Source organism: Falco peregrinus, chromosome 6 (assembly GCF_023634155.1).
Source record: "Falco peregrinus isolate bFalPer1 chromosome 6, bFalPer1.pri, whole genome shotgun sequence".
In the NCBI taxonomy this organism is placed as follows: Eukaryota; Metazoa; Chordata; class Aves; order Falconiformes; family Falconidae; genus Falco; species Falco peregrinus.
The window spans coordinates 42,264,160-42,840,875 of NC_073726.1; the positions used below are offsets into that span (position 1 = coordinate 42,264,160).

Sequence of the window (576,716 nt, forward strand, 5' to 3'; positions counted from 1 at the left end):
GTGGAAGCAGAGGAGATGAAGAAACCTGGAGTAACTGACTCATGGAACAATGTAGGATAAAGAGGGCAGGAGTAAATTGTCTGCTTGAGAGACTCAGCAGTTTCCCCCAACAGAATCAAGTAATCCCTAGGCTCCTAACGCACACACAAATACACATCTTATACAATTGTATTTTAGACTTACATATACACTTTCATAAGCATGAATATCATATTTAAGGTACTTTCTACAAACATTCTTACCTTCCATCTGCTCCATGTCATTTCCATCCCAGCAAAGGTAATTGTTGAAGATGCTAAGGCAATTCACAGGCACCTGTGGGGTCATAAATCTTATGTGCTTATCCTAGAGATGTCTCTTCTATGTATGCTATTTTAGGCAGTATCTATCATCCATCACTGTACAGTGAGTGTATCTATGGTAAAAAAAGAACTGTTGTACCAAATCTGATCTCTGACAAAGCAGACACAGGACAGCCCTGTCGTGATGGCAGCTGCTAGATGGTTTATTATAGGGGGTGGAACAGAGACTTGTGCAGTGTCTGAAAAAGATGTTACTTCCTCAGGTTTCTTCCTTTGTACGGATTTTTCAGCTTCAGGAAAAGAAAAAAATATTAAAATATTTCTGTAATAGTTAAGCTTTCAGGAAAAGGCCAACCATCCATATCAAGGTCCTGGTGATGGGTACTAGACTAGAAGTCATTTCAGAGTTTTTTGAGTTAGTGAAGCATTTCAGAACAACAGTTGAAAACAATGAATGTGCTTGGAGGAGGAATATTTCCATTTTGGGTAACCAGCCACCCAGTCTCCCATGGATCCTTCTACAGTCCATGGAAGAAGACAAGTTGTTTCAGGAGAAAACTGAGGATGACTGCATCAGTAGCTCAGCTCAGGAATGTCCATTTACTCTTCCCTAATACAAATTGCATGGTTTCTGCACATGAATGAGATTTGTCCAAAATGTACTCCAGCCCCTATTGTGCTTTGAGTTTATAAGGATCAGACAAGAGCTAAACTGAGGTAAAACCCTGAAATGCACAAACTGTGGGCCCTGGGCCCTCAGCACCAACTGTTTCATTCCACAAACCCATACCTATTGAGTTTCGCTACCTACATGCAGAGATAAATTATTAAGTTAGGTACTGAATCACCTCTAGGCTGTTCAGCTCCCAAGCCTCTGCCAGCTTCAGAAGGAGCTTGGAGTAAGTGCAGCCATTGAATTCAGATTTCTCAAACTTAACACTGGAAGTGGAGAGTGGAAATACTCCTCTCATCTCCCATCTGTGTCTGTGTTTACAAATGAGACTCCCACACAACTGAGGAGTCCTTCCTCCTTTAATTAAATTGATGAGCTGACCATGGTTAGTGGCTACACTGAATCTTTTAAATTCTTATGAATTCATAATACAAGCAGCGTCTCTGCTTGACCACTAATTTAAATACTCAACACAAAATCTAGGATTACTTGATGCTTTTCTTTCTTTCATGCAGGCTTACAATGACCTTAAAAGCATTAACTCAATGTGAGGTCACAGAATTATTTTAGCTGAGGATCAGTTGCTTAATAACAGTTTTTTCAGAGTCATGTAATCATGCAGGCTGAAAGGCTCAAGTAATTCTTTCATTTTCTGCCTATGTATTAGTGGATTTAACCACTCCTATGCACAAAGAGGAGAAATAACAGATTTTCACTACTTGGGTTTACAGTGTTCAAAACATACAGAGAAGCACATAACTGCAAAACTAACCAGCTATTTCTGTAACTATTTAGGAAATCATATGCTGTTTGAAAGTCAAACATCAATATAGTCACCTCTTATATAGTACAAGCAAGATCTCACAGTGTTTTACTGTTAGTAATTAATAGCTTGTCTTTGACTTTATCTTAACTCAGTTAAATAAATTTATGAGCTGCAGTAGGCAAAAACTAATAAATTTATTTTTAGTCATAATTTTAATGGATAAAATTTAGTCTTATTATAAAGTGAACTTTCCCCTGATGAAATATTACGTTACATAAGCAAAATATTTGATTTTGACATTATTGTGATACTGTCTGTCTTTTTCAGTGTCAGAAGTATTTATGATTTTAAACGGGACAATGCATGGGTAAAATATTTTCAAAAAACTGCAAAACTAATGGAATATGTTCCTGCCTTATAATAAACAATTGTTGAATGATGTTTATTAAAATTGGCTCTCAAGTGACAGCTAATAAAAGCATAGTTCTATTATGCATGCTAAATTCAGCATTCCCAAAACTTAAAAGCATATAGATCAAAACAACGGAGATAAAAAAATCACCAAGACAAAATACAGCAACACCAGTAAATGACAGGGAAATAATTCAGACTTAAAAACGACTTATTATTTAGTAACTTGTAACAACAATTTATAGAACTAAATTAGAGGCGAATCAGAGTCTTTCTGATGTCTTAGATATACAATTTCTCTAGTGCATAAAGTTTGATCATACAGCAGAGGAATTCACATTACAAAGTCCCCTTCAAAAAAAGCAAAAAACCCAGTTTCTCTATGTTTCTGCTTCCAGGTTACACTTAATCATGGATAATGAAACAAGAAAAAAAAAGTTTACAATAAAATATAGTTATTAACCTATTTTCATTGAAACCCCTAAACATTTCTTCAGTATTTGGAGAAGTTAGACTTGTCTATATGCAGTGTGTTTCTATGTGTTTCACATATTGTCAGACTACACCTGCACTGAACTGCACCAATACTGGATTTAATGAGCTTTGTGTCCTTTACTTTAACCACTCCATTGGCTCTTTGATGTTGCATAGGCTTGGTGTGATGATGGAAAGATTGCTTTGACCATGTATTTTCACCTCTGTTTCTAAAAGGTGAAGGGCAAAACTTTTAATCAAGGAGCAGTTTATTTTTAATTAGGAAAAATATAATTAGGTATTATCACCTAATTGCTATTACTGATGGAGAAAGTCATATTTTCACAAGTAGTGACCCGTGCTGTATTATCACTCTGCTGTTTACTGCATAATGAATCTGTATTTGTGTTTGGCAGCTAGCCAGCAAAAATTAAAAGGTAATCAACATGCTTCTTTGCAGCCCGGTCATCAAAGTCACTGGCTTCACAGATGAGTAAATAACAGTGTTGTGATCTCCTAACAGAAACCCTTCTTTAGGAATAACTATATTTATCTCCTCTGTCAAGACATCAAATGATACTTGAAATAACCATATACAAAAAGCTTTGCAAAATAGATTAGAAGAACTGTGCTATACATCTGGTGTTGAGTTAAAAAACTCTTTAATGTCTCAAGGCACCACCACGGTAGAATTTTATACCTGCAAGTAATCATCTAATACACTATTATACAGTTAAGGTAATGTATTAATAAATAGCTTGTGCAATTCTGGGAAGCAATCTATAAAGGAATGTTAGATATACAGTAGGCACGTACTATAATACAAATAAAAACCAAAATCCCTAGAAAAAGCATGCTGAGCACCTTTTGGTATAGGTTGAGTTTCTTATTCTAAACACTATGTAAATCTTAACTTACAAAAGGTAAAACTGAAATCTTATAGTATCTACTTATTTAAAGTGATTTTCCTGGGTATTTGCCTCTATGTCACAGGATTACTCTTAGGGACAGAGGACTCTGGTACTGGCTGTAAAGGGCTCTCTTGTTCATTCAGTTGTGCGTTCAAGTTTTCAGAAGTTAGGAGAGAAGAATTAAAAACTATTTCACTTAAGTCTGATTTTATGGATACGAGATGCGGTTCTTGAAAACTTAATGGTTCTTCTACTAATACCTGTGTATTTTCTCGTGTCATTCCTATATCTGACGGTGACTTTCGTTTCATTCTTGTGTATGATTTGTCTAAATTCTCCATGCCTTGGTCAGTTTTCTGAAATCGCCCAAAGAACCAGATGAAGAAACCAAACAAAGCAAAAGCCAGCAAACTTGGGATAAAAGCCAGGCATTTGACATCAAGGCTAGAGCCTGTGAATCTGCTGTGCAAGAACATGTCTCCTTCAGCATAGGTCCGGTTGGTCAATGGGTTAGTGTTATTGGATCTCCACTCCCAAGATAACTTAGTTCTATTAAGGTCTTTCAAGCTTTCGGAGTCCTTCACTGTGTAGATCTTCTGTCCAGGACCAATATATTGACCATATTCATGAGGTTTGTAAAATATTTGGTTCTTCCACATATTCAGATCCAAGATTAAAACAAGGAAGATAATTCCATAGTTAAACCATTTGCCTGTTTGGAAAAAGAAAGTTCTGTCATCTGATATATCCAATTTAGAAGCAGTACAAATGCAGTCATATAAAAGCCACCCAGAGGAAAAAAAAAACAAAACCATTTTTTTTAATTAATCTTTAAAGTAAACCTGTAATAAAATTTCCACCATAGTCAGATTTATGCTGAATATCCCCTAGCATTACACAATTAGGGCTGGGCACATAATAAAATAGTTTTGTAAGACAAGCATAGCAGTATATCAATTGAATGCACATTGCAGTTTTTAGGTGACCTGTTGATTAGACCGCTAGGTGATGTGGTATAGATCAATAAACCTAAAGAAGCATTAATTCCAGGGCTTAAAAAATATTCACATGGAAATTTTCCATGAAAAGACCATATTTGATAGAACTGTTATATATGCCAGGAATGACTGAAGTGACTGAGGTTTTTGGGGTTGGGTAATTATGTAAATTTAAAGAGTATATATGTATTGTTTGATATACCAACCATGGTACACAGACATATTCAGATGGGGGAAATTGGATAAACTGTGATCTAGAGATATCACACCCTCAAGAAATATTAAGCACTGATGATAGTTTTGGGAGGCTCTTCAGCTTAGCTTTTCTATAGTTTGTGTAGTAAGAAATTCCTCCAAGGAGTGACTCATAGTCTAACATTAAGCTCCTGCAACACTGGAGGTGCAAACCTTTCTCCTTTTATTATTTAAAATTGCTCTTTCACATGCTTCCTCCAGGAATCCAAAAGACGTTAAAGATAACTTTATGCAATTGCAAAGTTGGCCCTGCTTTGAGTAGGGTGTTGGAACAGATGAACTCCAGGTGTTCCTTCTAAACTAAATTATTCTATGAATACTCAAAACAAATTATACTATTCCCATAGTCAAAGCACCTCTTACGTTCTAGCTGGACATATATTAAGATTTTACCTGTGCAGTAAAATGACTGGCACCACCCAAGAACACAGCAAATCTACACGTCTACATTATGTGAAAGGACATTCATGGAGGAACGTTCCTGGTGGTGATGAATGATATTTGTCTATGCTGGATTCATATCTAAGTATGTTTCAAGTGAAAAAGAAAATGACCGTCATCAGAGTATCTATCAAATTATTTATGTTATTGGCTTGTAAAGAATAAATGGATTCCTTTTTCTGAAAGTCTGTGTGTTCAAATTGTACGACCAGAATGCTCCAGGAGGTTAAGGAGGGTAACTCCCTGCATTTCAGCAATTGTGTTTAATAGTCCTCTTCAATCTAGATTATACTTCGATTCAAAATGAGGAATGTTAATTCTCATGTGTTACTGTCACTATCCAGAAATCAAACTGCACTGAAAAGACCCTGTAGTCATACCTGTTCACATAAAACCATATTCACTTAATAATGAATAACTCCTCTAAATGTTTTCTGAGTTTTCATCGATTTTATAATTGATTTGTTAAAGAAAATAATGATCTCAGAAGTTTACTTTTTTATTTTTATAATATTTAGGTTTCTTAAATCAACACCAAGATACTGAAAATAATGCTAAAATATGAAATAAAGTAACAAACAATACAATCTATCTTGATGCTGTTTCCTGCAGGTTTTTGCCCTGTATTACACGTGTTTCTCTCCATCAGAATAACCCTAGCTTCCCCATCACGTATGACCTTTCAACAGACAGAGACAGAATATATCTTGCACAGAGTGTGTTGATGGAGTGGCTGGGACACTCGTATTCACTGACCAATTGGCTGCTGTCAAACAGAATACAATGGTTGACTTCTCCCTGCTTTTTCCTCAGCTGGACACTAACTTAGGTGACTGTCCTTTACATAACCACCATTTCTTAGCACACAATGATAACGCCACTATTTTTCAGGTTCCCACCCTCTGAAAAATGTTTTTGAAACTGGCTGTACATTCAAAAGTTATTTGATGCTGAATGTTGGGCAAAGAAAGAGTGAGACTAAGCCACACAGAGAACTTGATCACATCATTCTCATTTTCTTAGGAAAACAGGCTAAACACAAATTACAATGAAATAAATATTAGAGCTATTATCTGTTTATCTATGGCAGGTTTGAAAGAAAACATGATTTACTACATTCTAAACTTCTTTTCTCTGCTATGGTTGTTCACTTGTACACTTCTTGAAAAAATAATTTGTCATCAAATATTACTCTGTGTTTTATCCAGAAAGCAATTCCTTGCTGCATTGCCCCAAAGTTAACTCCTTATGCCATATTCTTTTCCCAGGAAAATGCATTAAAGTCCATTCAAAGAAAATTTCCACTTCTTTTTTTATTGGCTTAATCAAAACATTATCTGTGGTACTTTGTGTTTCTTCAGAGCCAGGACAGGTGACTTTCTAGAGAGATCTGTGAGACCTTAGGATGGTAGGAAGGGGAAAAACTCAGGTAGTACCAGTATTGCTCTTTCCCTTCAGCTAGACATCGCAAGAGTGAAGATGTGCTGGGAGAAAACAGACAATCAAAACATCAAAATATGAAGCATAATGAAATGGGGACATTATTGAGATGGCCTTTATAAAGGCCAAAAAACACTGTTAGTTTTCTTGATTGTAGATTTCAGGTATGACTGACAAAGGAAACTTGGACATTGCAATGCTGAGCTATGACCTGCCTCCTCTTTAGGCCTGATGGCACCCTGTGGATTCACAGCAATCACCTGTGTGACCACATTGTCCTGAATGTGACACATGCAGAGCAAGCCACCTAAGGAACAAGACTTGACATGGCTGCCTGCTGCTGGTGAAGAAGTTGTATGAGAAGCTAGCAGAAAACGCTGAAAATGCTGATTAGAGGTAGCCAGATGCATGATCTCAGGCTTCATGCAGCATCTATCCCACACTGTGGTTTCATAATTGTGAATCTCTTCTAAGGTGGAAAGATGGATCTGTCTATGAAAGGCTCCACTCCTCTTATGTTAAGAATTTGAGTGCTCACCTGATCTAAGAGAGAGATGCATTTCAATTATTCCTGTTTAATAAAAAGCATGACCTTGAAACTCCCTCACTCAGCTCCTAGGCAGAGTTAAGCAGGCAGGAGCACAGCCCGAGCTCCACTATTGGGATCGTTGGGTAAGTGTGGAGTAAAAAGAGCGCTCAGATGCAGGCACCCCAGTTAACTTAAATGAAGATCAACCTGTATGTTTAAGTGGCCCCTAGTTTTCTAAGAACTGTCTGTTCTATAGCGAATCTTCTCAAAACCCCTTAAATTTCAAATTTCTAGACAATTTTTCCATCCTCTGCATCACTGTCAGGCTCAATGAACTCTATGATTTTTCCTTTTCTTTTGAAAACTATTGTCACCAGAACCAAACACTGTATATGAGTAACAGTCTCAATATAACCAATTGTGAATACAATGACATCTCCCTACTCCTGCTCAGTATTCCCTCTAGCCAAGGGCTGCGTTAACCTCCTTAGACACAAAATGACTGGGAGTTAGTGCTGTCTTGGTTACTTACAGAAGGTATTTGCCTCTTTTTAGAATACAGTGTCCCCTGCTGTCTATCCCTCTTCCAAGACACGTACTTTGCTGCTGTACTAGCAGGTGTGATGGCCAAATAAATCCAGGTTACCAAGCAATCCTTCTAGATCAGTGATAAATACGTTGAAGCAGACTGAATCAAGAGGCCTGACAGTCTCCACCCACAAACATCTATTTGATGATCATTGCCTGTGACAAGTAATTTTTGAGACTTATACTGACAGACCTTTAATGCTGTACATGTGTGTAATCTATGTATATGAAGTGATTGTCGACTGCAAATTAATTTTAGCATAATGCTTTTTATAGCAAACTTTAAGTCATGTATTAAAGCTTATACAGTAAATAAGCTTGGTAAACTAGAAGTCACTCCTGACCTCTCACCTTGCACATAAACAAGCTTAAGTTTATGGTTTTGCAATGGTTCAAAATAAATACATTATGAAGCCATAGATACTAATTTTATTTTAAAATTACATTTATAATTTCTTTTACAGTGCTGCAACTCTCATTCCGGATGAAAAGTGGTAAAGGAAAATGGAGCCGTAAACTATGAAGTCATTTAATTTGTCTCCTAACCAATTACTGTATGATCCATACCACTATTGCTCTGGGGTTGGCTCTACCCCAGTGAGGTCTATGTGGCCAAGAACACTGGCATATATCTGGCACCATTTAGCCCTCTTAAAGCAGGTGGATTTTTCACAGACACAATTTGAAATGGAAGGATGTAGTAAGATCAGCTCTCAAGACTGGAAGGCTAATCAAGCATTTCAGCAAACTGCAAAGAATTACACCCAGACTCTTCAACAACGAAGTTACAATGAAGAAAATCAGGTGGCAAAATAGGCTGTGTCATTCAGCCATGCACTACCTAAAAAAAGACCTGGTTAGTAACTGGCTTTCACAGAGCTGATGTCCTTACATGCTACACTTGACTTTGAAGAGGCAGGAATCTCATCTGGTGTATTTGGAAATGTGGTGCAATATCGAAATTTGGTGCAACAAAGATCTGCAAAAAGGAAACCTGGAGGTATAAAGCTAGCCAAAAGCATGCACTGGGTGTCCTTACCGGGTTGTGATACGAAATGGGAAACCTTTTACTAGGCATTGTAGCCTACAACCACTATTAGGGGATGAAAACTTGATCCCTGTTTTCTGAGAAAGCATGGCTGTTGAGGAGGATTGTATCCTCATCATCAGGACACTCACCAGAAGGGAAACCTTAACCCTAGAACCATCTCCACTTATGGCGGTTTGGACCCGCACCATAGGACCATGTTCAGAGGAACATCAGCCTATACAGGACTCTGCTTATAAACATCCTCCCCTGCCTGCTGAAGCTGAACAAACATGCACTGCATGCAAATGCCAGGGGCCTTCTCATGGTAAAAGAGGTATAGATTTTTCTTTTTCCTTTTTCCAGAAAGGCACTTATTTTCACCAACTGATGTTTGGGCAGTGGTCATTTTTAAAGAGGCTGATGAGGTCTATGAGAGGTTCAGCAACCAGTCCACAATCCCACATGTAACTGATTTACTGGACAATTGAGGCAGATCCTGCAGGTCCAAATATACGAAACCAGTTGCTGATTCTGAAGCATCTTTATTTTTATATGTTCATTCTGTAACAGAACAGTCACGTCCTACAAAAGAAATCTCGTGTAGAAGCCATTCCTCAGCATTCCTCCTGAGGTCAAGAAGAAATGTGAAAATTCCACTTACAAAGGCTAGACTCAAGTGGCCTTATGGTGTGCAACCACAGCCAGAGGCTAGTGTAGGAAATGTTGATTTTAGATTCTTATCTCAATTGCAATTTCTGTCTTAAAACATTCAGACACCTCTGTAAAACATTCAGGTATCTTTGAAAGGTTCTTTATATCTTCTGTCATGTTAGTGTTATTAGTTAGATACATGTATACAGACTATTCACAGCTGAACTAAGCTGCAAATCCTCTGAGTTTTTTTCACATCTGTGTGCATGGACAGCTTTGTTTTTACCTCTAACCTTTCTATTTTTGCCCACGGGCTCCCTGAGGCTTCCCTGTGTAGGCAACGCTTGGCCTGAACACTTGTGGTTTAACTCCAAAACACAGCCATGCCAGATATTCGCCAGCCATGAGGGTGATGATTTCTCCTTTGGGTAGAAGGGGACTCTGGCTAGATCAGCACTCAGAAATGTGTTTATAAACAGCCAGAAAAATCTCCCATCTGTTTTTATACTCACACTTTAATATTTCCTATTTGAAACTTATCCGCATACTTGACAGCAGATGCTCTTGGATCTCCAGTGCTGCTATTAAAGGGTACCAGTCAGTCCCCTTAGTGTCTTTTAACAATGAAAGAATCTGAAGTAACAAAATTTACTTTTAAGTTTTACAAATTTTCCTGGGTATTATAGCAACTAAAAGAGACTATGTATTTTCATAAACAGTAGTCCAAGACGGAAAACACACATTTTGCAATGAACCATCTGCCAAGGGAAATCCAGATGTGTTAAGCAGATGCAGGAATTCAAGGGTTTTTTTGATGTTCATAGATAAAAGCAGCTATCAAAACAGGATAAAAACATTTAATACTAAGTAGATACTTGCTAGGAGTTCCTAGGTGCAACAAAATTCGAGCAAAACAAGGTACTCAGTTACCAGTAAAAATAAGGTATGCTTTTGATAGTAAATTTAAAATTACACTGAAGCATATTAGCTACAGGATGCAGATGTTAATTCAGCATTACTGCCAAGTTACAACATTCAGAAATCACAAGTCAGGCCTAAGAAAGCATGTTAATAGTTTAAAGCAGTGAGATGAGTTAAAAATAATACCCTTAGTACTGTTTTATTTATCTGGTTTTTTAGGCATTGAATTATGCAGAAGCAACATTTCAATTTTTTTCTCTGCAATCATAAGCTTTATTTTGTGAAAGCTGAAATTCTCCTGTCACTGAATTCAGGAGCTAAGCCTGTAAAAAAATAATTAAAAAAAGCAACTGTCTTAAGACTTGTAATGAAATCAGGAGAGTTGGCAACACAGAGCATGTAACTGTGAAATGCTTCATCTGTACAGAACTTGCATGATGCCATTAAGCACACAGCAACAGAAAGGTGGTTTAAAGCCCTTCACTCTTCTTAATGCCCTTTTACTTAGAGCTGCTTCTTTGTTGGACCTTTGCTCATTGGAGAAACCTAGCATCAAATAGGGCTGCTCAGGGCAGTCCTAGAGCTGCTCTTATTTATATCAATCAACAGTGACCAAAATAGACTATAAAAGAACTTATGAAGAATAAAATTTGCCAGGAAAAAGATAGCAAATGTTATTTCAGCCATTCTTTCTTTGTCCTTGCTATTTGGGAGAAAAGGATTTCTAGTTTCTACAAATCAGGGCACAGATTACAGATTTACAGCCTGACTTTATCCCTATAGTAAGTACTAAAATAAACGATATTGAGGCCTTGGTCTTCTTTTCCTGGTTTTTACTAAAAAGAAGTCCTGTGGTTAAATTTAACATTCTGGATCCCATGTACTAAACAGGGCTTAAATACAGCAGGTTCCTGCCATTATCAGTGTCCTACCCCCATGTCACCTGCTGCAGTTGCATTCATGTGCATCACTCTCTACCTTCATTTTAGACTGGATTGCATTCATCTTCTTATATATATTGAACCAGTTCTTTCTTTTATTAGCTCTTTGATTTGAGTAGAAAATTACAAGTAACTACACATCCACACAATAACTAGAGCTTGAAAATGATCCAAGATGATACCCTAACCTAAGACAAGAACTGATGGCAAGAACAGATGGTTCAAGCAAAACTTACCCAAAGGGAGGTTCTTGTGCCATGTGTTATGGCTGTTTATTAGATCTCCTAAAAGGTGGTGTAGCACCAAGATAAAACAGGCACTCAGTAGACAGAGTACGTGATGTGCAGTCAAATGGATTGATTTGTCTAGTGAATCTAATAAATGGATCTTGTTAATGCTGAGCAGGGAAAAATATTCCTCAGCCCCTATCCATTAGCTCATCCTCATTAAAAGAATGCCTTCTTGCCAGAAAATCAGAAAGGCCTCCAGTCCTCTCTGCAGAAGACTTTACAATGGATAAATGTTGGCTTCTCTCGGCTGGTCTATTTTCAAACAGCAGCTCTGCTAGCGGTTGTATTTCTCATCCCTAATTTATGCTTTTTGCTGTTGCTTATTCTTTGCTTTTCCCTGATTATCACCAATATCCTTGTCTCTTCTACAATGCAAAACTGATCTTTGTGCTTCATCCCCTCTTCTGCCACCCATTTTCGTCTACATTAATTATATCCTGAGTTTCTGTATCTGATATTGCCACTCACCCTACCATGCCTCAGTCATTGTGTTCCTCTGTGCACCCATTTTCACTACTTCTTATACAACTGAGTAACTGCATGGCATCTGGGAGCCTTGTGGGACTGAAACCCTTTGAATTCATGCTCTAATCTCGAGAAGTAGAAGAAACCCCGTTTTCACTGTCTCTGAATACCATGATTCAGATGAAATATTTGATGCTTAAACTGCTTTTTTCCCCTCTCCTCTCCCTTTTTGCTCACTTGGAGAGAAAAAATGTGTTTATCATATACACACCCCATTTCTTCTCACCCTACCTTCCAGTCACTGACCACGGGATCATTTACTTCATCCTGTTCCATAAATCACTAGTGGCTCAAATGGTCTAACTCAGATGTGCCCCAGCCCTTCTTTCTTCTTGGCCTTTGTCTTCTCTTTCAGGGTTCCAGCAAGGCACCTACATTCAGTCTTGAAAAGCTTTCTATGCCTCCATCTGTACTCCCTACTGGCTCATTTGCCTTCCCTCATTCAATAGCCAGCAGGTAATTTTTGCACTCGTTTTCTCTTTTCTGTTTTTTAATCTGATCACTCAGATTTCTACTTTCTCTGCTGAAAATGCCTTTTCTGAGACCTCATTCAGCCTATCTTGACTGAGTCCTGGGTTTGTCATTCTTTCCTCTTCACCTTTGCTTTTGCTGCCTGGTGACCTTGTGACTCACCCGCTAGCTCTTGGCCTTATCTTTATATCATCTCTGAATGCTCTTTTTGTCCCTGCTCTGCAGGACTTTTATATGGCTGTGCCACTGGATGCTCTCATCTATCTTATTCCTGTATGTATCATGTGCTGTGATTGTTTATATTAGCAGTTAAAGAGCCCTGTCAATTCACACCTGCATTCTTCTGCTATCCATTATTACCAAATTCTTTCCAATGCAGAGAGAGTAGCTATGCTCCTTCTGCATAGCTTGAAGGTAAAACCAAAATATTTATCCCTATTTAACCTTCTCTTTTTCATTCCCTACTGTTATTAAAATACTGTCTCACAGTATGCAAGGATCAAGTACTTTTTATCTATATGTACCATTCATTTGAGTAACTGCAATTCTATTATATTTGAGGTTATTTAACTGTCTGCTTCTGGTTACATGACTGATGGAAGTATGGTTATGAGTGGCCTTTGCCAGATGAGAATGACCAAAGTTATGAAAAGAAATTAGCATAAATCATAGCAAAGGCATCTGAAAGCATAAGAGATTTTAAAATGAAATAAGCTTCTAATTCCCCTGGAGAGTAATTTTAGATAAAAGATCTCTGAAGCTACATTAGGTATTACTTAGTGTCACAAGAAGTTGCTGAAATCCATGAAAAACAGCAGGTCTCTCTGATTCGTAAGGTAAAGGTTCCTCATTTCCCTGAGCTACTTATATATAGATGATGTAGATATAGACAGATAAATGCATAGAAAAATAGTAATCTGGGACATACACACACATAAAGTATGTTGTTAAGAACATACATGAGCATACATTCATTACACAGAAGAAGATCACCGTGTGCCTGTGTCACAGTCTGTAAGATTACATACCTGTTATATGTATGTGATACTCCTCTTTGAAGATTTTTTGGAAATAAGGTACTTTGAACTGCATGTGTGCAGATGGCAAGCCTGGAAGATTCACTTCAACATCACCCATAAAATGTGGAAATTCCCAGTCCTGTGAAAAAAAGAAATGTAAGAGCCTAAATATAAACTTTCATTTTTACTTTTGCCCTTTAAAATTACTTCAATTAATAAAAGGGAAAGGTTCTATTTTTAAGCCTCTCATTATTAGATTTTCTTACTTTGGCTGAACCACTTGAAATAGAACACCTTGTTTATATTACATATTACAATATGATTTTTACTTCATCTCCATGTAATTATGTGTTTGAAAGCTCACTTCAGAATAACAATATTGAACCCACTGTACCACTGATAGTACAAAATAGTTAGTCTAAGCATAAGAATACCTGTATAGCAACCTTGCAGTACTAGTTACAAGTTTGGTTACTAATCTGACAGTTTATAGGTAAGAAATTGGTAAACCAGGCCTGACCCTTTCAAACATTTCATGTATCTGCATTCTACTTGTTCAGTCTATAGGGTGTTTTCTGTATTTGGCCTTAATACCTCTAAATAAAAACTCCCTGCAAGTGCAGGCAGGCCCTTCAGCAGAATCTGCCTGCATCAATCCAAGCACAGTTTTTTCCACTGCTATATATCAGCTGACAAGGTAATGCTGGAAATGTGGAAGCTCTTACCTATAATTATGCAGATATATAACTATTTGGCAGCATATGGCAACCCAGCTGAGGAGGAGCTGCATTTAAAGGAATTTTTCACTTGGTTATCTGCACCCACCATCAGTCACTTGAAGATGGGTATAATAGCATGGCTCATTACAGCCAGAACTGAAACTCTAGCGATAGTGCTAGAATCAGTATGAGTAAGTTACTCTGTGTGCTGCAGACTGTTGGTGATCTGCTGTTAAAAAAATACTGGCCCTGTCCCCATGTGTATCCCTGGCTTTGTATCCCATAAATTAGTGCAACAAGCATCTGAATTACTAAAGGTAAGATAAAAGAATCTGGAATGTGGGCAGCTCTGTGAGTGACTTGTGCTTCCTTCACATGAAAACCATTCCAGTGCAGACCTACCTAGGAGAACCAATTCCTTTCTTTCTTTCTTTCTTCACCCCGCGCCCCCCACCCCCCCCCCCCCCCCACCCCCCCCAAGTTTTGTAAGGCTGGAAAGTTTCCTACCAGGGTAATGAAAAAAATAATTCAAAACCAAGAATCATCTCTGAAAGATAAATCACCATATATAACTTAACTTCCAAGAGCTGCTAAGTGCTCCAACGTTTTCTGCAGTGGAAGGGAAATGGAGGTTTTATCAGCAGGGAATAGCATGGCCCAAAAACTAACAGCAGCTGATTTGTACTAACTCTTTGTGATACTGAGTTAAATGGATTAACAGGAGTATAAGCAAGAAGAAAACCTGACCCTCTGTACCTGGTTTTCAATGTTCATAGTGATACAGAAAGTGCCAATTTACAGATGCAGAAGGTAAGAGAAATAAGGATGCTTTCCTTTTGCCTTATTACTAATGCAATACATGCACTCCTTGGTCACAAGGTATGGTAATAACTGCCCTGCTGCACAATCCCTTACACTGCATCTGCAAACATCCCCTTGCAGGTGGTAGACATTCAAAAAGTGCCCAAAGATAAAAATTTTATGGGTGTATGCTCTTAGTTCACAGTATCTAATATAGATCTCTGGACTGGTGTCTCATGTTAAGTCATACATACTCTCAGCCAGGAATAAATAGGAATAAATACATTACATATTCCTGAACATAAATGAATGGAGAGCTGTGGGCTGCATTAGAAATAAGTAAATATGGGACTATAAATCTGGCCTGCTGCTCTTGCCTTGCCGCAATGTTCCTACTGTGCCTTTTGCCGATTTACAGATAAAATTCCACGGGGGAGGGGCGGAAATCATACAGAATTTTGTATTGGACTGTGTCTTTGCATCTGAGTTTTATTAAAAAGTTCAGCATTTTTTCTGATCTGTATAAATATTACCTGATAATGAGTAACTAGAACGTCAGCTCTGTCAGTTGTGCAGTTTCCCCTTATTTGTCTCAGCAAACAACTACTGACACTGGAACATATTTCATAAAACAAAAGCAAAAGAGAGATGTCCAACCCCAACAGTGTACTGTTCACGTTATAATAGACTGGTAAGTGGACAGCCCATTAGAAAAATACATATTTGACACTTCTAACTATGGCTACCTTTCACACGTACATTATTCCACATTTTCTACATATATACCTCATATTGTATGAAGCATGCCTGAATTGTATGATGACCGCTCTTACCCTCTAGCCCCATAATATCACATTGCCATTGCTAGAGAGATGGGCACAGGCTGGCACTGTAGACCTCACAGCTATCAACAACTCACCAGTGCTCAGCTAAAGAAATGCAGATCCAGGGCTGGACAAAACTGCTTTTAGGGGTAACTAGGAGAACAAAGAAGTATTGAACACATGTGAAAGGTGCTGTGTATAGTAAACCTGGGTGTAAAGTACAGCTTCAGATCAGTGAAGAAACAGCAAGGTCTAAAAGTGTGTTAGCAAACATAAAAATGCCCCCAAGTAAATCCTAGAGTGGGGAAAAAGAAACCATCACAATGAACATCATATACTTCCCAGTAAATGATTCCAGATGCCAATGACACATCGTAAGCCACCCCACCCCACCCCACCCCCACCCCCCGCCCCACACTGAAACTGCCCATTTCAGGACCCAAATGAGCAGGGGGAGGGTGGATGAAACACCAGCAGAAGTGGTAGAAACTGACAAGTGTGTGTATAACAATTTTGACATTACTTGTGTTACTGCAACTTTTTTCCACACAGAAGTATTATTTTCTGTAATAATTAGATCCCAACTAATAATGATTCTTGGATTATAATGTTAAAATTTAAATGATGCTAATAATAAATTGTTGACTTTATAAGGTGTTTCTTCTTCACCCATAAATAACATTTCGAATATAACACCTTTATCACTATGATTATAAAATCTGTTATTTAAGAACAGTCCCACTGGAAAAACAGAAATAAAAAATAAAAACAATAAAAAAATTAAAACAAACCACAAAAAATGTATTTGAAAGCAACATTAAAAAAAAGAAACTAAAATAATGAGTTAAACCTACTGACTTCCATGAAAGTCACTACAGCCACAGCACTTAGGAAAACGAAGCTTCAGCTTAGGTGATTAAATAGCCTTCAGGGCTTCATTTGGCTCACAGCTTTGGTAAGTGTGAGCATTTACTGTCCGTGTAGTGATATTATCACACGTGAACACATAGCTGTAGTATTATTATTGTGCAGGAGAAGAGCAGATGACTATTAACTTTCCAGGCTAATGCAAATATCAGATTGTCAAATCCAAATCCAATAAAGTAGCCATTTTTCTACCTAGGTTCTGAGAAAGTGTTGTCCAAAATCTTTTGATTATGTTGTAATTTTTTTCCTTACTCACTAACAAAAGACAACTTAATCTCAGCAATATCCAGAAAGCCCTTTTTCCAAGAATTTCAGGGTGCCTAGTAGGAATAATAGGTACACTAATAGTGCAAATGTACAAGCCCCAATAATCTAACTACTTCCTTCTTTGGAACACAGCTCGTGTCTGCATCATGCTTTCATACACGCTATTTTCTCTCCATAGTCTCTATTAGTCTGTGCTACCAGTTTGTGCTCATCTCTAGGACATGAGTGACATATGCTATGTTCTTTAAGTTCTCAGCTCATAATTATGCAAAGTTCACTTGATTAGCTTTAGTTCTTACTGCTGAGGTGCCTGTACTCTGCCATATCTGGGATATCATTAAGAACTGGGTCCAAAATACCATATTTAGAAAGTATCTCTACTGGTAGAGTTTGAAAAATAAAGCCATGCAACCATACTGTTAGCTCATATTTATATCCCTCATACTGCATGAACAAATTGTTTCTTCTTTAAATCTGTCAGTATAAAATTTCTAATATTCATCTACTTCAGTGATTTCCAGCCTGGGGGGGGTCTGCAGCATACTTCTATGCAGTTTATGAAGAAGAAACCAACCCACAACTAACAGGCTTAAATCAGCTGCACAGAGGTCTCTAACCTCACCGGCAGGTTTTGTGGGATGTGCAAATCCAATTAGGTTATTGCCCCATTTCACTCTAGTCATGAGGAAAGGGCAGCCAGAGGGTGAGCGTAAGATCGCTGAGGGGTTCATCCTAGTGTTGCAACAGGCAGAGGGAGAACCTCTGGTTTCCATCAGCTACCTCACTAAACCCGGAAGCACAGACAAAACCAGATGCTGCAAAAGAGAAGATCGTGGTATTTTGATTTTCTTCCCTTTGCTTCTAGTTCCCCATGCCAAACAAATGTGCACACTCTCTGCTGCAATGCCAGGTATTAGTTCAAGACCCTACAGTGGCACTTGTAGTACTGATTTGGTATCTCTTTAAGTAAAGATATTTTTAGTAATGGTAACCAAGCATTAAAGTTACACTTTCTGATACAATCTGGCCCTTCTTTGCCATCATCTGAGGAAAAGAGAAGGCACTGCCTAAGGAAGCCCTGTCCTGACCTCGAGCCAGGACACAGCTCCCTGGGGCTCCCGGCGAGGCAGCCCAGGGGCACGCTGGCAGCACCCAGCACCCTGGCTGGCTGCAGATTGCTCCTTGCTGCTTGGTGTTTTTTGTTGCAGGCTCCAGGTTGTGTCTCCCAACTCCAGAGGACCAGGACCGGGTGCTGGCAGGATTCAGCAAGGATCATAAGCTGTCTGAGAGGGCAATGCTAGCCCTCAGCAGACCACATCCCACGCTTCATGCACACATGACTCGACACCCCTCAGCCACCAGCCCCTTTCCACCCAGGGAAAATTGCCAAAGAGAAAGTGGGACTAGAATTAAAACCCAGTAATGATTAATAGTAAACAAATGTGCCATGTTTTCAACTCTCCTCCTGTCTAAATGTAGCTCATCGGGTGTTTGGTACACAGTAAATATGAAATAACACTAAAAATAATATAAACAGTGTTCGGATATAATCATGGAAGACGACAAATGCACACTGAATATTTCTGCTTTAAGTAGTGATGATATATGCTATATTTAATGCTAGGCACACATTTGTACTTTAAACTCCTGAGTATAATAAATAAACAAAAATAGAGGGAAGGAACTGAGAAAACACACATATGAATGTGTATATGCGTTCCAGAAAATGCCTATAACAATTTTTAATTTATTAAAAACCTTTTAACTTATGAGGTAGACTACTGTGTGTTTTCAGGTATCTTTGCATCTCTTGGGTAGCTTTGTTTCAACTCTCAGAACATGGCAGACAGGTAGACAGCTAGAGGAAATTTAATGAGGGGCAATGGCTGTATATTTTTGCAAGTGTTTGAAGTAAGAAATGAACAACTGGAATTCAGAAACAAAGACCGCACTCCTCTGTGGTTATCTCTAACTTCATTGCCGTGCTGCAACTTGCAGTGATCTCTGCAGCTGAGATCTCTGCAGCTGTGAGCTGTTAAAATACAAACATCATTTTAATATTTCATTCCAACATACATAAGAAGGGAAATCAGCAGCCATGACTAGAACTCACTTCCATGCCTGTGAGATCAAATCTACCACTCAGTTTCTGCCTTTCTGTTCTTTGCCAATACCTTATTTAAATAGGAAGAAAGTTTGATAGACATTGTGGTTTCTAGGTCTCACTAAACAAAAAAAGTACACATCTACTCAACGTTATCACCTGTACACTTACTTGTATGGCTTCAGTGGGGTTACTTTTATCCCACAGCCAAAGTTGACATATTATTCTTCAAAAGACCTCCTGCTTCATGTTGGCACTATCAGTGCTAATCTATTCATAGTTTTCAAGTCCGGAAAGTTTTATTCGATCTGCTCATCTGTTTTGGCTTCACCTGCTTGGATTGTTATTTGCCATAACAATCACAAAATCCCATCAGGAGCTGTGGCACAAAGTCACAGACACAGCTACACCTTTTGTCTCAGTCTTGATTTAAAAAAATTCAAAATACGGAAAATCCACTGTAACAGTAGAGTAACTGCTTCTGTTGAGCTCCAAGCTGCTGAGACAGAAGACTGAAGACAGCTTCCAGGACCGGATACAGGTATAGAAAGGCTTTCCTTGCACTATACGACAATGTATGGCATGGACATATCCACAACCTTGCTGTCATTCTCCATCATCTTTGTGCTCTTTTCCTCCTCAGCTTTTGCTTAGCTTCGTCAAGCTCCAGGCCTTTCTCTAGAACCACCACTGCAACTCTTGATCGTTTTCTCCCTTATTTGAGACAATGATAAGAAGACAGCAATAACTCCCTCCTTGAGGGTTAAAGCAGCGATATGGCCTCTTTTTATGTGTGTGCTTGGCCTCGAACGACCCCTTCCATTAAAAAATCATTACAGAATCCTTTAGTCTATTATCTATTTCTGCTTATTTAAAGACAACAATTCCCAGGCCACACAGGTCCCAAATAAGCCCTGGGACTCTGCACTTTGAATTTACACATTAATGCATTTTGAGCGTAGACAAAACTGTGTTATGCACATGTCCTCAAAACAGTGACCTTTGTTACGGAAATGTCCGAATTGGTAGTTATCTTTTCCACAGCAAGCTCAACATAATCTCAAAATTTCAGACTACCTGAAATAAGAAATGCTTAAATAATTTCACTGAAAGACCCGTATCCATGCCTATACTCACTGACAGATGCCTGGTTTGTGATAGATGGTACTCCCACGCTCTCCCCTGTGACTCTAGCTTGGGTATCATCTTCTATTCACTCCTCACAACCTGGTAGTGCCTTGATACTGCAGATCTGTTCTGCATAACATACCACGGATATGATAATTCCTATCAAACCCCACAGCTAAAATTTTTATTGAGGCTCTCATCATCTGCTGTTCAGTTACACTGTCATCTTACCTTTCCCTCTGGCCTTCACAAGTGCAGTTATTCTCCACCGATATGAACACTGCTGCAAAGACCATTCTCCCAGTCTGTTTCTTTGACCACGTCATCTTTGATCAAATAAAATATAGGCCACTTCCTTTCATATTCAGATCCCTTCAGATCTTTCACTACCCTATAGACAGACTGTCTATATGATGGCTGCTTCTTCGATCAGTCTGTAATTCAGGCTATGAATCTTTTCTGTATTTAAATAAACTTTCCCCTGCGCCTTTCCCTATCAGCTGCAGAGCCTTCTACTCTCTTATTCTCCTTTATAATTCTTCTTTGCTATGAGAAAACATGAGGATGTCATGCATTAGTCATCCTGGATTACCTGTCATCTTGACCGATGAAGTCACTATTGCTTATAGCCACCTGTCTAACCAGTCATAACTCTTGGCTTTTCTTTAGTAATGGAATGCTCTAGGACTGGAATTGTATTTTGGCTGTCTTTGAGCATCATCTAGCACAATACTGCCCCAGTTCTCAGTGATCATTGCTAGTTTCTTGATAGGACAAATATTGCTAGTAGTGTGAAGAATTAAAGGCTATCAATTCTTTCTGTTACAATAGGAACAAATTGTGTTTCAAAACAAGCCAGTGTACAAGGAAGGATGGACACTAAAAGGTCTCACATCTTGGGATGTGTAGTGCCCAGGAAGAATGGTAATCACCATTTCTCACTAAGGGAGGGGACTGTTCTTTCTTGCAGCTACCACTTAAATGTTAACTACTCACAAGAGTCAAAGAAGAGCAAGGTGAAACAACTTTATCTATGCCAGAAGTGCAGCAGGCATCACTAAGTGCAGCCTCTGTGCACACCCAGGATGTCCTACCAGCAAGTCCACCAGTTTTTCCATCATGCACATGTGAGGTCTTGCATATCTCAGTGTTACTGTGAGGTTTCTCTTCTTTGTAATTCACTCTCACCTGTTGATTAGCTATTCATGACTGCTGAAAAAGCTGATTAAAAAAGGCTGCTCAAAAGTAAATGTTCTTCTATTTTGTCTCTGAGTTTCTCAATTTTTTTTAAGCTTTTACTCTTGCTTTGCTGTTTCAAACATGCCTGACCTTGGTTGAGCTAAATAGCTATCAGGTAATTCATCTGGATGAGAAATGTCGGTGTGAGCTTTCCCAGTTAATTCTTGAGTCTGATAAACACCTAAATATAGTGGTAAATGTTATAATACTGTGCACCTGTCGGAGACAAAGAAATCAGCTCCTGCAAAGCAACTGTGTCTTGTTCCCTGCGTGAAACTTCCCTAAACCACCAGCAAGTCAGTCATAATGGTTTTTCTAACTACCTCAGCAACACACTTTATGAAAGCCATTTCTGTAGTGAATAGGAGAAATGAACATTCACTAATAATATGCAATACCTATATTTACAGATTTGCTGAGGCTACAGCTTGCTGTCAAGGGAAATCACTTATGACAGAGCAGTCAATCTTTCTGGTACCCTGAAAGACCAAATATCTGACTATGATGTGGAGATTAAAAATAAATTTTAAATAAATTGCTATGTAATCATCTTCAACAATATGAGTACATATGCACTAATACACATACCATTGCATTATGGAAAATATACCCACATTGCAGCTGAACAGTAATTCTGGAGCATTTCAGGATTTGTAAAGACTACTAACGCCATTTGTACCTATGTGAGAACAGTAAGCCCTACCTTTTTTAGTACTTCAGAGTACCAAAATTATATTCATAAAGTTCTGAAGTCATTTTGCATTAAGGCAACTGTCTGCAGCTAATTTCAGCTGCATTAAAAAGTATATTGTCCCTTTCTCTTTCCAAATACACACATATATGAATTTTCTTGTTGCCTGATAGTCAAATCTTAACAGTGTTTTTTAGTGTTGCCTGAGAAGATATATTCGCAGTAAAATACCTGAGCAGATATTTTCCTCTCTATGAGCTTTGCAACATAATAAACATGGTGTTAGAGAAATGATGAATATCTGGAGCAAAGGGATTACTGTATGTTGCTCACTGTAGGTGAAAAGTAATTCAGTTGCCTCGACGTTAGAAGTGGATGGCTGAGGAACCATTCTGCTCTGGACGAGATTCCTTCAGAACACATGTGCTCTGAAGAGCCTTACCATCACTTGTTCTGAGAAAATTTGAGTCTTGTTACAGACAAAACTATAAACTTGCCCTTTGGTACTAAGCATGAGCTGAAGAGGCAGGTTTGGACCAATGGTCTCAGTTTGAAACTTTCATCCAACTTGTTTTGATTTAGCTGTAACTGTAAGTTACACACGTGCTTGCACAGGGTTCAACCTGCTGTGATTAAGGTAGTGGAACAGTAATATTAGTTTTCTATTGAAGAAACAACCAGGATTATATGATGCATTTGACTAATACTAAGAAAATTAATAGAGCTTAAGAAGATGACAGAAAGTAAAAACACTGGATGCATATGGAATGCAGGGAGAAATATGCCTCATAAATTTAAACATGGAGTCTGCAAACAAGTCAGTGCAAATTCCCTTTCCTTTAAAAAAATCAGTAATAACTCTTTTCCAAAATTATTTTCCTCCTCCTAACTTGTGCTAATTAATACCCCAGTTTTAATATATAAGGAAAGAATAAGGAAATTGTGTGCCAGTTTTGAAAGAAGGAAGGCTGACTTCACAAAGTGTGGCTATCTGCACTTAAGTTTTTGTTCCAGGGGCAACAGTAGTATGAAATATATTTAGTCTTCCCAGCTCCCTCTCTTGTTTTTAAGTTGAAGTTAAAATAATATTTTGTGTCTTGAGTTTTAGCCTGCTAATAGGATTAGCAGCGGCAGCATACTGCACTTGCGAAGGAGTTGCGTTTGTTTCCTGAGGGCAACGTATCCCTTTCCTGAACCCCTCCTCCACACTCCTCCTCTACCCCCAGTTTTATCCTCCAAAGCTGTGGTGTGGCCATTAGGCACATCTGTTTCAGAAGTAACAGCGGGTTTCTTGATATCTGTTGGGGTGGCAGTAGGAAATGCATACATTATTTTGCATAGCCATTATGTAAACACGTCTGGGTAGCAAAAGAGAGTATAAGGAAAGATGTAAAGCTTAGGAGGTGTGCATGTAAAAATGAAATGGGCTTCACTTGCATATCAGTATCTCTGGAATGTGTTTTCAAACTGTCATCAACAATCTAGCCTACAAGTGAGAATGGAGATGGACGTTGATTTTGTCCATTCTTATTTGCATTATATGTGCTGCCAAATGAGCCTCTTACATTTATTGTGTGGATTAGATTGCCATTTGCTGGGATGGGAACTAGCATACAGCTTGTAGCTACCTCCATTTAGGGGTCCTGAGCTTCAAGCCGAATCGCAGTTGGGGTGTTTCAGCTGAGTCCCACCCACTCCAGATTCCTGATGAGCCACTCAGCTTGTCGGTACACTCTACAGTGCAGAGGTCCTTTCTCACACTGAAGCTCTTCAGAATACGTAAGCCCTAACCAGCAACAATGGCTGGTCTAATGACCTCTGAATACCTTTTCTGTGTTTGTCATGATCTACCTACTTTTTTCCGTGAATCATAATAATTTTAATAATCACATGAGACAGTTTCTTTTGACTCCCTCACCGGGTCAGGAAGCTAAACAGCAGAACACTCCCTGAGCTGCTCTGATGAGGTGCATCCTCATCAAATTGCAGCACCTCCCTTCACCTGAAATTAAAATTCAGTACAAACCATTAGCTATTTCAACAGAATTTGAATGGAATGGCCCACACTTCTGTTAGAAATGAACTGGAAAATTCCTGGAAAACACAGGTCCATGCAAACAGAAAGAAAGAGCCTTCTTAAATGTGCTGGTGTGAAATACAGACTCAGTCCAGTGCATGAGATGCAGAATACCAAATTCAGGAACAAGGCACTCAGGAAAATGTGTTTGACCACAGGACTAAAACTGCCTGCTCAGAGTCCTCGGCAGCTTGCGGTGCCAAGAGGGTTTTCTGCTTTACAGTGTCCCCTCAGAGACTGAGATGCCGAACAGCACTGGATCTTCACCAACCATCTAGACAAGGGAAAAGGGATATGAACACAAAGGTGCTCCCCCCTGCCCCCAGTTTAATGCAAGAGACTGCGAAAGACAAAATGAGAGGTTCTCACACCAGTAGTGGTCCCATCTCATATGATTTTGGGTAAGTACAGAACTCAGCACTGGATCAAGACCTCAAAGTGATGTGCAGTGTGTTTTCATAAGTGTATTAAATACAAACTGTATTATTTTATTATATTAAATAATATAATATTTAATTTCCCAGTTTCTAAAAGAAGACATTCTTTAAATACCAAACAACTTACTGAATCAGACACCAAACATATTCATCTTCATTAACACAGAGAAACAAAATTATAAGAAAGTCCAGTTGCTAAGAAACACTGTAAATCTTTGCCAAAAGATACCTTTATTTCATTGTATTGTACATCATTTGACTAAAGGGACTTTGAGAAAAATAAGAAAACAATAATCTCCCTATGTAAGTACGGGTCTACTACTTTTATTATTTTCAGTAATAATAAAAGGCTACATAAAACTAGTGGTCTGCTTGGATTATTACTTAATCTTCCATATAGACCACAGCATTACATTAGTGATTCACTGCAATTCAGTGACATGAAATATCCACTTATTACAGGGACTGTATGTCACTTAATAGTTGCAGAAATTATTTACTTAAGCTCTCCCCTTCCCATCTGCCCTCCCCTCTCCAAAAATCCATTCATTTTCTTATCCCTTGGGGAAATGCTGGCAGTACTTTCTGTATGTTATGCACACATAAATTACATGCCTTAAAGAATGAACAAAATCATAAACCCAAAAATATAGCTTCCAATGTGAATAAAAATTAGGGAAGATAACTCTTCTCTACAGCCTCCTCTCTGACCCCAATGCAAAAGCTCACTTCCTGAGTGTGAGAGGAAAAATGCAATTTCAGCTTTTTATACCAGAGCAATATATCTGCCTTTGCCAAGCGCATGCAGAAAACATGAACTTCATCCTAAAAGGCTTTCACTGCTTAGAAACCTCCTGGGAGAACTTGTCAAAAACACAGTGAACCAAGTTCTAATTGCACAAACTCACCCTGGTCTTGACAAACACAACAGTTTGGTTTGAGTTTCAAAACTGTTCCCATCAAAATCTTTGGGAGCAGAGAAGAGGTTGTTAAGGTGTCTTTTTGAATCCTAAAGATAAAATCACAGGCTGGTGGTGCAATGAATTAAAGTGTTCTCCTATTGAGATTTGAATCTAAACATAGCAACTATGCTTATCACAAGGAAAGGCTGAATTACAATTTTTTAAAAATGACAGATGAGACAGGGTGGACAACCTCAAAAGGTCTGGAAATTCAGTGTAGATAAGAAACCATATATATAGAATTTGGCAGAAGCTTATCCAAACTAACAGGCCCTTCTGAAAGATGCCCTCCTGCAACCCTTCTATTCAATCTTTACTTTTGATCCACAAGAAATTCCTTTCCCCCCTCACTGTCAATACTACTTTTGGAAGACAGCTTGCTAATTACCTTCCACAGAGAATTTTCTTTTGGGTCAACAGTAAGCATGCCACACACCCCACTTTTTGGAAGGAAAAATGGTCTCTTCCACTACCTGCTGTTTCAGAAATTTGGCTCTCTTTCACCCCACATAACCTTACATCTCCGCAACCTTTTCCACTAAGAATAGAAACACAGAATCATAAAATCACCTAGTTTGGAAAAGATCTCTGAGATCATCAAGTCCAACCATTCATCACCTTTGGCTTAGTAAAGTGGAAACAGCAAAATAAAAATCAATGGCATTCAGAAAGGCAGATTCCAGTGCACACAGAGATGTGACTACAGATCCCTGGGAATGCTGGTCTAAAGCACAAGGGTAGCAAAGAGTGACATTTCCTTAGAGAAAAAATAGTAATGGCAGAAATTCAAATAATACTGTGGGTGGAGGTAAGGTAGCATATATAGCTAGAGGATGGATTTGACTATGCCCTGAGCACACCCCGTACCTAAAATTCAAGACAGTTTAAAAGCACCAGGTCAGGTTGTTAAGGACAGGTAAAAAGCACAGTATGATCTGGTACTTTCAAAGTCAGGAAAGACAAGGTCATAGTCAGATGCAATTAACAAAGGCATCAAGATAACAAGAAACTGTCCTATAAGTATTTTAATAGAAGAAGAAAATCAACAAAAGTGTTGGTCTATTACTCAGTGATACTGGGCTTCACTTAAGGATGTCACCTGGAAAGGTGAAATTTGGAATGCTTTTTTTTGCGTCATCATTTCATTAAACTTCAAGTAGCTTCCACAATTAATGCTAGCAATAGATGGTAGAGTCATCAATCTCTAATCAGGAAATAAAAGGATTAGAGATTACCTTGCTAAATCAGACAGTTTTAGTTTGGTTTGGCTTTCCCTGAAGAGCTGCTGGATGGACTGTTGGCATTTATCTTGGAGGTCCCCTGGTATGCAGTGAGTTACCAGAAGACTGTAAAATGGAAAACAATAAAAAGAAAGAGCCACAGACCTATAAACCCAAAAGCTTAGCTTCAATTCCCATAACTGTAACAGAATAAATAATCAAACTACTTGTAAATATCTAGAAAAAAACCAAGAAGATGAGTAACAGACAGCACGGATTTGTCAGGAAGGAGTCCCATCAAACCAATAGTACATACATGCTTTTCCCCTTACTGTATTTTCTTCCGTAATTTTGTCCTTAATATCTACAAGTGGTAGACTTAATTCAGTAGTTTGTATTTTTATCTTTAAGAACTTTCCCGACAAAAGTTTTGGGAAATGACATGTTGCCTGCTCTCAGAGATGCTGTTATGAGGACAGTAAGCAGATGCAGTATGCTGCCTGTAGATAAATGCATGGCTTCCAAACTTCCAAGTATGACTCCAAAACTTTTAATTACTGGCATCAATGAATCAAAGGAGCTACATTGCAGCAGCTGAGTGATTACTTTCTCAGTGTGATTAATAGACCAGGTGTGGTTTCAAAGCAAGGTTCTGCATGTGTATATTCATGTAGAGGAGAGGTAGATAAGTGTGTTTTGGGGGGAGTTCCAGTTTTAACTAGTCAAAGCCGTATAATGCAGGCAGTTACTGAAACTTTCTGTGCAGGAAAATATAGATTTCAAGCATTATTTTCAATTGTTTAAAGAAATGCTAAATCAATTTTCTCATCAGAGGAGCTGTTTTAGAGCAATTCACCAAGTCAAGATAATGAATGAGCTGTTCTTTCACAGCATTCCTCAAGGAGGAATTATCCCAAATGATATGGTTACTTAATACGAACATTTATAAAGGGACAGTCATTATGCGAATTATGTATTTTACATAATTTATTTCAACTTCCAGTTTATAGCAGCACTTTTATCTTTTTTCATTCAGTGATAAAAAAGGCATCAATTATAATTCTCCTAGTATGTCTACAGAACAAATGTCTGCTAGTGAAGTTGCTGTGCTCATTCAAACATATAATTATACATTGGAGGGTCCTGGGCAATCTACATATCCCAAAATAATGAATAGATAAAAACTGCACAGATAAATATATGCAGTTTAGGTATATGAGAAATGCACTACAAAATATATTTAGGGGCATGCGGGTCTATAGCGGTGCTGCCTACCATGTGATGATAATTGGCTGGGCACCTCTGTTAAATATGTAAAACCACTCAGAGCCCAGAGAGCAATATGCTTGCTGTCATGTTCTTAAAAGAAAACAGAGACTGCTGCTTTCATGTCTTCTCAGACTCAGTACATTTTCACTGAGGCTTATCCAGTTTGCATGTACAAAGCATGGCTACAAAGCATGCAGTATGAAAGAAATATGAGCAAATCAGATTATAACAAGTATTACTGCAATTTCAAAGAATCTATAATCAGAAGTGGAGAGGTATAATGCAGGAAAGCAATTTAGAACCACACCACAGGTTATTATTGCAGCAATGTACTGTTTAGGAATTAAAGACTACTGGGCTATTGGTCTGCATCAGCATGCCTGACAGCAGAGGTTGACCAAATGTTCTGGTCTGGCCTGAAAGCAATTTCACTGGCTCCTGCAAGCAAAAATTCAAAAGCTGAGTTATTAATAAAATAACACTTGTTAATGTACTTTGGTGAAGACCCTGCTAGACCTTGCAGATGCTGAAAGTATCTGAAAGCTCCATCTCACAGTCTTTCCGTTGCAAATCACAGATATGCACAGAACACCAACTCCCCTGCTATGGGCTACAGAAAGCACTGACCAGAACAGCTTTTTTTTAAATTACTCAGTAAAAAATTACGGCTCAGGTGAGAGTTCTGGAAGATCAGAAGCTCCCACAGTAACACAGCACAGGGGATCCATGATGCTTGAGGACAGCTCATCGTAACATTTCCCTTTCTTGTAATCTTGATCAATATAAAGGTTGATCAAAGTATCAACTACTCCTTAAAAATTACTTGGAATGACCAAACCTTTCATAAGAAACGCAAAATAAAAAGTTCATTGGAAAGGTAGGAATGAACTGCTCCTTCCTAAAATGTTCATGAGTTTTCCCCCTGCTCATTTTATCTGCATTTCCCAACTTCTTCTCTGAGTTCTCCTGCAGTCAGCTGGCAAACTTTTTGCTTTAAATGCTGAGTCAAAATAAAAGAATATCACTGATGTCAGTCCTGTACATTTTGTAGCAACCATTTAAGAAGCAAGCAGTATTATTTTCTTCTTGATAAACTTATACAATCCCAGTATATACTTCTCACACCTAATTCTAAAGACTTAATTGTTTTCTATGAATCCTTGTGAGATACATGGAAATACGTACATTAAAAAAAACCAACCAAAAACAAAACAAAAAACCAAAGCCCCATTAAACAGTTTCTTTGACAGAAAACAGTTATTCAAGGCTCTCTACTTAATTGGCACTAATGAAAACATTCTACTTCCCTGAAAACAACACCAAAAGCTTTCACCATTTCCGTAATGTAAAATCAATCACTAATCACATACCTGACCTCTGAATTTCTCTTTTTATGGGTATGATTTTGCACAAGGATTTCTACCAGACCTTGTACCTTTTAGAACCAGATCACTAAGGAAAATCGAGTTCATGTTCTCATTCTGATTTTAATGTTATACAAATCTATGATTTCCCATGAAATATATTAATAATTTTATTCAATTCTCTTATACAACCTGGAGACCCACCTAGCTTGCATGCCAGTATGGTTCTGTGTGACTATACAGACATTTTTATCCCATCCCCAAGGGAATCTGTAGTTTAACTATTACCTTTCAAGACTGACTACTTTTCTGCATTTCCAATAGCAATCTGTGCCTTATAAATTAAGAATACTGGTAACTGATAGAGCAAATAATTGCATTTGATGGATATTACTGTCCTGACGGGTAGTCCTGTTAGCAATACTCACTGAGGTATTCTTTATAGAAGAGACATCCTAACTGTGTATATTTGCATTGGGACACACTGTGGAAAATTATTGACCAGCTCTGTATGGGGAATGAAAACTTTATTTTTCAGATCTTTTTAGTGTTCAGAGTTGCTTATACTTACAGGCAATATGTAAAAGAAAAGTAAGAGTATTATTGCTATAAAAATGAATATGAAAATGAGTTTGATAAATGATTACATGGAAGTGGCTAACAACTCTGCTGAGACTGAGCATCACAATATGACCTAGGCATTTTGCCTGCAAATTAATAGTTGTGTTAAGTTGGAGCCACCACCTGAGTGAAGGCTAAAACTGGGGCCAGGGTGTTGGAGCACAGATCTGTAGAGCTGGGAAGACCCCCACCTCTGTCTATCTGAAATTCAGCAGGTGAAGGGGATAGAAGCTCTTCTGCCTTCCAAGCCCTCCCAACCACAGAGCTACAGAGCAAGAAAACTCTGTATGGGAAACCCTGGTGATTTTCACCCTGCTCAGACCTTTGGTGTAGTTTTTTAAGTGCAAAAGAATGAAATGCAACAAACTGTTTGTACTATGAGTCTTTTTGGGTTCATTTTGCTATTGAAATGGCGCTAGAGAATTCATACAACCCATATCACAAGGGCACCCAGTTACCACGGTGGCAGGTGCCATATAGAACAGACAAAAATCACAGCACTGCTGTTTACTGTTAAGGTGTCCCTGTGTACAATATACTGATTTCACTTGCTTATAACTTTTCCAAATTTAACTGCTTGGGTTAAACATAGCCCATGCCAGGTGTCTGCCTCAGGCTGTTGGGTTTTTTTTTTTGTTCAGTTATGTTTCAGTTTTAGGGTTTTGACATTTTCAACTAGCACCATTCAAACACATCTAAGAGTGAGACCAAAGAGAAAATAAGCTGCGTTGCTTTGTAGATATGCCTCATGCTTTGAAGTAGAGACATACAGTTTAGCAAGGGACTAACTTTGTGTCAGAGATGTGCCTTTTGCTACCCTGTGAATATCTGCCCCAAACTGGAAGAGTTTAACATATCTTTGAAAAGACAATAATTTTCATACTTGCAAGAATTTAGCTAAAGGCTCAGAAACAAGTAGCTTCAGAAACTCTGCACCACTCCTCATGCTGAAGTGTCTTTCAGCTTCTAGAGCTCATTAGACTATGAAACTGCCACTCTCCGAAGAGAGACAGAGCATCCTCCATTCACCCTTTGCCTCTCACCCCCAGTGCTGCTGCTGGCAGGACTCTGATTGCTCAGAAACAGGGACTGAGGTGGCCCTGCACAGCAGCTGCAGGATGGAGAGCCAGCTTTCCTGTAATTACTGATCCCAAGTACTCTGCATGCAGATGAGGCCAGGCACCTGGAGTTGAGGGAAGATGGGGGGCAAGAGGGCTCCTGGCTCTGTGTCTGAGTCTAGCAGGGATACAGTGGCCCCAGCCCTGTCCTCCCTGCCCACCAGCCCTCTCTAAGAGGCCAAGCAGAAGGCTCGGCACATCTGTGTGCAGCCGCATCGTTAAATGAAAGCTGTGTCCACCTATAGTCATGCTGTGAAGGGGAATGAGAGCAGAGAGAGAAAGACTTGATAGGAAAATTGGAATAGGCTACACAAAATGAGCAGAAGGAGGGGAGAGATTTGAATCAGGGCAAGAGGGTGGAGTGTTAGAAAGCATGGTGGGGATGGGAGCAGCAGGCTGGTGCTGGCTGGCTGAGGAAAAGGGTCTGACCTGCGGAGAAAGGACAGGGAGAAAAGGAGAGATTCTGATTTAGACAGCAGGCTTGGGATGGATGATTAGGATTCACTGGATGTGGAGACTAGAAATGAGAGACTCAAAGACTGAAAACTGGAATTGGAATTGGGATATGTCACAGAACCAGAGGTGAGGAGAACCCAGGATGGGAGCAGAGAGGGAGACAGGGAGAGAGGATTTGGAAGTGACAGGAAGGAAAAAGCCACACTTGGGGAAATGGTCAGAAAGTGTCAGCGCCTCTGGCTCTGGAGTTTGGACTGATAGGTATGACTCCAATTATCACCACCCCCTGCTGTTTTACAAGCAGATGTGAAGCCCAGAGGCAAAGTACTTGTCTCCCTTCTGAAGTGGCTCATCAGGAAGAACCCACATGCTTCTAGTAGCAGGTAGCTCACATGGCAAACATCTGTGCAGGGGAACTAAAAGTTTCAGTACCCTGATAAGACACATGGGATTCATATGGCAGACTTCTGATTTTGAGGTAGCTATCTTTTTTTTGTAAAAACTAAAGGACATGTGCACACAGAAAGTCCTGCATTAAGGGAACTGTCTGGAGGGTTCAATGGTGAACGCTCATGAACTAGATGTCAGGCTAAGGTCATCCGTACCATGTGTGTATGCATGGCACAACCCTTACTAGTTACATGGTTACACACTGTTCCAGAAGACATGACACTTTTTCATTAAAGAGGATGTAATTTGTGATTGTGAGGTGGGAATATACAACAACAGAGACCCCTGTAGTTCTCCTGCATCTGCTACACAAGCTGGAAGGTGTGTGGGAAGAAGGGTATAAACACAAGGGACAGCAGCAGATATGAAAATATTTGCCACTTGTTATTGGGGTCACTGCTGCTAGGAGGAACGGAATTCAGCCAACTCTGCCAGGACACATCTGTGAGATATTAAGTGAATTTCTAAACCCAAACTATTCCAAAGCAGTTAGGAATTGTTTGCCTTTTTTTTGCTTTCTTTTATTTTTTTTTCCTGTGTGATTGCCTCTACATCCCACCTAAGCTTAGATTTGTTCAAGTGACAAGTGCCCATGTCTGGTATTGCAATCAATCAGTGAGAGCTGGACCTGAATATATTGCCAGTGGGGAAAAGAGGAAGGGCTGACAAAATACAGAGCTCTGTAGTGTATAGCACTACCTAGATAAGACTGCCCTGTACGTGTAAGATCGGTTTTAAAAAGTAACCAGTCTTTTTTATGAAGCTAAATATATAGCCATCACTCAAAACAAAGGAACTGCTTTTATAACCATTTGAATTATGCAAAGGAAATAGGGCTGTCAGTGTAATACTATATAAGATTACATCAAGTAAATATGTGGCTCTGTCCGCTCCTAATGAAATAATATGCTAGACCCTCCTCCTCCAATTAGGTAAACGCTTAGCTAAAAGATGGATAATAACATAAATTTTCATAATAATGTCTTCAGACATCTCAAATTAGGGACGCTTTGACTTTAATTTCTTTGTGCCTTAGTATAAAATGTGGACAATAACGGACAATAATACTCCTATTGTGAAGGCTGTTGTGAAGATAAATAGATTAATGCTTGAAAAGCCCTTGGGAAGTACAGCGATGAGTGTCACAAAAAAGGCCCATGAGGAAATGAATGATTTCATCTTCATATCCAGGTTTCAGTAGTGTGCAATAAGCAAAGGCCTGGGGCCACACGTGGACACCATTCATCCATTGCAGCAAGTGAGACAGGTCCCGTGGAAAAATGGGATGTGAATAGATAATTCAAGATTGTGTCATAGTGCATACACACAATAGGGGTGAAAAGTTTACACTGGTGACCTTAATTCTAGCATCTCCTAGCTTCTGGATGCATGGCTTTGCAGCCTCAGTAGTGTTGTCTCGTTTGTAACAACATTTTTTTCTGTGTAACTATTTGTATTGCTTAAGTCATCATCTGCTCATTTATGATATTAGGTGTGTTTGTGTGATAGTTTTCTTTCTCTCATCCCTTGTATTTGGAACACTGTCCAGATATGCAAATCTTTGCAGCCTGACCTTGAGGAATAGTAGGAGTTTGTATAATTTAGATTAGTGCAGTAATTGTTTGGCCCAGATGCCAGAAACATCCCCAAGGGTATTTAACATTCATTCAGAAGATGTAGCTGTTGCTTCACAACTTAAGGTCAGGACAAAAGTACCAATCTGCAGCCAAGAGAACAGGCTGCAGCTCTCGCCTGGGAGGTGGCAGCCGGAGGTGGCTGGTGCAGCACCATGCAGGCTGCCCACAGAGATGCTGCAGGGCACAGTCTGGGCACTCTGAGCAGCCTTCTCCAACACACAGTCTGCAAATACGGGCTGAAACAGGGCCATCAAAAAGTACACTTGCAGACTCGAGATGGGACAACAGTTCTTTTGGTTTCTTCTGGCCGCCGGATAAAGCAGATCACTTAATCACTTCTTTTCTGCCACCTATTCCTAAATAGACTCTGTGCTGCACATGGCATCACCACTGCTGTTGAGGATTGTTTGTTTCTCTGCTTTGAGCACGCAGTTCTGAAGTGGAATGAAATTTCATTATAAACCTAATGCGTTCTGCACATTGTATATAGTCAATCCCAAAGACCACCTGAGAGAAACTAAAAGCAAAGAGCCATCCAAGGATTATAGGATTATATCCTTAAATCCGTAGTGAGATACATTAGAAAAAGATGTACACTGTTTTCTCATTTTCATCTACAGGCAATAAAATGGATTACCTAGCCACAGATTTCCATCATTTAATTCCTCATGTGGTACCTGATGTGGGAAATAACATCATAGCAGAGCTCACTGAGAACTGATGGAGGGTGAAATCAAAGCTGGTTTTGTATGAAAGGAAGAGCTACAATGTCTCTCCTGAAAGATGAAATAAAATCACAGCCCAAAATGGCCAGTACCAGCCAGAACAGCCATGGTGCAGTCTTCTGGATTACTGTATTACGTAATTAATGTTGGCAGGGATGCAAGCTATAAATGCACTGAGAAACACAGTGCTCCACAGGCTTCTACAGTTGTTGAAGAAATGGCAACAGAGCTGGCCAGGACAGAATAAATGCTTCTTGAAGGTGCAAGCCAAATTTGGCTGGCTGCAGCAGAAAAGCAGCTCTGCCAGGTCTGGGTCATTGAAACCACACAAATGCTTTGTCCTGGGAGTGGGGCCCCACCACCAGAATCTGCCTTTGCTCTGTACCTAACTGGTGCACTGTACAGAATTGCTGGATGGAGGGAGAGGATTTCAGGGGATCAAACCAGTTTCAAGTCCTTTTCCCTGCTGCTGTGCTACCCCATACAGCAGGACCAGCCAGCTGCCACCAGGGTGTTTGCTCAGGGACAGGGAACTGATCGCAAATGGCTGCTTCGAGCTGGAGGTGGCTGGGCATGGAGCTGCAGCCACAGCTGCAGGGCCTGGGCCCCTCTTTCCCTTATGGCTCTCCTGAGTGCTTCAAACCACCCCAGCAATCTGCTGCCTTAGGACAGGGACTGCCTTGCTCAGAGCCAGTCCTGAAAGTGGCTCTTTAATTCGCCTACCTTCACCCAGGGAGAAACAGATTCTATGCCTGGTGTAGCTGAGTTCAGAGGCTCTGACGGCTCCACCTCCATGGGCTGGTAACAGACAGTGCCCTCCATGCCTGTGGCTGCCCTTCCTGCTGACAAAGTGGGAGATGAAGGCAAACAGAGCCAGCTGTACTCATTGCATCCTACCTGAGGCTGTGTCGTTCTGGCATCACGGGTATCCAGACAAGTTCAGCATTACTGGCTACTGCAGTGATCGAACAAGTGTTAGGGGAGGGAGGTGAAAAATATAGCTCTTTCCTGGTTTGATTAACAACGTGTTTTGTCTTTGTTTGTATCATTTCAGCAACAGTGACAATGTGTTAATGCACCTACAGCACCTGTTGGCTTACGCAGGGCTCTAAGGAATCTTAATGGAAAATTACATTGCAAATACTACCTAGGTAGTAGGAAAAGATAGAGAAGAGAGTAATTATTTGGGGACCAGACAAGACATAGAACAGTCCAAAGTCAGCTGCAGAGCACTACTGAGACTATTCGGGAGATTCCATAGGCATGTTGATTTAGTTGCCTCACTGCTCCAGTGGGAAACAGATTCGCACTGTGTCATGCAATGCTGGTCCCTGGTCTATCTGTCAGATGTGGTAAGTGTTATGCGGGGGATTCTCCTCTCCCTAATGAGCATCATAGGACAGGCAAGAAAACATGGTCAGATTCCAGAAAACAGAAACTTTTTAGCTTCTGACATGGAGGGGACTAGAAGCCTGCTTGACTTAAGGTTACACTTACACAACAGCTATGACCACTTGGACATGATGTCAAACATAATACAGCTGAGTAATTAAATGTTAGTTCAAAATGAGAAACCATTGCAATTCTAATTTCAAATCACTAAAAGCACTAGGGAATACTTCCTCTATACATATGATAATGAATTACTTATTGATGTGTTCGATAAAGTCTGATTCTAACAGATGCAAAAATATCTAATGTACTCAGTATCTCAAGATACTGTGACTAACCACATATGTCCCTTTTGTTATACAAAGAAAAGCAGCAGCTTGATAGCACGTTAGAACTCAAAGGCAATAAAAGTAAGCATGTCTTTTTGTTAATGGCTCATATAACAGGCTTCAAACTTTCCAAGGAAGTATAAACAACTCCCATTCAATCAGCTTTGCAGAAATAATGCACTTAGACCAACAATATTAGACATATTCTTGTTTCTGTTCCCCTTTAAGGTTTGATTAAGAGCAACCCAGCTGGTTTTGCTCCTTCTCCTTACTTGAACTCTGTATTGTTGCTAGGTGGTTCTGTATGTCCAGGTACGGCCTGTCACTAAGTCCTGTAAATTCAGTATGTCTTGTAACTAAATATAAGATACAGACAGGCATAAAACTTGTCTTAAGGCAACACTCTATCTAGAGATAGCAAACTGAAGTTTATCTTCCTTTTTTTAACTCACATGGTTGCATTTACAAATTGCATGCAATTCTATCACTCAGAAAACAGCTGAACCAGTTCAATCTCATCTCAGATTTTTCATTTTTAGATAAAAACCTGTGTAACAACGCTCATTACAAAGCAGATGTCTACAATGAAATAATACATTCCAGAGCATTGCTGTGGAGAGTTGAAATTATATGAATGTCACCATTACTGTTATATCAACATATATCACTGCAATATAATCTTAAACAGTCATCAGACATACCCCAGAACAACAAAGCCTATCATGCACCGATAGCAGCAGAATCTGTGAAAAGACTCTCCTTGCAACTAAAGACGAAAATAGCCCTGTTAAAGACTTGCAAACAATTTCCAGCTTTTCTTGTTCTTAGAATTCCACAGTTTTTCTGCATCTGGGCTGGATATGGTACTTTCAGGGAGCAGTGTGTAAAAATGCTAGATCTGCTTTTGGAGAACTGCTTCAGTATGTCAGGCAATACCTGCACTGTAAAAGAAGGGCCTCAGTGTCACATGTATGGCACATATCCATTGTCAGGGTAAAAGGGAATGACCGTGACAAATGAGAAGCTTTTGCAGCTAATTCATTTTGTGTGTAGCCATCTCAGAGCCAAGAGGCTCTAGCTGGGACTGGTGCCTGATTACGCTACAAGCTGTACCAAGTAGGACAGCATCCTTCTCTGAGCACCTTAGGGGCTAAGCAGGCAATCAGACAACCAGTGAAAGAACTACAGTTGTTCCTTTTCAGCAAATAAGGAACTGAGTCACAGAACTAAAAGAAGGGCCCAGCCCTCAGCCAGTATAAATTGGCACAGTAGGATCCAGGTCAGCACAAACACACCAAGTTACAGCAGCTGAAGCAAACCCTGGAGTTGTATCTATAATGCCTGAGACAAATATAATGCATCCAAGTAAAATTTAACCATCCATGACCAGCGTAAAGGATGAAATGCACTCAAAAATACTGTACTTCACATGTCTTGTTTGACAAAATCTACAGCGTAAAATGGTGGTGCTGGTTAACAAATTAGACAAGCACAGAATGCAAACTGCAATATAAACCACACAACTCATTAAAAAGGTAAGGTATATAATGTGCAATAAGGGACAAGATACATCCACCTTTTCTCAGGGGAAAATGATTTCACGTATCGTTTTCTTAGTCCCAAACTATTTGAAAGAGTTGAAGAAATAAACTGTATTTTATAATGGGTTCCAGCAAGGCGGTGAAGGAACGTTTCAGAAATTTTCGAAAGGAATTTATACATCCAGCTGGATCTTGAAAATATTCTGACAGAAACTTCTGGGTTTTAATTACACATAACAATGATGTACTTTACCCCTTCATCATCCTTTTACATACACACTACGTACACTTCCATCATATTCAAAAGGTGTTTCCCTTCAGGATAAAAGCAGTGGATCTCAAATGCATTATTATATTCTCTGATCTGCAAATATAGTACATGTCTATTCTCCTTGCCTTGTCCACAGAAAAAAACATGAAGGAGGTGTGGAGGGTCCATGCACTGCTTCAGAGCCTCACCTCCCTGCCAGGAGAGGGACAGGGACATTTCACTCTGTGGGATGCTGACTCCATTTCTAGCTGCTTGTTCCTGAGCTGTCAAACAGGCCATTTCTGGGACCACACTAACTTGTCCCTCTCAGTATGTGACAGCCAGGAACTAACCCACTCCCTTGATAGCGGTCATAGACAGAAGATACAGGGATGCTAACAGAAAACAGGTGTCTAATGGGAGGGATGAAAGTGGAGCTCAGGAGTGCTACTGTTCTGTGCTAAAAATAGAAAGGAGAAAGACTTGGTACCCCCCTCAAACCAGTGACTCTCAGGGAAATAAACCAAAGCATTTTGGGACTAAGAAATTCAATGCAGACATAAATCTGTGAGCAGCAGCTGTGCAGGCAGGTTCAAGAAATGGAGCAATTCGAGGATAGGCAAAAAAGACCTGTCTCTGACCCACTAGAAAGAAACGCCATGGTGCTGATAATGTCATGAGAAACATTGTCATTTTGTAGGTTGAACAGTGTTTAGGAATGTACTCAGGTCTGTCACTCGAATTCGTAAGTACAAATAAAGCAAAGTTGTAGATCAAGAGTTGTTCCCTTCTAGTTGTCCTAATTAACTTCTATTTTTCAGGATTATTTTTGCATGTCTTACATCAGTGCTAATAATGGCCATTTCCATGGTTCATAGAAGGATGAGAATGTAGAAAGGACAAAAGAAGAGGGGAAAGTCTTTCCTCCATGAGAGACTTTGCAGGAAGGAAAATGTATTATTTGCTATAGAAAGGTTTCTTCCAAAATTACCTCACTTGAACTTGTCCCTTCTCCTTCAGAGATCCACAGGCCTTGGGAGGTACAGTAATGCAGAGCCAACCCTCACAGTAGGGTTCTTGGGCAAACATTGCACAATTAGCTGAGTACAAGTGAGTGTTCAAAATGTTTATCCATTTTTGTAATGCTGTTTGACAGGCATGTCTAAAATCTGAGAGTGAAGAGCAATGTACTCCGAGAGGAATGAAACACCCCACATAATATCTGAAAAAAGTAGTCTAGGGTATATGGCTCCTCGTTGTAAAACCTTGCCATATGGTAATGGCTGGGGACACCAGTAATGGAGCTGACTGCTGACAGTTTTATTAAAGGTGAATTCTCATCTATCCTGACTCCTCTGAAAAACCTGCCACTGGTCACCTGCCCTTATGGCTAGGTTCCCATCTTGAAAGGGCAAGTAGTACATGAATAAAAAAGCATAGTAACCCCTCACAAACAGAAATCCTGAATGTCAGAGATGGTGCAGAAGTTTGTTGCTAGCCTCACTAACACAGATGTTTCTCATGGGTTTTGACTTGTAATTTATTATTGTGTTTTCAAATGTTATAAAACCCAGCCAAGGTATGATGGAAAGTACCCTTACATTCAAGTGCTCACTTCTTCAGAAGTTGTTGTGCTGAATGGAAGGTTTTTAGAAGGCCATTTTCATTCAAAGTTCAGAAACTTCCTAGGGAACAAACTATACAATGGTATTTTTTGCTGTTGCTTGTTAGGAAACAAAAAAATTTTATATGCCACCCTTGAATCAAACGTACAGGTGAGAGGATCTTCTTTGACAGGAGTGACAAATCATTTTATATATCCTTTTTTATTTTATATATATTTATATATCCTGCAAAATCATTTCTTGCTTATCTGTTTCAAAGAAAAATTACTACACCTGTGTATTCTGCTTAAAGTGTAAATCAGGATTCTCCTCTCGTTTGTATACGTGTAAATTAATTCTAGCAAATTACTGAGTGTAAATCCAATTAAAAGTTCACAACGAAATTACGTTTGCAAAGTTAAATAGGTTTTCTAAAACACACTAACCCTCTCAAAATCAAGTCTTTAATCACTTTGTGTGGACAAGACTGTATTTCTACTCTTTTTACTTTAAGTATTCAAGGAAATTATACCTTAATTTATGCACTTGATGTTGTGGGTCGTATTTTTAATGTGCTTACACATTGTACTAGATTTTAATCCAAACAGTCTCTCTATCAATGTAAAACTTAAAATAAATGGAACTGTCCCCACTTTATGTATTTGTTAACAAGACCAGAGTCTGTTCCATTTTGTTGATAACATTTCTGAGTTACTGTTTAACAATGACATATGCAAAACATAATTAAACTTACATAGTAGCTAAATTACATTTTTTCATGGAAATATGAAGTACTAGAAAAGAAAACACAGAAGACCCTAAATCCAGATTTTCTTCGATTTGTTAAACTTCTAATTCTCTTATCATTCTGCAGAAAACAAAACAAAAAAAGAAGTGACAGGCCTCCCGTTAAATCTGTTGATTTTCAACTCCAGTAGCAAGGAGTGATTTACAGTTACATTTAAAAGCAATTTACATACAAAAATAAGGAAAACAGATTTGAAAAATAGTTATTATTTTTAAAAATCTATCTGCTGATATCCTAATACCTACATAAGCAGAGATCGAGCACCAGTCATAAGGAATGTTGTTAATTATCTGACTGTCTTTGACCTTCATTGCTTCCAGGTTACAGAAAAAATTATATTGTCCTTATGGACAAGAATATTCCCATTTGATATTAATGAGATTATTTTAGTTCAAGATTCACATACAAGGGCTGTCACAAAGAATCTTAGACGTAAGTGCTGCCTGGCTTCTGTTTATTCCACTCAGCCGTTACAGAATTGCTTCAGTTTATTGAAGAATAAATTCTCCTTTTGGAATCAAATTGTATTTTTGGGTAGCTTTTAAATCACTCAGACATTGTATCTGACTGTACCATCAGATGAAAAGTTGCAGTAAGTCGTAAGAGTTGCAAGAATTTACGCCATGGGACTTGCAAAGTGCTCAGCAAGGGAGCTACAGTATGTAACTCCACGGTGAGGCTGAAATACTTCACAATCTTTCAGAAGTCTGGAGAAACCTGTAAATGCTCACAAAAGACACTACAGAGATGAAACAAGACATCTCCCCTGGACACACGAGGTTTAATAATCCAGCCACCACAGGCTCCTACCCATTATCAAAGTCACTAAGAACTTAACTAGCTGATCTTTAAGGTCCCTTCCAACCCAAACCATTCTATAATTCTATGAGTCTATGAACATCACACACACATACACACACACACACACACACAAAAAAAAAAAAAAAAAAAAAGATAAGGCAGTATATAGGCTAATGGTACTGTCTACTTGCTCAAATAGAGACATTTGGAATGTGGGATTATAGTTTCATTTTTCATATTTACTCCTTTAATTAACAGCTTTTCCATTACCTCTTTGAGGAATACAACTAAATAGATTATTTTTTTATTAAAAATAGTAACAAGTTCTGTTACATGATAATAGCATTACTACATATCCAGCTTTAATATATCTGGTCTTGCACTCAATCTGAAACTAAGGTTTAAAATATAACAATGCCTATGTACAGCAGTGAGTGCTATGAGTGCCAGAAATATACATATGTTGGCATCTTCCATCTCAATTATCAGGGCATGCATAATTAAACACTGTGGAAATTACAAACTTCACTTCCATACTGGAAAAAATAACTAACTTGTAGCGTTTTTACTTTCTTACTATAAGCCAGCCCATGCCCTTTAAAATGAACTAACGCTCACCTGCATCAGACTGAATTTGATCTGCTGTTTGTCATAGAGGAAATATGCAGCCTCTATATTGAAAAAAATCAGTGTTTGTATTTACATTGAATAAAATGTCCTGACAAATAGGACTGGAATGGAGGCCTCTGCGCTGCCTCTCAAACAGCCTAAAATGGGTGTTATCTCTGATACACTGTTCTAGATCCAGTGAAATTTAAATTCCTTTCAAATCACGGCCAGGCAGCAGAGGGAGAAGTGGAGATGACTCTTCCTGCAAGAGGCAGACATGCTCTGAAGTCTCCATGATAGAACACTAGCAGAGAAATGCTACTTTGGCAATTTTACCAGCTGTGGAAATAGCTGATTGGGATCCTTGCAGAGCTGCAGCTCTGGACTCAAGCCACGCCACCCTTGTAACCCTTTTCCTGGGTATGGCTTAAAGGATGGCTCCTCTTAGCTCATCCTGTTGGGTCTGTTTATTCTCAGTGGACAGAAACATGTACTTCTAGGGCCTGCTGCATCTCATCCTACTCTAGAGTTTTAAAAGCACCCCAGCTATACCTCGATCTCTTCATTGATTATAAATATACAGCAATTAAAGTCAGGTGGAGATGCATACACAGCAACCATCTAAAACAAGACCTCAGGGTCCATTTTCCTCACTCGAGGGAGGGCAGATGTCATATGTCACAGCGAGGCTTGCAGAAGAGGTGGGAACACAGCCTGGGCCAGAAGCCCACCACACTAACCAGGAGGTCCTGTTGTAGTTCTGTAACATTCTGTTTTCTTGGATTGTCTTAATATCTTTGTGGTCATAACTTTCACGCTGACATTTCAGTCCCATGTCTCTGCCTTCTACTCTGCCTCTCACCCATGCTCGTCTCCTTGACCCATCCCCTGAATACCCAGCAAAGACTTTGTACGCTAGAAGGAGAGCGGGGTGGGAGGCAGCCAGGGTTTGTTGCAGGATGGAAAATAAAGGTAAAAAGTGCATGTATCCTTAAGCATCACTCATGTATAACTGTCTATATAAGGTTCAGCTGTCTGTGTTCTACTCCTCACATGTCTGTCTGGGTTATGTCTACTTGACAGAAGGTAGCCTTTCAGGGTAGGGAACACTCAGGCCTTTTTTTTTCTTCTTTATGCTCTACCTAGGGCTTAGATAAATATTAAATAATAATAATAATGAGAAGGAAAAGCTGACCTTTAAAATTATGTGATTATTTTTCACAGCATAGAGAATAAATTTCCAAATTTAATTAGTTTTCTCTTGATGCTAAACACAGCCACATTTGCAGAATTAATGCTACCATTCAGAGGAACAGAAAATGTCTGTACTCAAAAATGAGATGAGACTTCATCTGTGCTCTTGGTTAACATTAGCCTCAAACAGAAATTGCTTAATATTAAGCATTTTTGGTTTTTTAATGGTTTTGGTTGGTGTGGGGTTGTTGTTGGGTTTTTTTTTTGAGTGTGTGTGTGTGTTTGGTTGGTTGGTTTTTTATTTTTAATTTTACTAATTTGTTGCTAAAGCTTGTTAAGTTAAAAAAAAATCTGTGAAACAGACAACACTCTCAGGAAGAATTTCAAGAGACATGTAATTCTAAATCATACTTCAATAAAATGATAATGATCCTGATGGTCTTCACTTGTGATTTAATACTTTGCTGTCTCAACTTTATTGCAGTAGCAAATGCAATGATGCTAGAACTACATTGTAAATAAAACATGCCAACTAAGTTGCACAGTCCAAATAAATAACTTTAAATAAATAAATAACTCCATCACACAAACATCAGTCAAAAATGCAATTAAAAAGAGTCTCTTGCTTTATGTTGTAAAAATATGAAATAGTACTCAAGACAGCATGTTTCATATAAAACTCTTCCGTATTAATAGGGACTCCAAGGTCAAAGTACTGGAACTTCATTTTTGAAAGTTGAAAGGATGGTTTACTAATTATTTCATATGAAGATAACTCTGTTTCTCTACCCTGCATACAGTATCAAGTTCTGTATAGCTTGATACATTGTGTATTTTCATTTACGCTTTCATTACAGACTGGTGAAGTACAATCATTTATTATACATTCTCTTTAATCTTTTTGAAATGGCAAACAAACTGTAAAATGCAAAGGGAGAGAAAAGAAAGAACCAGAAATCTTACTAGAAAAAGTGTTCCCTTTCTTACCCTCCTTGTTCTAACCATGAACCGCAGTGAGCACTCAACAGTGGTGGAGACACTGGAAAATAAAACTGAACTGTAGGACTTTATGCAGCTTTAATGTTCTAATACAGCAGTGATAAATTCTGAGTTCTATCACAGTGTCACCTCTATGATAATTACTCAAGCAATAGATATCTCATTAAAGAGAACTAAGTGTCTCAGAAGCGGTCACTGCTAGCAGAGTTAGTAATAAATTGGAGAAAAAGGACCCATCATTTCTTCTCAAATTCTTTGCTAAACTTCAATTCAACAGTCTAACATCTCTAGGACTAATAGCAAAAGTCACTCAGACCTTTGATGCTCCTTTTCCTTGCCTCATCCAAAATGACCTAATTTTTCATAGAGCATTGGGTAAGTTATTCACACAAATCTTGAACCACAGACAAATGCAAAGGGTACAGAACAGCATCACATGAAGGAGGTTTTTGGCCACACACTTGTGACCCAGATTCCTTCCCTAACAGCTAGATTTAAAGGAGCAGACATTAAGCAGACTACAGGGAATCACCTTCCCCGTTAACTTTGCTGGCAGAGGACATTACAGTACAAGGATCTGCCATCAAAGTAAAGAAATTTTCATGTGAAAGTGGAAAGCGGAATCTTAATAGCAAATACTAATTTTTGTCTATTAAAACGCTGTAATGTGTGTACACTAATATTGTGAATACTTGATGTATGGAAGTATTTCTTTCTTGTTTGGCTGAATTTCTCTCATCTTCCTTTGAATTTACCAAACAACCAGCTTCTGTTTCTTTTCCTGATATCATTTATGGGTGACCTTCTTACTGGGAAAGTCATGCAGTTCTTACCTGGTAGTCTAGGAAGAGAAATCAGCAGTATTTTCACAATATAAGGCCAGCAAGCTTTTTTGCAAAGTCACTGAAAATTGTGTTATAAAATGCTCCTACTAATAGTGATCGCAAACTAAACATTTATTTACCTTTATGTAGTCTTAGCTAAATGCCATTTGCTCTAGAGGAAATAGTCACTAGGCTGCCTCAGCAGCTTAAACGCAACAATAGGACAGTGTACCTGCATGACAATAAGAAGGTCGAACACCAAGATGAAAGAAGCCAAGAAGGCTCTTGACACCTCATCACTTGGCAGAAATCCACGATTCAGCTTGTCCCAGCTGATCCAGTCAGTAGTGATGACAAGCACAACTACAGAGGTCAGAGTAAAGAGAACCGTCCTGCAAGGGGAAAAAAAAATATAAATACTTCAGAGAGAATACAATAGTAATGAAGACACATCATTCTATTTTATCTGTCTTCTAATGGTCAACTATTGCTTTATCAGTACTTTTCCACTGATGAGAAGAGATTGAAGAAAATTAAGTGTACAAACAAATCATTTAACTCAAAATAGGAAAGCAGTCAGCTGTATCCTTAGTAAAAAGAAATTTAGTAGCTAGTGCTAAGCATGTTGCAAAACTGGGCTGCAGCATATTACTCTTATTGTTCATTCCATATTTTTCACTGGAGATGCAAACCAATTAATTAAATTAAGAAAGAAGTAAACTATAACAAAGTGCCAAATTCAAATTAACAATTTGAGAGAATATTTTCTATGGCACCAAAGACATTAGAGCCTTTGAAAAGTATTTTCTCAGCTGTAGGAGCTATAGGATACTAACCGTGAAGCCTGATTTTTACATAGAAACACATCTGTATGAAATAAATTGTTGTTGCGCTAAATTCATCTTTCATAAATTCTGAGGGTTGTAGAAAGATTTTGCTTTGTGTCTCTTAAGATGTCCTTTGTACAAGCTTTCAACAAATCTTATGGCATTTCTGAGAAGTCAGTGAAAAGTGAATTACAAAACGAATAAAACCTCCATATGAATGCTATAAGAATTCCAGAAGACACATTTGGCTAATTCATACAATTTTACAATATGGTATTTAAGAAAATATCTTTCCAAGCTATTCCCCTAAAATAGCTCTGCATCATTTCCAGCAGCACTTTGGTGATATCCTTCCGAGTTGGCAGTGATGACTGATTGAATTCCTGGTTCCGTGGAAGCAGGCAAATTTAGCTGGTATTCTGAGGGGGAGCAAGGCTTCTCCCAGTACCCATAGCTGTCAGTAAATCTGTGCTATAATAGGGGCATATCAACATCTGAACTCATGCATGCAGCTTAATAATTGTGGCAGGGTGCAGGGTTTTTTTCTACAGCAATAAAGTCTCATTTTCTTTAGCTACTGAGGGCTGTAAAACAATGTGATGTATGTTTCCCACGACACTTCCAAACAGGAGAAATACTCGGCAGAGTAAAAGAAAAATCTGTGCACCAGTAGTCACAGGCTACCAGTCTGTATGTATTTCTTTTTATACATTAGCCTTGGCCGTGTCTGTGTAGGAAGGGAAAACAAATATGCATATAAGCAGTAGTGTAGGCATTTGGACTCCTAAACATCATTCTTCTGTGGCACGACGGGCTGCGCTTCTTCACAATATAATGAGACAGAAAATAACTTGATTGCTACCATCTTTCCCTTTGAACGTTTATTTTTATTCTTAATAAATAAATTCAGTTATATTCAACATCATACGGCACCATACAGTACCCCTTGAGTGTATTATCAGCATCTGGGCAAGAAAAAAAATGAATGAGGCATATTAGACTTAGACATACCCAATACCCAGGCCAGCTTATCCCCAAAACATTTGCTTAGCTACCACCTCACCTGTCAGTACCTGAACCTGACTGACTTTTCTACAAGCTCCACTTTGGCACATACCCAGAATGGTTTACTTTGGAAAGGTCATTCATTAGGTGCTTCTCTCTTGCAGATAGTGTCTTGAGAACCACAGAGGTGGTTCTTCCTACCTATTTCACCTTCATATCTGAAATTCACACGGAGGTAAATGTTCTTGTTTTAGCTGAGAAGTTCTCCAGAAAGAACCCAGTCCTTAACGCTTGTCTGCCAGCCAGCACATACTGCCCTGGCTGCTGGATGCACCGATTTTCTTCATCCTCTTTCTGAGGAACCCACATCTCCTGGTGCACATGCAGTTTAGAACCGTAATTCAAGTCTATGTAGTTTGCTATGGGAACCATGTACTCAGAAGTTATGCTCAATGCTGTTCTGCTTCAGTCCTCTTGAATTATGCATTGGCATTTTGGAGCAGGAGTTCAAAGCATGGAACATCAGACTTTGGCACGTATGCAAGCAAAGACAGACATATTTTTATGCATGCTTCATTGGCATGCATGCAAAGACCAGTGTGTGTGCTCAAGCCCTGATTTCCTTGAGGAAATACATATGCACTTAAAAAACTGCTTCGTTATTCATTCTGAAATGTTGAATAGAGAGGGAAGGGAGCAGGAAATAGGTTGCTAATAGAACAAGAAAATGTGAAAAAATAAAAAAAGGTTCGAAATAGACTTGAAATGGTTGCATTACACAGCATAATTAGCACTCAGTTGTATTTTTGACCTGTGGTACTGGAACACAGCAAGATATTCAATACATGCTTTTGGAGTATAAACAGAGTTTGTCTGGGTTAGAGTTCAGTTCACTTCTTGTGAAAGTACAGCACTGACCCAGCGTCCTGGGGATTAAGAGAAGCTGAAGATTTCATTTAGCTTGACATAACTCGTATCAGATGAACCAATATGAGCTACACTGCAATATTTAGGCCAGTGCAGTTTGTCCTTTATTCTGCAATGCACATTACTGAGAAAGAGCAACACCATCAAACTGTTCACAGCGTGGCTGGCCGACCTCTCCATCTTCTGCTTATGGAAGGGCTATGAGGGGAAAGGAAAGAGAGGATTGACTCTTCTCTGTACCAGACAACTTCTTTCTCTACTTCACAAAGGAAATACACTTTGCATTTCACTTATAATTCTAGCTTGCTGTATTGAATGATTATGTGCCTTGGGTACCTATTCAGTTACAATAACATGCATTTTACAACCTAGCCCGTACTCTTCAAGAAATTAAGTTATTATAAAGAATACAAATAAATAAATTAAAAGAAAAGTCTACAAAAAACCACTGTCCAGGCCAATTGCATACTGGGAAGTTAAATTTTTTAGGTAGGCCCAGAAAAGTCAGTACTGTGCTTATCACAGTCAGTGATGATGTAAAATTCCTAGTTCTACTCCAAACTGAGGGAAAGCTTGAAGAGAATTTTTACTGCCAGGAACCTCTCAAGAAACAGATAATTTTTTAGACTGTACTTCTATAATCGATAGCCAGGGCTGAGTTTGGTTTTGAATTTGTTAAACCAAGTCACTCATGGCAAACTGAATACACACTGCTGGCCCTCATTTGACAACAAAACATTAATTTTGTCCTCCCACAATTAGGAAGGGCCAAACCATATGTCTCTGGCTTCTTCACCTCCTCACAACAGCACTTTCTTGGACCATAAGCTTTGACCAAGTTGATCAACCACTTAGCATCTATCACCCAGCATATTATACACTACAAGAGGTTATACACAACATGGACCAGAAGCTTGAGCAGATTTTTGTCATTGGCAGTGGCTGCAGACAATACCTCATGGCAGACAGGGTCGTAACCTCAATGTTGCAGTCTCTATCATGCAGAAATGCCATTTCTGGAGAAGAAAGGCTGTGATGCCTTGTTTTCCTCTACACTACTACAATTAGTAGTAAGTACAGAGCATCCATGGGCAATGGGCCATCTTCAACAAACTATGCCAAGCACCTGGCATTAATTTACCTACAACGTCTCTATGCTACCATCCTAGCATTCAAGAACATAGCCATCACCCTCTGAAGTCTGGACAACCTAACCCTAGACAAAGTTACTTGAAAAGCACTTAGAGGTGGGGAAATTCAGAGCTGGTGTGGTATGTCACCAGTCACATGCTCCCACCACATGTGTCATCCATAGCGTTGCTCGCTTGGTGTGATCTCGTGAACTTTGCAGAAGTCTGAGATGCTGGTCTAAACATATGAACCTTCTGTTTGCTCAGTGGAGGTCATGGTTATGTAAATAGAAAAAGGCTGTCACTGCAGCCTAATGCAGACCCTGGTGGGTAACAGGTTTGCATTAAATTTTTAGAAAACAGGGCATCTTTGATTCAGAGAAGTCCAATATACAGGTATCGATCTGCACTGTAGGCAGTGCTGCTTATTCCCTGCTGTCTCTGGGGAATATCAGCCCATAATATATTTTTTTATATATGCCCATAAATTTCACAGCATGATCATGGAGCTTACACTGGTCTGCTTTGCTATGAGATCACAGACTTCATTTATTCACCTAAATACAACATTCCTAAATCCTGTGCACATTAAGCCAGCATGCAGTGCACTGCATAGCTCCTGCTAAAGCATGAACTCTGCTAACAGGGCTACCACTGGAAACAGTGGGCCTCATCTCACTGTGAAAGTCCATACATACTCGCATTGTCCACACATGCAATGGCCATCATGCATATTATCTCAGCCCTATTTCTGCCTGTCAGGCTGAAAATATCACACCCTTCTCTTGAACACCTCTTGCTCTTTCAAAAATCACCAAAAAATTCTCCCCAGACTTTCTGTCTCTGTGTCCCTTGTATACAGTGCTTGAGCTGTCACTTGGCACATGGTGACCAGAGATCAGGCTGGACTTTCCTACTGATTCTTAAAATAAAAATTCTGTTGTAAAGGAAAGCAGCTCTTCATCAGCCCTCTCTTGCTACTGCTCTTCCCTCACTCTTTGAGAAAAGCACTCCTCATGGGGCTTTCTGAGAAATTTCTCTGCTGGTGTCCAAGTTCCCAGACGCCCTGCATGCCACACTCTGGCATAGCTGTGGCCAAAGGGTGAACAAGAACCAAGGGAACTTAGATCAGAAACACAGTACATTAAATAAACAAGATACACTTCCAAAGTGTAATGAAAAAATAACCTGGACAGAAACACAAAGGACACAAAGCCAATGCAACATCACAGCAAGGAAAAGTAACAAAAACAAAATAAGGCCCATCGAGGCCAACACATTCCCTAGAAAACAAAATAAGGATAGTGTGTATTTGGGTGAGCACAGTTGCGGCCGTCTTCAGCAAATACCCTAAAGTTAAAGTGCCAGGGCTACCTTCACTACCTTCACTTCATCCACTCCAAAATATTGAGGATAGGGTGGGATTATCTGAAAAGCTTTTCCAGAAGTCTAAGATAAATCCTAAATGTTCAGTGAAAGAAAGAAAAAACCATAAAACCTAGTGGTGCGAGTAATCCATCTAGTGGTGTGAGGACCTGAATTTTTCTGTAGGATACTTTGCCAGAATCTTTCCCCAGTAGATGTTTCCATTCCATCACTCAACAGTGGCAAAAGTAAAGATGACTTTTCCTGTTGACTCCAACCAAACCTGGCTTGTTTCCATTTCCAAGTGGTAGGGACAGCTTCCTGGGATATAAGGAGCAGGAGCTGCCATATTGCATGCTGCCCATAATTGTGTTAACAAATTAATTCCCAAAAGAGTTTTGTGAGCTTAGTCTGGCACTGAAGACTCTCAAGACTCTGCAGACCCCCTACAGTGCCGTTTTGCCAGTGCTCGCCTTACTGCAGACATTGTCCTTGCCCTGGCTGACTGGGCCATAACTCTTTTCTCTTTTTCTTGCACCTGTACATGTTACCTGTACAATCCTGAGCTTATGAACTGCATGTTTTTTACAAATGGGATGAGCCGAAATTTGTCTGCGGAGAAAAAAAAAAAAAAAAAAGCCATTTATTCCTGGAATCTGCAATGCAGTTGTTTTCCAAATGTGTGACTGCATTCAGATACATCAATAATTCTCTGGGTCCATAACGAGCAAGAAATAAAGACTTTCTCCCATCAGAAGCCAGCAATTTGGAAACTCATTTTCAAAGAGTGTGGCAGGGAATGTCACAGTTGAGCCTGTGCAGCTTAGTGTGCAGACTGCCTGCCATATTGAGGCTTGCAGTCTGACTGCCCAAAGGGAAATCCCACCACTGCCGTCTGAAATCCCACTAGTGCCATCCCATACTTGTGCAGTCCTTGCCTTGAGAGAGCACTGTGTCCTGGAGCAGAAGATGGACTTCTCTGAAACACAAAGCTGGGCTGTGGAGGAAGAGCTGAGAGGAAGGGAACACCCGTGCTTTGCAATTAACAATTGATGTCAAGTGTTGATGCAAACCTGAGACTTCATGGCTTTATTTCAGGGAGAGGGAGGGCCACATCATTTAGTTTTGTTTTAATTCCAAAATAACAGCACTGCCACCAGTCCTCCTGGTAAAAGATTTTCCTGGCTGTATCTGTAAACCGCCCATGCAAGTGCACACATTCTAGTTGTTCAGTAACATTATGGGCCATGACAAAGGCAGTTCAAACTGGAAGTCTGGCTTGCCTGCAACATTTCATTAAATCAGTATGCCAAGCATGAAGTTACTGACGTTCTCAGAAGTCTTGGCTGAGAGAAGATGCAATGTACTGCAGTGATCTCAGGTCCTGGCTGCTTGGAAATACCTTCTTCTGCTGTTTCGTGTGTCCTACCTCCCACATCAGGATTCCCCTAGGCAGAGTCCATGAGGGCCTGGCTCATCCTCTTGCAGCCCCAGTGCAGTACCACACAACCATTTATAGCACTTCCTCTCCAGACCTATACGAGAAGTACTTTTGATTCTATCCAGCCACACCTTCAGGAAACACTCTGTGTTATTTTTCTGTATTTGGTAGAAAACTGAACAAACCAGAATTTGTCCCTGGAAAGATAAAGACAAGCTAATAAATGTATACAAGTCCAAAAAACATTTAACGCTGCAAACAAGAACTGTTTCCAAATGGATTGTCGTGATCTTTCATGTCTATATCAGCAGGACAAAGTGTACAAAAACCAAATTTTGGTCTGTGATGGAACTTCATTTCTCAAACCATCACATAGTGGAAGTGCTCAAATATCAAATACAATTCTTTGCACAACCATATATGAGGGCAATATAATACCACCTTCAATTTAACAGCAACTTTGAGCTGCTCATTGTTAGAGCTGTTTAGAATTTTCTTGCCTTGTGTGCCCCTTTGCCAAATCTTTTATGAAGCTACAGCTTTGATGATCAGATAGGAAGAGATCTGTTAAGTTTGACTGAAGAGATGAAAGACAAACTTTGGCTATTTCCCTCATCTTCATTTTGTCTTTTCCAAGAGGCAAAAAGCAGCATCTTGCCCTTTGACTACACCTTTTCCAGAAAAAAGCCCTACCTGTGCTTAGTGAAAAGTAGCTCTTAGATTTATATGACATAGAATTTTGAGAATTTTTCATCACACTTTCACACATAATTGCCACTAAGCCAGGTTGTTTAAAAAGTGTAAAACATCACTAATAAGGTTTCCAGGTATTGCTTAATATTATATACATTTGGGACAGAAGTACACATTAGTGAAGAAATGAGATCATAAATTCTATATTCCTATATGATCAGTTTCTGGGCTGCAAACACACATTGCCAGGCCATGTTGAGCTTCTCGTCAATCAACATCCTCATATCCTTCTCCTCAGGGCTGCTCTCGATCCATTCTCTGTCCAGTCTGTGTTTGTGCTTGGAATTGCCTCGACCCATTTGCAGGACATTGCACCTGGCCTTGTTGAACTTCATGATGATTGCATGGGCCCACCTTTCAAGCCTGTCAGGGTCCCCTTGGATGGCATCCCTGCCCTCCAGCATATTGACCACACCACACAGCTTAGTGTTGTTGGCAAACTTGCTGAGGATGTGCTCAATCCCATTTTCCATGTCTCTGACAAAGAAGTTTAACGGCGCCAGTCCCAGTACCAACCCCTGAGGAATGCCACTTATCACTGGTCTCTACTTGGACATCAAGCCATTGACCACAACACTTTGAGTGGAACCATCCAGCCAATTTCTTATCCACCGACTGGTCCATCTGTCAAATCCACGTCTATCCTGTTTAGGGGCAAGGGTGTTGTGCAGCACAGCGTCAAATGCTTTGCACAAGTCCAGGTAGATGACATCAGTTGCTCTTCTCTTATCCACCAATGCTGTAACCCCATCAAAGAAGGCCACCAAATCTGTTAGGCACAATTTGCCCTTAGTGAAGCCATGTTGGCTGTCACTAATCATCTCCTTATTTTCCATGTGCCTTAGCATAGTTTCCAGGAGAATCAGCTCAATGATCTTCCAGATGCAGAGGTGAGACTGACTAGCCTGTAGTTCCTTGGGTCTTCCTTTTTTCCCTTTTTAAAAATGGGGTTATGTTTCACCTTTTCCATCAGGGGGAACTTCACCAGACTGCCACGACTTTTCAAATATGATGGACAGTGGCTTAGCCACTTCATTGGCCACTTCCCTCAGGACCCACAGATGCACCTCCTCAGGTTCCATGGACTGATGAAAAAACTGCCTGCACTCCAGAATCCCTTACTACTGTTCCCAGGGCTCTGTAATCCTTCTTGATGCTCCTCAGATTGCTCCTGGCTGGATCACTGCTGCTCACATGAAACAACAGCAGGGGATAACAGTCAGTGGACTGTATGAGGCTTGGTAGTCTCTCAGTGACATTCCCTGATATGAGCCCCTGCTAGGCAGCACACCTCTCTAGAGAGGGCATCAGGTAGGCAAATGGGTGCCTCCATACCCTTCAGAAGAGAATCACCTCCTGCTGTCACCCGTCACCTTTTCTTAGTTGTGCTGGTTGTTATATGGGGAGCATGTCAGGCTGCCTTAGCTCCAGCAACATTCCTGATGTGAAGGGTCTTTCCTCTTCAGTCTGCAGACCAGTAAAGTAGTTCTGTAAGGGCACCTCAGGCCTCAGGAGAAGTCTTCCTCCTGCAGGTCCTTGCTGTTACAAGCTTCCATTCTTCCGCATTATCAGCCCCCTCCCTTCTGTGTGTGCTGGTGGGGGAGGTTTTGGCTAATTGGCTGTGGGCTGCAGGTCTCCTGCAGACTGTGCTTAGAGCCAGCTGCTAACCCCTTCTCAGCCTCCTTGATTTTACACAGCCTTCTCAATGCCTCCTGCAGCTCAGCCACCTGCTGCAGGAGCTCCTCCACCCGGGCACACCTTTTGCAGGCAGGTCTGCTGCCTGTCCCTGCCCCAGGTGAGAGGTATGGGCACTCCTTGCAGCCTGAGCTCTGCACTGCAGCCTCTCCCTTCAGCAGCTCCATCTGGGTAGAGGCATCAGCCACTGCTGGGGTAGGTGGTGCAGACTCCCCAGCCAGTCTCAGACAGGTGCCCACCATTCAATTTGTCAGGGTCAGGTAGGGTGAGTGCCCTTGACCCGTGCTGGTGGGCCCAGAATAGAGCCCAGCTGCTGGGTTATATGGACTTCAAGTCTCTCCACTCGGCCAGTGGAACTTCCCTCCTTCACAGCAGCACCCTCCCTCCACCAACTGCTGTGCCAGGCACTGAGCGCAGCACTCCATGGTGATGCCCTTTGGGGGGGGGTGGCCGCCATTCTTCCTGGCCCTGCCCATGCCTCATCAGCCGCTCTTGTGCTAGCTGCTGGCTCCTGGTGGGTCCTGGTGCTCACCTGGGGTCTCCCCGGCTTACAACCCACCCCTGCTTCCGTGCATCGTGATCCTCCACTCAGCTGCGGAATGTGCCTGCACCAGAGCTGATTGCCTCAGTGATCAATTGCAGTGGTTTATAATGTCAGTTTTTCATGAATGTGCCAAGATAGTTAAAAACACCCTGTGAAAACAAATATAGAAAGGGAGGAAAAAAATTTACTGCTCTTGATATTTAAAATGCTTTCCAGTCCTCAGGAAAGAAAGGTCATCCATCAAGTTAAATACTCTCCATAATTTTTAATCCCAGAATCAACACTGGCCAAACATACCATTGCACAGTGTACAATAACTATGAAGAACAATGCTACTGCAGATGTTCATATGCAAATGCCAAAGCTTTTTATTTCACTTATTTTAATTAAGAAGGGTTCTGTTATTAAATCTGTCAAAAATAGCAACTCTAAAACCATTTAAAATAAAATATTTACTCTGCCTGTTGCTTGGTGTCAGTACCACTTCTGCAATTACACAAGTGTAAGGGACAGATGCTCTGCTGTTGGAAAGTGGCTGGGTTCTCTGGAGCAGCATGGATTCAAGCTGGCCACTGCTCTTCTGCCCTGGCAGGACAGTGCTCTGAAAGGAGAAAGAGCAGCGACTCGGGAGCTCTGCCTTTATCAGCAGCTACTGTAGTGCAACAGGGTAGTGCAGTGCTATAGGGTGACACAGTTAGTGCTGAGGACCATGGTGTTTGTGTCTTGTGGGCTTAACCAAGTATCTATTCAAAATTGCAGCTCGCTAGGTGAGATACCAGAGAGCAGTTTCCACTTCAGTTGCACCCAGAAATCCCACTTGTGTACCGCAAGATTAATCCATGCTGTGAACCAAAAGACAGGTGGAGAGAGAACTGGGAGATCCACTTCAGAGGTGTGCTACTGAAGTGAACTGCTAATACATACACTTTAGAAGTCACATGCAACAAATATCTAGAAATATTTGGAAAATAAGTTACACTGGATCTCTTTTGGTAAAATACAGTGCTTGTTCCCCTGATGGGGACAAATATGTGGTAGAGATATGGAATAATACCACTGCCAGATTTCAGTGCCACACTACCCATGGCATGTTCTGCAGCCATAAAGAGGTGGGGAAAAGTAGATTAATGTAGATTATCACCAAAAAGACTTAATCATCTGAAGTACTAATAAGAAGAAAGCGGGTTTTAATTCAAACTTTGAATTGCATTACCTTTTTAAAACTTGCCATCACAATAATGTATTTCTGACTTCTATCCTACAGAAGAAAATAATGGGTAAGTAATTCAGTATTTGCCAGCAACTGCCAGTTCCAAAATACCTGTTGTGAAATTGCAAGTTCTGAAATGCTCTCTGTTTCAAAAAGGCAATAGCGAATGGAACTCTATGCTGGGACTGGTTCATAAACGCTTGTCAATAGCAGATACTGCACATTTTGAGAAACTTGCATTTCATGTTACGTCTTCTAGTCTATCCTTGTCATTCTGCCTGGTGAGCTGAAGAAACCAGGCACTGCAGAGTATAAAGGATGCTCTGAGTTTTGCAAAACTGGAATTTTTTATTCTGCATTTTTATACATACATTTTAGTTAGAAAAATGAAAAACATTTTTGTGAATGCGAACAGCACTAGTTTATTTTTTCCTGTTATATCAGTTTGTCAAAGAAAGGATGTTACCTTTCCCATAAACCTTGCTTTACTTCTGTTCTTTGACTGTGATCATTGCAATTATATTAGAATCTATCAATATGATTCCAGAGCTATTTTGGATTTTTGCACAAAGATTGGTATAAAGTCTGAAATTACATTTATGTTAATGCACAGAGGAAACATTTTACTGTGTTTCATGTAATAAAATGAATAAGATTAGGTAATGTAATCACATGGTGAAATATTAGAATTCCAGAGACCATCACTTTTTTTATTATAGGTAGAAGCATCTTTGAATTTCCTTTTGCCACACCATTAATTTACTAAAATGAAAGTGTTATCTATTTCAAACAGCAGCTCATTTAAATTAAACTCATCAGCCATAAGCTTTAAGTTTCAAATGTTATTTCCTATCTACAACACAAAAAAGGAAAAATAGTTTAAGAAGGTTCATGGTCTTGCTTGCAAAAAAAATTTTCAATCAATACCTATCATACACAAGGTAGTATAGGACTCACATGAGTTATAACCAAGGAACTCAATGTTCAGCTTCCAAAGTTAGAAGTTAATTGCTTAACTCCAGCAGAAATAATCCTGAACACCCCCACCCCACCCCCAATTCTATATAAGATAAAGGGAAGCATTTTTTCTTGTTATCTTCAGATGAATATATCACTTACTCTATCAACAGAATGGGGGGTGGAAGACAGCTGGCTCGACAATCAACAGAAACAAGATCTTCAAAAATGTTTTCAGAGCATCACATGTGCCTTAGGATAGACCTGCTTAGCAATTTTTCAGTGAAAATGGTTTATGTTCAGACAAAGGCAGTGCATCAATACATGGAATTTACCCCTGTAAAAGGGCTGACTCCTGTAACGTGAGAGAAGCTGTGTCAGAACTGGGCATTCCTGCCCCTCATTGTGGTCAGTGAGCCAGGAATTAGGGCAGTGTCTCAGCTGCATGAGATGAGGCAAACGGACCAGGGTCCAATACCTGTTCTGTGTGAATCAGACCAGGCTTTTGAATACCAGCCTTAAAGGGACCAGCTGCATGCCATAATAGCCAGGCTTTTGGCTGCTACATGGTCCTATTTGTTCAGACTCTGTAGCTGGAGCTGCTCTACTTTGTATAAATAAGTCAACGTTAGTACAGCTTTCTGGACACAGATTTCCCACACCCAACTAAGTATATTAATGGCTAGTTCTTAAACTTTTATGTTATTCTCAGTCCTTGGTAAGAGTGAGTCAAGGTTTGCTGTTCACCAGAGCAGGAAGATATGGGAACATATGCCTAAAAAAATATACATAACAAGGACTTTGGCTTTTCATGTTTCTAGCATCCCCAGTAACTGTCACAGAAACTGGTTATGAGAAGAAAACATTCTTGGCTTCCTTTAATCAGTTATCATCAAGTAATTGGTAAAGTCTTAAATTAATTGCAATGTAGAATGAGAAAAGCTTTTGGAATTGAAAAAAACCCCATACCTCTTTACATATAGAAGGCAACTCCCATTTCAAATGTATTTAGATGGTAATTGAAATGTTACTCTGAGCCTAAAATTAGGGTCTTCAGATCTATAACAGGAGCTAGAGGTATATCCCCACAGCTTCCTGGTTTTACTGAACTGAAACATGTTATTGAATTCTGGTTTTAGAAACAAGCAAGAGTCAAAGTGTGGATTTAACACCACGTTTTCAAGCCTATCTATGATCCAGGTTATCTGGATTTCTAGATAGTTGATTTAAGAGAAACTGATTGATTTTCAGAAGACCCAATTAACAACATGTAAGTCAGAAAGGTGGTAAAAATCAGTGAATAATAAACCAATACTTTCATTAATGAATAACTTCATCATTATTTCCCAGTTATTGAATTTACTAGCATTGTCTGTATTCACAATGTGTTTCACAATTAATGAAACTTTAGCCCTGGTCAGTTTTACTACATAGGTAACAGTCTGAATGTTTTCTTCAGGATATTATAGATTCACATTTCTTTTCTGCATTTAAATTCAATTTTTTTCCTAAATCACATGTGAAGTGTACTACATTTCGCAAGAGCTAAATGAACAACTGATCACTATTTGTTTCAACACAGATTATTTTTACAAATGGCTTAACTAAATTAAATTAAATTAAAATTAAAAATATTATAAGGAACTCAGATTCAGCCAGAGACTCAACCACAGATTTTTTGGGGGTAGAAATCTACATGTGAGTTAACATATGTAATCTCTTATTACGGTCGACAGAAGTGTAGATTTAGATGCCTAAACATGTATATCTGATGTGATTTGGGGCACCGTGGAGTACCTTGGTTGGCCTCCAGACCCTGCAAAAGGAGGTGTCCTCTGTATCCTGTGTCATGCCTACCAGGCCTGTGCACTTTTTCAATACTCTAAAGCATTTCAAATTGTAGTCAATACCTATCTTTAGGCACCCGCATCCCACCTTTATTCAGTCAGTGGAGCCTGGAAAATTATTGAGGTGACTGAATACAAGTTTCCATTCGAGGCAAGCTGAAAGACCATCATTTGCATTGGTCAAAGCTCCTCTGGCTGTAATATGAGCTGGCATGTTGACAGATGTAATCAAGACATAAATACTAGGCACCTGAATCCAGAGCTGAATCTCAAAACTGAAGTCAGTTTTCAATGTTTTAATTTCTTTCAAGAAAATAATGAAAAGCCTGCTTGAATTGGAAAACAAATACATTTTATTTAGGATCTGTCAAAACTCATCTTTGAATAAAATAATGGAAAAGTTCTGTTTAGAAACTGTCAAATGAAAAATGTGACTGAATTGTTGGGGTTTATTTGCTTTTTAAAACAAATTTTGGAAAACCAAAATGATTTTGCAAAGCATTTTGATGTTGCAGAGCCTTAAAATTCACAATTTTTTGGTAAAAAGAAGAACCTAACTCATAAAATGAGATCCATACAGCAGCGAAGACACGAGGCTTATTCATGTGTTAGAAACCATGTAAGCACCTGAGAATGGTCACATAGGAATTAGGGCTTCTCCCCACAAAGAGGTGGGATCAATAGCCCAACTGAAGTGTATCTACACCAATGCACGCAGCATGGGCAGCAAACGTGAGGACCTAGAAGCCATTGTGCAGCAGGAAAACTATGACATCGTTGCCATCATGGAAACATGTCAGGATGACTTGCACAACCAGAGTGCTGCAGTGGATGGCTAGAAACTCTTCAGAAGGAATAGGCAAGGAAGGAGAGGCAGTGTGGTAGCTCTATATGTTAGAGCATGGTTTGGTTGTCTAGAGCTTAGTGATGGTGACGATAGGGTTGAGTGTTTATGGTTAAGAATCAGGGGGAACGCCAACAAGGCAGATCTCCTGATGGGAGTTTGTTACAGACTTCCAACCAGGAAGAAGAAGCAGATGAAATATTCTACAAGAAGCTAGGAGAAGTCTCAAAACTGGTAGCCCTTGTTCTTGTGGAGGACTTCAACTTACCAGATGTCTTCTGGAAATACAATAGATCAGGGAGGAAACCATCTAGGAGGTTCTTGGAGTGTGTGGAAGGCAACTGCCTGACACCGCTGCTGAGGGAGCCAGCTAGGGAAGGGCCCCGCTGGACCTGTTATTTGCAAACAGAGAAGGACTTGTGGGTGATGTGATAGCTGGGGCCATCTGGGTCACAGTGATCACAAAATGATAGAGTTTTTGTTTCTTTCAAAAGAATAGAAGTAAGGAGTGGGGTCAGCAGAATGACTTCCTTGTACTTCTGGAGGGCAGACTTTGTCCTGTTCAGGAGACTGGTTGACAGAGTCCCTTGGGAGGCAGTCCTGAAGGGCAAAGGAGTCCAGGAAGGCTGGACATTCTTCAGGAACGAAATCTTAAAGGTGCAGGAACAGGCTGTTCCCAAGTGCCATGTGATTAATGGGCTGAGGCCAGTTGTATGAGGTTCAACAAAGCAGCGTCAGGTCTTACACCTGGGTCACAACAACCCCACACAATACTACAGCCTGGGGCAGAGTGGCTGGAAAGCTGCCTGGAGGAAAAGGACCTGGGGTTCTTGGTTGTCAGCTGGCTGAAAGCAGTGTGCCCAGGTGGCCAAGTAGACCAATAGCATCCTGGCTTGTGTCACAGGTGGTGTGGCCAGCAGGACAAGAGAAGTGATGATCCCCCTGTACTCAGCACTGGTGAGGCTGCACATCCAATACTGGGTTCAGTTTTGGGCCCCTCACTATGAGAAGAACATTGAGGTGCTGGAGCGTGTCCAGAGAAGGGCAATGAGGCTGCTGAAGGGTCTGGAGCACAAGTCTCATGAGGAGCGGCTGAGGGACCTGGGGTTGTTTAGTCTGGAGAAAAGGAGGCTCAGGGGAGACCTTACAGCCCTCTACAACTACCTGAAATGAGGTTGCAGTGAGGTGAGGGTCGGTCTCTTCTCCCACATAACAAGTGATAGTACAAGAGGCAATGGCCTCAAGTTGCACCCCGGGATGTTCAGGTTGGATGTTAGGAAAAATGTCTTCACCAAAAGGGTTGTCCAAGCATTGGCACAGGCTGCCCAGGGAAGTGGTGGAGTCACCATCCCTGGAGGTATTTAAAAGCTGGGTAGATGTGGGCTTAGGGACATGGTTTAGTGGTGGACTTGGCAGTGCTAGGTTAATGGTTGGACTTGATAATCTTAAAGGTCTTTTACAACCTAAATGATTCTTTTATTCTATGATTCTATGAGTTACAAAGCTTTAAGGATAAAAATCGAGCCTGATTTTATCTATGTAGAACATACGGAAATCTTTTTCCTTGCCGAGATGCTGTCATGTTGCTGCTCTTTAAACAAAGCTTTTGGCAAGAGTAGGTGGGAGGGCAGTATGGCATACACTTATATTCTCATGGCTTGTCATATAATATATTATATCCACAACCAAAATTAAAAAATACAGTTCAAATTTAGAATAAGCTAATTGTTACGGTTTAATGGCTTTCTGTGTTCTGGATTAGATTAGTGGTATATTTTAGCTGCATAGTAGTTTGATGGAATAAGACATTTCTCATTTTTTCGATTTCATGAACCGTGGTATCTATGGGATATAATGTTTCATTCATCAAGATGCTGTACCTTTTACTATTACATTTGTGCAAATCCTATCAAAGTAAAATATAATTATAATTGTCCTGAACTGCTCTTTAATGGTTTTTTTTTTTCCAAAGCATTTGGAATAAATGCAAGCTCTTTCATCTAAAAAATTGATTATATTTTGATTAAATGTAATTCCAAAACAACTCCAACACACCAAAAAAAAAAAAGTTAAAAAAGCTTTAATCTTGCCTCCCGAGCAATGCATTTTTATGTCAAAAATCTTCCAAGGAATATCAATCTTAACTTATTAAGAAAAGGGCATTTGTAGACAGCAAGCTGAGCACAATCTGGGCATGTATGCTGGTAGTAAACAGGTACCAACAGTGTCCAGGGCTGTACTAACAGGAGCATGGTCAGTAGATCAAGGGGAATTATTATTTCACTCTGCTCCACACTTGTTAGACCATATCCAGAATATCACATCCAGTTTTCACTCCCCCCTACATAAAAAGCACCAATAAACTAAAGCAGAGGTCCCCAAGGTGGTTGGGAACTGAAGCACTTGTCCTGTGGGGAAAGGCTGAGGGATGTGGGCAAGTTCAGCGTGGAGAAGGGGTGACTTTGGGAGCATGTAACAACTGCCCCTGGTACCTCTGGGGAGGTTAGCGAGAAAATGGAACCAATCTCTTCACATGAGTGAATGACAGGCAGACAACAGACAATGCATATGTTGCAAAAAGAGAGATTCAGACTGGATATAAGGAAAAACTATTTCCATGGAGTCCTGCCAGGCAATGGAAGAGGCGGCCCAGAGCAGCTGTGCAGTCTCCATCACTATAGGATTTGGAGGCCCAAATGGATAAAGATTCGAGCAACCTAGTGCCAATTCAGAGCTGACCCTGCTTTGAGTAGGAGGCTAGAAACCTCCTGAGATCCTGCATTTCAGCCTGAACTATCCTATGCTCCTATATTCCTATGATATTTTCCCTCTAATAAAAGAATCCTAGTAGCTAAGCATGTAAGTTACACATCCTTAACATTTATGAAGGAAACATGATCTTATCATCCAACAAGCAATTCTACTTGCTTATAGAAAAAATGTGAACAGCAACGGTGCTAGCCTCAAACAAAAAAAAAAATGTATCACAATTCGTCCCCAAAAAATCTATGCAATCAAAACAGAAGGGATGTTTTTTGTGTACAGGACTTCTAAATTTCAGCTGACATTGTTGCTCCAACTAAGACTTTACAAATGCAAGCACTCAAAACTTCACTTGACATTTATAGTAATTGCAATGTATAATACTTTTTATACATAATTCAAGAAGAATTGATACCAACTGAAGAGTTCCTCAGGAAGGAGAAGTTAATATGCATGGTTTTGCAGAAGTTGAGCCAGTTCAAGTATAAGGTTGATACATGTCTTCTTAGAAGACAAAGAAAAATCACATCCAAATTACTGTGATTTTGATGTCTTGGAAAGTTAATATTTCTAAGAATAGAACAGGCTTAAAAAGAAGAATGAGCAACTTATAAAGTTAGAAAGTTAAAGAAAGAAACTAATAGAGACTCACCAGAATACATGTAGGCCAGTGCTACTCTGATAACTAATGCCTAGTTCTGTGATAATATGAATACTGTCACTTTTCCAGTGAGGAACTTCTGAGAAGCAAGGAGCACAAGAGAACTTAAGAATTGTTATGACTGAATTCACTAAGATGCCCAGATACATATTTGGCTAAACTTTGAGTTTGTCAGGAAATGGTTATCTTTGTCAAACAGAAACTTCTCAGTATTTCAGAAAAAGCCCTGTGTTCTGTCCTGAGACTAATCTGCACTCCTTTCCAGCTTGTTATAGTAAACAGAAATCAGAAAACAGATAAATCCTGGAAGAAACAGCAATATATAGGGAACTCAGCAAAGATGCAGTAAACCCAGACTGAAGCTTCTCCCCAGACCTCCCCCTCACTGAGAAGTGCAGGGGCTCACATTAACATTCATCCATGTGGATTTGATCACCATGCTACTGGCTACTCTGAAGAGACTGAATATCTCACTAGTTTTGATGAGAAATTCCTTCCCACAGATAAGACACATTTCTCAATGAAAGTTTAATCAAAAGTGATGCATTTTCAAATGTTCCCATTTTCTAAAAAAAAAAAAAAAAAAAAAAAAGGGAAAGTTTTGTTGCAGGATTCCCAACAAGGTGTAAGCAAAGGTCCCTCTCCTCCTGAAATAATTTGTTGTACTTTACTTCCAGCCTTGGTCTTTTCAATTTCTAATGTACTAGTAAGTAAGACTCAGATGGGAAGATGTTCACAATTTTCCTACTCAGTTCCATGTAACTGAACGTTAAAAAGAAGCAGCTCTCCTACCATTTGCTTTTAGATGATGTTCTTACTCGGCATTTAGTACTCTTGTGGTCTGCTGTCATTATCCATCTCTTCCCTGTTTGGTCTTAGACCTGCTTCTTCCTCCTGACCTCTCTACTTGACCTGACTTCAGTTCTGCATGAATTTCAGTGTGATCCATAACCTGCAATATGGCCTCCCTGGACCTAAGACTTGATAATGTTTTGTTGATCTAGGATTCATGCAAATAGCTAAGGACACCTTAGCAGGATCTAAGGCAGGGGCACTGCCCAGTACTGGGTGACACTGCATGGTTCAGGCAGTGGGGATTGACAGCAAGTGCAAAAAAGCATCAGTTTTCATTTCTTCTGGGGTATAATCAATGGCATTTGTTGCTTCTCCCACAGTCTTCTCTTGTGGATCTCCTTTATAGCCATCTTGCAGAAAGTATTAAAGGGTCAATAATCAACATCCCACCTCTTACACCTATCCAAAAAGGTATTCTTTCACCAGAGCCAGGCTACAAGCTGAGGACAGCCCTTTTCTCTTGCCCAAGGAATATGTGAGCTGTCAGAACAAGGGGGCACATTTCGGTCAGGTTAGGTATCCACCCCGTTTACCTTCCAGAGACCCACATACTACATCAACTTTTGCTTTGAATCCACATTTATACTGAGCCCAAAATAGCTTAGGAAGTGCTAAAAAGACCCTGAATTTAATAGACATTGTGCTGACCTAAATTTTATTAAACATCTATTCTGTTTGGAATGAACTACTACCTTATCACAGGTGAAAACTGCTTAAAATCTCAGCTCCTGCTTAACTACTGTGCTGGCAATGTGTTCCTGCTGTGTTGACAGCTTGTCCCACCTAGGACCTTGCCATCAATTTCAATCAAAATAGCTCTGTTGTGGGACCTCTTTAAAAATGAATTTTTTAAAAAAATTTCCAAGAGCTTTCTACTTATCACACTTTGTATTATAAAGCAATGATTTGTTAAGCCTGTTTTTGTAACACTAGGCCTTTTAACAGCTGTTTAGTTTTAGTTCGCTTATTACTGAAAACCTTAACAAAATGTAGCAAATTGAAATCCTTCTTTAAGTTTTGGGTCGTTTTATAATATAGTCACACCTGCTGCCAAAGTACAGTCCTATTAATGCTCATCCAGTTTGCTCAAGTTCCAAAAAGAATGATAAAACTGTGCCCTAATGAGCACACCTGTGTCATAGAGCCAAAAGGTTCCTGCAACAATCCAAAGCCCAGACCTTAGATGGCATCATCTATACCACATCCATACAGTCAGACTTTGCAAATAGGATAATAATACCTTCTTTTCAGGGAGAGACACTGAAGCTGAATTCTGCCTCTCTGAGATCAAGGAGCTCTGGTTTTGTCCTTATGCTGGGAATTACCTTAATTGCAGCAAGTCATCTCACTGCAGATATCCAAATAGCATGGATCATCTTAAAAACTAAAATGATAAAACTGAGAAGGTAATGGCATTATAAAGTAGTGGTTCATGTCTCCTAAAAATGTTTAACCTGTGTCTGTTTCTGAACTGATCAGAAAACACAAAACTGAACATACTAAAATGGCTTGACAAGATGGACAGATAGTTAAAATATGTGAAATTTTTCCATGGTCCAGGGAAAGACCTTATGATACAACTTTATCTTGTGTCTTAAGCCAGGATCCTAAATCCATAGCTAGAGAATTATATTTAAATGGTCTGATTTTCTGGAGTACTGCAAGCTCCCCAAATCTGGTGTATGTCAAATTCAAGGGAAATTTTTATATATTTAGATGCTTAAAATAATGATATAGGAAATTAAGTCCAGATAGTTAAGGTATGAATACTTCAGCTATGACTCATTTTCTTGGAAGGGTAAAGCATTTTTCCTATGCATCTCTTTCTGAATACACATACCTAGATCTTAGTATCAGCTTCATTTATAGACCTGATCTTGCGACTGTGAGGCATAGCCTGCTATCACAAGACACATTACAGTTTAGAATGCTGCACTACAAAAGGTAAGCTTGCAACTTCTGACACTCATAAAGACAGCTTATTTGCCCACATAAAATAAGAAATAATCCAATCTGGTTTCTGATACAAAAGTCATATACATTTTAGCAATATTCTTATTGCTCAATATCAGAAAATAAGCCTTTAAGCAAAACAACAAGACAATAGAAAACCTCAATAAATGAATGGAAAAGGAACCCACTGAAGTGGAAACAAAAAGCCACAGAAAGAAACATACACCAAGCACCAGAATTTTGCTTATTGAATAATGAGAAGATATGAACCAACACTGTGAAGAAAGACAAATAAAAATTGCAAGAGGGAAATTTTATCAAAGGTGAGGAAAGAAAGTGTTTAAGACTAATCAAATAGCATATTTGTCATTGTATGCTTCAGAAATCTATTTGTATGAATGCCATGGAGTTTATGAAATATGCAGGGAAAATTGTCCCCTACAACTAACGGAAAAAAATCCTGTCAATACCTTAAAGAGTATTAAAGTTTCATGGAAGACTACTGGGCTTTTACCATTGATTTCAACAAGATGAAGGTCAGGTGCTTATTTCAATATACTTATGCGGATACTCTTTTTCACTCGGAAAAGTCAATCATCTTGATGGTTAAAGTGGATATCAAAAGCCATTGACCGCAACTGTTCACAAGCACAGAGATTTCCTTCATTTTGCAACATCACCCAGATTGTTTAACCTATGCCTGAAATGAAGGTCCTAAACTAATTCTGCTTCTTTAGAAAATTATGAGATTTGGGGGCGCTTCCATGACATATCACTGGTATCTCCAGTAATAAGAGTCATATTAGCACCACTTTATTTTTTTTCTTAAGCATTATTGATGTGATTAGCAGTTCTAGATTTAACTATGGGTATAAACAGACATTTTTCTCCAGGCCAGAAGAAAATCTACTGGGAGCTTTGAGGGCTCACAACTCCATTGCATTTAATAAAATAATTACAGTGTCACTAGAAAGTAAGTTTTGCTACAATAACAGTCTCAAAACTAGTTAAAGAAACACAAGCATGTTTCTGTCTTTAGTTCAGTGTTTATACAAATGCCTTTGCTTCACTGTGCCATTATCCAACAGTAGTGTATGCCATTACTGGAACATAAGCTCTCGTTCCACTAATGTTATTGCTTAAAGAACGTATTAAGATGCTAGTTTTTTCATATGGGAGATATCCATACATCTTCCACAAGTAATTACATTACCAGTAATCCTTTCAAAAGGCTGTCTTTGCTCAGTTGCTTTGCCAATAGCTCTAAGCTTGCTTATATGACAATCCTACTTACTCACAGTGGATGAATTGATAACAGATGAACCAACTAATATGCTGGTGCTCTCTGATCCATGACAAATTGTAGAACTGAGACCCATCAAAAGAAACAAACTCTCTTACAAAGCCCAAAATAGTTTGGTTTTATTTATTACTGAAAAGAGTAGAGATAGCAAAGAATTACTGACCCTGAAAACAGCATGTTTTCTTTTACACATTTTGCAAAGAATGATAATGATCAGGAAATGTAACCACTAACTTTTTAAAGAGCTCCTTCATTCATGATGATATAAAAAAGCAGCCTCTATCTATAGTACAAGCATCTCTTTCATGAAGGATAAAAGCAGTGAGATGAAGATATGGAATACAGGCCATACCATGCAATACTCTAATTTGAAGACCTAACAATGCCAGCACATTCAGGCTAAGAAGTTTTGCTAAATACTCAAACACTGTCTGAATTAATTCTGAAAACTACTTCCCATACTGTGAATGATGTCAAAACTATTAATGCATGAAAACTGTTAACCTGAATACTAACACTGCACTTTTCTACTACAGAGTCTACTCCTTGCTCCTGAGATAGTGATTAAAAATAGCAAGTGTCACAGTATCTGTCAGTCAGTGGATACATAGATGATGCAGGAGGCACTGTGCAGAAGTGTTTTTGGACCATCAAGCAGCAGTACACAGAAAGGCTGTGAATAAATTAAACCAAAAATATAAGCCTCAGGCTGATGTGTTTGAACTTCACTGCAAACATTCTTCATACATATTTAATTGCTCCATTGAGACTGTGACTGTTCTGGAGATGTTCCAGGCATTATTTCCATTCCATTAGTACGCTTGCAGTATGTGTACTCCTTAACCCAAAATGATTGATTCCATAAATGTCTTCCCACTTACTGACCTGAACACTAATTGAGGTTGTGTACAGATTAAAAGAGAGTGTATGCTTCTTGAAACCAGCCAAAATATATTGTAGTCACTGAAATATCTTGTGGCACAAGAAGAAAGTGGTACTTCTAACTGAAGACACCAAAATGCTGCTTCTTAGAAACATCTCAAGCAGGAAGAGTTGGAAATTATACAATGGGTTGACAAACTCTGCTAAACAACACTTTAAACAGAAGTTTAATTCAAAGTACAAAGCTTCACCTTTCTGAAACATAACACAAACTTTGAAATATTATTATGATATACCAGACGCCCTTGTCTGTGCTTGCATTTTGTAAATTAATTTGCTTTGTGAGAAATCAAAACTTTTTTACATTCCATAAAAATAAAACTAAAGAAGTTCAGATAATTTTATCAATTCAGCTGCACACATGTGGAAAAGCTGAATATTTTTAAGGTCTTATTCCAAAAAAGATAATGCTGTAAAGTGTAAATTATTTTACTATGAACCAAATTATTTCCTGTTCAAGTTATTAAAGGTAAGTATGATTAAATTGTGGCAGCTCAAATCTTGAGTCAGCCACCCTGAGGAAATAATTCCAAGGACCTCCATAAGCACTGCCTTGCTTCTGGGTTAACCTGAAAACAATGGACAGTCTTAAGCCCTTAGCACTTAAGACATTAAAACTAAAACCAGTTATATCACAGTTTGAATGAAAAATGAAATTAATGAATTATGAATTAAAACATTAATAATACGATACTTCATAACAAAGGTATGTTCATGCTGCATGAATATTATACTTTATGAATAAAGTTTATAAGCATGAGTATGTTAGACTTCATGTGACAGAATATTGCAGAGAAGCTAAGACAAGAAATCTGGGCCTGCCTTTGAGAGCTTCATCCTGAGAACTAATGCACTAAAAATGACATTGCCACTGCATGTGCTGTCTTCCTCCATATTCTCCATTTGAAATTTATTCAATTTAAAGATAATAGTTTCCTAGCTAAATTCCAGCTCTTTCAACTCAACATATAATTTAAAAGTCAAATAAGGTATTTCCAGCTTGTTTACTGTCATTGAAAATATGCCTCACTCTATTTCCTTGCCCAAGACCTATGCTTCCTGCGCTGTGCCAGTTGGCCTTGAATATTTGAGTAAATGAGGTCAGGTCCAAGCACGCAGATGACTTGAAGCTGAGCATGTGTCAAGGGCCATTTTTTTACTGACGCGCTAGTTTTGTGAGTGGCAAAAAAGCATTTGTAGATGAGGGATGTAGCACAGCTCTGCGCCATGTTTCTTTTTAAAATTACAATTCCACACAGTAACCTCCCTGGGAGAAAGAGTTCACTTGCTCTTGGGCTGTGCAGTGCTGGCACAATGGGGAGCCCAAGCGAGAGCATTTTTAATAGCTGTTTGTTTTGAAACAATGGCTAAGGGTGGTTGTTTATAGGAAATTAATTCACTAAAAGTTATAAATTTATTAATGCTTCAGTTTATAGTAGAGATAACTTAGGGCACTTCATTATTTAAAGTTCCAACAATTATGTGTAAATTCATATAAAAATTAAACCAGCCCATCTAAATTAAAAGTAACTAACCAACCAGAACAAGAAAGAAGAGAAAAAGAAAAAAATATCCCACACATTTTACACATTTTGCAGTTCCCCAAGGTACAAAAAAGCAGAAAGGTCCAGGATCTTGCACAGGATCTAACGCAGTTGCACAATCTCAAAGAGAACATTTGTTCAGCACTGGGAGAAAGCTATAGCTTTAAAATATCTTTAAAATAAGAAATATCTCCTTTTTATTTTCAGCTTATTTTTGAATAAACTAAAACTCCTGTAGCAAGTCATGAAACTGAAATGCAAACCTCCTCCATTTTAATGAAATATTTTGACGATTTCTTGGCCTTTGTCCTCTACCTTCCCAATTATAAGATGCTCTTTATTTAATGAAATTAAATTCAAATTACTCTATGGCAAAACTAGTGGATTCTGGTAGGGTATGTAAAAAAAAGAAATGGGGAAGCCGCAAAGCAGAATATGAGGAAAAAAAGCTTCCAAAAATATGGGCCTTTCTCAAGGTTGACGAGATGTTTTTCCAGCTGTCGTCACCGGCTTTTCCTTACTCCTTCAGCCATCACAGACACAAAGGGCTGATGCCTTCCCATTGAAATCCAGAAAGATTTACTCCCTCTGCAGAAGGAGCAGCACCACGTTCACCAATGTACCAACACAATCAGTAACACAAAGCAAACCGTAAACTGCAGTCAAGGTGGGTTTTATTCAAGGAAAAGATAATTAATTTCAGTAGGTAAAGAATCTGGAAAGATGGAAAATTTTTAGTACTTTACTAACAGTATCTTTGTTTACACACTGTTTACTGAAGCTTTTGACTTTGATTAGTTAGTATGACAAATTAATTATGCTCTTCAGGATAACTTCCTGCTAGACAAAGTATGCGTGGTCTGAAATTTAACTGAGATCTGTTATTGTAAACGATTAACTACTAAAATTATATTTTTGTGTTGTTAAAAAAAAAACACCCAGAAAAGATGCTACGGTATGCAAAACATACAGTACGAAACAAAGAGCCCTGCAGGGCACCTTTTGTTAACAACCTTTTATTGTTATTATATTGACAATTTAATCTACCCTTTGTTTTAGGTGTTGCTGTCTGTCAGCAATTACAGACAAACAACATGCAATTATTTGAAATAAAAATATACCCACAATATTCTCATGTTATCTAGCCTAAAAAGATATTTTGAAGTTGAACGTCTTGATTAAGACAGCTGTCAGCAAATTCTAAGTTTACAACACTAATGATTTTTTTAAAGTAGAAAAGCACATGAGAAACAAAAGAAATGTTCCTTACATCTAAATGGAAGTTTTATACAAGGACTAATTAATCATATGTACATTCATACTTACAGCTGTGCTAAGCACATCCTGAAAAATTAGTTTTAAATAAGATTTGATTTTTTTGTAAAACGGCTCTGTTCTGATAGGGGCCATGGGGTATAAGAATCTGAAGGGGACAGAATAGGATAGGGGACAAAATCTAGCAGCATTTAAATAATTCCTGCTCCACCTTTACATCCAGCGTTTGCAAAAGACAGGGTCTTATCGTTTTTTCTGTTAGCTCTAAATAACTGAATTTGGATGTAATGAGCTAATTTTTTTCCTTCTTTTAAAGCATCACCCATTAGAAAGTGACTCAGCATCAGTACAGCCACATTCTAGTCCCATGCAGCACTTTGAATCTCAAACTGTTTCACTGTTTCACTGGAACAATCCTTACTCTGTTGCTGTTTGTTTGCCTGTTTGTACCAGCAGAACTGGTTGACAGGGTGGAGAGTTTTGCTAAGTTCTATTTGCAGAATTCTGCTGATGCCCAAGACACAGCAAAGTCATGTCATCATGCACTATCATGAAATCAAAAGGAACCAATGTTTTTTAATCAGATGCTCAGTGGATGACAACTGCTACATCCTCCTGAAAACAAGAATAATAATCTTATCCAAAGTGCCCCCAGGGAAAGTATTCTCAATTCCCATTGTTAAACAATCCCATTAACACCAGTGGAACAGTTTCACTGTGTTAATGCTAACAGTTAGATGTGAAATCCACAGGCCCTAAATACAGATAGTTTCCAAACTGATTTTCACTTGGCACAAATCAGTTTCAGAATGGCTTCTTCACACGGATCTAAAAGCCAAAGAACGCTTGGCATGATCAGAATTACTTGCAGTCTTTGCCATGATAAAACTGAGTTCGTAGTTTTGTGTATTCCTATGGGCTTTTGAGTCCAGAATGTGTAAATACTCAATATTTACAGGAAATATGGGAATATGAGAAATATGATGAGTCAGGAGCTCAGCTAAGTACATCAGGAAATTGTAAGTCACAAATTTAAATATGCCATTATAGAGAAATACAATTTTTAAAAAGTACTCCAGCATTCCAGGAAGGGAAATAATTTAATTGCTTTAATCATCACATTTAATTTACAAAACTGAATTGATTTTTGGAATCCGGCCATGACAAAGCCTATGAACTTTGCTGTGAGCACAAGGAGCTGAAGCAGTCATTTTCTGACCTCCATGGAACTATGTGAGCTTTCAGAATGCACATCTTGCACAAAACCACTGGCTGGGGCTGCATCTTCTCCATGTGGCATGTCTTTATTGGATGGATTCTTTAAAGCTTCCCCAAAAAGACCTGAGTGTGAGTCAAACTGACCACAGTTTGGGCTATGATTTTGCCAGGCCTCTGCACCCTGAAGCAAGGATGCAAGACAGTGAATTTCTACCTTGATAATCTGAAATGTATCCCTCTGCTGTATGAATGATAGTCCGCAGAGTGCATGTTGATCTAATTGCAATACTTGGAACTTAAGTCTTGGGGTGGCTGTCACAATTATCTGATTATGTGCCACAATTTAACTTTCAGTATTTTTTACTGCTTACATGATCACATAATGCGTATTATCTGACAGCTACAATCATCCTACTTTTAGAGTGGACCTAGAGTGAGGACTAGGCTAGTTGCAAGTGATAAAGATAGAAAAAGATGGGTTTGCTTATAACAAATGTATTTATACTGTGGAAGAGGAAGGAAGGGAAAGCACTTAAGCAGAAAGAGGGCAATGACAGAACAAGCAACCACACCAGTGATTCTGCTCTGTTGAAAAATCTTCCATGGGGGCCTGAGTGGAGGCAGAGGTGTCTCCTGCTCAGCAAAAATTCTGAAAAACAGAGAGGAAGTGCTAAAAGAGGACTTGCTGCAACATCTTCTACACTGGCCCTGTGCCTTAACTGAGATTGCACCTGTCTGTTTCAAAGAAAAGGACTTTTGAAACCTGCTAAGGAAAATTTTTATCTAAGAATAAAAGCTTTTTAGTTTTTGGCATAGAATGTGATTTTCTTAAAGTATTTTCATATGGAAGTACTGTTATTACTGAAACATTGCAGACACTGCACTTTAAGAAGTTTTATTAAAGCACACACTGGTTAAAATATTTTTAGTAATTGTTCGTGATATACCTCTTGCTCACTAACAGGGATAGAATAAAATGCCCTTTCTAAAAGAGGTGAAGATGGGTTGCCATATCCATCCAATTATGAGGGTTATATTTAGGGATCTAGCAATTATGTAGGAATAAAAACAACCTTTTTTTTCTAACAGGCTATCAGCTATTGAATTGCAAGTAGATACCAAATATAACTCAAAAAGCTTAAACAGGCTGAGGAACTGAAAAGATATGCTATAAAACACATAAGTACTACAGCAGTTCAAACAATGTAAAGCCAAATCAAAGGTGAAACGCAAGTCTGTGAGCCCAATCCAAACTCCACTGTAGCTCATGGATGAACCTTTCCTCTCTTCAATATAACTGTGTTTCAGCCAGATTGCTCTAGGAATCATTTTTTACACCCCAGGACATGAAATGCTTCCACACTAGAACTTACCAGGGGAATGGTGTTTGGGCAGGGGTGATAGGAGCTCCCTCCCTCCCTCCCCTCTATTGCTGTCTCAAGCATGGTGTCGCACATGTGAATGTGGATGTGCACATATGTGTCCTGCTTCATAGGAGAGGAAAGCTGCCACGCTACACTCACGATCCCTCTCTGCCAACCCTTCTCTTACTCATGCAAATACAAGTAAGAAACAACACATGGTTTTTGTTTGATCTGTAGGAGTTTCCATCAGAAAAAAATTAATAGGATGAGACCACTCTATGTGACTTGAACAAGACAAATAACAAACCTAATCTTCATGCTGAAGTGAATCACAATTATAGTAATATTTCAAATGTGAGATCTCAGAGCTCCATAATCTTGATTTTGTCTCCTTTGACCATTTTTCCTTCTGAGAAGAAAAGTGAGATGAGCAATGATTTGTCTCACTATTCTTCCTATCACAAATGGGGGGGGGGGGGGGGGGGGGAAATGTATGATACAGCCTTTCCAAATACAGACTGTCATAGGCAAGATATGAATTTGTTCCTTGATAGCTGAGACAGATGGGAGACTGTCACACGGACTCCCTCACATATGGATACATTCCCCCTGCTCATATATAACTGATGTCATGAAAGCATCTACCTCTCATGCAGTGCATTACTAGTCCATGAATAACATGCTCCACGTGGCCACATGGGTGACCTGTGGACTGACTGCATTTCCTAAGATGCTCCTATCTCCTTGGCTTTTCCTAGAAAAGCCCAGTAAAGACTGAGACAGGCCATAACACTGGAGCAGCGAATGCTGCCTTGGAAGCTAATCACCCCACAGCAGGCTTAGAGCCCCAGGTCTGCCTAGCCCTTTCCCTCTTGCTTCTGCACACATTGGCAATGTTTTTGGCTACTGCTGTGTTGGAATGTGGGAAGAAGGGAAGAAGGAAAAAGTCAGATGTGTTCTGCCAGGGACTGGAGTGATTGCTTGTACCCGAAATCAGTGAGGAGGCAGGAGTTTCTTAGAGGGGGACTGAGTAATGCTTCCAGCTCAAAACAGTGCTTGCTGGGGAGAGTAGATGGATGAGAGAGCTCTGAATTACTGACATTGCGGTCTTCATGCACCGAGGAGTCGGGGGAAGGCATCAGAGAATGAGGTCCCAAAAATGTGTCTGACTCATGTGGTTGTCAAGCTCCAACCATTCTGGTGAGTCTTGATCGCTGTTACTTTTCCATACCAGATGCTGGAAAAGCACTTTGCTGTCAAAATGGGAAAGTATTCCTTGGGACATGAAACAGAGAGTTGGTACAGGATTTGTACAGGATTGAAAAAAAAACAACCTACTTTTGTGTGAATATTTCAGATAATACATTTTCAAATATATACAATATTTTCAAATATAGTATACAATGGTTAAATGAAAACTAAAAATAAGTGGAACCTTAAACAATTACCATTGTATAAAAGAAAGTCCAGTTGACTGAATTATGATTATTTATTTTCAACATTCTTTCATGTTAACCAATGTTAATCTTACAGCATAGTTTACCAATAATACCCACCACAGAAATTAAATAAATGCTATCAAAACATTTTGGTCATCTGTTGACAAATGGTCATCATACATCTTGACTGCCAAACTAAATGTAGCAATTACTGTTCATGGACAGTTTTAGCCTCTCAGAACATATTTAACAATGTCTGCCGAGTTTAGTAGTCAGATTATTCAATATAAAACCTCTATGGAGGACCTTAGTGCATAATTTGTATTGAGACAAAAAGGAAATAGTAAGGAACTTATTTATTGTCTTGCTTATCCAAATTAAAGTTATTTACTTTGGTTATAGGATAAGAATAAAAGATTTACTGAGAGCAATAATACTGTCAAATATTTTAATGTTATTTTATACTATTTATACTCTTTATCAGGAAATCTGCCTCACCTTCTAGATGATTCCAGGTTTCCATTCAGTAGTCAGTATCTTATCACAAGATGAATTACTTAAATATAAGACCAAACAAAGGGACTTAAAAGACCTCCAAAATAGGGAGAGAATAATGTATGTTTGTCTATATGCACATATATTATAGATATAATTATTTTGTTGTTTCATGTAGTTGTATTTGTGGGACTGCATCACAAAAACCTTTACTCAAATTTAATGAAAGGTTGGTTTGGTTTGGTTTAGTATACAATTTAGGTTGACAAAGCTATAATGTCTAATTAGTTTTTCTCAGCGCAGCCTATAAGGAAAAGAATGGATGTTTTAAGAATCTGTCTTTTGAATCAAATGTATGAACTACTATTTGCATATATGAAAAGAACATAATTGTCCAGTATGTATTTATCATCTTGACTATGATAGCATAGAATATGGAAATATAACTTAGCAAACCAAACACTCCAATAGGTGCATAATAGAAAATCTTTTAAAGAAACTATGTTTTATTTCTGTGTGGGAAATGTGGCTATCTATCTCATAAGGAAGCTTCCTCTACTTTAAGGGTACAAAATACTGTCCAGTTAAGAATCCTACACAAATCCATGTTTAACACAATCCTCTATAAACATAATGTATGTACATGACTTAGTACTCTGTAGCAATTCTGAAGAATTAACTTGAATAAAAGCTTTTGAATCTCTATTACTAATTTGCTGAATCAAAATACTGTGATTACTAACATACATTTCTGAGCATGTGTAATTTCATTTTTTATTAAAGAAAGCTAGAGAGAGCTTATGGGAACACATACTAAAATAAGATTATTTAGTTTTCAAAGTCAAACATAGCACGCCTAGAGAATCACAAATTTACAATTCAGCATTACTTTATTTCTTCTCCATGTTGGTATGTGCTTTGTATTATTTCAGGCAAGAGTCCTGTGTCAAAGACACATTATTACACCAATGAAGACTGATCATTGTGTACACGTACAATGAATGTCTAGCCAGGGACGCCATGGAAATGGATTCCAGTCTGCTACTTGAATATTCAAACATTCAGCTTGTATATATTATTCTGTCACCCTGCCTGCAATCAATATTCAGTCCCACAATCCACTGTTATCTCTACACTCCCCCATTTTGATAATCTACCTCTGTATATCAATTTTCTCTTCCCCAGTTACAGAGATGTCAGCAGTTCTCTTCCTCTCTTACAGTAAACTCATTTCTTTTTGTTGGTGTTCTGGTTTTCCCTAAAGCTAAAAGGTCACATGAAGAATTCTTTATGCCTTCCTCATTATAATCACCCATACCTCTGTCAGGAAAGTTTTGGGGACAAATAATATTGGAACAGTTTGCCAAGAGAGAGTACTTGGGTCTTGCCTCTATTAACCAAACTGCACACACAGCTCAGAGATGTCCTGATGATTTTATTCTAATTGCCTATGCTTGATTCTGCACAGGATGTGGTGGACCACTGCAGAAGACATTGTAATGAGGAGACAGTGACTTCAGGCACAAACTAGGCAGAGGTGAACCACAGGACTTGGTGGCCGAGACCTGTATGTTAACATGGGCGACAACTATATAACCTGAGCACATAGTGTGGCATTAGTGTGTGCTGCCTTTAACACCACTGCCTGTACATACTGCCTGGGAGAGCTCGCTCCTGTGCAGATGTGTAAGAGCATAATGCTCCCAGCAAACCTTGGTGTACCATCTAGAAAGCTCAATATTGCGCAGGTATGTTCACTTAGAAAAATGCTATAAATACTATCAAAACAGACGCCCTGTAACTATTTACTAAATTAGTGTTAAGTAATTTTTCATGAACTCTTATCAACATTATTCTCTTTCATTTATAGTTAATTTTTAATGTATATATTTGCCTTTCCTCTGCCTTAAGAAGTCGTTTCCTTATAAAAAAATCCTTTAAAAAAGTGACCTTTTATGTCAGTTGGACTTATTCCATATTCCAGGGAAATAAAAAATGATTTGCAAAATAATCAGTCTTCTCATATTGTGCTTTTCTTTCTGCTTCCTCTAATATCCAACATTAAAAATAACTACCATCCTATGTTGCCCTATTTATTCAACATCACTATCTACTGCTATTGGTTTGTCGTCAGTGTTGTCTAAGATCTTTATTTGGCTAAATTTAACAACCTTTTTTTCTTGTGGCTTCTTACAATGCCAGTCTTCTCATGTCATATATAATTTGTCTCTCCTAAAACAGCCAAGTTATCAACATATCAAAAGAAAAAAAAAATCAGCCTGTTTCAATTCATGCTTTTAACTTTGCAATAGTGATGGTAACCACCAAGCACTGGAGACAGTTGTCTCTCTACAGCAGCTTCACCTGACTGCCAGGTAGTGTGGACATTTAACTCCTTGTGGGTAACTTTCTTTCATAACACACAAACACATCTGCACCATCCCATTAATTTCACCAAGGTTCCAGATACTTCTTTGATTTCTAAAAGCCATCTTGACAATACACTTCCTTCAAACTGTAAGAAAGTGTGTCTGTATTTGCATTGTATCAATATTAATGTAATATTAATATGTTGCATTAATAACACAGCCCATAACAGCGTTACACAAAGGTGCCTCTGGGTGATGGAATTAGCCATGAACAAAGCTGGAAATGACCAACATGGAGACCTTTTTTATATAAAAAAAAAGACAACCCCTCCCTGTAAAAAAGGTAGAAGGCACTTCCATGAACTCAGTGATGGACTAAATGGAGGCAAATAGCAAATAGACATTTTTAAGCTAGCTGAGCTGCTTGTGGAAGAATTATATTGTGAAGACATTCAAAAGGCCACCAGAATCCTCCGGAGCAACCAACAACCAGTTGCTGACAATGCTTACAGGGAATGATTTAAAACAGGAGTTGATAAGCTAAATCAAAACCTTTGCTAATTAGTTGCATTGGAGAGCCGAAAACATTTCCAAATGAGAAACACAAAGTAGTCACATGATCAACTGTTATAAACAAGTGGATGGTGCCTTCATCCCCATGACAATCAATCTGTCTTTGGTAGACATTTTCTGATTTTACAAAGTAAACCTGAAAATAAAAACGACATTCACAGAAAATGTCCAGTGTGTATCTAAAATTTTCATTTCATCAACCACTTTAAAATATGCATCACATATCTATGTTTCGAGTAATTAAAATACAGTGCACTGTATTACACTATCTCTGCTAAACAGGTGTGCCACTAGGAAATGTCTCGAATAAATGGATTCTGGCATACCAGTATCTATGTAGGACATACTTTAAGAATGCTTCATTTAGGACATTTCAGAAATGAGGCTGCTCACATCATACTGCTTAAGCAACAATAAATGAAATACAAATACTCCACATAATCATGCATAACATTATCAATACTTCAACACCCCCTCTATTTTTCCTACATATTAGGAAAAAAAAAGTCTACTTTTATTGGTGTCTAATGTGCACTATCTAAATAGTGTCTCTACAGAATGTAGACTGTTGCCCAGGGTTATTTTATTCCACTGCTTAAAGCTAAAAATAAAAGCATTTATGTCACCCTTTAAGTTTTGAAATCCCCATTAAGCACACTCTTTAGTATGAGAATCATGCATGAAAAGAACCATCACTTTTTACTTTATCTCCATTTTAAACTTTTGGTAGGATGTGTTAATTTGAATATTATTTGAAAGAAAATACGTATTTATAACACTTCAGACTGCAAGAAGTTCAAAACATCTCCTGCAATAATAATTAAGTACTTTTAACATTATTTTATCATTCCCCCTGTCTGGCATGTAAATTTGAAAACTCCCTATCATGTCACCTTGGTTTTAATCCTTTTTTTCCCATTCTTCCAGTTTTTTTGTGTAATTAAGTTTTTTATTGACTCTTAATTAATCTCCTTTCCAGACAAGGCTATTCCTTAGACAAGGATAAAAAAAAAATCAATGATGTTCTAGACTGAGCTTTTCGCTGACTTAACCAGAGGACACTGTAATCATTGCCAGCCCACTTGGTACTAAACTGGTCATTTTTATATATATCTGCTTTACCTTTTTGGCCATCCCGGCACACTTGTGACAGAATCCTCCTCTGCACATCCCACAATGATGACAAGGAACTGGTTGACCCTCCCCACCCCCTACCCCCATAAGTCATACTTTCCAGTCAAGTTATTTTTATCACCTAGCCTTCTAAGTTCCCTTTTCCATGCTAGCATTTGTCAAATTATTCACTTCATCTTTAAATTTTGTCATGTCACATATATATGATGCATACAAAGAATGAATACTACTTCTAACATTAAATGATGGGACTCCCCTGTCTTATCAACATCACAGAGAACTATTATTTTATTTATACCTTTCATTGCACATTTCTGAGACGATCCCTAAATATCCAGCACACTCCATGGGGCTTACTAGTTTTCTTAATTGCCCTCAGTAAAGAACTTTGTCAAAAGCCTTCTGAAAGCCCAAAAAATTACATCAAGCATTTCTTCCTCATCCATTATTCCGACAACATGTTCAAAGAGTTTTAACAGATCAGAGAAGGTTTTCTTTCAGCAAAGCTACCCTGGCTGCTTTTAGCAGAATTTAATCTACAGTTTTGCTCATAATTTTACTATTGATGATGTATTCGATCCATTTAGCTAATACTGAACTCAGACTTTCAGGTCAGTAGGATAATTCTACTTTGTTGAAAAAAAAAGCAACAAAAGCAAAACAATACTAAATTTTAACATTCAGTTTTTCAATAGGCAATTAAGTGCTAATAAAATTTGCATCAGCTCAGCGCCCTCAGTTCCTTACAAACTTGCCTGTGGTCAGTCAACCATCTCATTCTCCTTTCTTTTTAGTCTTTAAATGTCTCTTATTATTTCTTTTAATTACCTTAATTTAATATAATATCTCATTTTAAATACTTTAAAATTATAGATATCTCATTGTACTTTCTGTAGCAGAACCCATGGAAACAAAACTTTCAACTTCTCTGTAACTATTCCTTCTAAATCTACTCTTTAAAAAACAGCAGGTCTGCTGATACTTTTGTGAGTTTTTCTGTTTCTGATGTGGTTGAAAAAAATCTTTGCAATTTCTTTCATCTTTGGCTATAAGGTCTTCAGACTGCTCTTAAGACTATATATTTTCCATCTTCCATTTTTCCTGCCACAGTTTGTGTTCTGTTTCAACAGTTACACTTAGCTTGAATTTACCTGGAAGAGGCTACATTCAGGGTCAAATAAACGCTTACCCCTCACCATTTATTTGCATTGATTTTAAAATATTTTTCTTAACAATCTGTGGCTGACTCACCATTTGAAATTCTATTCATGTGTTGATTCAAAGAATTATTATAATTAATTTCAAGGTCACAATAGGACATCCACATATCTGTTTACCTTAATTAGAAGGACTGACAGTGAGACAGCCAAATATCACATATAGCAAATATTTTGCAACTCAGTTATACACAGTGTCAAATATATAATAAAAGAAACTATAAATCAATTTGTAAATTATATTTTTACACCAACTATTTTGATTAGGAATTGTTCAGTCACAGACAGCTTTTATAAGTTAAATATTTTGTTAGACCAAGTTTCATTTTTCAAACCATCTATTCTATATATTTATATCCCTTCCAGGAGATGTATTTTTGAATGTTCTATTAAAAATTAATTTACAATATTTTGATTTTACTATTTTCCTACCAGAATAAAATGATTCTAATGTTTCCTTTCTTCCAGAAAGCTCTGGCAGACTTTCCCCAGTCTGGGTAGGGTTTGTCCTGAAGCATCATATCTGTGACCTACAGGGAAAGAAGAAATAATATACAGGTAAACTGGTGTCACAAAAGAAAGTACTAACAAGGACATGTTATTTTACATATTACACACCAGCTTCAGTTCTGGTAATTTTAAAAGTCAGACAGTAGAAAAATAGTATCTCTAGGGTTAGCTGCAAATAAGTTAAAGAATATTGGCGTACATATTCTGCCTCTAGAAGTGCATGCAACGCCTTGAGAAATGAGGAAACCTGTGGAGATACAAAGATAAGAAGATGAACTAGTCTAAAAGTTACAGCAACCTACAGTGCACAAGCTACATTCCCCTATGGCTACGAAGCTTTCTGGTCCAAGCTGGGAGAGCAGACCCACTTCCCTGAGAGCAGCATCAGCAGAATTGCCACTCTTGAAATCAGAACTGCAGCCAGGGAATGCATGCCCATGAATTAAGCACTACATGCCATTTAAAGCCTCCTCTTGCTTCCTGGTATCGGTAGGAAAAACACACTTGGGACTAGAGACCCAAAAAACCCTTAAAACTTGCACACAATATAAAAAGTATGAAATATTTATTCTCATTTTCATAATTCCTATCTAAAGAGACCATCTGTTTCCCTGTCCAGAGACTCATATGCATGCACTACTTCTGGGTGGTACACAAAAGTATTAAAAATGACTTCTAGCTAAATGAGGGAGGTGAATACCTCTCAGGCATTTCCACCTTTGGGAAGATGTGTTTTCATATCTATTTACTTCAAGTTAACTGTAATAAGAAGCACTGAAAATTACATTACAGTAAACTCAGCAATTCTGTCGTGCAAAAGATCTGTAAGAGTGGAAAACCTACCCATACGTAAAGATTAAGAAATAATTGAACAGATAAAGGAAACGGGGTTACCACCTGCTTCAAAATAGGTAAGTAACAAAAATAATCTTTTTATTTGTCATTGGTATCTGTACACAGTGGAAAATTACTAACTGTTTTGATTAGTATGAAAATAACTCTCAATAAGATTTCAGAAGGAAATAACTTCAAATTGAAGTCAAGATTTCTTGATTTTTTTTTCATATATATATACAGAGGTTTTTAAATCCAGTTTACCATCCAGAGAGTGAGTTACCACTTTCAATCAAGGAAATTAACAGTGTTTATCAAAAAGAACACATGGCCTAGGATTAAATGAGAACTACATTTAAACTGTATTCAACTTCTAAATTTTGGTTCCAATTCCACTGGGATTAAAAGTGCTTAGCATATTACACCAAAGGGCTGGGACCAATGTATAATGAGTATGTTAAACAAATAAATAGAAAGGCATTCTAGGATTTTATGAATCCATTAAACCTAGCCTACAGAAAGAACACTTTGTATCCCAAAATACCATATTTACTAATTGTTTTATGTAGTAAATCTTTTCTCAGATCAGCATACTATTACAATTTTTATAAGATAACTATTATCTACACAGAATCACAGAATCATGGAATTAAGTTGTAAAAGACCTTTAAGATCATCTAGCACTGCCAAGTCCACCACTAAACCATGTCCCTAAGCCCACATCCACACAGCTTTTAAATACCTCCAGGGATGGTGACTCCACCACTTCCCTGGGCAGCCTGTGCCAATGCTTGGACAACCCTTTTGGTGAAGACATTTTTCCTAACATCCAACCTGAACATCCTCGGGTGCAACTTGAGGCCATTGCCTCTTGTACTATCACTTGTTATGTGGGAGAAGAGACCGACCCTCACCTCACTGCAACCTCATTTCAGGTAGTTGTAGAGGGCTGTAAGGTCTCCCCTGAGCCTCCTTTTCTCCAGACTAAACAACCCCAGGTCCCTCAGCCGCTCCTCATGAGACTTGTGCTCCAGACCCTTCAGCAGCCTCATTGCCCTTCTCTGGACACGCTCCAGCACCTCAATGTTCTTCTCATAGTGAGGGGCCCAAAACTGAACCCAGTATTGGATGTGCAGCCTCACCAGTGCCGAGTACAGGGGGATCATCACTTCTCTTGTCCTGCTGGCCACACCACCTGTGACACAAGCCAGGATGCTATTGGTCTACTTGGCCACCTGGGCACACTGCTTTCAGCCAGCTGACAACCAAGAACCCCAGGTCCTTTTCCTCCAGGCAGCTTTCCAGCCACTCTGCCCCAGGCTGTAGTATTGTGTGGGGTTGTTGTGACCCAGGTGTAAGACCTGACGCTGCTTTGTTGAACCTCATACAACTGGCCTCGGCCCATCAATCCAGTGTGTCCAGATCCCTCTGCAGAGCCTTCGGGCCCTTAAGCATATCTACACTCCTGTCCAATTTTCTGGGTGTCATCTGCAAACTTACTGAGGGTGCACTTGATCCCCTTGTCCAGATCATCAATAAGGATATTAAACAGAACTGGCCCCACTGAGCCCTGGGGACACCATTTGCAACTGATTGCCAGCTGGATGTAACCCCATTCTTCACCGCTCTTCGGGCCTAGCCATCCAGCCAGTTTTTTACCCAGTGAACAGTACACTCCTCCAAGCCATGGACTTCAAGCAGGACCTGCCTTTCACAAACTCAGTGCTGACTGAGCCTGGTTGCCTGGTTATCCTGTACATGCTGCATGATGGCACTCAAGATGACCTGCTGCACATCTTTCCCTGGCGCCGAGGTCAGATTGACAGGCCTGTTGCTCTCCAGATATTCCTCTGACCCTTCTTGTACATGGGTGTCACATTTGCTAACCCCAGTCAACTGGGACCTCCCCAGTTAGCTGGGACCACTGATAAATGATGGAAAGTGGCTCAGTGAGCACTTCTGCCAGCTCCCTCAGTGCCCTGGGGTGGATCCTATCTGGCCCCATAGACCTGTGTGTGTCTAAGTGATATAGTAGGTTGCTGACCATCTCCCCTTGGATTATGGGAGCTTCATTCTGGTCCCGGTCCCTGTCTTCCAGCTGGCGGGGGGGTGTGCACCCGGAGAACAACTGATCATACTATTAAAGACTGAGTCAAAGAAGGCATTAAGTATCTCAGCACTTTCCTCATCCTTTGTCACTATGTTTCCCCCTGCATCTGAAAAAGGAGGGAGATTCTCCTTAACTCTCCTTTTCTTGCTGATGTACTTACAGAAACATTTTTTACTCTTTTTTTACAGCAGGAGCCAGATTAAGTTCTAGTTGGGCTTTGACCCTTCTAATTTTCTTTCTTCGTAACCTCATGACATCCTTGTAGCTCTCCTGAGTGGCCTGCCTTCTTCCAAAAACTCTCCATTTTTATCCTGAGTTCCAGCCAAAGCTTTATGGTCAGCCAGGCCAGTCTTCTTCCCCACCGGCTCACCTTTCAGCACATCCAGACAGCCTGTTCCTGCACCTTTAAGATTTCCTTCCTGAAGAATGTCCAGCCTTCCTGGACTCCTTTGCCCTTCAGGACTGCCTCCCAAGGGACTCTGTCAACCAGTCTCCTGAACAGGACAAAGTCTGCCCTCCAGAAGTACAAGGAAGTCATTCTGCTGACCCCACTCCTTACTTCTATTCTTTTGAAAGAAACAAAAACTCTATCATTTTGTGATCACTGTGACTCAGATGGCCCCAGCTATCACATCACCCACAAGTCCTTCTCTGTTTGCAAATAACAGGTCCAGCGGGGCCCTTCCCTAGCTGGCTCCCTCAGCAGCGGTGTCAGGCAGTTGCCTTCCACACACTCCAAGAACCTCCTAGATGGTTTCCTCCCTGATCTATTGTATTTCCAGAAGACATCTGGTAAGTTGAAGTCCTCCACAAGAACAAGGGCTACCAGTTTTGAGACTTCTCCTAGCTTCTTGTAGAATATTTCATCTGCTTCTTCTTCCTGGTTGGAAGTCTGTAACAAACTCCCATCAGGAGATCTGCCTTGTTGGCGTTCCCCCTGATTCTTACCCATAAACACTCAACCCTATCATCACCATCACTAAGCTCTAGACAACCAAACCATGCTCTAATATATAGGGCTACCCCACCACCTCAATATATTTCAATAAATATTTAATGTTGAACAAGACCTTTGTAAAGATTTAATCATCTACTTCAGTAATACCTTTTTCACTTAGGAAGAATCTACATAGTAATGAATATTTTCAAAGAAGAACAGATATTTCATGAAGTTTTATTCAATTTTCAAACTATTTTCTCCAGATGCTTTCTGGGAAAAAATATGTTTGTAGAAGGATGCAATCTGCTGCTCTATGACCAATTATTAGAGTACCATGCTTCATAAGAATGACATTCAAGAAGGAGACATTTTCTGAGGAAAATGGCAAGACAAGTCACGAAATGTTCTTTCTGATATCAGACAGTTGGTCTTTCATCTCCCAGCTTTGGCATTTATTTAAAGTCATATCACCAGATCAATGTCAGGTCTGTTGCAGCTAAACTGGCTGAAGCAGAGACAGTCATTAAAGGGATGCATTTCATAAAGAGAAATCCAATTACCTTTTGCATTAGAGAAATCAAATTCATTTTCTGGTTTGGTCAAGGACAGCCACTGTGGAAAACAGCTCAGAGGAGAAGAGCACTCAACACTGTCATAGTGCAAATAAGTTTTAGATAGAAACGTCAAAAAGTCATTGCTGCTGTTAGACTAGTGTTTTTAGAAAAAGAAAAAAAACAACAAAATTTAATTTAATTTTCACAACTTAGTATAAAGAGATGCATGAGTGTGTGCTGGTTTTCTCTCTTTGTATTTCACAATGCAATTGCTGGCCAGCAAACATTTCTTTCTTTTTTACTGGGCTATATTTAAAAACACTGCTGATCCTCAGGACTAAAAAACTAACTGATTCCTTCAGTAATTCTCTGTATGCATGCATCTTAAAGATTCAAGATAAAATAGAAAAAGCCACATACCATGTAATTAAGTAATGTACTTTTTTCTTGAACTAAGAAATGCAATAAATTTTAATTAATTAATCACACTGCTTCAATTTAGAAAGAAATGGCCCCTACATATAATGACTGTTCAGTCTTTCATTTTATTTAGTATCTCACAAGACAAATGATTGCACTGTATTAAAGTGCAGATACAAAATGGCATAATACATATGGTCTGACTTTTTGAGTTACACAAATGCCACAGTAAAATATTTTAACTAAAAATTAGTATGTCTTGTATATATTATGGAATCTTAAATTTCACTTTGCTCTATAAAATATGACTATTAATTGTTCATATTATTCGCTTCACATTAACTGTGAAGATAACTTATAATGCTTTTAAAAAGGAATACTGCTGTCTTAAAATTATTAGCAAAATGTTATGATTCCCATTTTTTGTTACAGAAAATTGAATTGTTCCTTTTGATGTGATATACTACAATAATTTGAAAAATGATGTAACACATAGAAGAAAGAACCCTGGATACAAAGTCATATTCAGAGGAAGTAACTTACACAGACAATAAGTGCAGAAAGCAAAATGACAAAAATTTCAAAAAAAACCCCAACAAAGCAGTACTATACCTAAGATACCTGAGATATACTATGTGAAGCAGTAAGACACCTTAAGGATCATTTATTCCTTCCATGTAGTTGCTCTTTGAGCATATTGCTCAGGATGCTCTGCACATACTTTAGATCTCTCCTCCCTAGGCAGTCATGTCAAGTGATGCTACATTGTACATCACAAGATCCCTCCCAGCAGAGGCAGCATCTGCAGCAGGAGTTTCAGGTAAGGTCTAAGTATCTTTTCTATTAGTAAGCTAACTGAAAGTGAAACTTCCTCTAAAAAAAAAAAGAAGAAAATGACCTAATATTTTGGCTATGCCTTCAAAGTACCTTCCAAACTCTTCACTAGCAGGAAATGTGCTGTCATCTTCAGTGCACAAACAGATCATTCCTGGAAAGCTAATGCAGCATGGGCTGTTGGTCAAGCTGTTTTAATCTGTCAGATTCAATTGCCAAATTTTAGAAACCTGGAAGTATAAAAGTACACCAAATAGTTTCATAGTAGTCCTTCTCCACATAATTGCAGAAACTTTATATTGAAAGAGAAATGGACTCTGGACAAGCTCTCTAGGATGTGACATTTTCCATGCTGTAACATTCATTAAGCAGAGAAAAATCCTCAGTGGAGGATTTTCATTGCTTTATTCACACTTGACTAAATTGTCAAAACAGGGTAAGAGCAGCCCTCCAGAATTTAACAGAATGTAGAAGAAGCCACAATCCACAACAGAAACTTTGAAATACAAACCAAATGGTGAACTCTGAAATAAATTTTATTATTTTCACACAGTAATTAGCAGTGCAAGGTCTAATGGGCAGTAGGACTCCAAAATCTTATATTAGTAAAGAAGTTGTTCATACACAACTACTCAGCCAGGAAGACAAGACATCATGGTGTTATTGCTGGACAATGGAGTAGCCAAAATAACTCTGCATTTGGCAAAATACATATATCTACCACTATCAAGTACATGACTCAAGTATTATAAGTGTTATTTTTTTTTATTTTTATCATTTTACAATTTGAAAATATCTTATTTTAAATCATACACCTCTTCATAAGTAGTGCTAAATTAATTTAATTTGAAACTCAGCCTTTAAATAGTTCATAAGTAGCACTTTCCCACTCTCTCCAAACTATACAAGAAATGTTATTTTCAGTCATGCAACTGAGGAATTTAATTGATAAGAATGAGTATCATAAATTCTAAATGTTTTCAGAAATTGTAAGGATGCCATATGTCAGGGCAGGTCCGAGGGCACTTTCCCAGGGCAGGTGCATGCACATTGCTTGGTTTCATGCAGCAGAACATTCCTCATCTAAAGAATCCATTGATACCTTTTGCAAAGACTCAACATCACTTATGTGTTTCTGAAAAGTAGTATTGTTTTTTTTTTTTCTAGACAGTGAGGCTAAATCAGGTTAAAGTAATTATATTTCCTGAAGTCAGAGAGTGAAGTCAATGAGAGCTAACATGTACCACTGAGTGCATACACTCCCTTTGCTTTGCTGTTATGTGCTTTTAGGTAAGAGCTATATATAGGCATCCCACTAACTACACATCAATTCTTTATTACCTCTCAGTCTTCAAGTACTATACCACATCATGCTACTCCTATATCAAACCAGGGAAACATTTAGTATTCAGTTATTAAAAGCTTCTATCCAGCATTTTTGTCTTCATCTTCTTGGAGATATTTAAAAACTGCACAGCTGTTCACTTGATGTATGAAAGTAACCTATATGGAAAATCCTTCTGTACTTTTCATTTGGATGTTAGAGGGAAAACTGTCTTCTGTGGATCATACATCAGCACTTCCATGGCTTACACAATCATAATATGAAATGTTCCTTTAATTATGAAATTGTTTCACAGTTGAGCAGAAGTGTTAAAAACTTCGTTACACATCTTTCAGAAAAAAACCTCTTGATTTTTTTTAATCCACTCTGCTGCGTTTCGGAATATACAAAAAGTGTAAATGTTTGAAAATATATGTAAAAAATATTTGTACTTCGACTTACTGATCTATAAAGGGGATGGTATTTTTCAGGCTAAAAATTAATAGTCAGCTGTACATACACTGCTACATTTTAAAGTTGTTTTATCTGTTTTCAATGTTTTCGAATATTCCTAATGTGATTTCATTCCCACCCTGAAAACAATCAAGCCTGTGTTAGGTTATTTGTCCTTCAATTTAATCATAAGGCATTCTTTTTATATTTGCATTTTCAAAGAAACAGCAATCACAGAGACAAAATATGCCCCCTTCAATCTACTCTTTGGGTTTTTCTTTTTAATCAGAGCCAGCACATTGTTCTTGTCTTACCAATACACGTTTCAACAATAGGTAAATCCTGAAAAACAATATTAATCTGCTGTCACAATTCACTGCTCAATATGAACGATACATATTATGGCTCACTTTTGTTGCTTCTGCAACAGCTTCTAGTATTACTTTGTGCATTTGCAGCTTTCCCACCAATAAAATGTTTCCAGAGTGTTGCTTTTACAACCTTTTCTTCTCCTGATCCATAGCATTTGCATGTGCACTGTATTTCCACCAAAACCAGCTACAGAACTCATATATAAACACTCAGGAGGCTTATATTAATTATTCCCATCTTTACTGATCCATGCGAATTTATTTTTTCACCCATTGAGGAAACAGAAAGCCTCTTATTTTTTAACTAGCAGGTCTTGATTTGTTTTTTTTAAATATTATCATAGCAGTTTCTGCCATAGTCACAATCTGTGCTGGGATAACAATTCAACAAGACAAGAACAACTAAAAAAATATACACTTTAGGCTCAGCTTTAGAAAAGTCACCCCTGCCAGCACTTACTTTCAGTTTCCAAATGGAGTTAGGACAGAATGCTCCACAAAGCTAGTTTCTAGACCACGATCAAGTTGTAGTGAAAAACTTTAGATATCAAAAACTGAGTTAGGGAGACAGATAGTATGCAATTACTTTAGGTCTATTCAAATTATTGTGGAAATTATACCAGCAGAAGTAATACCTGAAGAATTATTTTTTTTAAAGTAAAATAAGTCTAAAATGAACAAAAAGAAGTATAATTTTCTTTTAACTGGAAATTAATTGACACTTCATAAATATAAATATTTAGGAACTATTGAACAAATTAAGTAGGACTTCTGCAAAAAATATTCTAAGCTATGCCATCTCATTTCCTACCATGTTTCAAGCCCCTACTGTGCACACAGATCACTATATATATGCAAAAAAACACCAAAATACTGGCTGCCATGTGGCAAGCACTTGCTATTTATATAACCATTGACGCTATGTACATAACCATTGACACCATGTTTCAGAAGAATTTTTTTTTCTTGTTTTACTGCGTCCTTATTATTGTTACAGTGCAGTAGCAGAGGTCTGGGTAATATCATGTATTCCAGACAAATTTTGAGACATAAAGCCACACCATGACTTTTATTTAAGGCATTCAAATCCATTCCATTTTAGGCTGACATGGCAGTAGATCTTGCTTTACTCATTTAGGGATCTTGGTGGTTTTGGTAAAAGGCCAGAGACAGAAGTCATGCCACATTTGGTGCACATCTGCCATACGCATCTAGACCAATGTAGATTCTTTTTATAGTCAGTGAAAAGAAAAAGGCATTTCTGAGGTGCAATTCATTTCAAAATAGCTTCTATCGTAAAGTTTTACCTGTTTCTCTCCACTCTAAAACAGGACCTGCTCAGATGCTCACACTGCCAACAATGGAAGTCTGGTAACATGAATTTCAACCTAGTTTCCTACATATCTTAGTGTTTCTCATCAGAAAGTCATTAACTCGATTAATTAAATATGTGAAGGCTCATAAGGAATGAGGGTTTGTCATAGGTAAAGGGCCATATTCACACATCCTATGCCTAAAAATTTGGCTTTTTCCCTCAGCAGGATGTTTCAGGAAAACCTAGAGAATCCAAGTTCCTTGAGTAAGTCCTGGAGGGGAGCAAGCAAAGGATTGTAGAGAATGGACAAGTCATATCACAAAAGGGTTATCCAGTCTGGTGAGCAGCATCAGCCAATGCAAATAACAGATACAGAGGTACTTGTCTAGGTGCTTGACTCGGGTTTCCACAGGATGTGTTTTTCTGTTTTGGGGATTAAAAATGCAGAGCTTTCCAGGGTATGATGCTAAAGATGCATTTTTTTTACTTTTGCACAGAAGATGATTGCTTAAAGCAATCAAACGGGAGTGCCCATTTTTAGTCTCAGATCTACCAGTGCTTTCAGTTTAAATGCTGTTACAGGCTTTATCCATTGACTTTAATGGAAAAGACACACCAAGTGCCTAGGCTAAGAATCAGCCTTCAGCTCCTCCCCCCACCCCCCCCGCCCCCCATCTCCTGTATCTACAGCATCAGACTCTTCATCCTTCCTTTCAGTCTATGAATCTTGCACACCTAGCTACAATGCAAAGCACTGAAGAAAGAATTGAGCCAGCATGTGATCAGCATATAGGTAGCATTCACTACCCTGATGGAAAGAACAGAAGGTTCAAAATGTGTTCATGCTGAAAGGGAAATTTTATGCAAAATGCAAGTAGTAGTTTTCAAGTTAGAATGTGATCCATAATATCTCGGAATATTGCAGGAATTAATGCATTTCCTTATTTACCTCCAAACTACAGCAGCAAACAGGTTCCAGGCTACCAGCTGTATAGTCGCATCATATAAAACACAGGACTCTTTGAGCATATATGAAACCATACACCAAATGGTGGCACACAGTAATTAAGGTGTGACTCATTCGTCAAGACTGTATTAACCTAATAAAAATTTTCATGTCTGAATGTCCCTGCAAGTCACAGACAACAAGTTCAACTGCCTGATCTCATAAAGGACATAGAGCTCAGGAAGGTCATTATCAGCATCAATGAAAACCTCAGAAAAAATCTGGTTTGCTTTGGCTTAATACAACATAGATGCTGTGCGGTTTTGGCTAGATTGCCAACAGTTCTGGGTATATCAACAAGGAGTACTTAGGTCTCTAAAGAGAGTTCTGGGTTTTGCAAACAGGAAGCTTAGGCTGCGGAGCATGCTACCAGCTTAGGCATGTATTTAAGGAAGTCAAACGTCAATTCCCTTTTTTGGGGGGAATTGACTTACATGGGGGAGTCCCATGTAAGACATGTTCACAAGAGACAGGTTTTTACTGATGGAATTTAATTTCTGGCCTGTCTTTCAGCATCTCCATCTAACAATTTTTTTTGTAAGTGTTGCATGTGTTCATGTGTTATAACAGATACAGGCAGCTTTCTGCATGGACCATTAACTATTACTCTTGGGCAGTAGCACCATTTTTATTTGTATCATGATACCCTCAGAGATTCACAGTTAGACTTGTAAACTGTCAATGCAGCTTCTTCTGTGTAGTCTATGTTTTGATGTGCCGGGTCATCATTTGCTGTTCTAAAAATTGTAGTTTTGAAGTTCTTGTTCTTCAGAAAGAAGCTGGTGTCCATAAATGACAATACATATGCCACTTGGTGTCTTTTCACCTGCCTTTCCCACTAATACTTTTCAATTATATTTGGTGAGCTAATGGATGACACAAGCCCAACAAACATATAAGCAACACTTGCAGTGAGGACATAGTACTAGGGTGATTCTATGGCAGGTGAGGGAGTGAAATAAGAAGAAACATTTATAACAATGACTTGTGACAATAGCATATTAATAATTAATAATTTGGGAGGTTGCTGTTTTCTTCTTAATTTAACTTCTACTTCGTGACTATTGAGGAAGTATCTTCTTGAGGGGAAGGCTAAGTGAATGGCAGATATAACAGGTGTGTTTTGCCACTTGATTGTGGGGAACTGTTTTCACTTTATACAATGCGTTCTAGATCAACAGCAAACAATAACTAAAGTTAGCTAACTAAAGTCAGTAAAGTAGCATAAGCACATCTTTCAAAAATCTCTGTTGGTGTCTACATCATGCAAAACCTGGCAAAAATGAATCAGTCAATTCAAATAAAAATAAAAGATACAATATCAAGCTCTGATGTTCACCCTCTGTCTTCACCACTCTCTTGCACCCATGCACGTAAGCCACAGGAGAGCTATCTGAGCACATGGAGGTCCCCAGCAACACGTGGGAGGCACACAGGCCACTCTGCTGACATCCACTTGCTTCCTCTTGCCAGAACAAAGAGCCTAATTAAACAAAAATCCATCTCCATGCTGCTGAAATTGTGCTGCTTTTCCAGTTGATTCAGAGCTGTGATGTACTGACAGCTCAGAATGGTTTCAATCTATTTCATTTCTTTACGATGACTGGCACAGAGAAGCCATAGCTTCAGAATAAAGGGGAACTGGAAACTTCCTTTACGTGGCCTTTTCTGTTCTGCACTCATAGCAAACATAGCTACTATAGGACTGTGTTTGCACTCTAAGGCAACAATAGGAACAGTTCTGCACAAAAGTTTCTCAGTTTCTAGAGTACTAACTTGCAAATGAAAGCCGTTAACAGAAAACAAACAGCAAAAATTCATGAAGCGCTTCTGAAAAACCTTCCCATGGCTCTTTACAGTATTTTCCTTATCATACTACAGGGGATTATGCAATTAAAATAATTTTCTGCTCAGGTCCTGGTCCTTTCCCAGATTTATAGGCAATATCATTAACTGTATTTAATTACCATTTTATACTGAAGGTACATCCATATTGAGAACATAATGCATCAAAAATTTAGAGATCCTTATATTTGTCCACATTTTCTGTGCTATTCTGCACTTGAGGTGTAAGCATGGTCATGGTTTTGTCCAGTCCCCTTTAAAAAAACCTACTTTGTTTTTACATCCAGAATAAAGAGTGGACATGGAAGGTACTCAGTGGAAGGTGGTTAGTACTAGTTCCACTTCAACAGAGAAAAATCTTCGGACTCTGTTGCAAAGTCACTTGCCATTCTGAATAAGCAATATTTCACTTTGAAAAAGCCAGCCAACCTTTTTTTGTCGTGTCAGATTTTGTTCTTTAAGAACATTCAGGCAGCCATTTTTTTAGCACCTCAAATTATATTTAAAATGTAAAAAATATCCATCAAAAATGCACAAAAGGCATGTAGTATCTTTTCAGAAAGCAGAGAAATAATGATTATTCTTAAACTGTATTGGGATTATTCAAGGTATTCTCAGTGCTGAAAGAGGAACACAAAATGAAGTATGTCCCTATTCCCTGAATAGGGAACTTTCAGGATTAATTATTTAGAAAATTGAGATCATCACTTAAATTGTCTCTATTAAAGAATCATAATATTAGAGGCCTTTAGGGTTTCAAGCATAATGATATTGCTATTCCCTTAAAATGGTGTGATTGGCTCAGCTCAGATATACCAAATTAAGAAAGATAGTATCGATAAGTTTCCTTTTATTTGTATTCAAGTTTTAAGGTTTGTGTTTTCGAAGACTTCCCACCGAATATAATGTCTTGAAATGAAGTGGAAGATATGACACTCTTATAGACACATAGAAACCTCCAAATTTTGGCTTTCAGATAAAATTCCAGCTACTACAGCATCTAGACAAAATACTACAATTTTTAACAACTGAGAATAATGATATCTTTTTGTATAATAAAAACCAAAGGGGAAAGATGGTTATAAAACATTAATGGATACAACTGAAAATGTTTCACGCTGATCCTTGTTTGGGAAGAATATTGAAGACACATAGGGCATAATGGTTTGTGAAGAATTCTTAAGTACTGCTTGGGTTGCTAGAAGGTATTTTGGAAAAGAAGGCACAGCAAGAAGAGAGCTGAGAGAAATTGCTGTAACTCTAGGGACAGGATTTTACACTTCCTTCTGGATTTGTGCTAAAAGATATTCCACAGCCAATTTGACAGTAAATAGATACCAGGTTTTGCAGGCTGGGAAGTCAAGGATGGCTAGAAATGATTGGTAGTAACATTGCTTTCTCACATCCCCTTGGCTACAGGAAATAGCTGTCTTTAACCAAAATGCTTGGTTACCTAAGCATAGGCAGAACTTTGTATTTTTGTGCTTTAGTTCAGTAAGGAGTGAAAGAATGCCAGGTCATCTGGGCAAACAAAACAAAGAGAATGGAAGGAAATCTGTTCTACCTTTAAGCACACTTCAGAACACAATGCTTAATATACAGTTCTCATTCAGCCTTCAATATTATAAAGTCTCTGCCCATGCTACATTTTTATTTGAAATTGAGTCTCTGTTATATAAACAAAGAATCAAGATTTTTTTTTTTTCAGGTTTTCTTTCCTGGCTTCATAGGCAGCACTATCCATTGGCAAACATTCATCCCATGGGGAAGTAGGATTGATATAATTTAGAAGAAAGCAAATAATATTCAATCATGATTGCACAGTTTTTGCCATTTGTTTGACAAGTTTATTCTTTTTCTACTGTATACACACAAAGCCATATAAAGTCAGCTAATGGTCACTCATTAAAATGTACTTTTACTTTATACATATTCATAAGATACACTGTAGAGAAAACCAATACATTCCTCAAAGAATAAAAGAGAAAAATCTCAAGACCAACTTTACATGAAAGGGAAAGTTGCTTTTTGTAAAAGCTCAGATGTTACAAATTAAAACCTCCTGTTTTATCAACATGGTGTAAACCAGATTTTTTTATCTGATTATCTTTTGAAAAACAGGTTTTGGTCAATTATTATTTCTTATGTGGACATTTCTCAAGGCTGAGCCATACTGTTTGTACAGCTGATATGGTACAATCTTTGCTCTACAGCTGGTCTTGTTTGTCATCTCAGCTTACTTGATTAAGCATTTTAATCAGTGTTTTGATTAAGATTGTGCACCTTCTGTTGAAAATTGTCTGGCTGGTATTTAGTTGAAAACCAGTTGACTTCTCAACATCTTATTTAGGTTTTGGCCATTTCTCAATCCATAACTTTTGAAGGGTTTATAATCAGTATCTTAAATTCTTTCTTTCTTTACAAAGCAATAATGAATGTTGTCCAGTAACTGCAAAATTCTGTACTAACAGTGTTGGTAAGCAGCTTCCTATGAAGCTGGTAAGCTGTTTTACATTTAGTATAATGCCACGAAGAATGGCATTGACTTATTTTGCCTTCAACTTGTTGCCTCTGAAAAACAAAATACCAGTTCTAGTATTATATTTATCCCTTCTTTTCTAACTGTTTTGTTAAGTCACCCCTTTTCTTCAGCCAGATCAGATGTTTGTTTCATTATTTTTTGGAGAAAGTAATTCTTCTTTTCCCCCCAGTGTTCTCAGGAAATTGAATGCAGATTATATTTACACGCTTGAATTAGCTATAATGTATAATTTAAAATCACCTTTATTTCATTCATACTGTCTATGTTTATATATGTTTCCCTTATGATATTAACATAACCCAGGAGCATTATCATTTGGGATTTTCTGAGCAGACCATTTGGCTGAGCTGAAGCTTTTTGCCTTGCTCTCTTAGCACAAGGAAGGAAACACCATGAGCTTTGGGAAAATGTGAGCCCCCCTCCAAAGCCCAGATGACATTGTCTTAATACCTTCTAGAAAATGTTATTGATAAATGAGAAATAAAAAGCTCTCCTATGACTAAGTATAAACAGAAGGACTTAAAATAATCTTTGCCTTGTAACTGTGAAGAGAAGGCAAAAATTCAGTTAGATTATTAGTATTCTCAAACAATAACTGCCTATTCTAAAGGGGAATTAGACAACAAAATTCACTTTATCTGTGAAAAGGTAAAGATACTATTTTTACTGGATATACGCTATTGCAGTAGGTAAATACATATTTACAGATAAGTTACTTTATATTTAAGTTATGTACCTCTACATCAAATATATATTTTCTCCTTTACCAAAGTCTCATCCTCCTTGCCTTGGCTTTGATACAGATTTTGAAACCAACTCCAGTTTCAATGTCTCTGAATTCTCATTGTTAATCATAAGTCCTTGCTCAGAAAAATGTATTTTAAAATGATTACCCTGAGTAATGAGTAGCCTGATTGTATGGGAGCACCATGACATTGTACCTGATGACTCCATTCCATCTCCAGTTTGAAAGACAGTCCATGGAAAAAAAACTAAGCTAGTGCTGATGCATTTGCATTTTAACCTAGGTACCTATTAGCCTAGAAGACATACTGCCGGCTTAACTACTATCTAGCAGAGTCAATCTGGTAAAACTTCAAGCATAAATGACAAATACTCGGTATGCATAAAATGCATAAAACTGGAATATAGATATCTGACTTATCTTGTCACATATATAGGAATCTCAAGAAAATGTTCGTGTCAGTTGGCCAAAATATTGGAACAGAATTTTAAGGTTTATTTGTATAAGGATATAAACACTAATCTGTATATGTTTGAAAACCAGTAATATCTGTAAACATTTTGATTAAAATTGCAGCTCCTCTGTGTATATTGGCAAAAATGTTTCATAGCACATGAAGAATTTAATACTATTACAGCTCTAGATTAGCTAAAATTGGTGTGACCTTAGGTCTAGTATTAAGTATTTCTCATGTAAAAATACAGTATATACAGGCATTTTTAGTTTGTGGTAGTAGCTTCTGAATTCTATGCACAGAAACTGAAAGTTTAATAAAGACCCTTATCAGCTTTGAAAAATCTGATCATTTTTGATGGGAAAAAGAAACAAGAAAATAAACAGTCAGAGATGCAGATGTCTCTGCAAAGAAGTTCTAGAAAGAGAGCAACCTTGATGGAAGACAGGGAGAGAGAAGTGTGGAAATGATAAAATCTTAAACATGAGGGCATGAGATTGAAATAAGCTCAGTAAATGGACACACTGATGTATAGTTGCAAAAGAATGGGGATCCAATTCAGAGCTTAAAAGTACTTGTTTACACTTCCCTCAACAGAAATGAAGGTTGACACTGACAGGTAGGTTATCCCTACATTTGAGAAAGCTACTACTTTAAGCTAGATATTAGAATATTTCCATCTCAGATTGCCTATTCATTTCTGCAGTGTTCAAAAGAGAATCCAAATAGCTGTTCAAGTAATAAGGAGATCAATCCACAGGACAAAAACTGAGCCAAGATACAACTTCTGGTAGCAGAACATTCAGGTCTAAGACCCCAGCGTCATCATGTGCTTGAGAGACAGGCAGAAAACAGATAGTACCTGAAGTTCTTAACTATGAAAGTGCTCCTAATTAGTCTAGCTTTTTCACTTTCATGAGTAACTAAGATATCTTAAAAATACAAAGAATCCAGAGCTGTTATGTCAATCTCTTTGATGTCTGCTAGAGAAACAATGGAATGATTGCTTAGTAATTTATAAGCTTTGTTATCTCATTGGATAAATACGTGGAAGAGACTTTATAGTCTCTGAGCACCTTTGGTCCACAATGCAGAAATGCTGTAATGCAGCAAAAAAATCTCTAAACTGTCATCAGTACAAGCCAGCATGTCTTCTCAGTGGACCACAATGCCATCTGCACGTACTTAACTTCGGTTCACAGGCAGCTGCCTCCTGATGGGCAGGCATATTAACTTTGATGTAGTACCACAAAACACAGCTTTCGTCCTTACAGCGCAGACCTGACATCTATCCTTTGCGCATCCTTGTGCTTTTATGCTAGGATTTGCATATATGAATCTGCAATTAGGCTGGACACTTGTTATGCTTTTCCAATGGACAAATGAAATGCAATGAAATTAAACTGATTCATGACGTGATTTTTTCAGTATCACTAACAGGTTAAACTACATTGTATTACTATATTCAGCAGACAGCAATTAAGTTTAGTGTAGTGTAAGAAGACTCTTGAGTTTTCTTTTTGCTCTGATCTACCAAATGATGATTCATTGGGGCTTTTTCTGTACTAGGAGTACAAACAGGGATGTGATTAGCACTGTTGAATGTAGGTTCTCTGTGCCAGATACATCTGACACTATATCTTCACCAAGTCCAGACCCACCCCAACAACCATAAAACTTTTGTGTTCAAACAACGTAGGTCATAAATTTGAACAGCTCTTGAATCATGTGTTGTAAAGCTGTCTACCCCTGGCTTTCCACACAAATGTGTGTCCTGGTTTCAGCTGAGACAGAGTTAATTTTCTTCTCAGTAGCTGGTACAGCACTGTGTTTTGGATTTAGTATGAGAATAATGTTGACAACGCATTGATGTCTTAGTTGTTGCTAAGTAATGCTCGCTCTAGATCAAGAACTTTTTAATTTTCCCATGTTCTGCCAATGTGGAAGTACACAAGTTGGGGAGGGAGTGTAACCAGCAGAGCCGACAGGAACTAGCCAAAGGGATATTCCATACCGCCAAACATCATGCTTAGTATAGAAACTGAGGGGAATTGTCTGGGAGCCACTGATCAGCGCTCGGGAACTGGCTGGGCATCAGTCAGCGGGTGGTGAGCAATTGCATTGTGCATCACTTGTTTGGGTTTTTTTTCCCTTTGGGTTTTATTCCTCTCTCTTTCCATTGCAATTGTTTTTGTTGTTGATATTATTATAGTTGTTGTTATTACTATTACTACACTACTATTATTATGTATTTTTATTTCAATTATTAAATTGTTCTTATCTGAACCCATGATTTTACGTTTTTTCCAATTCTCCTGATCCCACTGTTGGGGGGGGGGGGGGGGAGCGGAAAGTCAGTAAGCAGCTGTGTGGTGCTTGGTTACTGGCTGGAGTCAAAACACGACATGTGTACTGTAAATAATTTCCACTACTAAAATAAGGCTGTGAAAGATCTGGTAAAATCCTGCAAACAATTTACACATAGAATTTGCAGGTAAGTTAGTGAACAGGCAATGGAAGGACTGATTGCAGAATCACATTCCTCAGTGTCAGTTCTTTAATCACAGCACAACACTCGCAGTCAGATTGGAAAGTAATATTTCTGCCATTTTTAGTAAAATTGGTTTTTCCATTTCTGACTACACATTTACCAAAAATATGCTGGCAATTACCAATGATGGTAAACAGGACATATTTGGAGCTCTTACTTACAAGTCTGGTGCATAGAATTGATGAAGATGATCAGAAAAATGTCAAATTGCTAGCTGTTTCAGTACAACAGCTAACGTAGCATTAAACCAGTAAATGAGCATTTGGTTTCCTGTATCACGGAAATACTTATATGAAGCTGTCTTACAAGTAGGAAAAGGGAGATGTAGTTTTTTTGAAAAATAAATTACTTGAGGGATGAAAAATTGTAAAATTGCGTTAGTGATTTGTTCAGTTTTAATAGTTAGTTTTTTAATAGTGCACTAAAAATTGATGGCTACAAGCTTCATGCTATTACAAGAAAATAAGTTTATATATAAATGACAGGTGCATTTGCATTTTTTATTTTTCATTTTTGTATGCATTTTTGTCTATGCATGCATCCTATGCATAAACATAGCATTAAATATTTCATACACATATGCCTTTCTGGCCTGAACAGAATGCTCTTGTGATCAGACTAACAGGGACTAATAGCCTGAAAATTGAACTTAGCTCCCAGTTCCACAAACAATTTTCTATGAGCAGCAGCTTGCAGACTGCAAAGTCAAATACAGTCAGCAATGCCAGGCTCAATCTTGCCCCAGTCTCTGAGGCACAGAAGTCTATTACACTGGACTATCTACCACTCTCTTGCTGAATGACCCTCCTGCTTGCCACCTGCCTCCCAAAGGCATGCCATCATCAAACTAGTCTTGCTGGGTATCTTCCCATCCTTTCATGAAATACTATTATTTAATAAATAAACAAATGATTTATTTTTTTTTTATAAGCTTGTGGATTAATTTTGTCATCCATGGCTCCAGAGGAATTTTCTCCATTGATTCTTCTGGTTACACAAAATGATCTAAAACTGTTGTTTGGGTGTCAATGAGAAAGCGCAAAGTATGCGAACTTTCTGGCAATCTGCGTTGCCTCTACTAATAATTGCAGTGGTCTGACAGTGTAATGAAATAATTTCAAAATGCTAGGAAAACAAAAATGGGCACTGAGAAAGTGCTTCTAGAATGGAAAATGAAGCAGAGCTGAAGATGTTATGTTGCTAAAGAAGTGTTACAGAAGCAAAGAATGAACTATTTCAAATGGAAGAATTAATATCAGCTTTAAGAGCATAACCCAGTGACATAAGTAAGGTGTATTTACATATGTGGTTTTAGCTATAGGATCACAAAAGTTCTAATTTGAGCACTGAAAAGGATATTTCTGAAGGGTGATGTTTATGAAGGGCGTTTATGTGCCAAAATTCTTATATGACATCCGAAATATAGAGTATGTACACATCCATACTATTTTACACCAAAATGCACAAATGCACAGACAGCATATGTATGGCTGCTTTTACTAAATTATTTTACAATACTAATTTATTCTGCTGTGAGAAGATACTGAAATGGAGCTAAAATATGTTTTGCCTCTGCTCTTTCATGGTTTTGTAACTGTTGCTGAACTATTTGATAAGTTTGAGTGTGGGTTTTTTTAATTTTTGAGTGAGAAAACCTGAATTACTACAAATGAATCTCCAAAGTACCTTTTCTTCAGCCCCTGTCTTCTTTCAAATTCTAGATTCTTTATATTTTCCTGATCAAAGATGTTTCTGACTTTTTAATTTTTGCTGTATTTTTATTAGCATACATTGTGCAAATGTGTTCCACTTCAGCGAAGATCCACTCATGTTAATTATTTTAGCATATTTTTAGAAGTTCTATAGATAAGTTGCAAAGATTCTTTTGTTTCTTATTAGCAGTGTGTTAGCAACAAAATTCCAGCTTGAAAATAAGTCCTATGGTTTCTGACTATATTCCTTTCTCATTAATTGCACTATAAATTAGAAACGCACAAATAAATGTTATGTCACAATGATTAGGAATAGATTAAGTTGTCAGTTGGAACATGACTAGCAGCAGATTCTTGTGGCTTATATTGTTTTGTGACCTTTTCCACTTATGAATAAAATTGGGGAGTTTACTGTAGCTAGTTTTTTCAGATCTAAATACTGAAAATTTTGGCAGCATTTTAAGCCCACTGACTTTGCACTGAAGAGCATGGAGAGGGTTCCTGTGAGCCATTCTGCTGACCTGTGTGTGTGGTTGCAACATCCAGCTGAAGGATGTAGAAAAAGACTGAAAAGGCCACTTCAGAAAGTTCTGCATGGTCATGGCCATCTTCATTTTCACACCTTTGTTTGACCCAGCATAATCGTGGCAACAAGAACATGCTGCTTTGTAGCTTTGTAGGATACAAAAAAATGACCAGATAAATGGTACCAATGACACAGAAATGTTAAAGGCAAATGAACAAAAATCCTTTTCTCTTTAGCTACTTGAGTTCAAATGAACTTGCTCAGACGGCTGTGCCTGTTCACTATACCGGAGATTTCAGCATTTTTTCGTCACAATGGATATCAAGTTATGGGCAGATTTTGGACATGCTTTATTTTTCCCAGAGTTGTCTTTGCAGGCACATGACATACATCTTCCATTTAAAAAGGTCTAATGTGGCTTGCATTTTAAGTAACTCTCTAAGATAACAGTACTTCTCAGCACAGATCCCTAGTCTGAGAACCTCACTCTTCTAAGTCGTGAGGTTCACACACCTGGATTGATGAGGTGTGCCTTACCAAGGACGACTTCTGTTTGTCGGGATGTTAACAACAAGATGCTGCAAATATAGTACATAATGAAAGTATGGCTTGGGACCATCCAGATAGCTACTGGAGGATGAGCTGATGCAAGACACTTCCCAGAGAAATCCAAGAGACCGACCAAGTATGAAAAGTGTAATATATTTCTGTGGAACTGCCCTTTGCAAAGTTAACCTTGTGATGTTTGTTGTGGAAGAAAACCGCCATCTGTTCTACACATGGTAATAGAAATAGGTTTGCCAAACCAGAACAAAGATGGAGAAGTTTATGATTTGCAAGGGATCCCAAAATACCTTCTACTCATTTCTGAAGGTTAACAGCCGCTCTGACTCAAGATCTTCCAAAATCAGTGGAAAGTTGCTATGGAAAAAAGGATGAAAGGGCTAAATTCTGCTCTCCATTGCACAGCTGTAAACTTTAGGACAAGCCCATCAGTATGCATGTATGGCAAGAAAGATCATTATTTTACACTCACCTAAAAGAGAATGGTTTAGCCTGAAGACTTTCCTGTTCTTGCACTCTGATGCTTCACAAGGCAGTCAGACCTTCCTGTCACAGTTTATTACGCTCTCACCAGAACTGTCTGATGTAAATTACAGGTCTGACATTCTTGGTGTCTGTCACTTGTTCCTCGTGAACAATATGTAATGCATACAGCAAAATTAGCATCAGTGTGGCTGGTATGGTCAATTTAGGAACAGGTATGCTATAAAGTTGCTGGAAAGTATGTACAAAATACAGAACTTAAAATGAAAAAAATCTGCATTCACGGAACAAAATTTAAAAAATATTATGCCCCACAATTTATGTCACACAGTTTAAGATATTAGATAAACAGTTTTAGAAATTATAACAACTGCAAAATAGTTTCTAAATATTAATTAAGGGTTCTATTTAGAAATATTTCACACATGAGTTCCTTACCATCTGTATTTCTAAAACTTGAGAAGAAGAAAAATGTAACAATATCTGGTTAAAATTATTTGAAGGTACCAGTGCTACACTGCTTGAATCTAAATTTAATAAAAGTATTCACCTCTCTTAAAAATGTATTATTTTAGATCTGAAAAGAATTCTAATATATACTTTTTGCAGACTTCTTGTGTGTCTACAAGCAGTGTTGAACTATATTTTCAGCTATGGAGTTTACTTAATCCCACAAGACTTTTATTTTACCTTTATGCTGACAAATGAACAAGGCTGAAATATGCAGGATCCAGGCTTCTGTCAGGATATACTGTTTCAAAAGTCATTGTTGTTGCACAGCTGTTTCCTTTAAGCTATTGGCTTAAACGCAGTTTTATTATTCTTCTGGGCTTATTACTGAACTCCTCAGTAGTTGCAGTTAATTGTCTCTAAGATTTACTTTTCTAGACAAGCCAAGAGAACGCAGCAGAAATATAATGTGATACCAAGATGTGATGAGGTGACTTTGATAACTCTCTTTCAACACACACAGCTGTGTCCTGGCTAGGTTTTCTTACTTCCATGTTCTTGTTTTTCTAAATATACTTGTGACAACGTTACCAGATTAAGAGGGAAATGCTACCTGCATTCCTTGTAACACATTTTAATTAGTAACACAGGCAGTAATTATTAGTTGTATTAAAATAATATTTTGATTCACATCTCTGAATTAATTTTTTCTTTAATGTGTCTATATTAAATGAGGAAAAAAGACTAGCAGCTGTCTGTTTCTTCTGAACTAATAAACAGTACACCTCAACAATTTCTAGATAAATATAAAAAATTTCTAGCAGATCAAACATGAACTTTTTATTTCAGGTTTTATAGTATTTTTTGGTTTTTTTTCCAAAAAAACCCTATTACATTCTTGGACTGAATTAATCCTGGAAGCAGCCCTAGAAACTTCCTGGTCAGGCTAACAATTTTTCCAGACATTTTTAAAACAATCAAAATACTGTGCATTGGTCTATTTGATGACCAACATTGACAACTTCTGATAGACCTCATCTAGAAATACTTTCTTTCTGAGAAGGTTAACTGGACAGATGTGTAAATTCAGTAAAATTGTATGTACAGTGATTATGTTACTTAATAAGATTATCAACACAAGCCAAGTCTTTGACTCCTTTCTAAGTTTCCATTTATGTTAAAAAAAACCCAAACCTGTAGTTGAACTTAGAGAACTGGGAAATAAAAATGCGCAGTATTGTTCTGTACCACCAGAGAACTAACAGACATTGTTTTGTTGTTTGAAGACTTGCTCCAGATGACCCCATTGCAAGATCAGGACAATAGGTTTTCCTTCATCTTCCAGAAAGAATTGATCATGGATCCAGCTGGCCAGTCTGATGGCTCCTGTGGAACCAGAGCAATCAGCTTTGCTTTGCATCACTTCTGGTAGCCAGTTGCCCACTCCAGTCCTCAGTAAGCTATGGGTCTGTTATGGGACTCTAACTTGCTTAGAGCTACTTTGGTACTGGTGAAGGGACAAGTAGCCATCGTGATTCCTTGTACTAGCTCCGGAAGAAGGGAGGGAAAGAGGGAGGAAGGTAGGGACCTACTACTGTAACAGACATGTGTCTACTCTCAAAGAGCCAGGGTTTTCCTTAGTTACCTCAAGGCAAATTACCAAACTAGAAGTGCCCTGGTATAACAAAAAAGATTATAATTCTGGGAGGGTTGACAACATTGTTTCCACTCTGTAGAAAGGATGAAAGAATGGCTTGGATCAACAATAAAATATTTTCTTTTTTAAGTTGGGTCTGGCTAGTGTAGAAAATCAGCATGTGAAAATCAAGCACTCCTTAATTCTACCAATGCATGGAGATGTCCTAATAAACTAGCAAACATTTGTACAGCACAAAGGGGATTTAAGTCCTCAGATAATTTAATAACAACCAGTACCAGCACAAGGAATACATGATGTGAAAAAGAATAGTGTTTCTCTTCAGTACATGCAGTTCAATTACTTAGCTTCTGACAGATTAACCTCAGAAGCCAAACAGAATGCAATTCTGATTAACATCAGACGAAAAGAAAAAAGTACAAACCATCTATTTCTTTCTCTGGGTTCAGCCCTGTCCTGTAGTCCCGAGGATCCCTGGCAGACAGTGTGAGGGCAATGTGCATGTTAATTCTCCTCTTGGGCATGTTTAGCATTCCCTTTTTTTTGGAAAGAAAATGACAGACTTTGGTGTGTCTTGAATGCTTTCTTACTTACTAATAACACACACAAAAGCCTTGACTTCTCTCACATAACTTTAGAATTTTAAAACTGCTGTGTTTGATGACTCTACAACCAAGACGAAAAGGCAGACACCATCAGAGGACACTCAGCCCTTGGAAACACTGACTTGCCCTCTGAGCAGAGACCGGTAGCATTCTCTCTCCCCTGTCTAGACAGGCACAAAGGTGGTGATGCAGTTTAGTGCTTATGTTAGCAAGGTGGCTTGCTGAACACAGCAGGAGGAGACATTTTCCTTGCTTCCAACTTCAAAGCCCTTTCTGACCAGCAGTCTTCAACAAAAAGTTCTCAAGCTTTTTAACATGTATGATGAATGAAAGGTTGCTAGGCTGCCTATAAAAGTCAGCAAGGTGCACAAATACTTAAAAATTAATGATTTGCTTATTACCACCAGTATAAGCCAGCACAGAAATATCCACAAAACACTACAGTAACATTAGTGGTAACAGTAGTGGGGTTTCTTCCTTTTTTTCAGTGCCTGTGTGTGGCAATACATGCTCAACAGAAACACGATTTTTGAGTAATCCTTCAAGGTCATGTTAGCTGCTCTGTGTAAATATATATCAGGAGTATGACATTAAAACTGTACAGAGTATTTAGTCTAGCTGTCAGACATGCTTGTGAGCACCAAGTACCTTCTTTTTACATTTAGGAAAGGGATATGCACACTTTTTTTTTCTTTCTTTCTTAAAGCACCAATTAATTCAATGGAAAAACTTCTTTGTTATTTCCAAGCAAACTAAAAGCTAAAGAAAGCACTGGAGAAGCAAGGAAAGCAATCAGTCTGTAAAGAGGCTGTTGTTCCTTACTTATGCAGACTTTAATACAGAGCTAAATTTGAACTGCAGTTCTTAACAGGACATTCTTAATCACCTAGTCAGCAACTGCCACCCTATGAGCAAACTGGGGAGCACACAAACCTCAATCCATATGCATTGAGACTGTGTTCTGAGGATGTATGGGATGCACAGGGTGCAAGAACTACTCCTACATACTGTCAAACCACTACTACTTTGTCTTCACTCACAGCGAAGACAACAAAGAAATTAAGAAAATCTGCCACCTTACTAAACACCAACATTTTCTTGAAGTACTGAAAAACATTCTTCTCTCCATCACCTATCAGACACAGATTTGGCAGCAAGGATCCACACATGCATGACCTCCAGGCTTGATTACTGCATCTCATTGTATCCAAAAATGAAAAACATGTAGTGTGAAAAAAATCCCATTGCTACAAAAAGCAACTGCCAGTCTGCTTAGCAACACAAGCCACTATGAACACATCGTCCTGGCATGCTGGTCTCCATGCAAACTCCCCCATGATTCAGAGTCCAGGTGAAGGTCATTGCCACAGTCCTCAAAACTCTCTGTGGGACTGGCCTTAGGTACTTGAGAGACTGCCATCCCTTCTGCAGTGATGACCTTCTCTGACAGTTATGTTCCCTTGGAACAATGAAACTGTCAGCCAAGGGAAGAAGCTCAGCAAAGCAGAAGACCTAACTTTACAGAGGCTAAATCTCAGAGAGAGCATTACTGCTCAGAAGAGAGGGAAATGTCTAAATCACACCAGCTGCAGTTCTCAGACCTTTAGCTTACCTTCCCCAATAAGTTTCCTCCCTACCCATCCACCCAAACCCTGCAAAATGGATAGATGGATTGTTTACCAGCCATCAGTGTATAATCATTGACAGATGTAAATACAAAATAGACAAAAATCAGATGAGTAACATACTTTCTAGAAAGAGTCTAGAAGACTGCCTGTTTACACTCTTACAAATGTTTTTTTATATTGAGATCAATAAAAGTCACTGAAAACTGAGTTTCAAGTCATTCTTCCAAATTCCCTGTTTGCTGAATTAGAATTATTGATAACTACAATTTAAGTTCTTTCCCTAGAAAGACAATGGTCCTTACCACCAACAAAGACACTTCTCTCTCTTTCTCCCATAAAGTACTTTTACACTGGGGAATTGCTCAACAGCAATAGGAAATTCAAAGCAGTCTGTTTAGAAGTGCAGTATTTTAAACAGTTACAGTGCTTGAGATGGACAAAAAAAAATCCTTTTGAGTATTTTTGAAAAAGGACAGGAAGGTTCAGTCTCAGAAAAATTATACCTGCTTTAACAAGAGTTGTTAGCGTTTGAAAGAAAAAGGGCGCAGGCTGTCATAAGCATTTATCAGGATCAGAAGGCACAGGCTTGAACTTTTAACACTCTTCTCATACTACCATGATGTCACACTTAAGGCCTGGGACCTACCTGAGATATGGGTGCTACTGAAGAAAAGTGCTGCCCAGACTTCAAAAACCTGTCAGCTGATAGAAGCAACCAGACTGTCTATAAACCTTAGGATAATAAGATGACCTGGCATGAATACAAATATATATAATTCACTCAAGGGATTACACTTCTGACATCATAAACTACAAGAACATTGCCTGAATGCTTTATGGACAGCAGCAGAGCCCCAAGAGCAAAATCAACATTGCTCTCTGAAGTCAATCAGTATTTTATGTAGAATAGACTATGAACTCTTCAACATTTGAAGTTCAAAAACTTTTAAAAAAACAATGAATAATTCAATTTTTCTCTCAAGTGACCTCAGTGAAATGATGCTGGGGGCTGGATTCAGTGTTTGTAAGTGAACTGAAACTGGAGCAGCAGCTAATAGTGCTATAGCCTAGAAGGAGTAGGAACTCTCTTAAAACTTTTAAGGGGCTCCTCCTCATTTCATGGTGTGTGGGATTCTCTATGCACTACTTTTTATACCAATACAACTATATTAGTCAGGGGATGATCATTCTCATGTAGTCAAACTGAGTTTGATAAGGGTGCAGTTGCATTACTATAAACATCTCTGTCGACTCAGCCTTCTCTTTTAAAAATATCTTGGCTCTAACTTCATCAGTTCTTTTAACCTGTGGCTACAAGAGAAGGGTTTTTCTGACTTCATCAGTACCACTGCTGGTAGGACACTTTGCACAGATGTTCACAAGCTGTAAGCCACATGGAAGGCATATTGAGTGCTTCTGTATGGGAGCCATGCTGTTTTGCTGCCTGGTAAGGTCATCTGTGAATTGTACACAAGCTAATGCAGTGAATGAGTACTTTTTCCTGTGATACTATCCATTTTCAGAATTTTTGTGGGTTTTTTTTTAAATACAAGTGATTCAATCTGGTTCTCTTCCAAAAATGAACTGATCATTTGCAGCAATTGTACACTTAATTCTGAAATACATTTTTTTTTAACAATTAATTGTTTAATGAATCACAATATCTAATGCAAATCTGAGTTTTCTGACAAGTCTGGCCTACATTAGGGTGTTACAGTCAATATATTTTGGTCAGCATCTGTGCATCGTTACTAATAGCAGGTGTAAAGATGCAGTTTAATTCCAGAGAAAGGACGATATTCACCAAGTCCACCCTCACACAGCTCTGTAAAAGACAACAGTTAACAGCTACGGTTAATTCAGCCCACTGTGTCTTCTGTAATTTCCTTTAATAGTGTTGTGAAATTACAGCCATTACAACCAGCTAGTGCATTGCTGTGGTCATGCCTCTGCTGTATTCCTGTCAGTCTCCCAATTTCAGTTACTTTTATACAGCCTTGTGGGCCACTTTGATTAAAACCTCAATAAAAGGTATTCAACCATTTACATTTTATTGACACATTTGACAGAGAGGTCCCTCCTGGGCTGAAGAGGAGCACATAGATATCAGAGAATATGCATCAGTACTGAGCAGCAAGCACGGTTGTTGGTGGAAGTGAGAGCTGTAAGGTTTTACACTGTCCCCTGTGAGCATCAAAACAAACTATATCATTGCAATGGAGACAACATGCACAGGGCTGCAGGACCTCCTCCAGTGCCTGTGATACAAGAGGAGAAGCAATTGTGCTAATGCCAAAAAAATTCAACCAGCACAATATTTATAAATATTAGTAAAGTATACCCTTAGCATTGTACAGCTTGCAAAAAAAAACCCAAACCCCAGCCAGTGAAAAACACAGTTAGTGCCTTTTTTACAGAATAGAGGTGTCAGAGAAAATGAAACACAGAAGACAGAAGTACAATAGAAGTCATCATAAATTAAGTGGGCAGATTTTTAATTCCATGTGAAAGAACTGGAGTTCAATGTGTACTGAGAGGATGCTCAGCCTAAAAATACTGGGCGAGAGACATGGAATGAACACATGACAAAGGCAGAAAGAAACCTGAAGAGTTTAATATACTGCTGTGTGGTGCACAGAAAGCAGGACAGCAGGAAGGGATACAGGCAGAACATGAAATAAAAAATATTTGGGAACCACTAGGAATATCCCAGAATATTGACACACAGAAATAAGAGTAGAAAAATACAGTCTTTTTGCAGCTACAGCTTGAAATGGATGACAGGGGATGAGTTCAAAAAAAGCAACCTAAGAGGAAAAAGCTAATTTCTGAAGTAACAGATAGTGACAGCATCGTACCAAGGCTAGATTTCAGGGCTTTTAATACAAAACCCACATTGCAGCTAACTTGTAAGAACTTTTCTTGTTATTCCTTCTTGTCAAGTAACTGGAATTTTGTAATACCTGTTAGTAATTTGGGTTTCATTCTAGCAATACAAGGCTTCATTCCGCTGAGTTCCAAACAAGCCTTCAATAACCCAACAGAGCAGCAGCACTTAACCTCCAATATTAGAGTGGCATGCAGCAATCACCATACCAGGTCTTTAGCTCCCAAATCTCTATATCTTTCTAAAGGTGAAAGATGATGTACAGTTGACCTGACAAGAACCCAGAGGTATGCCCTCACACAAGAATAATCAACCAGTGTTGGCATCTGTTCTGAAGTTATTCTCAAATATCCAGCTTGGAACACGTGGCTGATCCAGGCTGTTCATTTAATAGCCTTATTTAATAGCCCTTAGTCTACTAAATAGCATAAAATAACCTTGGAAATAGGTTAAATCAATATAAATAGTGCTTAGAAAAGCATGAATAAACATTGTAGATGATACAGGCATAGTCTGGCTTTGGTCGTGCCATTAAGAACATGCCTGGAAATCACCACAGGACAAGAGATTCAGGGGAAATCAATGAGCTGAAGCTTTCTCTGGTCACAGGTCAGCTTAGTAATAAATGAGGTCTATTTGTTTGCTGTACATATATTAGGACACTTTGGTATTAATAATACTCAGTTGCATCATCAAGATTAAGGCTGTTCTGCATTAGCAATAAAAGAACACACAAGAAGGCTGTCTCTCAGGCCTGGTGTTGAATCTGTGCACACACACACACGTTTTTATCGGTAAATGCCCAGGGACCTTCTTTGAAATTAGTTTTGAAATTTAAATAACTTAAACAGTATTTCTTCTCAACAGTTTTGCTAACTTCAAGGTAAAATTTAAAGTTCTGGAGGATACACAGTCATGCTTGTTCTCATTACTGTCCATACAATCCTTGATTTCACACTGCTGTTGTATGTGAGTTCTTTGTGTTTTCTTTGCATTATTGTTTAATTTATTCACTGCTGCATAAGCCTCAGACTCTATGTGAAGTTCTCTTGTTTCACCAGGAATGCCTTGCCACTCTGGAAGTATTCCTTTACCTTCCTTTGCTCCCAAGGGATGTTTGACAGTAAACATTGCCATGCTTTAATTCTGCAGGTTTGTGGGACAACTTATAGCATTTCTGTATCCAGGTACATAACTAATACCTAAAATGTAAACATCTAAATCTGGTTCTAATGTCAATCTTATTTTAATCTAAATAAGTCACCCAGCAATTTCTTTACTACTAGTGGAGAGATATAAGTGGTTTATAATGTGATCCATTTGCATCATTTCAGATGTCAGCTATACTCCTGTTAGCAGGCCTTTTTCTCTCCATTGATCATTAAGATAGCCCAGAAAATCAGCTCAGATTAAAAGCTCAAAATCTGTAGCTGTCTGAATGCAAATCATATCACTTTTATGACCAAACCACCATTTGGTTGCACAAAACCTACCTTCATTCTCTGGGCCAAGTGCCAACCTGAACAAAACACAAATATCCCTACTTCCCACTTTTCCTATAGTGAAGACCATGTGGCAAATGAATAACTTGGGACTTTACTGTTAGGTGGTGTAATGCCATACAGGTGTAAAGCCTCATCTGCTGTGGATATTCTGGAGGCCTACGAGATACAAAGAAGCGTGTGCAAAGCATGTCAGTATGTCTGCAGTTTGATAGGTATGGGCCTGCCTAATACAACACCTGAGTGCCGTGACTTGAGCTGTACCCTGCACTAGTGCTGGACCTCTGCCAGTGCGGCACTGATGTAGTCATACCTACATGATTTGTCCTCATTCTGATAATCCTGACAGCACTCTGTCCAGTATAAAGTATATCATGTTGTTTAATAACTCTACCTAGGTTGCTTCTTTACTATAAAATTGGGGGGTTGGGTAGTAAAACTGATTTTTTGTGGCATCATATGATGAGACAAAAAAATTTAAGCGAAGATCCACCTAATTCCCAGTTAAGAGAACTGGAATACATGCCCTGATTCTCCACAATCAGATATTAGTATAAATTTCATCCCTTTGGTAGTTACACAAGCATAAAGGGAATGCAACACAGCAGAGAAGGCTCTGGGGGTCTTCAGAAATGGGCACAGAACAAACCTTCAGAGAAAAACCCATGTTTTCTGTGGTTCATATACAGCTGAAGACAAGAGAAAGGGAAGCACAGTCCAGGGCATCCAATGCTTGGAAGCATCCCTTCACCTACATAAAGCTGAGGAAAAAACTTGGAATATGTTCTAATCACCAGCTAGAATAAAATCCAAAGCAGCTCCTTACCTTGATGTACCCCCAGTGCACATACATGCTTTCAATTTTCCATAAAAGAAATTATTCAGCATCTTTGCAGAGACAGATACGTTTTAGATACATTGGAACGCTGCCATCAAAGGAGATAGAGAAAACAATACCACTTCAATATTTGAGAACAGTGATGGGACAAATACAAAGCTGAAAGCAACCTCTTGTCTCAGCTCCATCACCAATTCCCTGCATGATCCAGACAAGCACCAAAGCATTTTCAGCTCCAAGATATAAGGACTGAGAATCTGCTGCCCAAAATAAAACTTTTTGCCATCATTTACACTAATATGAAGGTCAGCGTAACATTATTGGAAGCTGTGGGTAATGCCTGATTAATCTGGCTTCAAAAAGCTTAATCTCTTCCCTTTTCCTTTGCTTCAGTTTTCTATTGTAAAGCAGGGGCATATTAGCATACCTATCTCCACGAGTTGCTATAAAGATCAATCCCTAATGTCTGCAAAATGCAAAACCTTTTTTATTACTGCCAGTGTAGGAGGCAGTGATTTCTTTTGTGATTTGGAGAAGCGTAGTACTGTAAGAAATTACAAAAATAGCTTTTTAATGGAGGTTTTAAAGGTACTTACAAAAGTTTAAGTGAAACTCAACAATCTTTCTATCCATTTAAAAAAGTCCTTCAAGTTCCCATTTCAAGTAGTGTAAAACAACAATAAAAAAAGACCAAGACAAGATTAGACTCATCTTACTGAGTTACTAAATGAAGTTTTATAATGATTATTCATTCAGATCCATTGAAACTTTTTATTTTAATATCTCAGTTTTTAAAAAGCAATTGTGTATTTTAAGTCTGCTACAGTCAGCAGAATTGCACCAAAGATAGACTTGGGGTTTGGCAACAAAGAGCTTTTGGAAGTCAACCTATTTTATGTTTTTCCATAGAAAGTGTCCTTGAATATGTGGAAATTTCAGTGTTTCTTGAGCGCAATCACAAGTATGGATATTGAAAAACTGACCTTCTGGCTAGAGTATAATAAGTGTAATTTGACAGTTCCTAAGATTTTAGACTCAGCTTTACTGTCACCTTCCATACATATAGGGTACAGTTAGTGATTTCACTTACAAGTCAGGAATTCTCACTCAATTTGATGCAGGGTTATTAGCAGGGTGGATTAAGAGAAGACTTCTCACACCACATCACAACAAATTCATACACTATGCAGTACCACACAGGAAAATTAATTCTGCTCTGTATTTACACAAGTACTTGCTTAACTGCTCTTCTGATACATTGTATTGATCTTCAGAATGTGTGGGTTGAGTTGACCTTTGGCAACATGGGATACCATTTTTAAGCTACTGTAGCTGTTGTAAGGATAGACTTAGTTTATTTTTAGGCATAATTCAATGCAAAATGAATGGTATTCTGCTAACCCGGGCATTTAAACCATTTCTTTCTGGCTATAGTCTAAATATATTTGCTCTACAAAACAGCATCAGAGATGAAATTCAGACAATAGGAATTTATCAGTGATTTCAGTTGTGAAGATTACACTCGAGGCAATACGAAATAAAAAGTGTAAAAAGAGAAGACATAAGTCTATACGGAAAGGAAACAGACACCAGATGCATTTGCAGCTTCTTCCAACCTCATACTAAAGTCTCTCAGCTGAACACCCACCCCTCTAAATAATGCAGTTCAATACTAGCAATAGTGCTTGCTTTCTTAGTTTACCAGTTTCTACCATGCTCTCCCTTGTTGAGAAGTATGGATTTTATACATACTTTTTTTAGGCTAGAGTGCTGTGATATGCTTTTCCATAATAAAATATGCTTCTTTCCTCTTTTCCCTTTACAGAGTTTCTAATAGTTCATCCTACAGACCCTGAAGGAATTCAGATTTAAAGAAACGCTTTGCTGTGTACCACTGCCATCTGCTGCTAATCTCTCCCTGTGGATACAGAAGGTCTTATTTCACCATATATTTAATCCACTAAAGATCTTCAGCTGAATTTGCACAGCCAGTTCAATGTTCCTTTTATAATACTTATCAAACAACTCATTCCCATCCTGTTATAGATCTTCCCATTGCACATCTTGGTGCATTTATTGAGGTAATGGCTTCAGTTTCAGCGAGAAAATTGTTTTCTTCCAGTCAGCGGGAAAGGTTTGTGCTTGCAGTCATCTCATACAGAACCAGATTGTTCCAGAGAGGAAGTGTCCATCTTAGAGACTCCAACAGTTTACACATTTGCCATCTGTACTCAAAGTTCTTCAGTAAGAACACGTTATTTCTAGAGGCCCACTTCTGCAGCACTTCTGACACCCACTCCTTCACACCATTTCTAAGGAGTACATCATGCCAGAATGCAGAATTACTGCATAGTTATTTTAATTTATATGGTACCCTGACTTGAGTTTCTAAATACATGTAACCAGGATGTATCAAGATCTGCTGCATAAATACTGTCAAGAAGCAAAAACAGTTCTACATGAAACAGAACAAAGAAGAGTATGATAAAGAAGGAAAGAAAATATTGGACCCTGAGTCTCACTGATTTATAATTGTATGGCTAATTGAAGCTACAAAACAAACCAATGGGACAAGACTTGAGCTGCAGGAAAACGTATACTCTCCCTTACACCTTGTCTTTTGAAAAAGATGGAGCCGTATCTTTCATCTGCAACATTTGGAGAAAAGAATAGCTCCCATTAATATTTGACATGATCCTTCATGCATTTTTAAAGCATCTCAGAACACTGGAGCTTTCAGGACAGATATCACCACTGTTCTGGAATGAAAAGAAACTTTATTTTCAGAATAAAATGAGATAAAAAGGAACCAAGTCTTAGGCCTCAGTTTCACGTTCCTCACAATCAGAAGACAGTCACCTTAACTTCTAAGCACAGCACTATACCATTGTTTAGGTGGACAGTTCTCAGCCTGCTGGCTCACATTCCCCCTCTGTCTGCAACAGTCCAGTTCCTCACTCCCTACACACAGGCGTATGTGTAACATGGAAAAAGCCATCGCTGGCTAGGGAAATCAGTGAGGCGTGCTGTACCTACACAGGCTCCCTGGGCACGGTGCCATGGATTTTTTGGCCACTTTGCAGAATTCTCATCTGCCTGTTGAATCTATTTTTTGCGTTATTTAGTTTTCAACAGTTCTTGGAGGGTATAAGGGAGCACTACGACACAGAAGTAAAAAATAGCCTTTCTGTGTTTTAATAGTGAAATCAACTACAACACATTAACAAATACAGAATCTTATCATGCACTAAGAGTTATCCCAGAAGTCCTCACAAGAGATAGCACTTGTTTCAATTTTGTAATATCAGAAAGTCACAAAATAAATGTCATCATAAAAGAAGAGATTTCACTTTTCAATCAGACTTCCAAATTCTCAGAAGGGATGCAGTGTATGTCAGGGCATTCAACACAAAACCTGTAGCATCTAAACAGTAAACACGTTTAACTTTCCTGCACATCCTGAGCCTCCTCCATTCTGCTTGTGCTCCACTTCACTCCAGTGAAGAGCAAATACACCTTGTTGTTGCCCAATTGACTTTTTCTCTCTGTCCCTTCCCTGAAGGAAACTTATTCCTTGCTTTGATAACAAAAGGTTCCACTAGGTAGCTGGAACAACCTCTGCATTAGCCCCCACTGACATTATCTGGGGCTCTAGTTGTTGAAGGCTTCATGGAGAATGTACCTCTCCATCCCCTTTTACTTCTTGTCTTTTTCACCCTCCCAGAGAGTCCCTGATGACATCACATTAACTTTCACTGTGAGCATCTCACACTGACCAGTGCAGGATGCAGGACAGTAGGCAGGATGAATGAGTGGCATTCTCCAATACTGAATTCCTGAATTCATTTGAACGGTGGACTTAGCTGGATTATTTACAGAACTCTACACCCAGAACTACGGAAGAACAGTTTGCATACAGATAACATGTATATGTTGTCTTTAACTTAGGCTAATTAGACAACTAATGCTAAAAAATGTACCTTTACCTCTTGTCCAACAACCAGAAAACTAATGGAAAATTATTTCCATTTCTTGAGGGTAACTACAGTCCTCTCTACTAACTAAATTTTCTGGCCTTCTATTAAGTCCTCTTTAGAACAAGTAAATCTTGTTGGATGAAGTGTTGTTATATAAACAACCGGAACTTCCAAAAACACATTAATAACCAGCCACAGGACTATTCAAAACATTCACTTTGTATGTGAACTTATAGTATTTGCTACACAAGCATGGCAATAAAAAAAGTAGATACCTCTGAAGGGGCATACTGTTGTTCAGTACAGCTCCATTTACTTTTTCTTTTCCTGAGGACACCAAAAATAGGTATTGTTTAAATGACATCTACATTATCTGCAGCCACAAGACGAAAAAGTTCTAGGAAAGGTAAGAATAAGTGTAGAAAATGAGTGAACATAAGGTCTGGGCATCTTAAAGATCTCCAGTTACCCGAAAATCTTTTTACCCTCAGTTATTTGTTTATTCAGACTCTGAGGCTGGGCAGTAAAGCAGAGCATACAGAAATAGTGAGACTATTCAATTAACAACCACATCAATTATGGACACCTGTATAATGGCATACAGCTTTATGAAAGAATAACAATAACTCTTCATGGTCATTTGGCCAATGCTAGGAGCAGAGACCATTTCCAGCTGGAATGTAGATTGAGCTGTAATTGAAACATGCTTCGGTGATGGAAAGAAGCTCCAGAGCAGTCCTGTGAGAGGCAGCTTGTGGTCACCATGTCAGTTACCATGGTCAGTCTCAGCAAGCAGAGTCTAACTTTTTGGATTTGTCAACTGTTCAAAAACATTGTGGGGATTTCTGGCATTGTCAACTCAAAAAAAAAAGAGACATCTATCTTGATGGCTCAGCCCAAAGACATGAGATGAAGGGGGGAATAATAAGTATGTTAATTTATTTGACTGTGGTAGAAGTTGGAAAGCAAAAGTGCAAAGAATTTAAGATAATTTTGTAGAGGTATCATATCCAGGAAGAATGTCCCCACTGGAAAAGAGAAAGATCCGTATATACTGGTATCTAATATACTTTGCTGAAGAAGTATCCAAGACAGGTATTTCCATCAAAAATCACAGCAGTGCACAAGTCACAGGACTGAAACACTAGCCCACAGGAGACTTCACTACCCAGGTCAAGTCACCCTGAAAACTAGATCCTTCCAATGGAGAGCGTTCTAATTAGTTTCACCAGAACACTAAGTACAGTAGGGTAGAAGGAACTCATTGCTCGCTCTCTGAAGATTACTGGCTTGAGATTGCTACCAGGTGAACCTTGACTGACCATATGCAGAATTTTGGCTCCAGTAGAAAACCTCACATCATCAGGGTTGAGATCTGAAAATGAGGTGATCCTGACTGAGAACCGAGCTGAGAACTTGGGTTGCTTTTATGATAATGAACAGAATCTCTCCAGCCAGTATGAAAGAGCTCTGTTCTTGTGGCAAGACCATTCATCAACCACACTGCCTGGTTCAGCTGAAGATCTGACATTACATTTTGAGATAGGGATCCAGACAGTACAGAAATGTGCATACAAGGTCACAAAAGGTCATGAGCCCATAACCCTTAAAAAAAAAAAAAAATAGTGGGGGAAATTTCCCACCTACTTGAAAGAACTTCCTAGAACTATTTTGGCTTGTTATAGAAAGCTGTCAGCTCCTGCTTTGCAGAAACTCTAGGGTAGATTTTGGGGCCCAACTTTGGGGCTTCCAATTCTTACTCTTGAGCTTCAAGTTAAAGCTGGCTACGACCTTCTTCAGAAGAAAATCCTGAGGCTTTTACTGTTAGATATACCAAGCACGTGTTTTAAAGTCCAGAAAATGGTTATCAACAAAGATACCTGCTGTGACGATGAGTTGAAGGAACTCACTGGCCAGGAAGCAGACAGGGATGAAGTAACACTTCTGGCAATGCCTGGTCAGAATTCAAATCACAAGGAAATAGGGGAATACAAAAAAAGATCAAGCTTGAAAAGACAGATAATTATAATCTAGAGCATATGAACAGATGGCTACACTATCAATCAATGAATAAATAATAGTGCAATCTGACTTGATGGGATGATTGGATGAACTCAGATGACACCAGGCACACTCCACCTTATATAACTAAGTACCAGCCATGAAGCAGAGCAGGATGTGAGCACATTCATGCCCTACAAAACTGAAAATACAAAAGTAGCAGGTCTCAGATGACTGGATGTATGCACATCTATTGTGTTGATGAAATTACATGTATGTTATCACCTAGAGATAGAACCACTAGGTGCAGAATGGATCTGCAACTGGACTGGCCCTTAGGAAGAGGAAATCAAACCAAAACAAGAAACACAGATGAATAAAAAGGGCAACTGACGTTGTGCCAGCTTCTCTGAATGGAAAGAAACACGTTGCCACCATTGATGTTATTATTCATATTCTTGTACAGTCCTGGCAAGTGAGTTTAGTAACGTGTCATCCACTTTGCTCCTTCCACTTCATGCTTCATCATTTATTTTCATTTCCACTACTGAAGTACAGCAGTTGTTAGCTATATAGTATTTCAGATGCCACTGCAAATTCAATTACAGTTTTATTTTGTCATTTGATATGTCAATGGAATAGAAACAATCAAGAAGATTGACACTGATCATAATTTGAATTGTCATGCCCAAACCTTGACAGAGGCATGTGTTAGAAAAGGTGCCAATCAATCAAGACTCCTAACTCTCCAAACTACCTTGGAATGTGCATCAAAATGGTGGATTCTTCATTGCATGTAAGTAAAACAATATACTATGCTTTGCTAAACAGAATTTCCTGGACAGAAGAATTACTTTTTAAGACTCACATAAATTTAGAAGTGAACATTTGTGGCTATTCTTTTAGTTAAAAAGTTGCATACAAAATCCCAGAAACTTTATTATTTTTAATCATAATGTTATGTTTTCTTTCAGCATATATTTTATACTGGTGTCCTTCCCTTTATTACATTATTTAGTTACACTAGTATTTTATTTTCTATTTGCACTGCAATAGTGCAGTGTGCCTGCTATTTTCAGCAACATGATAGTATCTGTAGCATCAAGGTTGCTCACTTTGTTTGAACACGCCCTAGCAACACATACACATTATGAGATGAAATAAAAATAAAGACGTAAATTAACCTAGTTTCTGCACAGTGGCAATGAATCCTTCATTACTCTAACATGCCAACATAGATAGCTATGTCTCAGAGCAAATAAGGACAGCAATAATCTTGTGTCTTAATGGACACAAGGGAAGCACTTCAAAATCATTCAATAGCTTGTTCTCCTATTCTACAAATAAATGCTGTTTTCCAGGATCATAATGGCAACAGTCAAAAGTAAGTATCTCCACATACTGTTAAAATTCTTGCCAATAGCTTGCAAGCCATCAAAAATGTTTTAATGCCAATAAGTAAACATCTATTCTTATTACAAAAATGAATAAAGAAGAAAGCAGACAGAGCATAACCTACAGGTACCAGGTATCTGCCACAAGATAACATCCAGTGATGGGTTTACTAAAGTGTAACGCGTGTGCTACATTACTTCATCCAACACTGTACAGTATATTAGACCACTATGCTTTAGATTTACAGAGAAAGACCAAACCAGCATTTCCAAGGTCAAAATGAAAAGTTAAGCAAGTATTCATTTGGGGCAGTTGAACACTTGTATCCCAAACTACACCAACTAGATTGTGTCCACTCCCTGTACAGCAGGGAAGGAAAAAACAGGTGTTTCTCAGCAAGAAGGTCAAGAGGGACCCAGATTCAAAGAATGACTGTAGCAGACACAGGTTCCTGTGTCCAAAATTATGATTCAAAAATTCTGCTTAACTATGAAAATAACAAAAACTTGTTAAGACCCTCCCTGTTCAGCCTAAGAGATCCATAGACTATGTCAGTTTTCAGGAAAGAGAGATTATGCATCTATGGCTGATGTTGTCTGAAACACATAATCCACGCACATATTCAGAATACAGGTCTTACCACAAGCAGAGATGTTTCTGCCTTCAGGATAACATTAACAGCCATGTTCTGGCTCTGCTGACCTTTTGCTATGTGAAGAACGTACAAAATAAAATATTCCCACCTTAATTTTTGTTCACCTGCAAAATGGTGCCCAGGCCATAAGACAACAGGGCATTGAGGGAAAAGATGGAGAAAATGAATCAAAATGAGGTAAAATGAACATACAAAGTTTAACTGCTAGGAAATAAGCTCACTGTCTTTCACTGATAAGCCACATTAAGATGGCTCTATACTGTTCCACACATTCAGAGCTCCTGAGCTGGGACCTTTTGTCTCTCATGCAAGCAGCACTTTGAGAGCCACCCAACATTGTCTCAATATGTCTTTAATGGCAGCAGGAAGCACTGAGGCTGTGAAATGAGTGTTAAGTGGTTGGCTCTGTAAATATAAGGAATGGGGGTATTTCAGAACAGGATTAGTGAATGAGGTCATCAAAGCACATGGATAAAGGAGATATGGTTGAAATAGCCTAACCTGAATTTTCTAAAAGGCTTTTGAAAAATCCTGCAGGAAAGGCTCCTATGGAAACCCCAGTCACAGTCTTTATGTTGATAAATAACTGGTTAAAAGACAGGGAACAGAAGGTAAGTAGGTTAGCCAGACGGCTCTTGCAGTGGAGGGAGGTCATTAGCAGAGTTCCACAGGGATTTGTGCAGGGGATGCAGTCATTCATCATATTCCTAAGCAACCAGGTAAAATGGGTGATCAGTGAGGTCAGAAAGCTTTATAATGATATTAAGTTATGCACAGTAATAAGGATGATGACTTGCTGACTGTGAAGAATTGAGAAAGGTGCTTAGAGAATTAAGTCTCTAGGCAATAAAATAGCAGATGAAGATCTTTGTAGATGAATGCAAAGTGATGCATAGCAGGCAAAACAATTCTAGCATCATTTATGAAACAATTGGCCCTCAGCTGACCAATGTATCTCATGAGCAAGATCTTGAGGTTATGGTAATATAGTACCATAAAAATATGCTCTTTGTGCCCCATATTGTCAATACCTCCCCTCCACAAATGTTAGAAACTATTAGGAAAGGAATAGAAAATAAGGGAAAATCATTATTTAATGGTTGGACTCAATGATCTTAAAGATCTTTTCCAACCTAAATGATTCCATGATTATATCACTGTAAAACTCATCGCTCATTCACACCTTGAACACTGTGGGCAGTTGTGATCTCCCTATCAAGAACACAGAGAAACTGTAGGAAATGGCAATAAAGATAATCAAATACACGGAACAGCTTGTGTATGAGAAACAACTTACTAGGCTAGAGACATCAGCCTGAAGAAGGGATACGTTAGAGTAACTATGATATATGTCTACAAAATCATAAACATTAGGGAGAAAGCATAAAGGGATGAAACCTTTTTTGACTCTATACAGTAACCTCTGGGACTTGTTGCCAAATAAGTCTGTGGATGCTAAAAGAAGGAGTTGGGCTAAAGATGAGATCAGGCAAGAACAGGGAAGATACATTCATCAAGAGTTATTATAAACATAAAACTGCCTGCAGTTGGTGGAAGTATTAGAGGACACTACCATGTGACTGACTTGTGCTTACTCTTCTAGTAGGTTTCTCCTCATAATCACAGCTTGAGACAGGATACTAGGCTGGATGGAGTTGTGGTCTGACCAGGTCCAACTGTTACAGACGTAGCCTAGGTTCTAACATGGTGCGCATGATAGAAAGAAGTTTAGGAGTCTACAAATTTGCTGTGTGCTTCATGGCAGTAACCATTCACTTCAGTCTATCAGCTACTGATGTTAATAGCATCAAGAACCACATGGATAGGCTTCAGCTTTCTGAAGTGTTCTTTATGAACCAGCTGCTACAGGCCCCCCTGCTAGCTACACTATGACCAGCCATGTAAGATGTTGGTCTCATAAAATGGGAAAATACAGAAACCTCCTTCACAAAGGGTGAAGATTAAAAATGCCTAATAGAGAAATGTGAATGAAAAGAATATAACAAAATCTATTTCCTTCATAATTAGCAAAGCCAGTACACATAATGTTGTGAGATTTGTCTTCTGGAAAACCCGGACCATTTGGGCAGATACGTACATTTCCTAGAGCTTTTTCAGCTAGCACTAAAAATCTCAGAGAAGAGAAAATCTTTCCCACAGAAGAAAAAATAAGCTTTATCAAGGGGAGCAGTATTCAACTACAAGTTACATGCCATGATACGTAGACATGATCACCTAATGATGTGACTCTTTTGCCTGAGAAACTTCACAGAAGCTCAGGCAACTTGTGTGTATAGGGGTCATTATCCAGTTCCACTAATGAGGAAAGGTAGGTGTGAATTCATCAGTCAGTAATAACCTTTTGAAATCCCAATACTATGTCCTGACAAGAAGTCTTGGATAAAAGGTCTCTACCTTCCTATCCATCCTTCCAAGTGGATAGGACCTGTCTATGTCAGTCCTGGATAATGGGTCAGTGGAACAAGTGGTGACCCTTCCATCCAGACTACACAGGAAGTACTACTTCCTAACTTCCTACTAATTCCTCTGCTAAGGTGGTGAAAGACAGAAATGGTACTGGGAGTCTTCATGGTCCCAAGTGAGGGAAGAGTCAAACTGAAGTCAGGTGAAGGCACAAAGAACAGCCAGGAATTGTGACAATGATTCAGCTTACATTCTAAGACATTGTGCCAAGCACTGTGCTGAAACAAGTCTTGGCTTCTGCTTGTTAAAAAGAACATTCTGGTACAGATTTGGTAAATACTAGTTTGATGAATAATAAACTAAACCATCCCTTGAGTTTATCATTGTTTCTGATGATATGAGCCAGCAGTCTGTCATACTCGGTGATCTCTCAAAAATTCTCAGTTCCCTCTAGCAATTAACAAGGGAAAAGAGAATCTCAATTAAATTACCTTTCAGAAGGAAGGTAAATGGCAATAGGATCCCTTGTCAAGAGGATCAGCCTCCGATACATTCATAGAGATCAGTGCCAGGCCCTGGATGAAGTTGGCTGCTTCAGCTTCTGATAATCCCAGCAAGCAAGGTCTAAGAAAGATGTAACAAACTTCTACTGCTCCGACTCTTTCACACATATGTGGGACTTGTAGGCAGGGATGTGTCTTTAATGTAAATGTCAATGGCAGTTGGTAAGCAAATCACTGTGGTATGCATACCATTCAGAGTGCAGGGCCAGTATGTAATCTTTGAAGAGTCCAAAAAGCCATCACCCAAAGTGGAGAACAACAGTTTTGACAGTCCAAAAGCCAACAAGGCCAAGAAAAGCAGGCTGTTCCACCTCTCTACGAGGTTGTAAAGAACAGAAGCAGCTCTGGTTGTTCTCCGCCCTCTGTGTCAATGTTCAGCGCCACCCACTCCTGTAGGCATACCATGAACATGCCTTACCACACACACTCAGGACTGTGTCCCTCACCAACCCAGCTGCAGCAGGTTGCTCATTTTTACAGAGAGGGTCAGGAGACCACCTGACTCTCATCAACAGAGATTCTGCCCTGGAATTGGCTCCTTCCTCAGCCTGCTAACACTCTCCCAGAAGACAGCCGTAATTGCTAGTTTATAGGCTTGCCTGGGTGGAATCCAACCTTTTTTTCAAAGCTATCCTACTGTGCCAAATCCTGTGGTGTCTGCCTCAAAAGCACTCTCCATGAGAACAGAATGCACATTTTATGATAGCAGGAGAGCATGTCAAAGCAGGTGCAGAATATACTTCCCTCACTTCAAAGAGGAAAAAGTGCAGAGAGAGTTACTGTATTGAACCCATTCCCCTCTTCACAGACTTATTTAGAACATCTAACACTTACTACAGATCTCAGCAAAGATGATCATTAGTAGCAGAAGTTCCGTCCAAAGGTACAAAGGGAGAAGCTCCTGTGTGCCCAGAGCACTGTGGGCCCATACACACAGTGGAAAGAATGTTGCTGATTTTATTAGGAATTGACTCAGACCCTGGCAGCAGCAAGTGAGCTAGGAAGTGTTTAGGGGGAAGGTTCACTTCTGCCTTTTAAATCCAAAACAGCAATCCAAAACATATTTTCCTGATTTCAATCACTTTCCTGATTTAATAAGCCTCTCCTCACTGTACTAGGGCAATATCATTGTTTATTTATTAGTCATTTTTAAAAATGGAATCCTATCTGTTCTGCTTTATTCCTGCTTATTTCCAAAGTTTCCCATTAAATAGGGAAAAAGATCTTAATTCCAATGCGGTTCAAATAATACACTGAAGTGAAGGCTACATCTTTTTCATCTTCTTCTTTGCAGTCTAAGAATGGGTGGCTTCTTTACAGAACCTTCTTAAACATTAGAACACATAAGCACTGCTGTGAATGGGAAGATGTGCAAAGATTCCTTTAGAGGCCTGTTTTTTTCTTTCTTGTTTCCAAACAGTATTGGAGAACTTCATAGAATATAATAATCCCACTCATGTCACTTTGATATCAATTCCATACTGGGGTTGACATGCAGAATTTCAAGCAAATTCAAATATTATAAACAACTTGATAATTTCTGTTCACACAGAATATTATTGCTGAAGTTAGGCTGTGCAGTAGGTTTGGGTACATGCACATGCACACTCCCCTCTGTTACTAATACCACTGTACCTGATACTGTAGCTTTTTTTGATGTTCCTAGGCTTAGCTGCCCTTAAACACTGTAATTTCCATTGACCGATTCATACACTTTACCTACAGATTTGCACTGCAGAAGCAATCTCACTACTCTCTTCTGCTCTGAAGATCTAAACACCAATCACCACATCTCTTAACCCTCCTTGTGCAATCAAAGCATGTCCTAAAACACACTGACCCTCCAATTCCATGCTCTCTGCTCTTCCTGAAAGCTAACAGAACCAGCTTAGTTTACAAGCAGCCTCCCCTTTCCGAACTGTCTCTGCAGTCTCTCCCATTCTTCAGTGATAACTCCATCCACTGCTAGAACCTGCTGTGGCACAATCCAGTTGTGCCTCCACTGCTGAACAGACCCGAGAGGGCTCTGAGTACACAGAAAAGGATCAAGATTCTCATGCCTCTTGAATCCAGCTGTCTCCATGCTTTATATAGTGCTGCATGTAACAGGTTTTTTTCAGGGAAATGAGAAAAGAGGGACTGAAAAAATTGAACGTTACCTAATGTAGCGCAACTTGTATGTAATCTATCGCTGGAGCTCTAAGTCACGTATGTACAATGAGCATGACCTCTCTCAATTCAGCTTAGTTTATGCATCATCTTTCCTTCAATAGTGGGATAAAGCTGTGGAAGCCCATTTATAAAAAAGGTCATGCTAAACGTATTCAGAAGTAGCTAAGAATTTTATTACTGATTCACAAGAAAACCACATTAATTGTCAACATCAGTAAATGCACCAAGTCTGCAATGTCCTTACTGTAATGTATTTACAGATGATTTGCTCCATACTTGCTTTTCATGGCCAGTATTTCACAGAGCGTAATTCACCTTGGGCAAACCACTGACACATACTGAACAATATGCTGAAAAAATCCTTCATATTTTTTTTTCCCTTCTGTCAGTACAGTATGTTCCAAATATGTGGATAGAAGACAAATTGACAGAAACTCAAGATTACCCTTCTAAGACTATTCATACAGTTTTATAGACTATAGTCTTAGCATCTTACAGTCATTCCTGCTTGAAACTATTCATATAGTGTTTTTTCCTAACACGTACCACAGTCCTAAAATTAATCCACCCTGGCTTGTTTCTTTGCTTATGTCAAAGATTGTTGCAGTCACCTACTACATACAGTGCTGAGATCTTTTCCATCCATGTTTATGTGATATGCGATAAACATTCACCATCAAGCAATGTTCCCTGTGTTAATGAATTCCCCTGAAATTATATTGATTCTTTTGAGTAAACAAACAGGTATCAATAAATCCTTAGGAAAAAAAAATAGACTAATTAAAACCAATGCTGCAAGCTTAGAAATCATTGACTTCTTTCCTCAATCTAAATGAATGTTGCAGTCATAATTGCTAAAATTCTTACCAGCACAAATCATAAAAACCTAATTTTACTTTAAAAAAAGAATTTATTTTTTATCACTTTGTGTTTAAGAAATACTTTTCCTGAACAACAGAAATGTGTACATGCTTCATTTTGTTCCTTGTTAGTTGTCGTTTTCCAGATCTCTCTCACTAAGCTGATCTTTGGGTTGCCCATATTTCAAAGAGAACCTTTATAACAAATAATATCCAAGAAAACTTAATTCTTCTACATCCTAGATTAGACAAAGCTTAATCTGATAGTTTCATATCAAGCAGGCTACCTTCAGATTCTGGGATGTTAACTGGTTTGCTTGCTTTCTCTCGTCTCCATTGTTCTTTGTCACATCTTTCAGTTTAAATTTTCTTCTTTTTTTAATCCTTTTCATTAGACTTGTTCAACTCCAGCTGCTACTCACTGTTTCACCAGATAGCCAGTCATGATGTTATTTCATAGCAAAGAGGGGCCCCTGTGCTGTCCTCACAGAAGTCAACGGCAAAACTCCCACTCATAGCAGAAGAGATGAAATAATTGCTTTGATACATTTTAACTGAAACTCTTCGGACTCCCTGCCTCTATGCTGCTATGCCTTTGTTAACTTTCTACTTGTCCACTTGTCAAAATACTTCAAGAAATTAAGTTTTCTTTCTTCTCTTCTCCTCTCCTTTTTCCCTTGGAACCAACAAACATATTCCTTTGCTTTTCTTTAAAAATGTAATATTACATTTCTTACCATCCATGCTGTGACAAAATCCCCCATCCAAGTCCCAACTGCAGCTACCTTCATAAAATTTTCATTCCTGATGCCCATGAAGTCTGTTATAATGTATGCACTGTGGAAACAAGAACACAGACTGTAAGCTATACACGTTTGCTTAATTCACTTATAAAGAACTTGCTTTAGTGACAAAATTTATGATTAGCTGTGAAGGATTTCCCATTTCTTTTATAATGATTTTTTTCTGCTAGATCTTAGTCTTGACATTGAACTGAACCAGGATGGGTCAATTCCAATTAGAAATGGAAATGTGAATCTGATTTTACAGCCCATGTCTCTTTTGAAAATGCTAAAATAATGGTACACAAAGGCTTTAGAATTATGTAAGGCTTCTGGAAATATAAACTATTTTACACTTTTTACCTCTTCCTTTGTAAAGATAGAATTGTAACATTCTCAGAATCGGTGACTTTTTGCAAAATCTTTATGAAGAAACCCAAAAATCTTTAAGTTCTCTTTAAAAAGATAATTGGGCCACCTGACTTTACCAGTTATACAACCACATGTTTTTTTAACACAACAGTGTGAGCAAGCTTTGCAAAAATTCAGTGGGATGTTGCTGTTTCTTGATTTATTTTCATAGATATATTTTACTGAAATCTAAAAGAAGCATTTTGATTCTTTTTAAATAATTTAACAGATAGGATTTAAAGCCTCACACAATAATTTTACCTCTACTTTAAAGTTCATAAAGGTGCTATAAGGGCAACTAAGAAAATAAAGTTACACGTGCTGGATTAAAACCTTTGTGGAAAAGATCATATTTTTAATACACTCACATCCTTTGCTAGAATTCTTTTATAGTGATTAAGAAGAGATGTCTCTCCTCAAGAACTAACACATCAAATAGTATAGCAATTATATTTTGACTTCCCAGGTGATAGCTTTGTTTTCAAGTACCTGTAAACATTTTTTGGTTAATGTTATGCCTGTTTAAGGCGTAACAAGTGTTATGCCTCTGTGCACAAGTGAGCCAGTTGCAAGTAACAACTTCTCTAAATATTGCTTTTTCCATTATTCAAATCTTACCATTACCATAACACCAAATGTTGCAATGTCTAGGAGCTAACAGATCATATCCCTGCAACTGGATCAGGGCAAGCTGATCCCACTTTCTGGGGCAGTCCTGTTAAAATCTAAATATTTGGTCAGGATAGAGGATCTTGCTAGTACAAATCCATGCACAGCACTGTATCACTTTTTAGACACAAGTTAGTATGTTCTAAAGTAGAATTATTAATGTCCTTGAAGAGTTTCATGACACATGTAAAATGGCATACCTTAATGGCTCTTTTCATTATACACATTGTGACCTTTCAGCTAATATGTCACTAACATATTAGCTGAAATGTGGTTTTTTTCATCTGTTGAACAGCATATGAATGCTAGCTCAGATTTTCTGCTGGAATTAAAAAAAACAACAGCACTTTTTTTCCCCAGCTATTGTTAATTCCATTCCATGTTGTTAATAAGATCATCAATATTCTAAATTCACTGTGTTGTAAATAAGGATGTAAGAGCACAAGACAGCCACCCTGGGTCGGCCTAAAGTCTCCCTCTTCCAACACCCTGTTTCCAAGCAAGGGCAGTAGCAGACACCTAGGGAAGACTGTGCAAACAGGCAAGCACGCTCCTCCCAGATATAATCTCCCAGCTTCTTTATAACTGGGAAACATTTGGAATTCCTTTTTTTCCTGCACCTTGGATATGCCATTCTTGTAGCACCTGTGAAGGCAAATAATTTTCAAGTCTGCATTTCTTAAGAAGGTGTCGCGTTAACAAAGAAGGCATGATAATATATGTCAGTTGTAAGGACTGACCCCCAGAAGCAAACCATATATTTATCTTTTTCATCAGTGTGAAACACATATGAAACCCTCACAGTTCTCACCTTTTTTATTCCCATTTGTCATATGCATTATACATTTCCATATGCATTATACATGATTACTGTCATACAGAAACTAAATGAACACTTGCACAACATTCCTGAAAAACAGGCCACTGGGGTAAGTCCTATAGCCCCATCGCATGCAGTGGGGCTGCCACAGCCACCCATAGCAGGCTGATGTATACGCGATGGGTTATCCAAAAAGGCTGAGAGGTCACTGATCACTGAATGTAGGTATTAACAAGTAGAAGAGATATCAAACCAGACTTAAGCTATCTTTTTAATGGAAATTGGATTTCTCCATGTAGTCACTTGTTTTTATGCATGTTAAAAGTACCTGAAGGCTTCTAATAGGGTCAGATGAGCAGGATGCAGTACTTAAATACATAGAAAGGCCTTCAAAGCACCAAATAATCCTAAAAGTCCTTTTTTTAATTTGAAACAGACACATTTGAAACACGAAAGCATCCAAGAAGCCTAGTATAAATTGCGCATCACAGTCTATAAGTAATTAATGCCTAAATTAAATATGCAAATTGCCAGATCTTCGATTAGAGTTAAAATAGCATATTATTATAAAGACACTCTTAAGAACATAACCTGTGCATATTTTAAGTGCATTTACTAATTAAAATACAGCTACAACTTTTTATGGAACGGAAAATATTTTTAGCACTATCATTATTAGAGATAGCAATGAAATACACTGCTATTTTATTAACTGTTTTCTTAACTATTAGCATTACATCCTGTGATTTTATGCTCTCTGCAGTATTATTTCCTTTTCAACACACAAAAAGAAACTGACTTTTATAAAATATGGTTTTTTGGCTCCTAAAAATGAAAACCCCCTCCATTTTTAATTTCCAGGTTCCAGTAATTTTTAGGTTCTAAATATAAATGACAGTAGCTGACATTTCCAAAAAAGCCATGCTTGCCTGATGACATTACCAGGATATTTATTTTAACAGTACCAAAAGTAAAATCAGTTCTATTGTGGAAAAAACCCTGCTTTTTTCTAGCTTTAGATACTGATTAGAAAAGTTTTCATGAATTAGTTACTCTGCTTCCTGGCTAGGATGTATGTCTGCACCTTGCAGGAGGGCTAATAGCTGCTGGGTTCCAGTTAACAGTCATGGTCAGCCCAGATTTCCTATAGCTTGTCAAAAGGCTTCTGTTTGCTTCTTCAGCTCTTCAGAAATGGACAGGATAAGCGTAAATAATTAAAGGCTGAGAAGCCAATACTTGTGAATGCAACAGATAAAGGACAAGTTTGTGACTGGGATTTGGGACAAACCCACTATTAACCTTCAACAGTAAGACTAGAAGCTGCAAAGCCAGGGAAATTGCTCTTTGCAGGCAAAAGTCCATGGAAGGACAGAATAGGACAAAACAGAGGAATCAAAAGACAAAAGAGACTTGAGACATTTAGTTCTATGACAGAGTCCAAAAAACCCTGTCATAAGGTGCTGGCTACATCCCTGTTGTTGCAACAGGGAGGTTAATAAGAGTGAGTCAGTAAGATGTACGAGCCCAAGGTACCTGACCACTTTTCTGGAGTTAGCAGCAGAGTGTGAACAGAACAGACACAGAGGGAAACAACAGCACTAGTGCAGAGAAATTGTTCAAAGGAACATGTCAGAGCATTTTTTTTTTTTAAAGATGGATAACACTTTAGCAGCTGCTAAAATGATGAACAGTCTTAAAGCAAATGGAACATTTTTAATTTTAAGTTGGATAAAGAAATACAGGACACTGTGGTGCTGCCAACATTGTTCTAGGGACTGGAATAAAATTCATGACTGAAACTCAGTGCTGAGATGGTGTTTTCTTGACCATCACAGGAATCTAAAACTGGGACATAGCTTCAATTTAGACACTTAAATTTAAGCATAAACCAGGGATCCAAACTCTCAATGGAGTCTAGTCAGAATAGTAGCTGCAGATTAGAGCATGATTCAGCCTTATACTACAGCAGCCATGCTGGGTCAAGGATTTGTTTGCCTTATGCTACTGCAGGGTGGCTAGCATGTCAAAACAGTATGTTCACATATCAAAAGGCATTGCTAAGCCTATGCGACTAAATAATTCCAGGTGCTGTGACATATCGTGGTCTCCAGAAAATAATCCAAAGAGACCTGGATTGCAGCGAATGAAGAGACGGGACGCAGGTTGATGCAAGCAAATGTCAATTTATTGTACAGAAGCACGAGTTTATATACACTTTCAGAAGCTGCAGGTTTTAAACAGATTGGTTCTTGAAGCTAAGCATTGCATACTAGGCAATCCCTGATCGGTGGTTAACTACCATCAATTAACAGCAAGGTGTTACCTTTCCTTGGTGCCATCCATGGCGCCATCCGTCCCCCACTCCCCTATGCTCTGTATCATGTTAATTGTTGTCTAGACAAGCTCGAGCACATTCCCCTCAGCTAACTGATTGCCATGCATGGTCCTAGTTTCCAGCCCGCTCCTGCACTGGATCTCTTGTAAAGCCTGTGACATATCCGACAACCAAGATGCATGCACTGCAATGAGAGCACAAGACACTTTAAGGAGGTTTTAGTTGCCTTTTAACGCCATTTTAGCCACCTTGGTGCATCTTGACTACACTTTGTCTGGGTCTTTATATACTCTAGAGTATTTAAGGCACTGGGCCAGCACATAGCACGCAGGGCATGCTCTGTACAGTCTACAAGAACTGTACCCATAGAGTGCTTAAGGCTCTTTGAAAAGGAAGGGCGGCCTAGATATCTTTTACGTTAAGTGATAAAAAGTCTGTACATGATCTGCAGTCTGATACATGCTTTTCTGAGATGTTTTTTATTATCTGGCATTGCCCTTAAATAGCTGATTATATGGAACTCATCTTTCTTTGGTGCACCTGACAAAGTGAAATGCCTTAACAATGACCAGCAAGTGACAGCACGGGAGTTCATGCAGGCTGCAAAGACGTTTGTGTTTAGACATTGTGCTACGAGCTTCTATTACTCTTAATTTAGCAGAGAGAGTGTGAGAATAACTGAAAACATACATAAAAGACTGCAGATACAGTATACAGTCCTGATCCATATTTGTCACTCTAAAATGACAAAACAGCAAATAAGACACTTGGTAGCACTTTGCTCAGCTGAAAAGCTATCCTTTTACTGCTAGGAAGTGAAGTCAGAGTCACAGGGGACTGGAAGATGCACAGAGACAACAAGACCTGCTGTCCTATAAATTAGCATATCATAATGAGAATGGCATAATGCATAGCTACCTACAAACACTACAGAGAGCACAACATCTAATCACACAGTCCCTAACCATGCCCGGTGAACATTTCAGTGGTACAGATGAAACTTTTTCTTTGACACCAGAATAGAGAGAATTAAGAGCCACTGAGCCAGGGATTTCGCTTGACAAGATGTCAAAGAGGTAACAGCCACAAGAGGCTCAGCAGGCTAATCTCCAAGACACAAGAAAACTAGGATGCAAAAAAGGCTTGGCCATAGCAGGACAGATCCATGGCACAGTGCAGACCACCTGAGACTGATGCTGTAACTGGGTACTGCTGGTTGGTAACTTATTTATACATGGGTTTTTGAAATCAAGGCACACAACTGTGATTCAGAAAACCTCTGCTTATCAGTCCACAGGCCTGAGGGCTGCCTAACTTACTCCGGGGACCTGGCTTTTAAAGCTCCCAGATCATTTAAAGTTCTGCTTTTAGGCATGCACAGGAGCAGTTCACTCTCGACAGGAATAAGCCATTTGGCTTCTAGCTCACAGCCTATGTTGATTGATACCCATAAAGCGGTTATTCCTCCACCCGGTTTGCCTGCGGAGCTCCATCTGTGAAGTGTTTTGCAAGCCTGCCTATAAGACAGGGCCCACTGAAAAATGCAGCAATTGCATTTACGTCTGTTAATGTAGAAGAGGTGTATGCACATAACTTAAATGGTAGGGAACACATGAGATCCAATCCTTATTCCAAGGGATACTGATTCAACCCCTTTCAAAGTTAGAGAATTGCATCTCTATCACTCACAATAAGAAAAGGTGACAACCAACTCCTATTAGGACAGTAGTTTTCTGTATATGGCACTCTCCAAGAGGAGAAGAAATGTGTGTTTCAGCCTCCTTTAGGTGAGGGGTAACAGAATTAGTGATTAGATCACAAGTACAGTCCTAATTAAGGTGCTTCAAGCAAGTTGGAACAATTTAAAATATATTTCTGTCCTTAATATAGCTTCTTTATTGGAAACAGTAGGAGTTGTTTGCTTCTTGTGTGGGGTTTTGTGGATTCTATGCCAACAACCGTCAAGCACTTCATTCCCAAAAGAGTCTGGACCTCTCATTAGGGACCAGGTAGCATTCATACAGATTAACTTTTGCCTAATGATGCTAGTCTTCCTAGGCTGTCTTCATAATCAACGATTTTGGCAGCAAAGCAGGGCATTAATTTAGATGATTTTCATGCATAGCATCACTAAGGACCAAGAGCTTACTTCTAAAGAATTTGCTAGAAGTAACTCATAATGGCAGGGCTACTGCCAGGGGATGTGAGAGTCTGCATCTCTGCTGGGAAAATCTTAGGGATCTGCAAATTCAAAAGTGCTAAGGACCTCCACTAGGGGAGGAATGCAGCCTCTCCAGGCAAAAACTAAACTTCAGTGAGTGCTGGCGCATACCACCAGCAAGTTTAAATGACAGGATTTGCTACATTTTATGTTAAACCTTAAATGACATCAAAACAAATCAAAACCAAACAGTGGCTGAGTTGGGAATTGAACCCAGATTTCTCCCCTCACAGATGAGCAACTTTCTCCATCATTTTCTGTGTTGATGAAAATGCTGTATTAACCCTACAGACTCCACTACAAAATACTTCCTATAGACAGCATAGTCTGGGAAAAAGGCATAGAAGGTGCCTGCCTGATGAAAGAATTCAACAAATAAATTTGAAAAATCAATTATATCCGTGAGTTATCTTTTCAAAATTTTCCAGGATTTTTGCTGTTGTTATGCTATATGTATTATCAGATGCATGTTCTGTTTAGTCAGGCAAAAGAAAAACAAAAGCAGCAGAGCGCAGTTATCTTCCTGCAGCAAGATTACATGACTCAGCCAAGGACAGGCTACTCGAAATACCTCTAATGCTATTATGCTAGTAGATGAAAGCTTACCTAAATATCCATAGCACCACCTTACCAGCCCCCCACACACACTCACACCAACACAGGCACTGCAGCTGTTCATATGTAGATGTTTATGCTTCCACTTAAACTCTATAACCACTGCATAAGTTGCTTTTACTGAAGCAATGAAATAAAGGGTTGCCTCTTACATGCCTGTTTGATAGTACAGGTAAGGTTTACAATATTTACTTTCTGCTAAGTGAATTGTTTATTAAAAATTGTTTTAGCAGACAATCAAATTAAGAGAATTGTGACAAGTTAAGAGAACCATGTCACTTTATAGCATCTCTCTTAACAGGCTAGTAAAATTCTGCAATTAATCCATAAGACTGTAGTAGAAGGTGGTATGTTACATGCCTTATTTAATTCACTCCATTTGCCTACATACTATGATATCAAAAGTTTTACAGTAAAATTTCCAAAATGCTAGCACAGGTATCCAGGATCACAAATAGAACAAGTGCCTTGAGCATACCCATTTTGAGGGTTTAAAGAAGGTCTTAACTCATCATACCGTAACACTGCAGACATACAAGTTTGTAGTCTCAGCCCTCGGTGCATGCATCCTGAGAAGGATAACTAGCACTGATTTTCAGCAAGTTGCTAAAGAGCAAGCTAAATTATACACACGTACACTGAAGAAAAACGTATGTTCAGAGTTCCTAAAATTTAGAAAATGTTGTCAACTGCTTTTTGGGTTTGGGTTTTTTTTTTGTTTTCCATCTAGTATTTTGTTAGATGTTGTAGGTTTGCTTCTCTTACAACACAGATAATTTTTTTGATGACATTTAAAAATAGCTACTAAAAACTGAAAATAAAAAATTTGAAAGTAATGTTAACAGAAACTAAGGAATATAACAGGCAATGTGTTTGGGTGAGTTAGGCTAGTAATTTAGCAAGAGAGGTGCACAGTAAAATATTTTCTTTTAAATAAATATTTGCTTTGGTTTTAAGTGTGGTGAGATACTGGTAAGAATGACTTTGAACAACGCTGCACTGGCCGAAAATTCACAATGGGATGTGGCTTACACGTACCCGTTCCCAGCACTGACATTTCAGTACAGCTAAGAAGGGGTAATGACAGATGTGCAGCAATATTCTCAGCACTGGCAGTTGCAAGAAAAAAAAAATGATTAATTTAAAAAAGAGAAAAGAAAATTGTTCATATCATTGCCAGAACATATACAAAATTAAATTATGTAGTTGGAACCTTACCACTTTGAGGGCTTTGATAACATTTAAAACTTGTGAATTCCAGCAAAAGCTTTCTACTTTCTATCCATTTCAGTTTTAGGGATGGCAGAGACGTTTCAAACCATTTTTATAATGCTGAATAAACTAGTAACTGCAGTATTATTGCTATTCAGAAAGGGGAAAACAGAAAAATTTGCAACTGGTATAAAACACTGAATGGACTCAGCTTGTAAGTGGCAGCCAAAGTGGGAAAGCAAAAACAGAAATGCAACTTAACAAATTTTAGTAGAAACTTGTAAAGTTGCATTATCTGCTAGTACTTACATATTAATCATTCTTTAACTTATTAAACTTCCCTGAACCATTGATAAACAGAATTTTTAATAAATTAAAACAATGAAATGCCAGAAATCCACAAACAACATGTCATTAGTTAATGAATTGGAACTGAGGGAACAAAGAAATGCCAGCAAAGGATCTCTACTGACAGATTCTTAGCAATCATAACAGAAAAGAATTTGAGCTGGCTCTGGAAAAAATTGTAAGCCCATAATGTAAAATAAAATTTTAATAAATATAAACAATTCTTATGACTTTACTCTTAATTTTTTTTTAATAGATTTATTTTCCTTGTTTAATGACAATATTTCAGAGCTTTATAAAGACTAATACAAGTTTGAAGTTCAAGGGTCTACTGTAGTGATTGGGTGAAGCCAGGACTATGTGATTTTTTTTCAACACTTTATTTTCAGGAACCACCAACACCCAGCAGCTGAATGACAAGTGGCCAAAGGATTGTCTTTTCAGCATGGACCAGGAGACTTCTACTGTTTTGCATAACACTGGAAAACACAGCAAGAACCCATATATTTTTTACTTCAATGAGGTGAGATGCTTCAATACAGCAAATGTTGGACCAGTATTTTGAACCTCTTAGATGAAGTCTGAATTTGAGAAGTAATTAGAAATACAGATGAATGCAGCCTGCACACGGATGCCCATTTTTAAAGCAGTGGAGAATATGACTCACCTTAAAATTTGTATCGAAGTATGTAAATGCATGCTGGAGAAGTGTAATTGCTGCTAAATAGGCTAAAATGATTTGTTTGGGGTTTTTTTCTTACTACATGAGTACAGTGTGATAAGTTTTAATTTTGACATTTTTGTTTCCAGGATTTTGCTGCAGGGACATGTCAGAGCATCTGAAGCAAAGAAAACATCCTTTATAGGCCAAAAGGTGATTTCCCTGACATACAGGCTTTAAATGCTACTTTAAAATTCATTCACATTAACTTTTATGTAAGATATGAAGAATTCGATTTGGCTTGTCTGCTTGTACTGCCATAGAATGACTATGTAGATCCTGTAATGACTATTTTATATTATCCAAACAAATCTGGGACTTTGTATCATGATTGTTCAAATTGTAGAAAGTACTGCAGAAGTGTCAAGTTTGTAAAACAGGTGATTCAACCAAAGTGATTTTTTTTAAAGTAACTATTTCTGTGAATTATTGTCAATAATGATAAATAATATTCAAAATTAACAAGTCAGGAACAAGACCAGTTGGTGATAACATCTGATACTGAATGGATGGATGGTGGGGCAGAGTCCTGCCACCTTGCATTGCAGTAGTATAAGTTTAATAAAAAAGAAAACTGGCTAAGTAATACCTGCCTTGGAGCTTGTGGGATGTTTGCGGAATAAGGACTTCATGGAAGTTTGAGACTTAGATGAAGAATTCTTAAGTATTAGATTATTAACAGATCCATTAAATAAGTGATTAGTAATATTTAAATAAAGCATGTAAAATCACAGAAAACAAATAGGTTGGAAGGAAACTCAAGGGATGAACTCATCCAACACCTCATACTACATAGGGCTAAGTGGCATTAGATCAGATTGCCTAAGGCCTTATTTATGGTTAAAGATTGTTTAAGTTACATTTATTTAAACTTATCTATTTATACCTAATTCCTTTACCAAAAGAACAGTTAACATTACTTAATTTTTGTCTGAACAAGGTTTAAAAGGGCACTTTACCACTGATTGTTCTGGGTTTCTAGTTCAGGTGGTATCTTCCGATTATGCCAAGATCTCATCCATTCAGCTCAATGCTAAAGCAGCCAAGGATTTAGCACACAATACTTCTATGCAAACAGCCAAGATTTTCCTCTTCCTATCCTGTTACTAGAGTTCAATAAAATACAGTATATGCTGCTATACATCACCCCACACAGTTTGAAGAAGGAAGACAACAATTCATTTTTAACTCCACATCATTACATAGTTTAGTATTTGTTAAATATCCTCCACAATATAAGACAAATGTTAATTATTTTATATTAATATGAAGAATACAGAAGTTAGCCATACACACAGGCATATATTGCTTATGTAGAACATAAGCTAATCTTTTTGGCATTGAGAAACTGAAAAATCAAAACACTAAGAGTAAAGTTAAATTAAAATACAAACTGTTTCCTGTAGCATCTTTGTATTGTGTATAGGCAAAGCGGGAAAAGAAGTGGAGCAAAGGCCCTTGGAGAATCTCTGCTCAGATGGTCCTTCACAAATATTGATGGCTCTCACACAGACTCCGTGGATTCCACCAGTGGGTGCTGATGCCAAGTTACTGAACGCTGAATTTGACAAGGGCCACAGAGAGACCATCAATCAGCCAAAACCAGAGAAAACCACATGCAACAGGGGAAACAGAATATGAGAAAGTAATTAAGAGGAGGAAGGAGGGCAGGAGATCCAGGAAACTGGAATGGCAAAGTTGATGGAAGGGAAATGACAAGCTGAGTATACATAGAAACGCAGAAATACATTTCAAGTACAAAAAAAAAAAATGAAAAGAAAGAAAGGCCAGAGCCCAGAATGGAATGGATGTGGTCACAATCCTATTTGAGGATTTTAGAAAAAGTGTTTAGATTCAGCTGTATTTTGCTAGTCCTTTTGTAAAGGCCCAACTGTCTAGAATCTCAGCATTGCAGAGCAAATCTCATTGCAAGAAGAAAAAGAGAAGCGAGAGATGCTTCCTTCCTTGAAAAGTACTCAGTTAAAACCTTAATTTTCAAACAAAGGAATAGGTCAAGTTTTCTATGTTATTTTAGTGCTTATAGCTGCTTACAAATGCTTTGCTGTGTTAGAGTGTGGGCAGATAAAGGGAGACTGAAACTGCAGTTTGTTCAAGGAATCAAGAACATATACCAGCCCAGAAACCAGTATGCAATGGCACAAATAACTGCACAGGGGTCTTACGAAGACCGAAAATGGTATTAACATGTCAGCCTTACTAGGCTTTTCAAAGAACCATGTTGGCAGAAACAATTCAGCCAAAAAAACCTGACAGTTTATTCACATGGAGAACAGATACTACAACTTGATACAGCCACAAATGAGCCCTAAGAACTTTCTGAAGAACTTCCTCTGCAAATTGTTTTGAAATATTATCCGAGTTCTACAGTTTGCATACACATAGCCAATACTCTGTTGACAAATCAAAATGAAATAGGAAACTCTCTGGTGAGAAGAAATTCCTTTAAAGCTACAGGTGCAAAAGAACAGGAACTGTCTTTCTGTTATGTATGTTTGGTTTCTTATCTGCTGAAGATGACCAGTGTGTATCAGTCCCGTTGAAGTCTATAAAAGCAGACTGAGATATAGAAATTGTGGAGCTGTTAAGAAAAAGGGATTTACCATGCTCACAAGTACCTTTGAGAAGAAATGGAAGGAAAACGTGGCATGACAAACTCAGGAGCTGGTCTGAGGATTTGGTTGTCTTCTCTCATAATGTAATAACAGCAGCAGATTGCAGAGCAGATGGAGAAGAACTAGACTTCAAGCAATGTACAAATTAACAAATTGAGGAGATTGCTTCTTTACTGTATTACTTGAGAACAGTATATAAGGAACAACTGGGTCTAGGGCCAGTCATCTGACAAGAGCTGGCATATAATCACGGCAAAGAATCTCACAAGGAAAATGCAGGGAAGACAACAGCCTGTTCTTCCACTCCTTGGCTGACAAAGCAAACACCTTTATCGTGACTGCTTGACTGTCCAATGGCTGATATACACTGAAAGAGTCCAACACTGGATCTGCTATACATTTGCTCCTATTGTACTAACCTCTACATTTTCTGGTCCTTACACTACTCAGAATTTTAAATAAGTTATCATTGAAATAAAGGGGAAAAATTGTCAGAAGCTGTTTGAGGATTTTATCTTCAAGACAACATAACTATTGCAGACTGTTTATTTTACAATACAGTCTTCTTTTAGTGAATTGAAAATGACTTATCAGAACACAGACACATCAAAACCACACACTGGAACTGTTTGCTCAGGCACTATCACTTGCAATATAACTTTAAGGCACACAAATGGAGAAGAGACACAAACTGTGGTGTGAACTGCATCCTCAAAGAAGATTCTCCTAATTTTTCCCAAGGACTAGCACATCACCAAACAATGGGGAGAGAGGTATACGCATGCATATTTGATACCCAGACACTAAACTTTGATAGTTTTGGCTATATTTTTAAGGTCAGTTAGTTACAAATACTGGGTTTCATCTCAACTACAGACTTAAAAAACAAAGCAAACTCAGTTTCAGCTACTAATTCTAGGATCGTCTAGAAAAGTCCACTTCTCTCTACAGTCAATGGAGAAAAATAAGCACCTTACAGATGTAAATAATCTGACTTAGACAACTGCACTGGGTCTGGCTGGAACGGAGTTAATTTTCTTTATAGCAGCTGTGTTTTAGATTTGTGACCAAAACAGTGTTAATAACAGACTAATGCTGCCTACAGAGGCTAACCTGCAAGAACATCTCCAAATAAGATGAACCATCTTTTGGAGTTTTCAGTTCAGCTAAATTTAGAAGTAGTTTGTTAACTTTAAACTTACTTTTGTTGGGTTCTTAAGCTATGAGATGACACAATATAGATTTGAGTTTTAATACTGGCATGGTTGAGATCATTAGACTGAAGGTCTAATGTCCATAAGATGTCTGTGCAACACAGACCTCAAACCGCAACTAAAACCAGTGAGATACTAAAGCTGAAATATGCACTTTGGGAAAATACCACTAACTGAAAAAAACTTACCTTTTATTTAGACATAAGGTTGAACAAGACATTTCCAAATAGTGTAAAAGATAACGTGATAAAACATTGCCAGTAAGAAGCCTTTACAAGAATGAGTAAACTGCAATTAAGATTTCGAAGTACTACTGTTAAATGATAACCTGATCCGGAAATAGTTTTATGCTGTCTGAAAGTTATCATCCACATGTTACAAGCTGAAGCAGAGTGTCATTAATAAGAATACCTCAAAATCTTTATATTGGATGCACACAAAGCTTCAGGAACAATGCCAATGTTTTTTACAGTAAGTATTTCCTTAGTTTACTTATTGATTATGTGAGAGATTTTGTAATGAAATTGATATTCTATATTGATGAGCAGAAGAAACAGAAGGTTGCTTAATGTCTCTGCAGAGCAATTATAAACCGTTCTCTCTGCTGCAGAATAGCCACTGCAAAAATTCTCCCTGCATTCTGAAACCAATTGAAGATGTGAGAATGGCTAGAAGTGCCTGCTCTGAAGCAGACAAGGCAGAATGTAATTCTTCTGTTAACAACCTATCTTTTAAGCCTTGTACATCAATATTCTGGTTTTTTTTAAAGAAGATAAAAGATAATAAACAGCTCACTTCCAAGCAGTAATGGACACACCACTGTGAAGGTAGAAGGCAGTAAAATACTGTGAGACCTAATCAATAGAAACTACTGGATAGAGGTAGACTATGATTAAATTACCATATTTCAGGACTTTCTAATCCCATTTTTGTAATTAAAATTTAAATACAACTTTCTTCAAAAATTTATTATTTTCAAAATCAGTATTTCACTAGCTGTAAATCAGGTATCATGTCCACTTCATGTTTTTTCAAAAGTCTTTTTCAAATGTTTACACGTGAACCAGAAAGACTTGTATCAAAAGTCAGGTCATATCATTAAATCAGACATAATACTACACACCTCCTTTTGATGTATGTATTGGCTCTGGCTGGGATGGATTTAATTTTATAGCAGCCCATAAAGTGCTGTGCTTTGCATCTGTAGCCACAATGGTGCTGCTAACACACCAATGTTTCAGCTATTGCCGAGCAGCACTCACACAGCATCAGGGCTGCCTCTCCAACCCACCACCCAAAAGGCCTGTAGGCTGGAGATAAGCAAGAGGCTGAGAGGGGACACAGCCAGGATACCTGATCTAAACTGACCCAAGGGATATTCCATACTCTATGGTATCCTACTCAACAATAAATGGCAGAGGAGGAAGGAACATTCACGGTTACAGCGTTTTGTCTTCTGAAGCAACTGCTATGTATGCTGAGGTCCTGCCTCCCAGGAAGCTGCTGGACATCTGTGTGCCAGTGGCAACCAGGGAATAAATTTCTTCTCTTTAGCTTTGTTCCATGCATGGCTTTTTCTTTTCTTACTAAACTGCCTTTACCTCAACCCATGAGCTTGTCCATCTTATTTTCTTCTCCTGTCCTGCTGAGAAGAGAGCAAGAGAATGAGAGTGACTTGAGGGGAGTGTGTCTGGCAGCCAGCCAAGGTCATCCCTCCATAATGTTCATGCTGACTTTCTATTAGCAAAACAGGTTCACAACCGATAGTACTCTGATTTCATTTTAATATTACTTTAAATATTACTAAAGCAACATTTCAAATATGAATCAATGTAAAACTTCTGGTAGGATTTTCAAAGATGTCCAGCACCTACATTCATCCTATTTAGCTCTTAATAACATACTGTTAAAATAAATACAATTAAGAGATTTCAAAAGAATAAGCGATCTTCATTTGCTAACATCACTTATTTAGAAAACCAATACCAACAGCTGTGTAAAATTCCATTTTCACATTTTGTTCAACTCACCTTAATCTAGATAGAAGTACTGCAATCCTATCTACAGACCAACCTTACATCATCCACTTTTGTCCACTCTCTGGGTTGTTTACAACATTTAGGTCTTCAGTTCAAAATCTACAATTGAGAAATCTCAACATTAATAGGACAACGCAGATGATCTATTAAAAACCTAAGTAAGAAGTATCCCCATGTCTGTGAGTTTATCTCCTGCAATGTTTAAAGAACCTTTTCTTATCTTCATCCGAAGCCTGGTCACCCAGTAGTCTGTCAAGTTTGTGAACTGAAATTCCATTTCTTGTTCTGTACTACAAATGAAACCAAAACCCTCTGCTAGGTAAGAGAAAAAAGAAGGGACTGTGACCATGTCTCTTTTAATTTACAGGCACACTGCATTATAGTGAGTCATCTTTTTAATTTCCCCAAATGCTGTATCTCAGAGCTGGCAGGAGATCTGCCTCTTACAGGAATCCAGTTCCACTGTTTCACATCCAGTTTTCACATTTCCTGTTATACTAGGGGGCGGTCATTTGCCAGCACTTAAAGCTGATGGCTTTTTACTCTTTTCTGTACTGACCAGAATTCAACTGTTCTACCGGTGATTCTTTATTCAAAATAAAAAAGCAGGCAAGTAACAGTGCAAAAGAATGAATTTTATGTATTTTCATATCATGGAAACATAGAACAAATATAGGTTGGGAAGAACCTTTGGAGATCACCTAATCCAAACTCTTGCTTGAAGAAGGGCTGATTTCAACCTGACCAGGTTGAGGGAAGCAGAGGATCTTTCCTCAAAAGAAGAGCACAGCCCAGACTGTTGCTAAAGTTCCAGACCTCCCCAAGGGTTGCAGGTAAGAGGCGAGGAGCAGCACGAAGGATAGCTACCGTTACACTGAAGAGGCCACTTGGTGAAAAACTGCTTAGGGTTTCATAAGGACAACAGTATAAATATCCCGGCCCTCTTTGGCAACTTGGATGACCCATTTCAGGAAGACTGACAGCAGCAATCACTCCAAAAGAAAAGTTTACTCCATGCTCTGCTGATTTAATTACTTTAAATGAGTTTCAACTGATCAGATTTGGAAAGACAAAGACAAACTGCTCACCTAAACTTGAAGTGAAAGTTGTCTTTTTTTGCCAGAAATAATTTTGCTTAGTAGCAAGGTTCTTTGTGATAGGCATTCTGAACCGATGAAAGTGTCACTCAGTTTTTGAAAATTTCAGATGAACTACATTCTTCTTGGCAGTAATCATGTTGTTACATAAAGAAAAACACAGTTCAAAGTAAAAAGAAATGAGTTAACTGGCTTTGGAGTGAAAAGCCTACTAAGTTTTCACATTAAACAAGGATTTACTACGAGAATGATAAAGAAACAGCTATACATTTGGATAGTTAAAAAGGCATGATCACTGGGCTGGCTTTGGTCTTTAACTGGACTGCTGAAAGAGAGAGTAATTAGAAAAGAGAAATATTTAAAAATTGCTATTTCCTTAAAGGAAAACAAGGCTTTGGTATTAATTCATCACATTGTAAGGAAGCTTTTCTAAGGCCAAGAGAACTCTCTTATAAGCAGACCACTCAGGAGTGAAAGAAACATGAGGAACATACGGGTCTCCTCCACAGGACAGTTGGATTCTGAATGTGCTGTGGATATGATACATGTCCATTACTTTTCCAACACACTGTTTCACCTCATTCTCTGTAATCTGTTGCAGGCTTGACAATGTCTGGCACAGCCCCATATCCATACTGCAACCAGTATGGCTGGCTGTAACAGCAAGTACAGTGTTGCCTTGTTATGCAAAAGTACCTGTGGGAAGACAGCATTAGCCATATGGCTTTTTTCTGACAGAAGAGTAACTTAGGGTTTGGAAAATAAGTACATGAACTCTGCTGGTATCATGCCTTCAGTCTGCAAGAAAAACAGAACAGAATTTTTCTGCGGGTTTTATATCCCTTTTCCTCCTGCCTTTTGTTTACCGCAGCCCTAACAGTTGGCTTGTCGTTACATGCATCTCTGTCTCCCAGGTAAGATTTAGCTATCAGCGCTTCCGTTTCTCACAAAATGTTATCTGACTACCGTGACGTAAAAATGCAACCTAAAATGAAAATTTATTTATAGAAAATACAGAAATAGAGCCTTTTTGCCTGAACAAGTGATGTTCATTAAACTTCATCTCTATAACAGTGTAATGCTTTATTTCTTTTCCATTATCTTTTAATTGCTGACTCTGGTATGTAGAATCTAGTTTCAGACCCTTTTTCCATCTGCTTAACATGAGAAGCAAATCTTTCTCTGTTGAAATCAGTGACTCAGTAATTACTGTTTACAGGGTTGACATTAAACCAGGTAAATGAGTAGCAAGGTTTTACCTAGTCACAACATAGAAAATTGTTCTTTGAGTCAAACTGGAACTAAAGAAACCCCAAGTGATTTGGCCAGAGGCAAGGTATGAAACAGTTATGCTTTGGAAGCACTCCCTTATCAGGGATTTGTTTTCATTAAAAAAGATAGTGTTTCCCTTCTTACAAAAAATTTGTAGCAGAAGTGTCTCCTCATTAAACAAAAGCAAACAGTTTACTTCAAAACAACAAAGACAGAAAAAACTGCTTTTGGAATGGGACTGAGAAGTTGATCCTGTCTCTAAAACTGAATGGACTGCAGAGACACTCAGTAGTTTAACTCCTTTAATTCCTTCAAGAGAGTACCGTTTTCTTGATGCTGCCAGCAGTGCCGGTTTGGAACAAATGTTAGCTTTCGATATTCTCAGATGACCCCCAGGGCAGAGACTCGAAAGTGAAATGGCTTTTATGTTACCGGGAGCATTTGTTCCCACAGCTGGTGTGGGGATAAATTCCCCAAAAGATGAGAATGGGAAGTAATATACAATGACATGTTTGACAGGCCAAATTTGGAATGCTGACGCTTTTTTAATCTTCCAACAGTACAAATGCAAACTCATTCATTTGTTAAGAATTCCTGAATACTTTTTTTGAAACATTTTCAAATAATTATAAGCACTATGTCAGTTGAATAAAACATGTATGAAGTATAAGGCAAAAGCAGAGTCCATATTCCATATACTTCATTCTGAGGTTCTTCTGGCCGGGGCTGCATTAAAGCAAAAAAATCTGACCTGATACAGAAGACACCAGCCAAAGACAAAAACAGTAATGGAAAAGTTTGTCATTGGTCTCTCTTCTCTCAGGCAGTGGAGGCACTACAGTGAGCTTCCTTACTGGAAAGAGATTTTTGCCACAACAGAAGCCTGCATTATTAATAGGTAGTTCTTTCAAGATCTGATTCCCATAGCTGCAGAAATAAATTTATGTTTAAGGCAGGCTGAGTAAGTGACTACTGTTTACTGGAATGAGAGCCATGAAACACTAGCGTGGCAAGTGCCAAGAAGAGAAGTGGTATTGAAAGAGAGGAATTCTTGTGTATTTGTAATTTCAGACTTTCTGTGGTCTCTAGTCTCACTCAGTCTTTTCTTAATGGAGTGAAATTACTCATAGTTGGTAAGTTTATAACTGGAGAAAAAAAATGGTCATTCTTCTTGAGTTTTGCAGTACTATTCTCAGGCTCTGATTACTACTACTTTGCTGCTTATATAGCTTTGCCTTTACATGCATGCTGTCCATTTGAGCTGAATTTCTTTCCTATTTTAACTTTTAAATCATTTGCTTACAATGTTTTGACTAAAATATTTGATTTTCAATTTACAAGTAAGGCATGTGATTGTTAACAGGCTAGTTAGCTGTGAATTCACACATTTAAAGGGTATGAAGCATAGAACACAATAATCTGCTCTGATCTCCATAATCCAGGTCATGAAATTCTATATAGTAATTCTCAGCAGAAATGGACTCCTCCTAGAAGAGGCTAAATCCATTAGAAAGTCTTGATTTCAGTACTCTAAGCAAACATACAGAGAATATACACATCATCTAATTTTCCAATAGTTAATCCCACTGTGAAATATCTGCACTTTATTCCTACTCTGAATTTGTCCCAACTTTGTTTTCAGCTACTGCATCTTTTAAACTAAACACTCTATTACCAGAAATCTTATCTTCCATTTCAGTAATTAGAGGCTTCATTCAAGTTCCTCATGACCTACTCTTGTATAAACCAAACAGTCTCAAACCACAAAGCATGCTTTTTGTGCTTTGGGTTATTCTTAAGGTTTTGTGGGGTTTAATAAATTCTCATGAATTTCCACAAGGAATCTGTACAATGTTGTATTCATATACCCTTATTTTAGGGAGGACATTCCTTTTTAAATATCCAAAGTCTAGTGCTAACTCATCAATTTTTAAAAAACTCATGTGAAATTCATTCTAGTATATATCATAACATTACACTTGTCACACACAAAATAAAAGCTAGCATTGCTTTATCAGGATTGCAGTAGCAAAAGGGTGTTTTGCTGCTACAAGTACTCATTTTTCAGCATGTTGATTCTATTGAAACCATCTACAGTGTTATTCAGGTACTGCACACATACCTGTGCAAGCACTTGCACCTCTGTAACACAGGTAAAAGCTGTAAAATAGAGGCTTGTGTTTGAATGGATCTGAGCTGTAAGGATTCATTGTTCTTAATGAGGAAAATCTAAGTTCTCCTCCTTAAATTTTTGCTTTTGGTTAATTCTTTTGATTAATTAATTTCTTTTATCAGAGGTAGGAGGAAGAAGAGTTTATGTGGGTTTTGTTATTAAAATTTGCTGCTAGTTTCTTATAGGATGAAGGAAAAAGCTGTACCTAACTCCTGAAACTGTGAAGAAAGTAAAGCACTTCTCTCTTCCCATTTTGTTTACATTCCTCCTTCTTTAAAGTCAACAGCAAAAAAAAAATATACTATAGCTGACCTCAATCCCATCAAAATTGTTTGAGTGTGAAAAGCTGTATAGTAATTGCTGTAATGTGGATGAAAACATGAAGCCACCTGACTTCCCTGAAACAATTAGCTCTACAGTCCTTGCAAACTTTCTCCCCCTAACACAATCAAACTTCACAAAAGAAACAGTCGCAGAATAATCTGGGATGTGACTGTTCCTAATACATTTGCAAGTTCAATACACCCATATGCCTAACAAATGTTACCAAAGAATTCTCCCACATTTTGCACTGATTTTTAGAGTAATTTTTAAGACACATATAACCTGGATGTTTTGCTCCTTTCCGCAACCAGAAACCTCAAATATCCTCACTCAACCCAATTCAGTTTTATGGTTAAAAAAAATATCTGTTACAGTCATGAACTCATTAAACAGGAAAAGGAGGCTGAAAACTTGAAAACATTGAAGTTTTGGGGAACAAAGTGAAAATATTCCTTAAAGGTCAGTGCTGGAATAACAGACCGAAACTAAAAGAGGTTAGCCTAATAGATTGTTAATTTCCCAGACCAAACTGCCATTTTAGTCAAAAGTAATATGGGCTCTGCAGGTGGGGGCAACAGTTTCACCACAGTGGAACACCAGTCTGCGACACTTCTAGCCCCCATTGCAGAATTTTTGAGAATCTAAGGTCCTGAAGGTAGAAGTGTGAAGTAGCGAAGTGAAGCTGCCTCTGAGAATGTAGGTGGTGTAAACCAACACGCTTTGGATTAAAACAAATGCTTCTTACTAAAGCAGATCAGGATTTGACCTTTGATTGGAGAAGAGCTTCCTAAAAACCAAGCTCTTCCAACAGGAGGAGAAACTCACAGTGGCAATACAAACATTAATGGAAAAGAATATTTAAAGCAGCATAAAATAGATTCACCAGAGTCCAAACAGCAAACGCAAATACTAGTAGCAGATACTATTATTACTGGTTTTCAGAGCCTTGACTTTTTATTTCATTTGTTTACAGGTTCTAGAAACAAACATGCTTAAGATCTGCTATTCATTAACTCTTGTCCTGAGATTCAGCTCTGCCTGCCTTAGCATTCTCAGTCTTAAGCAATATAAAGATGACTCACATGGTATTCTAAAAGAGACTCCACACTAAGGATGGATTTGTAAAGTTCAACCAAACTGGTGCAAGCACACATTTAAATACCTGAATAATGTTCAAGCTTACATTCACACATCAACGTCAGTGAGCCATTCTGAGCCTGATTTTCTCTTTCTGGAAACAAGACCATATCACTCCTGTTCAACAGCATTGGTCTGTCCCCTCTTCCTGACATTTTTTTAACAATCTTCTTTAATGGTGGTAATTACAGTGCAGTTTCATTCCTTTTACAATTCTAAATATTAAATTGTTTTAATAAACACAAATTAATACAGGTAGATACAAAAATCATGCACTTCTGTAGAGACATTTAAGTTCATTTCAGACTGATATAAACCAGACAGGCTTTTGTTATAAGATTCTTGGACAGAAAGATTATTATGAATCAAAATGAGTATTTCTTAAAGTCTCAAATAAGAACACAAGTTTCTCTAAGCCAGTGTTATACAGAACTCGCACTGTTCATGTGCCAGTAGGACTGCAACCTTAGCCATATACAGCCAAATTCATCAGAAAAGAATTCTGTAAATTATGTTTTTCACCACATAAATAGTACCTTAAAATGAAAGATTGCTTAACACAGTAACTGTATAGTTTAGTATTTAACATCAACAACACTTAAAGTGGTTTGCATAATGGGTTCTTAAACAACTGCATTACACTGCAATAAAATAAGCCTAAAATATTGCTATGTTATTCATTAATTTATTCTGACAGGATTTTATTAATCGAATTGCAAGGCATCATGTTACTAATCTGCTAGGCTTCCCTAAAATAACCTGCTCGATGAGATTAGGGATTTATGTGTATAGTCTGTCAGAGGGCTTGTATCTTGGATTCATTCCAGCCCTGAAATAGGTCTTATTGGGAATCATTTACTTTCAAACTGGTAATAGTCAATAATTCCAGAAGCTCAATTTAACAGCTTCAAACCAATGTAATCATACAAATAAAATCAAAGTTCAAGATGCTTTTTAGAACTATAAGGTTACAGGATTCAAGAATATTAAAGATTCAGTTTCCTCCACAACAAAACCTAAGTTCAAGAATTAAGTATTAGTGTCTCCTATGATCACAAATTGCTTAGAAGAATACCTAAGGGACAGACAGGGAGTTCACAATCTCAGATATGTTTTATGATTTTTTGAAATTCTCAACTATCTTTTTAACTGTGCTCTAACCTTTGTGTTTTAGAAACCTACACTCAATATCTTAACAAAACCATAATTTATCTGAATAAAAAAATATCCCAGGAACTACGGTATTACCATGGGTTTATTAATTACAATCAAGAACAAGTACTGAGATGAAATGATGCAGCAGGGTTCCGCTAAAATGGTATGTTCAAGTACAAGATGCAGCATGTAAGGAGTGGAACACATGACTGGCCCCTGCATTCATATGGCTACCAGAGAGAGAGGGAGAATTTAGGTATTTTACTAGCAATTAGGTACTGAAATATCTTTTTTTGGATTGGTTATAAATTCTGCTGCATCCTGGCTGCTGTAGTCTGGCACAGCAGAACACTTACCTTCAGGTATATTAGTAAAGCTACTGATGTCAGAAAGTGTGCACTTAAATTAAGCATGTTGCTAAGTGGTTTGCTGAACAAGAGTAACTGGTTCAGCTAAGGAAAGCCGCATAGTTCCTTGCATTCACAGATTTAAACAACTCATAGTCTCATCTCAACTGGCCCTCCTTTAAGTGGATTCCTTACATTTTCAGGGTCATGTAAGCTGAAAATAAACAGCACAGTCAATTTGAATAAAAAGGGGTAAGGCTGAATACAAGCACAGTTCTAAAAGCTTTTACCTAATCAGTCACATAACTAAACTACCCATTTCTGGGCCACCAAAGAATAAAAAAAAATGCAAAATTCAGAATATCAGTGCAAGTTTATAACCAGTTTTGAGTACCTACTTTCAAAATTAATTCATGAAATAGACCAGTAAGTAAATGTACTGGGTTTGGCTGGGGTAGAGTTAATATTCTTCATAGTACCTAGTACAGGGTTATCCTTAGGATTCGTGCTGAGAGTGGTGTTGATGATAACACAGGGATGTTTTAGTTCCTGCTGAGTAGTGCTCACACAGAGCCAAGGCCATATCCGCCTCTCACACACACCCCTACCCACCCCCCAGCAAGCAGGCTGGGGGTAGGAAAGAAGCTGGGAGGGGGCACAGGTGGGACAGCTGACCCCATGAGACCACAGGGATATTCCATATGCTCAGCCTGTAAAGCTGGAGGAAGAAGGAAGTGAGGGACATTCGGAGCTATGGTGTTTTGTCTTCCCAAGTAACCATTACACATGATGGAGCCCTGCTCTCCTGGAGATGGCTGAACACCTGCCGGCCCATGGGAAGTGGTGAATGAATTACTTGTTTTGCTTTACCTATTAAACTGTCCTTACCTCAAACCACGAGTTTTCTCACTTTTACCCTTCCAGTTCTCTTCCTCATCACATCAAGAGGAGAGTAAGTGAGCAGCTGCATGGGGTTTAGTTGCCAGCTGAGGTTACACTATGACTAAATGCAAGAGATCACTATGAAACACTATCTATTCCTGGTTTATTCACTACCAAAAGCAGACGTCAACTATTAAATAAATAGTTAAGTATAGCTGCAATTCTATTTGGAATTGCCAGTTTCAAAACAAAACTCCACTTTATTCATTGAATCAGATATGTGCTTTTCACTTAAATGAACTACAGCTACATGTTAGCTTTATGATTCAAACTGAAGAGCAAAAAGAACATCAAGTATTTGACTAAATCTGAAACTCTGCACAAGATTATGGAATGTTGTAAATAGGTGTGAGCTCATTGGTATCGGTCGGACTGCATTGATTTACATTCACTGATGAGCTGACCCTACCTTGCACATTTATCTCATTTCATTTCATTAAGATACATTAATGATAGTGATTATCCAGAAAGGAAATAAAGTAAGAATCTCAAGATGAGATAGATGATAGTCATTAACAGTGCATATTAACTTGTTGTTAAATTGCATAGAGATTGATTTCACCAAATACTAATACTTAAGAAAACTGCTGTAAAAAAAAGAATGAAATGTCTACAAATTTGTGCCCATTTACATGTTTGAACTCGCTTCAATGAAACACCATCAGTGAAGTACTTAAGGGCACATTTAACTTATTCCTCACAGTTCAGAATTAAACACACACTTCTGAGCTTTTTTGACTCAGGCAAAAACAACAGACAAGTTACTGCGTTTTTATTTCCCCCCTTTTGTAGTAATTTACAGTAACTGGCACCATGTACAAATTTCTGTCTGTTATTAATACATAAGTGTGGGGAAAAGGATCTGATTCCCTTATATTTCCATTCCTGAATCTTTACACCTTTTATTTACTTGTTTCCTGTGATCTCAGTCTTTTGGTTTTCTATTATTTCTCCTTATGCAACCATTCATTTTACCTGCTTAGATTGTGGATTATAGCCCTGGAGTCTGAACTAGGAGATGCTGACACTGCAATTTTGGCTGGCTGAGGAGGAATTAATTCTGGTAAGAATGAATATCCCAGGTATAGAGCAAGGAAACCACCTGGAGCTGACAAGAGATAAACAAGATCAGGCTCCTACAATCACTTGCCTTGCTTGAGAGGATGCCAGAATCACACGGGTTGACATTCCCACTAGCATTTCAAGGTTACAAACATAAAGAGAAATAATGTACTTTAACTCCTATTAGACAGACGTTCACTCTCACAAAAACAATGAATGTAGCTGAGCAATTCAACAGATGGGATTTCAAATTAATCCTAAGGCTACAGAAAAAAGAAGGAAGTTGGGTCCATATAGATTAGCACAAAGTTGCTGTTCTAATCAAACTCTGCATCGGAACAGGGTATAGAATTTCATGTGTTTACCTCAGCACAATTCAGGTTGTTACTTACATTTCTATCAATTCCAAACGAACTCCGATGACAGAAAAGAATTTATGTATCATTGGGATAATTAATTTTTTAAACTTTCAATAAATGACTGCCCTGGATTTCTCCACCAACATCAAAAGAGCAAAGCTAAACCAAAGGTCAGATGTAACTGGGCATTTGAGGACAGTTCAGAGAATTATAGAACCATTGAATGGTTTGGGTTGGAAGGGACCTTTAAAGATCATCTAGTCCAATCCCTCTGCCACAGGGAGGGACATCTTTCACTAGATCAGGCTGTTTAAAGCTCCATTCAACCTGTTCTTGAACTTCTCCAGTGATGGGGTATCCACAACTTCTCTGGGCAACCTGTTCCAGCATCTCACAACTCATCGTAAAAAATTTCTTCCTTATATCCAATCCCTTTCAGTTTAAGATTATTGACCTTTGTCCTGTCACTGTCACATGTTGGTAATGAGTCTCCCTCTGCCTTTCTTACGAGCCCCCATCAGTACTTTACTGATGATGCCAATTCAGTGGAGCCAACTCAAATATGTAATAGGCACAAGTATTGAAAGGTTACAATAAGGTCTCCCCAGACCCTCCTCTTCTCCACGCTCTCGGCCTGTCTTCACAGGAGAGGTGCTCCAGCCCTCTGATCATCTTTGTGGCCCTCCTCTGAACTTGCTCCAACAGGTCTATGTCTGTCTTATACCGGGGACCCCAGAGCTGGACATTACTCCAGGTGGGGTCTCACCAGAATGAAGTAGAGGGGAAGAATCACCCTCCCTGGATCTGCTGGCCATGCTTCTTATGCAGCCCAGGGTAATATTGGCTTTCTGCACTGCAAGCACACATGGCCAGATCATGTTCAGTTTTTTGGGTAACGCAAAAAAAGGCAAACCAGAGATATTTCCCACATTTTTATTTATGTAAATGCCTACCTTCAGAGCCACTTCGAGCAAAAAACTTAATAACTAAATACAGACATGCCTCATGTAAGCAATTGTGTTAATGAATTGTTTCCATTGCTTGAAGCAGGTTAAGAATATTAAGCCTTTGCTCCTGCAAAGTATGGTAGATACTTTCTATTTGTTGTCTCCCTAGGAACTTGTCATAGTGTCTCATAGTAAGGATGTTTTTATGTTCTGTAGTTACTGCTTAGCAAGTAAAAAGTAACTGCTTGAGATCACTGATAGATTATATAGGTCACCTACACAGCAGATCTGACAGCACTTTAGAAGTCTGATTTCATAAATGGTCTGTAGCTTAAAGATGACTAGTCCTCCTGCTGAAGTGTAAGGGGCTCAACTTGACCCCAATTTCCTGGTTGTGTCTACTTTTAACAAGCCAGAGTATGCCTTGCTATATCTTTCCTACAGCTGCTTTGATGTTATTTTTGCCTACAAAGGGCTTTTTCTCACTATTTCAAAGACCCTGAATATTCTTTTACACAACCTGAATAACTAATGGGAAGTCAACCAATGTTTATAATTGTTAAATCTGAAAAACTTAAAAGAATTCAGTATCAATCATAACATTATAATTATTTGCAACTTTATATACTTAATTAACCTGAAATACCTGCTGTAAGGAGTTAAAGATTTTCATTCCTTATTTCATTCCTATATCATAATTATTCCTTATAATGATTCCTTTCCATATAATCACATTGCAAGCTGAATGCATTCCAACCACTAACCTATAAAGCATGCATTTTGCAAGAAGGTTTTCACAGGTGCTACCTCCTATTATGGTATGATTCCTAGTCCATGTTATATAGGCCAAATATGTAAAATACTCTGTACTTTATTCCAAGGTTCCCAAGGATATAATTTTTTGGCTTTTAAGTGCAGAACAAGTAGGTGGCTGAAAAAAATGCCGAATCAGTTGGAAGAGCTTACTTTCATATGCATGTTTAAGCTGACAAAAGATGAACATTCAATTTTTGGCTAAATTCATTATTTTAATGCTCATTTTCCTCTGAAATTGGGGCAAAAAGTTGATACAAGAAAACTTTCTCAGGGAAGATGAATTCTGAAAACTTTTAATTCCAAAATGTAGTTTTGCAGACACACATCCCCCTTGTGCTGCGGGTTATCCCTCTGCCAGAGAATATACAATATATCAAGAAGGGTAAAGTCTGGCTGTTAAGCATTTGCAGCATAGTAGGATGAACACATGAGTTATCCAAACCATACTTCCTATAATCCTGTAAACCACCATAGTGACTTAGATTCATACAAGGAGTAATAAGTAATGGAAAAATCTTAAAAAACATTTTACACTTCCTTTCCTTAAAAGTGAAAGAAGTAAACACTGTCCTGTTGAAAATTTCAATTTGGCAGAAAACAAATTTTCTGTAGAAAATGCTGAATTAAAAGTTTTATCTAGTTGTAATACAAATTCACAGGGGTTGGTTGTTGGGTTTTTTCCTCCTGCTACCCAGCTGGGGGTAGTCTGTAGTGCCAGTCTTTGGTCAAGCAGCACACGTGAAAAGCCAGAGCATTTTCCACCCAAATCTAGCCACAGTTGTCTTGACAGCAGATGCCAAGAAAAATCTGCCACAGGGAATCAGAAACATATGCAGAACAAATTTGGGAAAAGATTTCAGGAATGGCAATGTGGAAACATTTTTAATAACATACTGCAGGAGGGCTGAAAACCAGTAGTTCAAGAGTTTCAACGCACTGACAAAACCAGTAACTTTTGTAAATACACATGTCAGTTCTCTGCCACATTTTCTCCAGTAGATTTAGTAGCAGAGAAAAGATATAACCGCATAATGAATGCAAATTTCCTTGTAGATTAAAGAAATTACTTAAGTGCTAAAGAGCATTACTATTACTACAAAGTTTATTTATTAAGGGGTTAGAATTACACTAAAATACTGTAAGGTCTCATTATTAATGTATCGGTAAGAAACCATCAGCAGAGCTAACCTCATTTTTTTCTGCTACAATGGTCAAAATGGGAGAAATGAAAGGCAGAAAAGGAGATATTTTGTAAGTGGACTTCCACGTGTATCTGAAAGACATATGAGGAAGTTCTGTGACATGAAAACCTATTTGGAAATATTTATACTTCGCTATTTCCATTTCTCCTCTTTGCTTTTGGCCTTGCCCAGCTATCACTCTCCTAGTTCTCAGTATCTGAAGTGGCTTCTCAAGAAGCTATCTAGCTTTACTCCAGTTTTGCAACTGCTGATGCCAAAACTGTATGTACATAAAACATGGGCAAAGAGTTTCAACAATGTCCACAAACTGAAACAAATGTACCTTCCCTTCTCTTGTTCTCTCTCCTGAATTTATAAGCTCATAGACAGATACTGTCTCCAAACCCAAGTTCGCCATGCTGTTGCTTTTCTCTTTCTCAGTGGTCTACGGGCAGGAAGACATCCTTGGAATGGCAGCATTTTCAATCAGACTATCACTTTCAAAGCTTTCCTTACTCAGCAGTAGATATAGGAAAGCTCTTCAGGTCACACTGCAAAACTTCTGAAGACAGGACGTACCATGCAAAATTAATGCTTTATGAAACTCTCATCCGATGTGCTTGCACAGAGTAACCACTGATCTCAGCAGAACTCATTACCAACCTAATAAAAGACAATAGCATACTTTTACTCCATCACACTCTGGACTATTTCAGTTTTTAGCTTCAAAATGGTAACAGCAGCACAGTGTTACCCCTGAATTTCACTGCCTTGTACTGTAGTTCAAGTCATTTATTCATCAAGGTTTCTTGTTTTAACTGGCTTCACCTGCAGACAGCAAGACTGAACTCATTTTAAATGAATGCTCTCTGATGATATAAGGAGGTAGGGAAAAATTCAGTGTAGATATGTCCACTACACAACCATAAGAAACAGGTCAAATTTTGGTCCCATGGATTTAACATCCTTTCTCTTGACAGATTGACAAAATGTTTTTCAAGTGTCTTGAAAAGAAGCAACAATCCCATGTTTATATGTTGCCTTTGTATATTAAGAGTCAGAATACCTGTACAATAGACGACAAGCAGACAAAATACTATTTGAAGCACTGTTTTCAATAGGAGCGTTCCTTCCTGAGCTAAAACAGCACTGCTGTCCAGGAGATAGAATAATGCAATTTAGGTCATGATGAAACAAGGTCTGAATATAGGAGTTATGATGCAAAAAATTTTATTCTCTCTGCTTCGCTACTTTCTGTGTGTACAACCTTTTTTCAATGGAAGTAAGCAGAAAGTGATCTTTCCTTTACAGGGTGTCTGGTGCCAGCTGCATTGCTGCACCAATACATAAGAAACAATAAGAAGTTCTAAGAGTTACCTGCATGCCAAGGTAACAAAGAGAAGGAAAATGCAGACCATGACAATCCATGGAAATCACCTACCTAAAGTCTACAAAATTCCCTTTATAGTCTTTTTTTAATTATTTTTTTTATTTTATATGTCTCAAAGTATAATCATTATCTGCAATTTTTTAATGTGGTTTACAGTGAAGGAAGAATCACAACTTCACCTGCTGATGACTCTGCACGAGCAACATCATTAATTTCAAGATGGCCTTTGTCCTCCCCTTCTTTGTTTTTTTAACAAGTTAGTCTCCACTTCTGTTTGCTGGCTACCACTGGAAAATAATGCCATTTTTGAAGCTTAAATTGAGCATTGCAGAAAAAAGAAATTAAACAACAGCAGAAGACATACATAGGACCCAATTATAAAGGGAGATACAGTAGGAACAGATTATTAATTCTGTCCCCTAACACAAAGCAGAAAACAGCCAATGAAATTATCAGTGTCTTAAAAAAGCAAGTATCTTCCAGAGTGCATAATGTTCTTGCTTGGTACTGTAGTAGCAAAAAATGTAGGTATTTTTAAAAAGTGGTAGTATAAATTAATGTAAGAAAGCCCATTAAGGGCTACTACTATATAGATACATCGTCTGGGTCAGAAAACTAAGCACTGTACTGGTGGAAAATGTGAGGGTACACTGGAAGAAGCATCACTGTATCCTTCTCCTGTGCTCCTTTCCCAGATGTCTGACCACTGTCAGAAATAGGGTGTTTCTAAAAGTTAGATGAACAGTTTGACACATTATAGCCTTTCTTATATTCTTATGAAATGATAGCTATTCCCAGGTCATAAAACTAAACAAAAAATAACTTCTACGACATGTGTAAACAGCTATAAGAAATACAGTGGCATGTGATTTCAGAAGAACCCCTGCATAGGATTAAACTGAGGTGGGAAAAAAAGTCACCACAGAAGTTTTTTGTTGATGCTGGGTCCCAATGAAAACTGACATACAGCAACAGTATTTTATTTCTGTATATACTGGCAACAACAGTAACAAAAAAATTATTAATGTCTTAATATTCTACCTGGTACAACAGAATTTCATCTAAGAACACTTTGGAAAACTTCATAGAGCAACTAACCACTGTTTGTCTGAAGTGCAGACAGCTCCAGAACTTTTTAAGCCTCTGTGGTACCACCATACATATTTTAACCCTAAAAAATTTCACCAGCAACTCTCCTTTCTAAAGAACTTTTTCTCCCCAAAAGAACAGCAGTACAAGTCAGTCCCTCTGAATTTGTAATGGCTTTTGGTATACAATACCAACAGGCAATTATAACTTGGCATATCTGTTGAGCAGAAGATAAATACACACTGTAAGTACACAGGAATTAAAATTTGGTTAGCTCAGTTTAGCCCATACTTCTCCTTTACAGTATTGCATCCAGAGAATCACTGGTTTCTATAAGTCTCATTTTAGCAATAACCAGAACTTCAGAGAAATAGCACAAAAAGAAATATTACTATCAGCCTACTGGCCTGGAAGCAACATGCTTCCCTGTTTATCCTGAGACAGAACAAAACTGGAGCTTTCATTGCACCTGATCAGATGCGGTTCCACACCTCCCTACAAAGCATGTGTTAGTCCACACCACCAATGTTCAAGGCTGCTTTGCAGGATAATGGTGGTTTGGATCCTGGACATAATCTGCCTCCCAGTGGTGAGGAACATAGAAAGCAAAATGAAAAACATGAAACTGCAAGGGGAGGCTGTGCACTACTGAGGTCCCAGCTTCCTACTCAGCTCCCATCTCCTACACTCCTGCAGTGGCACTGGTGTTCACACCAGGACCAGACCAGAGCTAGGCTGAGGTAACTCCCTCATACACCCCAGCCTGCGTACAGTGAGGATGTTCGGATGCTCGGCCAGCAGCACCAGGGTTTTTTTGCATTACAGACCCTCTCCTGCTTTGCCACATAACTTGCTTACAGATATAGGCTGCACAGGTTCCTCTTGCCTAGCTGGAAGCAAGATGGGTCTGTGTTTGTCTTATGCTTTTGAGAAGGTTAACAGTTAGTCCTAGCTTAGCAGAACCTATTCTTATCACTTAGACTGTATCTAGCTGTGAAAGAGATCACACACCATGCTTTTGCCTTTTCCATACAAGGACAAATTTTGACCTGACAAGATAAAGTGGGCAAAGCTATTTTAGAATAGATGTAGGTCTCAACAGAAAAAGGTTTCAATATCCAAGCTCACAAAATACATACCTTATCAGAAGGTAAATTTTCATAGTGGGTATCACAATAAAAGCCAGCAGCTCTTCAGGAGTGGTAGGGCTTACCCAGGCTATGTTGAGCCCATGATGTCTAAGCCCAGCAGGACAAGGAATCAGCCTAAGAGGTGGTCTTCTGGGAGATGCAAACAGATTTTGGGAAGCAGAACACATAAATAACAAAGAGGAACAAGGCTAACCAGGGTACTTTTTGACTGTGTCAATTAAAGTGGTCCCCTGGAGATAACACAGGCTAGTGCACACCAATTAGGTTGTGCATGTGGAAGACATAGATGGCAATGAATGTGAGGGTTTTTTTCTGCAACATTGACAACAAGAAGAGACTGAAACTGGTGGCCCACAGGTGGCCCCAGAAGAGAAGTCAGAACATAGTTTCCATATCTAAGAAACTAGCTAGATGTAATGCATGCCAAGTGAATCACATGAAGTCCTTCACCACTCAAGCATCTAAGAAGCATTTTAAATCCCCTTCTACCTTGAGGTGGTGATCAAATTGATCTATCTGAAGAATCCATGCCTTGTCTAGTCCTAAGACATTCAGCTCTAGTCTGGCTACTTCCATTCAACCTTCATGCCTAACTGTTAAGAAGAGGTGGCAGAGAGCCCAGCTTGTCAGACTCTGCTCCTTCTCCTCTTTGAATCTCTTCCTCTTTTCCAGGCTGGAAAACTCACCTCCAGCCAGGAATGAAAAATAAGTGTTTCCTGAATTAACCAAGATACCAAGTAACACTCCGTGGCTAGCCTGTCCTGGCTCCTTCCCTGGATCCTCCCTCAAGCAGCTGCCTCCCTGCAAGGCAGAGCAATGCCAAACCAAACCAAACGCTCACCAGCCCAAAGGGGCTCTCCAAATACAACATTGCAGCTCACACGCAAATCAAGTCAGACTCTAAGGGAGAGTTTACAAAGCAAAAACAGTTTTAAAACACAGGTACAGGCACATCTTGTTGTAGTAAATGGTTCACTAACACAGCTGAAGAAAATCTGTGGCCTGTAGACTTGAACTACGCTTGTCAGTCTCCCATAAATGTTTTCACTCTCCTGCTATGTGCACTCATTGTTCCTGCAGTACTTTCTATCTAATGAAGTAATTACTTCCAATTAATTGACAGCAGCTTCATACTGTATTACCAAAGGATTACAAATTAAATTTTAATTATGGTTCATTGTGCAGGAGAAATCAAGTATAAACATGATCACACTCCATTATAAAGTAAAGTACACTAGACATTTTCCAGAACAGATGCACACTGTCCAAATTATAGTCAATTCTGATATATTGTAAACAAGCTAAGACTCATTTATTAAACTGAAAGTATCACACCTCCCACACATAAATGCATGAGACAAATGTTTAAAGCTTCAAATTTTCACAGATGGTAGCAAGAAGAAAACACTCTTATAAGACAAGTATTTCATGCCTGCAGTCTTCAGCAGTCACTGGTGTTCCACTGAAAGGAAAACAAGTCCCAGTATAGTTTTTCCTGTACCATGGTAGCAGTAAAATCATTTGTCACAGTGAGTTCAGCCTGACATCATGCAGAATTTGGTCTCTAACAACAGGTCACCAGGTGCCTAACTCCGAATTGTTAAAATAACATGTCTGGAAACAAGCTTAACAGTTGGGTAGAAAATATTCTTTGCAATAAGGGAATCTCAGTTTGAAAAAACTGACAGTGGGAAGAGAGATTAGAGAAGTGGAGCATACAGATCAGAACAGGGGTATCGTCATCACTATAGTGCCTAGGAAAGGACAGTTCTGTTCTCCTCCTAATGTTCTGTGAAACTTCATCCGCTTTGGCAGAGTAAGTGGAGTATTTCTGGAGGTAGTGGGAGGAAGAAGGATAAAGCAGAGACAAATCTCCAGAGCAACAATATTTTTTTTTTCTTGAAAGGTTGACTCAAAACATCTGATTATCAGCCCAGTCAGTGAATTCAAAGCTTATTACATAAGCTAAGCCAGATCCTTATCTTATAAAGATTTGCTTAACTGTACTGATTTCAGTAATGGTAAGGGTGAGCTTCTGAGGAGCTGAGAAACACAGCAGTTCTCACAAGCAACCTGCAAGGATACTGCCTATAGGATCTGATTCCCTTGTAAAAAGTTACTTTTTGCATAAACAGCTAGGTAAAATTTTAACAAGAGAAACAGGATCAGTATTTTGAAATGGCTGACAAAGACTTCTCACTCATTATTTCACTCCACTGATTATCTCTAACAACCTGAAAAGTACCATTTCACCGCACAATAGACTTCATGCAGGTGAGTGCTCAAAATATCCATGTAGGTGAGTTGTCTCAAAAATTCTGATTTAAGAGTCCCACAAACTAGAGGCCATCTTTCAGAGGCACACAGCATGGGTAGCAGCAACAGAATACAACCCTTTCAAAACATCATGTTGTCTGAATGCAAAAATAAACCAATTTTCCCAAACTGAGGTCTAGTAGAATAGGCAGTGAATTCTTCTGTGTTATAAGATGCAGTCCTATATATATTTGTCCTGGGGTCCTACAAGATCAGTTGTCACTGATCTGAAAACACTACAAGTTTACTGTTAATAAAGCTGCAGATGAAATAGACCTATACAGCAAATCATAGGCACAATTATGTCACCTGGATCATTTATTACATTGTTTTCATTCAAATCACATATTAATATTCAACAAAATAGCGCTAACCTGTAAAACAAGAGGGATATCATCTGAAAAAAAACACTATGAGCACCATTACAGCTAGCAAAACACAAGGTCCCAATGCAGTATTACAGCTGATGGATAACAACATCCATGGGAATATGAGCAGAGGAATACCTATCAAGAGTGCAATGAAGGTATTGCTCCTAGGTATGGAGGTATTTTTGGACAGCATGCGTATTTTCAGAGTGCTGTTTTGGGTTCTGGTGCTCTAAAGGAAAACACCAGAAAGAAAAGGAAAAATACTTATACAGGAAGCACTAGATAATCAAAGGACTGTAAATCCTGCCTTGCAATGACAGATTTAAGAATCTGTGGCTATCTGATCAAAGCAAAGATTAAGAGGGGGCTTGATTACACTATACAAATACCTACGTGGGAGATTATTGATAGCAGAGAGCTCTTTAATCTAGTCAAAAAGTGAGTAATAACAGTAAATGGTGGAAAGATTAAGCTGAACAACACCGAGTCGAAACAAGGTAGAAATGTTTAAGTGTTAAAATAATTAACCTTGGAATTGCCCTAAATTTTAAAAATCTATGAATTATACATGACATAGACCAGTAGAATTTATGGTAGAGACATGCCTCCTCAGTGTATGCACCTCAGTTCTAAAACTTGTGGGTTTTTTAGGAAAAATATCATGCAAAAATCTTCCTTTCCGGTATAAGTGAACAAAAATTAACACCACATTAATTTCATCAGCATTGCTGTAATATTATACTAATCCTCTGTGTTTATATTTATGAGTGTAGCTAAGATTTGATTTATCATACTGCATCTTCCTACTGCACAGGAAATCCCTGAGACTCAACAAGGTGTTTCTGAATACACAGGTACACGTTACTAGTGGTACTGAAATACTGCCTTGCATAAAACATTTTCTGTATGTTTTATGGAACAAGCAGAACTATTGATGCTCGCTCTGTGAACGAATATCATTTAGTTAAGCAAAAGACTGGGCCACTAACGAGTTTTTAATATGGCCGCTGATCTTCAGGGAAGATTTACACTGACATGCACACAGGCATGTCAAGAAGAAATACATGCAGACATCACAATCAAATGATTGCTGGCAATTTTTCAGGCTATATGGCTGCAACATTAAATGTATTCATTGTCAGTTCTCACATGGGACCTGCAGTCTATTACGAGATGCTGCTTTATACACACTGCAGACACTTCACTGTCATTTAGCAGTCTGCTGACAAAAACAAAATTATGCTAGTGACACGCAACAAAAATGTGTTATCTACATGATTTGTGAAAAGGAAACCATAATATGTGTACACTTGTGGTGGTAAACAGTATGAAAATTGCAAATATGAGGACAGATACTGAACTAATTTAAGGGTTTGTTGCATGATACATGCACATGTGTGGGTGTCAGAGAGACTGAGAGGAGCTGATTTATCCTGTCAAGCTTTCAAATGTTTCCTTCTTTGGATATTTATAACAAGATGTCACTCTTTAGGGTCAGGTTACTGATGGCTTATGTAGCTAATATTTCAGGACTGTAAGGAAAACATTTGATGGCATATATTCAGTCCAGTGTCTGATAGGTGCTGTATGAAGTGAATGAATAAACTGAAGACTGAATGAAATAGGCAGCTTGTCTTTAGTATAGATTTGTTAACAAACAGAAGGATCTGGACAGAACCAGAACACACCATGTACCCAAAGGAATTTACAATGTTATCTCTACTGTACCACAAAAGGCTTTCAAAGTACCTTTCCATTTTCATTTTCTCATGTCCACATTTTGCATGTTTCTATCATCTGCAGTCTCTTTTAAAGGGAAAGACAAGGTTTTTGTAATGAAAGACTAGTAAACAGTCTAATAGAAGTCAACTCACAAGCTTGCTGATAGAAATGAAGTATGCTTATGTAGCATTCATTAATCTTTCATCCGTTCCCACAAAACTTTAGTAATTCATGATCTCACTCTTTTGCAACATTGTTAGATTTTGCATTATAATCTTTCCTATGTGTTTAGCTGCATTGTAAGAATGAGAACATATTCATTCTCTGATGGATATTTAGTTGTTTGATACAAAGGCCCTGTACTTGCAACTTTTAAATAATATATACTGAATCAAATGCTACTATTCCAAATAGAATAGTATGCAAACAGAATTCCAAATAGAATTAGACACAAGACCAGATTCTCAGGTGGGTAAATAAATAAGTAAATAAAAAAAGACAGCATTTCCAACCAATCTTCCCATTTGTAAGTCTATATACATGAGCCATCAAAGAGGAAACATCACCATTTTTCACTTTTCACTTTCTCCCACTTTCTTGCCAAGTTTCCTTTCAGCGACAAAGCATCTCCAGATTTCTAAGGTCATCGCTCACGACTTCTAAGCAGTTCATGTATCTGGAAGATAAATTCTGTCTTTCATAAATTACTTATAGGAAGCCTCAAAAAGCTTGAATTTTCTGTTCGGAGAGTGGTAGAATGGGGATGTGATCTGTAATGCTCTTCAGTATATGTTTCATATAGCTTAATACAAACATGGCACTTCTTGAAATATCTGTTTGATAAATATCATATTTGATAATTCCTAAATTTTATAGCATGAGAAACAGTGAAAAATTATTCTTAGTTAATTTTTCTCTGCCCCACGCATGGTTTTATAGACCTTTTCATAGACTCCAGTCTATTTAACAGCTTCTTATATGGAAGGTGTTCCTTTGATCATCCTTGTTGCCCTTCCTAATGTATCCTTGAGTTCTCCATATTATTTTCTGAAGGGGGAACAGAACCGTGTATATTATTCAAGATGCAGGAGTTTACAGATATGAACAGTGGCACAATTATACCTGTTCCTTGTTCTAAACTCAGTTCGCTGTTCTCTGCTCTTTTCCTAGTAATTCATCACATTCCCACCCTTGCCCTCTGCTCACTTTTGCACTGGCCTTTTTATACAACTACCCATATTAACTCCAAGCAAGTATTACCTGAGAGGTAATAGCTTGTCATATGTCACACTGTCATCTACTAACTTGGTGTTGTAAAATCCTTTTGTAGCTCTTTGTAATAATTTTCATTTTTGCTACGCTAGCTAATGCAGTACCATCAAAACCTTTGCCATTCTACTCCTTACCCTCCTTGCCATTACACTTCTGCAAATACCAAGCAGTACAGACACCAGCAGAGAGCCCTTTTAACATACTTCTAATAATCTCTTTTCATTCTTAAAACTGATCATTTATTTCTACCCTTTGTCTCTTGGCTTTTAACAAGCTTTTCTTCTCTGAATACATCTTCACTCTAATTCTGACCAAGATTCTTGAGAGACTTAGATGAGAGACTTGTTGAAAGACCTGGAAATTCAGGTAGCCTATACCAGCTGGATTTATTAGTCGACATACTCAGTCCTTAAGGACATTAACAGATTGTTTTAAGGCATGACCTCCCCCCTCAGAAGAATTCTTTTAGTGTAACCTTTAATACAGCATATTTGTCTACAGTTCATTGATCAGACCAGCTTGTCCAGTAGGGATATCAGATTTCTGCATCTATGGCTTCTCAGTTGCCCCCAAGCATATCATAAAGGACTAACTGCAGAAGGGCGCAAAAGTTTGTTTATTCCGAAACTTTAAGTTACTTTCACTTTCAAATTATGCACCACAAAACTTTTCCAACTATAGCAACACATACCCTCTCCAAAGCATGCTTAGTAAAATGGACAAAAATCCAGGAACTACATGCCTCGACTCTCCAGAACCCTTTCAGAAGTTTTGGAAAGTGCTATTCTGCACTTTAATATCATTTACTGTTCTTTCAAAGTATACTCCATCTGTGAACCTGTCAGCCTGTCTAGCATTATGCTAGAGATTAAATTCTACAAACTCCTGAAGGTGCTTCTTCGTATTGTTTCCACTAGCTCATCTAGAAATGAGCTATATACCTTTTAAAAGTTATTATTTATTTTTCAGTACCTCACTAACATCTTTTTATCAGTGACATCCAAAAATGCCAAACAACACAGCCCTGGGTGCCCTGTTTCACAGTGGCAATGCTGTTCCACATGATTCCAGACCAGCAGGTAAGACTATCACAGATCTTCTGAAGATACTTGGAGGAATGTCAGTAAATACTAGATGTTAAAACCAACAAACTGTTAATCATAAGCATGTTTTGGGACTATCTTGAACCTGTCAGAATACTGACTTTTCAATGATTTTAGTAATAGCCAGTCTTATTTATCAATGCAGCAAATGGGGGGGGGGGGGGGGGGGGGTCGTGGAGGAAGGAGGAAAAACAAACCCACACCACCACACAGCTGCTGTTGAACAACAAACACTCTCAGCAGGGATCAAGGTAATCTCCCATAACTGTAAACACCTCCAAAAGGACTTAGGTAAACACTGTAAGAAACTTAAGGGATGAGGGAAGCACAATTATATGTGAAACAAAACAACGTAACAGGAATACTTTCACTCCAAAAGCAACTACCACCTCTACAGCTCCTCACCAGCATGTGCCATGCCACTACAGGGGATTCAAGCGTCCCCCCCTGCGCTTTGCATTACCAGCTGTGTTTTGGCTCAGACCCTCCTACACAAATCTTATTGCTATCTCCTGTCCATGCCACATGGTGTTCATGCAAGACAGTCAGCTGCTGGGCACTGAGGGCATTCGACTTGCAATGTGCTAATTTCAGTATTTGCTCTATCATGTATTTGAGTGAGTCGCAAGAAGCCAACTACTGTGCTCTGCCTCCATGGCACTCATCTATGCAGCCTGCCACGTTCACTGTTCTCCCACCTCCTTCCTGAAGCTCCAGGAGTAGCTCGTGCCACACCATGTACTCCAGCAGGAAACAGATGGCACTAGTTCTTCAAAACACAGGCACCTCTGTCGCAGAGGCCAGAAGAGCTTTAAACTGGAAGCCCCTCTGGCCACAGGGGAAAAAAAAACAAACCACCAACCAAAAAAAAAAAAAAAACCCAAACAAAAAAAAAACCCACCAGAAAAAAGGGATAAAGCTGCACAGCTCAAGGTGTACCCTGGCATTCAGCAATGCAAACTGAACTGCTGGGTGAGCACTGATGGAAGCAATCAAAACACTAAAGGTTCCAGAAGCCCCAAACACCTTTCACTTTCAGTACCTCTCATATCTTCAATACTTCTATTGTGTGACTAGGGGTAATGCTAAGTGTCATTATTTTGCACATCATATATCTCCTTATACACACGGTGTCAAAATATCTCATTGTTTCACTCAGGTTGTCAGTGCAGGCTGTGGGAAGTCTTTCTGGAGCAATGTAGTTTGTTACCCATGTGGCAATCGCCTTAGATACTGCCAACATAACCTTCAGTATAAGCTCAAGGAGGTAGGTTATCCTCTGTTTTTCCAAGGGCAGCACTGCGCTCAAATGTCTAAAGCCATAAACAGCAACAGGTACTAGATACCATAGGGTCAATTGCCTCTATAGGGGGAGCAGTTTAGAAAAGAAACAGTGAAATATGACCGTTAGTAGCAACCAGTCTTTTTATTAAAAAACTGTGTAAAACAGTATTTATCAGGGCTTTCTTCAGTGCTTTTCCAAATAGCCACAGGTAATGAGAGAAAAATCAAAGCATATATTAATAGTCTAATACACTGCTTATACCGGGAGCAATGTCAGCTAATTGAGGGGTGGATAGGAACAACAGACTTCACTAGAGCAGGGATGCAGGCCAAAAGATTTAGGGAAATGTGCAGCTAATTTGCATCAATAACAGAAGCACTATGGAGAAGAAAAGAAATCATTTTACCTTTATACACTGCTTTGGTAAGACTGATACCAAAACGCTGCATACAGTTCTGGAGTCCACCTTTTTAAAGCATGTTGAAAAACTGTGTCAAAAAAGGACTGCAGAAAATACATACAGTGAGTCTAAACCTTACCTGTTCAACTGATCAAAATAAGACTGAGAGGTGACCTGGTCACAGACTATGCATATCTTCGTGGGGACAAAAAGAAAGCACTGGGCACAGAAAGACTCTTTAATCTATTGTGGAAAGGTATAAAACCATTATGAGTCAGAGCTAGAAACTTTCGCAGCAGGAAAGCAGAACAGTTCTTAGAACAGCTTACCAAAGGAAGCAGCAGATTCACTGTCCGTTGACATATTTAGTTCTTCAGTTCTCGAATATTTTAGAGCTGCAGACTCCTCTGAGTGTGTATAGCCTAGTGCATGTTATCAACAGAAGGCAGGAGTCTCTGGGGTATTATATTTGAGCCCAGTCAAACTCATAAATGTTCAAAACCAGGTGATATTTAATGGCCTCCAATATACAGGCAGTCAGACTGGGTAAAGAACATCTTCACAGGCAAAGCTTGGAGGACTGAGAAGTAAGCTTGTGCCTATGAGTAGGTTAAGGGAAGCATTTCACCTAAATCATAGGCTGCAATATAGTAAGAACTCTGTGACTGGGCACTTGTACCTACCTAAATGAAAGGCCAGGTACATACAATGCACAGAACTGGATACACACCATCCTTTAACATTTCACTACTAAAAACCAGCCTGACAATCCCTGTCCATCTGCATTTGTCTAGGAAAGACTCTTATCAGTATAAATCAAACCTGGATCAATCCTGCCTTTCTTACCATCTATTTGACTATGATGCATAAACAAGGAAAGAACAGGTGCAAGAGAAGATATTTCCCTGTGTTTGATCGAATACCTACATGTACAGTACATTGACAACAATGACAAAGAATTACATGGGACCAAAACTGCTTGCTGGGCTTAAAGGATTATCAAATGATCAGAATAAAAGCAGTTTTCAGGTTTCACTCCATTGACATGAAATGACAGCTCAAGTAATCACAAAACATTGGTGCAGAGCAATACTTCTGTTGGTTTACATTAATTTATCTAAATAATAAAGGAAAACCAGTTCTCTGTGGACTTCTGGTATTATACAAAACTACACTTATAAAATTGGTGGTTTGCAGAACGATCTGCTAGGAAGACTTTAAAACATGCACTCTACTGAATCCCTGTTACTCTAATTCTCATTTTGTGCCACAAGACAGAAGGGACTCCAACAAATCTCCTGTTGGACAGAGGAAGGGAAAAGAGAAAAACAATCCACTGTATGTTGGATTGCCTCAAACATACCTCAGAACTGACAAAGCATTAATGTAGAGAGTTCACTTCTATGTTGAGACTCTGAGTCTCGATGAGAGGAATCAATTATCCTGGGTCATTTCCCTGTAATCTAAGGATTCAAGCTGGTCAATTTGATTCCTTTCATACCTACCTCAATAAACTTACGTTTGGTTTTGGTTGTTTATTATAGCAGTTTTCTCCTTGAAGGTAAAGAACAAGCAAACTGATAAAAAACAGTTGCCTTTAATTAAAGTACTGAAGGTTAAGCAAATCTCACAAATCATGAATTTAGTACACCTAGTGCAACCACTTGTTTAAGTCAGCCCAGTAGGTTCCAATTAACATTTTTTAAAAGTATACTTTGTGCAATAGAAGTAAAATAGCTATTGGTAGGGTGACAAAAATTCAATACCTATATTTACTGCGAGCCTACTGCAAATTCAGATGTTCTACAGGATATACTTAATGCTGCTGCAAATGTGCAGACACCTATTTTTCAATGACACTGGAAAATAACAAGGCCAAAAATCAGGAATGGGCTCAATCATAGCCAACCTGAAAAGGAAAAATCCAACTCTCCAAGGGCAGAAATAATTTTATCTTTGCCTTGAGCATGCACTCAATCCACCAATAAACTCAAGACTGATAACTGGCTCAGCTGTTACCTACATTGTCACCTTCCTGAATAAAACAGAGACAAAAGAGAGGAACTGAGTCATGGCACAGCTGCAACACCCAGCATGAAACTAATCCCAGCTGAACTGCACAACCACAAACAGTTACCAGCAAACAGCAAATTAGGTGGGATTAATAAATGATTCCATCAAATAGATGGTGTAATTAAATAACAGCAGCTAATTAGTATGTGATTTATGTAGATAAAAGCATTCAGGCACGTCGGATGTAAACTTTGCATTAAAGAACCATATACACAGCCATGCTGCATCCTGATTAAATATTAAGCCAAGAACTCTGGAATCATGAAAAATAACATAATGTTTCATTTGATTATCACCAATTTTATACAGGAAACAAAAGCTAGCACTCTGAACCGCTTATTTGGAATTGCACTATAGCCCTAAGTATCTCAATATACTTTTCTGTATACATTTAAAGGCAGGTTTTTTTAAACCTATTTTCTCCATTAGCTATGTGTGTATCACATATCCAGCAAGGATTACTCTGTGATTTAGAGTGGGTTATCTGGCACCTGACTTATTAATTCATAGCAGTCTGCTTATGGACAGACTCAGTGTGCTTTGCCCACATGAGCACCAGTTCACAATAGGTTGTTCTACTGGTTTAAATGAGGTCACAGGAGGGCTAAGGCATTCCTTGAGGAAAGCTACACAAGAAGATCTGACTTTAGATCCAGCCTTGCATGTTCAGAAGCTGCCGTTCTCGGTAAGTCAAAGTCTGGAATCTTTCTTCAGTAACATTTCCATGAGGTAACATTTCACAGATGAAATGTTGCTAGTTATGTGTGAAGGAACTGATCAGGTTACAGAAAACCATTTTTGTTTTACTCATTGTCCCAAACATTCAGACTAAAGACCATGCAAAGTCACAAAGTAAAACTTTATGCATTGCACTGAAACCTTGATCAGAGAAGAACTTTTGACATATATAGGAATATCTCATCTGTCACTTACCTACAAAAGATCCTAGTACAACATATGGATAACAACTTCTGGTAACATTTAATAATTGGACACATGCGAGTAATGAATAGGAGATTTCAACATCAGAAAATGTGCAGATGCCATTGTAAATATGTATATAGTTTATAGTCAATATATTCTTTTGCAGGAATTCAATAATACCCTGTTCTATATATTTTTGGCTCTTCATTCATAAGCTTAGGAAAGACAGAAACAGCACATTTTTCAAAATCTTTTTTTATACTAATTTTGATCCATTCTATAAATGACAAAAGACATGAGGGGTGGCTTTAAAACTATTGCTAATTCTGAATTACGATTTACATCCAGCAAGTAAATCAGGTCTCGTTAAAAGGCAGATTACAAATGCTTAGCCACAGTGCCCTCTAGCTGCTTTAATGCTGATTTTACAATTTCACTATATTTTCCATACACAGAAGCAAAAAATCCCTGGATGAACCACCAACTTTATACCAGTACAAAATGAATCCACATCTCCGCTAGACAGACTACAGGCATCAGTACCTGTGATCCATCTACCTGGTTTTCCTTACCATGGCAACTCATGGCACCCCCAAAACAGGATTTCTCTAATATCCAATGAACAAACTGTATTTTTCTTATTGAATTTCGCAGCCTGAAAACTAGAGATCAAGAAACCAGTCTGAAGGAAGTAAAAACTGACTCAACATTTTTATTAGAACCCAAACAACCTCAACTGGTTCACTACTTTTTACTTTTGTGTATAATCTAAAACAGTCTGTTTTGAATCAGAAAGCACCAGCAAACAGCAGCAGATGTGGGCTGATCCAAAAAGGTAGGCTGATAGATAAAATGCAAATTCCAAGCTCTCTTCTCAGGTGACACCAGTCAGCTGCAAACAGGTACAAGCAGTTCATCACCTGCTCCTAATCCAACTGGTTTAGGGCAGTGCTGGGTCACTTTTCAGAGTTTGTGTCTTTCAGTAACACCAATGGACACCTGCTTTTCTCTTACATCTCTCTTGTTGAGACCTAGATTTTATAGGCTTAAGACTTCTTTACACCATAGTCTCTGAAAACCTACTAAAACCTGATGCACTTGGTGTGTTACTTAAACACTCCTTCACAACTGCATTCTCTGTAAAAAAATGCACTTAGCTTCTTTGTTAACATTTAATGGGCAAGATGACTCCGATACAAGGAGAATTTAACCACAGTCAATTTTGTTTCTAAAAAACACCAGACAATTGCAGAGCTTTACAAAATAAAGACCTGTTTAAACTCTTTTGCAAGGATCTTCATCAGTGTGCTGTTACTCCTTCTGTAGCCTGAAGTCTGACCAGTGCTTTAGACAAGGCAAAGTCCCTTCCCTGCCTTCCTTTTCCCAGTCCAGACTTCCTCCACCATGGGATAGTGGACAACCTCTCTTCACAGCACACACTGTTCCTTCAAATTCTGTCTCTTCACAAAAGAACTTCACAACTGAGAAAACTCAAGTCTCTGTTTCCAAATAGGGCTCCGTCTAAAATCCCCTATCTCTTGGCAAAAACCTATATGTAAGAGACATTCACATCTGATACTACATTGGTCTTCACTGGCTCCACAGATACAAATGTTCAACTAAACGTCAAGTTTTCATTAGAAAAAAAAAATGATCATTTTGTTATAATACAAACTAATGAACACAAAGGTTAAAATTAAGAACTGAATAGGGAAATAGAAATGTTAGCAAGGTATAATTTCTGATTTCATGCAAACATAAATTAGTATTAAATATAAATAACATAAAGTATATTGAATATAAATAATATAAAGTATATTAAATACTATGAATTAGATTAATGTAGAACTATTCAAATATTAATCCAGCAAAGGAAGGTGACAGGCAGTAACCTTCAATCTAGAGAGGAAGCCTGTTACTTTTAAAGTTCATATAGCAAAACCCTGAATAACTCTGACAGCTGCACAGTTCTGCCTGTAAGTGTCACAGGGCAACAAGAAGTATCCTGAATACGGGCCAAGAGCCCGAAGTCTGACTGTGACTCTCATAGTTTCTTTGTCTCAAGAAATTTTCTTCGTAAAGTGGCACGCATGTGGTATAAGCATCCTGCTGACCACCCCAAATCATGCCCTATACAGACATGCAGGAATGCTGCCAGCATTACTTATTTCCTCAGACTCCCTTAGATAAAAAGCGGTGGGATTTCCCTGCTCACCATGGAGAAGGAGCTCTGCTGAGGCTCCATGTGCTTTTTCCTGGTCCTATGGTATTCTGAGACTGCTTGCAGCCCCTGCATAGAGCCAGAAGGATGACATACTGGCCAGAGTATCCAAGCCCTTAAATAAAAAAATGCTCCTTGTGATTTATTATTTAATTTTATGATTTGCATAATTGAATTGTGACATCTACTTCCAGGACTTTTCCTTTTCTTGATTGTCAGGGTCATTTTAAGAGACAAATCTTGATCTCTTCACTTCAGTAGAAACAATCCTGATTTAGCATGGTATTAGAGACACTCATGCAATTCTCAGATCAGTCTGTAGAAGAGAATCTAGCTAGAAGGTAGCAACTGTAACACAGGCTGGTTCAAATGCCATGGAGTCTGCTTTTAAAATGAACAATGGCTCTGGTAGTCTCAAGCCTCCCACTGGGACTTAGGAATCCCCAAACAGATCCTTAGACACTCCCAGAGCACCCTCGAGTGGATGCCTCTCCATTCCCCAGTCATTGTGTTTTTCTTTGAAAAAGTAAAAATTTACTGAGAGGAACAGTGGAATTGGAAAACCTAGGTTAAGAATCACAGAGGTCCCACCTAGCAGCATTTTGCATTTTCTATCCCAGCCTTCTGTAAACTTTAATGTATAAATCCCGAGCATAAGTTTGCAGTAAACAAAACAAAAATTATTTACAGCACCTGGAACCAGTAATACCAGATGAGCACATACAATCATATGCAGTGTTCACTGCTACAGAATTCAAGTGATCTCTCTGACACTGTGCGCACTCTGCTTATTTACTGCCTGTGATCAATTCATTTATGCAGCTGCAACATAAGGCAAAGCAGAACTGGGAAAACCTGGATCTCAGTGCCCACTGTGTGGAAATATCCTGAGACATGGCTGTCTCCTAGACGCAGGATGCTTTCAGCAATAGATTAAAGACAAGGTTTTCCAACGCCAAACTCTCCATTTCCTGGAAGGGGCAGACAATTCTTACTTGGAGGGAAAATAAAAAAAAGCCAAAACAACAAAACACACACACACACACAAAACCCAGACTGAAGTATCTTAAAAGATGGATTTTTCTGAATCACAAGAACTGTTCAGAGGTGGATTGGTTATGCTGCTGCTGTGCTCTAGCTTATTGAATTTTGGTTTCAACTCACTAGTGGGAATTTTTCACTGCATTTTTTTCCATTCTAACTTATATTCTTGCATGCACGTAGAGGAATGGAGTCAGTGGGTTGATTAGCATTGAGAATATAGGGTTTGTCTCTCTGTCCACTTCTGATTGTTCTAGCAGATCTATGATCAATTCCATGTTGTTAACAAGGCTCTAGCAATTTTGTCTCCCCTTGAAGCAGGCTCAAGTACCTTTCCAATGCTTTGCCATGTCTGAACATTAAAAACCTTTTTCACCATAACCAGCAAATCATACTTTTTACACCATCAGAACTCTTATTGCTGTTTTATCATATTTTACATCTTTTTTTTCAAATATATCCATAAGCACTGAAAATATCAAATTTGTCTCCTTGTCCACTTTTAATTGTTCTAGTAAGTCTAAGACTAATCTCCACATTGCTAGCAATGTTGTTGCAATTTTATCCCCCCCTCAAGGCAGCCTCAAAAAGTAATTTTCCAGTGTTTTGCCATGTCTGAATGCATGAGACATTTTTCATCATAACTAGCACATCATTTGCTTTGTACCATCCTAGCGAAGTTCTTATTGCCTTCTTGTTATGCTTTATGCTTCTTTTTTCAAATATATCTATAAGCATTGTTAACATAGAATTTTCTTCTTCTGCACCCGTATCAGTTAGCCCCCATCTACATTGGGCACCAAAAGTTGTAATTCGAGTTAAGATGGACAACAAATACTGCAACACACCCATATCAATCAGTCATCAAAGGATCACCTCTCACTGTATCTGTTATGGGTTGCAGGTGCTCCCACTCATCTCAGCTATGTTGGGCACCAGTTGTAGTAGTCAGAGTCCAACTCAGTCGGCCTCACATGGAGCACCAATTGTTGCAGAACGAACAAACAAACTAGGCAGCTGCAACAAGGCTTCACCCTTGGTCAGATTCTACCATCCACACTGTATCTCCTTTCACCACCCAAACCACCTTTCCCACAATTCTCAGGGCTATTTAACCACTTAGTGGGAATGAGCTACAGCTGCACATCATCCATGTCAATCAGCCCACTGAGGCAAGGCCACAGCTGCATGTTATCAATGCTGATCAACCCACTGCCTGCATTCCTCTGCATATGTATATATGAAAACTGTTTCAGCATGGAACGTTTCTAGTGGATAAATTTTGTGAGAAATCGATTTTTAATTATCAACAATGTAACTCTGAAAAAGACTAAAAGCTACATGTTGGTACCTACAACCAGAGACTAACAGGAGTATTTTTAGCCCTGGGAACTTCTAGGCTTCTGTGACACATTTCTGGCATCTGTAATGTAAGGTGTCTTTTATTTCTGTCCCTGAGCCAGTCTTCCAAGCCTCAGCACTAAGCCCAAGAAGCACAGTACACATGTGTCACCAATAGCCGGTGTCACAGAACCAAAAGCCCAGGTTCCTGCCACTGCTGCCACGCTGCCCAGGAGCAGAGCTGCTCTGCTGGGAGGCACCAGGGAGTTTGCAGGCTACCGGCCACCACTCCTCCAAGACAAGAACAGAATCCCTGTGCAAGTGCCCCCACTATGCCTTATACAGGGCAGCGTGTCATCCTCCTGTTACTTCAAACAGCTACGTGCTAAAGGAATGTTCCCTTTCTTAGCCTCACGAACATTTTAACGCTAGAAAAAGTTTCTTTTGATTCTATTGTCCTTTATTCATCACTGGACAACTAATTGTAGGTGTCAAGAACTAATTGTACCTGTGAAATCCTAGCATCAATTTATGTTCTCAGTTATCATTATGTGTTAGATAGACTGGAGGTATTACAATGGGTCATCTGAAAGAAGCAGGACCTATTGTGTATCTTTACTTTTCAGAGTATGTGTCACTGAAAGCCATTTTATCACAATTCTTTTTACAGCTTGCTTCCATTTAGATAGGTTCTAATTGTGTCATTTTCAATGTTTCATTATAACTTATACAACCAGCGGTGCTCTCCATCACACTCATGCTGATTCTTTCACAGTAAAAATGTCTCTAAAAATAAATTCCCAACTTATACTTTGCTAGGTGAGCATTGGTAAGTGGCAAAATATTTCTAACCCATCTGCACAGCACTCAAGAATTTTCTGTAAAAAATTTTTGCATGGAAAATTTTGCATTGGGAAATGTTTGTATCCTAAGTGACATTAATCTTTCTGCATGCATATGTGAATATCACTCTGGCATGCAATTTTGGTATTTTGCGCTCAGCTATTTTCAAGTTCACTCATTCAGAAACTGGTGAAATGCATTAAAAGTTTTATTTAAAAAAAAAAAGAGAGAGAGAGAGAGAAAATCTTTAAATAACAGACTCCCAGTAATGCCTTTAGGCAAAAGTATGTATCTTTAAAATAATAATAATTTAAAAAAGCCTTTTAATTTTTCCAGAAATAGCCATATATCACTAAAATTCCTGTCTACATACATACATGTAGGTACCGATTCACAAACACAACCAAGACACTCTAAAATATACAGTCCATTCCTCCTTTCACAGACTATCTCTACAGAATGGACAAAGTCAATATCTCAGTGGATACAATTTCATTTTGCCTTAATAACACTGAAAATTTCATATTCATTACATTGCTTTAACACTAAATTTAATTGAACAATGGTATCATGAGAAAGCTGTGGTCTCATTCATTAGAAAGAGGTTTTTTCATTAATTTAGCAATTTTTTTCTGCCATCTGGTACAGCCATAAGTAGTTACTTTTGCATTATTCAAAAAGATCTCTGAATTCTTGCAGAATTTTGGACTGATTATTAACTTTTTACAGCAAGCATTCAATGTTTTATGCAAAATAATAACTGTGCCAATTTTCTGTAACTGGTGCTGTGGCTGCTTACTCAAGCGTGAATTTTCTTTGGGTGCTGAAACTACATAATACATAGTTTTGGCACAATTACAAAAAAAAAAATTAAAAATGGTAGTAAGCCCTGTCTCAAAACTGTGCATACTGTTGCTGCATACCAAATAAAAACATTCACTTCAAAACCTGCAGATGAGTGTAGTGGGAAAAGGGCTTAAAATGTATTTCTGTGAAGAAGGTTGAAGAAATTCTAAGACACTATCTGGTTTTACCAGTAAAAGAAAGTAGGGTGTTGCAGCTATTACCAAGTAAAAATCCTGGATCATCCACTGGATATTCTGTCTAAAGAACTCAAGGCTTGGCACAAAGACTCACAGACAGAAGTATCTGAGTAATCAACTGAAAAAAAGACATTAAATAAAGCAAGAAAGCCTTTAACTTCCTCAGAATTTTTTGTAGACTAAATTTCCTTTATCAAATCATGAAAGTTTCTCCTCCATCCCCAAATTTGCTGCCTTTTTTCCTGTTGGAGGACTAGAGATGAAGATTTCTCCATATTATGAGTATTGCTTAGAGAAGACTAAGCATTCAAGTCCAAATCAATAGCAAAAATACTGCTAGTTTCATTTTAGATTCTCTCAGGTCAATATCAATAAAAATAATGCAAGTAACAAGAATGAGATACCCTATTGCTCTACCATCTTAATTTGTGCCCTTTACTGTTTGGCAGACAGAATATTTCAAACTTCTCTATGGCATCCAAGAAGATCAAAAGATATCTATCAAACAAGTAGATTTTCAACCGTTTTTATTTTACTGGCATGTACCTGTTTTCTCTAAAAACTCAAAACCTGTTCACAGCTTCCATTTCACAGCCAAAATGTTAAAACTCGAGTTTGGGTGAAAAAAATCATAACATTTTGATCAAAAATACAGAACTTCTAGATTAGAAGAAAGGAGTCAATGTTTAAATGGAATGAAACATTTAAAAGTTCACATGTACAAGCACATCTCTTAATCTGCTGATTTGTAGAGGTATGAACATATTAATAAACTGGTGTCACATATGAGCCAGATACACTGTTTTTAAAAAACTGCAGCAGTCCCGCAGATTAATCATCAGTGCACAGTTTCATTTACATCGCATTTACAGATTAAACAGGCCTAGAACACATGCAGTTGCTGAAAAATACAGGTAAATATTTTTTACATGGACAACTTACTTTTGCTACAGTTGTATGTCCAGGATGACTGGTCAAAGCAAAGGGGAGACATGTATTATGACTTTATAAACTCAGACATTTCTATAAAAATGTCAGTACAGTTATTTTTTGAGATGACAATAAAATATGTTTTACAAACGCATTTGCAGGGGGACTGCAATCATAAATGCTAAATAAGCTCAAGTCATATTTTCTCTGAAAGTAAACCTGGTCTTCCATTTTCTTCTGTTTCCTCTTGTGCTACTAAATGATGAATAAACCAGACAAATCAGGTTTCCCTCTCTAGCAAGAGCAGTTTAGCCACCAGCATTAGAGCCATCCTCTGGCAATGACTACCTCAAGTGCTCAATTTCATTCACACAAGGAGTCACATCCAGATGTAAGGCATTAAGTGGACCCAGGGCTATCAGAAGGGCTGCAAGAGATGATTACCCTAGGTGCAACCTTGTGGGTGCTGAAAGCACATCATCGGCCAAATTTGTCTGAGTCACATCGGCTGCGGCTGCTGCTGCTGCTACCAGAGGAAAGAGAGTGCCTACAAAATTTCTTCCTGCACTTCCCAATTCTTTTTCTTCTTTGCCATGGCTTTCATGTTCAGTAGTCTCAATCACCACTGCACCCTCCGGTGCGGCAGCCTAACAAGGCTGGGGAATGGGCTGCCTACCCACCTGCTGGTACCTGCTGCTACCACCCACCTCCTTACTGGCAGAGATGCTAGGGACAGGTGGGGTCTCCGGTCCCCAGTTCTGTTAAGATGCTAAAAAAAGAATACAACAGCAGTACCAAAAGTAAGCAAATGTTTCACTAGGGTAGCAGCTGTGCTACAGGCTTTCCCATTCCAGGTACTTGGCATCTTCAGGTTCTTCAGCCAAAACAAAAAAAAAAAGGATGAAAAGTGCCAGGAAGCATTTTCCTTGTTAAAAAGCTGCTTTTTATGGAAATGCTTATTATTAAATTTCTGTTTATTAAATCTTTGTGTTTATCTGAATGTCCTCCCGTGAGCTAAAAGCAAAGGGGAGAAAGACAGACAGTAATGGACCAGCTCCTCATCTAAAGGAGACCAGTAGCAGTTCCCCTCAGACCGCCTTGCAGAAGGTAAGCCCCACTCCTAGCTTCACCCCAGCAAAAGAAAAACCTCTGAGTAGTCCAGATTACAGCTTTACAGATTTCCTAGTTCATGGTGAGAAGAGATGACCTGAGGACCTGATTTCCTATACAAGCAGATACTGCACTCTACCCAGATCATCCTGACAGACCTACAGCCTAAGAGGCCTCAGGAGGCGCCTTTGGACTTCCAGCCTCCTACATCGTGATCAGCCGTACACATATGGCCTCACATCATGAGCTGCAAACACAGAGTAACCCACTAACTTCAGCCTAGGTTATTTTTCTCATTGGAACTCAACAGTCTCGTTAGAGAAAAGCATTTTTAACTCTTCAGGAGACTCAACTCATGTGTGTTATGGGCAAAGAAAACAAGACGCATAGGCAGTAGCAATGCTATGGCTCCTGAAGTGGCAAGAGGGCTGATGGAGCAGAGTATTTTCATATAATCCTAATGGACAAAGCCACACTGACAGTGTCATAGTGTGACTAAGGGAAAATGCTCTCAGCATCTGCATGTCCATTCAATCCAGAGTGGTATGAAATAAAAAAGTGATGTTGTAGCCATTACCTGTGCCTTCAGAAAAGAAAAAAGATGTCACTGAGCACCCACAGTATGGGCAGAGGAAAAATCTGCCATGTTATTGTATTTGTGATGTGAACAGGAACAGTTCAAAAATGGCCAACTTTACTGTACCATCAAAAAATGAACAAGTTCCTTTGTGAACTCTTATGTATACAGTTTCATATTAATACAAACATATTAATTGACATTTTGAATATTTTAAATAGTGGAATTGAAAAAATAATAAAAAGCAAATACAAAATATGTAGCAGCTTCATAAATTAACCTTTGCATAATGTTTAACTATATTGTGTCACGATCAATTTATCTAGTCAGTTATCCCTAGCACTAGAAAGGATACTTATTTGAAAGGAGGAAAGGGGAATCAGTCTGTGCAGCCCTAAGACATTCCCAAAGTCACATCAGTGTCACCATGGCAATGCCACAGGACAGCTACTTATGTACTCTGTCCAACCCAGGGCTTGAATGCAACCCCTTTGGTGCTGGTCATGCCTTTGTCTCACATGCTTTTCCCATCGCAGCCTCCAGCATTTGCTGTTCTGAGCTAACAGATCTGGCTGTGTTCAGCATTCACAGTTCTTCCATCTGGCATCTCTGATCAGTGACAACCTTCCTAAAACCAGTGATTAATTTTAGCAATAGGAAAAAAAGCTCTTAGAGGAAGGGGATTTTACAACATTGCTACAACTATAGTTCTTACCTAAACGCAGGTACCTGAGACCAATTCAGGTGGTACATATGACACGTACCCAACTCCCAAGCTGGGTCCTCTGCCTATGTCTTGACAAAGAGCTCCTGCCAGAACTGATTTGTGTCACTTGAATCTCTATGGTTTGGCCTTTGCTACTAAGCTACTCAAAAGAGTTTACAGGAAAGTGGTTTGGCTTGGGTAACTTTATTTTTTTCCTTGCAATCTGGCTTTCTCCACAAAATCCTATTAATTTAAGTCTTTCTATCAAAGTGATTAACATTACTCTCAAACTGATCAACCTGTATTATGGATAGTTCATAATAACAGAGCTCCAACTGTGCCACAGGTTTTTTGGCAGACTTTGATCCTGCTGACCACAATGTACTCCTGGGATGTCTTTATGGATACAGGAGCTCTTTGGTATCCTGTCTACATCCATCCACCCTGGGATCTATGACGATTCTATGCTGGTTGTTCTGTGATGTGCAAGACTTACTTTCTCCTCTGTCTGGACACGGAGTGTGGTTTTGGTAATGAAATTCTTAGTCTTTAAGGGGGTTGGGACTTCAGAATCATCATCTTCTAATTACACCCAAACTAATAATTTCCTTTGATTTGCCATTTCCTGGCTTAGGAGGAGAGGCTTGCTGAAGTTTGCTTTACAGAAGACAGAAGCAATATGGCAGATTTAGCACATGGAACTGAGGTACTTTTTCACCAGGTGTTATGACTGAGTACATTTAGCTGTAAAGGTTGAAACTCCTTGAACTAACTTGGAAATTTTTAAGTAAACTTTAGTTTTCAAGTACTAGCGTTGGCTCAAAAGACTCTTCAATCACAGTGACTTGGGAACATGGTTTATTTTGCTGATGTGATCTCACTAGACACCTGTGCCTTAGGATCCTAGCTGGAATGACAACCTGCCAAAAAAAAAAAAAAAAGCCTCACGTGAAGACCAGTTAAAGACTAAAGCCTTCTGCATTCTTGGAGCAATATTTTACATCCATAATTCTTAAAACTGTATTAAACTTTCTGTCTCTATGTACAGTTACATAGCATAAGTCTGTCACAGTCTAAGCTGTTTAGGACCTACATGTTTAGAAATATGTTTAGAACCAACATAAGGATATGGACCTGTTGGAATGAGTCCAAAGGATGGCCATGAAGATGATCAGAGGGCTGGAGCACCTCCCCTCTGAAGACAGGCTGAGAGAGTGAGAAGGCTCCAAGGAGACCTTACAGCAGCCTTCCAGTACCTACAGGAAAGCTGGAGAGGGACTTTTCACAAGGGCATGTAGCGATAGGACAGGGGGAATGGCTTTAAACTAAAAGAGGGTAGATTTAGATTAGATATAGGGAAGAAATTCTTTACTGTGAGAGTGGTGAGGCACTGGAACAGGTTGCCCAGAGAAGCTGTGGATGTCCCATCCCTGGAAGTGTTCAAGGCCAGGCTGGATGGGGCTTTGAGCAACCTGGTCTAGTGGAAGGTGTCCTTGCCCATGGCAGGGGGTTGGAACTAGGCGACCTTTAAGGTCCTTTCCAACCCAAACCATTCTATTATTCTATGTATTCTAAGGGAGTCCCTGTTTTCCACATGCTGTTTGGGAACAACTCCTACGATGGCCGTAAAGGATTAGGTCTCTAAGAATGGCATAGAGGACTTAAGGATTTGGAACCTTTCCTTCCAGCAGTTCACAAAAGTTTGCACTTTCTCAAGCTCACAATATAACATAATTATCTTTGCCAACTGACAAAAAATAAGTCCTTTTTTCTAGCTGAGAGCTTGAAACAAACAAACAAAAAAATACCCCAACAATTTAGGATTTTCCTTATGGCATGACTATGGCATAAATACATAAGTAAAACAGATCTATAAAAAGGATACACCAACACAAAGCTCATGAAATACATGGCTGGGTAAACACAGCTATGAAGATAGTCTGGAGGGCTAATAGAGATCCACTGTGGACCTTGTAGTTCTGTAGAACAGTAACAGTGGTTAGGAAAACACGTTCCTGTTTGCCCCTAAAACTTGCTCTAAAAATTATACTAATGATGAATAATCCCAGACTCATTAAAAAGTAATCAAATAAACTAAAACACAGAATGCTGAATAAGATGTGGTACAAATCTTTCAGTAAATACACACTTCCAGGGACAAAATCATCTGTATGTAGCTGTAATTGGGGAAAAAAGCAAAAAAAACCCAGTAACTAACTTGGGTAATGCAATGAATAGAAATTAAAAATGTATACAGCTGTTCCCTTGTTTCAGCTTGTTAAACAAAATGCAAACCCTCTTTGTATGCATTTGTCAACTGCAGATTGTAATCAGTGCCCAATTCAGTAAATCAATTAAACAGAGTCCTCTTCAAAATGAAGTTTAATTAAAATTATTTTAAGGACTATTTTTTTATTCCTAAGGAACTTCTGCTGTTACTGTAAATTGTGTTGTAATTTCACACTTCTTCTGTGAAGGAAATGAGCAATAAGAGAAGACAAAAGTACACCAAAAAGATGTACTCTCTCCTAGGGTTTTATATGAATAACCGAAACCCTTTGGCAGCACAGGTAATAAATTCACAACAAACTCTCTCCTGACACATTCAGCATTCGAAGACGGCAATCCTGACAACTTCTATTATTGCTATAGTAATGTGACAATTAGCATCAAAATAGAAAATGGTTTGAGTGTACAATTTCAATGACACTTTTCAGTGTCAAATAATTATGCACCTGAACATCCTTTGGTCCACTGAAAATCACTTCACCAAAGACAAGACAGCTGACATTGTGAGACAAGCAGTCACAACTCTGATTTTTGGATGTCATGTGAAAAATACATCACCCTGTTGTAATTTTAAATATCAAAGCATTATCCGCTGACACAGGCTCCCGAAGGAGAGAATGGATTTCCTTTAGGCAATATATTCTCCATTTAAAAGCAATCAATTGGAAAAACTTCAATATATGTACGTACTGGCTTTGTTTACCTTTGCACATTATGCATACAGAAGCAAAATATAAATGACAAAAACATTGGACAGTCCCTGGACACTTCCAGACCTAGAATTCCTTCAAAGAAAGACGCGATGAATTAAGGGCTGTTAATTTTCTTTTGGCACAGAAAGATCCAGAGAAAAAGTTTGCTGGAAGCATCCCTGCATACTTCCACTGGGTTTCTTCTACTGCACTAAAAAGCGCCCTTTGCTGCCACCACCTGGGCCTCACCACCGCACACCAGGAATGAACACCAGTAAGGCGTTTTCCATGGCACAGCCCGTAGCGCACAACATTGCCCGAGCGGCTGTGCAGGAGCATCCCGGGACGGACACACGGACAGACGGCCACCCTGCAGGGGCTTGGACCCCAAGGTGCATTCGTGGCCCTAACTGTGTGACTAGGTGCAGCCGCCGTTCATCACCACCTCTCCTGGTCATGTCCCTCAGCCTCGCTTGGTGGCCACTGACAATGCTCTGGTTCGGCTTCCAAGCAGGTATGCTTCAGGTCCCCCCTCATCAAGCACTGGTCGAAGAAAATGTTACCATAAAGTGACAGGAGCTGACAGACATTTCTGAGGGAGCCTGGCAAAGTAGAGGCAGAGTACCACAAAAGAGCTGCTGCTATCTTCTTATTCTCTATAACCACAGAAAAAAACCCCTTCTATTCACTGTATGCAGGCCTGTGTTGATGGAAATAGCAGAGTATGAATTAAGACCTCCAAACAGGCTCCCACAGCTGTTGTAAGATGGATAAAGGAAGGAGGAATTTTTTTCAGCCATGTGAGGGCAAAAAATAGTGCAGAGCAGGCAAAGTGACAGTGACAGATTTGACACAGAGAGCCGCTTTAGATGGCAGCCAGCCTCTTTCCGAGGATGCCTGGGCTCATGCAGACAACATAGCGCACAAGCATGACGGGCCACTGTGCACAAGCATGATGGACCACAAAGTGATAGACATTGTGCTTCTGCTGGTGAGCACAAAACCACCACAAGACTCGTAGCATGAACAGCAGACCATGGTACATCACATCATGTCAGATCAGTTCCTCGATGTACCATATCACTGGCTAACAGACACTTACCCACTGAGAAGATGCAATCGGCAGTGCTCTCCTCACTACTTCAAACATTTAAAAACCAAACTGCAGAGGAAATTCAACAGTCTTGTTCCCACTGCACAGTTCAGCCTCTGGCATCACATATGTTTTCTGACCCTCTACAACTGGTTTTACTGTTCCCCAAGTATTAAAACTATTCCAAATCTTCTCTCCTTATTTGAGCATAAAGCACTACTTAAGGTTACTCTGACTTTCACAGGAACAGGTTTTCCTGTGTTATTCTCACAGCAGCCTCGGCCAGGACCGCTTTCTAACAGCTACTGCTCTCTTCTGACTGACTCGTCCTGCTACGCTCCCCAGGTGTCCTCTAAACCTAAGTCTGAAAAATGGCTGAACCTTTCCTACCTCTGGATCATTTCCACATTCAGCCTATCTATTCCACATCCTTCTTGCAGAGAAGGACCAAACACCTCATTCCTGAAGCCTGTGCCTCAGCCCTGCTGGGTCTTCAGACAGTTACACAAACTTGGCCTGTGCCCAGCTTGGCTTCTGCTTGCTGTTTTCAGGGATGAAGCAGTAAGAAATAATAGCCACAGATCATTCTCTGACAGCTTTTCCTCACCAAATGTTCAGCTCTGACTACAAGAGCAATGACCTAATGTATGGTGGGTCAGTGCCATAAGCTGTGAAATCCCTAAGAGGAAATGTCACTGAAAAAAAGAACAGGGACTTAAAATTTAAAAAAATGCATTTCAACCTGTCACAAAATTTTCAATTCAAATAGTCACACATTCACCCAGCAAACAGCTATATAATATATATTCAAACACCAGCAATTTGTTCAGCTTTTGCCCTTCCCAGAAAACTACAGTCCCTACCACTACCCTTTTCTAAGGGACACATTCACAATTTTAGGTCTGCCACACTAGGACACAGGTGAAGTGTCTTTAAAAATATATTTTAAAATAACCTAAATCTTGACAACTATAAAATATACTTATTCTTTTTTTTTTTTTTTTTTTTTAGAGATGTCAACATGAGAGACCTTTAAAGCACTCCTGGCACAGGTTTCCTGAGTCCTGAACAGGATATTGCTTCTGCTGTGATCATCCATGCTGGCATGCACATGCAAGACGCAGTTTTCCTGCTTGTGAGTCACAAAGGGATTTTCATTGATGACACCAAACATCTGACATAAAGAAACTTGTCAGAATCACTCCCCTGCCAGCACACAGGGCAGGCTGAATCACAGACAGGGCAAGGAGCAAACACAAGCAAAAAAAGAAATGTTTTTCACTCAGTCTTGTAGACAGTAATTGTAAGGCTTTCATAGCCCTTGTATTGGAAAGATGCGTGTTCTGTGTGCTTGTGTTTCATAGGAGTCCACAAGCACGAAGGTCAGCTTGTCTCTACAAAGACTGTAACCTCCATGCAGGCAGACTCTGACCTTTATCCTGGAAGCCAGTCTCTCCAGTGTCAGTCATTTCAGTACAGCACTGTAGCAAAAGGTGTAGACGGAAGTATTCTTTTCCACAGAAGTACAAACCATGAAGCAAATAGCTTTCATATGGATTACATTTACTCAGGAAGAAAATAATCCACTCCTTGAAACACTTTATTATGGCAACATGAAGTAGGTGGCTTTGATGTTTGTTGTAGAAACCCTCTTTCCAAAAGTACTGCACATTGTTCTACCTCAATTTTGAGAGGACTGAGCCAAGGGCTCTGTTTAACTGATGGTTTATGCTGTACAGTTTGAGACCAGAATTGTTTGCTCTGTATCCGCTTGCTGCCTTTTTGCTGGAATGGACACTCAAAACAGCTGTAAGAAGCCTTCAGTCCACTTTCAAAAAAGCAGTGTGATTCCTTGAGCACAGCATGGTCAGCTTCCCAAAACAATTATAACAAATCTAGGGCTGGAGCATAAGCTCCAGGAGAGGATAGGCTTCGCCCCTCAGGAAGCCAGCAGGCAGATGGACTGATGCCAGGTATTTTAGCACTAGGGTTGTGCCTATTTCCATGAACGTGGATGCTGATTGCTGTGCAGTCTCTTCAGTGCAGCTAATGGAAGCTTGTAACAGATACAAGGAGCAGGAATGTTGACAAGGACAAATGAATTCTGATTTCCAGGCGTAAGTCAAAGCTTCAAAACCGTTAAATGCTTTGTCTGGCAGCTAGTTATAGTTTATGGAGCATTAGAAATATCATACATAAATCCTAATATAATAATAATAGTACGACTATGTAAACAGGGAAGCCAGAAACCTGCAATGCTCCTACCCTCCTCATTTCAGGGATAATTATTCTGCCTGTTATTGGGCACTTATTCATATTTACGTCATTACTGTGATTGTTTCCTAAAACACTCGGTGATTCTGCTGCTTTACCTGCCTTGCTCAAATCAATACATTTAGTCTTTGTGTCACAATCTCACGATCAGCCCAGCTGCTCTACACTGATGTTCATTCAGTGACACCCAGTCTGCTTCCTACTCACCTTTTGGTTTATGTGACATCATTAACAGGACTTCATACACTGCGGTTTTTTGCTAGCAGGCTTGAGATTTGCAACACACCACGCCAGAGCTGGACTCTGTCAGCATGGCTCTGACATTTGCTAAGAACAAGTCACTCAACTTTTTGCACTGTTCTTCAATTCATATATACACTGGGTTTCTTATTCCTTGCTAGAAATTCTTCAGATGCTATCTTGCCTTTCATAAACAGCATGACTGTGATTTTTACCAAATTAATTAATTTTGTATATATTAGATGACTAATAATGTCGGTTTCCTCAGGAAAATAAAAAAAGTGAATGTGGTGCTAATTTTGAGATAATAGGAGAAAGCAAGTCTTCTTAGGCCAGAAAATTAATATAAATAGTTCCATTTAAAATAAATCCAGACATCGTAAAAAGATTCATCCCTTAGCCAACCATAATTTTTCCCTGCCAAAGCAACTTACGGGGGAAAAAAATAGATTTTTAAGCATATTTTTAACAAACTGAATCAGCAAATATTATTGTACATAACCAAAGTAGCACTATACTACACACTTAATATTTGAGTGCGAGCTTCCTCAAGTTTGGATGTTTCAATCTTTTAACTTTCTCAGAATTTCCTCAGTATGCACAACAGTAATGCTTATACTTCTAAACCACTCAGCCCTAACTTAAACCCGATTTTTTTGAGCTACAGTTTTAAATAATAATAGAAAAGATATCATGTTCATTATTACTCTGATGTAATAGTTGGTATTATTAGTCTAGGACCCCACTTTTTATACCTGATACTTTAATCCTCTTGGCTAATTAACCAATTAAATTACTAGTCTACCAAAATTCAGAAAGCAGAGGAGTAAAAAAAGATAGTGAATACTAGTATGTTTACATTTTGGTAATCTCTTGTTCACTGTAAAGCAGCATAATATGAAAAAAAAAAAAAAAAAAAGTGTTTCTGGTAGAATATATTCTAGAGCAAAAGAGACAGAAAGAAACTCTGTAACGTACCTCATATTCCCTGCCATAATGAGGAACAGATTATAAATGTGAGAAAAAATGAAGAGGAAGAGGATGGTACTGAAGAACATCGTCATCCAAGACCCGTGGTCCTCTCGAAACATTTTCAGACGGAGCAACTGACCTGTAGTATGAATATTATGAGAAAGCATGTTTTAGTCAGTCACGAAATACATGTTTACATGATAACAAAACCAAAATAGAGTACTAAAACTGTGTTTCTTCTTATATCTAATTATTCCACTGTGTATGAGGAAAGCAGATCTAGTATCATGCACCCAAACTACTCTTCTGTAATTCAGCATGAACAGACATTATTGCTACAAAATTACAAGGTTGTTTCCCACAAACATGAAAAAGTGGTTTGGGCTCTTACAGTCAGAATCACTGATGAGGTCTGAAGGAGTCCACATCACATCTGTGGTACCCACTCAAAATGTGGCTGTGGCTTTACATAAACTACATGTGATTCTACATGCTGAGTAAGCAGCTTTCTGTGGTTCCCAGTTTCAGCCATTAATATCTCTACTCTCTCTGCTCTCGTGGTGGCACAGCAAGCTCTGCAGCCATGCGCAAGTGAACAAGAGTGGACAACTGACCCATCTAGAAAAAAAGAAAATTACCTTTTTGTTTTCTTTCATTTCAGCCTGCTGACTTTGAAGCTCAATGAACAGTAGTGCTGCACATCTGTGCAAAAATGGGAAGGAGCGATGGATTGGAAGGGCAACTGCCTTAACCATCACATTTTCTAGAAACTGTTACAGCCTACACTCCACACAGTATTGTTATTTCAGTCTTATTGAGAGGAGAGTTGATTATTTACCAATTCCACAGCAGGGAAGATGTCATGGAATTAGTCTAGACCTCAAGGCAAGAGCCACTTTCTAGTGGCATTTGAGCAATGCTTTGAGAAATGTGCCTATTTATAAATTTTGAAGTTTCATAAGTAGCTCAGGCTATGTGTTATCCATTATTTGATGCCAGCTATTTCTTGATCAGTAACAAGAGTCATTAACGGTTGCCTGTCTCTTTCCACTGACTACAGACAGCATCAGGTCAAATATCATGTGTTTGTCTAGCTTGTGAAAAACACAGACACGGAATGGAATTGGGGATTTGGGTCATTTGGCCTCATGAGAAAAAGAGATTATTTGCTTTTCTGAGAAGGTAGCTGCAGGACCAGTTGAGGATGAAATTGCCTGGACTAGACAGAAACACCATGTATCAGAGGAAAAATCCCTCAAGTCAAAGACTACTCTTAAGCCCAAAAGTACACAAAAATACATTATTAGTAATAAGTAAATAATCAACCCTCCCCTCCATAAGACTGAGATAACAATACTGTGCAATCTCATTGCTCCTCCATTTTGTTATGTAGTACAAGGCTGACACATGTTCTTGTCTGCCAGTCATTACATGTTAACATAGGAAACTGAAAAAGTCTTAAGATTCCAATCCTACTGAACTGCTCGGCTGGGATGACCCCATCCAACGGTGTGATATGCACCAGGCAAATGCCAGGAGACTTAGACTGAGTTTCAAATTATATCAGAGACCTCCAGTGACATTACAGACAAATCATTTACACTTTACGCTCAAGTCCTTGATCCACAAAGGTGAAGAATAATATTATTCTTTCTTACAATGTAGACTTTTTCTAGATTATACCACAACAAGGGCACAAACTGATTAAGCCTGTAAGTGGTGGTAGCAAAAAAAAAAAAAAAAAATTTAAAAAAACCCACACAAAAAACCCCCAAGAAACAAAAAAACATATAACGAAAGAGAACAGAACTTACAGCCATACTTACGATGTAATTACTATTCATTTCCTAGTCAGATATATACATCAAATACTGTCATCGCACCACAGAAACTAAACATTCCCTAATTCCCTAGAGTATTTGAGCTATGATTGTTTCTCATGGTAATGTTCCTGCCATTTCACAACTGTAATACTACAAGTTTAGCAAAACAAGATTGATATTACTGTCCCACCCTCAAAAGTCTTACTGCAAAACAACATTCTTCCCCACCCTACTTTTTGTAGTTTATACTTGGGTTTAACAGTTCTTGCTTTTTCAAAGGCCATCTACTTGCAGGATTAATAATCTAAATAGGAGTGGGTGAACGATGGTGGAAAGGTGTAGAAATATTCTTTCAGTGCTCGACTCCCAGCAAGAACAACACCTAACAACCCAGACTTGATTTCAAAAGGGCTTTGTACCAACAGATAATATTTAATACATTTAAGGGCAATATAGTTGCTACAGTGGTCATTTTTACTATTAAGGTAATCAGAAAGACTGATCAGCTACCAAGCAGTTTATTAATTTAATATTCATCAAATGTTGAATTATAATGCCTCATTGCAGTATTACAAGGTAAGATCCTGCAGTCTTAGTATTTTTTCACTATTTCTACATAAAGAAAAATCTCAGTTCTTTATGCACACATTTCTGTATTTTATTTTCAAACGTTACACACTGAATATGAAGTCCAAAGGAAAGAAGAAAAGAATGCAACAACAACTTACTAATAATAGTATTTTTAAACGATGCTGAGAAAGATTACAGACCATTATAACTCATATCAAATGCTTAAAAAAGGTTACTGAGTCATACATCATTTTCCATTTCATGTCTCAGAAAGCTTTTCTCGTGTTAAGTATTTGAAGTAAAAGTATGTCCCCTGACATACATTATTTACTTCCCTAATTTCATTAGGAAATCAAATTATAAGTCTGCGTAGAATCTTATACAGTGTGTTTTTCTTAGACCTAAGCACTTCAATCATGTGATGTGTTATACTTTATTCTGCAGAGAATACCTTTTCCAAAGAACAGTTGCATGTCTTGTCACCTGAAAAGTTCTGCTTACTCTTACCATTGGTGACAGGTGAAACTTTTGTCATGTTTCCTTCAGGAATGTATTTTTCCTTGGACTAGCTTCTCTGTCTTCTCCTCTTACCTTCTCTTTGTCCTTCTCCATTACCATAAGCACAGGAGTTTCTCACCTCTGTTTTGCTGTAGCCCTTTACCCTTTTCACCTGCTCATACAATTTCATTCTACCCAATTTCCAGATCTTCTTCACGTCAACTCTCATCCCTCTTTTCCTCTGCTGAATCTCTGTCATGTCCAGCCCTCTCCTTTCCTAAAATAAACAACCTATCAGTTTTTAGCATCGTAATAGTATCTAGTAATAGTATCTATACTTGCTTCTGCAAGAATACCCTATCACCCTTTTGTCTTTCATCTCTAAACTCTTGAGGCACACAGTTTATTTACCATCTGGAGGTTTTTTTCTCCTGAATCTTTACAAGTCTTGAGCCGTTCTTACCAGAATTTCTAACAACCACTTTCTTAAAGCTCAGCCATACTAGATCTTCCTCATCTGGGTGAGTGTCATGCACCTCAATCCAGTAGTTCATACTCTTTTTGACATCCTGCCCTCCTTCAGTGTTCACAACTCTTGTGCTCTAGCGACTTTCCTTTTACCTTGACTGATTTCAGTAGATACAGCAAGTGTCACACTTGCATGCCCTAATATCAGAGTATTGCTGTTTTATGATGGGTTTAAGATGGTCTATATTTTTCCCAGATAGAATTTTTCTTTTCTAAAACCAGGTGGATTTTTTTAATGGGTTCTTCAACTGTTGGATTATTGAAAACCTCACCAGTGCAAGAGATGGGAATTTGCTTTTCCAAGGCAGAGAGTGCCCCAGCAGAAGGCAAGAGGAGAAGACAATTGATAATTCAAGCAGTAAGGTGAAGGACAGCATCTAATGATGAGACAGTGCAGTCAGGTGCCAGGAGATGTCAAAGTAGGGAAAAGAGAAGGAAGATGAGGAGCTGGACAGGAAGTATCAAGAGAGGTGATATAGCAGACGGAATGGTCTGGGATGGAGGCAATCTCTGGGAGCTGTTGTTGAACTGTAAAATCCAGTTGCAGCTGGACACACGGGGAAGCTTATGCAGGGGAAATTAGTAAAGAACGTAAACTGTTCATTCAGGGAATTAAACGGGAATATCCCAGGATGTGTGTGCTGCTGAAGACTGGAGACGCATGTCTGGGGAAGGAAGACCGGAGGACCTGGAGCAGACCTGGGCTAAGGGCTGATGTGGTAGGTAGGATTTGAGCTCCGGATTAAGCAGAGTTGGAGGATGGGAGTTCTCTGACAGGGCTAAGCTTTTGGAATGAGGTGGGAACTGTGAGGCAGGAAAACTGATAGGTAGGTAGGTGGGCTGGACCAAGCTCTGCGATGGGGAAAGAGCAACACAGGTCCATGGACCATTTCAGTAGTAAGGCAGCAATAACAAGGATTCTGGCAGTGAAGAAGGGGGAAGAAAGAGAAAGTGCAAACACACATGTACATGCCTCAAGCATTTGTACGTTTCTTCTTTTTCACTGTTGGAAACAATGACAGCCCCAGGCCTAGCTAGACTGGGGATATGCAGTAAGTCTGTCCTTCCCTAAAAAGCAAGCAGAGGCTGCTATGGCAATAGCAATTTATCCTGACTTACTGAGAGGAGGGGCTTAATGATAAAAGGTATCTCCCTTGCAGTTGGTATCTGCTCTCTGAAGAGCTGCCATTGCATATAGAATATTACCCAACACCTTGGATTAAATACAGTACTCACAAAATACACTTGTGATTTTTGAAGGTTCAGATTAATGGAGAGGAAAAGCACAGACTGGCACCTAGACTTCTGTAAAATAGATAATTCCAACCTTTCTAAAACAGGTAAGAGAAAGATTTATTAAGTATTCATTACACCTGTATTCTCCTAAGCAATATATTTTTACCTATTAACTATTACACACTGATTAATGCATACACATACTCTATAGATTTAATATTTTTTAAAGTACTTCTTCATAAATATTGTCTTTGGTAGGCAAATTCTTACACCTTAACTGTCCTTCTACTGTAGCTTATCTTTGCCATATAGGACTTTATTAATTCTCAAGTAAGTACATGAACATCATTTTATAATGAAAGAAAAGGTAGCTTAATCACAGTATCGATTGAGTCATTAAAAAGAAAGGAATTGGATATTAGCACAATCTACTTACCTAACAGCATACAAATGCTGCTGTATATTACTTATTGTTCCCATTGTACTAGTATGTATAATATGCTAAATGCACTTGAATTAAAATATATTTAATGCTCCACTTAATACTCATATTGCATTATATATCCCTTCTTATCAATTCAGCTGAATGTAAAAAGGGAACGCATAATATGATTACCTAACAAGTAAGATGTTAAAGTAAAAATTGCAAATAATGCTTGGTATTTTTATAACAAAACCTAGGACTTCCTTTATTATACTTTATTAATTTGATAAAATGAGCTAAAAGCAGACACTTTGAAAGCACATGGAACAAAAATATATCAGTGTGTGAACAGTCAGAAATTTGGAAAACCTATCTGGTAACTGGAACAGATTTGTACCAGATTAAAATACAGTTGCAAACAGGCAAATTAAATTCTCAGAGTAATCCCAACAGATAAAACAGTTTGTGTAAAATTAGGCCTTCTACTATAAAGAACAGGAAGCAAAGAGGAGCAAGGGGCAAAGAGAGTAGAGATGGATAAAATGACATAAAATAAGCTGTTAACTCTAATCTTTTTTTTTTTTTTTTTTTACTTGAGGCCAAATCAATCACTTATTAAAACTTTGTTAAAAATGTCAAAAGACCCCACAGGTATGACAGGGAAGAATATGGTTCCTAGGATAGATTTATACATACAATTAGGTATTTTTTAAATAAAAACCTAATGGAACAAGTTAAATGCCACATGAATAACTACAGTGACACAGCGTTTCTTAGCTCCAAAAGAAGTTTCCTCAAAAAGTAATTTTTTAGTGAAACAAGGTCTTCTATCTGCTCCAAGGCTTTGGAGGCCACGTCCCAGGTACAAGGGGAACGCAGGGTAGTAGAAACTTTTTGTTCCCCTGCAACAAACCAGGCAGTAAATCAGCTCATCAGCTGGAACCCAGTTGACTTTCTGTAACAGCGTGCAGATGCTGCCGGGGTTAACGACAAAGGAGCTTGTAGATACTCATTGCCAGAGAGTTACAGCTCTAAGCCATATTTCTTTGAGGTCCAGGAGAAGAGACAGCCCAAAAGGGAGACACAAAAAGTCAATCAAACAGGTCACTTCTTTTAAAAACTAGAACTTTTCTAGCATCTTTAGATTCACAGTGCATAAGATGGGTTGGATTCATTAGACTGCAGAAGCAGAAACAAGCAAAAAATAAAATTCTTACCCATGAATTTAGCATGCTTTCTTGTCTTAATTATGAGTGGTTGTACCCATAAACTTCAACCCTTTCCTAGGCATATGTGTAACACTTTAATATCAAGCCCTTCAACAAATCAGAGGTAGTCCTTTAATTCTGGATGCTCCATCATGTGATTGCTCTTTCTATCCATTTAATGTTCATGGCCATCTCCATCAATGACTGAAACTGTTCAGCTGAAAATCTAATCTCAATGAATCTGAAGTATTTTTTAGCCTTGAAAACCCAAACCTACTTTCATCAAAGTCTGGGAAGTCTGTTCTTAGTGAGCACTAACAACATATGCAACTCCTCATCTGTCACAGCATAATGTCACGGCGCTGTTGCTCATTCTGCCACTGCTGAGATGTGCGTATGTGTGTTGGCTGGCTTTGTTTAGACTGCATGGACCTAGTACTGAATACAGCAATGTTAAGAAAGAGTAAGGTTTCTTAAATGACAGATGCAAAATTTTGAACTTGAACTGTGAAGATGATCTAGTCATATCCTGTAGCTCCAGTTATTCTGTTGGTGCTAAGATGGTAGACGGAAAACTTGCTGTTGTCTGATATTAAAAAAAAAAAAGTCACTTCTGAAAATCATTACAGCACATATGTGGATCTGCTGGACACCAGGGTGGCTCCAATGGCCTCAGGACATAGCAGGGTGTGCTGCCTGTATTCCCACATGCAGTGAAACTGGATCCCGATTGTACAAGGTTTCAAATTCTTCTGATGGAAGACCAGAAATTAATGTTACAGCACTGACCTGAGGGCCAAACTCCTTGTGTTCTTCTCTTGCTTATTATGTTACCTCAGGAAAGTTTCTTTTTATCTCTGCACCAGTTCCCCTGTGCCCACCCTGGAAGTCACATCAATTGCAAAGCACACTGTTTCAAGAATCTAGTCTTGGTTACAGCCTCTAAGCTGTACTATAATACAAAGAATTAACAGGAGATGGTAAGAATATTTCAGAAAATTCAAATATGAATCCCAAGGTAGACACACAGGAAATGCCCACACAAACACACATCTTCTAATGACTCTCTAAGCTCCAAATGCACTTTACCCAGCTGTGCAGTTCCAGCCCCTCCAGCTACATAATTAAACTCATACAGTTCAACCCTGCATGCAGTCCAGTAATCTGAAGGTGATGAAGGGGATAGGGGATTTATTAGCTCAGGTCTGTAATTGCCCTGATGCAGTTACAAGGCTACACATCCAGGCTTTATCCAGCCAACTTACAGCACATTGGAGCAGGCAGCACAGCTGTCTGCCCACCTCCATTCAGACCTCCCTATAGTCCTCTTCCAGGAGCCTGAGGAGATCCGGAACCTGGCATTACAATTCTCTCATGCAGCTATGGACATGCTCTTCATAGTCCATTTAGGGCTTACGTATACTGCCTGCACGACTTGGATTCAAGTGTTCAGTGCTTTCATTTGTAATTATTGAAAAGGAAAGCAGAGAGGTAGGAAATACAACTTCATTCAAAGCACATGACCTCTAGCCAAGAGGACTGTAGGAAAAGATAACTTTCCTATACATATTCAAACCCCTTTTAATTGAACATATTTAAGAAAATCCTACTTAACAGTATTGTACTTATTAGGGTGGCTACATTTTAAAGAATTTACAGGGATATCTTATAAAATTCAGCTGAAGAGAAAAATTGCACAAAGTCTGTGTCATTTTTTATATTCACAAAGGCTATGGAGAAGAGTAGCGAAAGAGAATGAGTACAGGTACCCCAGGTTAAAGTACATTGCTGCAATACTTAACAAAATACATTTAGAGAGCAAACATTCCCCACCTGTGAGTACAACAGATGGCTTTCTATCCATATTCACTTTCTGGAAAGTCATGTGATTGCTTTTGTTGCTGAGCTTCTAGAGATACGACCACATTTCCTAATTTCATTGAGTACATTCTGAACTAGCTTTTTGTCATTTCACTATAGGGTGAAGTATACATTTGCAAAGCACGATAATGCAGTCTCTATTTAGCCGGTCTTCACTGTAGCTTGTGTTTGTTATAATTTGACATATATCTGTGAACATACCTTTGGAAAAGTCATATTGTATTAAGGGTGACATGAAAGCAAAACATTATGTTCAAGAAAACCACTACTATCAACTTAATGGTCAAAGCTGTTTGAAAATTTTTCAAGGAGTCAGTAACATTTTGAAAAAGTCCTTTCTTCCATTCTAAGTGTAAGTAGTGAGTAAAGCTTTATCCCATGAAGCACTGTAGTGGACCCTGATCTATAAATGGTGATTTGGATGACCCTCAGGAAGTTCCTACTTGGACAGACCTAACGGTTTGGCATCTGCTGTATCGTTTGGAGAGAGGTTCTAGAAACATAAAAAACTGCAGTTGGGACAGCTCATTCTGGCAGAATATTTCAGTCTTTATTTTGTTTTTATTAGGAGTACAAAATCATTGGGATTAAATGTAAGACTTTACAAGCACAAAAACCTTGCTTTGAAAAACACGCTGCAGATCTATATACCAGATATTCCATAATGGGCACTCATACAAACCTGGCCATAAAGAGTGAGACAAAATGAACCCTCTCTAACCCTACCACAAGCACGTTTTTGGCCTGGGACACTAATTTACAGACAAAGGCCAAAGAACAAGGGGGTGGGGGGGAAATAGTTTGTCCAGCACTTTAGATGGAAAAGTTGCGGTGACCTTCACCAAAATCAGGATTTCATCCTGATTTGTTCTGATGCTGTCTTCTGGATCTCAGTGACAGCCCTACTGCACAGCTGCCCCCATTACACATGTCTCTAGGCACAGTATGGATACTGCTGGCGATCAAAACAAGGATGGAATGAGCATGGGCAATTACTGTCCTCCTGTCCTCTCCTCTGCTTCTTCCAAAGATAGATACATTAGTGGGCAAGGGGATGCTGCTGTGATTGAGGGTGTGTGGTTTTTTCTCTCATCTATCATACATTACACTAAACATTAGAGAGGAAGGAATGTAAAAGTTTGGATAAAAGTTCATGAAGATCTGCCTGTGCTGGTGCTCTAGAGTAAGCTTTAAGTGTTAACCTACTTGGAATTTACATTTTTTACAGACAGAAAAGAGCTTGTACATACCATATTCTGAATTCTTTTGCCAGTTCAAACATACTGGATTTAACGTAAAAGTTTTGAATTTTAAATTGAATGCATCTAATTCAATTTTTATTTTAAAACCTGTTCATTTCTCTTTTCCCTTCAGGCATGCTCCATGGAAAGATGATGAATGGTACATGCATTATTCTCATTTGCAACAGAAATCCTAAGCTGGAGTGGTACTGTTATTTGCTGATTCTGCTTTGCCTTTTCACTTTATTAGTAGGATTTCTAGGCAATATACTTGCACTACGACATTATGTGTACTGCATGAAGACATGGACTACCAATACCATATTTCTCTTTAATTTGTCACTGTGTGACTTTACTTGGACTCTCATGGCACCTTTTTCAGTATATTACAGTCTCCAGAAGTTAGCTGCCTATTCCAGTCAAGCATTTTATCAGATCATAAGACTATTTTTCAGTATTAATATCTATGGAAGTGTCTATTTCCTGACACTCATCAGTTTTGACAGATATGTAGGTGCTGTCCATCCTATCACTTCATTAACATGGTGGGATAAAGGAAAGGCCGTGTTTTGTACCATTGGTGTATGGATCTTCATAGTGATTGCATCGATGCCGGAGATCTACTACACAGTGGCAAATGGAAGACAACATGACTTTATAGATTCCCTGGATGGCACTGAAGGACCTTTACAATTTGCAGTGCCATTCACACTCTCCAAGATAGTACTGAGATTCCTAATTCCAGTCACAGTCATCTTTACATGCTATATGTTGACTCTCAAAGCATTAATACAACTCAGTAAACGTCAACAAAGAAGGAACAGACTTGTTAGACCTCTGTTACTGATATCAGCTGCTATGATTGTGTTTGCTGTTTCTTTCATACCTTATCATGTTATGATGATGGTGATACTGACTTACAGAATTAATTGTCAACCACCCTGTGGGAACATAAGCACATTAAGTGCCATTTATAAAGTTACAGAGATCATCTGCAGCATCAACAGTTGCCTTGATCCAATCATTTTTACAGTAGCAAATAAGACATTCTATCAAAGTATTAAAAGTATAAAATGTCACCCCAAATGCCAGTGCTGCTGTTGTTTGACAGGAAGGGTAAGGGACAGCACTCTGTCCCCAAGAACAATGACTTGAACATCAGTCTACAAAGACCTGCATCTCCCACTGCCCATTTGGCTTTGTGTCATTAGACCCGTTTAGAATTTGGTCTCCTGTATTGCACAGCAATCTCTTCAATAAGCAAGAATACACAGCAATGCAGAATAAAAATGCAAAAAAAACCACTAGCAACTCCCAGCTTACAGATTTGGCATTTTAAATGTTCTTGTCATAAATATACCTTAACTTATTGCAAAATAGCACTTGTTACCTGTATATACATGCAACATGGAATGAACAATGAAGAAAAGTTCTAGGTAGCTGCTTTAAGTCTTGCCCAGAAAAATACAGTAAGATTAAGAGCACACAGTGTTGAGAAGCCTTTTTATAGTTTCTGTTAATCATTCTTTCATATGTTTGTAAGTGCTGCTGTGACTGTACTGTGCAATTAATAATAATCATGATGCTTACAGCTGAACTTCTTGAGCATTTCCAGAGAGGCTTTCTGCAAGTACTTCACTTTAATGCTGCTTGCACTAGAGTTCCACTGACACTGCCAGCAGAACCTCATTAACCTGGGTAAGTGCAGCACATTTCCCAAAACAAACAAAACAAACAATAAATAGTAAGATAAAGTCCCTGAGGATAATCAGAGCCACAGTGAATCTGCTCAAGAAGCAAACAAGCATGGATCCGAGCTTTGTTAAGTCTTCCCCAGGCAGCAGGGTTCCAAACCAATAGGCAGGGCACACTGGTGGTGTCCCTCAAATCCATGGCAATTACAGCTGTTTCTCTTAAGTGTCCTGCTTCAGAGAAGCGTATGGTTCTGCCATGAACTCTGAACTCATCAACAGGAATAAATGTGCACAGGAAAAGTTCTGAAATACAGAGGTGGCTGAGCTGCAGGAAGAATAAGAGATGCTGCTACACAGGACTGCTTCTTCTCCTGTTCATTTAGGGTCTTAGCATCACAGTTTCAAGACCATCTAAGGTACATTTTAATAAAAACAGCACAACATATAGTCATCAGAACATCCACCTTCAAAAGTTATTAAATACGTGTTCTTTCAACACATTGTATGGGCAAAATAATCATGTTCCATAATCAACCACCTGATGACCTGCTTTCTGGCCAAGTGCCACACACTACCTTGTTAATTATAAAAGCCCATGTATCAGTGAGTATGTTAACTTTATTTTCAGAAGTTACTAGTAATAAGTTACTTTCAATATCCTTTGTACAGTATTTTATTTCTTTAATTTCCATACTTTTAATATAATTTGGTCCTCACATATCTCTATGTGAAAATCATTCCATTCTACATGGGCACTATATCTCTCGTTGTATGTTTCAATTGTACTGAGTAAATATATATGTATATATAATATTTAGAACTATGTGGGTTTTAATTGTCTGCAACTGTGATGAAGAACCAGGTCCTGATAATCTGAAACACTTTACATGTGTTTGGATACACCAGCAAATTCACAAGATCTGAAGCATTATTGCGCGGCTATATTCTGTGCAGGGGAGTTAATGTACTCACCTTATTGCAAGTGCTGCCTTTTCCCCTTGATAATTTCCCTTATTTTAAAAGAAAAATATTCATCTTTCTTTTTATGCATGAATTGTCCATTGAAAACATGACAGGGTTATTAACAATGCATTGGCTTCCTTAAGAGAGAGAGCTTTTTAATCCATGGATAGGCACCCATCAGCAGTTACCTACTATAATACACACTCACATCTCAGACTGATACAGAAACTATGTCAATGCCATTTAATGACAAAGGTGCTCTCAGCATGAAAAAAGATAGAGCAGCAGGCATTAGTGTGAATCTCTAGGCTAAATGAGTTTATTGCTCCCAACCACCCAAGACTGTAAACAGTAAGCTATTTCCAAAAACAAACACTTGCCATTTTTATCTTTCAATCTATCTTTAAAGGTACAGATACTCTGCTTCTCCCTCCTTTCTCCACCTCAGTATTGCTTTTCAGCAAGCTCATTTGTCTTGTGTTTGGGCTGGGTAAAATTCAATATGAAATCAAAATACACTTTGCCAGACAGAAAAATAAACATGAAAACTCACTGCAGTCCTGGGCTAGAAAATACAACTTTACACCACTGGGAAGCACAGATTCTCAGGTTTTATCTGTCAGGACTTCTAATATGTGAGCTTTTCCAGGAGAGACAACAATGACTTACAGCAGCAACTTCTCTACATTTTCTAGAGATTTTAAATAGCAAAACAGTTGTTTTTCTGTTCAGGTAATTTTATTCTCAGTGTTTAATATCTACTATACAGATGTTGATGTTGCTATTACATATTAAGCAAGTATCATTAGAAAGATCTGTTGCTGTTACTGAGGAAAGAAGCATTCAACTGAGAAGAAATTCTGAAAAACATTATCAAAGTCACTTCTTGATTTTGGAAAAAATTGGAATTGTTTCCTCTGAAAGTGTTGCCTTTGTAACACCTATGAATGCAGCCTGTGCTCACAAGTACCCAGAGCTGGTAAGAATAATAATATATAAAATTAAAAATTTCAATTAAAGATTGGGTTGAAAGCCTCCAGTGAGCTCAAGATGAACACGATTAAAAAGCTTCACAGATAACCCTTCTCCGACTCATATGCAATGCCTTTCGCAAGCAGCATTAATGCAGATTGCAGAGATCCTCAAGCAAAGTCTAGGGTTTCTCTGCCTGTGTTTCAGTGTGTAAAAAAAAACCACTAAGGCAACAGTAAGGAAATGCTTTAAAGCCAACGTGAGAGTCTGACTCAAAGAAAGCTAGGGAGAAATTTCATTCTGGTCAGGTAATCAGACCATAAAACACATTTAACTGAACAATAATGACATTTATATTCTCAGTGTGACTGAACTATGTAGTATACTCACATAGAAAGATGCAAAATTAAAAGCTTTTGTCAGCATCACCCTACCAAAGAGCTGCGTGGTCCAAGGCACACATGATGGAGCAATGCCAGTAACTGCCACCATGTCCCTGGGGGAGTATTAAGGAGCCACTTACTGTGCTGTGCCAGTGACCAGGGAAGGACCAGGGAAGCAAACAGGCAGGGGCTCACTTTCACAGGGGAGAATACAGATCTCAGCCAACTCAGAAGATAAAAATTGCCACAAAATAGTATGTATCAAGATGATACTGACTTCTGCTGGGTATTCTTTGATCCTCCCTGACCCTCAAGAATATGAGCAAGAGATACAGGCAGCATGGATGGTAGCCCTGCTCTAAACTCTTTGCTGGGAACAAGCAGGAGCAAGCTGGAGACTCCTCTAGTTCACTTATGTAGGACTAAGTAAGGGGGGTGTCCTAGCTCTCTTTTCACTGTTCAGGGCTCCCCTGCAGAATAAGGGACAAACTGTTTGAAACTCTAGTGAAATCCATTTTTCTGCATTGCTCCTTTTTGTGCCCCACTGAAAGAAAAATATTGTATAAACTGTGTTACAAAAGTAAATCCTTGCCTCTGTTTCTGTTTCTGTAGCTGGATGCAATCCTACAGGGTCCATACAATCCTATAAAGCTCATTAATCTTCTATAGATAAAGCCATCTACGACAGAGGTCCCAAGGTACTTGCACACGTAAACGAAAAAGCAGAAGGAAAAGCAAACCAACCACCTTATGCTTCTGAAAGGATTATTCCCAACCCATCCCAAATAATGAAGAACAGAAGGGAAAAAACAAGATGGGTGCATTCCTACAAAAAATATATGTGTTACAGTGCCCTTACTGCCTGTTCTCCTGCCTGGGCATCTCGCACAACATGTCTTGCACTGGGGTGAGTCTAAAGGCACTGGGTAAGCTTTAAAAATCACCTTCAGGACACAAAACTCGGGAAAAATCCTTCCCTCTCTTACCCTAAGGTATTCATGTTCCTCATGGGACTCAGCTGTGAATACACCCTAGTAGCTGACAAGGCTTCTAAACATTTGTTTGCCTGTTCATGAGTGATCTATAATCAATTAAACACACCTTTTAAAAGCATTTTCATTCAACTAGGCTGAACTAATGCTAATGTTTTCCTGACTGAAATCAAAGGTTTTCTACAAAATCAGAGTTAAAAGGCACAAGACACCTGTTCGTATTTACTTGGTCATATTTTTATCTGGAAATACATGCTCCTAAAATGTTTTATTATAATAGTCTCTGGATAGAATGACATAAACAAAATTAAAAAAAATTATTCCATTTTGCTACAGTAAGTGAATAATAAAATAAACAGGTAAGAGCCAAAGTCAGCATCCTCTACTGTGACAAGTATGCTGCAATACTGGTTTCTCACAGATCATTGTTTGGATTAAATCTGAGGACATGGTATCCAATTAAATGCCCAACTATTAGAATGAGTTTGAAAATATTATTGAATGTTGTAATGATGTATTAGCTTACAAAACTGACTGCAAGACATGTGTAGCTTTCACTGCCGTATCATTCCCAGATTCTGAGATACTATAGTGACGGACATTTCTGTCATATACTAGATGAATACAAAATAGACCATGGTCTGAAAGATTTGATTGTTTATCTATGTGATCAGCTGTGGTTAGAGAAACAACTTTCTCATTCACTACTGTAAATTCAGGACTGGTTTATAACCAAAACTCATTAAAACAAACCCCTCTAAGTTGAATTTTGCTACAAATGTCCCAAAGCTGCTTTCTAAGGAAAGCCATCTTTATGCATCCACTGTTCCCCATTTGCCTTTGTAATACTTCCGTCTCACAAACGGCCTGAAATCTTTACACTTATTAAGACACGAGCTCACCCTTTTTAAATGAAATTCTTCCAGTGTTCCTGAAAGTTTGGGTTTCTCTCAATATACATAAATTAATGTATTCTGATGTCAAAGTTTTTCTTTCCCATGCTTCAGAAACACCTCACTTGGCAAAAAGCTATGAGAAACAGTCCCATAAGGCAGTTAAAAATACTTCACCATTGTACACTGCTTTCATCAGTGGAAAGACAAATTTAGGCAGAAGAAAAAATATGCCAAGATTCTGATTCTACACCTGGAGGAACCACGGCAGAGGCAGGCAATGTGGCTAAGTCCACCATCCGCTTTGCAGTGAAATGTAGCTTCTGTGCTCCTGCCTTAGAGAAACATCCACATCTCAGGGCTGCCAAGTCTCCCTGCACTGTGCCTGGAGCCCACACCCAGAGGTGATGGGACGTGCTGCCCCCCGTGCGGGGACTTACCACCTCTGTGACCCCGCAAGCTCTCTTTTCAGTCCTTCTCCCAACTTAGCGCTTAGCAGCTCGGTCCCTTCCTCTCCACATGACTCAGCATGGATGGGGCTTCCTCCAGCTGGGAAAGGTGAACCTTAATCAGCTCTCAGCTTTTGCAGTCTAAGATAAAATGCAGCCTAATGTCACAAAATGTAATAGTCAAGGTCTCAGCTACTCACCTAGCTAAAAAAGTGATGTCCTCGCAAAGTACATCGTGTTCTAGGGCAATGGGAACCTAGGATCTCCAGTTTCCCACCAGTCCAGCCAACACTGGTCAGAAGACCGACATTAGTAGCCAGCTGCCTTTCCATCAGGATTCTTGTGCAGCCTCTCTTACCTGATTTCGGTTGTCTCAAGGGCCTGGTCTGAACTAGAAACCGCAGGTGAGCAAATGCAGGAGAAATGTACTGCACCCTGCCTTCCTCTAAAATGCCACATAGACTTTAAAGACCACTTGCCATCTCTCACAGGAAAAAAAAAAATAAATACAAATCTTCATAAGAATACACAGTCAACTTTTATGATCTTGTCTGACTGCACATTCATCTTTTTCTCATTCAATAAGAACAGGAAGATGGACTTTTGCTGCTGCAAGGAAAGGGCTGACATTTTCTTTTCTTAATGGATTACCCAAAGGCAACCAAGAGCAGGGTGGTAACGGTCAGTGCCATCTGCTGTACCGAATGTTGCAGGGGATTCATACAGGCACCACATCTCCCTCTTTACGTTAATGTTTTTACTGTTACCTAGATGCAATACCTTGAGCTGCTGTTGAGAAAATACTGTAAAATGCAGATAATGTGGGAAGACTTAAAGCTATGCCAGAATTATAGGGTGTAGGCAGGCTTAAATCTGAATTTTTCTGCATCTGTCAATTTCCACTGTACAGATTTAACATACAATTTTAATTATAGTCTTTACTCTTACTGATGTTATTACTTCAGGTTTAGACAATTGTGCTGATGTAGTTAAAAGGAAACTTGTAAAAATAGATATTGATTTCCTATAATGTTTTAGAACATTTTTTAGTAGGGAAGCATCTGAAAACCTTGCGTTAGCAACAGAAAATGCTAACGCATTTGTTCTTGAGGTTTAGATTTTTTTTAATTCTATGAGACTGTATCCCAGGACATAAAATGAATGTGGAAAAAACCTTCTCTCTTTAGATGTCCCCACTGCGTAACAAAAGAAAAGTTGGTTAGAGAGCATGTAAGTATTAATTATACTTTTGTACTCTTTATCCTTTAAGAATTTTTAGCATTTTTAAAAAGCTGCCAGACTTACACAAGCAATTTCATGGTCCTCCTCCTTTTTTCAAATTTAGAGCTACAATGTCTCAGCATCTTATATGTAGTGCTTACAGAAACTACATTTTTCTTCTTTGAATTCGTTGGAAAACAAGTTTCACAGCAGGTAAAAGAAACATAGCAGTATTTATATCCCATATAATGCTGAACTCTGAAGGGCATTGTTTTAATCTCTGTTTTTCATTACCAGTTTAGTGATACTCTGCAATAACTTGTCAAAATATTTTTTCTATATTGTTTGTTTTTTTCTCCTGAAACGACAGTGAAACTGACTCACAAGATTATTTCTAACAATAAATAGAGTTCCTTACAATCTATCTACCACACAGCCTTTTAAAATAAACATTCAGAAAGCATTTTTGAGTCAGAAAACAAAGCAGATTTTGTCATTATCCATCTAGGAGCATCTACAGGTTTACAAATGTTCATTCTAGTAAGTAGTCCAAAATGCAGTATTGTGGCACGGTAAATTGCAAACCTGATTGTAATGTAAACATATAAAAATATAAACATAGATGAATATGTTTATCCGTAAATAGTTTACTATGTTTAAATAATAGCAAATATGCACAATAAACCTTTAGCCTGATTTGAATGAGCAAAGCCCCTTTCTGTCAAACACATAAAGTGGAGACTGACCAAAAGCAGCCACCCACAGCTAACCCCAGTGCTGAACTGGAACTCAAAAGAGATTTAGATTTGACCACCAGCTTTGCCAGAGATTTTCTATGGGACTAAGGCAAGCAATGCTGTCTCTGGGACTCAATGCAGGGAATGCAAGGGTCACTGCTAAGCATGCATGCTGAGCCATCAAAGACTGGAAGAGGGAAAAGAGAAAAGAGATTTACATTTCCTCAGGGCAAAAAAGTAGTCACTTGATCAGTCAAATACAGGAGATAGCAGGTGTTCTAACAAAATAAATCGTGTCTCAAAGGAAGTGAAATAATGATCATTTTAATTCCTGGTCAAGAACAACATACACTATTTTCTGTCTAGACCCCCTGAGTGGATGAGCGCTCCCATGCACCAGGTTCCCTTTCTCTAGTTCTAATCAGAGGCATAAAGTATGCAGAAAAAAAGAAATCCTGACCAGAGACACTGATTTCATCTCAGTATGTACAGATTAAGCATGGGTTTTGTTTTATTTCTTGTCTTCAATAAATATTTGCAACTATGCTGTCTGTTTTGGACACTGTAACTAAACCCCACAGTGCACAAACAGGAACCTGGGGGTTACAGGGTGTGTTTGCGTTTCCCATTCACAAGACAAAGTGAAGAACTGATGTTGTGGCACCAAGAGGAAATACATCCCAGTCACAAGCAAAACAGCTCTCTAGCCTGCAGTGAAATACAGCGGTACACACTTAGACCTGTGCATTTTTTCAGACTTGGTGAAAACTATTGTTCCGTAAGCTATATACTTCTCAACTAGCAGCTGTGTATGCATCCGGACAGACACCTGACTGAGCAGCAAAAAGGGATACAATCAGTTAATCAAGTCCTGTATAAGTATTGGTATGTGCTGCAAGCTGCATAGATCTTACATAGGAAAGCTGATTACTGTTCTACCAGAACTCAAAACAGCCTTAGGGTTAGGCAGTCATACTTCTAGGAAGTGACTGTGTGGCACCTGCAATATTTTGCAGAATGCGGTGCCCACTGTCACAGAAGCAGTCGACAAAATTCCATTAACATTGCCCCCCAGTTGTCTTACGGCCCCTTTGCTGTCCCTTTACCATAGGACAGAAGAGGCAAAAATACCAGCTGTTTCAACAAATCTATTTCATCATGGCATAACCAAAACAACTGATACAGAATGAGCTGTCACTGGTTAACACATTTGGAAGACCTACTTCAACTTTGGGCTGAAGTTTCCAAATGGTGAAAAATGTCTTCAGGAAAAAAAGATCAAGTTCCCTACTTTGACAACACAGGATTACATTTGCAGGATTTAAAAGCAGAATTATCGCTATTTCTTCTTTCAACTACTTGCAAATTGGACTTTTTGTACTTGACTTTTTTTTTCACACACTTGCAAAATTCAGAGGTACCCCATGAAAATCTGAGTATGAATACCTGTTTTGTACAGATAGCTTCCACTAATGCACAAATCTCCTGCAATGACACAATATTAAGCATTGCTCATTAATCCTAATTTGCCTTTCTAGAAATAGCACATCATTCATTTGTATTATGTACACGATGTAATGGTGTTCAGAAAGGATTATTTACCACATACAAATTGAAAGAGCAGAAATCCACAGTATCAGCTAAACCACCATATCCACTCTATTTAGTAGTTATTTTGAAAAACTGAATTTTAAATAATTTTATTATATGTTATTTGTAAAAGTAACCATGGCAAATTATGTTGAGAAATGTATCTTTACTAGAAATACACTGGATGGGGAAACTGCGTTAACCATCTGTGAAACTATGGACGAAATAACAATTGCATAGCAAATTTCCTTCGGTGCTAAATCAGGTATATAATGAACCCAAATTTTCATTAATAAAAGAAGCCAAAGTGTGGGTAGCTTCCACAGTAGAACACATAAAAATACCATTTCACAGTAAGCGCATAAACATCTAGTAAACTAGTAGGTTGGCAGGGGGGGAGTACTGTAATTGAAAAATGTTTTAATTTTTCCAAATATATATGCTTTCTTTACTCAGGTTTGGGTTTTCCTTTGTTTTTAAATGAATTATCAACATAATCATAAAAAGTGTACAGAAGTACTCATTACTATTCTTTGCCTAGCACATTTATGTCTCCTCGCTTAGAGAAGGTAACTGACTGCTGCCATATTCATTCAACACCACTAGAAGGTGCTCCTCTGTCGAAAGATAATTATTTCTGTCTGAATTGCTTCTCAAAGCTAATTTTCCTCTGATAACTGTGGTTCTGGCTAGTTGTTTACACAGACTGTAATTGCAACAACCACCCCCGTTATACAACAGCAGGACCTCAGATGCTATAACCATTACCACAGCATGAGAATAACAGATGTTACCACACATTTTCTCGATAAATCCAAACCCCAGCTGAGCAGGACTCCAGTCAGTTTTGCTGGAAGGAAATGCTGGAGGCATGGAAACCATGGCGGAGCTGGCATATTGTAAAGATAAACAGTTTCTGTAAGTTTTGGAATCATAGACTCATAGAATCATTTAGGTTGGAAAAGACTTTTAAGATCAAGTCCAACTGTAAACCTAACACTGCCAAGTCCACCAAACCCGTTCCTGGAGTAACTGAGGGCAGGATGCATACCTAGGGAGACATTTGCATGCTTGTCTGAAGTCTGAAGGCAAAAGGAGAATCCAACAGCAAAAAAAGCTGTAAGACAACCCTACAAACATAAGCATATGATCTACATCAATTCCACACCAACAGTATCAGGACATCAAACTGCATCTGGAAATTCAAGGATCAATAATTCGTATTTCATACACAATCTTGTACGAGCCTCAAACAAGTTAATATTTGGTTTGATACCCAGAAGGGCACTCTGATAACCCCTGGGTACACACAGGCTGCCTCTGTAAGCTCTTTGCATATACAATAAAAACCTTAACTGAGAGCTGAAATGGCTCTTATAATAATTTTATAATTGCTTTTATATTTTATAACGATCTTATAATTGCTTTTCTAATAAAAAACTTCAGCCTGCACAACATCTGAAGAGTTTTAAGTTTTGTGTCATCTGGGATTGGGTAAGATTTTGGTAAGAAAAGGGGAAAAGAGGATGGACTGACCAGCTAGGGTGAGATTCTGACTCTTAGCTGTAAACTTTGGCTAAAGTCTGAAAGGGACCACCAAGGAACACAATGTCTGGGCATACTTTGAGAGCCTGGATTTCATCTGCTCTTTTAGCCCAGACAACAATCACTAGAAAGGATATTTTCACTGAGAGGGGGTGAAGTAAGAAAGTCACCATGCAATTCAAACAGTTTAAATCACTAAAAATGACGGTCAGCCCTCAGGGAAAAGCTTCCTGCTGGTAAGGAGACACGCACGTGGCCTTTCCCAAATTTCAGTATCACATAGGAAGCAAGCACAGTATAGTCCTCCCCTGGAGAACCTTGCAGGGGCCAATGCAAGAGGGAAGCTAACTAAGCTTAGAGACTATTCAAATAGAATTTGATTCACCAAACAGGTCTGAATGATCAAAATTGAAATAATCAAGGAGAAAGGTGCTGGTGAACTGTTCTGGATGCAAGCCTCTTCTACCCACCTCTATACGTTAATATGGCAAAAGACTATTCCCTGGGAAGTGTGATGCTACTGTGGAAAAGAATTCTACCTCTAAAGTGTATCTGTCCGCTCTTAGATGGATGATAATTTATATAGTTCAGGATCTAAGAAAAAGAGAAATAATAAGACATGTCAATAATGCAGCTTTCAGGTCCAGAATGCTTTACGTGTAGTATGACCATTCACAGCATCTTAACCTTCAAACAGACAAAAAAGGAACCCTACACCCTGAGATACTAGTGTCTTAACAAGGCACAGACACAGAAAAGTACATGTTTCTTGTTTCCTTGTGATTATGGAATGCTTCCTTGGTTTTGCTGCTGAACATTTTCAGCTCTTTCAGAGGATGATCCTTTCCCTCTCCGAGTAAAGAATTCAGACCTCTTCAACAGAGTCAAAAAAGTCTTCACTCATTTTGAAGTTGCGTTTATTTTTGGAGTATCTTATTAGGCAACATTCAGTACATCTTTTATGTATTAAAAAATAACCATAAATCTTGTCTTGAGGCATTCACAATAGTCACAAAATATCCACTGAGACTCCTTTAGACATCCAGTTATAAAGGAGTTCAACCTCAAATCGTATGAATTATTCAGCCGCAAAGTGAATAGTGCCTTTCATAGTGCCAAAGACACCTAAGTAACACTGACATACTTAGTAATACACTTGCTCTTCCTTCTCTGAGGTAGTGGTCTTTGAAGGACTTCATCTTTCCATAATACATCACACCAAGGAAATGGCTAGAACAGGCTTAACTTGCTTCGCTCAACAAGACAGAAGAGTGTAAGATGGCTTTATGGCATGTTTCTTGAGGGATAAAGTTTGTAAGTATTAAAATGAAAAAGAGGGACTTAATATAAACTTACATAGAATACACCCCTGTGTAAATAACGTGTAAATTCCTACTCTTAGTTTTGGTCTTCTACTGTAACTGTATCAGGTATCAATCTGATTTCCAGGGCACTACCCACAGGAGAAGATGAGTGAAGAACTTGTGCTCTGCAGCAAATAGGGCAACTGTTCCAGAGGAGAAGTCTTGTCTGGAGTAGCTGATCTATGGAGAGGAACTTGTACAGTATCAGTGGAAACAAAAGAACAAAAGTTTATGAATTACCACCAGAGGACACAACACCAAATGAGAGTTTTGCAGCAAATGTGTGACAAAACCATAACATTTGAGATGAAAAGCATTTTGGCTCTCTATAGTTGGCAGAGTGCTGAGGATAAGAGTTTTTCAGGTACATTGTAGGCCAACCCTGCCCAGGCAGCAGTGCTGCAGTGTACCTTGGCTCTGAAACGACCACTGATGCCTGTGTTCATTCTGGTATGTGCCACTAGCATGGCAATCAGAAACACAGTCTCAAGAAAAGTTTGGGGTTTTATCTGTAGCCTAAGAGATGGAAATCTGTAGATATCACCAAGAGAGCAGTACTCGCGTTTTACTGCTTTAATTTAGACAGGTCATACAGAAGTGACCTCCAATTTAGATAAAAATTCCTCCACCTTTGGCTGCCACAGAGAGGAGGCACATGAGATGTGCATGGCCCCAAACTACTTCAAAGTAATCTAAGCTGGTATGTACCAAGAACATCAAGCAAAGAGGAAGGCATGGAAAAAACTATTTGCAAAGACTTTACATTCTTATTTGCTGTATGAAAGTGATACAAAATTGAACGCTGTGCTAAGCCCTGCATTCCCCAGGTCAGGAACTCCACAGGAGCTCCACATAAAATAGATCTCAGTTTCTCCTTCACTTTCTATACCTCCATCTCATTACACTGCCAAGAGTGAATTAAGATCCATATTTTTGTCACTTCCATCTATGACCACAGATTAGCAAGGCAGCTAGGATATTTGTGGGGTTTTATTAATTAAAGCTGTGATCTCTCAATTTTTAGGCCTTTTCCCTTTTTCCCAAGTAAACCAAAATTGAATATTGTTGCTGTTCTAACTCTCTAGGAATATTTTACTTGATCCTGCCTCATCCCTTTACTCTCTCCCTGCCATAATTCTCATTTTCATAATTTTTTTAGCATGTTTGACTTTGGTTGAATACTGTACAATTTTAGTTTCTTCTTTGTTTTAAATGAAAGACGGCTTCATAGTAGACACACATTGCATCCATGTCCCAGAAATAGAAAACATTATTTAACATGTGCATAAGTGAGCCTACAAAGCTCTAAGCAGCTGTCCACTTTGAAAGATCATACCCAAGTGTTGCAGATGGAAGGTGAATTCAAGGCATTTTAAAAGACAGAAAGACCTCAGCAGAAGAATCTGCCTCTTTTCAACAAAAAGTTTGGTTTTAACCACTTTATTTTTTCTGGACTTCAGACAAACGGCCAAACCCAACAAATTTCCCAGTAACTTAACAGAAGTAGGAGGATGGAGTTGGTAAATTTGGGGGTTTATGAGTTTATTTGAGAAGGATTTCCTTCTTAGTAACAGATAGGCTGGAATAAAGACTACTGCTAACTACGTTTATAATTTGTCTTCACAATGACTATCAAAGGCATCTAAAAATAGACATATTTTTGTTTGAATTCTTAACAAATAGCAAGGGGCTGGGAAATTATTCTGGGAGTTACCAGTACAGTCTACCCTATTCCTATACCTTTACCTCAGCATCCACAGCAGGCTACTGTCAGGTATGGAGCCAGAAGCATCACTGTTTAACCTATAAAGTTTGTAATATTTTAACATCTTATAGATCATAATACTAAATAGCTGATAATCACATCTAAATCAGGTACTTTGCTATAACTTCTTCAATGGACAAATTTAATATGCTAAAGATAATTTTTTTATCATTCCAGGTGATTGATAGATGTATCTATCAATGCAGATAAGGCAATGTGCAAAACATGAAAACATGGTTGTAGCTTGTGATTTTTAACTCATGTCTTAGTAAATAAATTTTATGCTGCTTTATTTGGATATATAATCTAAGAAATCTTAAATTCTTGCTTTGCTGAGCTTAAAGGAGGACACCACTTTAAACATGTTAAATGTTTTTGGATATTTATACCAAATAGGAAAACACTCAGCATTTTTCTAATTATCACTGTCATCGTTACAATACCATAATAACCATCATTAAATTACCATCAGCATTTTTACTTGAAAATTTCAAAATAAGAGTCTTGCTCCCAAACACCTATGTAGTCATCTGGTCCAAGGCTGTGCTGCAGAGATGCTGCTGCTGCATGACTACACAAAGTGAAAGTCAGTTCTAATGAGGCCTTCACAACAGCACCAAGGAACCATTACATCCTGGTGCTTGGGCAATAACAACTGAGGGCTATTTATGAGTTAGATGTTACAGCATTCCTAAAAGGTAGGCATGTGATAGATGATGGAACTGACTCTTGCTTAGGGCTAAAATGCAGCTGTCTCTGGAGTGAAACATGGTAGACAGGTAAGAACATCTCACCTTACTTAGAAAACAAAGGAAATTGTAATGCTTTATCCAAACCAAGCTTTGAGAAAATTTGGATGGAAAGTCCTTTGTTTGTAAATGCTTCACGTGATCATTGCTTCTTCCAATGAGTTACTCAGTACTTACTGTTCATCTCTCAGTTCACCTTGCTCTGTGGCTCTGCTGCTGCCTCTACCATGATGCCCAGTCTGCCCCTGGGAGGCACCTGGGAGAGTGTGAAACTTCAAAGCAGAAAGGTTTCTGCTGTCCCTTACATCCCCTGGCAGGGGCTATTCAGGGGGGAACACGATAGTGCCTCTTCTGATGAAAAGAGAGGAAGAAGAAAGCAGAAAACTCTGTTTTCCAGCAATCTAAAATAAGGATATGTGCCTCATCTGTTTCAGGATTCACATTTAGAAATACTGTGTTACTGTCCTACCTGTCTCGTAGGGAACAATTACTGATCCTTCCTCCTCAAAAGTCACTCTGGTTTGTAAGTACATTTCCAATTATGGGGTTTTTTTTTTGCCGTATTCAAGATTTCTGTAAGAAATGCATAAGCCACACTTACTATTTGCTAAGTAGTTCTCAGATTCTGAGAATGTATTCAAAGTGTTTTAAAGCCCAGAATGTTGGGGTTTATTTCAATTTGGAACGAAAAGAAAAAACATAAAGGAAATACATAACTTTATAAAGCAGACGCACAGGCTGACTTGGAGTCCCAGCACAATCACACAAAGAAAAATACTGTCTGGTACATGAAGGACCTTCATGTCACTCTCACAGCCTAAGGGAGCCTTTGAAGGGACACAGCATGACCAAGGAGATCACGTTCTCCTCGGGGCTCACCATCAGGCACATGGCAAGGTGATGTCCCACACTCACATCCTCTCCATCTCCTCACTGTATGGAATAAGGATAGAAGAAATTTGCCCCTGCACTATGCCCATCGGGCTGCTTCTGCTAGGAATAAGCTCACTTCTATTTCTGAAATCAAGGAACAAAGACATATTATTCCTGTAAGTGGCAGGCATCATTCCAAACTCCACTCCCAGTCTCAAATGGGAAGAAAAGTCTGAAAGTCACATCAAAAAGATCAAAACACAGAGATGATACATCAATATGAAGTAGCAATGAACTTATTTTTAGTTTTCAGTCACTGGATGCTAAATACTCTCTAGAGCCTTCCCGTTACAGATAATGACACATGTAGCTCTTCTCGCAGTCTCAAGCTGCTGCTTGGGGAATGGGATATGCACCTCCAGCACAATCAAAGCTTTCACTGAAGACAGAATAATCTTTTTGTAGCTACGTGTATCTCTCCAATTAAAGTCTATAATTTACTACGGAAAGGTAACACGGCATGAGACTGATTCCACAACTAGCGCTAAGAGGAGACTTGATGGCAGTCTTCTCATCGAACCTCAAGAGAGGAAGCAGTAAGATGTTAAGGCTCTGCTGAAAAAACAAGAGTAAAAGAAGAAATTAGGAGGTCACTTGCATGCTTTTCATTTATATTTGAAAGGTCACTTGTGGTCTCCCTCATGAATGATGTAGAGTTTATTTTAAACTGACATCTTAATTACTGGCAATGTGCCAGAGCTGGAATCTGATGAGCCTGCACTCATTCAGTGGCTGGCTGTGAGCTTCTCCCTTTTTATGTTTTTTTTTTTTGTTGTTGAGGATTCTGGCTCTCAGAAATGCTTGCTCACAGTCATTTGCGCGTTATTATTAGCAAACTTAGATTGTCCCCTTGGCACACATTTTGTAGGACCAAAATAATCTTATTGTATTGCTTCAACATTTTACTGGAAACAAAAGAGGTGAATTGACTGTAAAGCAATCACAGTAGACCTTGAATGCCTCCAACAGCATTAACTTGATTATCATCATTGAAATTCATACTCAACCAGCTCTTGAAGACAGTATTTTTTTACCGGTTATCACATTAGTTGCTTTCTATTAAGTCATCAATGGAAAAGAAAAAACATGAACAAAGTTGCTGAGTATTAAGTGACAGATCTTACCGTAATGTAAAATACAGAGCTGACAACAAAAAATATGTTCTATCAATCAGGTTAGAATTTCTATGCAAGTATTGCCATACACCCATCATTTGTTCTTACAGATGGTGGCACAACTGTTCATATAACTACTACCAAACAAGAACAGGAAACAATCTGGCTGAAAAACAACCATGCAAAAATGTTATCACGGGGGGGGGGGGGGGGGGGGGGGGGGGGGGGTGTTGTCTTTTTTTTTTTTTTTTTTTTTTTTTTTGGCAAAGCAGATCACATTTGGTTCATTAGTTGTTGCACAAGCACCACTATGAAAGTGATATGCCACAGCAGTACTAGCAGCAATATCACAGCCCAAATTTTATACTAACTTGGCCCCTAATATATCAGGATATTAATTAATCACATACGTGCTATTGTACAAATTTATCCTGTTTGTCACCTGCATAACAGATTCACTTTTCTTAAGTAGTGCACTATCATCCTGACTAAATCCCATTCTGCCTAAATTCCTCTTGCAAACTGCATATATTCATTGCTTCAGTTGATACACACTTTAACTTTCAGCATAAAGGCAGACACAAGAGTCTGTTTGTAAGAGGTTTGCAACAACCTTTTAGAGTCTTCCTGATAATATGTTTGACAAGGAGAGTCATGCTTTCAGACAACAGGTCCTCAGTGGGTGTTTTGTTTGAAACTGTCTATCATGAAATTGGTCCCAACATGGCACTACTGTCCATTAAAAAATTTGCAACATTGGTGTATACCCACAGCTCAACACATTTCCTATAATGACTGCTTTATTTATTCACTCCAGTGTCTACAAAGCTCAGATTATCATTTAATTCTAAACTACTGCATACTTGAACATTTCTAAGAGGGCAATCCATCAAACTGCACATTTATTCAACAGTTCTAATTTGTTTGCAGTATTATGATGATTCCCATTTTAATAAATACGGCTTTAGTTCTATATATCTTGTTTTCCATAATTTTTTATAACACATTACATATTTACTTTCCATCCACATAATTTAGAAAGGAACTTAAGAAATATAAACCTAGGCACACTCATTGGCAATTCAATAAAATCCAGTCTCTGCAATCACAGGCTTTTAATCAGATTTTAGTATGTCTTTAGAATCACTTAGCATCAGAAAAATGGGCAGGTAGACACATGCATGTTTTGTAGTAAGTATGTTTTTAAAAATTGATGTGTCTAATACGCAGCACAAACTAGGGATTACTACACATGGAAAACAGCCAAAGCGAAGATGCTGGACTGAAAAAAATGTTATTATTTTTCCAGGTATACTTCCCATTCATTTATACTGCTAAGAGTCTATTAAAATTAAACATTGTTTTAAATTTACATGATAGACCATATTTTTATACATTGATGCAAAACACACGGTTTGAACATTGGGCCAGAAAACTTGCCACTGAACTCAGAACTTGGGCCTGAGGATGGAGTGCTGCAGCTGTGCATACACTGAGAAGATGCAGATTAAAACATACATTTTCTACACACTAAACACTGCTAATTTCCAGACAGTGACTCAGAGCAATATGAAAAATGTGCAAGAGTTTATTCAGGAATTAATCTTAAGTTGGAATTTAAGGTTTGAATACATTTTCTGAATGCATAGCGTCATCAAATGGGGTCAGTTTGTAAGCTTTTTCTGCTTTTAATAAAGCAGAAAATAAATCAAGAAATCTCTAAGTACATGCAAAGAAGTTACCACTTTTCCCTGCCTCAAGTAACTCCCTCATGCAGAACAAAAAAAAATAACAAGTGAATGTATCTTTATTTTTTATTTCCCCAAGCTTCCAACATTCATCTATGACCATTCATTTTCCCTTGCAAAAAAAAAAAAAAAAAAAAAAAAAAGCATGGCGGAACACAATACCTAACCAAACAGAAGATATGCTTAGTGATGAATCAAGAGAATATAGTGGATAACAGCCAAAAGACAATTTTAAAAGTCCATTTGTTCTGACCATATGCTGTAAAGATATAAAGAATGTACTAGATAAAGGCTGTTTTCCTTGGAAATATTTATCATGGGAGATGTTTATCACATGAAGTAAGTTATTTCTTGACTGAAGGGCAAGAAATGTAACCGTTTTCTAATCTTGTTTTAATTCCGGAGCACTATCTTGAAGGAGTGCCTGAAGAGGTAACTGTTCAAAGGTTGCAACGAATATTATCAGTGGAAAACATCCCACATGTCCTCTAGTTGAGATCTCTACTTCTCAGCAATGTAGTTTACCTAGCCCATTATCTCTCTATAAACTCAGAGAGATGAAGACTAAATAATGTTTCCAGCACCCTTCTCCTTCCACTTTTAGAAACGTAAGATGCCTGAAATTGTTTCTATTATTTTTATAGTTCATGACATTCACGGCTATCAGATGACACTGGCTGTCACAGACAGTAAACTGTATTACAACATAGTTGTAGTATCTACACTATTTTTCTAGTTCATATGCAAACTCAGCAGCAAGAAATACAGAAGACAAGGGACAAAAGAGCAGGAAGGGCACAGAGAAAGAAAATCCTTGCCACTCTTCTTCCATCTAAAGTGGGATGTGCAGACTAATCCTTTTCAATTTCAATTTGCAGCCTACACTGTGAGCCAAGATCTGACGGGGAAAGATTGACTGGTGCTATTTGGTTTCCTGACTGCAAGAAGTTAATACACAGACCACAAGAAACAACCAGACACAATTTCCTCTACAAACATAATTTAGCAGGGAAAAAATAAGTACATGAACAAGGATTAAAAAATAGAATGGTTCAAAGTAATTTGGGGGGGGGGGGGGGAAGATTAAATAGAAAAAAAAATTTACAGCAGCAGCAGCTACTTAAAAAGGGAAATTAAAAACCATAAAGGGGTGAATTCACGACGTACTTGATGCCAGAAGATCCAGAGGGCATGCTCATTGAGGATCTCAACAAAAGGCAGTGAAGACATTAAGAGTGGTAAATGACTGGCAGGAAAGATTTCAGCACGGGCTGTACAAAGCTTCCAGAGACCCAGAGACACTCAAGCCATAAACCCCCACCATCATGTCATCTATGTGATTGCTATCCACACCAGCTAGTTTACAGCTAGCACGGCCACATCAATCAGCAGTACAGTCAGCTCCTCAGCCACACAGACTGCCATCTGCTCGCGGTGTATCACAAGCAACAGCATATTTCCCCTGACACACTGCGTGGGCGCAGTCCCACGGCACTCGAGCCAACACAAGGTAGGGCTGCTGTGACCCCGGGCTATCTTGGCTGCACAGTCCTCAGCCGTTGAATCAGCACCGGCGCTCAAGCGAACACGTCAGTTCACGGAGGTGCTGTTAGATGACAGCAGAAGCAACTGGTTTTCCATGGGATGAGCTGCCTGAGCTGACTCGCTGCTCCATCGCATTAACAGCAGTGCTGGCTCGAGGGAGGCACCAAAACAATGTGGCTGGGGTTAGGAGGGTGGGACTGTGGCAGATCTACATTGGCTCAAATTGCCACAAAACTTAACATGCAGCAACTGGCCTCAAATCGGATTGTACCTATACCCATACTGGTCCCCCAGACCATAACCAGAAACATCATAAACCAGCACTGCCATCAGAGGTAGGAACCTCTTCCCTGTTAGTTTCCTCCCAATGCTGATCTCATCTTTGTGCTGCCACTGACATCAGTATGATCAGAGATATGATCCTCACAGAAACAGAAGATGGGTAGGGCTCATGTGGGTAAGTTCCCTATCCTGTTTCACTGAGCAACTGCGCAAAAGCATGAAGCAGCAGACACTGAAGACTGGGCACACCTTCTCCTTTTGGCAGTAATGCTGATTCAAGCCACTTTAAAATTTATGCTCAGCTAGGTTCTATCTATGATATACATTTATAAATCCCGAAGGAATTATCATAATAACCCACCTAGACAGAAGACAGAGAATTACTCTGTAGTCAGACTAGGACATATTCCCCAAAAGAAATACTCACGTCTTGATGAAGTCACATCCTATAACAACTTGTTCCACTGATTATCAAGCTTTTCAGATAAAAAAATAAAAGTGCTGGCAATTTGCCACTTCCAAGCACTGGACCTTGCAATATATTTGCTGGACTGAAGGTTCTGTCCTTCAAGTCAAATTTGAGCAAGTCACCCACTAACCTTCCCTTTATCCTCTCAAACTCTCACTGTAGAGCTTATTTTCCAATTTTATCATCAGCTTCATTACTTTTCCCTAACCTTCTTGAATTTAACAAAATAATTCCTCGATTGTGAAAGCCAGAACTGAAAACGTTATTGTGACAGTGCTTGTTCCAGAGCCCAGGAATCAAGGTAAAATGTTGTCTTTATGGGGACATTTTAGATTTACTATTACATTATGGTAAAATGTCCACCAAATAGCCATCAAGATGCTCAACTATTTTTCAGAATAAGTGCTTCAAGAGAAATCTGTATGAAAAAAAAAGTCTCTTAATGTGGCTTTGCTAGTTCATTCATTGACATAACAGCTTTACATGTGATTTATTGAAACAATAGTGGCTCTCTCTCTATCTTAATAGAACAAGACAGACTAAGGAAATGGCCTATCGCTCATGTGCTTCGAGGTGTTCCAGTAACCATCCATCCTGCAGTCCTACCAGTACAGGAATACCGGACTAGTCCACCTAGACCAGCAATGACACACCTAGAATCAGCTGTTCAAAAAAAAAGCGCAGCTGGCAGGAGTGAAGTAATCTTCTCCATGATTTCTACTTATGTCTAAAATTTAGAGACAGCCTTGAGCCCTCAGATGCAACATTTTCTACATCTACTACATGACTCAGTTAAGACATCGACAGGTATTTTTATATCTCTATATGTTTACATCTAAATTCTCAGTCTGAGAATTTAATTCGGGGTCATTCCATTCCTTTCAGTCAGCTCACATGCAGCAAGTTCCCCAGTTTAGTCACATCTTGTGTACGAAAGCCTTTACTGTCATTTTTTTTTCCATTTCCTACTTTTCTATTTCACTGACTCACTCTTGTACTAAGAGACAGACAGGTCCTGCTTCTCTAGAATTCCTGTTTTCACGTGGGAGCTCTTCAGCACAGCTCTGCTAATACTAATAGCCTCTGCTTCCACTTACGTGACTTTTGGTGACAGGTAGTCTTGCTGCCCCAAGGAACAAAGCCTTACCTGCAAACTGCTGAGAAAACTACGTAAGATTCAAAAATTGGTTTTGAAGATGCAAAGGAGTGTTTTCATAATATTGAAAAGCACTGGCCTCTCAAGTGTTTTAAATATGTTGACTTTCACTATTTTTAGCTTTTTTTGACTGAAATTGTTGTAAATTATGTTCACAGAAGTAGACATGGCATTAATTTCCACAGTGATGTAAGCTTTGATGTACCGAGTTCTATACAGCTCTAAACAGTTGAAGCAAAGCTTACAAAAGCAAAGGTTACAAAATTGCAATGAGCAGAAAGCTAAGAGAAGAAGTCAAAAAGCCATTATCAGGAAGTCAGTAGGTTCATCAGGTAACTTACCAAACAGGCGCTGATGGAAGAGAAATTTCCCAGCTATCAGTCCTGTGAGAACGGCAAGCAGCCACAGAAACACCTTCAGAAATATCCAGCCTCCTCCTTCAGGGTATTTATTTGTTACAAAGGAGAAACAATTACCAACAACAATAACATTGGCTTCTGTCTGACTGTGAGATACTGGGTCCTCAGCAAATATTAAGAAGTTAAAGAAGATCACTAAGTAAGCCACAACTAAGCGAGACCACGGGTGCTGGAAGTAGTAGCGGAAGTCTTTATCCATCCTCAGATACTGCAGAACTGTTCTTTGCCTGTATGTAAAGACACAAATGCACAGTGTTATATATACCCAGAATTCTCACAGCTTAGGAGATACCTGCACACTACAAAAGTAAAATCACTGTAACCTTCTCAACAGTGATAATTTTAACACTTCAGGCTTGACAAGCAAGGAAAAATTCAATCAAAAGATACTGTTAAATGCAGATAGAGAAAACCTGGAACTTCTGCCCATTCCAATGTAAAAATAACAATCATATATACATTATAGCACAGGAATTTTAGTCTTAAACATTTGTATACTATCTCTTTAAAATTACAGCTCCATAACGGGGCATGAAAATACAGTGTGTAAGAACATGACAGGCTACGTGAAAATCAAGAGTGCCTTTCCAGTTGCATTCCAAAAAATAACAACACAGATTTCACAAATATTCATGCTAAGCCTAAATTGAATCTTTTTCCTTATAGGAAAAGGACGGAATAAGCCTGTAAATTCAGTGCCGTCACCTACTGCCTCACCTCCTGGAAGCAACATCAGAAACTTGTTTATATGAAGGAACAACATGATGGGAAAGTTGCTAGAATCAATCCTTGCAGGTCAGGGAAGTCTGTGGAAATCTTTTCATTGACTTCAGGGAGTAACCCCTATAATTAAGCATATTTTCAAAACCAGAAAACAGAGTGCCCTGAGCACAGACTGTTTTGTATGAATACAAAAAATGTATTTTGAAACTTGCCTACTTATGAAGTACTGCTATGGAAAAACGCAACCGAGCATGGTTAACATTTCAGTTGTTTGCCATTTTATTTCTTTTTCTTTTATTCACAACCAATTAGTTGTTTCATCTTGTTGAACCACTTTGTATGTGTGAAGATACAAAGCCTTTGTGTTGTGGAACACCAGAATTATTCAAGGGACACGGTGTAGGAAGAAAACAAGAAAAAAAGAGTATCTATTAATATTGCTATATTGCTTGTTTATTACAGCACAATCCTTGAAGGATACAGTGTACTAAACTGAACAGTACAGATCTGTGAAAATGTCAGATGCCCGGGGGGGGTGGGGGGGGGGGGGTAGGTGTGGGGGGGGGAGAACAAAAAAAACACCAATAAAATCAAACCCAAATCACAGCTAAAGACCTAAACGCCAATCTTCTTGGACTTCTAAGTATCACTTTCCAAACTTATAAATGGTTTGAATAACAATGTCTCCCTTTAGGTAGTCACTTCAAAATGACTTCACTCTATAACCAGCTTTGTATTTGTAAACCTGCAAGGAATCCTGTACCCATTAAATCAAAAGAATAGCAGAACCTCTCAGCAGATTCAGACGTGTTTGATAAATAATAAAAATGAATAATGCCTCATTATGCATAAATTACATATGAAAAGGAGAAAAAACACATATAGGGAGTTAAAAAGTTGCCACAAGGAAGTGTCAGCCCTTTGAAAACTTTAGGAATAAAGGGATTTAAAGCAAGGGTCATTGGCCCAGCAGCCTAAAAAAATATCACTCTGGGGAGATTAAACCACCTTTAGAGCCACAGGGATGCCCAAAGCTCTTCTATGTTCTCCTTTCCGTTAACGGGAGCAAAAGTTTTAGCATTTCCTTATGTGTATGAACCATCTTTAAGCCCGAATGGGGCTGGAGATAAACAACTGTATGTCCTGAAATCTTTGGCAGCTGCCGGACACCGGGAGTTACCGGACACCCCCCTGAAGAGGCAGCTCTCCGGGGGGCGCTTTACAGCCCAAGCAGCCCCTGCGTGCAGCAGCAGCGGGGCTACACCGCTCACCCACAGCCCGCTCCTCACCACGGCCCCGCCACAAACGCGGGTGCCGCGCAAACCGCCCCGCACGCCCATCGCAACCTGTTAAAGCCCCCCGCCCCCCTGCCCGCGGCAGAGCCCCGCGTTACCCCGCGCAGCGCCGCCGCCGCCCCGCCGGGGCACACGGCCACGGGCCCCCGCAGCGCCGCCGGGCCGGGGCCGCCCCACTCACCGGGCGCGGTGCTGCTGCGGCGCGGCTCGGCGCCTGCCGCGGTGCGGCTCTCAGCCGCGGGCGGCCCCGCTCCGCTCCGCTCCTGCGCTGCGCTGCGCGCCGGCAGCTGCCCGCGGCCGGCAGGGCCCCCCCAGCCCCTGGGGCGCTGACAGCGGCGCTGGCGCTGCCGCGGGTCCCGCCCCCCGGCCGCCGCGGGGAGGGAGCGGCTGCGGCGGCGGCGGCGGCGGCGGCGGCGGTGCCCCTCCTCTCCTCTCCGCTCCGCTCCCGGGCGCGGGCGAGCGCCGGGGGGGGAGCGCGGCCGCGCCGGCCCCGGCAGTGCCGCAGCCGCGGCGGCAACGGGCGGCGCCCGCTGCGGCAGGGTCCCGGCGCCCGCGCCTGTCCCTGCCTGTCCCTGCCTGTCCCTCCCCCGCAGCCTGCCAGCCAGGGCCGAGGCGTGCGCGGTATTCCCGCCGGTGTCTTGATCCGCCCTGGGAAACGGTGGCCTGCGAGCCGCGGGGGCTAATCCAGCCGGGGGAGGTGAACGAGGCCGGAGCAACACTCAATTCCCACCGCTCGGACTTCAGCACTAATTAGCTGTAGAAAATTACAAATACGTAAAACACGGGTCCAAATCTAGAGATGAATTACCCCAAAGCAAAAGCACAGGGTTGGCAATAACGGCCGGATCCCTGGGGAAGACTTAGGAAAACCCTCATGTTGTGGGGGGCGGGGGGGGGCAGGGAGGGCAGTACCCGTTTGCTTACATGGGAGGCGGCTATGGCAGGGGTCTCTGGGGGTGCACACACAGTCGGTGTTGTCGCTGTGTCGGGCAAAACGCCTCTGGGCAGCCTGACAGAGTTGTTGACATTGCATTTCATCCGAATTGTCAACCAAAGCCTTTTTATGTGGGATGTGGTCCCTAGTGCCCGTGTGCTGGTATTGCTGACATCCCAGGAAAATGTTTACAGGATGCTCTTAGCATTGCATTTTCACTGGGTCTTAATGCAATATGTACTAGTTCTGGTCAGTGCCCAAGACAGGCAAAACCAACCTGAAGCTGCTGGACACAGCCTCGGTGTATTGTTGTGAAGTCAGGTAACTCCATTGGAGCGGATCATCAAATTTAGAACATGGATATACATTTGGCTGCTTCAGACCAAGGTACGGAGGAACGTGGCTGAGGTCCACTGAAGAATGTGGAAGGGTCTTTAGGTGAGCCATGCTCTGAAAGACCAACACTACCAGAGCAAGCATAAGATGAAGACTTGTGAATCCCTTTGGTACTTACAGGAATATAGTTTTATATATTTTTGTAAATAAACATAACTGTATTGAAGGTACCTGACATAGTCACCGCATTATATTCCTTGGTGGAGTAACTGATGAGACCCTCAATTCTAGGCAGAAAGATGCAACGTTCAATATTTAACAGTAGGCCCCCCTTCCCAAGCTATCTGAACAGCGAACAGAAAACTAAAATATTCAGAGACAAAAAATCACCATGTGCAATGGAAGACTACAAAAATACAGCATACAGTACTGCCTGTTCATGCAACAGCTCTGTGTGCGCTGCCACGCTCGCAGGACTCCGTCTCCTTCTGTTCAACAAATGAGAATCCCCAGAGGAGGCAGCACCTACCACAAAGGAAATCACACTCTTCATGCACCTACACACCAAAACAAAGTTCTCTTCAGCTCAGGTGGAAACCCATGCTACAACTACAAAGCATTCATGAATATTTTTTCAAATAGTAAATCAGTGAACAAGTTTTTGAAGCCACTAAGTCAATCAAATGAAAATCATCTACGTCTCCATTAAAGTAACCAAAAGCATAAGCGCACCATACTCCTCCCCTAAATTTCACACTGCAATAGCTTTCTTAGAGGAAGCTTATTTTTCAAAAAAAATGTAATATTTCACTCGTATATTAAAAAAAAAAGCTGGAGCACTCCTATTCATTTTTTTTTAAAATCAACCAATCAAGATTCAGTTGAATAAATACATACCTGAATAGCAACACTTAACAAATAATCTAAGTAGACAAGACTCAGGCCCACTCACTAAAAAACAGGAACTGTCAGCAACAGAAGAGTATAAACAAACTCTTATCTACAAAATTGTCAGCAAGCGAAAAGCCGGCGGTAAAACCAGTAAGTTGAACCTAAAAAGCAGGTTGAATCAGGACAATGAGTCATCTTGAATGCTAGTTTCGATACTTGTGAATGAAACTACTTTACCAGCACTCCTACTACAAAACAGCACTTGTGTAAAGGCTATTGTTTTACACTGTTTCCAGCAGAGACCTGTGAATACTGAACCAACTGTATATAGGTCTTACTGCAGTACTGATTTCTGGTGTCATTTTACACTCAAAATATGAGGAATCAGCCTTCTGCACATTAGTCTGTAACTGGAAAGTTCTCTTACAAGATTCTGTTGCCTCAGACACCTCTGTCTGGTGCAGGAACATGAGTCGAGCTACAGCATGTTCCAAAATAATGAAGCTGCACCAAGAGACAGGTTTCTTTGCTTTTCTATGCCAAAGCAAAAGTGCGACTTTTGTCAGTGAAAAAGCTGCAGGTCCAAACTAAAAAGACTCATGCAATGACTCTATTAAAAAACTAAAAAGAAGATGCAATTTATTATAAAATCCTGTGTATCCAGGACTGAAAGGTAATTCTGGAGATTAGGAAAAAAAAATGCTATAGCTTCATCTGAGAAAGCACTCTGATACCCCATGTTAACTATAACAACTATGCGCTTGGCTGCTTGATCCACAGAACTGTGGGTCACTTAACACTGATGGAATTTCACAGAATCACAACATAGCTGAGGCTGGAAGGGACCTCTGGAGATCCTCTAGCCCAGCCCTCTGCTCAGAGCAGGGCTGTGTCCAGTTGGGTTTTAGGCATATCCAAGGCTGGAGACTTCACAGCCCCTCTGGGCCACCTGTTCCAATGTTCAACCACCCTCACAGGAGAAAGGATTTTTAAGTTAAATGGAACTTTCTGTATTTCAGTCTGTGCCCACTGCCTCTCGTCCTTTCGCTGGATAGCACACTGGGAAAAGACTGGCTTAATTTTCACTCCTCCTATCAGGCTTTTAGGCACATCGATAAGATCCTCTCCCTTGAGTCTCCTCTTCTCAAGGTTAAACAGTCCCAGCTCTCTCAGCCTGTCCTCCCACTCCTTTCAGCTGTGGTTGCACAAATGCCTCTTCCCTGGCTTGCTGCTTGGAAAAAGTACTTCTTCATTCCCTCAAACCTCGAAACCCCATTACTTGGGGACTGTGCTCCTAATGTATTTTTCTTCCATCCCGCTGCTGTGAGTTGACCCTGGCCAGCAGTTAAGCACCCACACAGCTGCTAGCATGCTCCCCCTGCCTCCTCCCCCAGTGGCACAGGGGAAAGAATAAGAGAAAAAGAGAGAAAACTTGTGGGCTGAGATAAGGATAGTTTAATAAGTGAAGGAAAAAAGGGATAATTAATAAAATGTCATAAGTGAGCATTAAAAAGAAGTGCTGCTAAGGCAGTCACTCACCAAGTCCCACAAGCAGACCAATGCCTGGCGAGTCTCTGCCTCTGATAGCCAGCTTCGAAGCCAACCCTCATCCCACCCTTTTGCTCTATCAGTTTTATTGCGGAGCATGACATCATATGGCATGGAGTATCCCTTTGGTCAGCTGGGGTCAGCTGTCCTGTGTCCCCTCCCAAATTCTTGCCTATCCCCACCCTATTTTGCTGGAGTGGGATTGTGGGCAGAGTGGGAAAGAGACTCAGCCTTGATGCTGTGCAAGCACTGCTCAGCAATAGCTGAAACATTGGCATATTTTCAACATTGTTTTAGCTACAAACCCAAAACACAGCACAACATCACTGCTGTGAAGAAAGTTAACTTAATCCCAGTACACCTGCAAAAAACATCCTTGGAACAAAAAGACTCCCCCCTTTCAAATTTCACAGTCACAGTTGTGGCAACCCATCTCAATCATACCACTAAAGATCTACTCATTATCTGCCTCCCCAACCAATTTCTTACTGTCTAGAAGACTAGAAAGCAGCACATTAAAACATGAAGCAAATGGAGAAAAAACAAAAGCTGACAACAGTTAGTGTATAACTAAAGAGTTATATAATTTAAGAACTTAGAATAAAGAAAAAATATATATGCCATGGAAAGTAAGAATGTTAAGTTAACCAGAGATAATGATATTGCAAATACTAGTACTGCTTTACTACTAGACGTGAAAAACAGAATTCTCTAAAAGAATGTGGAAGAGCAGAACATATTTGGAAAACCTAAACAGTGTTTTCCCATTATGTAACATTGAAATATTTTCCAATAAATCAATAATAGGAAAAGATAGTAAACAGCAGCAACACAAACTTTTACTTTTAAATGGCAGGTTGAAGAGTTATTAGAAAAATAAATGAAAGGAATGATAGACAGCAATATTAATAACTAAATTTGTTTCCTAACAACTTCTGAAATGCTGAGGAAATTTCATAGAACTGGAAGAAAGTTAATGTGGTAACAATATTTAAAGGGTAAACAGCATAATTATAGGCTTCCCAGGCTGACAGCAAGCATGGGCAAAAATATGGGAAAGGCAGGTTCAGCTCTCAATTGATGGAAGTGAAAGGGAGAACCAGAATAACCAAACGGAAAGCAGTGGTGCAGGCTGTGCAGCCATGTAATCCCCACTCCCTACACACACACGTACACGCACACGTGCGCGCACACACACATACACACACACTCACACTTACGCACACTGTAAGTCAGGGTAGTCACCAGGTTTTGTGGTGATTTTGTCCTAACTAATGCCTCTGTTTCTGCAAGAACAACCGGCAGTAATATGAGCCCAGAGAACAACTCTGAAAAACTGTTCTGATGTCACTTATAGGACATTATGCATTTTTTTGGTTAGGTCAGTACCAATATATACATGCCTGAACTCTTCAAGGTATTTATGTGATCAGATACCTACTGACATTTCAATGAAAGAATGAGGATGAGACAAAATCAACATTACATGCAATACGCAGATGAACTACTGGGCTTCCAAGTCATGAGAAAGGGCCTTATTTCTGATTCTACTCAACATTTTGCATCAATGAAACAAGAAAGAGATTGCAAATTATCTAAGATGAAGGAAAATAAAAGTAATGGCAAAAGGACACATTTCTGTCACTAAACCTCTGGACTCTGACTTGTTGGCTACAACCTAAAACATTTCAAACACAATGTAAATGTGAATAGGAGCAAATTATATCTGCTGTTTCTGTAAGGCAGGAAAAAAAAAGCAGAAAAAAAAAAAAAGCTTGGCTATAGCTTTTAACAAATATAAATGATGTCCTAGCTACAAATGTTAGTGGAATCTTGGGGTGTGGGTGATTAATCTGTACTTTTTTATCTTTGTCAAGCAAGTTTTAGTTTACCAAGGAGAAGTTAAGGGATGGTTTCATCATTGTTGATAGGTTAAATCACCAAAATAAAATTTTGAGCAAAATTTAATACCTGTATCTAATTTTGCAATACCAGTGGAACTGGGGACAAAAAAGAGAATCAACTTTAAGTGACCTTTTACATACCATGAAACAGAACTTCAGTCCTGGAGTCAAATGATACAGGGCTCATCAAGGTTAAAGCAGAAGTTGTACTGGAAGTTTTGAAGATTATAGTCAAATGATAAACAAAACTTACATTTGAATGAAGTACTTCTGTTTATCCAGACCAAATTTACTGCAAGCAAATGTGACCTGCTTCACATAACCTACACTGATTTCAAACAGGCAGCCAGCACACCCCTAGCCCCAAAAAAATCACTTAAGAACTGTCTAGTGAGGTGAATTCACACCACTAATTACATACCTTTTAAGCGCATCTGCTGGCCATATGGATGTGTTCAACTAATAGAACAACATGTGACTTCTTTACTAGGAAAATAAAGGAATAATCAGCTTGCAGCTACTTTAATAGTTGCATATACAGAATTAGAGAAAACACAAATTAAGAAAAAGTGGAATCTGTGTTCAGCCTTCCCAGGGATACTGCTTAACCACCCTGTCCAAGTTTATTGCAATGGTAAAAGAAGACTTCAGAAAGGTAGAATTAAAGCTGGAAGACAAAAGGTCCGAAAAATAGTAAGTGGTAACAGAAGGTCTTTGGGAAAAGAAAATATGCTCTAATGTTGCTGAACTTTAGTAAGAAAAATATAACATCACATGTTTTGTTTAGTATGAGCTTTATATTCTTTTTATATAAGCAGGCCTCAGATTACTATCTGACAAGAAAATAATTTAAGCTTTGATATCTTATTCAATACTAAAGAATAAAATTATTAAAAATAATTAGGGGTAATTTCTTAACTACATAAAAAAATAGGATAAAAAAAAAGTCTCGTGTTTTCAACTACTATATCTCATGATGTTCTTCCAAAGTGCAATGAACAACTGTACTTTGTATAAGTACAATATAACACATTGTTGCTGTAAAAGAAATGTCTGAAGGCTTCACTGTGTTGTCATATAAATTCCCTCTGTCTTGATCATATTTCTATTAGAACTAAAATAGGCACAGCATGACAAAAATTTTGCATCTTGACAAAAGTACCGATTTAAGCTCAAGCAGTGTGATAACTCAAACAATCAAATTACTTTATTTTCAAATCTCTGCATACTTGGAATCGGAGTACATTATCTAACACAACAAAAAGTCTGAGAGCTGATCATGCACTGTCACATACAGCTGACTGGATCGGGGGAACCGGAACACAGCCAGGGCAGGGAGTACTATGAGGCACTGCCAGCTGCATTGGGTGTCTTGGTAGAGGCAAACCAGGCACTGCACTAATACAACTGAGGAGCAAATCCGTCCCTGCCGAAGCAGATGCATACAGGGATCTTGTGCAAAGCATGGCTTGTCCAGGCAGTGGCTCAAACCCCAGGGATACAACTGGACTACACTTACCGACAACTTCAATGTGACTGTCCAAATGGCAGCACTTGGTGAATCAGAACTATCATCTCACTTGAAAACAACCAAAAGTACCAATATGAAGTATGTGAGAACTAATCGTAGTCTACAAATAGTAAGAGAATCATATACACACTGCTGTGCCTAGAGAGTGAAGTTTCTTGCTGTCAGATTTTTTAGTTCTGGACAAGTGATGAGAAGACCAACTTTTGTGACCTTTCTTTAGAGCCTCTTCTCATCGTACATAGGGATATGCACTATCTGTTACGCAAATAAACATTTTTTCAGTAGCCAAAGAATAGCCTGTGACAAATGTCCATTATTTTTAGCTCACACTAATGCACTGTGAAAAAGCATAGTTACACAAAAAAAATTACAATGGTAAATCTAATAATTTATTTAGCAGCTGGAACTCCACTGAAAAGGGATAGGCACTTTGAATAAGTGCCCGAGGGAACAAGTAAGAATGTACCATGTGGTCAAAATGTCCTTTGTTTGTATATTGCATTTCCTTTTGTTTATAAGAAGAGCAGTGAGTGCACTATAGTCTTTTGGAACTGAAATGAAGTACTGGAGAGCTTCAGCTTATGCTGAGACATAGCATGCATCTGAGTTTATGTGTGCCTCTGAGGGTCTTATTCTGCTGGAAACTAAATGCAAGACCTGAGCACTAACAAAGTTTTAAATGCTAGAAGGGAACAATGCAACTACTTCAGGTTTCACTGCAAGCCCTTCTCTTACCCTTCTTGCACATTTTTGTCTATTTAAACAGTAAGCACTGCAGAGTAAGGATCTATGTTGGTTTTATTCTGTCACATGTCAGAATGCTTTCTGCAAACAATGAGTAATAAAATCCCTAACTGGCCTCACGGAGCCCTTTTGGGATAAAACTTCCCATGTTTTCTTGCTACTATTTTTTGATAGTAATTTATGGGTAGAAACTGGGCGTTGCTTGTGAATAACTCAGGAGAAAAGACTATCTGACTGAATTCCTCTCCTGCAAGTGGGACCCCATGAGTAGGAAGAACCCTTTGTCCCAGGTGCTCCCATTCTTTCACTCCAGCCTCAACATCTCTCAGAAGATCTTAGCTGTCCTCATGATGCCTACATCAAAATGTGAAATTATCTAACAACAGTTTGAACTTTTTCTTAATTTCTTTGGAAATTTGGGTAAAATCACAAAAAAGCAGTTGAGAGACATACAAGAGGCCATTAGAGGGAACCTGTTATTTGATAGATAAGGAATCGGTTGGATGGTTGCATCCAGAGAGTGGTGGTCAATGGGTCAATATCTGCACGGAGATCAGTGATGAGTGGTGTCCCTCAGGGGTTCATATTGGGACCAGTACAGTTTAATATCTTCATCAATGACATAGACAGTGGAATCAAGTGCACCCTCAGCAACTTTGCAGACACCACCAAACTGAGTGGTGCAGTTGACATGCCTGAGGGACAGGATGCCGTCCAGAGGGACCTGGAAAAGCTCAAGAAGTGGGCCCACGTAAACCTCATGAGGTTCAACAATGCCAAGTGCTTGCACCTGGGTCAGGGCAACCTCTGGTATCAATACAGGCTGGGGGATGAAGGGATTGGAAGCATCCCTACCGAGAAGGACTTGGGAGTACTGGTGGATGAAACACTGGACATGAGCCAACAATGTGCACTTGCAGCCCAGAAAGCCAACCCTATCCTGGGCTGCATAAAAAGAAGCATGGCCAGTAGGTTGAGGGAGGCAATTCTGCCCTTCTCCTCTGCTCTGGTGAGACCCCACCTGGAGTACTGTGTTCGGCTTTGGAGTCCTCGGTACAGGAAAGATGTGGACCTATTGGATCAGGTCCAGAGGAGGGACACAACAATGATCAGAGGGATGGAACACCTCTCCTATGAGGAAAGCACGAGAGAATGGTGGTTGTTCAGCCCGGAGAAGAAAAGGCTCTGGCAAGACCTCAGTGCAACCTTTCAATACTTAAAGGCAGATTATAAGGAAGATGGGGATAGACTTTTTAGCAGAGCCTGTTGCAACAGGACAAGGGGTAATGGTTTCAAACTAAAAAAGGGTAGATTCAGATTAGATATAAGGAACAAATTTGTTACAATGAGTGTGGTGAAACACTGGAACAGGTTGCCCAGAGAGATGGTAGATGCCTCATCCCTGGAAACATTCAAGGTCAGGTTGGACGGGGCTCTGAGTAACCAGATCTAGTTGAAGATGTCCCTGCTCACTGCAGAGGGGGTGACTTTTAAAGGTCCCTTCCAACCCAAACTATTCTATGATTCTATTAGGTCTAATATGTTCACAGCCATACATGCCATGGAGAAATGGGCAGGAACCAGGGATCTCGGGAATGATAGACAAAATGTCAAAAGAAAATATAATACAAAAGACTGAAATTTTCAAATATTGATACTCCTAGGCTATAAGGTAAACAGTCTTAGCAAGGCCCAGAGGCTGTGCAATGCTCTGTTTAAGAGAGGAAGTGACTTAGGACTTTGTGCCTTCAGCACAGAGTATAAACAATGCCTTGGCCAGAGTAGCATTTGCTTCATCTGGCATTAGTTTGTACTAAGTGTACCTCACCAGGAGAGGAACCACCATCTCTGTAATAATGGCAAACAAGATAAACAATTGCACATAATCAGCATAGTGCTGAAGTTTGAGCTGAAAGTGTTTCACAATGACTCAATGCATTCATCTAAAGTAAATACTAAAAAAAAGCGGAAATAGATATGAAAGGAATGTTGCCCAGCATCTCTCTTCTGAATTCAACAGGAAAATTACTGGATTTGTGCTAGTGTTACACCAGTTTATCATCCTAGGTCATCTGCCATTAGAAGCCATTCACATACTCCCTACTAGTAGAATCCTGTCTGTATCAAAGCCAGTGAGAGAATCCTTAATGATTTCAGTAAGGTCATGATATCATCCAGGTAATACTAGGAAAAACAGAAGTATAATCTCTAATTTTTGTAATATGCATTTTCACATAATCATTGTATCTGCCTTTTTATTATTTTTAAAATATTTTTAATAACAGGAATATTTGAGTGAGGAAATCTCAGAGAAAATGACTACTTTCCAGAGTATGGAAAACCACCTACCAGCTCATTAGATCATGTGAACTTCAAATACTGCTTTATGTTCAGGCATAACTATTGGGCAGACAGGCCACCCACCTGCAGGAGACAGTTATCAATCTTGGCAGATAAGGTCTACTCTAAATCTAGACAGTATTGTGTTTGGTGGCTCTCTGCCAGGACTCACTAGCTTTCTAAAAGGGGTCCTTCTACAGTCACCATGGGCTGGGCTGTCAGTATGATCATCCAAATGGGACTGAAACAGTCCCAGGCACATTTTCCTTCCCATCAAGAAACAACTGGCAAATCCAATGGAGTTGAAATTGACATGAAAATATGAAAGTAGAGGTTTTTAAGACATCGAATGTACCCAGTCTCTTAAAAAATAAATGGATATTGGAACAATTTTTCTAGATTGAGATCCAAAGGAAGATTTTACATGAACACAAATTGCAGCTCATGTTTGCCTTGGAGTTTTTTCCAATACAAGGTGTTCATTTAAGTGAAGCTTCTTGGTGGCAAGAAGACTTCATTCCTGTTGAATGAAGATAATAATATGGCTTCAGTTACTGCTTTATCATCTTTGATCTGGGCTACAGCAATGTAATACACCTTGCTTTAAGTAATAAATACATCTCTTTAGCCACTCACCTACTGGAGCAGATCATGTACTGCATCTGTTTTCCGTGCAGTCTTCCCCTAGAACCTAGTTAAGATTTTAAATCCTGGCATTTATGGTCAGGCATATGATGGTCTGGGAGGAAGGCACACATGCAGTAGCTAAGCCCTGATAGCTTAAAATGGAAATTGTGACTTATAAATCTGTTCCAAAGGCCTAAGGATGCTGTGCAGGTCTTCACAAAGTTTTTCTTGCTTTCTTTGACCTAAGAATCACTGTGAACATCATGCAAGATAATTCCTAAAAAGCTCTTGTGGTCTCTACACACAAGGAAATTTCTTGGAACTTGTCATCAGTAACTGGCAAGGCAAATGTAGTCGTACTGTTTAATGCACTTCAGAAATGCATTCAAATAACACACCAGGGAGGCAGTACAGAAAATCTGAAAAGAGTGGCTGAAAGCATGATTGGACCACAAATAATTTTGCACCATGATTTTGCATTAGTATTTACATGTTAGTTCATCACTACTATTAGGAAAAGTACATGAAAGAACAGAAAATATTTGAGAAATTTCATAATTTAAAAAATCACTGACAGCATGAAACAATTTGACCATCATATTTCCCATTATGCCGTGCATACAGAATGTTGAGGTACCACATCTAGTGTCTATATACAGATTTACCAGGTCAGAGTAAGGGCTAGAAATGGACAAAGATATCAACAAACCACATACAGAATCAACTCCTTAATAATGTCTGGAGGCACTCAGCAGAACAGAAAGATGTAAGAAATATGGGAACTCCCACCAGTTGTGCTTTGTTCCATTCTTACTATCAAAGCATAGCAAAACACAACAATCATCTACAATTTTTAGGATAACAAAATCTATTGCTTCAAATCTGTTTTCATCTATGGTAGTGGCTAGGAAAACCTCAGTGTATCAAACTTAGCTATCTACTGTATTGTAATTCAGTTTAAAATAGTTGTCTATCTACCTAGCACTTCCCTGACCACTCACAGACAATGCATACTGTTTGTTAGAAAGAAAAGCCCTCAGATGATGAATATTGAGATGGTTTATTTGCTCATTTATGAGAAATGAACAGAAATACCTCAGAGCATAAAGAAAGTAAGACATATATATTCATACTGCTGTAAAGAATTACTGATGAACATAACGTGAGAGCTGTCCACACTGTAATAAAACCCACTTGCTGTAATGGCAAGAGAGCAATGAGCTCTTATAGCAATACTTCTACTAACAGACTATCCATAAAGTCTGAAGAAATACCTGTTTGTTTGACTTGAACATAGTGTGTTGGTTGATCAGAGCAACATCCACTGAGACTTACAAACAGGTAACACTAGCATGCTCAGAAATCAAGGCCCATTTTGCTAGGAACACCTTTCACATATAACTTGAAAGTAATACACAAATATGGTTCTAGGAGTGGTGTGATTTCTCATTTCTTTTTTTAGTAGCCTATGGGTGTATGGGAATGGAGATTACTGGAAGCAAACAGAGCTGAAAAAATGAACTTTTCACATATTTCTGAAGGAAGTGTTTGATATTCATTCTTACGCTATACGGAAGAAAGTTCATCTTGCTGATGGACTAACTCCGTAATACTATAATTATCTTGTGAAAATATGGTTATTTTTTAAGAACATGCTGATGGGGGAAAAGAATAATCTAAGATGAAGCTTTGAAGAGTGTCAGAATAGAGATCTCCACAGCAAGAAAATAAAGTAACATTGCTTAGAAAAAAGGTTTTCACTCTAGCTATTGCAAATGTGTTTAGTGTTTGAAGTGTCACCTCAAGATAGGTACTGTTTGCTGAAATAAAAACTGTATGTAAAAAAATACGTGCATTTCCATTGTCAGGTGGAAAATTATAGCCAAACCTGGAACAGGCCTTGTTGGCAACATCACAACAGGAGAAAATTATGGAACTATGAACACAATTAACTGAGGATTCCCTTGAGATTATACCCACAGCATTGAATCAACTAGCATTAGTGAATAGAGCATTGTTAAATCAATGAAGGACTAAATGTATAGGGAAAGACAATAAAGGCACTAAAAATGAAAACAAGACCCAGAAGTCACATAAAAAAATGCTGTACCAAAGTCTATTAAAAATATTTATTTTTATTAAATGTCATTTGTTACTCAGTTAAAAGAATATTACTAAAATTTGGGGAAGTGCAATATGCTGTTTCCACCAAAACAATTGCAGCCTTACTTAGATACAAAACCTAACATATACTGGAAAAAATTATTCAAGCATAGGGAAGAAACTATAACTAATAAAAGGAAAAATGTTACTTAATGAATATGCTAAAAAATAAACCTCCCTATTCTTATCTTGACAGTCTTATGATTTGGATAGCAGTTTAATAGTCAAAAACATTTTAGTAAGACTCTGAAGTACACAATTCAGAAGTTCAGGCATCTTCAATGGACATAAAATGCCCAAGTGTTTGTTTCTGTGCAACATCTCTTCTTTGTCAAACATCAAACACTGTAATATAGGAAAATATTTGTGATGCTGAGATTTCAAAAAAATACTTTAGACCTTCAGTTTGTCTTTTTGCCAAAAAGGTGCTATGAAATGCCAATGTGTACCAGCTTTGTTTCATATGAAGCAGGCATTAAGATCCCACTTCTGTACTTCAAAACCCTGTGGACAGGCTGGTGGGAATTGATGTGATGTGACCTCATAGACAAGGTGATCTGAATATGATGGCAGTCATTATAGTCTCATATCACTCTGATATTTCCCATCTAAGCATGGGTTTCCACTGAAAACACAGTTCCACAGTCTTAGCTACACATCCTTTTAACCACATTGTGTCACTAGTAGTGCTCCTGGGGACACACGACTAACTGGACCAAGGAACTGATCTGTCTTTTCAGGACATCTGTCTATTAAGGAAAATCTCCTTTTCCCTCAGAAATGTTCAGGTAAATCCATCCTTTACAAACACTAACACAACACAGGAGGAACCAAGAACATAGGACCAGTGGCAGGCTTAGGCTCAAATGATTTAAAGTAATCATGATAGCACCACATCCTTGGTTGCCACTCTGGCTGGATCTCTACTACCCTTTTCCTCCTGGGAAGGTTCTTCTCCAAGAGTTGCTTCATTTTTTTTATAACCTCCATGCTGCTGGAGGCTTATAATAGAGCTGACCTCTGGGTATCTGGGAGGCACCTCCTCACCGGTCTCTCATTTCTTGGTTTTACATGAAGCCTTTTCCTTGTCTTTCGACCTTCTTGCTAGAAGAAAGATAAACTGCAGCTTCTCCGTTTACCCAGCTGCTGCAGTCCTTGCAGTTAGTCCCAGCTCACTAGTTGGTGACGTGTCTCCATAGTGACTTTGTATTTGCCAGACTAGCATTACACAGCAACAGCTCACGTACTACAGTTACAGTGCGAGTTCACATATCCCAAACAGGACACTAAATCCCTCACTTCTTTAAACTGGGGATCTGGCAAAGTGCAGGCACCCACATCTATAAACACAGCTGGCTTCAAAAATTCCTGAGCTGCAGCACGCTGGAGGCAGGTCAGGTGAGCCAGGGAAGAGTGCCTTACTCTCCTATTCTTGCCTGGTCCACTGGGCTAGCAATTTGGCATGCTCTGTTACAGCATTTCTTTTGTTCTCAGGTTGAACAGTGACGCATAAATCTGAAGGGACTGTCAGAATCAGGATTTTACATTAAGTGCTCACAGCCCTGTTAGATCTACATCACCCACACATTTCACCTGTGGCATCTAATCCAGACCACAGCATGGACTAAAAACACAGACGCCAATTTTAAAGAGGAGACAGTAGCCAACTTTTGGTTGTTAAGAGGACGGTGCTTCTCAGCCTGTATGCCGACATGCCTGTGAAAGACAGCTACAAAAAGCTCATTCAGAGCATGCTTAAATTCATGACACAGGACTGTCCTTCACTGGGAACTTTAAAAGAAAAAGTTTAGGGAAACTTTATCAACACAGGTTGAAAAGGTGCAAAGGCCTTTGGATAGGCCTGACTGAGAAGGGGGTACACCCTTGGTCTGCCTGGAGCCATGCCTTGCCAACACGGACAAGTGCCTCAACTGCCAGAGCCATGCTGAAAGAGGAGAAATCTTCGCTATTTCTGTCGATGCAGTGCCACCAAGTAGCAAACAATGCAAAATTGACAGAGAATGACTGCCTTGTAAGGGGCAAGGGCTTGAGCCGTGGCTCTGGGCTCTGCCCTCACCTCTGTGCTCTTTACCGGGTGACGGCTCCCTGCAAACCCACAGCTGACACCAGCAGCCAGTCCCACCTTGCGGCGCCCTCGCTGCTGCTGCAAGCAAGAGCGGCAGGACTCCACGACAGATTCCCAGAGACGAACTTAATTCACCTCAGTCATTTTTCAGTACTTCGGCGAACACGCAGCCCCGTGGGCCGCCCGTCCCTTTCCGCCAGGGAGGCCGGCCACAGGCCGCGGGGCGGCCGGTTAAGAGGGCGACGGCCCGGACAGGGCTGCCCCGCGTCCCCGTTGTGCAGCACCCAGAGGAGCCGCCCGGGGGCGCCGCAGGGGGGCGGGCAGAGGAGAGGTGCGGCGCCGGGCGGCCCCGCGGAGCGGCCCGGCGGGGGCTCCGCTGTAGGGGGCAGCAGCGCTGCCCGCGGCGGGGCCCTGGGGCCGGCCCGGGCCGGCGGGGCCCGGAAGGCGCTGCGCTCCCTCCCGGCCGCTGAGTGGCGGCGGCGCGTCACGTGTGCGCGGCCGGGCTGGGACGCGGCAGACGGCGCTGCCCCGAGCGCGGCGAGCGGCGGTGCGACATGTCCCACCAGACCGGCATCCAAGGTACCGCGCGGCTCCCCCCGCGGGCGCGGACCGCCGCCCCCCGCCGCGCCCCGCGGTGCCCACCTGCCCTCCGGCCAGCCCGGCCCTCCTTCCCTCCTCTCCCCGCGCCGGCCGGCCGGGCGCAGCGCCCTTCCCCGCCGGTCGGGCTAGGGCGCGGTGGGCGTTGTGGCCGTTTAACGGGCCGTTCGCGGCGGCGTTTTCTCCCCTGCCGCGCTCTTTGTTCGCTGCTGGAGGAGCCCGTCCTTTTCGGCGAGGGTTGGCGGGGGGGTGGCGAGCTCAGCGCGGGGAAGCCGCTGCTGGCTTCGTCCCCGGGCGGCCGCCGCTCCCCTGGGTCGACCCCGGAGGCTCGCCCCCGCTCAGGCGAAGAGGTGCCGGGCTTATCCGCACGGCTGACCGCGCCTGTCCGCCTCGGAGCGGCAGGGAGCCTGCCGGGCAGAGCTGCTCACCGCAGAAGCCCATCGATGGCGAGGAGGCCACCCCCTTGGCTCGGGTAACTTCCCCGAGCGCAGGTTGTCCCGCTGCGGCGGGGTGAGCCGTGAGGGGGAGCCGGGGCTGCGGCGGCTCCCGGGGCACCTCCCGCCCCAAGGAGGAGCTGTCGCCTGCCCGGGGTCGGCGCAGCGGGGGCCGGGATGGGTCGGACAGCACCGGGAATGGCGAGGGGCGCTGCCCCCTGCCTTGCAGTGGGAGCCCTGAGGAGAACCGGGAGCCTCGGGCTAGGGAAGCCCACTAAAAAGCCCATCACTGGAGGCGCAAAGGAGACAAGGGGGACGGGGCCCCGTCCCCTCCCGCCCCGATGCTTCCAGGGCTTGGAGGGTACGAGGAGCAATTAGAGGAAGGCAGTGTGTTGTTACTCAGCGTTACCGGCCCCCCCCCCCCCCCCCCCCCCCCCGGAATCATGGAATTGCTAAGCAAGGATTACACTGCAGGATTACAGGGGTGTGTCGGGTTCTGCTGCCTCTGTTTCCGCAGCCTGCTTGTTCGGTGACTAGTATCATGTACTTTGCCTGCTTTCCCGTATCTATTGTTGAAGGTGACTTTTGTCCCAGCCACAGCAGCTCTTTATTGCTCTCTTGTTCCCTTCTTTGCCCGCTGGCAGCACCTGGTCTGCACCTTTCATCTCACTTCGCTTCCTACCCCAGCACGCCCATCTTTGCTCTTTTCTTGCTCCTTCTTTTTTTAAGTTCTTCTCAGGCTGGGGATGCATGTGGGATAACAGTTGTCCCCAGTCTGGGGAAAAAAGCTATAGTGGCTCTTGATTCCCTTGTTGTCTGTTCTGGCAATGCTGGAGGGAGGAGCAGAAGAATATCCTGTTGCTTGCCACAAGCAAGAAGAGTGGCTAAGCCTCTTCTGCTGCTCTCCTTGGCTCTGAGAATCTTTTGTCCTCTGGGGAGAGCTGTGGAGAACTCGGCAGCTTTCCTGCGCAGATCCTGCCCCGGCAGGCGCTAATCAGGAGCCCTGTTTGCAGCAAACCATCCGCTTCTGCAATTTGGAAGAGAAGTAGCACTTGTTGTGCCATTGCTGGCTTTAGCTACAAACGGGCTACTGTCAGTCATAAACAATCGCAAGATTTGGCAGCATGGGCTGCTCTTTTCTGGAAGCAGAAATGAAGTCATGGGGACAGCGATATGTACCAGGCAGTTGCTAAAAGGACTGGGCTTTCAAACAGGCCAGTGCAGATAAATAGTGTAGGAAGTTGCAGAATGCATTGAGCTGTGGGGAAAAACCACTAGAATATGTTCACAGTCTTCTAAATAATTTTAAAATTATAATCCCTGTAAAATATTTGTGAAATAAACCCAAATTTTAAGTTGGTAGGTCTCTGCTATGCAGGAAGTTTAAGTAGAAAATAATATCACTCTGTTGTGAATTTTAAAACCTTTATGCGGAAGAAAAGCATAGGTCATTTGATAGTGAGATGTTTTCAGAAATGTCTTGTCTCAGTTTTACTTCAGGACCTGTCACAGTTCTGGTATTGGTGCAGGGACTGCTGTATTTTGGTCTTGTTTTGGTGTACAGGGTTGAAACAAGAGAATAAAGAACAAAAAGATGATGAAGAGGACAAAAAATGGTCCTGGGGGATCCAGAAAGTCTAGAAAGAGGCACAACGTTTGCACGCTGAATGGAATGATGAGGACTGGCAGAGATGATTAGAAAAGTTGGCAGCAAATTACAGCAAGGGTCTGCACTGATTAGTGGGAAGATGCTGAGATGAAGCTGAGGTTGGACTGGCACAGTTCAGTTTGCTTAACATCCCCCTTTTCCCTCCCATGCCATTTGGACTTTCAGAACGGGCCTGGGCATCTCTTCAAGGGGCATAAATTTACAGTGTTTTGAGTATGTGCAGTCATGTTGCTGGATACCATCTGACCATCTGTTCAGTTGGCCTCAACCTGACTATAAATAATCCATTTTATTTGTTTCATGGCTGGATGTTTGTTTTGCTGATACTGTGCTGTGGGATTACTTTAAAGGACCAGCTTGCAGTAAATGCTTCTCAATAAATGCTGTGCAACCCCCAGTCTACAGTATAATTAAACTGATTTGCGCTCGGATTATTTAGCAAAGCAGAGCCGTTGAGATAAGAATGATCTTCACATGACTGAAGCACAGTTTTTCAGTGTGCTTAGAGAAGTGGGTCTGTCGTGTTTACCGTGTTGTGTCAATGTGAATTGTGGACATTTGAAAATATGTTTAGTTACTTCTTTGTAAATTCATTGTAAAGCTATCCTGTTGTGATAGGTCGAGGTTTGAACAATGTTACCGGGTTAGATACAAAGAGATAAGATCATATGAAAGACAAGCAACGGGTGGCAGCTGGCCTTCACTGGTATTCTTCAGAATACCGGTGTCCGCCGGAAAGACCGGTACTTCTGCCAGACAAGCTCTAATATTTTCCTGGCAGGTGTAATGTTTCTGTCTAAAAGGTTGTACTAAGCCTGCAGATTTCATGAAGCTATTGTCATCTGAGATGCGTCATATTTTTACTGTGTTGCTGTGTTAACTCTGAAATCTGAGAGTGATGATGTGATGTCACCCTTAATTTTCACAATGTTGAAAATCATGCAGTATGCTAGAAAGCAGGGCTATTTTGTAATGTTGCCGGTCATCTTTTTGTGGCATGCTGGTGACTGGAACAGTATGCAGCATAGACGGAACATCGCTCCCATGTTCCTTTTTCAGTCCAGCTTTGTAGTGAAGGGTCAGTTGTATGCTTTTCCAGTGTTGTTCTTACCTTCGTGAATATTCTTTGTCCTAGGAAAGTGAAATGTGTTCATTTGATTACTTTTGTTTTCTCTTTTTCAGCTAGTGGAAGTGTTAAAGACATCTTTGTTGGAGCCAGAAATGGACAGTACAGGCTTTTAAAAATAGTCATTGACAATGGTTAGTCAAAGTTTAATCTTTTTCTCTGATACTTTTAGATATTTTCCTGGTTGTTTTAATGACCTACATGTACAATTGTTTAAAAAACAAAACTCTGCAAGAGTTAATGTTACTAAGGTCTTTCATATACTGAAGGTAAGATTTATGTTTTGGTGATGCTGTGCTTTTCAGTATGGTACTACTGTATTTTTGGATTTGAATTTTTCTTCCAAATGTCATTTCACATTTTACCAAGAGCTGCTGTGTATTTCATACAGATAATACAAATGAGCTTACTCTTACCTTCTTACTAAAGAAAACAGAGGAAAAAAAGTCCACACCTGTGTAATTTTTGACACTTCAGTTACTTTCATTAGACAGAGATTCTTACACAGAAGCTCGTCACTTTAGATGAAGTATAAATGTTATTTGCCTTTTATATTGGGATCGGCTGCAGTAGAAAGTCCTATTAAAGCAGATGTTTAAGTAGTAATCTAGCTACATAGAAAATACCTTTAAAAGTCTGTAACTTTGTACAAATTTTCAAAGCTAAAACTGTTCCTTAAATCTCACATATATGTACAAATATAAAATTATGTAATTTCTTGCAGAACTTGATTTTAGTCTTTGAACTTCTTGGCAAGTAATCAAGGCTGCAAACATTGCAAGGTAGAATGCATCATGATTATTATTTTTTTTTAATAGCAATGCTGGTTGATTGTATGAGACTTGATGGTTTAGTCCATCTTTTCAAGTGCATCAAATGCACACCTTGGGTTTTTTTGGTTTTTCCAGACTTCGTGCATTTACAGTACACTGAAATACCTGTTAGCTGTGTAAGATACATGTATGTACATGTACATACATACTTTTATTGTGAGGTAAATTACCTCCCGTTCAGCTTCTTTGTGTCTGCTTTTCCTAGGAAGTCTTCTGACTTTAATGTTGCTTTTCTTAAGGAAGTGGCAGTAGTAATATTATAGGCAGGTCACTGTGGTAAAGTCTCACTAGAACAAGCTAGCAAATGCTGGCATACCATTGAATTTTTTTTTCCCCCATTACGCAAGGTAAAACGATATGGTTTTGTGTGTATGCTACTTTATATATGAAATGAAGCCTAGAAATAAGATACAAAGGGAAGATGTTATTTTTTTTCTTTTGTGTGTGAATGTGTGTGTATATATATGTGTTTTGTCTCTATGTAGAATCAGAATCCAGTCTTTGATACTATTTTCCACAGTTCAAAAAGAAACCTCTAAAACTCCCAGAATACTGGAAGAGAGACAGTTGCCTCATCTGTCTGCAGGAGCTTTCAGCAACTGCCCTTAATCAGCACGTGATAGTAAAATTGGGTTCTGCTAGTCTGTGTTAATAAGAGAAGAGGTTTGCTGCTGGGCAGTAGAGTTCCTGTGATTGTACTTTTCTATCTTAAATCCAAGTGAGTGTGAAGCCACCTAGAACTCAGAACTGGCAAGTACATTCTGAATACGCAGGTGTAAGTGGACAACTACAGCTACTTTACATCTAATTCAGAGAAGGGCCAAACATCCTTTCCCTGAACTGTTCATGTTCTGTGACGTACTGTGGTAGAGTGCCTTGCTCTGAAAGTTTTGCTGTAGAGACATTTGTGTACTGTCATGCTTTCATCTGAAGTGTTAGAATTTAGGTCCTAGACTTTCAAGAGGTATTTTATATACTAGCTACTGTGATGGTCCTTAAACTGTTGTAGGATCCCATTTAAACCAGGTATTTCTGTTTTGATTGTAGGGGCTTGTATTTATTGGGAAGCTGATAAATGTTTTGAAAGACACTATGCTAATACTTCCTTTTGGAAGCTGAGATGTGATTTATAAGTAAGAGAAAAATCTTGTTGCTATAGCTGTTCACGTTATCAAATCTCATCTGAAGTACTATATACAGGCTTAAGCCAATTATACATAATAAACAACTTCAGTCATTTAAAGAGACCGTAATTATGAAGCTGTATTAGAAAGAAGTTTATCTACTTACATAGTCAAGTTAAAGTGATTGGTGCAAACGTACTCATTCATTCCAAACTCTTTTCACTGTATAACTGAATTATAGACTCCTTATAATGGGAACAAACACTAATATGTTATAGCAAGAGCATCAGTAGTTCTAAGTCTAACATTTAAAACCTTACTCTCGTCTTGTTTCTACTTAATATTCCAATTTAAAAATTAACTGGCAGAAGACAGTTTTTATTTCTCTTCACGCTAAAACCGCATCAGTCTTATCCCTTCAGATCAAAGAAGTTGATGACAACCAGCACATTACTTCTCACCTATTTATATTTAGATTAAAGTAAGTTAGGGTTTTAACATACACAGTTTTTGTAGGAATTCAGCCACTTTCACACTGACTGTTCTTGACTTCCAGTCTTGAGGATATAATTATGAAAAGACGAAGCGTCTGATTAAAACTGTTCATTGTAATTGCTAATTTTGAAAAACAGTATTAGCTGCATTGTTGGTAACCTGTAGCTTTGGTTATTGGTTATAGAGCAGCTTGTTGTGGGATCCTCTAGGCGGCCAGTTGGATCATGGGAAAAGGATTACGATTCCTTTGTCCTTCCCCTTCTTGAAGACAAGCAGCCATGTTATATATTATACAGATTAGATTCTCAGAATGCTCAAGGATATGAATGGATCTTCATTGCATGGTCACCTGATCACTCTCCTGTAAGTAACAGTCGTCAGACTTCATGTTAATGATTTTTCAACAGTGCCGTTTGATCTGAATCCTAGATATGAAGGAAAAGGATTTGAGGAATTAAGCATTCCCCAACTTTCCCTTCACTTTCCCCCAAGAAAACTAAGAAAAGATCTTTCTTGAAGCTGATCGAGGAGCAGTATCAGTGGGTCTAGATGGAGTACAGCTGATGCAATTTCTTTCTAGCCTGAGTGGAGGGATCAAGACAGTGGTTTTGCCCTATTTGTTTGTCTATTTTTCTGTCAATATTTCATGAAAATTCATGGAAGAATATAGGACAGAAATCTCAGTGGGTGTTATCTAGAGAGAAAGATTATAGCCTGAGCTCAAGCTGTTTATTCTGTTTGGCTTCCTGGCTGCCCAGCTGGCAGTCATGGATCTGCGACCTGCCACAGAATATACTGTTTTTGTATATCGTCAGTAGTTACGAGAACGTGGGACAGAACTGAGGTTAGAGTTAAGGATTCCTAGGAGAAACTAAGATACTGTGTACAGGTTCTGGGAATGTGAGATAAGACAGAAAGTAAAGCTGTTCCAATATTCCTACTACTTTCACTAGAATTAGGAAATAGTAAGACACCAAGAGCTGGAGTGCATAGAAGAGATTAGGTGGAAAAGGTGAGGTATTGTGGTGAGGATGGTGTGACAGTGAAATAAGGTGGGAAGAGAGAGGAGTAAGTATGTGACTATCTTAGATACAAGTTGATGGGGAGCAAACATTATTAGATCTTCTACTTCCAGAAAATATCATTTTTCCACTCCGTAGTTAAACCAAAATTATCTGGAGTCACTATCAAATAAAAAATAATAATGAGTTATTTGCAGTCTGCTCATACTCTGTGTGTTGTATCCATTAGTACACAGATCAGTGACAAAAGATTTTAACAGTTGTGGGTTTTCCCATTTAAAATTAGTAAAGATTATGTTGAGGGTTTTTAGAAAAAGCTCATACTCTTACTAAAGCTGCAATTTAGTTCTGGAATTAATTTGATAATATTGCCTAGTATCCTGCCCTTGAGAATTTAATAGCATGTGTTAGTATTGTGATCCAGAGCTCACTGCAGGTATTAAGAATTACACCTTCATAATACAGTTTCAACACTTCAATATTTGTTCAAGAAAGGTGTTAATGGCATTGGTACACCAACATGCTAGATCCTCTGTCTACACCAAAGAAAAAAAAAAGAACCCAAACTAAAACAACACTGTTTTGTAATATGCTAGGTTCGTCAAAAAATGTTGTATGCAGCAACCCGAGCAACACTCAAGAAAGAATTTGGAGGTGGTCATATTAAGGATGAAGTATTTGGAACAGTACAGGTATGTTTTCCTTTTTGAAGTCCACACATTGATTTTACATACTAAATACAGTAGCTGATGTCACTGGAATGAATTTATGTTTCCGCTCCTTTTTGATTAAGGAGAAAAAGAATTAAAAGCTATGTGTATTAGTCCAATGTTAAAATGTGATTGCTGTCATTTGAACAGGAAACTAAGTATATTTGACAACTTCAGGCTAAGAAGTCCTTGTTTCAAATGGTTATGAAATCTAATCTAAGAATAATAGGAGGATCTCTTAATCTCACTGCATGCATGTGAATCCTTTAAAAGCTGGAACGGTAACTTTCAGGCCAGTTGTTATACACAAGCCATTTTGGATGTATGGTTGTGGATCAGAAGTGGGATAGAAGACCAATCTGTAAGCTGTCAACATCTGAAAACAAATGTTTTTGTCTTAAACCAAATACTGAGCTGTGTGTACCATAAAATGTAACTCAAGTCTGTGGCTGCCATCTTAACCTATGGAAACAGAATTTTAGTAGCTACTGAGTTGTTCAATGGAAATTCTAGTAGTTGACTGTTCACTAATGGTAAGGTAATTGGAAGGTGCATGTGTGAAGTCTCACAAGCTTCTGAGGGACGTTGAAAATCCTGCAATTGCTGTGCACATAAGGAAATATGAGGCTATTGCATTACCTTTGTGTCTTTGGGATTGTGATGTCTCTCTACTTGTCAGGCAGTCATCAGACAGTCTTGACTTTTTAATCCATTGCCAGTTTTAAAAAAATGCAAGTTAGAGTTCTCGAAGACACAGAATTTCTATAGCTTTCATTACAACTGATAATTACTTAAAGATTCAAATTATCATTTGCCTTTTCCTCCTTCAGCAAAGACAGAGGGACCACAGCAGATATCTTCTGTTTAGCCTGTTAATTAGTTCATCATACGCACAAATCTGAACCAGAGCACTGCCACTATTGATACAGGGAGCTGCTGCTGAAGGAAGGGAAGGAGCTGGAGGTTTGTGGACAAGTAGAAAATACTGCAGTAGGGAAAAAGCTGTGGAAGAGACACAGGCTGTTTTGGCAGGCACACAAGTCTATAAGGAAGTGAGGGTTGTAATTCTGCTGCTCACTGAGTAAATAGTTTGTTATATTCAGCAATAACCTGTGATGGAGGCTTCATTATCCTAACACACTAACAAACCTTTGTGGAGAAGTTGTATTCTAGAGAAACAGATAATCGAGTTGCTGAAAGGGTTTACTGGTAGAGGTCATGTTATTTTTTTTCTTGCCCATTCAATCAACTAATCTCTTACTGCCACTTGCACCAAACCATTAGCAGTCTGTGTAATACGCAGAATTTGCATCTAGCCCTACAACTCAGGCCAAATCTGAGCTTCCTTCTCAGTTGTAAGGAAGGAGCATTACATTTGTCTATTACTATTATTTCAGTATGCTTGGGGCACTTAGAAGATAAAGTCAATGTAACTCACTTTTTCCAAGTTCATCATGTTACAGGTTAACGTATCTCTAAATTGCTGGTTTCAGTGTCTTTATAAACTTCTTCATAGTAGCTGTCCTCTCATGTTCATCTCTGCAAAAATTACAGGTTCTTCGAGGTACTCAAGTCACAAACCTCACTCAGAATCTTGGTCGTCAGCATCCAGTGGGTTACTCTGTCTTTATTTTGTTAGACACAAGGATGGTTTAGTTGCAACCAACTCTGTTATCCTGGTGGAACTTGGTTATGCCTCCACCTGCTACTTCACAGAGGTATTAACCTCAATACCTCTAGGCTTCTGAAACAAGACATAATGGAATATTGATACTAGAAATTGTGTTTGGGAAAGTCTGTCTGTTTTAGAAAGGGAAGAGCTAAGAAGGAGCTTTCTCTTGCTCCTCTGAACTTGAGGATAAAATCATATTCATATGATTGCATGAAGTCCTGCCCTTTTCTGAGTGACCACCTTAATAATAAAACCACAGTAGTACTTGCCTCTGTTATCAACCTCTTTGGAGAGGGCCAGAACTGACACAGAGTAATAACAAATTTCCCAAAGTCATTATCAGAATTCATCACTTCTGTCACACTGCATCCTAAACTACTTGGAGTATCATGTGCTTACTGCCTGTCCTGAGGTAGCATTTTTGTCTCCTTTTAGGTAGAAAATATCAATAAGCTACCAGTCTGAGCACGCCAATTTTATAAGAAAATAGATTTTTTTTAAAAAAACTATTTATTACAATTTTTATTGTTAATTAGAATTAAGTAATTTTGTTATTTATAAGAATTGTGGCAGTTCTGTGAGGTTTTGTCCAAGAAGGCTGAATAACTTCATGCACACAGTCTTCATAAATGATGATTTTTGAATTGGCAATGTAATTGGGGACTGATTCTAGAAATGCTGCCCATGGTGCAATTCGGTACAAGAGCAGCCCAGTGAACCCTGCTGTACAGGAAAATGAGCTGAATTTGCAAATGCACCTACACTTGTAATCCATTCAAATAAAATGACCATAACTGTGTGGGAGGTAACTGCTTTTTTTATGTTGCATAGAACATCTTTGAAGAAAACTTTCGCTATCCAAAAATGATCAGTATTGATACTGTGCTTCCAGGATGATGTTTCACTGAATGGATATAAAAAATATTTGATATCACAGTCCTCCCCTGCACCTCTGACTGCAGCAGAAGAGGAACTTCGACAAATAAAGATTAATGAGGTACCTACAATGTCTTTGAGCATGGGTGGGAAACTGAGTACAGACAGAGTTACAAACATATTGTAGGGAAGAAAACCAGGCAGAACAGAAAATGGAAAGTCCGAGTGGATGAGAATGTAAATTTATTTCTCAATGACTTGAGACTGCAGGATGGTGATGGCTGGAGTTGAAGTGGCATGATCTTGCTGAGTTTGCAAGGCCTAGTGTCTGAGTCAGGGGCCTCGCAACTGCAGACCTTAATTATTGCGACTTTGGCCCGTAATGTGCTTTTACTTTTACTATCACTGGGTGTGTTTCACTGTGAAGAGTGACTGAGCCCTGCACAGTCTGCCCAGAGAGGTTGCGGAGCCTCCATCTTGGAGATACTCAAAAGCTGTCTGGACAGATAGGTGGGCAACTGGCTGTAGGTGGCCCTGCTTGAGCAGGGGGGTTGGACAATATGACCTCTGGAGGTTCCTTCCAACCTCTACCATTCTGTGATTGCCACATACATTTCCCATGGTGGCAGAAACTGTAGAGAAAACACAAAGTAGCAACTGTTGCAGTGAATGATTGCCGGGAGTATTTCAGCAGCCTTGCTCCTGGAGGAAATGTACTTAGCTTCCAGCACTAGTGCAATTGTCTTTTAAGACTGAGAGGAAGTGAATGGAATTCCAATAAAAATAAAATAGAAATCCAGAAAAAGTATCTAGTCCTTTTAAGAGACTGATTTGCTTTTGCTGCATATGCTTTATAGAAAAACCTCTAATAAATGCCTTTAACCAAATAATTTGATGATTGCCAGCTAGCTAGTGAGTGAAAAGTTTCGGAGGATTCTTTTCTGACATTTCCTTCACTTGATCACTGTTTGTGTTCAGACATGTGTTAAAATGGGTCATGTGCTGATCTTATTAGTTCTTTAGGCTTGGTACACGTGAACTGTGTTTTGTTTGCTGGTATTCAGCTGCAGAAACAACAGTGTTAAACGCATCTCTGTATCTTAAGTTTTCACTCTGCTGTGCTTTTTGCTACAACTTTATTGATTTTTTTTTTTTTTCTCAGTGACGTCTTTTGTATTTTCCATGTCTAATTTGATTAATCCATTGTAGAAATGCATTCATCATCATCAGACACTGCATTTTACTTGGACAGCTTTAAAAAAAAAACCAACCCGCTAATGAATGTAAAACCTCTGTGGTATCAGTGATCACTTCTGGTATTAGTATTATCTCTTATGTACGACATACATTGTGTTTAACAGCTGATTCATGCAGACTAGAACTTTACATGCTATTATGAAACTTCAGCAGCAATAGCTGTGCTTTTCAGAGATATGTAAACTGTAGATTGCTGCCATTTTGGCTTTGTTTGAAGCATCTTGCAATACATTAACTTATGATTTCTGTCTTCATTGTTTCCACCATTATGAAGACTGTCATTAGACTCAGAAAACGAAAAGCTTTCTGATTAAAAAAAAATAATTCAAATTTGAGGTTTCCATATGTATATTCTTTCATAATTACATTAAGAAGTATTTTACTGGGTTAGATCAAAGGATCATCTCGTCTGCTGTCAGGTCCCTGAGTGAACAACAGCAGAAATCTAGGAAGGGTGTAAAAGCCAGGGTTTTTTTCTCCTCTTGCATATGTTACTTTACATTTATTCACAGGATATTTCATCTGCCATTTTATCTGCTACTGAGCAGCCATCACTAACAGATCTTACAGTATGAATTTAAATATTTTTAAGTGACTTCGGTGTTTTGTTTTGTTTTAATGGTCTGAAATATGCTGCAGCATGGACTAATAGATTTTTTCATTTTCTTAAATCTTGAGGTATGCTGGTTTACTTTCTTCCCTTGCCTGTCCCCACACTTCACAGATTGCTTTTATGTTTGGTTTTTTTCTACTTGTATTGTAATATGTTTTGTATAGTATGGTATTTTACTATGGTTTATTATTTTTGTGATGTCTGTGTTTATTAGTAGGCTTTTATGCAGATATATTTTGCAGATAATTTTTCTATAACCTTCTTCATAAATTTACCTATCTTTATACAAAAGTAAGCTCTTCCACCTGCTTTCTTCTCCTCTTTCCTTGTTGCTGACAAGCAGTTCCTTAAAATGTGGAGTGTAATTTAGTGTTGCCCGAAGTATCTTTGGTTTTTATTTTTTATCAGTTTGCTTCATATTTCATTAGCATCACTTTTTAATTAGAGCTGACCATCTTCTAGTTAATAGATCTAAGAACAGCACTTTCCATTTGGTACACTTTTCTGACTTTTGCTGCTTCATAACCAATGTTAAATGTATTTGTGAAATTATAAAAGCAAGTCAGTATATTCAAAAGCTAATAGACAGCAAGTTCAGGGTTTAAAATAACTGTTCTTTTCTCTCAAATAATTTGTGACTACTGTAACTGAATTATGAGCAATTGTCTAGCTTGCAGTTACCCTGGATTTTCTTTTACTGTGTGTTAGATCTCCTAGAAGTGAAAAATTAAGATTTTGTTAGTTTGGTTTTTGTGCTTTCTTTTGTGTATAGGCTTTTGGGGTGAGGGTGTTGAAGCAGGAGGGAGGGTAGTTGTTTGCTTTTCCTTCAAGAAGATACGCTTGTCTCATAAGATATAATTTCTCTCTTCCTCCAAGAATTTTGACTCCCTAGAAATGACATCTGTATGTTTTGATCTAAAATTTTTGAAGATACAACAGAGTTCATAAGCAATATTGTCAGTTCAAAAGTATAACACAGCATATGAAAATTAAGCTCTCTCCTCCTGGCTTACTGTATCTTTATACCAGAATTTAACTGGGAGCTTCTTCTCTGGCACTTGAGCCAGTTTTCCCTGGATTGATTCTGTTGGCTTTGCAGAGCTAGCCATTTCAGAGGTACGAACCTGTTCCCAGGTTAGGAACCAACATGACCTGTAAATTAAAAAATCCAAATCTGTGGTATATGGGGATGATGGTTTAGGGTATTTTATTCTTGAAATAGCTACTGCTTACTCCGAGTGTAACCATATGCAATGCATTGTTAGTTATAATAGATGCATTGTTAGTTATAATATGAAACCAAATGAATGCTTGCAAAAGTTTCTGTTTACATCTCAGTTGACTTGCGTTCCAGGTACAGACAGACGTTGGTGTAGATAGCAAGCATCAAACATTGCAAGGAGTAGCATTCCCCATTGCTAAAGAAGCTATTCAAGCTTTGGAGAAATTGAAAAATAAGAAACTCAATTATGTACAACTGGCAAGTATAAAATACTTTAACTTTTTTAATAGTGAGTATAAAATAGATTACCCACACATCAATGTACACTGATAAATTATTAATTCAGTTTTATTTTTCTGTCTTGTCATGTTCTCTGGTTTTCTTTCTGTGTATTAACTGTATTCAGGTTTGCTTTGTTAACAGCAAATTGATATGAAAAATGAAACAATTATTTTGGCCAACACACTTCATACTGAACTTAAGGACTTGCCAAAAAGAATTCCAAAGGATGCTGCGCGTTACCACTTTTTCTTATATAAGCATGCCCATGAAGGAGACTATTTGGAATCCATAGGTATGAGAAAATTTCCCAATATGAATTGTCATTGGCTTGTTTCAAGTACTTTAGTAATTTTAAGGCAGAGAGAAAGACGTGTCATAAAAGTTATGTCTGTCGGCATGATCATAAATTTCAGAGTTGTCGTGTTGTGAAACTGACTTCTGAAGAGTCCTTATGTTTAGAAAGCAGCGAGCTATCCCTTTTGATTATGAACACCCATAAATCAGTCGTCATGTGAAAACAAAGATACTGGCCATTTGCTCATCCCCCATTTGAAATGAAATGCTTAAGCAAAAAAGATCCAGAATTGTTACATTTTTCCCTTTCAGACTGCATAGTTGATTTGCAGTGCACCTCTGCTGTAAATGATTTTATGATACAGGTTTTGATGGAATGTAGTTACGGTCTGATTTGTGTTTTTTTCCTGCAGTTTTCATCTACTCTATGCCAGGGTATACCTGTAGTATAAGAGAACGAATGCTCTACTCTAGTTGCAAAAGCCCACTGTTAGAAATTGTAGAAGGACAGTTGTGGATGCAGATAATTAGAAAGGTAAGTGCGCTGGGTATACCGGTATTTTCTCCATCCCTCTGTACCCTTCTTAATATCTAATTGTAACTGTCTCTTCCACCACCTTCTCTTAAACCATAAAAAGTGTTATGTAACTCTTAAAGTTTGTCCTGAACAAGAAATACTTCTTAATAAAGCTCCAGATATAAAGTCATGGAAGCTTTTCTCTGGTTCATAATTTCTACACTTTCATAGCTTTAACAAACATATCCTTGTGCATCAAGGGAGTGTTTGAGAGTACTCTGAAAGACTATTTAGAACTAATGTGATTTCTTACTAAAAGGCATGTCATATTTTGGACCACAACACATCGCTGTTGTTGAACAGTAAGTTCTTTTAAAGCCAAGGTTATTTAAGGATTTTCAAAATAATTTCAAGCTGCAGTTCTGGAACTTAAAACTGCTATCTTAGGAGTTCTTGATGGGGCAGAGAAGGATTTGCAAGTAAGCTGATCTTTTGATGCTGTGTTGGTTTTACTACTATGCAGTAGTGTTGCTTCTCACTTCCAGAGTAGGTACCACAAGAACAGTCCATTTGTGGAATATGTGACCTACGGTTACATTCTTAACACTTGTGCTGTAAATGTAGAAAAACTTTGAGGCTTTGTTTCTGTGGGGATTATTTCTACCTAAAAAATAGCAGAGTTAATATGAACCATTTTTACGGAGGTGTCATGAATGAAGTAATTATTACTATGTGGTTTTATATGTAATTATTTCTCATAAATTTTCTTTCTACAATGAAATAAATACATCATGTGACTTCTGAAATTCCCATCAACATATTTCTGAAGGATGTATTTGTAACAGCAATACCGTGGCTGGCCAGTCTGTCAAGTGCTGTGGTTTGCAGGCCATGAAGTGTTGAATGCTTAGCAGAGCAGGGCCAAAACATTTCTCTGAATTCTAAATCTCTGCAATTCAAAACAGTGGAGTTTGGCTTGAGAATAGTATTTTCTTTCCATGCAGGTTTATATGCTTAAATCTTAAAAACCACCCCCCCCCCCTTTTGTTCATTAAACTGACTTTTGCTTTTCCCTGGCTTGAATACTTGCTGAGCTGCAGTAGCCACCTAATCATATAAGCTGTTCATACTCTTCCCCTCTTATCTCAAACGACAACAGTATATATGCACATTTCTTTTACAATTAGTGTTTAAAGCACATTTTAGTGAAAAAATGTAATTCTTAAAACGTGGAGGTTACATTGGGTCAATGGAAAGTTTTTATTTTAGAGGGAAGAATAAAGAAAGGAAATTGTAGTTTGGAAAGATCCGCATGCTGCTCTCTTGTATTTTCTTAAGGAAGTTCCTTTACAGATAAGTACTTGTTTCCATGTGGAATGTGTGCTCTTAGTATGAACATGTACGCTGTGCTAAAGCTTGGGACAGAAGTTTCTTGGCATATGTACTGTGTAGTTGTGCTTATATTTCAGGAAAAATTATTAAGTCAGATCACACTTAATACTGGTAAGAATACAGTGAATTCTCAGGAAAAACTATCCAGAATTGCTCAGGGCATTAGGCAAAAGTTGGAGAACATTTCATGCTAGACTCTGAACATTACTGCACATACGGTTTTGATATCATATTGAGAGCTTCAGCAAAATTTCAAAATGTTTTAAAATATGTCTTTAAGATGAATATGATAAATGTTGCATTTTTGTTTTTCCCAGATTGAAATAGATAATGGTGATGAGTTAACTGCTGACTTCCTATATGAAGAGGTTCATCCGAAACAACATGCTTACAAACAAAGTTTTGCTAAACCAAAAGGTCCTGCAGGGAAGAGAGGAATACGAAGACTGATTAGAGGTCCAGCAGAGACTGAAACTAGTGATTAGAAACTGTTTTTTTCATTTGTTATAAAGTATTACAGTAAGAAATTAAATTCTGGCTTTTGGTAATGAACTGAAATCATTCCATTCATAGATACTAGGGGGGGAAAAAGGCTCTTTTTACACTTCTCTCTTCTAACCTCAGCACTTTTTATATTGTTACATGATTATATTTGTTGACCATGTTCTGTGACATGTGGAAGAGCTAATTGTTTTAAAGCTAGAAGAGGAAATCTAAGCTAGTGTCCTTTTATTTTATTAGAATCCATTATTCAAAGCTATACATGTGATCATAAACTTTGCAGACATAAGACTATTAAGCCCATATATTCTGTGGGTAAGTTGTACCTGTATGCCTAGATAACAAACCTGTATTCTTACGAGTAGCCTATTGAAACCCGTAAGACTTGTCATGTGAGAAGAGCTGAAGGACTACATAGCACTGTCTCTGAAAAATCCTTTATTTTTCCTTGTAGCTCTTACAGTAGAAGGTTTTCTTCTGGTTTTTGTAGCTCTTACAGTAGAAGGTTTTCTTCTGGTTTTGACATGACACATTGTTGGGTTTTGTTGTTGTTTGGTTTGGTTTTGGTTGTTAGGGTGTTTTTTTTTTTAATAAAAAAGATAAACTAGAATTAGTTATCCATCAATTAATCTAAGTGTTCAGGAATACCTGGATATTTTCCCACACAAAAGCATGGTCATTTCAAATTTACAACTAATTTTGTGGGATTTTCTTTTAAAGAAATTTGACATAAAATCACTGTAGCTTTTCCAGACTTCTATACCACTTGTAAGCCTTACATATTAAGCACTGAATGACCAAGTAAAAGGTGATTAATAGTGCATGAGTTTGAGTATACTCAGTAGATTATGGAGCTGCTTTCAAAGCAATATGCTTAAAGTTTCTAATAAATAATTGATTATCTGTGCATTTGGATCTAAAACTGTGTAAGAATTGAAATAGACTTGTTTCATAATAGTGAGTTATTTTTGAGATCCCAATATGTTTCCCAATATGTTTACAGTATCAACTGCAATTTTAATTTTCAAGGTATTCTGAAAATGACTTTTCCTAAATGTTTGAACTTTAATAGTAACTTAAATCTGTAACAAAATCCAACTAGGTCTTGAATAACTGCTGGCAGCAGCACCTGGTTAGGATTTTGTCTTCCCCCCCTGTCCCCGCTGCTTCCCTTTTCCAAAATACTAAAATCAGCCAGAAGAGTTTAAACTTTATTGAACCACGAGTAATGCATCTAATATGAAAAGGAAAAATAGATGATTTTAGTAAGTGGATTAAACAAGAATTAGATGTGGCAATCAAGTATTGGATGACCTTAAATATTTAAAATTGTGTAATGAGTCAAATACTAGTGGATAGATTATATTCCCCAGTTGGGGACTTGCTTTTTAGTGTCTTGTATGTGAGCTTTGTGGGTTTTGAATTTTTAGTTTTTAAAGCTATATGGGAGTTGCTAGTCTTTGAGTTCACTGCATAGTATCATAGGTACTGGGTGTACACATTTTGTAGCTGGATCACGTGTTTACCTGGTGGAAGATAGATTTTAACCTAGTAAGGAGATAATGCTTTGACACTACTAGTTCCTGATAAAATTTGTTTTATCTTATATATTATTTTGATTGAAGATACTAGCTTGTTATTGACATCTGAGATTGCACTATGTAATATGAAGATTGCAAGAGTTGTTGGGTTTACTGTGTTTTTTTATATGCAGTATAAATTTGACACCTCAGCTTTTTTCATTTAATCTTATACACTACATCAATCCAGTTGAATCGCTCTTGATCCTTAGCTAATCTCCTGCTTGCCCTTAGCTAGTGGTTTTTTTCTGCTTCTTGCCTTCTTTCTCTAGGGCAAGGAGCCAGTCCTTGAAGTGTTTCTTCTATGTACTACCTGTCAGGCAAGTGTCGTTGTTTTTCAAACATGGTTAATGTGTGTGCTGCTCACTGCAGGCTGTAATTAAGTGTATTTTTAGTTGAACTCTGAATCTTTTCAGCACACCTAATTCACTTTGGGGTGTGGTTTGTTTTTGTTTTGTTAAGGAAAACCTTTGAGTATAGCATAATTAAAAATTACTGCTAGAGGGGTTTTTGTTTGAATTCAGTATTCCTGCCCATGCTTCAGCCATACCAAGAGTGCACATACATTTTTAGACTTATACGAGTCAGTAAAGAAGTTCAGATTTTTAATACCAGATGTTTAAATAATTAAGTTGGACGTGATATGGTTATGTGCATATTGTGTTTTGGGTTGGTTTTTTTTCCTAATCCTGCCCTAGGCAGGTGAGGATAAGAGGTAGAAAGCTTAATGTGGAGGATGATGAGAGCTGGTTAAGTGATTATGTGAGGGCATTTATAATGAACTGCTTTAGAGTTCGGCCCAAGCCAAACATTGTAAGTCATCTTACTTGAAAATATTCCATGTGGGTATACAAACCCCTGGCCAGCCAGCAGAGTGTCCTGTCCTGAGCACATTTCCCCCTTGCCTTTCCCCTAAAAGAGAATTGTATGAAGTCTTGCACTGCGACTGCCTCTCCAGGCCTCTTGTAGCTATTCTCCTAATAAAGCAATAAGAAGTATCTGATCTTTTTGTAAGATCTATCACGTTTACATCTGCGTAGTTGCCTCACATAACATTACTACTGTTAATGAATGTTCGGAGCCAGCACAAAACAAGGACATTAATGAAAGTTATTCCTTTAACTGTCTGTGGTAATCTAATAATTGAAAGTGTCCATTCAAATTGTTGTTGGACTTCATAAAGCCCAAAAGCAATGCAGCTGCTTGCAGTTAACTCACAAGCTATTAAATAGTTAATATGACAGGTAACTATTTTCTAGATGTTTATGTTGCAAGGTAGTAGGGAGAATTTGATCTCTTAAAACACTCCTGTCCCAGGTTTGTTAAAAATAATCAAGGTAATGATTACTCTATTACTTGGATAAACACACTGCAAATAAAGGAAACTTCTGATTTATGGTCTTATGTATTCAATGAAAGCCACCTTCAGATGCTAAAATTAACTAAGTTTACCTTATATATTTTGTAATTTACTTTATAATTAAAGGTTGATGCTTTAGTTTGGTGTTGTCTGGTGTCTCTTTAACAAAGATCTATATTATAAGATCATGATGTATAAGTAATAGGCAGTTCCTGCAAGATTAGAAAGCAGTGCAGAAAAAGTGATTTGCAGGATCTAAGAAACAGAATTCCTGGCTTTTGCTACTGGAGGAAAATCAGTATGTTAGAAACAGCTACTTTCCTGTTGCCTTATGGAAGCAGAAGAGAGGCAGGATCCAAGTGTGTTCATCTCTTGAGGTTTTATGCTTTCAATAGTAAGGCCCTTCAAAAAGTTCTTCTGTCCTTTTAAAATGCTGTAGTTGATTAGTAATTTAACAGTTTTGTTACTTGCTCAGCATGAAGCAGTATAATTAAACTACTCAAATGATGTTCCATTAATGTTTTTGTTGGTTTTTTTTTTTTCTAAATTGAAAGTAGTTTGCTTGAGGACTTCCTATTGCCCTCAAAATTCATGCTGAAAAGAATATTTAATGGTTTGGCTTTTAACTGTCCTGGCAACACATCCCCATGGGAAAATTGGTGATGTGGCAATTTTGTAGTTGAAAGAAGGAAATTTGAAGATGTACTGAACTAGGATTTAAGAGAATAATATTGGTGAAAGTACTATATTGGAACAAAGCTATTGCTCCTCTTCCTCTTGTAGGAAGGGAAGAGTAGTGAATAGGCTAGGTGGCCTCTATGTGGCCATGAATATCAGAAGCAGTTTTATTTGCCTTTTGGACAGTGGGTGTTAAATAAAACTCAGCTGACTAGCCTAATATAAAGATGAGGTAATTCTTCCCATTTAAGTAAGATGAAATACTATGGCTGGTAAAAGGTGTGTTGGCTAAAAAAGGCAACGGATCAAAGAAAATTTGATGGAGGCTTAATAATGAAGACCTCACATACTTTTCAATGTTAATGAGCTGCAAACTGCCAAAGCCATGATACTCCAATGCAGTATGTCTACCTACATGTCCTGTACTTGCATTCTTTCCTCAGCAGCCACTAATGGCTCTTGTCCGCAGGGCTGTGCACACACTTCTAGTCTGACAGAACAGCTGTTCTGTTACCTCCTGCTGCAGCCATGGCGAGGACTGTTGTCCTTTGTAAGAGGTTTCCTTAACAGCAATTTTCTTCGGCTTAATAGCATCTGGTTTTATCTTGCTGCTTTCTAGAGTCTCAGTTGCAATTGTAATAAATCACTTTTGCTATTTAGCATCACAAGAATGGTTTGGGTTGGAAGGAACCTTAAAGATCATCTAGTTCCAACCCCCTGCCATGGGCAGGGACACCTTCCACTAGACCGGGTTGCTCAAAGCCCCATCCAGCCTGGCCTTGAACACTTCCAGGGGGGAGCATCCACAGCTTCTCCGGGCAACCTGTTCCAGTGCCTCATCATCCTTGGTAAAGAATTTCTTCCCAACAGCTAATTTAAATGTGCCCTCTTTTCATTTAAAGCCATTCTCCCTTGTTCTGTTGCTCCATACCCTTGTCAAAACTCCCTCTCCAGCTTTCTTGTAGGCCCTCTTTCAGTACTGGAAGGCCACTGTAAAGTCTTCCCGGAACCTTCTCTTCTGCAGGTTGAACAACCCCAACTCTCTCAGCCTGTCTTCAGAGGAGAGGTGCTCCAGCCCTCTGATCATCCTTGTGACCCTCTGGACTTGCACCAACAGGTCCATGTCCTTCTTATGCTGGGGGCTCCAGATCTGGATGTACTACTACAGGTGGGATACCATGACAGCAGAGTGGGAGAATCACCTCCCTTGACCTGTTGCTCATGCTTCTTGTCAACCAGCACCCCTCCTGTCCTTCTCAGGGCTGCTCTCAATCGATTCTCTGCCCAGCCTGTATTTGTGCTTGGAATTGTTTTGACCCACATGCAGGACCTTGCACTTGGCCTTGTTGGAATTCATGAGGCTGGCATGGGCCCACCTCTGAAGCCCGTTAAGGTCCTTCTGGATGGCATCCCTTCCCTCCAGCGTGTTGACTGCACCACACAGCTGGGTGCTGTTGGCAAACTTGCAGAGAGTATGCTCAATCCCGCTGTCCGTGTTGCTGACAAAGTTATTAAACAGCACCAGTCCCACGGCTGGTCTCCTGCAGTGGGTGGTTCGTCATTCTCCCAGTCCCTGCCTTTGCCTTCCTTCTGTGACCAGGGCGTCATCGCTGGAGCACTTGCCAGTGAAGACTGAGGCAAAAAAAGTCAGAGTACCTCAGCCTTCTCCATATCCCAGGCAACTAGGTCTGCAGTTTCCTTCCAGAGGGCCCACGTTTTTCCTAGCCTTCCTTTTATCACTGGCATGCCTGTAGAATCTTTTCTCGTGGCCCTTGATGTCCCTGGCCAGACTTAATTCCACCAGCGCTTTCTTGATCCCTGACTACTCAAGACAGTTTCTCTGCATTCCTCCCAGGCTACCTGTCCTTGCTTCCACCCTCTGTAGGCTTCCTTTTTGTGCTTGAGTTTGTCCAGGAGCTCCTTGGTCATCCACACAGGCCTCCTGGTGTTTTTGCCTGACTTCCTCTTTGTTGGGATGAATCGCTGCTGAGCTTAGAGGAGGTGATCCTTGAGTATCAACCAGATTTCTTGAGCCACTCTTCCCCCTGGGGCTTTATCCCCTGGTACCCTACCAAGCAGATCCCTGAAGAGGCCAAATTCTGCTCTCCTGACGTCCCCACTGCCCTAAGGATCATGAGCTCCACCATGTCATGGTCACTACAGCCAGTGCTGCCCTTGAGCTTCACATTCCCCCCCAACCCACCCTTCTTGGTGAGAACAAGGTCCAGCTCCTCTCTTACTTGGGGAAGGAAGTTACCATCAATGAATTCCAGGAACATCCTGGATTGCTTGTGCCCTGCTGTGTGGTCCCTCCAACAGGTATTTGTATGATTAAAGCCCCCCACAAGGACCAAGGCTTGTGAATATGAGGCTGCCCCTATTTGTCTATAGAGGGCTTCATCCATTCATTTTTCATATTTTTCATTCACACTTCCTTCTGGGGGTGACTAAATTGCTTTGTTACAGTTTTCTAGATCTTTAACACGCAAAAGGTTGGCTTTTTCACCAAGGATAGTGATCCTCAGATGCCCTCAACAGTACCTTCCCCACTGCAGCTGGGTGTACGCCAGCCATATTAGCCCTATTCTATCCCAAGAAAATCTCCCAGGCAGAGCTCTCTTCATCCACCAGGAACCATACCAAATTTTTTCTGACCTCCAGTTCTTTGGAACAAGATCATCCCTTTACTCTCAAAGAACTTGACTGACTCAAGTTACTGATTTGTGTCCTGGAAAGCTTCACTATAGTAATTAATACAAAGTGGTATGGACCATAGTATAGTTTAATGTTTTTGCAGGCAATAAAGGAAACAATAGTCAGCTACTAGAAAAGTTCAAAACTTGTTTTCTTCTATGAAATGTTAGCCAACATGCTTAATTTTTAGTGCATGAGGGAAAACTACTGCCAAAACTTAGGTACTGACAGCAGCATTGCCAATAGTCTGGTCTAATACAACAGAAGAACAGGAACTCAAACACTTGTTGCTAAGTTTCTCCTAACAGTTCGAACACCACAGCAGGTGCATAAACAAAATTGTTCTACTGCACCAGGGTGAACTATGGTGACTGCAGAGTTACTACAGCAAACACTTCAGGAGAACACTATGGATGTATTCTGGCTCCAGGTAATAGTAACAAGCAGACGTGATCTAATAAGAAGCCTTCACGTAACACCTGGAGATACTTGGAACTGAAGAATGGCTGCAGCAGATTTTATTCTGATTTAGCTTTACAGCAGGTTTTTTTCTGCACGAGACCAGGTCCAGAGCTGTACATTCCATATAATGACATTAGCATATTACCAGAAACGCAAGCAACATAAAATGACTATTGTTCCCAAAACTCAGAGTTTTAATAGCAGAAATAATCATCTGCAATGATAATGCAAAGTTTTTATTTATGTTAATGGATTTTAACAATTTATGCTCAATAAAACTAGAAGCTGTTTAGGTGGATACCTTTTTCTAAATTAAACCATTAGTTTGAAAAGGCAATACAGACTGAGTTAATAGCCAGAGATCTAATGATATAAATGGAAGTGTTAGAAATCACATGCTTTCTACAAATATATATATCTCTCTATATATATATATATATCCCTGAATGCAGTCTGATCATTTCTCAATGTTTCCTTTTTTTTTTTTCTGACAATCATGGAATTCAAAATTTAGCTGTAAGCCAGACTATTTTCCTACCTCTAAGCTGTCAAGAAAAAGTTCATGAAGTGCAAAAAAAAGGTTTATATGAAAATAACCTCTGTCATTTCAAATAGTAGCATTTTCATACCTACTTAAATCCAAAGTATCTGGAATCTTACTATTCACCTTCATTCCATTTATAGTCTGCTTTGATCTGTCAATGTCTCTATTTTAGAAAGCTTTCCATGTTGCTTTTTAAAAAAGTGTATTTTAATTTTTAGTTATTAATATATATACTTTTTTTTAAAAAAAAAAAGAGCTTAATTAGTTGACTAAGGAAAATGCAGAACTGGTCTTAATTATTATTATTCTGGCCCCTTCAACATAATAAGCCATCTGTATTTATAATCCATATGGAATCTTCTCCTAAAGCGTAAAATACTCAAAGTAGCTAAGCTTTCCTATGAACACTGTGAGATAATTTTGCCTGAGAATCCTTGAAACCAAAAACCAGCCTAGAATATCTTGCAGCCTTTGACTAAAACTAATCCTGAGAAGACTTTTTGAAAAAGTCACATTCACAAATGCTACCAGTCCACTGGCAATAATGTAAACTCTCAAGTTAAAATGCCAAATAAAGTTTTAAATCTTTCCCTAAAAGGCAACATAAGTGCCATTTATATCTATTAAATGTTTGTATCTTCAACAGAAAAAGGTCTAGTATACCTGATCAAGATAGCAATTTGCAGAAAAAACATTCCACCCTGATACTAACATATGCCTTTGCAGCAGACATACTTGGCACTTGTAAATGAAAAGAATTAAATAGATTCTAATATAGAAATGCATTTTAAAAAGCTGTGGAGATGTACCAGCACTGCAATCTGTTAATACAAAAGAAATTTTCTCATTTTAAGGGCCCAGTGGATATGTGAAAAGGCTGCTCAGTTAACAAAAACAGCACAATGGTGACAGGCTAACAGCACACCTTACATGCAGACCAGAAAGTTCTGGAAAGCAGAAAAGCTGATAATGTCACACTAAATACTAATAAAGTATTTGCTACTGGTATTTACTCCATTACAAAAACATTTATGTATCAGAAGAAACACACATCAAGTTTTTATCTCTTGTAGATGGTGTTGGACCTGCAAGAGAACAGACAGAAATATAAATAAGTGATACTGTAACCACACACACTACACAGACTCAAATTAAGTTTTTTATCTGAAAGACTACATACGTACCATCTTAATGTCTGGCCTTCTGTTTTTTTTCTCATTCAGACATTGATTAGCAATCGAATACATTTTATGAACCGAAGGTGCATCCCAGTCACTCATCTTTTCATCAACATAATCCTCAATAGTTGCTTCCTCATCCTCAATTTCATCTTTGATACTTAACTATAAGACAGTTTGAACCGATGAGCAGATAAAATTTTAAGCATCTGAACATTACGTATTCCACACTAACACTTTGAACACTTGCTTTTGAGTGTTCATTTCTTTTCTCAACCACTTTTCTAGACAATATAATGGCTCAGCAGCATAATTATTTATCAATATCTGCAAAAACAGCCTATAACACTATAAATGAACTATACGTTTTTATTACGCATTATTTCTAATTGAGTTATCACAAAATTGTAAAGCAATTTTCTTTAAGCCGCATCATGCAGCTTTAACTTTCTTGCAGTTCAAGGCTCAGTTTCCTAGTATTGTCTCTTTTTAAAAAGAAGTACAATCAACATAAATTATCTATGTTTACTTAATAACCCACAAATAACCCACAGCCTCTTTCTGTAAACTAATGCCTTCTGTCACCAGTCCCAGTGGCTTTCCATATTCTAGGGGAAACTTCTACACTGAAATTAATTTTTACATCTGTTTTAGTCCAAAGCTCTCCAGCTCAAACACACTTGAAATGTGTTATCTGTAATCACAAACCCTGAGGAATCTCTCAGACAAGTCAGTATGGTAAATGCAGTAAGAAATAAAAGTCAGTAAGTAGACAGGTCTTCTGCCTTCCTCTACAGGTCAGTCTGAAATTGCTGACTCACATTCAACTACCCCAAAATTTTCAAAGCTAAGGATGCCACATTATCTTGTACTGACCATTCTCTTTATGCTTCCAAAAGCACCTTACAAAGATAAACTGTACCAGTCAAATCATACTTTATATTCCTTTTTAGATCCTGTCTCTGAAAAAGCTTTCTTATAAAAACCCCCAAACATCAAGACTCAATTTGACAGGAACTCAGCTCTCCAAGGTCTTTACAGAGCTCAACAGAATAAGTATTATGCCACCCCAGAAGATACAGCTTAGAGGGAAAAAAATTCTATTAATAGTACACAGGTATTCTATTAATAGTACGCAGGTATTCCTAAAGCTGTGAAAGAAAGTGATCTGCTGTTAAACAGTATGGAACAAAACCAATCCAAACCTCAATGCTATTTCATACTTAGTAAATAAATGTTTATGTAAAACATATTCTACAAAAACCTTGGATTAAATAGTTCAGAAATTAATTTTAAGCTAAATTAAGAATAGCCTTGTAAGATTTGTAATTCAAAAGAACGACCTCCGAGACATTTGTTTCCTAATTAGTAGACAGAATTACTAATTGAATGGTAATAAAGAAAACAAAATTCAACCCACTCCTCCCGCACCCTACAAAACAGACCATACATTCCAAACTTCCCCAAGGTTAAAAACACAAGGTATTTGCAAATTATTCGTAAAGTTGAAGATGATGAAAACTGATACGGGAATAGTAAAAAGTACAAAGAACCATAAAGAAACAACTTGAGATGAGTAGTTTAAAATGTTCTGCTGAATGAGGAACTCTCATGGTATCTGGGTATAACAAGAGTATGTTAATAAAGCACAATGGTATTATAATAAGAACCAGTACCAAACCAAAGAGAATTACAGTATCGGATCGGAAGGAGATGACCTTGGGAACTGAACAATCTTTAGTCAAGAGAATTGTTTCAGTCTCATGTCTAAGTCAATGTCTGACAAAAAGCTGTCTCCGTAACTACACATTTTGATGACTAATTTGATCGTCTCAGAATCTGTTAACTGACTATGATTTCATATAAAGTGATCCTAGAGCAAGGGGAGGGGAGGAGAAAGCAAAAAGAACATACCAGTAACTGTGGTTCCCGGTTTTCTTCTACTGGAGGAAGACCTGTTATTATTTCTAGTAAGACCTAGAAGAAAAATAAATCGGATGAGAAAATGAAGCACAGAGTAATCCTCTGCATATATACCATTTGGAAAAATGAATGTGACCCCCTGTCTTTCAAACCAATGCTCACAGGATCTGTATTTGTCCAAAGATAGCTCTCAGTACAATTGATTGTTGTTGCTGTCATTCCTGCCTTTATTTTCATTAACTGTTATTAGCAGTGTGGCCTATGAATTTCAGCGCAATTTTTTCTCACTCTACACTGTGTTGCTTCAAAGAAGGCTGGAAGATTTCCAAAGTGCTCAGACACAGTGCCTGGCCTACTTCCCTGTGAAACTAAATGCCATGAAGAAAGTGGTCAATGACAATTAGAATCTTGGATCTATTCAGAATGGACGTTATTCTCCCAAATACTGAGATCATGTCTTTTTTGCTCAGCTTTAAGGCAAATTGCACATGGACAGCATACTTTTGGTGCTGACATATAGTAAAACACACTTAATTTTGGAACATTTTAATTTTTTTTCCCAGCCCGACTTACTATGCAAGAAGAAATGATGTTCCACAATACTTCAAATTACATTTAGCTAGAACTTGGAATGTTATTTTACTATATTAAACCAATCAAAGTTTAGAAACACTATATTAAGAGCACATCTATTGGGAAAAATAAAAATGATAGATCAGAGTAGATTATTTAATTTCAGATATTCTTTATTTCATATACTTTTATCATTTACAAAAATATTTATATACTGCTTCCCATGTTCTACTTACTACTCCAAAACTGAAGATATCAGATTTAGGTGTTATCTCTCCTCGCAGAGCTTCAGGCGCCATATAGGCTGCTGTTCCAACAATTCTTTCAGTCATGATTGTTCGTGTGAATGTTACAGATGCTCTTGCAAGTCCAAAGTCAGAAATTTTTGGCATATATGTATCAGTTAATAAGATATTTGCACTGGAGGACAGGGAAGGGGGAAAAGAAAAAAAAAAATTGCTCGAAATAAATCTAGAACTGGCTGGCCAGATCCATCCATGTTTTCCTTGAGCATGCATGCATGCATTAAAAAAAAAAGGGAAAAAAAAACCAAGAGAAAAAAACAAACACCCCCCCCCAAATCCTACAAATACAGATATTTCTTACAAGAGACCAATTATGTTATACCCATGTTTTGGATCTGAATACTCTTTCTCTGAAAAGAATAATAAAGAATACTTAGCTCTGATCAACTGGTACTGGATCACAGTATAATTCTTAACTGTCTAAATCTCTACTCAGAACTAACAAAAGCAGGTTTTTATATCTATTATCTAATACTATGTCAATCACTACAAATTCCCATGCCAAATGAATACTAATACTCTTATTCTCCTGGAAGAGAAACAGAAAAGTTGTTAATGCTGGAATAATGTATGTGCTGTTTCCAACTGTTCTCCAGCTTTTACTTCCCTTAAAAAAAAACGCTGAAGAATGAGACTCATCTAAAAGACCTTAACACTTTCATAAAATACTCAGTGGGATGAATTAAAGCATAAATCTTTTAGTGTTTTTTTTAAACTTGTAGCACTTGGAGCCATTTTAAAAAGCATTTGATTTAACATTTGTGTAATCCTCCTTTTCTGACCCCCTTAAGGGAACTGTAAGAAAACCACATAGCCAGATAAAACATGCAACACCAGAAACTTGTATTTCTAACTTCCCCTTCTTGTTCACCAGACTTTATCAACAAAATTAACACGTTACAACAGATCACTTTGTGCTAGAACTGGTGCAAATACTGTTAAATATAAGACCACTGCAAAAGGCCAAACACTAGTCAAGGCATCATCTGCCAACTGGTTTCGTATTTAAAGCTCAACTCTAAAAGAAGGAAGAACACGATCATGATCACAACTTCATAAATCTAAGCTGCTTATCAATATGAGTCAAGCCCAAAGAGTGGTCACTTTTCTGACACAACACAAAAAGCAGAACAGAAGCAAGTTTTACTGCAACTATCAAGCTCCAAGACCCAAGAAAACTATTTCCTGGGCATAACCAAGCCAAAAAACTATGGACAACTCAAATACCCATTCAGTCATGTCCCCTCTACTCTATAGAGAAGCTGTTCTAGTACCTCTGTGGTTATGAAGACTGAAGTTAATCTTAGATATTTCTTCATTGAAGTTTTAGCTAGCAGTGGCAGCACTATTAACAACACCAACCAAATTTATTGAAATAGGCACACTGCAAGTGCAAGAAGTTGCAAAATGGAATCCAAACAAAAGCAAAAACAAAACCAAACCAAACCCAATCCTGTAATATGATCACAGCAGTTAGAAGGGCAGAGTAGCATGAGGTGAAAAAATGCATCTCTTCCAGTCAACTTGTCCAGAGGCTTAAGCAGGAAAGAAAGAAGAAACATAAATTGTCACAGCAGCAAGTACATTCTATGAGTAAGCCGAAGCAAAAACTTGTTCTTTGCAAGCTGGAAGGTCACAAAACCAAAGTGGCCTACATCTAGCAGAACTGCCAGAAGCCAGAAAGCTATTGAAACATTTATCCATGACACCCAATCAGTCAGTTGCTCCTTCTTAACTCATAGAAAATGAGTAAGGCATCCGGGGGTTTTCTTCAAAGACTTGGACTGCTTTGTATTAAACAAAACCCCAACAATGTAACAAAGTGTAGCAAGGAAGGAGAAGTAAATGAATAAATAAAAAACCCAAAAACAAAACCAGAAAACAACGACCAAACCCTGTAACAAAGTCCTCACTTCTTTCAAGCTCTGATAGCCCTAAAAACATTCTGGTATAACAAACAAGTAAACAGATTATCTTTAAGAACCACGAACTTCATAAACCTGACTGAAGTAATTTTACTGTCTTCATAATAAAAAGTAGTAAATCAAATTAAACACTGAGGAAATGTTCCAGGAAAAAAAAAATAAACCCCAAACCAAAAAAAGGTGGGTTTTCATCTGAAAAACTCCCCATGTAAGAAGTTATATTCTCTAACAGCAGCTTTTTCATTAGCAGCAGCTATGAAAGAACAGAACTTCTGGGTGTTCTCACAGCACTCAACTAACTACCTGATAGTAACAGATTACGATACAAATTAAAATTTACATTACATTTTACAAATTACATTTACAATAAAAATTAGAATTACAATACAAAATTTTGTGGATGGAAATCTTCACAGTGGAAAAGGACCAGGGGGTGTTGGTTAACAGCCGGCTGAACATGAGCCAGCAGGGTGCCCAGGTGGCCAAGAAGGCCAATAGCACCCTGGCTTGTATCAGAAACAGTGTGGCCAGCAGGACAAGGGCAGTGATGGTCCCCCTTTACTCGGCACTGGTGAGGCTGCACCTTGAATATTGTGTTTAGTTTTGGGCCCCTCACTAAAAGAAAGACATTGAGGTGCTGGAGCATGTCCAGAGAAGGGCAATGAGGCTGCTGAAGGGTCTGGAGCACAAGTCTCATGAGGAGCAGCTGAGGGAACTGGGGTTGTTTAGCTTGGAGAAAAGGAGGCTCAGGGGAGATTTTATCATTCTCTACAGCTGCCTGACAGGAGGCTGCAGTGAGGCGGGGGTCGGTCTCTTCTCCCAGATAACAAGCAATAGGACAAGAGTAAACAGCCTCAAGTTGCACCAGGGGAGGTTCAGATTGGATGATAGGAGAAATGTCTTCACCAAAAGGGTTGTCAAGCATTGGCACAGGCTGCCCAGGGAAGCCATGAGAGTCACCATCCCTGGAGGTATTTAAAAGACATGTAGGTGTGGTGCTTGGGGACATGGTTTAGTGGTGGACTTGACAGTGCTGGGTTAACAGTTGGACTTGATGATCTTAAAGGTCTTTTCCAACCTAAACAGTTCTATGATTTAAAGTCTGTACTGGTCATGTCCTTGTGGCACAGACAAGATTATGGTGATGGATGTCACTTGCAGAAAAGATCACCTCTTTGAAGCAATGCTTCTTGCATTTGTTGTCTCTAAAACAAATTTAACAGGGGGAAGAAGAAAAAGAAAAAGGGGGGGGGGGGGGGGGGGGGGAAGAAAAAAAGGAAACAGGGAAAATTCAGCCAGCGATACTCAGCAGCTTTTACCTTTTAATATCTCTGTGAATATGATTATTTTCATGCAAAAAGTTCAGGCCATTTGCTGTACCTTGAACAATTTTACATCTTGTATTCCAAGAAATTGGTGGAGTATTGTCCTTGAATAAGAAGGGAGAAAGGCAAGTATAAAAGTGAAAATCTTTTATTTATATATATATATACTGACATAGAACAAAACAAAACACGCAAAAAACCCCACAATCCAAAACCAACTCCTTGCTATATTTTGTGATTTTCAAGTAAATAATTTAAAAGACTAATAGTGTACACTTCCTAATTTACTTGGACAGAAACACATGCATGTGTCACATTCAGTTCCTCCCCATGCATGTTGCATTAGATAAATATGCCCATTGCAAAAAGTAGTCTTGATAATATTTGACTATGACTTTACAAGGCCAGCTGCACTGCAAAGAACTATCTGTATCTACTGCATCTTCCACCTTGTACTGGCACATATACCAGAGCCTTTTAACCCAAAGCAAATAATTCAAAGCAATCAATATTTTTATTAACAATGAGAAGTTGATCTTCCAGTGGTTTTGGATTTATCACGTTTCAAGAGTTTAGCTCAATTCATGTTATTAACTAGACCTTAGAAGTAATTTCAAAACCTTACATTTCAAAACCACTTCTTAATCTTGTCAGTGGCCAAGGAAAGAGGATTGGAGTATCTCACCATTCTACCACCTCCCGTGCCTATTCCTCAAATCCAGACAAGAAGATGACACAAGCAAGACCTTCATGCCTCAAACACGTCCAGTGAAGTCACAAAATTAATTTATCAGCAAGAATGCACATTCCTCACCTGTTTGACTTTATCAGAAGAAGACTCTTTCTGATTTAAAGATTCTGATTTAGATTATGATTTATATCAGGGGTCCTCAAACTACGGCCCATGGGCCAGATACGGCCCCCCAGGGTCCTCAATCCGGCCCCCGGTATTTACAGACCCCCCCCCGCCTCCCCCACTGGGGGCTGGGGGGGGGGGAAACCAAGATGACTGCCTGCCACTGCATCCGCGCGCCGGCCCCCTGGTTAAAAAGTTTGAGGACTCCTGATTTATAACTTAAGTTTGTCTCTTCCTTGTAAAGGGCTCAGTTATTTCTACTTTAACTTTCAAATACCACCAATCTTTTAGGCTCACTTGATGGTAACAGCCAAAGTTACATGGATGAGCATTTTCACATACATCCTTGACAAGCACTGCTCATTTTTACAGATTTGCTTAAGGCAGTGCAAGTTTAACGTATTCTCTCTTCTGCACTGATTCAGTTATAAAAATATAATTAATTTGCACATGTGTAAGCGTGTGCAAGCAAATCAACAAAACCAACCTGAGACAGCAGTGCTACCAAACATATCTAGTCCTTTCCCCAACCACTGCTACTCATTCTTATCATAACACCACTTCTTTCCCATTGGGGCAGAAGTATTTGTGCAGTCCTGCAGAGGAAATGTCTCCAGGTGACAAAGATTTTTTTTACACCAAGCGTTTTTTAAGCCTGATCAGTTCCCTAACCCAGCTCTTTCTCCAGATGAGACAATGCTTGAGCAGTACAACAGGAAGATCAGGGCAGAAAAAAAGAAAAACAACAGTTCTTATTAGATCTGGAAGCATAGGGGGTTGAAGTAGCACCAGTTTAAAGTGTTCACCATATTACAACCTCAGAAGCTGTACTTCCTTAGTATAAAACAGATTTTTTAACTACTTCAACAAACTAACATGGACATTTATCTACTAAGTTAAGTTTATTGGTATCACTCTGTCCTTCAAACACAGAGCTGCCTCACCAAAACCAAAGCAACTTATTATTTATCAAAGGCCAAGGCTAGAAGATACGTCATTTGATTAAATGAGAAAAAAAGCATTACATTTACACAGAACACTAATTTTAAAAAAATTATTTCCCATTTATTTAGGCCCTTCAGAAAGAGATAGGCAGACTACAAAAATTGTGTTATAACCACTATCACAAGGTCAATGAATAAAGGGCAATTTCACAATGCAGAATCTCAAGAACTAGTAGACAACATGCCAATGTCAAAACAAAGAACAATACTACAGCACCCTCTGCTCTGCTCCATGTGGGCATAGCAAGTCCAAGCTCCTGTGCCACTTCAGGTACTGGTACGTGACATTGTATTGTAAGCTTGCTTTAATGTGTCTAAAACATTTGTATAAAATGTTATTGGAAGAATACATGTTATCATGTTTGTCTTCTAGAACAGAATTTAGTACTAAAACATTGTTTGGCCATTATAGTTCAGTACTATTTCAAAGACATTTCATAGGTATCTATGCTTTAGAAAAGTAAGACAATAGGAAGCTAGAAAAGTTTTTACTAACCAGACAAGCAAGTCTGTCGAGCAATGAACCATTGGGCATGTATTCATACACCAGACATGGCTGAGCACCATCACTTGAGAAACCAAGTAATTCTACTAGATTTTCATGCTGACACCTATAGCAAAAAAAATTATATTTGTATATGCTCTGAAAGACTCCCAACATTTGAGGAAAATACAATGCAGAAGGAACTGGATCCCCAGTTACTTGTTCCCTACTGCACACAGTCAGGTTTCTGCAGTGGTGCTTTAAAACAAAATAGTCATATTGTATATAAAGCATTCTTACTGAACATGAAAATCCTTGAGTTATGCTAGAAAGACAAAAAGAAGCGATCACACTAGCTAACATGTTATCTGCCAACTCAGATGCCCATGAAAGACTATAACAACATCGTGTAACACTACTCACTTTGCCATCATTTTTATTTCTTGATCAAATTGCTGTTTCAAGTCCTGAACACTAACATCAACCATCTACAAAAGGAAGTATTTGACATTAATATCGCTGGCCATAATAAAATGCATAGATGTTCATTAAAAAAAACCCCAAACAACAGAATTGTAAGCCTTTCTTTAGTTATACATAACAACTACTTAACTTTTTATATTATCTATTTTTTTTACTCAACTCAAAAATAAAGTATCAGAAAACGATTCTTAATTCCTTAACACAATATTATTGGACAAATAGATAACAGTTTCAGCACAGTCACCAACTTATCTTACTTCACTACAGTTACCCACTAATAGGACTTACGCATTACAAAATTATTCACACAAACCATTGGTTACAAAGACTAAAATTCTGTGATAACACCTATTTAGCTTGTAAACTACTCATGTATTCTGAAAGGGAAATCTCTCTAGCATCCCTTCCGTTCTGCCACTTCCCATGTGCAGGGGAGGGAGGGGAACTGGGGGAACACTCTGCTTTTCCAGACAACTTGACTGAGCGACTCAAAGGAGAGCTACAGAAACGGCAAGACTTCATCTCTGGTGACTGTGCCAAATCACAGCACTCATGGGACTACAGGATAAGGTTCTCAGCCCAACTAATGTTTAACATTAGTTATGTGACACTTTTTGAAGTGTATTATTCTACACTTTCCACAGATAAACAAGTCTTTACCGTGAAGTACACAGTCATTAAAAAGAAAAATGCCTAGAACAACTCACAGCAACGAGCTTCTTGACAGCCACGTTTCTGCCATTGATAAAGCCTTTGAACACAACGCCAAAGCCACCTTCTCCCAGTTTATTGCCTCCAGCTGATTCTGGTCGCGCATCAAAATTATTTGTAACACTTTCCAAGTCACGAAACCAAAAATTATGGAAATCTGAAAGACATATTTGCCATTTAGCACAAAGCTACTTTTTCACTTAAGGAACAAGTATATTGAAGTGACTTTCTGCTTCAGTTCTATTAAACAAAAAGCTTTCTACCACACAAATCCTGACATAGTAGAGCTCTACTTCCAGTTTTGTGTTGAAGATACCAGGAAAAAAATGAAATGCATCATGTTCTTCACAACTAGCACTGTAGCAGTTTTCTATTTTTTTTTTATACTCATAATACTGGTAATAGAAATTAAATGTGCAGCAGATCACAGAGAAAGCCACACTGCATCAGATGTAAAAAAGTCTCTAGACCACACCATGTTTCTGGCAGCAGCTCAAAAGTGAACCTTTAGGAAGGAACAGGCCAGCCATATACTTGCCTAGAATGCTTGCTTTAGTCATCTTTTCTCCAATATTCTTAATAATTTCTGAAAAGTAAAATCCAGCTTTACAACACAAGATGCTAAACAGTACCAAAAAAGAACAACAGAGTTATGTGTAGCACAAAATAAATTGCAATGTTACTAAGTCAAGTTTTCCATTACAGCAGCCACCTAACTGGCAAGGTGCATCTCATATCCAGACATCTTATTATCCAAGCCAAATTCAGCCACACAGACCAAGATCAAAAGCAAGATGCCGCTGCCGCTAGAGGCACGATGATAAGAATATAGTCATTACTCTAATGCATTGCTATGATTTATTTCATGTGGGGTGAAGGACAGACCAGCAAAAAGGATTGTACTTTAGCTACCAAACTAAGTGCCTACCTGTGTTATTGGACTGTAAGCTACTATTTTCTTCACTTAAGCAGAAAGGAACCGAATGTGGCTTCTCAGTACTCTGGGCCAAGTACTCTGGCTTTACAGATGCCACTTGTTTTTCCTGTATAGGCAGTTGTTTTTCATGTATAGACAAGGTTTCCTGTGAAGAAAGAGGTAATGTAACTTCTTGTGCCGTCCTTACAGCTTCTGAAAATGGAATTTAGAAAAACTACATTAGGAATCAGAAAACACAAGCAACGTTAATGCTAGCATCTACTAAGACTAAGGGACACAAAAGCATCATGAGAAGGTTATATTCTGCCACCATGTGTAAACTGCAGGACTCTCTGTTTCAACTTGAAACTCTTATTTAAACCATTATTACAAATAAAGGAAAGTGGAAAATATATCCACTTTTGGTTATTTTGACCTAATCCTTTCTGATTTTCAAGTTGCTGTGAAGCTCTGTAGCATCTTAGAAAAGTGAGAACACAGTACAACATGTACAACAATAACAGTTACCTGGAAGCAAAAGGCTTGCTGGTGCTAAGAATTGATTCCTAATCAGCAGATCCACAAGATCAGCAACTGTACAGTTTGTTGTTCCCCAGTCATAAAGCAATTCACATGTGGGGCTCTTTCCCATTTGTACAAATGCCTCAAATCTCCTTAAAAGACAAATTAAGAACATTTAAAAGAAAAAAAAGGGGGGCGGGGGTTGGTGTGTGCAAAGGGGGACACACACCTCAAGAGCTATAAAGAAGGGAAAAACATTAAATTACAAAAAAAAAAATACTCTGAATGTACTCATCTGCACTGTACAATTACAAATCTTCTGAAAATGCAACTAAACAAAACTCTAAAGAAAATTCAGGTGAAAAATATGGTAAATATGGTAAAAACTAAGGGAAAAATATGCATAGATGGCTTCAACATTTTGTCCAGGACCCATAATATAATGGCACATGGGACTAACAGAGAACAAAATATCAGACAGACGCAGGGCAAGTCAGAGCCAGATCAAATGGAAAAAAATTCAAGTGTTTTCCATCCATTTGGCATTCACACTTCATTTTGAATGTTTTGAGATAGGCATTAAGCAGAAATTGAGATCCAGTATTCTTCCTGATTTATTGTTGTCATAGAAAGACAAAGATTTAAAGCTAAAATCACTAGAAAGACTGCAAACCCCAGATGATATGTAGGGTATTTAAAATCCCATAATCTTTGAAATAGCTTAGGGATTCAACAAGCCCTTGAAGCAACAAGGTGCTCATAAAATACCACTGATGTTACTTCTCAAACTTGTAAGTTTGAGGCCTCGGGCTCCAACATTTGTTGAGCATTTTCTTGGGAACTGCAAATGAGGAGTTACAGCGCAGTTCTCTTGTGCTGTTCTTGCGTGAACAGGCACAACGAAGTCAATGTTTACATGTGTCTAGAGTACACGAAGTTACACAGCCAATGCTGTATCACTAAAAATACCTGTGCCTGTAGCTGTAATTAATTCCAGTTTCCTTACTCTGTTTTCTTTGGCTACACCTTGTCTGAAAACTGAACTACTGGACAATGAGGAGTAATCACTTTCAGTTCCCTAAAGAAACAGTACTGCAGGATGTAAGCACCTACTGGCGCATAAACTGCAACACGTTACAGTAATGGGATGGACAAGGGTATTTACGTTAAACGACTATCAAACAAGGTTATGTCACATGAGTTCCGTATAGGACCTTATATGCATTTGGTTGTATCTGCTTTCACCGGACGGGTCGGTGATGTCGACTGCTAATTTCTTCCATCCTTCTTGCGGATCGATGAAATCTGCCAGCCGCCTCATGAGCCCATAGCTAATGCAGCGGACGTACGTCGAAGTCGTTACGGGCTTGTTCATCTTCACTCCCTACGGCACACAAACGGCGCCCTTACCGACGGGGCTCGCCGGGGCCGCGGCAACCCACCACGGCTTCAGGCCCGGCACCGCAGCCGCGCCGCTCCGCTCCCCACTCGACGGCGGCCGCCCCCGCCCCCCTCCTCACGGACCCGCCAGCCGCTTCCCGGCCGCCCAGCGAGGCCCGGCCGGAGCCGCCCCCCACCACGCAGCTCCCGCACACCGTCCCCGGCTGGCGAGCGCCGCCTCACCCGGCGGCGGGAATCGGTCACCTCACCCCACCTCACCGCCCACCCCTGTCGCCTCCGGCCGGCGGCGCCCACACCCCACGCCACGCCACCCCGCGCCGCGCCGCGCGCCTTACGCCACGTCTGCCGCCCCGCCTGCAGCCCCGCCCCTTTCAGAGGGGGCGACTCGAGCTCTGACGGCGCCGGCCCCACCGGGACGGGGCAGCTGCCGGGAGGGAGGCGGCGGAAGCGCTCTCCTCCCACGCGGCCTTCCCATAGGCCGCCCGAGAGATGCCCCGCCCCCTCCGGCGCGCCCCATGGCTGGACGGGAAGTTGGCGGGGGGGGGCCGGCTTTCTCGGTTTCCCCGCGTGGCCGCAGGAGTTGGTACCGTCCCGGGGCCTCTTCTCCCGTGCGGAGGGCGTTGGGAAGGGGGGTCGTGGCGCCCCCTGGCGGCGCATCGCGGGGACTGGGGGTGCGCGCGCGGGTCCCGCCCCGCGTGGCCGTGGCGTGGACCCAGCCCGTAACGGCCATCCGGGATGGGAGGGGTGCCGGCGGCCCGCCCTGCCTTGCCTCCCTGCCTTGCCCTGCCTTGCCCTGCCTTGCCTGCCTGGCTCCTTGCCTGCCCCGCCCCGCCTCCCTGCCCCTTGCCTCCCTCTCAGCAGCCTTTCCCGTAGTAGCTGACCGTTGTTTTGGTTCCTCCTCTGAAGGCGTAGCGGCCCCTGGCCGGGAGCAGGGCGCGCGGGGGGGCCATGCTCCCCTCCCTCAGTTACCTGACTGGTCACGCTGGCTTCTGCGGTACGATCAAAAACTCACCGAGTGACTTCATAGTGACAGAGATCGAGGCGTCTGAACACTCCCCTAGGGACACCCAGGCTGAATGGCTTCAGAAAACCAGCGAAGCGCGGCTGGAGCGAAGCAGCCCGTGCCCGCCCCAGCCCAAGAGGCCGAGAGCGGGGCCTGCCGCGGGCGGGCCGGACGGGGTGCCCGGGCCTGGCGGGGTGCCCGGGCCGGACGGGGTGCTCGGGCCTCCGGGGCCCGGCACAGGCCGGGCGGGGGGTGGCTGCGCTGCGTCCCCTGGCAAAAACCGGCAGATGGGCGAAGCTGAACCCAGAGCTGGCCTCCGGGGAGCCGGCGTATTGGATTCCTTACTAGGCAAACCCGTGAGTGAGCTGCTTCATAGATTTGCTTGTGATCTGAAGAATTCGTGGGACTTGGGAGATGATGCGGAGGCTGGCAGTAGGGAGCTCTCGCTGGGACCTGTGCTGGACAAGAAAACTCGAGCCGAGTTACACAGTGCTGTCAGGCAGGCATTCCCCTTTCTGGTCACTGTTACAAAAGAGAACGAAATGATTGTAAAAGGAAATGCTGATTACAGAGACCTTTGTCAGTTAGTGACTGAAAAGGAAACAAGTGATTTCTTTAAATTTTTAGATGCAAAGCTGGAAAATTCTACATTTTCTTTTGAGCCCGATGGAAACAAAGAGCACAGAAAAGTAGTTCACCACTTTATCAATAGAAAATTTGGAAGGCTTGTAGAAACAAAGTCTTTTACTGTGACAGATGTCGATGATAAGCCAAATATGTCAATAATGGTACGATTTCGAGAAAAAAGTTGGTCCGGAAAAAGGTCTGCTGGTGGTTTCCATGAAAAACAAGATCTTTATACAGGTAAATATTACGTATTTAGTGACAGTGTAAGGCATTATGGCATTCTGTAGTATGACTGAAACGTGGGAATCATTTTTATATGATATATAGGCCTGGTTGATCCATTGTTTATGCTGAAATGAATCATGTAAGTACATGCAGTGTACTTACATCACTGGAGAATGAAACGGATGAATCAAGTTACTGCAGTGATTTTGCATAAACTGTTCAGTGATAATGGTTACAATTTTTGGTCGTAGCACTGTGTTACTCACTGTGTGCTAGTTTTCCCTTGGAAGTAATTGGGGGATTTTAGAAGATGCCAAGATGTTGGACGAGTTAGTAAGGTCAGATTTGATTTATGATCTCATTCTTTAAAGTAGGTTGCTTCTGATACAGAGAATGTTTCTAGCAATAAGTCAATACGTTTGTTGAATTGTGTTGCATTTTAGCCGGTACTATAAAGGCATCAGAGGTTTCTGGTTGTTCTAAGACTTTTATGTGCTGTGCCTTTGTTTTTTTTCTTTCAATACTGAGAAAGTCCCATTTCCTTTAGTTTTGTGGGGTGGGAGGACTGTTTCTTTGCTGTTTCCATCCTGTTCTAGTTTGAAGGGAAGAACCTGCTCATCTGTCATGGCAGAACATATGTATGATTTAGAAGTACAAATTCCTAATAATTCTGAGATGATTGTTTCAGCTTTCACCCTTCAGAAAGAAAATCTAGAAACACTAGAAGCAATTGGCTTGTTGGCTGCCGAACTTGGTGTTCTTCCTTCAGACTTCAGTTACACTGGCATCAAAGATAAGAAGGCTATTACTTATCAACCCATGGTTGTGAAGAAGGTGACTCCTGAGAGGTACATGAAATCTGGGTGCTTTCAGTTTAGCGCGTATTTTAATATGTTTATAAGTATCAACATGGTACGGTCTTTGAAAATGTTCTTATTGATATATCTTCCCTTCTCCTGTATTAGGGCACAGTGGAATTGGCTTTAATATTTTGTGGCTTTAGGGAATATACAGCTTAGTGCTGAAATCCGTCAGTGTTGGAATTTAAAGAAAAGTCTTGCTTATCTCTGTATTTTTAATAATACAAAACCGCTGTATTGTCTGGCATGATATCCTTCCAATTCATGCTCACAGATCCACTTGCCAATTTCTTAAATGCCATCCACTAGCTAAAACTGAGATGTATTTACTACATGATGCAACAGGTTTCCACATATTATCGAAGTATTGTCTTGTGGTCCACAGACAACAACTTAAAAGCTTTACAGCTACAAAATTGAAGTAAATAATTACAAATATGCTTTAGACAGGTGCTGTCTTTGAGTGTTAAGTATCAACTTCTATTGTATTTTCCAGTTTAGAAACATGAGACTAAAGAAGATATCACCAAACCTGAGGGCAGGAAATACATTCTGAGTAATGTGTCAATAATACAGGAGGTGCCTTTCCATTTTTCGTTTTTATTACTCTCTCTAGCCAATTCAGTGGGTGAAAAATATATCTATTAAGTTCTGCCATAGTAACAGTAAAAAAATAGCTGGAGTCAAAACTGTAACTTATTTCTTCCTCACCTTTAGCTTTCTAGCAGGTCTTGGCCTTAGCAACAAAGCACACTTTACAAATAAAGGAAAGAAGAATTTATGGGTTTAGGATTTTTACCAACATAAATATATATCAATAGTGAAATTCCACTGCAAACTGGGCTGCAGGGCCAGTTGTTCAGGAGATAATAAGCAAAACTTTGCATTAATGTTTAAAAGATTAAGTAAAATAGTTAAATGCTCCCAATCCACTAGCATAACAGGGAAAATAAATACATTTTATAAACAAGTAGTTTATAAAGTTATTAAAATACTGGTTAAAATGTAAGCTCTTGTGCTGAAAGTTTCCTTTGATTTGAATATTACTTACACATAAGAACAAAAAGGTTGAGTGGATACTTTAAAGAGCAAATACTTGAATGTCAGCTGTGTTTCCAATTACAAGCATGTGCAAGCATACCCAGAGAATCAGTGCACTGAGATTGTTTTTGTTAAGGCTGACCAAGAAAGAGCAATTGTGTTTTGAAGTCTACTAGAACACATTACTTTTTTTTTTTTTTTTTTTTAATGAAAAGCAGATTTTTAGGACTGAAGAGTAAATTACTTGGTTTTCAATAAAAAAGGCAAAATTCGGTGCAGCTGCTTTGAGAAAGTTAATTAATTGCTTTGTTCCAGTATCTGTGAAGCTACAGAATATAACTGCAAATGAAGCAAACATGTAAGACATATTTCAGGACTCTTAACTAAATTTTCAGACTTCTATCTATGCATTTGATTTGGTTTTCTCATAATAATCTCTTTAAATCACTCTTTTTTAAAAAAAACGGGTTTAATTCTAGCAAAAGTGAAGACGACATTTATTAGAAGGTTGATAGCTCTAGTAAAGGATTGTTCATAATTTCTTCCAATTATTTATGCAGGTTGAAAGAAATCGGAAGTAAAATGGAAAAAAAGGGCATGAGAATACACAACATACATTCAGCATGCCAGCACCTTAGACTTGGTCAGCTGAAGGGCAATCACTTTGATATAGTTGTGAGAGATCTCAAACACCACAGTCATGACTCTTCTGCAGATTTGAAAGAGCGAATAGCTGAAGCAATGGAAAATGTTGAGGTAAAAAGGCCTTATGGTTGCCAATAATGAACAGAGTTTTAATTCTGTGCTGTAAAACCCACTAAATTTAAAGAAAATACTTGTAATACTTGCACAATAATGGTAATATTTCCCAGTTCTGATGCTTTTTGCTGGTTTACATCTTTTCTGCATTACTTAAGGAATCAAGAGTAAAGCTGTCTTCCAAGGAGGGACCATAAGTGAATTCATTCTGTGTTCCAGAGTGGTGCAGCAAGACAGATGGGAAGTTTGGTAGCAAATGGGTATGGGCACATGAGCTGTTGCTGCACAGACCTAAGGCCAACCAAAGTGATGTGTTTCACTGTGGTGGTTGACAGGGTGAAAGAATGTAGTTACACATGTCAACTGGTCGCCTTTTTTGGTCACGTGAGGATGTGCATGGTCGGCTCAGGTGAAAGACTTTCATGGCATAAATACATGTGAAATGTTCGTAGCAGAGAAAGAAGATCCCCTGAAACTGAGTGGGTTTTGATTGCTGTTATCCTTAGTCCCTGAATAAAACCCTGTCATCAGACATTCTTAAACCACTGAGAAAGGTAAAAGCAAATAATGGAAAGAAAAAAAAACCCAAACCTTACGGTGTTTTGTACAGCAGTAATTTTCTTGCCCTATCTTTCTGAGTAATAACCATAATACAAATTACTTTAAGATTAGTCCAGGAATAAAGACTTGAACAAAAACTAACCAGTGTGCAAAATAAAAGTATATTACATGTATTTTGGAAATTAGTTTTATTATTGAAGCATTCAGATGAGACTTTAATGCTTTTTTCTCTCTCTGTGCTCCATCTGACTTTTTTGTTATTTTGCCGTTCAGAAGATGAACTCAAATTCCTGTGATTATGTGTCTAGCTTTATTAGATATATCTTACTGGTCAGATGATGAATGACAAAACCAGCATGTGTGTTAACCCAAAATACAGATTTGTCATCTTCCATGAAAACAAAAATCACATATGGGACTTACGGATGTCCACAGGTTATATAACTTGAACTGAATAACCATTTCCAAAACAAATACCGTATGTTTTTTACTTGTCTGCTGCTCCGTATATACTTATTACTTCCTAAAAAAAGATGTTCTCATTGTATCACATGGGTGTGATTTTACTGCCTATATGTGACCTAGAATTCCTCAAGAGGCTTAAAATCCCAGTTAGCAAAAGTGCTCACTCTTGGTCTTTACTATCGTAATAATAGAAATGATCACATGTGAAAAAAGATTATTTTTTTTAAGAAAAATTGTCCGAGAGTGTTTACTGTTTATTACCTGTGCTATGGTGCATTTACTTCAGTAGAGATTTCAGATTTTGATGCATATAAAAAGCTTAATTACTGTGACTTGGCCTGTAGTTGCATTTATAATAACTATATAAAAATAATTTTGTTTCATTTACCTATATTTTTAATGAAGGTAAAAACAATGATAGAACTTGGTTGTCTTTTTAGATATTTCCAATTTAGGTGCTAAAATATTGTAATGAGTTACAGTTTTGTTACATATTACTTCTGATTAAAAAAAATTGTATGCATTTTGAATGTAAATGTAGATGTATGTGTGTTGTATGCTTAGTCTTATTAAATGGGCCTGACACTTTCACGCTTTTAACATATTTATTCTTTATCATTCTAGACAAAAGGTTTTGTAAATTACTATGGACCTCAGCGATTTGGACAAGGACAGAATGTTCAGACAGATCAAATAGGATTGGCGTTACTGAATGAAAAAATGGTAGTTTCATTTTGTAATTTAAGTAGTTACTGTCAAGTTAATTTCACATCACTGTTGCTAGTGCTGGAGTTGATCTTCCCAGTGAACAATACCATTTCTGAGATAAACCCATATGTGTGCTGTAAGTAATTGCCAGATCAGTTTTGACAACAACATAACTATGAAGGTCTTCATACAGGAACAAAATCTTTTTTAAATGGCAGATGCAGGTTTAAATAGTTCAGGAAGTGATTTTTCTGTCTGTGTTTGGTATGTGATTGTGACTGTCAACATGCCACTTGGCAGGAAAGTGGCTGCATTCCATACAATGTTTGAACAATAAAATGAAGCAATCTATACAATGTTTATTCATGGTCCTGATTGCCCCCTAACCTATAGCCTCTTTATCCTGCTGGGGGTCTATATATTCTTAAGTGTCACAAGATACTGTGTAGGATCATGTGAAAAGATTTGCTTTTTCAATAGTAATTTATCTGCTTTATAGAAGAGATTTCTGCTTTCCATTATTCCTTGGCTACTTTCCCAAACTCTTAGTTCTGAGCGATTGCTCCCATGTAAGCTAAGGAGAGCATGTTTCCTAAGCAATAATTCATAAGATAAGTCATATACTTTTCAATGTATATGGTATAGTACTTGGCACAGGTCTAAAACAGAACTGGACACTAGAAAGTCAAATGAATACTTAAGTATCCTTGTCTTCTAATATTTTTTTTATTCTGAGAAAAGTCAGAAGTCCAAATATAAGAAGAATCAAGATTTGAGGGCAGCCCATAGAAGTTACTCTTGGTGTATCTGACTTTTTGAATTCTGGTATGCTAGCAGTTGGTACCAGGTGCCAGTCCCTGAAGAGTAATGATTTAAATCTCTAGTCTTAACTCAGTTATTTTTTAATTTAAAACATGTAGCAGCTACTATGTATTTTTCAAATGTGCCAGTATATGCGTGCACAGTCCAATACAGGGGAGGGCAAGAACCAGATGTTGCAGTATAAGTGCTAGAGAGTTGTGTGGCTCTACTGGTTTTGCAAGTAGCAGAGGTTAGTGTAGCTTTCTCCCTGTCACAGTGTCATCTAACCCGATACAGATCGGAATAAAAAAAAAAAAAAAAAGTTTTTTGTCCTTCTGTGTAAGACTGGAAAGTGTTCAGTTTAAATTTTGCATGAAACATGCAAGAGGGAAAGAAGGACCCTTTCTGTGCAGGATGGACTGATGACATTGCAAAGTAGAGGAGTTGTAACTGGATGTTCGAGAAGACTGACTAATTTCTCCTAGAGCATTGAAAGCTTTCTTGTGTCTTCTGTGTGACTAATACCTTGCTTTAATCTGAGACGGTACTCAACCACATTGGTTTGCTCTTTATGGCTTCTACTGTGAAAGGGAGAACTTGAGTTTGACCTTAAAGAAGGGATAGATTTTTGAGAGCTTGCGGAATATGTTAACACAGAGTTGGATGTGTGATTGTTTATTTTACAAATAATTATATGTAAATGCAAACCCTATGAAGTTATTAATGTTATACTTTAAAGGTGAAAGCTGTGAAGTTATTCTTCACACCTGAAGATACTGATGACCCTGTAAACAATGCAAAAAGATACTTTCTTCAAACTGGTATGTCCAGGTAAACTGTCTATGTATTTATTCAGGGTCCGTATTGTGAGGGAATAAGGTGTTGCTGCCCAGAGAGATACTTTTTATTTTGTTGCTGCTTTATACCACTTATAGCTTATTCCTTGGATCTCAGCAGAGTTGCACAGTTAAAAATGAGATGAGGATGAGGCTCTAAATTTGCAAAATAGTGGAAAACTAATGTACTTAAGCTGCAAGACAGTATAGAAACAACCACTGCGTGGCATATGCTGGAAAAGACCAAGACTAAGATAATTTTATCCAAACAATTTTAGCCTTCTTCCATCTGTCTGCTTTTGAAATGTAAAATTCTTTTCACTAATAAAGGAAGTATACAGGATTGAGGGTCCCAGCTCATACTCAACATTTAACACGTGTGGTCATATAATTTTTTGAGATTTCTGTAACAATCTTAGCTCTTGTTTTTTGCACCTTTGGGCTTTGCTTTTACATCTCTTTAATTAGGTATCTCTTCCATGGCTCTCCTGTGCTCTACCTTCTTTGTGTCTTGAACTAAAATGAACAAAATATGTCAAAGGCAGAAGTGTGCTGAATAAAATGCTCTGCCATATCTATTGTTTTTATCATTCAACTTAACTTTCTCTCCAAAACTAAAAATTTGAAGTTGCTCTCAACTTCATATGTTTTTTCTTTTCAAATATTCCACATCTATTAGCCTTTCTATCACTGTAGATTGACAGGACAACTATGATGTATAGTTTCAAGAGGCACAGATATGTTTCATTTTATAAACAATGTAAGATGAATCATTCTGTGGTATATGTTGCTGTATGATGCATGGAAAGACATTGATGTGGACCCTGAAAAAAGCTGCTTGCCTTTTCCTGAAAGCAAAAGGTAAAAGGCTACTACAGAAGGCTTCATCACATAATCAATTGTAATGATAAAATATGTAAAAATTTAAGTTTACATAAACTTATTAAATTAAATTAATTAATTTAAAAATTAAGTATACAACATTTGTATAATGTAGTAAAAATCTGATTAAATGTATTTTCATCTTGTTTGAGGCTCAGACTTCCCAGTGGCCAATGCAATTTGCAGCTTTAAGATAAAGATGTGGGGTTTGCCCCCTATGAAATACATGTTCTCAAATGATGTGAAGTAGAGCTTTAATGTTCTTTTATACCTTGGTTTTTACTTTCAGTCACCTAACCTAAAAAAAACATTGGAGTGATGAAGTAAGTCTCAATAAGAAATAAATAATGCAAACTATTCTGAATAACTGAATGACAGCTAGTTTAGTTTATACTTCATGAAATAGAGTAGAATTCATGGGACTGTGTTGATATGCATGTAAGATGAAGTTTGTCTAACATGACACATTGAAGGAAAGGAAATAATAACCTAGAAGTCAGCATAAAGAAGTTAGACTGACACTATTTTTTTGTACCTGATGATTTAATCTTCTTAAGTGTATTTTTTTTTGACAGGTAATATTTGAAAAATCAGGGATTACTTACATGGTTATTTTTGTTTATATCAGAAGATGCAAAAGGCACACTCGTGATGCTGCCAGAATTTAAAGTGAGAGAGAAGATGTTGCTACGAGCTTTAAATCGCTATGGTGTAAATCATGAAGGTTGTACCAAAGGATGGCTCAATATTCCCCATTCCATGCGCATATTCTATGTCCATGCTTATTGCAGTAAAATTTGGAATGAAGCAGCATCATATAGGCTGAAGATTTATGGTTCAAAAGTTGTTGAGGGTGATCTTGTCTTCTCAGAAGAAAAAGATGAAAGCGTTTCCCTGAATGACAAGGTGAGTCTTCACAAAACATTTCTTATCAAAAAAAAAACCACACCACCTTAATGCATTTAAATACATACTCAGAAGTATTCTAATACTTTCATTTTGGTTCATTCATTAAAATATTTAATATTGACAAAGGTGAAAAAAACGGTTTTGATTTACTGTAAATAAGCATATAAGCTAGATGTATATTAGCAGCTTTTATCTGTTCTGACCATTTTATTCAAGTGAGAAGAAGGAACAGAATGTCAGAATTTATATATGCAAGAATTTAGCCTGCATGGTATATAATACTCTTCTTAGGATCTGACTGGGGAAAACCTTCACAGTGGATTCCAGGTGTGCTGGTATTATCAGTCAGGCCAGATCAGAGTTTTGCTCTCCAGGTCAGACCTTCCCATTATATATATTAATGAATGTAGGCCCATGGTGAAAGGTGGCCTCAGACTGAATTGGTAATCTTGTTGCAACTACACAGTCAAAGCATGTTTAGCACAATTTCACTTACTCAGACAATTAAAATAGATTGACAGTGGGTCTAAACTGTTAGCAACTGATCAAAAAATGCAGCAGTATTCTTGGGAATGTAGTAAAGGGCAAGGGTGTGCTTCTGCTTGCCCACAGCACCACCTGGGTGCTCCATGTGGAGCCATGGGCAAGCCAATGAGCAAAAGCCAACAGTGGAGTGTCTGGTCCCAGGTCTTGGCATGCTGAAGTTCATTCTGAAGCCATCTCTTCTTTCAGGGTTAGCATACCTTTTTCTTATTGTGGAAGCAGTTGGGTCTCTTCTCCCAAGTAACAAGTGATAGGACAAGAGGAAGTGGCCTTAAGTTGTGCCAGGGAGGTTTAGACTGGATATTAGGAAAAATTTCTTCACTGTAAAGGTTGACAAGCATTGGCAGAGGCTGCCCGGGAGTCACCATCCCTGGAGGTATTTAAAAGCTGTGTAGGTGTGGTGCTTGGGGACATGGTTTAGTGGTGGACTTGGCAGTGCTAGATTAACGGTTGGACTCAATGATCTTAAGAGTCTTTTACAACTTAAACGATTCTATGATTCTGTCTTTCTCCTGATCATCAGATAAAGCATAGCATTTTGTAGTGTTTTACTGAAGAATAAATAGGTGTGTGCATAGGCAGAGTGTATCTCATTTCTTTTGGGTGAACATCTTACAAATTTGAAAGCAAGAGTACTTGAAAAGTTACTGAATAACTTCCAGTCCCTGTAGAGTAGCTTCTGTTTCCATTGTGATTTTTTTTTCAACAATATTTCTGAGAGTGAATGTTAATAAAATAAGTAGATCAAATGAAATGAAGAGCAGAGGTATCAACTTCAGTATTAGGTTATTGAGTTTAATACAGATATATTCTTAATATAAAACATTTTTCTTAGTATTTTTGCCTTTGCTGATGTTGCACAAAATTGCATTGGCACAGTTAACTTCAAACTCAAAGTTAACTGTTTAACTTCAGCACTTCAAAGAATGTGAGTTTGGAGTGATAGTTTGCTAATTAGTGGTAGCTAGCATCAGTAAATATTGCAATGTCATTTACCAGTAAATAGATTACTTTATAGTAAGCACCTCTACTATTTTTCACACCTGAAATAGGTAATTGTCCTTATAGCAGTCAAATAACCTTAGAATCCTTTACCAGTTTGGAAGTGCAGTGCATAATTCCTAAAATAAAGTGTGTGCTTTATTTTTAAAAAAGTTATTTTTTCTTCTTAAATGTCTTGTTAGGTTCATGTAGTCACTGCTGCAGAAGAGTCAGCTAGCAAATACTCTATAAACCAAGTAAGTCTTTATGAAACATTCAGAGCTATTGATCTCTTTATTTGATTAAAATGTTTTGTTTTAAAAATAATGTCATCAAGCTGACTGGCGCAGTCTTCTTCCTTACCAGAATGCACATTAAAGAAAACACATGTGAACTAACCTCCACTCTCACAACAAACAAGAGGAGAAAATATTTACTTTGTAATAGAAAACTAAGTACAGTGTCATTTGCAATATGGCAATATTTGTCTTTAAACTGCATGTAAACACTTTGAAAAATTTTTCAGTCTACTGGAAAAACATTCAAGAGCCGTTGACGTTCTAATTTCTGAAGGTTCAGAGTGCATAGCTGTGAAGTCTTACACAGGCAACTTAATGTCTTTATTGCTGTATCTTTCCAACAAGCAAGGAAATTCATGTTAGTATATTTCTACTTTGTTTTAGGAATCCTGATACATTGATTATTTTTTCTGCCTTAATTACATCCAAGAAACCTGCCTTGCATGCTTTATTTCACAAGAGAAGCTGCTCTTTTACTATTTGAGGCTCCAAACCACAAGATTTAGACACATTTAGAATTGTAATCATGTTTATTTAAAGGGGAATTTGTGGCCTTTATTTCAAATATGTTTGTTGTTTTGTTTTTTCTTTGAAGGTGGTTCTTCCAATGGTGGGACATAGTATCAAGTATCCCAGCAATAAAGTTGGGCAATGGTACCATGAAAGGCTTTCTAAGGATGAGCTGCAGATGTGCAAATTCAGAGTGGCTCCATTACAACTGAATATACCTGGATGCTACAGACCCATTTTGAAAACCGTTCAGAATCTGTCATATTTTCTGGAAGGTGGTGAAAAAGGAATCAAAATTGAAGGCAACCATCTGCATGAATCAAAAGCCTCTCTTCATATATCATTTGACCTTGATCCTTCATGTTATGCAACAGTCTGTCTGAGAGAAATAATGAAATGTAACTTTTAAGATTCCAGTTAATGAAAGATTGCAGGATTATTATGCAATGGTGATAGTTTATGCATCATGCCAAGAAAATAAGGGAGAATAACAGGTTCGAGGCAGTAACAGGAAAAATTGGTAGATTTCGGTTCATACTCATTAGGAAAAAAACCTACCAAAATCCTTTGGAATGTTCCAAAAACATTCCAAAGCCTAAATGCAAACGCTTGGATTCAGTGGGCTAAAACTATGTGTTATGCCAGGCAGATCTAACTGAACTTAAAGAAGCCATGGGCTGCAAGCATGAATTTCATATTTGCATAGACATCTGACTTGCAAAGTTAAATCCTGGAAAAAATATTTGCAGCAAACAAATGTATCTTTTATTTCATAGTCATTTTTTAAAAAATGGCTTATACTAAATGCTGTTCAAGCAATGTTAAAACTTTGCAGCCTACAGGTATCTAACTGGAAAGAGGTTTGTACTGAGTTTTGCGAAGTATGTTGTTTTCATTGCGTTCAGGCACCAGATGTTAAAAGGTAAAAGTGCTGAGTCAACATAACCAGTCATCTGATACTTCATCAGACATTTGATGAATCCTCCAACTGAAGTTAAAGCTGAACATTTCAGGATTAAGTAGTGCGTAGCTGTTACTGTCTATTCAAATAAGCTTATCAGGACAAGGTAATTAACATAACTGCAAAACCATGTATAATATTACCAAACCCCTGTTTTATTGTTTACAGGATACGGACTGTTCCTGTTACTGTGAAGCCTTACAGTAGGAAAAAAATGTTAATGGAATTGTCCCTGGAAAAAGACTTTTATATTTTTTTCTTAATTAAATAAAGCAGTTAACTTTCATAAAATGAGTGGATTTGTGGAAAAAAGGAGAGCAGAAAATGTCATTTACCTTGACTTTAGGAAGGTGTTTGACACTGTCCCACAATATTTTTGAAACCAAGTTAGGACATGGTCTGGGTAGGTGGACAGCCAGATGAGTAAACAAGTGATTGGATGATGAGACTCGGAGTGGTGGTTAATGGGTCATACCCTACCTGAAGTGAGTACCGCTGGGATCTCTTCTGGGCCCCATCCTGTTAATGCCTTTGTCAGTGACCTGGAGGAGGGAGTAGAGTTCATCCTCGTCAAATTTGCAGATGACACCAAATTAAGGGAACAAATGGATACTCTGGAGGAGCAGGATGCCATTCAGGGCAACCTAGACGTGCTGGAAGAACAGGCCAACAGGAACCATGTGCAGTCAGCAAGGACAAATGCAAAGTGCTGCCTCTGGGAAGGAAGCACCCCTGCAGCAGCCCGGGCTGGGGAGGGACAGGCTGGGGAGCAGCTCTGGGGGAGTTGCCCTGGGGGCCCAGTGGGCAGCTGCACATGGGCCCGCTGTGTGCCTTGGCAGCAAGGATGGCCAGCAGCCTCCTGGGATGTGTTAGCAGGGACACAACCAGTAGATCAAGGGAAAGGATTAGGTCTCATTTTTCAGCACTTGTTGGACCACGTTTAACTTTTATATTCAGTTTTGATCCCCAGCACAAGACATGTCAAAAACCGGAGCAAGTTCAGCAAAGGGCTTCCAAGCTGTCCGGGGATTGGGGCGTTTGCCATTTGAGGAGAGGCTGAAGGAACTGGGCTCTTCAACATGGAGAAGAGATGGCTTGGGGGGAAACCAACAGGAGCTTACTGGTACCTGTGAGGGGGTTAGCAAGAGCGGGGCTTTTCATAGTGGTGCATGGCAGGCGGAGACAATGAGCATAAACTGAAATGAGAAATTCAGACTGGTTAAAAGGAAATACTTTTCCCCCATGAAGACAGTCAGGCAGCAGAACAGGCTGCCCAGAGGCTGTGCATTCTCCATCTAAGCAGGTTTCCAAGATGCAGAGGGATAAAGCTCTGAGTAGCCTGGTCTGAACCCAGGCAACCCTGTTTTGTGGAGGTCTCTCTGGACTAGAGACCAGACGCCTCTTCCAACCTGGATTACCTTGTTACCCTCAGCAGAGTATTGCAAATGTTTATTTACTCTGTAGGTGGCAGTATGACTTAAAACTAAAATGGAAAAGTCTAGTCGTTGTTACTGAGCAAGAATTAGTAATATAAATTAAATTATGTTTATGGCATCAGTCTTTCAGTTGTTGCTAACAGCTGAGTAAAATAAATCTCCCAAGGCTGATAAACAGACCTAGAACTATAGGAACAGGAAAAATAGAAATATAGAAATATAAATCACATTATTTTAACACATATAAACTGCATAGCCATGAAGGACCCAGATAACTCATTGTCTTAAATAAGAGGATTATGCTGTATGTCTGTATAAGTAATTCAAAATCTGACCCTTAGCTTTTTATATGGGAAAACAGACTAAAACAAACAATAGCTACAGAGCCACTGTGGGCAACAGAATGTTTGCTCTATTACAATGCTTGCTCTGCACCTTGAGTTTATGGTATACAGCCAAACTGATTGAAAAATCCATTTCCCTGCCATGATTCATCTGAGACAGCTTTGTTCCTGTCTTTGCTTTTCAGTATCACCTCCTCTGTCTTCCACCTGCCCTTAGAAAAAACCCCTCTTCTGCAAAATTATTTTTAACTCAAGTTGTTTTGGTACAGCGCAGCTCAAAAAAGAGTTGTCCTGTCACCACTGACACGGTAATGTGCTCCAGTGCAGACAGGAAGCTGCATGCAGTTACAAAGACCAGAAGAAATAGCACTGAAGTTCTATTTAAAGAGACTATTGTGGTTGTCTTCGATATGGCTCGAAACAGCCTTGAAAACCATCTCATCACATGCAAGATTTGAATACAGAAACTATTAAAAATTGAGCTTTCATTTGGAAAACACAAAAGGTCAGATTAAAAGGTTTTTGGCTGAAAGGCACACTATTTTAAAATAAAACATAAGAAGATGGTCTTAAAAAGAGTTCCTTTATAAGCATTTTAGGCTCATTTGTCAGTATTTCTATTGAACACTAAATGGACTAATCTTCTTAAGCAAATCATTCTTTCAGCAACGTTAAGGTGAAAGAGCTAATTATGTGTGTCCATGGGTTAAATTTCTATAGTAGAAATGTTCTACTATGGAAAAGTCAGGCTAGCTATTAGAGTGTTTGTCTGGCAAACATCCTTTTTATTTCAGTGGGCATTTATGTGTAATTCATTCTCTTAATCCTAGCAGCTTTTTTGCAGGATTGTGTACATGAACAGTTGAATTCAGAGAGTTTTGTATGAGTGCAATACTCAGCTCCCTAAGTATAATCTATGTAAGCAAAACATCTGTGGCCCTGCATTTAGAGAAGATTATCACTGTGCACTGATCTGAGTTTAAGGAAAAGATTGATGTGTTAGTTATCTTCATCTTATTAAGCACTTCTATTGCTACCATCCTTTTCTGATAAGCCTTAAAACGCTTTGCTAATACTAATGAAGACAGGTCTCTGATTCTATTTCTAACAAAAGGGGTTTTAAATTCAATGGCCAGCTGATTTTTTCAGCAGAGATGATACGAAATTGGGCATTTGAATGGGAAAAATGCAAATGTGCTTAATCTGTGAAATCCTGTTACTTTTAATTCATTACAGATTTGACAAATACTGTCATCCTCAATGGGAATGTACAAATTTTCAGATCTTACAGAATGAGGTGGCTTAAAATTACATTCCTATCATAAAGGCAGTTCAGAAGCCAGATAGATGTGTGATTATTGGCCTAGCTCATTCATTAAAACTCCATTAACTCCTCTCTTAGTGCCAGTGCCTGTCAGCTGGTGATATGACCTCTTAAGCCCAGCTGATGAGCACAAACCTTTCCTTTCTCTTGCAGAACTTCTGCCCATAGTAAAAGCTCAAGGGAACAAGCCTAGAAACTATTAACACTTTCCTTTCTTTCAGTCCACAATCATGCCTTGCAGCCCACTGGTTCAGGCCTAGATTCCTTTTAGAGAAAATCAAACCAGAAAGTGAGCTCCAGCTGCATGCCATCATACTCTGCATCCAAATGGAGGAACAGGGATCCAAACGAGAGAGGCTGGTTATTAGGACTGCTTCAAGCCCTATGCATGGGTGTGTTGTGTTGTGTAGCCTTAGACAACGTTCAGCCCAAAGTAAAACCACTGAACTACACATCGTGTAAGTACAGGCACTTCAGTGCTCCAGTATGTTCATCTGTTTCTGTCACACCAAAAAGCTTGCTCATGTAGACATTTTCAGATGTTTGTACCATCTGAAGGTACATCATTCTGCTTAGCAGAAGTCAGAATCTTATATTATAGCACTTTAAATGGGTTTTCAGCTTATACACAGATGTTCCTACCTGCTTGGAACAGTAAGGTTTTTAATTAGCTTTAGAAATTTCTGATTTAAAAAACTGATTCTGTGTGTCTTCCAGAACGTTCCTGCATCTAAAAACACAGGACACCCACTACACCCGCTCCCATGCAAAAGGCACTTTGTCTTTTTACCTTCACATCTCTATTCATGTCTCTATTAAAATCATTAATATCTGTGTTGAGCTCATAAGCCAAATTTCAGAACTCTGCATAAAAAGAACTGTAATAATACATGGGCAAACCATTCACTTGTGAAAGCACAAAAATCCTTTAGGAATTTTTTATTGATATTACATATAAAATACATACAATTAAGCTGGATTTGGATTTAGTGCTGTACAGCCGCAATGGTTTGGATCAAGACTCAGTCTTGTACTTCGCCTGCAACACTTCTATAAGTGGACATGTAGGAAAGAAAGTAAGGGAAGCATATATAGTATTTGTCCTCCAACTATTTTCAGTTCAGGTGATATCCTGAGCCTCAGTGGTCATAGTATTTAATAACTCTCAATGGATTTCTTTCCCAAGTATCTTTCATGTTCCTTTGAATCTGCACAACCTCTTCCTAGAGTTCTATGTTTGCTATTTGTTGTATGAAGATCCACCTTTTGTTTGTTTTTTTTCTTTTTAAACTGCCTCCTTTTGACTTCATTTGATGATCCTTGGCTCTTGTATTTCAATACAAGGGATAGTAAAGACTTAATCCCTATCCATGCTTTTGGTACCTGGCCGTTTGTACGCTTCCCATATGTATCTCCTAAATCAGTTGCTTACCACAGCTGAGCAGCTATGCAGTCTCTGCTCCTATAGAAGCTCTTCCATACTTATCATGCATGTCCTTCAGTGAGCTTTTCCTGGTTTTTAACATACCCTTTTGGAGATGAGGGATCTAGAACTGCACATAGCTCCACATTTACACCATGGATTTCTCCACTGACACAGTGATGTTTGTTTTGTCCTGTACCTCTCCTAATATGTGATTTCATTTTTGACACACCCTTCTTCCCGAAGCATTGAAGCAATGTATTCTTGGAACAGTATTGTAGGCCGAAGTTTCTACCCCAGAGTGATGATTTCACTCCAAAATCAGGTGAAAGCTCATTATTTTATGTGTGGAGCTGGGATTTCTTTTGTCTGTGAGTCACTTTGCATGTGTCTACACTCCAAATTTCATCTGCCATTGCATTCCCCTTTCATTAGCATCATAAGGATTTTCTGCAGTTCTTCACACTCTACTCTTCCTTATCTTTGTTACCCTGAGTAACTCAGTATCATCGCCAGTCTCAATCACCTCTGTGCTCCACCCCTTAATGCACACACTGAACTGCATTCCAGGGCCCTCCAGCTTATGCAGACTGTTTAAAGGTGCTTGGTGACAGACTTTGTCAAGTACCTTCTGGGTGCTCAAGTGTACCATCTCAACTGCAGCAGGCATTTCCATGCAGCTCAACTTGTCCACAGAACTCCGAGGAGGCTGTAAGGCAATGCTTTACAGAAGCCATGTCAGCTGTTCCCCAGTAGATCATAATTTTTCAAGTGCCTACTACTTCTATCCTGTAAAAGGTTTGCCCATTACAGTTCTCTGGCTTATAGGCTTGGACCTCCTCTCATTTTATATCCCCTTTATACAGTAAATAATTTACGGCTATATAATTAAATAGCTTAGATATCTACTGTATCATAGAATGATGGCAAAAAATGCATACTGTTTTTAGCAGTAATCTGAAATTGAGTTGGAGGTGTGAGAAATACACCGAAGAAGGCATGCCAGCTTAGAGATCTCTTTAGCTTTGTTAAAATGCTTATGGGTTTTGAAAGATCTTGGTTTGGAACTGTAGTCTGCTCAGTTCAAAGCGAAAATTTGAATCTATATTTCACTGTAGTCTGTTAACCACAGTTAAAGCCTATAGAAGTAGCTGTTAATGAAGGTAGTGTCAAAGTATGACATTGTCAACTGAAAGCAAGAGAAAGACTTTCTTGAAATTTGAATATGGGAGGCAAAATGTCAAGTTCTAATTCAGGTAGAAAAGACTTTGTAGTCAGCAGATTATTCTGCAACAAGAGACCGATGCAGCTGCGTGCCCATGCTCTGTGTTTCAGATCCTGCTGGTGTGATATGGGAAAGATTGTCCCTAATGAGAACCTCCTCTTCTGAGCATCAGAGGTTTGGGATGGGAAAACAAGGAAATACTTAGTTCACTTCATATGTGCCCAAAAGCAGAAATGAGCTAGGGAAGGAATTCAGGCTCCTCAAGGATTTGCATATGTTAAGTAGAACATTTGGGAATGTCATTAATACCTAACCACAGCTGAGAACCTAAGCCTCAGAGGCAACATCTCATAGAAAATCAAGTTAAGCACCCAAATAAACATGTCAGTTTTCAAAGTTTGGGTTATAAGTTTCATCTTAACTATATCACTTAAGGATGCATTTTTTTTAGATCCTAACTTTATACCTAAAGATCTGATACAACACAAAACATGTGGAATTGCCCTCTGGAGCAATGCACAGAGCCTGCCTTCCTTAGTGCAGGTTAAAATGGCTGGGGAAGGGGATACCTACCTCCTCCTAATCTGCCAGTGGATACATCAGATGCTGCATAAAGCCAGGCATTTCTGGTCAACTCATCTAGCATCTTCCCTGGGATACATAGCGCAGCTAACAACCATCCCATGAAGGCAGCTAAAAAGGTACGATTTTTTCCCAAGTGCAAGGACTTTCAGGAAGGAGGCATGGAGACCTTCTGCTAGGAATCAGAAGGTGCTTCAGATTCAGTGCTGTATCTCTCCAGGCCCTGAGGGCATCCACAGCCCTGACTGGCCCTGACCCTCCCTATGCCAGGACTCCCCCCTACCCTGCTGCCCATGGCCATCTCCAAGGAATTGCTGGATGCCTGGGGCTGGGGCTGCCCCAGTGCCCCTGGCTGCCCTGCTCCTGGCTGGGGTGGTGGAGCGGGCTCTGGGCTCTGGCCATGGCATGGCTGCCCGACAGAACCTCTCACTCAAAAAAATCTTCTCCTTCATAAAATTCTGGTTGCAACATGCATCATTTATATGATACATGCTGCGACCAGACCATATAATTAATCCCAACACTTCCTTTGTAAAGCCACTTTTTTTTTTTTTTCACCTTGCAAATAATGCTTGTTAGCTAAATGGATGACAGATTATTAAACTCTTACTCAAAAAAATCCTGGAAAACTACAGGGCAGAGTCTGCAATCTCACACTGCCCATAAGCCCTAATTCTTGGCTAGACATCTGATACAGATAGTGCTTATCTTCCACCAGCATGCCCAAGGCAAAGAGTATTTTTCTGTTTCACAACATTTTCACATGAACACACACTCAGGAGTTTTAGCCATGACTCAAGCAGCCCGTCAGTTACTTATTTTCTCAGAATAGGGTATGATGTATGTTACAATGTTACTGTAAATGAATTCTCATTTATTTATTTTCCCCAGGAGGAAAAAACCCAATATACTCCATCAAATGAAAAAGCTCTCTTCAAGACTGAGTCCTCCACCTCTCTTTTACTCAAGACAGCCTCTCACAGCCAAGGTGGGGAAGTACATCTCGGGGTGTCTAAACCAGCATAAGATCATTTTCTACATGAAAAAGAAACTTTTGGTGTGGATGCTTTCAACAACTGCTTTAAGAGAAGTGTGAAGAAGAAGTGATTTTGGAGGCTGGGGTGACTGCTATATGAAAAGGACTTATTGATAAGATTGATGTCCTGTGGAGTGGCATTGGGAAAGGCAGGAATGGAGAGGGAGAGATGGTCTAAGGAAGCAGCGCCTGTAAAAGAATGCTGTTGGGATTGAATCATATGAGAGGAGAAAGTCGGTAAGACAGTAAGAGATAAACAATTAGATCTGCTTGTATAAACTGGCATAGCCCCATTTAACTCAATATTTCTCAGAATATGTTCAGTATATCAGTTCATAGTGTGGCTTGTACTGACCCTCTATTGCCTTTCCTTGAAAGAAGGAAACCAGATTCTCAAATAGCAGTTCTGTTAAAAGCTGGGGTAGACTGGAGTAATAAAATCAACAGTACTTAGAAAAATATACTTATTGGCTTGATCTGATGCTTCCTTGCAATTTAGGGAAGCATTTAGCCCTTTACCAAAACAGACAAGATCGGAGATAGTTTTGCAACTGTGGCACTGAAGGGTGAGCAACTGTGCAAGTCCAGAATTACGCCCTGGTGGGCACGGGAGCGACTGGCTGCAACCAGGACCTGGGGTCAGATCCTTGTCAGCTTGACTGACAGAAGCCAGTTGAGATACTGCAGGGAATATATAGTACACTGGGCTGTGGGCTGTCAAGGAACATGCTGATTAAAGGGCAGTTAAAAATAAAAGACAATCTAATGGAGAAAAAGCATGATTTTGCTCTCTCTCACTGCAAGTGCAGCCCCAGTGTCATTATAGTATTCCCAGCTTCAAATGGACTCAAAGGTTTTATTTTATTTTACTTGTTTTCAAAAGGAGCCAAAGGTTGCGTCCTGCTGTTAACTTACAGCTGCTTTTCAGTACTTTTTGATCAGTAAATAGGAGAGAAACATTGTATCACAGTCTTCCCCCTTCTCCCCACATCATGCATTTTTGCGGCATTTTATGCTTTTATTTAATCCTGACTTCCTCATTTCACCTTCCACATAAAGCCTTTCCCCTCTTTTACATGCTGAGAAGCATCTTCATCATAGAAGCAGCAAATACCTCATGCCCTACCAAGCCAAAAATGTGACCTTTTAATGTTAACCCTTCCAGAGAACCTGTCGGTCCCTGCCTAGCCCTGCCCCAGCGACTGCCATTCAGTTGTGCGTAACTGTGCTGGGATTTCTCTCCCATCTCACTGGTATGGAAAGAGCCGTGTAAAGTAAAACTGCAGGACAGAGGTTCGGTTTCACAGTAGGGGCACAGGTTTGGAAAGTCACTGCCTTGTTTTTTCTTACTGAGCTCAGCCCTCAGCCCTTGAGAGCTCTCCAGTACAGGCTTTTGAGGGTGTCAGAGCGAGCAAGGGAAGACCCAGCAGCACCCGGAGCTTGCCTTACTTGAATTTACACAACAAAGACCTTAACAAACGTTAGAAAAATAAGCTTGCAGAAGGCTGGTATATTGGCTTTGGCAAAGCAGCTGGCCTACAGCTGATACTTTTTCTCCGAGGACCTTTTTGATGCCGATTCCTTTCAGGAACTGTGAAGTGATTTGTCATCTTCAAAGGACAGGTTTGCCTTTAGTGCTTTTAAGGCTTAGTTGAGCAAACATGAAGTGGTATTCCTAAAATGCAGTAAAAAGTGGCACTCTGTTAAGAATATAAAATATTCTAATGAATTGAAAAATGAGAATCAGGTGAATGTGAAAACTTTTCATCCTTGAAAACTTCTCCTTCCTGCCCCGTATATTAAAGCAATGCAGATGTGGACGGTAAATCCCTTACTGTGTGGGACAACTATGTTTTATGCTGTGGTCTCTTAAGCAAACATCAGGAAATAATTGTAAAAATATTAGAGATATTTCTTTTGTCACATGCAATCTTTACTTTTTAACATAATTTTCTTCTAATGTTATAACACTGAGAAAGGATACATGAAAAGAACCGATTGACATTTGTACTGTCAGAACTTCAGCTGTCTTCTGAAACAGTGGTATTTACTAGCCCCTTTTATGTTCTCCATTGTAATATACAAGCAATTTGCCGTGTCTTCTAAGATTCCTGTTTTCAGACAGACAAATTGTGCAGGTGAAACAATTCATAATTCAGTTTATTATCAGCATAATTATCCATCTGAGGTGAAAACATCACAAGAAATTTGATTCTAGGATTTAAACTGCTTTTAGGCATTAAAAAGGAGATTTCCAGCCTGTCATATTTTTAATGAGCGAGTAAAGAATAAAACAGCATATTGTGCTGGGGTCCTTGATGAAAGACCGTCATGTGGCTGTGTAGGAATGCTGAGGTAAAATCAGAGCCAGACAGACAAATTCACTAAAAGTATGTGTGTGGGAAGGACATTTGATTTTACATGCCATGGAGTCTAACCTCAAAGGTTACAAGAGAGACTCACGTAGGCACAAAGTGCACTGAACACAAGGTGACCAGTTGAAAGAATTGCTGCTTTCCAGAGACATGCATATGGAGCAGAAACTGAGAAAATAGTGAAGTTTCACATCCCTTGTGTTCTGCGTTTTAAATAGCACATTGACACGTGCTTGCTATAAAATAATTTGATATGCATTCCTTATTTCTAGAACATTGGATTGATACAATTCATATGAATCAGATTCCAGTAGAGTGACATACAGACACACATGCACACTTCAGAGTATCTCCCTGCCCCTTTTCTGGTTCCCCAGAAGATGTGAGGCAGAAGGGCTTTTCCAGGGTTCCTTGCTGGCTCTTCCTGGCAAGCTCTCTGCATTGGATCACCACATTCATGTGGAGCTGCTTATCTCAACTGCATACATACTATTCTTCTACTGCAGTACAACACTTTGCATGACAGCACCTAATAGGAATCAGAATGCGGGCACGATTTACTGCAGTTTTTCCCTCTGTATGGCTTAATTACCTATTTAAAACCAGAGTTATATAGAGTTAAAAATAAAACCAAGTCTGTATTAATGGACTCTGACATGAATATGCTGCTTCGTGGGGTTCACAATTAGTACATCATACAACTTCGTTCTGTAGATATTTCTTTTGTATCAGTTAGCATGCACAATTAATTAAATAGAATTTACTAGAATTTACTAGATTATTGTGGTACATATTAGTATTGAGATTGGCAGGAAATGTGCAAAAGACTATTTAATGGGGCCTCAGATATGATATAATTCAAATGATAAAGGGAAAGTTCCCAGGGCAAAAACCTGGGAGGAATAGAGAGAAATTCAAGTAAAATAGTGAGTAATTTCCTTTAAAAGCTGATGTGTCCCTGATATTTCAGAACTGCCTCTGCAAATCAGGCCTGCCTGGAAGCCTTGCATGAAGCTGGCTGCAGGGACCTCCCAAAGGAGAAGGTTGGATGTTCTAGATGTTTTAGAGTGGAACCAAACTCTCTTTACCCAGTTCATGTAGGTCAGGAATATTCTGAGCCAAGCACGCTTAGAGCCCCATCCACTCAGATACCCTCAGGCTGGGTTTTTCTAAGCAGTTTTAACATTCTAAGCCAAGCTATAGTAGAGACTGCAGTCAATAATGTGGGCAGACCACGCGTGGCTTTGCCAGCCTTGAGCCTGCTCTTAACCTTGCTGTGTATGTAGGGAGGTTATGTGTAGGCATAATTTGCAATTCCACATTAAAGAATTTTGGGGGTCTGTGCATGCTTTTCTTGAAAGCCAAGAAAATTATTGGCTAGAAAGCGCATTAAAAGAATATTATGGTAGCAAGAAGAAAAATACTGAAACTGAGATTCCCTGTGCAACCTCAATTCAATCTTCTTCTGTATCTCTGTTATTATACAGCTCCTTATCAATCATTTTTCCCACAGGAAAATGTGAAGGATGGATAGAGTTCTGAGGAAGACTAAGAACTGTGAAGTGAAAGAGGCTTTGTCTTGTGATCTGTACTTATGATGGAAGGGTCTATAAAGGAAAAATGGTCTTTTGTTTCAGGCAGTTGAATACAGAATTGTAAAATGTGGAAATGCAGCAGCTTAGTGTTGTGGGACTATATTCTGTTCTTGCCTCCAGCATAGAATTCCTGTGTAATATTTGTCAAGGCATTTACCCACAGACTTTTTACAAACGTGTCCTCGCTTTTAAGGGAAGCTTTCTTTGAGACCGTAGGGTCTGATCTGCTAAGTGCTGAGCCATGAACCGAAATTGAAAGTAATGATACTTTAGCTTTCCTTTTTGTGAAAATTCAGCTGTAAGGATCAGATTTGGCACATAATTTCAACGGAGAGTGTTTCCTTTAATTTCTGCTTCTCTATCTGGAGATAAATTATTATTTAATTTCCTGAAGTTTTTGAGAAAAAATGTTTATTGGTTGTGAGCCATGGATGGTACTATAATATAATGAAATGCCCATAAGGAAATTAATACATGTCCTCAGGGTCACGTTTGAACTTTTTCATGGAGCCTAGAGCTGTGCACTGAATGTTGAATGCCAAAGGGCACTTCCCATAGCTGCCTGTATGGTGTTTATGGCTATTCTGTCCCTCCAGTGAGACTGCAGTATAACAATATTATTAAAGTTGTTTTTTAACACATTGTCACAATGGCATTTAGTGGCATTTTCTAACTCTGAATGCTTGACCTTAACGTTTCTGATGCAGCTGCTTCTGTACAAGACTGCTGTATGCTGGCGCTAATAGTCACACAGCCTTAGCAAGCAAACAAAGCAGATCCTGAGGCTACTGGATACTACAACTTTTCATATATATGATCTCTTTTCAGGAGTAGCCCCAAAGGAGTAATTTTTTTTGATGGAACAAACATTTGTTATTCAGAGATAGTCTTGGGAACCTGGCCTAGTTGTCACTGACATCAGGGTAAGTATCAGATTTGTTCACAAAGGGTGATAGGGCTGACTGCTGTGATGTGGCCCTCAGTTCACAGTTGAATTTGTCTGAATGTATATGGTCATTATCGCAAACATGCAGTCATAAGATGGCGACTTTCATTTGCTGCCAATCTAAGCACAAATTCAAACAAATACTCTGAAATTTCTGTATTTTTTCATTGGTTAGTAATTTTGTAGCCACCTGCAGTATCTGTTTAGATGAGCTTTTAATTGTGAAAGATAATTGAATGAAAGTGACTGACAGGAGCAATTGGAGTTAAATGCAAAATTCTAAAGGTGAAAATACTCTGCCCTTGCTCTTTTGATCCAAATTATGGCTTTGTCAAGCAGAAGGTGATTTAAGAGAATAAGAACACCTGATTTAACTGAATTATGAGATAAAATGAAACAGCAGGTGAAGAAAGCCCCATCATTATGAAAACAATGCCATCCATTGTATTTATGCTACAGCTGTCTAAATCTCCAAATGAAGGTATTAACTGAGATCAAAGATATTCATACAAATGCAAAGGGAAGGCCAAAACTCAAAGTAATAAACCGGGTAACTATACACACTGACAGCACAATGATTTTCAAATCAGCAATAGCACTGGTATCTCATTTCTGGCAGCTATAGTACCTTTCATTCAAAAGAATTTCCTGAAATATCCAGAAAGGAATCATTTCAAGGGGTTGAACCACTGGAAGGCTGACACCGGGTTACAACCCAGCCTGCAGCGGGGTGTCAGGTTGCCCTGATGTAGCCGCCTTTGAAACCCATCCTATTCTGCAAGAAACAGAAAGGATGAACCACAGTGAAGGCTTTGGACTGGGACTCTAGCAGATGCAAGTTCCCAGGCATTACTGCTGTGACCTTTGGCACTAATACTAAATAACTCTGAGTGCCCAGCATTTAAACTTGTAGTGCCTGTGTTTCCTTCTCATGTTTTGTAGGTAATAGAAAGCCTGTTCTCTTCACACTGAGGAAAAGATGGGCTATAGAATCAACATGAAACCTCAATCCATTTTAGCATTAAGAAGAGCTCAAACTCTCTGGTTTGCATAAGGTGGTCATTTTGAAGAGGAAAGTCAAAATAACAGTAGTTGCCAGTGAAAAGAAAAAAGAAAGGAAAGACAGACAAAATATTGAATACCAGCCTGACAGTCAATGATCATTTTAGTCAGTTCTCTGGTTTGTATGCAGTTAGATCTGCAAACAACACTCAGCAGCTTTTTGAAGGAGAAAGAAATGGTGGCCAGTTGAGCAAGCCCCTGATTCAGAAGTGGATGATACAGTAAGCAGCGTACCTTAATATATGTGGCTGAGAAGACAAGGAACAGGCTTGGCTGGTGCTTGACAAATCAGTTTGTTAGTGCAAAGCATTTCTTATGTGATGGATAGCCTTGCATTAATCTGAGAGTAAATTAATACTAATTTCCATTTTTTAATTATTAAAAGTAATACAGTTGACAGTGAGCGGTGCTGGACTGCACAACATGACTATTATTACATTTGAATGTGTTTCAATAAAAGAAACATCTATGTGATTAAACTAGAGCAACTCTAAAAAATTAAGGCCTGGGTTTATAACTAACATAGTCAATGTGATGTACACCTATGAGTATCTAAAGCTAAGACATGTGGCTTTCAGCGTGGAGCCCATGTGCCTGACTGACCCTTGGAGCACCTTATACACTGCCTGAGGAGAACCAAGCATCTCAAAATGAGGTCCATGAAAAGCAAAAGCTAGAGGTGTTTTGAAGATCCATGTCCTTTGGTACTTCAGTACCTGATTTGGGGCTATAAAGTGATGCATGCTGGGCTGGAATTTATTGTCTATACTCTATGTAACTTCTGCTGTCAAGTGCCTATATGGTTTCTTCCAAACTTATGCATCGGCTGTTTCTTCCTTTAAAAATGCAATTGCAGAAGACAAACGAATGACCTGGCATATTTATCCTCCTTGATTTGAGAGCATTCAATCCCAGGTCTCCTATCTCTTGTTGTCCTGGGGTGGATTTGTCCTCTATATCTCTTTGTCAAGCAGTGCCACTCTGCTAATAAAGGAATCATGATTCACTGTAGTAATAGATGCTGGCAAGAGTGAGCGCAGATCTGTAGTTTAATGACAAGATACTCCTCTGGAAGAGGGGATACCTGCTAAGCAGATTGCTTATATATTTCACTGAGGGATTATTTAATTACAAACAAAATTTATTATCTTATGGTTAGTGTGGGAAAAAAAAGCAAGAGAATGGGAACTATCAGAATAAGGACAGGTCACTGGCTTGATGACTTGGTTAACTGCAATGATGGGAACAGACTATTTTGTCATCCGAGAGGATTAAAAAGAGACAAAATAATGCAAAAGAAAACTTAGGAAGTAAACTTAGGAATAAAAAATAAATCATCATCTCATCAGAAAGATGTTAGAAGTCAGTTTTCTTTGGCATTTACTTAATGTGAACCCACTATTATGTGGAGGGAGTAGGTGTGGGTTAAATGTTTGCAAGCTTTATTCCCATGTAAACTTAAAACAAGATAATAGGAGTAGCATATTAAGATTTTTTACTAGCTCAAAAACCTTTTTGCTTTTATAGCAATGACAATGGTGCTGCATTATTGAAGTAATTATTATTTTTAAGTAAAGCAGTGAGCTTCCAGTACCTGGCAGTCAGCTAATACCAAGCTGCTGGGGCACCCTGCCAAAGCATCAGCACACTTTGAGCCTGGGCTAAGCCCAAACCAAAGACATGCTACAATAGAATGCTCTTTTGACACTGTCTTCCTGCCAATGTTGCAGTAGGTAGCAGATAAAAAGTCTTGTTTGGTAGCTAAAGTCACCCTGTGGCTTTGGTTTCAGCCCACTGGATCCATTATCAGAGCAATACTTAGAGGAACAATAAAAAGTTCTTGCATCCTAGTATCCATCAAGAAAATGAGTATGAACCCAGCAGTCTCAGAACTTGGGCACAGAAAAGATGAGTATGTCGTCTTATGTCTGAATTTGAATTCTAGGATTTAGTTCTGAAAGTCTGCATTTAGATCTGAGCTTGTGCAATTTTCAGTACAAAGGTTCCTAGAAAAGATACTGAAACCAGAAATTCCAGGAAAAACATATTGTAGGAGTACATAGGAGAGGAGTGATATTGCAGAAATTATAAAGCCATATAGAAGTATTACACTGCTGCTGAGGACATGGAATGAGATACCTAGATTGGAAGATAAAGCAACTACGTACTTCAAACAGCTATCCACAGAGCTGCAATGTACATATGGAAAGTGACCTGCTTGTGGAGCGATTTCTTGTAACAGTTTTGGATTTAATTACAGATGCAAAAGAACTGCCTGTAAAAACTGCTGGAAGATTTGCACATACAAACTACTCCAGCAGAAATAGAATGGAAAATAGAATAAAACCAGAACTCTTTTAGAGAGAACCATGGAAATCTCAGACAGTTTAAAACTATCAGATGGTAGAGATCACGAGGAAAGATTACAGGCAGCTGTGTAGAAAAGGGATTTCTAGATCAGAAACTAGGAAAATGCATTCAAATTCTGCTGGCAGCTGGAGACAGTTTCAGTCGGTTTACCCTCATGTTGTCAAAGATTAACTTATTTTTTTATCTTTAAGACCTTATGAAAACTACCCATTTTGGTAGCTCATATGCTATATGGACTCCACCATTACAACCCCATCTCCTTTGACCCTTGTCATTAATTCTGAGTTCAGCCTCTTGCACTGCATTTCCTACATTCTGATGCTGGAGCAGAGCAAAGCATTGCTTCCTTTCACTTGATATATCAGATTGGTTTAGGTGGAGCCCAGCTTGATGTACAAGGAGTGGGTAAATTGGCACTCCATTTTGCTAGGCCATAAAATCTTGGGTTTGAATGTTTCGAAGACTGATGTCTACACTGGGGCAGAGAGTTCTGCTAGCCCGTTCTCTCTAATTGAGAGAATTGTTCTTACCTTAGGCCTTGATTTTGTCTAATGTCAGAAATCTTGAAGTCACTGTAGAGACTGACCATTTTTTCCTCTCCAAAATCCTCCCTTTGTGTGAATTTCCTCTGTCACAAACTTCAGAAACCTGATTAAATATAACGATCCTTCTCTATCTGTTTACTTACAATAACACTACACTATTTTTGTCCCATTATCATATCCTTTTATTGTCCTCGTATCCTTGGTCTGTAAAGGCTAATGGATTAAGAATGCTGAAAGAAGACAGTTTTATGCCTTTGAAAGGTAGCTTTATTATCTAATGCAAAAGCACAAAATTGCCTTCCTCACCAGAATGTATGAAAGAATGTAATAAATTTTCAGAATATTTATATATTCCTATAGCATAGGGTATTCAGATTATAGGTGTAATGTCTTTTGAGAGGCTATGGGATTGTCCCCATAATCAGCATCTCTAATTTGAAAATCCTTTTTCTGTAACTTAGAAGATAAGAGCAAACTCCTGGGAAGATGATCAGCCTTGTATGCCAAAGTGTGCCCTTAACTCCCACTGCGGGTATTTGCCTGCATCATGGCTATGATTGCTTTTCTTTTCCAGGCCTACCACTTGAGAATGTTCTCTGTCTTATTCCAGTTCTTCAAGCTACAGCAGGAGTGTTGCACAAGATGTGCTGCCATCTGGTTTAGATGAGAAATACCCAACTGGCAGCAAAGGCATCAGACACTGCCCAGGTACCAATGCCACTACAGTAACTGAAAACTGGTGGCAGTTCCTATTTCAGGGGGAATAAAACCCAACAAAGCCTCTTTATTTCCTAGGAAGAATGACTTTGAGTGAGTTCACTGGAGTCAGTTTTCTTTTATATGTGAACAGTCTTCCAATACAATAGATTTTTTTTTCTGCAGCTCTCTCTAAAATGTCAAGGATTTAATGCTCTTTAAAACCTTTCACTGGATTTTCATTTTTACTGAAGTAATATGGAAAGAAGATAATATCAGAAGAGAAATAAAAATTCCAGAAACTGCTCATACAGATTTATTGATAAAAACATTTCACAATTGTATCAGAAGCATTACGAAAAATTTCTTAAATGGCTAGCATAGTCAAGATGCCAAAATCAGTGCAAGAATGTTTTTGGTCATTTTGATGAAACAAAACTAGTATGTCTATATTTTCCCTAGTGTGACCGATTATGTTAGTGACTGAAACAACAGTTAATACTTATGGTGAAATTATATTAAATTATCTTATGGGAGCTATATTTTCAGCAGTAATATAGTTCTTACAAAACCACTTTTTATCACATTGTTGCTTTGGAGTATTAAGCCTTAGAAAATGTGTTGATTCTATTAAATCAGTTCCTGGAGTGTCTTTCTAGCGGATGACATCATTGACTCACTGTCACTAAAAGTTCTTTCCAGTTTAGGAATAATTTTATCTAGAAACGTTGCATTTATCTTTAATTCTATTTAGCAAGACACTTAAAGATCTAACATGAACAAGAAATTTTTAACAATCTGCCTTCTTTTCCATATGTGGCATTAGATATCACTCACCTATGACCTTTGCTTACTCAGGAGGTCAGGGCCGTAACTCAGTATACAGGAGAAGTGACCAAGGCTCCACACTTAGCATCTAGGACATTCATAGGGCAATAAAGCAGTTCTGGATTCTGTTCTTATCACCAAGAAGAGTTTATAGCTTTCATACAAAAAAAAAAACCCAGGACCCATGCCAAGTTAGACCACAGACTCATCTAGCCCAATAGCCTACCTCTAACAGTAGCAGATGCCCAAGGAGATCAGAAACAAGCAAAGACGGCAGTAATAACTCTCCAGAATATTTTCCTGACCCCCAACAACTTGTGGCTCAGGGACATCCCTTGTGAAAGATACTTTTTTCTTCATTTGTCTCAATCAAGATGTATTTAATTTGTTCACTTTCCCTGGAGCAGTTGGAGACTTTTATCAGCAACATCTGGTGGCACCAAGTCATACAGCTTCACACAGCTATAAGCAGTATGAAGAATGACCTACTTGTTTGCTGTGAGCCTTCCTCCCTCATTTGAGGCCCCACAATTTTGTACTAGAAAAAGGAGTAAACAGTCATTCTTTATTCACCTTATCCAGGCCACTTAAGGTTTTGTAGTTTGCTTCCATACCAATTCTTGGTCATGTCCAGTCTGAAAGTTTTTGTCTGTTTAGTTGTTTCCCATAGGAAAGTTGTTCAACAACTTTGAAGATCCTTGTTATTCTTCTCTGACCCTCTTTCATTTCAGTCTAGCCTGAGCAGAGCTAATTGTCATTGATTGCTGACTTTCATCAGGAAAACGAAAATTAGCTGTTATTATTTGCTGCACATCTAAATATCTAAGAATAAAGGAGTTCTACTCCCTTTTCCTGCCTCTTTACAAAGGCATTCAGCTGCTGTTGTTGTTACAAAAAATAATTAGTTGCTTTCTAACCAGTATAAAGAAATTTCCAGTCGGTATTTACAACTGCTTCTTAGTCATCTCTTCCAGAGGAAGTGAGCTGTTGCCAGTAATAAAACATCATAATTTACTTTTACTGTGTTTTAAGTTATATGTTTTACTTTATTGCAATGAAATTTAGTAATCAACATTAAAATAAAAAATTAATGCAGTAAACCAATACACAATAAATTAAAAAATATTAAATGCCTAATATTTTTTCCTGTAGTTCAGCAGAAATGAAATCAAATTTTCCCATGCCCTTCTTGAAAGGGTGTAACCCATAATGTTAAAGATTCTGCATCAGGATACAACACAGAAGGCGGCCACGGACATCCCCTTTATGGCTTTTATTTTTTTTTCCTTTAAAAAGGACTAACCCCCCCACCCCTATCTCAGGAACACATAGAATGTCTGCATCAGAAACACCAGGGTGCTAGCTTAGGAGTGTCCATCGTGCAGCCAGGGCCAAGGGCCAAAGAGCCAGGCAGTGGTGGGACTGGGGCACCACGTTGGGAGTTTTGATGTTCCTCTGCGCTGCCTCTGAGAGGGCCAAGGGACTAACTCACTGCCCTGGACTCCACTCTGGGGAGCAGATGCTGAAAGCTTCTGATGGTGAAGTTAGCAACTGAGAAGTTTTAACATAGCTCAGTGCCCAAGTTAATTTTTGGATCTAGCTCTCTTAGTGTGTAGAGTGCAGGGGGTAACAGTTACCACATTCATGGACAGAAGCTTTGTTGTATCTCCTGCAGCCTGCTTAGCAAAGGATGGGAAGGGGGAGGTTGGCTGGCCTTAAAGCCTTTGGAACTATTTCCATGTTTACCTCTTTTTTTGTAAATCTTCCAGATATGAACCATTGAAAAAAATTACAAAGAACTGCATTATCTAAAGACAGAAAAAAATTCACAATTTATTATTTCAACAAATGATAAATGCTGGAAATCAAAGAACAGACTTGGTTTTGAATAATGTTAATGTTCTTTCCTGCTGATATTGCCTTTAAATGTTGATATATCATGTCTCTGAGGAAAAGGTGGTACTCCAGCCGCTGGTAGTGATTATTAGATAAAGGTTGCAATTGTGTGCTTACTTTCCCCCCTTCCCCAAAAAGGGACTGATTGTTAAAACATTCTCTGAAGAAGCTGTTTCAAGCTTTTCTGCTGTGCTAGACTTCATCCTTGGTGATTAGCAGCCTCTTTGCTTTGAAGATTTAGTGTAAGCAAACTATACTTCTGTGACCTTTCGTTTATGTTCTGAACTCTCTGAAAATTCTTGCTTGGCACAAAAGAAGCAACATGCATGCCAGCCTGACAAAAGGCAAAGAGCTTTCTGAAATAGAAAGGTATAAATCAGGAAGCAATTCCTCATCCTTGCCTATTTAGATATTCATTTTTTCTTTCTCTAGTCCAGAAAATATATTTTTTTTTATAAAGTGCCATTTAGAGATTGCTCTTACAGCTGAGGCTTTAGCTTGACACAACAGAAATCTGTTTTCAGTTTGTGGCTCTGATTTAGACTTGCTGTACAGCCTGTCAAGTGACCGGTGACAAGAGTAATTGGCCCTAACAGGCATCAAAAGACAGACTTTTACATCTGAGTGAGTCACTGACAGACTGCTGATCTGAACGGGGTTCTCTTTATAGGTACAGATTCATTTTCTCCTAACAGAGACAATTAGAATAGGCCAGATGAATTGCCTTGTGACAGTGCTTATTTATCTCCATTAGCCATGGAGGAACTCCAAGGTGACACGGTCCTACTTAGCACTGGACTTTGGAAAATAAACCTTTTGGTGAAGAGATTCTGGCTTAAAAGTCTCTCAGTTTTTCATCTGTAAAAATTATGCAAGTAACTCTCTATTCTTTGTTTGCCTTTTCAAATTGGAGTTTTCTGGGGAAAAAAACCAATGTTTTATCATGTGAATTTGTGGTGCCAGCCATGGATAGAGGGTGGAGGGAGTCACAGGTTCAGGTAAAGCTCTTGCTTTGCAAAAAATATAATAAGCCATGGCCACAGACTTTAATGGAAATAATGTTCTGAAATAGGATGCACCTCAAAGGTACTTGTAGGATTGTGTAAAGGGTCCCAGAAAAGATCATAATGCTGCAGAAAACGTCCCTGATGGCTGAGAAGAATTCTATGTAGTGAACCTTTGGAACCCTTAAAAGTTCATCAGTAAGATCTTCATCCAATTGATTTGCTGAGGTCAGAAGCTTGACCTAACACCAATTACATTACTGGGGAGTGGTTGCTGAAATTAGATTCTTAATTTCCAGTACGCAATTGCTGAAAAGGTGGGAATTACCTGGCTGGAATGACCTTACTTCTTGCCACACGTAAATCCATGTATAGCTTTCTGAAAATGCACTATCACCTCTGCTTGGTAAACAAAGTTATTCTATCATTGTCTTCCCTTTGACAGTGCTTTGTTCATGGCAAAATATTTACAAATAATTACTTTGCTTTTCTAAGGTCTTGTTTCTATGCCATAAGATGACACATAAATTGAATCTTTCTGGTGGTTTTGTACAGTTTTTAGTTAATTATTCTTCCCATTAAACTGTGTAAGTCTTGTTTCCAATCTCCAGCATTGGAATTAATTTATTTTTTCACAAATTCTTGTCAAAATAGTTTTATTTTCTTTCCTCTTTGGTGGTTTCTAAATAGTTCACAACTGCCTGTTGCTATCTAGATTTTCACTTGCAGAGAACCAGAAGAATACTACAGTTAATGAGATTTCTTTGACACTATTCATAAACAGTTAAATCAAATAAATGAATTCCATCTGACTTTCTCTCATCTAACTGCAATAACTGGCATAAAGCTAAATCAAATTATTTCTAAACAATGAAGAGAATGAAATTACTGAAGTTCACATGTCTGCTGTTTGCCTCCATTATAGAACTGAGTTGAACTGGTCCAGACCAGTCCTGGTAAAACTAGTGTGTGAGAACATGCTGGGTGGTTGCTTAGTGTGGTTTGGTAAATAATATGCCTTCCTCTCAACTAACAGATGATGTCCTTTCTCTCCTAAAACTTCACTATTGCAAAATAAAATGCCATGGAATGATAATTCTTACTCTTGATATTGCAACTGATGTAGCAACAGTCATTTTGACAAAAGAAGAGCTTTTGGAAAAAGGCTTTCACCTGGTATGGTGACAAAAGCTTTTAAAAAAGCAAAAAACAAACCCAAGAGGTTGAACTAGAAGAAAGAGAGGACGGGGAAAAAATTAACAGCAATATTCAGGAATGGAGTGATATAGAAAGGAAATGAACTAAGAGAATGAGCTAAAGGGAGAGTGGGACATGAAAATTACTGTGTAAATATTTGGGAGACTTCTCAGAGGGAAGACATGGAAAATAAAAATGCAAATTAATAAAGGAGATTAAGCCACGTGAACTGAGGTGCATAGAGATCATGGTTTCATGCAATATGATGAAAGCTTTTATTTATAACAACACACTGCCATCACTTAAATAAATCTGAGCTGATTCCATTGGCATCATTAGCTTTCCATGTAACAATTTTCAAAATAAAAAAAGTCAGAAAAGTCAGATGACTCCCCTGGAATTCATAAGATATGCAGCCATGTAGACTGAGAGCAGAATTTAGCAAAGTAAGTTGAGTCTGTGCCAGTGGTAATAATTTTCTGTGCTGTGTTATTTTGGGATTAGTCTCATTAAGATGTGAGGTTTGTTCAGAGTAAGTATACAAACTTTTCTTTGTGGTATTACTTTCATCATCCTAAGAGGCATATTTTCTTGAAAAAACTCGTAAAAATATAAAAAATAAGCCCAAGTCTGACCATTTTTATTAATTTTGTTAGCAAAGCAATATAATATACATTATACATATATATACATATATATTATGTATGCATATATATATACACACAATATAAATCAAGTATCACTCAGCTAGTTAAGTACACTCATATTTTAAGATAGAAGCTAATTTTTTCTTCATATTTTTTAAAAAAACTACTCATAAAAGATTTTCATGTGTGCATTTTCTGTGTTTTTCTTTTGGGATCAATAGTGCCCTGAGGGTTACTATGCTCAATTTGTCTTTCTTGCTGGAGGTTACTGCAGGTCCTAGAGACCATCTCTCTGAAGTGGGAACAAAGGCGATACTTGAGCATATTCTTTCTAATTGAAACAAAACAGTGGGAAAGAAAATTCCAGACTCTGGGACTGGGGTGAGAGGTTGGAGTGTAGGAAGAGTGTAAACTTCTCTTTATACTTTTTGTTACACAGAACAGAGATAATAAAGAGCAGCTATTGTCCAACAGATGTACTCTGAGCTAAGCCTTTATCAATCCAATCATCATTGCATTAATGAAGTGGGATAAAGAGTTTGCCCTGCAAAAAGTGACATAAGTCCTACCCTTTTCCCAGCTCCCTAATAATTTCCTTCCTTGATTTTCTTTTATTGCACCGTCCCTATTATTAGATGCCAAAAGTTCAGAGGATTTGGCAGACTGCTGCTATCATGTGGCAACCCCCTTTGGTGCGCAGTAGATATGTTGTGGGTTTACATTGTGTATGTCCTTTCCACATGCTTGAATCAGAGGACTCTTTTTATCCCGTACAATGCTGAAACATAGCCACAAAACTGCAGCTGGAGCTGTAAAGAACACCATAGGTTTGAAGGCCAGGCCCCAGAGCAACTTTATTGGACAACAAGGCAAAATTTTGAAAAGAAAGGAAGAAAAAAAATCAACAATCACAGCAGGCATTTTTCTTCCATTTATCCAAAGTAGAGTGTCCAAGTGGGGCTGAAGATTTCCCTTACTAGTGAGTTGTAATAATTTGCAACTGCAAGCACCTTTAATACCTCCAATGTGACTACTAAGAGTTTTATTCAGAATATGTCAGATTCTATTATTGTAAGAGAAGATCTGCTCTCCAGACCCTGCATGGAGGATGACTCAACTATTTGCAGCAAAGTGACAAATCCCATCCATTAACTCTGAAATCTTCAGGTGAGGGTTCTTTCATCTTACACTATATCTATTTCAAAAAAAACACAACAAAGTAATAAAGGAAAGGATTATGAAACTGGTAACACCCAATTCTTATATTTAGTAATAGATGCACTTAAAAAGTTCAGGGCAGAAGAATGTTTAAATTATTTTCTGAAAGACAAGGAATATATCTGTACTTTAAATGAGGTTGGTAGACAAATCCAGCTGTGGGATGGATAGATTCTCATTTCTTCTATTATCATCTGGAGAACAAGATATTTTGTATCAGAAGTAATTTCATATATAACTGGAAACATCTATTTTCCTCTCAATAGCTGTTAGGAATTTATTTTTTCTCAAGTTTAAAAATAAATTTGTTTGCAGCCTTGTTACTCTGAAAGAGGATTTTGGAAAAGTGATTTTAACTAATGAAAGAATTGCTAGTCCTTACTGTGTGCATTTCTTCACTGTAATTCTCATTGTACCTGAGTAAATTCAGTTTGCTGTAGGCATGTAATCTATTGATGACCAGCTGGGTGGTTGTATTCAGCTTTTCTCCTCAGTTTCACTCTTTCTGGATGAAACAGCCACATAAAGAGAGACTACAAACTTGAATACAGGCTGAAGGTGTTCAAAGTAATATTCTAAGAAGAAAAGCCTAAATTAAAATATAATGCTATAATAAAAACTATAATACAATGTTAAAAAAATATTCTGAGCTCTCCCAGTGATTGAATCAGCTTGACTCAGCAAAATCTTAAGTGTCATGTGCGTTTGACCCTGGCAAATATTCCTGCAATGGAAATTAGTACATCAGATCTATTTTTGAGATGTTTGTGTCATAGAACCCAATTGTACCATTACAAATGTCCCATGAAGAAAAGATCTGGGTAGGTAAACTCTGAGCAGGCTTACTTCTTCCTAATTTTTTCTGAATCTTGTTTACGCTGGGGATAGACAGAACTTCCTGCTGTACAAACTTTTACAAAATATTAACTTTTAACTTCTGTCACAGCTGAAATATGGTTAATTTTCAGTAGTAAATGCTTCCGTCTTTTTCCTTTAAATAGCTATTTTTTTTGAGAGCCCATGCCTGCAATGTGCTGGTAGTCTTCAGCTCTGGAGCTGTGGGAAGTCTCACTTTGGAGGACTGGAGTCAGAACAGCTGAACATAAGCTCTGGAAGGACAGCCTAAGAAGATTAGAGGGTGGACTTTAACCTTCACTAAATTAATATTGTCCTTTACAGCATGATGAATAAGGTCAGAATCTGGCCTGCAGACTAAGGAAAACATGGTCTCTTATGTTGGCAGCTGCTAGGCCAGAGTGAAGTTGATAACACAGGCAATAGAAGGGAAGAAGCCAAGACAAAATGTAGCTGCTGGGATTAAAAACATTTAAGAAAGGGCTAGAAGAGTCTGTTGTGTAAAGAGACATCAAGACAAAGCCAAAATGTGCCCCAGTGTTCCTTCCTATAATATGAGGTGACTGGGCAATAGATGGGGGTCTAAAGTGTGACTGAAGATGTGCCTGAAGAAGTGGGACCTGAAACACTTATTTTCAAAGTAGAAGGGAATCTTACCCAAGAAGGAAAACCTTATGGATCTTTATTGTCCTTAGTTATCAGAACAGAAATTCAAAGGATGATGTGACCCATCTTCTCCTCACACCTAGCAGTGCCTCGTTTTTGTGGTTCAAATACAATTACGAAAGTGGATTTTCTTTTCTCTCCCTAGAGAGGTCTGGAGAGTAGCTTCCAAGCCGATGAAAGAAATGCAGATTGCTATTCACAAAAGAGCTGAAAAACATCAGGGTACCACCTGCAGAATACTGAACCAGCAGAATGCCATAAGAAAAAAAAGCATTGAAGGAATGTGGAAGCATTTTCCAAAGGGAAGTGAGCATCTTTTATTTTTCTCCTGCTTTAGGAAACGAAGCCTAAAACTGCAGGCTACTTCATTCCCTCATGTCAAGTCACTCCAGGGCTCCCAGGCCTGTGGTTAACCTAGACACCCTTTAGGCAGGGAGGTCCAGGCCAGTAAGGCAGAAAAAAAACAGTACAATGTATTTGATAATTACAGATAATGCCAGAAAAAAAAAAAAAAAAGGGTAATCTGTTAAAATATGATGGAGTCTTAAGGAGACCAGTAAGAACTATGAGTGCAGGACCTGAACTGACCTTAGCCTGAGGCACCAGCAGAGCAGCACAACTTATATTTTCAGCTACTAACAGAGGCCAGTTGAGATATTCTGCCCATTATGCTGCAGAAAGCAACCTACTGCACAGACCTGCTGACATTACAGCAGATGAAATTAATTTCACTGTCCTGATGCACCGTGCCAAAAGTTTACAACCTGCTTCAGATCCACCGGGTAGTGGGGCTGGGGGAGGGTTTGATTCCTGACTAACACCAAAAGCCAGCATGTTTGGGCTCTAAAGCGGGTTTCTCAGGCCCTGTGGGACAGCTAGGCCACAAACCTTGTGCCAGGGAGGCAAGGCTGGGAGGTGGCTGTGAGTGTGGCGCAGCCCCTCTGGAGCTCAGAGGGAGAGGGACAAGGGAGACGAAGGCCTGCGGGTCACACTGGGGCTGGGAGATCTGGACATGGCAGCTGTAGACCTGATCCTGCAGCCCTGTCTTAGGTGGAGTGAGAAAAATAAGCTTCAGGAAGGAATAAATTCCTTTTCAATCAACAGGCTGTAGCTGGAGAAGAGGCCCGCACCGTGTACGCAGGGCAGGCCCCTGAGGGGAGCGATGCTGACCTCTGCCTGCCTGTGGCTCTGACCTGCTGGGGAACATGGCCCCGTGGGGTGTGGGATTCCTGGGTGCTGCGCACCCCACCGACCCCAGGGGTGGCAGCACCCAGTGCAGCCCTTCCTCTTGCCTCTCAGGCAGGACACAGCCAGTGTTAACAGTCTGGTCACCGTCCTGTGGGAGGAATCTACAGGCCTGTCATGGTTTAACCCCGGTCCTCAACCAAGCACCATGCAGCTGCTTGCTCACTCCCCCGCCTCACCCAGAGTGATGGGGAGGAGAATCAGAAAGGAATGTAAAACTCAAGGGTTGAGATAAGAACAATTTAATAGGGAAAGCAAAAGCTGCACACGCAAGCAAAGCAAAGCAAGGAATTAATTCACTAAATTAATTCACTACTTCCCATGGGCAGGCAGGTGTTCGGCCATCTCCAGGAAAGCAGGGCTCCATCACGTGTAATGGTTACTTGGGAAGCCAAATGCCATAACGCCAAATGTCCCCCCCCTTCCTTCTTCTTCCCCCACCTTATATATTCAGCATACCATCATATGGTCTGGAATACTTCTTTGGCTAGTTTGGGTCACCTGTCCTGGCTGTGTCCCCTCCCAATTTCCTGTACCCCTGTTGGTTCCCGCACTCTGGTTGGCAAGGCCCAAGAAACCAAAAAATCCTCAACCTGGTGTAAACATTACCCAGCAACAACTAAAAACATCAGTGCGGTTATCAACATTGTTCTCACATCATAGCCAAAACACAGCACTACACCAGCTACTAAGAAGAAAGTTCACTCCATCCCAGACAAAACTAGGACAGGCCCCAAAAGCTGTATGTAAGCCATTGCCAGAGGCACGTTTGCTTTTGGGAAGAATGGGGTACCATAATATTGGTGGCCTTCTAAAAATTACTTTTTTCCTTTGCTGTAAACTAGCTTTTACTACAGCATAAGAATTCTTACAAACGGTTTTAAAGTTGACTGTGTATCTAGTTACTGCTCACTGTCAATGTCAAGCAAAATGTCAAGCAAAACATGAAGTTATTGGGTAAACAGGACTATTCCTCATAGAATATAGTTGCAGGATCAGATCTTGCACTGTTGCTGTAAGAAGATACTGAGCAGTAGGATCAGAGGTTGTTATAAATGCTGAATTTCAGAGTTACCCTTTGAAACAGCTAAGGTGCAATGACATAGGGTAAAGATGTAGATTCAGCCCTTGATCTGCTAGGTATTACAAAGGCTATTGGTTTTATGCCAGGAAAACACTAAATACTGAGGCTTTAGCCCAACAACAGGAGTTTACATCCTTTTAATTTACATTAGATGGAGTTGAGAACAGATTCTTGAGCACTGAATTTGCAAAGAAGAAAACTGCCAAGGGGAAGATTTAACAGCCATCCTCAGAGCATCGATAACTGCCTGCAGTACAGGTGAAAGGCAGTTGAAGGGTCTCAGCATCACAGATCTAAAGACAATTTTAATGTTAGAGTTTGAACTCAGCTTCAGGTTCAGAACATGAAGGTTGGAGGCTTGTTAAAAGTGAAAGGTACCAGTGTAGGAATTGAAATGTTCTTGTATTGCTCCACATACTTTACAGATATTTTCAAGACACACAACAGAAATTTTTAAAAGAGAAATGAAACCAATGATGTTTTCCAAATTAATTAAATGAAACATGAAAATCCTTAGCTTTCAGAAGTAAAATAAAAAGTTCAGAGTTAGAAAAACAAAGTAAAAAATGCCAAGACCAGGTTTCTTTCTAAATCAGCAAACCCCAAATATTGTTAGTCAAGAGTTTGTATTCTTTTTTGTCAGAAGTTGCTTCTTGAGCATGTTTGGCACCGCAGTGTGTCTGTTGTAAACAGCTTTGTCCTTAGAAGAGAAGCTGTGAGCATACTAGTGTAATGAGTCATTTGACTGGTTTTATTACGTGATGTGTAGCCCTTTAGAGTAAAAAGAGCAAAATTTTATATTGGGTTTTATAGTAACTGTTAAGATACATAATACCTGTCACTGCAGCAGTACTAATGAAAAGAATAATACATTGACTTTTGAATTTTCACTAAGTCACATTTGTTTGTTATTTAAATTCACTGGCAGGATGAAACACCAAGAAAAACCCCTTTGTTTTCAGAAGAAAATTTATTCTATCAATGCACAACAGTAAAGAGATCCATGGAGTGAGGATTTCTAGATATCACAGTAAATCTGCTGAGATTTCAATAAATAAGTTAAATATTGGAGCTGAAAGACTCATGCAAAGATCGTATTGTAAAAAATTTCATAAAATCACATAGTTTCTCTTAGAAAAATTTTAGTTCACCTTGATCAAATGTTAAACATGGAGAACTTTATTGTTCTCTATATGTATTGCATTAGGAAAGTTAGGAAAAGGACAACAAAATGATAGAATTGGTTGCTCCGTGAAGTGCACTGTAACAGATAAATAGGAGATGTCAGTGCCTATCTAAGTATCTATCAAACCCCTTCAAAGACCCTAGAATAAAGAACCAGCCTAAACAATTTCTGGAAATTGAAATTCCCTTGTATAATGATCTGACTTGCCATCAGACTCTACAGAAGGTCAGCCAAAAAAAAAGTAGATTCTGATGTTTATATGGTGTGGTATCTCTTTGACTTCACTATGAATTAGTTCTCATTTTTTACTTTCAGAGAAAGCCTAGACAGTAATGTGAAACATATTGAGAGCAAAACCTGAATGAATTTAACAAGCGTAGGAGCTATTTAGGCAGCTTGGAGCCCTGAATTAAAATCCAGTTCAGTACTTCATATGTCATTTCCTTGATTTATTTGAATTCTATTATTATTATTGTTAGTATTGCTCCTTTGAAAGGTTAACTGCTTGCTTGCTAATGCAGAGAATGTAAATTGAATATTAGTGAGAGATGTGACAGTAATAACACACTTCCTAATTATTTCCCTATGTGATGTAGTTTCAGTATTTGAAATATTCACTATTCATATGTCTTTGAAAAGGGCATGCTTTAGCAAGTTATTGAACTAGCATTGTGTTTTGCTGGCAGTAACCACCAAAGTTTCCAAGGATGCTCACTGCTAATTGCAAGATTGATTTTTCTGGCATCTTGTTCAACAAGCTGCTGGTTTTAAAATGCTATCTGCTGAATTAGACCAATGTGAAGGCAAAAGATCCACTTTTATAAAACTCACCCATTTATAGAAAATTCACAGAGATTTAATTGGAAGTGGGGATTTTCTGAACTTGAATGGTAGAAGGAAGATTCTAGAGTCTTGTGTGCTGGAGTACAAAAGTTTGGGAACAGCCTGTGAGAGACAGAAGCAGCAGCTGAGGATGAAATGAAGGAGATGAAGGAGAGACAGAAGGACTGGATAAGGAATTTCTCGGAGCAAAGTCAGAAGATGCTCAGGATAGTAGGAAATGCTGGAAGACTCAGCATCGTTCTTCAGCCCTTCTGCCACAAGCTGGTCCCAATAAAGCGCCTCCTGAAGGTCACCAGGAAGTAGGCCCAGGAGATTTCCAGCCAAACCAAATCTCCCTCCAACTGTTGACCTGGAAGGTAGCTGTTTGTCACATGTATGTTCCACAGTGATGCTTTCAGTATGGGTCCTTCTGGTTAATTTTTTGTCAAAATCCAGTCTAATCCGTTTGAAATCACCAGGACATTTCTGCCTTTGGGTTTTGAAGACACAGGCTGAGAACAGCAATTGCTTCAGTTTGTTTCCTTTCGTCAGACACTGTTGGGCACAGAACTAGGCAAAAGGAGATGTGTTTTGGTTTGTGATCTTGTCAGAGTGGCTTCTTTGGTTCCATCACCCATGCCCACACAGTTAGACCTGATTGCCCTTCTAGGAGGGGAGAACTTGTTGACTGTGGCGACCAGTTGCACCAGAGCACAACATATGCAAAGCCACATCATCCCCCAGTGTAACTTCCATGACAAAACAGGATCATATGTGTACCAGTAGACATTTTAGGTCAAAACCTGGCCTTGCTGAAATGACAAAATCCCTGGTGAATTCATGGAGCCAGAAATTTTCATCCTTATGTTCTCTTATGGAAGCATTATATAAGGAGAATTTACTGCTACACAGGTCAGAGTAGGTCTTTGTGTGATACAAATTAAAATCAATAAATAAAAGGGATAGGAATTTTTTTTTCTTTCTTTTTTTAACTGATCCACCAATTTACTCAACCTACTTATTTTGATTTAAGAAAATAACCTGTTCTAGATAACAGCTCATGTCATTTTTTAATAATAAATGGGGGTAATTTACTGTTCAGAATGTTGAGGTCGGCACACAAGTTAGTTGACTTCAAAGACTTAGCCGTGTACCTTTAAGACAGCCACAAATTGTCAGGTATGTAAACAGGATGTGAAGAACCGGAATTTAGAACCGCAGCATACGGGCACCTACAGCAACAGCAAATAGCAAGCAAGAAGAAGAACACAAAAACCTATCAGAGTCTGACACATGTAATGTCTAAGATATATAAATATTTTGTATAAACAATAAAGACCATTTTGTCCAAACCCAGCCACGCAGACACAGTGTTTTTTCAGTCCGCCTCGACCTGCGTCACCACATCAGAAGACACTAAAACCACACTGCAAACAGTCAAATAGAATGACCCAAACCTCCAGAAGTCTGGAGACTGTTGTTAGCATGCAAAGCTTGTTCACTAAAGTATTTTTTTTATACTTGCCTGGAGTACTAGTGTATATAATACTCATTCATAGAACAATGAAGAATTTAGTTAACAACTTTTGTTAAATTGAAATAGCGTGCATATAAAAAATAGCTCACTCAGTCAAAGAAATACAACCAACCATCTCCAGAAACTGGCATTTCAGTCATACTTGGAGTTTAAAGCTTGGAAACAGTTCCAGGCATCTTTATCTGCAATGCTATTTTTTTCTAATAGTCTGGCTCTGTTTTACTTTAGCATACCTGCTTAGGGTGAAGAACTGATTGGCACTGATTTTCATTACCTATGGTATACATGAAACAAGGGAGTACTGAATGTGAACAGCTTCAGCAGAATTGGATTGGTATTTGAAAACAGACTACAACGAAAAGCATGGAATTTTTGTTACTTCATGTAGCATATTTTGCCATTTCATTGTAGTCAGCTGCATAACCTTTTTTCAGTTTTCTTTGGAAATACTGGTAGAAATACAAATAAAAAATACAGAAAAATCCTTTCTTGACTATCTCCCATTAAAATAGCAAGCCCTTGGAAAAGAATAATTAAAATAAACCTGAGTGTGTAGAAAAGTTAAAAGTTAAAAGTTAAAATCAAACGTTGTTACAACTTGCTTCACATGAAAGATCTGTAACCTGTTCAGTCAGAGCTGCTGTCTTTCAAGTTACAGCCCCCTGTTATCTTATCCCTCATGCAGGCTTAGGTTCATAACCAAACTTACAATACTGTTAGGCAAACATTAATAGCATGTAGCCTCTTGCTATTAACAGCATTTGCTAGCTTGATATTCATTGATTCTAGCCTAGAATGATACTTTCATCTATTTCTTTGCAATATATAAGTGAATATCAAATCACTGAAAAGAGTGAACACCTAAAGAAGAGCTGTGCATCCAACTTGCAAGAGACAACCTATCACTTCTGCCAAGCCATCACCTCCCATGCTTTTAAATCCATTCCAGAAGGGTTGTTTCTTCCACAGAAATGCAATGGTAACATTGCCAGTTGACAAGAAACATAAATTCTAGTGATATCCTCATGGCTTACCTGTTCAGTGTCTTCTGAAGACAATAAACTCTTGCAGAAGAAGCATGGAGTGTTTGGGGCCTTCTCTGAATATGCTGTTAGAGCTTAGTAATTTCAGACAAGAACAGAAGAGAATTTTAATCTGTCAGAGGGATGAAAGATTGAGCTGGCAAAACTGAATGACACAAAAGTTGTGAAGTTCAGAAGTCTCCATGAAAATAAACATCTCTCAGGAAGTACTAAGTGCTGTTTGCAGAAATTAGTAAACTACACAAACATAACAGCAATCTAAGTTCCTTTAGGTCAGCAATAAATGGACACCAGACTGTAGAAGAAATCAAAATAATGCTAGCAGAACAGAAACTGATGTCAACAGAAGCTGAGCTGCATGCATTTCTTTGATACTACACAGATCCGTGAAGCCTGGGGATAAGAAAGACAATTTCTTGGAAATGGCAACAATAAAGAGAGCTACAGCCAAGAGTGGATAGATTTTGTAACCTATCAGAAATGGGACTCTGCTCTGTCCCCTGATTTTCTTTGCAAACTGCATTACAGTGTAATGGATCAAAGTCTCTGCTGCACTGTAGCTTCACTCACCCAGAAATATGAGGGTCACTTCTATGCCAGTACAAGTCTCAGCTACTGTAGAGCCAAGAGCTGCTCTAAAGCCTGACAGCTTCCAAAAGCTTTTCAAGAGCAAGGTTACCTGCAGCAAAACATGCCTTCTCCTCCGTGTAACAATGTGGCTCCAGCTATGTGATTGAACTCTGAAATTCAGTAGTGTAAATACAGTTTGGAAAGGGCAGTGGTCTTTCTGAGCATCCAGACTGCTCAAAAAGATGCGTCTCTACTACACTAAAACATTATATCAGTGAATGAGTGGTCCCCGAGGAAAAAGGGAAGGAAGCAACACTGCTTTCTGCACACACGTGCCTTTCTCATTACAAGGAACAAACCCATTTTTGTTCACTGCTGCAGAGCTTAAGTTTCTGCACTTTTTTCACTATGCCTTCAAATATTTATTACCTTTTAAGCACTTTCAGCTAAAGAGTTAAAAAAATGGTTTCATTCCTCTGCTGTAACTTAATTAGCATATAAATGTTGCTTTGATCAGCCTGAAGAATGAAGTCTGCTCATCCCCAGAACAGGTACAAGCAGTCAGAAATGATGCTTTTTTTTTTTTCCACATTGCCATACCAATAAATCTCAGCTGTTGCTTAGACTACTTCTAGGAGAGAAAGGACAGTTTAATCTCCATGTCCATTCAATTTTTGGCCTCTGTAAAAAGACTGCCAAAAAAGTTGCCAATTAGTGCTAATTGTAAAGAAGGCTTTTGTGATGTGCACCCTTGTCCACTGAAAATTGGATTACAACCATCAAACTCATTTCCTAGGCTGCTGGTATATTTTATTCAGGTCACCAGCACTTCTGCAGTTAGCCTTTTTTAAAATAGTGTCTGATCATACACAAAGAGAACAGAGGTTGAAAACTCATAATTATATTTCACTCTTTTCTCTCAATGTGTTAGATTTATTTGGGGGGTTATCTTGGTTGATTTTTCTCAACCACAATACACAAAACCAAAATAAGACTTCAAGAGTCTTTCTGTTCTCATGTGGTTATGTAATAATACATGAATATAAAGGATTTCCATTTTTAGACATCAAACCCCTGACAGATGTTTTTGGATCTAGTTGCATTTAGTTAGTGTCCATTATTATGGTACACTTTGATCTGGAGAATTCCTTGTCTGTGATCAAATGTAAAATGAATTCAGATTCAATCCCTTTCATCTTATGCGAGCAAGACGTGTGAACCATTTACTTAGCCCTGTGACTCTGTATGACGAGTATTGTCTTTTTCACTGGTTCCTGGTGGGATTTTTTTCTTTTTCTGGTAGATGAACCAGCTCTTTTATATGATCTTACAAAAGACACCGGCAGAATGTCACTTCACATTTGTCAAGAGCAAGCCAAGCCCCACGGTCTCTTTAACAAGTGATGTTTTACAATGTCTTGCAGGAGATTTTTGCAAACCAATGTTAATTAGCCCAGTGGAGAAAAAAAAAAAAAAAAAGATAGCAATTAAGGCATCAAAACTTTCTTTGGAAAATCTGAAAGGTTTTACTCAACCCTGGAGAGATAGATATTATGAAGGCTAACACTACAAAAGACTCCTTAACTCATCTCCTTATAACTAAGCATTGTAGTAATCAGACAAGAAAGATTACCCTTGTTTGAGAGTCTTTGCTGCCACTATTAAGGCCCAACAGAGTGTGCTGAAAGAGGTTTTCAGTAATATTAGTTCCTTTTCACAGGTTTATACCATATCATTATCATAGCTATATGCATTTCCTATACCTATATGTTGTTACTACAAGGAATATGGAAAAGGCAAATAGGTAAAACAAAAATACTCTTTCCCTCACACTTTTACCATCAGTAGTTTAAAATAAAACATTATTATATGTATTGAACATCATATGTCAACCATTTAAATTAGGAATTCTCAATTTGCCCATAATCTTTTCTTAAACCTGTGAGAACAACTTAAAGCGCTGAAGAGGTTCTTACATATTTTGTACACATTATTTTCTTCACCCATTTACTTGCAAACTATTTTATAACTGACTCATGCTTTACACCAACATATTTAAAAGAGGGATACTGTCATAGACTACAATTCCACAAGCAGATAATTGTGTATGTAACTTCAGCAATTTAAATAGCCCCTTACACAACATAAGAGATATCTGCACAGCACTCACAGGAGAGACATCTTTAGACAGAACAGGAAAGTTCTAAATTTATAGTCCTAGGTGCTGCTAGCAGTTCAGGTTTAGTTGAGATTCATCTCAATAGCCAAAACTGAGCCTGGCACTATGCAACAGCTCTGTCATTGTGGGCTTCCCTGTCGTGATGTTCAGTCATGTCCTTTCCAGATTTGTCTTGCTTACAAGGTTTTCAGCCTCCTCTGGCACAGGGTGTCAGTCTGGTCCCCAATTCTTCCTCAGTGCTGCCTTGAAATGGGCATGCTCTCCTAAACCTGTGACATAGGTGAAGGCCCCCACATCTGCCCCTCCCTGGGCACCCTCATGCCTCCAGTTCATGCTCACAAGGTGGACAACTCCCCTTTTGAGCTGGAGCGCTTAAATTGAGGTTTAGATGACTCTAAGTTGTTGGATTTGTATTTTGCACTTCTAGGATTGAGATATGGCAAGTATCAATACCAAAATGGAGCCTAAGTTCAACTTTAAGATATGTTTTTTGTCCGAATGATTAACCCGTAACTTAGAAGTGCCAAATAAAAATGCTGACATTCTTGGTAATAGCAGAAGTTATTTACTTGAATATCTGTGCAATGTTTTAGCTTTAACTTAACTCCCAAACTATGTTTATGATATCGTTGGCTGTTTTTATTGTCAGTTTAGTGCATTTGAACCACTTCTTCAGAGAAAGCTACTTTAATGCCATATTATATTGCAGGTTAGGAAGGAGAAGCAAAGTTTATGAAATTCTGTGGAAAGGTTAGTGAAATCAATAACTGCTGGATTGACCAGTACAAAAAGCCTGTGTAAGGCTTTTCAGCCTCAATTAGATCTTTGTGGGGGCTGCTTCTGGAAGGATGGGAAAATTCCTGGTCAGTCTTCTAGAGTGAAAAGATTTAAAAAGCAAGTTTGCAGCTGACTGGGCTGCACAAGCAGGGGCCAGAAGTGTACTGTACAGGTGAAAAATAGCAAATGCTGAGTTTAGTTTCACAAAGAGAACCACAAAGATATTATAAGCTATCATTGCTGTTCTTTTGGCTGCTTGGATAGCATGATCAAATGAAACTTTCATTGTAAGTGAGAAAAGACAGTAGTGTGGAGGATCAAGGAAAGTTTTGAAAATGTGCTTGTTTTCAAAATAGGTGGTTAAAAATACAGTGTGAAAGAGATGATCGAATAACTTTTTTTTATCTGCCATGGTCCAAGAAAGCACCAACAGTGCATCCTTGTTTCTCAGCTGATGTGGAAATTTATCAAGCTGTGGTAGCCTAGTCCCTTGCAAATGCATGGGCTTCCAGTACGTGTCCAAGGCATAACTGTATTTTCACTTTCTTACTATTTTATAAAACTTTATTTTGTTTTGGCAGGAATTAAAGCCAGTGGATTTTTCTCCCTGAGCTAAGCTTTTGGAAGGGACACTGAACAACACACATTATATAGTAGGGTAGTATGCAGGTATTACTGATGACAACACTTAAAGGAATACGATGATTCATGTGGTATGGCCTGAATTGAAATACCTTTTATAATCCCTCTTTTTTTCTTCAGTCATGTGAGCTAATAAGTTCATGCTGGTAAAATTTTAATATCACATAACCTTTAATCATATTTGAAACTTATCATTGCTTTTTTAGCCATTTTCTGTCAGAATGCAAATTCTATATGTGCAACACCTTCCATAACTTCTGTTTGCTTTCTGATCATCTGACAGTCCTTGCCCAGTTTTATTCTTCAAGCTTTTTCTGTCTCTAGGGTGGTGATTACGAGTAACTATTTTTAATATTGGTTCTATAGTGCCTCTGGATGGCAGTAAAGAGGCTGATGTTAGCAGGATTTTTCACACGGGATATTTGTATGCCACATTGTGTTGTACACTATGTCAGGCACTTTGAATTCTCAGATGTTACAGTTCTGAGATAACAGCAAAGCAGGGAATTTCAGTCTCAAACTGAAGTGTTCCAGTCTTCAAGAAACATTTGTGACCTTGGTTTTCTCTCAATAAATCACAACCTTTCTGGCTTGCACACAATTCTGCAGGTTATGGCCAAATAATTTAATGCCATTTGAAATCATTTAAATGTCATGCATGCTTTCTACAGCAGTACACATGCAGAATAAATGGAAACAATCTGAAAATCAGACCCTGAAAAGGTGCATATGCCTGCCACATCTTATTGCTTAGGTAACGGATAGAATATTTCAACAGTCAAATTAATGGTCCAGAAGATACAATTATTTAAATAAAAACATGAATTCTGCATTTTGAATAGCATTACATCCTGGAGAAATGAATACACAAAGGCTACTTTGCAGCTGTGGAAAAGATTGCAAATAGTTTTGTTCTGCCAATAACTGCCAGCCAGAAAGGGCATGCAACATTACTGTTTGCTGTTCTGTACGGCCATAGTTGTATTTTTTGTACATAACAGTAAAGCGTTATGCCCTTGTAGACAAATTTCATTCAAAATAGTAGGCCTACAGAGGGCCCATAGATTCATCGCATAAAGGGTGATAAGAAGAACTGTGGGTCAGGCAGACAAGGGGTCTTTTGGTGTGCATGAACATATCGGAATTAGTTTGCTATTTTCTTTCAGTTGCAGGATGTTGGGGTTTCCCCTTGCTCATGTTTAGGGGGAAGAAAGAAGTTCAGTGATTGTCTAATGTTACCAGTGCAACCAAGGAGAGTCCCAGAAACTGGCAGGGCTGTTGTGCTGAGCCTATGAACAGTGATGCGCGCAGCTTGGGAGATGCTCTCAAGACACAGTGCCAAAAGACCTCCCCAAGGGACCTCTCGGGGCTCTTCCTAAGCCTGTGGTACACTTGAAGAGGTTGCTGTAGCAGACAAGCATATAACATTTCTATGTTATAAACTTCTAACAGAAAACTTGTGTTCCCGAAGGCTTGATGTGTCAGTCACTGCCAGTGAGTAATCATCTGACAGCATCAGCCGTCCACGCATCCACTGCACTGCACAGTGCAGTGATCACAAAGGCAGTTTGGGATCTTGCTCAGTGTTGGTGTTGAAGTCATTTCTCCTCAGGACCATTTGTCACCTTCCTGGAGAGTAAGAATTCCAAAGAGCACGTCTCAGAGAAACCTCACATTTGGTACAAATAATATGCAGAACTAGACCTGTCTTTTACTTAGAAGTACTACTAGGTAACCCTTCATTTTTTCTATCTGTTGACTTTGTGAAAGCTTGTCTTTTGGAAGAAACTCCAATCTGCAGAGGCCAGACTAGGGAGAAATACATGTAAACTAAAGAAATTCTCTGACACTCATTTTCTCAACTCTGTTCACATTACTATGTAATCCCCAGCAGCAGTTCTTCAGAACCATGGTAAGGAAGTTCTATGGAACAGGATATTGTTCCCCAACTTCTTTAGGTCTGGACTGGTCTCACCTAAAATCTTCCTCTGTGGATGGTGGCACAATTACAACTGCCTATTAGTGTGCCATGTCCATCAACAAATTTGGAGCCCTTCATTTTGAGTTGCAGTGGAATTAAATATTCATCCTTTGACTCTGGTACTCATACATGAAACTGTTTTTGCAGTTGGGATATTTTTAATGGAATATAGTAAGCAGATTGCCTATAGTCACCTGTGAAGATTTGTTCATTGGTTATCAGGTCAGTGCCTGCATGTAGGAAAAATTAGGAAATGGTTTTGTCTGTCTACTGAATGATGTGCAAATCTATCTAGCAGCTTCTGACACGATTTTCAGAATTGTTTTTTTACATAAAAGTTGAGAGCGAATCAAACACATGTAAATGTTATCAGTTACTCAACTTGCTGAGTTTATTTTCTGTTACTGGTTCCTGCTGCAAACCTTGCCAGCACAAGATGTCTTGTAAGTGCTGTTGGAGAGGGATCATTAACTTACATTCAATATAATATACTCCGACTATTCCATTTTATTTTTCTGCTGCCACAATGTGGGCAGCAAGATATCTTTTGTATTTATGGGCAAGTTTGTTTTTACCATTGCCGTTATAAAAAGGTGGAAGTTCTACCAGAGTTCCACTTGTTTGTCTGTTTTCCCAATGTTTTATTCTGCATTTCAGTCCTCAGCATTTCAGAATGTCTTGAAGGTTTTCCCTTTCCTTATGGAAGCAGTTACTCTGATAACAGAATTCAGACAATGAGCTTCCAGGACTAGATACTCAAAGTTGTTCTGAAAATCACTAAATGAAGCACAACATCACAGTGCCTGATAACTCAAGAATACTTCTTTTACATATGCCTACTTCTAGGCAAACAGAAATGCACTGTTATTCAGGAAAGAAAAAAAGTAACACACTGTGATTCCTCCATGTGTCTAGCAACCATGACAATTAGACTAGTCGGGTATTTTTCAACAGAAATATTTCAGGATTGAAAGAGCTGTCTTGCTACAGTTTTTATCTTCCACATTTGGAAGGGAAGTGGAAGACGTTAATTTGTACCCATCATACTAGAGCACAGAATTACAACCATTAAAATAATGGCTTTGGATCTCACTGAAGCACATTCTTTCTCATAGCGTATGCCCCACATAACCTCTGGCCCGTTCAACAAGAGGTGTGGAAGTGGTCTCGCTCAGATTGGGAGTACAAACTAATATAGCTGTCTAAAGAATGTAAAGCCACATACTTCACTCTCTCTTAACTTTAACACCATTTCTGAGATCCATGCATACTATGGTAAGTGATACAATAACAAGGTGTTGATGATCTAGCTAAAGACATTTGTGGGAAAGGTATGTTTGTCTTATGTTCAGATAAAGTCTCCAACTATGCTAACAACATTTTCTTGTGGGCCACATAGCATACAAATGGTAAGACTTTAAACTGAGAGTTTAAATTAAGTTTGAAGTTCTGGAAAAAGATCAAATACAAAAGCACATTGCATTTAAAGTGTAAGACTTCAGACTGACAGTTTGAAATGTGAAGTCCTCATATCTGGACATGTTTCATGGCTCTGCTATGGATTTCTTGAGTGAAGCTAAGCAAGTCATTTAAATCATGATGTGTTACAGTGTTTTGATCTCTGAAATGAGGATAACGACAACAGTTCATCGGGAAGGTTGTGATGATTAATATATCACTGAAGCATTTTGAAATCTCTGTATGGAACCTGATATATAAATATGCAGTATTATTACTGTTGTGACCGGGTAATTTATTTACTCACAAGGGATGCTATGGTTACAGTTTCGATACCTCTTTATATCTAAAGTCTTTATTTGCAGTGGCTTTTCTTGGTTATCTTGGGCTGCAAACTTACATATCTACCTTAACCCAGAAGTATGAAGGAAAGCCATTCAGCTGTTTTCAGAATAGTTAAAAAAAATTATTTCTTTCAGCTGTTAGAGAAATTGAGCAGGAGTATTTGGCATTTGGCTCCAGTATGCATGTGCAGTAATTGCCACCATGAACTGCAGCTTTGTTAAAAATAGTTTCAGATCCAAATTCAGTTATCTATTTCATAAGGAAGTATATTTTCCTTACCTAGGGGGATGGAAAATACAACACACACACACACACACATTTGGACAACTAAAAATACATGGGCACCTGCTATGGGAATATATTAAAAAATTTAGGGTAACAGTGAAACAAATAAGGTAAAAATAAAACATGCTAAATCTTTTATACAGTGGATTCCAAACTACAGCTGTCATTGAGAGCCAGCAGTCTTGTTCCTCTGGCTGCTTTGCCCCAGCCCATCCATAGGGTGTGCTTCCCTTACGATTTTCCTTAGAGAGCGAGTATCTCTCACTCCATGGATGTCTTGGCACCATACTACCTTTGCTCCAACTTTCTAGGAGTGGAAAAGAAGCATGGTTAGAGCAGGACTGTGATTTGGCATCCTTAAATGATGCTTTTGCAGGCCCTGACAACTTTGTCTAACACACAACAGTTCTAAGTCTCTTCCAGGTTGTATTCAGGACCAAACGTTTCTCCACTCAGTTTCAGCCTTGTGGAGCTCAAAGAGATTTAATTACTTCGGCCCTTGTGCCCTTGTCTTTTCTCCAGAGTAGCTTAATTGCACTAGAAAGTCTTGTTTCCACAAACTGTTGTCTAGAACTGTAATAAGGATAATATTCTCTGTGGATCCAGTCCTAAATTATTGAGAATTTTGTCTGTATGCCATTGACAGAAATGACCAAAAAAAAAAAAGTTGTTTCCACATCACAAACCATAACAATGTTAAATTTTCCCACTAGCATGGTGTTTTGATCGTACATCCTACATCCACTCTGTTGCTTTGGTAACACCTTAGTAGAGGAAGGTCAATCTCAGCAGTCAGTCAGACTGATGTATGCGGCTTTACAGGGTCTTGATCTTGACAGATTGTGTCAGTTTCTTGGTTTGTGGAGATAAAAAAAGAGACAGGTCTGGCTTTTATGTCCTCTCATAAAAAGTGGGAAAGAACCAGCTAGCACACATTTAAGAAAACAATACAGCCAGCCATGTCTTTTTTTTTTTTCTTTTCCTAAAACATCTGTTAGTATAAAGTTCCAAAGTATCAGATTATCAAATACTTCTTTACTTACTTTCCAGTCATGTAAGTAGCTATGGTAGGTAAGACTTCTATGATGCTTAGAACTGAGATTGTAGAACACAAACTCTGCAGGATCCTGTTGTCATTGTTCATAACTTTACCAGATTTTGGGTTGATTATATTTGAAAAAATTCAGATAAAACATTGTAGCCATTGCTGATAATTAGGTTATACAAATAGTTTGTATTTGCTGAACAAATGATGCTCACCTACAAGAAAGTTTATTGGAGCACAGATATAGTATATATGATAGTGGATTGGCCTTTGCATTCTCTCAGATTCTGGCAAATTATAAACTTCTGAAAATTCAGACTGCACTAGAGTCATTCACAGTTTACAAGCTGGATCCTCTGTAGTTTTTCTTCAAATGGAATTTGATTTTTTCCCTTGTAGCTTCTGTGCTGATCAGATTGCATATGCACCATATATACCAGATGACGCCTTCTGGCACGTGGTTTATTACAGTGCAAAATAATAAATAAGTTGGAAAAAGCTATCTTCTTTTTTTTTTTTTTTTAAACAGAAAAAAAAATCAGATATATTAGGAGTTACCCATTTAAAATGGAGTGTCTGTAAGGAATTCTCTCCTCAGGGGGAGTTTTTTCCCAGTCCTGGTTTTTACTCCACTGAGCTGTGCAAACCCCAGCCAGGCTGGTGTGGGATGACGCCATTCGGGCCTGCTTCTTGCAGCAAGCAGCAGCTGGCTCAGTACTTATCCAGCAAACAGGATTCAATCTAGTTAAATAGTTATAACCTCTGTCGCAGAGATCAGCATCCTCTTTCTAGCATATATGCCTCTTGCATGAACACGCAGAGGGGAATGCTGGTTGTTCCCTGTTTTTACCAGCTCTCTCTTATGATTCAAAGGCCTTACAAGTCAACAGCAGTCTTTTACAGCCATTCATAGACCTCAGCATCCTTCACCAGTGCAGACCTTCTACAGGCTCAGCTGAAGATACCAGCAAATGTGCCTAAAGCCACATGCTGCCGGGGATGGCCAAAGCCACCGCATGCGCCCTGCCTGTGTTAGGGAGTTTGAAACCAGGCATTGGAGCATAGGAGACAGCAGCTCTGAAGTGGCAAAGAAACAGTTCACTAACGGCAGTGTGGTTCCCTGTTCACCACTGCCAATGCCTGACACGGAAACCCTGGCTCTCTGAAGCTCTTCCCCTGGCTCTCTGAAATTCTTCCTCCTTTCCCTTCCCTCCTTTGCCCTTTCCCGAGACACAAGTGACCTTTCTCCTGACTTTTCAGGCAGCAAAATTAAATTTTTCTTCACAATGCTAAGAAGTTTTGAGCTGTCTTTGACTTTGTTCCAGGACAACCAGGAAAATAAATAAATAGGATCAGAATAAAGCACATTCCACTAATTAAATACTTAGTTACACTTTAAAAAGCAGAATACTTGAATGAATGCTGTTATGCACTTATCTTAATACACTTTAACCCTCCTAGACGTTCATGAAAATTAGCTTTAGTATATTTGGTGGTCATAAGTAACAAAAATAGGTTGTAAAATTTCATCTTGCCTACAGCACTGCAAGTAATTTTGTGTCTTACGTAGGCATTTATTGTCAATCAAAATGACAACAAATAGCTCTTTTTATATAAGAGATGTACTTTAATAATCAACTTTTAGCAGCTTTGGAAGCATGTTTTATGCAAGTGTGAAGTTATGTTCTGGCATTTCTTCAGGACACTTCATTTCTTTTTGACAGCGTTTTATTTTACAGAAGTGTAAAGAAGTGACAGTTTATTATGTATGTAATCAAGGCTAATTTTTAACTTCAAAAACTCCTCTGTGATCTTAAAACCTTTTCATTTCTTCACAGGCACAGGTTTGTACAAGCCCTGTGTAACATCTGCACCATTTTAACAAATAGCTATAGTGGCAGTTCTCCCTCCCCCAAAAAGTTTTAATTAGATTTGAAAAGTGGCTTAAGCTCTTATATGACTTTGACATGTATAAGCACCATCACAAATGTTTACACTTTGAACCTGGTACTGCAAGGTGCTATGGCTTTCATTGAATAATGTTGCATCCCCAAATCCTGCTGAGATTGGTGGGTTTCCAGGTGAGCAGCATCACAGAAGACATGGTTAGTGCCACTGGGAATATCTGAGAACTCAGAAGTATGTGGCAAATCTCTCACGTGCTTTGGAGCACTAGGAATTTTGAGTCACACTGCTCAAGTGCTTAGCTGATACTTCAATGATATTAGAGATCAAGAAAATATAAAAAAGTTGTGTCGGCCTTTCTTCCCAAACATACATTCTCCATTACCCCAACATGCACTATATCACAGATGCTCCTCTTTAGGAGGTATTTTTCATTAAAAAGACCTAAACTCTCTTATTGAGAACATCATGCGCAACATCACAGGTGAAATACATTGTAACATTTATATATTGTCATGTGTACCAAGTAATGTACATTGCATTCAACAGAGATGACTAAGACTAAAATTAATCAGATTAATCAGTAATATTTTTAACTTTGTCAACAGTTTAACGGCATCCAAGGAAGCCATATATCTATTTCAAAGTAGTTTAAAATTTGTTACAATATGTTATTTTAAAAATATATTAAAATATCAATTTAAATAAATTGGTATTGATTTTAATTCCTTCAAAAACATCTTGAAGTAATAAATCTTTTCCTCTGTGTTTAATATTTAAACCAGTGGAATGTCTTTAAATAGTTCTTAATGTACAATTTCATGAATTACATTTACTTCCTAATAACTGATTTAACATCTTACTATTTTTAAAATTTGTAGTAGAAGTAAATTTAGCATAGTTGGTAAGAATTGAGTGAATTTTTAAACAATGATAGAAATTTACTGCTTTGGTGAAGCTATACCGACTTGTGGTAACTGGTAAATTTGCTGCTATTTGTGTTCAAGAAAAAATACATTACTCTGAAAAACATGAGTGCTTTTAGGATTCTTTCACACTTAATTCAATCCCATGGCCCTTGATGACAGTTGCAGAACTGCCGCCAAGACCAACAGGAGCAGCACTGAGCCTATACAGTTTCTCCTTGTGTGTCTTGATCCGTCCCACCACCCAGAGTCCAGAGCAAGGAGTGAGGCTTACAGTAACACCTGTTTATAGTTCCTGCTTGCTCTGGGAAGCACAAGCAGACACTGAAATGGGATATATCTGTCAAGTTAGGTCTTCAGGAACCCTTAGAGGAGACAAAAAGTGAGCAAGACCAGCACTGTCGAGAGAAGAATGCAGTCTGAGCCTGTAGCAAGCCACCCAAAATGAGGTGGGGATCCCTGCTGTCCTCCCCACCACCCACTTTCATAGTAGTCACTTGCAGTTTCACATTTAATCAGTCTTCCTTTTGGATTGTTTAGTATATGGCAGTTTTTGATAAAAAGTTTAATTTCTGACATTCATCATTCATCTCCTCTTATTAAAGTGGTTCTTGGCATATCCTAAAAGGAGCAGACTTCACCTGCAGGTCAGATTTTGGTACAGCCAAGCAACTATCAAAGCTATAGCAATCAACATAACCTCCTTCCCCACACTAAAAAAGGCCAGATAAAATCAGATATTAATAAAGCACCTGTTTAATGTCAACATTCAGAAATAATGAGCTGTTTCCTCTGCATTTCTATTTCATATGGTCTAACTCTTTTTAGTGATGGAAGGTCCACAATTTAAAAAACCTATCAGTGATGTAGGAAAATATATTTATTCACACCACATGAAAATGATCTTGTCAATATTTCTGTATATGATGCTGAGAAGAGTCTGTTGTCATTGCTGTACGAGTCCTGCAGAGTATCAGAGGGAAATGTGAGGCATGTTGTTTAATCGTGCTGTGAGTCATGACTCTACACGCCACCTAAAAAAGACTTGATTAAACAACATACGCCCTTCTAGCTGGATCCCAAAGTTGTTGCTCATAGTCACTGCTTTTAGTTGGCCCTACAGCTCGATGTCTGTAGTGCCTTTACATCTGTGGAGAGGAATATGCTAACTCCATTTGTTCTGGTTGCTGCTTTCTTTGGTGATACCAGTCTGGAGGTCTCCCAACATGAGTGTTTGCCCCCTCCACATCTGGACTTAGAGGAGAATATATGAGAGGAGAACAGAGGATCCTTGGGTTTCACATGACTGTTTGAATCAGCTGCTCCCAGTACAAACAGTTGCATGTCACTCCTCTATCTTGATCTCGAAGGACAGAGATCTAATGCCAGCAGGAGTCTTTCAGGGCAAAAATGCCTCAGAGTATTTTCTTAGGTGAGTGCTCATAGCTATTTCACTTTGCACAAAGGAATTCACCATGAGAAGCTTGCCTTTCTGCATATTTTCCAGCAGCAAATCAAATAAGTTACGAATAAGAATAAAGTGCATGCATCAGTTTCATGTACCTGAGAATTGGGAAAGAAATGTGTGTTGCATTTAGCTCGCTCTTGTTTTCTAGTAAGGGCAAGGAAAGTGGCCTGTGGTCCTGCCTGGCCTCTTGCCCTCTTGGCTCTGACGTGGATGGCCAGTGGCTCTGTGCCTGTTTCTCACCTTCACCCTGATGTCAATTCACCTTACTGGGCTTCTGTCAGGTCACTGGGGTAACTGATGTGAAGAGGTGATCGTCCCTCTAATCTCCTACCAGGCTCTTTTCTCAGCAAGAACCCATGTTGGATACAGGACATTAAACATCTTGTAAGTGGACAGCATTTTCTAATTCTCTAACTTTAGGACCTTCCTGTTTCATTTAAATTTGAAGCTTTCTGCTGCTACCTCCATTTTTATGACATCCACTTAGAGCAAAAATATATAAAATGAAGTCCAGGGAGTTTAACACAATAATGCTACCTAGCAGATACTCTAGTTTAAAAAAGAAATCTAACATAGTTTAGCTTTTTTCATAAAAGTTTTGCTTTTTATTTTATACTTTGGTGCATTAAACAAACCTAAAAACATTATGATACAAAAGTGGATACACTGTGTGTGGTGAATGTAACTTGCAAGTGTTTTCAGAAACTGGAAGATTTTATAACAGAAAATGGAAAACTGGAGCGAATAAGTTGAGCAAAGCTGAAGCAACATGATCCAGAATACTATACTGATAGGACTATCTTCTATACGTGTGATGAAGAGTTCTTATTGTTAATTACTAAGAGGTCTTCCTAACATATTCCGATTTAGTACATCAAGCAAGGAATGTTTCTGCTGCCCTGTAGACTTTTTCCTACAGTTAAAGAGATCAAGTTCTAGCTATTTTATCATGTATTTGAAGGAATGACCCGAGTAAGGTAGATTTCTGATTGTCTAACAGTCTGTCACAATCAGTCTTTGCAGCTAATAGTTTTCATCTTGAAGACACTGTAGTAAAGTTACAGATAATTATATTTAAGTATTCCTCTGCAACGTATTACGTGTCTGCCTGTAAATGAGAACGAAGAGATACCAGACAAAGCTGGTGGAGTTCACTAGGCACACACAGTGCAATTCACAGAAAAGTTTAGCCCTGGGATTTCTCTAAATGTGGAAGGAGATAATTATTTTACAAAAAGGAATAAGATACAGAAATAATAGTAGTATTATGCAAGCAACACGGGTTAATTTCCACTGCCAGATAGTTAATGTCCTTGCCATATTTCTGAGTGAGTCTTTTACTATGTCTGAAGTATGATATAATGTATTACTGAGTGCAGACAAGAGCATATTGTTAGGGCATTCACTAATGCAAGCTATGTGTGTCCAAGCAGACTGCTAAAATCTGAAAGCAAAGTTTCCATGTATTGTCAAAAATTATCTTTTAGCAACTAGAGAACATAATTCTCCCCAGCATGCTTTTCACAAAATTGGATGCAAAATGTTGCAAAATCAGAAACTGTATCTAATGGACACAATTTATGAGTAAAAAAACCCCATCTAAATACCAAATATAGTGTACAGCCTTGAGTCATCTGTGACAACAATGTGTGTGTGTATATTTGTTACAGTTATTAGCAAAATCCTTTAGAAACAGAAGTTTAAAGGAACTTCATTATTGAAAACAAAGTTACGTATTTTATGCATGATACATAAAGAAATGTTACAGGTATATCTACTGCATTTTAAAAATCTGTTTCTTTGTAGGAATATGTACTGAATATGTGTCTTACTGAATAAACTCCAAGAAAGGAGAAAAAAAAAATCATAATCACTGTAAATGAAAATATTGTTTAGAAAAGGCAATAACAGAGCACATGACATTACTTCATCAAATAAATATGATTGCATATTTTAAAGTGACATTTTCTTATTGCAATTCCTGGAGAGCAATGCATGTAGGAAGAGGAGAGTGACCAGCATGGTCATTCATGGCAGTCTGAAAGCAGAGAAGATGGCAGGCACAGACAGTGTGCACACACTGATCCACTAAGTCAGTGGGTAATGGACATTTGACAATAACTTTACACTCATTTTAAGGAGCAAATTACCAAGTATTTTTAAAAAAAAAACACCTCTAAGGAAAGTAAGCAAACAACACAGATAGGCTTAGTGAATTAACTTTATGAAAAAGATGAATTAAGATTAATATATATTTTAGTCACCATAACCAGTTAAATTATTTGTCAAATGACTCATTAAAATGCATCTTAAGGAGCAATAGTGTTTTTCTCTGTTTAATATTAATCTTTCTGATGAGACTGATTTGCTTTTTATGAAAAGCCTGACTGATGCCACCACCTGCTAACTTGGGATCACTGAATCAGATTATTTCCTTCTACCACCTGCTGTATGGAACAGAGCTGGAATTCAGCTGATGTTTTTTACATACTGCCGACAAGATTGTAACTGTTTCTGTAACCTGCATTTTAATCTATGGGGTTCCCTGGGAATATTCTGGTAATTTTAACTAGTTCAAAATGCTGCAATTATGAACTAAAGAATTCAGAATCTGATGACTCACATTTTAAGAATAGTGTTTTCCTGTCTGAGGTTTGGTTTGGTTCCTTAGCAAATCCAAATACTGAATTTACTGTAGTTCTTCAAATTTTTTACTCAATTTGTACTTGTTTTGCAGCGGGGTCATTGGTAATAAGATGCCAAGCCATGGCATAATACCTGTAATAATAAAATCTCATTATGTATAAATTAGAATGTAGGCTGTGCATGTCTTCTAGAAACAGCAACAGGAATTCAGAAATTACTGTAACTACTTTTTTTGCCTGAACAGTTTCACAGGAATGCAAACATGACAGACCCACATGTAATTTCTCCCTGTGCGCACTGATTTGATGTGGCCAGTCCTAAAGAATGGCTAATTTCCAGGTAACTCCGTAGATACACTTATCTGTAGTCCCACGCTTTGTAGCAGTAGTTTTCAGGAGGAAGTATGCATGTGAGAGAAGTACATTTCCCCATAAGAGGACTGCATGCCACTGAAGTCCTTTTCAGGCCTCTAGGTAATTCTGTGAGTAGGGAACAGTCTTATCATTTTATTAAGTATTGAATAAAAGTGCTCGTTATTGTCTCAAAGTGTAATGAAAGGGCTTATCGTTATGCATGTGTGGGAGACTAATGTTTAAATTACAGTGGAACTAAGGGTTTCTCATTCTTTAGTAACAAATGTATTATTGAATACAGAAGCTTAATATTTCTCTGGTTTTAGAAATAGAAATGTTTAAAAGAAGAGCAAACTAGTCTTAGGAAGAAAAGAGGGAATTAAATTGTCTTGTTGGCTCAAATTCAAAGTATTTTTATTCAAAGTATTTTTATTCAAAGTACTATTACTCAAACATTGTTCATTTTGTGACTCTCCAAGGTCTTAAATCAAATGGCCTGATGATTTTGCTTCAGGGCTTAGCAAACAGGATCTACAACACAACACCCTTTGCTTGGTAGGGAAGTCTTAGGATCATTAGTAACAGTTATTTGGATTTTGCTAGTGAAGTTAAAGTTTGTGTTCCAGGTTACAGAAAGCAGAAACACTCTGTCTAATACTGGTTTCAGCCAAGTGGCTTGGGTTTGTACCTCTCGCTTGCTGGAAGTGACTTTATAAGCCTTACATGAAGTAGAACAGAGGCATCTCAGGAAAATATTGTAAGCTTTTCTTAAATCAGTATCCTTGTACTATACCAAACTCCCACAACTTGCAAATTTAGTACACTTGGTGACCAGTCCATTCAGCAGACTAATTTTTAAATCTGTTCAGGACCATAAATATTCAAGGCCTATATTTTGGGTCCTGCTTGGCACTATATAAAATTATTCTTTTTGTTCAGTGGCTGAACCAATTTTTTATTTTAGTTCCTTTGTTCATACCTAATTTAAATATTTTTCCCCAATATTCTTGACCAGAGAATGTAGAAGAAAAAACTGGAAAAACTTCCGCCCTGATGCCATTTCTTTCAAGCTGCCAAAAGTCAAGCAAATGACTCCAGCGATAATGAAAGAAGTTCTGCCCAGTAACCGTGACTTAAAGACCTCAACAAGAATGATGCAGGATCCTTGAGTTTATTTTCTGTTGCTGCCTTAATGAGATATGAAACCATGCAACAGAAAGCTGATCTAACTGCTATACTGTAACGGATTTTCCACTAGGGAAATGGAAAGTATGTAATATATAGTGGAACATCATCAAGAAAATGGGTTACAAGCATGCCCAGCTTACTTTACTGAACAGCTAATGGAAACACAAGGTCAAGTCTTCTTTGGAAGAAATAGGATTAAACATGGGGTTTCCTCTTGATGTATTCTGTAACTGCTGGCTGCTCCTTCATTAGTTTTGTAAATCTACAATTAATGCAGCCAAAATAATCTACTGAATTTGGATTTATTTATCATAATAACAATTCCTCTGTATTTTCCTTGAAGATGTAATCAATCAAAAAATCAGTTAGGGCATCACTACTTTCTGCAAAGTCAGCATCTACAATCGAGCTTTCAGAAAATAATCTTTCAGATTTAGTAAAGATGGAGATAGAACATTTCCAAGCCTTACAGAATAATGGATTCCAAAAGAGGCTGAAAATATAGCTGGAATGAATTAATGTTGTTAAGTTACTTAGAATTATGTAAGCTAGATAAAAAAATATCAAAATTATATATGACTTATCAAAGAACAAAACACTAAAACCCAAAAGTTCAGGGTTCCTCCGCCCATAACTTTGAAAGTTGAGCTTATATAGGCCTGGTACAATAAACATAGTTCTGTACATACAGTTTTGTATTGCTTTGCCATGGAAACCTTCATCCATCCTTTGTCTTGGTGGTCAGTTTGGTATTTTTCTTGTGAGTGTCCCAGCTGGGAAAAGTAGTGTATGAAGGAAGATTAAAAAATCATGTGTTTGAAAAAAGGAGAATCAAGATGTTAGCTTCTGGTGTGCTAATTCAGTGACTTATCAGCTGGCAGGAAGCTGACAACTCTTTTCCTAGAAGTTTCTTGCAAGACATGAAGCATATACTCTCCCCAGGAATAGCCTGTTAACGCTATACACTATTTCACTCTCCTTTTGTCTTCAGCAATTGTGTAGTCACAGTTATGAATTCTAATACATGAATGGTATTCTAACAATAAGTGAGAATATCTTGCCTACATAGATCTACATAATTGCCTACATAGATACTACAAAGATCCGTGTATTTGTGATGTTCGTCTGCATTTGTATCATATGACTATAAATCAGGACAGTAAAATTAGTGCAAAACAAGTTCACACCTCCTCTGAAACACAACACTGTGATATGAGGATGTCTCATGATGCTATTGTTGTGCTCTAAGTAATCTTTTTTATCATGCTGTAGAGCCACACCTAGAACAGTGAATGAAGTTCAGATTCTTCTGGATCCTTGTAGTCATTGTGCAGCTCACTCATATGGACATATACTTTAATACAAATTTCTGGTTTTGAGGAGCTTAATTCCTACGGAAGCTAGCAGTTCTAAATGGCCCAGGATACCACTGGGTAAACACAGATTTGAGTTAGCACTATTACTAATAATTTCACTTGCTATTAACAACTTGATGCTCACATTTTTTGACTGCTGTTTCTGTCTTGGAATGTTAAATTTACATTCCCTTGTGGACTAATTTTAGGGTACTACCCAGAGTGGGACTCTGGAAATGGCTGGTAGCTAGGAGAGTGCTATGTGAGCCAAATTATCCCTGGCATAACTAACAGGGTTGATATGAGAGATGAATTGGGCCCTAAGTCTCTGTAAGGAATACTTTCTCTCAAGCCAAAGCAACAGCTGCAGTGTCCTTGTGACTTAAATAAAAAAAGTTTGCTTTTTTGGCAGAGTGTGTGCACATGCCTTTGTCTTCACGGTACAGTAATTCTTATTTTTCTGAATGATTTGTATGGGCTCACTTGTACATCCCAGGTTAGAGGGCTTTTTTCTTATGCACTCTTCTCTAAGAGTATGCAGTGACCTACACTTGCCTCCCCTTGAAAGTTGAAATTCCCCCAGCTGACACAACAGGTGCACTGTGCTGATGGAGCGCAAAGATGGGGTGAAGTTCAGAGCAGGATTCCTGCCCCAGGGGTAGCAGAAAGCACAGAGCAGTTTTCCAGCTCGTGTCCTGGGACACTGAGCCAGGGTACGCCCATGGTGTGTGCACAACACTGGCTGTAGTACCTTGCAGCTGGCATATGCCTCTTCGCTTTCCTTCCCATGGGATTTGTAATGATGTCAAAGTGCCTGTCTTCACTTAAAACACAAATAAATTGTTTTAATCAATCATAAGCATCTTAAATTAGTAGCTATGACTGCCTGGCATATATTTAAATGTTTGCAAATAATACATTTTGTCAGTAAGTTAGTATTTCATAGACAATGCTGCAAAAGTATTCATACTGAAAATAATGCAGGAACTCAATGAAAGCTAAGGGAAGCAAGTTCCAATTACATGGTATGGTATGCAGTACCCGTCAGTCTCTAAGCCTATATTTCACAGAATAAAACTGGGCAAAAGACTTAATGTTAAATAATATAAAAGTAATGAACTTTCAGTTACCTTTGATTAAGGGAAGAGTAAATGTGCAGGCATTAACATCAGAGTAAGCTACCATTGTTTAAAAAATATTATAGTGTGAAAGCAGATAGTAGCATAAATGTATACATACTGTAGGAAAAAATGTATTTTTCAGAAGACCTTTTGAATCAGCCTAAGAATGAAAGATTATTATATCAAATTGTTGAATCAATTTATAATATGGTTCAAAATGCTACTGGTTTCTATAAAATGTCATTGATTTCACTCCCTTTAAATTCTGTGGGTTCATGGGTTCATGAGTTCGCCTACAGGATCACCCCAAATTGCTCCCCTGTGCTCTGGTCTCCTCAGTATCCACACTGCACACACACTGACTCACTGACCAGATGGGTTGAAGACACAGTCCACTCCAGCTGCAAGCAGTGAGGGTGGATGAGACTATGCGAGGGTTAACTTCCTGGCTCACCAGAGAGTATCTCCCACAGCATCCCTGCTGTCCTCACACCTTCACCCTTCATTATACACTACTCCAATGCTTACAGACCTCCCCATCCCGTTCTCAAGACTAGACAAGACCTTAGAACTATGCTATCCAGTGTGGGTTGGCTTTTTTTACTTCATACTTGACCCGTGATAATTTTATTTTAAATGTCTTTTATTTGGAACCTATGTCATTTAGCCTCTAATTTACTCATGTCAGCAAGAATACAGTTGTATTTCATTGCAACATATATGCTGTCCTTATGTACTCCAGGGGTTTCACGGCTAGGTCTTCCCCTCCCCAAGCAGTCCCTGGAGTTGCAGCTGGGCTGGCAGGTGGACAGGCACTCTTGGAGGGAAGCTGAGGACCTGGCTGGATGGTGTGGGGTAAGGCAAAAGAGGACAGAGCAGAGTGGAGGAGGGCACAAAACAGCATTGGAACTATGTCAGGTTTAAGTTATTTGGAGCATGCCTAGAGTCCTTGCTGAAAGGCAGTCTCTGACAGCGTTTTTATGGGTGATGCTGCTGGCCCTGAGTTTCACAAAAAAAGCCAAAGATGCCTGCAGTGGCAGTGGCTGGGCATGCAGGAACAGCCCAGCTGCCACCGCACACAAGAGTACCAATTCTCCTGGATGCAGTGATCCATCCAGCCATCTCCCTCCAACAGCCCCAGCTTCAGCAGTTGGCTGCAGATAGACTTGCACAGGAGGCATGGCAGGGTGCAGATGGGAAGATGAGATAGGCATGGAGCCAGGCTCGCTGCAAGGCTCAGCCTCTGGGCAAGGCCAACCTGCTCCAGACAACAGTAGCCTTGATCAACAGGGACTTAAGCCACTTTTGACCTGGTGCCAGGAGTCAGGTGGTTTTATGGTGTGTGTGTGTGGGTGTGTGTGGGTGTGTGTGTATATATGGTATAAATATAACCTTTGGGAATTCCCCAGATAAGCAACAGACAAGGTGATGAATAAGAGAAGTGACTGCAAGGTGGGCAGGTTTGTGCAAAGGGTTTGTTGTCCTGACAAGAACAGTAAATAAAGAGCCTGAAGGATTGATTTAAATTGTATTCTGCAAGACAGAAAAATGCCAAGTTATGATAATAAGGAAGTAAAAGATATACTTCATATAGTCTCCTTTTCCAAATAAAATTTGTTCATGTCTGACTTTTTATAACAATTTCACTTACTTAAACATTGGCTTTGCCTTTTTTTAACAACTGACTTTTACATTGCTACTATTTTGAACTTTGTGATTTTCAGCCAAAACCACTTACAAAAGACCACTTTAAAAAAATGGAGGCAAAACTAAGTTGAAGGATTTAATAGCTAATCTGTGGTAGGTTGTACTGGACCTAAGAAAGAAATTAATTAACTACTCATTGTGCATTTTTACAAATCCTACTCTTTTATCTGGTAAGCCTTATCTACTGCAGCATGTTAAGTGTACATTACAAATATTTGAATAATTATGACATAATTGCAATTCAGTTTGTCTATGCAATCCTAATGAAACCCTGAGGAAGGCAAGTGGTTTCAGTGAGCACAGAATATCCTTGTATTTCATTCACTTGCAAAGTAATTGGCACAACATACTTCATTCCAAACATATCCGCTGAAAGAGATAAGTGAAAAGCATAAACAGTGTAAATAGATGGATTTATTTCGCTAGCGTAGGAGGCATTTTAAAGGCAACTGTTCAATAGCAAGCTTTAATGTCAACGCAGATTTAATGAAGTCAGAATACATTACATTGCTGAGGACTGCATTTGGAGATGTAAACCAGCATAATTCCACTGTCTTAGCTGGAGCTTTAGCAGTCTGTGACTTCCAGCCTTGAAAAATCTTACCAGATATTCTCAGTTGCTTCTGCTTTATTCTCAGTTGCTTCTGCTTTCTTCCTCTTCTGTTTCTTTGTAGCCTAAGGCTATTTCCTCTTGACATCCCCCTGCCCTCCCCACATCTCTGTTCTTTTAGTAGGTCTAATGATTCTCTTCTTCCTTTTGACTTTGGTCTCTTCAGCTTTCTCCAGGAACCTTTTTCTCTTTGTTTCATAGATTCAAAGAATAATCTGGGCTGGAAGGAACCTCTGGAGGTCATCTAGGCCAACTTCTTGCACAAAGCTGGGCTAATTTCAAATTAGTTCAGGTTGCTCAGGGCTTCTTTGTCCAGTTGAGTTTTGAGTATCTACAAGGATGGAGACTGCACAGCCTCTCTGTGTCCTTGTTCCAGTGCTCAACCCCTCATTTGAATTTCTATTTTTAATATCTCATTATGTATTGTTGCAGTTCTGCTCCTTTAAACAGCTTCCATAATTCCCAGCTTTGTTTCATCCTCGTGCCTGTCTCCGCCCTTCTACCTCAAAGTTGTAGCAAACATATTATTTCCATGCTTTCTGAATTTTCTGACATATTTCTTCATAATAGAAATACACTCCTTCCTTTGATATACAGGGTTATATTTGCTCCTCACAAGATTCAAACTGATGCCATATGGGTAGAGGTCAGGTTGAATGACCGCAGCTTATTGCCCAAAGCCATTCAGATAACATGAATACTACCTAAAAAAAACCTCTTATTTTCCTTTGCTCCTGCACAGCTAACCCATCTTGCATTCGAAAATCAGACTTGTGCCTAATACCTGCAGAGCTTCAGTGGTTTCTGACAGCGTGCTGGCTGCTAAGTATAAAAAGGTGTTTGATTTGAATACCTGACATTGTCTGAATCACCAGATTCACATTTGGAAGTTTGCTTCTTGTTTAGGATGAAAATTTGAAAAAACTTTTAAAAACAATTTGAAAGAATTGGCTTATTTGGCACTGGATTTTGAGCAGTAGTCCCATGGCATTGCCAGTAGCTACTGGAACAACACTGGCTATCTACATAAATTTTGTCAATTTTAAATTGGTCTAAACAGTCAATCTTTAGACAGAGATGGACTTTCAATGTTTACTATAGAAGAGCTAGTGTTCCATTCTAATGGAGAATACAAGGGAAGTTAGCCATATTAACATGAGATTTAAGAAAAGTAATCTTATTGGGTTTAAAATATTCACATTTTGAAGTAAATATTGCTTTTTCTAAAAGATTATAAATGCATACATAAATTGTTAAAAAATTGAGTCATCTGCTTGTATTTCCTTTGAAGTGGGCTACAAGTAAGCTTCATGCTTTAAGTGGGAACACTGAACTTTGACTTCCCTGATGCTTAATGCTTCTCTTCATTTTTAGAAAAAACGACTTTTCAAATCATAAACAAGTGAAACCACATCTTAGTGGGTATTTGCTTATGCTTAACGAAACATTTACTTCATCACTGACAACCATTTAAATTTACAAAGGAAGGAGATAACGCTGCACTCTGATTACTGTTTCAATGACTGAGATTCAAAAAAGGGGTAAATTCTCATTTGCTGGAGAAGTCTCAGCCATGTGCAACAATTGCTCCTCTCAATTTAATTTCTTCCCATTGTTCATGCATTTTACAAGAGTCAGCAAAATCAAAGCATTCATCCTTAAACAGTGCTCTACTACTATATGAGCACCCCATGTGCTAATTTTCTGCAACAGGACATCACAGGCCACTGAAACGAGCCTTGTACCTTCATGCTTCTGTGACGGTGAGGATGGAGTTCTTTCCACCCACCTCCAACTCTTTCTCACCACCCAATGCTCAGAACCTGAATATTGTTTACATGTCGTGATCAGTATTCTCCAGTGTATGCAGTTTAAAAGAAATAGATTGGAATTCTTGCTTCGTGTTGGATTACTTTGATATTTAAGATATTTGGAGACATAAGCTTTCTGGTTTTTCTCACTTTGAAAGAAGTCTTCAGATTTCAAATATTTGTTTCTTGTCATGACTGGCCTTGTCAGTGACCCACACAGAGCAAACAGTTTCATATGCATCTGAGAGCTGCCATCTTCAGACTATTAAAGAAGACAACTCAGTATTTCCAACAGGACTCAATGTTCTCAAGGTTATGCTGGCTAGCAATATACTTAGGAACAATCCAGGCAACCCTTCTACAATCCTGAACTCTGAAAGGGGATATCTGACTTGACTCTAGCAGTGAAGGTTCTTCCAGTACTCTTCACATTCATTCAAAGCTTGATCAGCTCATTCCCTTATTTCAGGAGAAGGAAACGTCCTTCAACTCTGTTTTACCTGACAAAGATTCCTAAAGTAACAGGTGAGTCAGATCACAAAACAGCCTGAAGACGTAAAAGGCACTTCAGGCTGAAAGGCCATCCTTGAGGCCACTTTGCCTTTGACAGAGCGGCCACTGGCTCCTCTGGTACCCCAGTAAGAACAGAGGGAGAGGCTGGATGACCTCAGTTCCACTTGTGCACTCTGTTCCCTCCAGACATACAATAAGCTGGTTATCAGTTCTGAAGTTGTTTGTGCTATCTTGGCCACCAGTGCACCGATGAACAAATGCACTGAAGACATTACTTGCAGACACTGTAAGCATTTCTGTTTAAACCTTTTATCTGACTCACTTTTTGTTGAAGCAGACAAGAAAAGATTGAGACAAAGCACTTAATACAGAGGAGACAAAAGGAATATTTGAAAACAAGTTGTGTGTGCGTTGCATATTTTCTGGAGAGCATTGGTGGCTGAACAGGCAGATCTCACTGCCTGTACTGGCTAGACCCCACGCCGGCTCAGAAACCCAGCTCACCGTAAGTATCTGCACTGTAGATACTTTCGTTTAGATGGATGCTGCTGAAAATGATTCACCTATCTTTGACAGTGATTAGCCATCAACGAAATGGATTCTCCAACTTGTGGGTTTTTTGGTTCGAGGCGAGATTCCTGCTCTCCCCCTCCCAAGACGTAGGTTTAATCACAGTTATAAGAAGGACCAAACAACTGAAAATTACATTTCAGCAAAACAAATTCCAGAGCTGCCTACTTTTCCTGAAAAGGAACCATTGTACTTGTACAGGGATTGCCGCGGCAGGGCCTCCTGACAACCTCTTCGCAGTGCGGCTGGTAACCCCCGGGCTCCATGTGAGGGGCGCAGGCCCCGAGTGCGGGCACAGGCGGTTTGTGAAGGCTTTGCCCAGGCACAATAATCGAAGCCCGCGGGGCCCCGGCGTTACAAGCCCGACCTGCCAGCGCCCCGGCGTCGGCCTCTGCCGGCAGACGGGCTCCCCGCGAAGCTGCCGATGGCACCGCCCTCACGCCGCCGCCGAGGCGCAGGGTGGGGTGAGCGGTGGGTACGCGCGGGCAACACGGAGCCCGAGGGGGCGCCCCGAGCCCACGGCGCTGCCTTCGCCGTTCCCGGGGCGAGTTCGGTACCGCCGGGCTTCCCCCAGGCCCGGCTGGCTCCGAGCGGACACCGCCCCCGGGCTCTGCGGGGGCCGAGGGGCGGCAGGCGGCGGGAGCGGGCCCCGTGCCCCGGCCGAGGTCCCGGCGCGGGCGGGCGGTGCGCGAGGGGGAGGTGCCGCACGGCGGCCGCGCGCGGGGCTGCCCTGCGCCATTGGGCAGCCCCAGCCCCGGGGGCGGGCCGGCGCCCGGGGCCCGCTTTGAAGTGCGGGTCGGGGGATGGCCACCGCCTGAGGGCAGCTGGGCACCTCCTCGCCTCCCCGCCGGCGGCGGGGGCAGGGGCACGGGCTTGGGCACGGCAGGCGGCGGAGGAGGAGGAAGGGCCGGGAAGGGCCGCCCTCGCCCACCCCGGTGGCGGCGAGCGAACTGGGGCAGCGGAGGCGCGGGGCTGGGAGGAGAGGGAGCGCGGGCGCGGCGCGGCTTCCCGCGGGCGCGGCCGTGTGAGGGGAGCGCGGAGCAGCGGGGGGCGCGGGGAGCATGGAGGAGCCGCGCGGTGCGGGGCCGGCCCCGGCCGCCGGCGGCTGCTGAGGCAGCGGCCCGGGGGCGCTGCGGGCACGCCCGCCGCGAGCGAGCCATGCGGGTGGCGAGGTGGCTGGCGGCTCTGCTGTGCCTCCTCTGCCCGCTCCTCATCGAGTCGCGGGGAGCCCGCTTCCACCCGGGACAAGGTAAACAGGCGGCAACAAAGGCGGCGGCCGTACCGGGGGTCCTGGCCCCGCGGCAGGCGCCGTGCCCTGTGGGGCAGCCGCCGCGGCGGCGGGCAGGGCGGCGGGAGCGTTTCCTCACGGGGGGCAGCGGGGCCGCCGTTTGGGGGGGGTGGCCCTTGGGGCGCCCCACGGCAGCCGCGCGGGACGGCGGGCGGTGGGGCCGGAGCGGCCGGAGCGGGGTGTCGCCGGGCGCGCTGGAGGCAGGCCCGCTGTCCCCGCCTGTCACCGCACCCCTGGCTAGCGCAGCGAGTGCCGGGTGCGAGCGAAGGTCGCCGCTGTGCGGTTGCTTCAGGCCGAGTTTTTTGATTTCTGTTGCAGAGACCTTAGTGAAGCAGCTCTCCTCCTATGAAATCGTCACACCTGTCCGAGTGAATGAATTTGGAGAAGTTTTCCCTCACGCGCATCACTTCAGCAGGAGGAAAAGGAGCTTGGAGGCACCACTGGAGCCCACCGCTTTCCGAACACATTACCAGCTCAGCGCGTACGGGCAGGTCTTCCAGCTCAACCTGAGTGCTGATGCGGGCTTTGTTGCCGCTCAGTACACTGTGGTGCACATAGGGGCCCCGCAGCAGCAGCCCTCCCCTGATTTGCGCCACTGTTTCTACCGTGGGCATGTCAATGCACAGGAGATGCACATGGCTGTCTTCAGCATCTGTGGTGGCTTGGTAAGCATGTTGGTTACTGCCTCCTGTCTCCATTCATATTCTTCTCACTGAAAGAAACATAGTGGGATGCCTTTGCTGCAGAGCTGAGCTGGAAATCCTCAGGCATCATTCCAAGTAGTTGGTCATGAAATGTCTTGGCATCGGCAGTGTGCAGTCATGATGATACTTTTTGGTGGGATATACAAATGCTGCTTTCAAAGGAGCCATTGCTGGCCTGCAGTAGAACTGGTTGGTGTAACTCCTGACACCAAGAATGTTATAATGGAGGAAAAAACATGCCTCAAACACAGTAAGCTATTGTTTTGATAAATTGATGCTGTTATTCAGCATCAGTTATGTGTGTGTAGCTTTATAGATACTGTGTGGTTATGAGTGAGGAATAATGGTGCTTGAGACAATGAGAGAACAACTAGTGTTGCTATCTTTCTTCGTCTAATTTCAGCAATGCTGAAGAGGTGTGTCATGTTCTAATAGGTGTGTAGCCATGTTCTCTAGTCATGTTTCATTTGAAAATGAGTGGGAAGGTTCCTCCAAATTTCAATAGGAGTGTGTCTATAAAACACTTCTGAAGAATTGAATTGAGCAAACAAATCAAAACTCCATTGATATACATCTTTTACTTATCCCTTGATAGCATTGCTTATGTCTTCCAAAGTGATAATGAAGAAGTAGTATAACACCACTGTCTATTAAAACAGTTGTACTGTGTTGCTATATTTTATTGTGTCCAGAAACAAGACTGATACCTAGTGCTTTACCATTTTCTGTTTACTGTTTACTGAAATGCTGAAGACAAGTATTTCTGATATGCACACTGTAAAAATACGATTTTGTAAATATTACTGTAAATTTAAGTTGAGGTTGTTCCATGGTTTCTGCAGTCACTCAGGAAAGTAAAGATGCAAAACTTTTTCTTTTTTTTTTTTTTTGGGGGGGGGGGGGGCCTGGAGGAACTGAAAAAATCCAACTTTGTGTTCTAATCTCTTCTACAAGCATATAGAAAATAGAATGGAGTTGACTGGATGGGTGCAGGAAGGTGTAATGTGTGTTATAAGAAGGTGATGGAAAAGAGGATCAGAAATAGTTGGTACTTGAGAGAGACACCTCTTGTGCTTATTCTTGGATATATGCCACCTTGTCTTTGGATTGAGGTCTGTAGGCTTGGGCTTCTCCTTGGAAATTACTGGAGGAGTAAGCATTTGAAAACGGTAGTTCTGTATTTGTTAGTTTTGCCTATATATCTTGCTTTACAAACAGCTGTCACTGGTTCTTGTCTGCATTATCCAAAACCCAGTTCAAACCTGTACTAAACACCCCAATAGGCTGCACTAACTTAAAGAGGGAGTAGCAAAGAGGAGGAATCACAAATATGGTTGGTTGATCTCATGCGTTAGTAGATGCTTATATAACCATGGCATTGACAGTAGTATCATACTCTATAAAGAATAAATATGAGAAGTTTTAAAACCTTCTCTTTTCATAACTTCTGTTGTCTGTTCTAATTCTGTCCCTGCAAACCATTACTTTTGATTACTTGAAGGGATCACATGTGCTGAAAATTTTTCTGAAAAACATGTACCTACTGCACTCGAAAGTTGTCTCAGCTACCTATTATTTAGCATTTCTCAGGCTCTTCAGCACAAGACTCTCTTCTTTTCAGTAACAAATGTCTCACTTCTCTTGTTTCTCTGTCTACTTTACTGGTACCTTACAGTTCGCATCATGTATGTGTCCACTCAGAAATCCCCAAGTGCCTTTAAACTGAGCCTTTGCCTCTTCTAGATGAGCCTCATGAACTTTCATTGCAGCTTCCGGCTGGACTTCACGTCCTCAGTTGTTGCCTGGTTGACCAGAGTGCATTACTGAGCCACCAGCAGAGGCCTTGCTGTCCCAGTACTCTAAGGACCTTCTCTTGCTGCTCACTTTACCTTCTGCCCAGCAGACATGGTTTTGCAGGCAGTGTAGCATACCCAACATTGTGGCTGCTTTCCCCTTACTCATGAAGCTGGTAAGGTTTTCAGAAGAGGAAGCAAAGCTGTGCCATGGCTGGTGGTACACTTTGTGTGGGACATGCCTGTAGTTCCCCAGGGGAGGGATTGTGTGGGGATGAAGAGGCGGTTGTAGCTCGCTGGTTGTCTGTATCTGCGCAGAGTGCCCTCTGACCTGACTTGGAGCCTTCAGACTAATGTTCCTCCTCATCCTCATGTATACAAAGTAAATGTTCCACTCCTCATGTGACTGCCAGAGGAGACTACTTTTTACCATTGAGACAAGAATGGATGTGAAAGGAGGGAGACAGAGGCCAGGTGGAATTTTCCTCTGAGACCTTGTCCTCCCTGAGTGCATTCCCTACTCTCAGGTGGGGCTGCCTTCAAAAGTTAGTAAAAAGGTGGTTTTTCTCAGGGTTCTTACAATTTCATAGCTTTTTGCATTCAACAAATGTACCTGCAAAAGTAAGCCAGTCAGTTATTGCTCTTTTATTGAACAGTACCATGCTTAACAAATACACACAGAGATTTAAGTGGGACTGCTTCTGAGGTAAGACGCTATTGTGAGTGAGATGGTAAAAACTAGAGCAGTGACTCAGTAGCCCTGTATTATGTTTGAGTAAAATACCGGGGTGTTTTGTTGGTTTGGGTTTTTTTTTTTTTGTAGGATCCATTTTCCTCAGTGCTGAACTTGAGCTTGGTGTATGGAAATTAAAATAGAAGAGATTGCTTTGTACTATTAGGAATAATTTTATGTTCCAGCTTTGCATATATAAGGCAATTGCTGTAGACCAATGCTGTAAAAACTAGGGAGGAAAAAAGGACTTGGACTTAGATAAAAAGGTACCAGAAGTTTAACAATGTAATTTTAAAAATTGCCTGAGTAATGCGAAGATAAACCAGGTACTTGTGTTGACTTTATCCTGCAGGCATCTATTCCCAAGCTCTGCACTGCCTTCATTCACAGCTTCAGTGCTGCTTCCAAAGTTTGTTTTCTTTTTCGCTTTCTCAAGTTGAGCTTGTCCTCATCCTCAAGCTCTGCTTTCCCTTTTCACTCTCTGTTAAGCTTTTTTCTGAGTGTGCCAAGAGCATGTGCAACTGAGTATCCATGGAGCATTGCTTAATGGCTCCTGGCACCCTGTATGCAGTTTTGTTCTGTTGCATTTCAGAGCATGCCCTGAGTTCAGGGGTGCAAATGGCAAAGAGGGGTTAGAAGGTCAGCAGGGAGTCTGTAGTAATTGCAAAGAGGGAGTGTGTAATTAGGGAAGTTTGGGATGCCGTCAAAGGCAGAAGGTCATTTGGAGTGATGGCCTGGGTGCCTAGTTGAACATCTGATCACATACAGGCGTATTTCATGCATCTTTAGAGTAATTTTTGAAATTTCATACTTTATTTTCCTGAGTTCTGTATTTTATTTTTTTTTTTACTTTCACTGCAATAATCAGTTGCAGCTTCCTACAGATAGGGGAAACAAGATCTTCTGAGAATGTCCTCGGATGTATGTAGACTAAATAGACCTCTCAAATGTTATCCAGACAGCAAAATCAGAGGGAGAAGAAAAATGAATCGTTTGACAGCATATGGCTTAAAGTTTATTGACAAATATGAGCAAATACCAGTGAATAAAGTGTCTTACAGAGGGAGCTATCACTATTCATAGCTAGAATGAGCCTTCAATTCTTAGCAGCTCCTTGTCTGTAGTTTTTTTTATGTTGGGTGTTTTTTTTTAATATATAATCTTGAATGAATGCTATAAAAAGGTTGTTTAGTCCTTTGAGAAGCCTGGTGTTCTTTCTTGGAGATCAGGAATGTATTGACTGATGCTGAGGATAGTTAAAATCAGTTTTTGTGAGCTGGGAGAATGCCTAAGTGCCAAAGGTGTTTTATGTGGCTCTACTGTGAGAGAGGGAAAGGTAAGAAAGGAGGAAATGGACATCTGCTTGGATGTACAGCCTCTGTTGTATAGAGTAACGTCACATGCTGACTGACTGTCAAATGTTTGTAGGAAAGTACACAGGAATAAGATCTTGCATGGATTTGCTAGCTGTCAGCTTTCTGCAGTCTACTAGTGCTTTGTTCTGATGTAGCTTCTGGAGTGTAACAAGGTCTGAGTGACAGATTTCTTCCTTGAGAGTTAAAGGAAGCCCCTCAGTAACACTCCTTTACTGCACATCACAGTTACTTTTGTCTGGAGAATGGCAGGAATACATACCTAAGTGTGAAACTTCAGAATTTCCTCAGTACAAGAGGTTAGTTTTTTGTTATTTTTTAATATGGATGAGTGGATTACCTTTCTGGGAGATTTTGAAAACAATTCTGTCAGTTACTATGGATGAGTGCAGTGGTTCCTTTCAAGGAAAAGCAGGCAGTCCTGGGATTTATCTTAATGAAATGTATTTTTGAATTCTTGGGTTAAAAACCCCCAACCCAACAACAAATGTAAACAAAGAACCAAACCAAACAATTTGCTAGAAACTAGTGCTAGCATAGTATAGCTACCATCTAGTTTCTTGTGGAGATCTAGTGCAGGTAACAGACTCCAGACACTTGCTCCCCAGTTCTGTGCTTCTTAGCACTAATAACTTCAATAAGTTAAACTGCACTGGTTTTCCAATTAATACTTCGAACTCGAAGATACCCTTACCTTGGTGTAACTTAATGCTTTAATTTATGGGCTGTCACTTCAAAAAAAGTTACCTGCTAAATCTGAAAGGCAGATTAGTATTCAGCATTCAGGTCACATTTATAAACCTATGAGCATCCATCCATGAGCCACATACTAGTTTTTATAGATTTTCATCTTAGTGTAGAGATTCCATCATATGGTGGGGAAAAAAAGTCATATTTAAATGTCAACTCAAGACAATCAATTCTTGTTTGCTCAAACTAAGTCTTTCTGCTGCTGACTGGCTGATGTGATGACTTCGGCTTAATAGTTCTGGTATACAAAGTGAGACTCCAGCCCTGAGTCTCTGCAACACAGCAGTCAAAAACTTCAGTGCTTCCATAATCATGCTGTGCATTTGTTCTATCTCTTACTAGCAGCACAAAACTGTTTCAAGTACAAGGATTGACTTTGTAAGTAAAAGATAAATGTTCTTTCTTTCTGAGTGTTGTTTTCATAGCTAAACAGAACAGACAAGGATCAGGAAGTAGACTGAACTCTACCTTCCGTATATTGAAAAGGTCTGGATAAAGATTTTTGTACTTCATAGCTTCATTTGAATTTTTCACTTTTCTTTTTGCTGCTTTCTTCTCTGATTATTTATTCTTTTGGTCTTGACTTAATTTCATTTGTTTTTTATTTCATTCACTTTAATTTGTTTTCCTATTAGTTTTTCCTTAATATGTATTCTCACAAGCAGGGCCAATTTTCAGTATTTCCACTTGTGTGACACTTGATCTAGCATTTTTCAACAAGAGTCTGTTTTAATGACTACAGTTTCCTGAAGCCTTCCTAGTCTTGCTCTGCTAGGCACGGAATGAAGGGCACACTTCTTTTGCTATCTCACTTGTTTTTAGCTTTGTTTTCCTGCATATAGACACTACATGTTTTTTTCACGTGTCTGATTGTAGAACATAACGCTTGAATTTACTTGAATATGATCCTGTATTCCAGAGTCAATTTCTGCCTGGCTGCCTTGGCAAAATCACTATTCATCACACAATTTGTTATAAAATAGTAAGACAGTTCAGGTCTCCCCTGCAGCTGTTACAAAAACCCTGAAATATCCCCAGTACATTTTCCTCAAGCTCTTTACATCTCTGCTTTTCCTGAAAGTATTTCCACAGATACTATGCTTTTACACATGGAACAGCACAGATCAGCAAATGCAGGTGGTAATTGCAGTTGCAAACTGAGAAAATACACAGGGTTGCAAATTGTGCACGTGAAGGTCTGTCACTGAAAATGTCTTATCAGAAGCAGTAGGATCTGAATGTGTGTTTACCTTCTCAGCAGCAATTCTGCATGAATTGTCCTTTAGACAGGCTGGGACGTGCCTACATAACAATTTATGTCAAGGATTCTCAGCCATCGCTGACCTGCCTTTTGCCCACATCCTATGTCTGGGAGCCTTCTTCCCTGGCTGCTGCTTGAGCGTGTTATGTTTGCCAAACTGTTCTGATGGCTGCAGCCTGCTCTTAACTGCTGCCTTTACAGGACATCGACAATCTTTTTTTTCCATCATTTTGGGTTTATGTGACAATTTAGGTTTATTTGCTGGAAAGCTGTGGGCAGCCACAGGAGGTTGGATTTACTTTTGTGTGTGTACATCTATGTATCTGTATATAAGAGTGTTCATTAAACTTCCAGGAAGTATGCAGAAGGTACTGTGCCTGAACATAAGTGACAGGGATGTCAGAGGTGGGCAGAGAACACAACATATGGCCATCTGCTGTCACTAGATAAGCTGTTACTGAAATGGTGTGCAAAACAGCTTGGTTTGGGGTTTTTTTGTCAATGTTTCCAGCCCCAGGTGGCAGTTAACAACTGTTACAGATCTTGGGAAACTTTGTACTCTTGGGGAATAGATAAGCTTTGCCCATGAGATAACGTATCTGCAATAGTCTCAGTTGTCATTCTGTTTTGGATGTACCCTCATGTAGAAAATGGCAAGACTGTGGTAGCGAAGTCAGACACTGTGAGAACAGGTTGTACCTTCTGGGTATACACATATTGACAAAAGTACTCAAAGTAACTTACTGTGTGGTTGACTATAACAGGTGAAAATCTAGCCATACCTTATGTGTACTTGTGATAAGTGCCTGATGGTGCATCTGAGGTTGAAAGGACTTTAGGGAGCTACTCATTTACAGTGAGAGAAAAAGGTAGTTCTGCATGTACTTAAAAATATCAAAGCTAGGAAGCTCTCTTTAAAGAGAGATAAGTTGCAAATGTAAATTTGCTTGACACTTACTGAGACAGACAAGATTATATGGTGGAGCTTTCTCCAAGATTAAGCATATGGATCCCCTAGGTCTGTGTTCTGTGGGAATACTTGGCTTCATGATGTTTTTAGCACATGAATAAACTACCTCCCCTAAAAACCAAGTCAAAGCCAAAAACTCTGTTCCTCCCAGAAAAAAACAACCAAACCAGAAAACCCCCTTATGTATATATATATTTTGTTTCACCAGTTGCAACAGGTATTGCAGAATAGCTGCCTTTCTATAATGAAATCGGTATGTATATATCTATGAAAAAAGCTGTTATACATAATTTTTGACTTGTCTAGCTTGTTCGCTGTGAATTGTACATAAAGGTAAAAATAAATAAATCGCCTCTCTCTCTTCCTTCCACTCCAATGAATCTTCTTAATTGCCATGAACCCTGCTCTTTCCAGCTGTCTTTGAGATTGTTATTGTAACGTTCCCTCAAGTTGTCTGCTATTTAGCCAGTCTGTTGTTGTTACCAATTCTATTTAGAAACTCCTGGAATACCATTTTTACCAGTTCCAGCCAGGCTTTCTTGCCTGCAATAGACTTACAAAGCGATGTTCAGGGTACATAGTGCTGGCTTCTACACTTCCTGCAAGAATATTCTTTTTCCTATGCATTATGCCAGAGGTAAATACCATTTTTATTTTCTGGTATGTGTTTCTGAATGAAAGTAACTCAGTAGTAAGGATGCTGGATCCAGTGCTATGGTTATCAGCATGGCTAGATCAGCTGTGATCTAAACATACAAAGAGGTAACATCCCTGTATGAGTTTACATGGAATTCAAATTCCAGTCTGGAGTTACGTAATTTCATTTAACTAGTGGTTAGGTGCCTTTCCAGACCTGGAAGCTTCTGAGCATGAGTGGATACCTCATCAGTTCTGTTCAAGGTGTGCTTAAGTGTGCTACAGTTGTGATTACTATCTCCTCATGAAATCTTAACATCCCAGAATTTCTAAGGAAATGTAGTTAGATCATAGTTAACATGATTCCCCCCACCCCCAATAAGCTTTTAGGATTTTATTCTATTTCTCTCTCAGAACTTCAAATGTAGTGTTGCTTTCAATCACTTCTAAAAGGGTGTTCCACCAGAAAAGTTATTCATTATTGGATTTCTTCCCTGCTGCTTAGCTAGTGCATAATTTATTTTATTACTATTTGCTTATTTCTATTATATTGGTTCTTGTTTTAATTCATGTGTTAGCTTGCAAGCACTACTTCTTGTGTTTCTAGCTGAACTATCTTCTAGTAGAAAAATTTTTTCCAGATGTTGGCTGTGTACCATGATCAGATAACCTCTAATAATCTTTTCTTCAGTGAACTAATTAAGCTATGCTGCTTAAGTCTTTCAGTAGAAAATGTTGTAACAGTGGAACAGGAAGAAGAAGGTGAAGAGCTTCTCACATGACTCAGAGCTTTGAATTAATGCGGGGCGGGGGGGGGGAGAGAATAATATGAAAGGAAGGGATTTTGTAATTTGACCATGAATGTGTTCTTACTGTAAACCACTTGCAGGTTTTTCTGTTTGAGTTAAGAAGCCATAGCATGAGGGGATGAAAAATACTAGAGCACAGGAGTGGAGCTTACCTGGGAGGGAGTCTGCCAGTTTAGAGTCATGTTTTCCAGAACTTCAGTTGTTCTTCTAGCATTTTTCTGAAACCTTTCCAATTTTGCTGTTGGACATATTAAGATTAATTCCACATTTCTGAAACCTGTTATATATCCCTTATGTTTTCCATGTGTTCTACAAACTTGCTGTTATACACAAAGATGTAATTTTGTGTATGGGCATGGTACATACTTTAATCATAACTTCTGCAATATTTATTTCTACTACTCTTGGAATAGAGCAAATACACTGATTAAGACTATATAGTTTGAAGCGACTTCAAACCACCAAGACATACTGTATATAGTGAGTAGCTGTTGATCCATTGAACCTTGATTTAATATAAAGTGTCTAACTCATCCAGAGTACTCTAAATCCAAGAAATAAATTATCTTTCTCATGTGGGTTTGCTCATAAATTTCCTCGATCTATGCATATGCATAGTCCTGCATAGCACTCCCTCTTTGGACCACTTATTTATGATGTGCAAGCGGCTGTTTTCGATTTTGTACTCCACTTCCACTGAAGAGATCTTTTAAATGTACTTTTACCTCTTTATCTGAGAACAGAAATAGAATGTTTCAGGCAGAGTTCTTGTTATATGGTTTGAGAGGCATCTGTAGATGATAAGTAAATCCAGTTCATTTCTGATTTCATTTCCTGCAAATGCTTGGGCTCCTGTTTCAGCAACCTGCCTCTGTACATCTAAATGACTTCACTTTATTTGGTTTTACCAAAAGTATTTTTCGTTTGGATCTTCCAGCCTGTTTCCTTGTGCACCTAACTCACAGTAATAGCTCCACTTGTATCAGCAGAGTCTGTCACCGGTTTAAGTATCACTTTCATGAATGAACAACTTTAAAACAGTGTAGCTGGTCACTAAATTTTTGTAGATCTGTGTTAGGAAAATGAGGAGATAACCATCTGTAGTTAATCAAAATCCATCTTTAGTCTTCACAGAGAATTTAAAGGATTGGAATTGGTGGCTTCAAGCTCAATGTCTGCTTGGGTTTTAAATGACAAATATACCCTTCTTAAGATAGAGTACTGTTCTTATCTCTTATCTTTTGCTCTTTCATATACAATATAATGAGTTCTTCATAACTTGTATAGGGGATGTAGGAAAAAAATTGTTGTACACTACTGGTAGGAGGTCTTCCTAATTGGTCAGTGGTAGTACTTACTTGTTTATCTATACGTTGGTGAAGAGAATTAATTGAGGAAATAATGACAGTTTTTGTTGCATTATAGATTTTTGATCAGCTTTTTCTTCTATGCCTAAACAGTCAGTCCGGGGATACTTTGCCAGAATCAGTGGGCCAGAGAGTGAGCAAGTGAGAGGAAGCCTGGCACCATTTTTCTAAAGTAGTTAGCCCAGATATCTGGAAAGATGGGATCTCCAGTCTTAAAGACACTATTGTGCCTTCTTGTAGTAATCTTTTGATTTAAACCAAAAAGCTAAGAGTAATTCTGAGGTCATGAAACATAATATAGGATTCTTCCCTTCCAGCTGTCTGTTCTAACTTTTTGGGCTGTAAGTTTATGGTGTGTTTTGTATTTCTTGGGTATAATGGAGGAGACTTCATTCTCTTGCTTTCTAGGTACTTCCTCTAATAACTTACTGTGAAGATGAACACAGTTACTGCTACTTCTGAATATCTTTTAAAAAAGGGAGTATTACCTGCTTATTTTTCATCTCCCTAGAAGACTTTGGTGCATGTGTATTCAGCACAGGATTCTGGATTTCAGTTGAGATACACGTGTCGGTTCTGATTGAGGACTATAGAGTAATGACAGTTGAGCTACAGACATTGCAAGGCATTTTATATTGCGCATGCATTGTTAGGCTCAGCGTGGTGTGCAGGCTTTGGGGCACCATTCTGAGTTGCTTGATGGGCTGCTTTTGCAGGAAGCTTTTGCTGATAAAAAGTTGCTTTTTTGCCAGGAAAAACGGTTCTCTGTTCCAGGTGACCCTTACTGTTTGAGTTGAAAAATATTGTTCTTTGGTCGGAGGGATAAATTCTTAACTACAGAGTGGGTATGCTATATATAACTTGCATTGCTAGTTCTTAAAGAAGTGTGGAGTGCATATCTAGAGGGGCAAGGCAGGAATACCTCTTTTGGAGTATCAGCAGTCCTAGATGGACTTGGATCAGTCATGATGCCTCATGATGACTATTCCTGATCCACTAGATAATGATGTGTGCATAAATATGGTTTAGAATTCCTAGATAGGATTTTTCTTCTGGCTGCACTGGGTTGTCTGAGCATGGGGTCAGGAGTCTGAGTGGAATTTTCATAGTCATCAGACTTACTTTTAATTTTTAAAAATTTATTTTTCTAAATTATTATTAATTATAAAACATGTATGCAATTTTAAATTTAAAATAATTTTAAATAAAGTATGAAATTTTAAATTATATTTAGTATGAAATTTTAATTTAGTATGAAATGGTAGAAAAATACAGTCTTGTTCTTGCAATTCATCTTTTCCAGTGGAAGTCTGATATTTTGGAAGATGAGTTTAGTTTAAAATGTAGCATAAACACTTCACTTCTATGTTCTATGCTTCTACTAGTTCTATGCTGCTATTCTCATAATCTGTATATTTGTTGTAACTGAAACAATTTCTTTGTTAAATCTGAAAACCTGTTAGTCAGAAAAGCCATTGAAGGAGCAGATACGGAGTATGTGCTCTAGCTGTTAGAAGGAGTAGGAGGAAAGTAAAATGTATGTGTGGAATAAAGCAGTAGCAATGAAGTTTTTGCTTAAAGTATTTTAAATGCCTCTCATCTAGAAAATGGTTTTACAGTAAGTCGGGGGAAAAGAATTAGTTAGCATTTTAGTGTTCACAAATAGTATGGGGTCATATTTATCATGCTTTGGTAATTGGGACTTCAGTAATTTATGTAGTAAACATCAACTTGAATTTTAGCATGGGCTCTCACTGCTTTGCCCTTGAGTGACAGGCTCTTTTTGTCTGTCCCTGTAGTTTTACCTAGAATGTTGCACCTACTTAGGACTAACTGACAAGCTGTGGCATATCTGTTTTCATGAGGCCCTTTCCAGGGAAGCACATAGTGTTCTCGGTATGCTCAATCTTCCATCCCTTACAAATCATGTGCCCTGTAAACACTATATGTGAGAAGGCTGAACTGAACATAGGAAGGTTCTAGCATGAAGACTACTTGCAAAGAATTTTGCAAAGAAACTGAGAGGAAAAAGTGTTTCTGTGAGTTAAATTTGAAAAGTCTTGAAAGGAAAACAGTATTTAGCTGGGTCTCTTTTCATTCTGCAATGAAGGTGATGCAGAGCATCCAAACACCATGGGTTTACAATAACTGTAACTCTGGATGATATGTGTGCTATATATTAGGCAAGATTACAGACAGCCTGACATATGCCTGAAGCCTCACAAACTTTTGAACATAGAAAACTTGTAACTGCTTAGAAGGATTCCAAAATCAAGGGGATATGATAATTCCAGTACAATATACTGGACACTAAGGTAGTCTGCAGCAGATCGTAAAAGACTATTTGTAGGTTGCTTGAAAAAAAAAAAAAAAAACAGTAACATATTTTCACTTCTCTTCTTGTGTATCTTGCTCTGCCATTCTCTCTGTAACCCTGAGTTTCAATGTTGAGATGAACACTTAATCTCTTAAACCATATTATGTAGATTATCACCATTCTCTTATTGGTCAACATGCTGTTAATACAGCAAAACAGCTGAGAGGATGTACTGCACCTGCTCGCTCTAGGTACTTAATTGGCTGAAGAAGTTGCCAAAAAGTCTGAAAATAATATGATGAAATTCTTACGTGTTTTTTCTTCCTCATAGTCTCCTGAAATAAGGTACTTAAGCCATAGGAAACAGAATTTGGTTAGAAGCACAATAAGAAAGAAGAGATTCTCTTTTAGGATTTCATAACTGAATGGATTATGGGGCAGGGGGGTGGAGGGAAGGAGCTTAAATTTTGTTCTTTTTCTTTGTATGTGTGCCAGTGCTTTTGTTGACAACCAAAAGAACCTGGTTACTATTACAGAGTTACCCATGTGTGTCTGCTATGGCGGGGGGGGGTAGGTGGGTGGGAAATAAAGGAGAAAAATGTATTAATGAAACCATCAACTTTGAATGCCTGGAACTCCTTTCAAAGTCTTTAAAAAAGAGTATTAGATTAATGCTGTTTCTAATCTATGGGTAGAATGCAGTGTTGGAAGAAAAATATTATATATTATATACAGGACAGAAGGCAACAAATCAGTCTAGAATTTGGACAACGCCTAAATTCTGGATTGCTTGATGGTCTCCACTCCCTTTTGCACAGTTCCAAGCTGGTCCTGCTTGGTTTTACCTAAATTGTCTTTACTTTTGTAATCTCCTTTGTTTCATTAACTCTGTATAGTGATTACCTATGATACAGTGTTCATACACAAGCTGGTCTATTATGAGTTATTCTGGTGGAACAAGTCTGAAAGAATACTTCTCTTTGCCTCACCTTCAAGCTTCCATCTCCAGCTTCCACTGAAGTTTGCGCTCATGTGAATTTACTTCCATTAATTTTGAAATATTATAATGGCTTAATATTTCAATGAAAAATTTTTTCACATCCATACCTTTAGTGGAAAACTAAATCAATTGCTTCTCTTGCTTTCAGATGGGCACCTTTAAGGCACATGATGGTGAATATTTTTTAGAACCTCTGATGAAAACGGATGGAGGTGAATACGAAGATGAGCACAACAAGCCACATCTTATATACAGGCATGAAGAACTTAAAAAAAAGTATCAGAAATCCCATAAACCTTGTGAAGTTTCAGGTATAGTCATACTTTAAATTTCAATGTAACTTTTTCAAATGTCAGATGTTTAAAAAAAAAAGAGCAAGATTTAATTTTCATAAATAATATTTATTTCCAGATTGTTCCATTAGAACCTACACATTTCCTTTTTGTAAGCTTGGCGTCCATTTCTTTATTTTGTACCAGTAGATAATTCAAATATAGGACAAAATGTATATATAAAAAATAAATACATGATATTGCAAAAGCTTCTCTATGGGTTTACTTTTACACCTACACTGTCCCATATGTAAATGTTTAAAGGGTAGATCTGCAGAAGTGCTTGTTGCTTATATTCACTAAAGATAATGAACTTACTGCATGTCTAACAGGTAATACAGGACATCTGCCTTCCTTAATAATGGAACTATCTAACATTACCCTTTAATGTAGATTTTTGTCCTTATAAATATTTCTATAATTTATTCATACTACATATTAATGATACTTAATTTAGAGTAACTTACAAGTATGCTATCAGGATAGGTGACAAGTGAATGGTTGTACTTTCACAGATTCACAGTATGTAGGTTACTGACTAAGCAAAGTAACTAAAGAGTGTGAGTGTATGAAGTGAAAGTGACTATGAAAGGCAAAGCAACCATTAATACCATGAAGCAGTGGGTAGAAAGCACTGTGCTTTAAATGAGTATGTTTTTAGTGGGGCAGAAAACTTTCAGTAGTTTCATAGCTATGCATGTATCTATGTAGTTGGAAAACAGTATGATGAGAGACACGCAGCTACCATCACAGTACAAAAACTAGACAAGAGTGGGATTAGAAAGGATTTATTTGCAAATGTAGGTGTCAATAGACTCATTCTAAACACCGAGATACTATCTGCTTTGGGATATTAATGATGTAGAAGCCTTTGAAGATCCTGCCTGAGCAATAAATTTCTTAACCTTTACTATTACACTAGTGCCATTTAAAAAATATTTTTCGTTGTGTTGGAAACATATTTTTTAAGCCTAGTGACATAAATGCTTTTATTTTGCTTTTGGTAGAAGCATACCGGCTTTATTTATTTGGCTTCAAAGAAAATACAAATGGTGGAGGTTCACAATAGGAGAAAGCAGCTTATATTTGGTTCAGCTTGGCATTTAGAAACAATCTGTCTAATTAAAATTCTGCACCTTTCATTAGATTGAAATCTGTGTTTATGCATTCTGAATGTACTTGCACTTCAGGAACGTTTAAGCAAGGCTGAGTACATAAATATACCTATCTAAAGAAAAGGAAAATAATAAAATTTCAACTTTAATTTTCTTAAGGAATATCTTTCCTGATGTTTGAAAGTATAAATTACAAAAATAATGGTATAGCTTGGATAGCTAGTGTTTTTTTAATTTTGGAAAATTCTTAAAGCATATTTTATACTTGGAAACAATATGTTGAGAATTCTGCTTTTCCGTAGATACTAAGGCCAGAAAGCAATCATTATGATCATCTTGCATTCAACAAATTCTAGTGAAAGGTTATTTCTTTAGCTCTAATTTAGGAAGCTGATGCTACCTATTCATTTATTCTCATTGCAGAATAAGGAGTTAGTACTTAAATCAAGCAAGTGTTGTTATTCCCGATTCTTTTTTTTTTTTAATGATTAATATCTACAAAGTAGAGGTGTGTTAGTTTGTGTGGTTTGGTTTTGGTGTTTTTTTTTTTTTTTTCCCTGTTGCATTTCAGAATTCTATTAATATAAGCAACCTAGTGTGAGAAAAAGGCTCCAAGCATTAAGAATTTGTCATTTTCCCCCCTTTAAATTTATTGGAGCGAGAACAAAAGATTGCTCCCCCCAAAATGACAGTAATCCCTGGCTCACAGAGTTGCAGGAATATTCGTGGAGAAAACCCTTGTGTTATATTTCTGTCCTTCTAAAGAGATTTGTCTCCTTTAATGCTAGTCTTGCCTAGTTATTAAAGTCCTTCCTTCAAGGAAGAACGGAATATATCTGGCAGTACTTGTCATCATGAGAGTTTCTCTTTCTCTAATAAGTGAACCTTGACAGAGGATATGGAGAGGCATAGCATTCAGTACGTCTTTATAGTTTGAAATTGCACTGTGATAATTATTTCTAAAATTGTCTAAACTCATCTTTTCCTCATTTTGTTCTGGTTTCTTCTAAACTAAATTCATAATGAAAAATCAATTGGAAACCTTGGTACAAGCCTTAGTTAATTCAGGATAGGACATCTGCTGCATTTCCTCTGTCCATAAGTCCTGTTTCCTTAATACAGGGAAGCTCATCTGGGTTTGCCATAATATGTTTTTGATAAATGTGATACCTATTACCAATCCACTTGTTAGTTTCTGGTGTTTATAAACAAAGTTAGTTTGATTTGTTCTGGTATTGAGTTTATCAATACATTGAGGTAATCTTTAAAATCCCACTTTAAATATAGATGCTTTTTCTCATTTTGCCAGTACTCTGAGGGGGCTGGTGTCTAGTTAGGTGCTTAAGTTCTGGAGAGTAGTGAGAATTCAGATGTCTTCTCAGTTAAGTAATTTTGTGGGCTGTTGCCAAGGTGACTCCCTGATCAATGCATTAATTTTATGTATTGGACATCAGAAACCTCTGGTGGCTGGACCAGTGTAATTGGCAGTATTACAGTACTTAATTTGGAGGTATCAGGGTAGGTTCTGTATTTGCTTTAGAAAGTGATCCTACCTAATGGATATTAACAAAGCTGTCAAGGAAATCACTGAAGGCTTTTGACGTGTACTTGCTTATGAAGTAAACTCTGTATTTATATGATGTTATATAAATGAAAAAGTCAATAGGGACTTGAGTTCAAGACTCAGGCCTAATCTTCGCTATGGCTTGTTTTGACTGTTTCTATTGGTGTCAAAGGTTTGTGTGTAAAAAATGCCTATTTTGTCTAATTAACTTCATTCCCTTGCACTTAAGCTGTACTGCTTGTACTGCTTATACTGCATTCTAGGAACTGTATAATACTATCTTTTAACTATTTTTTAACAATGAATCCATATATGGTAGAACTATATAATAATGTACTAGACATCTAATTTGATGTTCCTATTACAGCTTTCCATGTTTTACATAATTTTGAAATTCTTGCACTGGTTCTCTTGGAAATAAGATCATAAATATAAGTTTGGTTTGTCTATTTTGGGCAGCCTTTTGCCTGTTTCTCCTTAAATTTAGAAACTGTATTCAACAGTAAATCTTCTTTACCTTACAGAAAAAGAATTGAAGAGCACTTTACTACATCCAACCTTCAGCAGTTTAAAAGAGAGCAAGGTTTTACAGAAGTCTCTCAGTTTACAGTATGCTTTTAATAACCTATCTATAGAGGATGGTGCCAATCCACATTCCAGGAAAAAACGTTTTCTTTCCTATCCAAGATATGTAGAAGTGATGGTTACAGCAGACACCAAAATGGTTCGTCATCATGGGCAGAATTTACAGCACTATATACTAACACTGATGTCAATAGTAAGTGAACTTAGTTCATAAGTATTAGCAATTTCAGTTATTTATGTTCTGGTTTTTTCCTTCTGCAACTTCCCTGTCTTCTGATTTGACTGAATTCTGACTTAAAATGTTTATAGAATTTTTCTTTTAAAAAACCAAAACAAAACAGAAGTGGGGCCAGAACTTCAGATTATGCATCTTTTCAGTTTAATGCAGCAAGGTGTGTAGGTGAAATGCGGTGACCTATTTCTTGATCTGCTGTTGCATTAGAAGAATTCTTAAGCTTCAGTGAGTTAAATGTATAGATTAATTACAGCAGACAGAGGTTAAAAGGTATTGTGGAAAAAATGCTTGGCTGTAGTAATCCTAGTTTTTAAAGTAATTTCAAATTAATATGGGTCAGACTGAGTTGGCATCATTTAGTTGAGCACTTTCTGCGGTGAATTCTTTCTTGGACCAAAAATCACTTGTATTGATTCAGGACCTAGTACAATAAGCTCTATAAAATCAAAAGGTTTACCATGACATACGTTGAACCATTTTTTAGGCAAAGATGTGCTAAAATATTCTGCATAGTAATTATTTCCAGATTTCTGTCCTTCCACCCATTAAAGAAGCTTAATTTATATAAAACTGCATCTATCTTCGGGCTTTCAAATTAAAACATCTACATTTAGGTATCTATAGAGATACCGGCCTTAAGTAAGGGAGCTAGTCACTTGACCGGTTATAGACATCTTGTGGATGAACAAAATAGCTTTCTAGTTTCCACTGGGGTCAACTTGCTTCATAGGAGTGTCCAGTGCCATTTAACATGCCATAGCACCTCTGACTTGGCCTCAGCTGCTCCATTGCAAAGTTGTGAAAGTCTCCTCAGACCATGTGTCATACCTACCAGTTCTGTGTAGGTGTCTGATAATGTATAGCATCTCTAGTTAGGCAACTGAAGAGAGTTCTGCTCACTGTAATGCCTAGATCTCCAGCTGATGGCAGTAGAGGTGCTGTTACCTATTACACAGATGTAGGCACCTAAATTTAGAAGGTGAAGTTTTCTTTAATTGGTTTATAAGAAAAATAATTAAATTTTAAGGGAGATTAGCATACTTTAATTTTATTAACTCTTCTGAATTTTTCCACTGGCAGTGATGTGAAAGTCTGAAAGTACACGCGTATATATGTAAAAAAAGGAGTATTGAAGGGTGTTTTTTTTCCTTTAAATTAATTTGGAGTTCTTTTAGAAACAACTAATCCCAGAGATGCCTTTTTTAAATAAAGTTACTTTTTAATACAGAGCTGTACTAAGAACTAAAGTGGTCAAAGCATTATTTTAAAATAGAAGCTGTTTTTTTAACGAAACTTTACAATAAGAGGAAATGGAACATTTATTGTATAATTTTCATGAGGCACTGTTGTGATTATAGCTAATGTAATTCCTGGTGTGTTTTGGGTTTTTTTAAGAACAAATATTTTTCCTGCATGTGTAGATGTTAGACATTCAACCACTATTCCTTACAGTGCAATGTTTCCTGTGTCTTTTCACTTTACATAACTGGACTTCTAGGTAAATAGGATATGCATTGTATAATTTAGTGTTAATATTTTTAACTGTTTCTAAGATCTAGCATTTAACATATAGATGTATGAGTGAAAGAATACTAGTTCTTAGCTAAAAAGCTTGTGGCTTCATTCCTGCGCTTGCCTATCTATACCATAAAACTAAGGCTTAGGGCAGTTATTGCTGGCTTGGAGGTAATGATACACAATAAAACACTAGATCTTTAATGTGGATTGATATCTTTGAATACCACAGTTGTTAATGCGTATAAGAGCTGCAAAAAGGTATCAGCTGTTAGACATGTACATCTGTTGTTTCAACATTACTTTCAGAATTAAGTTTAAGATGTTATTTCTAGAAATGTTTAGCTTTTATAAATGCAGATTATATTTTAAAATATAAAATCAGATCTTAATACTGAAAAAAATCTTTCAGAACAGTTAACTTTGTGTGTCCCCCCTCCCCCCAATACATATCCCAGCTCATACCCCTTCTCCTTGAAGCATTTCAGCAGTGTTGTAGAATCACAGAAAAAGTAAAGTTGTAAAGGACTTCTGAAGTCATGTGGTCCATACAGCATTGTCAAACAAATCCAGTAATGCATATGAAGATACAGTCTTCAGTCTCTTCCTTTCTCTTCCTTCTCATTCCCCATAATAGTTATTTTTTCAGTAAGCTATTAATAAATGTGAAAAATAAGTAAACAAATAACTGTACTCTTTGCTTTGTAATCTGTATTAGAATTTGTCAGTATGCAGGTGGGTGATTTCTTGATCCACAGCCTGTTAGTGTTTAAAATAGAAGCATTGTTAGTCTTGTTTCATTACCCATAAAGGCAAGAAATGAAACTATTAAATTTTATCTTTTCTGCCATTATACAGATAGCTTTGATTATTAAATTTAACTGGTAGTTGTGTCTGGTCAAGCAACTTCTCCCTTTTATGGGAAATTGTCAGGTTTCTGGCATTTTAAAAGACCCAAGTATTATACTCTACTCTTTTATAATCATTCTGAAACTTTTAAGGATATTCAGTTTTGGCTTGGATTTTAAAGAAACCTAAAAAGTTTAAGCATAAAAATACCATTGAAGTTTAATGAACTTAGACATCTAGCTCCCAGAAGAACCTTTGAAATCCTGGCCCATTTTTCTTTTTTTTTTTTTTTTTTTTTTTTTTTAGAATCAACAAAGCCACTAGAGTAAACTTGCTGCTATAGGATACTGTTTTATGAGTGGAAAATAAGAGCTGAAATATACTGCTCAATATTTTTAGGGGTTTAAGTGTCTTGTCACTCATCCAATTCAACCCAAAAAGGCTTAACTCTCAGCATGCGAGTAATCCCATAGAACTGGAACTGGAATGTGTTTTCTCATTTCTTTAAAATTGCATAAATGTTGGCAAGACGCGTATTTACAGTATTTACATGTCTTGGAAATAAATGGAGTTCTGATTGAAATATGTATTGAAAGTCCTAAGGCAAAGGTATTCCTTGCGCTTTTATTGTATTGAAATACAAAAGTTTTGATAGAGTAGCATTATTTAATGTGAAATTATAAATAATTTGTGATAGTTTAACTCACAACGTTCTTTCTTGTTCCTCCAAGTGCTGCATCAGCAGAACAGGCAGTATGTGCTGCCTTAATAGTTTTAGTAGCTGGAGGACTCTTTTAAGCATATTATGTTCTGACAGTTTGAAGTCCCTAACACAAAGGTTTGATTTTTAGCAAGTGAATAACACATTAAGACACTGGAGTTTACTGTAACGGCACAAAACCCTCATCAAATCTGGGTCCATAATGCATTTTGAAGTGCTCTCCTCTTTTTCTGAATTTGGTACCTGACAATTACTGACATATTTTTAAGAAATGTTCTGTTTATATAGTTTGGGAATAAAAACTTTCTTGGTCTGTTCTTAGTCTGCTTGCAGAAAGACCTTTGTAATCTTGCTGTTCTGAAAACGTGACATGTAAAACCACCTGTGGTAGGGCTATGTTAGCCAGTTCAGATCATGAACTTGGCTGACTGCCTAGTCATGTGAGTGCTAGCGTTGGAGCATGGGAGGGGAGCAGCCATGCATTCAATGAGAGGATGAAGGCGGCATCAATTTAGATTGCTTAATTTGCAGTGAGAATCGTAAAATAGCATTATGTGACTGTAAAATAGTACCATTATAACATGATATTAAGAGCTGGTATTTTTAATTTTCATCAAGACAGGTTCCTAACTTGGACTGTGCATAAAGAACAAAGCCGTGGACAAAGCCATTTATGTAGACTTTCAAATATGTGCAAATCAAACTGCCATTGAAGTATCTTGAAATAGTTACTGTTGTTCTAGTAATATTTTGTGGCTATGGTAACTTACTGAGATGTAAATTGTAAAGCAGCGAGTAATAGGTCTTAACAGTAAAAAAAATTCTAGTTGTAGTCTTGGTTATACTTTGTTGTTGTTGTTGCCATTCTGACAGCTAATAATCAGCACTGATGGTGAAATATTTACTATGTGGAAAGATCCCCTGTACCAGTGTGCTGTCCCTATCATAAAAAAACAGCTGAATGATTTTGTCATAATGCATATGGAATTAACTTAAAGAATATTTTCATACTTTCTTTGCAGTTCATACCATAAAGTGGTTAACAGTTTACCTTTCCATAATACTCTGGAAAAACATAGATGCATGCTAGCATTTAAGAATATTTGACATTACTGATTCTGCCATATAGTCATCATTTAAAAATAGGCAGTAGACTTGAATAATTTATAGGTTAAAAATGTCATTTGTATGACTAGCATCTGAAAGGCAATAAATATTTTTAAATTCAGAATTTAGTTCCTTGCATTATTATTATTCCTTGCATCTACTACTCTAGACTACTAAGATTGTATTTTACCCCTTTTTCTCTTGGATCATTGTATTGCTACTAATGCTGTAGGAATGTTCAGTGATTTTTATCTCTTATTCAGTGAAATCTGGAGAGCCAGCACAAAGGCATTTGTTTCATGCTTAACTCTGTACCTTATCCTGTTTCTTCTGTATTTATATAAAACCACATGATCCTGTGCACTTTGACATGGTTAAAATGAAAATAATTATTTGATTATGAACCAATGAATATACATAGCTGGAAACCATTATTTTCAAAGGGTCATTCATACAAAATTCTCCGAGCTAGATGCTTATCTTGACATATGGATTTCTATATGGGTATATAAAAAAAAACTGCTATTTTTTGATTTGTGACTGTCTGTATTCCAGCTCCAAGGTGCCTGTATATTAAATGTCATGCCTCATACCTCTCTAAATCTTGAGGTCCACCAGCTAATACAGTTATTAGAGCCAGCAGTGTGCCCAGGTGGCCAAGAAGGCCAATAACATCCTGGCTTGCATCAGGAATAGTGTGGCCAGCAGGACTAGGGGAGTGATGGTCCCCCTGTACTTGGCACCGGTGAGGCTGCACATCCAATACTGGGTTCAGTTTTGGGCCCCTCGCTACAAGAAAGACACTGAGGTGCTGGAGCGTGACCAGAGATGGGCAGCAAAGCTGGTGAAGGGTCTGGAGCACAAGTCTGATGAGGAGCAGCTGAGGAAACTGGTGGTGTTTAGGTTGGAGAAAAGGAGACTTGGGAGACCTTATCGCGCTCTACGACTACCTGAAAGGAGGTTGCAGTGAAGTGGGGGTTGGTCTCTTCTCCCAAGGAACAAGTGATAGGATAAGAGAAAACGGCCTCAGGTTGTGCTGTTGGTGGGGTTTAGGTTGGATGTTAGGAAAAACGTCTTCACCAAAAGGGTTGTCAAGCATTGGCACAGGCTGCCAGGGAAGTGATTTGAGTCTCCATCCCTGGAGGTATTTAAAAGCTGTGTAGATGTGGTGCTTGGGAACAGGGCAGTGATGGACTTCATGATCTTAAAGGTCTTTTCCAACCTAAATGATTCTATGAAATTTTGCAGTATGTGTGCAGGCATATAGTTGCCCATCTTTACACTTCACTGCTGTTAGTGCTATTTACTGCTATTGTTATTTAGATGATGGTGGTGGTTGTTAATTAGAAATCTAATGATTAGACTAGTCCTTGTCTCTGACTTTCTCCTCAGCAGTACAGGGTTCAAGGTCTATCCCTACAGTGAAACCTCAGTACTGTTTAATTATGACAAAGGCCTTCTGTAAGCTACCTGGGACTCTTCTCATGTATAAGAATGAGACATTCTGCCAAACAACACTTGTATGTCTCTCTGAGTAGCTTCTAATGGCTAGAAAAGCCTGGCCTTGTTGTGCCTTGTGAAATTATCTTTTTGGGCAGTTTCTTTCAAATACTGAAAGGAAGGATTCTTTGACATCTGAGCTGTACGTGATGGCATTTGATGTGATCTGATTATAGCCTCGGTGCATATTTTCATCAAAAGGCTCTAGATGATGATGACTAAGTCAACATTTACTGACTTACTGCAATATTAAAGGGATATCTTTGCAACCATCACAGCCCCAAGTTAGAGATAAGACAGAGCACAGCATTCCTAGCAGGGCGACTCAGCCTTTAAAAGGGATGTGTTCTTCCTTTTTGCCTTCACTAGAGCACAATAGGGAGTCATCTGGAATCTCTTCTTGGTTAACTTGAGGGATGGTAGATTGGAGAGGACTTGGATGAGGGGACAAGAGATGACCTAAAACTCATAGGAGGCAACTCTGAGGTGTGTAGGTGTACTTGCACAAGTCTGCATGAGAAGTGTCTGCTGGCTTTAGGTTCCACTGGTGAAAGCACAGGTATGTACCGAAATATGGATGGAACAGAATGGGAGTAACACCAGCAGAAATAACATAGCTCTTTCTCATTCTCTCAGTGAAGCAATAAATGCTGTGATGACGACTCTATCTTATGACTTCAGACAATTCTAGGGTCTTACAAAACATATGAGAGAATCAGCATATGACAATGGAAGAGGTGAAAGAGAAATTTCCCAGATCCCGAATATCTTACATTCTTTCCGCATTATAGTGATAAATGAGAGATTGCTGGAGCCTGCAAAAGACATCAGCTAAGAAAGTGATACCATGTTTCCTTCAGGGTTTATGAATGTTTGTGTTCTCCTGATATTATGGTTGTGTGTAACTGACAAGAGGAAAGAAAAAGAGGTTTTGTGATAGAACATTTAGGAAAAGAGATGAAATCAAATTCTGTTTGGTTATATAATGTATTTATCTTCCAGCCTCTAGATTTACTTGCTTGTTTACTAGTCCCTTTTCTAAATAGGGCATTTTGACACAATTCAATCCTGGTTTAATGGACAGTTACAACAGAGGTATCAAGAGGAACTAAACTTTGTTGTGACCAAGTTGCTTCCAGTCACCTAGAAGCCACAGCTGTAGTGATGACAAGATCTGGCTTAATCCTTGAGAATTTAATGAAAATGAAATCTGTGATTCTTCCACTGAAGGGTAACTAGCTTGATTTATGTATGTATTTCCTTTCTTTGTTGCTGTGAGGTCTGAACTGTTCTGTGGTGTGGATGCTCATTTTAAGAGTCTGAAAAATCTCTTGAAACTAATTTCCCTTTGTCTTGGCTATTACCTCCTACTTCTGTGAAGCCTGGATTTAGATCACTGTAAGGCTAGTAGATCTGGAAATTGCAAAGAAATGGTGTATTATATCAAATTCCTATCCCATTTTGTCATCATTTTTCATGAATGCTTCCAATAAGAGCACTGAAAGAGGTATCCTTACAGGACAGGAGCAGGGAGAACTTATGCCTTTATTTTTTTCATTACAAATAAGAATCTCATATTCCAGATCTTTGATACTTGCCTGCATTCATCTATCATTTCAGGTCTTAGTTGATGATTTCAGCCTGCATGGTTCCCTAGGTAAACCATCAAATTTGCTTTGTGGTTTTCAGCTCTCAGGATTTTTACTTTTCATATGTGTTCAACCAACCTGCAGAATATACCTTGCTTCACTGGTAAGGGCATCTCATTATCAGCACAGAGTCTTGCCCTTTGATCTTTTGAAAGAATTAGTAATAACTAAATGGTTGGAGGTCATGAAAGTGCCCATGAGACAAAGGATCCATACTTTGATTCAGATGTAGGGTTAATGAGAGCAGTTACTTTGACATTTAGCATGAGCTTACCTGTTTTCAGTAAGAGAGAAAGGTGCTTCAGTTTCTGGCATAAACCACTGGCCTCTGACATCTAAGTGACATTATTTCAGGCATCAACTGTTCTCCAGACAGAGATAGCCAGTAGGTAATTCAGATAGGGCATTGCTATGGTGTTGAAGGTCCTGCAACAGATTTTCTTCAAGTGTGCAATCAGATTCTTCTCTCTTCTCTTCTTTGTATTTACTCAGTCTAATGCATACCTCCTCTGAGGTATGACTAAGTTATATTGGGTTTTGAAAAAATACTTCTGCTCAAATATTTTAAGTGGACATTGTGTCAAGAGGCAAGAAGGAGGACACCTGTCTGGGTTTTGTGTTCTTTGCCTCCTCTTTGTTATCAGATTTTGTTAGCAGATAACATCAACAGACAGCACTTAAACAACAGTAACAGATATTTTTTTTAAAAAAAAGGATTATTAATGTACACAAGGGAACATCCATCAACTACAGTAATAACCATAAACAAGAACAAGAAATGCTAAGTTTTAATCCCAGGAAGCCTTCGGCTTTGACTCCTTGCCCAGATCATTCTAATCACCCAGGATCTGAAGTGAGCCTTCCTCTCACATACTATGGTACAGGGGCCCTTTAAGAAACTGAGGGGTAATGCTGCACTGAAGATTGACAGTTGCAGTTTAAGCACTCGTGGTATTCTTTGGTGTTAGCTGAACCTAGTGAACTCCCCCATCCAGTTCTTAATCCCTTTGCCTATTCTACCTGATATATACCGTTGTAAAATGGGACAAATCCTGTATGTTTTGGTTTTTTTGTCCACTGTGTCAAGTGTCACTACCTCAGATGACATACATGCTCTTTACTTGTCAGTCAGTGAAGTGCAGCTATTACCTGAATTTCAGAGCCTTCTGTTCCAAAACAAGACATTAACTAAACAGTTTGCAAGTTAATGAAAAGGTGTTTCTGACTAATCTAGTGGCCTTCTGTGATGAAGTGACTACATGAGTGGACAAAGGAAGAGCTACGGTTGTCATCTACCTGAACTTCTGTAACACCTTTGATATGGTATCCCCCAACATTCTGACCGCTAAATTGGAGAGATATGGGTTTGATGGGTGAACTATTAGATGAATAAGGAGTTGGCTGTGTGGGCACATCTGAAGAGTTACAGTCAATGGCTCAATGTCCAAATGGAGACCAATAATGAGTGGTGTCCCTCAAGGTCCTGTATTGGGATCAGTACTATTTAATATCTTCATCAATGACAAACAGTGGGATTGAGTGCACCTTCAGCAGCTTTGCAGCTGACACCAAGATGTGTGATTGCTTGGGGGAAGGGATGAACCCCAGAGTGACCTGGACAAGCCTGGGGATTAGGCCCATGTGAACCTCACAAGATCAACAGGGCCAAGTGCAAGATCTTGCAGCTGGGTTGGGTCAGTCCCCATTATCAGTACAGACTGGGAGATGAATGGATTGAGAGCAGTCCTGTGGAGGACTTGGGGATACTGGTGGATGATAAACTGGACATGAGCTGGCAATGTGCGCTTGCAGCCCAGAAAGCAAATGGTATCCAGGGCTGCATAAAAAAATCCCCAACCCTAGCTAGTGGGTACAGGGAGGTGTTTCTCACCTTCTACTCCACTTTCATGAGTCCCCACCTGGAGTACCGTGTCCAGCTCTGGGGCCTCCAGTACAAGAAATATGTGGACCTGTTGGAGCATGTCGGAGGAGGAGCACTAAAATGATCAGTGGTCTGGAACACCTCTCCTGTGAGGAAAGGCTGAGAGAGTTGGCATTGTTCGGCCTGGAGAAGATTCCAGGGAGACCTTATTGCAGCCTTTCAATATATAAAGAGGACTCACAAGGTTGAGAGACTTTTTACCAAGGGCTCTAGTTGACAGGACAAGACATAAACCAGTTTTAAATTGGAAGAGGGTAGGTTTATGTTGGATATAAAGAGAATTTTTTTTTTATGATGAGGGTGGTGATACACTGAAACAGGTTGTCCAGAGAAGTTGTGAATGTGCCCCACCCTTGGAAGAGTTGGAAGTCAGATTGGATGGGGCTTTGAGCAACCTGATTTAGTGAAAGATGTCCCTGTCTGTAGCTGGAGGGGTTGGTCTAGGTAATCTTCAGAGTCCCCTCCAAGCCTAATCATTCTAGGTTTCTGTTACTGTATTTCTGTAGCAGTGCCTGTTTAATCATTAAAATCTAGATATGAAACAGTCTTGCTTTGTTTACCTGTTCCATAAAATTATGTTAATGCTGTATGCATGTAATTTTCTTTACATTATAAGCCAATTTCTCGCAGATCTCATTTCAGATTCCTCTGACATGATTTTGGAATGCCATATGAACCCGTATTGTTTCTTCTTTGCTAAAAAGAAATAAAACTTGAAATAGTTTGGCTGGAATTAGCCTCCCCTGGCCTCATACATCTGAAAATTAGACCTCTCATCTCCCTCCATAGTAAAGGGAGGAAGAAATGAAATAACTTATTTTACTGTCTTGTATGAAAATACATATATCAAAATATGTATCTTCAGATAGGCATGTCTACACAACAGTTCATCCTTTCTCTTTCCCCATTGATTATTGAAGGAATTTAGACAGCTTTGTTAATGTTAATTACATGAGCCAAGATGAATGTGACAATTGTGTTACGTTACTCTAAGTCAACAAATGTACCTTGACTGTGGTATTTCATGGGGAGGATAAATACCCCAAAATATCCTTCCTAGGTTTATTAAAGTGGATCTCAAGCTATAAGAGCACAGTATGAGCTTGATAATTTGTGTTAATTTAAAATTAGTTTTGATAGTAGCAAAATGGTAGTTTATTCCTTTCATATTTGGATAACCCCTTCTGCCTAAATAGCGCTTGAGCCTTTACAGGCACCTTTTTTTTGATAAAGGTATTCTGAACATGCCTGTGCCTAGTTGAAGTCTTCAGTGTTTGAGAGGTGCATCTCATTCCCACCTCAGAATAATTGGAGATTTGCTGGTTGGTAACCAAGAATGGAGTCCATATGGGAGGAAGCAGACAATAGCTGTGCTGTTCTGAAATGTGTTCCCCACATGGAATCCAAGATGCAGGTTCCTTCCCTGCCCTTATTGAATCCTCCATTTCCAGCTTGTGTATCAACAAAGGATGAAGGACAACACTATGCATTGTGCTCTCTCTAGTTTAGAGAAAGGGTGGGTATGAGCTGAGAGCCAGTGCTCTGTCAGCTCCAACTTTTCAGCAGAATTACTTGGTCTTAGCTACATAGGATTCATACACAGCAAGGCTGTGGTTTTACAAGCAATTTGAGCCAGTTCAGTTATAGGCTACTTTTGAAAGAAGTCTGCTGTTCTGCATGTTTCCCTCTGTCAGCACCTGTGTTGTGGGGGCTGCACCAGGAATGAGATCATGTTGATCAGTATAACAAAAAAAGAAAAAAAACCCCTGTTTTGCAGCTGGATTAGTTCCTTGATCCTGTTACTTTTGTAGTCTTGTAGTCTTAGCACAAGACAGAAGGGAGGAAAGCCAGTCCTTCTGCGTTTGGTGGCAACTCTTGTTTAGATAAGGCTGTCATTCAACAACTGCTTTAAGCCAAACTGTAGAATCCATATGGATGGGATGTCTGAAGCTGTTGAGAATGAATCTATTGAGAATGAATAAACTTATTATTGCTTTTATGAAGAATAACTTTCAAAGTGGTTCACTTTGGCGAGTGGAATTGACTTGAGATTTTTACTATCTGGCTGCAAGATTATGTGTAAAAATGCCTGTTTGGTATGTAAATACAAATTTTATGAATGAGGAAAGAAACCTTTGTATGTGTCTTGTATATTTCCAGTATGGGTTTACAACTCAGTCCAGCTTCCATTAAAAGCAAGGGCAAAAACTTACTGGTTCAAAGTTGCCTTCTAAAACCCTCTAATATTTTAGGTATCGATTCTACAAATCATCCACATAAACCAGCTTACATCTATGACAGTTGCAGTAACGCTAATTTTGTCTTTCTTTGATATTTTGTCAATAAACTACAGGTTTTACAGTGTGTAGTAAATACACTTTTTACACTAGCATTTCAGCATGTTGTCTAAGTGTTTGGAAATGAATAGCTATTTGTATATTAAAACCTGGGCAACTATTTTGGGTTTGTTGCAATATCCTTGGGTGGAAAGGTACAGACCAATGCATGAGATGTCTGTTGTATAGCAACTTGTTTTTCTTTGATAACTTGTTTACGTGACAAAAAGAGAGGGTTTATCAGATGAGTTTCATATTCTAATCTTCTGACTTTCTTCTCTTTAGGTTGCAGCAATCTATAAAGATTCAAGTATTGGAAATCTTATAAATATAGTTATTGTAAAATTAATTGTAATTCACAATGAACAGGTAGGAAAACTAAATATTAAAAAGATTTCTTTCTAATAGAAGAAACTAAATACATGAATTTGCATTGTAATTCCGAAGTTTAAAATGTTTTAGTTTTAAATACAGAATATTTTCTTTAACTATAAAATTATCTTTTAAAATAAGAGACTCTATGTCAAATGTGAGGTTAGCTGCAGAACCTCTATTTAATGCCTGTATTTCCCCATCTCTCTACTAGCACCTCCTGTTGACTTAAATGGACATAAATCAGATACTGTATGAAGCTTATGGCATAACTACCGAAAGTGTGGTTATTCACATAGAAACATGACAGGGAAATGAAAGCTTTTATAGAGGGTTTTCAGCCCTAACAGCTGTAATATTTTAAGATTGTAAGATGTGTACACTTTTCAAATACATGACTCTATATTTATTTATCGTAAATGTCTTGTCACTCTATTAAAAAAAATATTTAACACCTGGTGCATGCTCACACACATTGATTATAATAATGTGTTTCCATGACTGGTGACTTGTAGCTAAATTAAGATCTGATCCTGCAAACAAATCTGTGTGAGAGAACTCTTATTGTGGAGTCCCGCTGACTTCCTATCCACACACAGCCATTGTTTTGCAGGTTAGGGTCACAAATGACAAAGTAATAAGTGCAAGGGCATGAATATTAAACCCCTTGGTTTTTTTTTGTTGTTTTTTTGTCTTTTTTTTTTTTTTTTTGCCATTTATTGCTTAGGAAGGACCAGCTATCACCTTTAATGCAGCTACCACTCTTCGTAATTTTTGCTTATGGCAGCAAGCACAAAACACTTTGGATGATGCTCACCCTTCTCATCATGATACTGCTGTTCTTATCACTAGGTACAGTATTTGAAATAACTGTTGTTACAGAGCTAGGTGAGACAAATGCTTTGGGTATTTTTACATCATTTTTTTAACCATTTCACTGATGTTTTTCATAGATAATTGAATTCAATGAAGACTGTCTTGCACTTCCCAAACGACTAATTATCAATACATGAGCTATTACTCTGACAGTGATATATGTTGTTAACTAACCATCTGATGAACCTTTCATTAAAGATGATGGAAATTACTTAGACCTGGGATTGCTACAAGGAAATGAAGTCTTTAGTGATTGTACATATATGTGATAGGAATGGAGTGTTGTATGTAATGGAATCAGCTGAATGATGCAGTGACTGTGAGCTCCTGGTAGCCCAGGCATAATTTGAACTAAAAGTTTACAAATGGAAAACATTTGAATATTGGTATATATTCTTCCTGTACACAAATTGCCTCAGTGAAGGTTCTGATGTTCATCCACTGAGATTCGTTTTCTCTTTTGCTGTTCATTTTCATTTTTTTCCCCTAGTGTTCAAGTTAGACACACTCCAGCACTTCCAACTCTGATATTTGTCCTGAATTTTATGTTGTTTTGGCAGATGGTCCACTACATAAGTTAGTTTCAAGTATACTGTAATCTTCATGTTTTTCAGCAGCGTTTCATGCTTAGTCTCCCTTTTTCATTGTAGAGAACTAACATAATATTTGAATTTTTATTCTTTGCAAGCCAGATAGAAGGCAATACCGTGAGCTTAGTCAGGTGAATTTAAATGACTTCTTTCACTGGAATGCAAATTGTTTGGACTGTAAGATTAAAAATTGAGAATCAGATTTGCAGTTGCTCTAATTAAACAGCAACAGTGAAATACTTTAAAAATGTTATTTTATTTGTTGTAATAATATTAAATAAATCTTTTCCTTCAAGGGAAGATATCTGCAGAGCTAGAGAGAAGTGTGATACTCTTGGTGAGTTACTCTTTTTTTAATCAGTATGATTTTATAACAGAAAATATATGAGCATTTCCCTGTAGGGAGAAAAATCAATTAGGAATAAATCAGAAAATAAATGTAAAAATTAAGTCACATAGACAAAGAAATCAACTTCTCAATGCCATACTGCCCCGGTATGTACTTTGGTGCCAGGTGGCTGATCATTTTGTGTAAATCTGCTGCATAGTTGAGGCATGACTTTCAACTCAGGTGCCATAGTATTTTCTTCTAGAGTCACTCCTCCTACATGAAAATTCATTCTGTTAAGCTTTTATATAAGGATTCAATCTTGCAGGTTTAGCAGAGCTAGGTACAATGTGTGACCCACTACGCAGCTGTTCTGTAAGCGAAGAAAATGGATTGAGTGCTGCTTTTACTATAGCGCATGAACTTGGACATGTGTAAGTACCTATTTTCCGGCAGGTAATTTTTTTTTTATTATTATTTCATTTTTAGTATGACCAATCTCCTGTGATGGGCTCTATTTCTAGAAGGATGCAGTCTGCTACGTTCTTTTAGAAGTCATTATTTTTGCCCCTTGCAGTGAGCTAGCTCTACCCCAACCTAGAGACAGAAAAATAGTGAATTTTATAACCTGGTTTATATCTTTAATTGTGGGAAATACTGGCCATACAGCTGCCTTCTGTCCTTTTGTCATACGAACTGGTTGGAACACTGGGACAGGTATCTTCAATGTGCAACTACAGTCCTGTTAACTCCAGCTGCATTCTAGTGCTGATAGGAATTTACCTTTAAGAAAAAGCAATTAATGTAACGCAGAAATAATCTTCCTTGTGTTTGATCCTTTCAGAATACAATAGAGTAACACAAAGAGAAATACTTTACACAGAAAAATAAGAGGAGATGACAGCATTTTATTTTATGAAGCATACCTCATCAGTGATGGCAGAAAGGTGCTATACTCTAGCTCCATGAGGCATGCCACAGTGTAGGTAACGACGACGTTACAGAGCTCAGTAGCTAGCTTGTTAATTTTCATGTGCCTGGAAGTTCATTTAGATATATGCCATTTGCCATGGTACTTAAACCATATAAAAGATATACAATAAGAGGATGTGTTAGTTGCATAAATATTATGTTGATGTGCTCTGTAGCTTGTTTTTGTTTACTGAATAATAAGAGTTACGATGTGAATATTGGGGTAATATGTTATGGATAGTCTAGCGATGGCCTGTGTATTCAATTGAGGAAATGGGATGTTCATTTAAAGTGGCATACTCCCAAAACTGGAATTTCTCTGGTGAACTAAAGAACTATGTAATTGTAAAATTCTTCATGTGCCCAGCATTATATAATAAGGAGCATTTTGGATAAGGAGAGAATTTTGAAGGCATTTTTCAGATACCTATTGCCATAATGTCAGATAGTCATATTAAGTGTGTCCCATTAAATAATGTCAGATAGTCATATTAAGTGTGTCCCATTAAATTTTAAGGCATTTTCAAACTCAAAACTCAAGCATTTGCTGCTACAACAAAGAGAGTTTCAATTAATTATTGCTGAATTTGTTTTGGAGTTTGTCTGTTTTCCTTTTTAGATTTAATGTGCCTCATGATGACAGTTTTAAATGTAAAGAAGCTGGAATTAAACATCAATACCATGTGATGGCTCCTACTTTAAATTACCATACAAGCCCATGGACCTGGTCAAAGTGCAGTCAAAAATATATTACTGAATTTCTTGAGTAAGTATCAATATAATGCTATGGTTTTGGGTTTGTTGGGGTTTTTTTGGTTTTTTTTTTTTCCAATTCCATGTCTTTTTTAGAAGTATTTTAAAGGTATTGCTTAAATAGCATTTAGTGTTGTTCTTGGGTTTAACCAGTGACTTGTAGGGCCTCAGTCCTCCAGAAAAATGAGTGCATTTACTTCTTTGCATGATTCATAACCTTCTTAAAGTTGCACTTGGCATATAAGGCTATGAAGATTTATTTTTTTTTTTATAAATATAGTGGCATTGGCTATTGAAAATATCTGTACTATGATTTTAGTAGGTTAGAATAGGCACACTTTATTTCTGAAAGTTTTTCTTTAAAAAATAAGTGGTAGGTATAATTTGGCAGTACCATCTTTTTTCCTGTAAGAGTGTGAAAATGAGAAATGACAGCCAGAACACAAAAAACCTTAAGCTTTGTTTGGTGCATCTAATGCAAAATCCAATAAAAGAAAATCAAGTGACCTGGTTTATTTTATTAATTTTAATTAAAGTCATTATATAGGCATGCAAACCCATAACTCCACCAAGATATGCATGTGTAAGTGCTGTGTGAGTGGGCTCCCAATGAATTGAGTGTTCACATTTTGTTTCTGTTTTTACAACAGTACTGGTTATGGTGAATGCCTCCTAGACAAACCTAGTGGAAGAATATATGATCTTTCCTCTCAGCTGCCTGGGTCAGTGTATGATGTCAACAAGCAGTGTGAACTTATGTTTGGTCTTGGGTCACAAGTATGCCCTTATCTGGTGAGTGAACAACACACAGTCACACTCATTCTATACTAAAAATTCCTGAAAGGCAGGTTTAGAAATGGAATTTCAGGACTTGGGGTTCTGGAAGAATTTGGAAGAAATATGTCTAAGTTCAGGTTATATTCTGTTGAAGGGGGAAGAGTTCAGTGGGCAGCATTGCTGCTCCATATGCTAGAAATATATAGAATTAAAAAGTAGGATGCGGTCATTTTGATTTGTACATCTGTGAATGTGATTATAATTACTTTGGAAGATCTAAAACTACATAAATTAAGGCTTCCTGCCACTGCTGAAAGGGAATTAGTTCAACACTTTCTACAAATGTTTTCACATTATAGCTCCTATCTTACACTAACAGGTCTTTCTTATCTGCTTCTTTTAGTGCTTTTTAAAAATTTATAACTTGAAAGTTAATATGTTAATTCAAATATTTGTTCTAAATATTTGACCCAAAGTGTAGATTCCCTCTACTCTGTCAAGAGTCAAAAATATTTTCATGCCTGTTAGAATGTAATATTTGTATACTTAACCAAAAATTTCTTTAAAGCAAAATTGGGATCTGGAAAGGAAACTTGAGATTAATATTGAAAAGTTGTTATTTTGAAAAAATAATGTGGTCAGTGCAATATAAAATAAATACAAATATAACGTTGTGACTTCATTACTGTCAAGATGTCATGTAGAGTTAGATTTTGGACCAACTTCTTAAATACCTCTACTAGTATTGCATGGCTTGTCGGAGCTGTTTAAAGGACAGAATTTCAGATCAGATTTGGAATGAATTAAGCGGAGTTTTTGGTGAGGTAGAATGTTTAAGAGGAGTCAGGCTTTATGGGAATATTATAGAAAAGTAAAGAAGGATTCAAAGAGCTGAAGATGGTGTTCCTGAAGAATGCTTTGCAAATTTTTTAATCCATAAAAGTTATTTGTCCATTAAGAGTTGAAAAGGAGGATTTCTCTTCCATTTTGTAGTCAGTGCATTTTAGGAAGAATTCCAGTTAGAGTATTTTTCTGGGGATTATATGCAAACTGTGCTGTATAGAATCAACTGTAACCTCTTACCTCCTTTTTTTTATTAGATTTTCTACTAAATTAGAAAGTTAAGTTATCTATTACTTCTAGTGGGATCACTTCCAAATATTCCACATTCCTGCCTAGCCTTAAATTAAATTAATTTTGGTTTTGTGAGGTTTTATCTGTGGAAAATGGTAGTACTAATAGCAAACGCTAAGCCCACATAGTGCAAGAAAACAATACAAATACCCAGCTAATGTCTAAAACGGTGTTACAGGTACAACAGAAGTAATCTTGTTTTCTTTTTAGAAACAATGCAAACGCTTATGGTGCACAAGCACAGAAGGTGTTCACAAGGGTTGTCGTACTCAGCACATGCCTTTGGCTGATGGAACAGTTTGTGGTGTGGGAATGGTAAGCCTTGATTTCTTTCTTGGTACTTGCGTATGGCAAAATTGTTGATGTAGATAAAAATCGGTGCTTGCTGTGTGGCAGTACCGCACCTGTCGCATCCTGGTTGTGTGAATGGTATCTACGTGATACCTGCAGTTTCTCATAGTCCTATAATATTGTGACATAAGTAACATAGGTGTCTGTTCAGAATAATTAAATAAATTTACAGTTGCCACATTGGTTAAAAATAGGTGGAAGACCTCAGGGGAAAGTTGCCATCTTTTCTTCTGTTTGAAAAATTCAGATCATTTTAACAAGTAGGGTGTTTTCTTCATTGGTAGTGCTCCAAAGTTGAATTTCCTGGATACAAACCATATCAAAAGCATGTTTCCCGCAGTTTGTCTTGTGCAGGCTGTTTCACTGAACCAGAACAAATTAAGTATGAGTGAGTTAGGTGGAGGAGTACACTTTTTTGGAAAGACTGAGTCTTTGGGTTAGAATCCTGGTTTGAGTAGATATTTGCCCATTTTATCTGTTTTACACAAAATAAGAAAGCATGTATCAGTACCTCTTCACCTACTCTAGTAAGTTCCTTTACCACACATAACTCAAATTCATATACTGTCTTGCCTATTGTAACATAATTCAGGATGCTTGGATCTGTTAGTGCTAAAAATCAGGAGCTGTCTTCTCACTTATACCCTAATGCATAGAGCTGCCTGGTTATATGAGGTATGTACTGAATGCTTTGGTTACAAAAAAAAAAAGAAGAAATGGAAGCTGGATTTCCTATACCCAGTTCATTCCTTTATTTGGTAGAGTGTTTGGATGATGAGAATGCAGCTCACTCCTTCATCTGGCAGGTTGTTTTTGAATGCAGATCTTGATCTGTATCCTTGGATAATATAACTTTTCTTGGGCTGTCCATGAGGATCATGAATACCTAATCAGGACATGTAGTCAAGGGAGTTACAGAACCTTGATAGAAACTGTAGTGGTGGAGGCTAGTTGAATCCAGAGTTATCGGTGAAGATTTGAGGGGTTTAGTTTTGGATTTGTATGTAGTTTGGGAAGTGAACAGAAATTAGGTGGTTGAGTTCTATGCTGATCTGGTCTTTGGCTTTTCTATGTCTCAGTTCACCACCAGCACATAAAAGTATTTTCTTACCTGTCAGGGGATTGGGAGAATAAATATTTCAGAGATCTTTTACAAGCTCAGTTATGACACTGATTATCAAAGTATAGCTGGTTATGTTGAGCTGCTTTTAATAGTAGTGTGCTTTGGCAGCTTCAGGGACTGTGGGAGCAATGTTAACTTTTTATCTTTTGATAGTTTTAGAGGTTCAGAGATGATTAAAAAAAAATGTAGTCTAATTTCTATGTATAATAAGCTGCTACATTTCATTCAGTTATTACTAAATTTCCCCCAATATTTTTTAATCTTTACAGTTGCTTTTTTTTCTTTTCCTGTATTTGGTAAGATAGTAGTAGTGATCAATTTGAAGATACTGTCTTAATGGATCACAACTTAGTGGATAAACTGTCTCAAACAGTTTCATTCTCTCTTGCAAGATTAGGAAAAGGTATTTGAAGGTTACAGTGGAAGCTTTGCTTGATTAGATCCTATGCATGCAGGTGGTGTTGTAATGTTTAACCAATTTTTCAGTCAGTCACTGATCAGAAAGGAAGTTCGTCTTTATGTAAAACTTCAGGTGTAATCTTTAGTTCAATTGACTCTAATTTGCCAATATCAGATGACTTCTTTTATATAAGAATACAAAAACCTATTTTGTGCAATTACTCCAGTGAGCCAGTTTTCTGTAGGAAGTGAAGAGCTAATTACAGTCATTACCTCTGAAAGATGTAAGAAAGAGCATCAGTTGATCTGACAAATTATCATCTGTTCCTGTCTAAGGGGTAGCTCCTTTCAAGCTCAGTCAACAAGTTCTGTTGATGTTAATGGAAATAAGAAATGGCTACTAGGAATTGTAATTAATATTTGCCAGCAAGCTAAATAAATTTAATATTTGGCATTTACAGCATTATTGCTGTGATCAATACAGAAAAGATCTATTTAGGGCATTTGTAATTTTAGTATCTACTTTTTAAGCTTAGATTTGACACATGAGTATTTTCACAGTAGTCTTTGTTTTTCTTCAGGTTGGGTGTCTGCTTAGTGGATCTTGCTGTATGGACTGTTCTAATAGTCCTTGTGTCTTTCCTTCCCCCAAAATACAAGAAGATATAAATCTACTAATAGCAGGGATACTCAAGTGAACGAGTAAACAGCTTTTCCCGAGTGCCTGCACATCCTAATGGAATATCTTCTTGCCATATGTATTCTATTAGCATGCATGCATTTTGAAAGAGAATTGTTTTTCATGTCTCATGGTGCACACACCTGTAGAGCTCAGTGACTTCTTAATGTATATAATATTAGTAGTACATATGGATAGCATTTTCTTAAAATGTTAAAAGAAAAATGCAGCCTAACATTTCAGTGTCTTATAGAGAATAAAGAAAATATTTTCTTGGGAATTCGGACATTTCCTGTATTAATGTTATTAATTATCTAGAATTAATGTTACTAAAATAGAATTTTTTTAAATTTTACTTCAATTTGCTGTCTAGTCAAATGTCTTTGAGCCAACCAAACTGTACATTTTTCGTTCTAGAGTTACTTGGAAAAATGAATTTATTTTTGCTTGTTGGGCTTCTGCTGAAGTACGTGAAAATTTCTCTTCACTTCCTCTTTTTATACATTCTGAGTGCTTAGGTATGACAATAGCCTATAAGTAAAAATTCTACTGTGTCCAAGAACAGTTTCTCACTCCACTGGTATTCATGTTGTGTCTTAGCACTTCAGATGCTTTTAGTTTGCCTGTTCGGGTTCATAAAGATCTGTAGGAAGCTTCTGCCAGCTCTTCTAACATCACATAGACCTTCCCTGAAGCAGAGGATGCAACATTTAAATTCTTTGGCCTGACTGGTACTTCAGAGACAAAATGATAGTAAATATATCTAGACATGCCATACGTAAACATTTACTAGTTCTGCAGTGGTGAATTTCTACATACCACATAACTACATTAATCATTGCTTGAAAAGTGTTTCTGGTGTTCTTTTGTAAGAGAGATTATGAAATATAAGGTACACATTCCTGAATTGTCTTCCTAAATACAATTATATGACTAACCATGATATAAAATTTTTATTAGTGTTATTTTATTGTGTAATGAGGCACAATGACATGAAAAATGTCAAATGGTTAGTGCTTTTTCATGTTTTGTCTCTGTAATCAAAGCTGCTATGGGAGTATCTTCAGAATTAAGATATGTGCCATGTGATTAATTGGAAGTAGCCTGCTCACTGGATGCCACAATGGATTTCATATATACAGTTGTAATTTTTGTTGTGATGGTATGAACTATATGTACAATATAAAAACATAATAAATCACAATAAGAAAAGTATTTATATGCTGGGTTGCGGACCAAGATACGATAGGAGGCCCCTATGTATTACAAGACATATGAGAAAGTTATTTTCCATTAGGTCAGAAACTGGTATGCTTTAATTGGCCTGATTTCCTTCTCTTAACCATCATAATTCTTGTTGTCATCACGTTTCAGGTAGGAGCTAATTTGATGGATGTTTAGGAAATGTGCATGACTTGAAGTGGTGCTAAAAGAGCTGCTCCCTTAGGTTTTCTTGTTACATTCTAGTCAGAAATTTCTTTGTGTTCTGAAATTTCTGCAGACCAGCAGGCTCTTGATATTATCTGTTTGGATTATGTTTTCAATTGTTTTCTTTTCTTTTACTGTCTGTTTCTTTTATGTTTTGGGAGGCTACTTGATTTGAGGGATTTTGTGGTGAGGAATTTACTTTCATTTATACCCTGGGATAGTACAAAAGACTTCTCCTTACCTTGAGCAGAGGAAGTTTTGGAGTGGTTTTCCTTTCTTTCTGAAATTCCAAAGATGTGAGTTTGGCCAGTGATTCAGGTTTTGGCATCTTGGATATCTTTGTTCAGATTTAAAAACCAACAACAACCCAAACCCCATAAATTAATGTTAGTAGATAGAATCCCTAGATTCACTGGATTTGTTCATAATTCTAAATCTACTGGGTACCATCGACCGTAGCGTTGTTGATGTCATTCACAGAAAATACTTAATCTCATTTTATGGAGGACCTAATTAAAAGGAGTAGTAAGCTAGTAGTATTATGGAAAAGAATATCTATGCTATTATGTATAACCGAATTGGTTACAAAGCAACTGATTCCCAAACTCTCCTTACACATATCCATCTCCGGTTTACACCTGGCTCAGAATCATGGCTTCTTTATCATGAAGCGATGCAGTTTATCGCAGTGTAGTTTAAATGATATTCCAGTGATGGTAACTCATCTGTTGGAGTTCGTGATGTACATCTGAGCCAAAAAAACCCAAACCACCTCCAAATAATAGCTGGTGAAACTGTCTGTCTTCTAGGAGTAGCATTCTCAGAACAAGTCTTTTTTTTTGCTCTGAAAAGAACAGCAAAAATACCCAATAAAATGTCTTTTTTTAATAATTATTTTTTGAGACACTTGAGAGTTGCACTCTGATCCTTCCTGGACTCCTGAGCAGTATACAAATATGCCCATATTCCATTGATTCCTTGGACGTTAGAAGGCAGAGGTAGGATGTAGTGTAATGAAGCTGGGTTAATTAGCATTGATAATATACAACTGTGGGCTGGCTTCAGGGGTGTCGGGTTGGCCGATGTAGATACGGTGCAGGTGTGGCTGGTTCTGTTAAGTGGTTGAGAGCGTGAAGAGAAGAAGCAGAGAGAACACACACCCTGGATGAGGTGAGGAGAAGGCAGCAGAGGGACTGTGTGAAGTGTGCTGGTATGAGGTGGTGAAAGACCTTGTTGCAACTTGATAGGTTGGAGAGTGTTGCAACAGTAGGAGGTAGCTATCTGATTCAGACCCAAACTTTTTCATGTCCTGGAGCTGTCCTAGTGTTCTACATAGTGGCATTTTGCTACTTAAACACTGAAAAAACACGTGTCAGAGAAGTCTGGAAAGAGCTGTTTAACAGCAAGAAGGAGTCCACGTAATACAAATAATAGTTTGATTGGAAAGCATATGCCATTTTGAGAGAAATGTTTATACCTTCTATTCACTGTATATTCATTGTATATTGAGCTAGTGTGTCTAAAAATATCTAGAATAACTATTGAGTGAATTAAGATTTGATCCTACTCCCTTTATAGCCACATAAAGTGAGGGATACAGAGACAGTTGAGAATGGGGATGCAAACCAACAAAGAAAGAATTGCTTTGATCAGTAAAAGGAGTACCAGTCTCCGATTCTGAAGTATGTTTTCTGCAATTCAGTTGTAGGTTACTACCCATGTATTGATTTCTTTTCAAAACCATTGCATTGCTTGATTACCTCTTGAATGTAATACATGAAGACAGTTAATCTGAAAGAATAATTAATTCTATGTGTATATATGTAGATATAAAAAATTTGGATGGATTTTAACAGAGTTGGGTGATAGGGGGATGTGTTCATCATCTGGGAGGTAGCAGAATAATTTTTGAACCATAAAAACAAGGTGAAGTATATTTGAGAGCTCAAACCAAGAATTTTTACTGTAAACTGGGATTTTTGTGAAGTACTTTTCTGATGTGATTTTGGAGAAGTTTTCTGTGGGAATATCCCAAGGGAGAAATAAAATGTGTAGATTTTCTGCAATAAGAAATTGAAAATGTTGAAAAAAATTATTGAAGTATTGTGGGTTTTGTAGATAACGTCATCTGAATAATAAAGGTAGGCTTGTTCGAGAATCCATGGGGTTTTTTTCTTCCTAGCAGCTGGTACAGTGCTGTGTTTTGGATTTAGTATGAGAACAATGCTGGTAACACACTGATGTTTTAGTTGTTGCTAAGCAGTGCTTACCCTAAGTCAAGGGTTTTTCAAGTTTCCCATGCTCTGCCAGTGAGGAGGTGCCCAAGAAGCTGGGGAGGGAGCAAAGTCAGGACAGCTGACCTGAACTAGCCAAAGGGGTATTCCATACCACGGAACGTCGTGCTCCATATAGAAAATGGGGGGAGCTGACCAGAAGCTGCCAATGGCTGCTGCTTGGGGACTGGCTGGGCATCGGTCAGCGGGTGGTGAGCAGTTGTGCTGTGCATCACTTGTTGGTTTTTGTTCCCCCTTGGGTTCTATTCCTCTCTCCCCCTCTCTTCTTAATTACAATTATTATTGTTGTTGTTAATATTATTTTAACTTTATTTCAGTTATTAAATTGTTCTTTTCTCAACCCATGGGTTTTATCTTTTTCTGATTCTCCTCCCCATCCCATTGTGGGGGTGGGGGGAGGGAGGGAGTGGCTGCATGGTGCTTAGTTGCTGGCTGGAGTTAAACCATAACAGTCCTTTTTGGTGCCTGTTTGGTGGGTCTCAGGCGCGTGACCCCGGGAATCGTGCACAGCAGCTTTGAGAGCAAATAAATCAACACTGTGACCAAAGCCGAGTTAGCTCAGTTGCAGAAAGGGCTATTGCAAAATACAGAACTCGTGTCTACTTCTGCAATGCTTTGTCCTTTTCATTTTCTCCTCATACTTGGGTTCAGTGTTCAGTCATCTTTGTTCATTTTAAAAGCACAGCAGCTACCTGTAGCGTCTGTGGAAACATGCTGGTGTCTAGAAATACATGAATTATTTTTCCTGAGCCTCCTTAAGGCTGCACAGAGCTCCAGCGCATGAAGCTATGTCCTTATACACTGAACATCAGTGTTTCAGTCTTTGCCCGAAGACTTTAAAAACCATGTGTATCTCTGGGAGTAGTCTGGAAAATACAGGCAGCAAGAATGAGCTTAAGAGTCCTTTTTCTGCTGTGAGCCATACCAGGGATGTGTATGAAGTACTTGATTTCAGGAGTGCTCTAGGCCTGTTCTGCATGCATCTATCACTGTCCTTGGCTCAACTGAAACTTAGCATAGCCTGGCAATTAATGCTTTAATAATTTCTTTCAAAATTGCTTTCCTGGAGATTTAGCAAGTTCAATAAGCTAAGGAGATAAGTTGGAAGTATCTGGAATCAGTTTGTTAAATCATAGTTTAATCCATAGGCAAGAGTCAAACAGTTTATTATAAGCAGGTAATTAATAAATCAAATCTGGGTGCCTTTGAGTTCATTGATCCCAAATTTGAACCATTAACTCTCCCTCTCTCCTCTGAAGATATAATAATTGCATGTGGATTTAGATCAGAATTTCTACCTTTTTGATAGAAAATCATTTACCTTGGCTAGAACGGAGTTGCCACTTACTGCAATCAGTATATTTGTAATTATGAACAATACCCACTTTACTGATGCATACTTTATATCTGCCGTAACAAATGTAGGGGAAAAAATTATGAGCAATTATATTTAAGTATATCAAAGTTCTGTATGTCATGGTATTCTCAGTGAAGCAATGATTCAAGCAAGCACAGAAGAACATCTGGAATGCATCTAGTGCCAGAGTTTTCTACTGTGACTTCATCATGTTGCTTCTGTAGGAATGCAGCAGAATAATAGCTGAGACAAGTTTGTTGAATAAGCTATTAAAATCCCAGATGTGAACATGTGCTTTGCATTTTTATGGATCAAAATAATGCTGTTGTGGGTATAAAATTTCATTTTACAACTCTGTCTTTTCCTGAGATCTCCCTTCAAGTTACTGTAAATATTTTTGTGGGTGGAAGAAGAACCTAAACTCTAGATCACTGTCCCATATTTGGATGCAGTATTTGTGAAGGGAGATTTAGAATCTTCAGCCTAAAGTAGGAAATAATTATTTTCTAAGATGCTAATGACAGTTCTTGGAATGGCAGGTTCTTAATGTTTTCTGATACTTACTTTATGGCTGCACTATGTAAAAGTCTATGTTTCATTGCTAGGTACTAGATACTAGGTACAAGAGGGTTTGAGTACAAAGGTACCCTGAGAGAATCTTGAAAAAACTAATAAGAACTAACAGTAAGCACTACAGTGAGAAATCATATGCCCATATGCAGTGAAATAATGGTGCCTTTTCGGTGTTTAGTTAAAGCATTAATTTTAGCATCAAGCAAGTGATTTTCTGGCCAGTTTGCTGGATCATTTAAGTGGTTGATGACAAGATAGATATAGCTTTTGTTCTGTGTTTGCTTTGGGCTTCAAAATCATCTTTAATGGTCCTGTTCTTAAAGGTAGCCTTTCTGGGCTTAAAAGATATGGCTCATGTGCAAGAGTGGGTGTGATGACAAATTATACAGGCAGGCAATTTTATCACCAACTTGGATTAAACTCAGGCAGAACTCAGAAAGGAGAATTTGATTCTGTGACAAATTCCTATTTTGAGAACAAAATGATTGTTAACATATGATCATAAGTATCAATATAATAAAAGCATATACTAATTAGAAAAATTTGCTTCTAGGAATTATTTTATGCTGTGATAAAACCACCGAACAACATTTGAGTTTGGTGTTATTCAGATGTATTCAGCAAGATTGCATACATAATTTTGGTATGTTCAGCAAAATGTCTGTTAGTTGATAGTTCCTACAGTAAACTTATAACTCTTGAGAAATTCTATGTTAACATATGGTATCTTTTAAATATTCTATTTTAGTATGTTGTGCTTAAATATACCACTTCGGATTTTCTAAAGCATACAAGTGAATTAGAATTCCAGCTGCCATAAGTCATCAATAGGATTAGCGCTGGTAATTCCTGCAGGTTCTTTGGAAAAAAATCATACATGCACCAATCATAACATTTTCATTTAGACTTTTTGGTCATGTACGTTTTGAGTAACCACTGAAGTGGATAAGTATTTGCAGAGTCAGGGACTTAGGTGGCACATACTTAGAAGCAAGAGATTGATCACTTGATTCTTCTGACACACCACCCCCCCCCAAAAAAAAAAAACAAACCAAAAAAACCCTAGTAATTACAACTTTCTATAAATAACAACAGTTTATAGATGTGGGGTGGTGAAGTCTCAAAACTGACATGACCACAGCAGACTAGTCTTGCAATCTTCATAATCTTAATAATGTAAATCCCAGGAGACAAAATTACACCTTTATGTAAATTTTTAGTTGGAAATAGGTAGTTCTTCAGCAGGAAGAAAATCTGAAGTAATAGACATTGCAATGTAGTCTCTTGCTCTAAGAATTATTATCTAACTATTCATTTAGTTTTAATGGTAATAGTAAATTTGTTAAATTACTAGTAAATATAAAATTTCCGTAAAATATAAATAAATAAAAATAAATAAAATATTTTACACCTGTTATAGCTGTGAAAGTCTTGAGTTCAAGCATGAATCTACAGCATCCTCTTGCTTCAGCATAAACAAGGTCTTAAATTCTTGTCTGCTTTTCCCAAACAATCCCACTGTTCAGCATCTGGTAGTTTTCATAGAGAGCAAAGAACTCTAGACAGCGGTTTTGAAAGTATGATTACTGGGTAAAAAAATGTTAAAGGAATTTGAACATTTCATAAAATGGCCAGGCCCAGATTAAGACCAGTGAGCCCTTTAAATTTTGTTCTTTCTGTGCCTAAAATTTGCAGTAACCTTTTACGTACAAATTTTATTTTGTTTGACAACTGTGCAGCACTGCCGCCATGGAATTTGTGTGAGCAGAGAAATGGAGACGCGTCCTGTAGATGGAGAATGGGGACCATGGGGGCCTTATAGCTCATGTTCGAGAACTTGTGGAGGTGGAATCAAGAGCACCACCAGGCTGTGTAATAGACCAGAGTATGTTTTTTACTATGTTTTACATTAGTGCATGATGAAGACATTACAAGATAACAGATTGGTTCAAAAACAAAGTGAACGTATTGTGGGTTGTGCAAATTGGTTTGAAGCACCAATAAAAAAAAAGCTTCTTTCAACCATGTTTGAAAAGAGAGAAGTCTACAGACTCTAATATGCAGATAAATTTTAGATTCCTCTTTTCTCTCAACTATGTGATTCATATTTATAGATATTTCTAAAGGTTTATTTTGGAAAAGTCTTTTTCTCTAGTTTAAATGCTGAAGGTTTCTTTATACATGGAGATGCTTTCTTTGGAGTAAAAACTGCAAAAATAAATAGATATATTTCCTGGTAATCCTTTAGTGAAACACTTGATTTGTGAAACACTTGATTAGCTCTGATGATAGGCTTTTTCACAACATCACCACCAGTAATGCCCCCAAGGAACACTGGTTACAGCAGTGTCATTTACAACTTACCTTTATAATGCAAAACTTCCATTGACTGAATAATTAGATGTGGGTTTCATTCTCTGTAATAAGTGTTTATGCAAACTTTACCCTCAACTTCTCGGGAACTATAGCTGCAGCCTGGGTAGGTTCAGAGTTTTTCCTAGTCATGTCGTCTTGATACTATCAGTGGGAGAAATGAACCTTAATCAAATGACCCCAGGTGATTTTTTTCTTTGGTGAGGAAGAAGCAGTAGACTAGATTCCCATTAGGTATGCCTCTGTCAGTCTGTAGTAACTGATAGCATCAATATGCCATTGATTTATTCTTTTTTTCTTCCTGAAGAACCTGTTAATACTGAATTACTGTGTAGCAGTGTTATAACAGTTAGGAAATATATTTTAGACTTTACAGTAAATGGGGTATTTTCCTCAATTTTCCCTTATTAGCGGTTTTGATTCCCAAACTGAAACTGGTATCAGGACTCCAGGAAAGTGTGCCAGCTCCTAACTATGTCGTCTGTCTTTGTCACTCTGTGAAATAATAATTTCAAACTGAGGGAGGTGCTGCTTCTGTAAAAACAGGAACGTAATCTCAGCTAAAGGGATAAAAGCCATTAAAGTTAATAGTTCTTTTTTCCAGGCAAAATAATTGACTATAAAATAAATAAAAACATAATAGATGTTGATATTTATCAGTAGCCTGATTACCAACTACCTCAGCAGTAGTATTTTACATGGACTTTTATTTTCTTCACTCGGGTGTAAGTGTATGCATGGTGCAATAGAAAATGAATGTGTGGAAAAGTCAGTAACAGATGGCAGAATGCTGTTTGAGATTTTCCCCTTTAGATCAGTGGCTCACGCCCCTTTTCATGGAAAACAGCAATTTTAGAAACTGAGTGTGTCTACATTTACCTATTTTTGTTAGACCAAGAAATGGAGGAAAGTACTGTGTTGGCCGCAGGATGAAGTTTCGCTCATGTAATACTGATTCATGTCCGAAAGGCAAAAAAGATTTCCGGGAGCAGCAGTGCTCTGAATTTGATGGCAAACACTTCAATATCAACGGTCTTACGTCTGCTGTTCGCTGGCTTCCAAAATACAGTGGTAGTAAGTAATTATAAGATTTTTTTCAATTAATGAAATAAAAATGTTACTGTGAAGTTCTAAAACAGACAAGAAACCTGTTGGATTTTCTTTCCAGTTTCTATGAAAGATCGCTGTAAACTTTTTTGCCGAGTTTCTGGAACAACTTCCTACTATCAGCTGAAGGACAGAGTTGCTGATGGTACTCCCTGTGGAGCAGAAACCAATGACCTTTGTGTTCAAGGCTTATGCAGGGTATTTAAATCTAAACTTATTAATTATTAAAATCAATTTTAAAAGATGGTAAAGTAGATACTAAATATTCATTCAAATAACCATTATTGAAAATATGTGAAGTAAGATGTTTTGAATTTACTGAAGTTAATTTTAATCCCTACCAAATTGAAGATCTGGAAATGGAGGCAATTAAGTGAAGAACATTCAATTCAGTCTGAAGATTCACAGTCTTTTCTCATTAAGCTTCCTATGTGAGAATGTTAATATTGTCAAAGTGAGCAGAGAGAAACCGATCCAAAATTGGCAAAAAGGGAGTAAAGAAGTGTGCTGTGCATTTATTGCAATCATATTTCTGCTGTCAAATTAGTAAAAAAGAAGGAAAACTCAGGGTAGCTAGATTGTATTTATTATTCCATTGCAAAATCAGGAGGAACTGACCCTTGAAAGGGATCATTTCAGCATTCTTTGCTTAATAACAGTTACAGAAGTTCCACAAGATTTTCTTGGGAGAAGCAAGGTGCTACATTTTAATAACTCTAGGCTCTTGTCAAGCCCAGGTGTTTTACTCATCACAGTGAAACTGAGTAAATTCAGGGTGAGGAGAAAATGCAGCCTTTTTTATATCGTTGAATCAAGAGGACAGAGGAAATGACAGAGAATTGTCCTGTTTATCACATTTTTTTTTAAAAAAAAAAGTTTAAGTAAAGATACATACACAAAAACTGTGCTATTAACCATCATAGCCTACATGTATTCCTTTGCTTCTTTTGCAATAATCACAGACTTTAAAAGAATTGATGACCATGTACAGATATGTGCTGCTTTTAGGGTTCCAAGGGTTTTTAATGTAAATATAACTTAAAATTTGTACATGATGTTGAATATATTTAATACAAAGTCTTTGCATACTGTTATATATTCTTAGGCAGTTCATGACATATTGTGTTTGGATTGTACATTCTTAGTACAACAGCACTGTTGTGTTTTGTCCTTAGATCACAGCACCCAAACCCATAAAAGGTTTTCATGAATTGCCAAGGAAGACCAAATAGATACAGTGAATAAGAATATTTTTGGGGAGTGGGAAGCTTACATTGTTTGTTTTCATTGTTTTTCATTGGGCTGAGTGACATAGGGCTATTGGGCGGTGGGGGGGTTGTTTTGTTTTGTTTTTTGTAGCAAGCAGGCTGTGATCACATTTTGAATTCCAAGGCAAGGAGAGACAAATGTGGAATCTGTGGTGGTGATAATTCTTCATGTAAGACTCTTGCAGGTACTTTCAACAGTGCTCGTTATGGTATGTTTGGTTTTTTTTAAATCTTCATGTGCATTTTAGTATGGCTTAGAAATTTTTACATTTGAAGAAGTGGGATTTCAGTGTATGTTCTTTAGGTCCTCTGTCAACAAAAAATATCTCTGACTTTGTCACATGTGCCCTCTCAAGGATGCAGAGGCAAACACTGTTGCACAGTAACCCATTCAAGGGGCTGGGGGTGGGTGGGGGGAATAAATCTATCTTCTCCGTGGTCAAAACAAAAGACACAAAAGATACGATGAGGGTAAAAATAATTTGAAAGGAAGAATGCTTCCTGCTTTGCATTTTGCATTCCCTTGTCTGACACTCTGCAACTGAAGGACTTACACCAGTGTCTCCTTTTGGTAGTGTAAGAGATAGCAAGAGGTCTGTGGTGTGAGCAGCTGATGAGATTCCTTTTTCTCCTATAATGAAAAAGATAGCCTGTGAAATGTGAGCCTTCTCTTTCCAGAGAACACAGGCAGCAACGTTTGCTCTTTCCTCTTCATTGACATGTAGTGAATAAGAAATTTCTGAATAACCCTGGTAATTCCTGTTCCTTTGATTTAGTTTCTCCAATAGAGCTAGTGATAGTTCTTCTATATGTAGTCCTTTCTGGGAAGTATGGAGAGGCTATTGTATGTGTGTAGCAGTGCAGTTAAGTAGTTAGAGCATGGAACATAAGGACAGAAGTCTCCAGGTTAATATCAGATTCCTAAAGGCTCCTTGATGCTATTTCACTGGTTTAAAAAGACCACAGGCGAAGTGAAAATGATACCTGGAGAGGTGCCCAATAGGATCTTCATAGAACAAAAGAATTGCTGGTCAAAGAGGAAAGTATGCCCAGCATTCTGTTGGATTTGGGGGTTTGTTTGTTGTTGTTGTTGTGTTTTTTGGTTGGGTGTTGTTGTTTTTTTTCCCCTGGCAGATGGCTTGCACCAAGCAAAAAGTACCAAAAAACTTAAAGGTGGGATACAGCTACCCTTCCCATACAAATGCTTGTAACTTTTCTTGTGTCTGTCCTGGGAAGTTGGAAGAAGATACAATGAGCTATTAGATACTGGATTTCTGAATAGGTGGTCAAAACACTGAAGGAAAAGAAGTATTATTTTGATAATTCTGAGTAAAGGACTGTCAATGTTTTTGTTTTCCACCGCTATGAAAGATTTTTGCTTATAGGCAGCACGTGAATTTTGTCACAAATAGATTTGATACAAGTGACATTTACATGAAATTGCCATTTACACAAATATGGTTGAGACTGTCACTGTCTGCTTTTTATCAGCTTTGCATTGTCACAGAAACTTATTTGTTTCTAACTGAAGTTGGAGGGGAAAAAAAACCCAGCCCACATTTTGGAATGAGGAAAACATTGTTCTGTTATTGTGTTTTTATACTTAGTTGAATGTTTTGAATTATATTTGAATTCTTGGAATTATAGCATGCAAAAGATGATACTGGATTATACTACTGGACAGTATGTTAATCATTTGGGGTTATCACTCAGGTGCAGGTTATCACTCAAGTAGCAGTGCAGCAATGCAAACAAGAGGTTGTAGCAAGCTGATCACTAAAACTTCAGTGTCCATGGGAGGGCTATGACATACATAGGCTAATGACTGAAAACATTGTCTGAAGACACATTCTTTTCCGGAAAAGTTTGGATCATTAGGTTCACAAGACAAGTATGTCAAAGTTTGTGCACGTGATCTTTTTATTTTAACTTTATTGGGTCCCCTTCCATACCTACACAAATCTTTTTACTAAGGCAGAATTTGGAATTTGACAATAGCAGCCTGTGGTACGTGTTTGTATTCATACACTTATAATGTCATTGAGTGTTTCAGCACTGGTGAAATGATCAGCAGAAATTCATTGCAATGATATACTTAGCTCCAGGTTTAGCAAACTGTAATCTAATTATGTACATGTAATTATTATGTTGGCTATTGCATCAAATTAAGAGTATCAGAGGATTTCCTGGAAAATGCTTGTTCTCAGTGCCTTAAGGTGTGATTCTTCTCCTGTGTATCCTTGACAATATGCTATGTAATTTTGTTTATAGTTTCCTCCCGTATATCGTCTTCTGTCATTCTGTTACCACAAGGTCTTCAGCCTGTGAGATGAGAGGCTTTTGTGTGTTTTGGTTTTCTTCCCAGTCTATTGGAAGATTGACCAAAGGCTGTGCGTTTATCCAGAGCATGCAGTGTGTCAGTTTGCAATTGCAGTGCTGCCCCCAGCTGGTACATGCTATGGACCGGTGATTAGATAAAATGTTCATTTGAATGCATGGCATAATTTTAATAGATTAAAAGCACTGAGAAGTTAATGAATTATGAAATTGAAAAAAATATTACCATTTAAATTTTTACCCACAGAGGTGAGTCAACTAACTAAAGTGAATTCACAGCAAGACTGTTAAAACACAGCAAAATAGGTAGAAAAGTTAGCAAAATTTATATTAATGCTTCAGATTGCATGTTTTTGTTTATTTTTGGTTTCCAACATTTGCCATACTCAATTTTTCTTTAGACATAAGAGTCTTTTTGAGTTTGTGATGCAACTGTGAGTAACATATTTTTTTTCTTTAACCTATGCTTATAAGTGACAGATCTAAAAAGTAGATCTTGATGCATCTTATTTTGTTACCTTATGACAAAGCTACCATAACTGTAGTTGAAAGCATTACAAGAAATGATGACTCATTTGTGAAGCATTTCTATTTTGAAGGGAACACGCTAGGGTACTGTTTTCAGTAGCAGAATGTGAATCAAGCATGGCTAGTTTTTCTGATATGTTTGCCTATGTGCAGGCCTGCAACACTGCAATATTTGAGTATTTAGGACTCGATCTTTAGAGTGCTGTCATGCAATATTCTTGCGTAACAGGGGAAAACTAACCCAATTGTATAAACAGGGAGTGGACATATTTCATGTTAAATGACTTATTCAGACTTGTATAAAAGTTATGTGGTTAAATTGTGAGGAGCCACGATGTTTCCTGAGCCCCACTTGGTATACTTGACTGCTTTCTGGAGTAGTACTGCTCTCTAGAGATTTTTCTGGGTAGGCTGAACTCGTGTTATTGGTAAAGAATTGAAATCTCATTTCTGAACACAGGAATGAATTTTACTGAGTTATGAAAATAAAGGTTCAGTTCAACTGATTAAAAAACAAAACAAAAACTAACAACAAAGATATCTATATATGAAGATACATTACTTTCTTAAAACATGAAGGCATTCTGCAGTGGTTGTCACTGGTGCACTGTAGGGTTTTGTGAATAAAATTTGTTAAATGTATGTTCATATTTACTAGTATTTGACTGATTTTGTATATAATTTGTGAATAATTACATTGCAGGTTACAATGTTGTAGTAAATATTCCCAAAGGAGCAACAAACATTGATATTCAGCAGCACAGCTACTCAGGGAAACCAGAAGATGACAACTACCTTGGTAAAAGCCTCCTGTGTATAACATTGCTGGATAGTTTTTGTGCTCTTGCCAGAGATCTGCTCTAGATGTGTATTATCAGAAGTCTGATAAAGCCTTTAGAGCAAATATCTAATTACATTGTATCATCATTTGCCTGAGTCTTGCTGCAGATACCAGTTTTCAGAAAAATGAGTGAGATGGTGTTAGGTTTCTGCTTCTTAAGTGTGTGTGTGTTTGTCAAAGAATAAGAATTATAGCACATTGCATCATTTTATCATTTTTTTACTTTGTTGTGACAATGTTAATTAAAACTCCACAAGTGAACTCAGGTATAATGCAGGTATTTGGGGGTTTAAGTGTTGGAAGCATACATTTTGTTTATAAATGAAGCAGTCTGACCTTCAGCAAACTTATCAGTTGTATCACATTTCTTTTTTTCTGTCATGTCTGAGTATAAAGATCACATGTTGATAGTTTTGCAAGTGTGTGAGAGGAACAAAGAATAAGTATATTTACCAAAAATCTTGGTTGTTCTGTTTCACAGTACTTGTATTATACCTGAAGTGCCTGCGAGAATATTCGTGCCTATTTTCCTTCTCTTCTTCCATTACCATCCCACACAACAAACTTCGGTTTTCAAAATGTTTTCCTTGCCACCTGTTGCCCTGTTGTTGCACATGCACCTCACAGGACACAGAAATAAATCCTCTACCCCTGACAATACCTACCATTTCTAATGTTGTAATGCTTGAATAGCGTGCCTTTACTAAAAATTTATTTTTATTTTTAAATTTAATTTTTAACTTATTAATCTTTATTATTGTAAAATGCTCACTGTATTAAATTATTATTATAAATGCTTATTAAATTATTTTATTAAAAATTTACTGTTAAAAGCCACTTGACTAGAAGTAGCTCTAGCGAATACAAGAATGTGGGCTGTAGAATAGGCCAGAAATACAGATATTTGTTGTTTCCTTCTACAGTAGCAGAACCTAACCAAATTTAAAAGTGTTGACTACAGTCAGCAGAACAAATATTATTAAAGTTGTGTTGTTAATGCAGAGAAAATCCATGACAGTTGCTCAGCTGATAGTAACAATAACCAAGTTACTGATGGTTAGGATTGCATTAATGCATTAGAAACTGTTTAATAGAACTTGAAGTATTATACATGGACTAAAATAAAGCTGAGTGTTGATGAGAAGATACATTATTAAGAGTTTACATTGATAGAACCTTTTAAATAAATAGATTATTTATTTCCAATATTTTATTTTACTTATAGCTTTGTCTGATATTCATGGAAATTTTATTTTGAATGGAAATTTTGTTGTAAGCATGTCAAAAAGAGAAATCAATATACAAGGAGCCATTTTTGAGTACAGCGGTTCAAACAGTACGATAGAAAGAATTAACAGCACTGATAGAATCGAAGAAGAGCTAACCTTACAGGTGCGTGTTTACTTTTTTCTTAAGTTTGAAAATTTGTTACATGATCATTATGTTCATAACATGTTCAAATTCACTGAAAAACAGCTGTCATTTTATCTCAATTAAGGTTTTGTGTGTAGGGAATTTATACAACCCTGATGTGCGTTATTCATTCAATATCCCAATAGAAGATGGAAGTGATCTGTTTATGTGGGATCCTTATGGACCCTGGCAAGACTGCAGCAGGATATGCCAAGGTACTGTGAATTCTTTTATCACCAGAACCAAAGACCTGATGGCATTTAAGATGGCATTTACGTATTCAGGTTTTTCACCTCTATTAGTAAAGGAGAAACTCAGCACTCAGTAAACTTCAGGTGCGCAGTGCCTTTAAGGGCAGAATGGCTTCTGATTTTGGTTGCAATTTTCGGTATTTATGCAATGCAATTTTACATTCAAAACTACGTTTGTGTTCCTTTCTTGTGTAGCCGTAGGAGTGGTTTATAAAAAAAATATTTGAGTTGAACCAATTCTAATGCATCCTTAGAAAGCAGTGTTGTATATCTACTAATATTTATTAGGCTTCCATTATCCTATTTCCAGATGGTCATGGATTTGTTTAGTATCTTTCATATAAATTTATTTGTCTTTTTTTAGTTATCTGCTACCTGGGGCGAAGCTGTTTGAATATATATTTTACAAATTTTTAGCTGTTATTCTATAGGCCATTCCAGTGTAAAAATAAAACTGCAATATGTGTGAAACACAATGTGTACGTACACATACTTTTGATAGATACTTGTATTAGCAGGTACTAGAAATGCCTGTAGATATGTGGTGGTGAGTTTCTTCTCGTTTTGAGTCAGGTTGTAGAAATGTTCATGTGCTAGAGAAGCAGAACATCTGCCAGCTATGGTACTTCTCCCAGCACTCCAGACCTTTTAGGTACCCTGTGATCCAGTTTTCTGCTTCCTTAAAGGAAAGGATGACGACCTCTAAGTTAACGTGGGGGGTTGAAATGGTAATTAGCAAAGGACAGACATGATATATTTTAATACTTAGCCTAATGAGTAAATGCACTGTTGTGCTTTAGTTTTCTGGAAGCTGACATACTATTGAGAACACTGTAGTACAGCTGAGAAGGCGGCAGGATTGTCCACTTGGAATGTAGTCAGCTGCACAAAGCAGAATCTGCTGTATACAATGATTAGTGTTAATGGGGTATCTCAGTTAAATTACTAAATGATGAATGAAATCCATTAGTGTAACAAGGCACTCTTATTTTAGCCCTTTATCTGCTTTTTTTGGTTTCATTTCAAGGTATTCGAAGAAGGAAAATGACATGCATACGTAAAAGCGATCATGTGGTGGTGTCTGATCAAAGATGTGAACTTAAACCCACTGTACCAGATGTCTTTGAGGAGTGTAATACGGAGTGTGAATTAAGGTAAAAAGAGGTTCCTAACTGATGGAGCTATTGTGGTCTTCCATATTTTTATTGATAAAAATCAAGACAAAGGAATTTAGATTGCTTCATCCTCTGTCCCTACACCCCTCTCTACCTCCCTCATCCCTCCCACCTCTCCATCCTTTCCTCAAATCTGTTGGTATAATGGATTTATACATTATGTTTACACTCCTGAATCTAAGTAGAACTTTTCTAATTTTTGTTGGTAAAGTACACAGTCTTTTGTTAGGCTGTGAATCTGTTCTATATATCCTGGCACAAAAACTTGTATTACTAGGTAGAATACATTTTTCACCAGAATTGTACCCACAACTGGAACTAATATGAAACAGACTTGTGTTTTTGCACTCCAAGAAAGCCCATGCTGAAGTGTTCAGAGGAATGAACAGTTAGAATTATAGTTTACATTTTTCAAAGTCACCTAAGAAATTAAGACAAAAGATCCTTTAAATTTAAAAAGATATTTTTAAACCTATGAGTCAAATTCTTTTATACTGCTTGGAAAATTCCATGATGAGGTAGATTTTACAGTTTTATCTGTTCCCTAAAATGCATATCTATATTTACATGACAATGCTTGGTACTTTCTCAGAGTGCTTTGTTTACTGTGGTCTTATTTTTTAAAACATATTTAGCTTTCAGTAACAGTTTATCCTTGTAGGTGGCACAGTGTTGGAAAAAGTGACTGCACATCAAAGTGTGGCCCAGGGTTTCGGTCTATAGAGATCCACTGCATGAAGTACTCTATTTCAAAAGGACTCAGTGCTCCGGTGGATGATAAGTACTGTGCTGATCAGCAGAAACCACCAGCCAGGGAGCCCTGCCACGGTGACTGTACGTTAACAAGCTGGCACTACACAGAATGGTCAGAGGTACGAATTCAAAACCTTATAATGTACCATTATAGTTCTGGTTAGCATTCATATCAAATTTTTATTTCTGTATAAAAATTTTTTAGTTAGGTAACTAAAAGAAAATAATGTTTGACAAATGCAGGGTTGTAGGAGGAACTAATACCAATCTTCATATTTTAGCCACTTCCTTTTATTTTTTGTAAGAAACTGTCACTAGTTTTGGATGTCAGCGGAGAAGATCTGGTAGAGGTGTATATTTTATTTACAGTCTTAATAATTTAGTTCCGAGAGGATTTTGGAGAAGGGGAATAGGTATAATTTCAGCTTTAATCTTCATTAAAGAGTTTTTTTCTTGCAACTGCTAAAAAAAGCAAATTTAACTCAGGTGAACATGTTAGCTATTTTGGATTAAATGTAAGACCCATTTGTCTAACACAGTCTTTAATGTCTTTCACTTTTAAGACTGATAATGTATTTTGACCTGATTTTATCATGTTGTGGTTCCTGTTTTGTAATATTGTTTATACACTGTAGTGTTCTAGGAGCTGTGCAAGAGGTGTCAGAACCAGAGAAGCTTTTTGCATGAACAACTTGGGTCGTCATCTTCCTGAGAGAGAATGCCAGGAACTTCCAAGGGTTGTAACACAGAGTTGCAATGAATTCTTATGTCCAAGCTGGTCTGTTAGTGAGTGGAGTGAGGTAAAGTAGTGTGTAAAACTTAAAGACGCCTTTGGTCCTGGTCATCAATATTAATAAAGCTGCTTTATGTGTTTGGGGTTTTTTTGTTCTGGCTATTTTGGGGCATATAATGATAAAAATACAGAAGTCCTAGGATTTGGCTGTTATATATCCCAGATGAACAAATGGCATGAGAACTTCAGAAAAACACACCTAGAATTTATTTTTCTCTGAAGTTTTGTTACCTTAAAATGAGGTAGTGAAGCTACTTAAAGTACATCTATCTAATGTAATACACATGCCTGCCTTTTTTATGAGGCAATGAGAGCCATCCAGCCAACTGAAGAACATAATTATATCCATTTTATTATAGATTATATGGGTATAAAAGAATCATGGATAGTTTAAAAATTTTTCCTGTGAAAGATATGATATATGCACTTATATTTTAAACAAGTATTCTTTATTCTAATGGAAATAAGCAATCTGTACATTGTTCTCGTATTTTTGTAGCTTTAGAAACTTAATAGTGATCCCTTTGTATTAGTATTTGTGTTGATGTTTACAGGAAATGGAGAGTTCATAAATTAACTAGTTTTGTTGGACTAATTACGTTCAAGCAATATTTTTGTTATTTATGTGAGCTTTAAAATCCAATTGATTACTAAAAGAAAGTGAAGCCGTTAATGCAGATTCATGTCTTTATGTCCTGGTTTTGGCTGGATTCTGATTCTAATGATTTTACAGTGTCCTGTGACATGTGGCAAAGGAATGAAGCATCGTCAAGTATGGTGCCAACTCAATGATGAACAACTGAGAGATGGTTTCTGTAATCCAAATGATAGACCAGAATCAGTAGCACCATGTGAACTTCATGAATGTGCGTCTTGGCAAGCAGGGCCTTGGGGATCAGTGAGTACATAAGGATTCCTGGCTTCTTGTTTTCTGGGTCAAACTATGAGTGATCACAAAACAGTATGTTTTAAACATTTTAATTGGATCTTCAGCAGTTACTTTAGTTAAATTGATTCACATGTTTATTTGCTCCTATTGGCTATCTAACCTGTAATTTAGGAACACCCACATATAAGTTAAATGCCTAAAAGAGTCATCGACCCTGAGCCTTAATATCAAAGGCACTTTTAGATATGAATGTATTACATTCCAGAATAATGAAAATGTAGATAGCAAACTGTTCAGATGAATGATACAGGTAAAAGATGAAATATTTATAGGTGTTTGGGCATATTTAAATGGTAGTTTTAATTAAGATAATAAAAGCGTATGCTAATAATAGAAGGCAAAAAGTCTTAGTATTTTGTTGTTATGAATTTTTTTGACCTTCGGTGCTAAAAGATCTGCTATCTCTTTATGTGAAAGTGCTATTGAAAAATGTGTTCCTGTTTGTAATGGTGCTTATCTCATGTATACCAGAGTGGCTCCAAAATTCTGGAGAAAAGTGAATTAATTTGTGAAGGAAACATTTGTCACCAAGTAGATGAGAATTAATTAAAAAATAATAAGGTACTCAATTTCATGGAGCTTTCTTAAGATCAGGTTACTCAAACCAGCAGAAATGTTGGATTATTCAGTGTTTCTTGGATGTTAGTGAGAATTCATAACTGAATAGCAGCTGATGCTTATTTCTTACATATAGCTTGATAGTAAAATACAGAATAAATATACCTTTGGAAATTAAGTATATTTTTAACTTAAACATTTCTTTTGTGTAGAACTTTTGTCATGTAATATTTTTTTCCACATTAGAGATAACTATGCTGTTACCTAATATAACATTGGATACCTTTTGAGTAATCTTTTGATCACAAGGTGCTGGCTTTCCATTCCTAGAAGCTAAATGTAAAAATGAATCAAAAAATTAATTCAACCTTATGATACAACTCTTCTGAATAAAAAAAGCTACTTGTATGGCCTGGCTGGAACAGACTGTACAAGCAATTTACCAATCCATGTCACTGGAGATGAGCTTTTCATTGCCATTTTTCCACTGTACCATCTGGTAATAGCTATCCACAACTTGGGTTTTACTAGTATTTGTGCTTGAACCACAATGTTTGTAGGATGGGATTTATGTCATCATATTTTCAGGCATCTGATATTTTAGGTGCCATCTTTGAGTGTACTCTTGTCAAACTCTATAGTGAAGGAAAAGACATTTAACACCTGTAGGTAGTGATTCATTTGGAAACCACCCCTTACTGCCCCCATCCTCCTCCTTTCCCTATCCCAGTTTTTATTGCTGAGCATGATGTTATGTAGCATGGATTGTCCCTTTGATCAGTTAGGGTCATCTGTCCTGGCTGTGTTCCCTCCCAGTCTCCTGCCCACCTCCAGCCTCCTCTGCAGGGGAATAGAAGGAGGAAAATGGGAAAGCCTTTATCTTGCACAAGAACTGTGCAGCACTAACCGAAATATTGGTGTGTTATGGACACTGTTTAAGCACCCTATGGTCTGCCATGAAGAAAGTTAACACCATCCCAGTAATCTTCCTATTCATTCTAGAAAGAGTTTTAAAATAGAAAATGTAATTAAAAATTATATTGATTATAAACAGTGCTATTTCAAAATATGTGAAATTATTGACTTTAACAGTGTGCCGTAACATGTGGACGTGGATACCAGATGCGTGCAGTCAAATGTGTTACTGGGACTTACAGAGTTATTTTGGATGATGACAGGGAATGTAATGCTGCTACTCGTCCCAGAGATAATCAAGTAAGTTAAAAAATACCTTTCAGTTGATTGTATGTTTTAGTTAAAAGCATCTAAATATAAGTGTTGTCTGCTGACTCTTTGAAGGAACTTGCAGGAAACTAGTTCTAACATGAGGAAAAAAAAAAAAAAAAACCTGAAACTATTTGCTTTTTTCCTGAACTTCAAATTTGGCCTAGGTAGTTAAGTAAAAGAAGAGTAATTTGGAGATGGGAGATTAGGAAATGTGGTATATGACTGAAGGGGTCTGAAGGCCTTTGATTGTTTGGGGCAGGGGGACCTCCAGCATGTAGAATATTAATATTATAAGGAGACTGCTTGCCATGATGCTTAATAACAGCACCTAACTGGCTTGGTATTCTCTAAAGTTCTGCTTGTATGCAGTTCTTCAAGGAATGACATGGCTACTTGAAGAAAGTTTCAGTTGTTGGAACAATACTAATTCAAAACTGTGTAGACACGAATTATGATTCGGTGTAGTATTAATATGTTTCTTTACCTTTTCTTCTTGTCTCAGTTTACTTCATCGCTTGCCTTAATTTAAATCTATCATTTTTCAGAAGAAATGTTTTTAATACAGTCAGTGGGTTTACCTCTAACTAAAAACAATTGGTGTCTTAGGTGCTATATATTAATATGTTGATCTAGCCACCAGATTGAAACATCCCGTTTATATCCAGCAAAGATGGTAACCACATACCTCCTTGAGGAGACAGACTCCTTCTGGTCTCAAGGAGAAGAGGAAAAGAAAGGATTCTATGGTCCAGAGTAAACCAGTCACAAGTTACCAGCCCTCTGATGGCTTCTTGAATAAGATTTCAAAATATAAAAGCCAAATAATTGGTATAAATTTACCTCCACATATGTGTGAAGACACTGGATTTGAGTATGCTTTGTATTTTGAATCGTGGTACCTGTTTGGCTGCTGACTGACACTGGGTATTTCTGTGTTCTCAGTAGCTGAAGTTACAAAGGACAGGACAACACATCCACTGTCTTCACTCAGTTCTTTGGTACTGCAGGTGACTATGAAATAGAACACGGTAATGTCTATGCCCCTTGTCTCCAGCAAGTTGCCCAACACAGTTCTTTCTCAAAGTGCAGACATTATGAGTTATTACTAATGCTGTTTAACATTTTCTTGCCTCTCAGTTTAAGCAAAACACAAAAATTCAATGAAAAACCTTTGAATAATGCCAGGGAGAAGTTAGAAGGTGGTATTTGTTTGTTAATGCTGGCTTATTGTAATGGTAGGATCTATCTCTGTGGAAGCCATTTGCTTTAACATTTGACACTTCCAAAATATGTATTTGAAAGCTGTTGTGTTTTGTTTTCTTCGCCCCCACAGGAGTGTGAATTGCCCTCTTGTCCAGAAAATACAAAATTATGGACTACTTCGCTTCCTCTGGTTCATGTGGGAAAGGTGACCCAATGGAGATATGGATCGTGGACCCCTGTATGTAATGTAATCGTGGTCACATCTTGCAGAGCAGTCCTCCATTTGTTCACCCATTTTTCCATAAAGGTCTCATTAATATATTTTCCAGACTGAAATCTGCTTAGGAAAAATTTTAAAGGAATTCTGTATTATTTTTTTTCCCCTAAGAACCTGTTTCTGAAGGAGGAGATAGACATTGCAAGCAACCACTGTGTGCTTCACATGTAGCCAGGGAAAATAAGGAGGAGAAACAACAGGAATTTAGGAGCTGGGGTTCTGAGCAAAATAGCTTTCATATGATTGAGAGTGAGCAAAGAAGAGGGTGGTTGGTTTTTTTTTAATAATTGGTTGGTTTCTGAGTATGGAGAAAACCTTTTATTCTAAAATATGTTTTTTATCTTTTATATGAATAGCAATATTAAACAGTTTGGGTCTTTAAAGGTCTAATTTTAAATAATTTGTAAAACGAGCATTATAAAAATGGCTTCTACACAAGCTTTGTTTAATGTTGGAGGTTTTGATTTTGATAGTGTTGAAAATGAAATTTATTTAAGAGCAATGTGAAAATTTAAAATTATCTATAAAAATATGGGGGCGCCTGTTAATCCCTTGAGGTTCTTAACAAAGTTTATAGCACAATTATATCTTTGTACAGCTATTAACTAAATAGCAGTAAAGAGTGCATAGACGAAAGAAATTCAAGAAACTCTTCACTAAATCCACCTTGAACTTCTCAGCTATAAAGGCATCAGAAAGGGCTCAATGGAATATGCTAACATAAATTAGAGTGGCAAATGGATTGTGAATATCAGTTTTCATTTTTAAAGTTGATGTAAATAATTGCTTCACTGTGTAATAACTAGAATGTTCTGGAAGTTACTTTCTAATGTTTCTGTTTTTAATAAATAAAAATCTTGCCTTTGCAAGGCAATATAATATAATGTGTAATGATTCCATGTTATAGTTGAAATGCTGCCTGTTCAGATACACTGAACTGCTTCACGAGAATTAAGGCCATGCAAATCAGTTCCAAGCTGATGAGAATTCTTAAGGTCTTAAACCATCTGGCAACATTTCACTTTCCTTCCTATATGTGTGGCTCTATCAACATAACATGGAAATCTGGTTCTCAGCTTTTAATACTAAAGTCAAGCTGATGCTGAGCTATGTTAGTATTTTAGATGACTGCATGATCTTGTTTTGGTCTCCTAAAGTGCGATGAGCTTGGATTATTCTCTGACAGTGCTCTGCATCCTGTGGGAAGGGTGATCGTGCTCGCTATGTGAGTTGTAGAGATGCTCATGGAGGAATAGCAGATGAATCTTTCTGTGCTCATTTACCACGACCAGCTGAAATTTCAAGCTGCTTTAGCCCATGTGGAGAGTGGCAAGTTGGAAATTGGTCCCCTGTAAGTATTAATTGTAAATTTTTTTCCATGTGTATATTCAGGTTATGGGTCAAAGTCTCTGATTAGAAATGGGGACTTTGTATTCTGTGCAAGTGTGATACAAATGGCACCCCTTGAAAAAATAAAGTATGCATTTCTTAATGTCAAAAGTAAATATAAATGTCTTTGGTTATTAATTATCAAAGTTCTGTCACAAATGTTGGGTTAATTTTTGGTCAGTGCACAGTTACGTGTGATACTGGAGTAGTAACAAGACAAGTTATCTGTGTCAACTATCATCAACAAATCAACGAGAATTACTGTGATCCTGAAGGCCGACCTTCCAAAGAGCAGGAATGTAACATGCCACCATGTCAACCAGTTTATCATCATATTCCAAAAATACATGACCATCCAAGCCATTTTCCAGAAATAGGTTACCTTCCAATACACCATCCACAAGACAATAAAAACCAGTGGAACCATCCCTCTGTGGGAGGATATCAATGGAGAACTGGACCATGGGGAGCAGTAAGCATTATTTTTTTTTTAATATATTAATTTGTTTTCTCACTTGTGTGTTAACATTTCTAGAAATGTTATTGCAGTACAGATTTGGTCAAAAAAGCAGCACAATAATTTAAAAATTATTATTATTAAGAATATATTAAATTCAAAATATATTTTCCTGCAATTTCGACTTTTAAGTAGTTCTAAACAGTAGTAATTTTAATTAGAAAATTTCAGTTTTGAAAGTTAAAAAAAATAGAATTTTAAGTTTGAAACAACATATTTTACATTTTTCTGATTATGCAATGGTGATACATCTGTTTACATGTTTTGGTAGTGCTCTAGTACTTGTGCAGGTGGATTTCACCGTCGAGTTGTAGTATGTCAAGATGAGGAAGGAAGAAGTGCTAGCTATTGCGATGAGGCAACAAAACCTCCAGAGTCAAGACACTGTGATTCTGGACCCTGCCCACGATGGAACTATGGAAACTGGGGAGAAGTAAGATCATTTCACTTCCAAAGGGAAATGTTATTTACCACATAAGCTTAGAAATAGTAACATAATTATTTGACTGTAAATGGAACCGAACACTATTTTTTTCCTTATTTAAAAAGAGTGTGTTTCAACCTGTTTAGATAAACTTTGTTCTTTGTTCTAATCCAGAACTGTGGTGTAGATATAAGCAGTATAAATATACATCCAAGTAAGTATTATTTAATAGCTCATTAGAAATGAGAATTGGTATTTTTGTCTCGTATTGCAGAATTACGGGAAAACTGAAACCCCAAAACCACATTGTATATGTATTTTACACTTAGTCAAAGTTAGACTGTGAGAAAATGTGCCCAGTGTGTGAGTTTTCTTTTTCCTGGCAGGGAAAACTAGTTTTAGGACCAATTTCCATCTTTTCCTCCTGTCAGAGAGATATATGCACATTTATTCTCACAAAAGGTTACTTCTCCTTGATCGAGTAGATTCTCTGTAACTGAGACTTTTTCTGCTTTTTGTAGAAAATTACTTATATACCAAAAATATGTTGTTTGGTAAACATTTTGGTGGGAGAATTTTTTTTTCATTATATGAGATAAGACCGTAAGTCCTTATTCTTGGATTTAGTGTCCAGGGAATATGTAAATAAACATAGTAAATAATACCATGTACTGATTATTGCTATATCTTTTTGGTTTAATGGTATGTGATGACTCTCTTAATAAAAATATTGGATATAAAATTCTGTATTTCAGTGTACTCAAACTTGTGGAGATGGAATAAAGACAAGACTGGTGATTTGTCAGCTTCCTACTGGCCAAATGCTGGGTGATCAAAACTGTGAAATCCTAGACAAGCCACCCAATATGGCACAATGTAATGTGCATTCTTGCCCTGGTGATGTTTCATGGCATCGGGGACCATGGAAATCGGTACGATAGCATTCACTAATATTTTTTGCTTTCTTGGTCTTTCTGTCGCTCTATTTTTTCCTTGTCTTTTAAAAATGATATTATTTTATTTCATAACAGTGAAATAATAATGCATGTGGAATATATTCTATGTAGTTTTATTAAGCAATTGTTCCTGCAGTCACTGAATTAAATGAGAAACAGCCATTTCGGTGGGAACAGTATCACGGTCTGTAAAACATCATAGGGAATATTTTGAAAATTACCAGAAATCATCATAGCTAATAGCAATACCTAATAGGTTGTTCTATTTTGGAGGGTTGTGATTTGATCTGTGTTTAAATTTAAAAGTATATGCTGTAATTTATACTGTAGTATTACCTACATATTTATATTTGTAAAAAAAAAAAAGCTTTTTAGTGCATAACTTTTTTCTAATAGCATATTTCTAAAATAACTCACACATGTATATTACACTCTGTCATCAAACATTTTACTCCATATTACGTGTACATTTGTGTATAAAAGTTTATATTTGTGGTTTTGAAACAGTGACTAATTAAAGCTGTCTATGTATAATTATGTATGTAACTATAATACGTTATTGTCTACATGTCACTGTCTGTTAATGTGTAAAAATGCCTACAGTAATCACCATTAATCTTTAAAATTGCCACTAGTTAATTATTAACATACTGAAGTAATCATAGCAAGCTTTACAATATAGAGTATGTTATATTTCCCAAGCTGTGAATTTGAAACAATATTTATTATTGTGCTCAATGATGAGGAGAATAATAGCAATCGAAGGAGGTTGGATCCAGTTCTGGTTCCATCGAAATCAGTTAAAGACCTGTCATTAACATCCCTGGGAGACTGGCTAGGACAACAGTTTTAATTTTTATTTTTTTATTAATAAAATTCTGTAATTTGGTTCTTTGATCTAACATGGAAGCATTTTAAAAAATATTGTTTGATTTCAACTTTATATAAACACTAATAAATTACCTAATCTATTCTAATTTATTGCCAAAAGACTTTAAAATGAAAGTTTGAATTAATAATTTACACAGTTATCTCTTTCTTCCACTGTGCAAAACAGAGCTTTGGGTTTGTGTTTAACAGACAGGGTATCTTGTTTAGCCATTAGCCAAATATTAGTGGTGACTAATGCTTAATTAATGTATGCAGTTCAGGTGCTGAGAAGACAAGCAGGGCGTTTAGCACACAATTGCCTTTGAACTTCATGTTTGTTTTCCTTTTAGATCAAAGGTTATTTACGGCCAGTTCATTCCCGGGGTGATGCTGCAGTTTGTCCTGCATTAATAGGTTACCTGTAACCTAACATATGGGTTAGTTTTGCAAAGATTTTCATGTTGGTTTATATCTCAATTGACATAATAAACCATTTTTAATCTTTGAAAAATGAAGTTCAGAATGGAAGCTAGTTATCAGAGAGAGTTTGTGGCTTCTTTTTTATACATGACTGCAAGCTTTATGGTTATTCAGTCATAGTTTTAATTTCATCATGCTGTCACGTGGTGGTGTGCAGAAGCAAATGTAGCTGATTCAGGAAATAAAAGCCGACTCACATATTAACTATGCTGTCACTTCTTAGTAATTTAGCTAGTTTGAACGCTGCCAACACAGAAACTTCAGTTAATTTTTGTTGCTGTTTAAATAGAGCAAACTTTATTCGCTGAGGATGACTATGATGAAACAGCAGTAACAGCTTTAGTCACAGACACAGTTGTAGCCTAGCACAAATGACTTTTTTTAGCCTTCACCTATGGGTGTTTGACTAGAGAGGTGATAGTTTGGCAATAGATCGTGGCTCTGTCTATCTTACGCCTTTCTGGCGTACAATATGCTCTAATATAGGGGAATGTTAATGACTGGCCACTTTCTGGAGGCTGGAGTCATCAAGCATGTCACATATACACTTACTGACTTCTCTATAAAGACAGCAAGAACCGGATAAAAAACTATTTACATTTTTTATAAAAGTATTGAGTAATATTTATGTGTCTGCACAGCAATGCATTATACTTTTATACCTACTAGTGAGATGTCAATGTCAAAACTTAAGTATAAATGAAATGTGAGAATTCCCACATGTATTGCCATGACAGATTCTTCTGTCTTTTACTTCTGGCATGCATGGCATGTATGTAATACATGGAGAGAGTGAGTAGAAGGAAGGGAATTCCCGAGTAATTGCTTTATGTGGAACAACTCCTTGACCTCCTTGAATATTGGCTCTGTGTCTGGCCCAGCTAATTCACAAATGGGTATCAAAATTACTTTAAAAACTTTTTCTTCATTCTGATGTAGCTTTGTCTAAACTATATCTGAACTAAAAACTTCGCTCATGGATTATTCTGGCTTTTACATATCCAGACAGTTTCCTCTTGGATTTATATTCAAGCAGAAATAGATTCAGAAAGAGACAAATAATCTAAGACTAATTCAGAATGCTGAGTCAGGAACCTGATCCACCATGTAGAAGGATTGTTCTAGTTTATCAGTTGTCAGTGTCTTTTATGCTGTCTTCCATACTGGGGCATTCTATCTTTTTCCGTCAGCTATCCCTGTATATATTTGAGGATAGAAGGCTTCTAGCAACATGCCTTGTAGGTACATTTCTTTCTATTTTTCTTTGACTTTACACAAGGTAATTCAAGTAAAACATACCTTGTAAATGCAGAAAAGGGCAGTTGCAAGGAAGGCTGTGGTTTGATTTGAAACCAGAATTCTGGTGACGCTTTCTGCAGTTTAGCAGCTATGGGCTGTTACACTTCAAAGCATCTGTCTGTGACCACCAGAGCTGACTACTACAAAGCTTAAAAGCTGTGTACTCCTCTGCTGATCTCTGCAGTTGTCCAAAGGAATATGAGGCAAGTAAATCTCAAATTCTAAAGGCTCGTACCACTCCAGGACACTTTCTCAGAACTATTATGCATATTCAGAAACTTTGTTTCTCTGAATCTTTGAAAATTCAGAAAAGTCCAATGTTTTCATATCACGATATCCAAGCCAGAAAGAAGCGCTAAAGTTTTACAGGGAGGATGACTAGGAAACACATCCTTTTGCCTGGAACTTGAGTTTGTTTGATGTCATTGAGAGACCCTGTCAATGACCTTTTTAGAATGTAGCTTGCAACTTCCACCCTCTTAGTTTTGTGCAAGTTTCTAACAGAATTTTCTTTAGTGAAGAGCTGAATCATGCTGCTCTCATTTTTTTAGAATTTTTTTTCCTTTCTGCCTTTTTATCAAAACCCAAAGGAAATGGAGTGGGTCTACACCCAGTCTGTTGCATCTTGAGGGACTCTGCCTTGTTTTCAAACAATATCGGTGTTGATTCTTAATGTAAATGAGGAATGGTTGTCTAATATTTATCAGCCTAAATGCAAGTCTTTCAAAATTTGAAATATTTGATTTCAAGATTTCACTGCCTAGTTGGCATGTTTCTAAGTACACTACCTCTTTTTTGATATACAAAAATTACACTATAGATATGTGTATCTTGATATATACATATTTATAATGTATTTATACATTAAGTAATACTTGAGGTAAATATAGCTGCTTATTTTAATGGAGTTGCACCACCAGTAAATTTGCCCCATGCATCTTAGATGTTTTTCTTCTAGACTACTCCGGTTTCATTGGTGAGCGATTGAGACAATGAACCACAACTTCATGAAAGAATGAATAAATTGCAAGCTAAAAAGTATGGAAACCATATGTCACAATATATAATGTCAAGAAAAATTCCATAGCGTTCTGAACAGCTGGCTAAGAGTACTTTTGTTCTAGTATAGATTTTTATTGTATCCCTTTTTTCCACAGCGCGTTATTGGGTTTTTGTGTTTAGACCATGCAGTAAGATTTCTGGTTTGTTTTAATTTTCAGCAGAGTGGTTCAGATTTTCTGACCCTAGTGACAAGAAGTTGGTTTTAACTTAAAGCATGAAATGAGGGAGTGTTACAAATTCACAAAGATACTGTAAGGTTTTAAAACTGAACTGTAATGACTAGAATTAAAAACTTCTTCTAGAAGAGTTGTAGAATAACCTGTATCAATTAAGTTGAAGAATGCTGCTTTGTTACTTTCAGTACTAAGCTTTTTCTCCGCTGCACAGCGTTTCCCATATCCACATGCTTTAGCATTCTTAGCCAAACAATCATCTGTTACCTGACAAAAATTATGTGGGAATATAATCAAATCAGCTGTTAGTTGGATCAATGGTTATGTTTAGATACAACAAATCTTCAGATATATAGTGCAGATAAATGTACACTCTTGCAAAGCCTTCATGTATAACACCAATGTAAAGTGGCTATACTAGAGAATAAAATAACTTTAGCAGTGCTTGGTTGGGAAATAATTTGGCACGCAGTAGCAAGTTAGGAGATTTCCGGTGCCAAAGCCTTGACCTTGTACCTGGGCAAAATGTGTGATGTGAACATACATTTTGTTTTATTCTTCCTTCTGCTGTTTAATAGGTGATAACTCTTTTACTCATCTAGTACACTTTTCTCAGTGCAGTTTCTTTTATGGTACCTTCACTTCAAGGATTGTATTTGACTGCTAACTGAAATTTCCCCTTTTTATCTCAATTTCTTTTAAGATTTTGGTATTTACCTCTTGGTTAAGTGGTCATATCGTCCTTTCTAGTCTCTTTTTCTATGCCTCCTAGGCAGGTACTGTACAACAGAAAACAAGTGTAAATTTTGCAAAATTCCTGATACATATATGCTTTTACTGTGCTGTGTACCTTTCATTTTATTTATTTTCCTAAAGATTTTATGGAGTGTAAGGAGGAGTTACACTGGGGGAATAAAATAGGCTATTCATATATAGGAAGACAACACCTTTTGGCTTCACATAGTGAGGAGAGTTTATTCACATTTTTGGACGACAAAGATTTTGCTGTATTTAGGAGTTTGATTTTATTTTTGGTCCCAAATACTTTTTTCAGTGCTTAGCAAAACCCTTGGAAAGCCAGGTAGCCAAACAGCAAGGTTCCTGTTTAGGCAGTCGTGGTAGAAGCTGAGTTACCTTGGAAACTTTATACTTCATTAGGGCTTTCATTCTTGTATGAGTGGATAGCAACCTAAATTTTATCAGAGACATTTTAATCAGGTACGTCACAACTTGAAATACATGTTTGCTCCTCATACTTTCTTGTTCCTTCAGAGAGAATACATAGCTGGATTACTGAATCCAGATTGTAACGGTGTTTACCTAAAGGTCGTTGGAGTAGTCTATTATCAGTAAATCTTCATGGCACGTTTGAAACCAGATGGCTTACCGTGTGCCTGCCTTACCTGAGCAGATGCAGCACCAGAAGCTGCTGTAATTTGAAGTTAACAACTATTGCCACAAAAGTGAACGGTTAAGCCTTTGCTCTGTACCATCTTCAGTTTTACCTCAAATAGTCTTTTTGAGGTGTCCTGGTTTTCTCATCTGCACAGTTTCACATGTCATTGTGCAGCTTTCTTACTAAGCCCTATCATTTACAGTTCAGAGCGTAGCAAAGTTAAGGTCCATCTTGAAGTTTTTTTCTGCTTGACTTTCTTGAAAACATCTACATTTGGAATTTTGTTTGAATACTAATGGAAAAGAATTACACTGTCTAATGTGAATTAATTGTAGTGTAGTCATCAGCACTTTGTTTTCTTACATTTGTCTTCTTAGCATGTTGGGCTTCATGCTCTTTTACTTCACATTTATATTTTGGGTTGAGATATGACGCATCCAATTCTTTTTGAAGTTAAGACTTAGGAAGAGTTTGTCCTAAAATTTTACCATATACCAATTGTGAAGTCAAATAATAACTGTAGAATTCTTTTCTGAATTACTTTTTAAAGTTTTTAAAGATAGTTTCTGTAATTAAAGGGACCTTGGATTGGAAGTGGACAGACACAACTTTTCCAAGAACAGTACTTGTGCAGAGTGCTTTTACACTGTTCTAACACTATTAAAAGAACAAAACGCTGACAACAAACTAGTCATGTCAATTGTACTTTGTTGTTAGTAAAGAAATTAAGTATCCCAGACAAGTGTTTCACTCACTAACTGTTCAAATTATATTTTCTAAAAAGTCCCACAAAACTACAGTTTAGGAATATTATTTTTTCTGAGTTACTTGGGAACAGTCTAAATCTAACTGTGCTGAGATGTCTTTATGGTCAGTGATACAGGCAAATTTTGACCCTTACAACAATGTTCTGTTTGTCTGAAATGTTGATAAAGATTTTTATTTGTGTTTCTTTTCCTCACTTTTAGGATTTTTATGTCATTTCATAAGTATTACTTGTGATTTCAGAGGAAATAGGCATAAAAAGAGTGGATCAGCTAGTCTTCTAAGTTACCCTTTAAGTGTCAGAAACATCTTGCTGCTGTTACTTACTGCCCTTCAGACATATAATGGAATATTCTTTAACATGGCTGTTTTTCTAGTTCTTCAGTTTTCTTTTAGTCGCTCCAGAATACATAGTTGCTCATGTAATTCTGTCTTTGCACTAGTGGAAGAAATCAGTTATTAATGACTATAAATTTATTTAATAAGAATTAACATCCCAGTCCCCTTCCAGTGTTGTTACTGCCAGGCATCCCGTTGACTTCTGTAGGAGCAGAAGCAACCCAAACTTGCATAAGTAAAATATTTATTTGTTTTCATTTTAATGCAGAAAATCTTGCTGTGTATGATAAGTGCCTTAATTCACTTCTTCTAATGTGTAAAAAGTATTTATATCTTTTAAATAATCTTTTATATTAAAAGGGAATTCAGAATCAGTGAACTTGGTTTTCAAAACCAGCTTCAGTCCTTTACCTCTACTTCTGCTGCTGCCTAATGTTGAACTTCAGAATACCTCATTACCAAAACAGCACATTTATTTAATATCTCACTGGCTGAAGTCTTAACGTTAGCATATGCTATTCATTTTTTTTAAACTTTGGAAATGGGGGATGCCTTTTCAGAGATAACTGATAACATATGTCCCTACCCAAATAATGTCATAAACCAGACTTTGGATGGTGGATTTCATTTAGGGCAATTCTGATAAAAATGAAAGAAAATACTTGTTTCCAAAATTCAGAAACAAATATTTACTGTTCATCAAGTTCAGAGGAAATTTCTCCATTTTGGTGCTATGTTGCCTGTATAGCTTGAAATAATAAATAAGTTATAATGTATGTGTGATAATTTAATTTAATGACTGTGACTTGTGTCTGTGAAATACAGTTGCATTTTAACCCCTCTTTTTTATGAATGTTGTGTGGCTTTGTGTTTATACTGAATGTGTCCTTTATTAAGGAATGATAATGTTTGAAGTCCTTAAAAAAAAAAAAAATCAAAAAAATACGGGGGGATGGAAACTAACCACTTGAGCTGAAAGTTAGTGGTTTATTTTTACCATTGAGTAATCTTTGTGTGGCAGTGAACTTCATATATTTTGCTGACATTGTTTTCATGGGGGGAGGCTTTTATATTTGAACAGAAAAAAAATACATAAACCTTGTTACTGATAAAAACAGCAACTGATGCCATTGGACAAGTGGACTGGAATAGGTAGTTGGCACATGATCTTTGATGATAAAGCTTAAAGATGCTAGCTGTTGAACCTTTTGCTGGAGCTATAATTTTATTGCCTAGTCCTGCTCCTACTTAGTGACAAAAGACATACCGAAAACCGAGGATCATAATGTAATGCTTAACTCTTATTCTCAAAGACATATTTTTTTTTACATTCCTAAAACACTTTTGCATGAGGAGGTTTACAGAACTTTAAAACCCTCCATGTAGAAAGAGGACAAGTTAAGAGGGGAACATAAAGTAAAACAAAAAAACACCCCAACAAAAAGCAAAGCAAACAAACCAACCAACCAACAAAACCCCCAAACGAATAGTGTTTCATGGAAGGGGAGAAAAAGCAGGTGGTCCTTAATACCATTCCTGAATGCACAGAGCCATTTAATGAGAATAAAAAGCATGTGAAGCTAGTGATATATTTATTTATGTTTTGCAGAGTTAGAGCTTTCAGAAAAGCTGAAGGGTTCTGGGTAGTCAGATCCATGTGAAAATCCTTCTGAGCCACCTGTATATATGTGGCAGTTTTCAAAACCCAGTTACAACTCATAAATATTGGTTCAAAGTAGTTTTGAGATGCAAATTTAAAAGTTATTAAACCTCTATGAAAGTATTAGCACTTCCTAACACTTATGAAGTTTAATACACAAATATTTTGGTTACCTGGCATGGGCTAGGAAATGAACAAAATGTTTCATAGTTCTCTGTTCTGGGAGTTCCTAGTCCTTTCTTCGAAAACCAGTAACTGTGGGAGACTGGTGACTCTGCTAAGATAGACTACTCTATTGATCAGTGTATGTTCTGGCATGCATCTGTCTATGGCCCTTTCACTTCAGTGAGAGCAGGATCGGGCATTTAGATTTCCTGCTAGATCAGTCCTTCAGAAGCTTGCGTGCATGCTCACCTTTGTGCACGTCTGTAATGTTGGAAAAATTGATCTGTAAGTAAACTGAAAATACACAAAAGAGTGGCTTAGGTTGAAAACAAACTGTAATTTAGCATGTGAAGGTAGGTAAAATGTCTTTCTTATCACCTAAAATATACCCATATTTTCATACCCAATTAATAGATAACACATTTTTGTTATTTTTCTTAATTCTTTAGCTGACATTTAGTGAAGTGCCATAGAAGAAGTTATATTCGGTATGCTTCTAAAAAGTTTGAAAAATTTCTGACAACACTGTATTGTTCCAGTATATATTGCTAATTCCAGTTCTCTTTAAAGTTCAAATACAAAACCTTAATTTTTAATCAAATGAAAAAAGTGAAGTGGTACTTTTTAAAGACACGCAGAGCTCATGTATTTGTTATTCCTTCTATTTCTGACCTACTGTTTTGCTGCTGCTACCATGATTAAAAATGATAAATCAGACATTGCAGGTGCTGGGGTCCAGTGTTTCTTCTGCTCATGTTTAGGCTTTTACAAACTCAGCTAAGACTGACTGATCTACCATTGTAAGACTGTATTGTCTCTAGTTACTTTTGTAACTGGTTAATCGAAAGGACTCTATCTCTTAATTTCATGGATTCTTCCTTTTTGTCTTAAGTTTTAAATTGTGAAAAGAATATGCAGAAATGCTTTTTTGTGTGCAACCCCTTTAATTGTGCAAATGTAGCTTCCGCACCAGAGATCCTCCATAGTGTTAAAAATACAGTCCAACCTTTATTATGAAAGCCTATGAATAAAACGTCACTTTCAAGAGGCAAACATTACTTTTCAGTGAGAGTGCGTATTATGTCATTCCCATGCATTTGTTGAGTTTTCCCAAGCTTCACAAGAGGCAGGAAGCTATCCTCCCTGTGCTGTGGTGCAATCTGTTAAACTGTGTCTGTTTGCTGGAAGCAACAGTGGGTTCACTTTGGCTTGCTCTTTGGCTTTTGCAAAGGTTTGTGAACACAGCTGCTGGGTGGACGCAGATACATCTGTTGTTCTTCATTTGGAAAATGTGTCCAGAAATTTATTCATTTATTGGAAACAGAAAACCCCTCCGCATTTATTTTGCTCATGCTGGTTTTCCTTGATATCTCCTATCTCCATTCCTGCCACCCTTCTTTCTTGATACTTGCACTTTACTCAGTTTGTCTCCAGTACTGATGCCTCCATGTAATTACTTAAAGGTATTACTAGTGCTACGTGACTGTGGAATGAAGATGACACTTGCTGAAGTCTGGCCAAATAAGCAATTTTCTGTCTGCAATGGTGTCATGGTAAAAGTGCCTGTACCAAATACATTCTAGGAGGCGTCAAAGGCAAAGAGCAGGATTGCTGTTCAGTCTTGTAAATTTGGCACAAATTTATACTTGTAGATTAAGATTTTCGCAAAGACCTAGTGAGGGACTAGCTCTGTTCCTGTTTGCCACTGATTTCAGGAGAAAAGGTAAGGCAGAATTGTCTGCTGGGTTTTTTAAATTTACCACTGTTCCTGTATTTTTAATGGTGATTTGCCTCAGGCATCCGTTGTATATATCATTCAACTGAAAGATCATAAAAGTTCCATCAAAAAAAAAACCCAGACATGTTGCAGGAATGCTGACAGCAATGTAGTTGATCTGTTCCCTCCCTGCCAGCAATTAAGCTGATTGTACATCTCATTGTTTTAATATACACTGTCGTTAATTACAGTGATAATGTTGCTTGAATGAGGGCTGATGTGAAGTTCTTAGCAGAGGTACATGCAGACCTTTCAGTGACACTTAAGACCTGCACATGAGGTAGTAGAGCCTGTCAAATGGCTGCTGAAAGGTGGTAGAAATACCTGTTTCTGACTCTCACATGGTAATAGGATGCAACAGATTCAAATCAAGAAGAAATAAGGCAGGAAGAATGTACAATTCAGTTTTTACTGTAATTGAGAGATGAAGTGGAACTATAAAGGAAGTGTTAAATGAGATACAAAATGTGATATGCCATTACTATTGAAGGAGAACATATTAATCATCAACTCATGAAATCGTGATTATTTTTTTTTACATTTTCAAAAACATCAAGCAGACATTAACAGAAACACACGGTATCTTCAGTTAGCTTGATGCTTGGTTTTGCATGTCACTGATGCTCTCATGTAACAAGGTGAGCATGCTTGCCGCTGGTAGGTGGTTTGCTGTTAGGTTACTGTTGTGTCTGATAGCGAGCTCTTCTTCCAGGCAAGCTGAAACCTGAAAGAAGCTAATATCTGGGGGGAAACTGAGTCTGATTTTGGGATTTTGACTCAACTATTCACATTTGAGTCCAGTAAAGTATGATACTCATTTTCTGTGAAGAATTTCCCTGTTTTTCTAGCCTTTCTTATTTTTGCCACTGTTCTGTTCATCTTGTTTAATTTCCCTCCTCTTCTACTGTGCCACACAATCTTCCATCAACAGCCACGCTAATATCTCCACAATCTGTGTGAAATGGCTTTGCCACAACATCAAATACAATAAAATGTTTCTCTCATGCCTTGCATTATACTCGTATGGAAAATGAGAGGATGGTAGTCTCCTCCCTGTATGCCACGTTGACTTAATCTTGTCCAAAAATTGAGCCAAATTTTAGCCCTTGTTATGGAACTTAGACTTTAATATTGCCGGGGATCAGATTTTTCTTTCTGAATTATGCGATCTCTACTTTTTAGCTTTACAGTGAACTTTTATGAAAGGCTTTTGCTTTATTTATCAGTTGTCAGTCCCCCTAAAGCTTGAGATTTTTACCTGGCACCAAGAATTTTCACTCTACAGCAGCAGAGTACATCTCCAAACAAGTCAGGACAAAACTTTTGTTTGAAAGAAAAAGGATAGAACTTAGTCTTGAAACAAAATGTTGTCCCTGTAAGTTGGAAATTAATTTCTGAAAATGAAGAGTAATAAGACTTCTACATTTTTAGAAAAAAATAAAAAAAGGAAATACAGGAAGCGTAGTTATATAATATGTAAATTATGGTCTGTCATTTACAGCAAAAAGGTTCTTTTAATGAGGACACCTGAAGTAGCATGTGTGAAATACAGTTCTTAGGGCACTGAATTATTATCTGAGCACGTCCTTGAAAAGGACTTGGATATAACTGAATATCCACCAGGACCTAAAGATACAGGCAATTTAAAAGCCAAATCCTATAATTGCTAAAAATAATTTAGCAGCTGTTTTGGTGGTTCTTGTGTTGTTGTAATAGCTAAAGGCTTCTTTGAAGATCCAATTGTGCTACGTGTATTATGTAGGTAAAACAAAGAGGAGGTTGCAGACTGGAAAAGCTTAGTCTCGTTATGAGATGTATGTAGGTAGGTTGGGAATGCATAGCACAGTGAAGCCTGGCTAAGTGTCACAGTAGGTGAGGAGCTGAGCGTGGTAACAGCATGTTTTTTTCAAACGTTCTCTAGCTGGCATGAAAAAGGTTGCCAGGCTTTTGACAGCGATGTGCAGAATGGTGGTATTCGTCGTCAGGGGGAAAGACACGACAGGGCTTTCAAAGAAGGATCTGGTCATCTGTTTTGTTTGTGCTGACCTTGAGGTACTGGATAGTGCCTTGCAATGTCAGAGAGATTGCCCACAGTTAAAAAGACTTATTCACAAATCTAACTAGAGTGAATAAACTAAATTCTGTGGTTAATCATTAGTGGAATTCCAGGAGTTCTGGGTTTGACTTTTCCAACAGCTGCAGAGTCTGGTTGTTCAGCTGCCATCCAGGCAGACTGCTGTTTTGCTGAGAGGTCTTCCTTGTTACTGCTGCTGCCGGCTGCACAGGGCAAAAAAAATTCAGACCATGTGGTGGCAACTTGAAATATTGTCTAAATTTCCTCTGTAGCATCATCAATAGAGTTTGAGTTCTGTAAGCATGAAATCAGCTTACCTTCAAGATCTGTCCTGATGGTTCTGAGTTTAATGGAAGGATTTGTTTGGGTTGTGTTTGTTTTAATCAGAATGTCTTTAAGAGGAATACGTTCCTAGTAGATGCCACATCCATGCTCCTGTAGCAGTTTTACGTTCCTCTTATCCACATCTATCCTCAAATCTGTCTTTGATCCTCTTTATTCCTTCTTTATTCCTATTTTTTTATGTATGTAAGTGGTTTTTCATTTATGTCCACCTATTAAATATATACACTTCAGCATGCTTTAGAAATAGTTATTCAGGAGTTTCCTGTTATCCTTCAGGTGAAAGTTGAAACAAAATTATCTTAAAAAGGATCCAACAAAGGCTGCCTTTTAAGGAGCATACAGTACTCAATCCTGTCGGAACAGGCATGGTTATGGACAGTGGACAGGTCAGATAACCTCAAAAGAGTCGCTGCTGTCTCTGAGTGCTGCAGAGCACTCCAGAGTCTCCTACACCCACACTTTGGAGAGCACGGATGTTCACACCCACAATACGTACCTGGAAGCCCTGGGAAACCAACGTGGATGGTCAGAACTTGGTGTGTGCCACTTCTCAGCCTGTTATGCAGCCAGACCAAGAAAAAAAAAATGTAGAAGTGCTTCACGTGCTGACTTAAGAGAGAATGATTTCTGTCTGCTTTTCTTGCTGAGAGGAGTGAAGTTAAGAAATTCCAGTATCAGATGATGATACTGACTGTTGATGAATATACTTGGAGTAGATTGTTCTCTGATTTCCATTCTGCTGAGAGCAGAAGATAATGGCAGTTACTTTGCTTGAGGGCCATCCTTCCTGAGCTGCTGTGTTGAAAAGAACAGCTTCTAAAAGGCACATTTTCCTTCATGCAAAATAATAAGGGAACTGACCTTTAGCACTTTAAAAAAAAAATAATCATGTATTCTACTCCAAATTTACTGGATTTTATTAATTACAATTAATTACAGTGAAATTTTTGGGGAGGAAGAATGGTCTTCAAATGGAAGACTTTGAAGTAACGCTGTAACTAGGTTTAATTGAGACCAGCGCTTGAAAGCTATCTGAATACAGAAGAGGTGTTCTCATAAGTACTGTAATCTTGATGCAAACTGATTTTTGTATAAAAATAGTATCAAATGACACTTCCTGCATGAAGTTTAGCTCAATGTTAACTACAAAAACATGTTCTATCTGCAGAATCTAGCTATAAGTAACTCAAGTGTTAAGTCTTTTTTTGTGGTTGTGTTTGTTTTAATCAGAATGTCTTTAAGAGGAATACATTCCTAGTAGATGCCACATACATGCTCCCTAAGCAATTGAAATACTAGGGTGTATTTTGGAGGATCCAGTCACAGAGGAGGGAGGATGGCTTTGTTCATGTGATAGAATTAAAAGGCTCTGAGGCTCGAGCCTACCTACATGTCTACTCATAAGAATATCCCTACAAGTCAAGGCAATAGAGTTGCTTATATTGGCTGGAGAAGGATTTGGGAATAAACCTTCATTTCAGAGGCTGTAACAAGTTTTCTCAACAATTTAGGTGAGGGAAGGTGGTTATGGAACCCTGGGCCACCCAGGCTTAGCAAGGAATCGGAAAGGACTTCAGACAGCTATAACAAGTTCATGGACGGCTAATCCAGCCTTCTATTTTTGTAGGCAGTAGTAGTTGCAACAGCTAAAAATTGTGCCTTTTTTGTGGCATAGAACTGGCACCCTGTCCTGTGAAGTTTTATTGTAGAGCTTGAACAGAAGAATATCCATATATTTTACCTCCATCTGCCTAAAGCCTGGGAAAGAACAACAGTTACAACATCACAGTTACCTGTTTGGCTTGGAGAGGTGTTCTTAGACCATGTATTACTGGATTGTCTGTACCTGGTTTGGTTTTCACATGTGCTGCAGTACCTCATGGTATGCTTTGCAAAATGGGTTTGACAAGTCCAGCAGTAGGAATATGGAGGTTTACCCTGCGTCACTGACCTTGGGGGACCATCCGTCAGTGTCATGGGAGCCAGAGCTGTGCTGTGGACTGAACTTTTGCAACTAAGCTTTCGGGATAATGTTTGTGTTGCATCTTGCTGAAACATGGGTAGTACTAGTTTCACCTTTCACATTTTGATGCAGAAGAGGTCAAACAGATTCAAGGGGTACTATATTTCCTCATGCAAAGGCAACAGGGAGGAATTTGCAGCAGACGTGGAGGCTGTTTAAGAGCTTTCTACAAGTACGCATCACTCAGCAGTAATTCATCAACTTAAGGGAAATGGAACTTTTGAAACTCACTGGGCTCAGCTGGCTGTGCATGTGGTCATTAGAAATACAGTCTAGCTTGATTTAAATAATAGGAAAAGAAATTACTGAGCTTAGAGATCCAGTCAAATTGTGTGGTAGGAATGTCATCTAGGTAGTGTTTGGATCAAGGGTAGCATTGCAGCCCTAGTGGGAATATGGTTCACAAATATAAGAGGGGAAGCACATTTATTATTAGTTTACCTCAAAGATCCTGTGACATTTGCGGTATGACTGGAAGTATTACTGCAGAAGGTGATTTTCACTCTGGATCTTGGCTTCCAAATGCAATCTGGAACTCTGCAGAGTGAGAAGGACGCAAAGAACTCGAACAAAGGATGATAGTACTGGCTATATGTTCGCTGAGTATGTGCTTTTTCTCATGGCATGTTTTAACTCTGGTGCTTCAGTTGATACACAGCATACAGTCTTGGATGCCTCCTCATAAAAAACATGCAGGCAGTTGGAGGGTTCAGAGGACAGCAACGTGAATGGTAAAAGACTTGGAGGAAAGGCTGGGGTAGCTGTGTTTTTCAAGACCAAGTCTATAGAAGAACAGACTGAATGAGGTATTCTTTCGACACATAATCAGTGGTTACAAAGAGGTGAGTGTTTCTGGGTGTGCTAAGGGTAGGGAAGTAACCACCTTAATTAACAGTAAGAGGGACTGTCATTAAATCCTAAGAAACTTGTTCTAACTGTAAGGATGGTCATACAGTAGAAAAATGAGTGCAAGGGAGTCTGTTCAAAGTAATGTTTTATTACTGTCTTCTACAGTAGTGGTCCCAGGCTACTTCTGATGTATTTTTAAAAGATCCCAAACAGACTTTTGGGCCAAGCAGAGATCATGAAAATGCAGCTTCAAACAACTCAGAGTAACTACTGTGTTTAACCTTGTAGGTTTGTAATTATTCTGATCCATCATATAAATTTGTCTTTAAAAAAAACAAACAAACCCAAACTGAGCTTTCTTTCCAGTCACAAAAGTGCCTGAAGGGGGGGGGGGGGGGCAGAAAAAAAAAAAAAAAGAGGAGGAAGAAAATACCTTTTAACATTTGTAATACATTTTATCCTTTTCTACCTTACTTTTCTAGTGCTACTGTTGTGGCTTAACCCTAGTAGGCAGTTAAGACCCACGCTGCTCACTCACTCCCCCCTGGTGGGGTGGGGGAGAGAATCAGAAGGATAAAAGTGAGAAAACTCATGGCTTAAGATGAAGTCATTTTAATAGGCAAAGCAAAAGCTGCACCAGCAAGCAAAGCAAAATAAGGAATTAATTCATTACCTTCCATCCACAGGCAGGTGTTTATCCATTTCCAAAGAAGCAGGACTTGGGAAGACAAAACGCATCACTCTGAATGCCCTCCCAGCCCCCCTTCTTCTTCCTCACAGTTTTTATTGCCGAACACAACATCATGTGGTCTGGGATATCCCTTTGGTCAGTTGGGGTCAGCTGTCCTGGTTCTGGCCCGTCCAAACCTCTTACGCACCCCAGACTGCTTGCTGGTGGAGCAGTGTGAGAACCAGAAAAGGCGTTGGTACTGTGGAAGCACTGCTCAGAAATAACTACAATACCCACAAGTTATCAACACCGATTTAGTCAAAAATCCAAGACCTTGCACTATACTAGGTGCTAGGGAGACAATTAACTCTATCCAACCAAAACCAGCACAGTTACAGTACTGCTTTTAGACAAGTCGTTTATATTTTAAGTCCCTGTATATCTAACACAAATGCAAAGAGAAACTGCTGTATGCTTTCCATTTAGTGGTCTGGTTTTAGTACCCAGAAGCCCACTGAGCTACCAGCTAAGCTACAGAAAACACTTCCTTGAAATAGAAGGCTAAGAAAATTTAGAACAAAATCCACCATGTAATCCAAGATCTTCAACTTTTCAGTGAAATAATAACAATAGCAAAAGAATCAAAAAGCTTTCAGTGAAGCTCTGTGTGTCAGCTGCAGAAATAAGCCTAAATTTGGTAGGAACGGATGATGGCATGCCTGTCTGAGTCTGTGCCACAGAAGGCACCAGAAGTTCTGTCAGGCTGATCCTCACAAAACTTTATTACAATGAAAAAGACCTGAACAGATGAATCTTACTTACCAACATTATGGAATGACTTTGAACAATAGTAATCAAGTCCAGCTTTTTACTGTAGATTTATGCTTTTAAAAGAACCTGACATATGGGAAATATTACTTCAGCCGATGTTGAGACAAGTGTTAGAATTTCTCTGTAAAATGGTTATGGGATGGTTTTTTCAACTTGCATTTTTTGAAAAAAAATGTTCGGATTTCTTTTGAGATTTAAAGTTCTTATGGATTTCTTTTTCCCTACACATGCAATATGCAAAAAAGAGATATGGAAAATATACTTTCCATAAGCCTCCAGTTGTGTGGAATGTCATACAAGTTGAAGCCACATTATAGATGTATTGAGCCATAAGGACTACCTTGTTCCTGACCATGTTCAAGTTTGAGTGGAAGGAGGTCAAGCAGCAAGAGAGTTAAGTGCAGTTCTGCTTTTCCCAATCAGGAGAGTTAATCCTTGGGAAGGTCCCTGTCGGAGCATCCGACAGAACAGACTGGGAGCCAAGCAGTGAGAGGATGATATTCCACAGATGGCATGGTAATAATGCGTTAGGAGCTCCGAGAAGGAACGCAGGCTTATGAAGGGCAAAATTCAGCCTTGCAAGAAATGTGCCATAGGCTAGATGCACTAAGGGACACAAGTGGCTTCCAGAGCACAGGGGAATTTGACGGCGCTTTCTTGACGATGCAGAGCTGAGAGGCAGCCAGGCAGGTAGGTGTCTTAGGTCAGTGTGTGCAATATACCACTCTCTAAGGAAAACACGGGTGGTGGGGGTGCAGGGCAGTGCCAGACACCTCCCTGTAAGCTGTATTTAGATGCCTTAAGCCACTTGGGAGTCCCACTCAAGGATCATGTATGGAACCTGTATTTTTCATTTAAAGAACTGAGCAGGAGCTATGCTCTGCCCTTACAGGAAAGTTAAGAGGTGTCCCTCACTTCATATTGATTAAAGCTTCTGATTCAGCATTTGAGGGACTTGATTTCCTTTCTTTGGTATTTATTCTCCGTGCTGGGGTATGGGTAACCCTTACCTGCTTGTCAGGAGTCTCCAGTGAGCAGCTGTGCTGGGCAGGAGTAGTCTCTGTTTCTCTTGCTGAAGGTGGGTGACTGCCTGGTGAAGAACACACCTGAGCCTGCCTGCATCCGGTGCCAAGGCACTCCAGGAGGAAACAATCCCTTTAAGAACTATTTTTATTATTCTTTATTCCTTATTATCTAAGGAATGAAGTCAGAATATGTCCAATTGTAGGACAATACCTACAGAGTAATATACCCTCTTGAATTTTCTGTTGATGATCCTGGATCACCTACATCCAGGGTGAGTGCATTAGCTTTTTTGTGTGTTAAATAAAAAAAAAAAATTGGGAGAATTTCTCTTTCTTTGGTTGCTCTAAATATTATCTTCACTGTGTTTTGTAATGTGGCTCATTCACCTGCTGTGTGCTCAACATACTTTTAAAGAAATTGCTGTTTCTAACTTGCTAGTGGAAATAGAGGAAAATCTGTTCCCAGGAGGCTGATTGTCCTTATGGGCATGGCAAGTGCTGAGCTGGCCAGCCTGGTAAAAGGACTGTGTATGCTCATGGAATTTGACTGTTCAATACCAAAGGAGCTTTTTAAGTTGTAAACCCATAATATTAGTATGCCAGTGAATTACATCTTGCACAGTGAAGTTTTCTGTTTTCAGTGTAAGATCTATTTAAAAGGAGGTTTCAATACATGGAAGCAGGATCGGATCTGTAACTTGAAGTATAAGTGAAAGAATAAGATAGCAAATCTTATAATAATAATAAAAAAATAACGAAAAAAATACATAAATGCTGTCTCAGTCCTTCTGGAAAACTTACAGTTTGTAAGGTTTTAATGCATTTTTGATTGTTCAATGTAATCTCAACCTGCTGAACATGGTTTTTTGAGTTGTTAAAGATAACATTAAATTAACATGGAGTACAAAATCTTCTTGGAAAAAGTTATTTAAATGTGCATATTTTCTTGGTATGAGTTGGCAATATTCTGTAACATTGTCTTTTATAGCAAGGAAAAATATAATCAGATTATTTATTCAAAGTTACGTTACTGGAAAGTTAAGTTATATTCCTTATATTTAAATGATTTTCTAAAATACAGAAATATTTTTAAATAATTTCTACTTACAGATTTTAGGTATCTTTCATTTATGTTTCTGCATTTAATGTTAAGATAACATTAGGTTTCAGCTAGCTTCAAGTCATCAAAGCTAAACAGTATTTGAGTGAAAGAAAGTTTAAGTAGTGTTAGAAATAACTGTTCGTAAAGCCTCTGTTATTCTTAACATCCAAAATGGAATTTTCCTTTCTGAGCTCCCGCTTCAGCTTCCCATCTGATACGATTAAAAACAAAGGTGGATTCTATTAATTCCTGTATAAATGTACTCTAATTATAAAATTCAGTAGAACATCTTTATGAAAGAGAACTGCAAATAATCTCTTTATACAAGCATTGCTCTGTAACTACTAAAAAGTTCTTATAATAGGCTAGCTTAACACACATCTTCAATTTCTTTCTTTAGAAGAAAGAACAGTAATTATAAAGATTAAATTAAGCCATTTAAATAAGAAAGAAATGTAACTCAGTTGAGTTCGGACCAATTTATTTTTTTTTAAAAAAAAGGGAAAAAAAAAAAATAGCCCAACCCAGACCCAATTTTAACCTTTGTGGAAGCGAACATGCAATGTTGTATCTGGTGGGTAGAGATGTTTTTGGAAGATCTTTAAAAGACTGAGATGCAGGATAAGAGATTTCTTTGCATATTCTATTGTTATTAGCAGCCATTAGCCCTGTACAATAAATCTCATTTCTGTTGAGTAAGAGATACCTGCACAAGCTGTATAAACAAATATGTGTGTATATATACTGAAAAGTATATATATTAAGGCTTAATGTTGAGGGTAATGAGAAATTAGAGAGTGAGATTATTCTATGCTGTGGTAGCCTCACCTCCTGACGTGGAGACCTCTTAGGCCACCTGCTTCGGCTGCAGCTCTCGGGCTGGAATGCTGTCCTCGTAGACACTAGGAGGTCTCTGATGGCCCTCCAGAGCCTAATTTGTGCTTCCCAGAGGAAAGCCATTGAGGACGGAGGGATATGCGGTGTTTTCCTAACACATCACAGGAGGGGGTTAAGTAACTCTGTGCTGCACTTACACACTACTGAAGTATAAAAAGGAAGAATCTTAAGGTTTTGGGGGTCCTTTATGTCTGCACTTTATGATTGAATTTCCTGAAAAAAAAGCTTTAAGTGAGAGTAGAATCAATTATCAAGATAATATCAGTATTTTAATTTTCATGTATACATTTTATCTTGCCTGCTTTCATAATTAAATCCTCTGAGTTCAGAGCTGAGTTTTCTGAAAGGCTTTTCTAATGATATAGTGCAGAGTTTTAAGTTTTCTGACCTACGTTATTCATACATAAAAGTTTCAGGTAATTTTTGTTATTTTCCTATCTTATAGTAGTTTCTAAATTAATGAAACAGAAATTGTAAAAATGCATGAATAATATTTTAAAATGAGAAATTGAAAGGTTTTGCTGAGAGCAAAGTGATTTAATTTAGAAGCAAACGTTCTTATTTGCTGGAATTATATAGCAGACATGTAAAAGGCAAGTTGTGGCCAAATTACTAGTCTGATCTTTTTGCAAATATAATTATAGTTGCATAAGAGAAACATGCTATCCATTGTATTGTGGGATAAATTAAATTTATTGCTTTATTCTGCAAATATTAAATGCATGAGCAGTTTCAAATAAATCTTTAAGATACGCATATAAATCTTTAGGGACACATAGGAATCCTTGTGGTATTGAGGACAAGTGAGTCAGCTGAGATTTTGTTTAACAAAGGGTAGTTATTGTTATTGCAAAAAATGTTTCTTACCTAGCAGGTTAATTTATTATAGTTGCTTGTTCTGTATTTTGAAAACTTTTCTCCAGCTGTTGTTCTCAGGCCAGGTTTTGTACTGAAAGCTTTATGAACCTCATTTTCTGAAAATAGAAGATATATGTATTTTAAAAGTGCTTGGTTAAGTTAGCATGTAATGCTAGTGACATAGATGATGATGTAAATTTAGATTTAAGTCCTTTTTTTTCACATCCACTTAGAAATTAAATTTTTATTTTAATATTAATTCTCTACCTGATTGTGTAGGAAATATTTGTCCAAGCGTAAAGTAAGGTATGGAGGAAATCCTAGAACAAATTAAGGATGTTCTTTTTCCAGGAAGGGAATTTTCTCCATTGATCAAAACTTTTTGATAGGATGGTGTGAAATAGGACAATTACAAGATTAAAAAAAATAAAGAAATACTTAAATGCTTACATTCACAATTTTTGTGGTCTGAGATAAGTCTGCTGTGTAGCCACCTAATTGGGAAGTGCTTCAGATGTTCCTTCTTTGACTGGAAGTTCCCTAGGACCTGCAGCTCTGCTTTGCAGGCAAATAGGACAGCCCTAATCTGAAGAATTAAAATCAAGCCTCACTAAAGTCTCACAGCAGTCCAGCAATCTAGCAGAGGAATGGCCCTTTCTGCAGAAGGGACTGATCAGTCAGACACGCTCTAATCATGTGTACTGCCAGGGTGGGTGTCACAAAACCCATCTGCAGCCCTGCTGGTTTTACATGGGAGAGAGGTCAGTCAGTCCTAGAGCTCCAGAAAGTTGTGTTTCCTCCAGAAAGTTCCTAGGATATAGTATACCAGGGTGGTAGGGCAAGGCCATGCCTCCAAGGACTGCACCATAACCTATAGTGTCTTACCTCTTCTCTTGCCTTTTTGCCACATACAGCAAGACACCCAAAGCTCATGGAAAGGAGGTGTCAGAGCAGACTTTGTAGGCTAATAGCTGAAAACATGCATACCCACAATTTTGCGTTTTCTTTTCTTTAATGCTTTTGATAAGCATCATGCTTACATGAAAATAGCAATGTACATACTGGAAACAGAAGGCTGCTAGAGCATGTTCTTGTGAGGTCGTATTATCTGTCTGCTGCATGGATATGGGTGGCTGAGCTCAGGTGTTTGTTAATGATGACGTCAATGAATGAGCAAGACGAGAGATGTTTGGCATCTGTCAGTAATGCTCTGTATGAGAGAGCTTACACAGAAATGTCAGATACATACAGTAGATGTGTCATAACACAGAAGCTTATTCTAATAATCATAGAGTCCATTTTGGGTGAGGCCACAGCTTTTTCTGGTTTTCTTATTACTTTGAGATTTTTAGTACAGTAATGAAATACACTTCTCTTTTCAGTGTTCTGTTTCCTGTGGAAAAGGTTTGAAGTTTCGTGATGTGCATTGTTTTAATAGTTTCCAAGCTAAAATAGAGGAACGAAACTGCAGACATTTGAAAAAGCCACGAACATACAAAATATGTAGAGCTGGAAGATGTCCTGCTTGGAAGGCCAGCAGATGGAAAGAGGTATGTAAAATCTGCTAGAATGTTCTCTATGAGAGCACAGGACGAGGTCATATTTATGCCACACTGCTTCAATGGAAAAATTTGTCAGGAAGGGTTTTTTAATATGCACATCACAATGAAATCTGCAGTAGTTCATTATATTTCCTTTTTCTTTCTGTTAAGAGTAATTAAAAGTAATTATCAGTGAAAAATGGAAGTATTTGGTAATCTGAATCTTGGACTGGACAGGTACTCTAGGACTTTCCTCAGCTTACCTTGTAAATTCAAAAATAACAGTAAATTTTTAAAGTTTACTTCTTCAGTGATGAATTTAATATCACAATAATTGCTGTCATATGAATTACTGAAGTGAAGCCAGGTTTGTGAAGAAAGGATGAGAAAAAGGGCTTGTAGTCACAAATACTGGTCTTTTTCCTCGTTTAGTCTTGTAAAACATCTCTCACCTTGTTGTGAAGCTGCGTGGAACTGAGTGCATCCAATATTTTGCATTTCACTCGCTCTTTCAAAATAGAATTCCCCATGTTCATAAAGACACATTACCGCTCTCCACAATCTGACCACACTTCATAGAGCAATATCTACTTTATGCTCAGCCTTGAGTCTTCGGGCAGGTTTTGGGACCTTCTAGCTGGGGGAAAAGGGGGCTGTCTATTTCCACAAACCTTAGTGTTGTAGTGACGGACCTTTGGCTGGGATGGAGGAAAAGAGGCATGTGGCAAGAAGGATTTGAACCTTTTTAAGCGCCTCAGGATTCAAAATACTTAGTACCACCTGCAAAAGAAAGAGAAGTATCCTCAAAATACTGCATCATTTGCAAGATTTTTTGAACCTGAAATACTGAGATTTTTTCTTTGATTTTAATATTTGCATTTCAAAATAACAGACGAGGCTGTCAGTCTCTAATAAAGGAATAATGTAAACTCAGAAATTAAACTGTTTGATCTCGCAAAAAATATAAGCTTTTTCTTTGCATACGCCTATAGTGATCGCTCCTCCTGTGAATTAAAAGTAGGAAGATCAGTCTAGGTAACTCTGATGTATTTGTTTTCCATATTTCTTGCAATTTTTTATTGCAATTGTAGTTTTACATTTTCAACATATATTTCTTCAGATATAATGAAACACTAGTATGGTAGGGGCTGTGAGGTGTATTTTAAGTAATATCCTAAGAACTTGTAATAATGGTAACTGTACCACCTTCCTGGGACTGTCTCTTTTCACACTGACGTGACAAATTTTGATCCATTTCAGTGTTCTGTATCCTGTGGAGTGGGGATTCAGCAAAGGGACATCTACTGTCAGCTGAAGGATCTGGGTCAAGTGAGTGACGCAATGTGTAACCGTGATACCCGGCCTGCTAGCAAGAGGCATTGCTGGCTGCCTGCCTGCATGCAGTACCAGTGGCTGGTAGATGAATGGGAAGATGTAAGTAAGGCTTTCAACTTGTATGAAGTAACTGAATGATGTCATATTTTTCTTGTTTTCCTTTTCACATTTGGATACATTTCTAATAGCTGTTACGTTGCAGAATAACAAGTGACCATGTTCGATATTTGGAAGGTCAGGCTTGCAAAACTAAAAAGAGTGACAAAAAATGTCAAAGGCTTTGTTTACTCTCTTATACAGGATTTGCTTGTTTACTGTTGTAGACAAAAGCTCTGGCAGAGCTCTGAGCAGGTCCCTATTGACAGAACTCTAATTTGAATACAGAGTTATTTACATAGAGCATAAAGTGTCTAATAAAACCTCATTACTAAATATCATTTTTAAAAAATCACTTCTTAAGACTAGAAGTGAAATGTCAGCTGGAAGTAAAAACCTTGGAGGTAAAACCTTTAGACAACAGGGTTTTCAAGAAGTTCTGTGTGAAGGTCTTACCAGAAAAGATAAGAAACAAAACAAAACTCAGCATTCTCCCAAACACACGTTTTCATATTTAAGAAAAATCTAAAGATACCTTCAGGAGGGAGCTGTAATTCTTAAAGATGTGATGACTGTTTTCCACATGCTAAAAAGTTACAAACTTTTGTATCCATGTATGCAAACATACAAACATACATAAAGAGAGAGGGAGAGAGGAGACCAAAAACTATGCATAATACCTGAAACGGTATACGGAAGAGTTTGTCTCTTACTGTAACATTAAACAAAAACCCAGTTTGTGCATTTGTGGCATCTTAATAATCTGTGCTGTTCAATTTCCTAGGGAAATCCCCCTGCAACTCTGAATATGAAGGCTCTAAAGTCTCAGGGACACGATCCCGTGGAAGTGACTACTGTTAATATATGTCATTTGTTGGTGCTCTGCAAAACCTGGATTATATTAATGCAGTCCAGACATACATATATTCCTCTGTTAAGCTATACTGAGGGAAAGCTGGCATGTTTCTTTGAAGTGTTCTCTTCTCATATGAAGCTGTTAAGATCAGGAATTAGTGGAAGTTGTGTAGAATGTCCTTTTAGCACAAATACACACTTTCAGAGAGTGAGGGTGAATTTTCCTTTCCTTCAAACATTTGTATACTCCAGCTGGGTATTTGGAGCACTCCACTACAAATGCATTGTGTTTCACTACCTCTCTGGCCTAGTTCATAACTTCTTCCACCTGGATATTGCTGCTTGCTTGAAATTCCTGCATATATTTCCCTTCTTTCACTAGACTCATATATAGCCCTGCGTATATATGCGTGTATGTATATATACATCTGTATGTATATAGTACATCTAGTATTAATAGTAGTTCAAGTGTCTGTCCATCTGTATTCCGCTCCTGGTGCAGTACATCATCCACCGAACTCGCAATATTTTGCGCAGCTGTCTCCGCTCTGAGCGCTTGTGAGTCATTTCCTTGCCTCACCGGTCACAGCATAGCAGAGAAATTTCCAGATCTAGCATTTCTTCAGCATGCAGCTGGGAGGCTGGCTGCCAGCAGCTGCCAGCATTCTCCCACCAAATATGCATTTTTATACTAAAGAGAAGAATGTCTGCAAGGCTAGTGTATAAAGCATGATGAAAAGAACTCTTCTGCCTGTCCCCATTACCTCATGACTGGGTTATTCCTTATGTGTCCAATATTCTGAGCTGCTGCTCCATGCTGTTAAAAGATTTCTGTAAGTCACACCAGCAGACCATGTTCAGGCTCCATCCCCTGGTGCAAGTCCTTACAACATTTTCATTCTCTGAGTGACGGGGTTTCTTAGAGGCTTAATGCAGGTATGGCTTCTGCTGCTGGGCCACAACCTCTTGTAGATCTTCTGGATGGGTAGGTGCACCTCTCGCTGGTTTAGTCTAGTTGCTGTCTCTGTTTTCCTGCAATCGTCTTTGTCACCTCACCTTTTCAAGAAAGAAGGCAATCGCTCAGGAAGATTGGGAGGTTATAAGCACTTGCTGCCCTAATCATGAGTCAATGCTTAAATTTATCCTTAGGTCTTATGACCTTACCTCTACCTAATGCAAGTGATATTTTTTGTCAGATTTTTTTTTTTCCCTCAGAAACCTCCCCACTACAAAGACTGCTGACAGGCTGTTGCTCAGATGTGATAAGGTTGTTGTTTTTCCACATCAATAACATGGTATTATTGATTGTTTTGGCTATTAATCTGTTGCTCGTGTGAAAAGAATAAAAAGCTAAAGCTTTTCATCTGAATGATGGTTTAGCTGGGTGTCTTTATGTTTAGAGCTTTCGGGTCAAATGAAGTTTGCAAACCCAGGTGTATATTTTGCAGCTCTTTTCAATAGTGTGCTTAGTGAAATCTGCAGAGCAGTTCCCTGGGGTTCAGTTCCTTGCTCATCAACTTTGCAGATGATGCTAAACTGGGGAGTCTATTTAGTATGCCAGAGGGCAGAGCTGCCATCCAGAGGACCCAGATATACAGTAGGAATGGGTCCACAGGAACTTCATTAGATGCAATGAGGACAAATGGGAAGCGCTACCCCTGGGAAGCAGGCACTCCTGCGGCAGCCCAGGCTGGGAATGGACAGCCTGTGGCCCCGGTGAGCAGCTGCGTGTGGGCCAGCCCTGTGCCCTGGCAGCAAGGGCAGCCAGCAGCTTCCTGGGCTGCACAAACAGGGGTGCAGCCAGTAGATCAAGGGCAGTGATCATTGCCCTCTGTTTCTCAGCACTTACTAGATCATATCTAGCTTCTACATCCAGTTTTGGTTCCCCAGTGCAAGAAAGAGATTGACAAACCAGAGTATATTCAGCAAAGGATCTCCAAGTAGGCTGGGAGCTGAAGCACTTGCCAGGTGAGGAGAGGCTGGAGGATCTGTGTTTCCTCAGCCTGGAGAAGAGACGGCTTTGGGCAGATCTAGCAGTAGCCTTCTAGTAACAGCAAAGATGTTAACCAAGAAGATCAAGCCAGGCTCACCACAGTATCCTATGGTGGGACAGCAAGAAGCAACAGGAGTAAGGTGAAGCCAGAAAGGTTCAAACTGGATATTATGATGAAAATGGATATATGGATGAAAAATGGATATTCTTCTCCAGGAGGACAAGTCAGGCAGTGAAACAGACTGCCCGGGGAATTCGTACAGTCTCCATCCTCTGAGGTTTTGAGGATCCGGCTTGATAAAGTTAGAGGTTTCTTCTGGCAGAGCTGTTTTACTATACAGCACCTGTTCTTTTTACTTCAAGTTGCTTCTTTGAGTCAATAATAATAAAATTTGAACAGTATTCTTGACCTATGTGTCAGACCCTGATGACTCTTCTAATTGACTGCTATTGGGTCCAAATCACTCTGAAGTTAGGTTTTGGTCTGACTGTAGTAGGTGGTGGTATTGATTATTGCCTCTGCTGAGACTAGAGTTCATGTATTCAAGCCTTCCTTCTTTCTCACATCAAGTTCAAACAGGTTGGTTGAGGCATCATAGCTGAGGACATGCTGTTGATATGTATTACTTAGCCTGTACCTCCACTTTTCTGGATTCTGAAGGCAGCAAGGTTCTCATTCTGTCCTGGCAGAACTATGATGACCCTCCCATCCTACCAGCTTGCCATGGGGAGAGGTCTGAGGACACTCAAAGGGCAAAGGCTCAACAGATACTGCTGCCCAAAGCTGCCACTGCCTTCATTAACAGGTGGTTTTGTTATGTTTTCTTTTCTTTTATCAGTATAATATCATGTACATGCTTCCAGGAACTCTTATTTTGTTTTCAAGACCAACTTATTCCTTTCATTTTTCACTGAAATACCTTTTTTGGTTCTTTACCCTCTTCGTACCCTTTTACACTCAACCGATCATGTTGGCCTGATGTTTTCATTTTCTCCCCTCTCCCACCCAACAGTTAACAAGGTCATGTCACTAAATGCTCTTGGTTTTTCAGCTGATTAGAGGTACCTGAACCTTGAAAACAAAGTAAAGGATTTTTATTCAGTGAGTTAGTCTGGCACTGATAGCAGCTGCCATAAAAGGTATTGCTGTCTGGGTTTTACTGGTGTGTGGTGATCAGTCAATAACTTTGTTGTGTAAATGGCTAGTTTAAGTACAAAACCTGTGACTGTTTTTCTTGCTCTCAGTGCTCAGCATCATACAGAAAAAAGGAAATATACCAGAAGGTTAAGTGTGTGGATGAACACCAGATCCAAGTGGATGAAAGCTTCTGTGATTCTGCCACAAAGCCTCCATCAACGAAAAAATGCAGGATAGCTCCCTCTAAATATGTTGTGCTTACAGCAGAACTGTCACAGGTAAACTAATTATACCGCTCTCACATCTTTTATATAATTTTATGTTTAAGAACATTCTATTGCTGTAAAATGTACATCATGTGTGTAGAGAGAAAAAAAAACAACCCGAAGTATTTTCACCTGAATGTGGATGTATAAACTTTCTCCACATTGAACCTTCCAATCAGCCATCATTATTGTAGATTTTTTGTAGGTTAAGTAGATAAAGATTTAACTTGTAGATTAAGATCGTTATCAGTCTTCTGGTAGCCCCTCTGGGACCTGTGAACACCAGCTAGAGGATGGTTGCCCCTACCAGCAAGGTTCCTCTGCTGGCTCCCCAGAAAATCTCTTGCAAGCTGATCTCACTGAAGTAAACTAAAATCTTTTCCTTGATTTCAGTGAAGTGACAGATCAGTGCCTTGTTTCCCTTACACATCCGCACTACCTATGTGTGTGTGTACTGCAGCTGAGAGGGAACTGCTCTGCACCCTCCGTGAGCTCTGAGAAAAGGGCAGCATGGGACTTGCCATCTCTTTGCGTGCATAACTGTTGTAGACCTTCACCTCTACATGCCAATGCACAGCCCCGAGGTGGCACGCATCAAATTACAGGCTTTCGCCAAAGCCAGGATCAAAGCTGACTTATCTGGAATTGCAATGCTGCAGAAAGGTTCAGTTTCACAGAAATAATGCCTGTGCTTGGGGATTTTATTTTAGTGCTCAGCCAGCTGTGGGTTTGGTTACCAGCAGAGGATCACGTACTGTGTTGGAATCCATTCTGTTCAAAATCAGCATGCCCGTGGCCTTCGAACTCTAGTGTACCGAGAATGCCCAGTAGAGCCATCCCCATACATTTATAAATGTGATATCAAAGAATGCTCACAAGCAGCTACCTGGAGAGTGGGGAAGTGGACTAAAGTGAGTACAGATGTGCAAGCTCATTTTTGATAGCTGCCTTAAACACAAATGAATGCCAAGACTAATTTGCTGACATAATTATATTAATTATTTACTCCCTTCTAAACTAACTCTTGACTATCCGCATCTAGTGCTCAGTGTCTTGTGGAGTGGGGGTAAAGGAGAGAACTGTGGAATGTATGGCTGAAAATGGCTTATCCAGTGACTTGTGCCTGCCACATTTAAAACCAGATGCCAGAAAGATCTGCCGTGAAGAAGAATGTAAGTGACAGCTGTAATTATCAGCTGAAGTTAATGTTTTCCCAGGTTACTTACAGAAAAGCTATAAATACGCTTGGAGCACAGTTATGCAAAAGTAAGTCCTAAAACTAATTTCTATAAATGAAATACATTAATATATGATTTGATAATTCATTTTGAAGGTGAAATTCTTACCACCTGCAAAGACATCCAGATTAAGAAAGGGATTAGAAAGGATGGTGAATACCTACTTAACGTTAAGGGAAGGATAATAAAGGTAATCTTAATATTTATGAGTTTTTATGAGCACATATTTTTATGAAATAATATTTTTCCAATAAAGATTTTGCTAAATGGTTGTGGTTTTTTCTTCCAGATTTATTGCTCAGGCATGCACTTAGAGAATCCCAAAGAATATTTGACATTGGTGAAAGGTGAAGCAGACAATTTTTCTGAAGTATATGGATTCAGGTATAAAAGTGGTTTTGCAACTTCATGAAGTGCATTTATCCCTTCCAAAATAAAAGAATAAAATGATATTTACCTTCTGTGAGAACAGATGAGTAGAATTCTTTTCTTGATTTTCTGTTTGGGCTATTCAGGTTTATGAACACATATGCAGAAATGTGTATAATTCCAGGCTGAAATTGTGTTAGTTGCTCTAAATTTTCTGTCTTAACTTTAGTAGAAATTGCTTCAATCCATATTACTGTTTCAGCTGAGCCAAGATTAACAGCTGAGCTTCTTGTTAAGTAGCTGTTGTTCAGTATTTTTATGTGGCATAGTGCAATGCAATTATTTTTCACTATGATGTTATGTTATAGAAAAATGTCAAAAGGAATCTTAAATTTTTGCTATTCTCTAGGCTGCAGAATCCATATGAATGTCCTTTCAACGGAAGCAGAAGGCAAGACTGTGCCTGTCGAAATGATTACCTTGCAGCTGGCTTCACAGTTTTTAGCAAAATAAGATTTGATGTAGCTTCTATGCAAATTAAAAGTAAGCATTTTGGCAAGTTTAGCATTCTATTGAAATCTATAACAAATTTAGCATCCTATTGAAATTGCACATGGTCATAATTATCAAATTACCATTTTGACCCACTTATAGATCCCGTTGGGCCATTTTGGGGCAAACAAAACTCTTATTTCCATTAGGAATTCAATGGGAATTTCAAAGAAAAAAAGAGAAACCACCACTAATCCCCTTGTTAGTTTGTGTCATGAGTCTTACAGTTCATATTTTACATGTGAACTAGCTTCAGTTTCTAAGGTTTTACTCTCATTATTCCATTTCCTTTTAGCCCCTGGCATGTTTTTCTTGGAAAAGTCTTCCTATGCTGTGGTTAGTCCCTTCTCAGACCTTGGCAGACATAGTAAATGTGCAAGGAATCTTGCAGCACTTCCACCCCTGCCTGAAGGCGGCAAGGTGGCTGACAAGCACCTCACTTGGAGCTGTCTCCAAGTGCGGATCCATCCTCCTCCCAGTCCCCTCTTATCTCAGGAAGAGAACTGGGCTTGTAGGTTTGACTGGTATTGCATTAACCAAAATAAATATTTAAAACATAAGTTCTAAAACAACACATCAAAACACACAAAAAAACCCTCCAAACAAACAACACCCCCCCCCCCCCAACCAAACTAGAAAACCCCGATGTTAATGCCTTTTCACGCTGTTTTACCTGAACTTTTAATGCAGCAGTTTCAGTGCTGAGTAATTTTCTGTTTTCTAGCCACAGATTTTCTTTTTGCTCAGACTCTACTTGGGAGAGCAATTCCATTTGCTACAGCTGGAGATTGCTACAGTGCTGTCAGATGTCCACAGGTATTTAATTTCTTACCTCCTTGAAATGTGCATGTAAGAGAGGAAAAAATAAAATCTGTTTGACTGATTTGGAGCTGTAAAGTTCTAAACCAGTCTCCTGTTCTGTCTAGTCTGTGTACTACATTAATGAGGTGTTTTTTTCTTACTCTTCTCCATCCTGTTCCACCATCTCCCCTTCACTCCCCCTTTTCTCCCTTAAATTGTTTACTCCACACTTTCCCTTTAGGGTCCATGCATGTATATCCAGCTTTCTATGTATTTCATGTATTGCTTTCCCTCCCTGTGGACATGATGTATCCTTTGTTTCCCCTAATACCTTCTTAATCTTTCTTCTTTCCCAGTGACTTTCTGTTTCTACAGTCTTGCAGAATTTTTCTTCTCTTTTCTCTCTTTCTCTCCTGATCCTTCATATCCTTGAAGACTAGCAGAGGAAATCAGTCCTGTTTAGCAGTATAATATAAAATGTATACATCCATTGGTGTGCCTACATTAGTGTTTTAGTTTGTATTGGATGGTGCTTTTTAAATTAATCTCCGTATTGTCCCAGTTTACTGTCTGTTGGTTCACATCATGGAGTGATCTTGAAAGACATGGACGGGATGCCTTCTGGATGAAACTAAATCAAAGAGTGAGCTCCAGAAGAAGGATCTTAATGCACTCTAACTGCTAATGAGGATTCAGTCTATGGGACAAGATGAGAGTTAGTCTGAAGTAAAACCCTGATCTGTGTAATGTATATAGACCTTGGGCTCTCTGACCCAACATTTCCACTCTAGGGACCTGCTCGTCATGCAGTGCCCTTCTTGCTAATGCAGACGTAGCCCTAGTCCGCACTAGTCAACCCAGGCTGTCTTTGGAGTCTGTTAGCGGAAATGGGATTCCCTAGAAAACAGATCAGTTTATCTTACCCTATTAAAACACCTTACCATGAGGTCAGTGGTCATCTAGAAGTGTATATTTCTTTTCGCTGATGATAAAGAGAGTTAAGATTGACTAGCTCAGACTTGTGTGGAAGTGAATTCCTGCTGTCCATCTGTCCTAGGTGCTTAAACTTAAGACAGGCTGTGTGGGTGGACACATTCAAGGGCAGCTAGAGACAATTTACATACAATTTAGGTTCAAATGAAGTGCCTAAGTTAGGCAGACTTAACCCCTGACAAGGAAACAGTTGGATTAGATACCTTCAACCTGCAAACTCTTTATGCTTAGTACAATACAAATCTATTTGTAATCTGCAGCTTCTGTTGGGAAATCATTCTGCTTACATGGTTTTGCATTGATGCATTTCCATCTTTAAGAACTGTACTGAAACTGATGTTTTAATGCAGTAAAAAGGCCCCCATTCCTGTGCTTTCAGTCCTTCAAATCTGTTCCTGACCTTGAGTATGCTGCATGACGTGTCAGACAGCTGATAACCTGTCATTATAACTGTACATAGCACCTCTCATTTGTTTTTGCAAAATGGTATCTTTGGGCCTGTTAATTGTGAAAAGCATTCCACACTGTTTGTATGCATTTCCTCCAGATGCTTTATCCATTAAATGGAAATCTTCCACTACGCTATCCATATAAACTTAAGTTAGTTCAGCCTGAGTATACGAGTGCTTAAAACAAATCTGCCATACCAAACAATGTAAGACTGAATTTTTATGAAGGAACTTCAGTGAATCGTAAGAATAAAGGCTGAATGCTGTATTTTTATACATGCACACATACATATACCCACACAAATATTCATATATATATATATGAAAATAGATATATATGACAATATTAAGCAATAAAATAGAGAAGCTACCATACATAACAGAAATGTTATCTTTGCTAAAGCTTTGATCTCAGAATTTAGGCCATTTTAACCAAGTCTGAATATGGAAATTTGGGTCTTCAGTGAATTTTATGAGGTGTTTTCTGCTTGTAGCAATGGCTATACTGACCATTAGGCTCTTTGTGGACATCGTACTTCTTCCCAACATATTGCACTTCAATGTGAATGCAATTTAATAATTTTCTGTACCCGTTTGTTTATAAAGCAGGGCAGTTTGTTGCTTTGATATATTTCTTGTTCTCACATGAAGTGACTCTTCTCAAGCTAGTTTTCAGAGTATATATTTGCATAGGCACAAATTTTAGAATTAATAAATTGTTTTGAATGGTTTGTATTTCAAAACATTCAATTTAGCAATAAATTTATCTATTTGAACCTCGTCTTACATTCATGTTCAATTATGTTATTTCTTATACTAAAACCAAATGGAAGATAAGATGAAGATGCTTGGACACTGTACTTGCAAAAATTTGAGAATAGATGGCAAAGACGTGATTTGTCCAATTTCCGGATAGCAGTAGGTCCTGATCGCATTATTTCCAAATGTTCAGGCACTTAAAAAAACCCAAACCAACACAAAAGTCTTCCAAGAAACTCATCAGAAAATTCCTCATTCTTGCATGTTGAACATCCATATCTTTTGTAATTTAAAATTTAATATGTAGAAAGAAGGCTAAAATAATTTGAATTGTCTGATGTTAGTTCTGTGTTCAGACTCTGCAGACATGCTACAGAGCAGCTGATGCACAGGTACTACTCATTGCAGAATAACCCATTCAGGTGTCTGTACTGTGTCCAAAAAAAGAGTATAATGCAGTGTAGGTAACCTTTAGTACCTTTGAGTACTTAATGTCTAGATATACCCTACATGATATGCACAGATATGCCAATGTAAAGTATTTTAGTGTTTTGAACTCTGTTTATCAGCTCTGTATCTTACCAATTTTTTATTTATTTTTTTTTTTTTGTGTGTGTTAGGGACAGTTCAGCATTAATTTGGCTGGAACAGGTCTGAGATTATCCAGTACAGTTAGGTGGATTGCTCAGGGCAGCTATGCAACTGCTGACATACACAAATCCCACGTAAGTCAATGTTGTTCTCCTTTACCTGCTCAGTTGAATATTACACCTCCAGAGGTGCAAGTGATGACTCTCCTAGTGAAAGCTAGTTGTGAATCAAAAATAGTGTTAAAGGTCTCTGACACATCTAAGTGTTCTTCCAGATGCAGTGCAGAAACCACATTTAATCACACTGCCCAGAATCTAATCCAGATCAACACTGCCTGCTTACCCTTCTCTTACAGATTTTTAAGAGCCTATTGTTATAGTAACCAGGTTTGTTAAAAGTTTCGAAGATACTTAATAATACTTCACAAACCCCCCCCCCCCCATTTTATTAAAGATACCCTACTACAGAGGATCCTTACAGGTGGGATTGTGTGGGAAACCAAAAGAACCGTTGAACAAGAACAGTAAGCATGTGCAGTTTAAGACAGCATTGGGTGGTAAGCTGGGAAAGAAGGTGTACAGTGATACTGAGAAAGGATCTCTGCGCCTATTTTGCTAATTTGATGCTGTATTTGTAGGTACGATATGTCAAAATGCCTATTGTGTGCAAACCTCCAGGAGCTTTTTGTACAGCTGTGATTTCAATCACTTTTCTTGATTGACTGTTCTCTGTCTGATCCTCAGGATGGTACTAAAATATATGGAAGATGTGGAGGATTTTGTGGGAAATGTATTCCTAACACAATTATTGGTCTCCAGCTTCAAATACAGTGAGAACTCTGATGTGGTAAGAGCATCAAAGCAGGGACATCTGCCATTTAAGTGCAAATTGTAGGTGCTTTGTATATATATATATATTTAAATTCTTTCATCTCTGTAATGGTCATTACTGCGGTGCTCACTACTAAGAATTCCTGTTTTCTTCAGTGTTTATTCAGGGATGTGTTGTCTGTTTTGGGGCTAGTAAGTGCATAAATCACAACCATAAACCTTCAGGTTTTAATGGGGAGGCATTCATTCAATGTACAGTGTGTATCAGCAAGTACATTGCACTGAGATTACTACCATTGGTAACAGTCTGAATTGTACTATAATTGTAATATTTTACCTGCCACTAATTAGTGGAATTCTTTGTGCAGTATTCCGTAAAATTTACACCCTACTGCTGTTCTTGATCAACTGTACTAAAGTATAGAAAGGAAAGAGTTATTGCTATATAGAGAAGACTGGTAATAATTTCAAATATGACAGATTTTGTGAAACCTTTTAGGAGTTATCTGTCACAAACTTACAGCAGAAAAGCATATAACCAACATACTTGAGATAGTTTCTATAGTCCTGTGTGTTCCTCTGTCAGTAAACATTTTTTTCCTCATCCATTTCATTATTTTCTTTGTGGTGCTCAAATACTAGCAGTAACCCTGAGAAGTGTGGTTTAGCCTTTGTAGTCTCTATAGCACCTGTTTAAATGTCTAGGCTTAGTTTTGTTGTGGTTACAGGAAAAGAAAATAAGGAAACAAATTGTTTGGAAATCTAATTTGGATCCATACTTCTCATCCCAGTGTACTGTTAAAATAGTGCATTCTCTTTACCGTAGCATCTAATATGTGATTGCACAAATATGTATTTAACTAAACACTTCCCATATATGCCTTACTCCTTTATACTGGCCGATGGCATATTAGTAAAGGCTGTAGCCTGTGTCCCTCTTGTATTCTGATTCTACAATTTTCAGGAACCTTGGTGAAACGCTGGGCAGAAGCCGCATCAGGCCCCACAGTGGTTGTGGTGTCAGTTTCATTTTTCAGTGTTTGTAAATACAGTTCTAACATCTGCTAGTTAAAATTCTTTCCTTCAGAAAAGTGTATGAAAGAGTTACAAGGTTTATAAAACGGTCTAGCTCTTGATTAGTTGTGTTGTGTTACTTTACAGTCCAGAACTGTAGAAATGTACTCATATAAAGATAATGCATTTCAGGGCCACTCTCAGGTATTCAGAATAAAATTTTCTACATACATTATGTACCAGATAACTATATGTGCTTTTTCTGACAATGTGCATGCTGTAAACCAAATATTTATCTTGCATGCCAGTACAATTGGTAGATCAAATGGCAGCTGTATCATATTTTTACCCATGAAGAGTTAGCCATGAATTAACAATATGTATTAATTAAAAACAATACTGTACCACAGAAGTGTAAGCAGCTACTTTTTAGATAACACATGTAGGTAACTATTTTGTGATCTCTGCATCAGAAATGTATTTTTGCACTATGTGCCTTATATTAGTTGTAAACATTAATAAGAATATAAAACATTATTTTCCTAGAAGTGTTTACATTTATAATTAAAATCTCGTAATTTATAAAATATTTATATAATAAATATGCTTGTGCGAATGGTACCAGTGTAGTTTCACTTTTTTCTTTTTGTATTCAACACATAGTACAAAATGTTGCAAAAACACTTCAACTTGTTTATGCACAGAGTAACTACATTCTTAATACCTCTTCACAGTAGCATACATTGACGTATACTGGAATTACTGCCACACAGGCAGGTTATAGTCATAGCAGTGTTTTCCATGGAAGCACACTCTACTTCAGAGGTATGAACTCTTTGTCTGTGTGTTCTTAGTCATCCCCCCATATTCACCTACACTTGGGGGGTTGCCCTGTAAATCATTCACTGAAATCATGCAGAAATCCAAAATAATCTTCCTCCTCTTTGTGCTGAACTTGGATCAATTCCTTTAGAGCATGGTCCCTTGGCATCTGCTTTGGCAGAAGGGGAACTGCAGTCCACCTCCATCCCCAGGAGGACCATTTTCTTTTCAGCCCTGAATGTCCATTTAAGAGTTAGGAAGCGCTCAGCTCTGCTGCCATGAAATCACTGAAAATCCACTACAAAACAAAGTTACTTTAAACCCAATATTCAACACGGTGTGTTTTTATTGGGTAATAGTAGTGATTTTTGAGTAAAAAAGTATTTTCTATAATTAGAGCAAACCCTGTGGCCCAATGTCAACTGCTGCACAGAACAGCACTGTGTTTTATTATTTGCTGCATATTTTCTTTCTTTCATCCTTGCTTTCTAGTTTCAGCCCTAGTGCAGGGAGAAAGACCTTGTGTGTTCTGGCATTTTTTTAATTCCTTGTTTTGGGATTTTGATTTTGTTGAGAAAAAGGACTTAATCACCCCAATTCTAACCTCATCCCAAGGGCAATTGGAGGAAAACGGGAGCCTGATGGTCAGCTCTGAAGAATTCGGAGAACTGATGATGCTGATGTGTTAGAAGGTTCATGCAATAAAATTAGAATCATGGTCTGTACTTGTAGTATGCTGTTTCCATCTCCTGTAATTGACATTGCTGTGGATTTCCATTGCACTGGGCAGCTGAGATGCCTGCCAGTGTAGCAGGGTGCTCCGTGACAGTGCTGTGAGCTCCACCTCGTGGGGGTGTGTGCGCTGAGCTGCCCACGGCTGGTCACAGTCACACAGCTCTCCAGCTTTGGCTGATGCTTAGGAAATGAAATGCTGAACTATTCCATACAGGAAAAAATAGTAATTCAGGAATGCTAATAGTTAAAAGTGATTGTAACAATATTTTGTCAGATGTCTTCTAGGACGTTTTCCCATCAGTGACAGCAGCAAATACTAGGTGACACAACTGCACTTACTTACTTACTTACTTACTTACTTACTTACACACCCCCCCCACCCCCCCCCCCCACCCCCCCACCCACCCACACACCCACCCACACACACCCCCACACCCACACACACACACACACACACTCTCTCTCTCTCTCTCTCTCTCTCTCTCTCTCACTCTCACTCTTAGTGTTTACCTGAATATTGAATGCTGAAGATGGACTAGTAGATCATAGAATCACAGAACGGTTTGGGTTGGAAGGGTACTCGAAGACCATCTAGTTCCAACCCCCCTGCCATGGGCAGGGACACCTTCCACCAGACCAGGTTGCTCAAAGCCCCATCCAGCCTGGCCCTGAACACTTCCAGGGATGGGGCATCCACAGCTTCTCTGGGCAACCTGCTCCAGTGCCTCACCACCCTCATAGTGAAGAATTTCTTCCCTATATCTAATAAAATTACCCTCTTTCAGCTTAAGGCCATTCCCTCTGTCCTATCTCTACATGCCCATGTCAAAAGTCCCTCTCCAGCTTTCCTGTAGGCCCCCTTTAGGTACTGCAAGGCTGCAGTAAGGTCTCCCTGGAGCCTTCTCTACTGCAGGCTGAACAACCCCAACTCTCTGAGCCTGTCTTGCTAGGAGAGGTGCTCCAGCCCTCTGATAATCTTTGTGGCCCTCCTCTGAACTGGCTTCAACAGGTCCATGTTGTAAAAAAACCCTGTTGGTCACATTTATCTAATAAAATATCCCTTGGTGTACTATGGAATTGTATATTGCCACATGGCACTACCTGTGATATCTCTTGAGGAAGATACCATCTAGGTGTCTTCTGCCAGTGTTTTCCCAAAGGTTATATCTGGGAGGTAGCAGAGGAGCTGGGAAACCTGTCTCTGGGTCCACTAACAGGTCTCCATTCTAGCTGAATTCATACTGGTGTGGTCTGTTGTGCCACTCTCCCTGTAGAGAGAACCAGCATGCGCCCAGGTGTTTCATCCGGGGCACACTTAAGTGTGCTGTACCCTCGGCCCATCATACATTCACCGGAAAATTTGTGACTCTGTGACTTCAGCATGCATATGTCTCTGCGCAGGTTTCTGATGGATGGTCATGTATTTTTCTTATCCAGCTGAAAGGCTATAATATCTAAGACATATTAAAAAAAATTAGGGAAAGCTTTGGAGCTTTTCTTCTACTGCTGTACCCTGGAATATGTTTAGCATAACTCCTCAGATTTGTAACTATTTGAAATAACAGTTACATGTAACAAGAAGGGGATTTATGTCTTTGCAGTTTTATTGCAGTAATACATGAGATTCCTGAGAAATTCAGAATCTGAATAAAATACTACTGTCTTGCAGGTCTTTAAATAAACTTAGTGAGGCTTGTGAGAGGTGGTTTTTTATTGTTTCTATAAAGAAACAGATAGATGTGTGAAAACTGATGTTCTGTGGCTGTCAAAACTGAACTGGGGTTAGAAGTGGAACAGGAATGCAGTGTAATATTTTAATCTTAACTTTAAAAACAAAAAGCAGGAAAACTATGTACAAAAATACATAGCAAGATAACTGAATATTTAAATAGGGAATGTATATTAAATAACTGCAATGTTTATACATGATGCTTGAGATTTCATAGTAATCCATTTTGTGCAGTTAATCCAATTTGGTCGTTAATCCATGTTGTCCTTATTTATAAATTGAAAACATTTCCAATTGCCCTCTAAAGAAGCTCATCAGAACCATTTCCAAAAATGAACTTTCATAATACAATAGACTTCCAAATTTCTGCTTTTGTAGAAACTGAACTGTGAAATGCTAAAGGCTGCCTTAAATGCCTTTATACTTACTCGCGTATTGAACAGTTATGCGATATCTTAGTCAACGCAAGTAAAAGTACAACTGGAGGTCAGTGTGGCAGAACCAATGTGACATAATGTCCTCCAGGCTAGAGAATGGCAACCCTGAGGAAGCACTTGTATCCCGTGGACCAGCTCATGGTCTCTCTTGTAAGGCCTGCTTTGCTCTCCTGTAGTACTTGGCCATCTTTTCCTGAGCCTTTATGTTTTTTTCAGGATGGTCTCGTTGTCTCTAAGCATTAAAACACACTTTGGCAGGGGCCTCATCAGCTTCTTTCTCTCTCTGGTATGCTTTGGAATAGGCTGAATAGATCACAGGAAAAATAAGGTATTGCTTTTGAAGTACGTTCCTGCTTCACTGGTTTTTCTTCCGACAGAGCAGGAACTGTGATGACAGCAGGGGGAAATTACCTGCATTTTGTTTAAACACAAGAACAAGCTCTCTGACTTGGAGCTGAATCCGACGTTTAATCTCCACATTCACAGAATTAATTAATTGTGCTTTTGCACAATTAAGTTTATTTTGCTATACTGTATCTTGAAAGGCTTTTCTAGTCTTTGCTTATCCTTTAGATATTATTGCTTTAGCAATCTGTGCTCTGTTTTTGATAAATTTTTCCCTGTGTTCAGTTATGACAGATATTCCTTTGAATCGCCTGTATAAAAATACTGTAGCAGCAGAGCAGAGCAAAGATCTAACTGTATTTATGTCTATATTCTGCTTTTAAACATGAACAGCTGTGCATGCATTCATCTGTCTCATGTCTGACTCTGTGCTGCCATCCAGAACCTTTTCCTTTTTAATAAACAAATGTTTCCTTCTTTAATCTGTGTGTGTGTTTTATCTCTGTTCCTGCAACAAAATTTTCTCGTCCACATATGTTTTTCAAATCTTATTTGTATAATTAAACAAAGCATGCAACAGGGAGAACCCACACTGTAAATGGTAGAGGACTTCTCTCTCTCCAAGTAGCTGAAATAAAACAAGCTATTCTGTCCTGCACATCATTACTATTTTGTTTTGGAAAGCAAAACCCCACAACTATGATTACTGAAAGACTCTTTTTGAAATCACTACATGGTCTTATTTTACAGTCTGATTTACAGAAGCAAGAAACGTTCAAGGAGAGCTCATGAATTTTCTAAACGCTAAAGGCGTTAAAGAGTGATTCATAGCAGCAGCATATATTTATGCCTGGTGAGATGAAATCCTTTTTTGCACTTCAGTTGTCTCTGGTGATTGTTCATTGATCATGATAATGACATTCATGGTCAGTTCATCATTCTGCATGAGTTTTTTGATGTTCCTTTGGAAGCTGGAATAATTAAAAATATGGTTGCACAGAACACAGATTGATATTAGTGCTTGTAAGATCAGGGGCAGAAAGTTTCTTTTTAGTGCCTTGTATTTAAAATGTCTTGCGGAAAAGGCTTATTGTAAAAACATTTATTTAACACTTCTGTGAAGAAAACAGCAATCCTGCTAGCATTTGTGTTCTTGGAAGGTCTGCAATTCGGGCATGGCTAAGAAAGCTGCCACCAGTAGCCCCTTTCATCAGGCTTTACAAGGTATTTAACTAAGAATTCTTTTGCTCTTCAATTATTGTTTTCTCTCTCAGGTTTATTACTACTCTTGCCCAAAAAGTAATACTGTACCCAGTTTCTTAACTAAATTCCTGCTTGTAACTTCTGAGAGAGAAGGGAAATAGAGGAATAAATTCACAGTTGTTACCTCAAAGGGAAAACACACAACCTGTGTGCTAACATAAAAGCAGCATTAGAAAGGTCACAGTAAAAAAAGACGTTTTGCTTCTGGAGTCCTCTCTTCCATGCCAGGATTAGAGATTCATTGCTGCTTTTTCTTATGTGGCTGGGTATACTTTTGGTATTATACTGTCAAATACTTACTCAGAGGGATTATTTTGAGACAGATCTATGGAAAATGAAGATGGGCATGGGTAAAAAAGGGAGATTTTCTCTGGATTGGAAGTACACACCCTCCTGCAATGTGTTTGCCTGGCCAGCTGTCGACAGCATTGCTTCATATGAAGTCTGACGTTCAGAATATTTTCAAAGTGGCGAATGGAGTGAACTCTGGAGAACTGTTTCCAGCAGTAACTTAGACCCCAGAGGGACAGGGAGGGCTTTAGCTCTAAAAGAGAAACAAGCTCCTAGACACCTGAAAAGCTTAGCTAGCCCATAATCTAACAAAACCCTCACCACTGTTATCAGTATTGTGTTGTTATTGCCATAATAAATCATATATGTTCTAAGAATCATAAAATTTTAATAAAGAAATATATCTACAGGCAATTCCATGCTGTGCAGTGTCTTTTTCTCTCTGTGTGTTTTGTTCTGTGCACTGCAAACATTGTTTCATATCTTTTTGGAGAAGCCTGACTTTTCTAAGGAAAACAACCTTCTTCTGGAGAAATTAGTTCTTCAAATTTTTTTCTTTCTGCTTCACTCACTGAAAAAAAGTGAGGTATCATTTTTAATGTTATTGCCCTAGAAACACATGTTCAGACAACTGTGTATTTAAATACTTCTACCCACTCCCCACATACTCACTCCTCAACAAGCCAGTGGCATTTTCCATGTCAAGGGGCAGAGGCTGGCACAGGCATAAGAAGCAACTTGGCAAAGTTTTTTGTTCCTTTTTATAATGTACCACATTACAAAAAAAAAAATAAAATATGTGAATTGGTGTGACCACAGTTCAGTACAATAAAAGACTTCTGGCTCTGATCCCACCAGTCACCATACCAGGGTATATTTCCAGCCCTTCACTGAATCCCAATAATACGCATGTAATTCTGCGCTGATACACAGATCTAGTGTGGGGATCCAGTTCCCCGTGCTTGAGAGCTCAGGCTGGGGATTTTTTTGGATGTTTGTTCCTGGCCATGTGTCCTCCTCAAGCATTTTGTCCAGGACAAAGCATGTGGTTATTTTTCAAACTACACTATTACTGATAGGAATACAGGAGAAATGGTGTAACACAGTAACTACCGTGGTATTTTTTTAATCAGGAGCTGCTATTCAAAATTTCTATCTTATTAGAAATGTTGCCAGTTAAATTCCCCACAGCTACACAAGAATCACTTGCTCTGAAAGCAGAAATTTCACGCAAGGTTGAGGGCATGCTTTGCTTTAAAGGTCTATCTAGTTGTATTTTGTGCTGCGTATTCACACTGCCTTTACCATATGAGCCAAAGCTAAATGATGCGATCAGCACCATGCTGAGTATGAGCTAAAAATATCAGAATATTAGGTACGAGGACACTAAAATGATCTCTGGGCATGCAGGAGGCAGGCGGTCATCCCTACATAGCTGCAACTAGTACATGATAGTCCCAAACCTAGTTCTTCTTCCTAAAGCAAGCATGCTCCTAATTGATGAACTACCAAGCATGTCATAGAATCTCCCTTGCATATATAAGACCCCTGCTTGTTTGGCTGGGAAGTGATTTGTTTTTCTTTGCTTAGCTCAATGACAAAGTCCTTGATTCAGTGCGCTGACCCTTTGTAGTCAGGAAAGGGCTAGTCCGTGAGCCATGGAAGAGGGAGCTGCTGCCTTCCAGTGGGGACTTCAGTGGTCAGAGCAGAGCTCACGCCTTAGCGTCCATCACCTAGAGGCAATGTGGTAGCCTGTTCCTGTTCCCCAGAAGCACTGGCCTTCTGTCAGTCTTGTAACCAAGCCCTATTTCTTTCTGCAGGCACTGTCAAGGAGCCTGGGTGTCCTGTGCGCAGCCGTGGCTCACATGACATGGCAGGGCACCTCCGGGGCTTGGCACTGGGGTGTCTGCTGTGTCTTGCTCAGGACTGATCTCCTTCGTCCTGCTGAAGGTCAGAAGCCACCTGTCTTTCAGCCTATTGGAAATAGTAAGAAAAATCAAATACGAAAGATGTCTTCTTCATATCTCCAGCTGTCTAGTTTAGGGGTTTTGACATTTACTACCTGTAACAAATTCATAGGTTCATCACTGTAATAACAAGAGGCTCCAGCTGACATCAGTGGTCTATTTTATAATGTCCTGTACATCCAGAGGCCTCAGGGCAGCAATGAGAGATGTAAGGTGACAGACGCTGTTAAGATTTGGGAAATAACGTTTGATGATTTCCCATCCACCTCCCTACACACCTGCATTAGAGTCAAAGGTACTTCTTAGCAAGAAAATGTGACTATCAATCCAGATGAGAAATATTAAACAGGCCTCACCAGGCATCAAATACAATCTTGTCTTCATGGCTACATCCACCCCACTAAGTAGTGGCACAACCCAGTTCACCTCCATACATCTGTAGCTATAAACTCCCACTCCAAGGCAGGGGTCCGTGCTTGCTGCAGAGAGCCTCTGGCACATGCTGCTCCAAAACACACCTGTGCACCGTCTGGAGAGCAGTACAGGCCAAAACAGCACCAAGAAATGTGGTGACAATTTAATGCTACAACCGGCAAGACAGAGGTCATCCCATGCCCCAGCTCCTGTGTAATTTGCCAGCCCCAGAGCAGTCCTGAGGCTGAGAGTGAAGAGACCCTCCTTGTCCCTCTTGCACATAGCTTACGCTCTTCACCTCGGCTGCATAGCAATATTCCTATCAACATTTGCTGCAAAAACCTTTAACACACCCAGACGGGGGAGATGCAGGGATGAAACATGCTTGCTAGTATATTCCCATGCATAGGTCTGTTGTGCTGGGTCACTATCACCCTTTCCTCTCCTCATTAACATCAATGCTAAATTAGTTCACTAATTTTCCCTGGGTGCATTTTGAAGGAGGGGGATGCTCACTTGAGGAAAACATCTTGAATTTTTAAGAAGTTGCAGAAGACTCTAATTCTGGCAGATTGCGAGGGAGAGGAAATTTGTGGTTTTGAATAACATAAAGTGGCGCCAGCTCCTCTCCTTTTATTCCAGGGGAAATTTTATTAACAGTTGGGACATATAATCTGACTCCAGATTTCTCTAGCACAGGACTGCTCAGATCTGACACCCTCAGCTAACACAGCAGCAGCAGGAGGGCTGGCTGCGAGGTGGCCACGGGCAGAGCTGGCACAGAGGGATGGATGGTCATCACGAGCCTGTGCAGTCTTGGCCCTTCTCTTAGGAAAGCACAGTGCGGTTTTTGTTTGCTAAAAACCTGTTTTGCTGTGCTGGGTGCTGTAGAGCAGCCCTGGAAAGAAGATGCTGTGTCTTTTGGTGGCCATGGGCAGCAAGGGAGCAGCACTGTGACAGCCTGTGAACGTGTGTCTGGAGCAGGGCGCTTACCCAGCCCGCTCCTTGCTGCTGTGCAGCTCTCCCACTGACTCACACTGACTCAGGGTAGAAACCCAGGACAGAAGTTCACAAGTTAGGACTGGGAACATCTGGTTTACATTTACCCAGAAAAATTTGCATCAGACACCAACTGCTTGGACCGATGGAGAGAGGGAGTGTGTTTCTCAAGCATCTTCAGACTAGGCAGTTTCTGAACTTGAAGCAATAAATCAGATAGCTGAAACAGAGATATTCTCTGAGAAGACGTGGCTGTTTGTGTTAGCAATCTGATTCTCTTCCCCCTTTATTGTGCCAACTTTTGAAGAATTTGCATACAGCCTTTAGGAGAAATATTTGGCCTGCAAATGGGTGAATTTGCCCAGCAGCGCAGTAAAACTGCAGGAGCTCTAAAACGCTCATTTTACAGTATTGTGTGCACTTACACCAGTGCTGTATTTAGAGCAATTGCTTCCTCACTGTTCTCTTCAGCACATATTGGACCCACAAGCTGAAATCAGGAGCACACCAGATGTTACCCTAATGTCCCACAAGATGGTGACAAAATAATTCTAATTACACAACACTTTGATTTGTGGTACATACAGACTTAGCGACTCCGAATTTTTCCTTACCATGCAGTTGCATTAAACTCTGCTTATAAAACATACTTTGGGCATATTTTAATGGCTTACTCATTTGGCAGAGGTTCATTCTTTTAAGTACGTTGTTGATTATATTTTAAATTAACTTCAGGACTACATCGCAGGTTTCATTCCTCTCACATAAGGAGTCACAAGTTCCCTGGATGCTGGAGAAAGAAAAGCACTTTCATTGCTTCTGATCAATCCCTTTGCCAGACTGCTTACTCTCCCTCTCTGTGATTTTTTTGTGTGTGAGGTCTTATGGTCCATAAATTCTTTCCCTTTTGAATTAAGCATGAAAAAAAAAATCGGCTTGGCAAATTAGGCATAAGAGAGGTGGCCACTGCAGAGCAGGTACATGCTCTCTGGAGGCAAGGCCAGGAACAAACATGGTAGGGAAGAGCAGAGTCTCTAGAAGCACAAGACATCTGGAAACCATCTCCCCTACTCTTAGCCCCCAAATAGTTTTCTGAGATTTTTATTTATTTTTTTTTTTGCCTCTTGGAAATTGTGCCCTCAAACTGGGCACTGGAGATGGAGCAGGCATCCCATATTATAAACTGCTTGTCTTTGAAGAGTAAGCATATTGTCCAATATTAGAAACAGTTGCTTCCCTGGGTCCTATTGTTTTAGAAACAATAAAGGAAACAAAAGTGTTTTTTTAGCCTGTCAAGGGATAATAGAAATACCCTGTAAATACTAGCTCTTCATTTTGGTGAAGGCAGGAACCGATTTTCATAGACTGAATGGCTCCAGCCCTTCAGGTGCCTGAAAAATATTGTAAAGAAAATACATTCCCAGCTGTAGCCATGGGTTTCTGTCAATAGATGGCAAGATCAGACTAGTCATTTGGCTGAGACTTACAGATGCATCTCAGTGACTTGAAAGCCATAGGACTAGATTTTCAAAGGTGTTACACATCTAATTCCCAGTGATTTAAGCATTTAATTAGTGTCTAAATATGGTCCATTTCTGGCCAGAAGTACCACTTCAAAATTACTTACGGATTCAGGAGCCAATGCTAAATGCAAAGCCTGTGTGATAAAGCAGGGCCCTGCAGACACCCAGCTTGTTCTGAATAAGCTTGTTTGACTATCAGCCGTGATGCATCCACACGAGCACAGCAGCCCGCCCAGGAAAATCAGCCCTGCTGAGGCATGTACTCAGATCATCTTCAAAATCTCACCTCCCACCCTCAGCACTGCAAAGCTATTTGCTGTGAATTTCTTCCCTATGGATTTTAGCCACAACTAACAGGCTGATTGTGATGCACTTAGGATTTGTAATACTACATAGGAGATTCAGCTTGATTTATTGTAACAGTGTTTAGCTCCTACCCTGGGAGATGGGGTGTAGCCTGTTGGAAAAGCACACTTGGATGGTACTCTAAGAGGCGGCAAGTTAAATGGTTTGAAATCAGGGACAGCCCTGTCCTCAAAAGCAGTAGCTTAATAGGGCTTGGCAGGACTTACCGTTTTCCTACTTTAATTGTAATTTGAAGAGTTATTCTCCCTGTCTCCATCTCTCAGTCTCCCTCCCTCTCTTTGTCTCTTTCTTCAAATGCCATGTGATCAAGATCCCAGACCTGCTCTGTAGCAAATTCCCTCACAGGTGCATCTTCACGTTGCACATTGCTCCACACCTCTGCTATTGTCTGGTGCTGCATTTGACACCTGGCAGCAGAGGAAACCCTGCCCTCCCCTGCCGCCACGGCTGCGCTGAACAAGTTCCTGCTGCCCACACCCACTTCTAGCAGGTTTTTACATATGAGCAAAGCGGATGATCACAGGCATAACCTTGTTTGTCTGGAAGTGGGCTATTCACACTTGTATAATTTTCAGGTAAGAAGATAGGTGCCTAAACCCATGTTCAACATATAAATAAGCATGACCTAATTTTAAGCATCTGCCATTCCCATGGCCTTTGCAGACATTATTCAAATGTGCAGGTTTTGGCACCCAAGTGGGAAAGTTTTGTCTTATGTTTCCAGAGGCCCGTAAGAAAGCTCATCTGTGTGCCGTTATTTTAAAGGCATAAATACAGTGATCTGGAAGCAGGCTTCTGGATTACCATCAATCCTGGGCAAAACACCAGAGTTACTGATAAAGACTTCTCTTTGCAGCAGAATGCTATCAGCCGTGCCAGCTGATATGGTTTTATGGAAAACAGCTTGTCAGACTTACCTAATATTGCTTTCCAAGCTATTTTAGCACCAATGTTTTAAGACATAAGGTTGACTGGTAAAGGTTTTAAGACTGATAAAATTTATTCAGGCTTCTGCAGGGCATTTAACACAATCATTGTGGTGTATTTCATTAGCAGAAGCAACAAAAATGTAACCGTAGAAGATAAAACATCCTCAGATGACTGTTTTTCTAGTCAGGCCCTGCCAGGAGTGGTTCTTGGCTCTGTACAGTAATAAGGGAGAAAATCATTAAGCTATGAATGAAAAATGCCACAGAAAATGCAGAGTCCTGCCTCTCCACTCTTAGTTGGCTTTCCAACTAGAAGGCCAACTAGGTTGGGTTGCTCAGGATCTCATCATATAGTTGAGCTTTGCACATCTCCAACACTGGAGATTCCACAGCCTCTGTGAACCCTCTTCCAGTGTTTGACTACCCTCATAGTGGGGGAAAAAAAGTTGTATCTTACTGTCTAATTTGAATTTTCTGTGGTGCGATTTGTGTCTGCACTTCCAAATGCACTTCCAAAAAGAGTATGGTTTTTCTTCTCTATACCCTCATTAATTTTTTGTAGACAGCAACAAGGTTTCCCCCCAAAGCCAACTCTTTGCTGGACTGAACAAGCCTGGCTCTCCCAGCCACTCCTCTCCCTGTGCTCCAGCCCCTGACCAGCTTGGCTGTCCTCTGCTGCACTTGCTCCAGTTTGTCAATGTCTTTCTTGAACTGGAGAGGACCAAAACTGGACAAAGTGCTCCAAGTCTGGTTTCACAAGTGCTGGATAGAAGGGGATTTGATAACTCTAAAACCACTGAGAGTACACCTCATCCTGTTGTCCAGATTGTTTATAAAGATGTTGAACTATATTGGCTTCAGTGTTGATCCCTAAGGATGCTGCTGTTAACAGGACACCAGAGGGACTTTGTCCTGCTGCTCACCATCCTTAGTCTTGCTGGTCACCATCCAACCAGCCAATTTCCACCTATTCTGTTTGTTCAAGTCTCTTGCCCATGTCTCACCAGTTTGGCTGTAAGGATACTGTAGAAAGTCCTGTTAAATTCAAAATAAACAAAATGTCCTGCTCTCCCCTTGTCTGACTGCCAGCCACCTCATCACAGAGGGCAACCAGGTTGGTCATCACCTCAGGAAAACCCACTCTAGCGGTTCCCAAGCACTTTCCCATCTTTTACATCCTTGGAAATGGCTTCCAGGAGGATCTGCTCCATCAGCTTCCTGGGACTGAGGCAAAATGGTCTCTTTAGCTTCAGAATTAAATGAAAGTTCAAATATTTCTGTGTATTGGAAACAGCTCCCAATTCTCCTGTTCAATTCTCCTTGTTATAAATGATCTGAATGATGGGACTGAAAGCATTCTTATCAAGTAGATAACACTAAACTGGGTGGTGAGGTGAACATGTTGGCAGAGAGACCACCTTACAGACAGATCTGGACAGTCTGGAAGAGAGTGCTAACAAGAACTGTACGAAGTTTAACAAAGACAAATACAAGGTCCTTCATGTGGGATAAAACAACCAGAGTCCAGTATAGGCTAGGATCTGTGTGGCTGGAAAGCAGCCTTGCTTAAAAGGTCCCGAGAGTTCTGGTGAACAGCAAGCAATGTTGGATCCTGGGCTGCATCCAGAGGGGCATTACTAACAGAGATAGAGACGTGATCATCCCACTCAGTGCTTATCAGGCGACACCCGGAAGAAACTGCTCAGTTCTGGTCCCCACAACCTGAAAAGGATGCAGACAGACTGGAAGGGGTCCAAAGAAGGGCCACAAAGATGATCAAAGAGCTGTAGAACCTGCCCTTTGAGGAAATACTGGAGTTATGTCTCTTCTCCTTTAAGAAGAGATTACTCTGATGAGGTTCACCCAAGCACCAGGGGGAATCTCATCACAGTATTCCAGTGCTTAAAGAGCAGCTACAAAGAGGATGTAGGCTCTCTCTTTACAAAGAGCCACATCAAGAAGACAAGGGATAACAGGTACAACCTGTACCAGGAGAAGTTTCATCTTGATATAAGGAAGAAATTTTTTACGGTGAGAACAATCATGGACTAGAAGAACCTCCCCAGGATGTGGCAGAGTCCCCATGACTGGAGGCTTTCAAGATGTCCTTGGACAGGGTGTTAGATAATCTCATCTGGTCTCCCCTTCCTCCAAGAAGCTGGGCCAGATGATTTTTTGAGGTCACTTCCAACCTGGGCTGTCCTACTATTCTATAATTCTAATTTACAGGTCCTAAAAGAGTGTGTGATTTATAATTATTCAGTTTATGATTTTTAAAAACAACTGTAACTAAAATTGCACCATAATCAGGAAAAGACATGAACGTCCTGAGTTCTGTATCACCGTTATCCAAAAATGTGGCCAAGTATTTTTGAGCACTATTCCTTTCCCCCTTGTGGACGGTCCGATACATCGTCTGTTCACTTCCAGCAGATGTTGCTCCTCATACCACTTTCTATCAGCACAGGTATGCTCGAGCTGGAAATTGCTAATTAGAGCAGAAGTGGAGGACAGCCACAGTCTAGGGTGGCATGTGAGCTGCTTTTGCAAGCCAACACGCAACTGGCAGCCGCCAGGCCCCAGGGAACGATGGCAAGGGGAGCAAGCACGGGCTGAGGAATGTCATGTCTCTCCAGACACCGTGGCTTCTGGGGGAGATATGGTGGTGGGGAGACTGGTTCACGTCCTTCTACTGTGCTTTACAGCCTGGTGAAAAGACCAGCCTCCTCCTCACCAGCTGGCAGGCTGGGTGTGAAACACAGCCCGCTCCGCTCCGCAACATCCCATACACCAGCACAGGGACTTCTGGCAGGGAAGGGAAACATAAGGGGGAGAGAGGGGGCAACCTGTGACCTCTCTAACTGCCTCAGCAGGATTTGGCAGAGCTCTGCTGCCGCAGCCCTTCAACGCATCAGAGGGTCCCGTGCAGTGCTGCAATGCCATTCCCTCCGTGTCTTCAAAACTGAGCACTGTCATTACTTCTGCCACCTCCCTTGCCTGCCTTCTAAAGAAAAAAAGGTTGCTTTCTGAAATTTCTGGAGCAAGATGTTCTCTGAAAGCTGCCTTTTGCTGATCCCACCCTGAAAACACAAAATGTTACAGCATTTGGGAACACGAGTAAAGAAGAAAAGCTCAGTGCTGGATTGACGCCACTTTTGGCAAAGGATAAAAGACAGTCTGCCTCTCTCTCTCTCACTCACACAAACAAACAGGAAGAAAAGCTCCCAGGGGCACAATCAATTACAGTTCATATCTCTTCTGGGCTGTCAGAGATAGTCACTGGCATGGGCCCTGCTGGAGTGCAAACCCAAAAGGGATTTACAAAAACAAATCCTCAGCTGGTGTATACATTGCATACCAGTATAGCCCACAGCAATTTGTAGAATAGGAGGAAGAAGACTAATATATGATGATACACAGGCACAAGGAATATTTTTGTCTTGATTGAATTTCCTCTAGCCTTTTGTAGTGAACTGAGTGAAACAAAGGCTCTGCTGTTTCATGCTGTTCATTAAAAGTTTGACGTTTATGGAAATCTGACTTAGTCCGACCAGGACAGACATAACCTTTACACATAGCTGTAGATATAAATGCAGATACAAATAAGAAATTCTTAAAATATTTAACTTGGAAATTTGAACATCCAGTCTGAAATGCAGACTTACTGATGGTGTATGGTCTTGTCCATTCTCTTTCTGCTGGAATTGGCTGTAAACCTAGCCAGAATATGGATACCAAACTCAGAGAGAAATCCCACTGGAAGGTAACTTGAAAAATTCACCAGACCTACCCTGACAGAAACAACAACATGCGTTTTATCAGTTACAACTGGGAAACACAACTCCAGCACACGTATTTGCAACCAACCCAGACTTAAATGTTTATTCTGCTATCAGGTGGTCAGTGCTAGGTCGTTGTAACTCCAGATTAACACAGCTAACGTGAACAATAGGGAACTGTGCTGCAGTCATGTAGCATGACATGTTGACTTGATTTGGTTATACAAAACACTGGGACGAGTAGTGGGAATTTTCCTGCAGGAATATGTGTGTTTGATGTTGGAAAAGGATTGAAAACAAGCTGGGCTGAAAAGCCATGACTTGAGAGCCATCCTTGTGCAGCACATGCTTTGGGTTTGTTAAGACTCGAGCTGTTACTGTAAAAGCCCCCTTAGGCTCCTGCCAAGCTCCAAAGCCTCCTCTAACAACAACAGATCAAATGGACTACAAATTTTTAATTTGTAGTCCACAGGGTCCACAGGGACAGGATGAGAAATGTCATGGGCTGTTGTTAGGGCGATGTGGGTCTTGACATCCGCTGTGCGCTGCCATCCAGGAAGGCACCAGCATGTGCTCCCGGCTGGCATCACCTCTTGGTGCCAGCTGCAGCATGTGAGAGGTCCTGGGTCACAGTTGTGATCAGGGCAGGGGGGTGCTTACCCCAGACCTGCCACCAACAGGGACATGTGAGCAGCCCCAGCCACAAATGCACCTCAGAGAAAGGTGTGTGGCAAGTGTGGCCTCAGCCCATGGCTTTGAAATTGTTTACTCCTCTATTATGGCTTACTCCTCCTGCTAAGCACCAGCAAGAGCTTTGTCATGGGTTAACTGATGGGAGACGCAACCCAGGGTTTGTAAGGTACAGAGGAACTGACATGTCAAAGCAACATAAAGAATAGTTGAAACCCTCTGGATAAGTGTTACCATCAATTACTTCATCTTCTGGGCCAAAGACCAAGGTCAGGCACAGTATTTCAGTCACCGCTCTGAACTTTTGCACCAGAGAAATTACAAAGACTGTGCAAGTTATACAGACTCGTTAGACCGTTATACCACCGTCCCCAAATCACCGCGCAACTGCTTGTGAAGGTACTTGTGAAGGATGTTCTTTGGGGCCCCTATGGCTGCGGGGCTGGTGCAGTCTGCTGATGCTAAATTCATCTGGGTCTGTACATGCCTGAGCAGACCTGGAGAGCGCTAACATGGACTCATGTCTCCATTTGCCCCCCATACCCAAACCTCCAAGGTTTTCCCAGCACTTCAGGCTGTAGCCAGCAGGTAGTGTAGGGCAGTGCAATTAGCTTTGCACCTCCAGCCAGCTACCTGCCCACCCACCCCCTTCTCAAGCCTGATGCAAATGTGTTGTTTATTTATTTTGATGCTACATGCACTTTATGTCACACCCTTCATAAATTCTCATTTCTGGCCTCGTTGCAGATTTTTGCAATCCAAGTGCAGAGGTGCAGGGAGGGAGGTAGTAGAAATTGAGACCCCAGCTCTGGGGGGCAGCAGGGACCCATCTCACCCAAGGGGGCCTGGGGAACTGCTTTAGGTTTTAGCAGTCAAGGAGGCCCCGACCCAGGTGGTAGAATTTCAGTAATAAATTAAAAAAACAGCTTAAAGCTGCAACAAAGACAAGTTATGAGTGTAAATTAGAAGCCTAAATCCCACTCAATGGCTCTTAAGATCTGGGGCAATAATTTGAGCCACATGTCTGATTATCGTAATGGTATATTTTAGCATTGCTTGTAACTAAGCTCAGTCTTCACCGTACTCGGCACCTCCACATCTGCAAAGGGCATCTCTGCATTACAAGCCTGGGCAGCTGGCATGAGCAGAGGAGCCCAAAGGTGGCATTGGTCCAGGGAATGGGAGCAGGATCAGACCTTCTGGTTCTGAGCAGGGGCTGCAGGTTACTGCAGTTAGAGATGAAGAGAGAGCCACTAGAGCAATTAACAGCCTGGTTTCTGGAGAACAGTCCTTTCTAGGGAGCTGTGCAGAGGTGCCTGTGTGGCCATTTTGAAAACAGCCTGAGCTACGCAATGCTTGGTCCTACCATCCACACCACCCCTGCTCTGCAGGGCAAGACGGATTTACCTAGCCCACACTGGGATGCCAGGCCTCTGTCAATGGCTTCAGACATGCCTCCATCCCAAGGAAGAGCTTGAAAAAATTAATTCATTCAAATTTTCACTAATTGTTACAGGTGGTTAGTATGCACACGCTTCAGACTCTGCTGGGCATGGTACCTTTGTGCGCCACTTTTCATGTGATTTCCACAGAGTGTGGCAGGAGTTGCTGTATTTTGAGAGGTTATTGAAAAAATAACCCACTGAGGAGTATAGAGAAGAATAAATGGGAAGGGGAGCTCAGTTTTGCTTTTTTTTTTTAAAAAAAAAAAAAAAAAATATCTAAATATTGTGGAGTATGTTGTGGAAAAATTTTAGCCATCTGTCTAACGGATATTAGTAAAGTGGAGACTGTGTTAAAAATAAAGTGCCAGGTTGTCCTCTGCAGAAAGTTAATAAAAAGAAGGAAGTGAAAGACTGCTCATTATTTTTAATGACTTTGCTTTCCAGCAGAGTGCCTGTATCTCCCTGCCTTTACATTCTGCCTTATTTCAGTTCATTACAGCACATTCAACTGCTCTGGAGAATGATGGCTTTGTTCTAAAGCACTGAATTTATCAAAAGGCCCCTGGCCCAGCCTGGCCAGGCTGTTAATCACAGCCCCGCTGCCAGGAGGAGGATGCTGAGAAGAGCCTGATGCATGGTGTGTCCAGCCAGGACGGCAGAGAGAGCCGTGCTGGGCACTAGTGCTGCTGAACATCATATGCAAAGTCGTCATCGCAGTAGATTAAGCGGTGCTTGGTGATTGTCTGAATGTTTTCTGCATGCACATCTCTACATTTGTCTCTCTTACTGGCTCCATCTGACATGAACCTCTCATTCCCTGTCAATGGGCATTTGCTTTATTAACTATAAAATATAGGACACGATTTGCAGTTCAGAAGATGAAGATTCATGAGTGTGCAACTTGGAGCACAGTACCAAGCAAAGCAGAGCATCCAGCTAAATCTACAGGCTCCTTGCAAGCAGCAGACAGCAGGTAGAAAAACTAAAAACAGAAGCTGCATTTTTGGATTTGAGAACCAACAGCTTTTCTCAACAGCCTTGCTTGCGGGAATCCACGCTGTGATTCTTTTAATGTAAAACTCTTCTGCTATATACTCTTTGCATGAATCAAGGCCCACATTACAGACAGGTTTTTACAGTACTACAGTTACAGTGATGTGTTTGGAAACGAGATGCACATTTTCTAGGGCTCAGAGGAATCACCTAAAAAGGGGGTCCACAACCAGGCTCCAGGGTCTTTCCAGGGTTTTTTTCTTACAGATCCTTAAAAATCTATTTGCTAGCAGATTTTGTTGTCCCGTTCTGCCTCCTCTTCTGCCTTATCAATGGTTGTGGCCCTGCAGCAAAACCTGCATCCTGCATCTCCTATGTAACATGAGTGCAGGGATCCTATAAATGCCCTGACGAAGCCACTGCGTGGCTTGGAGCAGCAGCAGGGAATGCAGGGAGACCTCACACAGCTGTGCTCACAGCTGGAGTACCTTCCTGGATCTTTCCATGGTTTTCCTGTAGCTGCCACTCACAGTCCCAGCTGCTGCTCCTGGGGGTACAGAGGCTCTTGGGAAACCACAGTCGGGCAACTCCTAACCCCAAGGGCGTTCCAGTACAGATGATGCTCTGAGGGGCCAGCTGCCCTCTACCTCTAGACCAGCCTGGCCAGCAGGAGGAGGATTGGGTTTTCCTGGGGCTGGGGCAAGGGTTGGATGGGGTGGCAAGGAGCCAGTGCAGATCTTTTAAATTCTGGGCACAGCAAGCTGGCTGATACTTTGAATTTGCTTACCTTTTAATGCAGAACAAGGCCAAAACTCATTTATATGGGCTAATCACATTTTTTTGCCTGTCTTAATCCAGGAAATGAAAACTGTGACCAGAAGTGTAGTCTCCTTGTCTAAACACTGGCATGCTGGTGTTTAGAAAAAAAGGACTCCACCATGATTCTTCCCAATTGCCTGATGAGTGAAATGAGAGCTTCAGCCAGGGAGGAAAATGATCTTGTTCCTGTGTGAAAACTCAGCAAGGAGTCAGGCAGAACTTTTTTGGGGGTGGGATGGGTTGGTGGTTTCTTTTCCAGCTCTACCAGACATGAATCCTGGCTGTACCTTGACAAGATGCTACAAAGCCCTCTTCTGGCTGTAAGCTAAGGAGAGAAACATTTGATAGATGTCTACTGGCAAGCTAATTACAAGAGAAGGGATTCCCTGGATTGCAGGAGAAACAAGAGGAAGGAAATCAAAATGTTTGGACAGATCATTTAAGATTTTCATCCTGAGAGCGAGGGAGCGACCGGTTTCATTTCACAGAGGCTAATCCTGCTCTAATTGACTTATTGCAGTCTGAAGGAAAACAATCTGTGTGGTCATGACAGCACAGTCAGGGAAGGTGTGATTGCAGCTGCTGGGAGCAGGGACAACATGGGGAGACAAAAGGTTGCAGTGTGCAAAGTGATATGGAATAGTATTGATCACGTGCCGATCACGGTGGTGTAAAAGCCCTAACTGGGTACACTGGTTAGTGTTACACTACGAATTGGGGAGCATAGAGAACAGGATCGTGATTCATTTTGACTCAGTTGTTTCAAACACCTTGGTCTTCTGGGAGAAAAAGCTCAACTTCTTTCTAAACACAGACCAGATGACAAGGGATCCCATGTTACAAAAAAGATGAGAGTAACTATAGCTTACCCATGAACTACAAAAAACAAGCTACATGTTTACAAACCAAACTCAGGACAGTGAAATCCTAGTTTCATGAGAGGCAATGTCGTGCACGTAGTACAACAGAGCTTTAAGGGCAAAGATGCATCGAAATACATTAAATCTGGGAGCCAAGCAAAGGCTGAGATTTGCATCTTTCAGCAATGGGAAAATCTGTTGTGCTTTCAATTAACATGGGAAAATTGTTTTGAGTCCCTAGTTTGCATAATTAAAATACATAACTAGAAAGGAATTCAAATTTGGGCTAAGTTATGCTGAGGAAACTATGTTCAGTTTTGATCAGTTTGCTTGACAAGGACTTTTTGGTATTAGAAATGCACTGAAGATATAGTATTACTAAAATAAGAACTATTATGGAATGCCTAAGGGATACAATTAATTATCCAGATAAACTTTTAAATAAGCAGACATAAATGCGTGCTAAATTACAATAAAATTCCTGTGGAATTACAGATTTCTTCCATAACCGGCCAGATGACCTCATCTCATGAATGTTATTACTGTGACTACCACAGTTGTCCCGGAAAGTTCAGAAGACACAGTGAGTTTCAGGTATGGTTAGATAGTATGAGTGTATGGTAAATTAAAGAAACCAAACACACAAGAGAATCCATCAAACTGTACAACTGTATAGAAAACTACCTTCTAGCTCTTCAGATAAACTTTAAGATGTATTTTCCTGCCTGAAACTGGTGGAAATGCCTTTTCTCCAGAAGGACCTGAAGGCAATGAGCAAGTGTTGAAACAGGTGACTATGTGAAGATCCCATCAGATATTTGATTAATAGCTGTGACTTGGCAAGGAAGGTGTAAAATTCTGGTACCTTCTGTTGGACCATGTTCTCTGAGATTTTGGGCTTGGCTTTTCAAACTGGGTTTTTGTTTGAGTGTTTCCAAGGGGAAACTAGTAAAAAAAGAACAGCCTAAAATTAGCAGACCAGAAGTATTTTACATCGTTGGAGTATGTGTATGTGCAGGTGACAGGCACTGCTAAGTAAGGAAAAATCTCATTGGAAAGGCAGGAGCCAAGGCACGTTACTCAAGTTTACAGATTCACCTGGGATACAGCTATGGGGGAGAGAAAAATTTAGAAATGCTCCTCTCTGAATACAGCACATTGCAAACAGAAAATGAGACGTGTCACCCAGCTGAGTGCAGGGACTCATTTCACTCCACTGGTTCAAGGTGGGAACACTTCTGCCAACACTTGGGGCTCTGCTCGGCGACTGAGTCAAGTGTTTGATCTATAGTTTGTCAGGGAGGGCTTGTAATTCTAAAGCTGCTCCAGAAATGCATTTCCTTGTTGTACAGACAAAGAAATACATCTGCACATCGTAGTACAGTACTCTGAAGTTAGAAAATCACAGAAATTCTAAAAATCCTTTAAAAGTTTGGTCTTACTGCAGACTTTTTCATGTGGAAGAACCAGCTGTTGTACCACATAGTAAAGTAAAAACCAAAAATAAACACAGGTGGTAGAGACAGGGAAAAAAGCTCTCAGAGAGATTGGTGCATTTCTCACTTATTGGGACATTTCCTTGATTTTAAGCATAATTTATTCTGTTTCAGCCGCATGGTTTCTGCACATTTCCTTTGAAACATCTGTAATTCTTTCTGGCAGAGATCAGAGGCAATACAGTGTTGTCTCATCTGGGAACAGTATCCTAGGAAGGCAAAAATATCCCAAAGCTGTAAAGAAAATAAAAATAATAAGTTAGTGTTGAAGGTCTTGAATGAAAAACCAGACTAGATCAGAGATAAGCAAATCTCCTCACCAGGTGACTTGGGCAACAAGGAGGAGGAAGAGGCTGGTGTCAGCCCGCCCCACGCCAGCCAGCCTGGGAGAGATGTCCCTTCTCAAGCCTCTGGGACTCATCAAACCCCATTTCTGGTGGGCTTGTGTTTCATGGATGACTGACTTTTTAACTCGGTTATAATTAGTAAGAGCAAGGCATGAACTGTCTCCTCAGTGGAATCCATCCAGGAGACAGAAACTGTGACTGTGGAGTCAATTATTTGGAGATTAATAAGGCAAAGCCCTGAAACGTGCTTTCTGCAGAGCAGGGCCCACCAGTTGCTCCAGGATCATTGGTTTCCCAAGGAGAGCCCTCCGGCATGAGCAAAGCACACAAGCTCCTCAGCCATTGCTCAGCTGTGGGAGTTCAGCAAGGGTTGAGCACTGGGCACAGGCCATGCGTATGCCCGCCGCATCCCGCGCAGCATGGGGTGGGACCTCAGACCCCAGCAAGCTGACGGGTCCATGCGGTGTGGTGCCGTGCCCTGCAGAGACACTCACCGAGGTCAGTCCCCCGGCCACATGTCCACATCAGCATAGCATCCTGCCTGGCCTAATTAAAGAAATTAAGCTAATTAGGCCAGGCACAGTGCCATATTGATTAGATGGTAGAGACACAGCCCTGATACCTAGATGTGTTAGCGGGATAACATAGCACTTGGTTTGCATGTTACCCAGAGCCTTTATTGTCTGTAACTGTCAGCATGGTGCTGCTCGCAAAGCAATGCCTTCGCATGGACTTTAATGCAGCATTGTGTTTTGTTTTTCTTTAATATTCCCCAGAACTCAACAATCATCTCCTTGTTTTGCAGGCACAGTTCCTGAAATAAGATTAACTTTGTCTCCAGGGGTCACTTTCCAGCCAGCAAACCAAAAGCCGTGGAGGAGAACAAAAACAAGGCGAAGAGAAAAAAAATCAGGCTGAGTTGCAGACCTTCAGTTTAAGATTGGAAAGCATTTCAGGGCTTGTTACAGGGAAACATGCAAGCTCACAGACTAGGCTTTTTATGTTCAAGTCCTCCACGCTCATCTAACTGTGAGGAGCTGATGGTTTCCTGGCTGGGGGCTGTCCCTGAACATATAGATCACTGCATGGATACATTTCCCGATGGATCCTACGGCGCAGCGTTCTCTGTCCAGACCCACCCTGCAGCACCGTGCCCTGACAGCAGCCCTGCTGGCTCCGAGGTTGTCCTGACGATGACAGCACAGCTACAGTAACTGTGGGTGGACCCATCTTTTGTGTGGCCTCCGTTTGCCGCTTCCATTTTCATCATCTAGGATGTTTCAAGAGGACAGACATGTATTATTTTCCTGAATTATTCTATAGGGGCTCTAAAAATGTTAATATTTATGGGTCTGACTAGCTGGGAAATCAGATTTCCTCATATCACGGCGTAACCATTTTGAAGAGCCTGTTTCAAGGAAAAGTGAATCCCAAGGTTCAAGCAGGGCTGAGAAAAAAGGGAATATTTTATTATCTATGATCTCTCTGATCAAAGCAATACCAAAAGCATTTCTCTGTCTGCAGAGATAACAATGAAGAATGTGGAGTAGACAGAAAACCTAATGCTCATTCAATAATATGTGTGCCTGTACTTTTGAACCCCCTTCCCACCAAAAGAAAAAACAACCAGCACAGCTTCTCAGCCTGCAAGCATGTGCACACATCTACGTTTATCAGGCTGTGAACATCTCCATTTTATTCCATTTCATTCTTTAAAGAAATGCAAATGGACCGAATAAGCAAAATTACTTTTTTCTACTCCCTCCATGGAAAAGGTGACGGAGCTGTTTGACGTGGGAGCAGACGAGAGGGGGCACTCACGCCTTTCCTACATGAGGGCTTTTGATTTATGCTGTGTTAGTTGGTAAGAAATGTATCTGAGAGAGTCCTTGTTGAAAAAAAATGCAGGAAAAAATACCAAATTAACATAACATCACAAAGGAGCAGACAATTTGTCAGAAAAGGAAAGAAGAAAAATGTAAGTCTTGTGGGTAGTGTTAGAAGACATCCTGGTGCCCTGCGCAGGGAGGCCTGACTGCAAATCCGCATGGGTTGGAGGATGAGGTGCTGCAGAAGCAGAGGTGGAACTGAAGCTCCCATGGGCATGAAAGACAGTTTCCATCTAAAGTGTAGTCCACAGAAGTGAGCTAAGGCTGGCCTCAGGCCCCTTGCAAGCTTTTATACTTTCAGAGCAATGAAAAAGGGCAGGATAGGGGCTGAGAATAGCTGTAAGAGATACAGCCTGAAGGGCAGTCCTCATTTTACTAGTGAAACGGTTTGAGCTGCCTACACTAGGTTGCTCAGGAAAGTTAAATAAATCAATCAGCTAAAGGTGTGAAGTCAATTTATGTAAGTTATAGCATATTAAAGCTCCACGTGAATAGTTTCATTCATTGCAAATAGCCTTAGATAACTACAGCTTAATTTTCTAGATTAGCAGAAACAAAATATGTTTCGATAGCAAAGTAAAACAAGATGGAGGGAGAATAAACATCCAGTTAGTAAATCAGTTCTGCATCTATGGTCTGTCTTTGGTTTTAGCAGCAGAAAATCCAAGGCTACTCAGAAAAATAGTTTATCATGCATTATAAATACCATCTAACAACCTTAGCTGCAAAAGTCTGTAAGGAGCAGAAAGCATGTTACAGCAACTAAGTGCAACCCTCACAGTGTTTGCTGTGCCACTGTGAGTCCCTTTTGCTGCCCACATTTCTCTGTGGGCACCCTGACTGGAACTGAGCCATGTTCCTGCTGCAAAGAGCGGAGTCAATTAACTGTGAATTAACTTTTAACTAACACAATTTAACTACATTACCAGACAGTGATATTATCAGAAACATAACTAATTCTTTTATTAAAAACTACATTCATTTGCTCAGTTAAGCGAAACATCAGTCAATCAGAAACTCTGCCTTGCTCGGTAAGCTTCCCCTTTCTTCCCTTAGCTCACAACCAAGCTCTTCTCATTTTTTTTCTTTTTGTTCCAGTAAAATGAGTCATGGTTGTGTCTTTTTTATCTTTTGTAGGCTTCCCCACATCGGTCTCATTGTTGTTCCAGGCTCTTCAAGAGGTTTACTCTGCTGTATACAAATGAAGATCTTCTGATGCTACAACTAGGCGAAACAAAAATAAAGTAACTGGCTGAGGTTCGTGAAGTGCACCTTCTTCACAAGGAAACCTGAATTCTAAGCGACTTCTGAAAATCATCAGTTCCCCACTGCAGCTTTGTAGACTGCTCATTAAAACCAAGACTACAATTTTCAAAGCGAGTTTCACTAGTCACTTCAGACACCTTGCACCAAATCACTACCTGAGAATGAAATTAGGTAAGACAAAGAAGTGTACAGAATATATGTGATATCATTATAGGTCTGATTTTTTAAAAATTAATGGCCATGTGCAAATGCGTTTTTCATTGAACTACTCTATTGTTGAAAATAAAGTCCTACCTCAGACTTTTCCCTAGAACATGTTAACCACAAATGTGTTAATGTCCCTCAAGGGTCACATTTTCCCTTTGGAAAGGGGAAAATATCAGGCTTGCTTTAGCAATTTTCTGACTTATTTTAACAAGATGGGTTTGGACATGTAACTCTAAATTGAGTATTGCTTGGTTTCCACGAGTCTTAGCGGAAACTCCACAGGGATGTGAAAGTGGGAGGAGCAATCCAATGAGAAAATGAGAGCACTGCAGTAACACTGAGATGTTCGGGGCACTCACTTTAAAAAGAGATGTAAACTCCTGTTTGGGGAAAAAAATGCAGGCTGAAATTAGATAAATGAAAGTTACAAACACCAAATGTGACCTAAAAAGTTACAGAACCTCAGGCTCCATGATCCTATCCCCTAGTTTACAGGCAATGTATGTTCCCTTTATAACACATTTGCTGTGTAAGACTGATAAGATACCCTGTATATAACTAAGATATTACTAACTTCATGGATCACTTAAGGAAACTATAAATAGTATATAAAACAATAATCTTGTGATGGTTCTGCATAGTCTTTTCATTAACCTAAGAAGAAAACTTCTCTCCTTAATTCCCCCTTTTCCCCCAGTAAGCTGGTGGGAGTGTTATGAGATATATAGCATTTATACAGTAGAAGACAACTGGGTTGAGGCCTATAGGCTCCATCACATCACATACTTAATAATTAGGTTATTTCTTCAACCTTTTTCTCTGACAGCTTTGTTTTACCTTCATATTCATTGTTGTAAACTCACATTGCCCCAAAACCAGACTAAAAAATAGCAGAAATAGTTTATTACAAGGAAACAACATTTGAAATGTATTGATAAATGAATCCTTCAAGCATTTTAACAGTGAATTTACTCGCGGTTTCAGAGAAAGTTCACGCAGTCCAGGAGCCAACTAGCTTTCAAACCATCTTCTTGAGGTCTGGGCAGAATGCTACAAAAAGGCTTCATGGGATGGCTCATGGAGGCATTTGTCTTATCTGTAAAAGATGCTGAGAACAAGGCCATGCCATACTAAGCATCAGAGGCTTTTTCCAGAGAAAAGAAATTACATTTGTTGAAACATATCTAAGGGCTGAGGTTAAGAAACCATAACAGGACCAAACCAGAAGTCTTCAGTCTATCAGACTGAAATTTCTTTCCTCATCCCTATAATTACCTGCAGGAAATCAACAAAATAACTACTTGTCTTTTTTTTCTTTTTAGGACAGTTAGTTGCCATTTCAAGCAAAGAGGCTTTAGAAATGCTCATAGGCTACAGAGAAGAGTCATTTAGGGTTTACGTCCCTGCTTCCAGGCAACCAGCCTTCTAAAATCCCCTCTTCAACGCTTGCAAAGATTTCCCTTTTACATTTTCACTCAGACACAGCCCTCCTGGTCTTCAAGGCACCATCCTCTGCTCTTCTAACTCCTTAACACTGGAGCTATGTTCTCAGTGTCACAAAGCCTCTGGCTTGCCCAGAATCTTATCTGTGTATGCTTGAAAAGCTACCAGAGGAGCAGATGCAGCACAGCACCCACCAGCCTCCCTTGGGAGCCCGGTGACCCCACACAGCTGTGCTCTCATCCCCTCGTGGCTCTTTGCCTCTGACAACTTGTCTCTTCCTGTGCCACTCAGCCCCTTTTCTTCAAGAGTAAGAGAAGGAGGCTCACAGAACATCATGAATGTGCCCAGACTCAGGCTCCAGGAGGTGGTAGCCCTGCAACGGGGAGTCCTCAGGCTTGGTTGCAATGCTGCCACAAGCAGAACAACAGCAACTTCCAAAAAGAGGGAGCTCATAACTGCTCAGCAGAGAAGTAACACAAAACTGTGTCTGAAATACCTTACAGGATAGCTAAATGACTATTTCAGAGACACCCTTTTTGCTAAGAGCTGTTTCAGACTAAATCCCTGAAAACTCATAGGCAACCGAATGTGGAAGAACCATGGGAAGTCCTGCAAGGTACTGCCAGTGACCTGCTTTCAGGCAGAGCTTAGCATTGCTCAACGCCTCCCAGCATCAGGCTGCCTAACAGTCTTCTCAGAGCTTAATTTTCCTCCCACACATTTTTGTACTATTCTACAAATTAGACACATTTAAAAAAAATTAAGGATGGGGAAGAAGTAAGAAACAATTAAGCCCCTGACAATAAGACAAATGACTCAAATAGAGAGAAACTTATGCATACATTTGCCCATAAACAGCAAAAGGAAATTCTTAATACTGCCCATAATGTTTTAAAAGCTACTGGGAAAGCAGGCAGAGGAGGGTGAGGGCAAAATGTTCATTGTCCTTAAGCAGCAGCTGAAACAGGCTCTAAATTAATCAGGATTCTTAGAAACTCTAATAAGAAGGGACTGATGAAAAACAGCTGCACCCAATCCCTATAAAAACCTTCAAAAAGAAGGGAATTAAGTGATAATGTTGGTGGAAGGGCATATCATCACAGGATGGTCTCCTGCTGCTACAAAATGCCAGAGCAAAACCAAGTACTTTTCCAAGTGGAGATAATTATGATGAGTCTCAGCTCTGTTTTCTGTTCCTGGACTTGATTTCCACTCTTATGGTGTGGTGATACAGCTCTCATTTGGGCAGACTTTAAATTGTACCAAGCGCTTATGAGTAAGAGCATCCAGTTCTAATGTTTATTAAAAGTGGTATTCAAAACACCTCCTCTGCCCCACCACAGATATTTGCGTGAGAAGGATGTGTTTCCAAAGTATGGCTTTGTAAAGGAGGGGGATAGAAGGAAAAAATAAAATATATATGCTTGCCATTAAGCGTTGAATGTCTTCAGTACTGTAGACTCAATAACTTGTAACCCAGTACTGGTGAAGCAGAAAGTATCCCACAGAGAGGTAGGATATAAGTTGATGCCTCTCAGGAAACCGGTTGTCTGCACAAAGTAACGTTTGCAGAACAGTGAGAGATGATGCTAACAGGTTTTAGTACATTTCAGCAAAAAATAATATAATAGTTTGGTGAGATTAATGGTGCAACAAGGTGATGTACAAACCCAGTAGTTTATGGAAAGAAGGAAAAATGGCTTTTTGCTTGGTTCTCCCAAAAATGTACATTGATATTTTTGACAGAAAAGCGGTTGTCTCTCTAACTCCCCTTGCTCGGTGTGACACTGCTTCTGAGTGGCCCCCAGGATAGACAGATGTGCAGCCCACAGTGGAACTGCAGCCTCCACACACACAGTTCCTTGCCTCTGTGGCAACAGCTTTTCCTCAAAGGTCTGTAGGATTTGAGAATATGGATGGCCTATAACTGTGAAATTTCCCTTACTGAAAAGACACCTATAACATTGACTCTACAGATTTAAGCACCCACATACCAAGGTCTGTGTTTTACCTCCAAAAGGACTTTTGGTGACTGTACGAAAATGTTTGCACGTGAGACTTTTCATCTGATTTTTTTGCCCTGGAACAAATTGCTTAATTTTTGTCGCCTGCAGTTTCTGTGGTGTTAAGATTATCTTAATGCTCAGTTATACTGCAGGCTCCATGAATGAAGATTTCAGGACTCCCATGTGGAAACACACTGTTGCATCAGAGTTGCTGCTTCTCCTCTAACCCAAGTCATCACAATAGGAAATGACTCCTGGGTAGGAGACATTACATATAAACTACAGGCGCTCATCTAACGTTCCTATGGAAGCTCAGTTATTTCTCTCCGAGCTAATTATATGACAAACGTTGATCTCACGATCAGTTATCTGCACAGCAAAAGCAGGCTAAAACAGCAAGATTTTTGCTTACGTCAACAGTGTGGAGAGGCAAACAGAGGTACGAGCACTACAGAGGGGTCATCAAGCAGGTACTCACCCCCGCTGGGGGCTACTACAACTGCCTCAGCTTCCTCCGCTCCCTGCCTCGTGTAATCCCCAAGCCTGTCATTTCTCAGTTTAGCTAAATGTTGAACCCTGAAAAAACATATTTGATAATGCAAATGTGTTTAGTGATGATGGCCCATTCTGAGGACCCTGTAAGAGTCTTAAACATGTTTGTTTTAATTGAGGTAGGGTAGGGTTTGTAGTGCGATAGAATGATGAAAACAGCTCCCACAAACAACTCCTCTCATCTCCTTTTCTGACAGCCCCTTTCTCAAAGCACCAATATTACCCACTTAGAAAATGGATTTATGCCAACATTTAAAGCACTTCTTCTTCTTTCAGCACACCAGATGGTACCAAAAATTCAAAATATTTCCTACAACAGCTGTATCTTTGACAACAAGATTAATACAAGCCGAAATACCACTGTTGTGTGTAGGTCATAATGACCAGAGTCTTTGGTTCTATGTCTAATATAACAAGGCGTTTTATAGTTAAAGAATAGATCTGATCGACTCAGTATTGTGTCAATCATGTGACTCTGTCTGGGTTTTCAAAACCAGATGCAAAATTTAGTGCCTTTATAGTTTAGCAGCTGGTCTGATAAGAATGTAAAGTACACCTTTCCCTAGAGCTATAATAAATGTGTTAACACTTTCTTACAACCATCCCTTTCCTACAACTCATCATTTTCTTGCCCCAAGCTCCTTCGTTATGTATTTGATGACATAAATCTTTTAAGCGGGTTTTGACCAGCAGCTAACTTCCCTTACTGTCTGATATCTGGACAATAAGATGCATTTTCTTCGTTGGTGTTTAAAGAGGAGGAGGGGAATACTTTCAATTCAGACAAAACAAAAAATGCAAATGATGTACTTGCAATTTCCATCTCTTTAACACAAATGTGTACAGTAGGGTTTTTTAAATGATCTGTTTGTTAGATCATTAGATATAAGGCATGCAGCTCTCAAAGTTTTAGTATTTTAAACAGTGTGGTAGCTTTGACAAGCCGTGAACTGTGAGCAGTAAGGGCAGGAAACACAAAAACAAAACTCAAGCCCATTAAAAGGGTGTCATATCCAAGCAATGTAATGAATGCTGTTCTGTTATCCGTATATGTTTCTACATATATGTGACCATTCTTGAAGCTAGCACGTGAACATCTGCTTAAAAAATTCAATTACTTAACAAAGCTGTAAAGCAAGAAATGATGGTTAGCTCTTGTAGAGAGGGAGGATGGTCTGGTGGTTATTGATGCTGCACTCAGCCCAGGGAGGGACAATTTCATGCCCCTCTGCTGTCACAGACTTGTGAGACCCTGAGCCACCTGGACAGGGAGCTTTACATCCCAAAGTTGTCTAAGGCCAGAGGCACGTGGGGGACCTGTCATGGGAACAGACACTAAAACCCCAGCACCTTGGCTCTGGCCATCCTTTTCCCAGTCAGACCTTCCTGCAGTAGGTGAACATTGCCTTCCCCACCTCTGTGTGTCTGCCATTGCCCTCTGCCGAGCGCCAGCCTCTGCTTTCCCACTGGCACCTTCCCTGCACAAATCACTCCTCTCATCTTCCCGCAGTGCAATTCCCACCCTCAGCTGCAGGATCCCCTGTTCTCCAGGACTCAATTCCTCATTCAGCACAAGCATACACTAGCACAAGGCATCTGGCACTGAAATGATGCAGTTGGCCTGGCGCTGTCATGCTGGACGTGGAGGTGATGAGAGAATGGTTGTTATTTGCAGATATAGTGCTTGAGCTATTTTTAACCATCTTCCTTTGGCACAGCTGCAATGCTGTCATATTATCAGTTCAGCATACTTGAAAATCAACATTCAAGAAGCTAAGAATGAAAGCATATGGATTTTTAAAGTATTGATAGAGTTTTGATATTTTAAAAAATGAGACAAAACTAATTTTGGAATGTGCTTAATTTAAAATTTTGCAGTCCCTGCTCTCAGCTGCATTAAAGACACAACACAGGCTGGAAGTGAAATGAAGGACTATAAATTAGATGGCGGTGGAGAAACAAGACAGCTCACATCATGCAGGGCTCCCTGCAGTACCTCCCAAGGTCTGCATAATGCCCTGTGACCTTGCAGGAGCAAGACTGCAATAGGAAAGTGGGCAATGGCTGTGCTCAATGACTGATGAAGGCCTTTCATTGAAACCATGTGAAGGTAGAACTGATGATAGTTTTGGTTTTGTTTTACTCAATACGAGTGCTCCCATTTAAAATTTCATTCTTACATTAACTGTGGCTAGTTCTAAATGAATTTGTTAGTGTTTCCCTTCAAAGCAAATATACTGTCCAAACTCATGATCAGAGAGGTGGCAGGCAAACGTGCGTGGCCTTAGCAGACATGAACAGATGATTTTACTCTAGATATATCTCCAGATTATTTTATCTAGAAATCTAAATTATTTATCAAGACTTATAAGTTTATCTAGATGGCTCTAAACACCACACTGCTGATGACTTTCAGCCTCTCCTCAAATACAGTGTATCCCCACAGCCAGCTCCATTTCAAGATGAAAAATATGGGTGACTTCTATGACCTGGTGATCACCTGAGCAGGATCAGGAGGAGAACAGGCTCTTCTGTTTTATACTGAAGACTGATCTGATCTTGGAGGTTTAGATTTTTTCTTGTTTTCCTTCCCTTTCCCACCCCTCCAGAGCCACACAGCCCACTAAATGGCAGGCAGGCAAGACCTGACCCACTATGAAGGCAAGGACCACTTTTAATTGAGGTAAAGTACTTTTAAAGCTAAAACTGAGGAAAAAAACTGTCTGAAGGACCCACTGCATCTCCTTTAATTTTTGAGGGAAGGAAATAAACAAACAATGTCTAAGCAGGGTTTTCTGAGCACTTCTGTGTTATTTTGCAGCTGGCCAAGATTTACTTATGGTTGTTTATTTCCATTTGCAAGAGCCCGGCTCACTCTTACACAAATCCCTGTTAATCACACATGTTTGTAGCTCACTGAAAGCTAAAGGGATGGTCACACTGTTGGTTAAGCCTTATCTTAGCTGCTGATTCGGAGCGAAATACCCTCCTCAGCCTCCAAACCCTGACTCTGCCACTCACTTTCATGGTGCCTGCTAAGCAAGCAGGAGCCAAGCATCAGCAGAGGGCCAGCCTGTCGAGGAGAGCTTCCCATGTGCAGTGTGGACAGCAAGCTGTGCTAAACTTCAGCCAATAATAGTTATGGGGCAGAAATTTCCTCTGAAAGCACTTTTCACTTGTATCTATTTCATTCCAGTGCAAAGCCAAGGAGGTTAAAACAGAAAGTGCCAGTGCTTTAAACTAATCCGTTTGGTTTTGCACAATATGAAAGGATAGCTGAAAGACATTAGAAGAAATATTTTAGTTATTTTTTGCCATCCTTCTTGGTAAGATTCCATTCCCCTCTATGTACTCACTTGGACAAAACCAGAGTACATCAAGTGATGCATTGGGCCAAGGCACTGGACTCACTATTTGATCACATTCTTAGAAGCCAAAGCCTTCATTAAAATGACTTCCTTCATCAGCACTAGCTCTGCTAGCTGAAATGAAATGTGCGTTTGAGTGATTCCTAGAAGACCATCTGCGCTTCCCAAAGTCTGTCCCTGTAGCTCCCTTCCCAGCTGCAGCACATACATAATCACCATGTCTAACGGATTATTCTGGGAGTGTGTGTGATTCCCAACCTGTCAGATTTTCGTGGTTTGAGATGTTGACATACAGCTCCAAGCTGAACACTTTCAGCTGTAGGTTAAAGCACATAAAGGAAAACAGGGTGAGTTTAGTACACCTGTTCTCCATCCATCCACCAAGGACACAGTCTTTAAAGACTCGAGACAAATTCAACTGTAGATTCCCAGAGGTAAAAGGCAATGAATAAAGTCACCCCGCAATATTTTATTTGCTGCTAAGATACTGCAAATTTGAAGGAAAGCTGACACTCGGAAAGGTTACACAGGCATCCCAGGGAAGAGCTCAGGAAGCAGTGAACACCACCCATACACTTTTAGCGCCTTACTAGCTAAGCTCCACACATTTAATAGCTTGCCCTTCATCAAAAAGATTTATGATGCTTGGTAACAAAATGGTATTGCAAAGAGATTGTGCTGCAGGAATGCTATCCTTGTGGTGGCATGCAATGACAGTGCTGGAATAAATGATCACACTCCCTTCCCACAGTAAGTGGTCACAACCTTTCTAAGCAATCTGTTTACTGAAAGAGAACTGGACTGCAGGTCAGTGCATGCTGCGTCTGATGAACAGTGTGGAGACTTCAAATCCCATCTCCTTCTTCTGTGAGGTGATGGAGGCCTCAGCTTCATCCAGTCATTTACTTTTCTGATTTGTCCTGAGGGACTCATGGTCTCCATCATTCTGCTGTCCTCGGTCTCTTAAGGTCCACCCTTAACCTGGGTCTTAGGTGCTTTTGCATTCCTTTAAGACTAAAATCCATGTTTTCAAAACCAGAGAACAACTACATGCACTTTAGATGTCTTCACACAACCACAGGAGCCAGAGGTGTAAACTGCAGACAGCACTGTCTGTCCATACTGTCATGGCTTGCTGCTGGCTGTTTGTTGCTAGTTTTTGTCCTGGTCCTGAATGTATTCTTGCTTTTACTGTTCACTCAGTCATGCTTTGTACCAATTGTCTGGCACTTGCTGTCTCCAAAGCCAGGATTCATTCTCAGTAGTGGCAGAGCACAAAATTTACCTCTCTGTACAAGCAGAGCTATGCCAAAAAAAGCTCTGTTTGGGAAAACAACACGTGAGCTGGGATGGATGTGAGGTATGTGCACGGCCTGTTAAGAACTACTCAGGGGTGAAACATCAAAGTACCAAAGTGAGGTAGTTGCTGTGCTGTGGTCATTTGTACAGGGTGAGAGACAACGTATTTTCCTAACAGCTGGCTGAAAAAACACAACAGCATCACTGGCCACATACCAGTGTCCTCCTCAGATGGGGAACCTGCCTGATTGCCCAGGTGTTTTTGAGACACAGCACACGGAATCAGTTTACCTTGGAGAAAGACACAGAGCAACAGTTTACCTTGGGTGGTGCCTTGCTTTCCCCTGTACCAGGTTAAGTCATCGTGACAGAGGTTCACACTCGCCAGCACATTTGTTCCATATTCCTCTATTTGTTTCTTGTACTAAGGTACTACAGTCCATTCTTGTTTTAATCACATTTATCCTGGGATCTGCTTTTTCACGGCAATCCCTAAAAAAATCCCTGAGCCTTGTGCTACAATAGACCCAGTACTATCTTTCAAAGCACCTCTAGTTCCCTGCAGTGACCTTGAGGTGTCCTCAGCCTTGCAAAGGTGATTGCACAAGTGATGGATATTTGCAGGTGAGTCTGTGTGAAGATTTGGGAGGCAGAAGCTATTCTTATCTCTGTCAATTTTTTTAGTGGGTCACCTTGGAGGAGTCTGTTCCCAGTTCTTTGCTTCGGTCTCCTCATATGTAGGAAGAGATATTTAACATTTTTGTGATGAAAAGCAATTAGCTAAGCTGTAGTAGAGCTTCCCTTCCTAGTTACCTGCCAGACTGCTGCCTGCTGAGAGAATGCTCGATCTATGTGCTGTCACACTTGCAGATACACTGAGGCACAATTTTTTTAATTTTTTTTTAGTGCATCTCTCATACTTCTGGGGCACAATTTTTGTGCCTCTTAGTCCTCATAAAAATGAGCCGTAATACTCCGTCCATCATAAGTCCCATTGTAGTACCCTTGATAGGCAAATACACTCTTTGACAAAAAAATTAGCATTAGAGTTTTAATTTATAATTTAGCTTCTAAAAGAGGATTGCTGTCTGAAACAATATGGTATTTGAAATAATTTGAAATTAGTGATGGCACCCAGGCTACTTAAGCATAGACTGCACAGATCTCAACAGAACAACACCTGGGATTCAGCACCTTCCTGGAGCATCCTTTGGAAAAGTCTCTGAAACTCTGCCAGGACAACACACGTGACGCCTCTACACTCTGGAGCATGAGTTGTACTGGTGGTGAGTGCATGTTCAGAGTACCCATGTAGGGCCTGTTTAAGAAGTTCAATGTGTCTGGTATACCCCAACATCATGTTTTATGTGCTGCACAGTCAATCTGCCACGTGCAATGGCCACGTGTCTGGGACTTCCAGAAATCTGGCAACTCTATTAGCATTATTTCTCTTTCTCCTTCTCTTTGCGTGGCCAGACATCTTTAATAGCTCAAAAAGCACTTTCTTTCTCCTGAAAACGTTTCTGGGCAGAGAAGAAAAATGGGCATGCCTGGGAAAATCCCTTTACCTACCTTTTCTTCCCAACCTTCATGTGATTTTTTTCCCTGAAGCACATAGACTGTCTCCTCCTGCCCCCTCCCTGGAGTCTCCTCCCTTCCAGCTAGTTTTCTGTTTCTTTGGCTGATGGTGCAGAGGAGAAAAGCCCTCTCCATGAAGGCATGTGCCTTTGTTCCTCCTTTTTGCCCAAAGCTGTCTCGCTCTTCAAACCTCTGCTCTGTCACCTCTGCCCCTTTGTTCTGCTTAGTGATTTTCCACTCCTCACTTTCCTGCTGATAAAGTTAATCAAACTAATTTTCCCACTCAGTCACCTCCCTTATCACAGTCACTGTTTGGCCAGAGCCTAATGGATATGGTTTATGAGTTCTGCTGTTTGTTCTGCAACTTTTTCTGGCCCGGGTAAGCGATGTATCTCAGGGTCTGTGTCAGCTCCTGGCTGATTCACAGTACTTTGAGAAAAATAACAAATACATTTTGAGTCATTTTGTGAAATAACTGGAATTCATAAATTCAAATAATTTCCTCATCAGGAAAAGATCCAGGATCTTTCTGTTTTGCTTTGAAACTATCTAGAGCTTAGCTGCCCGTGTCCAAGTGATGACTGTAACTTGGTTCAGCTTCTGGGGCAATGATGGTAAAAGGAAGACTATGCTAGATTTTTTCTGCCTTATCCTTGCTTATGTTGCAGTGTAGAAGTTTTGAAGATGCAGAATGGGAACGCCTGTGAGAATCAGCTGGAAATGGTCTCTGGCACCTCTGGCAGATATCTAGTCTGATCTGTCCCCCAAGGTGCCCTCGGCAGTTAATGGGAGAGACCATGGCCCTGCAGCTCCAAGTGCCTGGGAGAGCTGAGGCAAGGGGTACGGACCAGGTGCTTAGTCCCAAATGGGCTCAAATTAGGGGTGGCAAGTCCTACCCAGCAAGTGAGAAAGATTTGCCATCACTCTTCCTATTGCTGTTACTGCTCCAGCACAACTTGTATTAGCAACACCAAGGACAGCATGTAGGAGGGCCAACAGCAGCGTTTTGAGCAATCTGTCAGCTAATCAAGGAGTGTCACAAGGACGTAGGTGGATCCTGATAGTAGCTCGGGGTCACTACTCATTTGATTTCATGCCACTGAGTTTGTCTAAGCCTTCCCAGTGAGGCCCCGCTCCCCACAACTTGGCTGTCGCTGTCAGAGACCTCTGAAGAGGCCCTCACAGCCTGGCAGTAGGAAAATCCCGGAGTACCCAAGGCTTGCATGGGGTATGAAGCACTCCCAAAGGGATTCCTCTTTGCACATCGCTCCTGGTGCAGGGTGACATCTCAGCATTTCATAAGTTACCCCCCTGAGGCAAAAAGACAAAACAAGTTTTGTTCTGCTACTCTAGAAACCATTTTAAAAAGCCTGCTCAATTTGGAAAACAGGTGCAAAGAATCCAAGGGCAGATCCTGCTCTGACCTCACATACCCCATCCCCATGCCTGCCCCTGGCCACTCATCTGTGTGTCCCTTACACCGGCTCTGGACCCTTGGACCCTGCTGAAGCCCTTCATGAGCTGATTTAACTGACTGAAACAGCAGAAAAAAGGGAGGTAAGTGGTTGTCTGAAGTGTCAGTGAGGTCGTTTGGTTTGGTAGGTTATCTGGTGGGTACCATGGCTGGGGAAGGGAGCAGCGAGGAGCGTGGTGGTGGGCACAGGACTGAGGGTAGGGATGCCTGCCTTCCTCCCCATGCAGCAAGCTGTGTGCCAGCCTGGAGGCACCTGCAGCCACGCTCCCAAACAGCCTAATCCCTCCAATGTCAAGCTCCTGTACTCGGGGTAAAGCCCTGTGAACCCATCCTCTCCCTGGGAATTCGACCGAGTGTAAATGCCACACTGGGGATTTCCTGTAGCCCAAAGACTTGATAATTAGTTTAATTAGGCTATCAATTTATGGTCTCACTAGTGAAAAGCTGCTTGATACAATGCTAGCTTTTGATATGCAAAAATGCTTTTGAAACTCTATCACACCCTGGGTGGCCCAGGAAACGTTATCATTTCACTATCAATAGGTAATTCATTCATAATACACACACGCACCCCTGCTTGACACACTCTGATGGAGAGTGTTGAATAATCTCCAAGGCTATGGGTTCATATGAGGTTTTCTCTGGTGACAGTGCCACAGTTGTGTGTTTTTCAGACTGCCCCCAACCTCAAACCATCGGATCGCTTCAACTGACCTACTTGTGGACCTACAAACATTTCATTCAGCCTAGTGAGGATGCAGGAAGACAGGGACAGGGACAGGGAGGGAATACTATCCTCACATTAGCACTAGTATTGGGAGAATCATAGCAGGAAACTAGAGCTTGAGTTTAAATACACGAGCCTGAATGACTAAACTTTCTATGACATATAGCCATAGAAATACCTAATAAAAAGGCTTTATGGTGGTAAAAAGATACAACTTATTTGCAATTTTACATTGGTGCTAAATATGATTGCTAACAAGATGAACTGGAAGGTTCTCAATTGTGAGTTAGTGGAGACACCAACATGGCAAAAAAGGGAAGGCTGCCTACACCGAGGCACAATGTGGTGTTGTCAGCACCCTTGTATGTTTCGAAGGTCCCAGTATTTAAAAATAACACTTTACTAGTATGATAATGAGGATGACAGTTTTTCGGAGGGATTTCCACTGATCTCATATATTTTTAAATAAGGCTTAAACTGTCTCTTCGCCATTTGTTTCAGAATTTTCTGCTGTTCTGATTTAATTTAACCTGATTTTCTGCAGAGCCAAAAAAATTTCCCACTCTCATTTCTTTTGGACTGATTTGCTCATGGGGCACATTTGTTTCTGTTTCAATTATGACCCTGTTAAAATGCAAAAAATTTCTAGGTTTTAAAAATCTGCTTTGGACAGCACAGCATTCTTAAATTAACATTAGCCAGCTATGCATTTTTTGCGTTATTACACCAACAGTCTGGACTGCTGAGCCTGATTTAATCTTCCCTAAATTACTTGGGAAAAGTGCTATTGGTGACTCTCCTAATCACTCGCCATTTTGCCAGGTGGTCAGTGCAGCTCCTTGTTCAAAGAGCATTTATACCCTCATCTTTAACAAATGCATTTCTATTTCAGACAGGTTTGCAGGGCAGCTTGCAAAGTGCTCAGTGTCAGCAGTATCAGTCCACTTCCACGGTTAACCTTGCACTTTGGGACAAGCATCAGAAGAAACCAGTCACTCACAGCAGTTCATGGTTGTGGGTGCGGGGCCCAAACCACCATTAGATGGTTGGTACCGTACACTGATGATCACATTAAGGAATGGGAGGCATGGCTCAGGAGTGCTGCTCTACAGGGTTAGGGGAAGAGGAAGGGAAGTGATGCCCTGAGGGGACAGCTGCCCATTACTATCCCCCTGTAGCATCTATGCCTTCTTACCTGCCCTTGCTTTACAGACATGCCTCAGGGAGGGAGCACAGCCATGAGGAACTGTCTCCAAATTCTCCCTCAGAAATATTTCCTGGCCACATCAAAAAAGCCCTGCCACCCCTGCCCCCAGGGTACCAGCAATGTCTATTGCCTCCAGTCCCAGATCAGCTTCAGTGGTAGCCAGGAGCAGTGTCTGGTCATGGAGGGAAGCAGCAGTTCATACAGCTGGTTGCTACTCTAGGAGAAGCAAGCAGATACAGGCTTCTAAACTGCATGCTGGGACGTCTCACCTGGAGTCAAAAAGGTGGTTTCAAAATCACAGAAATCACTGCGGCTTAAAGGCTGGGATGAGAGCTGGTGGAAACGCAATGCAGCATGACACAAATGTTATGGGCCGGTGCCACAGCATGTAGTGAGATATTGATAGGGCACTTTGAAGGGATAGAGGAGCTTCTTTCTGGTCAGTGGTAGACCTCTTGTATTTCTACTAAGCCCTGATTAGTGAATGCCTCCTGACCCCATCCTTATCTCAGCTTCATCTGATCTAAAAGCCTCCTGCAGCGTCACAGCTGCTCTGCTCTCTCTCTCTGCTCACAGCACATGTGAAAGCCCAGGTCAGGATGAAGGTGTGGGAGCTGGTACTTTCCTAGTGGTGGTTACGTAGCACTACCAAAGTGTTGTTTCCAAACTGTCCATCACAGCTGATGGCTTTATGAACTCCCTCAGAATTAAGGGTTTTCCAGGTGGTACGTGGAGACTTATACCATGTGAGGAAGGAGAGGAGAAGGACTGATCTCTGAGCTGGTGGGATAGAGGAAAGAAAAAATGGTTTGTTCTGCTCCCATGCAAAACAGGCATTTTATACAGCCGGAGACATTTCTGCGTTTCAGTCTGGATGGTGGCCAGTTTAGACATGGAGCTGGTGTCAGTGACAAAGTGAATGAATTGCAGTAGCTTGCTTAATCTTCCCTGTAAGGCGACTTCTGGGGAGATGCAGGCAGGCCTTCCTGCACGGCGTGAGAGAGAAACTGGTCTAAAACAAAGTCTCCCTTTCTACTCACCAATCTTCAGCTGTGAAGCTCCAATGTGAAAGGGACAACAAAGCAGAACCCAAAGAAGACCTAAGAAAAGGAAATGCAGCACTTCAAAAGCAATCCAGAGGGGGAGTTACTTCAAAAAGGAACCCTGGAGTAAGAAGCACTTCAAACAGGAAAACTTCCCTAGGGAGCTTGCAAATTATATTAAAGTATATCCTACCATCAAACAGATGTAATTAGTTTTATTCCTATTGCTACTGTCATGAAATCCTGTTCATTCAAAAACACCCTGAACATTTCATATGGTGGAGGAGCCCTTGCCGAGGGATGCACAAGACTTTAGTGTAGCCAGCATCCTACAGCTGTGGGCAACAGGCTGCAAGAGGTACCTACTCACCAAAGCTTGCCAAAGCTCAGAAAGGTCCTTCAGAGCAGATCTGTCCAAAATTATACAACTTGGGTTCATTTACTTCCCGTCTTTTCACAGCTGACTTGAACACTGTAAATTAAATTTGTGGTTGCAGCAAAAGCCACTGTAATTTTCAAGGATTTTCAGGTACTATGTGCAGCCTGATTTGAGCACTCTAAAACTACATATATCTTTTTCTTCCTCTGCTTCACTGTCTCTGGGGAAAAGCCAATCTAAACTTCATAAGCTGCATGTACTGCCAATTAATTTCACTATTATCATAGTAAGTGTAATTAAAATAATGAACAGTGTGGTCTGATCCTCCCATTTTCCCTTTTTATACCTTTCTTACCATTTTCTTCCTTCTCATCACTTTGCTCCCTTCATCTTCCATACATCCCTTTCCGTGTGCTGGTTCTCATGACAGGGGAATGAACTCTCCCCAGATCTCGTGTCTGCAGCTGCACCATCCCTTGGCCAGCATCCATGTTAGCCGCCTGGCCCCACCTTAACACTAATGTTAATTTTGAAATGTCTGTTTTCTTTTAGAAGTTCAAGCTCTATGCTCCATGAAGAAACTAACAGGGTGAAGTGGGTTGTGTTCACAATGTAGGTCAAGCGTGAACAACTCCCCAAAAGAACTGAGACATATCAGGATTGTTAAGTTTCAAAGTGCCCACAGCCTGACTTCAGGAAACCTCTCTTGGTTCTCAGCACTCTGCTTCCTCAATCCTCTCCCAAATCCCTAGAGATGAGTTAATTTTTCATTCTCTTGAGAACCAATTACCACCTTAGGATTAATTAAAATGAGTGTCTTTTGAAACCACACCTATGTCAATTAAATAACTGCTAAGGTACATTATTCCATTATACTTAAATGGATACATGAAAAAAGAGGGAATACATAATTAACATGGTGCTAGATAAAGCACATATCGCTTGAAGACTCTCACACAGACACCTAGAAAGCTTGCTCATCATTTTCTTCTCTTTCCCACCAGAGTGTGTCTCTTATTCACCATGCATCTTATTCAGAAGTTTAATTTTAGAAAACTTGTTTGTATCTCCCTGGATAGCATCGACATTGTAACCATAACTCAGGTAAAGGTGGTTCCTTATTTCTGCCCAAATCGGGTGAGGTTGTATATATGTTGGAAAAAGAGAAAGGGATAAAATGAGGGTGTACTTTTTTTTAGATTCTTTACCAAAAAGCAATATTTAATGCCCCCAGCTTGAAATTTTAGTAGCATTTTTTGTCCTTCAGACAGACAGAAATACTCTTACATTGTATTTTCAGTGTCTGATTCCCATACTTTGTGTTGAACCTTATTTCAGCAAATGATCCCTGAATTAGCGGTGAGATTAATCTTGTCTTTGAAGACAATGAAAACATCAAAGCAATTTTAATGTGTAAAATGCCATATCCTTTCCTAGACAGCTCTAGTGCCAATTTTCTGGATTTCAGCAGCCTGTGCTGCTAGACACACAAGAAACAGCTACTGTGAGTGCAGGGATCCCTCAGGTGTGTGTGACAGGTACACTATGGGACACATCAGACCTGCTGCCCTCTCACTTGCCAGTGTTGGCATGTCAGCTTCCCTCAAGTTTCTTGGCCTTATCAAAGGATGGTAAAGTATTTTCCGCACACTAAGAACATCTTTATTCAAGATTTTTAATATTAACTCTGTTGTGGTTGAGACTTGTTTTGAAATTTGTCTCTTAGCAACATCAAAGTTATTTACAGTAAATCACATCTGAAAAGTAAAATACACACAACTTGTGTTTACAAGGCAACCCATTACAGACGAACGCCTTGGTGATAGCAGCTTATGGAACATCCATATGTGCTGTTGGCGTTTGTAAGGTGATGAAACGGAATGCAGTTTCTGATATCTGAGCTGCTTTTACTGCAGTACTTGCAAAAATAAAAATACCCAGTAAAATGACACTTGGAATTTATAACAGTTGATTTATGTGAAAAACAGGAGCCAAACCATATTCTTTATTAAAATGGAGTTCAAGCTCTAAAATAATTAAAAAATAATTGTGCGTTTTAGTAGATATTTAGACCACTGTAGAGCAGCATGACAAAGTAGTGGAGCCTGAGGCTGCTATTCTGAGCTAGAAATAAAGTAAAATAAAGTTCTGTTTGTTTTAAACTAGAAAAGAAAGAAGCTTACAGAGCATAGTGGCTCTAACTCCCAATTTCTTTATCACATTCCAAAGAAAGACAAAAAAAAAGCACAGAACAAAACAGAGAAAAAAATGGCTTAGGAACAGATTACCTGTCTGTGATAATGAATATTAACAGTACTGTACACATTTTGCTACTCCTTTGCATGTGGGTTAAATCTTGCTGCTGACTGTTCAGTTTTGTAGGGCTGAATCAACAGTACTTTGGATGGCTAGAGAAAGGGAAGAAGTCATGCTGCAGACATCACCTTAAGCTACTTTAGAAAAAAATGATGTCAGCATCACTAGTTCAAACAACAAGCTAGGCTCTATAGACCATTGAAGCTAAAAATCTTTGGTATTGGAAAAACTAGACATTCTTACTGAAAAAATAAGCAAAATTATGTTTTGGGCTAGTCCTCAAAAAGACTTCAGCCTTGCTATTTGAAGCATGGCAGCACCTTGCTGTTATATATGCTGTTCGCAGTGTCATCTACAGATTAAGTCAGGATTCCTACTGTGTACTGGAGGATTTAGCAATACAGACAGAATACACGAATATCTGCAAGCTGAGCTGGGATGAGTGATCTTCTTGGTCACTCCAGTGGGAAGCGCTGTGGAGGACAGAGTAGCTCCGGACAGTCACATCCCTGAGTACAGACTGCAGGGAAGCACATCCTTCCACCAAGTGCAGTTTTCAGATGTGCAAGCCTGTTCTAGGGGTTAGGCCTCTTGCTAAGCCTTTCTTATAAAAGGCAACCAGAAAAGATCTCTCTCACCATCTTTTGTTCCAAAAATTTAGATTTCTATCCTTTCCTTAGTAGAACTCAAGCTGAAATCTTTTTCCTTCCATCTTCCCCACTGCCCTTCTTTGCTACCTACTAACTGCTGGGCTGTAGCTGTGCAGATTGTAGTCCCTCTTTCATTATGCATGGATTAATTACACATTCATTATAACTAGCTTGGGTCAAAGCCTGTAGGAATCTGTGGCTGGGGGGACAGCTCTTGTCTGAGCTGCAAGAGACCTGGATACTAATTATTGTTCCAAATAGTACTTACACCTTTATAACCAAGTGATGAACTTTTGTGTCTCCTATGCTTCAGGTGAATGCTCTGAATTTTCAAATGCAGGGCACCATGTAGCAGGGAAAGGGAGCGGTCATCTGTCCTGAAGACCAGTTCAGGGGGTGCTGAGCTGCCCAGTATGGGAAGGATGAGCATGATACACTTTAAATAGGCATCAGACTGAGGTGGCCACCCACCTGGTTTCTCAATGCTGTCACACCTTCAGGCAGTTTCTTTGTGTCCAGCAGCAGGAAAATCAGGCTTTCTGAGCTTTGCTGGTAAAACTCAGGCACACACTTTGATGGTACCAAAGAAGAGGTTAGCAGCCAACAGGACACTTGGGGAAATCCCATTTTTAGAATCAGATGTGCCTAAATAACTGGCAGTGAGGTGTTGCTGGCTGGTTGGCATCTCACCATCAGGCAGTCTCTCCTTCCATGAAATTTCCCCCAACACAGTCAGTATCCTAGAAAGAGGAGACAATTTCACTCTCCAAAAAATAATTGCCTTTCCAAAATATTTGAGAATGTTTTCTAATCCTCAGAAAGCAGCAAATGTTTCTTATTTCCCACAGAAGTCAAAGACTGCCATCTTTATTTTTATGCTTTTCCTTGGTGTTCAGCTGTCATTACAGTTAATTATCTTGTCAGAAGCATCTGTAATTGGGGGAGTATTGCTTAAATATTTTCAGCTGTTTGCATCCCATGGTAGCACATTTTGGTGAGTGATGGGAAACAGAAATAGGATGGAACAGCAGAAGGGCGCAAAGATGGTCAGTTTTGACAATGATGTAGGTTTAATTCCAACAAATCAGAGACTATAGTGACCAAAGGAGCACAAGAATGGATGTACACCTTTACAAAAGGCACACAACTTTACTTACATTTGATGCAATATGTCCAGAACCTTAAAGTAATTTTAAGTTAACCTGCTATATACATGTAGAGGAATTATAGAGGACTGTATGAAAAGTTTATTTGTGAAAAGGTTGTGATGATTGTTAAAAACATAAGGTATTAAATGTTAAGAAGGACAAGAAAAAAGAAAAAAAAGGAGGGAGGGGAATTGCAGAGGAATTGTAGAGGAATGAAGCTGGGTTAATTAACAATATACAGCTGTGGGCTGGCTTCGGGGGTGGTGGGTTGGCTGATGTGGATAATGTGCAGCTGTGGCTGGTTCCTGCTAAGTACTTAAATAGCTCTAAGGGGTAGGGAAGAGAAGCAGTCAATGGAGAGAGACTGGGAAGAAGCAGAGGGAGGAGAGAGAGAAGGATACAGTAGAGGCAAGAAATGTGGTGGACTGGCCTGAGGAGGATAAGGAAACAGCATGGACAGTAGATGAACCTTTGAAACCTTGTGGGGGATGGGTGATCGTGCTGGGGCAAGGCGTGGAAGCTACTTATTGAAGTTAACCTGGTATGGGATGGTAAAAGCCTTGTTGTAGCTTGATAGTTTAGTTTTGAGAGTGCTGTGACATACACAGTTGTACTTGCATGCTCATATACCATTGCAATGACAATGATGTATCTATTGAACACAAACCATTCAAGCTGAAGATTTTGCCATCATTTTTTATACAGGTGTCAAGGAGAGAACTTGCAAGGTGTGTGCCCACCACCCAGGAATAAGGCACAGGGATGTACTTCCTCTACCTACCAGCTACCCTTCTCGTGATGGGGCCACCTGAAAAGGGGTTGGAAAGAGATAGCCTTAGCTATGGACATGGCAGCAGGAACACTAGCTTTGTGAGACCATCACATGCTCTATCTTTTCCATGACTGACAGGAAAGAACTAGCAGGTATAGCATCTCTGTAATTTAGTGATGTTCTAGGGTTAAGAGGACTTAGATGCACAATGCCTCCTGGGCCTCCCATCTGGATGAGAGAGTATCTATTATGCTGGAGCGTGCACATAAAACACAGGCTGACACATAGATTAACGGTGATTACCAAGTCTGGACCCTGCTGTATCTCCAAATATACAGCTTTTGTGTAGGATGACATTGTCTCAAACATCTGCCAGAGGGGAACATGTAGTAAATATCTCACATGCAGAAGGGGATAAGTGTTAGATTATGTTCAACAAATAAACAAACCAAAGAAAACCTGTTCCACCTCACTCAGAGAGTGACAATTGTCTGGATTATCCCTGTCAGTACTCAAGTAGATTTATTGCTTCTTATCAACAGCTAGTTAAAAAACCTGCCAAGACAGTAAGAAACTGGGGAGGAAAATCCTCTAGACCACAGTTTGCTGTTGATGCCCACCAGTCAACGTGCCTTGCTTGGAAATCATGCTATGGCTGTCAATAGGGATGAGCTATGCTACTTAATGCAGCTGTACCGTGGCAAGTGGGAAGGTCAGCTCCTTGCAAAAAGTTTTAAAAGAGAGGTTAGTAGCATATCTGGAAATATGTAGCTATTTATGTATCATGACTGAGGATTCTTAAATAAATTGAATAGCCAAATACTATACAAAGGTTGTTTGATGCACTTAAAAATGAGTGAGGTCTTCTTTACAAAAACAGCAGCAGGTTGCAAAAATCGTTCCCTCTGGTCTAAGATATGCAAGCAATAAGCAAGTTCAGAGTCTATCCAAGGTAACTGAATGCTTTAACGGAAGCAACGTTATTACAGTACTGCTTGGAGCCGCAGCTGAACCATCAAAGGGAGGTGTCAGTGGTGAGAGCTAACATGTCATGCTGAGCAATCTGGTTTTTGTTCATCTTGTTCTGTTTTCATATACTGAATTCACCTCAGATCTGTCTTACAATTTGGATATTCAGGAACGTGGAGGTCACATTTGGAGTGCTCAGTTATTAAGAACATGAATTTGTTATATATCTGTATATCAGATTTGCATAATTTTCTTGCATTTCAGTTATGGCCTTGACACAGTGCTATCAAAGATCCGTCCAGAGTAAGAGACAGCCAAATGAGGGCACTTGGTTTTGAAATGGATCTGCTACAGTTTCATTAATTTGTAAGAGAAAGATCAATCCAAAAAACAAGTGAACTTGTAAAACATAAGCTATACCTAAAGAACACAACTGTATATTGCACATTCTTCTCTAGTTGTATGGGCAGAAGGAACAGAATTGTTCATTTTTCCACTCTGTGAAGTTTCATGTACAAAGTATCTAAGCTATTGTGTCTTTATAAACATAAATTCTAACTTTTATGACACAGATAAAAAGGAGCTTAAATGTGGATGTGGTTTTAAAATGAAATGAAAGAAATTTTATATCTACAAAGAATGAACAGCTTATCTGTGTTATCTCTCATTTTAATGGAGTCTTTAGTATTTCCTTCCTATTCCCACTTACTTAGGTCATGCGGGTAAAATACACAAATAAGTGAGATCTCGGTGTTAGAGTGACAATGCACAGATGGTTTAAAATTCTATGCTAAATTCACAGTCTGGATTTTTTTATAAAAGTTATTTATTGCAAAACGTCCCTAGATTTGCACTGAGGTGTAATGTTCTGCCAGCAATTGCTTTAACAGCTCTCCAACAAAAAAACCCTGGGACTCACTTTATCTCCGGTTTGTATTTTATTAACTTTGTAAAGCTATGTCACTCCTGTCCATCACTTACGTTTAAGACTAATTTCACAGCCTGCAACAATTACTTCATACATAATAGATACCTTTTGTCTGAAAATATAAGAAAAACTCTAACAACCCAGAAACTGCATTTTTCTTCACACGTGATTGTTCTCTCCATAGAAGTTTAAATGTGTTTTTGTGGAACACATGCTGTACTTAATCTGTTCATTTTTTATCAGCTAGTGGAATCGAAACATGAATCACTGAAGTGCAGTCTCTTTTGTTTTCACAGATCCCACTGTCTCACATGGCAAGCCACCTAACAACCAGCTGGACCAAGATAACAGCTTTCTTCCTCACAGGTCTTTTGTCAACTTGCAGGGAGATGACAGAAAGAATTAATTGGCAATTAATGCTTATATCAGAATTAAAAAGCTTTTTCAAAGCTGCTTTCTGTGGCCACTGGTCCTGGAGTACGCAGTGGAGTTCCTCTGGGGAGAGTGCAGCAGCGAGTGCATTCACGTGGGAGGTACCTGAATTCTGTTTTATGACAAGTGTGCTAACGTCCTGGCTGCCCCTTACACAGAGCTGCTGCCCAGCTGCTCCAGTAATTATCTTATACTCACCTGACAAAGTTACAGTGTGATGAGGCTGTAGGGAAGGCACGTGGCAGGAACACTGACTTATTGATTTGGGGATCTATGCAAGTCTTGGCAAGGAAAATCTCAGTTGAAAACCACATGTTTATTGCATTGGAAGAGTTTCTTCATTACATGAAAATAACTCATAAACTGGAGGCTCGTTGTCTGACATTAGAAACAACATCTCACAGAACACATTTTTTAAGAGCTCACAGTCAGTTTCACTAATTAGCTATTTTGTAATTGCTTTGGATAAAGTAATTTTACCCTCTTGAAATGTGTGAGCATCTTTAGCAAATTGTCTCAAAGTGCCATGTAATTATTCTATTTGTAATGGAGTTACAGGAAAAAAGACTGCTTGCTGCTTTGCTCCCAAATCAACCAGCAACTTATTTTGCCACTGTTGGAGACGCAAAAGTCACACAAAGGCCACCAGGTTTTGCAGTGTGGCTTCTGTAAGTGTGAAATGTGACAAGGTCCAAAAACAGCTCGAGTGAAACCTCAGCCTTATCAGACAAAGTGCTGAGCAGGCAGGGGCTGCAAGACAGGCTTTGACTGGGAGAATGTAAATCTAAACAGTCAGAGAGCAGGAGGAAGCGAATGTTAAACCTATCTTGCAGATGGGGAGCAAAGGCACAGAGCAATTAAGGTCCTGATTCAGGAAAATACTTAAGAACATACGTGAATCCTACTGAAGTAATTAAGTTCAGCTCCAGGGGAATGACTTTAATGAAATGAGACCTGGGAAACTGCCTGCAGCCACTTGTAAGCTTATGAGTGAACCAATGGCAGGTTCTGGTCTCCAAAGTCCCAATTTGGTAACTTCAGCAGTGTCCTTGCACTGTCCCACTGGGGACCTACCCGCTGGCTGTGTTTCTGACCAGAGAGCACAAGAGCAGCTGGACATATGAATGCAGAGCACAGGAAAAACTGGTGGTCAGGGGTCCTCCTGGCTGATCGGAGAACATCAGCTGGGTTTTGGTTGCTTTTACTTATTTTTCTATTTTCCTTACCATCTTCTTCATTGTCTTTTTTAACACTGCCATTTTAGCTGTGGAGGAAGGAGGAAAGGTAGTGGGGGCCTGGCAGGCTTGGTTTACAAACACTGCCCTGCCCAGGAGCCACAGCACAGGGTGGACGGTGCAGCCCTGGCACGTCAAGGTGACTCCGTGGTCTTGCTGCCTGTTGTGCCCCACTGCCGCTACCCCCCTTCACTGAGACCTGCCACTCTGTCTGCTCCTCGGGATAAGGCTCGGGGCTGGCCCCACCTTGGCCTGCTCTCCCATCTGCTCATGGCCCCCCTGCATGGGGCTGCCTGGTTCAGGTACCGGCCCCAGGTGGCAATGTGGGCAGGAGAGATGGGGCCGAAAATATCAGCTGCCCAGACTGCGTCACTGGGCTTGGCCAGGGAGCTGGCATGCTCTGCACTGGGGAGGTTGTAGGGTCTGCTGGGTTTTTTTTCTGGGCAAAGGTCTGGTGCAAAAAAAAATATGGGAAAAACAGCATCTCTCTTCCAAATGTGCACGCCTTGGATAATGTGTCACTACACCCAGTTGTTCAGGTCTCCATTAAAACTGGGAAAATAAAGGTCTTGTAGCTAAATTAGAAGGAAATGGTTGAAAGATTTTTTCCAACTGAACTTAATTTGAAAAATATTCTGGACACTTTCTTTTCTTCCCAAGCAAAATTAATAGCCAGTATCGTTTCAGACATGTCAATGAAAAGATGCACAGTAATATTTTTTTTCCAGACCTAAAGTGAAACATTTTATAATACTGCTTGGGTTTCCTGCTGATGTGCTCCGCATGTTTTTCTTTTCCATAAGATATATGTTTCTTTCAAAAGGAAATATGCCATTTCAAAAGGAAATATGCCATTTCAAAATGAAATATCAAAATATTTATTTTTAGTCTCTTGAAATAAAATGTTCAAACTTTTTCAACTGAAGTTATTCACAGACCCAGAAAGGAGCTTTCCCTTCTCCCTGTATAGCAGCATCAGGGCAGTGATCATTCCTCCATCCCTACCTGTTATTTCGCCTCTGCCATTCTGCAGAATTTAAGCAGTGACAAGCTAATGACATTTAACTTCCTAAATATTTTCACTGGACAGCCATAAAAGAGGAGACTCACACCTCTCAAAATCACTGATTCAGGTTATGCCACAGCTTCAGTCAGTGTTAGTCCAAGGAAGAGGACCCAGTACATTTACTGACAGCAGGCATTACCTCTTAAATCACTTCTTTGATACAGTGAAAATACAAAAAAGAAATCATGATGGTAGAACTGGGATGCTATTACAGCATGTGCTGGGCCATTCGGTTTGGGGCTGAGAGGAAGCTATTTGTTTTTCTTGGTGCAGCTGTTTTCTCCCATCTGTAGTCATTTGACTTGGGCTATCTCATAATATTCTTATCCCTGAGAAGAAAACCCTGGGCATTTTCCTGTGCTTGGTTTCCAGTCAGTTGGTTTGATAGTTACAGAGGAGGTAGTTGCCATCTTAAAGGTAGACTTAAAGGTCGACTTAAAGGTGTGTGAATACACACGAGTATTCAAAGTGTCTCAGTTACTTTCACAAGCTTTTGTGTCTCTGTGGTCACCAATGTTGCTGTTCCTGTGTTTGGTTTATGATCTGTTGCTAGGGTGTATTTCCCTGGATGGGAGCTGGCCACATTTTGCTGATGTCTGGCATGTGCTGTTCTGCTTTTTATTCATGTAATTGTTAAGCAGGAAATACCTATTACCTTGTTATCATCTTAGTGTTGAACAGAGTCCTAGTGAGCAGACAATGAGGAGCTGCAGCACAGTTGTTTCTGCTCACACACATCATTCTCCAAGCTGAGTACAAAGCGTACGCTTTCTTCTTTCACAGAGCACAAGTGTAATAAGCATCACATCATGTGATTTCTCCTCCTTTGATTAGGCTTGCAGGAAACTCACCTCCTCCTGCTAGTGAGATCCACATGTGTGTCCTTCCTGAGCTGTGTTACTAGATCTTGCTGCAAGTAACCCTAGATTTCTACCATGAGCATTCCTGGAATGTATGGATGATAACTTCCTTCAAGCAATGCAGAAGCTGATGAGGAGAGGTGCTATGCTGGTCCTTACTCCCACCAACAAGGATAGGCTGGTGGGGAATGTGAATCTTAAGGGCAGCACTGGCTGCAGTGACCATGGCATAGTGTAGTACAAGATCTTTAGGGCATCAAGGAGGGTGCACACCAAATCCACTGCCCTGGGCTTCAGGAGAGCAGAGTTTGGCCTCTTCAGAGATCTGCTCAATAGGATACCACGGAATAAAGCCCTGGAGGGAAGTGGGGCTCAAGAAATCTGGTTAATACTCAAGGATCACCTCCTCTAAGCTCAGCAGCGATGCATCCCAACAAAGAGGAAGTCAGGCAAAAACACCAGGAGGCCTGTGTGGATGACCAAGGAGCTCCTGGACAAACTCAAACACAAAAAGGAAGCCTACAGAGGGTGGAAGCAAGGACAGGTAGCCTGGGAGGAATACAGAGAAACTGTCTTGAGTAGTCAGGGATCAAGTTAAAGCGCTGATGGAATTAAGTCTGGCCAGGGACATCAAGGGCCACGAGAAAAGATTCTACAGGCATGCCAGTGATAAAAGGAAGACTGGGGGAAATGTGGGCCCTCTCTAGAAGGAAATGGAAGACTTGGTTGCCTGGGATATGGAGAAGCTTCAAAGCCCTGGCTGCAGTGAGATGGGTTATTATTCTGGTGGTCTACTTGTATGCATCTGCTTCAGACATTATGTAGGGCTCTTTGGGTTATCTCAAGTCCTCTTTACAGGCAGCTGTGAAAGCAGTCATAATCACAGTACAGACCATGATTCAGCTGCCTTCCACCTACAGGATATCCTCATGGACAACCTACCACTTGCTTGCAGGAGATTTCTCTTGCTCCATGCCTTGGCCCCAGAAGCCTCCAGTGGTTAATGCCGTGGAGCCTCTGGCAAGGGCTGCTCCCTAGGCTCCCCTGGAGTGCGCCTGGTGGACCTCTGCAAAAAGGTGGACAAGCTGACAACCCACCGGCAACTGATGGGGTGTGACTGAAGTAACTGCACCCAAGGAGCTGTGATGAGGAAAAGCAGAGAGAGCAGGGGGAGGCTGGCTGCCGTCAGAAGCGATGTTTGCTGAACTAACCTGCATGCTGGCATGTCAATGGGTTCGTTTGAGAGGGGAGGAATGATAGGACAGCAGGCCATTTTGTTCATGTGTTTGATTTTGACGAACACTGGAATGAGGTTAAACACTTAATACAACATACGAACTCTGATTATGAGGACAGACAGGCCCATTTTGTCTTTTAATACAATATAATTAGTCTTCCAATGGATAAGTGAAAGCTGGAAGGTTTCCAGGTTGTTGTCATGCAATAACTGTAGTTCAGTTATGTCTAACCAGGAAGAACAAATCTGAAACGCACATTTAATTGGAAAGTAGGGTGGCAGAACTTAGCAACCAATGCAACATTACAGTCCCTTAAATAATTCTAGACCTATCCAGGCCTTCTGGAATTCCCTTTTGGGATTTACCCATCAATAAAGTGAGATTAACATTTGATCCTTTAGGAAGGTAAGAGTTGAGATTGCAGTTTTATTGTTATAAGACACATTTTAAGGGGTAAGGAGATGCCCTTCAGAAGGAACATATTTAAAACTATTCCAGGAAGCCAGCCAATGTACACAAGCATTTGTTGAAAGTACGTGAGAGATTTATAAAAAAAATTCCTGGATGAAACATTAACAGCACAGGGTCTCAAAAGCAGAACTGCAAAAAATGGAAGAAGTTTAGGTGAGCATCCTACCAAGATATAGACAAACCCTAAGAATGCAGGACACAGCATCAGCTGCATGGTTGCACTTCCACTGAGTGTGCTAAAGGATGACATCAATAAGGAGAGTACAATGTGGAAAACAAACAGACATATTTCTGCTCACTAGTCACTAGTTGCACATTTTGTCAGTTCTTGTTACCTGAAAGATCCTGCCATTTGCATTGCAAATGTAGTATTGCCTACTCCATGGTTTAGTGCTTCTGGGCATGAAAAAAACCCTGTATTTTTTCAACATTTGTGCCACTGACCTTGGTTGCTGGACATTTCTTCTCAGCTTTCAGCTGTTCAGTTTCATTCACTCCATCTGCTGTTTCCCATCCTCCAGCACCTAATTCCCTTCCCTGTCCCTTTGTATTTTTTACTTGTGTAATGTCCTTCATCTCTTTCCTTGCAACCACAAGGAGCCATCAAAACTGGCAATCCACAGATGCAAATGTGTACAATGCATGAAGCTTACCTTGATTGCTTAAATAACTTTTCCTACTCTCTGTCTTTGTTTTCTCTACATCAAACCCACTTTGGATTAGGAATTGTGACAGTATATTTTCACAGTAGCCATTATAACAGTACTGCTATAATAAAATAGCAAAACAAACAAATGGATATGTAACAGAAATAAGAATACTGAATGAGGAAAACTGAACGTCTGTTGGTGAGAACTGGAGAAAGGTAAGAGCAAATGATTTCTTAGGGATAAAGGTTTACTCTGAAGACATAATTAGATGTTCACAAAGCATGTCAGTAAAGGAATGGTAAATTTTGCTGGAAAACCACTTTCATCAGAAATATTGTAACAGAAACAACTGAAAACCCAGTCATTTAGAATTCACCACACTAACATACTTTGGAACAGCCCTAGTCTAAACTCTATTCCAGTGTGAGCACATTGGGATGATTCCCACAAAAATTTTGCAAGCAAAGCTGGTTTGCAACCTAGGATTTCCTTGGACAGATACATCTTGCCTCATTTTCAGAGAAGCTTAATGTTCTTAGACACTGTTCAAGTTAAAAATGACTTTTCAAAGCAGTCCAGCACCATGTTGCATGTCTTAATGCTCCATCTGGGACAGCGGTGTTGCCTGTTCAAGAAACAAGAAAGAACACTTTACACACACACAAAAAAAAAAAAAAAAAAAAAAAAAAAAAAGAGTGTCGCTTGGAGTTTTGGAAACTACCATTGAATAGTAAAAGACACATCATTAACTTAGTTAAGTATATATATATTTTGATTATTTGTCATCTCTGCTTCTGAACAAAGTATTGCACTACGGAGCTGACTTTGGTCTGAATGCTGCCTACTGCTCACTTGCTCACTCATTCCCTAAAATATTCCTCTCATTTCAGAAATGCTTCTACATGGCTGTGCAGTGCTAGTAATTTTGCATGGAGTTTTGCAAACATGACTGATTTTTCAGGTGGAAATAAATACCTAAGCCTTCATATCATGTGCATCTGAAAGTGTGTTAATTCCAGCAAACTTAGGTAGTCACTGTCTCCTGTGATCTGCCAAAGCTGTGATGCAGATCTTTAGTAGCAAGTTAATGACCATTATAGCTATTCAAGACAAAGAACTGTGATCATCTCAATGATCTCCCATGGAAAAAAGCTGCATTTGTACAGATTTTGGTGAAGAGTGAATATCCATACCTACTGGAGCCAACCTGGCTTTGAAATATGCTGAATCAATCATTTCAAACAATGCTGAGCAAGGTCTAGTTGCAGCTTTGTAGAAGCCTACTCCTGCTACGAGGTGGAGGTCTCTGGAAGTCTCACTGCAGACCACCAAGAGGAAAAATGTTTTTTATTGGATCAAAGACTACATCAGACCTGGAAACCCTTGTCCAAATGGGAAGTCTTAGAACTATCACACACTGCAAAAGTGCAATTCACACTTTACCAAAAAAATTAAGCAGTATGACAAGTTCTGGATAATTTGAAGTGAGAGTTAATGCATGTGTGGAATAACTTCTTCATTTCACAGAAGAGCTCAGCAAAACTTATGCACTTTAAGCTTGTGATATTATGCAGGTGGAATAAAAATCTAAAAGAAAAATAATAGCTGATATTTAGGATTTATAACTGGTGCAGATGGTTCAGGTGGTTATAATTCACATTTTAATAACAAAATTGGCACCAGACACCTTCCTGAAATCTGTTATCCAGATTTCCAAAGGGTGGATAGGGATATGATTCTACCTAGATAACATCTAGAGATCTTATTCTAGAATGAAAGAAAACTCAAAGGGCCAAGTTTCTTCTTGGCAGATAGCAGAGTTCAAGAGTCTACTAGATAAAAATTCTACATTTCAAGATGTCAGAAAAGATCAGGGCTGTAGCAGATGCTTCATGTTTGGAAAATGAGAGTTAATTCCATTCATTCCAGTCGGTTTTGTTTGGTGTCATATGCTGCCTGTATATCTCGACTGCAAGAGTAAAAAATAATTATATTTTGGATAACTTTTAAATTGCATGTCTTTTTTCATATCTTTTGGAGGACTTCTTATTAACAAGATTATTTTTTTATTAACAAGTGGCAGCCACTTTCCAACCAATGTTTCAAAAGATGAATGAAATAATATTAATTTTTGACTTGTTAGTCCACTTTTTTGGGCAGATTTCATATACCTGATATAAGCAGAACCTATTTGAAATTACATTGATTAATATGACCATGGCTTTCCTGGAGACATTACAGGCATTATAAATGTTTAGACCCAATATGAAAGGAATTTACTAAACTAATTTCAGAGAACTTTTGTGAAATAACAGTATAAGAACCTTATTCTCAGAGTATACTATTCTGGAAACCAGAGGCAATGATTCAAACTGGGTTCTTAGAAGGTTCTGTATTTGTGTCATTTGCACTGATTTGCTGCTTCAACTCAATAAATTATTCTGCATAGTTCATTTGAAATTGACCTAATCTCTGTGTAAAACTCCATGAAAAAATTATACAGTTCAGTTACACTGAATGAAATAATTACAGAATCCTGTGTCTTGCCTTCTAATAAATTTCATATTAGCTGATACCTTGTGAGTAAATATTGCACAGAGAAAAAAACCCACAAAACTACATATTAATATATCCATGTCTATATATACCCAGCCAATACTGTTTTCCTCAGAATAACTTAAGAAGAATTTTTAGAAACTAAAATTAGGTCAGTTTTCTTGCAATTTATTGCAGGGGTTACTGCAGAAAGGAAATCTTTTTATCTGTAGCCAAATACAGAACTGCTGTGCTGATGCTGAAGGCACTGGGGGTTTCAGCCGTCCTGGCAGTCACTCGTGACATGCAACCAGGAACTGCTGTAGCATTGTGTGAACAATCACCTGGTCAAGCTAATGGCACAGGTGACTAAATGATTCCTGCATACAACACAATATGTTTTGAATTTACATTTTTGGCAAAAAATGTGTATCTGTAAATCCTTTTGTAAGTCTATACGTATTGTAAACAGGCTACCTAAGCTTAAAAAATACCTAATAGAATTGCAATTAAATCAAGAGGGTTAGCAGATTTTTTGCCCAAATGAGGATTTTATTCTGCCTTTTGCTTTGTAAACTGAAGTATTCCCATTCCCCATAAGTATTACAGTACTATCTTTCCTAACAATTATCTCATTCTGGTTTCTCCTTTATTTTCCCAAAGGTTTTTTTTTTCCCCTTTAGCAAAGTATAATTTGGCCAGATCCACCTACATATGCTCAGCTTTCAAATGATTCATTTCAGATGTTCCTTCTGCTTACTTCTCAGCAGCATTTGTTTCCATCATTCTCCATATGTCAACAGGTTATTTTGAAGCAGGCTCTCTTCCCATTTTGTCAGTAGGGTTAGCTGTGTTTTCTCTGTGGGGACAGTGGGTATAGAAAAAAGTGTACAAGCCTTTTTTTTAGAGCATAAAAAAATCATCTGTTATTGGTTCATAACTCTTGCATAAATAACAGATGAAAATCTTCCTTGGTTTTCCTGATACCTGAGTGGTCATTCATTTGTTCATTTTTTTCTCATTAGGCAACAGGATTGCCTTTGATTTCCCATGTTAATTTTGAGTTTGTTGTTGTCTCAAGCATCAAGTCCAAGTAAAGGCATATGTTAATTTTGTGGGGGTTTATTTCTGTGATTGTACAGATTTTTCCTGCAGATACTTTCCTCCTTCAGCATTATGTGCTCCCTTTACAGTAATTCTTCTCCATTTTTAGGGGGCTACTGTTCAACCTTTTTTCTTTTTTCACATCTGAAGAAAAGCATGCAGCTCCTATTTTCCTTAGAGGTATTCCAAATATTTTTCTCTTAACACATATATCATCATTATTTTAAAGATTTGTTCTTTCCAGCATCCTCCTCCCTCCCACTTAGCCTTTCAAAGTTCATGAGCATGAGATGTTCCATGGTATAGCCTCCAGTGCACTGACCTGTTGCATTTTCCATGACAGACTGTTGTAGCTTTCTGCATTAGCTCGTCTACAGGATTTCAGGAGAGCAGAAGGTGTTTGTGTAATTTCTCTTATCTAACTTATCAGTTGATTCTCAGAATCAAAACCATTTGCTGTTTTTGAACATACAGGGTTTTTATTTTAATTGACAACCCCTGTACTTTTAAAAGGGCCACAATTTGCATCGTTACAAAACTTTCTTGCAAATATGCTGTTGCTTCCAGTTCAGCCACATTTCTTATTTAAATTTTAAGGCACAGTTTAAAAAGAATCTGTTCTGCAGATAGTCCGGTTGGTAACAAGCAGGCTTTGAATCCTGCCTAGCACAAACTGTGTGCAGACAGCCAGACAATAGAAGGCCCGTGTCCAACTTGACAAATGTTAGATGCAGATTTCCATTGTCTAGATTGTACTTTAGGTTGCATTGGGGAATTTCTGCTGTGATTTTACTCACTGCCACTGATTGTTAAAAATCACACCCCAAATCCAAAGTTATTAATAACGCATCCAACAGATGGCAGATTATTTCATAAGAGCAAAATGCAGTGAGTGATGTGTTGAATATGAGTTTTACAAAATAGATTTTTAACTTGCATTATTTGGCTCTAAATCCAGTCTAATCAAATGCAGTTTAAATTGTAGCATAACGAAATTTCTGTAATGCAGAAAATAATGTTGTGCCTCATGTTGTATCTTCATCTGAATCCCTGAGCCTTACCAAAAATATCTATGTTTTATGTATTTAACAAGTTTATTGGAAGATGGAAAATAGCATTATTCAGCAGGAAAATCCCATACAAGTATGAGGGTACAGATATTTACATTGAACATGTGGAAAACAGAACAAGACTTTTGAATGGGTTTTATTAATTAAGCTAGTTGAGATTTGTAAAGCTGGAATCTATATATGCTGCCAACAATTCCTCTCTCTAAAAACAATCCTAAGCTGCTTTTAGAGCTCTTTGCAGCAGTCTGTGAGGATGACTAGGTGGAGCTGGACCTCCGTGATCATTTAAGATTAAAGCAACCCCCAGAAAAAATAAGGCGGCACATTGCACTAGGAGAGCTCAAGGGAGGGAAAGATTTCTGGCCACCACACCTCTCTTCTCTGTGGATCTAGAGGAAAAAGTACTGTTGCTTGTCTGTAACAGCAAATAGCTCTCCCCACCGCACCAGCTCTGCTGCACGTCTTGTTTTCCTGGTGATAATATCAGCAAGTTTCTACCAGTTCTTGCACCTGATGACCGAACACCACTCAGCAGCTGGGGCGAGTGACTACTCCAGCCTCTATCCACAGCACGGTGTGCATATGAATAACCTGTGCAGACGCTTAGATTGCATTTTTCATCCCTTTATGCCTTAATGGGAAGGAGGAAGTACCAGGCGGCTGTCAGACGCAGAGCCCAGTGGAGTCCAACAGGATTGCTCCTTTACAACCTGAATGCAGAATGCAACTCCTTCATAGCGCTGCCAGGGCAGTATCAAAGGAAACCCACATGTGATGGAAAGTGTGCGCTGGTTCCACCTTCGGGTGATGTTGCAGCCCTGTAACGCTAATGAAAGGCCACATATACCATCAAAACATAATTAAAATGTAAACTAATCTCAGCACAGAAAGAAAAGTATGGCATCTGCCTTTATCAGCCCCAGTCATGACTCACTGCTCAGTGGTGCAATAAGCCTGAGTGAATATGCAGCTGGAGCTAAACCCACGCAACTTTGCTCTAAATTAAAAGTGACAACAGCAGGAGAGACTTATCTTGCAGGAGCAACTGGAAAATTTTGTCATCAGATACTTGACAAAAACTACTTTTTCTTAAGGAAATGGCATTTCATTTATTGATAAAATAGTAATAGTAAATATGCTTAGCTAAAGAATTGTGTGTTTGTAAGTATTTTCTACAAAGCCTCACAGAAAGTTTGATGTATGGTTCACATATGCTGCATTGAATGGGAATATAGCTAAACTATGCTAAAGCTGGCATCATATTTCTTGTGTTAAGCAAACTTATCATGTAACACTATTCTGAATGAGATTCAAACTGTAATGACTTGGATTTGTGTTTTGTACTGGGTCTATGAAATAAATGGCACTATTTATATTGTACCAGAAGAGAGTGTTTGAAGAGGAGGGAGTAGAGATAGCTTACAACCAGCAAACTGTGCGAGATAATTGTCCAGAAACAATTTTGGGGAAAATATTTTTTTTTCTCCTCCTAGCATTATTGAAGTGCTTTTCAAGCATTACAGAGTGTTCTGGGAATACTGTCTATCTCTATTTTTATCCGTAGTTTACAAAGCCTCTCCAGCTGCAGACAGGCAGCTGAAGGATTTCAGGAGTCCATGGGTGACGTGCTGAGCTGCCCTTTGTAGTTAACCTGAGTCTGTCTGCAGCGCTACCTCAATGAGTTATGCGTTGCTTTCATCTTAGCTGCTTACAACATGAAAACAGCTTCCTACAAAAGGGATGGCATTGGTCACCGCATGTGTTGCCATGCTGCTAGATTCAAAAATCTGACTATATGTTAAGGGTATATTTATCCTTACAAAGCCCAATAATTGGCTAAGGAAATTAAATTGCCATCACATAAGCAACAAAATTAGAACTTTTTTCAAGGTGCTTCTTTATACTTTTTGTCCATAAAGCTGATGATCTGAAAGAGTTGTATAATGTCACCATTAATTACTGTAATTACTCCAGCTCAGCAAGGTAATCAATCACGTGTGTAGCTTCAGTAGAGTCACTCTTGACTTAAGATGAGCTTAAACTTAAACTATTGCTTCAGTACCCAAGGGTTTTAGTATCTTGTGTCAGTAGGCATGGCAGCTCTCCACATTGGGATAACTAAAACATTAACCTCTCAGCTGGTCTTGGGTTGATATTGTGACAAAACGCATATAAATATTTACTACTGACAACAAAAATGTAGTCAGTCATTAAGGGATAAGGTTGTTCCCAACTCCTAAAAATCTGTTAACTGGATTCTTTCTGAATGACGTTTACTTGAATACCAAAACACACTCTCATGGTCCAGGGCACAGGTCTGAAGGAAACGACTCCTTTTCTGATCTTACACTTATTTACACACTCAATTCTTCTAAGCATGTATGAGATTCAGGATTAAATTTATGTAGAGCCTGGGAAGATTCAGAGAAGTTCAGGCTTAAATTTCTGTTTGAATAACCTCAGATATAGGAAATTCTTTAAGCTTTTGAGATGAGACCCTATAATTTTAACATAGCCATGAACAAACAATAATAAAAGCATCTTTCTCTTCCCAAGGCCTGTATTGCTTATGCAAGAATGTGAAGAACGCTGTTTGAAATAAACAGAGTTTGTAAAATGCAGCAGTTAATGGCGGGAAGACACAATACTCGCCTTTGTGACATGGTGCAAATATGGAGCAACACAGAAACTTGCTGCTGAAATGCAAAAAAAAAAAACCAGTCTGGAAAGAAATTGGGCATGGGCAAGTGCTGGATCAGCCTCTCATCAGCACACCTTGGTTAGGGAAACTAAAGGCAGCGGTCGCTGTCATATACTGTAGGTCTAGTTTACATTTCCTAGTTGCTACTCTCTGTTTACTTTTCTTAAATTAGGGTGTGATGAGGCATGTGGGTTTTATCCTCTTCCCTCCTTATCCTTTAGGGGCCTGTTGCAGAGCTAAGGCTGGGGTACAAGCATCACAGAGCCAAAATTTGGAAAAAAAACCCCCTGGCTTCTCTTTGCACACCCATACTTCTGCACAAATCGATATATCTCTGGCTGTAATGTTTGCAGAGAAAATTGGTAACGGTTTCTGTTTCTTTATATGCAGTATATATACATAGTTAATACATTATAGATAACATAAATGCATGATTTGCAGACTGCACCAGTGCATGCCTAAAATGTGACTTTCAACAAGATGAAATATTTCAGGAAATCTAGCGCTGGATCTATGTGAGGTCAGGGAGCTGCCAAATCAAGCACTATTCTGTCCAAAATTTTTTTCCAGTGCTTATGTGCCAGATTTTCAACCTCACTTCATTCAGGAGGCAATTTTTGAACCTGAAAATTTAGAAAGCATTAATAACTACACGAAAAAAACCCCTATGGTGATGGTAGTTTATGCTAAAAAATATTCTAATAAATCTATAACACTTCAGTGTACATCTGAAATTACACAAGAATTACCTGGACCCCAGTGAGTATATTAACAAACATACTGTCTTTTAAAGCTGATGGTGGTTATTTTGTAAGTTTTCATTGTTTGAAACTGACTGTCCTTCGAATATGGCAAAAGTTTACAATATACCATCAAAATTATGTGTAGCTAATAATTATTTGTTGACTAATGAGTAAAGGCTGTTCCAAAGCACCAGGTGATAGCAATTGCATAATGAAGGAAGTGATGAAATCATGAAGTGCCATTTAACAGACGGAAGTTTTACTTTCAACTCACCTATCACCCCTGACAAGTATTAATTCTGATTTTCTTTCCTATGTTGCCACAACATATATCATAGTGTTACATGACATTTTTTAAATAAAAAAGTAACACTTCAGTATTCACTTTTTAAAAAAAGAAAATAATTTTGCTTTTCTATTGTATTCCGCATTATTATATTTCCATCCAAAGCCCCCATAAAACATTCATGTTTATAAAACCTACTTTTTTATCAGAAAACTAATAACAAAAAAGAATTTAACTATTTTAGACATGTATTCCTGAATTTCACCTAATATTAAGGGTCTGTTTTGAGTCTTATGAAGTAACCCTAACTTAGAAATTTCATTAATACTTATAAGAATTTGGCTATTGAATAACAATGCTTTTCTTCTGCAACTCATGTGCAGGATTCTTTGCTCTATGAGCAATATTAAGATCCAGAGATGGACAGGTTTGCTTTCTGGTTGTTTTTTTTCAGTATGTTTTCTGGATTAATTTTTATATGAATTTACAGATTACTTTGTTTTATATAGGCTGATGAAACTTGGGGTGATTGGAGGGAGGGGGGTGTTCCTCCCTGTTTTTGGCCTTCTGTCTGGTGTACTATCTGTAATTTCCTAACACAATTTACTGTGCTTTTTGTATGAGAGTACTTTTCTGTGTCTGTACTCTGTTTTGAAAGTTCCCCCTTTTTTTTCTATGAGGTATTTACACACTCATGCACACACACATGCACGTGCATTCTGACCTATAAGCTCCTTTCTGCTGCAATGATCCCAAAGCTGTGTTTTAGCTCTGTATTAAAATAAATGGAATTTCAGCTCTGAACATCTTTGGATCATCAATGTTTAACTCTGTCTCAAAAGTGTTTCAAAGCCCAAGGACAATTTTATGTTATACTAGGCAAGAAAGCTGAAGAAGAATTTGCAGAGTCAAGGGATTAATTGTAAAGAACTGTTAAATCAGAAGTATAAACTGTTAAGAATGAAATGATGGACTCTAGTGCAAAGTGAAAGTAGGTGTCCAATAACTGCTAATTCATAAGCTGGCCACCAAAACTCCTTACTACTAAAAACAAACGCGGATGTTCTCTGCCCAAGGCATTTTTTCAATTACTCTTGCTTTGTCCTGGAATGCTCCATCTCATTAAGTGGCTGATCCTGATCACAGAGAATTGCATGTTACAGGATCAAAACCCACAAGAATCAACTTCACTGACTTTCTTCCCTTACCAAAGCCATTTTTATGCAAGCTTATAAATATGCTCCTATCTATAATCTAAAGTAAATTTAAGCCTTTTATTTCCCTATCCAGTGATCACTGCTTAGCTGGCTCTCCAGATCCTGACAAATTTGAGGGTTTTCATTTAGATAATTTAGATAATTTTAGGTATTATAAGCTATCTTTAAAAAAATGCAAGCAAGTTCCAAAACACCACTTGACTTAAGGTAACAGAACCTGACTTTGTACAAAAGTGAGCTTTCTATTTTTATTAGGAGTACAAAAGCTATGAAGAAAGCACCTTATGAATTATAAGATGATTAACTGTGGGTGCTCTTTCAGTCAAAGAGCCTGAAAGTAAGTACCATTTGAAAAAGAATATTTTTTCCAGCAGACAGTAAAATATCTTCGAGACTAAGCGATGAACTGAAAGCCAGACCCTAGTCCCTGTAATTCAATTGCACGAGTAATCCACTTCTCTGAAAAGATTATTTTTGTATGAAAATGGAACAGTTAAAGCCAAGGAGAAAATCTAAGGCTGAGCAAAAGTGAACCTTGCTTATTGTCAGATTCAACCAATGCTATCCGTAACACATTTTCGTTACTACTTCTCAGCAACACCAAGAAACTCCCCCCAGCGAAAGATCATTTCGAACAGACAAGCCAGACACTGAAGGAAGGTGGGCAAAGGGGGAGAGGCCCTTGCACGAGGCCACAAACGGGCAGCAGGGGTGAGGGGAGCCTTTGCTGCAGAGTGCAGCGAGCCCCCGCTCCTCCAAGCATCGCTTCTGCCACTGGAGCCGGAGCTGCCCGGACACAGATCAGCACAGAAACCCTTTGGGGTGGTGCACGCTCACAGGTAAATATCTAGCAGAGAAAAAGAAAATAATTATCAAGAAAACATTTTAAAACAACTAGAATTACAGGATATCCAGGTAGGGAACAAATCTGTGATAGAAGATCATCCATGCTTCTAAGAGGTAAAAATCCTCAGCGGGATAGTCACTTCTAGCATTTTACAAGCCTGTCATTTTGGAAGGCATCTTCTGGGCAAGGTGTGTATTAGAAAACACTTGTTTAGAATCCCTCTTAGTACAGGTGCAGCTTATCAGGGTAAATTGCTTATGTCTGTGCTACATTCATCAGTCTTACAAACAAACTAAGCTATCTTGCCATTGTTTGTTATGTATTTGCCAACATGATAATGTTTACCTTTAGGTTTTTACTAGCTTAGATAAGAAATACACTCCTATTTACCAAAGCAACCACCCAAGCCCTTCCTGATAAGCACTGCCATGCTAGCAAGAGCTCATTCTGGTGTCATGTAGCGTTATCTCATTTTTATCTCCCTGCAGACACCATATATATCTCTGCATAATGTGCATCTGCAGCCACAGGATGGTGAAACAAGGACAGTGGACAGTGTTGTAGCCATGTCCAGTGGCAGAAATTTGTTCAGTTGACCACTGCTTAGCAGACCTCTTTGGGCTTGTATCCCCGACAAATCCCCAGATTCCTTCTGCCTACAGTCCCCAGAGAAATTCCTGTTGACACCGGCTAGCTGGGCTGAACGGCATGCACAATGAGCTTCAAGTAGCACAGACAGCACTAGGCTGAACACACTTGGAATTCTGGTATTTTTTTCTGCCATGGCTTCAGCTCACTGCATGATTCCAGACCAAAGCTGAGTAACAATGTTCAGTGAATATGGCAATTGGGCCTCTGCTGTTTATAAATTCTCCATGAATAAAATTAAAGTTCTCCTGACTTAAACTTCTTCAACTTTATTAAAATACAGCATTTCAAAATTTCTTGGTTGTCTCTTAGTTTCCTGGCTTGAGCTCCCAGGCAGCTCCGATGTTGTCAGCTGTTGCCCACAATTTTGAGCAAAAGGGGGAAAACGCAACTTTTTTTCTTGGGGACTTGAAGGATCCCTTCTCTTCTGAGTTGTCTGATGCTTTTCCCACTGTCCTCTCTCTTCCTGTAAACAAGGCTTCTTATAACACCTTTTAGGACTTTTTCTTCTTTTCTGCCCACCAAGGTATCTTCTGTTAATTTGCTGCTTTCTATCAAAGTTAGCTGTTCCTCTTTTGACACCAGTGTTCTTTAGTGGGTGATTTCTGATGCAGTCAGCATACTGCTTTGAAATTTTTTGGCAACTGTCAATTAGCCATTCCAAGTTGGAGTCTCAAGGCTCCAGAAAATCTCAAAGCCACACACCTATAATGGAGGCTTTCATGAAGTTTGCTCTCATTTGTTCGCTTGGAACCCACAGAGTTCAGGTGAGCCCAAGCCAAAACCATATCCCTCCACAGAGCAGCAGACATGGTATGAGTCATTTTTTTCCTCTACCTGCGGATATGGGAGTGTCAAATGCTAATTTACTGTCAGCCTGAGGAGCTTTTTCAGCTACCTCCCATTAGTACTAGCCACCATGGTGTACATTCAGTTATCCATGCAGCAACCCCTCTTAAACCATAGACTATCCTTGTTTGAAGGTTAATAGATTTGTTCTTGTTTTTATCACGTCTCAACAAGACTTCCCAAGGTTGAGGGATCACTGGGACCTTTGATTTCCAGTTCAGCAACTTAATCTAAATTCTTCTGCTGTGTTTCCTGGAAAAACCACACTTTTTGTAATGCTTTGTCAGATGTTCAACTCAGACCTCCTGGAGTGATTTCTATGACCTTGATCATGCTTCTTCAGTCAGTCTTACTGGTCTGGAATGTTTCATATTCGTATCTCAGCATATCTTGCAACAGACTAGCACAGAGACACTTGCTTGGAGACCAGAGAAAATCACATTATGATCATGAACAGTGAACTCTCAAATTTGACTTCAGGAGGCAGAGAGATGTATTTGAAAGACATGCTAATTCAAACGAATACAGTCTTACTGGGGGGGGTGGGGGGGGTGTCAGTGTGATTATCACCGTGTTATGTGCAGCATGCATACTCTGGATCATGCAATAGAGATACCCCTTGGCAGGCTTTTCATCCTCTGCACAGCCAAGAGCTGTTACTGGCTATGAAGTCCACCCTGAGTCACTGATCATGGCCACTGAAGCACAAGCTGAAATTCTGCAGCTTCCATGTTGCTGGAAGCTACAGAATTTGTCCTTTGGTTTTGCAAGGTGTTTTAGAAGGGGTGAACACATTGCAAGGCTACTAGTTATACTGAATTTTAAGCATCTAATTTTGTTGTCTCCTAGGCTTCTCCTTTTACCAAGAGGCAGGATCAGGTCAGCAGCAATTCAGAATTGCTGTTAGGCTTTCACAATCTATAGGAGCTAAGTCTCTGCCCGCTACCTAGGACTTAGGAAAGTAAGGAGTCTCTTATCTAAGTTAGGTAGTTTGCACATATCCTCTGATGAACATACAACCAAATGTTCACAAGACAAGTTTCAACCAGATGCTTTTGAACTCAGTTGGAATTTAGATTGAGAAAGGCTTCAAGTCATTGTCCTCAACCAGCTGAGACAGCTGATACCATAGGAGATGTATTTAGAACAGATAATTCCTCCATGTATTGCAGACAAGATAATAGCGTAGTATAACATTTACAAGAGAAAAAAAATTTACAAACATTATGAATTCACTTTTCATATAATGTTATAATTATGTATTTCATCCTGGAGTGGATTTTGTGTTGCATCTTCAGTTTAGACTTGGATGTGCTTTACCACTGCTTGTGGATTGGCAGGGGTGTTTTACTGAGAGAACGGGCAAAATGTCAACCAAATAAAAAGCATTATATTCCCTATTTAAAAAAAAAAACCAATAGCATCAGAAAATAATAAAATAACCTGGATGGTCAGATACACTTCATATGTTTCCATAAAAGCAGTTAGATCTGTGTATAAATTAGATTGTTGATCTTGGGTAAAGAATTTTGCTGTGTTAGAATCGGTTACAATGCTGTTGCCATGTAAGTGATTCGACTGGCAGTACTAACAGTTTGTCTAACTGGATTGCAAGTTGTTTATTAATGCAGTGCTGGAAAATCACATGAAACTGTAATTCTTCTGAGAGCTAGTCAATATTTATCTACATTTAGAAGATGCAGATGCCATCGTGATGGAGGGTCTATGCAGAGGCCAGGAATGCTTAATTCCCAGGTCCTTATTGGAGGCATTGTGTGCTCATGCCTCTCCTACAGGTATGTTCCCCATATGGCACCTTCAAAAGTTCCCTATATAGCATCTTGTCAGAACTCAAAGGTCTCCCAAGATGGCACTGCTGTCAGTGTGTGTGGTACCCTTTTCTTCCTAAACAGACAAGAAAGATTATTGTGTGTGGTGAAACAGGTCAAGGAGGACAGTATTCCTGCTTCTCAAATGTTGTTGCCCACCTTAGCCAAACTAAATTGTCTCCGTAATCTTCTTTTTTGGGGGGTAATTTCACACTGAGACTTGACTTTGGCAGTCTCAGCTCTCCTCTTGAGGGATCCCTCTTTCTCCCTTTGATTATGTTAAAAATGGATGAATTAAAAACATATAAATAAATAAATAAGTCAGGACTCTTCCTCTTAACGTCTTGCATGGAACTTCTAAGCTGTCTATGGCCAGCATGAAATACAGTTATATACCAGACACCAACACAAGCACTGGTCCCTTTTGGAATACAATCATAGAATAGTTTGAGTTGGAAGGGACCTTTAAAGGTCGCCTAGCCCAGGCCCCTGCAATAAGCAGGGACATCTTCAACTAGACCAGGTTGCTCAGAGCCCCGTCCAACCTGACCTTGAATGTTTCCAGGGATGGGGCATGTACCACCTCTCTGGGAAACCTGTTCCAGTGTTTCACCACCTTCATCATAAAAAATTTCTTCCTTATATCTAGTCTGAATCTACCTTTTTTTAGTTTAAAACCATTAGTGCTTGTCCTGTTGCAACAGGCCCTGCTAAAAAGTCAGTCCCCATCTTTCTTATAAGCCCCCTGTAGGTACTGAAAGGCCTCTCTTGACCTGCTGGCCACACTTCTTTGGCTGCAGCCCAGGATAGGCTTGGTTTTCTGGGCTGCAAACGCACATTGCTGGCTAATGTCCAATTTTTCACCCACCGGTACTCCCAATTCCTTCTCCGCAGGGCTGCTCTCAATCCTTTCATCTCCCAGCCTGTGTTGATACCAGGCGTTCCTCCACCTACTTGTCAGTCAATGGAGAAGAAAAAGACAGAGGTGGAAAGGAGCGGGGAAAATATCCAGGGCAGCTGTGCTCCGAGAGGCCAGGGTTCATGCTGACACCCAAGGAAGACCACCAACACCACAGCTCGCTGTGCAAACCACAGTGGCTTTGACAAACAGCCTTCTGCCATGCCTGAGGGTCAGCTTGCACTGTGCGTCATCTTGTTTAACAAAAAAGCAGACTGTGCCCCAAAGATCTGACACTGATAGTGTCCTCTGGGATGTTAGTGTGAATCGACTAGCCCCTGTCAGAACAATAGGAGCGCTTGAAACAAGAATAGATTCCATTATTTGCTAGTCGTGGCAGGTGTGTGTGTAACACAAATACAGACAACTGCCTCAGCTGATTGACAAGACATCGTGTATACCCCAAAGTCAAGACAGAGCTGCAAGTGTGCAGCCTTCGGGGGGCTGGCTGAGCCCACTGGAGAGCAGGAGTCCTCGCCTCATTATCTTCTGAGTTTTCAATCTGCCAGACTTTTCCCAGGAACAACTGCATGGTATTTATATAGCTGCTGGAGCCAGGAGATGGAGAACATATGGGATGCCGAAACACAACTTGGATGTCAAAGTAGCCCTGGTGGCAGCCTGTTAAACCACTGCAGCAAACTTGGAAGATATACATGAATCTTGCGCTGCTGCCACCACCCAGAGACACTGTTACTAGAAAAGCTGGACAGTGAAACAGGGAACTACGGTGAAGTTCACGCTGGGGGAAGGACGTGGAGGGGGAGGTACTCTGATCCTTTGGCCCACGAGGTCTGAAATAGCAGCCAAAAATTATTCTCATGGGATTTTGTAGTGCAGCAAAAGAAAATGTTGGCAGTCAGTGTGCTTCTTTGACTGAGTCGATGCTAAGCCATGCTGTAGATTAAGGGTGAGCAGAGATTCATGAGAGCAACCCAAAAGCAGGGACTTCTCTCTGGCAGATGCCACGGGATCCCTGTGGGCGGAAATCTCAGTTTGGTCTCTAACTTCAGAGCAGATACTGCGCTCTGTCAATCAGCCATGTAAATCCAACACATAGGGCACTCATTTTTCTTACAGTTATGAACCCACCTGTCATAACAAACTAATAGTTAAAATTTAAACTTTTATTTTAATACTCTAATTGGAGCTGGAGTTTATCCATTTAAGACCAAATTCAAATGATTCCCACTCCCCCCTTAAGGAATGAGAGAGCATTTGCTAGTTTTAAATAACAAAAGAATCAAAGACAAAATCTGACAAATGCCATACTAATCACCCAAGTTTCAGACTATCCACCTGCTGAATGTCCCCAGCTAGATGTGTTCCCAAGCAAAGAGAGAGAGGGAAAAAAAAGGAAGGCAAAGGAAGACAAAGATGAGTAGACTAAGAAAAGACCTCAAGGTGTGAAATCAGGTAACACCACAGGCAGGACTGAGATACCCATACACTGAATGAAGCTTTATACCATGAGAAATCCTGTAGGTATTAGTAGGACAAATGGTGAAAAAAACATTTGTTGCTGTGTAAGAAAATCACAATTTGGCCGACACTTAAATAGAGATTGAAAAGTTCTTATCAGCAAAAGAAATTGAAGATTTTTAAAAGGCAGTTTTAGAGTACTTTTAACATGTATTTGTATCCAAAACAGAACTATCATAAGCCTTAATTTTCCCAGTGTTTTTCCTGTTAAGGAAGAAAGCTTTACAGTTTTCTAAAACCTGATGCATAAACCACCGTGATTGTCAAGTAAGATTTTCTTAGAATACATCATCCGGTTCTTCAGAAGGAAGAAGACAATGGTCTGTATACAAAATAGCCTGCACATTATTATGTTCTTGATCAGAAAAAAGAAAGGGTAATTTTAGACATCTCTGGCAGCTTTGCAGGATCTAAAGGAGCTTATGAATTACCTCATTTGAAAAGATCCATATCAGATATGTAATTACACTTCCCAAGGACAAAACCCACCCAAATCAAAGCAGGGATCATCAAAAGTCATGCGGCATCTAGCCTCCCCCTGAAATTAAAAACATAACAGTACCAAGTGCATTTCAATAAAGTAGGATGTTAAACAACCTGATTATCTTCTCCAGTTTCTTTCAGTTAGCTACATGATTTAGGATACATTCTTTCCAAGTCCAGAAAACACTCCCGGTACTTTCTATCTTCTAGCTAAGGAAGGATATACTAAAGCATGTTATGATCAAATATACACAGTGCTGGCATATTGCAATTACAACAGCATTATCAGCTTTAAAAAGAAAAACTAACATCTCCACTTTCAGTGGGGAACAGGTGGAAATAATGGCTTGGAATAAAACCTGTTCAAATTGAAATACTGCACTGGGATATAAGACACAATTTTTTTAATCCTCTCTATTAACTCGAACTGCAAACATCTAACCTGTGATTAATCATCACATAACCCAAACCTTTTCTCTTTAATCCTCAAATTAATGGAGAAAAAAATAATCTGGATCAATAAAACTGTAACAGTTTGACAGCACTGTAGAGACACACTAAACTAATGTGGCAGATCTACAGTAAATTGCAACACTTAATCTATCCATGCCATTTTCTCAGGAAGAATATAAATTCATGCAAATAATGTGTTCACTCCCACTCTAATGACTCCATCCTGCAAACATTGACAGACTTTGGTTTTCTTTCTCGTGTCATCAGTGGCAATGAGTAATAGGACTTGGCCAGCCAAGTCAAAGTGTTTACACAGTAAAGCAGAGGGTGGAATCCAGTCTACCTCACCGATACTTCAGGCATGTTGTGTCAGGGTTATTGGAGGCAAGGAAAGGGCTGATTCATTGCATCTAAATTTGCTTTATGCAAGGAGAACACTTCAGAAAACATATTCCACCATGTTCAGCTTCTTCCATTTCTCCTGTCTTCAGAGGAGCTCATGAACTCTTCAAGGGAGTTCTCCCAAGTTTTTATCTTCATCTGTGGATATAAGTAACGAGCAGCAATTTCCAAGTGTCCCTAGCTTCCAAAAGCTAGTCTTTGTGACCTTCTTCAGAGGACCTCGATGAGCATGCCATAGTGTGATGCTGTAGCAAGATCCCTGTCGCAGGCTGGGGAGTGGAGCCAGGCAACTGGTCCTGGGCTCTGCTTCAGAAGGGGAACCACATACGGCCACCCTCCTGGCAAATGTGCCTAACACCTGAGCACAGGGTGCCCCAGGGGACCAGCCAGCCTTTGTGTTGTCCAGGGGTGGCTGGCAGGAGGCACAGTGCCCTAGGGAAAAGCCCACAGGAGCCCACCACCACCTGTGATGTCTGTCTTGAACCCTGTGTCTCTATCACACACATTGGCCAGCAGTAGATGAGCTGGGAAGACCTGAAGAACATGATGGGTAAACCATGACTGTCTCCCTGGTAGAATCTTCCAGCTCCTAGTCAGAAAGGGTTTGAGCCTGGGGATACAAGCTGGCAGGTCACATACTTGCTCAGGAGCTGGGGTGGATGGGAGAGGCAGACCTGTGTCAGAACTGGGTGGGGTTAGGCAGTGGTAGTCTCATGTAAAACAAAAAACATCCTGGAGCTGGCTTTGAAGCGCTACACCCCCACGTATGTCCTGACTTTTATAAGTCTTCTAACCCCTCTCTTGCCCCAGTATTCTGCTGCTCCTCCACAGGACACCAGCCCTGGTGACACCAGGGGAGCACTGTGCAGCAGAAGAGGGCAAAGGCTGTAAGCTACAGCTGTACCAAGCACCTGAGCAAAGAATTTTCTCTTTGTAGTGATGTCAGTCTAGAGCACTCGCAGCATTAATAAATTCCTCTTTGAAGAAGCCTTCTTTAAAGTCAATATTCAGGAAGAAAAGCTTGATTATTTTATTTTCCTTATACTGTTTGTTATAAGTGTTAAAAACATCGAGAAGACATTCTGACTCTTCTTGGGATACAACTATCAGAAATTAGTGATGCTACTTATTATTCCCACTGTAAAGAACAGTATCCTGTTACACTATTTTCTTATCTCTCTCACTACAGAAACTTTGTTTTGAATATTGCTGAATATTTCATGAACCGCCTTATAAATTAGTCTCATCTGAATAAGTTTCAGCCCTTCCTAAATATGTGCCTTTCACTGCATTTGTATTTGTATCACAGCTATTGTTTATGTCAGTTTCAATGTTTTGTTTCTCTTTATTTAGCATTGCATTTCCAGTTGCTACAGAAAGAAATGTATAGCTGAATCAGCAAAAACTTTTAGGAGAATGTCAGTCTGTTTAGGCATGGTCTGAGGGGAAAACAACTGGAGGCATGTTGCCTGCCCTCTGTTTTATTAGAAATAATTTCTTCTGTAGAGATAGGTGTGTTGCAATGGTGGCACTCCTATCCAAAAGGGTATGAGACCTTAACAGCTGAGGAAGATGTAGAGAGCAAGGAACAACAGTATTTTATTGTGACAAGAAGTATCTTCAGTACTTCACCTCCAGGACAGGGCAGGCAGAGGAAAGGAGTGGTTTTGGCTAATGTGAGGGCATGTCCGCAGCTTTGTCCTTCTGTCAAATGGAGCTAATATGCAAAAGGGAGCCTCCTCGCTTTGCTCACTGTTGCCAGCTCTTGCGGCTTTATGCGAGACCTGTGATATTAGCTGTTTTTCTTGTATTATCAACTCCTTACAGCATGTGTGGGCGAGACTTTCAGCTTCTACTTGCAAAGTAAAGCTACAAGCTTTCTTGGTAGGGGAGAGAAACAAGAAGCAAGACCCAAGTGTACCCTAATAGCTAAAGAGCCCAGAGGGAAATAAAACATGCACAATTACTTTCATGAATACCGTGATTCCTATGCTAGTTGCAGGAATTTTGAACCAGACTGATGATTTTTTAGCTTGCAGCTTACAGTGCTCCTTATTAATGTCCTAATCAAGCACTTTTTAAAAACATCTTTAATTTTCTGGTATTTTTCTTCCAACTCCCCCCAGCCCCCAAGTATATAATGTTGGACTGAGCCCATGTGAGATTCTGATACTGATCTCAAAAAGCTATTGTACAGATTAACCAGTTCATGTCTGTAAATACCTACAAATAAAAAATGTTATTAAAATGCCGATAATAGTCATCACCATTAAGGTATATAAAATTTTGCCTTCTGCCTGATTAGAGTTACCATGGTATTATCTATGCTAAGGTACCATGACAACTTTAAATACTTGCAAATGGTAATTATATACAAGTTAATGTTGACCACTGCATTATTAACTGAATCACTGAGGTTTGTAAGGACAGAAACAACTTCAACAAGATGAGAAACACTGTATGAGACCTGAAGTGAGCAAAGAGAAAATAGCAAATCTATGAAGATGAAAATACTAGGTATCCCCTATTATCTCGTATTCTGTTTAGTAGTGTGTACTGTCCATAAAAGCTACTGAAATAAGAACTAACAAACCCATCAATGTCTTTCACTAAACCATCAGAATATAAATCTCCCCTCCTACATCTCCAGAAATGTGTCCTCTGTCTTCACTTAACACTTAAAAATATATATTTGAAGAGCAGGGTTAGAGAGGAAGGCCAAGCCTTCCTGAAGAATGTTCAAGACGAATGGCAGTGAAGGATGTTCAGAAATTTTATTCACGTTGGAGAAGTGCCAGCTGCACTCATTGCTAATATTTGAAAAATTAATTGTACTTGCCAAAAGACCCTTTCGAGACAGATGCTTCAATTCCTTTTAAAAATGCAAGATCAAAATATGTATCATCAGTTACTTTATTTTGAAACATTACCAGCTCTGTCCAAGATCAAATTCATGACACAGTGACACAAGCTGATACTTAAGATCAGGTTTTGGGCCTTTATTTATTTTCATAAGAATGGGCTGTTTCTCCATCATTAACATTTAAGAAGAAAGAAAAGAAAAATAATATGAAAAAGATATTCTGTCTTTTTTAAAAAAGAAAGAAAAAACTTTCCTAGAAAGAGGGCAGGCCTCCAGCAAATATTAGGGATCCAAAAGACCTTTTACTTCCCCTTAATTCTGTGTGATAGCCTGCATGGCTGGAGCATTATAATGCACCGTTACTGTAAGTGTCATTGGAGGAAAGTAGGATCAGCGCTGAAAAGTGAGGGAGAGGCTACTAAGATGATATATGTAAGATCTGAAGTAGATAAGGACAGCAACCGTATCTCTGCCAGGCAGGATATGCTGTAGCAGCAATCAAAAGAAAGCAATGAAGAAGTCGATGATCCAGTTTTGTACTACTGATCCTGTTCTGTGTTGCTAAACTCAGCACTGATATTTATTTTATTTTGTCTCTCTCTTACAAGTATTATTAATAGGGTTTCATAATACATGATTAGAATTCCCCCCACACGTGGAATTAAAGAAATTCTGTTCCACTTTCTAAAGATAAAGCATGATGTGTAATATATGACTGGGAATCAATGGCCATATCTTCTGTACCTATAGAGCTGGACATCGGCCAAATATTCCAGACACAAGTCTGGTTCCCAGAGAGTATTTGCCTTAAGGAATGGTACTCAAAGAAGTTTTATAACCACCCAGTATCTTTGTTGCCTCTCTCCTTAGTGTTTCTGCTCTAAAGTGTCTCTTACCACTTTTCAGATTGAATTTTCTCCAGCTATTTCCTGGCACCCATTTTGGGTACCTGATTTTTTTTATTGCCACTCTTTGGATACTGAGATAAATGGTTTAATAGTCGTTGAACGATGCTGCAGCCAGTGTGGCACTAAAGATAGCTTGATACATGCTGCTTTAGAAACTGCCTCCCACAAAGCGCACTGTGGGCACACCTGATGTGAGTGTAAGAGCGCAAATATGCAGAAAAGCCAATTAGTTTTGTCTCAGCTAATATAAATACATACTGGGGACTGTTTGATTCAGGCAACTTAGGCAGCTCCTGTATTTTATGACATATCTGCTAACCTGAAATCAGAATGTCTTAAACTATTAGTGATAGAAAAGAACTATTAGTGCTGTGTGGGACAGCAAGGAGGTAACAACAGCATCAGCATCTGGGTTACAGAAAAGTTCTAGAAAAATTAAGTTAATGTAGAAGTAGTTATGAAAAACCCATCCTTCAAGGCTGTACTTCTTGGTATAGGAGGCAGGCCTTGCTGACAAGACTCTGCAAGAGCAAGCGAGACAGGAGCAAGCTGTTACTGCCAGAGTCCTGCAGTCTTCATGGTAAGGCTTGCAGGATGAAATCAGGTATGAGCCAAATATTGGAGCAGGCTTAATTTTAGTAATATATCCCAGTAGAATCTGATGGATGATGGGTCTTCAATCTAGTAGGAAAGAAAGCTATAATAAAATCCACTGCCTAGAAGCTGAATGTTGATAAAATTCAGTCTAGAAATAAGACTGAACTTTAGCTCCCAGAGTAATTATCTACTAAACTAATGTCTGCAGGAATGAGTAAATTCCTGCAGACAAAGACCATCCATTCTCCTAAATGACAGAGCTCCAAAGGGGAGTTCTGAGCACAGCGGAGAAATTAGTGAGTATGTTTTTCTGGCAAGTGTCATGCGTCATGGAAAAGGTCACACCAGCCCGTCAGCACCACACCTTCAGGTCTCCAGATCTTCTTAATTTGTTCCACAATCAGGTGTGCTCCAGAGGCCTACATGGCTGCTGCCAGGCCACAGGTGACACCTAGTGCCACCATTGTTCTTTGGGAGATGATCACACTGCAAATCTGAAACTCAGATCACATTAACTGAAAATTTCATGGTTTTGAACCAGCAGAGAGCTACTTTCAAACTAACCAGAGTTGCTGATCTAGATTGTAAAAATCTGTACGTGCATCTTCCTTGACAAAATCCTCTGGTTAAGACTTCCTGTATTCCTTTTTAGCACTGCTAAAAATGTAGGGTTTGGCAGAAATAGCTGAAATGAAACTAGTAGAGTGTAGTTTATGACAGAAATCTCCAGTACTGCTGAGTTACAAACCACCGATATTTTCTCCTTCTAGCCTGCTCAGTTTATGCTGAACTAGGGACAAGAAAAGGGAAAGCTTTTGGCCGCCCTTCTCCCTCCAATCTCTTATTTTCCAAGATAGGCTAAATGGGCCCATCACCTTACAGAAATTTCAGAAAATGGCAGGAATTTGGTTTTCTGTGTTTTCAGACCACACCGTGAAGTCTGTATCTTTTCACAGTGCATCTTCCAAAGGTGTAGCAATAACTAGAATAAACCCTTTCACTAGGTCTCTGTCTGCCCCACTAGGTCTCTGTCTGCCCCCAAGCTCAGCAAGGTGTTTTCCTTTTGCTACAGAGTATCTTCAGTGGCTTATTGTCTTTTGCAGTTGTGTCTTTCTTAAACTATGGACTACTGTAAATTTCACCAGATTTCACTTTGTGTGTATGGATTTGGTAGGGTCCAAGATTCAAAAATGAAAGACAGGGATCAGAAATTTGGGATGAACTACAACTAGCCAGTGTCACAAAAAAAAGAAATATGAGGTTTACAATGAAAGAAGAGAGAAAGAGCCAACAATTCTACAAATATATATATTACTTAGCACAAAGCCCCATCCTTACCTAGATTCTTGATTTTTCAGCCTGTGCGTAGCATTACTTTCAAATAATTAATGAGCATGGCTCCCTGAGACAGACCTCAGAGCCTGTTTAGAATTTTTTTGTCAGTATCTAATACATTTTTCTACAACAGCTTTGAGGTAGATTCGTGCAGTTTGTGCTAGGAATTTTAACCTCGCCAAAAGGCTTGTATAGGCCAGAGTCAGACAAAAGATGACAAAGCTCTGTTATCGTGAAGCGATAACGCTCAAGAGATTCTATTATGTGTCTGTCTCTCGCAGTAAGCTGAAGCATCAGATTCTTGCATATATGGATTAACTTTCAGTCAGATAGATAAAAGACTATTGCTAGTGTTACTTTCGCTAAATCCTCTCACGCTGGGGATTTTTTGTCATTTTCTGTGGCTAAGCAGTACACACACAGAAAGGGAAGAATGCTGATGTGGGTGAAAAATGTACATCGGTTACCTTTTCCTAGTCAGAGTGCAAAACCTCCTGCAGCTGTATCAGAGGTCACGGCAAGGACACTGTGCCAAGCACTGCTTATCCCTTGCTGATGGAAGCCTATCACCTTCAGAGCTTTTGGGAAAAATGCATTTCATGAAAGCCTCTGCCAAGCCTTAGTACTTATGCCAGATTTTGTCCAATGATGATGATTAAGAGCTTTCCCCTTTGGAAAAAGCACAGCAGCTTGGGAAACGGAGTATCTCGGGGGGAGTCTGGGTTTCTTACCTGAGGCACCAGCACCAGTGGTGGTGATGCCAGGTCCAGGAGCCAGGTCCCACCAGCTGCAGCTGCTGGTAGTGCAACACAGCACTCAAGGATGGGCACCCCTGTCCCCACACACCTGGTGATGGGTCAGAGAGAGGGTCCTGGAGGGTGGGCAATGTCAGCTCTTACCTGCCCTCTCCAAGGAGGCAGCAACGCATCCAAAGCCCTGCAGCACAGCACAGCAATTAGAGCAGGGCAATGGCTCTGTTGTCTTTCCAAAAGCTCTCCAAAAGCAGTGGTAAGATGCAGGAGGCTAACAGCAAAAAATTCACTGCCTTTTCCAGTGCAAGATCTACAGGGTGTCAAACAAAACTAAAGGACCAGGTGAAGCTAGGCAGTAAATTCAAATTGAACAAAAGGCGATAGTCCTCATTCACTTATGACCACAAGCCACTGCAGATGACAGCAGCTTATACAAGTTCACAAAGAAATTGGATGAATTCATGGATGAAAAATCCATCTCGCACTATTACATAGAAAGAAACTACTGCTGGCTCAGGCAGCACCTGCACCACAAATCACTGAAGCTGCAAGACTGGGCCAGGGTAGTTTCATTATATGCTTGCCCTGTTTTTATGCTTTTTCTTAAGCATCTTCCATTTGACAGTCTTGGATACAGGCTTCTGGACCTGTGATCTGATCCAGTTTATGGTTATGCTTGTAGTCCCATAAACTTCAGAGTATCCTGGCCAAAGCTATGATGTTTGAATAAAATTTATAATTTGTATAAGTGAATGTGATTTACTGTAATAGGTGCAGCCTGTAAGTCTAGGTGGAGTTACTGCTTCAAAACAGAACATGGGCTGAGAACCCACTGAAGGCAAAAGGAATCTTTCCTTTTTTGTTAATGGGTTTGGAGCAGGCCCATTGCTCAGTCAGGCTGGTCTTTGAAGCTACAGAAATCCTAAAGGAGCACAAAAACTATCAGTTCTGTGAGGAGCAAAGGCACTTACCTGAAGCATATAGGTATACCAGGCATTTTAACAAATGCTTTGTGGGCTACTGTCTAAGAGATGCCATAAATCAATGAAATTTAAGGGAAGCAACTTTTAGGATGGAAAAGGTGGGGGTTTAAAGTGATTACTCAGTTCTGGATCTATTTTCCTTATCAGGGGAATGCAGCAGTGGAGTTGATAGTGCAGCAGTTTACAATACTTGAAGGCATCAGCTGTACTATTTGCTGTTCCCTAAGGCTCACAAGCCCTACAAGTTGCAGCTGACACTAATGGCTTTCATACACCAGAACCATATGAAAGTCTCACAGCCACTGCAATTTGCCGATTGTATCATGTTACAACAGCACTGCTGCACCAGTATGGCAGTACAATATTCATGTGATGAAGATGTATTAACCTTTATGTCCCTGTTTCTACTGATGTTTATTAGCAGAAGAGACATGGGTACAATTGTACTCAGGTCTTCAGAGAATCCCTGAATGGTCCGAACACATTCAATTCCCAGAAACATTCAGCTTGCAAGCTATTGACTGAAAATGTCTAGACCAGGGGTCCTCAAACTACGGCCCGTGGGCCAGATATGGCCCCCCAGGGTCCTCAATCCGGCCCCTGGTATTTACAGAACTCCCCCTGCCCCCCCCCCCCCCCCCCCCCCGGGGGCTGGGGGGGGAAACCAAGCAGCCGCAGGTGACTGCCTGCCACTGCATCCGCATGCCGGCCCCCTGGTTAAAAAGTTTGAGGACCCCTGGTCTAGACCATCCAAAATAACTTTTGGCAGGTCAACTGAAAAAGATCCAAACTCCTTTTTTGAAGTATAGCTGTATTTTACACAGACATGTAAAATGTCATGTTAAAGGTAACAAATTTTTGAATGCTCAAGACCTAAATAACAATAGGTTGCAAATAACATTGCATGAAATAGCCTCCGTGGCCTTCAAAAATGGTCTCCAATAGGAAAATATTTCGTAGTGCTCTTTTCCCTCTTTTTTTCAACATATTTGCTTCTCAGTATTTAAAGTAGGTTTAGTGATATTGGAATAGAGTGTATAAACAGTTCAGGTGAGGTGGGGAGGCTTTATTTTCAGTATAACTGTGGGTAAGTACTATCTACTTCAGAGGGTACTATGGGGCTTAATTAATGTTTACAGTGCCTCAGGAGTCTTACCCACATTAAAGGTACAATAAGAACTATTCCTAATTAACTTCCTACTAAAAAGCAAAGTTCCGTGAAGCTTTAAATCAGAACAGTGGATGAATTTGTAAACTCTATTTATTTGAATCCCTGGAGTCATAAAAGTTAGTGGGGAAAATGGTAAAAATCTTCAATTAATTTTCCTCAACCTGTGGGATTCAATTAAGACATTAGCAAAAACCTGCGAGTTTCCTGTGGGTATTTCTTATTTAATTTTCAGTTTCACGAAGACAGATCTTGCAGCTTAGATCAGATTTTGTAAGCCACAAAGAGACTAATTCGGAAATAGATATTAGTTTATTAAAATTGAACTGGGTATGGATCAAATTATCTAGACAAAATTCAACAGCTATGTGCCTCACTTTATAGCATCTACATATTGTAGTTTCCGTGCTTTGAATTTATTTTAAAAGTATTGCTTTGGATCTCAGAATATGTCTCACTAGCATAATTCAGCACCACGTAGAGATACCTGAGCTACCTGTGAAAGAGTTAACTCAAGTGTTGGATGCTATGCATCTCTGCTAGCTCAGAATTATATCTGAATTAGTCTTAGGGAGAAGAGGAATATATTAGCTTCAGTGGAGTGCAATGTAACATAGTGATACCCAAGCTACCTTCTCTAAAAATACCATCTAGGATTTTCTTTCCATTTCATAAGTGGGAAACTATTAAAAGGACCCACAGCAATGCATGCATTGCACTGCACCAAAGAGGAGCACTTGCCTGTGCACTCAGGGTGCATCTACACTCACAAGCAGAAGACCCACTTCCATGTGTAGAACTATAGCCTGTGACCAGACATAATCTTAACCAATCCTGGCTTTATCCCCACCCATCAAACAAACAACTGTGGGGAGATGTGAGAGCTGCAAAATTCCCATTTCATTGAGCACTGGTCACCATGTGGCATGTGGGGGCAACAGGTTGTAGTTTAGAAGGCATCAGAGTTGATGAGCTCCATCCATGTGAGGAAACAGCAATGAAATAAGGGATGATTTAAGACCAAAAAAAAGAGTTAGAAACAAAGAAATTGCATCCTTGTCTTGGAGAGTGTGAATGATCTTTAGAAGCTACACTGCTTGCCTCAAAAACCTATCAGGGACAGCCAGGAAGGTATGTGCAGCTCAGAGGGTGAGTCCTGGCTTTCGTTCCCTCTCCTCACTTGCCTGTCTTTCTAGCTTCTCTGCTTCCCTCGCACAGTCACTTAGTGCTCAGTGCTTGCCATCAGGCTCTGCCACCTCGCTGAACCTGAAGAGACCTTCTGCCTTTCAGGAAAATGTCAGCATTGCTGGCAATCCCCACCGCATGAGAAGCCTGGTGAATGGGACTTGAAGCTATGCGGTGATAAACCTTCAAGCTCCCTGCCAGCAACCTGCTTAATTTAGACACATGGATACACCTACAGCAGTAAATGCTTAAGGCTAAGATTTTCAGAATAGGTTTGAAGGAATTAAACACAAACTCCTATAGACTTTCCCAGTCTAAGTGCTTTGCTGGACTGGGGCCAGAGTACTAATGAACTCTCAGTCCTGAGCTTGTAATGAGGACCTTAAATCCCAACTGCTCCAGTGTGCTGCTTGCCTTCTCATTTGACTTTGGCCAGGAGTGTGCAATAGCATCTCTGATTTTGGAATACTAAGGCTTCACAAGTGTTATTTTACATCTTTTGGACAAGGTTTTTTTGTCTGATGTGCAGTACAGCTTGCAAAAATATATCCTCTAACATGTAGAATTCCAGAAAATGTGGTAATATCTGTCTAACGCAACATCTGTCTAGCATTAAATCTGGAGAATTGGAACCATTTGTTTGATGAGCCATGTCACAAAGACAAAAATTCATTCTTAGAATATCAATGGGGAACTTTTTTTTTTGTTTTATGAAATGTGAGATTATTTCAACCAAAAATTATGTCTGCCAACACATAGAAGCCTCCAGGCAGCTTATAAAATGTTTAGAAAAATAAAACATAGACTTAGTAGAAGACTTTGGGAGTAAAATGCAAATAGCTTAAGATTTATATGCTGTTTAGCAGTATACAGGTGCTCCAGATGAAAAGAACCAACAGAAAACTTCAGGGCATTTATGCAGACTGTGTATTTCCTGCCACACAATAAGTTGTTTGTCCTCATATTCTATTCACAAATAATTTAAGACCACAAATAATGTGAAAGTTTGCTATCAGAATCACTAGGGAAGTGGAAAGCAGTCTGTCAGAGGTGCTAGACATGGATTTCTAGAGGCCTTCCTCCATAGGTGATGGAGCAACCATTATGTGTATGGACCCTCAGTGCCAATGCAGCAAAACTGATCTCTATGAAATCATACCAGCTTGGATGGGATTCAATGAAGTAAATGATCTGGGCAAAAAATTACTGAGAGAAAGAAGTACAACAAACACAGGATAAGATGCCAATACTGCAGGCTGTTGTCAGACTTGACAGGATTTTTACAGAGGTCAGGGCAAGCTGGCTGTGGGTAATGGTACATCTGAGGGAGACGGAGCATCCCCTAATGCTTCTAGGCTGCTGGGAGATAGGAATATGACAGATGGGAACAGATGAAATTTGCCCACAAAATGGTATTATTGACAGGTGGAAGTGTCAGTATTTTCTCCTTCAGAAAACATTTAAAACCCACCCCCACAATCTATTTGGCTTTGTACGCAAAGCTTAAAGGAAATTAATGGTGCTGGTTTACTGCAATCATTGCACTATACCAGTCGTGAAAGGCTCTTTGGTTCAATGTAGAATTTCAAAACCAAGTTCTCCATTGAAGATTCACTAACATTGTTCTCTGTTTTCCTGTTAGTGTCAAATACGGTATGATCTTTCTTGCTTCTCTCAGCTGGCTCAAAGCATAACTCTGTGTTCAGCTGACCAGCTGTCACATATCGACAGTTTCCATTGGAGATGTTTGTCTCCATTTGTCGTTAGTTCTTTTGCCTATACAATTAACAAATAAATATAATCTGAACATTAAAATTCAATTTTTATGAGTTGCTCAGGAAAAAAAAAAGTCTTTATTTCAGACAGTAATGAACCCTGGGTTATTTGTCTCTTAGTTGCTCAGGACATGTTTAAATGCCTTACTTATGTCTCCCATTATAACTGGGAAACTAAAACATGTCTGTTAGAAACCAAATAATACTTATTTATGACTCACCTCTAGGTTTTTTTGCTCCCATTGTTCTCATTTTATTTAGTACAATTAAAATACAAAGGACAATGACTATCCATAGCTTTCGGCACATTACCAGTTATTTAAAATACAAGTCCAACACAACAGAGCTCACATGAAACAAAATTAAATTAACTTAGCCAGCTAGTAATTCAAAGCAGTAAAATATATCCTGTCCCATTCATTTGCTCAATTCTTCCCCAAAAGCCTTAGGAAATAGACAGTCTTTGTAGTATGCTTTAAAGGTCAAAAGATTGTATTTGAAACTTTTCCTCTCTTTTAAATTGAGGGGACTCATGCTTGCATTCTTTTGGTGACACCAGGATGGTTACGTCAGCAATATCTGAAAGAAACAGTAAGGCAGAACTCAACAATACCTTAACATCCAGCCAAGAAACAAACCAGCAGCCAAAAATCAGGGGGGCAGATCTTACATGCTTACAGAAAAATACTCTTACACAAGCTCAGTCAGTTGATTGCTGGCATAGCACACCCAGGCACAAAAATGGTGGAGTCTGGGTAAGGCTCATTTAGTGGAAATAAATTCATACAGTGATTAGGGGTATAACATGATTTTTTTTCAGTTTGGCCACTGAAGCAAATGAAATTAAATACAGGCCACTAAATTAGACAGTTCAGACTTTAGAACTAAAACAAAACTGTTTTTCAATTTGAACCCCGTCAACCAAAAATAAAATGCCGTAAGGCTTCATTTCTATATAAAGTTGTTTCACATCAATGAAAGAGTATTGTGGCTTCATTTGAGGCTTCTCTATGAAAATGAAAGCTATGGACAAGACTGAAGAAGCCTACAGAGCCGTGATGGAGGAGGTGAGACAGAGAGCAGCCTACTTCTGCCTTGCCGCCCAGCTCACTGTGTCTTCCTCATATGCAGGGGATGGGACCTGCTGCCCCAACAGTGTGCCTGGCTCCCAAGCCAGAGGGCAACACTCATGATGGTCCTGATGTCACCATTTCATTTTGTATGAAGCAACTTAAAAAGCCACCAGCACAAAGCCTGGACTACAAATGCCTTGGCTCTTCAGTGAATACCCAAAGGCTGAAGCCATCCTCTCTCAGCCAGTATTTGTGGTGGGATCCCTTCTTAAGAGCAGAGATTTACCAGGAGCACCTTCCTTGCTGCTCCCAGAGATTTTGTTTGCATACATACCCCAAAACCCCTTTCTCTGGGCATGTACTGTTGGGCCAGATTCACTGTCATGGTGAAGCAGCCTGTGTGCTATGGTTGGTATGTGCTGTAGAAATCCTTGCCCTAGAGCATGGTGGTGGAGTCAACTACCAGGTTGATGGGACTGACACGTTCCAATCTCCTCAGGCAGAAGGTAGAGCTGAAGCTGAGCTTTGCACAGATTCGATGAAGGTTCAAATCACTGGGTGACTGGGGAGGACATCTCCATCCACAAACTCACACCTAGGCCTGAGGAAACAAATTTATACATGTCTGCTTCTGAGGACAGAAAAAACAAACAGCTTAAATAGCTCTGAAGATGTGGGTTGAATCCAAGGATATTTTTCAGGCCAACAAAAATCATGTTTTTCAGTGAATAATCTATTTGTTGGAAATAAATGGCCTAACCCTAATGGAGAGCCAGCTCTTTTCCTGCTGCTGGAATAAACAATTCCCCTTTTTCCCTGGGGCAGGACTCACACCCACATGCTTCCAGGCTTCCTTCCTGAATTACCTCCTCAGGCAACATCCATCTCTGATGAGAGGGGCCACACCTGAGAATGGTATCTGTAAATACATCAAGGAACACCCACTCCCCCTTCCACAGAGTGCCTCTTGTTGCACCCTGATCCCTAATAAGTGACCTGTACATGATCTGCACCAGCTTCAGTTTACAGCCCTTGCTGCCCATAATGCTTCTGGACCAAACTCATGGGGCTAAAAGAAACAGTGACCTCCTGGAAGCATCTTGCAGGAGAAACTTGAAACAGCTATCATGACCACTTCTGCGTGTTTATTTTTTAAGACTAGGGAAAGCAATTTCAGAGGTCCAGCCATGCTCTGCTTGAATTCTGCCTGTCTGAGGTTTGCTTAAGCTTTCCTTACTAGGTGTCATGTTTTCTTCAGCTTCTCGTCTCACAAAATGTGCAGCTACCCTGTTGCAAATAGGGATTCAGAGAATTAGTGTATGTGCATACTCTTTCCTATCCTCCAAAGATATTCCAGGAACAGTGTTTTTTATGTAATACTATGAGATCTTCAGGGAAAGCAAACAGAAATTGCAGAAACAGAGCAAACCCTGTGGATGCACTTTACAGAAAATCTTTTTCGTGCTACTGAGATATAGATTAGTAAAATGTATTCTCTTTTAAAATAGCTGAACAGCAGTGGATAAACCAAGGACTAGATTCTCTTCTCCAGAATGTGAGTGTAAATCATGGTGAACTTCAATGGAGATGCACCCGTAAAGTCAGACTCTCATCTTCTCATAGCAAGTCAGCACTAACATGTCGTCCAGGACAGGTTTAAGGGATTTCTGTTGCACGTCGATCAGCAAATGAATTTTTTTTTTTTTTTTTTTTTTGGGGGGGAAGAGTTTAGCTCTTCTCTGAAGTCGGTTTACATTCGTTGCTCTCTTAATTAAAGCAGGGTGTTATTTTCCCAGACTGAAGTGGATTAGAAATACAATGGCTTCAGTGAAAGCTGAGAATAACTTCTCTGTGATGCATTAGCAGGATGACAGAGGAATGAAAGGTTTAGTAGGACTGCTTCTCAGAATTTGTTTACACATCCAAGAACAAAATGTTAGAACAGATTTCAAAGTCTATTGCCCGATAGAAAATTATGTTCCCAAAAGCATTTTCACCACAATGAGAGTTAACCAAATATTGTATGACTTCCCACCCTTGGATATAGAAAAGAAACAAAAATTCTGTAAGTTCTCAGTGTGGACGTATACTATAAGGATTTTTTTTTTGTTGTTATTATTTTTTATTACAGCAGAAAGAATAACATTGAAATGGTGCTCTTTTCCCACAGAAGCCAGCACTGTCTGGGCTTCATACGTGGTTTAATAGTATCTGTAGCAGTACCTATAGTAATGTATAGCCAAAATTAAGGCAACATTGTAAAAGAAAAGCCAATTAAATGTTTAATTTGGCTCTTGTACCTAAATTAAATGCCATGGCTATGCTTCAGTGGAGTATATACAGGAATTGGCTCAGAACAGCTTCTGTTAAACAGCCACCTTTGCCAGGTTTAGTGACTCAATATTACTTATTTCCTGGCTAAGATTAACTTCTGATTTTATGGATATTTTTTGTTTCCCTACTGTAATCAGCACAGATAAACAATTTCAAGGGTACAATCCTTTAGACCCTCCTCAGGCAAAATGACCACTTAAGAAAACAGACGTTTTGCTGAAGTGAGGACTGAGTCCATGCTGACATATCTCTGGCACAAGGAATAGAAGTTAAATTAATGGATAATTATGTTCAGGAAAATAGACTGGTAATTAAAGACATCCAACTTTTTAACATTTTATTTCTATACTTCAACTCAATGAAATACTCCTCAACACTCAGAGAAGGATTTAGGCAACACTAGTGAGCTGCAAAAAGACTAATACTAATCAATCCTCTCTTGTGCAAACTTAGATGTGTTTCCATGCCAGTGTTTTCTGATGGCCAGGAAACAGATTCTGCAGGACAGCTTCCTTTTGTCGACCAGCAGGAAATAATAGAATATTTTTATTGCTCCTACGTTAAAATTTGACTGAGGGACTCTAAGAAGGCAGCCAGATAAGAATGATCTTTTTTCCCCTTCTTCCCGATGTCTTTATTGCCAACTTTACCTTGATGTGACTAAAACCTCATTTTAATAACTCATGAAAAAGATCACTAGGGCTGCAATTACAGGCGGTTTCATGCTGAACACAGATTTTTTTGACAATCAAAATTAGATCAGCTGCCTGGGGAAATTTTCCACTATATTATTCGTAACAGCTTCAAGTTCTGCCTGTTAGTGCCTTCATTTGTAAGGACCCTTATTATCCTTATCCCAGAATGTGCACAGAAAGAAGGGCATTTATTACAGAAAGATATCTGGTTGATTTTCATTTTTAAAAGTGAATAGTTAAGTACTGGAAAAGCCTTGATCGCTCAGGTTTACAGCAGACATTGAACTGCTATTCCTACAGTGAGGAGCTATTAAACACCACTTACTCCATGACCAACACTATGAAATAGCCACATCAGTCTTTTTTCCCTAGTGACATGATAACGTGCATTAAAGCACATAACACAGAGAAAACTGAGTGGATGTCCACTCATTATCATTTGAAAGTAGATTTGAATTTGCTTGTCCAGATATTTCCATCTGGCGTAAGCTCACATTCAGCATAAGGCCTCAGCTTTCCTCCTTACCCATGCTTTTTTCTCCTCATGCAGATCACATCTCCATTTCACCTGCAGTGGTCACATGAGGTGGTCTAGCCTTCCTGACAAAGAGGAAAACACCTTCTTTCACATATCCATAGATCTTCTCCCTCTCTAAACTTGCTAGACCTTTGCTCACATAGCCCTGGGCTTTCCCTTAGTTGAGCCAAGGAAGAGATGGGGTGCTGCCATACTCTCCTGGTCCTTCACACAGAAGGACTCAGATTGCCAAATTGCCTCCTATAGCTCAAGTCTTTTTCTTCTCCTGCTTACTCTGCATATCCAAACTTTAATCACTCAAGCTCCTGAGAGACCACGATCCAGACAAATGCTTACCTCTTCTGTGCCTTCCTGATCTCCCTTGGGCCTTTCCCACAGTACCCTCCCAGACAGCTTGCTCAGCTACGCTTGGGAAGAAGTCACATCACGTCTTCTCCAAGCCCTGGACTGTCTCCAGCTGAGGAAGGAGCTTGTCTTAGAAAATCCCCATTTCATTTCCTAGCAGGGCTTGCACTCCCTGAACTGCTTTTCAGGAACAACCAGCCGCTGGCTCCTTAGTGGGTGCCATCATCCTCTGCCAGGACAGTACAGCCACAGGGTGCCCTTACAACCATGAGAACCATGTCAGTAAGGAAATTCAAAAGCTTTTTTAGTGCACATTTCAACATGTATTACACTTTCAGGAAAATTTGCAGTGAGGTTCATGTCTTCTAGTCAAGGAGTTTGAAAGTGTGATGAATGGTTTGGATCAGGACAAGACTTCTACCCCTGTGCTTCCTTAATGGTCACTGAGAGGAACAGGCATCTCCTGATGGTGAACCACTGCGTGTGAAGAGAGGAGGTTAAAACTGGTCTCACAAATTGCCTTCTCTCCATACAACATCTAAGGAGCCAAAGGTGACTGGTATGTATCTTGCAGAATAGCTTGGAAATATCCTTAGCTTGTGGAGAGGATTCCTTTGTGATTCTCCTACATCATCACAGAAAACAGACACGGGAATGACCAGTGTCTCAGGTTAAGGGTACATTTAAGTGCATCTGTACCAGGGTGGGCTTGCATGCTGTGCATTTTTGGAAGCAAGCCTGGCAGTAGCCGCAGGTGACAGGGTGGCACCCTTAGTGACTGTGGCTGGCCAAGGAAGGCTGACCAGTGAGACCACATCAGCCCTCTGCAGAGCCCAATCCTGCACAGACACACAGTGAGATGAGCTGCAGCCCCTTCCTTTAATCTCTGCATCTCATTGGAAATCAAACATCTACATACAAAATTTTCTACCAGTTGAGTGTCTGGCCAGAAATGTATTTCTAGGCATGAATGTAATGAGAAGAAACACCACCTCCCTCATTAACCTATCAGTATCCCATGTCTACGGTTGCAGCCTTCACTAACCTACCTGACATTGCTGTCAGCAGCAAATCCGTGGACAATGCATTTTTCACCTGCCTTAACAAAGGGGAGTGCTGGTAGGTGTCCATTTACTGAGAAGAACCAGACTCTAGGGAAAGAGAAGACAATGGACTGAGATTATACTGGAAATTTACACAGGCCCTGCCCACTCTTAAAATTGACTAAAATGAGGAAATGTTTAAAGAATTATCACTTCTAAATTGTCATCACATCCAAAATATCCATATACAAAATCCCAACATTCTGTAACAGTCTGATTTTTACATTTTCTCATAAAAGTCTGTACTATAAAAAATGGTGGTGTGCTCTTAACAGTAGACATAGTTTCAGTCTTTGGATCTGTATTAATCCTTCAAGTTTCTCTCTCACGGTTTATTATGTCATCCAGATTTCACTCTGAACCATCTACTCTTTTCCATATGTTCTTAGCAGGAAATGTGCATGAATTTAGAAACACAGCAAGACATATGATATTCAATAATAAGAACATTTTGAAGAGACACAAAAGAAAAAACCCAAATGAAAGTTCTAGCTGGCTTCCAGCCTCACTCAGTCAAACAAGATATCCAATATTCCTTAATTTGAAACTTTTAGTTACGGTAAAAAATGTTTTGCTTTTCATTTATTTAGCTACATTTCAGATTTTACTGTGGGTACAGACTTAAAGGGTGTCACTTTATGTTTACTCAGATCTGAGTTTTGTATTAATATCTAGAATCACGTGAGGTTTTTCTTAAGTTTTACGCAGACAAAAGTAAACAAGGCTTTAAAGACAAGTCTGTATTTTGAGGTTCAGTAAATACAGAGGTATGTGAGATGCCACAGCTTGCTTTATGAATTACATTACAGATGTTATGTATATATCAAATAACATGATGTAACTGTCTAAAAAAATAAATGTTATACACATGTCATATCAACAAAAAACCTGCAAATGATGTACAGGTAATTGTCTGAACCCTGAAAAATCATTCCCAGATATTTTTCCCATTAAGAGTGAAATAAATAAACTGCCATAGACCTTGAGCGTTCTTTCCTGTGACCTTGCATGTAGGAAGATAATGGAAGAATAAGAAAATAAGAATTCTCTACTGCAGAAAAAGGAAAGAAAACCCCAGTCTCCAGAGCCTTGTATGACCATGAAGCAGAGGTGAATGGAAAAAACAGAAAGGACAGATCATGGGAGTTACACAAGCCAGAACTGCACCCTGAGTCAATCAGGGATGTTCCATAAGTCTGTTTAGTCCCATAAAGCTTGGTAAAAAGACAACTTATTTTATATCCATAAGAAAAAATGGCAATCTTTACAACAGGAAGTCACGTTCTTTTAGGGGAAAAAGATTGGGTGTTCTTTTTCTTTTTTTTTTCTACTTTCAGGCAATGTCTTATTTTGTACCCTTCTTCCCCAGGATGACTAGTGTGTAGTATTAAACCTCTTGAAAAATATCAGCTCAGCAAGATGGTGTTAGCAGTGACTTTGTGCCTTTGCTTCATGGTGGTGGGTCTCCAGACAAGCAACCAGTTGTCCACTGAATGGGGCATAGTCTGGAGGGAGCAGGGAGGCTAGGGCAGGATATAGGGATGGATCTTCTGCATTCTTCTCCACTACTCTGAAGAAAAAAAGTGGGACTGGTTTCTGTTGCATCATATAATGATCTGTCAAGGGCATTAATGGTGCTACAGTGCTCCAGTTAGTAGGGCCTGATATCAGGCTGGATGTTGTCAGCAGTGTCAGACCGCACACCCCATGTCCAGTCTCTAGTCTTGGGTCTGTCCCATCCCTGCTCTCTGCCTCACACATTATCATTATTATGAGATCCACAGGTCTACCTCCTCCAGGGTAGAAAATAGCCAAGGCTGAACACTTTTAGAGCCTGCTAGGACTGCTGGAGTCCAAACTTAACTACTTTAGCTGGAGGAAGTTAAATTTAAAAATATTTACCACAAATAATTAAAATAATTAAAACTGTTAAAATTATTCACAGAACAGGCAAAGATTTTGTTTCAAGACCATAGACAGACAATATTTATGATTGAGGTCAGCATTTCCCAACTGTCTTCTGCTAAAGGTCCTTTGTGGGGCATGAGTCAGTGGCAGACAAGCAATCCACAGTACCCTGTCACCACTATAGGGCTGCAACGTGATGAGCTGTATTCCAGGTGCTCTGTCAGAGATTTAAAAAAGATTTTTCCATCATTTTTCTTTCCTGACTTTCAACTGGGTTGAGCCTCAGATGAGTCTACATTAGCAGCAAACCAGAACCTTATTCGCTATTCCAGTCAGTAAAATATTTCTTTTGTTTCTTGTATTAAATAAGCCTTATATTACAGAGAAGGTGGATCTCAATTACATGCTTGTACAAAAATGCAATGTGAGCTGAAACTGAAGGCTCCTGCACTGTAAAGTTTTTTGGGGCTGTGGTATGTGGAAAATTCTAATTTTTTCTGATGGTATTTTTTGGTATTGTAATTGTGTAGTCTATTTGTCCCAGGTCTGTAATTTTAAGCTACCCATAGGCAAACATGGCAAGTCAGTGTATGTATAAATCAATGGCTGTGACAGGTGTGGGCCACTGTAACAAATCTTCTATACTTTAAATTAGTCATAAATACATGCCTTTCACTAAGCAGCCTCTCACTCTCACAAAAAATAAGGTGACCATAGAAATCAATTGCGATTTAATTTGGTATCTTAAAATGAAAGACATGTGTGGACCCAGCTTCCATTAGTGAATTCACCAAATAACCCACATTTTTTTAGGAATTATTAAAAAAAGAAAAGTTTTGCATCTCAGGGATGCAACCTCCATTGTTAAACTTTTTAGGTTGTTTGGGGTTTTTTCTTTTCCTTTGCACATGGAGATTTTAAAGTTCAAATATTGCTCTGCATATGTCCTGGCAAGGCTGTCGAACAGCAAACACCCCCAAGTTCGGCCAGTGCTCCATTCCTCCGTTCCTCAGGGAGTTCCTGTTTCATGTGTTTTTCATTTTAAGTTCTGCCTCCTTGAATGCTATTTCCTCTCTTTCAGTTTTCACCAAGGTCAAAGAAATCTTTAGCAAATAAAAAATGTGAACATCCAGTCATCTACTGGAAATGTGCCCATCCAGTGTCTAAATAATAAGTTAATAGGTTCACGGAGCAGCCCTGCATACACTAAGCAGAGCGCAGCAGAAACCTTCATCTGAGCACTTCATCACAGCTAAATAGAGAGCACTTATCAAACGAGGGCTCTTTTGTCTTGATTATGAACTGCAGAGAAATCAGTTCAGCAGAAATCAAAATTCTAGCAAACAAGACTCTCCCAAGCCCCTGGGGTAGGTGACAGGGCACAGACCTTCCCCCTTGGCCTTCACCTGTCTGAGGGCTGGAGCTGCAGAGGCCCCTGTGCAGAGCAAAAATGGTTGTAAGTTGCTGGAAAGACCAGATACTGAAAATATGTCTCATATTTTGATAATACTACATGAAAATCATAGGGATTAAGATTCCATAGAACCTATTCAGTGTGTTTTGGGAGAAATCTGGTGAAAATTACCTATAAAAAGAAAAAATGTGATTTAATAATAACATTTACTAACTGCAGCCAGATGCACTGTTGAAGTTGCTTGAAAATCAAGAGTAACTAACTAACAGGATTTATTACAGGTGATGATAGGGGATACATTATTAATGGGGATCATTTGCCTCTGCAGAGATAAATACATATTTGGAGATCAAGCTAGTCAAGTGATTAACAGCTACTGATATTTCTTACAAATTTGGGCTTACATTTTCATACAAGTAGAAATCAAGCTCAAGCTAGCTGTCGGGTGTGATTCTACCAAGTGTCTGAGCTCTGAACTGTAAAGGAAGTCATAGTCACAGAATTGTTTAGGTTGAAAAAGACCTTTAAGATCATTGAGTCCAACTGTTAACTGAGCACTGCCAAGTCCACTGCTAAGCCATGTCCCTAAGCACCACATCTACACAAATTTTAAATACTTCCAGGGTAGTGACTCAAATCCCTTTTCTGGGCAGCCTGGGCCAATGCTTGACAGCCCTTTTGGTGAAGACATGTTTCCTAATATCCGACCTAAACCTCCTCTGGCACAACCTGAGGCCATTTCCTCTTATCCTATCACTTGTTCCCACCTCACTGCAACCTCCTTCCAGGGAGCTGTAGAGAGTGATAAGGTCTCCCCTGAGCCTCCTTTTCCCCAGGCTACACAATCCTAGTTCCCTCAGCTGCTCCTCTTAAGACTTGTGCTCTAGACCCTTCACCAGTCTTGTTGCTCTTTTCCTTGTCTAGATGGAGTTAACCATACAAAACAGACTAGGGGCAGAGCTAAATTAACTGTGGTTTCAACATCACAACCAGAAGAGCTCCCCTGGACTGCTGCCTCCAGTCTCCCCTAACTGCCTCACTGTACCAGTTTCCATATAACTGATAAGGTTCAGTTTTAACAGCATATTTGGGTTGATGGATGGCTGTTCTGGAAATGTATGGCTTTTCTGGTTAGAAACCTCATTTCCAGCTGAAGTAATCTGTGTCACAAAACGGCACCGGTACTTACCTTTGCTGGAAGTTCCCCGCCTCATACATTCAAGGACCACATTTATATTCTCCACAGGCCTATCACATATTGTGTCATCTGGTGATCAAATAGTCCATTCCCAGGTCATTTTTCAAAGCTTCCTGCTTGGGGAAAAATCTATGAGTCCTAAAGTGCCTGACCTCACCTTTTGGGTTATTCAAATTCATCCCATTTCTATTATTCCAGTCCTGAAGCTTATCCAATTCTTCCTGTATACTGTCCTCCTCCACATTCTCACTACATATTGCATTATCAGAAAATTTCATGAGCACAGTACTATTTTTTCTGCCAAAGTTGTTAGAAATGTTAAATAGGATCAGTCCCTAGACACATCTTGGAAGAACTCCACTAGTAACTTCCTTTCAGTTTGGTATTTCTCCTTTCAACATGATCTTTCTTTTTTTTCCACCTCACAATTCTTCTGCTAATCCAAATTTTCTCCAGCTTAACGAGCAATTTCCTGTGCAGTCCTGTATAAAAAGGTTTCCTGGTAACTGAGTTGCGTCTCATTCTCTTACTAATAAAAATAATTTGTCAGGTTATTCAGACATGAACTACTCTTGCTAAAGTGAGTGACATTTGATTTAATTTCATTTCATTTCCATCTTCACATCCTTATCTGGTTTCTCTCCAATGTGTATTTTGAAATTTCACATATTCTTGAAGTCAGATCTGTGGTTGCCCAGACTTTTCCTCTTTTTTACTGAAGCTGAATCCAATGCTTGCTTTTTCAAGGAAGAGCTATCATGTCTGATAAACACATTCAAAATATTTTTTAGCAGACTTGCAGTTTCTTTAACCAGTTCTTTCATAGTTCTTCTCGGATGTGCCTCCACTGCAAGCTGACTCAGACACATTAATCTCTTTGGAGTTTGGCGTCCACCTTAGATGTGGTTAATTCCATTTCCATTCTCATATTCCCATTAGCAACACAGCCTTGTTTAACATCATCATTCCTGTTGAAGACTGAGCCAAGGTATTCATCTCGGGGCCATATCTGTATTATCCTTAACTTCACCATCTTTGCTGTGCAGTGGCTATAAATCATCTTTTTGTTTCTGTGGATAAAATAATCTCTATTTGATTTACTTGTGTTTGAAAAATCCAACTTAGTTTATCTTTGGCAATTCTCATTTTATCCATCCACTCCCTGACCTCTAAGGCTTAATCGTGTTAGGAGAACATTACCCTCTTTTTCCATTCTTCATAGGATGTCTACTCGTTCTGAATAGGTTATTTTTGAGCTGGGTAATCATCCAGCTAGGTCTAGATCCCTTCCCTTGGTTTCAGTAGAGGCCCCAGAGAAATTTTGTACTTTTGTCATTCAGAAACTCTAGCTCTTTGACACTCCAGTTCATGAGTTTCCCAGTTCAGTGAACTGCATTTTTGAAACTGAAAATGGTAGTTTCACTTTCTAGCTAGACCTACCTGTTTTTACCTTTACATTTAATTTTAAACTAATCAAGTCAAGGTCTCTTGATCTGGTACAACCATTTCTTCTCCAGTGTCCAAAGCAGTAATCCAAACTGCATCTAATTGAATGATCTGTATCTGGTTTAAAGTTTATTTAGTGAAAAAAAGACCATCAACTATCTGGGATATTTAAACACTCCAACAATAGCACAATTCTTGATAATATTTCTAACTTGAACTGAAGTGCAGAGATTTCTATCCAGAATCTGAACTGGTATAAAACTGTGTTGCTCTGCTGAAACTAGTTGAGCTACACAAATTTAGGCAGACTCTTTGTGATGACAAACCAGATCAGGACATGAGAAGCACAGCACACTTTGGTTTAAACTACAGAGCTTACTGAACAGCCTCATTCTCTGCAAGCTTTCACATCCCAGAAAGACTTTTTATGGCACTGTTTATAAGTCTTATCCCCTAGAGCATCAAATGAGGACACTCCTATCACCTCTGCTGCCATTGGAAAAGCATCTCATGTAATTTATTGTCTTTCATTTGCTTGCAAAAAAAGCAAGGAAGTTTCATTAAGTAGGTGGGAGAAGCTGAAGGCCCTTTTCACACTCACATGTTTTCTCTTTGTTGCTGTTTGTACAGGTGCAGTGAAAAAGACTCAGAGGGCGTACTCATAAAGACAGGACTTGAGAAATGCCACTTTAAATTGTTTGAAATCAAAGGTTTTGGTAGCTCATAAAAAGGGAGCTATTTTTTCCTTAGGACTGCAAATCTAAATATAAGGAGCCACCCTCATGTACAAATACATTCAACATACACATGTAACTACCATTAACGTAGCCCGCCCTTGTGGATTGAGAGAACAGACCCTTTTCATTTATGTTCACTGAGAATTTCAATACCAAAAAAAAAAAAGAGAGAGAGAGAGAGAGAGATTCTCGTAATCAACCAGCACATTTGTATGTTGAAATAAAAGTGTCCAATGAGGATGTCAGGAAGCCTGTACTCCATCCAAACTGACCAATTTAATGCTTGCTGTAACCATACTTCCAGACTAGCATCTGGAAATCTTAAATGAACAGAGATAGACATAGACACCCTTACACTCTGGGAAATAATTAAAGTTGGAATAAGAATACGTTTGTGGACCAGATCATCAGCTGGTATAAATCAGCACAACTACAGTTGTTCCAAAAAAGCAATGCCAGTTTATGCTAGAGTTGAAGTGCTAGCTGGCTCCTGTAGCTTTCCTTTGTGATTAATTTCAGTGCAATCATTTGCTGGAACATGCTTTTGGACCAAGCTTCCTGAAGCATTACTTTTACAAATCTCTTGCGTGCTCTTGGACTGCTGCCTGTAGCACACCCTTCTGTATTAGGTCTGCTTTTCTCCAACAGAAAGCTCAAGGTTTGGGATTTTTTTAAAATGTTACATTAAAAATAAGATAAAAGCAACATTTTTGCTGAGTAGCTACTTTATACATATCATCTTGACTGTCTTCTATGAATCATTGGCACCTGACTTTTTCGTTCTTTGCCATTTTTTGCTTGGATGGATGATGTTGGTATTTTCCACTTCTTGTTTACCCCAAGATGCCAGTAAAATTAAGAGTGGAAATCCAACCTAATGGTAGTTTAGAAGCAGACACAGGGCTTCCACGAAGTGCCTCCAGTGCTGAGGGTGTGATGGCTGCCAGTGCAGTTTTGTCCTGGCTGGCATGGACTCTCACAAGGCCCTGGAAGTGCCCTGACACTTGAGGAGCCACCACAGCACAGGCCAGTAAAGCCAGCGCTCCTGCACCCTCCTTTTTGCAAACCACCCTAGGAGGTCCCCAGAGCTGGAGTCTTTTGCCAGGGGAGGGTACACAGGTGGCCTTGTCAACTTTCCATTGGTGTCTCAGACCTGCCAACTTTCACTCCTTGAATGCAATGATCCTAATGAGCTCCCTCCCACTGCGACCTCAAGCACCACACCTGGCCTCCTGCCTGCCCTGGTAAACCCAGCAGCTCCCAGCTTGGGGTGTCACAAAGAGAGAAGCTGCAGCACTGTCATGTGGCTGGAGAAGTATTGCCATGAGAAACTGTGCACTCAGAGCCTCCTCACTAGGGCATACGGCTCCACCTTGCAACCTCGTGCCCAAGCACTCTGTGGCAGGATGTATCCAGGTCCTCTCTCAGAGAAGACAATTCCTGAGAAACTGGTCCAAGGACACACTTCATGGCCGTCGTGCAGCTCCCCAGCCACTCCATGCAGCCATGGGTGGCACATTTTCTTTTCCATGTCTTGAGAGCAGGAAAAAAAAAGGCAAATTACTTAAAATATTGCCTGTTCATTCACACATTGCAGTTAGGCACACTTTGAAAACAGACACTTGCGAATTAGCTTATCACTGTCTGTGCTGCCCTTCCTCTTCTTCCTCAGCTCTCTCCTCTCTTCCTCCCCAGTGCCAGCCAGAACCCATGAACACACAAAGAAATGTAGAGAATGTACAATGTCATGACACCTCTCAAGTCCACGGCAGCTCTTAAAATATTCTCCAACAGTGTCCCTCAGGTGTGGATGTCATTGCTCCTGCAGGAAGGAGGGCTCACAAAAGAGTTTAGGACTGCAGCCTGCTGTTAGATGCCAGCAGTTCAGCTGTCCCTGGCCACCCACAGACAGCTCATATTCATCATTACAGGGGATAAGTAGAAGGCTGTACAGCCTACAAGTGTTCAAAGATACCAAGGACTTACTAAGAGCCCTTAAGTGTTGGCAAAGACTCACTTCCTTCAGGGCACTGGACTAAATGCAGACATGTGCAGGACTAAATGCAGATATGTACAGTCTTTGCTCATGAGAAACTGGGCTGTTGCAATGGTGGGGGGCTATGCACAAAGAAACGAGCCAAAACTTCACCGCACATCACCTACCAGCAGCATGAGACCACTGTGATTTTCAGCACTCAGAAAGACACAGAAGATTGCCTTTCCAGTGTTACCCATGCTCCATCTGTGGCAGCAACTCCCAGAATCACTTTTTCTGGGTACTCTGGAGTTTGGATTTCCATGTCCTGATTTGCAGTATTAAGTACTTACACAGCTTTGAAGTCACCATCTTTGGAGATCCAGATTTGACTACATATGACCCTGAAAGACCTGATCTGATTTTAAAGTTGGGTACAACTTCAAAATTGGCCCTGCTCTGAGCAGGGGGGTGGATCAGATGGTGCCTTCTAACCAGAATTATTCTCAGACTGCAGCTGCCACTGCAGTTACTAGGAGCCATGCCTTGAACAGACATGTGCTCCAAAAATTCAGAGATTTTCTGCTCAGCACCCAAAATTATTTGGAACTTTTGAAAATATTACATCTAAACACTGCATCTATAAAGTGGAGGAAATAATGACAATACAATTCACAGGTAGGGGTTAAAGATTGCTCATGAATCGCCCAGGTTCTTTTTTATAAACAATACAAAAGACTCTGAGGAAATCAGCAATTTACTACTCAGACTAGGGCTTGGACAGTGTAAAGGGACAGAGCTCTTAATGGAATCAAGCTTTGCATTAAATGCCAGGCTGAAAACTCATTCCTTAAGCACTGTCAGTTTTGTGTTGCTCTTTTGAAGCACGGTTTCTGTGCAGAAGGTATAGTATATCTTTGTGTAATTAAAAATTTTAGCAAGCTGCATTTTTTTATTTTGCACTTACTAGCATTTAACTACTAAAAATCAAGATTCAGCAGGCCATTCCAATCAACCAGATGTAATTTTATATCAATATTGAAACAGCCATTTTTTGCTATTTCCCTGTTTGGTCAAAGTTAAGCTTTAAGGTTGCGAAAATGGAGGTCTGGAAGCTTAAAATTACGGCAGGTATCTTGAGTCTGAGTCAGAGTCAGTGTCTAGTCAATGACAGGGTACTATGAAAGCAGAAGAAAATGCTATGGAGTATACACACACATGTGTATCTGGGTGAAATCTACTTCACTCAGCAATTAATTAGATTAAGGAGTCTATTGAAGTAACTGAGATTTCATTTAGCACATTTCTCATGGGCAACTACTAACTGTGATAGCAGAAACAAGCCTTCAGGACTAAAAATAGAAAGCATTCCTATTACGAGTTTTGCTTGAAGCTCAAAGACGAAAATGGTGTGAGAACAAGGGAATGGGAGACTAATGAAAACATCTCTCTCTGCCTCTCTCTCTTTGCAATGCCATGCTGAGAAGCAGCACTTACTTTCTCTGACACACAGAAATCTTTGTGCCTGACAGATAGAACAGGAGATGAAAAGGATACAAAGCATCTGGCTTTCCAATACATACGTGGGATGGTGATTTAAATTACAAGGTTTGAAGAATCTGGCACTTAGCAAACTTGAACCTTGCCCAGGTGGGGTTTTTTTTCCCCTCAATAATAAGTTTAGAAAACATGAAAAAAGAAAGTTTCCCCTGTAACGCAGCATATAAACAACATCTGTACTTTTGAATGATTTCAAAACACCTTCAGAATAAAAGGTTTTTCTCTTTGAACCGGGAAGAAACCCTTCCAGCATGCTCCAGCAGAGGGAAAGTCTCGCAGAGATTGAGCCGTCTGGTTGCATTGTAAGGTTGCTGGCAGAGACCCTGCGGCATGATTGATGTTGCATTAATTACCAGGCCCATGGGCCCTCCGACCCCGCTCCACCATGAGGCAAACTGGCACTGGATCTGAGGAACACTGGCGTTATCTCAGTCCCGAAGACCTGAAGGCAAGTTGTCACCTGAACTGCAGGTAAAGTGAAACATTTCACTGCGCTAATAAAATACACATTTCTCTGGCATTCATGCTGTCTGGGAGATAACTATTTAATGTATTACAAACGTAATTGCTAATATCTGACTTTAACAAACATGATTACAGAAAAACCAGACTTTCTGAACTATTTTGCTTTGCTAATATTCATAATACTATTTTAATAATAGAGATATATTATCAGATATGGATTTTGCTCCTTATTAGTTGACAATGGGCCTCATTCTTATTTGTGCATGTTCAGTAGGAGGAAGTAGCATCAATATAATAGTGCTATGGCACACAGTCCAAAACAGTGCTGGGTCCACAGAAACTTGAGCTTCACATTAATTTTCTGGGTTTCTGGGGTAAAGACAGAACAGTGCATCACAGTTATATCAGCTAGTATTTTTTAGCAGCTAGTCCTTTCAGATGCCTTATTTCAGCTGGCTTAATTTCAATTGCTCTGCACCAGCTTGCAGAAATTTGGAAGACCAACATGACCGATTCTGTGCAAATTCTTTAACGTTGTCTCTGCACACTAAAAAGTTAAACACAAGCACTCACTCATTTCACTGTGATCACTATCTAATTGATTCATTCCTGTCTTGCTTGATTGCATTGCCATTTTAGCTCAAAAATCAGATGTAATAGCTAAGAAGATGGGAGCCATCAAATGACTTTTTAACCAGCATCAGTTCCTTTGGTTATCAACCTTGACTATAAAACAGCGACAGGCAAAGCTATAGGACTGTATAGTGGTCTGCTTTATTAACAGGAAGAGCTGCCGAATTTGGCATCCTCTCATTATAAACACTAGAATAAGAGATCAAATACCTGAAATCCAAAGAAATATCATTTGCAAACAATAAGCAACAGTAAAAGGAAAACTTCTAGCTCAGTCTATACATAATCCTTTAATCCAGGTGGCGTTTAAACCAATGTTGGGCCTTGACAATTATTCCCACAGAGTGATTGTGCAAGCATTAGAGATTTTAACAATGTTTATATAAACAACATGAAATGCAAGATAAAGAACTTGATAATTACATATCCATTTTAAAGATACAAGTGAATTGTTTCAGTCTTTCAAATCAAAGTCGTAATGGATTGCAGCTTTATATGTAGTCAAAATAAAGATTTGTGGAATATGTTTTTTTTTTTATGGCTTGTAGATCTATTTTTAAATATTTTTAAAAATAAAACATCCTGTGATTAGCCCTTTCAATTACTGCATCACATAGTGTTTTTTACAGACTCTAATTACATCTTAGATTAAAATTCAAAACACCTGCTCTTGTGGATCGCACTAATTTCAGCCTTGAGTATTTTGATACAAAGAGCTATAATCAGTGAGAACCAAATGATTTCCTATTCTCTGTACCCCACCTTCTCAGCTGAGTACAGCTAGAGAACACCATTTCCTTTTTATTTTTTGTGTTCTGATTATTACATTTTTTATTAGAAATATGTGTTTTTACTTAAATCAGATGTCACGTTTAAAGCTAATACTAGCTTTTAAAATAACAGTCATTTTTATTTTAAATAATAGATGAATAGTGTAGCTTTCTGCTGTTAGTTTCCCTTTTGATTTCAGCGTAGCTAATATAAATACTTTGTTCCTGGCTTTTAAGAAAACTGCTCTTTAAAAACCCTGTAATTTGAGTTCAGGGATTTAAATGGGAACACATACTTACTTGAAAGATAGTTTTTGATGTGCTTGGTTCTCTGTTATTATTCATGCACTTCTCTACTTTTTAAGGGTGTGATCCAAAGTCCATGGACTCAATGAGAAGACACACAGATTTCAGGCTCCAGATTATGTATGAAGAAAAAGGAAATAGTTGAATTGTCCGTGTAGATTCTATCACAGTAAAATAAAGGTATTTTTAACAGCATTTCATTTTTTATGAGCATCACATGAGATCTGACTCTTTGCACAATTGTGCTGGTTTTAAACCAGTGGGACAACGCTATAGGACACAATAGGACAACAAAGAGCCATGGTAGGGCACTGTGTCAAGCCTGTCACTCTACTCCAAAGCCCTCCAGAGCAATCTGGTTGCTCTGAATTTTATGCAATGATCTACTTTCAAATAACGCTGTCCACTGAAGTTGAGGGGGTGGCCTGGCAGTTCTGTGCCAGAACTTCTTGTTTTGTTTCTTTCCCATGCTGTGCTGTAACTTGCCACTTTGCTGTTTTGCAATGGGCAGGTTTCTGAAGGCCCATGAAAAGCCACCTGGCTCTTGCTCCAGAGTATACTAATGCAATGAAAATAGATTTAATAGCATGTCACATCAGAGTTGGAGCAATCTTTTTAGAAATTCAGCATTTTTATACTCTGTGTTCCTCACTGTGATTAATTAGCTGTGAATGTATTTATTGATGTTTTTCTTCCCTTTTCCATGTCATGTATTAGAGAGGTAGGAAAGGTAGGTTCTTTGTGGAAAAATCCAAACCCTCCACATGATATAACAGCATATGCCCTGGCATGCAGCAAACTCTTCTGGTTTTCCCTAAATGCTCTAAGAAATTTGTGCCTGAGTGTTGTACAGTGAACTTTCCATCACCTGTGGACAGCTGTTCTGGTTTAAGATAAATGATGACATGGGCCAGAGATATCCACTAGCATCTTGCAGACAAACCTAGCAGCTCTGATTAACCCTATGTACTGAGCCTTGCTGTATCCAGTGTTTCCTGGTAGTTTCTTACCCTACTTTCAGCTCTGCTCAGATGTATATAGTCAGCTTAGGTCTGTGGCTGCTATGGGAGAAAGAGACTTTCCCTGGATGGGTAAGAAGCATGTGGGAGTCATGTGGAGGCACCGAGACAGTTCTGCAGTGTTGGCTCCACACTACCCTGGCTCTGGGAGCACCCCCAAGGATGCACAGCACTGTGCCCCAGTTAGCAAGCTGATTTTATGAAGGTTGAGTTTGAGTCAAGGATCAGTTTTGTTTTCTGTTGTCCAGAGTTTCCAGTCTTGCAGGTACCTCAGGACAATTGAAGCCAGCTGCATACCTCCCTGCCAGTCTGCAGACTGCTGTAGAGCAGAGCCACACAGCCATCAGCACTGAGAAAGCTTTGTACCCATAAGGAGAAAAGCAATTATTGTCAGTGGCACTAAGAACAGAACAAGTGATATCTATTTGTGCGTAGGAGCCAGGGCCTTGATTCATAAAGTCTTACCTCTCTGCATGGTAGATGTGTGAAACTCGGTATCTGCCTAAAGGAGCTGAAGGGCTGAGTCAACCGTGCTGATTTAAGCCAGCAGTTCCAGAGAGTCTAGGTGTTTCAAACGCAGTGTTTACACCACTAAACTACGTCTTCACCTTTATTTGGTGCTGCTACTGCTATCAAAATAAACCACATGTTGCAAATCTCTTTATGGATTTGTGGTGTGTTGACCCTGGCTGGATGCCAGGTACCCACCAAAGCTGCTCCATCCCTCCCCTCCTCAGCTGGGCAGGGGAGAGGAAACATAAAGATGGGACAAGATAAGGACAGGGAGATCACCTGTTACTATCATGGGCAAAACAGACTCAATTTGGGCAAAAGCAATCCAATTTATTACCAATCAAATCAGAGTAAGATAATGAGAAAATAAAAACTAAATTAAAAAACACCTTCTCCTCACCCCTCCCTTCCCAGGCTCAACTTCACCCCCAGCTTCCCCACCTCCCCCCGCCAGCAGCAGGGACGGGGCCTGGGGGCTGCGCCCAGCCCCTCACACCTGTCCCTGCCGCCCCTTCCCCCTCAGGGGGAGGCTCCTCACACTCTGCCCGGCTCCAGCCCGGGGTCCCCCCCACGGGGCGCAGCCCTTCAGGCACAGACGGCTCCAGCCTGGGTCCCCCGCGGGGTCACCAGCCCGGCCAGCAAACCTGCCCCAGCCCGGGCTCCTCTCCCCACGGGGACACAGGCCCTGCCAGGACCCTGCCCCAGCACGGGCTGCCCACGGGGTCACAGCCCCCTTCGGGCACCCCCTGCTGCGGCGGGGGGTCCCCAGGGGCTGCAGGTGGGGATCTGCCCCACCGTTACCCTCCATGGGCTGAGGGGCACAGCCTGCCTCACCAGGGGCTTCCCCAGGGGCTGCCGGGGAACCTCTGCTCCGGGCCTGGAGCCCCCCCTGCCCCTCCGCCTGCACCGGCCTGGGGGGCTGCAGGGGTGCTCCGCTCACACAGCCTCACGCCTCTCGCCTGCTGCAGTTGCACAGGTTTTTCCCCCCTTCTTAAATACGTTATCCCAGCAGTGCTACCACTGTCACTGATGGGCTTGGCCTTGGCCAGTGGTGGGTTTATCTTGGAGCTGGCTGGCATGGGCTCCACTGGACATGGGGGAAGTTTCTGGCAACTTCTTACAGAAGTCACTCCTGTAGCCTCCCCACTACCAAAACCTTGCCGCACAAACCCAATACAGGGTTTATGGTTCATTTGATGTGAAAGTCTTTCTTAAAGCAAGACAAAACCTTACAGTAGTCAAACTGCTTTAATTTTTTTAGCTACACAGCATGTGCATTATCTGTTTTTGCTTAAAAATACACAACTTCTTTTCAGAGTAGAAATTAAAATTCAGCTGATGTTTTTAATTTGAAATTTGCTGCTGCTATGAAAGTCAGCCTACCACCTAGTAAGTGGAAACATTAGTAAGTTAAAAAGATAACGACACAGATGTTATTCAAAGGAATAAATAAATCAAAGCTGTGTGCAAGCAGTAAGTGTCTTCTGTCTGACAGGACTCCTCAGAGAGCAATACTATAGCATTTTCCAGAATTAAATTGCATTATTATAAGAGCTTTAAATTAAGCTCCTAACCATGACCTTTAAACACGGTGATTGCCATTATGCCTGCTGAGGAGGTTGTGGAGGGTTTGGAAACCCTGTGCAAGATTGATGGGTTTTAATACGTAATCAAGTATAGGTTCATTTAGCACAGCTGTTGAACAGAGGGCCTAACACCGGGTTATCACGGGGAGTGCCCTCTCTTCTCTTCCAGACAAATCAGTGTTAGCAGTGGGAGGCAGGGCTTGTTAGTGCTAGGGAAAACAACACGGTGTCTTCCTGATGGGGCTGGAAGAGACGTGGAGTTTAACAGTTATGCATCTGCTTTAGAGAGTGACCAGGAATAAAATGATCCCCCAGTGTTCATGCAGTGCCACATGCCACAAAAGAAAGCAACTGATATATAGTTTTTGTCTGAAAGTGTTTCTGTGGGTACATCCCAAAAGAAAAAACCATCCCAAAGACAGTTTAAGATAATAAGCCAAAAATGCAGTGGAAGTATGTTCACTCAGACCAGGTAACACCTCATACAGTGCATACTTAAAACAAAAATATGTGCTAAAAATAATTAGTGAAATCCTTAAACAAGTGCACAGAGGTAAAAGGAAAAAAAAAAAAAAGTCTTTCTCTCTCTCCACAGCATTCTGATAAAAGCACTGTGAACAAATTCTGTTCTCAGTTGTACCTACTGACATGTACATACCTGTCTTATACCTTACACCTTATACACTACCATATACCTATCTTATATGTTATGTAATTACCTTCAAGCATGAACAAATGAAACACTTTGGAGAAATAAAACCAGGTCCCAATGTACTGTACGGTTATGAAGTGCCAATTCTGGAAATGTGCTAATACAACCTATCCTGAAGCCTGTGAATTCTCACCACAGAAACCAAGGCTTTGGGTCAGTGCAGGAAGCAAAGATCTGATAGGGACTGATTTGTCTCATGAAAGTCCCACTTCTACTAGTGGGCTGGACAGGAAAGCCAGCATCCTGACTCAGCTGACTCTCCAAAGCAAGTTAGTCAAGGCCCAAATAATCTATTTTGTACTATCCACACTGAAAACAAGCAGCATGGACTGTAGGACCTCCTTCTGGCAGGCAGAGGGCTGATATTTCCCTAGAGTATCCAACTCTCCAGGGATGTTGGTGCTCATTCTCAGGAGGAACTGCAGCTGCAGGCTCAGCCCTGGGGGCTCTGCCGGTGCTCCTGAGGAGCCCCAGGTTCAGAAAGACCCAGTCCCTGGTGTCAGGTCCATTCATCAAACACAAGTGTAGCCTGAGTACACCAGTATTAAGTATTAAGTACACCAAAAACTCTTTTGATACTTTCCACAAACACTTGTGTCAAGGGCTGTAATTTAAGCAGACAAGATGCAGTGTGGCAGCTGATTTTGGTGGATGTGTGACAGGTTTTCAAGTGGCTTAACCAGCACAAACGTACTGTACTGATAATATTGTACTGTGTCAATAATATTTATTTTACATTTTTTATTAGCTCAGTTTCTAACCACTCAATCAAGTAAAGGTAGGCAAAGGCTGAAGCATCACTTTCATATTTTAACACTATATTAGGCCCAAAATTCCAAGACGTTCACTGGGGTTTTGGACTAAAGAAAGTACGAGCTCCAGATTCACATGGCCTAGCATCCCACGTAAGCTCTCCTTCCTAATTATCCAAGCAGCTTTGAAGGCTGAAAATCAGCCAGTAAAAAAATGTGGAATTTAGACTCCACGAATCTGGACTTCTGTGAAGATTACAGAAATGGGAAATAAAAGCGTTGATACGTTAAGTTATATTTGTCAAGGGAGTTAAACTCTCCAGCTACATTGATCATTTATATTAAAGGATTATCATATTTTCAGGATTTTTTTTATTTGTAACCAGCACCAGTTCTCTGTAAGAGGCATTGTTATTTAAATATACAACAGGCTGCACATATTTTGTCTTCCAGTTTCACAGAATTGTAGAAAAAGGTAAGGTTTTTTTCTATAGGAAGTCACTATAGTATTGGTTACAATGTATAATAACCTTGTCCCAGCCTTGACTGTTCTCATTCTTTTCTTCTTGTATCAGGCATGATCTGACAGAGCTTTTAGAGTCCTCTATCTCTGACCACGTGAGATAACTTTTAAGAAATCCAGACACACTTCTTTCGACCTATTCCACTGACTTCTTTTGGCTGGGAAAGCATGAATTGGCTTTTGTAAGGGTATTCTGCTGGAAGAGGTTTCCACAGATTCTTCGCTTCTCATTTCCCCACCACCAGCACATTGTCACAGTATTTTTCTCCAGGCTTGTTCTTTTCTTAATGGGACCTTTTAAATATTATTTCAGTAGTAGTGCAAATTGAGACATAAAACCCTGAAGTCTGTTTAGCTGCATATCTAAGAAGAGCACTACAATCCTCTCCCTCCTCTTTTCTGCATTTCACAACAGCTTGCTTTATGGGCAGCCAAGTGTTACTTGTGTCTCAGGCTTTGTAGGTGAAACTGGAATACATGCCCCTTCAATCACTGGACTCTGTTCTTAATTTCTCTGATGAACCAAAGTTACTCTAGCACCAGATTTAACACTAATACAGAACTGCTTCTGTTCTTCGTGTGGGATGCAAGATTTTTTATCTTGATATCCACTATGCAGTTTGCTTTCTTGATCTGATGAGGTTTGTCTTCCCTTTCCATTGGAAGAAAGAAAATGTGCGTAAAAGCGTATCACTCTTCCAAAATCCAGAAACCTGTTCCCTTGTCCAGCTTAGGTCATAGGGAAAAAATGTTTTGTGGTTTTAGTCACCTTTCCAGAGCAAGCAAGCATGCACTTGTATAGCAGAAGCTGTACTTGATATGCATTGCTATTAGTCAGAGTACAAAGCAGCCTTGCAGACACTCATAACCAAGTCAGCTCTCCAAGTGTTTCTTCTTGTAGACATCTGATTAAACTGAATGATTTATGATTATCTGCTCTGGAAATCTGCACTGTATTCTCATTGTCTGCTTTCCTCACACTATTTTGCTGGTGCTTCTTTCTGCACTTGCCATCACAACAGTGTACTTACAAAAAGTTGATGTGCAGTCCTTCTCAGGATCCTGTCCATCCTTATTTGGTTATCAATTATCTAATACCAAGTAATCAACAGAAAGCTGTCTGGGGAGAAAAGATATCCTCCAGATGAGACTTTCAGCTGGAAGTCATAAAGTTGGTAGATCCTAAGTGTCTATAAAACTTGCAGTGTTCTGCAGAGAGTTATCTGAAGTACACTTTATGACTCTGCTGAGAGTAATCCCTACCTAGGCTGGGGATTCAGCTGCTGCTTTTGCTTCAGAGGAATCAGAAATCAGCTTTGTGGGACAGTATGTATGTGAAGCCAAACAGCTGAATATCTTCCACTATCTTTTGGTGAAGCCACCAGCCTCTGAGACACGTCCATATGGATAGTGGGAGTGAGACTGGGAGGGCTCTGTGGCACTTTGTAGATCCTTGGGCCTTGTGCACCTTGTTTAGCACCTTTCAGGGTGATGTTTCCAGGCTCTCCACTTTTTCCATGTGAATAGGCTAGGACTTCTAGCTACAGGTGTCCAGAAGCATGTCTATCCCACTGGAGATCTTAAGAAAACACATGAAGTCCCAGAATGAAATGCATCCTGCAGCATTTGTGGTTGGCAAGCAGATGCAGGGGATGTCAACACTTTGTGGCCTGCAAGAAGGGTTCCAGTGTCCTACTGCCCTACCTCCCAATGTCATATGTATCATCAGGATACCCAGATATATGTTGTCATATCTCACTTAAATTTAGAAGCATTAGAAGTCACTAATCTCTTTCTTTTACTGGGAAAAAAAGACAAGTGGCACCTCCTCCATCCCAAGGATGTTGTTTTAGGAAATAATTTGAGGGTCTGTATCAAATACAATGTTGAGGTTTGACATTTTATCACTTTCCTATGTGTTATATCCTTACGTTATTTTCACAAGGCAGAAATCATTCTCCCATTAACAGTGAAGCTTCAAAGTAGATGGTGTAAGACTTCATAGTCTGGATTTTGGATGCTTGAAGCTATATAGGTGCAAAAAATGATGAAATACATCCATGAAAGTAAAACATCTCAAGAGCTGTTTATACAAAACTACTACATCTTCCTGGGAAAGTACCAGCAAGTTAGCTACTGGAAGATGGGAACAGCCTAGGAAAAAATACCACTATAGACTTGCTGGGTTTGTCTACCTTTTGTCTAAGCATCTGTCACTGGAAACTACAACAGATGGGACACTGTCAAGGGCAGACTTTTAATTTAATCTGGTACAACTGGTCTTAAATCCCTGTGACTCTCCACTCCTTTACTCTGATGTCATACTGAGGTACCACCACTGTAGCGCTATTAATTCAGTGCATTTACAGTGTCATCAAGCTGACCTAGTGAAGTGCAGAATTAAGCCTGACAATGACAGAACAGTAATTTTCTGAGCTGTATTTGAAAAGTGACTGAGCGTCCTTTCACATGGCAAATTTGCAGGCCATACCTGTATGCTACCCTTCTTTCAGGGCAACACAACCTCTTCTTTGTAACTACAGGAGCTCTTTAAGAATTTCCCTACAAAACAGCACTCATTCCTTGGTCAATGAGTTGCAGATTATTTATTACTTACTTAAGAATAATTACCCCCAAAGACAGTTAAATGTTTCAAGACTAAAAAGCAAAATAAATGTAAGTTGAAAGCCATTATGTACAGATACAAAAGACTTTTTGTCAGCAAACTTTTCATACAGTCATCCAAAATAAATTCTATAGGTCTGGTTCAGAGACTTCAATCTGTGCAAACAACCTTATTGGGCTATTGCACTCTTGGCATTTTGGTAAGGAATCGTTTTGGGCAGATCTGTATTAAAGTGATATTTTGATCCAAAGACACAGGCATGAAATTGTCTGTCTCCCTCCTGTCTGATGTGAAAGCGCAACCTGGAGAAAAGCAACAGCACTGATTTTGAAAAACCCAGCTTGGAGGGGTGCCAGGCCATGGGCTCCTCCTTGCCAGCAGCAGGGCCCCATTGCAGCCAGGGCTTCCAAAAGCTGCCCTGCCTCCAGAACTGCCAGAGTGGATCAGCACACTGGCTTCAGCCAGAAATGGACTCAAAGTCGCTGTTGTTTCTTCTCCCCCAGGAGAATTTTCAGAAGAATGCCTCAGAGGTAAGGGCTGAGGTTCCTGAGAATGGCCAGCCTGATGCCTGGAAGGACTGAAGCATACCCAATTGCTAAATGCTCTATAAAGGGCAATATTCTTTAGCCATTTTTTGGATAAATCCCACTCCACTTCTTGAAGAATATTTACAGACTATCTCCTGAGCATCCTGCAAGTGACTGACACAGATACACATGGATTTTGTTTATTCTTGTCTGCCTTGGTTTTAAATTTTATACATGTCCTCTAGGCATGACTTTGATGCTGATTTTTCTAGGGGAAAAAACCTGAATACGTAAACAAAGAAGTCATACATACATAAAGTAGTAAAGCATAAATCAAAGTCAGCCTCTGATTTATTTTTTTTTAAAGCCAGATACTTTAAGAAGCAAGATTCTGTGTCAATGGCTGCCTTGCCTTAGTTCTCCACTTCAATTTAAGGGACTTTTGTTTCTGTATCATGATCTTCTCAGGAATTTAGTTACATTGTGAAATTTTATAACTATAAAGACAGAAAGCTAAGAGCTGTGAAACAGTTTCACAGCATCAACATTTCATGTTTTCCCCACGTGCGTATTAAAATGAGAGAGAGGTCAGTTCTCTATCTGATGTGATGCTCTGGTGTCAGAGAGGTTTACTGTGTCACCTACTAGCATGACAAATCCAGTTCTCCAGCTTTACCTGAGATGTGCTCGCACAAAAGATTCTGGGTGGGAAGCCTCTCACAGACATTTTTTGAATGGCCATGCATATATTTTTCCTACTTTGCTGATCTCTGTGCACTAGGTGGGTGGCATTGGTTTTACAGGATTCTTTCCAAGGAGCAGCCAAAATCACTTTCAGTGTGGAAGCCTGATCCCTGAAGTGCTGTCAAGGGCAATGACACATGTACAGATCTCATCAGCAAGTGCTGTCTGCACCGGTGAGGTCTGCCTGAACCAGTTGCATATCCAATTTTTCCAGGAATCCAGGACGTGTTACCTATGCACATAATTCTTGTGTTTGGTCAGTTCTTGCCCGTATTCTTTCCCATTTTTTCTCTGCAACCTTAAAATGGCCCTAGATGGCTCCTGAAGTGCTATAGCTTGCTTGTTGACTTCTCTTTGAAAGAGGCATGCCAGATTTCTTTGAAATAGTTGAGCACTATGAAGATGAGACACATAAAAGCAAAATTCAGCCCAAAAGATCCACTCTGCCACTTTTTTCTTTCATTGGCCTCACCTATGAAACCCAAGCAAACACAGCTGCTAGACCTGATTGTGTTCAAACCATGTTTGTCCCAGATGCATCAAATCAGCTCAGAAACCGAGCTATAGTCTGGGATCACATGTGGCCAAGGTATAATTTTCTGCTTTTAAATGTCCAGAATTTCCTGGGTTGATTATTTCCTGTGTTTGATTTCAGGTGTTCAGTAGCTAAGATGAGACCTCTGACTGAGGAAACATCACGGTGCAAAGTCTCAGCTGAAATAGCTCCTTGCCCACACATCTTTCTACAGCACTTTAAAATACGCATTTCCTGCACGTACTATAATTAAGCTCTTTCATTCTCCCTCCTGTTGCTATTAAAATACTCATTATCTACTGAAAACTCTTGCATTATGCTGTTTTTTTATATCCCTCTTGTTACTTCAGGAGGTAGATAGAGACATTTTAGAAGATGTAGTTCTAATAAGGGAAATTCCAGCATTGCTTCACCATGACAATGGGGCACAATTAGCAATGAAGCAACAACTTCACTGTGGATCACAGCCAGTGATCACCAACCGCTAAAGGGTTTGGGGCTGGCTTGCAGCCACAGACAACATCCACAGGATTGCCTGCACCTCACTGAGCTGTACAGGCAGATGCTAATCTCGAGTCCTGCTCAAATGATGTTGGGAGGATTGATAGTCCTTGGTACCTCAAGCAGGGAACAAGAAGTAAAGAAGCAGGGAGGCAGAAGAAGTTGCTTTGGCTATTGATAGTTCATTGTCTAGGTAAAAATTCCTTCCAAAACGTGTGTCCTCCAGAGCAAAAAGAGATTGGCTTCTGTCTCAGCATCACACCTTACTCTCAGAGAGGACATCTTGTACTCTCAGTCCAAAGTTTAACCCTATCCTGCCTCTCTGAGTTGGCTTGTGCAGTTTCACACCTGATAAAACAAAAGGAAAGATGCAATGTCACAGTTGGCAGATGACCGTAAGCCAGCTGCTGGAGCTACACTGAGTATCTGAGCAGCATGTTCCAGCCACAGCTGCAAATGCCCCAAAAGGTTTAACAATGTCTTATGAAATATTATTTGACTCAAAGAGTTTCTGAAGGAGAAAGGACTTCTCAGAGAGAATATAGCTTTCAGGAGAACTTCTGAGAGACCATGTTCCTGCTTATGGATATCTTCCAATTAAAGTGTGTCCCTTCATTGGTGCTAATCTGATCAAGGAAATACAAATTGGGCTGCGAGAAGACTGATAAGAGTATACCCTGGAAAAAAATGCTTCAGTGAAGTAATGGATAATGTGACAAAATATATTTTGTATAGAGATATACAAAACCCAGGTATGCTTTATTAATAATTATTAGAAATGAATCTGGCATGACCCAAACCTACATGAGACAGTTATAACTTCCATTTCAGCTAAGTCAAAGTATGTTAACATACAATCTTAAATTTAATTTTTAATATATAATCTGAACTTCCGTTGACTTTTTCCCAGAGGACATGTGCAATGCAGTTTAAACTTTTTATTTATATCCAAACAGGATCAAAGGTGCAAGAAATAGTAACACATTTAAAGTGCACAGTTAAGCAGAAATGCACCCCCTATTTGAGCAAAGATCTGTATAATTGTCTGTGGCTTCAACAAAAAGATGCCATTATACTGGAAGCAAGGTAACATGAGGAACATAGTTTAATCTAACTTTGAAATACCTTAATCTGAAGAAAAAGTCTGGTGGTAACAGGCCCAGAAATCAAGATAAAAGTTCAAAGATGCATATGTAAAGTATCAAACCCTTAATTGCACAGTTGAATGTGCATGTAGACAGTGGTTCTTTCAAATTATTTTGCAGTTGTGTTTGTTTTATACAAGTCAGCTTAGATAGAAACTCCTGTAAACAGTGGTTTACTGCACATACACTGATTAAAATAATGTTGTTTATCTAGGAAGTACCACAGAGTGCACAGAATTCTTTTTGAGGAAGATATTAGTGATGCACAACAAACACATACTCTAGTTCATTACTAATTCTCTTTTCCTTTTCTTTGAACTTAGTCAGCCCTGAGATTTCTCCTCAATCATTAGGCACCTCTATGCTCATCATGCTTTGTTTGAAACTACACAGAAAAGATTTAAATCATATGGTCTCACAGGATCACTAGCTATAGTCTCCCTCATTACACCCTTTTCCTTCTGTGGTCTACTGACCATGGTTTGGGAAGTGCTGCCTTGTTTCCAATTTAAGTACGGTTACCCAGTTCTCCTCACCCTGAGATGTGGCAGGCCCGACCATGCTTTTAAAATAGGCTTTGAAAAATGGAAATGTCAGTGGTTGTTGGTGTGAAACAGAGCTGCTTGGAAATCAAAGAGAAAAGAATTGGGGAAAAAAATCAAAAAATATAAATAAGGAGACAAGAGGCAACTTGAGATAACACAAACATCTCTCAGAGATGGGATTCCATCCTCAGGAAAGACCTCAGGAGCCAAACTCCAACTGGCTGGGAGCTGTAAATTATTAACACATTTGTCTCAGAAACATATTCGTGCACTGTTATGACAAATCTGTGCCCGTGGTCTATTCCTGGCATTCAGTGCTTAGTAGTTTCTACATAGCTGCCTAACATGAATTTATATGAGCAACATCAATCATATCAAATTCTAAAGCAATATCTTCCTGTGTAAAAGATTTTATTATTATTATTATTTTATTCACAAGACAATATGAAAGCATGTCTAATTAAATCTTCTCCACTTTTTCTCTTCCAGAACCCAAAGAGCATTTTAATCGTCGGGGACATTCATTTCTGCTGAAGACTGCATGACTTGAAATTCTGCCTAATACGCATCAAATACTAAACCAGACGTTTTTAATTACTACCACAAAGTCTGTAGAGATATGTTCTGTAATGAGGAATGTGGTTAAACAGCAAAGTAGTCCCATTTGCCTTTGCAACAGACTGTTAACATTTTATTTTGACCTATCCTTATACCACAGATCTGTTTTCTTTCTAAAAATTGACAGTTTGTTGCTAAGTCAGGTAAATACACATGGACAAATGCTGGCCTGCCAATGCAATGCTGAAGCCAGTGGACCTCTGCCTACTCATATCCGTCCAGGATATTTCACAACACATTTAAATACCATTAAGATAACAGTGCAAACCAAAAAAATATTATACTAATGCTCTATCTTAGACATAGTGGGAACAATGTACATTTAAGAAGAGTCTTTCTGTTCTTGGGATAGTTGCACATCAATAATTTGCATGTAATACCATGTTTTCCCTTGTAGCAGTAGTGTTTAACAAGGATGGTATAAATCAAAGAACAAACAAATTGTTTTAAAAGTTTCTTTAAAGACTGCTTAAAGTTAGATAGTGTTATAGTTATACTGAATCAAATTCATCCCACCAAGCTTCTATCTTACACAGAAGGCTTTGTGTACCTTTATTTAAGTACTAATTTAATTTTAAAGCAGAGAAAGAGAAGGAAGGCAGAGGACATACACCAGCCTCTGCTGCACTTCAGTGGAGGAACACGTGTGATCCAGCAGCCCTCGCTGGACAGAAATAGCCACTTGAAAAAAACCTATCACTAATCTCACTCCAAAATATGCATTTAAGTCAGCCACATTTCTCTGCAAAGGTTTCTTTTTCTTAAAGCTGATTATAAAAGGAGAAAAGAGCCATTAATTGTGATTTAGAAATCTAATTTTTAGACATCCACATTGGAGTTAGATGAGCTCCTGCCTATGGGAGCATGGCACAGACAGCAGTCGTTAAAAAGTGCTGTTGGCTCTGTTAGAGCCCATTTGGCAAAGGTCACTAAGAAAGGTGATACCGAAAATATTTAACTGCTCTAAGTCAGACGTAAATTGATGTGAGCTGAGTTTTGCATTATATCATCTAGAAAAAACATGGCAATACATAACAGGACTTGTATGTTCTCAGGATTTAATGTATCTCAGATTTAGATCAGTAGCTAAGCCAACTATATGGGTTTAAGCAGAACTTTACCAGGCTTTTTTCTTTCTTTTTTTTTTTTTTTTTTTTCTTCCTCCCTGGAGCTATGTCTGAGAAAGAAAGACCAGATAGTGAAAATGAGAAGGACTATCTCTTACTGAAAAATCTGAAAGTAATGAAAATATGGAAGCTGGAGGAAGGTACTGGAACTTTGGTTTTATTTTGCCTACTTCTTACCTTATAGTATGTTTCAAAGAGCTAATGGCTGAGGATGAAGAGATCTGAACATCATTGCAACATTCAGAGACTATTAAGTGAGGGGGAAAAAAGAGATGAAACTGAAGAGAAAAAATCAACATAACTAAGTTCCTCAAAGCAGCAGTCTCAAAAGGAACACCCTTTCTACGTCTATAATCTGGCACCTACAAATACAAAATGGGACAAGGCACAAGCCATTGTGAGAATCTTGTTGTTTCCAGTACAATGGGCATTTTTTTCTCAGAGTTATAAACCCTGAAGGAGGTACCAAATTGAAAACAGAACTATTGTCAGACAACAGTGCTTCCTGCTCTATGAGAGACACGGCTGCAGATGTCTGTAAGCAACAGTTTCAAAATTTGGGAAACCTGACAGCTTTGCAAATCAGACTGTTTAGTTAATGTGCTGCAGCTTGGAGTGTTTGAGGTCTGCTCCTGATGCTCTCAGAGAACTGGGCTAGCTCTCTACAACTCCCAGCACTCACGCAACGTCAGCTGACTTTATTTTTTAAAGAAAAGAGAAAGAATGTAAACTACTCACATACATATTTTTTTTAATAGATAAACCTGTACTTCATCCCTGATAAATCCTTACCATGATACATACTTTTTGTCTGCATATGAGAATAAAGCATGGAAAAGTATGACTATTGTGTGTGTGCACAGCAGCACAAAACATCCAGAGCAGAGCAGGAGTACTGGGCTTCCAGATTTAGGGAGGAAAACTGTCCCACTTCCTCTTGTCAGGGCAAGCGAGCAGCAGGTGAGGATCCAGTGGGAACCTGCAGTTAAGCTAAAAGCCAGGAGTCTGCTGCGTGCTGCCCCCTGATCCCCACAATGAAACCAACTGCCTTCGTGGAGGTGCTTCTAACTGGAAGCACAGACAGGGCTGCTGCAAAATATGCGGGTAGATGTTTTGTTAGGATTAGTAACTGAACAGATTTTGACTGGTGACCTCAGATGCCAAAACAGAGACACAGGTCTCAGGACAAGAGCCCTCACCCTGAGCAGTGCACTCCATGGAGACCCTTGGGCTTCCCTCCAACGCCCATTTCACGGCAGCTGCATGTAAAGCAGGTTCTTATCTCTCCTCTGGAGACAGACTAGTTTCAGTTTCTTTAACCTAAAGCCATAGTATTTGCCAATTCTGGTGAAGGTGGCCTCAAGCCAGCCTTGTAGTTCCTTTCTGGCATTGCAGCTGAAGAGTCTGAGCGATAAGACCATGGTCCTTGCAGAGGCTGCCCAAAGCTCTCACCTCCCTGAGACCTCACAGCACTGCCTTCTGTCTCTCCGCTCGGGCTATTTGGAAGTTCACGTGAGTGAGACAGCTCCTATTAGCTGCCTTGTTCTCCAAAAACCTGCTTTCATAGCACATGGCTGTGGCTGGGCATGTGGTGTGACCTCTTGGGGCTCCTCATACCCATACCAGACATGATTTGGGTATGTGGAGTTTGTTTGTATGGCCTCTGATCTGGCCTGTGCTATCTTTCAGTCCACAAGCAGAGGGACTAGGACAACAGCACAAAAATGATTCCCATGACAGTATACATACAGTATCCAGGAGCTGGAAGGTGTTCACCTATGGGTAGACAACCTGGAAATATAAAGAAGCAATTCATAGAAAATAAACACAGATTTTCAGACTGTGAAGTAAAATGTTTAATGCAATGTAAGAAGCCTGTCTGGGGATATACATGTCTCAGTTCGCCCTTCCTGATATGCTGGCAGCTGCCTAGTGTGTGTTCTTTCCATGAAGGACAATTTCGATAAAGAGAAAATAATTGTTCCATATTTTGTATTTGATCGTCTTGTTTATTATTTTCCATTAGGAACAATGCCCTGTGCCTCACCTGGGGTCAGATTAAGGACTGTAGGCCTGTGAGCTATGGGCCAGCAGTGAAAGGCAGCCTGGGCACAGGAAGCAGACGGGACAGCTGCATGGCACGAGCTGATGGCCACCAGCAGCAGTAGGAAGGCACAGCAGGTCAGGCTGGTGTGTTTGTAGAAAAATACAGAACCAAGTGGGAACAAAACAGCACAGGTTCACCTGAGGGTTTGGAAAAGAGAGTCTATAATAAGGGTAGTTCTGTTAATCATGGGCTGGGTGCTCCATTAAGCCTTGATCTAATCCTGATCATATAGAACTTGCCTTGCTTTCTACATCCTATGCACTGTAATCTGAACTTCCTGTGTCAAGTAACACATTCTTTACAAAATGAAATAACACCGTAATTGTTCTGCTCTTAGTTAGTGGTTTTCGTTTTAACACTCTGACTACCATAATAAACAAGCACAAAATGTTCACACTCCCCCTTCACACATAGCATGCCTCTGCCTGCCAAAGTGACAGCAGCCCAAGGGTTAATATTTTACATTCTAAACATATGCATGCAACAAAATGTATCCTAGGGCTACGATTCATTTGAGGAGTTCACAGGGATAGAAAGGCTCTTGAATTCTAGCAGTTAAGCCTTGTTTGGGGCTTACATATTTAACTGGTGAATCTTTGTATTAAAATGCGGTTTATGTTGCTTCTGAATAAAGCAGTGCATCCTTGCAAGAAATACACAAAACAGATGTTCTATTTTTGCAATAACTTGTCTTGTCTTGCAACTTTTATCTGGGCAAAACTTCTTGACATGCGTGAGAGGGTGAATTTCCTAATGCATTTTGCACCATTAGGGTCATTCGAACAAGGTAACAAATATATTTATTGAGGGCCAGACACTTACATCCTTCCTTCGGTTACTTTCTCACCATGATCAATGGAATAAGAACTGTTTTTCTGACATTAACCATCAGTTGATGCTGTTGTTAATTAATTTTGGTTTCTAAAATAATCAGAGCCTGTGGGTGACATTTAGCTTTTTTGGGACCCCTGACTGTTGCCACGATGAAAGGCACGGTCTCTCACCAGCCCCTCTGAGTCCCACACCTGCATTTCACCTAAAATGCAGATCTCTGCCTCCTGGCCCGCTGAGATGCATGCGGCAGGGGAGAGGCTGCCAAGGGCACCCGTCAGGTGAGCCTCCCTTCCGCTGAAATTCTTCCTGATTGCCAAAGACAAAATGTCACACTGTTCTCAAGAAGTTGTGGATGTGAAAAATGTGAAAGCCAAGACTTCACTTCAGCTCCAGCAGCAGCTTTAGAACTGGCACAGTGTTAGTGGATTCAAAGCAAGCTTGAAGAAAAGTTTGTGTCTCACAGTGCCAGAAAGTGTCTGGGAACTTGCTTTGAGCTCTGGTAGACTTTGAAAGAAAATCACTGGACCTGGCAAGAGCTAGCTTTGCCTAATGGGCTGTCAGTGAGCTTTAGCATCTCAAAATCATTCCTTGCCCTTGGAAAAAATCCAGACCCTACTCTGGCCCACCTGCCCCTAAGCACAGGATGAAAATGATCTGGTTCTCAGCAACGCTCTGTCCTGTTGCCTCTGCAAATCCTGTCCATGTCATGCCAGTGTTAGGGAGTTTGGTGAGTTGAGGAGAAGAAGAACAAAATGTGTGGGTTACAGACTCAAGGCTGCTGCAGGAGCTAACCCTGCTGTATATCAGAGAGGAGCATGTACACGTACTGGTCCCGTCTGTCCAGGAATATGCCTGGAGGATTGATAGGATGTTATGACACATATGTAAGGTCTGTGGCTCCAGAAGATCAGGAAAAAGGAATAATTGCTTTTAATATCTGGCAGTTATCAACACCTAACTCCTCCCAGATACATTAAATTGCTGTTCTCAGCTCAAGTCACCCCTGCTTGAAAGACAAAGCAATGGGAGCTGTGAAGCTTTCTTTGGGTTGGGACATCCTCCATCCCAGTTTGCTGCAGGCCAAGGATTCCTGGCTCTCTGGCCAGTCCCTGGGAGATACATCCTTCACAGGACTGTTGTCCTCCATAGGCTGCTGCACTGCCACCCCAGTCACGAAGACCTGCCTTGGGAAGTGTGCCTGTGGCTGTGGGGGCTCACAAGTGTCCCAGGACCCCATGTTCAGGATCACCACATCCAGAGAAACAGAGTCATTTGCCAGGCAGCTGGCCGTCATCTCTGACACAAGCAAGAGGGAGAGAAAAACAAGTAACAGCATGCATTTGCAACATTCACAACAGAGAGCATAACTGTAAAGACAGGGAAGAAAAATCACATCACATCGATGACCCAAAAGCAACCCAGAGTTTTCTCTCCTCCTGGTACCCAGCCAAGGTGCTGTGGGTGCCCATCCACCCCCAGAATATGAAAAACCTGCCAGAATATAAGCCAGTGTTGAATATAACAGTGAAAGCTCCCCATGTCTCCACCCGCAGCCTTTGTAACCTGACATGAGACTAAGGTGTATTTCTACATGGATTTATTATTAAAATGTAATCCCTCAGAGAAAATATAGCTATATGAAATCCAGGAGTTTGTAAAACCCTCTCTGGTGTTTGAAACATTTATCTGCTACTTAATTTGCATGCTTTTAATTAAAGTCATTTTCCTATAGATTTCTAATGCAGAATGAAATATTAATCTTTTGACTTGGAGACACCATCTAGAAGCTGTTTTCCGTGGGTCTGGAAAAAATAACTTGTCCAAGAACACAGGACACATGAATCCAATTAGCTTTCATTCAGCCTGATGAACCTGTTACAGTTGCTTTTCAGAATGGCTTCAACAGCGTCAAAATGTTTGAAACACACTGAGCAGAAACTCTACTCCTAGTTTCCCTCTCATTATTTTGACTTGTTCAGCATGAGTTTGTTTTGAGCTCCGGTTTGTAACATGGCGTTCTTTAGAAATACATCTTTTAAAAGACAAATATTTAAAATGTTTCCTTGATATCCATCCACCACCGAGGAAGGTGACTTGCAAAGTCAGGACACAGGCTGCTCGCAAACTGTTGTAATTTGGGGGGAAAAATTAGTAATTTGGGGGAAAAATAATTACTTTGGGAAAAAAATTCTCCTTGTAATTTTCAATTATGGTAATTTTAGATGCTATTTTTAACTAAAGTTGCTAGAGTTTTTTTGCCAGACAGGAAATGGATTTTCAGAATCAATGGCCTTCGGTGTTTTTTTCACTTTCACAAAAAGTGGCATATTAACAAAAATATTTACAAAATTATGCCAAGATATCTTCTAATTTATACATTAAAGGAAAATCGTGAGGGGGAAGGAATACAGTTATTACTTTCATGAAGAGATCTACAGTTAGTAAATTAATTTTGTGTTGTTTTTTCTCAGGAATTTTCTGTAAGTCAGATCTAGACTATTCCTGGAAAGCAGGATCAAGAATCATGAGCACCTTAGTTGATCTAGATGTACCTTGGATGGCGGCTCCTTTTTTGGGAACTGACATTTTGGGAAGGAAAACTTTCTGAGAAGGCAGGTAAGCCCACAAGTAACTAATAAAAATGAGCCAACACCTGGAAGCAATGACATGCTTGATGGGAATTATCCATCATGCTCTTTTTGCTGCCCAGTGAGAACACTCCCACATACGATTTCAGTAGCTGAATCCCACGATGTAAAGGTTGGAAATTACATTATGTATTAAAAGATCCAGCTAGAAACATTGATATAATATGCCATTGTGTTATTTCCAAAATCAAGTACAACCTATAAAGATTCTGAATTAAAATCTGTTTTAAATGTTGCATCCTTTGTATGTCTGGAAATTCAAAGGACTGCTGAAGATTTTGCTGTTGATATTGGAGAGAACAGTGTGCTCTCTTCATGTAAAAGCCTATGAGTTTGAGAAATACCTTTACATCTTAAAAGGCAAATGGAGGAGAGACTAATATAAAGCAAGAGTGAAACGTGATATCATTTTGCTATGCACAGAGGAGGGTGACATTTTGAGAAAATGATTTCTACTTCTATGATTTGGATTTGAAATAAATCAATAAGAGAAAAAAAAAATCACCTACTTTTTCCAGCAGAATGGAAAGGTTTATCATATGTGTACCAGGCAGTGCAATAAGTTCTTACCTTTGTTAACAACAGAAGACTTTCATTGGAAAATACATACATATATATGGATTTTCTTTGATTGGTATGAGCACAAGAAGCATGCATAAATACATAGAAACATTTTTTCCTCTCACCTTTTTTTAAAGACTTTTTGTTCTATTTGACCATCTCTACTATTCCTTTCTAATTCTTAACAAAGTAAAGATGCTGGTAGGTCTTCTGGCTTCCAGTTTATATATTCAGTTGCACTACAGTGTAATGCAGTTGAACTTAGAAGCCACCTCTCTCTCTGTATGAGATGCGTTAGCTGTCGTAGTAGGACCTTGCCCTGAAACTGTTTATAATCTGCACTAAAAAACCAGACTGGGGAAAAACAGAAACACAAAAGGGAGAAAGGGCTCCAGTCTCATTGTCATGCTGTGTGGAAGAGCTAGGGCCACCTCACCTTGTCCCCTTCTCAATGCCTAGTTACCAGGCAAAGTGTGTTGATGCTCAAGGATTTGCAGCCCTTTACCCGAAGAATGAGAAATGCCCCCCCTGGAGACCTATAGAGTGAGGGGTCTTCTTCCATTGAAATGACTAAGTTTTCACTGCTTTCAAGGGGAACTGGCCCTTCATCCAAAGAACACCAGATCCGGTCAGCACCCACAACTTCCAGCTCTCTCCGTTTGTGGATCTCCAAGGAACGTGCGATCTTTATAAATGTCCATCAGTGCTGTACACAGATCTTGCAGAGCTGTTTTGCATCCTCTCCTTTTGTGGATGCCTGGGAAACAGACCACATCTCTGGGGAATCTACTGGCTACTGGTAGAAAGCCACTCCTCATACAAAGTGTCAATGGGCATAGCTAGGCTAGGTACCTCAAGATGATATATCCTATCCAGCAATATAATATCAACAAGTCCCTGCTCCAGACATGCCTGATAACAACAGGCTGGTTTTGTCAGATCATTTCCATTGCCAGAAATATGGCAGTGCAGCTATCTTAGTGCAGGCTGCTGGCAAGGCTCACACCTTCACCACGGGGCTTCCTCCTGCTCACAGAGACTCTGCGGCACAGAGGAGCACCATGAGAGAGGTAAGGTCTGACCACCAAAAAAAACCAACAGACAGTGCTAGATACTAACCACAGAGCCATGAAATTATTCCCATCTGTTAACCAGTTGTAACAGATCATCAGAGCACACAGCAGTTTAAGAGCAGGGCAAGTGACAGTATACCATGGAAGAGAGGAGACCATTTGCCACCCAGAACCTGGGAGCCGGTGGCAAGGTGAAGCATTGCGTATCTGCTTTCTGGAGCTGGGAAGACATGGGAGGAGGGACTGCTTCCCAGTTCAGAAACGCCACCTGCTAGGTGCTGACAGACATCAAGGGTGAGGTAAGGGAATATGGGGGTTTCTTCTTTCAGGAACTGTAGCGGTTTTGCTGTCATTTGTGATCCATTTATGTCTGTAGCTGTCAAGAGAAAACGGGACAAATAAATCAGCGGAGCCCCGTGAGCAGTCTCTCCAGTTCTGGATGTTCTTGACACCTCAGTTGGAGACATATTTTGCTGCTCCATGTCACAAATGTTCCTGATGTGCATGGGGCCAATAAGCCACAAAACTTCTAAGAGGTTTGCTCAAAATATCAATTACAAGAAGAGACACCAAACCAAAGTTCGGAGTTCATTTCCAAAAGTACAGTCTAAGTGAGATCCTTCTGCAGACGTTCATAATATTTATTAGCTGCTATTTTCCAACCTATTTCAAAGGGTAATTTTGTGGACAACCTGCTACACGCCCCATTTTTTTTAAAAGGTGATGTACATTTCAAGCTCTAAGCACTCCTGAAGACCAATGCAGAAAGCAAACTCCCAATCAGAGCGCTGCCCTCAGCTTGACTGGACTGACAGAAACAAGCCAGGGTTGAAAAGGCCAGAAACTCTCTCCAGAGGCTCCAAGAGGGAGTGTGGGGAGTGCCGGCAGTGCGGCGTTCCCTGCAGCCCCCGGAGCCCCTGGCCGGTGAGCCGTGCCAACGTGGTGGGAGTGAACAAAAGGGAAGTGGGATCCAGGGAGCAGACAATTTCCACAACATGTTCTCTGCCTCAACCAGTGGCAATAATTGTGCCAGAAAATAAAAATAATAAAAAGAAATCTTTGATTTCTGTTGTTTTGGAGTTGATTCCAGCAACGGAGCCAGTGGAAGGAAAATAGCTAATGAATGCACAGTTTCAGTAGTGGTTTACTCTTGTTGTGAAGGGCTCAAAACTTGTGAAACCCCTGCGGGTCCTCAGTTCTGAGAGATGTGGACCAGATGTTTGAGGGCCTTCCCGAGAAAACCAGTCCTTGCTGCAAACTGGCAGGGATGGCAGGGAACAGGGACCAGCCAGGCCCTGCCTGCCGCGGCTGGCACGGCAGAAGGATTTTCTTCAGCGAACATTTTTCCATTTTAAAACACTTTCCTAACCCAAATGAGTTGTACAGAGAAATGAAGTTTCTGGGACTTCTGTATGTTATTCTAAATGTCAGAAATGTGATCCAAATGTTGTGGTGCTAATTGCCTGTAACCCCTAAGGGAAATTAGCTTTCTCATTTAAATGTGCTTTCTCCAGGGCTAACAACAAGGCCTTTCAAGTCACAGGAAAACACATACCCCATGCAAGAGTCTGACCCCCCAAATGATATTCAGGCATCTCCCCACCACAGCACCCATGAGGGATGTGAGTACCCAGGTGTGTATTTGTATGACTTTAGCCTGTGTCTGGTAGGATTTCACATTCACAATATTTATTTCAACTGGGAAGAAAAAACAGTCTCTATGTTGTACCAAATTGAAGTCCCCAAGAGCATTTCTTTGCCTGAGTTATTAACCCCTAGTAATGAAGGTTTGAAATTGAGATATTAACTGCTGGAGGGGCAAATGAAGTTGCTTTAATAAGGCTAATTAGCTGACACCTGCAGCGGGGGACGCTGGATGTGGCTGCAAGCTGCCAGCAGCCGGGCTCGGGGGCCAGGTCCCTGCCTCCTTGCAGCTTATCAGTGTCAGGCAGCAACTCCTGCAGCAGGGCTCACCCCAGGACCGCAGCCAAGTCCTCAAAGAGGTGTTTATCCAAAGGCAAAGCCGTCATAGGCAGAAGAGACGCTAGCACAGCCACATATCCTCTGCCCTGCTGAGGCTTTAGTCTGCTGGCTTTGATGGGAGGCTGCTGAAGGCCAGCACGGCAGCAGCATGCTGCTCACAGCAGCCATGCTTGGTCCATGCACTGCAGCTGTTGCCTTAGCCAAGCATTATCAGCCTGATTACATGTTAATTTTAGGACCGTTTTAGTCCTTTTTATCCTCCCCTCACCTTATTTTTTCCAACAAGCTCAGAAATATTTAAATCCTTGAACTGCCAGTTTTAAGATATCGAGAGGCAAATAGGAAAAAAAGAGGCTAAGGCTTTTCGTTCTGATTTTTTAGTTGACTGACATGTTAAGAAGATTGGGAGTTTCTCTAATAAAAGCATCTGCATAGACACATCCTTCCACTGATCCTCTTGTGCTGCTTTGTTTTTTCTTAACTGACAGGTTAATCCAATCATAAACAATTGCATTATCATCCTCCAAATTATTTTCTATATAGTTGATATTTTTCGTTAAAGAGTCTCATAAAAAGTGAATCCATAATAAGCCTTTGAATAATTAAAAGAGTTTAATTGACTTAGAGGTACCAAGCCACCTCCATAAAATAGACTCAAATGGCCTAATTACTAATACACCATATGGAGGAAAAGCAGAGGTGTGGTGCAGTCTGTTGATGGATCAATTAGCACACAAGGCAGAGGATTGTGTCATCATTGCTGTTACCATCAAAACAAAATCCTATTTTGAATGTCTGTAATATCACACAAATGATCTTGTTTTTTTCCATTTGTGTAGCACTTCCTCCCAAACTAAGATCTCAAAGGAATTAAACTATCTCTGCCTTTGCTTTATTCCCTACAGGTTAGGAAGGTGTAAATGACAACCTGGTTTATCAGCTATGTAGAAGTAATTTCTAGAGCAGACAGCTTCTTCTTACTCCACCAAAAACTCTCAGCTCTTCCAGAAATTAATGGAAAAACTGCTGAAAGCAAAGAAGCTGTCTCTGTGGGTACAAGCTGGTGAAGGGCTTTTGCCTTCACAGCATAGGAGGGGGACATCCAGGTGTCTACTTATCTTCAGGAGTTTAGCAAAGCACTGGGAAATTGCAGTGCGGTGCAAATCTCTCCACTGCTTTTATCAGTATAATACACATTGCATTCTGCGGGGAAAGGTTAGTAGTGTGAATTCTTTCACCCCCGAAAATGATGTAATAAATTACAGTAAGGAGTTCATGCTTTTACAGTTAAGAAGAGCTCTCATGTTAAGCTTGAATTAAGTGCCCATAAAATTTCTGGGAAGGGTTCCTGGGAAAAAGCATATTGCTAACATTTAAAATTATTTTTTTATAGTTTAAAAAGAGGAGGAAAAATGTCACATTTTGAGAAGAAATGTTAAAAAAATCGACTTGATTTTAAATATTGACATTTCACAACTTACGTCTTTTATATGGTAAAGCACAGAGCATGCGGGAGCACAGCCTACCTCTGCACTGGGGCTGCAGCTCTTCCTCTCAGCAGCTACTGCCCTAACCGGCTAATTTGAGAACTGTACGTCTGCGGCATCATTCATATAAACCTCTTCTATCAAAATTGTAGGTTTCTGGGCCTTCTGAGTTATCCTAATGTGCAAGTATTGGAGGAGTCCACCCTCCATTTACACTGGGACGGGGCCATTCTGCCTGTGGAGCTGCTATGTTTCCTTCCATGCTTCACCAGCGCAGGAGAAGGCTTGGCTCCTGGTACAGTCTCAGTGAAGGTGAATTATACCACCATACCCAAACACGCTATTTTCAAGGGGCAGTGCCTGTACACAGGAGTCAACTTTTGAAAAGGTCGTTGTTCCTGATTTCTCTTTTTGTTCCCCTGACAGAAATGCTCTATTTAATTTAATACTCTGGCATCTGTTCTGTTCTTTGATCCGTCTGCTTTTTTTTGTTTCCACTCATTTTCTGCTGCTATGTAATGTGGGGAAATGTGCCTTGTACACAACTACTGTTTTGCTTTTCCAGGTTTCATCTGACATGCATTTTAGCACAGAGAGCTGCTGATCGCCAGCTTGCTTTCTCAGGGTACGATCTGAACCAGGGGTCCTCAAACCACTGCATCCGCGCGCTGGCCCCCTGGTTAAAAAGTTTGAGGACCCCTGGTCTAAACCTTAGCTTGCAACATTGCTGTCAGATAAGTTATCCATTCCTGAAAATTTAAATAGACATTGAAATCAATCCTATAAGGATGCTTTACCCCTGGAAGGACTTTAGACCGCTGTCATTCAGTTGTTTCCGCTGCTATCTCTTCAGAATAATCTTTTGTGCTTTTACAGTCAAATCTCAGACAAAACAGCTGTTTACTGAGTCCAGGACACTTATATGTGACCAAGAAGTCTGGGCAACTCTTTCTGTGGGGTTCCTCTAATTGTCTGGAATGAGAAAGCCAGACTTTTTATAGTTGTCTCAAAACAAGTAAAACTTGGGCAAAACTTGAAACACTCAAAATCTACATTACTTCTTAAAAGCTAGGTCTAGTATTTTGTATTCTTCTGGAAGGACTTAGGTAGGCATCGGTATGTCTCAAGGAGATGTCAGAATAAACATGGCATCAGGTTTCACCCACCCAACAAGCAAGAATTCCAGGAAGCTGCCTGATGCAGAGCCTGTGGACAGGAGCACCCTCGCTCCCTTCAGGGACAGCCCCACGAATTTGTGTTGTGAGAGAAGGCTGCTTCTCTGGGTGCTTTTAGAGCTGCAACAAATTATTGCAAAGGAATAGAATTGCTCACTCCCAGAAAATCACTGTCATAAAGTTTAAGAGCAACCTAAAGATGACTGATAGCTTCCAGTGTACCCAGGGAAACTGAGCTGTCTGAGGCTTTGAGGGTGCCTGCTACCAGCAACAATCTTCCAGTGGCAAATTGTTTACTGTTGTCTCTCTTTATATGGTGGGCACAGTGCGGTGAAAGCTATCTCACTCCCGTTGGACTGGCTCCCTGCCTAGCCTCCTCCTCCTCCCACCATCCATGTGCCTAGTCACATCCCCTCACAGAAACGCTGCATAATACTAAAACATTATGGGAACCATATGTCTAGAAAATGAAGTGGGCTTGCAAAATGAGATTAGATCTAAATGATTAGAGATCAGAGTTTGGTTTTATTTAAAAATGCTTGAAGCACAGAAATGCTTCTGTGAATTCTGCTGAGAAACTGCTGGCCAGAGTAGGAGTTGGACCTAAAGAAAAGAAATGCTTCTGTGAATTCTGCTGAGAAACTGCTGGCCAGAGTAGGAGTTGGACCTAAAGAAAGATGTAATTCCTTGACTGTGCATCCAGACAAGGGGTTGGGAGCTGCAGTTGCATAACCTGCCCATGTAGGCCTTACAGCCATACGGCAAAGTGCACACATGCCATGTCACGTTTGACTCCTGTGCTGTGATAGTTGTCCTGCAAGTTCTGCTTCTCTTGTCTGTTCTCCTGTTGCACTCGGACCATAAGGCATCATTATTTTAACACATGGGCTCTCCTGGAAAACCTTCCCGAAAACTCAAACATCTTTATTTTCTGTGAAGGAAAAACCACTGTTCACAGTATATATATATATATATATATATATATATACACTCAGTAAGCTTGTCAGTAGACTTCCAGCACTGAGGGCAATAGTTGTCTGTTAATACAGTCATTTGTGATCGGGGATCACTGGAGATGTCAGGGAGATAGGATCCCCAGGTTCAATTCACCTTTGATATCTAATAGTATTTTTCAGCATACGTGATTGGGTACCAGTCTACCCATAGAAAGACTGTCCTTCAAAAAGAGGAAAGCAAATCACCACTGAATAATTTCTTCTCTGTAGGAAAGCAGCTATAAAACTGAAACTGCAGTTCAGCAGGGAAGAACATCTACTGTTTGAAACGCCTACTACTGCACCAGAAATGCTGCAACTGTAACACAAAAAGCATTATTCAGACATAATACCATCCATTCAAACCCATCCAGAAACGCTAATGGATGTATCAAGCAGATATCTTATCTGTATCAAGCAGACTTCGGCTCAGACCAGGTATTGTTGGTCCACACCACTCTAACTTAAGCTGTACTGAATGTCATCCATCCTCCCCCAGCTGGTATAAAGCCAACATAAACTCTGTGAAAGCTCCGTATGGTGTGTTCTGGCTAATTTGACAGAAATGTGATCATGTGCCTGTTCTTGAGCCAGATCAAATTTGTACTTCTGGGAGATCAGTCAGCACATAGGCTTCCAACTAAAGGCTGTGGAGCCACAGCATCACACAGATTCTTGTGACCAAGGCCACCAGGGCTTGGAGAGCATCCAACAAGCTCCCCAAACTCCCAGGCCCTCAAACCAGCTACTTTTAGCTTCCTTATATTTTATCTTTCTACCACGCTCACACCCATCTCAAACTGGAGATCAAAACCATCCCATACCATGCCTACTTTCCTCCAAATACTCTTCTTAGCCATGGAACATTCGCAACAGTCTGTGCCATCTGAACTGCCACCCGCAGCCCCCAGTCCTCTGAGTCACTGCACTCAGGTATAGCAGGGAGCGTTCATCGCTAACAGGTTAGTTAAAAGAGAAGGAAAAAGCCTAGAATCTGATTTATTCAACATTTGAGTGCCACCACCCTCTGAACACACCTTTTTATGGTTTGCAGCAGTAGCACCTGTGGTCTCAGCTGTGTAGACACATTTAGCAAGATTCAGCTGTGATATTTAGGAGGTATTTTTCATGTTTTGGGCTAGGATGGCATTCTAAATGAACAAAGCTCCATTCACATGAAATTATCGTTTTATGTCCAGTTTGGTTGCAACTACCAAACAGTACAGACTTCATTATTTCAGGAAAGCAGTAATGTTTAACTCCTTGTGTCTGGTTGAAATTTCTTGCAGATGCTGGCTTCAAAAAGATAGACAGAGATAATTAATATTTTTGTTGATGCCATTTAGATTTCTGTACTTTATACTTTCTTATTGAAATGTTTTAAAATATATAGATTTTTCTCAAAGCAAAAGGTTTGTAGAACATTTTTTTTTTTCTGAGTTTTCCTTTTGAGTTATATCTTCAGAGTGAAATACCGTATGGCAGACACACACACACACACTTCTTAGCAGAGTAATGAAGTCCCACAGAAATTACATACATTTTCCCCCAGGGAATAGTTCCACCCGTATTTCACATAGCCAATTTTATACAGCTCTTTCCCGGTAAGACAACTTACAAATTTTATTTTAGGGGATGAATTCTACTGATACTTATACCAGAGTAAACCTAGAGCAATTTTCTTGAAGGAACTGAAGTTACTTAAGATTTATGCTGGCATAACAAGGCTCTGAATGTGATCTGTATATTGTTAGTTGGCACTTGCAGTAGGAGACCTGAAAAATATGGTTACCGAAGTGTCACTTACCCTGTATTTATTATCCATGTTTACACCATCAGCACTCACAACATCAGCAAAGAGCAACAGCATTAAAGGATAACTGTGTTAGATGTAATTTTTCTAAATCTAGCATCACTGTGTAGCTGAGATACTGGGGATGAATTCTGAGATCTTCAGCCATTATTAGATATTTACTTTGCAGATGTCACTACTGAGGTACGTACAGGTTTTCATGGAGCAAAGCATGAAGTAAGAGTTAAAAAGCATGTTTCTTTTGAGATAATTTAGTTTATAAAATGATCATAAATACATAGCTTAGGCAATCTTTTGTAATATTATTTTATTTTTCAAAGAATAAACAAAATTACCATTTATTTTTTTTCTGCATGGAAGATGATCTTTTCATTCTAGATGTAGGAAACATCTAAGACCTGAATGCAAGCTAAATTTCAACCATAACAGACTCTGCATGTTGCCACTTCAATGACCTTTTAATCTCTTGGAGTTTAACCATTTCCTAATGTCTCCTAACAGCCATTTTCTTGTTGGGAAAGCCCTTCCTAACTGATAACATCTAAACAAGCTCATACCTTAATTAGAAAAATTCTCCCATAAATATTTATGTTGCTGTGATTAGGCCATTTACTGAATCCAGCTACCCATTATGAGTTAAAATAGAGTGCCTTGTTTTGAGAAGCCTGGGGCATGACATGGTTTATACTAGGGGACTTTAAGTTGTAATTCATCTAATCAAGTGCCTGACCCCTTGCCTCCAAAGTAGCCAGTAGTCGTCAGAGGAAAATAAGCTTCTGCTGAGCATAGCATCCTTCAGTCTGTATTTTTGTATGTTGGAAATAAATGGGATACATATCTAAGCAATTACTTGACTACAGAATAGCCTCACGCAGTCTTTTTTTACTTCAACAGCCAATGTGAAAAATCTAAAAGAGAAAAGGGACAATCTCTCTGTTTCAGAAGGAAATACAAAAAGTTGCAGCAGTTCCAAAGACTGAAGCATATTGAGGCTACCTAATGAGGATCCCATGCCACATCGATGCTGCAGGGCACTGCCGTTACTGTGAGTTGCCGCCAGGCAGCCCGCCATGCATGGAGTTAGGTACCTGGTGTGACATGTCCCGTTAAGAGGGTGATGAGAGATTTTGGCAGCCTGTTCTCAGGGGTTGCTCTCTGGCTCCTGAGGTGTAGGAAGCACAGAAACGGGGCAGTGCATACAGTGCGTGTTTCCCTCCTTTAGCTGAATATGGAGCCAGAAGGCGTACTGCCCTGGAAGGAGGCAATCTGAATTGCTCTCTTTTAGATGCCTAATGTCATTTGAGCTCTTGGACTGGGCTCGTGGAAGTAGCCTTTGGGCAACATGTATATGCCCGTACAAGGAGATTTAACCATGCCTGGGAGCTGGAGCACAACTATCACACGACTGAACTGCTAATACTCCTCCCTGGCACATTTTTGGCTGTCTCTGTCTGTCACGCGATTCCCAGATACAGTTTTGGCAACACAATTTTCCAAGGGTGGTTCCTGAGAAGAAGCTTGTGCATGGTCACCCCAGTTGGGTGGCTGAGGAATCTTGTAGCAGGGACACAGCTGCTCCTGGCCAGCTGGCTTACAGCACATGACAGTGCTGTTGAGCATGTTTAATTTACTAACATTGATGTCATTTCTGACATCTAATGCGCTGATTCCATGAGCAGATAAAGATCCAAGACTGCTTCAAGAGTTCCAACTCCTTCAGCAACAAATGGGAGAAAATGTTGCTTTTTAAGAGATTTTTAAACAAATTCTCACGTTATTCATCCAAAACTTTCCTCCCAGGAAACGTTGCCTCCACTAATTCCCAGCC

The 576,716-nt window shown here is 39.3% G+C and overlaps 7 protein-coding genes and 1 long non-coding RNA gene across 17 annotated transcripts in view; 6 read left to right on the top strand and 2 right to left on the bottom strand.

Annotated features, from left to right (window-relative positions):
• The window catches only part of ARRDC5 (arrestin domain containing 5), a 17,843-nt gene extending 17,783 nt beyond the window's left edge, over nt 1-60 (top strand). The window contains 1 exon segment of the mRNA XM_055807701.1: nt 1-60. This exon segment is cut by the window's left edge and continues 9 nt beyond it. Within this exon segment, the coding sequence (XP_055663676.1) occupies nt 1-60 (60 nt within the window).
• Nucleotides 61-2,139: 2,079 nt separating this feature from the next.
• Nucleotides 2,140-237,356, bottom strand: TMEM117 (transmembrane protein 117). 2 transcript variants are annotated; one of them, XM_005242091.4, is made up of 8 exons: nt 237,253-237,356; nt 219,996-220,300; nt 187,687-187,819; nt 127,118-127,217; nt 81,106-81,203; nt 45,256-45,415; nt 13,646-13,775; nt 2,140-4,249 (listed from the first exon to the last, which is right to left on the bottom strand). In XM_005242091.4, exons 2-8 carry the CDS (start codon nt 220,270-220,272, stop codon nt 3,609-3,611), a joined length of 1,539 nt encoding a protein of 512 aa, XP_005242148.1. In that variant the 5' UTR covers nt 220,273-220,300; nt 237,253-237,356; the 3' UTR covers nt 2,140-3,608. The 2 variants fall into 2 exon arrangements, with proteins under 2 accessions (XP_005242148.1, XP_055664296.1); XM_055808321.1 differs by lacking the exon at nt 237,253-237,356 and adding an exon at nt 222,273-222,597.
• On the top strand, nt 134,268-144,474 carry LOC114013473 (uncharacterized). 2 transcript variants are annotated; one of them, XR_003556476.2, is made up of 4 exons: nt 134,268-134,405; nt 136,183-136,316; nt 136,604-136,667; nt 137,941-144,474. It is a non-coding gene; the product is annotated as an uncharacterized LOC114013473 (long non-coding RNA). The 2 variants fall into 2 exon arrangements; XR_003556475.1 differs by lacking the exon at nt 137,941-144,474 and having other exon boundaries at nt 136,604-137,055.
• On the top strand, nt 192,370-198,244 carry LOC106112778 (P2Y purinoceptor 1-like). Its single transcript, XM_013302951.3, has 2 exons — nt 192,370-192,439; nt 197,223-198,244. Exons 1-2 carry the CDS (start codon nt 192,370-192,372, stop codon nt 198,242-198,244), a joined length of 1,092 nt encoding a protein of 363 aa, XP_013158405.2.
• Nucleotides 237,357-237,572: 216 nt separating the features above from the next.
• TWF1 (twinfilin actin binding protein 1) lies at nt 237,573-256,909 on the top strand. Its single transcript, XM_055808323.1, has 10 exons — nt 237,573-237,774; nt 241,078-241,155; nt 243,658-243,836; nt 245,092-245,187; nt 247,770-247,874; nt 250,978-251,103; nt 251,269-251,419; nt 251,835-251,956; nt 253,648-254,300; nt 254,337-256,909. Exons 1-9 carry the CDS (start codon nt 237,750-237,752, stop codon nt 253,813-253,815), a joined length of 1,050 nt encoding a protein of 349 aa, XP_055664298.1. The 5' UTR covers nt 237,573-237,749; the 3' UTR covers nt 253,816-254,300; nt 254,337-256,909.
• Nucleotides 256,910-261,397: 4,488 nt separating this feature from the next.
• On the bottom strand, nt 261,398-275,903 carry IRAK4 (interleukin 1 receptor associated kinase 4). 5 transcript variants are annotated; one of them, XM_005242092.4, is made up of 12 exons: nt 275,768-275,903; nt 274,569-274,738; nt 273,361-273,506; nt 272,845-273,045; nt 271,913-272,073; nt 271,146-271,210; nt 270,735-270,849; nt 268,373-268,482; nt 265,060-265,243; nt 264,242-264,304; nt 262,334-262,492; nt 261,398-262,234 (listed from the first exon to the last, which is right to left on the bottom strand). In XM_005242092.4, the coding sequence occupies exons 2-12, from the start codon at nt 274,727-274,729 to the stop codon at nt 262,202-262,204; spliced, it is 1,398 nt and encodes a 465-aa protein (XP_005242149.1). In that variant the 5' UTR covers nt 274,730-274,738; nt 275,768-275,903; the 3' UTR covers nt 261,398-262,201. The 5 variants fall into 5 exon arrangements, with proteins under 5 accessions (XP_005242149.1, XP_055663605.1, XP_055663604.1 ...); XM_055807630.1 differs by lacking the exon at nt 275,768-275,903 and adding an exon at nt 275,091-275,207; XM_055807629.1 differs by lacking the exon at nt 275,768-275,903 and adding an exon at nt 274,978-275,043.
• On the top strand, nt 275,222-288,017 carry PUS7L (pseudouridine synthase 7 like). Of its 4 annotated transcripts, XM_055807627.1 has the most exons (10): nt 275,222-275,338; nt 275,662-275,749; nt 276,386-276,622; nt 277,299-277,458; nt 279,072-279,267; nt 280,921-281,019; nt 282,545-282,626; nt 284,152-284,429; nt 286,160-286,213; nt 286,851-288,017. In XM_055807627.1, exons 2-10 carry the CDS (start codon nt 275,704-275,706, stop codon nt 287,172-287,174), a joined length of 1,476 nt encoding a protein of 491 aa, XP_055663602.1. In that variant the 5' UTR covers nt 275,222-275,338; nt 275,662-275,703; the 3' UTR covers nt 287,175-288,017. The 4 variants fall into 4 exon arrangements, with proteins under 4 accessions (XP_055663602.1, XP_055663600.1, XP_055663601.1 ...); XM_055807625.1 differs by having other exon boundaries at nt 275,662-276,622; XM_055807626.1 differs by lacking the exon at nt 275,222-275,338 and having other exon boundaries at nt 275,374-275,749.
• A 58,139-nt stretch (nt 288,018-346,156) lies between these two features.
• ADAMTS20 (ADAM metallopeptidase with thrombospondin type 1 motif 20) lies at nt 346,157-446,265 on the top strand. Its single transcript, XM_055808930.1, has 39 exons — nt 346,157-346,617; nt 346,975-347,321; nt 360,518-360,680; nt 363,905-364,158; nt 376,105-376,188; nt 376,919-377,043; nt 377,954-377,994; nt 378,314-378,419; nt 379,577-379,723; nt 380,361-380,502; nt 381,832-381,936; nt 391,565-391,710; nt 393,091-393,272; nt 393,367-393,503; nt 394,665-394,782; nt 398,142-398,237; nt 399,505-399,671; nt 399,778-399,907; nt 400,971-401,097; nt 401,780-401,990; nt 402,507-402,671; nt 403,398-403,562; nt 405,264-405,386; nt 406,732-406,839; nt 408,065-408,229; nt 408,449-408,739; nt 409,056-409,217; nt 409,964-410,140; nt 432,207-432,374; nt 433,626-433,799; nt 437,890-438,060; nt 438,759-438,959; nt 439,091-439,220; nt 439,382-439,476; nt 439,576-439,670; nt 440,065-440,198; nt 440,932-441,023; nt 443,830-443,934; nt 444,544-446,265. The coding sequence occupies exons 1-39, from the start codon at nt 346,527-346,529 to the stop codon at nt 444,631-444,633; spliced, it is 5,730 nt and encodes a 1,909-aa protein (XP_055664905.1). The 5' UTR covers nt 346,157-346,526; the 3' UTR covers nt 444,634-446,265.
• The last annotated feature ends 130,451 nt before the right edge of the window (nt 446,266-576,716 follow it).

Excerpts from the sequence above, each read along its gene's own strand:
- LOC106112778 (XM_013302951.3), top strand. The coding sequence starts at position 192,370 with ATGGAGAGGAAAAGCACAGACTGGCACCTAGACTTCTGTAAAATAGAT. Across the intron at positions 192,440-197,222 it reads TTCCAACCTTTCTAAAACAG|GCATGCTCCATGGAAAGATG; the intron begins GTAAGAGAAAGA and ends TTTTCCCTTCAG.
- TMEM117 (XM_005242091.4), bottom strand. The coding sequence starts at position 220,272 with ATGGATAAAGACTTCCGCTACTACTTCCAGCACCCGTGGTCTCGCTTA. Across the intron at positions 187,820-219,995 it reads CTTCCATCAGCGCCTGTTTG|GTCAGTTGCTCCGTCTGAAA; the intron begins GTAAGTTACCTG and ends TTCATACTACAG. Across the intron at positions 4,250-13,645 it reads GTATCACATACATATAACAG|GCAAATGGTTTAACTATGGA; the intron begins GTATGTAATCTT and ends TTTTCCAAACAG.
- TWF1 (XM_055808323.1), top strand. The coding sequence starts at position 237,750 with ATGTCCCACCAGACCGGCATCCAAG. Across the intron at positions 243,837-245,091 it reads GGTCACCTGATCACTCTCCT|GTTCGTCAAAAAATGTTGTA; the intron begins GTAAGTAACAGT and ends GTAATATGCTAG. Across the intron at positions 245,188-247,769 it reads AAGTATTTGGAACAGTACAG|GATGATGTTTCACTGAATGG; the intron begins GTATGTTTTCCT and ends CTGTGCTTCCAG.
- IRAK4 (XM_005242092.4), bottom strand. The coding sequence starts at position 274,729 with ATGAACAAGCCCGTAACGACTTCGACGTACGTCCGCTGCATTAGCTAT. Across the intron at positions 268,483-270,734 it reads TCGACAGACTTGCTTGTCTG|GACAATACTCCACCAATTTC; the intron begins GTTAGTAAAAAC and ends TTCTTATTCAAG. Across the intron at positions 265,244-268,372 it reads ATTCACAGAGATATTAAAAG|TGCAAATATCTTATTAACTG; the intron begins GTAAAAGCTGCT and ends CCTGTCCTCCAG.
- PUS7L (XM_055807625.1), top strand. The coding sequence starts at position 275,704 with ATGCTCCCCTCCCTCAGTTACCTGACTGGTCACGCTGGCTTCTGCGGT. Across the intron at positions 277,459-279,071 it reads AAGAAGGTGACTCCTGAGAG|GTTGAAAGAAATCGGAAGTA; the intron begins GTACATGAAATC and ends TTATTTATGCAG. Across the intron at positions 284,430-286,159 it reads GCGTTTCCCTGAATGACAAG|GTTCATGTAGTCACTGCTGC; the intron begins GTGAGTCTTCAC and ends ATGTCTTGTTAG.
- ADAMTS20 (XM_055808930.1), top strand. The coding sequence starts at position 346,527 with ATGCGGGTGGCGAGGTGGCTGGCGGCTCTGCTGTGCCTCCTCTGCCCG. Across the intron at positions 391,711-393,090 it reads AGGCTGTGTAATAGACCAGA|ACCAAGAAATGGAGGAAAGT; the intron begins GTATGTTTTTTA and ends TATTTTTGTTAG. Across the intron at positions 394,783-398,141 it reads TTTCAACAGTGCTCGTTATG|GTTACAATGTTGTAGTAAAT; the intron begins GTATGTTTGGTT and ends ATTACATTGCAG.